This window comes from Ahaetulla prasina, chromosome 4, assembly GCF_028640845.1.
Source record: "Ahaetulla prasina isolate Xishuangbanna chromosome 4, ASM2864084v1, whole genome shotgun sequence".
NCBI classification, from domain to species: Eukaryota; Metazoa; Chordata; class Lepidosauria; order Squamata; family Colubridae; genus Ahaetulla; species Ahaetulla prasina.
In genome coordinates this window covers 101,181,178-101,740,639 of record NC_080542.1, presented here as the reverse complement: position 1 = coordinate 101,740,639, position 559,462 = coordinate 101,181,178, and the positions used below count along the sequence as shown (strand labels likewise).

Here is a 559,462-nt window from a genome sequence, read left to right as displayed (position 1 = left end):
AACAGATAAAATCTTAGATAGTATCATTCTAAAGACCTAAATTTTCCACTTGACAACATTTTGCATGAATATCATCAATTCATATATGAAAGCCTCTCTGAAGCACCAGAAAATAGATGGCTAAAATCACCCCACAATCTTTCCTGAAAATCCAAGGCAGGTCGCAAACACTGTAATACAGGGGTAGTCAACCTTTTCATATCTATCGCTCACTTTTGTAGTAAAAATTTTTAGCCGCCCACCAGTTCCACAGTAATGGTGATTTATAAAGTAGGGAAGTAACTTTACTTTATAAAATTTAAAAAGCAGAGTTGCAGCAAATTAAAGCATATAATAATAATTACTTACCAAATACTTTATGTAGGACTTTCGCGAAGTTTGGCAGAATAAGTCTTTATAAAACAACTTACTGTAGTTAAATATATCTTTTTATTTATACTTTGCATACATAGCATAAATTATGAAAACCTAATGAAAATGTTTTTAAATAATGCTATGATTTTTTTAAAAGTCAATTAAATTAAAAAAAAGGAAAGTGCTTCAGTATCGTACAAAACTCCTACCGCCCACCATGAAAGCTGGAACGCCTACTGGTGGGCAGTAGGACCAGGTTGACTGCTACTGCTGTAGTATGTAATCAGCTCCAATGAAAAAATTAAGCAAAAAGGACATTACTAGGGAGGGGGAAGTGGTTGGCAACAACTTGAGGATGACATAACATTTCATCCTTGAAAATTCAAGTAATCTTTCAAAATATCTAATATCCATTTATATTCCACCTGTAGGCACTGGAGACAATGTTCTTAGTGCTTCTTCTTCCCATTTGTCATCACAAAAATTACTCTTGAATAATCTGGAGTGTGAAAGAGTAGAGTGAGAGTCGGTGAGCTTCCACAGGATTTGAGACTAATAATTCCCAATGTCAATCCCACATGTTGATTTCTAAACTACACCAACTCTCTTCTAGATGAACAGAAATAGTAAGAACAGGAAAAGTTGAAAGCATAATAATAATAATAATAATAATAATAATAATAATAATAATAATAATAATAATAATAATAATAATAATAATAATAATAGAAGAAACCAAGGAGATTTAATCATTTGTAATCTTCCAGGGATTCATTCACACCTTTGGCCAGCTCCATGATAAACTCTTACATTTTATTGAGTGTATATCCTTTCATTCAAATGTTTATTGTCAACGCACAACATGTGTACAACAAAATTGAATGCACCTCCCGTTGTGCAGGCCACCCAAGAACGCAGAATACATCTCAATAAAGCAATAAATAAAAAAAGAAATCTCTAAACCCAAATAAGTAATAAACTAGCACACATTTCCACATACATGTGTGTGTGTGTGTGTATGTATGTATGCATATATATATATATGTACGTCTTTGGTTATTCGGGTTTTCTCCCACGTAAAATTGGAAGTGTCTTGGCGACGTTTCGACGAAGTCTCATTCGTCATCTTCAGGCTTCAGCTTCGTGCTTCTGGGAGCAAGATGACAAATGAGACTTCAAATGTCGCCAAGACACTTCCAATTTTACGCGGGAGAAAACCCGAATAACAAAAGACCTACATACAAACACCCGCGAAAACCTCAGAAAACAAATATATATATATATATATACACACATACATACATACATACATACATACATACATACACACACACACACACACACACACACACACACACACACACACACATATATATATATATATATATATATATATATATATATATATATATATATATATATATCATGTTGCACGTTGCACTTGCACTGTAAGCCTATCACATTAAACCTGATTGTGACAGCCCATGGATAAAAGCTATTTGTTCGGCTGGCTATGTTTCTGTATCTCCTGCCCGATGGTAGGAGAGTAAAGAAATGCTGTCCAGGGTGTGAATCAGTGGTGAAATGTAAAATTTGTTACTACCGGTTCTGTGGGTGTGGCTTGGCGGGGTTGTAATGTGACTTGGTGGGCATGGACAACTTTTTTTTTTTTACTTTTAAAAGTATTTTTTCTACAACCTCTTCAGCCAAAGAGGTCATAGAAAAATGCTTTTAAAAGGCTCTGCAATCCCACCTGAGTTGCCTGATCGTCAGAGGCTTTTCTTTTCTTTTAAAAGCAATTTTTTGCCTTTAAAAGAAAAGAAAAGCGTCTGATGATCAGGCAATTCAGCTGGGCTTGCCAGAGGAGCCTTTTAAAATCATTTTTTTTTTGGCCAAAGAGGTTGTAGAAAAAATGCTTTTAAAAGGCTCTGATGATCCCAGCTGAGCCGCAAGCTCATCAGAGGCTTTTTTTTTACTTTTAAAAGCATTTTTCGGCTGAAAACCTTTGATGATCGCACAACTTAGCTGGGCATGTGGGGGGGGGGATGACAGGGATTTTTGATACCAGTTCTCCGAACCACCCGCTGCCATCATTACCAGATCAGGTGATCCGGTCCAAACTGGGAGCTTTTCACCCCTGGTGTGAATCATCCATAAGGATTTTTCTCACTCTGCTGAGACAGCAGGACCTGGCGATTTCATCCAGTGGGGTTGGGGATAGTCCATGATTTTTTTTGTGCTGCGCTCATCCCCCTCTATAATGCCTTCCTGTCCACGGCTGTTAAGCCAGCATACTATACCGCACAATATGTGAGGGTGGTCTCTATCGTGGACTGGTAGAAGGAAGTCATTAGCCATTGTTTACCCTGATTTTCCACAAGACCCTAAGGAAGTCTCTGTTGAGCCTTTCTAACCACCCGGGATGTGTTATTTTTCCAGATGAGATCTTGGCTAAGGTGCACTCCCTGAGCTAATAGCAGCTGTTGGAAAGAAGCTGAAGCTACATCCAAGAGTATAGCAAGAAAATATTTTTCCATTTAAAATGGAAAATGTGGTTCCACACAGGAGGAACCAGAAAGATCTCCTCCAATAACTTGCACTTCTCTAACTGGTCCACTATAGAACTTGTCCCCTCCTATTGAATCATGAAGCCCCAAGCTAAGTGGCCATGTCTACTTTGGCTATCAGAATTACTACATCTTCCCACAGCAAGGGATTTTTGTGCCTGGCTTGAGGAACATGGACCTCATAGAACTTCTTTCATGAGTCATGAATACCTCTGCAGCCTGCCTGCATCTCTTTCTCACTTCTAACCTTCCTCACAAAACTTCTACGTCAGTGGACAAATAAGAAACAGGGAAAAGGGTTCTTCTCTATTGTTTCCACTTTTCCTTCCCAGGCCAAGTCCAGATCTTTTACTTTCCTACTCCACTTTCCGCTGCTGCATTTTTTTTCTTCTGTGCTTCATGGGCCTCACAGTAGTATCACAAGCTCCACATCATACCCAGGCTAAGAATGGATCCTTCCATGAGTGGTGGCTACATGTTGCTGCTGCTCTATTTGTCTGAAGGAAAATGAGTCATAAATAGATATCATGACTGGATATTGCTCTGATTGAGTAACAATTACATAAGTGGTGCTTAACTGGAAATTTGGTGTCATTCCCAAAACTCTGGATAACATTTATCAGAAGTAGATAATCTTTGTTACCCAATCAGGCACCTCTTTTGTCAGACAGATGTCAGTTCCTGAAACTGGTGTTTGATTTTAAAAGTTTATAAGCTTATTTGTTTTACTGTATTTTAAATTGGCTATTTGAATAAGTTTTTTAAGGGTTGTTTTTAGCATTGTATGTGTTGTTTTTTGTTTTTATAGTGGCTGTAAACCGCCCTGAGTCCTTCGGGAGAAGGGCGGCCTATAAATTAAATTATTATTATTATTATTATTATTATTATTATTATTATTATTATTATTATTATTATTATTATTATTATTATTATTATTATTATTATTTCCACCTGACTTTGGGATTGACATCTCAGGACAACTATACTCAGAACAACCTTCTGGGGCATTTGAAGACATGTTACAGTAACACAATCCACCAAGTTACCCACCTCTGTCTCCATTCAATCATATTAAATGGCAGCCACATTTTTGTGTTATGAGGAAAAAGTTGAGTGGATGAAACTGTGCTCATAAACAGCTAGTCCTCAACTTACAAAAGTTCCAATAATGGAAAATATTTGTAGCTCAGGGTTGACATGAGAGGTCCTTGGTGCTCTCCAAACTTGCTTATTTCCTTGCAGATGTTTCATTACCCAAACTAGGTAACGTTGATGCTGATGATGTTACCTAGTTTGGGTAATGAAACATCTTCAAGAAACAGTCAAACTCAGAGAGCTCCAAATATTTCTCCTTACAACAGTTCATTTAATGACCGTTCTAGGTTATTTATTTTATTTATTTATTAAACTTATATACCGCACCATCTCCCATAGGACTCAGGGCGGTTACAATGGCACACAAAAAAAACACCTTATAAACATTTTTCATTTGACTGTTGCAGCACTCCCATGGTCATGGATCAAAATTCAGATGCTTGGCAATTGACTTATATTTATGACGGTTGCAGTGTCCCAGGGTCATCAGATCACTTTTTGCAACCTTCTGAGAAGCAAAGTCAATAGGGAGGCCAGATTTCACTTAACAACTGTGTTACTAACTTAGCAATTGCAATGATTAATTACTTATCAGCTGTGGCAAGAAAGGTCATAAAATGAGGCAAAATTCATATAACAACATCTCACTTAGCAACATAAATTTTGGACTCAATTGTAGCTGTAAATCAAGGACTACCTCTATTCTGAAACTGAAATACATTATGATAACCAGAACAACCCTAAATACTGTTTATGTTTACTTTATTCTGTCATCCTTTCAGGTTTATATCCTATGCCATCTCAAAACTACAAACATATATCATGTAGGTACATAAAGTATGTTTGCTATCACTTCTTTTGTCTGGATTTTAAGGCTAAAGTTTATAGCACCTTTGCAGTAATATACAAACAGACCTTGCTTAATAACTGCTCTGTTTAGTGACTGTTCAAAACTGATCCCAACGTGCAGAGGAAGTTTTAAATATTTTAAAATTATCATTTTCAAAGTTACCCTAATTTAAAAAATCCTACTTTTATTTTGGAGATCATGATGATGCCCATCAAAGACTTATCTCATTTTGTTATGCTGATATTGTAATGTAAATTTTATAGGGAGATTGTTATCCATAGACTGGACTATTGTATCTGGTTTATAAAAACTTGAAGGACCACTAGATAGAAACAAAGTTAGCCAAATATCATTTTTGTTGTTGTTGTTGTTGTTGTTGTTGTTGTTGTTGTTGTTATTATTAGCTATCTATCAAAGTTTCAGATTATTACAAAGTAAGTCTGTAGCCCAGTAGTTTGCCGGTAGCGACAGGTTTCAAATCCCGTCGCTACCGGCATGGACACTTGACCCTTCTGCACATGCACAGAGATGTCCGGGAGAGTGGGCAGAGCCTCCCACCACCACTTCTACCAGTTTGCTCAATCCTGGCTGAAACGGTAGCAACCCACTACTGCTATAGCCCTATCACTAAAAACTATAGCTGAATACAGATTGAATGTCTCTAATCCTAACACCATACCTCATAAACTCCATAATAACTATTTGCACTATATGTAACAATGATTAACACAATGTATCCAATTCCTGAAGCTACAAGTAGCCTATCATTTTTTACCTAATGTTACCTAATGTTATTTGGGCCAAGAGATAAATATCAAGAAATTCAGTTTTTGAATTGTAAATGCCAAGAATCATTGATTGACATGGTGGCTATAGAAATACACAAACACCATTTAAGCAGCATGAAACTGTACCTACTTTCCTGTAATTAAGCTTCACTGAATACAAATTCTAAGTGCATGGCATGAAGGTTATGCTATCTCATATTTTCTCTAACTGCAATACACTAAATGGAAGAATTAACTTTCTGTACAGAATTTTTTGGCGCCATCTAGTGGTCTCTACATTCTTCCAGACAAACATGTAACCCTTACAGGACTGTATTACGGTGTAGGCATATTCATTCAAGAATGATAAAATTATTTTATTTCTATATAATAGATGCAGCTTGGAGTGTACTAGATTGTGACAGTAATTCTTGCTTTGTTAAGTATAATTTCTTGAATAAGTCATGATTAACAAACCACACTGGTTGGATGCATGTAACATCAAGCTAAATGATACAAATTTAAATAGCATGACATTAATAAAAGAATCAGGAAAACATATCTAGGCAGTTTAAAATGAATAGCAATGTCATATACATGCAGTTATTCATTGAGTATAACAAGTTGGTAAATTATCTAGAAAAGTACTATATAATTTTCTTTAATGCTATTGAATTGCAACTATTCTATACATTACTTCTCTTTCTAAAATCAATATCTTACTCCTGGTACTTTTCCATGTGTAAGTCAGTAATTTGCTTGAGAGTTTTCTTTCCTTTCAGCTTAAACAATTCCTTGCTTCCTGTTACTCATTTACCTTCTAATTGTTTTTCCTATCTATTCATGTTCATTATCATTTTTAGAACTCAAAAAAAAACCACAAAAAAACAAAACCACCCCTTCTGGAACATAATTTCAGCTTTCTTAAAATATTGATCGTGCCTAGACTTTCTGAAACTCTGTTTTGTTAAACTTTTATAATCATAGCTATTAGAAGTCAGTCTCACTAAAATCCAAAACTTATTTCCAAGTCAAATATTGAACATCACAAATTTTGGGGAGCTAGAATAAACTAGCCAAAAAGAAATAACTCCTATGAGATTCTTCTATTTATCCGGCATAGTTAATTGGATATGTAGCATTGAACAGGGTAAGGCTGGCTACATTAAAATGCTTTTGGCCTGACTCTGGAACTATCTTTAGATCCCAATATAACCATGAAATTTTCAAAATGTTGCCATGCACCTCTAAGTTTGTTCCTGCTTCTGTTTCATTAGCTAAACAAATGAAAGAAAAAGCAGAAACCCATGCTATAATCCTATTCATTCTTGTGTTTGGTTAGTTCATATTTTGCTGGGATAAATTAGCAAGTATAGTTAGTGTGTTATGCAAATAATAAATGGAAGAACCATGGTTCAGCATCCCACACAAACAGCAATACAATTGTTCATTTAGTTAGGGTCCAGCACATAAATGAATTAGGCCATAGTGAAAACAAATCATGTAATTCCCAGCACAGAAAAAAAGACCCAGATGAACTTTATTTTATCTTGTTCTATTGTTTGAGTTCATGTAATATTGAAATATGAACTAGACAAACAGGTTGAATTAAACAATTTACCAAGCCACAAATAATCTATTCACCAAGTTTGGCATTTGTGTAAATGCCTCATTATTTATAAATTAACACTGGAATAACTTGTTAAACCATATTGTCAACCATAATCTGCAATCATGCTTTGTTCTAAAGTTGGCACTTCAGCTATGGTGAAGTGAATCATTTATTGAACCTAGCCTAGGAATTAGTTTATGGTTCAACAGCTATTAATCTTCCAGGAAAATCTATTCCATTTTTGTTTTTTTCTTTATTTATCAAATGAAAAGAAAAACTTGATTACCTCAAAGTTTGTTGAGACATTTATGAAACAGGAACAGAACTGGCAATCTGGGACTGAGTTTTTACTGTTGTCTGGGATATTTTTTCTGGATAGCTATTTATTTATTTATCAAATTTATATAGCTGCCCATCTCATTGGTATATGATGCTGACCACATAGGGCATGTCAAAATTTTCCACTTTCAATTTCCAAACATTAGGGGTGCTCAAAATTTGTGACATGCCTTGGGGATTGTAAAAATATTTTGATTACTTTAATATAATTTAGATGTGCTTGGTAAGTAAGTACATAAATGTCACAAGTTTTTAAAATTTTGTCTATTTCATTTTACAGATTTAGTTCTCTCTTTTGTTACATGTTATTTTGTCTGAGAGTGTTAGTACTGCTGGCCTTGTTTCTGTGAGTGTGAAAACTGATCTGTAATGGCTTTTTAAAAAAGAAGATGGGAACATTCACTCATATGAACAACCTAACTGAGACTAGCAACCTAACTGGGACTAGCAAAAACGTGTTGCTGTCTGAACTCCCAACAAGAATACAAGACATTCTTAGATATAGCCTACTGTTAAGAGAACAAAGTAGTGATGATGCTAGAAAACTACTCTGCAGCCAGTCTTGCAAGAGACATATATCCAAAAATGCTTGAAAAGTGGGAATGAGCGAACAGTTCCTTTGTGACCCATTATAAATTCATGAGTGATAATCTTGAACAAGATCAAAGAGAATTCCTCTTTTGGGATCAAGCCAAAAATATATCTCTTGGTAGAGGAAAGCTAGATGTCAAAGAGACTTTCACTGTGAAACTTGGCAAACTGTTTGACATCCTTAACTGCAAGTGTCAAATTGTTCTGTGTGCCAAATTCGGCTGCCCTGCTGGCTGCAAAAAAGAAGTTCTTTGTATCTATATCTACCTTATGGAGTCTAAGATACCATGGAAGGCATTTGCTTTTGTTAAAGGTTAGAGAAACAAGACTGGTTCTTTTGGATTGCATCAGACTGGTTTGCCAGATATGCCCAAGCAGAAACAATCAATGCAAAGGCAAAAGTGGCAAGTAGAAAAATATTACAGAAATTTTGATACTGACAAATGTAGCAATTATCTCTTATGATGAAAATGAAAACGAATGTGATGGTTATGAAGAGGCCTTAGACCAATCAAATGTCCCCTATACTTCAAAAGAAAAGACAAAATACAATATATAAGAAATAACAAATGTCCCTATACAGAGCATAAGATATGATATTGGTCTACTTGCCACTGCTGCCTTTACACCATCACCTTCATAGATGCTGGCTTGATCACCAAAGAAGATAAGAGACTTGTAGTTGACCACAATAAAGTGAAGAGAGCCAGAGAAAAACTTTGAACTGCTTAAATCAAGAATTTAATGAGTTCACTTAAGAAGGGTGAAATAGAATACATCTTCTGCTATGGTCATATAGATACAACTAAAGTTATGCAGAAATCAAACAGTTCTGACCAGCAATTATCATCAGTACCATCAAAGAAGAACATTATTTTGTGTGCAGTTGAGCTGGGTGAAAGATATCTTTATCAATTCACTCTAGAGAAAGGCTCAAAAACAGGAAAGCCTGCTCAAGCGATTGCCAATAATCTGGTGTATTTCATGAACAAGAAAGGCATTTAAAAAAGCTTGAAGGTTATTGGAGGAGATTATCTAGTCTAAATGTTAATGCTGGCTGTGAAGGTGGTGCCTTTCAAGCTTGTCTGAAAGTTGATCTGGTTGCTGTGTGCACCCCAGTGATGGGTTTCTACCAGTTCACCCCAGTTCGGGCGAACCGGTAGTGGTGGCAGCAGGAGCTCCGCTCACTCACCCAGATGTCATCACAGATGCTCTGCGCATGCTCAGAAGGTTCTGTTCATGTGCGGAAGCGCTGTGTGCGAGTGAAGCAAGCGCACACATGCATGTCCTCACAATTCTGAACCGGTAGCGAAGGTAAGTGGAACCCACTACTACATGAATGAGTTATGCCTACGACATTTAATCACAAAATTGATGAGAAGACCTTGTCTAAGAATAAATGGGCAGGTAAAATTGGTAACATGCTAGACAGTGCAACAGAACTTGACATTGATCCTTCATCCGCCAGAGTTTCAATTGGTGAGCATCTCATTTCACTGGGTGATGGTGTTATAAAGGATCTCTCTATCGATTAAGCGCATGAATATAGGATCACACAGGTTACGGAGGCAGCAAGTGGCGGGTATACACATGAGAAACATGAAGGTTATATCAGAGCCCAAGAAGCAAGTCGATGGCTGATGTCAAAGAATGAATCAAAACAAGACTTGATGAAACTCATTAAATACTTTTGTAACTCAGATAATTTCTTACTGGCATTTCTGGTTTAGTGGGATAGGTATAATTTATTGACAAAATTAAGTTCAAAATATGATATTTATGATATTATGATATATTATGATAGTGTAGATCAGGGATGGGTTCTACTTACCTTTGTTACCAGTTCACAACAGGATCACAAGCATGCGCTCACTTCACCCGTGCGTGCACTGAGCTTCTGCGCATGCGCAGATCTTCTATGATGACATCCAGGTAGGAGAGCGGAGCCTCTCCCCTGGTTTTACTACCGGTTCACAAGAACTGGACCAAACCGGGGACAACCCACCACTGGTGTAAATAAGGAAATGACTTGCTTGCCAATATTTTTTTCTAACCAGGTTCCTGAACTGCGGAAAAGTAGTGCTTAATACCTAGCAAAAAACCATTTAAACTGTTTGTCCCCCCCCACACACACACACATTTTTCCATGTTAGGCAATAAATGGCACAGGCAACCTACTAGAAAAAAAAATCTAAATTATCAGTCAAAATCTGCTGGCAGTCTTGGGCTGGAATCCACAAAATTGTACAATTCTAATCCTTGTATCTAAAGGATGTTTGATGTTAGTTTTTAAATGATTTTTTTAAAAAAAGGAGAGTTAAAAAACAATTTCATATGACATGCAAGCTTGGTATACATTCTAAAATATGAAATCCTTTATGTGAAGGCATTTATTTTATTTTGAAACAGGAAAAGTGTTATGTAATTTTGTGTTATTTATTTAATGATATGAATCTCTTTTACCTGTTAAGAGTTGATTCAATGTAGCAAATAGTTCTTTTCATTTTTTTCAAAGGCAATATCTCCAGTTGGATATATTTCATAATGAAATTACTATGTTCACAAAGTCTTTCTTTCTTGCCAGATCTTCAGGGAAAAAGAGATAAATATAATTTCCACAGCTTTTATAGTTAAAACCAAGCCTATTATGCAGTAGAATTTCCATCACATTATTCTCCAATCAAAATGTACCCAACAGATGTACAGTTTCCACATCTATTTCCAAACATTATAGCAGTTGCCACATATCTGTATTTCATGGCTTAATAAACTACTAGGACAATAGATAAATTAGTGATGGTTTCCCAAGATTATCTAAATTAACAGAAAAGTACATATTTCCTTTGTGTGCAGTTAGATTGTAAAGCTTCATCTGGATTATAGAAGTTGCAGCTGACCAGAAAATTGTTCAATTAATAGGATAACATATGGCAGATTATATGTATAATGGATGCTAATATTAATAGTTATTATTCCAAATTCTAAGTATATATTTTTGAAATATCCTCTGGTAAATTATTCTAAGAAGCTTCTGCCCTTAATGCAAAGTGAAAGATAAACATAGGCAAATCACTATAAATAAAATCTGCTGTCCCGTGACAATCCATTCTTACAATATAAAATCTTTTCTGGCAGCTCCAAGCATTCTGTTTTTCTAAGCACAATGATTTCCCACATTGAATAGATATTTAATTCTTTCACTAGCCTTGTTTTTGTAAAAGTTCATTTAGCTTTTCAGTTTGATAGGACAGAACAGATCTGTCTGGACAATCTAGGCACAGAAGACAAAATTATTCATGTTTCCTTTAAACAAATTGAGAAAACTAAGTATGTCCTGATATTAATTTAGCTTCACTTAACTCTGACTTCCTAATCTGGTGCCACCTAAGTCTGCAGAAGTATGAACTAGTCACGATAAGAAAAAAATTAAAGAATTGGACTCCAAAATACATTAAAAATATCTGATTGGGAAAAGTAAGTTTGATTGGAGATAAACAAAAGAGCTTTTTATAGTTATCTTGGACTACAAGTCCGTGCATAAGTGCACCAGCGTGCCTACCGTTCCTATCCTAATGTTTTCTTTTATTCGTATTCTTTACATGTATTTATAATTATGTTTACACTTGTATCTATCATAAAATACATGCTTGACGAAATAAATAAATAAAATAAAAATAAACAAATGAACATGTTTATTGAAGTTGCATTAGTTATTAAAAATATCTGAATCCCTGATTTTAATAATAATTGAGACATAACATAATTTTGATTTCCAGGTGGAATAAAAGAAGGTCATTGCATTATGGCGATGATGGCTAACCTTTTTTCCATGGCGTACCAAAACCAGGGGAGAGCAGGGTGGGGGGGTGGGGGGGTGTCATGCACATGTGTGCCTACACCCATAATTCAATGTGCCCCACTCCCCCTGTTTTTGGCATGTGATGGCATGGTGGATTTTCGCCTTCCCGAGGCTCGGCTAGGCCCGTATTTCACCCTCCCCAGGCTCTCTTGGAGGGCAAAAACGGCCCTCCCCACCCTCCCAGAGGCCCTCTGGAAGCTGGAAACAGCCCATTTGCCAACTTCCAGTGGGACGGGAAGGGCTGTTTTTCGCTCTCCCCAGGCTCCAGAGGCTTTTTAGGAGGGCGTAAATGGACTTTCCCATCTCCCCGGAAGCCGAAAACAGCTTGTTTTTTGACTTCTGGTGGGTCCAGAAGGCTCAAAAATCAGCTGTCCAGTGTGCGCATGCATGCTGCAGCTGAGCTAGAGCAACGCTTGCGTGCCCACTGATATGGTTCTGTGTGCCATCTGTGGCACACGTGCCATAGGTTCCCATCACGACATTATGGTATAGTGACTAAGATAAAGATTTAGGTTCAGCTCCCCCTTTCACCATGAAAGCTGTCAGTGTAGTCATCTAAAAAGAGGGCATGCCACTAAATAAATAGAAGCACAACAATTTGATGTGTATGCAATGTGTCTCTTCCCAGCCTCAGTCCTCAATCTTCTTTGCCTAGTCATATTTACGCTCCGCCTTGCTCACTGCTGGTTTCCCAACTCACTGTTTCCCAGGTCTCCAGCTGTTTCCCAGGTCTCCAGCTCTTCATATGCCTTACTTGAGGTTTCCCTTGCTTCCCATTTCCTATCTTATTTCACTTTGTCACCACATTCTCTGTCCATTGGCTGCCTTATCAGCCTTCATCTGCATCATTGTAATTTATGAAATCTTGAAGCAAGATTAAAGTGAAAGTTATTTTTGTACTACCAAGCAATTTTTTAAAAGACAAAGGATGATGCAAATTTTCACCACATTTACACATGGCACTTTATACATACTGATACTAATTTTAGAAATTATAAGTGCAGTTTAAATCAATGCTTCATCGTAAGGGGGAAAGACTTTATATAGCTGCACAGCCTACCATCCAGGGCTAACTTGGATGATGACTCTCAAATATCTCTTTATATTTATTTAAACTGAGCTCTTCAAACGGGATACTATCAAGTAAAGAACTTTCGGTGAAGTAAGGGATATGGCCACCTTTGCAAGGGCTTGAAAAGAGTGGTGAGATGAAATAATAGAATTTATCAGGGAGAATTTTGAAGTTCTACATCTGAGTAGAAAAAATATAAGACATGGACAAAACATTGTAATAATATCTATGAAAAGGATCAATGTAATCTTGCCAACCACAAATTAAACATCAACTAGCACTGTGATAAAGCTGTAAAAAAGACAAATGCTATCTTGAAGAAGATTAATAGGAACATAGAGTCTGGATCATAGAAAATAATTTTCCTACTGAACTGTACCATGCTCCATATGGAGTATTATGTCCAGGTCTAGTTCAAAAAAAGAGACAGTGAAGAAATTTAGAAAACAGGTAAATTAAATTCACAAGGAAGGAGATCCAAACTCAAAATGAGAATAAACTCTCAGATGGTGGATCTTGCTGTTGCATGAAAATTAAATATCTTCAAATAGAGACTGGAAGGTATGTACTGTGTCTGAGATAATATGTGGGAATAACCTTGAGAGACAAAGCAAAGAGACAGAACACAATTATAACTGGAACAGAACACAGCCACCTGCATTCTGTATGGTGTAAACAAACAAAACAGAATGAAATCAATTTTGATGGCCTTCATTGACAGCCAATTTGTTTCTGGACTCAATTCAATTGCCTATATAGCCCTTTTTGGCTCTGGTCTTTGAGATAATATTATCCATGCCAAAAATCTACATTCTGAATACATGCGAGGGAAATGGAAAATTACTTTATAAGGCATCTCCCTTCACTCTGGCCTAGCTTAAACTGTGAAGTATGAATGGTTCCTACCTTAGATAGGAAGATAGTAGATTATAACTTTTGGAATAAGTATGTTATATATACACTAATTAGCATTGAATTTTGGGAGGGTAGAGTTGGTTTGTTCAAGCCAAAATGCTGTGATGATTGTTTATTATTGTTTATTAAGATTATTGATGTTTTTGATACTTTAGAATTGTAAGCTATCTAGTTTAAATGTATAGCCATGATGGCGAACTTATGGCAGGTGTGCCACAGATGGCACACAGAACCATATCAGTGAGCACGCGTGGTTGCTCAAGCTCAGCTGTAGCACGCAAGCGCACACTGGACAGCTGATTTTTGGGCCTTCCAGGCCCACCAGAAGTCACAAAACAGGCTGTTTCCAGCTTCTGGGGAGATGGGAAAGTCCATTTTTGCCTTCCCCAGGCTCCTAGAAAGCCTCTTGAGCCTGAGGAGAGCGAAAAACGGCCCTTTCCATCCCACCAGAAGTTGGCAAATGGGCTGTTTCTAGCCTCCGGAGGGCCTCTGGGAGGGTGGAGAAGCCATATTCACCCTTGCTGCCTAAGGAGGGCGAAATACAGGCCTAGTGGGCTCCCCCATGCCATCACATGCCAAAAGTGGGGGGAGCGGGGCACATTGAATTATGGATGTGGCCACACACGTGCATGACCCCCCCCAAATCCCCCCCTCGGTTTTGACATATGATGGCCAAAAGGTTAGCCATCACTGGTATATAGCATGCATATAAATATATTTAAATAAAGACATAGGGTGAATGAATCTTGACTTTTCTGTTTGAGTTGTATACTTCACTGTAAGGAAGATTATAGTTCTGCTACAAAATATAGCCTTCTTGAACACTGCTCTGTTTTAGCTAACTTCAAGCTATGTTATTTCCTAGACTTTAAAAGCTTCTCTAATACTGAGGTTTCTCAGCAAAATGTGAGAAATGTTTCTTCAGCTTACTGGGTTTTAATGTTTTATTGGTTAATCTATCACCATAAATGATACATTCTGGAGTAGAACTAAATTCATCACTACGCCAAGTAAGCCTGAACAAGAATACATTTTTTTAGTGCTTAGTCTGTTGCTTCATTGTCTCATCTTCATATTTCTTATTGACAATTGTATCTATTATGATCCTTAGGACATGTCATGTTATATCCTATCCAGTGACTACCACAATGTCTTATTGGCTATCAAGTTATATCCTTTCAGTAGTTACTTAAGGATTAACCCAGTTTGGACCGGTTCGTGCGATCCGGTAGCGATGGGGGTGGGTAGTTTTTAAAACCGGTAGCAAAACTCCCTACCCACCCACCCACGCCCACGCCCACGCCCACCCAATCGCCCGGTCCCCACTTGCCTACTTGTTGCTTCTTTCAGGCTCGCTCCTGCCTTGCTTTGCTTCCGCTGCTGCAATCAATTGCATCAGCTAGCCTGCAATCCATCTCATTGGTGAGCAACTCAATCTGCCTGCCTTGTCCCTTGAATGGGTAAGTAACTGGGGAGGGGAGCTTTAAAAAAATAGTTAATTGGGTTTTTTTTAAAGAGTTTTATTTTTTTTAGACATAGCAATTAACTTTAAATTGCCACATCTAAATTTAAAAGGAAGTTTTAAATTTAACTGCTTTTATCTAAAAATATAAATAAAAAATAAAATAAAATAATAAAATATTTGTGCAGCTTTCTGAGATTTGGTGTGTTTATGTAGTGTTTCACTCTAACTACACAAACACACAAAATCTCACAAAGCTGTATGTGGTATTTTGTGTGTGTGTATGAGTTAGTTGTATTGTGGTGTGTGTGTGTGTGTGTGTGTGTGTGTGTGTGTGTGTGTGTGTATAAAGTGTGAAAGTTGGTTCATGAGCTTTTTGTGGCTGTGTGAGGTTCCTGCTTGTTGCAGGGGCCATTTTGGGTGAAGTGCAGCTGCTTTTACATTGTGTGTGAGTCAGTTGTGTTGTGTTGTGTTGTGTTGTGTGTGTGTAAAGTGTGAAAGTTGTTTTTGATAACTCTTATTGTTTTGTATACTTTGTTTATTTTTATTATTTATTGTTATTGGCCACACTCACCCAGTCATCTGACCACTAAGCCATGCCCACCAATTAAGCCATGCCCACAGAACCGGTAGGGGAAATTTTTAGATTTCACCCCTGGATTAACCATCCCTGCTTTTGTTACTGGCAGACAGTTTTACATCATATCAGTGACAGCTTTCAAAGTTTTAACATTTTTAGATGAAAGCTAGTTTGTCAAGTAACTTACCTTAGATTTTTAAAAAATGCATTCACCATAATTGTGTCAATTTTCATAACTTTCAGGATCCAATTATTTTATTTCAGATACATAATGTGAAAGTCTAATTCTCTAGAGAAGTCTTTGATTCTGGAAAACAGGAAAAGAAAGACAAGAAGAAAAGAATCACTATCAGCAAGGTTGGACTCAATTTCAAGTACCACATTCCTGGACAGATCGTCCTGGAGAAAACTTATCAATGTAGTCACAAAGGGTCAACATTAACTTTTGGGTACATAATCACATCAGTCAGTCAATCAGTCAATCAATTAATCAATAATTACATAGTCATCTAAAAAATGTGTAAAATTCTTCTAGAAGAAGTTTCTACCATTCTAGTGTACTATGACATTCTGGCTGAGAATCAATACTTCAAAACTTTCTTTTCTGCTGTAACTGGGCAATGTATTACTTCTGTTATTCTGAGTCTCATCAATCAGCATTGTTACGGTTTTCCATCAATAGATCTAGGTACAGCTGATCAAGCTCTTCTGTCTGCTAAGCTGAATCAATTGGTTGTGCTTAAAAAGAAAACATATTGCTGAACTGCCAAAGAGCACATGGCGTTGCTGAGCAATACAAAGAAATCTAATAAAGATATAGTATTTGCCATAAAACTTTAGTTTTGGAAAGAGGCATAACTTCCCAGAAGAAGCTAACTATACACAAAAATGGAAACAATATACATACAATAACCTCTATGGTAAGATGGGAAGCCAATAAATTCAAAAATGTCACTTATATTCTAATGGCTTGCCCTGTCAGCATTGGTGGTCTTGGAGGTTCTTTGGTTGGGCTATTTACTATTGACTTGTTGGCAGTTCCTTGTTTGGGGTATTGTTTGATTGTTAATCTGATATTAATCTTGGAGTATGTATTATCATGTCACTGAATTTAATCTCTTTAATCTTGGCCAGTCCTTGATTAACAACACTAATTGTAACTGGAAACTCTGTCATTAAATGACACCGTTATAAGTTGAAAAAGCACAGGACTGTATTGCGTAGTCTAGCAGTCCTAGTTGCCTTCATTGCCTTCAACCATGTAGTGGCAATAGGAAAGTTCATAAATTGCAGTCATGTGACCAAGGCCATAAGTACAAGGACTGGTTGTAACTACCACTTATTTGGCATTGTTGTAAAATTTGAGCGGTATCTGAACAAGAGGTTGTTAAATGATGACTACCTGTATTATCTGAATAAAACTCCCAGTGCTGCCCATGAAGCACTGGAGTCAAATCGGCCTGCCAAGCCATTCACATCACTTCCTGCACTTGCATTCTGAATAAACTGAACTTTTTGAATGATCTTTGAAGACAGTTTCATGTGGAGTGCGGGAAAAGTAATTCACCAGTTTAATAACCATGGGATTGCAATTAAATTTGTCTTGCAAAGCATAACATCATCTACATTAATGTACATTAACATACGTAGTACCGCTATACAATTATTTATTGGCAGACCCCCAGCAAGAATTTTTCAGTGATATATTATATACTAGTAATATATAGCCAACCTTGCATACTAGTTGTTCTTCCATTTTCTGTTGCTACTAATCTGAGAGACTGAAACAAAGATCACCATATTAGCACTACCGAGCTCAACGCCTTGGGTCAAACTGAGTAACTGAATTAACAACAAAACTAGAATTAAAGCATCAAGAACTCCACCAGAATATCTTGTTCACAAATACGTTTATTTTACAGCTTGCCAATAAAGTTATTGAAAACAACCCTCATATACAAAATTCATGTCTCTTGTGACTTGGCAAAGAACATTCTATATCTGATATTTAGGGCTGGATAAATGCCACAAATAAAATCTTTGCACTACTCAGGTTGCAATTTTGGCATAATATTTTTGCAGTTTTCTGCTTTGTGGTATATTTATTAATGAAGACATCACATTCATTTGAAATTTCATTTTCTTAGATACTTTTGAAAAAACAAATAGCTAGAAGCATGTAAATTGCTAAAGAATAAAACATGTTGGACTTCAGATGAAAGAAGTAAATGATTATGTCTCTCTCTCTTCATTGTACATGAATTCTTCAATACTGCTTTCTTAATAGGTTTTTATGCATATGCTTTTACATATTTAAGGTATAATTTTTTCTTCCTTGTTTTGTCTGTCCCCAAAGCTTTCATTTTATTATAAGGATAAGTTAGTTTCCTTGCATTCAGAGAACTGCCTTCTGAACCTATGGATGCAATTTATTAATTGCAAGAAAAAATGTATAATAAAATTACAAGTAGATTTATAGATTTGTACAGAAGTTGCATATATTGATACAGTAGACAGACAGATACAATTCATAAACATTATAACTTAAATAGAAAAATACTTCTGTTTAATAGAAAGATGAAATCAATGGCTGCTTATTCAGTTAATTGTTCAGGTGATAACTGATAACAGAAAACTTCTATTGTTCTGCTTTCTGAATGTGTTTCATATTTTTAACTCAGATTAGGACTGGCTATCTTTTTAAACAGAGTATTTGGGGGGCATTTTATTTTCAGCAATATATTGCAAATTAATTGCTATCCTAATTCCTGTTTGTATATCTAATCTAATTAGAGTGCATCATAAATCTTCCATAAAGTGCATAAAGATCTATAGAGAATGTTTTAAAATTTGTTTAACCTTAATTTAAATTAATTTCTTGTGCTGCATGCCAGCAGTACAGAAACATTTTTAATTATATATTAGGAAAATGAATCTGATCTCTCCTATAATACAATATGCTCTTTGCCCAATCCCCATATCTGGTAATCAGTGTTGTTATCTGTTTATCAAAGTCATGATTTATATTTCAAAATTGATAATATTTACTGAAGGCATTGACAAAAATTATCAAAATATTAATAACAAAATGCATAAAATTTACTAACAGGTGCACTATATTAATAGAAAATATTGGGGACTATATTCCTCATCAGAAATTTAATTTTGCATTTAATGCAGAAAAAATATATCTTCTAATTTCTAAGTATGTCCTCTTTATTTTTTAATTTGTGAAGAATATTTTCCTCTCAATATTGATGTTTTGGAGTATTTGAGAAAGCTTTTTAAAATCAATGGACACTTCCTGGAACTATATCAATTTAGAGTAGCAGAAAGATCCAGGACTTTGACATTTTTAGTTCTAGATGGAATGACACTACCCAAGATGGATCCAGTCTACAACTTGGGGGTTCTCCTGGACTCATATCTTCTGCTCAACTCTCTTAATTATGACTAGGAGAACCTTTGTACAACTTCAGTTGTATGTCAGTTGCAGCCTTTGTAGGATTAGGAATCTTAATTAGGAATTCAATCATTCAAGCCCTAGTCATTTTATGTTTTGATTATTCCATTGAAGAGCATTTGGAAGCTAAAGTTGGTGTAGAGTGTGGCAATATGGACTATTTTGGGGACCCTAGGAGTGGCCCATGTAACACCACTGTTCCATGAGCTGCACTGGCTGCTGGTTTGTTTCCAGGCCATCCTATCTGTCCTGGTAGAGGGAGCATGTTGCTGGTTTATTCTGGTTGGCAAGTCCAGGAGAAGAGCATTCTCTGCCATCACTCCTTCCTTTTGTAACATCCTGTCCTCCAGGGTGCTGACTCCAACTTTCCTGACCTTCCACAAGAACCAAAAGACCTGGCTCCAATGGGGCTCTAATGGGAGGAGTTCACATTGGGAGTGATTGATAGATTAATAACAGATCCTGCCTCCATCCCCATCTTTTAGCTGGGGTTGAGTATTTCATTTTATAGTGCATAGTTTTTATATGCTCTATAAGCTGGCCTGAGTGGTCTGTGATAAGATGGGCAACCAATAAATTTAATCAACAAATAAATAAACAAATTTACCAAATTGGGTTTATCTCAGGATACAAACTAACTACTTCATGGGTTTTGAAATTATACAGAGAGATCTTGATTAGCAACAATTTTAAATTATGGTTACACTGAAAAGTAACTTTATGAATAGTCCTTGCATTTACGTCATCACAGTATTTCCTACTGTCATGTGATGAACATTCAATCACTAGTTGGCTAGGTTGAAAAGCAATAAATGACAACCAGAAATTGAATGAGAATTCAAGTCCCACATGTTACATATTGTCTGACATATATTGTCTCCTAAGTAAGCAATTTATTTCTGTGGAAAAAGAGAGACAGAGCAACCTAACACTTCCAATCATCAATCCATGTAGCAGAAAGAAGCATAGCCATGAGCATCTTCCTCTTCTTTCCCTTCCTTTTCAGAAAACATTATCGTAAGACAAAATTATGTCAAGTATGACCTTTCAGTTCCCTTTGTCATTATTCCAAATAACCTAAGGAATAGGTGTTCATGTTGTATCTATGTATGTCCTCAGTGAAAAAAGCTAGCAGCTTTTTCATTTGCACCTCATAAACAAAAGTCCTTAAGGTCAGTAGCCAACATATTTTGAAATAAAATTTGATTTCAGATCTGTAGAATGAGCTACATGTAATAAAAAAAATTCATAAACACTTGAAATAGGAATTGTAGGAAGCTCTTATGCAAATATCCATAAAGTATTCACATGGAGACAAACCCACAGTTATAAAATATAAATATTATAAATCATAATATGCTATATGGTGTACAAGGCACAAAAGCTATCTTCTCATACAAGTTGCCCAGTTTTGTCTCTATCCATCCCCAATATAATCCCAGGTAGTCAGTAGATAGGTGCCTTTTGTGGAAACAAACAGAATTGCTAATTTATGTTTGGGTGTCATGATAATGCAACACCATTGAATTCTTATTACCACTATCAGTGGAAAAGTTGCAATTTTAGCCAATTTATTTTGAGGCCATGCAGCTAAAATAAAATCTTCAGAGTCCTAGCTGTTTATATGGCAGAATACTCAAATTAAACAAGCCATATGATAATTTAGGGCAATGTTGACAATGGCTCATTGTCAATGGCTGTGATCATAAATATACAGAACATAAATAGACCAGTTACATTTCAGCCTAGTGTATTGTTCAGACTGAGATGGTTTTGTTAAATTATGGTTATAGTGCAGTGCACTATATACGGTAGTCCTTGATTTACAGCAGTTTGTTTAGTGACCGTTCAAAGTTACAAAGCACTGAAAAAAGTGACTTATGACATTTTTTGACTTATGGCCATTGTAGCATCCCCATGGTCACGTGATCAAAATTCAAATGCTTGGCAACTGGCAGGTATTTATTATGGTTGGAGTGTCCCAGGAACATGTAAAAGGTCATATCTTTTATGACCCTCTGACAAGCAAAGTCAACGAAGAAGCCAGATTCACCTAACAACTGTGTCACTAATTTAAAAACTGCAGTGATTCACTTAACAACTGTAGCAGGAAAGGTTGTAAAATGGGGGAAAATTCACTTAACAAATTTTTTTACTTAGCAATAAAAAATTTGGACTTTATTGTGCTTGTAAGTCAAGGACTACCTGTATTCTCATAAAGCTGTGTCAATTGAATAAACTGTGATTTAGACAAGTATTTTATGAAAGAGAATGTGTTTTTAAAGACCAATTGAGAAAGGATATCTGAATACAAAAGAATTTGATATGGAAGATACATGTAATATTCAATAGTTTTATGACAGAAATTCCAAAAATAAAGTTCCTTTAAGGTTGCTTGTCAGCCACAGTATGAAAACCTGCAGGACAGAATTCTCTCTGGAGATGTCCCAAATTACTCTGCAGTTTAAGGCAAAGGACATGATGGCTCTCCCCAATCCAGAAATTAACTGCTCTAGCAGAAGACCAATTTAAAGAAGCGCTGAAGAAGAAGCACCAAATTGGTGAGCCACTGCTCCAATAATTGTAAGAGCGGTTGTTATCTGCTTTCCACCTTCATAGAAATTGATAGAAATCTCCAACAGGTGATCTGGTCACTGAGCTTTACAACAATTGAGATTAACAGGAGGCGACACTTTTCTCCTGTTTTAACAGAGAGGGCCGGGAGAGGAGGTGACCCAATCAGACTGGCATACTTGGCACCTGAGAACCGGAAAACGCAACAGGCACCCAGCGCACCCGAAGGCAACCGCTGGGGACCCGCCTTCTCGCTGTTGCCTCCCCGCTTCTTCCCTCCCCTAGAAGGCGGCGCGACCTGCCTCCGCTTCCCAATGTTGGACCAGCCTTGGCACATGGAAGGAGCGAGAGCTCTCCTGATGCCAGCCAGCGAAGAGAGCGGCAGCCACAGGGGCAGGTTCAGACTGGACGCTCTTGGAGCCTTTTTCGCTTCTCGCGCGGGACTCCGTCGGTGCCTGAACCCTGGGCTGTCCCCTCCGCTATCCCAGGGGCTGCCGCCTGTCTTTTTCTCCGCTTCCTTTGTGTGCGTGAGGGAAGCTTAGGCGGTGGCGGCAGAGGAGGTGGAGTCGCTTGCTTCGCTTGTCAAGGCTTAAGCCGTTTAGGCGAAGGGAGGGGAAAAGGCGAGGGGAAAAAGAACTGCTGGGGCGGTTCTAGTCACTGGGAAGCTTCTTATTCCTCGGGCAGAGAGAAAGGAGCTGGACACATCCCGGCAGCCTTCCTTGGCCAGCTTCTCCTCCTTGCCAAGCCTCCAAGGGACCCAAATAAACCAGTTACAACAGCACGTTATTCGGACAAGGAGCAAGCAAAGGCCAAGCAGCGCCTGCTGTTGCTGCTTTGCTAGACGCGGCTCCCGCACTTTGAAATGGGTCGGGAGCGGCAGAGACAACCAAACAGCAGCAGAACCGCCTGGACTAGTCACTAAGGAAGCCGAAGGGAAGAGGATGGCCACATCCAGCAACTCTAGTTTGTCCGGCTCCTCTGTTTCCTCGGGTGAGTTTACAATAATTGCCTCCCTTTCGTTGGCAGGGTTTTTCTACCTCCTATCTTACTCTTCTGGTCCCCCATAAAATACCGTTTATTTGTAGAAGGTTTGAGAGAGGAACCTGGTTGTAATTTCTTGTGTCCTACTAAGTTGCTCTTTTTGCCCTTTCTCTTTCTGTAGTAGGAACATCCGAGTCTGGATACAGCTGCGTCTATTCTATTTGCAGGGGAAAAGGGGAAACACTTTGTACGGAAGGAAGGTGCATCTTTTTCCCTGGATGCTAAGTTGAGAGAAGATAAATGTGGAACGATCTAACATTTTTAAATCTTATGGCTCTTCTCTCCACTGATAATTAAGAGTTTTAAAATTCAAAATACTACACTACAAAAAAATAATAATAACCAGGAGACATTCCTGGTATTCAACTGACATGGTCAAACAAAAATATGCATCATTACTATTCAAGATAATTCCAGAACCAACAATCTCCAATAATACTTGTGCTTAGCTGAGCAGTTTATTCTAAGGGTGTGATTTCACCTGTTCAGATGCTGAGACGCATGATGTAAGCAGTGGAATATTAAAGAGACCAATTTCCCCCTTCTCTTAGTTTCTTACCTAGACTGGATAAGCACAAAGCACATCTTATACTGAGATGAGTCACCTCACAGCTGAGGAAAGATAATTTCTTGGTTATATTACCAGGGTGGTGACAAGCAGCAAACTACATTTAAGATATTAGGATTCTCAAATGCAGAGGAAAATAAATCTTAATAAAGTTCTTCCATTCTTTCTGTAACTTCTGGGTATCTTTGAAGAGATCTGAAAGAGGCATTGAAAGGCTTGTTAATATTTTTTCAAAAGACCACCAAATTATTTGGTTAACTTTATCATATTTAGACAAAAAAATTTGGAGTGCATACCATACTGAATATAGTTATGCATATGCATATTCTAAGAACATTGAAAAGGGGCTTGAAGGTAACTCTCAACCAAGGGACAGTTTTTATTGACACAAGGAATCTACAAGACCTTGAAGGGACATAACTACTTACAGTAACTATTACTTTCAGGGTTTACTCTAAGAAAAGCAAATTACAATAATCCAGCTCTAAAGTTATCATTGCATCAATTGCATCAAGGTGTTAATCTTGTTCAAATAAAGGTATATATAGTTTTTCAGCCAAAGCTGATAAAAAAGCCCTCCAGTGTTATGTGGTTGTCTAACCTGTACCAATGTTGCATCTGAAATGAATTTGTAAAACTAATACTCAACAGAATACAGAACAGAAATACCTTTCTAAATCTGTTCGTCAAAATGAGTATTAATTTATCCAAGTTTAGATTCAGCGATGCTAGTCTTTATACAATGTGGAAATACTCAAAGGTTTTGGAGTCAGAGTTTATATTACATTGAAAATCTTGACTCTTGTCATCTTTTTGTCAAAAAAGATTTGGTTATCCTATATATTTTTTGTGTGTGCATGTATATTTATTCTCAACTATGGATAATTAGAGAATACTGTACATGGAAAAAGCAGAATTGCTTTATTTTGATGCAAGTTTCGCCTCTTTGGTATACATTTAGTAATGTCCCTTTAAAATAGGAAAAAGCTGGGTGTATTACAATGCTTTAGTCATCATTTTGATGAAACCATGAAATTCTGCAGATATCTCTGCTCTACTTGACTTATATAGCCTAGATACAGTATCCTCAGGTGATGCACTGATGTAATGTATTGCATATCACTATAATGTATAAGATTATTATTCAGATTAATGTTCTTACCAACTAAAAATAACAGGTGAAGAGCACCAGAGAGAAAGAGAGAATTATTATTTATGGGAAATTGAGCACCTGAGGAAAAGATTCTAAAGATGCAAGAAAGCTATTGCTTAATGACCTGATTCATGCTATGTTCTAAAAAATCATAGTTTATGAAATAAATCATATTTGGTTGTCTTTGAACAATATGCTGAGCCATAATCTTAATTTATAAACCAAGTAGTTGTGGCCACAAATCCTGCTAAGCAAACCACTGTCTAACAAACAATATTATGATTTAGCATTTTTTATGAAATAGCCATATTAAAATAAAATGGGATCCTAAATACCATGATGTTTACTATATAGTAAAAGATATTTGGATAAAATTGCCTAACTATTGTATATCCATACATAGAATTTAGAATAGAATTTTTTATTGGCCAAGTGTGATTGGACACACAAGGAATTTGTCTTGGTGCATATGCTCTCAGTGTACATAAAAGAAAAGAAACGTTCATCAAGGTACGACATTTACAACACAATTGATGGTCAATATATCAATATAAATCATAAGGATTGCCAGAATAAATTAATAAATAAATTCTATTCTATTTCTATTCTATTCTACATTAGTGGAGTTTTGGTCTGGTGGAACTGAGAACCACCCTGTAAGATTGGAATGGATAGCTCTATTAATTTTATGTTGAAATTTATTGAGTAAGGAATTAAAAACTTTGGTTTTTTTATACTAATATCTGTTTTAATTGTGAGAGTTTTAAGTCAGATAAAATAAGTATTTCACAGCACATGATTATGTGATAGAATACACAACTGCAAGATGTAGGATAATTTAAAAAAGGAACTAGATTCCATTTAATACAGATATTAAAGACTGTATCTGTATTAAAGACTAACTTTAGCACACCACTTGCTGGGAACTTGGTTAGTGAAGTATTTTTATGCTCATATCCTAAGTAAGGGCCTCCCATAAATTTCTGATCAGCTAGGGATTAAGAACCATGGATTAGATAGGCCTCTGTTTTGAACATGATTAGGTTTCTAATAAAAATGTTCTATATGATATTAGCCTAGATTAGTTTAAGGATTTGCGTAATTTAGAATACAAAATTTACTAAGGGCTGTATATTCTTCAGACCTGTCAATACACTAAGCAAAAAGATTTGTTTCTGATATGTATCAAATTTAAAATATGGGAGTGCTTTTTAAAGTTCTCTTCAATAAGAAACAATTATCTTTGCCTTTGTTCTTGAACTTGTCAATCACACTTTCAACTGACTGTTCTTCTGTACTAAACAAAAAAAGTGCAGGGGAAATTAGGACTATAGTAACTATGTCATTTTCCTCCTTGCAGAAAAGTTTTCAAATACTGCAGTGACTCCAGAATATTTGACTCAATGCAGCCACATTTGACTGATTGTGGTTTTTGTTTCCCAGAGCTCAGCAAGTTTTTCACCATTTTCTAATAGCCTGTAGTCAGTGAATCCAGCTTTTAAAGATGAACAGCATACCATATGTGGGTTTAAAAAATAGGTTTTGCAAATGATATATAATTATTTCTATTCATTTGACTTTCCATTGCAAGATCTTCTGTTGTTTACATAAGGATGAAAATACAAGACCAATAAATTAACAGTTGAGAATCTAGATAAAGCATCCACTTTATAACTTTGCTATATAGGTCAATATAATAATTTGCCAAAGCACAATCATTGTGGACCATTGAGATAAACTGGTGTAGCATGTCCCTCTGTAGGTATAAAATGTGGCTCAGAGTCAAAGGTCATATCATGTTAATAATTGCAATAAAAATAAATCACATAGAAATCTTTTTAAACAGAAATTGAAATATTTATATATTTCTATATGATGGTTGGATAGTCAAATCTGATAGCTAGGCAGTCAGAACTGCACACTTGCAATTTATCTTTGATTCTTCCAGCAACCAAGCATGGCAATCTGCTTTGAAATGTTAGGAGAAGAGAAAACTTAAGGATTGGGATTTTTGCTGTTTGACGTGTGTGTGTGTGTGTGTGTGTGTGTGTGTGTGTGTGTGTGTGTGTGACACACACACATACTGCAGGTTTTATACTGACCCATTTTAGAAAACTTAGAGGAGAAAAAATTGTCTCTTAGAAATAAGAACCAATGTTTTGGAAATCATTTTTGCCTTTTCCCTTATTTTATATTAACACTACATATGCACTCTGAAACATAATGTTTGTTTGTATAGAAATAAATTCCTACATTTGTTGACTTCAGAGTGTGAAAAGTTGCATGAAAGAAAAGTAAAGATTCTTGAAGTTGTACAAACCAGTTTAGTAGCTTTTATTAGATGAATGGTATAAAGAAATGAGCTAGCTAGTGTAGCTGGTTTCTCTGCCATTATTTGATTTTGCTGCATGTGCATCTGATAGTCATGAAGATATCAGTTCACCAGTGTCTGTGAAATTAATTATCACATGCTAGGGTAGTTTTGACATTTTGATGTATCCAAGAAGAATAACAATTTATTGAATGCCAATTTCAAAAAAGCCAGTTTTATCCTACATTAATTTAATTAAATACTTTAATTAAAATATAATATATAACCATGATCTTTATTTTTACATATAATTGCAGATGATACTTTAAATAAAATTTAACCAGTTTCTGAATTAGTATATGCTGAGTATTTTGATAGTAAGTTCTAGTGAGAGAATGAATGAAGCTTTCAATGATGTTGTCTATTTGTCAACTATCACCTGGCCCTTATTTTCATCATACATGAATGCATTTAATTTTCTCTTGTGTTTTTGTGCTTTAGATGAAAGATCAAAGTGGTTATGTGAAAAATTGTGTGATTCTTGATGTGATTTGATGTGATTCGAGTTTGAGATATTTGCTATTATATGTAACAGAATTGATTCAATTTTAGAATAGAATAGAATAGAATAGAATTTGTTTTGGAGCATATGCTCTCAGTGTACATAAAAGAAAAAGAAAAAAGAAAAAAAATACATCAAAGGTATAACATTTACAACACAAATGATGGTCATAGGTTGCAATTTAACCCTTAATGATAGCAACAAAAAGTTACAGTCATACAGTCATAAGTGGAAAGAGACTGATGATGAAAATGATGAGAAGATTAATAGTAGTGTAGATTTAGTAAATAGTTTGACAGTATTGAGGGAATTATTTGTTTAGCAGACTGATGACCTTTGAGAAAAAACTGTTCTTATGTCTAGTTGTTCTGGTGTGCAATGCTTGAAGGTAGGAGTTGAAATATTTTATGTCCAGGATGTGAGGGATCTGTAAATATTTTCATGGCCCTCTTCTTGTTTCTTGCAGTATACAGGTCCTCAATGGAAGGCAGGTTGGTAGCAATTATTTTTTCTGCAGTTCTAATTATCCTCTGAAATCTGTGTCTTTCTTGTTGGGTTGCAGAACCGAACCAGACCGTTATAGAGGTGCAAATGACATACTCAATAATTCCTCTGTAGAACTGGATCAGTAGCTCCTTGGGCAGTTTGAGCTTTCTGAGTTGGCGCAGAAAAAACAGTCTTTGTTGTCCTTTTTTGATGATGTTTTTGATATTATTTTTCTGCCTGATGTTATAAACTGCTTGACAGAAAGTAACTTTTTCATAAAAGATTCATTATCCCTTTTATTAATTTTAATATCACTTTTCCCAGATAATATTCAAAACCTGGTACGGGTTTTTGTTTTTTGGCTATAAATTGAAAGCAAACATTTCTAGTTAAAATGCTTGTGGAATAGTAACTTTTGTGACAAATTTGCAAAGTCAAGAATTTTTGAGCAGAGCTCATTTCTGCTGTCAAATAGAGAATGATGTAGTACAATGTTTATGTTGGAATTGCAGATCCTAGGGAATCAATTTTGCAAGTAGCAGCAAATATGAATATTGGAATACATTATCAGGATAGTACATTCATAAAAGATACGTTTTAGATACAAGATGTTTTGGTGCTGTATAGGCTCTCTTCAAATGACTTCAATGCTGTGGAAAACCAGAACCTCTCCTGTATTAAAAATACACAGGAAAATTAATGTTGCCTATTATCTTCAATTTGTAAGTCAGTTAACAAAACTTCGCAAAATATTAGCATATAATAATATTCTATAAAAGAAGAAAATTAACCATTATTTAAACTATATCTGATCAAGAGATAGTTCTTCTGGCATAATGCTAAATTTGTTTGCAATGGTGGTTTAACTGTGAGTCAGACAATGTAGGGAATGGTGCTTTTGATCTCTTTTAAATTATAAAACTCCCATTATATAAAATGGAAAGAGGGGCAGTTACAAAGAATACATAGAAATAATCCAGAATTGCAACAATGACATCACAAATATTAAAGTTCAGAATAAGTTTATATTGGTAAAGAATGTTAAAGACAACAAAAGGGCTTCGATTATGTTTACAATATAAAGAAGACAAAAGAAGTAGCATAAAAATGTAAAATTTAGCAAAATGCTAACAAATAGCATATAAAAATAAGCTTCTCAATTTCTACTCTGATTTCCTTTCCCAACAAAAGACCATTTCTTCCAATTTCATCTTGAAGATGATTTATTTGAATTACTTTAAATGTCAGAAGTAATATGAGTTGCTTGATAGTTTGCATATCTTTGAGAAATTCTGGAGACAAACCAGAGGTGGTATTCAGCCGGTTCGCATTGGCTTGGACGAACCGGTAGGGGAAATTTGGCCTGGGTCACCGAACTGGTAGCAACCTCTGGCTGGCCCTTCCCTCCCCAGTCCCCTGGTTGCCGCTCGCTCATCCTGCCTGCCAGTTGACACTTGCTCACCCTGTCTACCCCCACCCTGTCTACCCCCACCCTATATATGTCACCTTCGTCATGCGACCCAGAAAATCTCCTCACCAGTTGCCTCTGCATCTCGCCCGCTCTGCTCAGCTCACCAAAGATAAGCATGCCACCCACTCACCCTTTGCCTTGGGTCAGGGGCCAGGGCCAAGGAATGCACCATTCCTCAAGGCTGTGGAGCCTCTGCCCACTCACATCTGCCTCAGCTGAGTCAGGGAACGCACCATTCCTGGGCTCTGGCCTTTCCTGGATTTCCTCCTGCATGCCATTCACTCTACCTTCGCTACACGTCACCCCATTTCCCATCCTTCAGAGGCCCCAGTCCTTACTCAATCTCTTTCTTTTTTCATCCCTGCAAGGGAAGGCAAGCCAGGGCTGAACCATCGCCGCTGGGCTCCATCTTTGCCAGTCCAAACCAAGCCTGCAGTGGTGGCTGGCTGCAGGCTTCTTGTGTGGAAAACTACTAGTGAGAAGCAGAGGCTGGTAGTTTTCAGTGCAAGAAGCCTGCAGCCAGCCGCCGTTGCCGGTTTGGTTCTGCCTCACAAAGCAGCAACTGGGAGGCTTCTCGCACCAAAAAAAAAAAAAGAGGAGACTGCTGCAGGCATCTCGTGACAAGGGAGGTGTGATGCGGACTGCCAGGGAGCCCAGCGGCGATGGCTCAGTCCTAGCTTGCCTTCCCTGAAGCCAGCTGTGGGAGAAAGGTAAGGTAGTGGCCGCAGGATGAAGAAAGACATGGTCGTGGGGGAGGAAGTGGGAAGATTAAGGGCCGGAGCCTCTGAAAGGGGGGAAATGGGGTGACGTATCACACTTAAGGGAGAGCAGGCGGCGAGCGGGTGGAGGCTCCAGGGCCTCGGGGAATTGTGATGTTAAGGAAAAATATGGTATTAATTCAATTTTTTTTCCTACTGGGTTCTGTGGGCGTGGCTTGTGGGGGGGTCATGTGATTAAATGGGCATGGCCAACTAGATGTCACTCACAGCAAGATGCTGCCTTAGGGAAAAAATTGGAATACCATCACTGAGACAAACCTATTAACTGTCAGATGACTGAAGGACAGAAAATGTCCCTATCTTAAAATGTGATAACAGACAATCAAGGGACCATTCAGCTTAATATTAATACCTATGAGGGAGAATTCTATAATGGATGTGAAAACAATTTATTATTTCAAAATAATTTGGTGACTATTACTAATTAACATATGCAACCAAGTTTATCTAATGTTTTAATAAGATCATTTCCTTAAATAATACACACACACACACACACAGAAACACACAGACACACAGACACACACACACCCCTCCATATACATGTAGGGGAATAAATCATTTCACTTTATTTTGTGTTAGTCAGACTCATCTTCAATGACTGGGTCTGCTTCTTGACACCATATTTTTAAAAAGATTTAAACAAGTCAGAATGAATTTAGAAATGTCATTGTGGATGATTATATGAATATAAACAAAGTCTTGTGAAAAGAGGGAGAAAGATCTCAAAATATATAACCTAAAGAGCAGATTAAAACTATTATGGAATATTTCAAAATTTCACAAAGATGAAGATGAAGATTGATCCATATTAGACAGTAAGAAACAGAATATTAGTTTCAAGATGCACGATGCCATATTATGATAAATATTGGGAAGAGCAAGAATCAATGAAATCAATTTAGTAATTCTATATTAACTGCTAAAAAAACTAGTACTTAATATTCCTATTTTGTGTTTAATTCAGGGACTATTCTGCTAGGCAGGAATTAGAACTAATAACGTGACATTTATCCCAGTAATCTAGGTATATTTACTTTATATTCAATTAAATGTTTTTTACTATGAATTTCATTGAACTACTATTGTTAAGCAAAGAGTGCCTGAAAGTGGCAATTTAATATCAGAGTTATCCCATAAACCTTGACTATGGTGTTTGTGTTTTAATTTTATTTATACACTAAATAAATAGTGTATAAATATAAATAGTGTGTGCTGTTCAGCATGGAAAAGAATAAGAGTTCTCTCAGCCTGGAACATAAATCTGTAGAACTTTTGGAAGTTTCTGACGCCACCTTTTTAATCTGTATTTCCTAAATCCTTACTCTGCTTTGTGTCCTACTCTCTTTCTGACAATCAAGAGTGTTATCCAGGCAAAAGTGAGAGCTGTTTGTAAAACGCCAGGATTTTAAGATTGTTATGACTGGACAGTAGGGTGTTGTACCTCAAAATAAGACGAAATACCCGACATGCATGGTTTATCTTTTGTATTCAGTATGAACTTAGGAATTTCCTTTCCAAACAATGAAACAAATTATTCTAGCATGTTATTAGATGTTCAGGAGGGACTTTGGGTTTTAAGAACTGTGTCTCCCTTTTATTGGTAAATGTATATCTGCATAATTAGGGAGTCAACCATTTCATTCTTACTTTTGCCATGTTTTTCACTTCTATATTGATACAGTGTTGATAAGCAAGTTAATTATTAGCAGTTATGACAACAATGAAGTAGATGGTTCTATAGTTAAAACAGATATGTAAAAATCTTTTACATGAAATTTATGTCTAGAATGAATATGGCTTAAGCTTTGAAGCAGAGATAATGTAATTATTAAATTTTAAATAATTATTAGCATTTTAAATACTTTGTAATACAAAATGTATTTCTATAAGTCAAATAATTAATACTAGTACTTTATCTTTTATTGAACCACTTATAAAACAAACTTTCTTCAATTGATGAGGATTTGACAATCTTTTCTTTCCAATTGTGCATTTTCATCTGTCCGATAGCTTTATAACACTGAGTAAAATTGCATAAAATCATAGTTTAGCAATTGAAATTATACTGATTTACATAGGAAACGTGACTTAGCTTCAGTATTGTAGTTTATTATAGGCTGAAATGTTTCGCTATAAATCTTCAAAATCTTTTAAAAGTACAGTAATTAATTGTTCAATCTTTTTATATATTGTACCGTACAATGGATTTAGAATAACATAAACCCTTGTTAAGAACAAAACATTGCTAATCTGATGGCTATGGACTTTTACTCAGAAGAAAGTTCCTCTTAGTGAACTTTTTAAGTGAGTGTATTCAGAACTGCAAATTAGTTGTTTTACAAAACAGTATATTCATTTGTATGTAATTAGTTTTGCTTTAACTCATTGTGTTGATACTTTATAATATTCTAATAATATTGTAGTTAAAATTATGTAAATTGTAGACACTCAAATTGTTAATCATATTCAAATTTCAATGTGGATATAATGGTCTGAGAGTTATAGGTGAATTTATTATTATCTTGGAATGAAGGATTGTCCCCAGGCCAATGCATTAATTCTTGTTTCTCTAAGAATTTAGCCATCTAGTAGCCAAGGATTCAGCTTGAGAAACTTTGCTGTATATTAAAAGAACCATCATTATGAGGAAAACTAGCTTTTACAAAAATGAAGAATTTAGGTCTATGTATATATCTTGCCCTATATCAGAGGTGTCAAACTGGCGGCCGTGCAGACCATGCCCACTCTGGCTCCACAAAGGAAAAAAAGTCACGGTTTATCACAATATCTCATGTGACACAATCAAGTTTGACACCCATGCCCTATATTTAAATTCTGAGTTTCCTTCTTATGCCTTTCTTGCCAGTTATAATTTGTTTGGTTGCAGGTGGCCTGTATCTGGACCTAGGATCATAATTTTCTTCCTTGATAGTCCTGCTCTTAGTTGCATCATGCTAATATGAACTATTGCTATAAAGTAATGAATGTACATGGTAAAAGATGTTCAGATCTAATGCTAGGGAGAGTATTTCTCTCAGTTATCATATGAGCCTGTCAAGTGTTGATGACCAAACCTCTAGAGTAAGTTTAAATATATTTACAAGATTGAAAAATCAGTATTTTTGCCTATTTGCAAACAAGCTTGGCCCAGTCTTCACTTTAATCTCCACTTTCAATTTCATCCAGGATAACTATTCATTTTTACAATTGACTTTAAAAAAAATATTGGGTATTTAAATATTTTAATTTATTTATTTTACCTTTTAAAGATTAACTTAAAAGTTGTCTGGACCTTAAGGTCATTTTCAAATAATTTTTTCCTGGCACCATTTTTCATCAATAAATCCTCCATTTATTCTCTATTTTCTGAGAGATTATTTTGTCATGTGCATGTAAAGACCAAGATCTACTTTCTAACTGAGTCCAAAGTCTGATTCCATAAATAACATAAAAAGAAAACCTATGACTAACATTTCCAGTTTTGATGCTTTTGGGAACTTTTGTCTTATGCATGTGTCACTGACTTTGAAGCCAACAAATTTAATAATCAAGTATACAGTTTAGAAGAGTTTGGGCAAGTATTCATTAAGATTAATGTAAGATCTTGCACACCTATTATTTCTAGTATATTGCGCAAGAGTTAAAGCTCATTTAATCCTGACATGTCTAGATCGGCCAGCCAACCACAGAATTCAGTACTGAACAAGTTGAGTAAATAATCTGATTCAGGATGAAGCAATTTTTTATATCACCTTAGTACCTAATAAAATAAAGTTCAGTATAATATTTTTGAATATGACAAGTTTAAAGTATATTATCACTCTTGGATTTTTATATAATTGCATTATTTTTAAGTAACCAGCTAGCTCTTAACACTATAATTTCAAATTGTGAGCCAGCCTATGCTTTATAGAAGCAGTAATTATAATAGTGTTGATAACTCTAAATTCTTTCACATTCAAAGATATACATATTTGACTAAAAATTATTTAATTAATATTTATCTTCATAATATTTGGAACCTAATCTAATCCTAATATATCTTGTGAAAGAAGTCTTACTATTATACATAAATAATACAAATCAAGAATTTTTTAAAAAAAAATCTATATTAAAAGAGAGGTGGGTTTCAGCAGGTTCTGACCAGTTCTGGAGAACCAGTAGTGGAAATTTTGAATAGTTCGGAGAACTGGTAGTAAAAATTCTGACTGGCCCTACCCCCATCTATTTCCCCACCCCAAGTCCCAGCTGATCAGGAGGAAATGGAGATTTTGCAGTAACCTTCCCCTGGATTGGAGAGGGAATGGAGATTTTACAGTATCCTTGCCTGCCATGCCCACCAAGCCATGCCACGCCCACCAAGCCACACACACAGACCGTAGTAAAAATTTTTGAAACCCACCACTGTATTAAAAGTAGCATTCTCCTAAGCTAAAGGTCAAAATCAATTGGAAAAAGGTTGCTTTGGCCTTTTATCAAAATGCCAGGAGCATCATTCTTCTGTAGGAGAATGTTCCATAATAAGCTGCTACTATTTAGAAAATATTTAATTACTGCATATTTCACTTTAGTGCTCAGCATAAGATTTTGCATTATTGTGCAATTTTAAATTGTATGGGCTGAGACTGTAATTTTAAAACACAAAGAAACAAAATGTGAAACACTTTCATTCATTAAAGGCCCATGGGAAAATCAGGTACTGGGTGTGCCCCGGACCTATTGTGCTCTCACCAGAGGAACAGGCAGATTATGTTCTAATAATTAGTTGAAAAGAGTGACTTGCTATACCATGACAAATTTCAACAAATTAAAAAAAATCACCCAGTCTCTATATGAAGATTAAATTAGCTGTTTTTTGGCACATTTGTGTTACATATTACACAGTGGGCAGCATTCTCAAAAAATATATAAATTTAGGGCCAGTATGGTAAGTAATTCAGGAATAGGTAATGTTATGATGAGATATGCTCATCTATTGCGAATTTATTTTATTTATTTAACTTGATAGAGAAGTAAAGTCTCATTGCAATTAACAAAACAACAACTTGAAAATGCAAACAGTAAAAACAGTTAAAATAAAAATTAAAGAACTAGATTGAATAGTTGAAATCAACATTGAAATCCTGTGCAAAAAGTATATTTTAAGGAGTTTTGTAACAGTTAATAAAGACTTGTACTGTACAAGGGGTGTCTCCTTAAGACCTGGAGCAACGATAGAGGAAGCTGTCTTGAGTCACTGCCAAATGAGCTCTGGGCAATTATGGGTAAAACTCCTCAATTTCTCTCAGTCAGCATTAGAGCCTTAGTAACAGGGTCCTAAGCCAGGTACAGCTTTAAAAGTAATGATTCATACTGTGTATTTTGTCCAGAAATAAATTGGTGGCCACTGCAGTATTTTAAGCACTAATGTATGATTTTTTCACATTCAGCAACCCCGTATGGAATGCATTAGTGTATGCTTGGAGGTTATCGGTATATACATCCCTTTGCTTGGTGCCCAACAGCGTCTATGAAGATGATATATTGTTTTAATTCTTTTTGTAAAATGAGAATCTGTTATATGCAAAGCATTAGTAATTAGCACCATTTTTTAATGAGAAAGTTTATACAATCTATACGCTAATGCTTAGTTGCTTATATGGAAATATGCCACCTATGTGGAAAAACAAAGCCAACTACAGATTGGTATACTAGAAAGCATCTTGAGATGTAGAGACACTCAAAGAGCGAGAATTCACCAGTTGTCCTGTTCTTGGTACAGTGCTAGCAGTAAAATACTTAAGGAAGTTAATAGTAGAGTTATAAATACATTTTCACAGGAAACAATGCATCTAATTGCAGACATGTAGCTCTGAATTCTTCAAGCCAGGAGCTACTGTGCAAGATTTCTGACATACTGTGTGCTATCAGGTAAAGGTAAAGGTTCCTCTCGCACATATGTGCTAGCTGTTCCCGACTCTAGGGGGCAATGCTCATCTCTGTTTTAAAGCTGAAGAGCCAGTTCTGGTCATGTGGACAGCATGACTAAACACCAAAAGCACACAGAACACTGTTCCCTTTCCACCAAAGGTAAAGGTAAAGGTTCCCCTCGCACATACGTGCTAGTCGTTGCCAACTCTAGGGGGCGGTGCTTATCTCCGTTTCAAAGCCAAAGAGCCAACACTGTCCGAAGACATCTCCGTCGTCATGTGGCCGGCATGACTCAACGCCAAAGGCGCACGGATCGCTGTTACCTTTCCACCTAGTTTTTCTACAAATGCAATTTGTGCAATTGAGAATGTTAGTTATTAATATTTTTTTTAACTAGAACTCTTCAGATATATTCTTATTTCCAAGTGTTAACTCATCTCAGTGTTTCATAACTGTGCTCTTATGACGAATTACTGGACAAGTTTCTCCTTCACACTACGAATAGTACTGGAGGGCGGGTGGGGGGGATGGATACAGGTTGACATTTTATCTTTTTTTGTTTATTTGGTTAATTTATATAGTCTCCCATCCCATACATGTGGCTGCTGAGTTGTGTACAAAATTTAGAAAACACAAAAAATAACTCTCTAAAACAACAAAAATCATTAAAAATATTAAAACAATAGAAATTATTTAAAATCATAAAAAAGCTAACCTGTGGGATACCACACTCAATCCCAGCAATACAACCACTTTGCAGGCTCCAGGCCTATATTACCTAATTCCTGACTCTGATGGAAAAGCTATTTTTTCTTCCCAAAAGCCAGCCATGTTGATGCCAATTTGATCAGGGGAGGGGTGGGGAATGATGTCCCAAAGGGCAGGCGCCACAACAGAAAAAGCTCTCCTTCTGTGACATTCCTTCATAGAGGGACCCCAACATGATTACTGCCAGACCTGAAGGGATGGGTAAATTTGATTGGGAAGAGGTGGCCTTTTCTCATTATAATAGTACCTGAGGTTCTGCTTCAGTGGTGGGTTGCCCCTGGTTTGGACCGGTTCTATAGAACTGGTAATAAAATCAGTGAGATGCTCCGCCCACTGAGCTGAACGTCATCAAAAATGATCTGTGCATCCGCTTGCTCAGGCGGGCAACACAATGCGAACCAGTAATAAAGGTAAGTAGAACCCACCCCTGTTCTGCTGGCTCATAACTACACTGCACAAATAAATATTTAGACTTTATTCTTTGATATAGCTATTTTATTACTTCCTGACATTTTGCCAGCAGCATGTATTGGTAAATTTGTTTCTTTTCTTTGTATAATATGTTATGTGGCATCTGGCTGAGGCAGCTGATAGATATATAGAGCCAAAAACAAACTAGCAGATGTGCTTTGCTTCTGTTCTGGTGATAGAAGCAGAAGATCAAAGATGCTAAGAACACATAACTCCTCCTTGTGGACTATGGAGACATTTCATAGCCACTTGTCTCTAACTTTCAGTGTAGTCAAACTGTCAAGTGTTGAGGGAAATGTGATCCAGATGTTCAGGAACCTAATTTAATAATACAAATTGCACAATAAAAGAGAAAGAAAATACACCATACTGCATCCTTTAATTATGTACAATATTTACATTTCATTCTTCTACATTTTTAAAAGTGTCTCTTTGATCCGGATGTTATCACCAAGGATTAAAATGTTATCCTTTTTTTTCTTTTTTTCTTCAAATATATATAGTTTTCTGAATGTTACAGGACCCAAAATGAAAAAAAAATAATCCAAAAAAGGGTGAAGACATTCTGGTCCTACAAATGGATTTCCAGCCATGAAAAATAATATTGTAGCTGTAATGTTGTATACTGTAATGTGTTGCTTTCCTAGCATGGGAACATGATTTTCCAGCAGTTTTAACAATATAAGTGCAAAATTATAAAATATAGTAAAAATGCTTAATTCTACTTCAGAAACATTAAATATTTAATGATAAGGTTGTATGATTTTAGAATGAAATTGAATAACCTATCAGAAATCTTGAAATTCTAAACATTTGGACATTTACGTCCTTTTGTTATTTGCAATTCCAAACTTAAGATTGTCAGGAAATAGCAGAGTTCACTCCCATATCACTTGAAGCTCCTTTTCACTTCAAGACTAAGTTTTCATCCTGTTTTTTTAAACAAAGAGGTAATCATTAAACATATTTTCAGTATGTTTAGGACCTTTGTACAAAGCCCTACTGCCCTTTAAGGAATCAATGTTTATGTTATATTTTCCTCCTCTTAAATTTCCCAATTCATATGTAGCTTTTTGTCCCTTTCAAAGACTTGATAAAAAACTGGACTTTCTTGAACTAGGCATACACACTCACATAAACACACATAGAGAAGCATGTTTCTTCCTTCAGTGAAATGCTTGGCCTATGTCTACCAAAAGAGTACAAATAGTTTTCAAGGGCCCAAAGCAGGAATTTTATTTTTCTGTGGTGGAGGTGGGGAAGCCGAAGCAATGCTTCTTTTATCAAACTGCCATTGATAAATTGGTACATAAATTCTACTGGGGCTAAGATTTTATTCAGATAATCTAATCTTTAGTTCGCCCATCCTTAAAAGAGAGTAACTACAATCATTTAATTCTTTCTCATGTTTTTTTTTAAATTTTGAATAATTTGGCCTATTAATTATATCATTGTAGTAAATTGTCCTCATTTATTTTCCCTTAATTTCTTGTTGTCCTATATAGATCTTATTGTTTGTCTTTTTAAAAAATATCTTTGTAATATCTGTAGATTCCTTGTCGCTCTCTTGTTTGTGGACATTTCTTTACCTGACTAGGTAACATTATCAGGATATATGAATGTGGGGATTGTTCCTGTTTGTATACAATAGCTTGCTCTGTGTTTGGGCGGGGGTTTCCCTTGGTAGTCTTGATTAGAATGTTTAACTGGATTGTTTGGTATTCATCCCTACTTATCTAAGTATTCGCTGCTGGAAAGGCTGTGTGCTGTACTTTCTTGTTTCTTTCTTTGTTGTCTCTTTTGCATGGTTTGAAAATTTATTTCCATTAGTCTGTTAATGGCTGATTTGTGTGAATGCCAAGCTCTTGAAATTCCTTAGTGTTTTTGATCTTGGACGCTCAGTTTCCCAGGTGAAATGCAGTTTGTCCATGTATGTGAAATTAAGGAATTTTCCTTGTGTTGTTTGATTGCTAGTTGGAGTTTATAGATTGTTCTCTGCTAGTCTTCCTTTCTATACACCATAGTATTGTAATAGTCCTTACACTGTATGTGGTAGATTAAAAAGAGATTACTGCTCTCTTTTTTTCTTTTTTACCTGCTGGATCTTGGCAGGCTTTAGTTAGTTTGTATGTTACAATGATGGCATGTGGTTTTAATAGTCTATTGGTGCTTTCTGAAATATTTTCGATGCTGTAATTCAGGAGTCCTCAACCTCCAGGCCATGCTACTACTACTGGACCATGGCCTGTTCGGAACCAGGCTGTGCAAGTGGTGGTCTGGTGAGCATGCACATGTGGAGCTTGACTTGTGTAAGCAGTGGGCTGGCTCTCCTCTTTCCTCCCCACCCCCCGGACCCCCAAGACGTAAAGGTTGGGGACCACTGCTGTAGTGAGTTGAATCGTCAGGCACTTTTTAATAAAGTAACGAGTATTCATTTTGCTGAAAGATTATATAAGATGGTTTGTTTCCTTTTTCTCTGGGCTGTTTATTGTGCTTGTTGGAATAATGTTCTTACACAACTCTTCTAGTGGGAGTTTGGATTGTTACTTTAGTAATGGTAATAGAGAACTTGATTTGTATGGGTTGCAGGGTTTCTAATTTGCCACCATTTCTTCTGCTGATGAGGAGATCCAGGAAAGGTTAGTGTGTTGCTGTTTTCTTCTTCCTGTATGATATGACTGTCACTTTGAATTGTTTAGAATTGCTTTATTATCTCCTAAAGAAATAATATTCTGCTCCAAAATGATTTATGGCTGTATTACCAATATGTAAGCATAACCTGATTCATCATCATTAGTGGACCTGTGGCAAACTCATAGCAATTAGTTTGAAATTAGATGCCTTGTGCCATGCTGTATGATTCCATTCTAAGCAACTGTCATGTTTGGGCCACATTGTATGGGAAAGTGTTAATTGTGAAAATTTGGAAGTATGAACAATATTAGAAGGAATTTGCTGTATATCAACCAGATTATTAGTTTATCTTGTTCAGTATTATTTCTTCAGAAAGAAATTTTTTCACCTAAACATACCTAAACAGAACATTGATTCAGTGTGGGATCTTCTGTATATTATCTTTTGTACTTTTACTAATTCTGTATCTCTATCTAGGTCAGGGGTAGTCAACCTTTTTATATCTATTGCCCACTTTTGTATCTCTGTTAGTAGTAAAATTTTCTAACCGCCCACTGGTTCGGGGGGAGATGCGCGAGCTATTCTGGGACGAGGCTCTTTTGTTTGCGGTCGCACTATAGCGCCATTTAGTTTCACTTACGTAACATGAACTAAACTTATGCATGGGCGATACAAATAGTACATTTTCAGAAATTTAAATTGTCATGGGAATTTTATGAAAACCTAATGAAAATGTTTTTAAATAATGATATGATAATTTTTTTTAAAGTCAATTAAAATTAAAAAAAGGAAAGGGCTTCAGTATTGGTCAAAACCCCTACTGCCCACCATGAAAGCTGGAATGCCCACTAGTGGGCGGTAGGGACCAGGTTGACTACAACTGAATTGAATTGAATTGAACTGAATTGAAAGCCTTTATTGTAATTTTCCTCCATAGACAATGATACACATTAAATGAAATTCCAGTGCATTTCTCTTGAAAGAAAAAATACCACCCACCAAACAATAACCATCCCAAGGATATTAACAATAGTAATAAAAACAACATAATGTCAGCAGCAGAATTCAAAAATGCCAATTTAAACAAGGATGATACTACAACAAACAGAGCACAGCACAACACAGACAGATAGACATAGCAATAGCACTTAGACTTATATACCACTTCATGATGCTTTATAGCTCTCTCAAGCAGTTTACAGAGTTGACATATTGCTCCCAACAATCTGGGTCTTCATTTTACCAACCTCGGAAGGATGGACCTTGAGCAGGTGAGTTGACCTTGAGCAGGTGACCTTGAGCAGGTGAGATTCAAATTGCCAAATTGCAGGCAGCCGATAGGCAGCAGAAATAGCCTGAGCACTGCATTCTAACCACTGTGCCATTGTGGTTGGTTGGTTAATTGGTTGGTTGGTTGGTTGGTTGGTAGATAGATAGATAGATAGATAGATAGATAGATAGAAAGAAAGAAAGAAAGAAAGAAAGAAAGAAAGAAAGAAAGAAAGAAAGAAAGAAAGAAAGAAATAGAAGAGAGGGGGGAGAGAGAGGGGAGGGAGGCGAGGGAGGAAGAGAGAGAAAGAGAAAAGAAGCAAGAGAGAGGGGGAGAGAGAGATCACAACCCATTTGATTACATAGCAGAGAAAAGAATCCTGAGAGTTTACAAGACTGATATTATATGGCACAAAGCTATTACGGAATCTAGTTGTTTTGCTTTAGATACCATGAAGCCTCCTCCCAGAAGGTAACAAATAAAAATGGACATGCGGAGCATGTGTAGCATCCCAGATAATCCTGCAAACCCTGGTCAAGCATCACTTATATGCCATGTCCTGGATAGAAGCCAATATTTTCCATCATCCTTACTATTCTCTGCACAGATCGTACCTTTAGAGTTACAAGGTTCTATTATAATACAGTAGATTTAATTCATCTAGTCATTTTTCCTGTTTGGTCTACTTGGGAGAAAAGAAATGATAAAGCAATAGCTTTAGATTATTGCTTCAAAATATAAAATATATGTAACTGATTTATAATGTGTAATATTTTTGAAGTAAGCTTGTTTTGAAGTCCCAATGCTTTTCATTTTTATACTGTAACTCAGGGCTGTTCTGAGCAGGAGCTACATTTGGCTTTGACTAGCCTGCTGACAACTGCATTTCAAAAAGTAGTTTGTAAAACCAGATCAAGAACTGAATTTTATTTCATTTACATGTGCTTTTAATTAAAAATTATAATTAATGAAATTATTCTCTAAGCACATTTAATAGTTTCCTCTCCTGTAATTTAAAAAAAACTAATTTAGCAACCACTTTGGAGATCTATGAAGCCATAGCCAGGGCTTTAGAGACCGCATTTAGCCATATACTTCAACTGCTGCACTTTTCTTACAAAATACTGAGAGCTTTGTGTGTTATTGAGAGAATCATTGTCAGTTTCCAGTAAAACCAGTATTTAATTTTAGTCCATTATTTGTCTTTTGATGTTGATATTAAAGAATCATAACTAAACTGATTGTGAAATTACTATGAGTAAAACTATACATTCAAAGAATTTATGCAGTAAATGCAAAAAAGACTGGTATGTTTATGAAGATTCTCAGTCATCCATTATCTTTGCTTTCTTTTGCCATGGTCATTCTATTTCTATTTGCAGAACTTTGTAGTTTATGATTTTCTCCAGTTGCTTCTGTTCTATTCTGCTGTCTTCAGGCTTCTCCATGTCCACTATTGAGACTTTTTTCCTCTTTCTTATCAATAGTTATGTGGCAGGTGAGTAGTTATTCATTTTCTATAACTTTACCTGTTTGTGGTCCTACCAGTTCTTGCTTGCAGGTAAATGGTATTTCATGCTCATATAAACCATTGGCCAATGCACCATTATTGCTACTTTGTCTCGTTTGTAATCAGTTTCACATCAATTAACTACCCTTTCTCCAGCTTCTTTGAAAAGGGAGAATTTATTGTCTATTGCTGTCTTCTCAGTTATGGCTTTATGTGCATTGGCTCTTAAGACTTGGTTTAATGCAGACAGAATTAGATCCTCTGTCTCTTTCTCTAATTTTCCTGCTCATAGCCATTGCCAATTTTTGTATCTGCTGTGTCTCCTGTTTCTTTTAATGTACTGGCCTGCACAGATTAGGAAACCCAAACTATTTCCCTTAACATTTTCCCATATGAACTTAATATATCGGTCCAACTGAGTCGATGTGTTTGGTGAAGGCTTCCACTTTCTGTATTTTTTTTAATCTTGACCCAAGTATTGTCCACATACCTCCCCCCTCCTCTTTCTCTCTCACACACACAGATCAGTATTTACATTTTGATTTCACCACCTACAGTGGAGCACAAAATGATCAGAACCGTACATCAGCGGACTGAAGCTTTGCCTAACAGCAAAGACAGAAAAGAAAAAGAACTAAACACAAAGAAGTCCTCAGAACCTGTGACTATCCCAACTGAGCCTTAATCAAATTTAGAAAAATACCTAGCAGGAGCTCATCCATGACAGGCAAAGAAGAAAACAACAAATGAAGCAACGTTGTCATTTCATATGTTGCAGAAATATCTGAAAAGCTCAGAAGGATTTTCAATCCATAAAACATCTATGCACACTTTAAATCCAAGAATACACTAAGGCAGAAGTTTGTCCACTCAAAGATAAAACATCCAGATTCAAACTAAGCTATGTGATATATACAATACAATGCAGTTAAACATGCAGAACTGTACACAGGAGAAATAAAACATCTACTTCACAAATGCATAGTATAACATAGGAAAATAAAGCCCATCAGGACAAAATTCAGCAGTCCATCTGCATTTGAATGACAAAGTTCACTCTTTTGAAGACATTCTGGATAGAGAGGACTGCTGATTTGAAAGAAAGGTTTAAAAAAAGACAATCTATATTAAAATTGAACGGCTCCTTTCTCAACAGAGGGGGAAGGATATGACACCACCTGCCTCCTGTTTACAACTCAGCAGTTCCAAGAAGATTCCACACCCATTTGCATTCTGATTCAGGTGACCTTGAGGGTGCAGATAAACTTCAAAGTGGCTTCAACTGTCAGAGAGCTAATGACAGAGTGCTAATGATCAGATGACTGCAGTGAATATAAAATCGAAGAAGCTTCTTGGGTGGAGAGTGAAACAACTTCAAAGAAAAAAAAAATCCAGATGCGTTTTGAAAAGCACCTTTGAGACAACCATGACCTGGATGACTGAGAAGCTCCACAGACATTAGATTCCTTCAGTTTTCACATTTTTCTCTTGTTGATTGTGAGGAGGGCATATTTATCTAGTCTAAACTCCATTGCAATTTCTTGGTTGTATATATGGACTGCGTTGATCAGTAATTTCTATTTCAGATGGTGTTTTCCTATAAACTTCAGATTTTCCATGTAAAGGTGGTGGGATAGTCCTGGCAGATGTTTCTGATTGCCATGGCTTCACTTGTTTAGTATTGAGAGGAATCAATGCAATGACCAACAATAGTGGTGATAGTGAGTCATTTTGAAAGATTCCTATCTTTATAGTAACATCTCCCAATTTATCACCATTGCCTATGGAACTATGTCTTCCATTGTGCTTTCAATCTTTGCACAAAGCTGCCTATGTCTCAACAATTCCTATTATTTCTAGGCACCTGATTATCCAATTATGCGGCAAAGAGTTGAATGTATACTTATAATGAATCCACACCACGTTGAAGTGCCTTCTCTGGCAGTTTTCCAGAATCATCTTTTCTTTTCACTTAGCAGCTGATCTTTTGCTGCTCGGGTGGAAAGAGCAGATGATATTGGCCTGCATCAGCTACCACACCGCTTAGCAATTTGAAAGTTTTGTTAGGCAGTTAACTGACCTATAGTCACCTGACACTGCCCCTTCTTCTGGCTTTTTCATTATCAGAAAGATCACTCTTAGCCACTCTTCAATTTCACCTTTTTTTAGTAACAAGAGGATGTAGATCTAGAGCAGCTAGATGTTTCAAACATAAATCATGCATTCATCTTAACCTAGTGCTGTCAGCATCTTGATTTTCTTAACATCTTGTCCACCATTTACAAGTTCTCTTATTTTAGCTTATTTTTTTTATTCTTCCCACCTCCTTTAATCAGGCTGTATTCTTGTTTTATTTCTTTGGGTTTCTATTTATTTGGGTTGTTCCATAGCTGCACCCAAAATCTATGGTTTCTTCTTTGTCAAGTGTTGATTGGCTTACTGCAGTCTCCATTGATGGATTGCTAGAAACATTTTTTGATTTGACTGAAATTGGAGATTTCTGCCTGTAATATACAGTTCAAGGTTCATACATGCTGAACTTCTTAGCTATAGCTGTTATTTGCTGCTTTATTATTTCTAGGGTTTCCTTGATTTTCCTTGTTTCTAAGTGATAATTTCTTGATCAGGTATTCTTTGATTGTCTTGTTTTTCAGCTTTTTTTCCCTTTCATCTATTCTAGTTTGCTTACATCTGATCTTAAATTGTAGGTTTTATTTTCTAGCTTGATCTTCCCTCTTCAGTCAAACAGAATAGAGGACCTTTTAGGTCTTCTAGTCCAACTCGTGCTCAAGCAGGAGACCGCATACCATTTCAGAGAAGTGACTTTCCGGTCTCTTCTTTAAAACCTCCAATAATGAAGTAAAAACCGATTATAACATGCATGCCAAACTATGTGATTTTTATCAATTTACCAAAAGCAAATGTAAGTAGACAAATTGCATTACAAGGAAATGACATGTTGTATGCATAGCCAATAAAGAAATTGTAACTATTGCTATGTCCTTTCCCATTTTTGTGTAAGTTATCAAAATTCAAGTCCAATACCCAACAATCCTAATTAGAACAGGCCCGCCTATGTACTAAATTTAAAAAAAGTCTTTACAAGACTTATCTGTGCAGAAATCCTATCAATTATTTTTCAACCTATTTCAACCAACCTATTATTCATTAGACATTCTGATGCCTACTTGTACATCACTAATTTTTTTGATATGCTCATTTAGGTGAGATTAGTTTATACTGTTCCTATGGTATAAAACATAGATATAATTAAGTAGAAGTAGTCCTCAACTTAAGACCACAGTTGAACCCAAAATTTCTGTTGCTGCTTCACATTTCTTAAATAAATTTTGTCCCATTTTATGCCCTTTCTTGCCATGGTGTTAAGTGAATCTCTGCAGTTGTTAAGTTAGTAACATGGTTGTTAAGTGAATTTGATGACCCCATTGACTTTGCTTGTCAGAAGGTGATTGTGTGACCCCAGGACACTACAATATCATACATGCCAGTTGCCAAGCATCTGAATTTTGATCACATAACCATGGGAATGCTGCAACAGTCATGTGAAAAGTGATCATAAGTCACTTGTTTTAGTGCTATGGTAACTTCAAACAGTCACTAACAAACCGTTGTAAGTGGAGGACTTACCTATAATGTGACTGATAAAGACAAAACATGTTTTTTGTGGTTGAAGATTTTATTTTTTATAAACTAAATGCAATATTCACTTGATTTTGTTTACTTTGTACTTAAAAAAAATCATCATAGAATGATGAACTAATTTCTTATTTCAGTCTTATTATCACTTTTCTTGTGTCTTCCTTAACCACATTTTTATATTATTGCAAACCAGTGGTGGGTTTCTATCTGTTCGCCCGGGTTCCCACGAACCAATAGTGGCGGCTGCAGGAGGCTCCTCCCACCTGCCCGGATGTCATCATGGATGGTCTATGCATGTGCAGAAGCGCTGTGCACCTGGTCACAGTGCAAACCAGTAGTGAAGATAAGTGGAACCCACCACTGTTGCAAACTTAAAGAAAACAGGCTGACAAAAATATCCAAATATTCACAAGATTAAGTTAATTATCTTTTTAATGGTTGTCAACTTGCAGATAGATCTATTTGGTCTTTAGTAAATTTGCATTTATACAAAAGTAAAACATTTTGATTTATTTTTTTATTTCTTATTTTGTCACACAGTATATATAAGCGTAAGCATGAAATAATAATAATTTTCAAATAATAATTGAATAATTTCCAAATAATAAAGTCTGAATCCAAAATTTGTTCTACTATTAGAAGAACTTTTGAAATCCTTGAATAAAACTAAATTGACTATAAAGTAATTCAATGGATTATAAAGTAATTCAATGGTATGACTTTGTTTGGATATGTTTGGCATGACTTTGTTTGGATATGTTTGGCAATTAGCACTTAATAGGAAAAATGATACATTTCTGCCTAAAGAAATGCTTATGATTTTAAGATAAGATCACAAAATGAAAAGGAGAAATTTCAAAAATAGAAAAGAATCTATATATACCCACAATCTTCCAGTTGAAGCCAGAGTTGAATATATTTCCAAATTCACTTGCCACTGTGCCTATGGCAATTGCTATTTATTCCATTTCGTAAACTGCAGGATCTCCTTGTAGTGCAAAGCAGAAGGCTCATGGTTCCTTTGAATTTTCAAAGCAGAATTTGATTTGAAAGCAAATAGTCTGTCAATAATTTCTTTCTTAAATAGTAAAACATCATAGTTCTTATAACAATGACAAGAATTAAATATCATTAGGATTTTGAGTTATGATTGGGGGGGGACTTCTCCTCTAGAACAATGGGAGACAAAATTATTGCTTCCTTCCATGGGAGGGAGTTTCCTTCTCAAAGCCTGAGTGTTTCCTGCTTCTGATCCAGAGGTTTTATCTTCACCTTTTTTCAGGGCTACATAGCTTGATTTTGCTGCTAATAAATAACTTTGTTGCAGGTGAAATTTTACTTGTCCTGTCTTTCTCAGTGCTGAAAGAAGGACTAGAATAGATAATCCTATCATCATCATCAGAAATGATGCTTCAACACATTCCACTGAGAGAAAAGTTCCCTGAGGATGGTCTCAAAAGCTTAAAAGACTAAAACTCTGGTCCTGGTAATCAATGCAGATTAGATCATTATTGCAACATTATCGTGGGATCTGTATATTTGCCTTCATTCATGATATTTCAACTCCCATTCACCTCCACTATTCTGATGGCTGTGTGGTTGAAACAAGAGTCAAGAGACCAATTTGATAGCAGAATCTTGACTGAAGGATTCATTCAAACTCAATAAGCCAACAAGAGCATTTGAAAATATAGCAGTTATGGTTATGTGCTTCTACCAGCAGCAAAAAAAATTTTTTAAATGATTTCTGTAATAGAGTTGTCAAACTCTGGAATGCTCTACAGTTGTTTCAGCTACAAATTTTCACAGTTTCAGTCACAAACTGACTTCCGTGGACCTTATGTCATACTTAAGTGGTCAGTAGAGGGGGCGTGCATAAGTGCACTAACATGCAAATCGTCCCTGTCATTGTATTTTTATTCTTGTTCTCGTTTTTGTTTGACAAATTCTATTAAATAAATAATTGCTCATGAATTGAATTCTCTCTTTGCAGCAATAACAAACTTTATTATGATCATTGATCACAGACATAAAACATATGACATAATAAAATATATATTTATAGTGCTGCTGACACATTTAAACTTGTGTAAAATGGATAATCTAACGCATTGTGACATTATCGTTGCTTTGTCAGAGTCTTATCAGTTTATTAAAATATTTCAATCCCCACATGATGTTTCTTGGTATTAGTCAAATAAAAGACAACATAATTTTTTTTTCCCCCTAGCTGGTACATCTGCTAGTTCTCAGCAGAAGAACACATAGACAACTAGCTGTCCATTCCCAATATTTGACTGCAGGTATATATATTCAAAGTAGATTCAATACAATCTGCCTACAAACAAGCTTAAGAACCAGACATTAAACAATCTCAAGGGAAGTGTTTTCATTGTGAACAGTGCAGAGATGATTTCTTTTCCTACCATTCAGAGTTCAGATCAGTTTGTTAATTCTCATCTCTAACCACTTGACTGCATTATTTTTTTGAAACTCTTTGCAATCAAAAACCCAAGGTTTTTTGTTTTTGGCAGAGAGGCTCCCTGAATATCTGCTTGATTGGATGGCTGGACATCCTTAAGAACAAGTATTGAAATCCTGAGAGATGTTCAAGATAGAGTTTTATATCATAATTAGGGGTGTGTGTGTGTGTCATTTTTCATTTGGTTGTATATAATTCTTGGAGACTGCATGGATAAGTTTCCTTAGTAAGGTTTTTCAGATGTGATTTGCCCTTGTCTCCTTCCTAGGGCTGAAAGGGGATGACTAGGCCAAAGTGATCCAACTGACTTTGTGCTTAGGATGGGATTAGAACTCCTGCCTCCTGATTTCAAGTTTCTGCCTCTTACACTACATCAAATTGATTCCCTATTTGTATGCATTTGTGCCTAGGTGTGTTTATTAATTGCACAGAAACTTGGACTTTATGGTCCATAGTTTATTATTGTTCTGAATAGGATGTCCCAGCACAATTGAACAAAAGTAAAAAAAAAATACAAAAATATGCAATGAAAGTATCAGAAGTTGTCCAATATACCAGGACCTACCTAGTGGCATTGAGGGAAGCGAGACGTGGCTATGTCTCCTCCCTCATTGCATCGGCAGATAACTGCCCGGCCGCCCTGTTTCGGGTGACTCGCTCTCTCCTTCAACAGGGGGAGCGGGATGACCCATTGCTGAGGAGTTTAGTGGTTATCTATACGATAAAATCATTCAACTTCGGGATGGTCTGAATCAAAATTGGGTGGATCCAGATGAGAGGTAAGAGAGCTGTCTTGTTAAGACTGTTTGGGATGAGTTTGACCCTGTGGCTCCCGAGGACATGGATAGGTTATTGGGGAGGTTGAATGCCACCACATGTTTGCTGGACCCGTGCTGCTCCTGGTTGGTACTGGCCATGCAGGAGGTGACACGAGGCTGGTTCCAGGGGATTACTAATGCTTCTTTGTTGGAGGGGGTCTTCCCTGCCGCATTGAAAGAGGCGGTAGTGAGACCCCTCCTCAAGAAGCCTTCCCTGGACCCAGCTGTTTTAGGTAATTATCGTCCGGTCTCCAACATTCGCTTTGTGGCGAAGGTTCTAGAGAGTGTGGTGGCACGTCAATTACCCCAGTACTTGGATGAACCCATCTATCTAGACCCGTTCCAGTCCGGCTTCCGGCCCAGATACAGCATGGAGACGGCTTTGGTTGCGTTGGTAGATGATCTCTGGAGGGCCAGGGACAGGGGTTATTCCTCTGCCTTGGTCCTATTAGATCTCTCAGCGGCTTTTGATACCATCGACCATGGTATCCTGCTGCACCGGTTGGAGGGATTGGGAGTGGGGGGCACCGTTTATCGGTGGTTCTCCTCCTATCTCTCCGACCGGTCGCAGACGGTGTTGACGGGAAGACAGAAGTCGGCCCCGAGACACCTCACTTGTGGGGTGCCGCAGGGGTCGATTCTCTCGCCCCTCCTGTTCAACATCTATATGAAGCCGCTGGGTGAGATCATCAGTGGCTTCAGTGTGAGATATCAACTCTACGCTGATGATACTCAGCTGTATTTTTCCACACCGGGCCACCCCAACGAAGCTGTCGAAGTGCTGTCCCGGTGCCTGGAGGCCGTACGGGTCTGGATGGGGAGAAACAGGCTCAAGCTCAATCCCTCCAAGACAGAGTGGCTGTGGATGCCGGCACCCCGGTACAGTCAGCTGCAGCCACAGCTGACTGTTGGGGGCGAGTCACTGGCCCCAATGGAAAGAGTGCGTAACTTGGGTGTTTTCCTGGATGGACGGCTGTCTTTTGAAGATCATTTGACGGCCGTCTCCAGGACAGCCTTTTACCAGGTTCGCCTGGTTCGCCAGTTGCACCCCTTCCTAGACCGGGATGCCTTATGCACAGTCACTCACGCTCTCGTGACCTCTCGCATGGATTACTACAATGCTCTCTACATGGGGCTCTCCTTGAGGAGCACCCAGAGGCTACAGTTAGTCCAGAATGCGGCTGCGCAGGTGATAGAGGGAGCCCCTCGTGGCTCCCATGTGACACCACTCCTGCGCAGACTGCACTGGCTACCTGTGGTTTTCCGGGTGCGCTTCAAGGTGCTGGTAACCATCTTCAAAGTGCTCCATGGCTTAGGGCCGGGCTACTTACGGGACCATTTGCTGCCACCGATTGCCTCCCACTAACCCGTGCGCTCTCACCGGGAGGGACTCCTTCGGGTGCCGTCCGCCAGGCAGTGCCGACTGGCGACACCCAGGGGAAGGGCCTTCTCTGTGGGGGGCCCCACCCTCTGGAATGAACTTCCCCTGGGACTCCGTCAACTTCCCGACCTTAGAACCTTTTGCCGCGAGCTTAAGACACATTTATTTATCTGCACAGGACTGGGTTAGCTTTTTATCAAATGTAGTTTTAATGGGGTTTTATTGTTTTAATTGTAAATTTTAATTCGGCCTTATCAAATAAGTTTTTTAATTAATGTTTTTAGCTCTGTAATTATAGTTATGTATTTGTGTTTTTTAACAGGCTGTAAACAGCCCTGAGTCCCTTGGGAGATAGGACGGTGTAAAAGTGTGATTAAATAAATAAATAAATACATAAAGCTTCTGTCATATTAGCTGTCATGGTTCCTTTTTCCTGTCAATTCAACTGAAAGTTGAGCTCTTCCTTGCTCAAGAAAGCTGGATCAGGAAATCATGATGATGCTAGACATAATAGTGAATCTTGATCTTCCCCCATCTTTAAGTCATTTGTATTAAACAAGCATACCGTATCTGGGCTCCATGTGTATAGGAGCCTAGTTGCTGACAACTAGGTGGAAGCAAAGTACTGTATATATAAACTGTTGGTTGCCAGTTCTGATCATTTGAATTTTGCAGTGCAAATTTGATATATGTGCTATGAAACTATCTCAAAAAGAGCAAACTGAATCAATGGGTCATATAGTTCTTGGATCCACATACAAATAGTACTCTGTCTGTTTATGGTAATTATTAATTGTATTGTTTTCCTTGTTGTATTTGAATAAATTGTAGCTTAACTATTTCTAAGGATATTTCATCTTGATGGGTTATTGTTTTTTTGGACATCTCTCCTTCCTCATGGACACTGCTCTATTAGGCTACCATTTCATAAATAAGTAATATTGAGTTGGATCCAAATTTAGATTAGAAATTTTAAATGTTTCTTATTTCATATTAAAAAGTATATTTATAGTTCCATGCTGTTCTTTAAACACAAATATCACTTCTAATAGTGAGTAGTTGTCTTCATTACACTAATATAATAATGAAAAAGAATCATTTGTTCATTCAAGAGCACCTTTTTAATCTCATTTTTTTAAAAATACATAACAAATATTAAACTTTAATTAGGATATAGAAATTACTTGTCTAATCCTCATCATTACTTTGTTACTATGTTTTTTTTGAAATTATATAGCAAGGAATAATTTAAAAAACTATAGTAAAAAATAAATGTTTTATCCCTATATGTTTTATCCATCATATTTTTCTTTACATGCATATCAACTCAAACATTATCTAATTACTGATCAAGGCTGAAGTCAATAAGATAATTTAATAACCTTTAATGCCAAATACTTGAATAGTGGGAGAGAGAAAAAATGTCATTTCTGGCCTTCAGCTATGACCTTTAAAGAACTGACAGAATTGAATTATCAAGAAATAATTTATTTGAATAAGAAAGTATAATAACAAATACTACTGAATGATGAATTCAGATGCTACATGTATCGTTTATAATATTAATGAAATATAATTAACTCTGAATTTATTTCATTAATTTGCAAATTAATAACATTGCTTTAAAGAAAACATTCTGTACAGGCAGTCCTTGACGGTGGGACTGGAATTTCAGTCATATGTTTTGACTGTTGAATGCTAAGGCGGTCCATGTGATCAGACCTGATTTTACAACCATTAACAAAAACACATAATTGTAAATGTGAAGCCATTGTCACAGAAACTGGCAAAGAACATTGCAAATTGTGGTCATGTGACAGTAGGATGCTTCAACCAGTACTGTACTATATATAAGCCGAGTGTCACATGCCTGGAATGCAGTCATATGACTCGAGAAGGAGAGGTGGCACCTTTTACAGTGGCTGGAAATGCTTTATGGGCCAAAAAGCACCCTTTCAGAAGCCATTGCAATTCCAAATAGTTATTAAATGACCTGTTGAAAATCTATTTGCACATGCTTATGAATATGTACAATTCTTTTATGCATGAGTTCAACAAATGCACTTTATTTTTATTAATCTTGTAAAAAAAGATGAGGCTGCGTCTCATCAATTAGAAGAAAAGTAGAAAAAAGTTCAATTAGAGGTTTTGTAGATAAATGATATTGTCATATATGTGTGTGTCCGTATGTATATAAGTTACAGAAAGCAACCAATTACTTACTGTTGTTATTGTTCTTGAGTACGTAAATGTGTGAGGGTGCAGTGTAAAAATACTATTTCATATCAAAAATTGTAGCCTGTTTTGCCTTTGCTTGCTGATACTTTATGTGATGATACTTTATGTACGGTTTGAGGAGGGTATGGCTATAATGACAGTTCTACCTTATCTATCAAAGATGCTGGTACTGCATTGCCTTTGTTTTTTGATCTGCTTCATTTGATCTGCAAATAAGGAAGATTCTAAAACTGACCATATCTGATTTTGGAAAAGTGGAGAAAATATGGAAAACTCAGGACTATCTTTATTTGTCCTGTATTAGAGTTTTTTTACTTTTACATTGGCCAAACTCCAGCTATGTCCCAAATAATTAATTATTAATATATTAATCATGTTCCAGTGGTCCAATATGAGATATTTGATGAAAAAATAACCGCTGTATGCAGTTTTTAATTCTTGATAAAGTCATATAAATATATGCTGGACATATACTTTATTACTTTGTAGAATTTTAAAAGATGATTCTAGAATATAAAGAAAATACTGTCATGTGTAAGAATTAATATCATTCTGTAGGAAAGGCAGTAATTTTGATATTTTCACTGTGTTACTTAATTAATTGAAGTTTATTTTATTACTATTCTAGACGCTGAAGAATATCAACCACCAATATGGAAATCATACTGTGAGTATTCAGAATCTAGGAAATGAGAATGGGAAGAGGGAAGAAAGTTAATCTGGAAATATTGTAGACATCAACAAATGTAATTTGGAGTTATAACCTAGAAAAAAAGCATAAAGAAATAAATAAACAAGGATTTAAAGATTTAAAATCAAATTTTTAAACATTTGAATCAGAGAAAGACTATGAATTGATCTAAACAATGGTTTGGAGAGATGTATGACTGCATTATTTTAAACCTCTAGTATATGTAAAAGATTTCCTGGTATAGAATTTTAGCTGTCTGTAATCAAATCCAGAGCTGCAAGCCTTTAGATAATTCTCAGAATTGCAACCTCAACACTTCTGAAGGCTACTGAGGAAGTTGTTTACCTGCTTCTCATAGGTATTTTACAGAGGTAAATGCTTTTTTTCTTCAGCTTTGATTCCAGTTTTCAGACCATTTATTCATGACAGATACCATTGATTTGAATGCAGCTTTTGTTTCCTGGAAGCTGTCTTGTAGATTTCCAAGGGCATATTGAATAAAATGTCAGTTATACCTTTTCCTATTAAAGAACAACCTACATTTAAAGTGGATGCATTTAAAGAATAGAATTTGAAGAACAGATAGATAGGATTTCCAGATTATAACCACAATTTGTGCCTATTATCGTGGCCTGCTGGATTTGATCATTTTTACTGTTATCTACACCTCTTTCAGAGCTTTGTAAAGGGTCTAGCAATAAATCACTCTCTCTCTAGAAATCAAGCAGAATTCAAGAGCTGCCAGAGGAATAGTCATAAGCAAGACCTGAATACATAATAAGTTGCTATTTCAATTGTAAGATGTCTTAACCATAAAGAAAATAAGCTACACTCCTCTCTTATAGAATAAAATAGGACTGTTATCTTTCTCCAGCCCTAATGTGGTATCAGTTTCTGGTTGTTTGTTATGCACAATGTTTAAATAGTAGTTTATCTGGTCTCCAACTCCAGTTGGCAACGTCAGTTCTCACACGTATTGATCTTTTTTGCTTTTGGGCAAAAAATGTGTGATTTTTTTGAAGAGACCATATCTAACGTATTTATGAATGCCAAAGGCATCTATTTATGGAGCAATAATATTAAATGGAGGAACCATGGCACTGGTGGGTTTCTACGGTTTGCCCCAGTTTGGGTGAACTGCTAGTGGCGGTGGAGGGAAGCTCCCCACTTGCACGTCATCACAAATGCTCTACCCATGCGCAGAAGGTTCTGCGCATGTGCTGAACTGCTGCGTGTGAGCGAAGCGAGCGTGGGCATGCACATGCTCCTGATTCTGAAAAGGTAGCAAAGGAACCCACTATTGAACCATGGATCAAAATTTAAAAATGTACACTCTTTTGGATTTGTGCATCCAATTCTATTTTCTTAAACTAAACATGTGTGTGTTTCCAATGTCAAAATAACCATGGTATTAAATCAGTAAGGATGGAGACTGGAAGGATTTTCAATGCAGCAGAAAAAGGGAATTCTAAATATTGTTTCATAAGCACAGCAATATTTAAGACATGGAATATTAATATGGAGGAATTATCTGAACTAGTGCAATCTAGTTCAGTTAGATTGACAGTTCAACCTAGCTATCTTACATCGTACCTTATATTACTGGGGGGAAAGGCAATTTTTTTGCCTTTACTGTGTTTGAAATCACTAATTATAATACAGGTAGATGCAAGGAACTGATGAGAATAAACTTCCAGCATTCCAAGTTCCAACATTTATCAACAGAACAAAGACAATGAGATTTTCACTTAATCCATAAAGGATGGCTAAATTACTATTGACTCATTTTGAAATAGCTTTATTAGTTGTTGTATGCAAAAACTTGCTGTAGCAAGATTCTTTCTGAGCTTTTTCCCAAAGAATTCTTTTTCTGTATCCCCAGCAGAAATATTCAAACAGAAATGTGAATCATGGTTTTTAAATTGTATACAGCCTGTTTGCAGTCACATTTTTATAGGAGTTAAATGTATGGAAGTTAAAGCAAATGTGTTCTTTATATCAATAACCAACAGTTGTAGCTTTGAAACTGGAAAAGAAAGGAAAAAGTTAATCAAATAAGTGGAAGTGTATCAGAAAGAAACACTGAATCCATTATAATGGATACAAGAGAAATTCATGTTGATAGAATAAAATCAATTTATTGTTTGGCTTTTCTAATATTCTAATAGAGCCTTGTCAAACATCTAGGTTATTCAGCAAAGATCTTCAGTAAATACTCATCCCTATGCAAATATGAATTTATCTTCCAGTAACAGCAATAGGAAATCATGAAGAAAAAGAGGGATGTTTTTTTTGAAACTAACCAAATGATTACAACTTGTCTGGGTTACAAAAAGTTTTTCTCATTTATGTATTCCCCAAATACCCACAAATTGCACAATGCAGTTGCACAATGCAGGTTTTTTAAAATTTGTTTGTTTGTTTGCTGACTCTACTGTATTTAATTTACTTGAATTATTACTGACCAGCTCATTTACTGACATAGAATCATTAGAGCTCAAATGGAAAGTAATTCTGGGAAAGAGAGAGAGGGGAAGGAAGCTAAAAGTTAAGTCAAGGATGGAGTGATATAGAAATTCTAGCCTAGTTCATCTCATGGGCAATGGTATTTTTTTTTTTTATGAAGTATGTTATTACAAACTTATCTTGCTATTTTTTTTACTTACTTTTATATTTTTCTGTCTCTGAGACACTATTGACTACTGGCAACTATAGGTACAATTCCATGCAGTTTTCCAGGCATAATTTGCAGAAGTGATTTGCCACTACTTTTTTCCTAAGAAGGTCACCCAATTGGATACCACACCTGAAGCAGTCTCCATTTGTCTGACTTGTAAATGCAAAGATTAGAATCTTTGCATTTCTTTGCTCCCTTTTTACAGGTCATTTGGATTTCTGCAGTCCAGTTTTATTAGCCCTATTGTATGCATACATTTGAAATATGTTAGTATATAATTTCCATTTTCAGCCATTCTCACTTTATTTCAATTTAGTTCAAAGTTATTTGCCTTAAATATGTGAAAATAAATGCTGGTATTCATTGCAATCTTCTAACTATGATTGCACTTTTATGTTCAACAGTATATCAGTTGCAACAGGAAGCACCTCGTCCCAAGAGGATCATTTGTTCTAATGAGGTCAGTTTAGTTTTTTTCACATACTATTTTATTAGCAATATATTCATAATATGGATCATCATCTTTCATTGAGTTTGTAGATATATTTTATCAAAGTTTTTTAAATCTTTATTTTTAATTTATAAAGTTGCCATTTAAAAGTTACATCAATATGCTATGTATTAGACTGTAGGTAAAAGCTTGTAGTCATTTATATAATTAAAGTGTCTTCAGCATATGCAATTTTTAATTGGTATTAGATTTTTCAAACAAATATGTCATCTGACAAGATTTGTTTTGATAGATGCCAAATAATACTTTGAATAAAATGAATTGTATACAGTTGCTCTTTCTATATTACTAAAATGTGAAAAATTATATAAAAACACTGATAATTTATTTTCTAGTTGCATATTCATTTTTAAAACAAATTTTTAAAAAGTTGTTTCTTAGCGCATGTTCATATCCATAGTAGTTGCATCTATTTGCACAATATCTTTAATGGAATCTACAATCATCTTTTGTTTCCAAAAATATCATGAATATTTATTAATGGTCTATCTCAGCTTCATGAAAGCTTACTTTTCTATTATGAATTTTATGGTTGTTAAATATCTAATTCATGAGATATTTTCTTTGCTTGCACATTCCAGGATATATTTCCAAGACATTTGTGTAGAACATTAAAATAGTTCCAAGTGCAGATCATCAGTCTGATGTATCAATTTGTCAAACTGTCTGATGAAATATGGATTTCAACAGGCAGATTAAATTTTGTTTCCTTATGAATCTACTCATGAGTTAGCAATCTTTTTTAACGCTTTAGTAGACTATATCAAAGAATTTAAATCTTTCTTCTCAAATAAAATTGTTCCTGTCAATAATCAGCAAAAGAGTTCTATTTCAAGCATCAGGCAGGAGATTTTTCTAACAACAGCTCCATTCATGCAAAATTGGCCAAATTTTTAAGCTGCAAAGCTGCAAATCAATTTTCTTTTATTCTTTGTGGGGCTTTTATTCTGGATGAAAGGGAATCAAATCATATTTCTCAGGGGTTGCCACAAAGAAGAGGGAGTCAAACTATTCTCCAAAGCATCTGAGGGTAGAACAAGAAGCAATGGGTGGAAACTAATCAAGGAAAGAAGCAACTTAGAACTAAGGAGAAATTTCCTGACAGAACAATCAATAAGTGGAACAACTTGCCTCTAGAAGTTGTGAATGCTCCAACACTGGAAATTTTTAAGAAAATGTTGGATAGCCATTTGTCTGAAATGGTGTATAGAGTTTCCTGCCTGGGCAGGGGGTTGGACTAGAAGACCTCCAAGGACCCTTCCAACTCTTATGTTATATTGGCTTCACCTGAGAAAATTCTGGTTGTTTGAATTTCCTCAAACTATTTTTTTAGAAAAGTATTCAACATGTTTTAGATTTTATCAATAAAAGCTTGAGTATAATTGGTAGGAATAAGAAAAATTGCAAAATAAGTTCTCAGAATCTATCACCAGTCCAATAATTATGGCTATTTTTATTAATATCTGGATTACTTTGTACCAATACAAATTTATCAAAATACCATTAAGTACCAAAGTGCTAGGCTAAACAAATATGTGTATTTTTATAATTAATAAACTGTAAATCAGAATAATTTCATTGTATATTTTGATTCCATTAACCCATTTGACAGAACTTCCATGAAATACTCACTGCCTAAATAATGAAATAGGAATGAATGAATACTGTATTATTAAGATTATTAATATTACTATTTCTAGATAGTTGAGTATTTAACACTTCATGAAATATTACTTTTCTGTTGTGGATTTTATGGTTTTTATATGCCATTTTAAGGAAGTAAATGTTATTATATTTCTAAATTGATTGCCTAGTGAAAATAAAAATATTTTATTAAGTAAAGCAAAAGGAAGTAAAGCAAAAGAAAAGGCCACACTTGGAATACCACATTCAATTTTGGTCACCATGATGTAAAAAAGATGTTGAGACTCTAGAAAGAGTGTAGAAAAGAGCAACAAAGATGATTAGGGAACTGGAGGCTAAAACATGAACGGTCACAGGAACTGAGTATGTCTAGTTTAATGGAAAAAAAGGACTAGGGGTGACATGATAGCTGTGGATATCATGTCCAATATCTCAGGATCTGCCACAAAGAAGAGAGAATCAAGCTATTCTCCAAAACACCTGAAGGCAGGAGAAGAAGCAATGGGTGGAAACTAATCAAGGAGAGAAGCAACCTAGAACTAAGGAGAATTTTCCTGACAGGTAGAACAATTAATCAATGGAACAACTTGTCTCTAGAAGTTGTGAATGCTCCAACACAGGAGATGTTGGATAACCATTTATCTGAAGTGGTGTAGGGTTTCCTGTCTAAGCAGGGGGTTGGACTAGAAGACCTCCAAGGTCCCTTCCAACTCTGTTATTCTGTTCTGAATATTTTAATTGCTGTTAAATTACTGTGGTAATTTTCGGTTTATTGGTACCCAGATGCATGCAGTAAATTTCTATATCAAAGCCAGATTCACATTACTAATTCAACTAGCAAAAGTATATTTTGGGGCTTATTTATTAAATATCAATAAACATCAAAAATTGCTAACTGCCAAAATGGGCCAAAAAATGGGGGGGGGATACAAAGACATACATGAACAACAAGCAATAATTTATATTCTCTTCATCTCAATATGCCACAGACATCAATATACCACCAACATCTATACAACTGAGCTATAATTATTTTGTGAGCACAGATAGCCCCAAAGGGAACGGCCTTGGTTCTTGGTTATTGGCCTTTATTGGAATAAAGTTGGTTATTCCAACTTTAATCTTTAAATGTAAATACAACAGAATGGAGATGGAAAGTAGGACACCAGGTGACATATACCCTTTATTCAGAGCGATGAATGAAATAATTTGGAAGATGGGGATGATGTAGCCAACCTCTAGGGAGATAGAAGATTCTGAGCTTAGTTGTTTTCTCGCAGATTTTTTATTACCCACGCTAGGTAATAGTGACTAGTACTGATCATATTGCCTAGTTTGGGTAAGGAAACCTGAACTGAAACAACTAAGCTCAGAGAGCACGAGGAGCCCTCATTTCAACCCTGAGCTACAAATATTCTCCTTTGTTGGAGACATAAGCCATTATTAATTTTAAGAATTCTGATAAGATTACATTTTTGCTAGGTGCTTTCCTATTTTCCTATTGTGACTTCTTTTTCAAATCTCTAGGGATGAAACTAGGAGATATTCAGGGAGAGTGTCATCAAATAGAAGTATACTCCTTCACATACAGTGCTTAAATTAGGAAGAATATAAAATTCAAGACTCGAGGGAAAATATATTGTTAGTACTTTCCACATACATTTTGGATAAAAATCAGGAAACGATTCACCAGAGCAGATATTTAAGAAGTGGTAGATTTGTATTTATATAAGGTCATTCTTGTGTAAAGGAAATTAAGCTTAGAGAAAAATAGTACTTTTTGTTCAAGATAAAAATTAAAGTAACAGATTAAAGTCTGCAACTCCTTCATGTAAATAAGAACATCTTTGCTACATTTTCTGTATTCCATAATTTGGTGTGAAATGGATTCAAATTAATAACATATAAATTCTCTCTACTGTATACACAAACTGGCCGATTATCAGCTTTTAAATCCACACAAAAATTCCCAACAACTTAAGAAGTGTAGGCTGGGGCAGAGTAATAGGTTCAAGGTCACCCAACTGTCATGATTTCAGAGTCCATCAACTTGAACCTGGCACATGGAGTGAATCATTGTCCTCCAAGTGTGTCACAATCCATAAAATTAGTTTATCAAACAGACTGCATATCTTGCATGATATTTTGAGTCTGACTGGCATCACTTATCACACTCATCCATAGTATATTTGTTTGCTATCAGATGGACAGGACCAGGTGTATAGAACCAATGCAGTTATTCATTAATACATAGTAAACAAATCATACTTCAATGTGTTGGGAAACCTAGACATTTAGTTGTAGATTCCAAACTATGAGCGTCACACTGGGACATCTTTCATTTTCCAAGATAAGGGAACAGACCGAAAGATTTATGTTCAAAATTTTGTCAAAGAAAGTTGCTGTCCAGGAGCTATCCATAACTATGTTGCCCTTGTTCAGTGAAACCAAATCAAAGTCTAGGACTGAATGAAAATGATCTCCCTCTTTTCATGCAATATACATGCTCTTTCTGTAAATCCCAACACTTTGAAAGTAGAAAATCCAGGTGCATATGTAAGAATTTTCTATATTTGATAATGACTTTCTTAATATGACAGCAACAGTCAGTGCATTACTGAGAACAATTAAAATGGTTCTGATTTCTTTTACCATATTACCTTTGTAACAGATCAGTTAAAAGAGTTTTAAATACCCACAGAAAACTTCCAGCTAACATGTATTCATTCCCCCACAACATGGGTAAATTCCATGGATTTTGCCAATTTGTCTGTAAATTATTATTTGCAAAAAAAGGAAAAATTGCAATGAAGATATGCAAAAAAGAAGAAATAATAATAGTTAACTATAAAATAACAGTTTGTATGGAATAGTGTGTGTCATTCTAATCCTTTTTGTGCTTTTATCGTAAGAGATTTTATATAGAAATGTGCAATTTAATGGGAAAAATTAATGTGGATATGGTAAATATCAGTGTCTGTTAATCATGTCCAAAAGATAGCATTTGAAATTCATCCATCCATTCATCCATTCCATCAGTCAATTTCTTTAGCTGCCCATCTTAGTCAATAACTGGGCAGTTTACAATTCAAAAAAATATTAGAAAAACCACAAAAATGCAAAGGTAAAGATAAAGTGTTAATATGCTAATCAAAAATGCTCATTTTATTTCCTGTTTAATCCCAGTATAGAAACTGAAATTCATTAATTATATAGCACAGAGGTAGCTGAATACTCTATTTTAGATAAATGCTGATATATTGACTTTACTTCTGCAGGGGCGACTGGCTCAGTAATTCTTTAGAGTTGGGCTTGTTATATCACTTCTCAGATGTTGTAATTTCTGCAACTATTGCAGCTGTTAGTTTTTAGAACAGGAATTTACAGACAGCTTTGCCAATTAATCAGTTACACCCCTTATTCTACTAAATGCATTTTCCCATGCACACCCTAACCCACCTATTATAAAAAAAATGCATCTTGTTGTTTGCAACTAGTACACAAAAGATGGATTCATCTGCTTTTTTTCTACTGAAGAGGGATGTTTTACAGGTGATTGTTAAGACATCTTCAATGTTTATGTTTTGGATTTTGAATGTCTTACTAATACACATTTCATATTTTCCCATCATTAATATATTAGAGATTAAGCAATGTGGGTGCATGAATGCACAAAGATAATTATAGAGGAAGCAAAATTGCTTTATAGATGTAAATTGATCTTCAGATATTGGCAGTGAGTAAAGATGACTCTACCATTGTCAGTTACAAAATCCTAAAATATTTTTAGTAACACATATATTTACATTTCCAGTAAAAATATCCATTTTTAAAGGTCTATGTTACATTTTAAAAATGGGCTTTGATTTGCTTTGGGTTTTGCTTAATTTTGGAAAATATTTGGGAGATTAAAAGATATATTTTATAAATTTCCTATGATGGGTGGAAGTTTTTTCTTCTTTAATTGATCAGTAGATGGAGAAAATCTCATTTTTAGATTAAGTTTATTTTATATATTGGGTCTCAATTTTTCACAACGTTTCTATTTTGAACCACTAATACAAGTTTTAAATCACATTTGTATCTTTATCATTATTTTAGTTCTAGCAACTTGATGCCTGAATTTGATGCTTTTAAACAAATAAAAATCACTACCACCCTCTGTGTACTCTTGATTTTGTCAACTAGAAGTGAATATGGAAAGAGAATTCAAAGCATTACATTTATAAATGGACATATTTAGTTTTCTTCTATTTCTTTTTTGAATTATGATACATACTATAGTAATAATTCAGAATGGATGTCATTAATAATTATTCCACAAACAGTTATCATTTATTTTTAAATCCTGAAAATCAATTTGCATTAAAGGGAAATTTCAAACATTTATACAAAAAGAATATTTGTAAAATGTTTGTTAAAACTAACGCCTCTCAGTAGCAAGTCTTTTCATGCCTTTTGATCCTTAAGTTTTGAAATATATTACATTATATTATAGCTGACCATATATTTTATTTTATTTTCTTAAAAAAATAATTTTTATTAAACTTTTAATTTTAAAAACAAAATAAAGAAAAATGCACAAAAAACAAAAATACATTAAAAACACATAACAGACATAACATTACATATTTTACAGCTTGCCGTATCGGCAATGATATATATTCTCTATTCTTATTTACTCGTTCCTCTACATGCTTATATTTACATTGGTTTCTATTTACCAATCCGTCCTTATCCGGTTAACACAATTCAATGGTTTACACTTCCTAATTTTAACTTAATTAGGTTAACATTCCAATTTATAATTTTGATTTCTTTTTTCTAAACAATCATATAATTTATTCCACACTTTGTAGTATTCTGACTTCCTTTTCCTTAATTTCTAGCATCATCTTGTCCATTTCTGCAAACTGTAAGATTTTTCAGATTATTGTTTCCTCTCCTGGAACATTGTTTTGTTTCCATCCAAATGCGACAGCGATCCTTACTGCCAATAATATATGAAGTATTAAGTATTTTAAAGATTTGTCTATTTTGGGGTTAATTATTCCTAATAGATAGAATTCCGGTTTAAATTCCATTGATCATATATTTTAAGTTGTTTCATTTAATTATATATATATATATAACATTTTTGTTACACCATTTCCCTGCTTCCCAGAAATGTTCACATAGCAGCTCATCTAAGAGCAGCAATTTGAACAATGAAAACTTAAGAGTAGTACACCAAAGTACATCAAAGTAGTTCCTCAAAGTAATACTTGAAAAGTACTTTTTCAAGGAGAGAAGCAACCTGAACTAGGAAAAATTTCCTAACAGTGAGAACAATTAACCAATGGAACCAGCTCGCCTTCAGAAGTTGTGGGTCCTCCATCACTGGTGCCTTTTAAGAAGAGATTGGATGGACAGCCACTTCTGTGGAATAGTATAGGTTCTCCAGCGGGTTAGACTAGAAGACTTCCAACACTGATATTCTGTTAATACTGGAGAAATAAAAGTTGTATTGCATGAAGTGCTACAAAGTTTACCATCTTTTCATGATATATCTAACAGCAGAAACTTGCAGACTGAAGAATTAACAAGCACCATAAAACAGAGCCTTTACAAATGAAAAATATATTGAGATGTGAATGTCTCCACATTTCCTAGAAGATGTTGGTGTTGTAAAGAGCTTTTTTTTCCCCCAGAGAATAAAGTAGGGTAGAAATTGTGTAAATCACAATTTGGACCAGTAATTTGGTCATTAAGTAAAGTGGTTGCTAAGCTAAATTGTGACTATACTTATGATCTTATTTCAGCTTCCATTTACTTTAAAAACCTATGAAGGCAAGGATTGATCAAAAAGTACAGTCACTGTATGGAGTAGTCACTAACGATCAAGTCACAAAATGTGATATAGAGCTATTATTATAATACAAGCAAAATGAGTGGAACGTTTATATATAATATAAATGGGAAAAAATAAATTCCAAAACTCCAGGAGATTGCATGATATATTCCAGCATTAGAAAATGCAGTTTCAGCATGAGGAAGAAGCCCATCCAAAGGAGGTATAGTCTCAACTTGTTTGCAAAAGAAATCTGACATCATTATTGTGTGGACAGTCTGTTACTAAAAGCATTCTCCATAACGTTGCTCCATGCCTTGATTTTACATTAGCAATTTTTGTGGTTAGCCATAATAACTTTATTTCATAACAATGGGAAAAAACAAAAAAACAAATAATCTTATTGGAATGGAAATAAAGTATATATTAATTCTTTCTGTATTTAGGTAAAGACTCTGAGAATGCTAGATAGCAGCTTCCAAAATAGACAGCGCAAGAAAAACAAGAAGGGGAAGGGGAAAAAGAGGGAAAGTTTCTTACAATAGTATGATTATATTTCCCACCTTATAAGTGTTTAGTTTATACACTATCTTGAGACGCCCAAGCTGCCAATTATTGGCTCATAAACTCAGTTTTGAACTTCATTTTCGGATGAACTCAAAAATAGCTAATTTCTTGTAAAAAGAGTCTATTCAATTGTACTAACAAAATATGAAAGAAAAATACCGTTCATAAACCCGATTGATTAACCCAACTTTTCCCAATCTGCTACTATTCAGTCATTTCTGACCAATCTCAACTCAACTGAAACCTAGTTTTCTTGATAAAGTTGTTCAATTCTTTGCCAAGGAAGAACGGGACAATATATATAGATGAGATTATTTCCCTTTCCTGTTTGACTTAGCCAGATGACAATATGAGTGATGACAGGAATTATTTCTATACAGTACATGACTAGATAAATTAGTGACACCTGGAAGCATTATTTCTGTCAATATTAAAATAAGCAGAAGCAAATTAAGTACAAATTATATTCTGTAAGGTTCTGCCCCCTACTGGATTAACATGTATTTGCTTACCAATGATAATTTAAATTGTACTGTGTGTGATAGTTATAATTCAGTGTGATACTTTTACTATCTGAACACTATCACCTGAAAGCGCATTTCCTAGAAATTTTTTTGAGTACTAACCTGAAATAGATGAAGATGGAAGTTTGCACTGAAAAGAACTATTACAGTTATCCTTTTATAAAGCTGATATTGAGACTTGTTCTTTTATATTTAGAATAATTAAGTCCACTCCTTGGAGTGTACATTTTAATTATTCCATTACAATGAAATGGAATTTGTTTTAAAAAAAGATTGTGGAAGCCAAAGCTCGTAATATAATGACATTTTGTAGTGCATCAAAAGACTTCATTAAGCAAAACCAGATATGAATACATAAAAGGAAGTTAAGTGTTTTAATACATTTCCAGAAATCCTATATTAGGAGTACGTCAGCTACAGTACAATTTCTTTATATTAACTGGAGAACTGATCCATCCATTCAATATTTAAATTTATGGGTACAATTTAGTGTCACAAAAGAGGAATGTTGTATCTATCTACTTTTCTTTATAACACAGAATGTAAAAAATCATATATTTGGGGCTAACTTTTACCTGATTTTTTTTTAATATTATTAGTTCAAATCTAATAATTTTCCTTTTTTTTTAATTGCATTTAGGTGGAGAACAGACCAAAATATTATGGAAGAGAGTATGTATTAAACTATTTGTTATTTCATATGGCATACATTATCTAATAATCAGCAAAACTTTGATTATTATTTTTTAAATGGATTCTTTCTAATGTGAATATTTCTGAACAGGAGTGTGCAAAACATTTCAGTTTTGAATCTGACGAAGAAGAAGGTGTGTTAGATAAGTTTTGCTGTCTCGAGTTATTTGTAAAAATAATTTTAAAAGGTGGAGTATAAATTATCAATAAATAAATAAACTTGAACCATGCTGACCATGCTTTGAGTGTTCACAGCTTGAAACATCATCATTTTGAGCTGGCTTAATAGGATGCTCTTAAAACAGATGTAAAGTACCCAAAATGCAATTATGTGATCGTAGGGAGATGCAGAGCCTTCCAGGAAAATTGAACAAGATATAACACTAAATGTTTAAATGGCAAGGCAGTCCATCTTTTAAAAAAAATAATACAATGGGATTTCAATTTTAATCTCTTTCCATTGAAAAACTTCCAGCTTCACATATTAATAGTGTTAGCCTTTTGGGGCAGGGGTTGTTAGAAACTTCTGTGTTTTATTCTTCTATTTTTTTCCCCAACCTTCCAAAATCAAATGCTTCTGATTTATTTATTCACCCATCCCCCTAAGAATTATAAATTGCTTTTGTGTTTCTAGATTTCATGGGATCATTTCTCGTGAGCAAGCTGATGAATTACTTGGAGGAGTAGAGGGAGCATATATTCTTAGAGAAAGTCAGCGACAACCTGGGTGCTACACTCTGGCCCTTAGGTAAATTCTGTCACATTTATTCATAAGTTTTAAGAAACGTTTTCTAATCTCATAATATAAGAGATAATTCGTTAATGACATGTGAATAAATACATGCAAACTATATCTTAAAACGTGATGTAATATATTGTTGTTGTTGTTAGTTGCAAAGCTGTGTCCGACCCATCACGACCCCATGGACAATGTTCCTCCAGGCTTTCCTGTCCTCTACCAGCCTGGAATTCATTTAAGCTCATGTCTACGGCTTCAGTGACTCCATCCAGCCACCTCATTCTCTATCATCCCCTTCTTCTTTTGCTCTCAATCTTTCCCAGCATTAGGCAGTTCTCCAGTGCGTCCTTCCTTCTCATTAGGTCGCCAAAGTATTTGAGTTTCATCTTCAGGACCTGGCCTTCTAAAGATTAGTCAGGGTTGATCTCCTCTAGGACTGACTGGTTTGATCGCATTGCAGTCCCAGGGACTCATAGGAGTCTTCTCCAGCACCATAGTTCAAAGGCCTTTCTTATAGTCCAACTATGACAGCCATACATTGCAACTGGGAATACCATGGCCTTGACTATACACACTTTTGTTGGCAGAGTGATGTCTCTGTTTTTTGTATGCTTTCTAAGTTTACCATAGCTTTCCTCCCCAGGAGCAAATGTATTTTAATTTCTTGGCTGCAGTTCCCATCTGTGGTGATCTTGGAGCCCAGGAAAATAAAATCTGTCACTACCTCCATTTCTTCTCCATCTATTTGCCAGGAATTGAGAGGGCTGGATGCCATCTTAGTTTTCTTAATGTTGAGTTTCAAACCAACTTTTGTACTCTCCTTCTTCACCTGCATCAAGAGGCTCTTTAATTCCTCTTCACTTTCTGGCATTAAAGTGGTATCATCTGCATATCTGAGGTTGTTGATATTTCTCCCGGCAATCTTAATTCCAACTTTTGATTCTTCTAGCCCCACCTTTCTCATGATGTGCTCTTCATATAAGTTAAAAAGGCAGGGCGACAGTATAAAGCCTTATCGGACTCCTTTCTCAATTTTGAACCAATCAGTGGTTCCGTGTCCAGTTCTCACTGTTCCTTCTTGACTCGCATATAGGTTTCTCAAGAGACAAATAAGATGTCTGGTACTCCCATCTTTTTAAGAACTTGCCACAATTTGTTGTGATCCACACAATCAAAGGCTTTAGCTTAGTCAATGAACCAGAAGTAGACGTTTTTCTGGAACTCCCTAGCTTTCTCCATGATCCATTGTATGTTGGCAATTGATCTCTAGTTCGTCTGCCTCTTTCAAATCCTGCCACTACTTCTGGTAGTTCTCAATCTACATACTGCTAGAGCCTAGCTTGTAGGATTTTAAGCATAACTTTACTAGCAGGTGAAATGAGTGCAATGGTGCGATAGTTTGAACATTCCTTGGCATTGCCTTTCTTTGGAATTGGAATGTAAACTGACCTTTTCCAATCATGTGGCCACTGTTTAGTTTTCCAAATTTGCTGGCAAATTGAGTGTAGCACTTTTACTCCATCGTTTTTTAAGATTTTGAATAGCTCAGCTGGAATACTGTCACTTTCACTAGCTTTGTTGTTGCTCAGATTTCATAAGGCCCATTTGACTTTACATTCTTGGATGTCTGGCTCGAGGTCAGTGACCACCCCATCGTGGTTATCAGGGATGTTAAGCTCATTCTTGTATAGTTCTTCTTTGTAATTTTGCCACCTCTTTTTAATCTCTTCTGCCTCTGTTATGTCCCTGCCATTCTGATCCTTTATCATGCCCATCTTTGCATGAAATATTCCCTTTATATCTCCAATTTCCTTGAAGAGATCTCTGGCCCTTCCTATTCTATTGTTTTCTTCTATTACTTTGCACTGTTCATTTAAGAAGGCATTCTTATCTCTTCTAGCTATTCTCTGGAATTCTGCTTTCAACTGGGTGTATCTTTCTCTTTCTCCCTTGCCTTTCGCTTCTCTTCTTTCCTCAGCTATTTGCAAAACTTCCTCAGACAGCCATTTTGCTTTCTTTCATTTCTTTTTCTTTGGGATGGTTTTAGTTGCTACCTCTTGTACAGCGTTGCGAACCTCTGTCCATAGTTCTTCAGGCACTCTTGTCTATCAGATCTAACAGATTCTGCTCCTGTGCAGAAGTGTCCTGCGCACACACGAGCGCACATGAATGCACGAGTGAACCAGTAGCGACAGGATTTGGAACCTGTCCCTGATTTGTCACCTCTAATGTATATTCATCAGGAATATGATTTAGGTCATACCTGAGTGACCTAGTGCTTTTCCCTACTATTCCCAATTTGATTTTCCCAATTTAAACCTAACTTTTACAAGAAGCTCATGATCTGAGCCACAGTCAGCTTCTGGTCTTGTTTTTACTGACTGTAAAATCCAAACAAGAAGATGTAAATGACAGGTGTTATAGTCCAAAACAACTGGAGAAGTTGAATTATTTCAGCCTTTGAAATTATTATATATTGCAAACTTGTTGACTTTTAGCAAGCTGGATTTTAGCAAGCTATTTATAAAGCATTTAAAATATAATTTACAAAATGTACAGTGTTGAATAAATGTAGTCACTGCATTTTCAAACAGAAAAATTGAGGAATATGAAACTACCTTACCACAGTGGTGAAATGTAAAATTTGTTACTACTGGTTCTGTGGACATGGCTTGGTGGTGGTGGTGGTAATGTGACTGGGTGGGCGTGGCCAACTTTTTTTTTTTTTACTTTTAAAAGCATTTTTTCTACAACCTCTTCAGCTGAAGAGGTTGTAAAAAATGCTTTTAAAAGGCTCTGACGATCCCAGCTGAGTTGCCTGATCATCAGAGGCTTTTGTTTTCTTTTAAAAACATTTTTTTGCCTTTAAAAGGAAAAAAAGCCTCTGATGATCAAGCAACTCAGCTGGGATCGTCAGAGCCTTTTAAAAGCATTTTTTACAACCTCTGGCTGAAGAGGTTGTAGAAAAAATGCTTTTAAAAGGTTTTGATATCCCAGCTGAGCCACACGATCATCAGAGGCTTTTTTTTTTACTTTTAAAAGTATTTTTTCAGCCGAAGAATAAATGCTTTTAAAAGTTTAAAAAAAAAATCTCTGATGATCGTGTGGATTAGCTGAGTATGGGGGGGCAGGGATTTTTGTTACCGGTTCTCCGAACCATCCACCCGCCATCGCTATTGGATCAGGTGAACCAGTCTGAACCAGGAGCATTTTACCCCTGCCTTATCTTAATAAAAATCAATGCAGACCTAAACTACAAAATGTAAAAATATGAACAACGATCATATAACAAGATCTTGTGATCTCATATATTAACTTTTTCCCCTGAAAAGCAAATTTTCCCCAGGTGTTTAAAATGCAATTACGTTTCCACTGTTATCATTTATTTTTAAAGTTGAAATTAGCTGCAATTCTTACTTAACAGGGAAACTGCTAACAGCAATCAATAGTGTAATGTAAAAATTAACTATGTTAAATTCTGTCAGGAGATGGATGAGAAAATATTTACTTTGAAAGAACAGTAGAGATTGAATTATTCTAAACTTAATTGCAATGATTAATTCATGGTAAATAATTTGGAATTTTTCTTCCGCACTGGTCCATCATTTTTTGTTACACCTACTTTATTGTATACAATCTTTATTACATAACGTTTTTCTCCACTATTTTAATAATGTTTATTTAAAATGTATATAATTATAAAAAATACAATTGTGGTGCTCAAACACCTTTACTGTGTTTTAATGCAGATTTGGGAATCAGACCTTAAATTACCGTCTTTTCTATGATGGAAAGCACTTTGTAGGGGAGAAGAGATTTGAATCAATCCATGATTTGGTAACAGATGGCTTAATAACACTGTATATAGAGACCAAGGCTTCTGAATATATTTCCAAAATGACGACAAATCCTATTTATGAGCACATTGGATATGCTACTTTGCTTAGAGAAAAAGTATCTCGTAGACTGAGTAGATCAAAAACAGCATCAAGAAAGGCTAGTGTAACAACTTGTGAAGAAAATGTACCAGTGGAAAAGGTAAGATGGCCAATTTAAAGGAAATCAATTCATACATATAACTTTATTAAAATTATTCATTTCTTTCAGGGATAGAAGTTGTTGAAAAGCATTCAGAGATAAAGTCAAATATGACATATTGGAAATGTTTCTGGAAAGTTATGGAGTTTGTCTTTATCTTTATTAAAATTAAACTCCATGTCATGCCTATAGGCATTTCTCATTGATTTCAGTGGAGGTTATTACAAATCCCGATAGGATCCAGAAGTGAAATAAATGGGACCATCTGTTTTTTAAAACAGTGCCATTTATGCACCTGAATATATACAAAATGAAAATATAAAAAGCTGTTTTTCTTGCTCAATATTGCCTCACAAAAGGCTGAAAACAGCTCCAATTATTTAGACAGGGTTCCTACCTAAAGATAACAAATCTGAGATCTTCTATATTCAGTGCTACCATACTACTCAATCATGGCTACATCCAAGATAAACCCCAATTAATAGTATCAGTATAAAATAGATTACAAGTTTATTTATGATTTCCCATTGTTAGAATATATTTTCAGTATTTTATCACCAAATCTCAAGTTTGTGACTTTTTCTATAAAAATGAACATTTCTTTTGCCTTTGGTGAATGGATCTTTGTCTGGGACCTTGGTTTTTCTACCCTTTCCAGTTTTGCTTTTTACACTTATAATTTTCTACAATAGTTACATGTGTTTGGTAATGATGAGAAGTAATTTGTTTGAGAAGCTTTTGGTCTATTTCTCTATGAGTTTCATTATAAGACAGTTCACACTATATGTAAATAATAGATGAGTTTATAAAAGGTTATTTGAGAATATTCTCTCTCCATAAATTGAAAAATATGTCAGATTCTGTTTGTAGTCTAAGCACTTTTGAAGGTGAAATACATTTGAATCACAATTGAGATGATTTTGCTGATCTGCCTTTGAAATGCAATGCATAGCTGCTCAGAAGATTTATGGTATTTTCTGTGCTATAAAGACATTTTTTGAGATATTGCTCTAGCTTCAAGATGATAGATCTCTTAAATTAACTGTCTTTGATTACAAACTAGCATAAATCAAGGAATATTCAAACCAGTGAAATAGAGAAGGTTTTGGGGGGGGGTTATTTAGGGGTATAAGCAATCTTTCACTGGAAAAAATGACTTATGACCATTTTTCATACTTACGACCATTACAGTATCTCCATGGTCACATGACTTACATTTAGATGCTTAACAACTGACTCAGATTTATGACGATTGCAATGTCCCAGAGCAGGGATGAAATCTAAAAAATTTTCCTACTGGTTCTGTGGGCGTGGCTTAAATGGTGGGCATGGCTTGGTGGCCAGGTGACCGGGCCGGCATGGCCAATAACAATAAATAATAAAAATAATAAAGTACAAAAACAATGAGGTACCAAAACCCAACTTTCACACTTTACACACGTACACATAACACAACACAATTGACTCATACACAATTTAAAAGCAGCTGCACTTTACCCAAAATGTCCCCTGCAACAATCAGAAATCTCACACAGCCACAAAAAGCTCAAAAACTAACTTTCACACTTTACACACACACCACACAACACAACAGAACACAATTTACCAGAAGTGGGATTCAAATAATTTAACAACTGGTTCTCTGCCCTAATGACCAGCTGGGTAGGTGTAGCTTGGTGGTCATGTGACCGTGTGGGTGTGCCCAACTGAACGTCACTCATGTCGATGGGCGCTTCACCTTAGCTGTTACAATGTAATAAGGGTTAAACGAGAGAGGCAGTTTCTGTAAGCAGGGCAATAAAGAATAGGCTAGAAATAACACCAGAATGTTTCCTTCCTGTCTTCCTTACAGGATTAGCCCTGTAAAGTGGGGGGAAATAAATAAGATTTCTTCCCAACAACCGGTTCTCCAAACTGCTTAGAAAGTTAACAACAACCGGTTCTCCTGAATAGGTGCGAACTGGCTGAATTACTTGAGTAATTGTGTTCTCTTTGCTGATGATGTCAAGCTATTTAGCACCACAGACAATACTTCTATCATTCAAAACGACCTTGATCATCTAACCGCTTGGTCTAAAACTTGGCAACTCCAAATCTCAACCAGCAAATGCTCAGTCTTACATATAGGAAAAAAGAACCCAAAAACTAAATACATACTAGATGGACATTACCTTACAGACGACCCCCATCCCGTTAAAGACCTTGGAGTTTTCATGTCAAATGATCTAGTGCCAAAGCCCACTGCAATTACATAGCAAAAAAAGCTCTAAGAGTTGTAAACCTAATTTTGCGTAGCTTCTTTTCCAAAAACACCACACTACTAACCAGAGCATATAAAACTTCTCCACTGTAAAAACATATGGACTACAAATCTTGATCAAGGCAAATCAATAGATGCAATCTACATAGACTTCTGCAAAGCTTTTGACTCAGTAGTACACGATAAACTTCTCCTAAAACTAACATCCTATGGCATCTCAGGACCCCTCCACAAATGGATATCTGCTTTTCTGTCTAACAGACAACAAGTGGTCAAAATTGGCAATGCTTTATCAAATCCTGTTCCTGTCAAGAGTGGCGTTCCTCAAGGCAGCGTCCTTGGACCAACACTCTTTATACTATACATTAATGATCTCTGTAGTCCATATATTTTTACAGTGGAGAAGTTGTAAGTTCCATGATAATTTTTTCCTGAAACCAAATTGTTTATTGGAGAGTAGATTGTTAGTTTCTAAGTGTGAGGTAATGGATTGGTTGATGATAGATTCCATGACTTTGCAGGTGACGCAGCAAAGGGAGATTGGTCTGTAGTTTTCGACTAAGCTGGGGTCTCCTTTTTTGAAGATAGGGATGACTGTGGCTAGTGACCAAAGTTTGGGAAGAGAACTGGTAGTGAAAGCTTTATCAAAGATAACACTTAGGGGTTTTGCTATATTAATGGAAAGTTTTTTTAAGAAATATGCACATAGTCCATCGGGCCCAATAGAAAGCGATGGTTTTAAGTTGTGAAGAGCTTTTCCAACGTTGTCTTCTGTGAAATCTATATGAGTTAAATCATCATAGTCATTGCTGGTTCGTTTGTGGAATGTCGGATATGTGTTATCGGAGTTAACAAAAACTGAGCCAAAGAAAATGTTGAAGAGGTTTGCTTTGACTGTTTCGTCATTGCATTCTTTGTTGTTAGAATCTTTTAGTGGTGGGATGGATCTTGAGTCTTTAAGTTTATTGTTGACAAAATTATAAAAGGCACAATTGGAATTTGTGCATAGAAGGTTCTCTTCTTGCTTGGTGTGGTAATTTGTGCATTCAGTTTTTATTTGGTTGCATATGTTTCTGTAGCGGTTTTTGAAATTTGTAACATAGCCTTTTTTGTTTCTTTTCCAGAGGGATTTTTTTTTTGATTGAAGCTTTTTTATTGATATGGGTAGTTTGGTTTTTTTGGTCATGGTAGTAATTTGTGGTACATATAGTTTAATGACTCTATTGATTTCAAGTAGGAAAACTCTATAGTGGTCTTCAGCAGTTATGCAGTTTGCAAAAAGATTTTGCCAGTCCAGAAATGAAAGAAATGTTTATAAGGTCGTAGTTGGCTTTTTTGAAGTTGTAGATGGGGATACTATTGTTATGATGATTTGAGTATGGACGTATATTGAGACGAAAATCAATCGTGCAGTGGTCACTGTTGGAAAAGGGTTCTTTAATTTGTAGTCCGTAAATTGAGTTTGGGTTGTTGCAGAAGATGAGATCAAGGCAGTTGTTGAGTCTTGTATTGTTAGTTACAAGTTGTTCAAGACCTAGGTTTGTAACAGCGTTGTATAGTGTAGTATGGATTGGATCGGTTGTACATTCATTAGTTATCCAGTTAATGAGAGGTAGATTTAGGTCGCCCAGGAAGATGAGAGGGTATGGGCAAGAGGTAGCCCATGTTAGCAGTGAGGTTAGCATATTTGCATGGGTAATGTCATAGTCAGGGGCTCTGTAGCATAGTAAGAATCGAAGAGTGGTGTTAAGGGATAGGTCGCATACAATAGTTTCAGGGAGAGAAAGTTTGTGTGAGACTTGAATATTTTTTAGATTCAGTGATGGCCCCTGCAACAAGAAAAATGGCCCCTGCAACAAGAAAAAATCTCACACAGCCACAAAAAGCTCAAAAAACAACTTTCACACTTTACACACACAACTCAACTCACACACACACACACACACAAAATGCCACATACAGCTTTGTGAGATTTTGTGTGTTTGTATAGTTAGAGTGAAAAACTACAGAAACACACCAAATCTCAGAAAGCTGCACAAATATTTTATTTTATTATTTTATTTTATTTATATTTTTAGATAAAAGCAGCTAAATTTAAAACTTCCTTAACTTTAAATTAAATCAGGGAAACCTGGATTAACCTTCAGTGATGTGTCCATGCAAGGTGTTGAAATCTCTTCCCACTTTCCTGCAGGACTTTACTGTTGTAATTTTTAAATATAAATCTATGGACGATATTAAAATACAGAAGTTTGCCCTAAGGTCTTAAGACAGGAATAGTTTTCATAGTGTAATAGCATAAAGGAGAACATCAAATTTATCATTTTGTCAATTTCAAATTATTATTAAGAATTATGTTAGTTTTGAATGTCACATGGTTAAATTTTACTAATAATACTTGCATTAAAATTAAAATGTTTCTATGTGAGTAGCTTCAAACACTAGTGAACATTTCATGAATGATTTCTGGTTAATGTATGCTGAAGATGTTACAGTGATTTGTCCATTTGCAGTTCTCTGTGCAGTGGTTAGAAACAAATAGCTGCTCTGTAGAGTCAGATCTACTACTTATTATTTCCCATTTTGAATGGCTGTCTTTCTTACAGCTAAACCAATAATAAACCATGATAATGTTCTTACTACAGCTTGTCCAATAAAATTCAGTTGAGGAAATTTTTATTTGCATATTTTTATGGCAACACCAGTATTTAAAGACATCCTAACAAAGTAACCCAATGTATTTTTATTCAGTTGGGTTAAGTACAGTGAGATTTCCTTTAAGGAAGTGAGTGTTAAATAGCATCCTTGCTATATTTTGTTATATAATTTGAATCAGATTTCATGGTTCAGCAAACAAACATCCCAGATCTACAACAAAACTGATGGATTTAATTCCTGTATAAATCCTTAATTATATATATTGCAAGAAAATGAGCAGAATCTTCTAACACCTTAAAAATGAACAACTTTATTACAGTAGAAACTTTTCTGGATATAACATGGAATCTAAATTATCTTAAATAATTCGTATTTATCTTTATAGTGGATCTAATTCTATAGCAATTTGGTTGTTGGGTTTAAAGCTGTGACACAAATTTTTGCTATTTGGTAAATAATAAAGCAAGATAAATCTTATTTAATCCTTTTGGTATATATTATAAAAAAGATGGTTTGTTAGAAAAAATAAATTGATGGTTGTCCTAATACGGTAGGTGTTATCAAATTTGAATTGCAATGAAAAGTTATTTTGGAAAAAGGAATTTTAGCTCACCTAGTAATGAGAACTGTTATAGTTAAACATTATGTGTGGTGCTAAAAATGTGTATATAAGCATAGTTAAATAACTGCTTGGTTCCAATGTAGGGAATTCGAAATACTCCTTAATATGATGTAATATTAAACTAAGTTCTATTTGTCATGTCAACTATTTTTTTCTTAATCAATTGAAATACGTGTTTGTATTCTAAGGACAATAGTTGATCAAGTGGGAGGCCAAGAGAGTAATTTTCTCTTTTTAATGCTAGTTGATACCAGCACTAAAACCTGAAATTGATCTGTCAAAACTAAAGGATCAATCCCCAAAAAAATAGGCACCTGAGCCTATAATTAAATAGTATGCCATTCTTTTGCCTCTATTTCAATGATCCTGTCTCTAGCTTTAGTGATAACTTTGGCACACATTTAGGAACATGGAAAATTAATCATAGGAACCTGTTTGGAACAGTTTCTAGCGGTTTGTAATTAGGGAATTGGCCCAAGTGTACATCATAAAATACACGGGTCGTAACCTTTGCCTCAAATGACTTTGATGCTGCTGCAGTACATTCCTTGCCTTTGGCATAAAGAAACTTAATAGTCTTGCTAGGCTCCTCGGTGCTAATTGTTTCATGTAATCTATATGGGTTTTCCAAGAGCAGTATCATGTGGGACAATCCCTGGATACTTGAAACTCTTAACTTGTTTAATTTTTATAGCCAAGGCTATGTGACCAAGGTAGCAGACCATATTAGAATATGTTATCTTTAAATTATTATCTTTGTTCTGCCTTCCCAAGGTTTTAAATATTAATATTTAAAGTTTTTCATACTTAAGTTGCTCACCTTTGTTTGTTTGTTCAATTTCTATGGCCATCCAACTCCGTCAATAACCCTGGGTGGCTTCATTTTTATTTATTTATGTATTTTTATTTTTAATTTTTTTAATTGAAATATATTTTCAATAATCATATTTTTATAATATTTGTATTTTTTTAATATACAAATTTTTGTATTTGTAAATTGCCCCAGGAATCCCGATTGGCACTGAAAATCAGCATCAGTATTATTACTTATGCATTGTTCAAACTTAGTTTGTATATTTTTATTAATTAAGATAGTTTGTATCTAAATATTCAAAATTAATATGCTTTGTTTATCCTTCATGGAAGTGGTCATTAACTGAACGTTTCACAAAAGTTAAGCTACATGTTTCAGTCACTAGGTGGCAGTTTTATTTCGGATTTTTCATGCGTTTTGCTTTTTTCTAGCTTTAAAAAGATAGAGCATGTTGTGTACTTTTACCCTGGAGAATCATCAAATATAAAACAATATTTTGAAAGACCCCATCATTCAGCATCAATTACTTCATGGGGTAGCATATACATGTTACATTCTTTCTCTGTTTAATAGGATTACAAATTTCTTTTGCATATCTATTTGTTTATGCATTTCTGTGACGAAAGACAGGGAAAAGAATTTCCAATATATTCATCAGGTTCTAACTGACATATTATGCAAAGTGAGCTAAGAAACATTATGTTAAATATTTTCCAAACAAAAGTAATTATTAATATTGACCTATTAAGTACTGCCGATAAATATGAATAGGGAGAAAATATAAACACAGCCTAACTTGGTACTTCTTCTCTATAGATTTATGGTTCTAAAGTTAATGTGTTTGCCCGCCCTGAGGTATGCAATTCCATCTTATTCAGGGTATGCTTATTCTGAGCAGAATAAGACAATTCACTTCTATAAGACTTAATTTTTACAAGTGTTTATCAGTAGTACATTTTCATCACAAAATTGTGCAACTTTATGTATTTGGCTTCTATTAGCTGGATTTGAATTTTGAGAGAATCTTGGTTAACAGGGTGAGTTCCTGTCTAATTGAATAAAATATTTTAAAAGTAAATACCAAGACTGTTATTGCACTAGTCTTTTTTTTTTTTTTTTTGGTAAGTAATATCATATAAGAACCAAGTCCTTAATGCAGTAAGCAATTAAATATAAAACCTTAGTTTTATATTTAGATTAGTTATGCTCGCAAATTTCCACTATTTCGCCCATCCTATATCTTGTGTTTGCTGTCATTTCTTCTCTTTCACCAAAATATGTCGCTCTGATAGTAATTGTTAGTTTTATAATCCCATCTGCCCAACTGTTTTATGCCAAGTTATACCCTCAACTGCCAGCTTTCACAATGCAGTATGCTTTCTTGTTGTTCTTTGAGCTATAGCTTCTAGTTCTTTCTAGCCTCAAGATGCAGTTCCTGCCAAGTTGATGGCAATTATTGTTTTTCAGTTGAATCTGAATTGTCCATCTCTAGTTCTGATAGGACTGGACTGCATGTATTAGAATAACAGACATTTTATGATTAGCATCTTTTTGAATATCACAGTGCTTTTTATGGTAGCTGTCCCATGGTTTTTTCATTGTATTACAGCAGGCATGTCCAATTTGTGGATAAATTACTATATTCCTTTAAATATAATTAAAGATGTGTTTCTGAATTAAAGGTGTATTACAGTAGTGGTTTTCACTTACCTTCGCTACTGGTTTGGAACTGTGAGTGCGCACATGCATGCGCTTGCTTCGCTTGTGCGCGTTTCTGCGCATGCGCAAGCGTCCATGATAATGGAGCCTCCCACTGCTGCCGCTACCAGTTTTCTCAAACTGGGGTGAACCAGTAGAAATCCACCACTGGTGTATTAGTAAATGTTCATTATGTGATTGCATGGTCTGTGATAATATTCCTATAATGTTAATTATAGGAATATAGGCTGATGCTGTGCAATGCCCGGTCCGTGGTAAATAAGGCTCCCTTGATTTACGATCTTATACAGAGGGAGTCCGCGGATATTACGGGCATTACGGAGACCTGGTTGGGCACAGAGGGGGGTGTTCCCCTGGTTGAACTGTGCCCTCCAGGTTTCCGTGCATTTCATCAGCCGAGGGCCCAAGGTAGGGGTGGGGGGGTGGCGGTTGTGATTAGAGAAAGTCTAGAGCCAAGGGAGTCCACTGTGCCTCAGATAGCTGGTTGTGAATCCCTCCTTGTGAAGTGGGGCCATAGGAATCAGATGGGTCTGTTGATCGCGTACCTGGCTCCTTGCTGCGTGACTACAGCCCTGCCTGAGCTGCTGGAGGTGCTTGCCGGGGTGGCAGTTGAGACTCCCAGACTCTTGGTCATGGGGGACTTCAACTTGCCATCGGCCGGCTTGTCATCAATGGTAGCTCAGGAGTTCCTGGCTTCCATGACGGCCATGGACCTGATTCAAGTAACTGATGGCCCCACACACACGGGGGGAGGCACACTAGATCTGATTTTTATCTCTGGACAGTGGATTAATGATCTGGTATTAGGAGATTTAATGACGGAACCGGTGTCATGGTCGGATCATTTTCTCCTTCGCCTGGACTTTCAGACCGCCGCTCACCACCACAGGGAGACGGAGCCAATGCGTTGGTTCCGTCCCAGGCGCCTGATGGACCCTGAGAGGTTCCGGACGGAGCTTGGGCCGTTCCCTGAGGATCTTGCCCATGGCACGACTGAAGAACTCATTGCGGCCTGGGAGCGGGCCGCGACGGGGGCTTTGGACCGTGTCGTGCTTTTGCGGCCTCTGACCCGGCGCAGATCTCACTTGGCTCCTTGGTTCTCTGAGGAGCTGAGGGAGATGAAACGCCGGAGAAGACGCCTAGAGAGTACCTGGAGGTCTAGCCGTTCCGAGGCTGATCGGACACTAGTGAGATCTTTTACTAAGACCTACCTAGTGGCAATGAGGGAGGCGAAACATTCCTACATTTCCACCCTCATTGCATCGGCAGATAACCGCCCGGCCGCCCTGTTCCGGGTGACTCGCTCCCTCCTTCATCAGGAGGGGCGGGATGACCCCCTACAGGGACGTGCTGAGGAGTTTAACAGTTATCTATACGATAAAATCGTTCAGCTTCGGGATAGTCTAGACCAAAATTGCGATGATCCAAGTGGGATGGCAGAGGCACGTCTTGTTGAGGTTATTTGGGATGAGTTTGAGACTGTGGCTCTCGAGGACGTGGACAGGTTACTGGGGAGGCTACATGCGACCACATGTTTACTGGACCCGTGTCCTTCCTGGCTAGTGCTGGCTACTCAGGAAGTGACACGAGGCTGGCTCCGGGGAATTATAAATGCTTCATTGGTGGAAGGGGTTTTCCCCGCTGCTTTGAAAGAGGCAGTGGTGAGACCCCTCCTCAAGAAGCCTTCCCTGGACCCAGCTATTTTGGGAAATTATCGTCCTGTCTCCAACCTTTGCTTTGTGGCGAAGGTTGTAGAGATGGTTGCATGGCAGCTTCCCGGTACCTGGATGAAGCTGTCTATCTAGACCCGTTCAGTCCGGCTTCGGGCGGTCACAGCACGGAGACAGCTTTGGTCGCATTGGTGGATGACCTCTGGAGGGCCAGGGATAGGGGTTGTTCCTCTGCCCTGGTCCTATTAGATCTCTCAGCGTTTGATACCATCGACCATGGTATCTTGCTGCACCGGTTGGAGGGGTTGGGAGTGGGAGGCACCGTTTATCGGTGGTTCTCCTCCTATCTCTCCGACCGGTCGCAGACAGTGTTGACAGGGCGGCAGAGGTCGACCGCGAGGCACCTTACTTGTGGGGTGCCTCAGGGGTCGATTCTCTCGCCCCTCCTGTTCAACATCTACATGAAGCCGCTGGGTGAGGTCATCAGTGGTTTCGGGGTGAGTTATCATCTGTACGCTGATGATACTCAGCTGTACTTTTCCACCCCGAACCACCCCAACAAAGCTGTCGAAGTGCTGTCCCGGTGTCTGGAAGCTGTACGGGTCTGGATGGGGAGAAACAGACTCAAGCTCAATCCCTCCAAGACAGAGTGGCTGTGGATGCCGGAACCCCGGTACAGTCAGCTGCAGCCGCAGCTGGCTGTGGGGGGCGAGTTATTGGCCCCAACAGAGAGGGTGCACAACTTGGGTGTCCTCTTGGATGGGCGACTGTCGTTTGACGATCATTTGGCAGCCGTCTCCAAGAGGGCCTTCCACCAAGTGTGCTTGGTGCGCCAGTTGCGCCCCTTTCTTGACCGGGATGCCTTATGCACGGTCACTCATGCCCTTGTCACTTCCCGCTTGGACTATTGCAATGCTCTCTACATGGGGCTGCCCTTGAAGTGCACCCGGAGGCTGCAGCTAGTCCAGAATGCAGCTGCGCGGGTAATAGTGGGGGCAACTCGTTGCTCCCATGTAACACCAATCCTGCGCAGCTTGCACTGGCTTCCTGTGGTCTTTCGGGTGCGCTTCAAGATTTTGGTTACCACCTTTAAAGCGCTCCATGGCTTAGGACCCGGGTACTTACGGGACCGCCTGCTGTTACCTTGTGCCTCCCACCGACCCGTACGCTCACACAGAGAGGGCCTTCTCAGGGTGCCGTCCGCCAAGCAATGTCGGCTGGCGGCCCCCAGGGGAAGGGCCTTCTCTGTTGGAGCTCCTACGCTCTGGAATGAACTTCCCCCCGGTTTACGTCAATTGCCTGATCTTCGGACCTTTCGGCATGAGCTGAAAACGCACCTATTTATTCAAGCGGGACTGGATTGAAATTTTATTAGGGTATTTATGTTTTAAGATTTTAAATGGTTTTAAAATTTCAGCCACATTATAATATTTCTTTTTAACTTCTTTTTAATGTTTATATATTGAATTTTTACTTGGCTGTACACCGCCCTGAGTCCTCCGGGAGAAGGGCGGTATAAAAATTGAAATAAATAAATAAAATAAATAAATAAATTAAAAAATCACTAGCAGCCTTTGGAGATATTCTTAAGATTCACCCAAATCTTTGAAACAGAAATGTGGGCAGTCTGTATTCTCTAAGATGATGCCTGAATTTACTCACTTTACTAAGCCATAATATGATTTGCTTAGTCTGCTTCAGTGCAAAATGCAAATCTAACGATCATAATTTATAAATGATATAGCTAGTTCAACAAATGTCACTTAGTGCAATGTATCAGTCCAGTTAATGAAGACCTGATTCTTCCAACTGGCCTGGGGAAAACAGAAAGGGATGGAGCCCATCAAGTGACTGGTTTGATCACTTCTTGTCGCCAGAGAAGGTGGGGGTTATTGTTTTATTCTTTTTATTTTTGGTTTTTTATTGTTTGTAAGCCATCCAGAATCACAAAGAATGAGTGAGGGACCATATAAATCTTACAAAAGTGTGTGTGTATAGTAAATTATTGTTAAATGGTCATTAGGCCATATCAAAATACAGAACAGAAAACACAAAACATTGATCAAACCACTTATACAAATAGAATAAAAGAAACAAATAGAAAAAAGAATAAGAATACAAATACAAATCATAATTCTAACTATTTAGCATAATGACACATATGCAGAGCTCAGCTGAACTATTTTGTTCACGTAAAAGACCGTGTTATATATAATTTTTGAATTCTGACTAGTAATACTAATAGGCGTTCATGTGATGTGTTATCCAACTACTGGTCTCTTTCTTTCTAATACAATTGACATTCAAATAATATGTTTTCTATTTCTGGAACCCTGCAAATCCAAATAGGCTCATTATAAGGTCACATCTTCCATATTTACTTCCGTTGTTTCCAATTGTTCAAATCTTGCTGGACCTAAGATATTTAGATATTTCTTTGTCCACTTTGTAATTTGGAATGTTTTTTGTATGTAATTTGTATGTTTTTAGTGACTCATCCATTTCAGTGTGCCAGTCTTACTGAGGATGGCTATATTTTTCTGTGCTTATATACCCAACATTCTTTGTGCAGCAATCTTTTTAATCTGTTTCCAAATGTACAAAAAACAAGCAGACCCCCAACTCCTAATAAGTAAGATGATCAATAACTCCTATTAAGTTAGATGAGTAAGGCCCTCGAGGCAAAAAGACATGAATAATAGTTGCAGGAATTGGATATGGCCAGTCTAGAGAAAAGAAGGACTAGGGGTAGTATTGATAGCAGTATTCCAGTATCTGAGGGGCTGCCACAACTGATTTTCCAAAGCACCAGAAGGCAAGACAGGAAAGAATGGATGGAAACTAATCAAGGAGAGAAGCAACCTGGAATTAAGGAGAAACTTCCTAAAAAATGAGGATAATTAACCAGTAGAACAGCTTGCCTTCAGAAGTTGTAGGTGCTTAATCACTGGCGGTTTTTAAGAAAAGACTGGACAGCCACCTGTCTGAAATGGTGTGGATTCTCTTGCTTGAACTAGGAGACCTCCAAGATCCCTTCCAGTTTTATTTTGATATCTATCTATCTATCTATCTATCTATCTATCTATCTATCTATCTATCTATCTATCTATCTATCATCTATCTATCCATCCGTCCGTCCATCCAGTTATTTATTCATTTGCACAATCCAAAAATATTTACTTGAAATTATGTCTTTTCTAACAGAAATAATCTTGGGAGCCTATCAGTTTCCATAGCATTAATTTTGCACCAATAATTAAATGACCTCATTTAAAACAAGGAACAAATTGAATAAATTCTCAGTTCAGTTCTAACTGCTGCAGGTGAAGTATCAACACAGTTTAATTTATAATATTACTGGGGTAATACATCTTATATATTTCTAGGCTTAGAATTTTTTATTATTATTTTCAAATAGAGCAAAATTAATCTTTAACATAGTATTAGGTTTATAGATCACCTTTAAAATATGTGTAGGGGGATTTATACTTTTAATGCTTTAGGAATAATATTACAAGGAAGGGCATGAATATTTCCATTTAATGACCCGGAGACATGAAACTGTCAAACTGCAGCTTTCTTAGAAACTCCCACACTGATCATAGACTTTTAAGTATTAAATGACAGACTGCATGTATGCTTGAGATTTTGAAAAAGTTTTTAGATAACACAATCCAGCAAAATTTCAGTTTCATCTTCAGGATCTCACCTTCTAAAGAGCAGTCAGTCTTATTTGTTCACCTTGCAGTCCAGGAGTCTCCTCGAGCACCATAGTTCAAAGGCCTCAATTCTTTGGCGCTCAGCCTTTCTTATGGTCCAACTTTCACAGCCATACATTGCAACTGGGAAAACCATACCCTTGACTATGCGCACTTTTGTTTTCAGGGTGATGTCTGTGCTTTTTAGTACGCTGTCTAGATTTGCCATAGCTTTACTCCCCAGGACCAAGCGTCTTTTAATTTCTTGGCTGCAGTCCCCATCTGTGGTGATCTTGGAGCCCATGAAAATAAAATCTGTCACTACCTCCATTTCTTCCCCATCTATCTGCCAGGAATAGGGCTGGATACTATGATCTTACTTTTCTTAATGTTGAGTTTCAAGCCAACTTTTGCACTCTGCTTCACCTGCATCAAGAGGCTCTTTAGTTCCTCTTCGCTTTCTACCAGGGGTGAAATGCTCCCGGTTCGGACCGGCTTGCCCGATCTTGCCTTTAAACTCTTTTTTTAAACAACCTCTTCAGCTGAAGAGGTTGAAAAAAAAGGCTTTAAAAGGCTCCTCTGGCGATCCCAGATGAGTTCCTCATCACCAGAACCTTAAAAAACATGTTTTCTACAAACTCTTCAGCCAAGAGCTTGTTAAAATAATTACTTTAAGAGGTTCTAGGCTGCTATCAGGGAACTTCAGCTGAGATCGTCAGAGGAGCTTTTAAAAACTTTTTTTCTTCTGGCGATCCCAAATGAGTTTCCTGATCCACACAGGCTTTTAAAATTATTTTTTAACAGTCCCCACTTACAAAATCCCCCACCCATGCCCACTCAATGCTCCCTCCTCACCTATAATTACTGCTCCTTTTGGGCTGTTTTACTTTACATGCTTTACTTCAGCTACTGTAATTAGTTGCATCAGCTAGCAACTGACTCTGCCTGCTTTGCTGGCTGAGGAACTCTGGGAGTTGAAGTCCACAAACCTTAAAGTTACTAAGGTTGGAGACCCCTGATCTAAAAAAATTAATAATAATAATAAAATAAAATATTTGTGCAGCTTTCTGAGATTTGGTGTGTTTCTGTAGTGTTTCACTGTAACTACACAACACACAAAATCTCACAAACCTGTATATGGCATTGTGTGTGTGTGTATGTGTGTGTGTCAGTTGTGTTGTGTATGTGTAAGGTGTGAAAGTGTGAGGTTCCTGCTTGTTGCAGGGGCTATTTTGGGTGAAGTGCATCTGCTTTTACATTGTGTGTGAGTCAGTTGTGTTGTGTTGTATGTGTGTAAAGTGTGAAAGTTGGTTTTTGGTACCTCTTATTGTTTTGTATACTTTGTTTATTATTTTTATTATTTATTGTTATTGGCCACGCCCACCCAGTCATCTGATCACCAAGCCACACCCACCAATTAAGCCATGCCCACAGAACCGGTAGGGAAAATTTTTAGATTTCATCCCTGCTTTCTACCATTAGAGTATGCCATTAGAAATATCTAGAAAGGTTATTAAATCTTTTACCTTTAGCTCCTCAAAAGTTAACTAGATAGCATTAGTGTTATCTCATAATCTGAGAGAAGATATCACTCTAGTATTGGAGAATATATTTTCCTATCTTACTTGCAAGAGAGAAGGATTCATCTCCTTAAAGGCTCTTTCTTTACTGCTTCAATCTAATGGAGTTTCCTTTAGTGCTATCTTTTTCCATTTTTTGGAAATAAAACAAGCTTCTTTTCAATTTGAAAAAGTTGAAACAGTAAATTTAATTCTTTGTATGAGATTTATTTTTTGTTAGCTTCCTTGAATAATTTAATAGTAGAAAGGTAAGATATAAATTATATGATAAGCTATCCCTCATTTTTGACCCGTCTGTTTTTATATCAGCCTTCATAGTTAGAGATATTACTAGTTTTCTTACGTTTGGAACACACTTAAACTAGAGTACTGATTAAAAGTATGAACTGCAGAATGTGGTATATAAAATGAGACCAGACCACATGTTTCAGTCCCCAATAAATTATTCAAATCATTTTGTGAGTCTAAGTTATCTTAAACAACTTACAAAATAGCATGTACTTCACTCTGAAATCTTTGAAGAATAATCCAAAATAAAACAAGTTTATGAGCATTGTATTTCACCAAAAAATAGAGAGATATACTACCAGTTTGTGGCTTCAGAGTTCTTTTCTGCAATCCAATATACTCAGGAGGATAACCATATTGGTTTTCTTGATATGAAATAAACACAGTGGTGGGTTGCTACCGGTTCGCCCTGATTTGGCTGAACTGGTAGCGGCGGCGGGGGAGACTCTGCCCACCTGCCCAGACACTTCTGCACATGCAAAGAAGCACCGTGTGCACACGCGAGCACCCACAAGCGAACCTGTAGCAATGGGTTTTGGAACCCGCCCCTGAATAAACAGTCTGTTAATTATAAATTGTTGTCCTGATACTGAGTCATATATGCAATTGGAAGTTCCTTTTAATTTTCATTTAGAATCTAAATGTACTTTATTCTTGTGAACTCCACTGGAAAAAAATCATTACACTGACTGGTTAGATAATGCGATATTGATCTGAGTGGATCATATTAAATACAAACTATAAACTTTCCCCGAGTTTGTAAACTTGGTTTTCCTGGTCTGTTTTATGTTGTGTTACCAATGTGATTGTTACAGCTATACAAGCCAGCTGGAAAAATAAAGAGATTTATAAGAAGGTAGAATTTGAATTGTGGCAATGGAGTAGCGCCTGTTCTCCTTCCTGATTCTCTTCACTTTGAACCATAATGTTTTTTACTGTCATTTACACTTTTAGAAATTTTATAATAATAATATATGTAAATCATTGGATGGGTTCTAGCTGTTAACCGTTAAACAATACTTAAAATTTAGGATGAAGAAATTTTTCTTTTTACTTTACGTTAATTTGATTTAACACATTTTCCTAATTCCATCTATTCCATGATGCCCTGAATATATAGGAAGCAAGTAGACTGTCATTGTGATATTAATACTGATAGAGGTTTTTCTTCCTTTAAGTTTTTTTGGTTCAGTGGTGGGTTGCTACTGGTTCTCCCCAGTTTGGGAGAGCCAATAGCGGAAATGTTGATGTGCAAAGCGCGTACGCAAAGCGAACTGGTGGTAACACTGGTTAGAACCCACTACTGAATTGGTTGTAAGACAGCGTTTAAGCCTTTAAGCTCAGAAATCCAACTGCTACAATAAAATACCATGATGTCCTTCTGAAGACACTCTAGTTAAGTGCTGTGGATCAGCTACCAACTTGTATTGGCTGTGGGGAATATAAGTAAGAAGATAGTTGCAAGAAAATAATGGAGGTTATTTGATGAAAGTTTGAGTGAATAAAATGTGGCCAGTGTGCAAAAGAGAAAGAGGATTGGACGAGCAATTGAAAGGGAAAAATGGAGAAGGAGAGAGTGGCAAAAAGAAAGAATAAAAAGAGGTGTTCCTGTTCAATTTTGGCTTTGACCCTATTTGTCAGGCTTGTGCCATGCTTCGCAGTAAATCTTAAGTATTGGGGTCAGGGGGCTTGGCAGAAATCTCACAAATATTACATGGCTAGATGAGTTTCTTGATAGCAGAGAAGAATGAAACATACACAAATCTCCTATGGTAGTGCACTGCTGGTCATTTATCTAGATCTGTGCTACAGGATTAAATGCAAGGACTTTTCCTGTTCAATGGCTATTTCCCCAATCTTTTCAAGATCACTGAAGACTTCTGGGATGTGTTGATGCCTTAGGAATGAGTAGCTTCCAGATAGCACTATTATATCAGCTTCATTCCTAGCCTTGACTTAAAATAATCTTCACTGTATGCAGTCATTCCAGTGCATCAAAGTTCATTATTCTTGTTCTTTTGAATAATTTTTGTGTTACTCCATTACTGAAATCCACTAACAGTGCCAATGATGCAAAATTAAGTTTGTAGGATTGGCCCATGAAATGTTGGACATTCTTTCTTTTAAGTGCTGTAAAATGTTGTTTGTTTTTATGTATAAGAAGGTGAAAGAACACAGCAGATTTTAGGGGTAGTTACGAACTTCTGATTGACTTTAAAATGTACTCTACTGCTTATCCGAATAAGCATACTAAAACTTTTCTTCACTGTTATCTAACATATAATTGAAATCTCAGTCCTGACAGGGAAAAAAAAAGACAATGAAGATCAGATATTTATTTATTTATTTATTTATTTATTTATTTTATTTATTTATTTATTTATTTATTTTGTCACACAGTATATATAGAATAGAATAGAATAGAATAGAATTTTATTGGCCAAGTGTGATTGGACACACAAGGAATTTGTCTTGGTGCATATGCTCTCAGTGTACATAAAAGAAAAGATACGTTCATCAAGGTACAACATTTACAACACAATTGATGATCAATATATCAATATAAATCATAAGGATTGCCAGCAACAAGTTATAGTCATACAGTCATAAGTGGAAAGAGATTGGTGATGGGAACTATGAAACGATTAATAGTAGTGCAGATTCAGTAAATAGTCTGACAGTGTTGAGGGAATTATTTGTTTAGCAGAGTGATGGCCTTCGGGAAAAAACTGTTCTTGTGTCTAGTTGTTCTGGTGTGCAGTGCTCTATAGCGTCGTTTTGAGGGTAGGAGTTGAAACAGTTTATGTCCAGGATGCGAGGGATCTGCAAATATTTTCACGGCCCTCTTCTTGATTCGTGCAGTATACAGGTCCTCAATGGAAGGCAAGTTGGTAGCAATTATTTTTTCTGCAGTTCTAATTATCCTCTGAAGTCTGTGTTTTTCTTGTTGGGTTGCAGAATATAAGCATAAGCATGAAATAACTATACAATATATAAGCATATATATAAGTATGAGTATGTAATAACTAAAGGGACGCGGTGGCTCAGGGGCTAGGATGTTGAGCTTGTCGATCGAAAGGTCGGCAGCTCAGTGGTTCGAATCCCTACACACCCCTGCCGTGTAACGGGGTGAGCTCCCATTACTTGTCCCAGCCTCTGCCAACCTAGCAGTTTCGAAAGCACGTAAAAATGCAAGTAGAAAAAATAGGGACCACCTTTGGTGGGAAGGTAACAGTGTTCCGTGCGCCTTTGGTGTTGAGTCATGCCAGCCACATGACCACGGAGACGTCTTCGGACAGCGCTGGCTCTTCGGCTTTGAAACGGAGATGAGCATCACCCCCTAGAGTCGGCAACGACTAGCATGTATGTGCGAGGGGAACCTTTACCTTTACCTATGTAATAACTATATTAATTGGATATAACAAAAGGAAACAATAGGACAGGAATGGTAGGCACGCTTGTGCTCTTATGCACGCCCCCTTGTTTTTTTAACAGAAAACAGAGAGAAATTCTGACTACACAGATAATTTTCAATTTATGATTATTAATTTGGTGATCATTCAAAGTTACGGTGGCAGTGAAAAGCTGGCTTATAAACAGCTCTCACATAACTGTCGCAGCTTCCACGTGGTCATGTGGTCAAAATTCAGGCACCTGGAAATTGGCATGTATTTAGGGTGGTTGCAGAGTCCCAGGCTGCTGTTTTTCCCAAGGGATTCTGACAAACAAATCAATGGGGAAGCTAGATTTGTTTAATGACCTCATGATTTGCTTAATGGCTATGGGGGGGGTGGGAAGATTGTAACATTGGCACAACTCGCTTAACAACTGCATTGCTTAGTGATGGAAATTATGTGCCCAATTATAGGTATAAATTGAAGGCTACCGGTATTTATAGCAGCTGTTTGACTATTATTCCAAATGATATTAAATGAAAATATTTTTTCAGACTAAAAAACTACGAATATTGAATTTTTATAAAATACTGTATTATTTTTAAAAGCTTGGAAGGTTTTGGATTATGCATATTGCATAATTCAAATCTTTAAATATATTAAATTTAATTTTTCAATTCAATTCAATTTTAATTTGCTAAAAACAGATGAGGTTTCTTTTAACTCAGATTGTAGTAAAAAGTGAGACTAAATCTATCCAAATGGCTGGCTAATATTTAAGTTCTAGTATATAAAACAGGAATGATAGAGCAAAAATGAACATATGTTAACAGATATTACATTCCATATGAAGTTGCAAATAAACACATATATTCAATAATCACTGTCTAGATTATTTATTTTCATTCTGATCATTATTATCATGCAATACAGAAAACTTGTCACTGAACAGTAATTTTTGTTTTTTTAATTTTCTGCAGATCGTTGCTCTCCAAAATATTGATTATGTCACACTAATTTACTCTATTGTTCTTACTTATTTCATTTAGCATTAGACTTTTAATACAGTAGATAAAGGTAAGGCAAGCAAAGTCAACTAACTTTTATTTCTGTAGGCTTTATATCAACTCCTCTATGACTGATTCATGATTTGAAAACATTGTTTTATGTACTACTTAAGAGTCAAAATATACATTGTAATTGCAACTGCATTGACACAGCAATTGCAGTTCTAATGAAAAGAGGTTGAAGATTTTGGAAGTGTTCTTTCAACTAATATAGTGTGCAGAATAGGAGGATAAGGAAAATGAGTAATTAGTTTGCCTTAGGATAATATGCAAATCAACATAGTTCAAAGAAGCTAAAAATTATCTGAGAAGAAAGGAGCTAATTCAAAGTGACAGCAATTTCTGTAAGAAGTATCCCATTTCAGCTAATATTTTAAGGCTTTATAATATTTAGCCCAGTGACACTAATAGTTTACATTTCATCAATGATTAGTAAAATGTTACTAATATGTATGAATAATTAAACGCAAGTTAATATGTTAATTTTCATTAGGAGTTCTATATATATAATTTGAAAGTACTGGATATAATTTGTATTTAATGAAAGAAAGGCTTGTATTCCTATATTGGCCTCCTACCAAAATGTTGATCTACAGTTTTCTTCTTTTCATTTTGTGTGTGTGTGTGTGTGTGTGTGTGTGTGTGTGTGTGTGTATATATATATATATAAAGAGGCTGTTGGTATATATTCTGGAGATGGTGCTTCTATCCCTATATTCTGTTCTTCTTAACAGTGCGTTTTTGGCTATTTCTTTATGGTTTATCTTTACGTTTATATTCCTTCCTTTTTTATCACACTGCCAAGCTTGAGAGATACTGGTGACACGCTGATAAAAATCGACTAGTGGTTTGACAGAAAGGATCCTTCAAGTACTATAAAATTTAGCAGAAAAATAATTATTTAGATTCATATGTATGAAAAATTCAAAGGTCAAAGTAATATAGAGTATGATGTTGGGCTAAGATTGAACAATCCCTTTAAATCTCAATTTGACCACACAATTTATTGGATGACTTTAAGCCAGTTATTCTTTATTTCCTCAACTTATCCCTCAAGTTTCTTCTATGGGTAGAGAAACATTTCCCAAGGGTCTGTGAAAAGCAAAGCTGGGATGTAAAGTGGACATTGGATAAGAAGAGTCAACCTTGTTACTCTTTGTATAGAAGGTTCAACTCATTTGTACAATGAATTGCCTCCCAATTTTGTAGTTCAAGAGTTTTGACTATGACCTGTGTGAGCCATTTTGCTCTTTTCAGACCAAATAGAACTTGCATGTTGAATTATACCCTTATTCCCCCAAAATAAGACATCCCCTGATAATAAGCCCAATTGGGCTTTTGAGCGCATGGCAATAAGGCCAAGCGCTTACTTCAGGATTCCAAAAAATATAAGACAGGGGACATGATACAATGCTTATTCACATTTTTAAGAAAGTGCCTATCAACAAAAGTTTCCAGATTCTTATAAAGAAATTACAAATAGGAATTGCAGCAATTATAAAGTATTAATCCCTTTAAAGTAATCAATTTTTTTTTTGAGTAAACCAACATTTGGAGAAAAATCAGAAGGCAGAAGATGAGTGAGCAGATCCTAAAGGAATACTCCATTATGGATTTCTAGTCAACTAATTATAGCTCCTCTATAAAGATGGCATAAGTGGCTGAAGCGGGACATTGTGTGCTCCTTCTCCATTTTCCTTTTTAGATTGTCACTGGCACTTAGGGATGCTAAACAGCTAGGGAGCCTTTCTTCTCTTGAGGAACATTTTTGCAGGTTTTAAAAACACTGAATAATATATTTCTGTAAAACTTAGAATTTCCCTGAAATTTCAATCCCTCTTGTTCTTTAATGGCCTAATTTTGAAGGCACATGTCTTTTTAATTTGCCCTGTACTCTAATGCAATATGTAGAATTTGAATTTCTACATACTAAAATGTGCTTTGAACTCTGATTTACATTTAGCCAAATGAAACAGTAATCCATTTTGCTAATCTCTCATTAATCTTCAATGTCCTCACTATGAATTCACTACAGAGTTTGAGGAAGGTAATAGGATTTCCGGGCTGAATGTAAAATTTCACTTGATGGATATTGGCAAAATGAAGGACAAATTCCAATCTACAAGTTAACAAACATTTTAAAAAATAGTATTTGCATATTTAAAGGCACTTAAAATGGGCAATAATAATTAAGAAGGACATAGAAATGGAAAATAGACAGTTAAGAAATATGAAATATAAACAAATATAAATATATAAAAATGTTTAATAAATTGTATCAAGTTTGCATTTCTCTGTATACTTTCATGTGATTAAACCATATTAATTGACGTATGCCAACCATTATTTTGTAGCAAACAGCATATAATAAGCCACATTTCAAAATAATTTTGTTGTTAATAAGAAACAAAACTATATTGTGTAATAAGGATGCAACCTCTTTTGGTGAAAGAAGTGAAATATAGTCACTACTTCAGTGCAATAGCAGAACAAAAGAAATAAAATGTTTTATATAGTTTTTCATTGCCCGTAATCTAATTTGTGATGCATCAGAGCATTTCAACAAAAATTTTGAACCTGTAATATAATATTGATAAAATATTCTCTTATTGCACATCTTTATAAAAAAAATGAAGTGCAATCATTCTGTAAGAACAGCCAGTTTTAATATTCATTACAGACAAGGATATATATCTCATTCCATACCCAATTTAGTACTGATATCTAGCAAAAAATCTAGAGAATATAATTGAACCTGGCGAGCTATTCTATAAAGTCAAGCTTTCAGTCTTGGCTAATGAGTTTAAAAGACATGTTTTGAAACCAATACTCACCAAAACCAGGAATTTAAACTAATAATGTAAATATTAGTTTAATATTTAAACTAATTTAAATATTGGGCTTGGGTATATTCTGTCCCATCTGGAAATCCTCTGCCTAAATTCATTTTAAAGCCCAAGAAATGATGGCCCATATAATAATTTTTTCTCTTCAGAGTACTTTAAACAAACTAAATTTATAGAAATAATAAGGCGCAAAAATACACATTACATTGCAAAGAGTAAACATAATTTACATAGGAGAGAGAAAATGTTGTTCTATACAGAAATTTGGATATGTTATAGATTATTTTGCTAATTCGTGGCTTGAAATGGCAACCTTAAAAATCAATAGAAGGAAAGAAAACTGACCCATTTTGGTTCCCTTTTGTACTTCTTTACTATTTCCCCTCTTTCCTTCCCAGGACAAGAGAAGGTCTTTCTTTTGGCTTGTGCCTAATTTATGCAGCTTCAGAAACTCATCTTCAGATAATCTGTCAGATATCAACGAGATACCGCCACCTCAGAGGAAAATGTCTGAAATCCACATCACCACAGAAGATACTACAAGAAGTCGCAGCAAAGGGGTTAATGAGAGTCCCTGGGCTAAAATCTGCAGTGTTTTTAAAATATAGCAATTCAATTTAAATTTAGCGATAATCTTTGCCAGAATATTATTTACATTATTTCAGGATGAAAATTACTAAAATCCTGGATTTATTTTACTTTTTTAATTTCCAATATATAAGTCATAACAAGCACATGATGGACCTTCATTAATTTTGAAAAGCAAAGCTAGGTATAGTATAAAGAAAGGATTGTAGAAATGATTTGGAATCTGAAAAAACTTTCTGACAGATGGCAGTGCCAATTCACTATAGGTAGCCCTCAACTTAAAACCATCATTAAGATCAGAATTACAGTTGTAAGTCATGGCGGTCATTAAATGGGTCAGCACATGACCATATTCTAATTTTATGATTTTTTTGCATCAAACATTAAGTGAATATGTCAGACATTGAATGAATTAGTTTAGCCAGTGGCTATTTTTTGACAGAGACCAAAGTAAATACTGATTCCTGGGGGCGGCGGGGGTGGGGGTGGATTCAAAAATTGCAATTAAATAACATGGGAGGTTGCAAACTGTGGTAAATGCAATCACCTGCCTGCAGGGAAGCAGTTGTCTGAACTTAAAAACCAGGTTGTAGGTATGGTAGTCCTGGAGAGATCTATCATAACTTTGAACTTACAATCAGTCACTAAGTAGCTACTTGCAAATTACCCTTATTGTACAGTTGTCAAGAAAGCAACAAGGATTTGCCCAAGTGCAGGAGTTGAGTTCAGTTTCATAATTTCAAACAGAACTTCCAGGGCAAGATAAATTCCAGCAAAAAAAATCCTAAGGAAGTTTCCTGAATCTTTTAGCATTTTTCTCAAATATTGGTGCATCTATCCATTTCCAAAATTATTGCATGTCTTTTTATTAACATAGTACTTAATCGTTATTTTAACAATTCATCAGTATTTCAGATAGTAGCCTGGGAAATGACGTATCAACATGTTAACAATTTTTAACACAGTTAGCAGTGCTAGATATCTACTGTCTTTGAAAACTGGACAAATATCTAATTTATAAACTGATGATTCAAGTATTTTGTGTTCCATTATGTCAGTTCTCCAAGAAAGTATGTTAATCAAATCCAGACATCTCATAGGTTGAGTGGTGGTCAAGATGGACCTGGACTCATCTCATCATACACATCATTTTAGGGCATGGTTTCACTCATCTTCTATTTGCTATGTTGCATTTTCAGTAGACGTAGACTTTGACTTACAACCATTCATTTCTACTTTACAACAGCAGTGAAAAAAGTGACACATGACCTGTCTTCACACATATGACATCACAACATGTTCCCGTCACATAAATATAATTTGAGTGCTTAGCAATGTACTTTTAGCAGCATTCCAGAGTCATGTTATTGCTATCTGCCAGCTAGCTTCTGACAAGCAATGGAGAAAGCCAGGTTTGCTTAATGATTAACTTGACTGAAATTTTTCATTTACTGAATACAGCAAAAAGGTCGTAAAATTGGGTACAATTCACTTAACAGTTGTCTTATTTACAAACAAAAATTATAGTCCCAATTGTGAAATAAGTTGAAGACTACTTGTATTATAATTATCTCTATATATAAATTATATATAATCTATATATATAAAAAAAGGCTGCCTGTCTGTCTGTGTGTATGTATGTATGAATGAATGAATGCCTTTAGCAATTTCAACCAAACTTGGTACACAGATGACTTATTCTTTGGAAAAAAAATACTGTGGGGGTAAGACATCCCTAGCACCCTAAGGGTGTGTGTGTGTGTGTGTGTGTGTGTGTGTGTGTGTGTGTGTGTGTATTTCAGCATAATTCTGGAATGCGTAAAGAAATTATAATCAAACCTGGTACACAGCTGACTTATTAGAAAAAAATACTGTGGGGAAAGACACCCCTAACACCCCTAGGTGTGTGTGTATGTCTGTGTTCCTGCATAACTCTGAAATGCCTCAAGCAATTTCAACCAAACTTGGTACACAGGTGAATTACTATCTTGAAAAAATACTGTGGGGGTAAGACACCCCTAGCACCCCTAGGGGTGTGTGTGTGTGTGTTTGTGTGTTCCAGCATAACTCTGGAATGCCTTCAGCAATTTCAACCAAACTTGGTACACAGGTGAATTACTATCTTGAAAAAATACTGTGGGGGTAAGACACCCCTAGCACCCCTAGGGGTGTGTGTGTGTGTGTGTGTGTGTGTGTGTGTGTGTGTGTGTGTTCCAGCATAACTCTGGAATGCCTTCAGCAATTTCAACCAAACTTGGTACACAGATGAATTACTATCTTGAAAAAATACTGTGGGGGTAAGACACCCCTAGCACCCCTAGGGGTGTGTGTGTGTGTGTGTGTGTGTGTGTGTGTGTGTGTGTGTGTTCCAGCATGACTCTGGAATGCCTTCAGCAATTTCAAAGAAACTTGGTACACAGATGACTTACTATCTGGAAAAAATACTGTGGGGGTAGGACACCCCTAACTCCCCTCGGTGTGTGTGTGTGTTCCAGCATAACTCTGGAACACCTGGGCTGCTTAAATGAAATGCACACTATCACTGTACTTTTGACAGCAATAGTGTACATTTTAGTGTATTCAACTTCTGTTAAGATACAGCCTGTTGTGCCTTAAAATGACTTCTGCTGTCAGCACAGTTGCCATGGTAACATCTTCCCAGTACTCCACAAGGAGGCTCCCTCTGGTAAAGGAGATTGGTTCTTTAAAAAAACCAACCAAACAAACAAAAAACAAAAAAATAAAATAAGGCCAGTAATGGCAAACCTTTTCGGCACCAAGCACCAAAAAGGGAGCATGCATGCTCATCTGGGCCGCAACCCAGAAGTGGAGCTGCCCAGGACTCATGCACGCCCCTGAAAATGAACTTCCGGTTTCAGCTACTCAACTTCTGGTTTCAGCCAGCTACTTTTCCGGGTTTCTGGTGCACATGCGCACATGACAATCAGCTGGCATGTATGCTCATGCAGAAAAATAGAAGACCAGCTCTTCTAGATTCCGGCACTGCTGTATGCAAAAAGGCCAGCTGATAGTAGTGCATGCATGCATGGCAGAAACCCAGAAGAGGAATGGGCAATGCTGCGTGTGCCAGGCAACATGGCTCTGCATGCCACTTTGGGCATGCATGCCATAGGTTCACCATCACAGATCTAGACCCTCAGCTTCAAGCAAAGAGGGCAAGTTGTTGGGGGAGGTGCCTGGTAATGCAGATAATTACCTCAAAGGCTGTTCCCTGTTGTTTAATACAGTATTGGGATAAATAAATACCAGGGCAAGGCCAGGTTATCAGCTAGTAGTGTATATTTTGCATACCAATTGGAACATGTAAAGACCACCAACATCCTTTTTCTCAGAATAATGAAGATGATAGTTATCAGTACTTCCTATAGACTTCATTCTACCTGTAACCTAAGTTCTTTCACATATATAATTGCTATTTAATTTCTTCCTTATCAAGGTGGTAGTGATGAATTACAAAATATACAAGCAAAAAAGTCCACTTCAAGTATTAGCAGCCCTTTATCACCTGTTATCAGAATACCATCACACAGGGAGCTTTGAAAACTTTGAAAACAGTTCAGAAACTTCAGCTAGTGCACAAAGAAGCAACCAGGTTACTAGTTGAAGAAAATTACTGCAAGTATTGCACCTAAAGATGACTTTTCAAAAAATCAAGTGGAATTTCTTTGTTTTTCCTTTCTTCAGTTGTGAAGCTTCTTGGATGAGAAGTGAAACGTCTTCAAGAAAAAACAAAGGAAGTCAGTTGCCTTTTGAAATAAGTGTCTTTGGCACAACTATGACCTGGATGATTAAGAATACTTCATTTAGTATTCATTCATTGCATATTTTGTGCTACCAGCTTCAGAAGATAATAGAATAATGATTGCCAGAAAGAGAAAAAAATCAAGCAATAATTTCCTTTTAGGTATCTAGCTTAATTTGCTAAATCATATAGTACTTATATCTGTCAAGTGAAGATTTTTAATAAGTGATGTGTTGCTGGGCCCAGGACTTTCCCTATATTAGTGTGCAGTTCATTTCACTGACCTTTCACCCATGAAGGTACATTGTTTTCAGTTAATTCCTGTGGTGTAGGCTGAGGCTCAGGTCAACCTCTTCAGCTTCTGGATCTGAAGTTGATTTTTTTTAGCTTCAGCTCTTCAGCTTCTGAATCTGGATCTGGATCTGAAGCAGATCTGATTCAGGCTGCTTTTTCCTCTGGCTTTCCACATTCTCAAGCAATGATTTTGATCTTAAAAACCATATTCTGTAGGCACATAGAGAGGCTACACTCCTGATGTAAATACAAAGGAGTAGAGACCTAAAAGCAATTTTCCTGTAATGGCCCCCATATTCTAGAACTCCTTTCCATGGATATTCAATTACCTACCCTACCACCATTTTTTTAATTCCTCAGAGCATAGACAATTTGTGTGTGAGAGCAGACATTTTACCATAGCATAGGTCCATTATTGATTTTAATTCTTCTTATAAACCACCAGTTGTAAATCTATTGGGCAGTATAAAAGTATTGTAAAATATGTGGATAAATAATTATTAAAACCTTTCTTGTAAAAGTTTGGGCATCATTACAATGGGAGAAAAATGGTTTTCAATAATAAAGATTACTTTAGATTAAATCAAAGATTTTTTAATTAAATGTAAGATAAAGTTAAGATATGTAAATAAAATTTCGTCCCATTATACCATCTCATAAATTTCACAGACTTAAACTGTTTTCAAATAAAACATCTAAATTTAATTACAGCTTTTTTTATTGGAAGATTCACTCAAAGCTAAAACTTTTAAAAGCAAGTATATAATAAATCTAGCTAATTTTAAAAGTTATGGTATTTAGTCCCACATCTTTATTCTCCTCAAATGAAGGGCAAAAATATGGATAAGCTTTTTGAATGAATTCTGTTACGAGAACATTATAGTATTCGCATAGATCTTTATTTTCCCCAGAAATTGCTAATTAATAGCAATAGCACTTGGACTTCATATAAAGCTTCACAGTGCTTTTCAGCTCTCTCTAAGAGGATTACAGAATCAGCCTATTGCCTCCAACAATCTGGGTCCTCATTTTACCAACCTCAGAAGGATGAAAGGCTGAGTCGACCTTGAGCAATTGAAACTCAAACTGCCAAATTGGAGGCAGCTGGCAGTCAGCAGAAGTAGCCTGCAGCACTGCATTCTAACCACTGCGCCATCATGGCTTATGTGGTATCTAATATATGTCTAATGAATTTAGGGAAAAGAAAACTATTCAGAATTGCTATTTTCCCCATTAACCTTTAAGTAAATATCAGTACAGTCAATGGTGGATTGGTCCTGATTTGCCCCAGCTTGGGCGAACTGGTAGTGGCAGTGGCAGGAGGCTCCACCCACCCACCCACCCAGACTTCATCAAAAATGCTTTGTGCATGCGCAGAAGCTTCTGCGCATGTGCAAAAGTGTGCACTCGCAAAAAAACTTCTTTTCATTTTCTCAAGAAGATTCTAGAAAAAGTAATTAAAAGTGTTTGCATCTGCTCCTCCAATTTCTCCTTTTATGTAGAGAAATGGGCCCAGGAAGAAGGAGCAGATCTACTTCAATATTTGCAAGGGTTTTGCAGGTATCTCATGCATCTTCTTGCATAAAATTTTCTTCCACATGAACATTTGGACTAGATATAAGCAAGAATGAAATGTTTGGTTATTTGGTCATTTGTAGAATGGCATGCAAAGTGAATAATATGAATTAATATTCTGATAATTCATTCCATTTCTTTTGTTTTCAAGGGTTTAATTATTTAGTCACACAATTTGATTAAGAGGAAGGAAGAACATTTTCCGTTATTCCACTAATACAATATGAGCTAACTATTATGAGCAGTTTCTATCTTTCTTTCACTGAATTATCATGGATCAGAACTGCGCAGTGTGGCTGTTTAATGCACTTATATGCTGTTCCAGTTACAAGTGACTCTGAGTGTTTACAGACAGAGACACAGAGATGCTCACACACATGCAATACCTTATTACTTCACATCGGTAAACACTCAGAGTTTTATTAATGGTCATTTTTGAAATTATGTGGATCTTGTTATACTGTATTTCTGACTTAGCAGCATACAGGAAATTATCTGTTCATTACACTTAAAAGGGTGGTAGGTTGCTTTTTTATTTTGTTTTGCTTACCCATATTCTAAGGCTGTATTACTATTATCCTAATTTTTTTTCTACTCCCTTCTCCTGGTATTTTATGGTATTTATATTATATATTTTATGATTATATTATTGTCTTATATGTTCAGAGCTTATGCACCAAAGACAAATTCTTTGTGTGTCACACTTGGCCAATAAAGAATTCTGTTCTGTTCTGTTCTGTTCTCCATTCTGTTCCGTTCTATTCTGTTCCATTCTATTTTCCGTTCCATTCCATTCCATTCTATTCTATTTCCATTCCGTTCCATTCTGTTATGCTACACTACGCTACGCTATGCTACGTTACATTACATTACGTTACATTATATTATATTCTACAAGATAATGGAGAAAACTAATGTTAAAAACAATGCAGACATCTTATCAACTTTTTTTGAGATCCATGGATTACTGAAGAGTTATAAGGTACTTTCAGATGGAGATCAAGGATATCTTTGGATTGCAATCACTTGTTTAGAGACAGGGAAAACATAGTATCCAATATAAAGGTTTTTATATGATATTTCTTTGCAGAAACATATGCATACTGTGATAAATTAAGGATTTTTTAGAATAAGAAGTAGCAATAATGAATAAATAGAGTTATCAAGATAGTCTCATAAAGGTCTGATGGAACTAATAGTGTCATTGGCATTGGAAATTGGGAGGAAATAATTCTTCTTTCTTCTATGGTTATTAGTATTGTACTGATAAGTGCAGATGAAATTCAAGAATTTCAAAAAAAGTTCAAGAAAACTTTCCAAATGAAAAAAAAAGCAAAAAAGGAGAAAAGTAATAATCAAAGAATATTCCAAATAGTATAAAACAAGGCAATATGTGTTTGCTTGATCAGTTTAATATCAATACCACTCTCTGAAAATAAAATAATCTGAAAAATATCATATTTTATCTCTGGTTTCAAGAGATTGTCATGATAAGGCCACATTTTTATGGGTATGAGAGCTAGCTTGGTCTAGGAGGCTCTGACTTAAAATCCTGCCTTAGACATGAACTTACTGGGTGACTGGACCAGTGATTCACTCTTTCAGCCCAACCCACCTGTTGTGGGGAATAGAGGTAGAAGTACTGTATTAGCTATGTTTGCTGCATTGAATTATATATAAATCTGGTTTTAAATTTAATAATGGTGATGATGATCAAAACCATCTTATTACCAGAAACTGTTTGTGGCTTTCAGAATGGTTGGTATAGTCCAACTTTGGTTAAGCTCTCAGAGCAGAGAGAGCTTTATGTTATACTATGTCATGCTGCCATGTATTAGATTTTACATGAGTTCCATTTCATTCTTCCTCCTGGGGAACAATTTCTCTATTTTCCATATTGTACATCCTGTGTCATATATTTCCTTGGGGTGAAATAGCAAGTTGCAAAATTAATTAGTCTAAATTTAAAATGTCAAAGAGAGTTCCTGTTTCAACCCCTTACAGTATTATGACCTTAGCTTGTTGATATATAGTGGACAACAATAAACTAGCTAGTATATGCATACTAAAATTTACATTTGGAGAAGAGACGGATAAATACATTAGAGGTCAATCTTAATTTGTACAAAATATAGATTTTGTTCTTGAATATATAGCTTTGTTGTAGCATAATATTTTCAGTACTCTGCATTTTTAAAATCAAAAAAATATATACAGTAGATGATACAGAACTCTTATTAAACAAAAGCTTTCCCACCACTGTTACATTTTAAAATAATTAACCAACAATTTCACTACTTTATCATCTTTGTTTCCATTTGTTCTCATCAATATATATTGTATATATAGGAAATTAGGAATAAATTATACATATGGAACTGGAGGAAATTTGAAATTGACTCACTGATTCTTTTTTGTGTCTCTTCTATTCTCTTTTGATTACCATAAATTTGATGCCATGCTTTCCTGCCAGTTGAAAAAAGTAGCATGTGAAAGTGTAAAGAAAGCTTTAAAACAGCTTTAAACTTAGTGATAACAGATGAAAAATGTAGGGAAAGTTTTAAAACTTAAACTTCTGGTTTCATGTATTATTTCTTACATATAATTAGATACATGGATCTGCAAAATTGCAGTGTGCTAATTATGTATTTGTCATCATGTCTTCCTGTATATTTAATCATAGGGCTGGAAGGGACCTTTGAGGTCTTCTATTCCAATCTGAAATGTATCTTGAGAAAATTACTTTAACTATTTAATAATACAATCATCTGAACATTTCTAAGTAAATGTTATTAGCCTATAACCACATAAGTTTGTTTAACCATAACTATAAAGTAAAAATAAAAAAAATAAAAAACAAGTTTTTAAATTCTAAAATTTTGTTTTTCATTGAATCCTCATATCAGTTTCTTGGTGCAGTTCACACAAACCAAATGGAAAAGCAAAATGAACAAAAAATCCAGTGGGTTCTGCTGCATATCTCACAAACTGTCATTTGAGTGTCAAAAAATCTGGAAATGTAATTCTTGAGATCATTGTTATTCTGTGTAAAATAATGTGAGTCACAGTGGGACACTGGATCCTAAAATCATGATAAAATGTTATCTACAATTGCCTGAAACTATCTGAGGTTGATAACTGCTACTTCATTAGAACAAAATTCTGTATTCCTATAACTGCCTTTTTTCATTATTTTTCTCTACTTTGGGAAATGCAATCTACTTGGGTATTTCTCATTTGAAACCATGAAATAAGAGAGTGCATTTCCAACTGATGTTTCTTGAAAGATATTTTAATGATCTAGATAATATTAAAATAGCAAGTATTGGTTCAAAATTGTTAAGAATTTGAATGCTAAATCTTTTCTCTGCTGTTGGCTGAGAGTTCTTTACATTTCTTCATGTTATATGCATAAATCTAATGCAAATAAGAATGAAGTTACTTTATGTATATAATTTTAAAATGTGTTGAATTAGGTAATATTATAAAAAACAGCAATTATCTACCATAATAGAATAACTTCTACCCTGCTAATACAAACCAGATTATCTGGAGTTTCCAACGAATACCACAAAACCTTACAAGAATTACATCTAAAAGGTATAATTATTATATAATCATTAATGCATTTAAAATATACTACAGATATAAATGAATGAGTTTCTAGAATAAAATATGCTATTTTCTAATTACTCTATCAAGTACAAAAGTTTTTTTTCTGCATTTTGTAATTACTTTATGTTTGAATATTGATTAATTAGTACGAACCAAGATCTAAATGTTGCTTTGTTGGATTCAGTAATTTAATAATTTAGTTGGATTCAATAAATTACTTCTATAGCAAACAGTCACTAAAGATAATATGGTTTACTTTGGTTTAAATAAAAACTTAAAAGACAAACCAGCTGGAAGCCATAGCTTGCATAGTCTGGCAGTGAGGATTCCTGTAATGTTTATATTAGGTCTGTCTTTCCAAAGCCTTGGAAAACACAAATGAAACCACAAATGGATGTATTTCATAAGAGATGACTCTGCTCTTAATCATGCATCACACTAAGCATTTCATCTGGTTCTAAAACTTACTTTTAGAGTTGCTCTCTGCTTTTTTTTTAATGTAAAAACTTATATATTTATTTATTAAATTTGCTTGGTATCTATATAGCGACAAGGCGACTGTGAAGATACCAGGCATTAATGTGTACATATTGAGCTATCAGATCAGTGGTTGGTTGCTCTTGGTTCACACCAGTTCAGGAAAACTGGTAGTAATGGCAGTGGGAGGCTCCGCCCACCCACCCAGAAGTCATCAAATATGCTCTGTGCATGCACACAAGCAAACCGGTAGTAAAGGTAAGTAAAACCCACCACTGTATCCGATGGTGGAACTTTTTATTCTGAAACCCACATTCATAACTACTTAAAAGTAGCTGTTCAGATATTAATTAAAGCAACTTTCAACTTTTTGTTGCTGTTTTTGTACATAATAACTATATATTATGTACATAGTTATATTGGGTAATATCCACCATATAGGATTATGCTTGGGTATCCGTAATCTAGCATATATTTTGTATTTTAAAGAAAAGTTAAGACCAGATTTAATATTGAATGTAATTAATTCCCACAATAGATAAAGAATTGGAGGGGAAAAAAAAATGTTTTCTTGGAACAATCACTAGTGTACTATATAATGTGAATTACAACGTTTTTACAACATTGGAGGGTTTTACAATAATATTAATGTTAAATTGTACCAGGTATAATGGAGCATACGAAAGATTTATATGGCACCCTGTTGTTTCTTGTATGTATCTTTTACTACAGTAATAGCAAAATCCATCCTTCATGGAAAAATCCAACAAATTAAATACATTAAATTAAATTAGACTATTACTTAAATTGAAAAATAAAGATAATATCAGGTAGATATCAATATTTGAAACCTTCATTGTTGCCCAAGACTTTCTATAAACATTGCTAATATTATGGCGAAAGAACACCCATAGCAGAATTTAGTATTTGGTTCCAAAATAATATAATATTATTTTAGAATAATGATAACCATACTTTTATTTCTAACGCAACAATGTATAATGAATTCATTCTGATATAGTACATATGCATTCCATCAGCTGTTTGTGTTCTTGTAACTGAAAACTGGAAACAGCCTGCTTATAACTTGTCTTTTCTTAATCTAATTTTTACCAGAAGCACTTGAAATACCAGGAGTCATGTCAGGGAAGCATGTTTAGTTGTTCTAATTAACTGATGTCATTCAAGCCATACATACTTGGCTGTCTGTCCAAGGCAGTTCAGCTGAAGGTGCATACTGAAAATCCCCAGTCCTTCCCACAAGTGAGAAAACCCAGATTCCCATGAATCATTTATCCTTGGAAATATGTCTAAAGCTTTATTGCTAATATTCAGAAAGTTTATGAAGTTCTAGTTGTCTAATAGATATTCAGGAGCTGAGGGATATATGGGGAATGTATGTGAGATGTTGCAGTCCTGGTTATCGCTATTGTTTATACAGCTTTCATAGAATGTCATTGGTTCTTTTAAACATTTAATGAGCCCAAGAAACAAAAGAGCCAGCAACAATACAATTTCTGCACAAAATGCACAGGCACTCACATTTCTACTAATTACTCATCATTTCTCCATTCATCTTGTACTGCTGCTATTACTGTTCCTATTACTACTTGTGAGTTCTGCTTCAATTCTGTCTGATATACTTACACACACATACACACAGCTGTTCATAGTCAACGTTGGCCACTCAGGCCAGCCTGCTCTGGACACACATTTTTAAAAAATGTAAGGAATTGAAGTATAAATTGACAATTTGAGAATTAGTTCAGATCATTGTTTGAAACAAATGACAAATACTAGATGTATGGTTTCAGTTGCTAGAATTCCTAAGCCAACATGGCTAAATATCCTGAGAGTTGAAGTTTGGAAATACTGGTTTAGATGATTTTGGGCTCAATTGTAGTCGTAAGTCAAGGACTACCTATACTTCCTTTGTGACTAGCCAAACCCTTAGAAAATGGAATTCAAGGCACTGACAAATGTGCCATTACTCAAATTACACTTATATTTGCCATTGTTTATACTCTTTTTTTCCCCCCAAATATTTCCCCTAAAACCCAGGATCCACTTTTCTTTTTTGGATCAACCTAGTGTTATGCCACTGACTGCAATGACTTGATATCATGGGCTGAGATAGAGTGACTGGCTCAAAGTTACCCAGCTGGTTTTCTTGTCTGAAGTAGAACTAAAACTCAGTTTTCTGGTTTTCAATCCTGGTGCCTTAACCACTAAATCAAACTGGTTCTCAAATTCTCATACTCTGCTACCTGATACTTTTTTTCCTCTTCCTGTTGTACAAGTGTTGCACAGTGTTCCTGAAAGTGTACCTGTTTTTCAATCCATTCCTTTTTCATTGTCCCTTCAAACCATCAATAGTGTGTTTTCTTTATTCACTTCCTTCAAAGTAACACAACACTTTGTCAACATTCAGCTGCAGAATAACTTGAGAAATTTAAGTACTTTTGAACATTTAACTTCATAGCAATAAAAAAATTACTAAGTGGGAAGTTTGCAATCAATCTTATGATTTTTGCAAAGTTTCTTATCTAGTTAACAGAAAAATCCAAAATTGTAATATAAAATAAGAAAACTTAGCAGCAGTAAGGGCTCCTTATTTGGTCTTTAATTAATCAATTAATTTCACTAGTCTGAGACAAACAGAACATTCCAAAATTTATTATGGAAATACTGTTTATATAAAATTACAGAAGTATCCTAGGAATTATCAGCTGATAAGCAGATGTCAAATAACTAATGACAGAATTATTTCATTTAGTAATTTTGGTTTCTTTAAAGTACATTGCATTTCCAATCCCTGACATTGGATTCACTTACCACTGTCAAAACATCATTTAATCTGACCCCATTTGGAATACTATGTCCAGTTCTGGAGATCTCATTTAAAAAAATATATAATTGATCAGATTGAGTCAACAACAAAAATGATGAAAGATCTGACAGACCTGTGCAGCCTGTAAGTTTGAAACTTTTAAATATATTAAGGGTCTGAATAAGGTTTTATTATGCCATATTTTCAATATTAAACAAAAATCAAAACATAGGGGCATTACATCAAGCTGACAAAAGGGAAGTTTAAAAGTAATGTTAGATAGTTTTATTTCCTAGAATGGAAGCTTGGAACCAACTTCCAATGGAAGTAGTGGATCAATCATCAGTAACTGAGTTTAAACAAGCTTCTGATAAATTAAAAAATTTAAAAAAAATAAAAGGGCAGACTTGATGGACCACTATGACTTTTTCTGCCATAAGTTTTCTATGTTTCTATATCATGAATCAAAATTTGGGGACTTGGCAACCATCATGCATTATGACAGTTTCAAGGTCCTAGAGCCATTTATGACTTTGGGAGGGAAGGTTGATAAGCAAAGTCAATGGAGGAATCAGGATTCACTGAATAACGTATCATTGTGGTCATAAGTCAAAGACCACATTTAGGTCTTCTGCTCTTTATTCTAAAGGAGAAGCTTACAAATAGGTCCTCCTTTCATTTGAGAAATATTAGCTAGATTCTATCTAACTGATTCCGGAAATAAGATATTTTGGAAGTAAATTTCTGTAATGTTTGGACAAATATTCATAACATATTCACCCAGATTTGTTTCATATCAGGAAATTTGTATAGAATTTATTTCATTATGTACATTATACAAAATGTATCAGATAAAACAAGAACTACATTTATTGGGGGGGCTGCAAAACTATTTCAGCCGTACTGATGGGGTTAAAACTGAAAGTTTTGGAAACAGAATGTAGTATTGTTGAGGCAGATACATATGCTGTTTTTCAGACAAGCAGAAGAATTGTGTTGTATTTTTAAAATGTAATATAGAACCATTTTAAAAAATAAGCCAGGGTTTGTTTGTTTTTTATCAAACCATCATTGAAAAAGTTGCACATCATATGAAGTTTCAGGATTTTCCACAACAGAACATTTTCATGATATGTTATTGCAAATTCACATTCATAAGTAATGCATGTGCCATAAATATTTTCTCTGATAGGTGTCTTCAGAATTCACTTATCTTAAGCAATTTTGCTTGCAGGGCAAATCTCATGATAATATTTGTTATTATTTCCACAGACAGCCACAGTAAACTTTCAGTTCTGTCTGCTTTACCCAAGGTTGCTTATACAATATGCACAGAGGTCAGAAGAGTGGTTGATGGCTCAGAACAGAAGTGCTATTTATATCTAAGTCTGTGATTTCTGGGAAACATTTCTGAAAAACTATCATCCTCCTCATCTGGTCATAATCCCACAGGGCCTGGATCTTTACATTTTCAGTGCACATCAAGGTTTGGTTTTGGCAATGAAGAACTTGAAAGGAGTGTGGCTATTTAACAAGACTTCTCATTTAGGGCTTTTCTTCAAAAAGGCTTAACCCTCACATTACTGAATCCTGAAATGACAACTTATTATGGCCAAGTTCAGGTTCGCCAAAAAACTATTTTAAAAAGGACTTTGGAGAATAAACCAAAGCTCAATGTTTCAAATGCCAAAGTTAACCCACAAGAGTGGCCCGTTGCTGCATTTTCATGAATGGGTAACTGCTGTTCCGCCAACCAATGCTAGCATCCGGTTTCTGATCGCTAAAGCTGTACTATATAGCAATAGAACAAAAGAAAATTATAATATGCATTTTAATTGACTGATGTTGAAGCAGCTAAAGTTTTGAAAGGCTGCCTTATGGTGTAATAGTACTGATTTTTGGAAGAGTTATTTGAAGAAGACAAATGAAAATCAGTTTGTGACTATGAAATACTTGGAGAAGCCTGACAAATTACTCTGGTGCCTTTTAGTCTCTGGGGACATACAGATTGGGTCACCCAGACCCTGAAACAATTACGATGACAGATTAACAATTTTACAGTTTTTTTATTAATAATTAAGTCATAGCATGGTTTGGAACAAGATTTTGAACAATCTCAAAATATCACTGCAATCTGTATTCATGTCTATAAAAATCTTTTAGATTTTTTCCTCATGTTTGGAAATCCAAAATTACTAATGCTGGAAGTAGCATGCTAGATTAATGAGGTGGTAATATTTTAAACTATTTTAAAATCATTGCCTGGTCTTATTCAAATACCAAACTAAATTAGTCCTGGATTATTATATTCCTTGCCTACCTGGCTATCTCAGCTTCTGTCATATAGTGCTAATCGTTTACATGTTGCAAACATTTCTCTTCATTCTAGACTAGATTGTAACTAGGCTGTTTCCAGCTGAGTATTGCAAGTGTTTGAGCTGTTTCTGCTTAAAAATTATCAGACTACACCCCAAAGAAAATTTATTTCAGTTACTACCTGTAAAGTAATTTCTTCTCAAGATAATGTACTATAGAAATATTTTCCCTTTTTAGAATATTTCACTGGCTTATAATGAAAATATTCTGTGTGGAATAGATTGAAGCAAGTTAACATTATCCATTACACTGATTATCATGGAAATGTTGGTCAAACTTAAGCCTACAGATATCTCCCTAATTTAGATATCCATTTGAAAATGAAAATAATATTAGTGATAACCATCAGCTGCATAAATTACATTATACAGCAATAAAATTAACATATATTTAAAGGAATATATTGAGCTAAAACAGAATAATGGTCCATGAATTGAAGTTAGGAATAGGAAAAATCGGTAAAGAGAAAGAGAAAGAAACAAAACAGCGGCAGAAGCACAAGCAGGTGGAGTTTCTTGCCAAGTAAAAAGAATTACATCACAGTGAATTTTTACAAGAAACAAATAGCTGATTGATGACAACAGTGCTAGGATAAATTGAAGAAGATGAAAAGAAAAGTGGGAGGGTAAGAGATAAAAGGAAAAATAGAAAAAGTTTATTATGAAGAGCAAAGAGATTACTTAAGTATATCCAGTGCTTTTTCAAGGACAGCCTTTGTTGTAATTGCTTTTGCAAACTAAGCACATTATGATAAGGTGGATAATGCACATGGTAATGACTATCACAACTAAGATGCTGTGAGGAAGCACTATTGAAGTTGATTACTGAGCCCCAGATGTCTGATTGTAATTGTTATGTGGGAGTGCAATAATTCATCATTCTTATCATTATTATTTCTACTGAAAGCAATTTCTCTTAAATTACAGATAGCAGGGTCCACTGATCCTCCTTGAAGCTCTGCCCCTATAGGCACATATGTGACATTGCACTGCACATGGAAAAGAACTCCAGTTTACAATGCAATGCCACAACCCTGCTTTATCACTCTCCTTGCCTCTTGGACACTGCTGAGGCAAAAGTAAAGATTTCCGTATCCAGTTGTGTACAACTCTAGGATGTGGTGCTCATTTCCATTTCTTGGCCCAGGAAGACGGTGTTTTTGAAAAACATTTTCCATGTTCAGGTATGTCTATATGCCAAAGGCACACAGAATGCTGCTAACTTCCCACTAAAATGGTACTATTAATCTGCTCCATTTGTATGCTTTAGAACTGCAAGGTGAGCAGGAGCCAGGCCAAAGAACAGGTGCTCACTCTGTTGCGCGGCGTTCAGATCTTGATCCCAGATGTCAGCTTGCCAGTTGACAAGCTCAGTATCTTTAACCTCTGAATTATTCTGTGTCCCGTCCCCTCCAAACACTGCTACGCAGAGATAAAAAAAAATGGAGTAATCCTATAATTAGTTAGCATTACATAAACTTTATATTTACTTTAGTAACTGAGATCTGTTTCAAATTTTGCAGATAAGGAACTGGTAAACTAATACTGAATTGTGTGAGTTTAGCTTATTCTGACTTACAGTGTTCCATAATATTTTTAAGCATGGATTCCCTTTCACATACTACTGTTTTTAACTGTAAACTATGTCATTTATATACTACTATATCATTTATACTACTTGGCTTCTGTAACTCATGGGTCTCTTTTTACTTATTTACTTGATTTACTTACTAGGGTATAGATGTTATCAGGAAGGAGCCATGCTTTAAGGCAGGCGTCTCCAACCTTGACAACTTTAAGACTTGTGGACTTCAACTCCCAGAATTTCTCAGCCAGTAAAGCTGGGTATTCTGGGAGTTAAAGTCCACAAGTCTTAAAGTTGCCAAGGTTGGAGACCCCTGCTTTAAGGTGCATTTGCTAGTTAGAGCCATGTAGAAACTTTCTATATGGCTAAATAGTTCCCTATTAGATTGGGAATGATTGCTTTCAGGGATTTTGGAAAAATTTAAAAGGTAGACACTTCTATTAAAGTTTGAGAAAGAGAGGATGAAATGAGGACAGGAACACAGGTCAATAGTTCTGGGGTCTGCTCAGCTACCCAAAGATTTTGCACGCTAACGATGGCTCTGACAAATTGAAGCAATCCTTATATGGTAAAACTGGAAGGAACCAATTGTCTGTAATTACTTTGTTGCCTGTTACTTTTGCAGATGAATGTTGACTTTCAGAATTGTTAAATATTGATTAATTAATTAAATGTGATTAAAGCTGTTAACAATTAGGAAACCTCTTTGATGTATGATCATCCTGACACTTGTTACTGCCTCATAGTGAAGGCCTATGCATTACCATCAAATTAAATCAAATCTTTATTATGGTCATAGACCAGTATAAAGATGATGGGGTACGGTCATTTAAAAAGAATAAAGGATGCATCAAAAGTAACAATAAAAAACAAAAAGTATAAAAAGCTGGAAGACATAATGTAAAAGTATATTTTAAAAGCAAGAATCTAAGATAAGAGATAGGAGCATTATCATAGATGGGAGCAGTGAGAATAAAAGATTTGCATGTGAAATATTGTATCAAGTTGCAGGGCATTCTAATATGATGAACTAGCTGTTCATTAAATCTAATTTGAAGCACAAGTCATCATCCAACAAATTTTGGGTGCTGATGCATGGAAGTGTCTAAAAGCATATGCATTACCACAGATTCCCAAGATAAATGTTGTTTTTAACAGAAAATATTTCAGTGATCAAACTTTCTAATCTTAAAAAAGGGGGCTATTTTCACATGACAATTTTAGACAAGAAAAGACTGCTTAGAAGCAAGGGGAGTTTAAGAATAAGAGTAGTTTCTTTTACTAACAAAAAGCATGCCAAAAATGCAGTTGAGAACTGATCTTTAGGGTAAAATTTTCAAAGTTGTATGACTAGTATATTTGCAAGATAAATGTAACACTATGTTTTACATAATCATAGTAATTAAATTTTATTACAGTCATTTAATTATATTATGCAGCATATATTCAATAAATATTGCAAACAACAATATAAAATTAGGTATCATAATCTTTCCTAAGCATCCAGATCATTAGTCTGCTTACCCAATTCTTCCATATACAGAGACATCAGGTCAGCCCTCAACACTGATTTTTATTTGAAGCAGCCATGAAAATTTTACAATTTACCATGTAATTATAGAATCTTAGTGCAAATAAATAGCCAGCAAAAAAAAAAAAAACCATCTACCCAACCAGGGATTTTGCAAATTATAGGATACATCAAAGTAATATGAAAATCCCTCTACAAGGAGCAATATTGCAGGATCCAAGTTAGCTTTTTGATTATACCCTGTCCACAAGGGCATTCTCTTTCATAATAGGGGATATTTTGTCTTTGAGAACTGCTGAGAGAAGAATATTTTAAAAATGACAAAATAAACATTATATGATATTTCATTATAAAGAAATATTCCTGCTTCCTATTCCACTGGGTCCCCCCTCCTTCCTCCTTTCATCCCACTTGCTTCACTTACCTTTTCTGACCATTACTGTTGGGAATGAGAACCAGACAATCTGCATATGACCTTCCTACATGGAGGCCACAAGATGCCGCGAAGTGACCACTATTTTGGAAGGGGTTTCAGTTAATCTTTAATCGCACAATTCTCTCATCTTTTCTTATGTCTTGTTCAATATTTCAAGAATTAAAATAAATAGGAAATAAGACAACAGGCATCCCTATGTTGTCCTTTTGTATCACAAGTGAGCATTATGACTGTCAAAAAAATGAAAAATAAGCCACAAATATTTAAGACACTCCACCTGTTCATAATTCATCCTATTAAGAATCCAAATTCAAGTTCTGAGGATTTTTTTTTTTTGCAAAACATACAATATTAGTTTTATTATAATTCAGCCATAAATGTTCTTCCTTACAGAAGAATGCTATGAACAAAAAACCTGCTTCATCTCTATAGTGTTTAATAGGCATCATTTTCATCCAACCATACCATGAATATACAAATGGAATGAAAGCATGTGTACAATTTTATTTTGATCATATTCAACCATTGATTTAATGCAGAAATGAAAGAGTAGCAAAATAATAACAAATCTTTGTGTTATCTTTCTTCTGATACATGTACTAGAAACTTGAAAAATTGATCAACCACATATCTTTAAGATTATTATTTTTTTAAAAATGATAACATTCAACTTAAAGTACTTTATTTGCATTTCCTTACTAGGAATTATACAGAGTTTCCCCCAAAATAAGACCTTGTCTTATATTTTTTTGAACCCTGAAATAAGCCCTTGGCATTCTGGCCATGCACTCAAAAGCCCGATTGGGTTTATTATCAGGGGATGTCTTATTTTGAGGGAAACAGGATACTATTACTAGAGTAGCATTTGAAATCACCATCACCATGCATTTCATTTTAGTGTGCCAAAGAACATGCAATTTTGATAGAGAACAGGGAGTTTTGCTCAGTCCCTAACCAATAATTCACACTGGAGAAAGGAAGGATACAACAGCTTACATCAAGTTGCCACCTCAACTAATCCTTATGTGAAGAACTATTTTTTATATGTGAACTATAAAAATAGTTCTTTATTTATTTCATCTGTAGCAAGATAACATGAATATCATATATATATATATATATATATATATATATATATATATATATATATATATATATATATATGTTATTGGGTTTTCCCCCGCGTAAAATTGGAAGTGTCTTGGCGACGTTTCGACAAAGTCTCATTCGTCATCTTCAGGCTTCAGCTTCGTGCTTCACATTGCTCCCAGAAGCACAAAGCTAAAGCCTGAAAATGACAAATGAGACTTCGTCGAAACGTCGCCAAGACACTTCCAATTTTACGCGGGAGAAAACCCGAATAACCAAAGACCTACATACACACACACACACACACACACACACACATACATACATATATCCCATTCTCTCCTCTTTGTCTAATTGCTCAGTTGTAGAAATTCAGTGTTTACAAGAAAGCACAAGGCCAAGTCTGAGATGCTGTTACCATGGCTATACATCAAAATGCTTTTTAAAAAATCCTATCTCTTTCCTAACTTGATACTAATAGTTTCCTAACCTAATTCTGAGAGTGTATGTGGATGTCCAAGTTGATGTCCATGTGACTTTCTCATAGTGCCAATCCTTTGAAAACTTTGAGTTTGAAGAGTATTTAGTATATTATTTTTGCATATCATATTGCATATCAGATACAGCCAACTAAAATTATGAATAGTATATTTAAATATATATAAATATGTATTTGTCAGATTATGATCAAGGTTTTAATTCTGCTGCAACCAGTTTCAGGAGCTGCTTTCACTCTAGTCCAGTGAGAAGATGCAGAGAATCAGAGAGGTACACCAATGTTTAACAGAGCAGCTGTCCCTGTTACTAAGCAACTATCCTTTGTATCCCACAAGACAGATATCTGGGCATCTGAGGCTTTCTCTCTCACACCTCCATGAATGAAAAAGGTTAGACACAATTGCCTTTGCAGTCCTCATGAAGCCAGAATACACTCTTCTGTTTTATACAAACAGCATTTAGCCATAGCCTGCTCCCTGCCTTGAGCATCTGAGAAAAGGTGTTTTAAAATAAGTGAACAAATAGACTTACCAAGCAAACTACATAGATATGTTCACAAAGTTAGTGGGATTTGAGCCAAAGTCAAAATTAGAGTCTTAATAAAATACATTATTATGATACAATAAGACAATTTTAAAAAACAGCCTGTTTTGAATAGATTTGATAATGCTTATTACAAATTATGGAGACATATAGGTGAACTTTATGTCTTAATGAAACTAGGAGAAATAGCAGTCTTGCTACTGGATTTTTCTCCTAAGATTATCTCATTAAAGTAAGGATTCTAATAAGACGTTTTATATATAATCCTGCATTTGGAGCAGAGTAACTGCAGTATTGCATAATGATATACTGTATCTTATATAATAGGATTTTATAATTTAAGTGATACAATGGCAAAGGATTACTAGAAAATTGACCTCACCCTCAAAGTTTTGTGTTGGTGCTGTTGACCTATTTAAATTATTCCAGCAATGCCTCAAAATATGTCTATCTCCAGAGCACATAAGCAAACAGGTATATTGCAAAGTGTCACCATTGCTGGTGCATTAGCTCTTTAGCAGTATGCATTGTGCACTCAAAAGAAAAATCAAATATAATAAGGCAAATATTACAAGCTAACATTTTCTTTTTCTAAATATCCATTTAACACAACCTGTAACTTAAAGCCACATAATTTCATTCATCATCAATTTACGGAAGAAAATGCACAAATAAGATGCTAAAAATTGATCAAATGATGGATATCAAACAACCTTGCCTAATGCAATGTACTGTGCAATCCCAATCAAATCTTTTCTGGAAAAGAATCACTGATTTCAATTATGCTAGTAGTCCAAGGCAAATGAGTATAGGATTTCTGCCATATTGTTCAGGTAAAGCAGTGTTTTTCAACCTTGGCAATTTTAAGATGTGTGGACTTAAGTTCCCATATTTGTCCAGTCAGTATGCTGGAGCAAGACTATGAGGAGGTGAAATCCATCTTAAAATGCTAAGGTTAAAAAATATAGAGCCAAAGGTTGAACTGCAATAACAGAAGCTTTTTAAAAAGAACGTTGCTCTGAATCTAGTATCTAATAGCTATTGGCCCATGACGGTAGGACAAAAGAGCATGAAACATTATCCCTGACGAGGTCCAAACCTTTCTATTAGCCTACCTAAAAGTAGCGCTCAGCTGTCTTATCAGCTGGAAAATGGATTTATTTAGCAGCAGAGTGTTGTGGATATTTCAGCAGTGAGATCTGTAGAAATTGTTGAAAGCAAAAGGTTTCAACAATAAATAAACCTCAAATAAAAAAGATTGTGATCCCTGAGCTAAAGAAATAATTTCAGCAGCAGACTTTCAGGGTCCATGAAATTCTATAAATAGATCCATATAGATTAGAATAATATGGAACAGTATCTTCTGTGACTTTTTATTAAAATAAGAATACGCCAATAAGATTTGGGTAAACTGCCCTAATATTTAAAGGTTTGATATTTTAAATTTAATATCATATAAATTTAATATTTATATTATTCAGATAGCAATTTTATATACTTTTATGTATTAATACTGCTTGTAAACTATCAATCTAGTTAACAAACCTATCAACATAATAATAATTTAAAATGCCAAGATTATTAGCCAAACCACAAAACAGTAAACTTATAATTAATAAATTATTTTATATGCATTCTAATTTTCTAGTGGAATGTCTTGGCTTGTTTCCAAAAGGAAATGAGAGAAGACAAGAAGACTTAGCGGAGAGTTTCTTGAGAAACCTGATGAATTATGAGTTTAATTGAACTACAAAATGATAAAATGGAATAGGTCTTAATAAGCTTTAAAGTCACATAGACTTAAGTATTAAGATTAATATCTTGCATTAGACCCTGAAATCTAATATAAATTTGTAAAAGTATAACTCAGAGTTGTCGTTAAATGGGCAGGAGTTCTTCTGTAGTAATTAGCTAGGTATTTGCTTGCATTTGGCTAGATCAAATAGTTTTTAAGAAATACCTTGAATTGCATTACATGCAACATTAGTTTATATTGTCTACTTGACTTTTAAAATGCTCATAAAGGGGATACCTCCATAGAATCAGCTCTGATAATGATCCATTTTCCAGATATTGAAACTTAGACTAGAGATGGAAATTAGCAGGTTTCGTGACTTAGATTCTCTAAGAACAAAACAGAAGAAGAAGTAGAAGAAAAAGAACTCTGGTGGGCAGAAACAGCCGAATTAGAAATGAAAACATTTTAAAGTCATAAAACGTTGAAGATATTTTCTTAAATGTCTTCTTAAGCTTAGTAGTTCTTAGTCTTGGCAACTTTGAGATGTGTGAACTTCATTCTGGCTGGGAAATTCTGGGAATTGAAATCCATATATCTTAAAGTTGCCAGGATTGAGAAACACTGTCCCAGCCTTTTATCCTCATTAACAATTTTGCACCCTTTCTTCTGTTCTAATCCTCCTATGTTTTCAATCAACAGCTCTTCCATTGGGAGCACATTAAACACTTACAGCTGCCAGCTTGCTTCTGTGTACACACACACAAACACACATGAGACAGACAGAGAGAGAGAGAGAGAGGAGAAAGAAGGGAGGGAGGGAGGGAGGGAGGGAGGGAGGGAGGGAGGGAGGGAGGGAGGGAGGGAAAGAGAGATGATTCATCCTTGTCACATTTGCTTTCTGTGAGGAAAAATAATGGTATGTTGGCAACAAGAGAGAGGAAGAAATGCCAGAAGATAGGAAAATTGGGAATTCCTGCTAATAGGAAGCCCCCTTCCCTCTTCACATGTTCAGGCCAAATTCACTTTGCAGAATTTCTTCTGCAGCAAAGTTCAACAACCAACTAATTATTGATTCAGTTCTTCAGTATTCTACAGATAGTCCTTGACTTGCTATAGTTCATTTAATGACTGTTTGAAGTTACAACAGCATTGAAAAAAATTACTTAGGACCATTTTTCACATTTAACAATCATTACAGCATCCCCATGGCCATGGGGTCAAAATTCAGATGATGGTTGCAGTGTCCGAGGATCATGTGATCCCCTTTTGTGACTTTCTGACAAGCAAAGTTAATTGGGGAAGCCAAATTCACTTAGCAGCTATGTTACTAACTTAACAACTGCAATGATTCACTTAACAACTGTGGCAAGAAAGGTTGTAAAATGGGGCAAAATTCACGTAGCAACTGTTTCACTGAGCAACAGAAATTTTAGGACAAAATTGTGGTCGTAAATCAAGGATTACCTGTAGAAGAATCTATGGATGAATATTTAGTTTCCCTTTGGTGGTGGGGGAGCAGAAAGCATTGAGAAGTTGAAATAGTGGAATGGATCCTGAGGAAATACAGGACTGACTTGTTCAATACTGCAACATTTTGTTGTAGACAGCATTTGAATTGAATTATTTTTCAATTCTACTGTGTTCTCATAATAGTCTTAGAGAGAGAGAGAGAGAGAGAGAGAGAGAGAGAGAGAGAGAGAGAGAGAGAGAGAGAGAGAGAGACATACAAAACATAGAAGGAATCTCAACTGTACCATAAAAATTGTGTGGCTAGCTGAATTTTTACACTTCAATTAATCTTTCTTTTTTTCTCTCTTTTTCCTTTCCCTAAGCATTTTAATAGCCTGGACATTCTTTTAAATGTTATTTTAAAATAATGAGGAGAAAAACTGCCATTTATTTTATGAATTGCAAAAGTAGAGAATGCCAGAAACAATCTTCATTTAATGTCCTGGCAGCCACAACTACTAATCTTTCAAGTGCTACTAGATTTTCTCTTGTACAGGATATGAAAAAGAAGAGGGTATTTTCCCCCACCCCCACATGAGATTAAAGAATCACTGTGGTTTAAAGGCTTAATATGATGGTGTTTGTACTGGAAGAGCTCAGAGGTCTCCAGTTCTGAGCACAATTGGATGCAGCATTAGAGTTATTTATGAAAGAAAAAAAAAGTGCTCCCGGGTAGATGTGATCTATCCTTGGAGATGTGTTGTGGCATGAAACTGTAAAGCTGTCGGTATTTCTTCAGCGCCTGGCAGGATCCTCTGCTCTGGGGAGGGCCAGAAGCGGGAGTCGTTCTGTACATGAATCCAGTCTATTGTTCTGTGCATACTTTGTTTTTTAAAAAGTATCACAAAGCAGACTGTTACTTATTCAGATGCAGGAGCTCCTTCCATCACGCAAGACAGCCCATTCAAGTCACATGCCAGAGGTCTCCTCAGAATGGGCTGCCGCAGCTGCTTCAAATCTGCTGTCTAACATAAGAAGCAGTTGGACCAAGCTGAAAGCAGTCAGCCTCCCAGCCTCTGCAGAAGACAAGGAAAAGATCTGGGATCCAAACACTATGTTTGCCGAGGAGCTGTGGCTTGACAATGAGAAAGCCTGTGCTGTGGTTCACAAATCAAAGCAAGGACGGAAACGCCAAGAGCTCCTGGCAGTAGCCTTGGGGGTTAAGATGGGAGTGAAAGGGGCACTCTTGTGGCAACCACTGAAACTCTTTGCCTATTCACAGATCACCTCCTTGGTTAGAAGAGCGGCATTGACCCAGAACGACAACCATTTCAACTACGAAAAAGCACACAATTTTAAGGTAAGGACCTTAATGCTGTAGACCTTTTGTGCACTGAAAGCTTGCCTATCTTTTACTTAATCTGTCAGGTTATTTTCTTGTTTCCGGAGTGTCAGTGTCTCTGGTTGACTTCTTTTTTGAGAAGAAATAAGATTTATTTAATATAGATAAGAAATACTGTCTGGCTTAGAAATGCAAGGGTAGGGCTCCAACAAAAGACGGGGAATCTAATTAAAGCTGATCTTGCTGAAACAGACATTTCTCCTCCTTGTGACTCACTGATCATAAGGCTTCTTATGTGAAACAAAGTCTCATTTAATCAGTAATAACTCGGTGCTGTATTTTCAATATACCCCGATTGGATTCAACTCAAAATTGCAACTTTATGCTTTGAAAGTACATTTCTCTGATTCATGACTGTTCTACTATGTTTATTTTAAAATTAATAACTAAACAATTCTGCCAGATTTTTACTTCTGCCTGTGAAATGTAATCCTTACATTTACTGTTCATGTCAAATGCAGAGAACATGAAATTATGGGACACATAAAGAGTGGCCTGTTATTAGCTTTATTTTGTTTTTTTCAGCCAGAGCTGTTGTAATAAAAGAAAGGTTCCACACTCTGGGTTTACATTTAGAAAAAGTCATTTTCCAATTCAGGCAGTGTTTGGGATGATGTGCGTATGTATGAAAGATGACTCATTTTCTAGTACTTGGCTTCCAAACATCTGGATCTGTGTCTATAGTGGGAACAGCTGCATCCATTCCATAATGAGACATTATCCAGTTACTGCAGTTAAAAGTATCTGAACTCTTTTGGGGGGGGGGGAGTTTTTTTATATTTTTCAAAACAAACCACATACAGTATCTGAACTCTTGATGAGAATAAATGAAGAAAAACCCATAGTTATCATCAGGTTTGGGAACACATTCTGTGACACCTCATTTATTGGCAATGAAGTTATGGTTGTGCTAATCACTGCCTTAAAAATATCTCTGGAATTCTGAATGTATGGAACTCCTATTTGAATACATGCATTTGTTTTTGTACAAATATTGAGCAATAAATATTCAGGCATCATCCCAGTACTAATATACTATGGTAAAGAAAAACAAAATCTATTGCCAGAGGATTTGTTAAATTGATGATTTATTCTTCAAGGGACAGATGGTAGCTACTATGGACCATATCCAAGAACAAATTCACAAACCATACTCTTTCTACATATATCTGTATGCATATTTGCATAGCAGGTTCCTGCATTTTTTTAACAATTGCAGTAATTTGAATAGGTACACCCATATAAAGATTTTTTAATTTTCCAGCATGTATGGACATAGCAATATTTTATATTGATTCAAACAGTATACAAAAGATAGTGTAATTACACAAAACAAACCTATGAAACCTATTACTCTGCAATCGTTTATTCAACAAAAAATTATCAGATATATCATTTTCTTCTATGACAAGCCCTTCAATGCATTTTTAACTTATTTAGCAAATGGTTCATTTATAAAATGGTTCATTTGGTGGAAATATGTGTTTGATTTTGAACTCTGTACAAATATTGAACAATAATATGAAAACATTATCCTAGTATTTTTAAGTTGAAGGATTTAAAAGTACTGAAATAACATTTTAATTATCCGTGTCATTGCTTTTTCAAAGAGAGAAAAGGGCAATCCTTTTTAAAATCTTCTTTTAAGTGTTCTTAATTCTTATATCTTAATCATCATTCTTTATGAAAAAATGATTTCATTTTAGCTGGAAAAATATTTTCTCATGACTTAAGACATATTTTCCACATTGACCTACGCATTCTTTCTTCCATCTTTGAAATTCTTTTGTTTGGTCTCTGATTTAAAACTGGATATGTGCCCAGTTTTATTTATAAAAGTATTTAAAAACCTTTTATTTGTTCACTCTAGCTGTTTAGCCTTTTGCTTCCTATTTAAAAAGTTTAAGTTTAAGCAGTAAATCATATTATTTCTTTTACAAATCTTAAATGAGTAGCCTAAAAATTAGATTTTTGCCAGTATAAGAAGTTTAAAAATATGACATGGCCATATAGCTATTACCTAATAGAAGAAATGTCTATTTTAAATCATACTACAGTAAAAAAAAAAACGTTCTCAATGTACATGCTATAAATTATTTTGAAAAAATTAAGACATTTTCCTGCAATGTAACATTTATCATTTAGCTGAGTACTCTCATTATATATTTATTTATTTAGTCAAATACATATTAAATAATATATCTAAGCATAAATTGAAAAAATAAAATGAATACAACTAAAGGGAACATTAGGACAGGAACAGTAGGCATGCTGGTGCTCTTATGCACATCCCTTACAGACTCTTAGGAATGGGGTGAGGTCAACAGAAGACAGTTTTAAGTTAAAGTTTTTGGGGTTTGGGGATGAGACCACAGAGTCTGGTAGTGCATTCCAGGCATTAACAACTCTATTACTGAAGTCATATTTTCTACAGTCGAGATTAGAGCGGTTCACTTTAGGTTTGAATCTATTATGTGCTCATGTATTGTAGTTGAAGCTGAAGTAGTCAGTGACAGGAAGGACATTGTAGCAGATGATTTTATGAGCTAAGCTCAGGTCATACTGAAGGTGGCGTAATTCTAAATTTTCTAAACCCAGAATTTCAAGTCTGGTGGCATAAGGTATTTTGTTGCAAGGAGTCAGAGGTGTGAAGGACTCTTCTTGTGAAATATTTCTGGACAGGTCAATTGTATTAATGTCTGATATGCAGTGTGAGTTCCAGACAGATGAGCTGTAATCAAGAATTGGTCTAGCAAATGTTTTGTATGCTCTGATTAGTAGTGTAATCTTACCGGAGAAAAAGCTATGCAAGATTAGGTTTACAACTCTTAATGCCTTTTGGGCAATGTAGTTGCAGTGGGCTTTGGCACTTAGATCATTTGATATGAGAACTCCAAGGTCTTTGACAGAAAGAGGGTCATTACAATTGAGACCCAGTTTGATTCAGTGGTTAAAATACCAGGCTAAAAGCCAGGTGACCGGGAGTTTTAGTCCCATTTTAGGCATGAAAGGCACATCAAGCTCACAGGGTTGTGGATGTGGTTGTGGGGAAAAAAGGAGGAGGAAAGATTATTGTGTTTGTTCACTGCCTTGAATTATAAAATATAATGCAGTATATAAGTAAAATTAATATTAACATATAAAGACAAATTATATAGTAATTTGTCTTAATATAAAGAGTTTACCCAAGGTGGTATTTAATTCATTTATTTAAAAAAAAGATTTACAGATAAAACAGACAATGAAAAACAAAAAGTGGCAATTAAAATTTTATTAAAAATGGATGGTGTTGTGACTACATACACAGGGGCCACTAATTTACAATCTAGTACCGACATTGAGAAAAAGAGTTTGTGTCTTCATAATAGAATGATAACCTGTTCAGATTTGAAGTTACATTGTAGCAATAATACTTAGATTTATATATTACTTTACAGTGTTTTACAGCCTTCTCTAAGCAGTTTACAGAGTCAGCCTATTGCCTCCAATTTACAATAAATATAGAGGTAATATTTCCTCTAGTGTGGTTTTTGTCTAGACTAGTGACAAAGATTACACAAAAATGGCCCATGGACAACTCAGCTTGATTACAAATTGATGTTGTTGGTATAACCTACCAGTCAAGTTAACTGCCCAGGAATCTCACAATGGTCTTCCATCAAAATACTGACCAGATCCCACTTTGCTTTGCTTCTGGAATTTTGCATACAATATCAAATTACTTATTGCCTCAAAATTTTTTGGTTTTCCCCCCAAAAATAAGACCAAGTCATATTAATTTTTGTTCTAAAAGACATTTTAGGGCTTATTTTCAGATGATGTCTTATTGGGGGGGAAATACAGTACCAAATGAGTTTGTCTGACTGACAATCTTAACTGGGGCTTATTTTGGGGTAGGGTTTATATTACAGTTGGGTCTTATTTTCAGGGAAACATAGTATCTATATATTTTCATTATTAATCAAACAATATTCAACCTCAAAGTGATAGAGGCCTGAATGATTGATTCAAAGTACTGTTACTTTGCCATACAACAAAAAGTAGAATTTCTGGAATTCTGCAATGTCTATTTCATCTTCTGGCTACCTCAAAGAGCTGACATCAAAAATTTGTCCAAAACCTTTGCTGTCCCTTTTTTATGGAGAACAAGATTAAGGAGAAGCTGTTTTGAGTTTCTTTCTCATACTCTCTACTTTCCTAGGAGCAATAACTATTCTTCCTCTCCTATCTCTTCTGAAGTCCTGAAGTAAATTTCTCTACAGCCTAACTACAACCTACAAATTAGTTTAACTATTTCCATATACTCCTTAAATAGCTGCTGTTGTTTATTACTATATACAATTTTCCTATTTTAAAAAATGATAAAAATGTTAGTCTATACAAATCCTAGTACATTTTAAGGAATCAGATGATTGAAATATGAGTTGGCATTTAAAATATGAGTTCACATTTAAATTCTGCAACTGCAAAAAGATTAAATAAATAGAATTATTGCTAAATTGAACTATAACAATAAATCAATCTTCAACAGACTTCAACACCTATAATTCTCAAACCAGGAATGTGAGCTGAAATACAATACATTTGATGGGCAACACGCTGGCAAGACTATGTGAAATTATAGTGCATCATTATGTGAACAGAATCAGAACTTGTAAAGACTCCCCCAATTTCATTTTTAACAATCAATCTTCACCTATATGTTCAGTAAAATAATTTCTCAAACCTATACTAAAACAAATATTATCAAAACATGGATTATGAGATTGTGTGATTTTTTACTGTTTTCTGTTAATATATGTAAATATATGATTGCTGTGAGCTACCTAGAGTTGTTGAAAGTTGGATAGCATACAGGATTTATTGTCATGGTTTGTTGCATAGTCAGCCAGATGTTCAGACTGGATTTCATATTTTTGTCTGTCTCATGAGTCCTTTTCAAAGATAGGCAGATGTGGATGTTTGATTGTACTACTAATATCATTGCAGGATCTAAGCTGTTCCAAGTAAAATTGTCTTTTGCAATTGACCGATAGTGAATTTGTCAATGTCAATGATGTTCAAATGGTGTGTCAGTTGTTTTGAGATTTTGCTCAAGGTGCCTATTACTATTGGTATTACTTTTGCTTTCTTTTGCCACAGTCATTCTGGTTTTATTTGCTGGTCTTTGTTATTGTTGACACCATAATTACTACCTTTCTATGATGTCATCCAGATTCAAAATATTCCAGTAATTAATTTAGAACATTTTAATCAGCTTAGACAATTATAGCTATAATAATAGAATCAACATTTATTAAGATTAGAATCATGAAGTCAATCATTTTCTTTGTAATACACGATAGGTGTGAAAATTGGACTTTGAAGAAATATATCAGAAACATTATTGATAATTTTGACCTTCAGTAGCTAAGAAAACAAACAGATTATAAAACATAGATCCAGGTTTCTCAAGGTACAAATGATCAATATTAAACTATCACATTTCTTTTTGCATCTATTTTTTTATTTTATTCAAAACAAGGTCAAAATGCAAAACTTTAAAATATCCAGAAAAGGATTTAAAAGGTGGGGGGGACACAAACTAATCAAGATGTTAAAAAGAAAAAGGTACATCAAAAAAAAAACCTGATGCATATTATATTTCCTAATTTAATACTGATTAAAAATTATTATATCATTGATTCTGACATATTGCAAAACAGCCCCCTCAAAAAAAATGATTATTGACCTTCTCTTCTTCCTGTTTCCTGACAAAATAATAACAACAACAACAACAACAACAACAACAATAATAATTTTAAAAAAAACAAAATTAAAGTTTAAAAAATCTATGTTAACAAACTGTTGTTGTAGTCCACTTGTAGAAAGTTTACCACAGAATTATATCTATCCCAATCATCCCAAAAGTTAAAAATAATTCAACCTGGATCTAATATCCACTTTTGTTTCTTTAATGCCATCTCTTAACAATTGTTGTCTAATTAAATACAATAGATTCATTTTCCACAATAAGTGGAATAACCAAACAATAACCAAAAACTGTCTACTATTGACCTCACCCCATTCCTAAAAGGACTATTCCTGTCCTATTGTTTCCTTTCATTATATCAAATTAATATAGTTTTTGCATAGTTTTGCTCATATATATGCTTATATGATGTGTTGTTGTTTTATGTTGATGCTTGTGTATACAGTTGTGACAAAAAAAAAAGGCTGCCTTCCCATCAAAGTCCAAATAGAAGAGTTTTCCAGCTGGGTGTAATAAAGACATCTGGTCTCCCTCAGTCTTCAGGGAAGAAGGAATTTATTACTTCCCCCATTCAAAGAATCTAATATTGTAGGGCAATGCAGGCTTAAACCTCAGAGAAACAGATGAAGTCAACTCAGGTAATTCTCCAATCATGAGAATAATCTTTGGTCTGGCTCTGGGTGGAAGTCTTTTTGAATATCTTTAGCCAAAGTTACATGCTTCAGCATATTTAGCATGATAATTAAATCTATTATGATCAAACTATCATATTTTTGACTCCTTATATAAAGATTGAAGTTTCCTTGAGAAAATTATTATGATGGGAAAGTGGAAGGAAAGAAGAAAATGACCAGCAACAAAGTGAATGGACTCAATTGCAACAACAGCGAATGCACCGTTAAGAGACATAAAGAACCAGGTTCAGGACAGACTATTGTAGAGAAAGTCCTTCTGTGTGACTGCCAACAACTGATGACAATCACTCATTTGTTACCAAGTATTCTGATCATCTAAGACAGGGATGTCAAACTCGTGGCCCGTAGACCAGGTGCATTATGCAATGGCCATGTCCACACACACACCATTTAGTGAAGGAGGGAAAAGTCACACTAGGTCATGTGATGATAACATGACATCGCAAGTTTGATACCCGGGATCTAAGATATATTTTTCTATACATATTGTATATGAATATATACAGAGAGTGGTTGCAAATACAACACATTTAGAGGTCAAACATGCAATATTGTGGATATTGGTAGTGGGAGCTCGTGTATGCAGCTGCAAACTATTAAGTAATAAATAAAGCACATAGCTAAATCAAATGCAGTATGAATCAATTCTGACATTCTATTAACACTGAATATAAGGCATTAAAATTGTTGACAATTCTATCTCATGAATATCCTCAGTTCTGTGACTATCATATAATGGAATCCAGGTTTAATGCTCCAAGTTTAGAAGTACATAAAATGCTGAGATAAGGATATCTCTGTATGTAATGGGCACTATTGATGACAATAGAAAAAGTCAATTCTGCTTCTTAAGAAAAAGATAACTTTTTTTCCAATTTTGATTTATCTTAAACTCTGATAACCATAACCCTTTATAGATTGCAGGATTTGATTGAGTTGATAGGCAGATTTCCCTCATAATTTTCTACTTAGGCTTTTGTTAAAATACAACTTGGCCATGTAGGTTGGGGTATTTAGAATTGTATCATATGTACATATATAGAATGAGTGATAAAGGTTATTACATGTTTACTGATATAAATAATTGTTTTACACTTCAGTTTTTCAGGAACACTTATCCAATGGCTTGTATCTTTCCAGCAAAAATCTGGACAACCAATAGATGGGTATAAGCCAAAAGATAGAAATTTCTTTGCTGATTGTCAATAGATTAACTGAATGACAGTTTGGCAATCATTTTGGAATAATTATGTGATTTTATGCAAGAATATTTTATTGTTTCATAGATCTGTTATATATGTAAAAATGAAGTACTTATAGTGAGAGGCTGCATCAGGACAGTACTAATCAGACTGAGCTGTAAGTTGCAATTAAGAGAAACAAACTTTGTTTCCATGTAATGGTTGTCAGATCAGAAGACGATGATGATGATGGAGGAGGAGGAGGAAGAAGAAGAATTATGCAAACAATTTGAGCATGCATTATATTCAGTGATCAGTGCAATTTTTCCTGCAGTTAGTGATGTTAGCATTTCAGTGGATAAATCACTGATCGCTGTCTTCACAGTATCCTACAGAGGAGGTGTATAGAGAGAAGCATAGAATGGTCCTGTTTCAGATACACAGTATAACAGCACACTGGTGACAGCAAGCTCCAGGATCAGAAAAAGACATGGCAATCACAGATGTGTAGATGAACTCTGAGAAACAACATCCAAGGCTTAACAATTTGATAGCCACCATATGTTCCTTTTTACTCTGTTTAAGTGGAATGTGATCTATTTTGATCTTTTCTCTTACGATTTCAGCTGTCATTTTTAATAGTACTGAAATTCAAAACAAACTTAATGTTCCTAGCTCCTGATAGCAGGTAATTTCTTCTCTGTTTTAAAAAGAACTACTTAGATTATTTTCCCCATCTCATAATATTGGCATGAAAGTTGTAATTCACATCAATGGCAGAACAATGACCTATCAGACTAAATATATAATTAATGATTGGAAAGAATTTTAGTCTCCTCCAGATTGCTGAAGAGATTGATCTGTTCCAGTAGCACAGTGAAACTCATTCAAATACACCTAGATTACAAAAAAAAAGGCTTGCTAGATCTTAAATTCTTCCAAAATTATTTAATAATTAACTTTATTTAAGTTGTCCTATATTCTGTTTGATTTTTTATATAAAAGAGAAAGTTGGACAAATGAAATTGTTCCAAATATTTCAAAGAAACTGATTGTAATAAATATTTAATGCTTTTTGATTAAAAATATTTTGAATTTTTTTTACTTCAGTTCACTGTAAGGAAGGAGACTGTATTATATCCAGTTTAAAGAGACTAGGGTCTTTCACTTGAGGTGTAACTGGGGGCCTTACCAACCCTTCTGAGGCTTCAGCTGATAAATTAACTCTTATGTTCAAAAGTATTAGAGATTCATTAGACTGAAATATATATACTTGGATTGTCATCATGACTATGTTTGAACTGTTTTTTGTGCCAGATACAAAAAGATTAATTAATTAAGAGAAGCAATGATGAAAAATTAGACAAACCTATCACTTGATAAACAAACCTTCAGTATGTTTTTAGAATGAGTCTAAACAAAGTTTTTAAACAGCTGACAATATCCTACACTTGATTCATATGCTAATTTTTCCCATACACATTGTACTCTTCTGGTCCTAGTAATTCCATCAGTTATTTAGAGTGCTTTATCTGCCAAGGTCATGAGCAAATTTGAAAGGAAAAGGAAATGAACAAAACCATTAAGGGCTTTCCACTTGTTCCCCGCCCCCCTGCTAATATATCATTATATTATCTTCAATTTATTCTGATGAATTTAAATTCCCATGAGATACTAGGAAGAGGTAGTCTCCTTTATTTCATCTTTCCGGTGTATCTTCCTTGTTAATGAAATTTTTCTTTTTCTCTCTCCCCTGCACTTTCCATTGATAGTTTTCCTGGTTGCCTTACATATACCCTTCATTGAACTTTGTTGAAGAAACCCATTTTTATAAGATGCCTCATATAAGAGCAAACCCATCGAATGTAAACTTTTGGTTTAGTGTTTAGGAACCTGCAAAACTTTATTTTTCACTTATTTATTGTAAAACACTGAGAACAGATGGAAAATTTTGTGCTATAGAGATGTAATAAGTAAATACACATGTGCAGCCATATGGGCAATTTTGGTAATTCCTTCTTATTCCCTCAGATTCTTCACATTTAGTAGTTTTTCAGGACCCAGGACCCAAGTGTTAGATTACTCACAGCTATTACATTTTTAGAGTGACCTAGGCTTGGACTTAGCTTTATAATATTCTTAAAAAGTAATGTATGCATATACGTATATATATATATATATATATATAGGTCTTTGGTTGTTCGGGTTTTCTCCCGTGTAAAAATGGAAGTGTCTTGGCGACGTTTCGACGAAGTCTCATTCGTCATCTTCAGGCTTCAGCTTCGTGCTTCTGGGAGCAATGTGTGATTTTGGTTTAGTGTATATACAAACACTTTAACACTTTGTATATATACAAATATATATATATAACACTTTGTATATATACAAACACCCGTGAAAACCTCAGAAAACAAATATATATATATATATATATATATATATTTGTTTTCTGAGGTTTTTGCGGGTGTTTGTATGTAGGTCTTTGGTTATTCGGGTTTTCTCCCGCGTAAAATTGGAAGTGTCTTGGCGGCGTTTCGACGAAGTCTTATTCGTCATCTTCAGGCTTCAGCTTCGTGCTTCTGGGAGCAATGTGTGATTGCAGCTGTTTCTTCCTTTTTAACTCCTAGTGGGGGTTTGAACTGATTGGGTGGGAGCTTGGCTGTGCTCTGATTGGATGGGGTTTTTTACTTACTAGATGCTATCAAAGAATGCAGTGAAGATTCTGACTTTCAGTCCTTGCCCAGAGATGTTTAATAATAACTGATGTTGCCAAATATCTTGATAAACATACTTAAGAAACCTCCAAAATAGTTATAATTGTAGCCAGATTAAACTGGAATATAACTAGAAATTTCATATCCTGACATTGAACTAATCAATTTAACATTCTTCATTAAATTATATCATAATACAGCTGGTACATTGTGCAGTCATGCCTCTGTCCCTATATTTCAGGACCATGATGGTCTCATATAAAATTGCAGCTGTCAGTAGGGTTCAGTTTTCCTAATCTGAATATATTGTTTTATATACATGTGACCATATAATTGTACATTTATGTATCGTAGGACAATCAGCATTTCTAACCACCTTGACCAGCTGCTTGAGATCAGTATGAGATTGAAATATCATTTTAAGGCAAGGATCTAGAAACAAATAATTTAGGGTAACAAATGAATAAACGATTTAGCCATGGCCAAACTTTAAATTTCAAAAGGACCTTTTATTATTATTTCCCCTATTGCAGAAATAAGATCAGTATAATATTTCATCTCTTTCCACACCCTGTTTTCTTCTGCATATTTGCAATCAAATGGCACTTTCTGTGATTTTGTTGAATAAGAATCTGTCTGAATATTGGAGTTTGAATGAAACAAGTTTACTCATGCAACTTGGAAAAGACAAGAAAACAAAAATAGTGTGTTTGTGTTTGCATAGTTGATTGATACGCTCAAGACTCAGTAGTGGTAAACTGACCCTGAATATCTGCACAAACATCCTGTTATTCATTTTGAGCAAAGTCATAATAAGCCTCTTATCTATTATCCATAGATTATGTGTTGCTATTAATTTTTTAACTGAAAATTGATGGTACTGCTTTCTGCCATTCAGAGACAAGCAAACACACAGAAACTTTTGTGATGCCAAACTGAAGACACAATAAGAACGAATTGCAAAACTTCTAGAAACTCCAAACCAAGAGTGAAATGCTCCCAGTTCAGACCGGCTCACCCGATCTGGTAGCAATGGCAGCAGGTGGTTCAGAGAATTGGTAGCAAAAATCCCTGGCCCTGCCCCCTGCTCCTGCTGAACCACACCATCATCAGAGGGGGTTTTTTTACTTTTAAAAACATTTTTTCTTCAGCCGAAAACATGCCTTTAAAAGTTTTTTAAAAAGCTTTGATGATCCCGCAGCTCAGCTTTGATCGTCAGAACTCTTTAAACTTGGACAAAGAGGTTGTTAAAAAAAAGGTTTTAAAAGGCTCCTCTGGCGATCCCAGCTGAGTTCCTCATCACCAGAACCTTAAAAAACATGTTTTCTACAAATTCTTCAGCCGAAGAGCTTGTAGAAAACTTCCTTTTAAGGGGCTCAGGGCTGCGATAAGGCACTTACCTAATTAACTGCTCCTTTCGGGCCGGGAAAGCCATGCTTTAAATCAGCTAGCAACTGAATCTACCTGCCTGCAATCCATCTCCTCCATCAGCAACTGAATCTGCTGGCTGAGGAACTCTGAGAATTGAAGTCCACAAACCTTAAAGTTACTAAGGTTGGAGACCCCTATCTAAAAACTATAAATAAAATAAAATAAAATAATAAAATAAAATATTTGTGCAGCTTTCTGAGATTTGGTGTGTTTCTGTAGTGTTTCACTCTAACTACACAAACACACAATATCCCACAAAGCTGTTTGTGGCATTTTGTGTATGTGTGTGTGTGAGAGAGAGAGAGAGTCAGTTGTGTTGTGTTGTGTGTGTGTGTAAAGTGTGAAAGTTGGTTTTTGGTACCTCTTATTGTTTTGTATTCTTGTTTATTATTTTTATTATTTCTTGTTATTGGCCACCCACCCAGTCATCTGACCACCAAGCCACGCCCACCATTTAAGCCACGCCCATAGAACCAGTAGGGAAAATTTTTAGATTTCACCCCTGCTCCAAACCGTACCATGTATATGATATTATCTGGCTCACCCTCAAATATAAGATTTCTACCCATCGTTATTATCCTATAATACAAAATTTTGTACAACAGTTGCATTATTCATTTTCATTGGAATAATTTAAAGATTGAAAAACATTCCAAATTTAAGAAAAGTTCCAGTACAAGAGTACAAGAGTTCATTTGGTGACCAAAGTTAAAACAGCACTAAAAAAAGTGACTTATGACTGTTTTTCACACTTATGACCATTGCAGCATCCCCATGGTCACCTGATCAAAATTCAGATGCTTGGCAATTGGCTCATATTGATGATGGCCTAGGGTCATGTGATCATCTTTTGTAACCTTCAAGCAAAGCAAAATCAATAGAGAAACCAGATTCATTTAACAACCATGTTACTAACTTAACAATTGCAATGATTCACTTAACAACGGTGGCAAGAAAGATCATCAAATGGGGCAAAACACACTTATCAAACATTTCACTTAGCAACATAAATTTTGGGCTCAATTGTGGTCATAAATTGAGACTACCTTTTGTATTGTCACAAAATAACATGAATTATGAATAAGATTAATTCCTAAATCTGTCTTTAAGCCAAATTTGTAGGTAAGTCATAACAGTACATATGATTCCTAATCACCACCAGTTATTCAAATGTTTGCCTCAGCATGCACTGGTATATAAAGGGGTGTATGGTATTCTTCTTCTGCAGGCCAATGAACAACCGAAGCTGCACACCATTATCATTAATATCTTAAAGCAGAAAGTGTGTGTGTGGTGTGTATGTGTTCATTACTATGAATCATTATATATAATTCAATTTTTTAATATAATAGGCTGAACGGCAGTCTATTCATAAGTACAAGTTGCCTGTAAATTGGAAGTTTTTAACCCAGGGGTTGCCTCTAAAGTACAATTTTTTTTAAAAAGAAACCTCACACGATTAAACCAATATTTGTGAATAGATCCCGAGGCATTTTCTTACTTAAGTCTGAATTCGGTAAGCATTTTTCTGGGTCAAGGTGGAACTCTTTCTAGATAGAGAAATTTAAACATGTGCACTATATTTAGTGCTTACATTATCTTAAAGCAAGTATGTCAGTACTTTTGTCTAAAAATATTGTCCTTTGAATATGTGTAGACTATCATTTGGGGTTTGGTAAAGCCCATTAGCAGCACTGTAATTTGAGCTAGGAAACATGAGAAAACTCTATTATACATTACCTTAATGTGTCACAAATAATGTACATTTTTCAGAATTGTACTCTTTGACTTTAGGTTTGACTTCAATTCGAGCTATTAAATTAGATGATTTATTTCAATGAAAAAGTTGTTGCTTTTTCTTAAAAACTTTTCAGTCTCATCTGCAGCTTGATACCCTTGTCTGAAGCCACTTTCTTCTGTATCCTCTTCAAAGGGTTGTCCATTCTTTCCTCTTCAAAGGGTTGTCCAATTCTTTCTCAATGTGAAGAACTATCTGGAGGAAAAAATCTATTAATCAGTCTTATACAGTAGAAAAGAGAAATCCTTTATTTTTTTTCTCATTATGATGCATTTTGGATTATATAGTACAATCATTACAAATAAGAGGACCAGATTACTCATTATAGTAATTTAATGGAAGCCAGAAATCTTACTTTTCCATGCAGAAAAAACAATGTCCCAATGCTGCTTCTGTTGTTATATATTGGCAGATATATATTTTTACTGAAAATATTGGAAAAGGTATCCCCCTTGCATACCTGTGTGTAGTTGTCTGCTTTATCATCTTTGTGGATTGTGTAAATTTGGCCACAGCATCTATTTTTCACGGCAGCTGTTAACTAGAAGTAAACTATTTAGGTCTGGTGTTTAACATGAAACTAACAACTATGTACACTTTGACTTTAATAATAAGCACAATTCTATCTGATTCCACTGTGCATCCTTCAGACTTTCTGAACTATTATACACAGCATTTTCAGCAAGCAAGAGGTTTTATTAGTTGGAGGGCACCAGGATCATTCATTCATTCATTAAATTTATATAGCTGTCCATCTCACACTTGTGCTTCAGGAGATGCACACAATTTTTTAAAAAACCAATCAAAATAATTAAAAACAAACCCATTAAAATAGTTAAAAGTTAAACTGTAATAAATAAGAACAAAAATATAGTTGTGATTCTGAGCTTGTACCCAGTACAGGTATTTACGGGTTACATTCTTCCACCCAATCCAATGGCAGAACCAGGTTTTAAGGACCTTCGAGAAAGCCTAGGGGGTTGGAGTAATCATCTTGGGAAGGGGGCAATTATGGCATAGTAGGGGCTAAGAGCAATTCTTCTCACTCCTATCTAACATTGGAACCAATTCATAAGGAAGTAAAAGAACCAGTATAATTCAGTGCGAGCAACCACAACCCTTGAAGTGTGTCTGGAAGGATACCACAGTTGATGGATTGAAAGCCACTGAATAATCAAGTAGAGCAAAGACAGATCTCTTAACACCATCCCTAACCCTAACCCTAACCTGTTCCAACAAGAGGTCATCCAGAAGGATGACCAATGCTATCTTTATCTCATACCCTGGTCTGAAACTGGTCTGAAAGAGATCAAGATAATCTGTTTTATCCAAAATCCTCTAAAGATGTTGCACAACCATTTTCTCAACAACCTTCCCCCAAAAAGGAAAATTGGATACTATATAAACGTCGTTTAGTATGTTGTGATCTTTTGATGGCTTCTTAACCCATCTCTTCAGCATAAAGGTTTACATTGCAGTGAGCATCTCACTACAGATAATCTTCAGTTAGTAATCAAAATTGGAATGTTGGTCAGTGACACAGTTGTAATGCAAAAAATCATGTGATCATGCCAACTGACAATGGCAGTTCCAGTTGCAGTTGTTAAGTGAATCATGCAGTCATTAAGCATGATATTACATAATTGCAACTTATGACTTATTGCCAGCTACAAAATGATTTTTATTTGTTGCAGTGAAGGTTGCAAAGGCCAATCCTATGTTCATAGGACACTGTGACCATTGTAATTGCATGCTGGTTGTCAAGCACCCAATTCCCAATTATTATGACTATGGGGACACTGAAACAGGAACTTTGGGGACTAGTCATAAGTCTTCAGCATCATAATAACTCCAACTGGTTGCTGAATGAATGATTGCTAAACTAGGACTATCTGTGCTTATTTATTAGCAACAACATCTATGATTGCCAGAGTTTGAATTTGGGTGCTTCTATATTATAAGTCATTAAGCTAAATCTCAACTCCCACCCCACATTTTTTTTTTGTTTACATTTATATCCCGCCCTTCTCCGAAGACTCAGGGCGGCTTACAGTGTGTAAGGCAATAGTCTCATTCTATTTGTATATTTACAAAGTCAACTTATTGCCCCCCCAACAATCTGGGTCCTCATTTTACCTACCTTATAAAGGATGGAAGGCTGAGTCAACCTTGGACCTGGTGGGACTAGAACCTGCAGTAATTGCAGGCAACTGTGTTTTAATAACAGGCTTCTTACAGCCTGAGCCACACCGCGGCCCTTTGCACTTATGCCTGAAACAATAAGTGTCAAATAACATAACTCATTTATTTCATTTAAAATAATTACTTTTGCCTATGAAATGAATGAAAACTGATGTTCATACAATCTTCTTTTCCCTTGACTCATTATCCTCAGTCCTTGGAACAGAACTAACTGTCAAGTACATTTGTTCTTAACTAAATCCAGTGTTGCTTCTGTTTCTTCATATTCCATCTGCTAGGCCACCTGCCATTCAGTGACCTTGGATTTTGTTTCTCATTTCTTTTGCAGGTCCACACATTTCGGGGTCCACACTGGTGTGAATACTGTGCCAATTTCATGTGGGGACTCATTGCTCAGGGTGTAAGATGTTCAGGTAATTATGAATACTGTGTTGTCCAGATCGTGCTTTATTTAAAAAAAAATAGAAATGTAAATCTCTTTCAAAAGACAATAAAAAGTGCTGAAAGCCAATCTAATATTCCTTTTTACTTACTCTTTCCATGTATCCAAATTATGTTTATACTTTTATCTGTTATCTTATATATGATTGACAAAAATAAATAAATAAAAAAAAATAAATAAATAAATTGATCTCATAGTTAAGGCATCAGGCTAGAAACCGAGAGATTGTAAATTCTAGTCCCACCGTAGTCAGCTTGCTGAATTTGGGCCAGTTATTTTTTCTCATTCTAGTGACCTAGTCCAATTCACCTCACAAGGTGATTGTTGTGGAGAAAATAAGAGAAGGATGGTGTATTGGATATATTTGTTATCTTGAATTATCTGTTAAAATAACAAACCCAGGACATGAATAAATAAATTGGGAGATTGTGAGTTCTAGTCTTGCCTTAGCCATGAAAGCTGGCTGTGTGACTTTATGGCAGTCATCCTCTATCAGGCCTACTCACCACATAGGGTTGTTTTGTGAGAAATAGAAGGAAGGAGTATTAGCAGTTAGTCGCTGCCTTGAGCTATTGTAAATCATTAGGGTTAAGATTAGGGTTAAATAAATCCACTTATACAATATTGCCAATATTTACAGCTGCAGATGTGCTAGAATTTACAAATTCCAAAATTTCTAATTAATATATATCCGGATACCATTAGGAGTGAGGGAGCGAAGTATTACATGATCTTAGGATATGAGAAATGGTTTTCTATTTATGAAATATAGAAATAAAAAATATTAAATATATTATGTATTGCCGGGTTTATTATTTTAAAAGTATAACTTAAGAAATAGTATGTTTCTTTCATGCAAAATGTAATGTTCTGATTAATTAATTCCTAATATTAACTCTAAAAAGGCAAAAAAATTCTAGTGAGAATTCTTATGCTGGCTGGGTTTGTTAAGATTTAACAGAGTAATACTACATTAGATGGTATTGGACTAAAAGAATATAAATTTTACTTATGGATGTAAAACCAATATTTTTTTAAGTTCAAGTGAATGGACCTTGTTTTCTGTGCTCATATAAACACTGTATTATTATTATGGTTAGTTACATTGTCAACCAGATGTTTAGACTGGATTTGGCATTTTTATCATATCTAGTTTTTCACAAGGATCTAGGATAGACAAATGTTGTTTCTTGACTGCATTAAATGTTTTGTTGCAGTATCTAATCTGTTCCAAGAAAAGCTTGCCATTTACAATTATTTTGAACTATTATTATGTAGGACATAGATTTTCTGAGCTGAAAGCCACACTCCTAAGGGAGTGGGACAAAAATTTGATTTCATTTTTTTATTATTTTAAATAATTAAATGTGATAACTCTCCATCAATCAATAAACAAATGCAATGAGATCTTTGAAGGTATCCCAAGATTTTCAGATGGGAATACTCCTCATTGATACACCAGGCCTTTTCTTGCAAATGTATAGGAGGGATTTTATCCAACTGCTCATTAAGGAAATTAAATACAATCTTACGAATCAATCTTACAAAATTAAGATTCATTGAAATCAGCGAGCTTATTTCTAGATACAAAGGCATACGATTGCATGCTTAAGCTGTTCCTACCTAATAGTTTTATAGGCAGTTTTATAGGAGTGCAGGGTCCTCAAATTATAAATGATCTAATGTAAAGGAACTTATTAAGCATACTTACATATTTGACTTACATGTATTGATTTTCTCTTTATTGTGCATAGATACACACATAAGAATCCCAAACTTTTCCCCATACTATTTTTCCTATAGAAAGATCTCCCCCCCCTTTTTTTTTTAGCACTCCAACATTTAGAGAAGAGTGAAGAGAATGAAAATCTCCTTTCTTCCTTGGTCCTGGAAAAGGTCCATAATTGCTTTTAATAAAGAAAAAAGGGAGAATCACAATACTGATTCTGTAATGTTGTAAACATAATGTCTGTTTTTTGCTTCCAGATCAGGTCAACTTCTTTTGCTAACAGTACTGTTTCATACTATTGCTTTTCTTAGTTTTAAAAGTAATTTTTAGGTCAGATCAGAGGTGGGTTTCAGCAGTTCTGGAGAATCGGTAGCGGAAATTTTGAGTAGTTCAGAGAACCGGTAGTAAAAATTCTGACTGGCCCCGCCCCCATCTATTCTCTGCCTTCCAGTTCCCAGCTGATCGGGAGGAAATGGGAATTTTTGCAGTAAGCTTCCCCTGGAGTGGGATAGGAATGGAGATTTTACAGAATCCTTCCCCTGCCATGCCCACCAAGCCACGCCTACCAAGCCATGCCACACCCACCAAGCCACACCCACAGAACTGATAGTAAAAAATTTTGAAACCCACCACTGGCTCAGATGTGCACTTTTTGTGATTCTTCAGGCCTTTATGGTAGCCCCAAGTTTTTGCAGCTGTTTCATAAATTCAGTGACAGCTGAAAATTAAGAGCCCTTCTAGACTTAGGATCTTCTCTTTCATAAAGAATGCAACAAAGCCAAGCTAAACTTCAGTCTTGAAGTCTAGCATCCTATTTACTGACTGCACATGTGTCTTGTCTAAATTTAATTTCAACAGATCACTTTAAAATATCATGTGGCTTCCATAGTGTATTTTTGAATGTATTCACTAATTTTATAGAAAGAGTGATATTAATCCATTGAGTGTAATTCTGCTATTGTATGGATTCAGCTATGATTAATTTCTTATCAAATTATAAGAATTACCCTGTTCCAACAATTCTGTCCTTTTTCTACATAGATACTTTGCATAATTTCTTCAGTTTCAGTACTTAATATGTGCAAGTTCTTACATTAAAAACTTCATTTCATGACCTCCTGCAAACATTTTTGTCATTTGAGACAGGAAGACAGGAAGAGGGTAAGAGGAAAAAGATTCTTCATAGACAATAGTCTAGTTGTGGAATGGTCTTTACAACATATACATAATTGTTGTAGTAACAAAATTGTTGAATTGATAATTGCTATACATACTTGTTGAAGTGATAAAATTTTAAGATCTGAATTATTTTATGTTATTGTGCTTTTATATTGCTTTTTAAAATTTGGAACTTTTAATTTTTAATTAATTTTAACTGTTTTTATATTATGTTGGTGTAAATTGACTTGAAGACTTTTATTGAATAAAAGTAGCAATTAATCTAGCTTTCAGGTAATGATGTCTAACATTTTTCCAAGACTGGGAACATGAGACCATATATGTCTCAGCTGTAGATTATGAGGTTTAATTAAAAGTTCAAGGCAATGTACCATCTGCTGCTTGTTTTGGTAATAGTCAGATCTGATACCTTTGCTTTTGTGTAAGAACCAGCCATCATAACAGTATAGTTTTGTTCTGAGTATTAGCTTAATCTATAGGATAGATATGTTAAAAATAATTTTGGAGATGCAAACATATATAGTATAATACCATTTTATATCCATGTTTCACTCTTGTCAACTATTTATTTATTGAATTTATATAGCCACTTATCTCAATCTTGCAGTTCACAAAAAAAAATCACTAACCCTAATATTTTTTCTACAGACTGTGGATTAAATGTTCACAAGCAATGTTCAAAGTATGTTCCCAATGACTGCCAACCAGACCTTAAGAGAATCAAGCGGGTCTATTGCTGTGATCTCACTACGCTAGTCAAGGCCCACAATGCACAGAGACCCATGGTGGTGGACATATGCATACGGGAAATTGAATCAAGAGGTATAGTTTTTTATGTTTTGATTAAACAGAATTCTAATTTCTCAGTTACTGAAATTCTGACACCATTCCATATTTTGATAAATCATTATCAGATACAATCGAGTCTGAATAATACTCTGATAAGTATTTCAAAAATGGGGTAAAATAATATATAAAAGTTATTTGTATTTTGTTTTCTTTTTTAATAAATATTTGTAAGTGAAAAATTTATTTATTTAATCAAATTTATTTAATCAAATTTTTATACCGCCCTATCTCCCGAAGGACTCAGGGCGGTTTACAGCCTGATAAAACACAAAAATAAATATAAGATAAAAACACTATTAAAAAACTTATTGAATTAGGCCAAATTTAAAATTATAATTAAAATAATAAAAACCCCATTAAAAACTAAATTTAAAATTAAAATTCTAATCCAGTCCTGCACAGATAAATAGATGTGTCTTAAGCTCGCGGCGAAAGGTTCGAAGGTCAGGAAGTTGACGGAGTCCTGGGGGAACTTCATTCCAGAGGGTGGGAGCCCCCACAGAGAAGGCCCTTCCCCTGGGTGTCGCCAGTCGGCACTGCCTGGCGGACGGCATCCTAAGGAGTCTCTCCCTGTGAGAGCGTACGGGTTGGTGGGAGGCAATCGGTGGCAGTAGACAGTCCCGTAAGTAACCCGGCCCTATGCCATGGAGCGCTTTAAAGATAGTTACCAAAACCTTGAAGCGCACCCAAAAGGTAGCCAGTGCAGCCTGCGCAGGAGTGGTGTCACACGGGAGCCATGAGGGGCTCCCTCTATCACCCGCGCAGCTGCATTCTGGACTAACTGGAGCCTCCGGGTGCTCTTCAAAGGGAGCCCCATGTAGAGAGCATTGCAGTAATCCAAGCGAGATGTCATGAGAGCATGAGTGACCATGCATAGGGCATCCCGGTCTAGGAAGGGGCGCAACTGGCGAACCAGGCGAACCTGGTAAAAAGCTCTCCTGGAGACAGCCGTCAAATGGTCTTCAAAGGACAGCCGTCCATCCAGGAGAACACCCAAGTTGCGCACCCTTTCCATTGGGGCCAATGACTCGCCCCCAACAGTCAGCCGCGGCTGCAACTGACTGTACTGGCATCCACAGCCACTCTGTCTTGGAGGGATTGAGCTTGAACCTGTTTCTCCCCATCCAGACCCATACGGCTTCCAAACACCTGGACAGCACTTCGATAGCTTCATTGGGGTGGCTCGGGGTGGAAAAGTACAGCTGATTATCATCATCGTACAGTTGGTACCTCACCCCAAAACCACTGATGATCTCACCCAGCGGCTTCATATAGATGTTGAACAGGAGGAGCAAGAGAATCGACCCCTGCGGCACCCCACAAGTGAGGTGCCTCGGGGTCGATCTCTGCCCCCCTGTCAACACCATCTGCGACCGATCAGAGAGATAGGAAGAGAACCACCGGTAAACGGTGTCTCCCACTCCCAATCCCTTCAACCGGCGCAGCAGGATACCATGGTCGATGGTATTGAAAGCCGCTGAGAGATCTAATAGGACCCATATTAAGAACCCATACTTTAAATTTCAATCAGCTGAGTAAGCTGAGGTTAGATTCAAGTTTAAAAATAGATCTATGGATGATTTGCAATAGGTCTGAATGTGTTCCTATTTATAATGCCCCAACTGCAGTAATTAGAGCTTTAAAAAGTTTTTATTTTTTTAATCTGACCTATCCATATGGAACTGATAAAGGGGAAAACTAGAAGGGAATTTTAATGTAAAATAATTTCTAAAATCGATTTTAGTATTGATCAGAAATTCCAAATTGGTGAGAGTTGGTTAAGAAGCATCATTTGTTTTTACTTCTTAAATCAGACTTCCCTGCTCTCCATGTGGGTTGAGATTGTAGCACCCAGAATTTTAGCTGGTATTTTGACTGGGAATTCAAAGGCTTGTGGCCATAGTGTGATTAGAGGGAACCAAGTTGGAAAAGGCTACTTGAAATTATTGACGTGAATTTGGCTTGTGCAACTGGTTCTAGCTGGGAGACTTCACAGCTTTAATTAGATGCACAGATTTTGAAAAGCTTGAAATATTTTTATTCTATCTTAGAAAATCTAAAAAGCATGTTTGCTATTTTTTCGTTTGCTAATGTACATTCATTTGTAATGCTAAGTTTATTTAAATAATTTTGCATACTTAATTTCTTTCTTTCCAATAATTTATTCTGAAAACTTTTATTAAATTTAAAATTAGTTAAAGATAATTGAAAATCAAAAGAATTACATACCTTAATGTTAAGGCTATAATTAAGAGTGTTTAGACTAGAATTACATATATATATATAACTTAAAATATCTTTTCTTATAAGTCAAACCAAGAACAGAAATCTAAATCATTACAAATACGTTAACAATTTCTGAAATCTTTCACTTTGCAAATAAGTCTGTAGTTTTTATTTTTATTGAATTCAAAATGATCATGGGGAGCTACTTTAGATTGGAATGACATTTCATAGGGATGGTTAATTTACCTCTGTGGTGTAGTAATTTCTCAGAAGTAATTAGTAGCTATTTTGTAATTTTCCCTCTGAAGTAGGCACTGTAGGAGACTACCCTTGAGGATGATGTAGTAGAGACTGTATCTCAAGCTAAGCTGTTATCAAAAGCCACTTGGAAACAATTCTTCTTATAACCACTGCTTTTACAAAATCTATACTGACTGCCAATGTCCTTCTGGTCCAGGATGAGTATGCTAATGGTTTGTGGTCTTCTAAGAGATTTCAAGCTTAAGGGATTCTATTAAAGAAGGATGAACAAAAAAGTTCCCTTTCATGAATGTAATTGTTTTGAATCAAGCCATCAGTTTCGAAGAAGCATCCTTATTAAGTTTAAAACTTAGTTCCAATCACTATCATGCAACGAGATCTACAGTGACTGTACCCATTTTACATGCAACAATTCTACACTAGTCTCTGGTCTGTCCATTAGAAAGGATTGCAGATCTAAGAAAACTTCTGCTTAGTGCAATTTCTAAACAAAGAAGGCAACAATAGTCAATAAACTATGTCTAACCTAGCAAAAGATAATTCTGTAGTTTATTAAATGATTTTTTTAAAATTAAATGAAAGCCACCCTCTCCACTTGAAATGAAAGCTCCATCAAAATATAGTTGCAAATTAACCTGAGAAAATATGGAAGAAAAAAATATATAGAATGAAAATGTATCTGTACACAGCAATTGATAGAATTTTGGTTTGCAGGTTTGAAGTCAGAAGGCATTTACAGAGTTTCTGGATTCACTGAACACATTGAAGATGTGAAAATGGCCTTTGATCGAGGTAACAATATATTTTAGCTTTGGAAATGATATCTACTATTTTATTGCACTCTCTAATAGTTTGAGAGTTTTTTGTACCCAAAATGTCAATTTTACTTCTTGCGAAGGTTGTAGGTTTCATGATTCTTTTATTTTCTATTTACATTTACCACATGCATCAAAATAAATCCTACTAAGAGAATGCATAGTATCCCAAAACACACAGCAGAACTCATTATTTCACAATAATGAAATAATAATGGTATTGTAAAGAAAGATTCTGCTCTACATTGTGAAGCTTTCTGGAGTTGCATCATAAATTACCAGGGGAAACTAAATTACATATTTTATAGCAGTAGATATTCCACCGGAATCCTCATTTGTGCCTATAGCCTTGCTCTTATGATGCTTTGCTGTAAACAAGAATGAATCTTTTTACATTCTACCACACATGAATTCCATCTTCCTAGAAGTGCTGTATCATGTGCCATTTCTGCACTTTCTGTAAAACAAGGTTAAATTATAAGGACATATAATGTTCTGATTTTAAAAAATCAAGACTTCTGATTTCGTGCTATTGATTCCTGTAACATTTTATTAAGAATGCAAGAATGATTGTTTATTCTTCTACTGAATGAAAATGAATGTTATACAGCAACAGTTGCTCACTGTGCTGAATTGTTGTTCAGTTCTGTTTCTGCCAGCATATAAAACCCTAATTGTGTAGCTTGTTCATAGTCGCCTCATTGTGGTTACTAATTTCTGAGCTTTTGTTTGCTTCTTTCTCCTGCTTCACATTAAATATTTCATATGTAATTTTGTCCTACTACTAAGAGAGAATTGCACAATTATACTTCCTATCTATTTGATTTTATGGATATCTTTATTCATCCTTGTCTTGTGAATATTTCAGCAACACAATTTATCCTAGAGATTAGAATGAGCAGAAATCACCTGGTTTATACTATGCAAGGCATGTCTTTTTTTTGGTTGACTGAAAATGGCATAATGCAATGATTTATAACAAGTCATACATGTACCATAGATAGGATTTGCAAACAAACATTCTGAGTACTTCACTAAAAATGTAAGCCTTTGAAATACTGTATATAGTAAATATAATAATAGAATGCCTATTCATAGTTAATGTCTTCTTCAAAAGACAAAAGGGCTTTTGATTCTGGTAATGGTGAAACCTATATTCTTTTAAAAAATGATGAATCGAACATAAAATAATAAAAAATGGGGAATTAATGCCATAGTTAACATTAGAGATTAACTTTATATAGCAATTGTTCAACATAAAGGAGAGTGTCCATTTTATTTTTATTTTTTTTATTAATTTATTTATATCCTACCTTTTCCTGTGGCCCGCATAGCATGACCAGATCGCCTGCCTCCCCCCTGCCTCTTATTCTGCCTGCTGCTTGCACAGGTATTCAACTCACCTGTGCTGCATGGTCTACAGCTGCTGCCAAATGCTGTTGGTCTGTATGCACTTGCCGCCTCCTATGCTGGCCATGCCCACCCACCCTTCACTAGGGCTTATTTTTGGGATGGGGTTATATTAGGCGCATGTGTAAAAAAGGTTCAGGCATATTTTTGGGGTAGGTTGCATTTTCAGGAAAACATGGTATTTTGATAAATAAGTCAAGGTAATGAATATATCCTATTTTCACCACCACAACCTGGGGAGATCATTAGGCTGATAGAAAGTAACTGGGCCAAATTCACCCAGCCGGCTTTCATGGCTAAGGTGGGACTAGACCTCACAGTCTCCTGGCTTCTATCCTTAACCACTAGGCCAATGAATGCAAGAAATTGTACAATAATTATCCATTACACATCATGAATTGAATTTGTACACTGCACACACATTCAGAAATGTGCATATACTGCATTCATTCCTTGTTTCCTAGCTTCCGCTTACACTACTCCAACCCACTTTAATTCTACTCTTGAATTAAAGAAAAAACAAAACCATTCATAACAAGAAGCTGGGTTTTCTATTCATTACAAAAAGAGGAAAATAGCAGAGAAATACAGTCTGCATGTTGCTGTAACTAATTTTTGAACTATTCCCTTTGCTGAATCCCGATCAATGTTTTAAAATTGCAGCTTTCATACTGCCATTGTTTTTTTAAAAAAACGACTACTATTTTTCACATCCAGTTTCTCTTAATATATCTATATAAAGATAAAATAATCCCAATTTTCAGCGTAAGCAATTATTTTCACATAAGTAATAAGTAAAAAATTGTGTATTCATAATTCATGAAAAGAAATTGAAGCTGATGCATTTTAAACACAGATGTGTCATATCCTTGTTTTCTAATTTTTTAAAAAAAATAAACCCAAAAATATTATTTAGAGATATAAATTCTCATGAGAAACACAGAAAATTTGAACAATATTTTTATCAGACTTACTTTCTTTAATTGCCATAATGAAAGATGGATATTTCTGCTTTTTAAGCATTTTTCTTTTATGTCACCTATTTTGCTTGAAGCAAAATACTGGCAGAACAATATGCACTAAGTTCATTTAAAATTCTTCTGCAATATGATTTGTTTTTACAGCCTATCAATGTCATTTCTATTTAATAAGTTAGTGATTTTGATTTGTAGTGAGGGCTTGGATAATAGACCATTTTTGTTTACCATCTCTTCAATAATAGAGAGGCAGCTGCAATGTTTAAAAAACATTTTTTTCACTTTTGTAGCAATTTAACACACACTGTACCATGAAGTAATAGAACTGTCAAACAATTTTTTATAATTCCAATTCTACTATGTCACAAATAGGAGGTAAAAAGGAGGAGACTAGTATAGCAAAATAAATACTGTGATGTAGCAGTGAATAGGATGCTAATGTATAAATTCACTCTGCTATAGCAATTAATGTTTTAAAGAATTGCTTCCCAATTTCAACACATTGAATTGGAAAAAAATAGGATTTAATTCAACTCAGTTTTGTTCCAAATGAATCTGCTAATACGATAAACTTATAGCTTGTCTTTTCCTGATGACCATTATTTCTGTTGAGAAAGAAATGTGGATGTATTCCTTCATGTTTAATGCCAAGAGTTAATCTGCAAAATCAGTAAACTAATAAAAATACAAAAGATCTTTACAGTCACCTAAGCAAAGTGGGAAAGATAAAAAAGACATGATACTTTCTGCAAATTTATTTTTTATTTTATCAGCCTGATATCTGTCTCAAAACTTCCACTTATACAAAGTATCACAATATTAGCTAGTGCTAGCCAGCTAAAATCTGAATCATTTTATTTTAGAAACAAAGTTTAGCTATGTTTATCTACAGAGTTACAATGATTAGTTACCAGTTTTAAAGCTATAATAGGTTTTAAACCAGAATACTAAAAGTATAATTTCTTCCCATGTGGTCTTATATGTCTACTGAAATTGACATAGGAAAGTCCTATCATCTTATTTCTGCACCATCCTACTTCCATGAGAACTATGTAAATCTGGCTAGAGGCTGAACAGTTTTTTCTCTTCTATTTTTAATTTGTGCTGTTTTTAAACATATTGTTCAGTTTATTATAATCAAAACATTAACAACCTTGGGCATTTAGAAAAAACAGATTGGTGAATGACAAGAAATAGTTAATTTTGCCCCCAGAAAAAATAATCTTAACACCCATACTCATTCATAAGGAAAAGATTTTTTGTTGTGCTCAGAATAATAATATATATTAGATAAGCAACAGTGCTATGATCTCTATGGGGTTGTGTAAGAACATATTTTCCTACAGTTGCACCAACAATAATATTGTGTATATTTCAGGCAACATAAGGAAACCAGAGACAATAAATTAAGTCGTAGGTAGAGTTTTTAATGATAGTCCAAAGCCATATTAGATTCAGTTTGATAATTTTCCCATTACAGCAAAAAACTGTACTCCTGTTTTCCAATAATTTTACACCTTGCTGGGCTGCATGTATGGGTCTATCTATCAGTGTTTGAAAGGCTATGACAAGAAATAGTTAATTTTGCCCCCAGAAAAAATAATCTTAACACCCATACTCATTCTTTTTCCAGATGGTGACAAGGCAGATGTGTCTGCTAATATATATCCTGACATAAATATTATTGCTGGCGCACTAAAGCTGTATTTCAGAGATTTACCAATTCCTGTTATCACTTATGATACTTACTCTAAGTTCATAGAGGCAGCAAGTAAGTATTAAGACAGATTTCTTTTATTAATCACTTATTACATTCTATAATATTATAATTCTGAAATTCTTACAATATAAAATTCCAGGTTAGATTTTTATTTAAGGTTGACATTTATCCCTAATGAAATTTACTGTGTCCCACAGAAATCTGCAATGCTGATGAAAGACTAGAAGCTGTCCATGAAGTGTTAATGTTACTTCCTGCTGCACATTATGAGACTCTTAGATACCTGATGATTCATCTCAAAAAGTAAGCTACACAGCTTTATTTTATGGAGTTTGTGCGTATGTGGTGTGTATGTGTGTGTGTAATGGTAGTCCTCAACTTATGATCACAATTTCTGTTGTTAAGTGAAACATTTGTTAAGTGAGTTTTGACCCATTTTTTTTCCTTGCCACAGTTATTAAGTGAATCACCGCAGTTGATAAGTTAATAACCCAATTGTTAAATAAACCTAGTTTCCTCATTGAGAATGTTGCAAAAGGTGATCATGTGACCTTGGGACACAGCAACAGTCATAAATATAAACCCATTCCAAGCATATGAATTTTGATCGTATGAGCATGGGGATGCTGCAAAGGTCGTAACTCGGGGTGAAATCTACATAGCTTCCCTACTGGTTTGGAAGAGCGCACCCGCACATGTGTGCACATCACATGCAATTCTGGACCCTCTGCGCATGTGCAAAGCCTTCTATGCGTGTGCAGAGAGTCAAAAACAGGTTATTTCCTGGTTATGTGTGTATGAATGTATGTAGAGGGGGGTAAGAAGAGGCGAGGCTTTATGTATATATGTATGTATGTAGAGAAACGGGGGAAGACAGATGGAAGCAATTAACATACACATAAACATTTAGTTACACATTCTTTACCTTAGATATGGTAAGGAACTGAGAGTAAGAATTAGACTTCATGGAATTTACTGTTAGAGAGTACTCTGAGGACAGAGAAATAATCATATTTGTGTAGGAGAATGTAGGGGTGGAGTTAAAAGGGGGAATCTGCTTAGACTCTCTCTTAGACACAGCCGCAAATGGACTAAGCCCAACTCTCATTGAATTCTGTTGCTTCTTGTCTAATGTCAAAATAATGCTGTTCATTGCATAGATTCCTGTGCATAGGCATGAGTAGTAATAAATCAGTTTATTTGGAAAATCATGTGTGGTTCTGGTCATTTTGCACCTGACATTTTGTTTGTTATACTCCTTGATGGAATAACTAAAACAACTAAAAAGAATAATAAATTAAAATAGGAAGCTTACGCAACTTGGAATGGTACACCTAGATTGTGTCACTGGATGTATTAGAAGTTAAGAGATGAAAAGGTCAAGATCATGGGGGATCTTGTAATGTAATGAAGTAAATAATTCTAAGGAACTGTGAAAGAGCATAATAATTTTGGCAGCTGAGTTGTCGTGTAAACAAAAAATAGTATTTTAAAAAACAATTCTAAGAAATATATATATTGTTTTCCCATTACAGGATTACCATGAATGAAAAGGAAAATTTTATGAATGCTGAGAATCTGGGAATAGTGTTTGGGCCTACTTTAATGAGGCCCCCCGAAGATAGCACTCTTGCTACACTCAATGATATGCGGTACCAGAAGCTAATTGTGCAAATACTAATAGAAAATGAAGATGTTTTGTTTTAGACAAACAAACAGCTCTAAATTTATAACCATCTGCAATGAAAATTAAATTCAAATAAATCCTCATGAAAAAAATTGTGAGCAATGTTTCATTTTATATGTCTTGTAAATGTACACTAAAATATTTAGTAAAAGCTATGTTTCACCAAGTTAGGAAAACAAAATATTTTTTTTAAAGAAACTTGCCTTTTCATCTTTTACCAATTTGTCCCTGTGTAGAAAGTTTACAGATTTCTTCAGTTAACTTATTTAAAAAAAAGAAACTTTGTATATTTGTTTAGATCACTGAAGCAAAAAAAAGTACTATTGAGCTGAATCCCAAATCTTATTCCAGCTCAATTTCTACTAAAATTAACTCTCTCAGCCCAACAACTTGTAAAAGTTCATATGTGTAGCAAAAGTATTTTGCTACAAATTTTAGTTCTCTCTTTTTTAGGAGCTTTGAACATAATTATATACAAATAGATGTCTATATACATGCATTTCTATGTAGAACTATATGTAGGGACAGAAGGCAATTAACACAGTAAGATTCTTGTTCACATAATATTACTTAAAAGATATGAATTGATATCTTTAGTCATTGCAACATTGCAGAAGATAATGGCAAGATTGCAACAAATGGTTATCATTTAGAATTTTGAATCAGAGGCAATAAATACCAAAATGTCTTAGTTTGTCCAAGAGATTAGCATCAGGATGTTCATTAGTGTTACTTCTATATGGATATACATTTTTCCATGTATGACATAATTATATATGTCTGAGTAAAATAAAACATGTATTTATAAATATATTTTATACTTATGTTAGCTTTAGGGATGTCTTTTTATTAAGCAAAAATATAATTCAATGCGGTGCATTGGTTATTTTTTGTATATTTTTCTTAAGCATTATGGTTATATTATATTGAAAACATTTACCAATGTTGCAGTATTATCCTGACATATTTCTTCAACTGCAAATAGTTTTAAAAATACTTTACTTCAAATCCATCTGAACATTTACTGTAGAGATGTGGCAAATGGAATAATTTTTGTTTTAATTTTACCTCCCAAAAGAGGTATGTTGTAAAAAAAATATTAAATATTATTGGCAGTACTATCAACTACTATACTTAACATTTGTTTCTTGAAATATAGTTATGTTTAAAATAAGTAATGCCAGATTCTTGCATATTTCTGAACTTAGTAAAAAGTTCGCACTTATTTAGATTTTTGTTATTTTTAAATGCCAATGAGTTCAATATTTATAAAAGTAAACCTGTTTAAATTAAGCCTTTCTCTTCATCGTATTTTAACAAATGTGTTAATAATGGAGTGAAAGTGAATGAAAGAGAAAGGGTACATTTTCAAATTTTACAAAAGTTTTATTCTGTCTTTCTAGAGACTGATCTGTCAATATAATAAATGCAATTCATTCTAATGATATACATATTTCTCATCATGAGATTTTTGTACAGATATTTCAAACATAGATAGGTAGTATAGTGTAAATCAGAATTTTCTCTATGAAAAGCTGTTAAACTGTACTCTTGATTTGTATGGATTACAAATTTTGAAAGCCAATTATGCTTTTTTTCTGAATTATTTCAGGGAGCATAGGTCTCTATACAAATAAGTGTGTAATTTTGATAATGAAATAAGACTAAAGACCAAATGGGGCAGGAAAACAATGTATATTAATTACCCTTTACCTAAATCAACACGGGATAGTTAGATAGAAACAAGCTGTGGGCCAGATGACAGCATAGTATAATTTTGCTGGTATAATAGTCCTAGAAATTCTCTTAAATTACATACATTTAAATGTTGTGGGCTATATACTAAATACTGTTATAAAATGGTATGGAAATGGTTTTATTTTGTGAAGTGAAATATGCTTTGTAATTTATGATAGTGTAAATGGAAAAAAAAATAAACCTGTTAAGTCCATTTGTTATTTTCACTGTAAAACAAAAATATACTTTCTCTATGTCTTTTTGAAATTTCATAGTTTATATGCAAGAGGTAATCAGTGTGACACTCATTTAAGCCTTTATTATCTTACACTTGGATATTACTATAATGCACTCTTCTTGGTTCTGCTTTTGAAGATTATTCAGAAGCTGAATTTATCACAAAATGCAACAACTGTTAGCAGATGAAGGCTGCTGCATCTCAGTACATTGATGCTGCAAGAAGGATCAAGTACTTCAAGTACTACTTTTAACCGATAAAGCTCTTATGGCTCAATTCTTATTGTAGCAGCACCTTCTCCTTCAGCTGAAACTCTTCTTCCTATATGTGTAGTGTAACAAGGTATGTGAAACTAGGAAGCTGTGGTTGTGAAGGTAGATTTTCTTCGTTGGCTGTTCCAGCCGCATGGAACAGGTTGATTCCCTGGATGAGATGGCCTCTTTTTTATTTTTTATTTTACCCCAGAAGATAGTTAACTGGAGCAGCATGGTGGCCTAGTGGTAAAGATGCTCACCTCCCAGATGGAACCTTGAGAGTTTAGTCCTAGGTAGCGACAAATGTTTTACTCTTAGGTCACAAAGACAAAATATTTGTGGCAAACTCCACATAGGCATTAGGAAGGACATCCGGCCAGTAAATTAAGTCACTTATATTCCAGTGTGTTTGGAATGCAGGTGATTTATCCCAATATACAGTACTGGTTGTTGATCCTGTGACTGGTTTTTAATTTTGTGATTTTATGGAAAATGATGATTTATTTTTATTGACCATACTGGAGGTTATGTTATTGAGGGCTGCTCAGATCAGGGGTAACATACACAGTTTCAGTAAATAAATATAAGTAAATTGCTCAAATTACTGAGACCTTTGTCAAATAGATGCAACCATCTCCAATATTTAAACAATTTCAAGTTTTTCCCTACAGGTTGTCCTCAACTTACAACAGTTCATTAAGTGACTGTTCAAAGTTGCAATGGTATTGAAAAAAAGGTGACTTATAACCATTTTTAACTTTCAAGTTGCAACTCCTATTTATCAAGGCTGCAGTGTCCCAGGATCATATGGTCATCTTTTGTGGCCTTCTGACAACCAAAGTCAATAGAGAAGCCAGATTAGTTTAACAGCCATGTTACTAAGCAAATGTAGTGATTCACTTAACACCTCTGGCAAGAAAGGTCATAAAATGGGACAAAATTCACTTAACAACTGTCTCATTTAGCAACAGAAATTTTGGGTTCAATGGTGGTCATAAGTTGATAACTACTTGTACTTTTGAAACTCCTAATATGATGAAAGACAAAATATTAAACTACATCTTTCTGTAGGTATTAGCCAGTTAGCTAAAATTAAATATTTAGTAGTCCATCATGTTTTCCCAATGCATTTCTGCATAATATCCAGTATGAAAAATATTATAAGAAAAGCATTATCTTACTTTTTTCCTTACATACGGTATGTGTCCAGATGTGCTGACTCTAGTGCTCAAAGACTTACTAATGTGCCAAAGACAAAATACAAAGTATTTATTTATTTATTTATTTATTTTTCGTACTTTTATACCGCCCTATCTCCCTAGGGACTCAGGGCGGTGTACAGCCATATAAAAAACACATAAATATACAAAGTAAAACATTCATCTAAAAAACTTATTATAAAGGCCAAATATTTAAAATAGACATATAAATAATAAAACCCAATTTAAAACCAAATCTAAAATTTAGACATTTAAAAATTTTAAACCCTAGTCCAGTCCTGCGCAAATGAATAGATGTGTCTTAAGCTCGCGGCGGAAGGTCCGAAGGTCAGGAAGTTGACGAAGTATGCATGTGATACAAGTTTCTTATTATACTGTTATAAGTAAAATGTTTTTTTTGATGTGTGATTTATGTACATTATTTATAATATATATTGTAATAATATATTGTGCACATTCTGAACACTCCAAACTAAATACTCCAAGACTAAATATTTAACCATATTTTTGCCTATGGCAAACTCACACTAGAATCCTTTCCCAATATTTATTTGGGAATATCATTTTTTCCATGTTTTTAAAATTTAATGCTTTCAAAGTATTGCAATCATTCACTGAAAAATTACAAAAATGTACAATTTATATAAAATAGAATAGAATAGAATAGAATAGAATAGAATAGAATAGAATAGAATAGAATAGAATAGAATAGAATAGAATAGAATAGAATAGAATAGAATAGAATAGAATTTTATTGGCCAAGTGTGATTGGACACACAAGGAATTTGTCTTGGTGCATATGCTCTCAGTGTACATAAAAGAAAAGATACGTTCATCAAGGTACAACATTTACAACACAATTGATGGTCAATATATCAATATAAATCATAAGGATTGCCAGCAACAAGTTATAGTCATACAGTCATAAGTGGAAAGAGATTGGTGATGGGAACTATGAAACGATTAATAGTAGTGCAGATTCAGTAAATAGTCTGACAGTGTTGAGGGAATTATTTGTTTAGCAGAGTGATGGCCTTCGGGAAAAAACTGTTCTTGTGTCTAGTTGTTCTGGTGTGCAGTGCTCTATAGCGTCGTTTTGAGGGTAGGAATTGAAACAGTTTATGTCCAGGATGCGAGGGATCTGCAAATATTTTCACGGCCCTCTTCTTGATTCGTGCAGTATACAGGTCCTCAATGGAAGGCAAGTTGGTAGCAATTATTTTTTCTGCAGTTCTAATTATCCTCTGAAGTCTGTGTTTTTCTTGTTGGGTTGCAGAACCGAACCAGACAGTTATAGAGGTGCAAATGACAGACTCAATAATTCCTCTGTAGAATTGGATCAGCAGCTCCTTGGGCAGTTTGAGCTTACTGAGTTGGCGCAGAAAGAACATTCTTTGTTGTCCTTTTTTAATGATGTTTTTGATGTTTTTGATAGAATTTGATAGAATAGAATAGAATAGAATAGAATAGAATAGAATAGAATAGAATAGAATAGAATAACAGAGTAGGAAGGGACCTTGGAGGTCTTCTAGTCCAACCCCCTGCCTAGGCAGGAAACCCTACACCACTTCAGACAAATGGTTATCCAACATCTTCTTTAAAACTTTAGTGTTGGAACATTCACAACTTCTGCAGGCAAGTTGTTCCACTGATTAATTGTTCTCACTGTCAGGAAATTTTTCCTTAATTCCAAGTTGCTTCTCTCCTTGATTAGTTTCCACCCATTGCTTCTTGTCCTACCCTCAGGTGCTTTGGAGAATACCTTGACTCCTCTTCTTTGTGGCAGCCCCTGAGATATTGGAATATTGCTATCATGTCTCCCCTAGTCCTTCTTTTCATTAAACTAGACATACTGAGATCCTGCAACCGTTCTTCATATGTTTTAGCCTCCAGTCCCCTAATCATCTTTGTTGCTCTTCTCTGCATCCTTTCTAGAGTCTCCACATCTGCAGTATTCCAAATATGGCCTTACTAAGGCATTATAAAGTGGTATTAACACTTCACATGATCTTGATTCTATCCCTCTGTTTGTGCAGCCTAGAAATGTGTTGGCTTTTTTGGCAGCTGCTGCACACTGTTGGCTCATATTTAAATGGTTGTCCACTAGGACTCCAAGTTCCCTCTCACAGTTACTACTATTAAGCATATACTGTACCTGTGCATTTTGTTTTTCTTGCCTAAATGTAGAACCCTAACTTTTTTTACCATTGAATTTCATTTTGTTAGATAGTGCCCAATGTTCAAGTCTGTCAAGATCCTTCTGTATCTTAAGCTTATCTTCTGGAGTGTTGGCTATTCCTGCCAGCTTGGTGTCATCTGAATAATAACACAATGGGTGAAACTGCTTTCATTATTTTGATAAAAGCAGCAAACTCCTGGGCACTGCTGCAGGCAGATTTCAACACTGACAGTCCAGGTGTGAAATGAAAATTTGTGCAAAACCCAATAAATGTACGTCTTCCTCTTCTGCTAACAAGATATTACATCAAAAGTGTTACAGTGTGAAAATACTCAATAATGATCAATAGCCTCAAATGTGGCTTGAATTGAACACTTTTTTTTTTCATTTAAAGTCTTACATTACCACACATTGAACACAACATCTATATATTTTTAAATTAAAAAGTGTAATTAGTTAAAAATTATCAGGATTATAAATAAACCCAGGTTCCTAAAATAAAGCAAGAAGGCAAAATGAAATGAAGTGAAAGGATACATGTTGTGCTACTCTAATGTTTTCTACAACTTCTTGCTATATTGTATATGTCATTTTTACACCACAGTTCTCAATTTGCCATCATAATCATGCTAAAAAAAATTGTTGCTAAACAAAACAGTTAATTTTTGCCCTACTTTACAACCTTTTTTGCCACAGATGTTAAGTAAATCATTGCAGTTGTTAAATTAACACAGTTAAGTAAATCTGACTCCCCCACAAACTGCAACCCTCATATATATGAAACAGTTGCCTAGCATTCTTATTTTGATCAGCATGCTCAATGGTTGTACATGTGAAAAACAGTCGTAAGTAACTTTTTTCAGTTCCGTTGTAACTTTGAACAGTCACTAAATGAATGATTATAAATCAAAAACTCCCTGTATTAGAATAGGCAAATTTTACTGGCTACTCTAATTTTCTGTGGAGACAGAATGCAGTTACTATTTATTACCTATTATTTAAAAGAGTCAATTATACTAAATCAACAAAATGAACTTGGACAAAATCATTTTTCACTTGTCCTGGAACATGTAGCTGTCAGAGAGTAACAGCGAAGAACCCAATATCAATTTTAGCACTCCATGTCAGTCTTTCTTAACCTGGTGCTCTTCAGGTGTGTTCAACTATAAGTCTTATCAAAGGGAACATTGCACTTACATAATGACATTGTGGTGATAATGATACCATGGAAGCGATAGTTCTGCACATCTTTCAGGACACCATTTGCTTGATTATAATGGCACTAGCTTCAAACACTGCTTCAGAAAGTTATCACTGCTGCCGCAGTCCCTGATGCAACACATTTTTACTCCCAAAATGGCCACACAGAAGGCAAGATAGGAAATAGTAAAACAAAGAAGATGGATGTCTATGGGTATTTTTTGTCATTCGGGTCACAGCTGTCCCAAAGGGGGGGGGGTGTTTCTCCAAAAAGTCAACTGGACTTTTTTGGGTTTTTCCTCTGAAAATGTTTCGCTTCTCATCCAAGAAGCTTCTTCAGTTCTGAAAAAGGAGGAGGATGTTTGGGAAGTACTGCAGTGACAAAGTCATTGACATGACCAAACTTCACTGAAATCAATTCAGGGCATAAGTAAACACAAGCATAAGCAGAGAGAAGAAAAGAAGATGCAGTAAGCATAATTTATCTTTTCTATTATTCTAGAAGGTTAATGTTGGTATTTAAGTAAGATTAAATATGTCCTTACAAATGACATGTAACCATGAGATCAGGCTGCCCCTAAAATTGCCGGCACCTGTTTTTTTTTCTCACTTGTTCTTTTCAAGGCCTCTCCTCAGCATCAGCAAGGCAAAGCGAACTATAAAAGCTCGCTGCAAAACAGCTGGGGGAGTATTGGAGTAGCGGTAACTGTGAGTAGACTGCAGAAGAGAGAGAGAGAGGGAGGGAGAGAGAGAAGAAGAAGTAGTAAGTAATGTGCTTTGTGTATGTTTTTGTTGGCTCTTTTGTGTCTTAAATCTACCAAATTGGTTATAGTTTAAAAGAACTCATATTCTTTTTATTTAAAAAAAACACACCAAAAATAAGTTCTTTTATTAATGCATTTAGAGTTGGGTAAGAAGAAGAGTCAGATCTTTAGTATTAAAACAAATATGGAAAAGGTGGTAGTCTTATAAAAGACTATACAAGGACTGGGAAAAGCTTATAGTTTGGAGATTTTGGTGGTGGGCAAGGGATGAGTTCAAAAGTTTTATTTTTATAAGTTACACTGTGATCAGTCTGAAATTGAAACATGCCAATGGAAAAACACAAAATAAGCTGAATTGTTTATTAGTACCTTAACAAATGACTGCATGCCCAAAAAAATTAAATCTTTGAGGCTATTATTCATAGCTCAGACATTTACATTCTATGACTTTTTTCTACTCCAGGTCAAAATACCCTCAACTGTACTTCTGAGATCAAAATTTTATTTCCATTTGCTATCATTCTGCCTCCAGGAGGCATCAAACTAGATGTGTGATGCCAGCAGGGATATTCTGGGGGTTGAAATCCACATATCTTCAAACTGCTAAGGTTTGAAAAATACTGGTTTAAGAGATCATCTCAGTTTGGCATTTATTAGCCCAAGAAACTTTACTCATTTTGCCATTCCAGGGCTACAAACAGAATATATTAAAGTCATGTTAAAGTATCAATGTTAACATGTTAAGAAACAAACAAAATCCTAGAACTGTCTCTTAAAATCTCTTAAAGTGTCTGCTTGAACATATGTTTAATGCTAAACTATAATTTCCCTTCCAAAAGGCAGAAAACTATATCTCTACCTTTGCCCCAGACAGCTATGAATAATATTCAGATATGAAAATAAGCTAAAGAAATATAGCTATCCATATTCTTCTCTTTAATTTTTGGGGCTTTCTTCAATTATTCCCAGATGCTTTCAGGTACATTATATTGCCAATATTTGTTATACCTGCCTTTTAGTGAGTCCCAATATGACTTCTCTTCAATTTACAAGGGAGAAGAAAAGAGAAGAGAACCAATTTGTCAGCTGCAACTTTCAATATCCAATTAAACTGAAATTTTTAGCCTCTTCTCTGTTATAGCTATCTTTGCCAGTTATTTAAAATGTTAGAGCTTGCTGAGTTTTTATTTACTGCTGACCAACGCTTGTCAAATTGCTTTTTTATAAAAACCAATCACTTTTTTGAAGAATAAAAGGGAGGGTTCTACTCGAGGGCTCACCTACACCTGCCTCCTAATTGTTTTCGTAAGAAGTACCCAGCACAGTTTCCATCGCTGAAGAAAGTGAGTCGGGCGGGTTAGATTGTACGATGCTGCTTTTAAAAATAATGGACAAAATATTTTCGTGACGATACATTCCTTTTTTCTCTCCCAGCTGCCTTCCGTCAACTCTAGAGGCTGTTCGGGGTAAGTTAGCTTCTTCAACGGTGCGACCCTACACAGTTCACCTGGGAAAGTTGATCTCTCCCATTTAGAGCGGGCGGGCGCTTCAAGACGGCTGATTCTGAGACAGCCTGTTGCTGAGGTAGCGAGGTTCTCAGGAAAGGCAGGTAACTACAATTCCTCCGCGGGACGCGTAGAGGATGGTCTGAGGGTTTATTTCCATTCACTTGGTGACCGGCAAGAACGAACGCGTGAGTTACAAGGGGAACAGGTGAGAACCTAGCTTTGCCTTCCCTTCTAGCCCGCAGGCAGCTCCCACAGGTGTTGCCTGGGAGAAGCGCCCTGCTTCCATCTCACGCTCTCGCTTCCCGGAAAAGAGGAAGGGGGGGTCTGTCGAGCGGCGCCCACCTATCTTGCGGGGCCGAGTGTGTGCCGGTCCCAACATCCTCCCCCCACCCGCCTTCCACCAGCGCCTTGTACTAAAGTCGCGGGAGGTGGAGGGTGGTATTGGTGCTCAGTGAAAGGAACAGTTTCTTTGCGGCTCGGTTGCGCTGCATGAGCTGGAACAGAGGTGGCTTTCAGCTCCGCGTTCTTGAATAGTCCTGCCAGTAGAAGAGGATTTCCGTCTGGTGTTTTCAAGAATCCCTGCGGATTTGCGTCTCACCGGTGGGTTCTTTAATCCTATATGCGTCTCTTCGTAAAACAATCCCCTGAACTCAGAGAAAAATCTCCTTAAATATCTTTGGATTTACATCTGAACAAAGATGCATGGAGCTGCACTTCAAATCTCATGGGAGTTAAAACAACCTCCATGAAATATGTACATCAGCTTCCCCCACTATCTTTTCAATTGTTCTGAAAAAAATCCTGCCCTCTTTTGACTTTTACCATTCCTCAACAGCCTTCTTGCACATATAACAAGCAAGCAGGAATACCACAGAACTCTTTTCTTCCGGGACTGTACTGAAAGACCCAGCAGAAAAGTATAGTGGTGAGTATGGTCTGATTTGAGACAGTAGCACTGAGTAAACACTACAGTGTTATTTTAAAGTTGATAAAAGTTAAAGCTAGAGTTTTGTGCCACTTTAAGAGTTGCAAATACCTTTTACTATAAAGTGTCGTCTTTTGCCATATCCTCTGTAGTATCTGCCTTATAAAGGCGAATTCTGGTAAAAAAAAAGGGCCCTCTAGCAACAAGGGCCCTCTAGCAATAAGCATAATTTACTAATGGAAACAGGTTGTTTTTGCCTCAACATCTCACTACCAGGAGACTTTAGGAATCTATCACCATTGCTTAGATATATACAATGATTCTCAGTTGAATGTTTTTCACTTTACATATTGATGGAAGGAAGATGCCCCATTCTGTTTTCAGTAATTCAGTAAGTTGTATCCTACTTGATAATCCTAAAATCTATTAATGGTTGACTCTGCAACTGTCCACTTATTTGGTGGTTAACTAACAGGACATTTTTCTTAAATGAATGGAATGCACTTCAAATTACATGCAGGTATGTTATGGTTACCTGCAAATAAAAAACCAGTTTTTCCCTTTATTTGGGAGGAAAAATGGCTTTGGATGTTGTATGAATCCATTGATGATGATAAAGTAAAACTGTTCACTGGGAAAGATTCTGTGATTGAAAAATTTTGCAAACATATACATTTATGTTCTTTTTAAAGACTAAGTTCTTTTTTCTCATTCAGACCTAAGTGACATTTCTAGTGCACTCTTACAAAGCATTTATGAGCCTTGTATAAAATTTAGTTTCTCCTACGGTACTATTTCATTTTTTTTTCAATTCAATCTTTATATAAGTTTATTAACAAGTAGTATGAAACAAAGTGAGGCAGTATAACACTTTCCCTGTTTAAACTGGAAGTATATTATTAGTCTTCAAATCTGATTGTTGGTACTGCTCATCATGGGCAACATACAAGAGAAAATTACCAAAGCTAAAAACTTACCATTTTAGCTACGTTTTGTCAATCTCTACAAATTGATAGCAATGAACTTTGTTACAAGTCTGCCACTACAGCTGAGCTTATCAGGAGGCTCTGTGCATTGTAAACCCCTGTACTGAAAATACCCTGTGCTTAAATCTTCCAACTAAAGAAGCTTTGGATGAATAGTGCTAAGCAACTAAATTCTTGGTTGCTGAGCCCAATCTTGGAAAGGTTTAACTATGGCTAATGATTTCATGAGTATAAAAGGAAGCTATGTCATATGGAAAGGTTTTAACTTTCCAAAGCACCTTGGCTGAATTAAAGTTTACATAGTTTCTCTGCTCTTGTGTTTAGGCATGGACACAGCCCTTCTTGAACAAAACTGATACTGAAAAAGTCTGCACCACACTTGAAAAAAATCAAGTCCTTGAAAGTAAGATGCTAATAAGCTGTTTCATATACTCCAGTTCTGTAGATGGGATAGTCATATCCTTCTTCCTTTACACCCCTAATTGCATTTTATAATAGCCTCCCATAAATAGTTCGTCAATATTTGCATGCCCTTTGCCAATCATTTTCTGGATTAAAAACTTAGTGCTGCAACTTATTTTTCATGAATGTCATTTGAATGACTTGCTTAGGACTGAGAAAAAGTAAATACTATCAGCCATACTGAAGATATCTCTGTTGTTAGCTGAACCTGGGGTTACTGCACATTTGAAAAAATGAAAAATCAGGATTGCATTGCTGATGAACACAGGAGTACATATTAACTCCAACCCCTACTGGATGATTGGAAAGTAGGAATATGTCCCAATGGGGGCATAGGGACATGTGGCTTTTCTGGAGTAAAATAACAAACCTATTGGCAGATATAGCTGGCTATGAAAGTACAAAATCGTGACCCCCAGGCAGAGTTGACTTTATAGGTTCTAGGGGAAGCAGCGTTGAAAGGCAACACATCCTGAAAACACTGTCCTCCGTTCCTTGCACCGAAGGCTGTGGTGGCTCCAGCCCTAGCAAATTCGCTGAAATGTTTCCTCTTTTTTTTAACCCCTAGGAAATTCGGACTGCCCCTTGCCCCCCTAACGGGGAAGGAAAGACCCGGACGCTTTCTGCTTTCAGAATATGGCAGAGAGTAGCAGTGCCGCCAAAGCCCCTTCGGGAGGGGCCGGGGCCGGGGCCGGGACCGGGGCCCAAAGCTCTCCGGGCAGCTGGTGGAAATCTCTGTCCAGTAGAAAGAAGAGCAAAGAAATCCCGCCGCTGGATCCCTCTGAGGTTCTCTTTGCTCCTCCCAACTCTTCAGACTCTTGGGAGAACCAGTCGCCTATTGGCAACCGTCGCAATCTCAGGATTTCCCACTCGGGCCGCTTCAAGGAAAAGAGGAAACCGCGTGCAAGCTTGCTCGCCGAAAGTCCGCAAAAGCTATTTGAACGTGCGGATGGAGGCGGCGCTGCCCCAGCTAACCCCGCGCCTGCGCATCCCAGCGAAGAACTTCGGGGCAAGTGACCGGTTCCCTCTCCTACTCCTCCCTGCTTGACTGCCATTTGCCGGTTTGGGGCGTGGGGTGGGAGGGAGAAGCGCAGGAGGAGGGCTTGTCTTTATCGGGGACTGCTGCTTGTTTCGTTCCTCGCCTTCCCTCCAGCAGGAATTGATTTTGCTCCATGAACAAGGAGCTTTGGCGCTGCATTTATTTCGAAATTAGTTTGGAAAATCTCTCCTCTTGCTGGTGGGATGGATGCTTCACCATTTTAGTTGAAGACGTGCCTTTCACCTCAGGGACAACAAAACGACCTAAGACGAGACCAGCGAATGACGCAATGAAGGGCAAAGGCACAGTTCGTTACTTTCGGTTACATCTCCATGAAATTAATGCGTGCAGGGACAATATTCCCTATGAAGTTTGCTCTCTTGCAGGAAGCGTTCTAGTTTCAGTTGCATCCATGTATGAAGCAATAGGTGAAATATTGCTTTCATTTTTTTAAAAAACTGTACCTCTTAATTTAATATTTCAAGATTAAAGTTGTTAATTTGGTGCCAAATACAGTCATACTCTCTTGGTTTCTGTTTGGTTCTCTGCTTAGCTTTTTTTCACTTTATGTCAGGCTTACCATTGCAATCATTTTGTGAATTGGAAGTGTCCCCACCCCTTTCACATATAATACAGAATTACAGATGATATACAATCATATACTATCAGTCTGCTTTTCAATCTAGGAATCCAACTTAATGCATCTCTGCCAATAATGTCTCTTTAACTGCTTGAACACACTCAGGAAAGAGAAACCCACTATCTAAAAAATTGCAATTTTCAAGGGAATCCCAGACAGAATTATATCCAAAATAAGAAATAGTGGCATACGGTAAAGTTAAAGCCCATAAGTGAGTTTTACCCATTTATTTTTTATTTATTTTTATTTATTTATTTATTTGTCAAACACAACAATGTAAGTATAAGCATGAAATAACCATACGAATTGGATACAACCAAAAGGAACATTAGGACAGGAACAGTAGGCACACTGGTGCTCTTATGCACGCCCCTTATGCATACCTATCCTGGATGTGAATGTACAAAAATTCCCATTTTTGCACAAATCACTTCTGATTGCAGTTGCAGTGCATCTGGAATCCAATGGATAAGTTAACATGATTATTATTAGACAATACATAAATCCCAAATGATTAGAGGCAATCTTGGTGAAGCTGACCACAACATCTCTAAAACAGTTTGAAAGCATATGGTTTATTATAAGAAGAATCTCATATTACATGTGCTAGTTTTGAAATATTTTGCAACAAGAGCAAAGGACCTTGTGTGGTTCCAGATGAAGTTCCAGATAGTCCTCGATGTACGACCACAACTGAGGCCAATATTTCTATTAAGTGAGACATTTCTTAAGTAAGTTTTGCTCCATTTTACGATCTTTCTTGCCACAGTTGTTAAGTGAAACAACTAATTGATAAGTTAACAACCCAGTTATTAAGTGAATCTGGCTTCCCCATTGACTTTGCTTGTAAGAAGGACACAAAATGGGATCACATGACCTTGGATCACAGCAATGGTCATAAATATGACCAAGATTTGAACTTTGATCACATGATCATGGGGATGCTGCAAAGATACTCACTCACTCCTCACTCTGAAAAATATGTTAGTTTTTTTTCAGTACTGTTGTAACTTTGAACAGTCACTAAATGAACTGTTATAAGATGAGGACTACCTGAACGAATAATCCTTGAGTTACAACCATTCATTTAGTAACCATTTGAAGTTACAACAGCACTGAAAAAATTGAGTTATCTTTTTCACACTCATGATCATTGCAGCATCCCCATGGTAACATCATCAAATTTCAGACACTTGGTAACTGATTCATATTTATGACAGCTGCAGTGTACCAGGGTCGTGTAATCCCCTTTTGCGACCTTCTCATAAGCAAAGTCAACAGGGAAGCCAAATTCATTTTACAACTGTGTTATTAATTTAAAAACTGCAGTGATTCACTTAACTGTAGAAAGAAATGCTGGAAAATGGGGCAAAATTCACCTAAAAACTATCTCACTTAGCAACAAAGCTTTGGCCTCTGTTGTGGTTATATGTCAGGGTCCTGCAAAGGTCATAAGTATGAAAAATGGTCATAAGTCACATTTTTCAGTGCTATTTTAACTTCAAACTACATGAATTGTTATAACATGAGGACCACCTCATTATGCTAAACAACAACTTAATCGTTTAGTTTGAACTTAATATAATAAATGAATACAGCTTCAGTATTTTATAAACCATGGTTTATGGCTTAGTTTGATGATTAAAAAATTAAGGCTTGCCATAATATGCATCCATTGCTTTCCATATGTAGTCTTCCACCATTTATCTAATATTTGAGGGGGCGGGATTGCTTATTTTTCTTCTTCCAAAAAAAGGTCCTTAATATTCTTATATAAAACCAGAATTTGTATATATTTAAAATCTAAAACCAATAAACTGCTTTTTTAGTGAGGCCTTGCAATCTTAGTTATTTCAGAGCAGCTTTTGCAATTAGTAACTGTTTTAAAATATAAATTTTATAAAATTATTTCATTGCAGCAAAAAAAAAAAAAGGCATCTAGATTTCTCCAAAGCACTTTTTCCTTTATGTTGCAGACTCTTTATTGCCCAGTAGAGTTTTAATGGCCTACCTTTTAAAAGAGAAAGAAGAAATGTTCAGTCTTATCTTATTTCAAGGACAAACTTTTTGGTAGTACCTGCAGATTCTTAACAATTATGTTCCTGTTGGTAGAAATAATAGTAACTGAATCTGGAAGTGAGTAGAGAAGGAGGGAGAAGATTATATCTAGAAGCACTTTTTACCGCATTTGTGGCTGCCAAGTTTATTCACTTCAAGAAAGAAAAAAAAAAGTGGAAGCATAATTTTATTTTGCTTGTGCTAATCATAAGCAGTTGCATATAGTAGCATGATATTTGTAGTTCCTATTAAATGTATCACGTGATACATTGTAATAGTAGAGTACAATTGTCAAGTTACTAATTGCTATTCTAGAGTCACTGAACTAGAAGGTTTCAGGATAAATAGGCCAGCCTAAATTTGTCTGCTTAATTCAATATAAATTACCTTACATCCCTAAATTCACAGTTACTGAGGCATGTTTTTTTGGATTTCACTCCATTTGGTAATGCAGCATTACTATGAAACATTGACAACCTTAGAGCATATAGCAAAGCCTTAATATTTCCTTTGTGTCATTCAGTATATAAAAACTTTTTTTAATGACCATCAAACGTCTTTGCGTTGGATGTCTAAACAGTACCTTGAATAGATAATGCACAATTCTAATTCTGATAGAAAAAATATTTCATAACCTAGAATAGCAGTCCCCAACCTTTCTGGCTTTTTGGACTGGTGGCAGTAGCAAGGAGGAGGAGGGGATGATGTTGCGCACACAACCTAATTGCAAGTGGAGCTTTGCGCAAGTAGAGCTTTGCACGCTTGCCCACTGCTTGTGTAGCCCGGTTCTCAATGGCCCACAGTCTGGTAGCGGTTTGTGGGCCTGGGGTTGAGGATCCCTCATGTAGAAGGGTGTGGGGTCAGAATTACTGTAATGTTGTGACTCCAGCCCCCGAACCTGGCCCCATGCCCGAAAGTGACTCAGAAAGTGAGGGGGAAGGGCCAGTAAGGCTTACCTCGGGAGCACTGATTCTTTGGGGTCGGCTCCAGGAGCCAGAACCAAACCAGTCGGAGGACGTAATGAGGCTGTCATCCCCTGATTCCTCCCTTCCCCAGGCAACGCCTTCAGACCCAGCTGATAATAATAATCAAGCTTGGCTTGACCCATCCTTCAGAAGATTAGAGAGGCGGCATCATCAAAAGGAAGGGTGGGGCAGGAGCCCCACCCCACAGGATATATAAGGAGCTTTGGGACTGCTCTCACTCCGGAAGCAAAGTTTAGCTGATCCGTTTCAAAAAGAGCTGAAAGTCTTGCTACCTGAGTGATTTCTTTGAACTTTGGCAGGCAGCTGCGATTTCTCTGCCAGGATTGATAAGAGCCATGAATCCACTGGCTGAAGGCCAGCTCATGGGTCTGAAGTGGGGAAGGAGACAGAACATGTAAAAGCACAAGATTAAAAAATTATTTTTAGTAATATACAGCTTTATATTAGCATTTGATCTTCCATCTAGAGAAGCTATAATAGTAAGCAGGGACACGGTGGCTCAGGGGTTAGGACGTTGAGCTTGTCGATCGAAAGGTCGGTAGCTCGGCGGTTTGAATCCCTAGTGCTGCCGTGTAACTGGGTGAGCTCCTATTACTTGTCCCAGCTTCTGCCAACCTAGCAGTTTCGAAAGCACGTAAAAATGCAAGTAGAAAAAATAGGGACCACCTTCGGTGGGAAGGTAAATAATCTTAAGCAAGGTGATTTTTTTTCCAGTTATGTACAAAATGACTCATGGTTAAAATTATCAAATAGCTATAACATGCATAATTCAAAAGAAGCAGTATAGGAGTCCGTGATGCTCTCTGAGCTGGTTTGTTTTCTTGTAGACATTTTATTACCCTAACTAGGTAACATCATCAGAGTGTTAGTTAGGGTAATGAAACATCTGCAAGAAAACAAGCCAGCTCAGAGAGCACCATGGACCCCTTATTTCAACCCTGAACTACAAATATTGTCCTTTATTAGAAGCAGTATAGCTTAATATTGAAACAAGTGTCTCAACAGATTGCAGCATCCAGTCAATCATGTCTCTCTTACAGGTTAAATAGAATCAATGCAAGAGATCTGCAGTGAAAGACTTCCAGATCTCAGAGAGTCTAGGATTACTCAGCTCAGCCAGCTGGGGATGGCCCCCTCGCCACCACCAAGTTGCTTCTGCCAACTCATGCTGCTAGTTCATTGCAGGACACCTCACCATGGGCAATTAGCTATGGTGACAACTAGCTGCAGGCACTGGATAGAGAGATGGATGGGCAGGTGGGCAACTGAGGAGACCCTGGTGAGTGAGTGGGCAGAGTGCACAGTGGTGACATCAGTGTCTAGGGGCTTCTCATTTTCATATGCCCCACCATGGCTGCTGTCATTGCCTCTGTGCTGATCTCTAGGCATTCAGAGTTTGGACCATTTGGTGATGGCAATGGTGGGTGGGATGGTGAGTAAGGAAAAGATGGCAGCTGGGAAATGTGAGAATGTGAGATGGCATCCCCTCACTGCCACCGCCCAATGGTCAAAATTTTGAACAGCCCGGACATCAGCATGGAAGCAATGGCAGTGGCAGCAGGGGATGTGAAAATGGAAATGCCCCCGGCTGCTGTTGTTGTGCACTCTGCCCACCTGCTTATTCACCTTCTTGTCTCTCCATCTGAGTGCCCATACTGAATTGTCTCTGCCAAGAATTGTCCACGTTGAGTTATCCTGCAATATTTTGGTGGCAGTGAGTTGGCAGAGGAGACTTGGCATTGGCAAGGGGGCTCTCCCCAGCCCTATTTCTATGTTCCACATTCCAAAATGTTTCTAAACAATCCTTATGTTAGAATGTGTGCCGATTATAATAGAAACAAAAACCTGGATAGAATATTAGAGGTTTTGTTACCTAGTGTCGTGTCCCACTCCTCCGCTGACGGCCGGGTCAGGGAAATCCGAATCAGGTGTGCCTCTGCAGCTCTGCCAAAGTCCTAGCAAAGTCCTCAGGGCAGGCAGGAGACCAGAAAGTGACTTCAGCAAGATATGTTTAGACTTTGCCTGACTCAGAGAATGCCAGAAAGCAGATCCTTTATATAGGCCATGGGGTGTGGCTCCATGACTCAGCACTTATCCAGGCCTGCCCCTCCCTTCCTTCTGTTGCCTCCGCCTATCAAGTCTTCTAACGCGAGGGTCACTCCAATCGGCAGCTGATGGTAATTGACCTTCCTCAGGCTCACATGCTGTGGAGGAGGGGGAGGGGTCTAGTTGCTCCGTTTGCCTGGGCATGGAGCCAGAGCTGGGGGCTGGAGATACTTGCTCTTCTTCAGCCTGTCTGGGCATGGAGCCAGGGCTGGGGCCGGGAGATGCCCCCTCCTCAGCCTGTCTGGGCATGGAGCCAGGGCTGGGGCCGGGAGGCATGCTAGGACATTCTTCAGCGTTCGGAAGCAGATAAGCAGACCCCGGCTGTGGTGGTGAGATCGGACGAGACACAACACCTAGATTCAATATGGGAGAACTGGAATTAAAAATAAGCCTGAATATTTAATGACTGGCTCAAACTGGATTATTCATTATGATGCTCCACTTTAAGTAATATTTTTAAAATATTCCTAGAAGTAGTATCTCACGCAAAAGCTGATTCATGTGGCTTTCCACAGACTGCTTTATTGAACGTTGATTGGCTCTGGCAAATAAAGCAAAGCAAAACAAAATATGATAATCCAGCAAGAAATTGAGTTATAGTACAATCTCATCCTGGAGAACATTATCTATCTGGTCACTTAAGAATAGTACTGAATTGATAGGACATAATCAGTAATCTAAACCAAATAACAAGCTTCTGTAAACTACCAAAAACCTTTAACGGGAGAAGTATGATTTCAATCTTTATGCACTCATACACTAAAAATACCAGTGAGATTTTTGCAGAAAAGAATCTGGAAGGTTATAAATGATTATATGACATTAGTTTTGGTTATTTGGGCATCCTCTTTAGAATAGAATAGAATAGAATAGAATAGAATAGAATAGAATAGAATAGAATAGAATAGAATAGAATAGAATAGAATTGAATTGAATTGAATTGAATTGAATTGAATTGAATTTTTTATAGGCCAAGTGTGATTGGACACACAAGGAATTTGTCTTGGTACATATGCTCTCAGTGTACATAAAAGAAAAGATACCTTCATCGAGATACAGCACTTACAACACCTAATGATAGTCATAGGCTACAAATAAGCAATCAGGAAACAATATCAGAATATAGAAATTTGAAGGTTTCTACTGTTGATACTGTGTTGTCTAGTATTGTGAGTGGTGAAAGTATGGAAGAGTTTCTTCTAAAGTTTACCATCATTTCTATCGTTTTGAGTGTGTTCGGTTCAAGATTGTTCTGGTCACACCATGAGGCTAGTCGTTCAACCTCCCATCTATATGCAGATTCATCATTGTCTCGAATGAGACCGATCACTGTTGTGTCATCTGCGAACTTCAGTAATTTAACAGATGGATCATTAGAGAGGCAATCATTGGTATATAGAGAGAAGAGAAGTGGGGAGAGCACAGAGCCTTGGGGGGTCCCCTGTGCTAATTGTACAGGTATCTGATGTGATTCTGCTTAGCTTCACCTACTGCTTCCTGTTTGTTAGGAAGCTTGTGGTCCACTTGCAACTCTGTTCAGATACCTGTAGCTGGTTTAGCTTACTTAGAAGAGTGTCTGGAATGATGGTATTGAATGCTGAACTAAAGTCTACAAAGAGGACCCTTGTATAGGTCTCTAAGTTTTCATCAAAGAATTTGCATATTACAATTATATCCTGAGACCAGCTGCTGTTGATATATAAGCATAAACCTCCTCCCTTATTTTTACCAGATGTTTCTGTAATTCTGATGGTTCAATCTGAAACCTTGGGATATGCAGGCTGCTATCTTCAATTGATTCATTTAACCAGGTTTCAGAGAAGCATAGGACTGCTGAATTGTAAAAATTAGAATTGTATCTGTTTAAGAGGAGTATTTCATCCATCTTATTAGCATTATTATGTTAGCATTATTCTAACATACATTGGTTAGAAAAATTGAAGGCAGAGGAGTTTTATTTCTCTTATTTCTTAGCTGAATTAGAATTCCTGCCCGTTTACCTCTCTTTCTCCACTTCCACTGTTTGGTTTTTTTGATAATCCATGGCTCCCGGGAAATTGCCTCTTCCTGTGTTAGAATCTCCTCCGCATTGTAAAGACAGGGAGGGGTGAGATCACAGAAAGCTGCTCCTTAAAAAGCTCTTGCTTTTTAATTAGTTTGCTGACAAATAGCTTTAATAAATTGAAATTGAATTGAGGAATAGTGGGAAGAATAATGATGGAGTCGACAGATATCCCATCCTTAATATAAATCTTGTGTGATGTTACCAGTCCTACTTCTACTCAAAAAATTCTCATCAGTATATAATTAATAGTGAAGCCAGGTGGCATAAAATAAAAACCTTAATGGAGTCTCTATGATCTTAATAGAAGTTTATTGGCTTTTAATAGTTTGTGGCTCTAGTTCAATTAATTCTTATATGAAAGCTTTTTGCAATGAAATTACTACTTGGGAAAACATTTGTATTAAAAAAAAGGTAGAATACTCGGTCATAATACACATGCCTCATTTCCTTAGTATTTCATTGTTTTAATTCATTATTCTAAAGTGTCCAAAATGTTATTTATAAAAATTATATAAATAATTAAGTAAATTTTGAGATGGAAATGCTAATTCTTTTTACACTTTTTGTGAAACCATCATGCTCTAGCAAAGTGCTTTCCAAACCTTTTCTTTCGTAATCAAAAATGCATATCAGAAAGTCCTTTTTTAAATGTGCCTGTTGTGATTGGGTTTGCATGTCATTACACAAAAACCATTTTGGCCAGTTTTGGGTAATTTATCCAGGTTTGGAAAGTACTACTCTAGTTATGTTTAAAAATAATAAGGGCAGACTAAAAACAACGAACAAAAATTATCACCCTCTTTTCACCTGTAAAAGACTGTATTTATACTTCATTAAATTATTATGTTAAGCTTCTTAAGAACTCTGCGGGTGGATCTTTAATTGCAATGTGTTTAGTACAACATATAAGTAAAAGTCTAACACTCTGAAACAATTTTGTAGCCCTATTTTCACTGCAAGCTACTCAAATTGGTTTGCTATGTAACATTTACTGTGTAAATGTACTGACAAGGAAACCAAATAAGATAGTAAATTTTTGGATGCTTTCAAGTGAATCTTATTCTTGGCACTCTATGCTATTCTCTTGGCAAAAGTTGTTTGCCACTGCCTTCTTCTTTTAGGGCTGAATGTGACTGGCCCAAGTTCACCCAGTTGGCATTGTGCCTAATGAAGGACTAGAACCCATGGTGTCCTAGTTTGTAGCCTGGTACTTTTAATCACTACATCACTACACTAGTCAGTACCCAGTGCACAAAGGATTTGGCATTGACAGGCTTTAGAAAGCATGTAGACAACCTTGGCCTAACTGAGAATAACTCAAGGCTGTAGGATAGTCTTTTTTTTTTTTTTTGTTTACATTTATATCCCGCCCTTCTTCGAAGACTCAGGGTGGCTTACAGTGTATCTGGGAAATTAAATAACTTTACAAACATCTCAAATAAGATAATGGCAATTTATTCTCTACTCCGGCACAATAACTGCACAAAGTTCATAAAATCACTCAGCTTGACTCCAAGAAGACTGTCTTCTTACAAAGAACTATAACAGAAGGAAGACAGGCAGCCACAATAATTTGGATCATTTTCTTCAAACCACAATTTCACATATGCAACTTGCTTTATTTGTGGGAACCATGTTTCCTCCCCCACCCCCACCCCTTCTGCAAACAACTCATTTTTTAACTGATGCCAAGAACACACTGCTGCTTTTCTCTTCCTATGATGCATTCCCCTTGCCTCCCACAAACTCACCGATTTTAACCTGTTCCCGTATACCAGAAAGAACACTTCCCTGTTGCCTAAATAAACCACTGCAACTTTATATCACTCTGTTTTCGTTACTAGTCAACAATGCATGACAAGACCAACTTGAATCTTACCAAAGAACTTTTAAAGAAACAGTAACATCAGTAAGTCCAATGATTTGAGACACTAAATGGTTTCTAACTGGAGAGTGTTGCAAATTAAATTGTAAAACAAGTGGGTATTTCTCCTAAAATGATTGTACAAGACTGATATTTGCTGAAGTCTTAAATATTTGGATGACATCAGTGGGCCTTTCTCTATTTTAGATATGCTGGTAGAAAGTTCCACATAAACAAACAGACAATTGAAAAAGAGGACACATTAGCCAATTAACTTTCTTAGCATTCATAACAAAAATTACAAACTGCAAAAAAAGTGTTTCGGCCGACAAGAACATGGAATTTAGAGGCACAGTGACTCAGTAACTTAATGAAGGTCTCTGCTCTAGCAGTTCGAGTCCCAGCATTGTACAATGAGGTGAACTCCTGTCACACACTTCAGCTTCTGTTTACCTAACACTTCAAAAGCACGTTCTATGAGATTAGATAAATAGGTAGGACTTTGGAGATGAGTTGGTGCTCCATGCAGGCAGTCAGATTCCTGCTGGCTCTGAACTTTCCTGGTTGTGAGACAGCTCTGGACAGGAGTGGGCCTTGTTGGATGCTATAGAAAGAGCTGTTCATCTTTCTTTCTGTTGCAAAGCTGTCTCACTCTCCAAGGGTGCACCTTGAAAAGCATATAAGCATTTCCTACTTCCTGGTAAGTTGGCAGCAAAACTACTACTCTGCAATAACATTGGGGTCTCCTGGCTAATGTAATAATGTCATACGCTAACAACAACAATAACAAAACATGGAATTACTTTTTCCAGAACCAAAAAGATTGGTTTTTCCAACAAATATTTATTTTCAGTAACATGTTAGCAATCATATAGAACTTAAAGTAATATGATTCCAAGTCTCATTATAAAAATCTATGGATTATGTGACCTATAGACTATAGTGATCATAGATTTGAAGGGGCTGGAATGAAGCTCATTGCTGAATTCAGGAAATAAATAATATAAATCTAAGTCTTTGAATCTGGTTATACACTTATATGAGGGAAAGAAAGCAGTTTACAAGATCACAGTACCCCAAAATTTGAATGGCTACTGCTGTGAAAACAATCCATAAGTTTAAAAATACTCAAAAAGCTGGACAATATTTGACTCTAAGGCCCTGCTTGGCATATGGAGAACATGAGGACAAAATGGAGAACATGTCCTTCTTTTGCAGGGCATCTGGTAATCCAAGAAGAGTAGCAAAATAACCACAATAACTTTTTTATTTCCTAAATATAGTTATGAGGTCTGTTCACATGTTTCTTGCAGAAATCTGGGAAGAATATGAAACTGGGGGAGGTGACAAGAGTCATACAGAAATGAAATAAATCTGGTGCTAATGAAGAGGACAGTGGACAATGTGTGATGTGTGATGTGGAAGCAGACCAATGACCAGATTGGGGGCCTGTTTGATATTCCTAAAACACAACTCTGATCACACCCATTATTTGACACATGACTTGATCTCCAAAGTTAAGAGTGGCAAAATGTTACAAAATTTACCGTCTTTGAATCATTGGTTTAAAACAAAGTATAGAAATGACACTTTAAATCTATCTCATTCAACCCTGGCAATAATAGACAATAATAAAGGCAGGAGGTGAGGATATATAGATACAGATATATAAAAATCTGGAGGAATCAGAGCAAATCTTATGTGGTCAGAACACAATAATCCTTATTTATTGGTCTCATGTTAGATCTCATATTTTCTCCAGAAGCTCAAGAGACATGACATAGCTGTCCTAGACCATTTTTCCATTCAATGGTTAGTCTGACAGAGTAGATTAAATGGAAAAATATTGATTACATCAAAATGATCTGATAATTCTTTCATGCCAGTAGGTGACCATGAACCTGAATTCTCAGCCTTTATCTAATACCTTAACCATTACAAAATATTGGCTCACTATATGTGTTGCGATTAAGTACAATTTGGCAAAGCTAAACATTTATTTATAGATTAAATTAGTATACTGTTTTTAGATATGATTTTAACCATAAACATTTATTCATTAATTCAATAGCTATAGCACTTAGACTTATATACTACTTCACAGTGCTTTAGAATTATCCTGCAATACTGTATTGTAACCACTATGGCTCCGTAACGCATGTTAATCCATAAAACACATCATAATATTGCACAACAGGTAATCCTATATTGACCCACTATATATTATATGAGCAGTGGACAAACTAGGTACTGCAACTATTTGTAAAATACAATTGAATAATTAATTGCTATATTCTGCCCGTTCAAGTGCACAAAATTAAGAATTCTTACTCTTCCTATAAAAATGCATTGCTCTCTTGAGCTATTGTGAATTTTCTAAAATTATCCTCTAGAATGTCCTTTTTCCTAGATTGACTTCGTTTATTTATCTGCTTCCTTTTTTTGCCCCTACCAATATACTATAAGGGGGGAAAACTCAGTTCTTAACTCCAGAGCTGGTTAGAGTCATTTTTACTGCATTGGTTTTTACAACTTCTGTTTGCCAAGCAGGATGAGGCACACCCTCAGCCAACACAATGGAACACTATTTTTTTTTAATCAAACTATTTAAATAGGCTCAAAACAGTGTATCCCAGTGATATAAAGAGTAACATGATGCTTTTTTAAATACTGCCAACTTAGATGATAAAATGGCAGAAAGATTCTGCTCACGTTTAGAGCAGAAAAAAAACCCCAGGCATGGATTCCAAAATAAGCTAATTGAAGGAAGTTGACAGAAAGAAGTTTCCTCTTCATCTATAAAGGCAGCAAATATATTTTAGTTTTCTATTTATGGAAACCACTATGTAAATATAAAAATCTATAAGACCCTGCTAAACATAAACTATAGAGAGCCTGTTGGATGTAGTGGCTATTATTTTGCCCTAGAAACCCAAGATTGTGAAGACTAGGCCTAGGAGGGTGACTTTGGGTCAATTCCTGTCTCTCAGCCGTTCTTTCTTTCCTTCCTTCCTTCTTTATTTCTTTCTTTCTGCATTTATAAATGCATTTATATGACATCTCAGATAATATTCCAAATTCTTTTCTTTTCTTTTCTTTCTTTCTTTCTTTCTTTCTTTTTCTTTTTTTGTATTACTTTTTACATGCAATTTTTTTAAAAAATTATCAAATTCCTGCTTAGTTAGATATTTCTCTAGATTTAGGTCAGTTACAATCAGTTATTACTGAGGTCAGGTTTCAACTATTTAATCTGCAAGAATTGGGTTTTGTCTTTTTTTATGTATCCATCTTCTTCCTTCTTTGTTTTCTTTTAGCTATTTCTTTAATTCTGTTTTTCAGAAAGCTAAAACTTTCTTCCATTCTTCCATGTCTTCTCCACAGTGGTAGGTAAAAAGCCCACAATCAGCTGGCATTTAGAATTCTATAACTATGATCATCAGCTTTGATGTTGGCTACCTGGATTATGGATTATGGCCACTCAGGTTTGAACTACTAAATCATATCCCTGAATGAATATACAGTAGAGGTGACAAATAGATTTAAGAAATTAGGTCTGATAGACAGATTGCCTGAAGAATTGTGGATGGAGGTTTGCAACATTGTACAAGAGGTAGCAACTAAAACCATCTCAAAGAAAAAGAAAAGCAAGAAAACAAAATGGCTGTCTGAGGAAGCTTTGTAATTAGCTGAGGAAAGAATGGAAGCGAAAGGCAAGGGAGAAAGAGAAAGATATACACAATTGAATGCCAAGTTCCTGAGAATAGCTAGAAGAGATAAGAATGCCTTCTTAAATGAATAAACAAAGAACAAAGAAATAGAAGAAAACAATAGAATAGGGAGGACCAGAGATCTCTTCAAGAAAATTGGACACATGTAGGGAACATTTAATGCAAAGATGGGCATGATAAAGGACCAAAATGGCAGGGACCTAACAGAGACAGAAGAGATTAAGAAGAGGTGGCAAAATTACACAGAAGAACTATACAAGAATGAACTTAATGTCCCTGATATCCACAATGGGGTGGTCACTGATCCTAGACATCCTAGAATGTGAAGTCAAATAAGCCTTAGGAAATCTGAGCAACAACAAACCTAGTGGAGGTTATGGTATTCCAGCTAAGCTATTCAAAATCTTAAAAGACAATGCAATAGAAGTGTTACACTCAATTTGCCAGCAAATTTGGAAAACTCAATAGTGGCCATAGGATTGGAAAAGGTTAGTTTACATTCCAAGTCCAAAGAAAGGCAATGCCAAAGAATGTTCAAACTATCGCACCATTTCACATGCTAATAAAGTTATGCTTAAAATCCTATAAGCTAGGCTCCAGCAGTATATGGATTGAGAACTATCAGAAGTACAGGCAGGATTTCAAAGAGGCAGAGGAACTAGAGATCAAATTGCCAACATACACTGGATCATGGAGAAAGCTAGGGAGTTCCAGAAAAACATCTGCTTCATTGACTATGCTAAAGCCTTTGATTGTGTAGATCACAAAAAATTGTGGCAAGTTCTTAAAGAGATGGGAGTACCAGACCATCTTATTTATCTCTTGAGAAACCTATATGCGGGTCAAAAAGCAACAGTGAGAACTAGACACGGAACCTCTGATTGGTTCAAGATTGGGAAAGAAGTCCGGCAAGGCTTTATACTGTCACCCTGCCTATTTAATTTATATGCAGAAGACATCATGAGAAAGGCGGAGCTAGATGAGTTAAAAGTTGGAAATAAGATTGCCAGGAGAAATATCAACAACCTCAGATATGCAGATGATACTACTGTAAATGCAGAAAGTGAAGAAGAACTAAAGAGCCTCTTGATGCGGGTGAAGGAGGAGAGTGCAAAAGTTGGCTTCAAACTCAACATTAAAAAAAACTGAGATCATGGCATCCGGCCCTCTCAATTCCTGGCAGATAGATGGGGAAGAAATGGAGGTAGTGACAGATTTTATTTTCCTGGGCTCCAAGGTCACCGCAGATGGGGACTGCAGCCAAGAAATTAAAAGATGCTTGCTCTTGGGGAGGAAAGCAATGGCAAATCTAGACTGCATTTAAAAATGCAGAGACATCATCCTGCCAACAAAAGGGCGTATAGTCAAGGCCATGGTTTTCCCAGTTGCAATGTATGGCTGTGAAAGTTGGACCATAAGAAAGATTGAATACCAAAGAACTGAGGCCTTTGAACTATGGTGCTGGAGAAGACTCCTTGGACTGCAAGGCGATCAAACTGGTCAGTCCTAGAAGAGATCAACCTTGACTGCTCTTTAGAAGGCCAGATTCTGAAGATGAAACTCAAATACTTTGGCCACCTAATGAAAAGGTAGGACTCACTGGAGAAAAGCTAGGAAGAATTGAGGGCAAAAAAAGAAGATGATGACAGAGAACACAGTGACTGGATGGAGTCACTGAAGCAGTAAGCGTAAGTTTAAATGGATTCCAGAGAATGGTAGAGGAAGGCCTGGAGGAACGTTGTCCATTGGGTCATGATGGATCAGACACGACTTCGCAACTAACAACACCTGTATTATAATCAGAATCCATGGCAATAAAAGAGCCACGGTGGCACAATGATTAGAATGCAGTACTGCAAGCTAACTCTGCCAACAGGCAGGAGTTTGATCCTTACCAATTCAAGGTTGACTCAGCCTTCCATCCTTCTGAGGTCAGTAAAATGAGAACCGGTTTCTGAGGTCACTAAAATGAGAATTCCCACCCACTGGGGAACAATATGCTGACTCTATAAATCACCCAAAAATGTTGTAAAGCACTATGAAAGGCATATAAGTTTAAGTGCAATTCCTATTGCTAATAATGAAGGTCTACACAATGCTGATACATATATAGATGTGCCAGGATAAATTAATGCATTTTATCCACAAGGTTTCCTTGGATTCAGTGACTCATTTAAATATGAAGCTGAACAATGTGTTTGGAAAAAAAATAGACTGTTGCAATATTTATTCAGAAATAGATGCCCAATGACACCAATTATATTCAGTTGTTACCTACCTGACATTTGGTAGCAGAAGTCAGAGAGAAGCAAAAATTAATAACCAATAGTTGTGTTATACAGCTATAAAAGATATAGACTATCATTTGATAGTAAACATTCACAAATGGTTAAAATAACTGCTTAAGTTCCACACCCTCAGAAATTGATCTGATAATTTCATAGGTTTACACCCTTAGAAGAAACTCACACCCTCAATGTCTTTCCCAGATTGTTAGATTGTTAGCTTTTAGGGATTTTGTTGTTCTTTCTGATACGACATTTTTAGTTTGAATACACACTATTTCTTCTGACTCCCAAACAAAAGCACTTATGTTTGAATCAGCATTTATGATATATGTTATTTGTTTGTTGGTTGGTTGGTTTATAACATTTGCATACTACCTTTCTTACAGTGCAAGTTTGCATGGTTCACAATAATAAAACCATAGAATAATTTAAAAGCTAACAAACAAAAAACCTGCTATCTCAGTCATCCCTCTTGAGATGCCACAGCAACCAGCCCCACACCCCGCCTTCCCCACTCTATCCAGGGTCGAATAAAAAGCAAGATCTTAAGAAAAAGCAATGTGCACACATGACACACGTTGCATATACATATACAACATATATGCATATACAACAACCCCCTTAGATGCAGAAGACCTCCACGATCCCAATATTTAAGAATATTAAGCACAATATAAATTATAATGTGGCACCCACTCCTGGCAGCCACAGATAGATCTTCTCTATATCTATTCCTAAACTGTTCTTTCAAGCTTCCAAATTGTCTGTGGAGATTCTCAATCATCTAGGTCATGGTTTTCCCAAAGGTACTTCTCAAAAGGCATCTGGACTTTTATTTTTTTCTCTTGAAAATATTTCATATACAAGATGAGAAGGAAGTCCAATTGCCCTTTGAAAAGCACCTGTGGGCACATTCATTGTAACTGAGTCCATTCCCCTTGCTTGGCTGTCTTCTTTTTCTTCTTCTCTGTACTTCCACCTTTCCTAGCATTAGAGTTTTTTCTAGACAACTGGATCTTTGAACAATGTGTCTGAAGTAGAATATTTTGAGCCTGGTCATTTATGCCTCAAGTGAAAATTCTGAGTTTATTTGTTCCAGGATCCATTAGTTTGTTTTCTGGAGTGTTAACAGTATTCTCAGAAATCTTTTCCAATGCTAAAGTTCAAAGATATCATATTATTTCAGTATTGTTTTCTTCCCTTTCTTCATTTTTGTAAGTCTTTTTTCACATTCATTATTTATCAACTTCTTGAAGTTCCTTCCATAATCCCTCTGGATTCCTTCTTTATCAATAAAATTCAGGATTTCAAAGTGATTTCTGACAGTTTCTTTGAAAATATTCAGCTGCTCTCTAAAGACTCTTTTTCAGTTCCTAACTGCTATTTTATTCTTATCTTTTTTTAACTGGAAATGCCAAATATGAAACCTGGAAAATTCTGCACAAAGGTTATATTATCTAACCAGGCCCTATGGTTTAATATGCAAAAATAAACAGAAACAGGCTATTTTCAATACATTAATAGTAAAATGTAATAATGGTGGTGTCCCATCATTGGCTGATAAGGATAGGGACCTTGAAGCCAAGATGTTGCTGAAGTATGACTCCCAGCAAACCTAGCCACCTTGACCAATGGTGAGACATAAAGGGAGTAGAAATATATGAAGGAATATGAGTTTCCTGATTTTTTGATATTTTCTGTAGCATCCAGCAAAACAGCATAGTCTCCATAACAGCTATCCTGGTACTTTAAGGAGCAGCCAATATCATAGCCAGACTTACTTCATAAAATATTTGTAAAGGAAGTCAAACTAAAAAAAGTTACAGAAACAGCCAAATACATTAAATTCTATTAATTTCAGAGAAATCAAATTTTATCATACGATGGTGGTCATTGATTTGCTCAAAGCTACTTAGGGTGTTTTGTGGCTGAAAAGGAAAATAAACTTGCCTTTTCAAAATTCAGTCAGAAAAATATCGCTGTAACACTCACACACTCTGTATATGCTGAAATATATGTGTGTGTGTATATATAATATTATATACCAGTATATGAGATAGATAGATGGATGGATGGATGGATGGATGGATGGATGGATGGATGGATGGATGGATGGATGGATGGATAATATTATACACATACATACATATGTAAGCCATATATTTTCAGAAACTGGTAGATAGATTAGCATTGATTTTTGTTTTTCGTTTTTCCAAGTTTGGAAGTAAAAAAACAATACTGATTTAATACCAACATTTAATATACAAAAAGAGAGGCACTTTTCATAGCTATTTTGTTATGCGTTGTGTTGTTTCAGAAAACAGCAAGACGTATGACAAGAATAGCAATGCTTCTGAGACTCAAGTGTACCATGTTCCAAGTCACAGTGACCCATGTTCCAATGTGCTTTGCAAGCCTAAATTGTTTGGCAGATTAAAAGACTGAAACTGAGGTTGATTCACAAGGTAATTTAGATCTGTAGGTAACCTTTATGACAGTTCTATAAAAGGTTTTCAGCTTAGCATATCAGTGTGATGCAAAAATATTGCAAAGCAGGTATCATAAAATAACATGCTTGACTCTTATCTACTTGCCAGTTACAATTAAGGTTCTATACAATACTAATGAAGGTCAAACCAAAGTCTGAATTTCTGGTTAACATATGACCTATCATTTAAAATAAAATTATATTTTCAGAAAAAGAGATTTCAAAATAATTCACTCTTTAATAAATTACTTCAGTAAGATCTGCATATCAATCCAGTAAGTTCTGTTACCTATTTTGCAACAGATTTCATTTGTACTTTACCAATTAATTTGCATTTCTGAATTCCAGAAGTTTCTGGGACAGTTCTAGAATACTCAGTTTGCTTCTAGGGCAGATTTAATCGTTAGCAAATTCCTCTATCTTATAAAAAAAATCATGATCAGTTTTGCAAGGCAACCTGAAAACCAGAGGAAAAAAAAACTAAATATTGTATGAATTTATTTTATACATAAAAATATGCCCCAAGAACAGGAGTGAAATGCTTCTGGTTCAGGCCGGTTCAGTGAACCGGTAGTTAAAAAAAAAAAAAGTTCCGATGATCAGTTGAGCAACACGTAATCGTCAGAACTTTTTTTTTTTTTTACTTTTTAAACATTTTTTTACTACCAGTTTGGGCGAATAGGTAGTAAAAAAATGCTTTAAAATGGTAAAAAAAGGTTCCAAGATCACAGCTGTGCCGTGTGATCGTCAGAACCTCTTTTTTTACTTTTTTTAAAGCTTTTAAAAGGTTAAAAAAAAAAGGTTCCGACGATCGCATGGTACAGTTGTGATCAACAAAATCTTTTTTTTACTTTTTTAAAACATTTTTTACTACCTGTTTGCCTGAACTGGTAATAAAAAATGCATTTAAAAAGTTTTTTAAAAGGTTCCCAAGATCACACACCACAGCCGATTCCCCCGTCCCCCCACTGTTCTACTTACCTTCCCAAGCCTTCTTTTGGTGTGAATTGCACCTGCGTGGCCTGCGAACCAGTAGCAAACTGGTTCAGATTTCACCACTGCCCAAGAAGTAATAGCTAGATTAAACATTTGATAACCTTGTTAGGTAATCCAGAGGAGCATACGTAGGTAAAATAATTTTAATTTATTATAAGGCTACATCAACAGAGTGTTGCATTAATTGGATACTGCAGTAGAATCACTCAGAAGAAAAAGAACTGGGTGTCAATAAATAGTACATGGCACACCTGCAGCAATTAAGTGGGTTGCCTCCTTTCGAATGCCTAATCCAATTGGCATGTCCTTCTAATGCTTTCTAGATTTAAGCTATTTGCTGGATTATACTTGATAAACCCAGATGTATCTCAGGAAACTGTCATTTTAATTTCTCACATTGATCTTTTGATTGGTGGAAATTAAAGAGGGCAATCATAGTGATGATGCAACATTAGCGGCATTAAGTGAATTTAAAATGCTGGCGCTAGGTCAGCAGTGATGTTGTTGCTTCTAGAAAAATCATTTCCATGCAACTATGAAAGTGTTCACTCTCCAACCCTCACAAATTCTCAACAGGCTGAATTTGGAAACTGTATTTTGCTAGCGTTGTTCAGATGCTGACCAGGGCTTCTTCCACCTAGTCAAGGGAAGATGTCAAAAAAAAAAGGAGGGGGTGAGAGAAATAAAAACATTTCTCTCTCTTCTAAACTGTCAACTGAAAAGATGTCAGGGTGTTTTGGCTTTAGTTAGGCGGAGGAAGGATTAAGAAGCAGTAGATGAGGCAACAAGGCAACATTTCCACTGATAGGGAATTATTCATCTCCATAGTCTGTGTAATTCCAGTGTCTAAAGATGGAATGATGGATGATGGGATATTTGGGGTTCTTTTTGTACCATAACTGATCTGAAACAAATCTGGCTGAGCTGCTGGTACAAATGAAACATGGGCTGCAGGGGTAATTCTGCATTTGGTGCCAAAGATTCCTGTAATATTCAGGCTTGCTTAAAAGGGAGAAATGACTTATCATTACACCTTCCTTACATATAGAAATGCAGATGTTATCCATGCAGTGCCCACTATTTTATCATTTATTTTTACTGTTGTTGTTGTTGTTGTTGTTTACATAGAAATGTGAAATCACAGCTATCATTGCTTTAATTGGTATTTGCCTTCATGCACTGAGTTCTTCCCAAGTACCTAGGCTGTCATATTATATCAGTGCAATATATGTGTCAATCCAAGAGTATATAATTGACAAATGAAAATTTTGTCAAAGTAGCAGTTTTTCTAAGTGTCATCCAAGACTTTTTGTATAGTACCCAGTGTGTCGATAACATTGGGACCACCCAGCAGTTTATGCCACAAGCCTTCAACTTTGATTTTCAGATGTTTAAATACTTTGTGATCTTCCCCAATTCTTTGTCTTTTATTCTACTATCCTTGGTACTGCTACATCAGTTATCCACACTTTCTTCTTTTCAACAGCAATTGGATGAGGTGTGCTATGAAAAATCAGTTTGAATTCAGATATCCACAATATTTTAATCTGCTCATTTTGACTATTTTTCTCAACTATGTGTTCTCTCCAATGTTTTAGTACTGATGTAGGATAATTGTTGAGGATGTTCCACTGAATCATTTTGTTGATTGTGTTATGCCGCTGTTTATAATCAGTTTGTGCAATCTTTAGTTTATCTGGTCTACAGTTTTTTCTGCTTCTTTGCACACGTTGCACTTTGAATCATTTGATGATTTTTCAATTCTGGCCTGATTGCATTAGTTAAAATAGCTTGATCTCGAATAGCCAAAACCAACTCTTCATTTTTTCCCCCAATGTTCCAGTTGAAGGTCACTGCCATTATTATTTTTTAAATGATTATGCTGCTCAACACCAGGAGTATGGTTAAAAGAAGGAAAAGAAATATATATATATATATATTCCATTACTACGGACAGACATCGGAGTGTCCACAGTATATGCTTTAAAAGTCAAGACAGTGTCTGTGATGATTTCCATTTTCATGTATATTGCATGAATTTAGGTTTCCTTATAAACAGTTGCCATAAAAGACACATATAAATTATAACATAAATAATAAGATCAACACAATTAAATCAGCTTAATTCATTACAGATAATTCTCAACAATTGAACCCAAAACTTTCATTGCTAACCAAGACAATTGTTAACTGAGGACCCAGATTGTTGGGGGCAATAAAGTTGACTTTGTATATAATATACAAATGGATGAAGACTATTGCTTGACATAGTGTAAGCCGCCCTGAGTCTTCGTAGAAGGGCAGGATATAAATGCAAATAAATAAATAAATAAATAAAAACTGTATTTTGCTCTATTTCATTATCTTTCTTGTCACAGTCATTAAATGAATCACTACATTCGTTAAGTGAATCTTCCCCATTGACTTTCTGACTTCGGGTTGCAAAAGGTGACCGTTGGACATTGCAACTGTCATAAATATGAACCAGCTGCAAAGCATCTGAATTTTGATCACTTGGCCATGGGGATGCTGCAACTGTCATAAATGTGAAATCCAGCCATGTCACTTTTTTCAGTGCTATTGTAACTTCAAACAGTCACTAAATAAATGGTTTAGTGTACATACAAGAATACCGCTATCTCATTTTTGCGTATCTTTTGAAACTGATTGATTCAGTATTTGTACTGAGAACAACCAGCTACAAGTCTTTGCTGAGTCAAGACACACACTGGCTGACTTTCTCCTGATTGAACCTACCTCAGAGTGTTTTCTAACAATAAATAGATCAAGTGATTAATATGATGAATTTCCCACCTGCAAGGCCAAACTGAATACTTATTTCCTTTCTCAAATAATAAAAACTCAAGTAGCCAGTTAAGTCATATTCTACTTAATATATCATCAACTGAATTTATAGTGAATGGTACAGTGGTTAGAATGCAGTATTGCCAGCAGGTTTGGCAATTCGAATCTCATCAGGTTGAAGGTTGACTCAGCCTTCCATCCTCCCAAGGTTGGTAAAATGAGGAACCAGATTCTTGCAGGAAATAAGCTGACTCTGTAAACTGCTTAGAGAGAGCTGTAAAGTACTACAAAGTGATATATAAGTCTAATTACTATTGCTATACAGGATTTTTCTCCATTGTTATTGTGTTTTTTTTGCCCTCATGCCGCATTGCACAGTATGTGGCTTCTTGCAAGATAATATTAGTTGATAAGTAACCACTATCATCCTGGCAAATGACTCAATCTCTTCTCTAAATATATTATGATCAGAAAATATTTCCAAAGAGAAAAAATACAACAAAGAATTGAATACAATTCTTTCTGTAGATGAATAAAAAATCAAATTCAAAATGGCAGCCATGATAGTGTAACCAAAGCCCTGATGAACCAAAGATGCACGACTATCTTGATATTTTTTACCCATCGTGTAGATGCCTTTGTTCCAAACATTTTCTTACAGTACAGGTAGCCCTTGATTTACAACAGTTTATTTAACGACCGTTTGAAATTACGATGGCACTGAAAAAAGTGACTTTTCACTTTTGCTGCAGCATCCCCATGGTCATGTGATCAAAATTCAGACACTTGGGAATTGACTCATATTTATGACTGTTGTAGTGTCCTGGGGTTACGTGATCTCTTTTTGTGACCTTCTGACAAACAAGGTCAATGGGAAAACCAGATTCACTTAAACAGATTCATATTTATGACAGTTGCTATGAACCAAGGTCACATGGTCACGTTTTGCAATCTTTTCAATGGGGAAACCAGGTTTATTTAACAATTGGGTTATTAACTTATTAACTGCAGTGATTCACTTAATAACTGCGGTAAAAAACTTGGCAACTCCAAATCTCAACCAGCAAATGCTCTGTCTTACACATTGGAAAAAAGAATCTGAACACTAAATACAAGCTCGATGGACATTATCTTGTAGATTAGCCCCACCCCATTAAAGACCTTGGAGTTTTCATATCAAATGATCTAAGTGCCAAAGCTCACTGCAACTACATCGCAAAAAAGGCTTTAAGAGTTGTAAACTTAACCTTGCATAGCTTCTTCTCCAGAAACACTACGCTATTAACCAGAGCATATAAAACATTTGCTAGGCCAATTCTTGAATACAGCTCGCCTGTCTGGAACCCATACCTCATTTTGGACATTAATACAATTGACCGAGTCCAGAAATATTTTACAAGAAGAGTTCTTCACTCCTCTGATTACAACAAAATACTTTATGCCACCAGACTTGAAATCCTGGGTTTAGAAAACTTAGAACTCCACCGCCTTTGACATGACCTGAATTTAACTCATAGAACCATCTATTACAACATCCTTCCTGTTGAAGGTTACTTCAGTTTCAATCACAACAATACACGAGCACACAATAGATTTAAGCTTAATGTGAACTGCTCCAATCTTGATTGCAGAAAATATGACTTCAGAAACAGAGTTGTTAATGCCTGGAATGCATTACTAGACTCTGTGGTCTCTTCCACAAATCCCCAAAGCTTTAACCAAAAACTATCTACTATTGACCTCACCCTATTCCTAAGGGGGTCTGTAAGGGGCGTGCATAAGAGCACCAACCTGCCTACCGTTCCTGTCCTAATGTTCCCTTTGATTGTATCCAATTTCATATAGTTGTTACATACTTATGATTATATTTATGCTTATATATCGTATAGTTATTTCATGCTTATGATTATATATACTGTTGTGACAAATAAAAAAAAAGATCATAAAATGGAGCAAAATTCACTTAAAAATGTCTTACTTAATAACAAAAATTTTGGGCTTAATTGTGACCCTAAATCGAGGACTACCGTATATACTCGAGTATAAGCCGAGTTTTTCAGCACGTTTTTTGTGCTGAAAAACGTCCCCTCGGCTTATACTCGAGTATATACGACTTATACTCGAGTTTTTTTTTCTTCTTTTTTTCACATTATACCGGATGGCGCAAACTTGGCGGGCTTTTGCATTAGCGCGGGGAAGCCCTGCCGGTGCAGTGAGAGGGCGGGGCGGGGGAGCCGCCAGCCTTCTCGGCTGAGGGAGGGAGGGTTTCCCCGACCGGTAGCTGCCTCATTTCCCACCCTCGGCTTATACTCGAGTCCCCAGTTTACCCCAGTTTTTTGGGGTAAAATTGGGGACCTCGGCTTATACTCGGGTCGGCTTATATTCGAGTATATACGGTACCTTTATGCCAAGTTTCTTTACATTTGTATGGATGAGGCTACCTTTTGGAAAAAAACAGGTCCAACTCTTGAGACTAGGAGGTCTGAAGAAATCACTATACAATTTGTTTGGGTAAAAGCAAGTGACTTGCTACTAAATCAATTTTTGGTGCTCTTATTTCTTAATCTGGGTGTAGATACTTTTAATTAAATAAATCTTATTATTTATTACATTTATATGCCAACCATCTTGCTCTACAAAATGCCTCTAGGTGGTTTATATTAGATTTAGAAAAATCTAATTAAAATCAGTATGATCTGGTTAATGAGTATCAGCTAACAATGCATTTTTTAAAAAGAATCTACATATTTTGCCTACACCAAGTAGAAATCAGACTGAAATTCTCTGTATTATTTCTATCATTAGCATCCTTTCTTTTGCTGAATTACTGGACTAGTCCTTTAATGAAGGTTTTTACATTATTTTATCAGATTTCTCTGCCTGATCTTCCAAAATATCTGTAGAAAGTACTTTTTAAATTGTTTCCTGGAGGAAAATAATTTTAATCTTGAAAAAGGCAATGTTGAATTATTATTTCAGGGTTTATTATTCTTTTCTTGATTGTCTAATGCAGGGGTGTCAAACTCGTGGCCCGCGGGCCGAATGAGTCATGTGCTGGCCCCGCCCCTGCCTGGTTTAGCAAAGTGGGGAAAGTCCCGAAACAAGCATCATCATGCCATGATATGCAAATTTATTTATTTTATTTATTTATTTAGTCAAGCATGTAATAGGCAGCAGATATAAGTATAAACATAATTATGAATACATGAAATTGATACATATAAAAGAGAACATTAGGACAGGTACAGTAGTCACGCTAATGCGCTTATGCATACCCCTTTGATTTGACACCCCTGGTTTAATGTATGCCTATCATTAGATAAATTTTGGTCTCAAGATAATAAAAAGGGAAACACTGAATTGAAGTATAGAGGTAATCCTGAGATGAAAAGCTAGAATTACATTGAAAGTTATGATTCAAAGGTTATTAAACATATTTAAACTGTATACATTATGGTTTTCAAATGGTGATGGTTGGAGTTGATATGTGAGCTCAGAAATAGACAAGGTGCACTATATGACCCATATCCAATTTGGATGGCTGTATTTTCTATGTAGTATTCCTTAACCTCAGCAACTTTAAAATATGTAGACCAATGGTAGGTTTCAAAAATTTTTACTACGGGTTCTGTGGGTTTCGCACAGCTTGGTGGGCATGGCTTGGTGGGTGTGGCAGGGGAACGATACTGCAAAATCCCCATTTTCTCCCAAGCAGCTGGGACTTGGGAGGCAGAGAATAGATGGGGGCAGGCCAGTCAGAATTTTTACTACCAGTTCTCTGAACTACTCAAAATTTCTGCTACAGGTTCTCCAGAACTAGTCAGAACCTGCTAAAACCCACCTCTGATATGGACTTCATCTCCTACAATTTCCCAGCCAGTATGCTGGGAATTGAAGTCCCTACATCTTAAAGCTGTTGAGGCTGAGAGAAATACTGACCTAGTGTTGTGTTCCAGGTGATCAAAATATGTTCAATAATCCATTTTAGTATGTCAGATGAAAGCAATCACTACTCATAAAAAGTTTCAACAGTAGTTTTATTGCTAGTCAAGAATGTTACAAGAATTTCACCAGACTGATTGCATTCCCTTGGGAAGGACAAGATAAGGATTCTGGGGAAAGTCTGGCCTTTGTCCCTTTCTGAAACTCTAAACTTGGGCCCCTCTTGACCTCTTTCCCCAGTTTAACTGGACATTCCATCTTATGATACCTATTAATGCAAAGAGGTCCAGTTATTTTAATACTGTAAACATAACATTGGTATTCAGATATAAAAATAGTCAGGGAAATGAAATCATCAAGTTTCAAAATGTAATTTCTTAATAAACTGACTAGCTCTGAAGCCAAGTAATGAATTTTGTCATATGGCTTTTATTTTTAAAGCTAGCATTATGGATAGTTAAGTAGTATCTGGAATAATTATTGTTACATTATACATTATAAATTATACCATTAGTTGTATTTAGATCAGTAAATGGGGTGTTAGAACTGGAACACTACCTGTCAAACTTGCCGTATCACGTTACCATCACATAACTGTTATGTTACCATCACGTTACCATCATGTGACATTTTGTGACATTTTTCCCCTTCACAGAGCTGGGATGGGCATGGCCTGTGTATGATGCATCTCGCCCGTGGGCCACCAGTTTGACACCCTGAAGTGCTCAAATATTATCACATTCTGTGTTAATTGTTAATTAATCTAATGTTAATTATATACAAAATTGCACCAACAATTCATGTGTTTGGAGTGTTTGAAATTGGAGCATTCAGAACCAACATTCAAATTTAGACCTAACGCTAAGAAAGTATTTCAAATTGCTCTAAGTACCTGTTTCACCCCAATATTGCAGCTTCCAGATATTATCAAGGCTGCAATTCACAAAATTATCTGGGAATTTGGGAAACAGTTCTAAATACCTATAGAAAAGCAAAAGGTTGGAGAAAGCTGGCCTTCATTCAAAAGTAGTTGTAAGGATGCAGCTATGGAAGCCAAACAGATTTTACAGTTTTTCTTGGAGAAAAGCAAAAATGACTGATAAGTTAATCTGCTGGGAATCATCACTTCTTAAGATATTTAAAGAAACACTCTTTTTACATCTCCAGTGATCCACAGCGTATGATTATCACCTGTTAAGCTACCTGAATGAGTGGAACAGCTGATTTCTGCAATGCTTCTTAGCCCTATAATATTTATATTTTTGTTTCTAATAACTATGTATTTTGAGGATGGCAGCTTATACTGAGAGAATGTGGAGCATTGAGCAATGTTAAGGAAAAATGGCATTTATGTTGTCTTCCAAGCAGGATCAGCTTCATTCTATTTAGTCTGTTTATTCCCCCCTCAAAAAGAAAAAAGCCTAGAAGAACATTCTGTACATTTTCCAATTCTATTTTTCCTTTGTATATTTTTCAAAAAAAACATTAAAACATCTGATTTCAATGTATTAGAGACCAAATACTATGTGTGTGGGGGTGGGGGAAAACAAGCTAAATTGCCATATTTTGTGCCGCTATTTTCTCTGTATATATATCCATTCAGTTAGTTTGGGCTTATTATTTAGTTAACACAGCTTTCAATTGTTTCTCTGTCACTTTTTCCTCCATCCAGTGGAATTATGCTGGAAGGGAGCCAACGAAGAATCAGGGCCAGAGAGCAAAAAATCAGGATAAGCATTTCCGGATTAGAGTGCTTTCAATCATATCGGAACTGCCCGAGGCCCATATTAAGGGGTTTCAATTTTAATCCAGTCCCCAAACTGGTAGTTATCTCATTTTGCCCTTGGAAAATGGCAGTTGCTTTGCACACATTCATAGAGGTGCTTTTAGAGATGTCCAAAAAGCCAAGATGGCAGGCTTGGCCATGGAAAGCTCCACTCCTTTTTACTTATACATATGATGCTTGTATAAAGGGGTAGGCAGTTTCAACTGCAGCTGCCAATTTGACTTTTTTTTTAATTCCCCCACAGACACTCCTACAACTGACAATTAATTGCCTTCTTCTTCCCAGCCTGTTTGCCTTGAAATGCAAAATAGGAATTCTACTGTGGTCTACATCAGGGGTCTCCAACTTTAGTAACTTTAAAATTTGTGGACTTCAACTCCAAGTGTTTCTCAAGCCAGCAACTCTGGGAGTTGAAGTCCACAAGCCTTAGAGTTACTAAGGTTGGAGACCCCTGGTCTAGGTCATCTGTCTCGTCTTGGCAATTTGAAGATATCTGGACTTCAACTGTCAGAATCACTCAGTCAGCAAGATCTGATTGGAGAATTCTATAAGTAAATGACCACACATCTTCAAATTACCAAGATGAAAAGCGCTACTCTAGGTAGAGAAACAGTGATGGGATGCTACCAGTTCTCCCCGGATCGGGAAAACTGGTAGCAGTAGTGGCGGGAGGCTCTGCCCACCCGCCCTGACATCTCTGTGCATGTGCAAAAGTGTTGCGCATGCACGCCTGCGATCAAACCAGTAGCAACCAAAATTGAAACCCACTACTGTAGAGAAACTTAGTGTAGTACTTGGAGGGTATCAAGGTGGAGAAATCTAGGTTATCCCTTTTATCCTGACTAATCAGCATATAGCATTCCTAATTCATAAGAAATATATATTCCTTATAATGTATCACTTTAATGAATAATGTATAAGTGCTTTAAGGAATATCGAAATGAGCTCATAGTGGATAATCCATTAGTGTTTCCATAAATGAGAATGCAACATATTTAGACTACATTATTTTTATTTATTCAATATTTTAAATATATATAGGGTGAAGAGGCATCAACCACTGTAAAGAGCTCATCCAGAAAAGAATTTATCACTGTAGTTTTAATTAATTGTTTTAAATACCATCCTCTAATGCAGGGGTAGTCAACCTTTTTATACCAACCATCCACTTTTGTATCTCTGTTAGTAGTAAAATTTTCTAACTGCCCACCGGTTCCACAGTAATGAGATTTATAAAGTAGGCTTGTGGGGGGGCGCCGGCTACCAGCTCTGCTTGTCTGTTACAGCTGGGTGGTGTAGGGGGAGATGCACGAGCTATTCTGGGATCAGGTTTTTTTGTTTGTGGTCGCACTATAGCGCCATTTAGTTTCACTTATGTAACGTGAACTAAACTTATGCACCGGCAATACAAAGAGTATATTTTCAGAAATTTAAATTGTCACAGGAATTTTATGAAAACCTAATGAAAATATTTTTAAATAATGCTATGAAAAAAATTTAAAAAGTCAATTAAATTAAAAAAAAGCAAAGTGCTTCAGTATCGGACAAAACTCCTACTGCCCACCATGGAAGCTGGAACACCCACTAGTGGGCAGTAGGGACCAGGTTGACTACCACTGCTCTAATGCTTTATTGGAAGCCTCAACATTTAGAAAAAGCTGAGAAAACTATTAATCATTATGGAAAAGAGACATTGTACATTTTCTGAAACACAAGCTACACAAGCTACACAAGCTACACAAGCTACCAAATACTCAAAAGTTGGCAGTTACCTAACTAGCAGACAGACAACTCTTCTAAGTATTCCTATTCCCTCAAACCCCTCCAATGCATGTGATGCTGTAGAGTGGAATTTACATATAAAGATTGATAGTCAATAACTTGTAGATATCTCCTCTTCAATGGAAGAGAATTTTCTTCTCTGTTGCAATCTGCTCAGCAGCTTCATACTTATTACTTAGTCCTCAACTTACAACAGTTTATTTAGTGACTGCCCAAAGTTACAATGGCACTGAAAAAAAGTGACCTATGATCATTTTTCACACTTATGACTGTTGCAGCATTCCCATGGTCATGTGATTTACATTCAGATGCTTGACAACTGATTCACATTTATGACAGTTGCAGTGTCCCAGGGTCATATGATCCCATTTTGCAACCTTCTGACAAGAAAAGTCAATGGGGAAACTAGATTCACTTAACAACCATGTTACTAATTTAACAATTGCAGTGATTCACTTAACAAAAGTCGTAAAATGGGGCAAAACTCACTTAACAAATTTCTCATTTAGCAATATAAATGTTGGGCTCAATTGTGGTCGTAAGTTGAGGACTACCTGTACAAGATGAGCAGTGTGAATAAGAATCTGATAAATTTTAAGAACAAAAATATAACTGACTTTCTAAACAAACGAAGTCTGCGATAGTACAAACTATTCTATCCAGTTAACTTATCCAGTTAAAATCAAAATCAAACTCCTAAAAAGAGGTTTTCGTAGAACATATTGAGAACCAGTCAACTGAAAACCCTGCTAAAGCACAGATCTCCTGTACAAAGTGTGTGACAAAAGCAGCCAGCAGGGAAGCCATGGACAACTTACCCTTACCCCAGAGAAAAGAGAAAGCAATGATCAGAGAGAGATGGCCATTCCTAAAGGGAAGGAGAAACAAGTCCCCACTGGGCATGCAGCTAAGGAAGAGAATCACATTAAATCACAAATATATCTATAGCCTAAAGGAATCATCCTACAAACTATTCAGAAGAACTCTGTCTACTCCTAAGCCAATCTTGCTTGACCACTTGCATTTAGATAACCTCAAGGACGCTTTATCAGTTCTGCCCCGAGATATGACTCCCCAGGCAAATAATTTGCTCTACCCACAGCAAGACACTGTATAGTCTTTGTCGGGGGTGGGGGGGTGATTAACTCTAGTGCCCTTTCAGACAGAGAACAAGCTGATATTATTAAAATACTGGACAATTTTAGAGAAACAGGAAGTAGCCAGACATTTAAATGATTTAGTTTTACCAAGGCAATTACCATCACTTTGACCTATGAAAAGACCTATTGGCACTTAGGTCCTCTCCTCTGACCTGTAGAATTTAGATATACAGATTATCAACACTGAGGCCCTGGAGCAAATCCAAATTCCTCCATCCCGTTTCTGTTGAAATAGCGCAATATCCAGAAACTTCAAAGAAGCTGATCGACAAGAGGAAGGTTTTGATTGCCTAAAACCACAACCTGTATTAGGTGGTCAGCTACACCAATTACACGATATGGACATTTGCTTAACATATCCAATAATTGTTATATACTATAGTCTTCTAGGCAAAATTTTACCACAGGAATCACAGGAAATAATGAGAATGACAGGCTCTGAAGTAGGAAAAAAATCACCGTCAAAGATGGAAGAATCAGGGGTGAAATGCTCCCGGTTCGGACCAGATCACCCGATCTGGTACTGATGGCGCCCCCTCCCCCCCCCCCGGCATGCCCAGCTGACTTGTGTGATCATCAGAAGGTTTTTTTTTTTACTTTTAAAAGCATTTTAAAAGATTTGTAGAAAAAATGCTTTTAAAAGGCATTTCTGGTGATCCCAGCTGAGTTGCCTGATTATCAGAGGCTTTTAAAAGCACTTTTTCTACAACCAGCTGAAGAGGTTGTATAAAAAATGCTTTTAAAAGAAAAAAAAGTTGGCCATGCCCACCCAGTCACATTACACACACACACACACACCAAGCCACGTCCACAGAACCGGTAGTAACAAATTTTACATTGCACCCCTGGGAACAACCCTTCTAATAAATTATATTGACATGAAAAAAAATATATTGACATGAAAAAAAATAACCTGCTAATGTTCATTATGTTAAGGGCAAACCAAAAGTTATCTGATTTCCAGGAGTGAAATTCTCCTGGTTCGGACCGGATCGCCCGATCCAGTAGTGATGGCAGCGGGTGGTTCGGAGAACCGGTAGCAAAAATCCGTGTCCCCTCCATGCTCAACTGAGCCGTGCGATCATCAGAGGGTTTGGGGTTTTTTTACTTTTAAAAGAGGTTGTAGAAAAAATGCTTTTAAAAGGTTCTGGCGATCAGGCAATTCAGTTGCGATCGTCAGAACCCTTTAAAAGCATTTTTTCTACAACCTCTTGGCCGAAGAGGTTGTAGAAAAAATGCTTTTAAAAGGCTCCTCTGGCAATCCCAGCTGAGTTGCCTGATCATCAGAGGCTTTTAAAAGTAAAAAAAAAACTTGGCTACGCCCACTCAGTCACATTGCCCCCCCCCCAAGCCACGCCCATAGAACCAGTAGTAACAAATTTTACATTTCACTCCTGCTGATTTCATATATCAATATGAGAATACAAAGGCTGGTCAAATTACAACCAGTGAGTCTTCCTAGATATTAAAGAACTTTGGACTTCATTTCATCTCTAGAATGACCGCATGAACCATATCATTCATTCACAGACCTCAATACATTGCCAGTCACTCCCTCTGTCAACAAACAAGGAGGTTCTACACCAGAATTGCTATCCTTGTTCTCTTGTTATATTGCTGAATGAGAAGACGGAAATAAAGACTCTATAAGTTCAGCATCCTTATATTCCAAGAGACATTATCAACAAATGATCTCTTTACTGAAGGATATGAATCATTATTCTTCTTAAAAGTTCCTGGCATGGGACAAGGTAAACCATGTGTTGCTCCGAGCATCCATATTTCAACCATTCTAAATATTGAGATTATGTCAACAGACCCATTTGAGAACCTCACAAACAGCTATTCTCAACATTTTTGGAAATAAATTGCTTCCCAATGATTTCTATATCCCTCAACCATGTATTGTTGTACTTTGGAAAAAAGCAGAAAATTACATCAATGCTATTCAATTAACGTGCCTCACAGAGTTGTTCTTAGGAAAATAAGGGGAGGAAGGTGTGTTGGATATTTTCACCACCTTGAATTATTTGCAAAAATAATAAAGGCAGCATACAAACAAACAAACATACACTTTTATTATTGCCTGTATCATCATTGCAGGAAACTTCAATGCCAGACTCGGTTCAAATAATGATCAGCTGTTGGCCAAATTTTTCAAAATTCAACTAATTTACAGACCATCCTCCCTCATTATTAGAAATTCCAAAGACCGCACTTGCAATTCCAGGGTCTTATAGGTGCTGCAGGCATTTTATAGACTGGAGCTGCAAATTATGAATGGTCACTACTACTGACTATCCAGCACAGTTCTCACATTGAACAAGTACAAGACCATTTCTGATTTATTATATTGCTGTAATCAATAAATTTATGTCCCTTAATTATCCAGTTCCATATTGACCACTGCCCTGAGAGTCATCATTGTTCTAACATGCTGCTTTTGAAACTTTTTGATATTCTTTTTTTTTTAAATTTATATCCCGCCCTTCTCCGAAGACTCAGGGCGGCTTACATTGTGTTAAGCAATAGTCTTCATCCATTTGTATATTATATACAAAGTCAACTTTTTTGAATTTTTGAATACGTTCCCTATTCTATTCAAAGATATCCTCAAGGAACAAATATGAAAAATTGTACAGTTCAGACAAAGGACAAATTAACCCAAATGCTCTCCACTAATGAGGCACTTCAATTACATACAACTATTCTGGATGCCAAGTCCTCTGATCAGACTTTGCCAACTTATATTCAACTAGTTTAGTTTCTTCATCCAATTCTCTCTACTCATCCAACTGATGGTAACGAATCAGAGTTCTTTTAACCAACCCTTGCCATACAATGAAGAACACTAGTTTCCTGCTTCAATTAATATAAAAAGTTTCCTCTCCTGTTCAAAAGGAAATATAAACAGTCATTACAGGCAAAGAAGAGGCGGACTGTGTTTCAGTCTTTGGAGCCAACTAATCTCAGCTGCTCATTTTAAGGGTTTAGTTCAATTCTGGAAATGTGTAACTTGTCAATCTGCTTTTCCTAAGCTATAAATTTCATCCTTTATGCAATTTGGAAGACCAGTTCAGGATGTTTTACATATAGGAAGATGTACCCCACCTGAAGAGGAACTAGACCATGAAGCTCATCTGTTCCCTACCCGACATGCTATGAAGTTACAAAATTGATTCAATAATACCTGAAACAAACAAACAAACAACAATAAAACTACCCTCATTGAAATGGCTTTATTTCACCTGTTCTGCCTTCCCTATTCACTACATTAGAATCATTCTAAGGTTCCTGATGATTGGAGTCTAGTTATGGTGATGCAGATCTATAAAAAAAGGAGGCAGAGATTTACGCACTAAATGCTGCCCTGTTAGCCTTTTCAATAGGGTCAGCAAACAATATGCTAGATGCTTGTAGCATGAGCTCCTGAATTGGGTTGTAACTGAGAATGTTTTAGCTAACAAGTAGACAGGCATCAGAGAAGGCCGTTCAAACACTCAACTAGTTGAGAAATATTGCTCAATCTAACATCTAGTTCAGATATATTGCTCTAGAGTGTGCTCATCACTATGTAGCATTCATTCATCTTAAATGTGCAGTTGACCTCATTTCCAGATCCAAACTATGGAGAAAAATTGAATTCTTCCTCAACTGATAAAAAATTACTTGTAATTATATCCAAGTTATAGGGACAATTCCTGGATATAGGTGCAATGTATGATAATGTCCAAGGATATTGCACCAAAGAAATTCCTGCTAAGAGGAGAGTGACACATGTGTGTATTCTAGTTCCCCTTTTTCAAATACATACTGTATATTAATTTTCTTATTGACAAACTATACAACATAGCTAATCACAAAAATTGGAAAACAGATATTCTGAATGCAGATGATGAGTGCTTCTTTTTCAAACACAGACTGGCCTACAGTAGATGCTTCATATACTAGCTAAACATTGCCAAGACCACCTAGGAATTAATTACTCTAAAACCAAGGTCATGATTTTTATTAAGCATTCTAAGACACATGTGACCAAATAACTATCTAATAGAATAAGTCAAGGCCTTTAGAGATCTGGAATTGTCTTTTAAACTATAAGTCATTGTAAAATCTTGTGTTGACTATGTTGTTTTAAATGCACAAAAACAGTGATGGCTTTTTAGACCTTTTATTTCTTTATTTCAAAGGGCTCAGCATATAACCACAGCTATCTAAGTTTTTTCTGCTAAGATCTGAGCCCAACTCTTTTTTAGAGCTCAGCTGGGAACTCAGGTCATTTCTTCCTTTAGAAAGAGTTCAGTCCAATTTTTAAGAACCATCTTGACAGTACTTGAAATTCTGAATTTGGAAAACTTAGAACTACGCTGTCTTCAGTATGACCTAAGCATAGTTCATAAAATTATCTGCTACAATGTCCTACTTATCAATGACTAGTTCAGCTTCAACCACAACAATACACGAGCAAACAATAGATACAAACTTAAAGTGAAAAGCTCCAAACTCGATTGCAGAAAATATGACTTCAGCAACAGAGTGGCCAATGCCTGGAATGCATTATCTGACTCTGTTGTTTGTTCCGTAAAACTACAAAACTTTAACCTTAGACTGTCTACTGTTGACTCACCCAATTCCTAAGAGGTCTGTAAGAGGTGTGCATAAGAGCACCACCATTCCTACCATCCCTGTCCTAATGTTTCCTCTATTTGTATCTATTTTATGTATTCAATTCATGTTTATACTTACATATATTACCTAATACGTTTTTGACAGATAAATAAATAAATGGTTCTTCGCCATGAAACTGGCCTATTTATGCCTGGATATTCATTTTTTATAGGCTTATGCTCTTCTTTTTTTCAGTCGGCTTGACTCCTTTATTATGGATACCTTTATGCATTCTGGAGACAGAAAATACATGCCAAATTGCAGCTTCACTGCATTTCATGGCTAGCCATCACTTTTAATGGCTATGAATGCATATTAGCTAATTTCAAGCAGTGGGCTGCAAGCAAACTTTTCAGCTCTACCAAGAAACACCTTCTTGAGTCACCCTGCTCAACTTCTCCAATTAGGTAGATATCTCAATCTCACAATGATCTCAAAATTCAGAAACCTTATCTTTGGCCAGATTCAATGCCCTGCTGATGGCCATTACCAAAAATGCCAAAAACTCTCCTTCAGACATTCTGTCCATGCTGTGGATGAATGTGGATTATTCCAATGAATAATTCATTCATTGGAACATGCTATTCTGTATTGCCCTCTCTATGCAGTTACTTGCCTGGCATTATTATTTCCACTCTTTACTAAATATTCTCTTTGTTACAATTTGTTTTATCTCAAGATGTTATTAACGGATCATCTTCTCCAACTAGATAGATATTTTGCTTTATTGCAGCAAAGCCAAGCAGTGCAGAACACTGCAAAATGCTTCTGCAGCACTGTGCAGAATTTGTTAATACAGCAAAATGAAGCAGTTTGTCTCTGGACCTTGCAGTGGTGACCCAAATGTGGCTGCCATTTTGTCTTGCCTGTTTGTAGGATAAATGGCAACTTCCAGACAAATATTTTCATTATTTATTTATTTATTTTTAATTTTTATTTGAATTTATATCCCGCCCTTCTCCGAAGACTCAGGGCGGCTTACACTGTGTTAAGCAATAGTCTTCATCCATTTGTATATTATATACAAAGTAAACTTATTGCCCCCAACAATCTGGGTCCTCATTTTACCTACCTTATAAAGGATGGAAGGCTGATTCAACCTTGGGCCTGGTGGGACTTGAACTTGCAGTAATTGCAAGCAGCTGTGTTAATAACAGACAGACTTAGTCCGTTGAGCCACCAGAGGCCCTTCTTAGACTTCTATAAAACTGCACAGATCTCATTAAGGCAGCAAAACAAAACAGTTTGTTGTCAGGGTGCTCATTGGTGATGGAAATGCAGCTGCTATTTAATGGGGGGATGGGGACGACAAAATGGCAGCCACTTTCACAATTGAATCATGCAGCTGCACAAAGAAGGAAATCATTCTGGCACTCCGGAAGGCCTCAGAGGTCTTCAAAAGGTAAGTGAAGATAAGGCTGCTTGCAGGGTGGGAAGCAGGGCTAAGGCCTGGAAGAAGCCAGAGGGAGTGGGGAAAGGCCTGTGGGGATTCAAGGCAGAAGAAGCAGAGCATGGGGTGCTTCAGGGATGGGGGAGGCCTTGAGTGGGGCAATGGAAGTAGCTCTGGGCCTGTGCTAGGCCTCCAATATCATATAAGCCCCCGAGGCACCCCATGCTTCTCTTAACAACCTGTACATTCATTTAACATTTCACTGGGGGATCGTTAGGTAAGACATTTCACCTAAAGGCTGCTGTGACATACAACCAGATGGACAGGGTCATAAAGGTCGTGTCTCGAGGACTGTCAAAAACCAAAAGCAAAAACATTCCTTTAGCATTTGATTTCTTCAGAAAATACGTTTTCTAAATATGGACAATAATACATGGTTTGCTTTGTTTTTGTTTTATTTGAGAATAGCATTGCAAAAGTCAGACAAATAAAAAGAAAAGTCTTGGGATACCTATGTTCTCATCTATAAATTAAACTGGATTAGATAAGCTTGTTACAAATTGCAGACTGATTAAACTTCCTATGAATCCACAGTTGACAAGACAAGCTTTGTTTTTAAGGCTACTGTCTCAGCACAGGCTTGCTATGTCTGCAGAGATTTCAACTCTCAGAATTCTCAAGGTAACAAGCTCAAGAGAACTGTCTCCCTTCAACAAGTTGTCTAGTTCAGAACTTCACAATGATAATAAGCCAGAAATAGTCTTCTGCCCTTACATAATCCCTATAGAAATAAATCTAAGTTTATGCAAGTTCTTGGATGAGGAAACTGTTATGTTATACTGCAAGTTCTCCCTCTAGTGGAATAAAATAAAATGAAAAATTGTGTTAAGTTTTAAAAATAGCATTTAACCATATAAAAACCAACAGGAATAAATAAGACTATTCTAAATAATCAAACATACTACTGTGGCCATCTATTAACACCGTCTGCCTAAAGAAGATTTTCCAAACTGACAATCCCAAATATTATGGACTTTCTTTGTTATGGATTGCACCAGTAGAGGCTAAATCAATTTCGTTGTATATATGTACAATGACAATAAAGGTTATAACGTATAATTAACTATGAACCTTATCAATCCCTGCAGAAAATATGGGTACCAGGTTGCACAAGGATGATCTTAAAGCTTTCCTGGGAATATGAGAATACTCTCCCTATCTCTTCCTCTCTTTTCATTGATATAGTAGTATTGCTCAGTTCCTCTAATACTTTTACAATTGCTCTATTGAATTCAACATACTTTCCTATTATTGTAAAGAACAAGCACTTATTTTGCAGCTTTCCTCACTGTACATCAACATGCATGTTTGTTGGCAGGCAGTCAACCTGCAGATACAAAGCATGCATTCTTAATCTGTACTATGTCCCCTGTCTAGTTTAGGGACTTTGTAAACTGACCCACACTACTCCAATTTTCAATACTGGATCAACTCAATGAGGTATTGTGCAACTCATGGCCATAATGTTTTTGAGACAAAAAGATGCTGCTTTCCTTTCAGCATAATATATGCCTTCATCCCAAAATGCAGGTTCAGTGGGTCTCATCATAGACACTAGCTGGAGTATGTTTGGTTTTCCTTTGAATCAAGGATCTCACGAATATGTCTACAGAATTTTCTTGGCAATACATGGGAAGTGACTTAACATTCATTTTTTATCTGCAATAGCTGTCCAGTCAAGTCCATAGCTCTAAGGTTTTCTTAAGTTAAGCCTTATGACTCTGCTTCACCTTTTGGTATCAGCCAAGGTTGTCCAAAGCTGTCCAAAGCACACTGCTTTCTAATAAATTCTGAAGAAATGAAATGCAAATGAAGGGTGAAGTATTAACATCTATCTACCACCATTTGGATAGCAATTGTTATGATAAAACTCTGATTATCTTTAAATTTCATTCATTCTCCAACAGGTATGATATTACAAAGTTTCACATAACTTCTGATTTGCCCCTTCGCTTTTGCTGTGAAATGGGACACAGTAAGTCTTAGTTCAAAAGTCCTTAGAATCTCACCTACTGGTTTAAAATGGAAGATTTATGAACCACAAAGTATCTTCAATAAAGGCTTGCTTAAATATATGCTGGCTTATTCTTAACAGTGAACCTTAACTTGCAGAGATGGTATTTAGTCCTACTGCTAAATAATACGGTATGAATGCTTGATACTCCCATACTGTGAAGGCTAGCCAAATAAGGTACAATTATACCTTCTTTGATGGGTAATTGTTAGCCTATGAAAGGAATTGAGGGGGAGGAAAAAAATCCCTACTGCACTGTGACAAGAGGTTTGAAAAGTTTATTGTGGTTTTTCTTTGAAATGTATTCAGGTTACAGTGGAATCATAAGCTCCTGGAGAAGCAAACAGTAGTATGTATTGGGGGTGAGAGTTTGGCTTGCATGTGAGTCTGAATAAATGAAAAGGATGACCTGTACTTGGATGGATCACTTAATAGCATTAAAGAGGGGGCAGGATCTATGCAAGAGAGCTCTGCAGAAGAAGTCCTGCCTGGAGAAAAGAGAAAGAAAGAACTTGTTCTACTAAAATACATGAGAACATCACGATCCTTTATTAAGTATAGGAACTGAGACCACAATTAAATCAAGGCAAACGGAAAGGAAGAAAATAAAAGTGCCTATACTGAATAAGGACAACTGTGGTTATTTAAAACAGTGAATGAGTGGCATGCAATTCTTAAGATTTGGCAAAACATTCTAACAAGCAATTGCAGCTATGTTATTATCTAGAACAGTGTTTCTCAGCCTTGAAGATGTATGGACTTTAATTCTCAGAATTCCCCAGCCAGTCGAAATAATCGTGTCTTTTTTGGGAACTCAAGAGTTCCAATATTGTAACAGAGGGAGTTGCTTAATTCTCACTAACAGAGATGAAATGATAGAGGGTGTTGAGGCTACGGGAACCTTGGGGGCAAGTGACCACGCAATGTTGGAATTCAACATTAAGCAAATACAAGTAGTAGAACAAAGTCAAACTAGAGTCTTGGACTTTAAGAGAGCTAATTTCAATAAACTTAGAGAGATCTTGAGAAGGATTCAATGGATGAGAATCCTCAGGGGGAAAACAACTCAAGAAGCTTGGGAAATTTTGAAAAGTGAGATTATAAAAGCACAGTCTAACACAATACCAATGAAGAAGAAAAATAGTAGATCACAAAAGAAACCAGCATGGATGCATAAAGAACTATCTGACAAATTGAAAGACAAAAAGGACAAATATAAAAAGTGGAAAGAGGGGCAAATAACTAAGGCAGAATATCAGCAAATAGCCGAGCCTGTAAAGATGAAGTGAGGAAAGCTAAGGCTCACAATGAACAAAGGCTAGCGACAAAAGTAAAAATAATAAAAAGCTTCTTCCAACATGTTAAAAACAAGAAAAAGTCAAGGAAACAATTGGCCCATTGCTGGGAGAAAGTGGCAAGAAGATGACAAGCAACAGGAGAAAGCAGATCTACTTAACTCATATTTTGCATCTGTCTTTACACAAAAGGAAAAACAATCCAACCTATCAAAACAGCACTACAAAAACAGATTAGAAACACAAGTTAAAATAGGGAAGAAAATGGTAAGTGAACACCTGTCTACCCTAGACGAGTTCAAATCACCAGGACGGATGGATTACACCCCAAGGTTCTGAAGGAACTGGCAGGCGTGATCTCAGAACCACTGAACTATATCTTTCAAAGATCCTGGAGCACAGGGAGCTGCCAGAGGACTGGAAAAGAGCTGATGTAGTTCCCATCTTCAAAAAGGAAAAAACAGATCCAGGAAACTACAGACCTATCAGTCTGACCTCAATACCGGGAAGATTCTGGAAAAGATAATCAAGCAACGAATCACGAACACCTAGAAGCAAACAAAGTAATAACCAAAAGCCAACATGGGTTTGTCAAAACAGATCATGCCAGACTAATCTTATCGCATTCTTTGACAAAATGACAAAATTAGTAGACCAGAGGGATGCTGTTGATATAATTTACTTGGACTTCAGTAAAGCATTTGATAAAGTAGACCATAACCTACTACTAGATAAAGTAGAAAAATGTGGGTTAGACAGCACCACCACCAGATGGATTCGTAACTGGCTGACCAACCGCACTCAACGTGTAGTCCTCAACGGAACTACATCCACATGGAGGAAGTATGCAGTGGAGTACCCCAAGGCTCTGTTTTAGGCCCAGTACTCTTCAACATCTTCATCAATGACTTGGACGAGGGATAGATGGGGAACTCATCAAATTTGCAGATGACACCAAGCTGGCAGGAATAGCCAACACTCCAGAAGATAGGCTCAAGTTACAGAAAGATCTTGACAGACTTGAACATTGGGCGCTATCTAACAAAATGAAATTCAACAGTGAAAAAGTAAGGTTCTACATTTAGGCCAAAAACAAAATGCACCAGTACCGTATATGTGGTACCTTGCTCAATAGTAGTACCTGTGAGAGGGATCTTGGAGTCCTAGTGGATAACCATCTAGATATGAGCCAGCAGTGTGCAGCAGCTGTTAAAAAGCCAACACAGTTCTGGGCTGCATAAACAGAGGATAGAATCAAGATCACGTGAAGTGCTAGTACCACTTTATAATGCCTTGGTAAGGCCACACTTGGAATATTGCATCCAGTTTTGGTCGCCACGATGTAAAAAAGATGTTGAGACTCTAGAAAGAGTGCAGAGAAGAGCAACAAAGATGATTAGGGGACTGGAGGATAAAACATATGAAGAACGGTTGCAGGAACTGGGTATGTCTAGCTTAACAAAAAGAAGGACTAGGGGAGACATGATAGCAGTGTTCCAATATCTCAGGGGCTGCCACAGAGAAGTGGGAGTTGGGCTGTTCTCCAGAGCACCTGAGGGTAGAACAAGAAGCAATGGGTGGAAACTGATCAAGGAAAGAAGCAACTTAGAACTAAGGAGAAATTTCCTGACAGTTAGAACAATTAATAAGTGGAACGACTTGCCTTCAGAAGTTGTGAATGCTCCAACACTGGAAATTTTTAAGAAAATGTTGGATAACCATCTGACTGAGATGGTGTAGGGTTTCCTGCCTGGGCAGGGGGTTGGACTAGAAGGCCTCCAAGGTCCCTTCCAACTCTGATGTTATGTTATGTTATGTTATGCTTTGCTCTTTGATCATTCTGGTGCTGTTTTGGTATTTATTTTAGTTCAACAAGATCCTTTTAAGGTCTAGCAATGTCAACCCTTTAAAGTACACTGGACTAAGAAATAGGCACCCAGAGATTCCTGAGATTATTGTGGCAAGGTAGAATAACAGAATCTTGTCTGCCCCAACTTACACTAAACATAATCAAGGTGGGACTATTTTAAGTTTCTTTCTCTTGTTTTTCTTCTCAGAATTGTGGAATCACAAACCATCATTGTGGCAAACCATCACTAGTAAATTAGTATCACTGGAATGGCTGGACAACTTGATAAATCCCTAGGGAAGAACGCCCATTATGGAAGCTTTGTTTTATGTTATTAAATTGGCTGTATAGATTTTCCCCATAGATTAACCACATACTTGGTCAATATTTTCCTAGAACAGTTCACTGCAAAGTTTCTTTTGTGATTAGCAATCAATTCCATCAGTTAAACCACGTGGCGTATACCAAGAGAGCAGTGTCAGAGATCAATTTTATGATTGTTCACTTTTAATATTTGTTTTTGCTGTCTCAGAATTAGTCTTATTTTTTTGCATTGGTGAACAATCATAATAAAGTTAATTTGACTGGCTGACTGGTTGACTGACTAGACCCTACCAGAATATGCATGATGCTGTGAAGTTAGGGTTTCTTTCAAAAAGATCCTGATATTCTCTTTGGTCTCAAAAGCTAGAAGGCTTTCACCTTCACTGCGTCAAAACATTTTTGCAATTAAAAACCCAGTTTAGTGTATTGATCAAACCCAGCCTCAGCCAATAAACTTACTGGGTGATTTTGGACCAGCCCAATCAGCCCATACAAGTTATTCTGGTGGGGAAAAATGGGAGAAGATATTTATGTTGTGATAACTTCTGAGGAAAGGCAGGATATACATCTGGGATCAAGCAAACAAATAAACAATAAATTAAAATAGGTATTTTTGTAGTTCTTTATGAACTTTACACATTTAATGGTTTTCTGCTATTTCTAGAAATATTGCAAAGAATACATAATGTTCAGTTTTGTGTATAGAAAAATACCAAAGTAGAATACTGCTAGCAATCTACAATCTTGTTCTAACAGAGTCCCACCAGGACAAGTATTTGGCCTTTCCAGTAGAGGCCAAACTGACTAATAAGCAATACCAATTCCTTTGGCACTCTTGAAAATTCTATTAGTACATGCAACAAATCTAAACCACCCCAGAAGAACAAGCCAAAAATCATTCTTCTGACTTTCCCCCCCAAAACATGTTTGATCAATGTGCTCTGCCCAGCAACACGCCAATGCTAGTGATGAAGGGATCCACCAGATATCCCAGAAGATAATCAATGGTTGTAAAGCACAATACTACACAAGGCACCTGTTTAGTACCATGCCAAGTCTGGTAGTCAGAAAAACAAATGGAAAAGAAGGCTTTACTTTTTAAAATACTTTGGGAAGTGTTTGCTTCTTATATTTGTAAAAAATGCTTTCCTGTTTCAATAAAATTCAGATTTTTCATTGGAAAATTTAGCAATTACTGTGCTGTTTGTCTTGAAAGGGAAAAATTGGAAACACGTACGTACGTATGTACGTACATATGTATGTATGCATATGAATAAAAAATACACACACACGCACACATACACATAAAGCAAGGAAATTCTTAACAATATACACCTTGGAAACACTGATGGTCTATTGTCTCTACTCTATACCTGAGAAAAAAATCTCAGTACTTTTCTATTAAGACCTATAGTAGTTTTCTTCATATTCAAAGAGGCTCTAATGTTTTGAATCTCAATTGCAAGCTCAAAGAGAATCCAAAATTATCACTTTAAATAGGATCACATCTGATTCATATAGACTTATTAGGCAATGCCCTGGACCGACAGTTAGAGGACAGATAATAATCTTTGAGAAATTCAGGCTAACAGTAAGAGTGCTAGTTGATAAGAGAATACATTTTGTCCTGTTTTTCAAAAAGGAGGACATTCAAGATTACTATTACTTGGATTCATTGGAAGTTTCTAATTGGGATCCATTTGTAAGAATATGCAAACCCTGTCAGGGTTCCAAGGAACACCCCCAACGAAATAAAGCTCTGAGGCTTGAGGTTCCTCAAAGTTCCAATTTATCAGAGATATCATGTTGGCACAGCTGGGAAAACCCGAAACTGAAAGCTTCCAGGTTTTCCACACCCAGCTGACAGTTCACAGCCCTGCCCCACACCCACAAGTTCATCACATTGTCCAATCAATTCTTCACACTCAATTGGATACAATCTTCAGGCAGTCTCCATCAGACGCAGAATGTCCTTGAATATGGAATATTGTTATGACTAACTTTCTACCGCTCCAACAACAACCCCCTCCCAACTTCAACAGCTAAAATTTGTGGCAGTTAAGAAGCAAAAAAGAAATTGCCTTCCAAAACTGACAGGCTTCCCTGAAAGGAACGGAACAAAAGGAACGAATCCTGGAACAAGACTGAAGTCAGGGTTAATACAATTAGCACATTAACAACCTCTCCCTTCCCCCGGGAGGACCCTTAGGCTTATCAGGAAATTTATCATGAAACTGCCTAACTAAGGTGTCTGTCTGAACATCCCAACTCTTCACCCATGTGGCTTCAGGCAAGGGGAAAGGAAAGCAAGTCAGCCCAATTATCTTGCTGGTATTGTTCCACCATGGCATTAGTATGTTCTGCGGCTCCGTTTGTACTCGGATAGAAAGCTGAGCTAAGCCCCTGAGATGACCCAATGGACCTCAGGAACTCCCTCCAGAACTTAGCAATGAACTGAACTCCTCAGTTGGAGATCACCCATTGTGGAACTCCATGCAGCCAGTAGATCTGTTTGACAAACATCTTGGCTAATCTCTTAGCCGAGGGATGTCCAGAACAAGGAATAAAATGGGCCTGTTTGGAGAACAGGTCTATCACAGTACATATTACTGTATTTCCACCACTTTCCAGGAGCTCTATGATAAAGTCCATAGCTATTTCTTCCCATGGGTGGCTGGGCTCAGCTACCTGTTGAAGCAAGTCAGGAGGCTTCTCCGGTCTTGTCTTATTGCTGGCACATGTGGTACAACTTTTTATATAGTCCTCCACATCAGCTTTCTTCTTTGGCCACCAAAACTGTAGTCTAATCAGATGAAGGGCCTTTAGAAATCCAGAGTGACCAGCCAAACGAGAAGCATGGCTAGGCTGGAGCACCAGAAGTCTCATGCTGTTGAGGACATAAATTTTCGAAGCTTTCCAAGCTAGTCCATCATGATTCATTAACGTGTCTCTATTGTCGGCTAGCCATGGATCAGTAGATAGTGCTGCCTTCAAGTCAGCAGTTAGCTTCCCATCGATGAGGTCAGTCCGTCTGCTGGCCTGACTCCGAGTAGTGACTTGCACTGCACTCTGTGTGTCTGGGATGATGACATGGATGACATCCTCCCTCTGGCTGTCATACTGGGGTTTCCTTGACAGGGCGTCTGCAAGCAGGTTCTTCCCCCCTGGGATGTATTTCAGCTTGAAATCAAACTACTTGAAGTACTGCACCCAGCGGACCTGTTTGGGGGAGAGTCTTCATGGGATCTTTAAGGCTTTGAGGTTTCTATGGTCTGATCATACCTCAAAGGGGATCTTGGCTCCCTCTAGGAAGTGCCGCCATGATAGAAGAGCCCAACAAACAGCAAAGGCTTCCTTCTCCCATACTGCCCATCTCCACTCAGTGTCTGTAAGTTTTTTGGACACATAGGCACAGGGAAGCAGCTGTCCTTGGGGGTCTTCCTGAAGGAGCACTGCTGCCACTGCAATGTTGCTGGCATCAGCCTGGACAATGAACTGTCTATCTGGGTCTGGTTGCTGAAGGATGGGCTCCTCTACAAACTGCCGTTTCAAGATTTCAAATGCTTTTTGACAGCTTAGCGTCCAGGCTAGCAGCTGCATCAGCCGCAGCTTTGCGGAAGAGGGCCCTGTCTTTAGCAGTTCAGTAAGCGGCAGAGCCACATCCGCGAAGGCTGGGATGAATTGCTGGAGAAGTTAGCAAACCCAAGGAAACTTTGCAGCTGTTTCCTGGTGTGAGAGGGCTGCCAGTCAAGTACAGCTCACACTTTCCCGGGATCCATCTCTATATCTTTGTTCGACACTTGGTACCCCAGGTAGTCCAGAGAAATTTTGTGAAACTCACATTTGGACAGCTTCACATAAAATTTTGCAGCTAACAGTTTTTTTAGTACTTGTCGGACTAGTTTCACATGTTCTTCTAATCTCTCACTGAATATGAGAACCCCCTTGTATAAATGTTCATGCAGCACTTCGTTAATTAATTGCATGAATACTGCAGGGGCTCCTTGGAGACCATAGGGCATGACTTTGAATTGGAAGCTACCTAATGGGCAGTTGAAAGCAGTCTTCCATTCATTCTCTTCCTTTATGCGCACTCTGTAGTAGGCTTCTCTCAAGTCAAGTTTAGTAAACACTTTGCCTTTTGAAAGGTAGTTCAGTAGGTCTTTCATGAGGGAAAGGGGGTAGGTGTTTTCCACGCATACTGCATTTATTCCACAAAAATCCACCCAGAGTCTCATCCCCCCATCTTTCTTTTCCTTAAAGAGCACTGGGGCAGCTACTCTGGATTTTGCAGGTTGGATGAACCCTTGGGTTAGGTTAGTATCAATGTACTTCCTCAGCTCAGCCATCTCTTTTGGGGTCATTGAGTATATCTTTGGTTTAGGGAGTTTGGCTTCGGGCTCGATCTTGATCGCACAGTCATTGTGGGGACGAGGGGGAAGGATATTGCATCCCCCCTCACTGAATACTTCAGCCAGGTCCCTGTATTCCCTGGGGACCTGGGGAGTCCCAGGTAGGGCTTCGATGGCCGCTGTGACCACCTCTCATTGGTGGGGCCTCTGAGGGCTTGTCTCAGAGGGTTTGGCTTCAGGAGGGACGGGCAGCAAGGGGTCCACCCCTATCCTTACTTTTCGGTAGCCATCCTCTCATTTGATTGTAGGGGCCCATTTGTCTAGCCTGGTGAGTCCCAGGATGATTGACTCTGCCATTTTTGAGGCTACTACGAATCGAATGAGTTCTGTGTGGATCCCCAGTTCAGATCTGACAAGCTCAGTGACCTGTGTAGCAGGGGTGCTACCTATTAAAGTCCCGTCTACTTGCTGAAAGCGTATGGGGCAGCTTAAAAGGTGTGTCTTTATGCCTAGCTGCTCAACAATGGGGATGCTAATCAAGCAACAGGTGCAGTCTGTGTCTATTATTGCTGCTACCTCTCCATGCACCCCCGTTTCTGGCACTGTCAGCTTGACCTTGACCGCAAAGGGGTGATGGTCCCACTAATCAATGGGTTGTCTTCGCCGCTGCTACTGCTAGCCGGCATGGGCGGCAGATCTTTGGTCGAGGTCTCTTCACTCTCTCCAGGGGGAGAGGAAGTCTCAACTGCCTGACAGGAATTCTGCTGGCATCCAAGGACTTTCTTGGGTCCCGTCTGCCTCAGGCTGACATGGCGGAACATGGTTGTGGAACCGGTGCAGGTGCCAGACACTCTGCAGTTCGATGACCCACTTGTCTACAACAGTATCATTTGATCACCCTTGTAGATTGACCAGGAGGGGTTTCAGTAGGGTTTGTCGGAGGATGTCTAGCGAAAGTTCTCCCTGGGCACTTCTCAGATGAGGGGTTGTAGAGTGGGTGAACTTCTCTGTCAAGAGCTATTGACATAGTATACCAGTCTTGCAGTCACTCTGGCAACCCCTGGATTCCACAGGCAGTCCTGATTTCTTGATCAATGGCTTCTTTAAAATAATGCAGCAGTATTCTGTCCAGCCAATGTCCAAGGTTCCATCTAAAGTCCCATACAAAGTTCTTTTTGGGTCGATTTCCTTGCCTCATCACTTTTATTTTGGCTTCACTCTCATTGATTCAGTCTTGGTCTTTGAATTTGGCCCGGAGCAGCTCAACAAAACCTTCGCATTATTTAATTCAGCAACCCCCTCATTTTGCAGCTGGGCTATCCAGTCAGCAGCATCTCCCTCATTCATCTCCTCTGAGATCACAGATACTAAGTTGTGATCTGTTTCGCATTGCTTTCCATACTGATCTATATGAGCTCATACTCGGCTGAGGAAATAGGCCAGTTTGGTAGGCTTACCGTCAAACGTCGCTCTAAACCGTGGTGGTGGGGCCCTTGCTGGTAAAATCGCCATGGCGACTGGAGGGACCTGTTGGGGTGCTGCGGTGGGTGGCGGGGTAAATGCCGGTGGCTGAACTGGAACCTGTGGCGGCGGCACTGCTGGCTGCTGGATCAGACCCCATGGCAGTGCTGGGATCATTGGGGCAAAATGGGCCCATGGTGATCCTGTAAGTGGGGGAGCAGATGCCGCTGGCGTCCACTGGCACTGGACCCACCCCTGGCCAAGATAGAATCCCCAGCCTGGGGGGATAAATTCTGCAGGGGGTAGCATGAAGGTAGGTTGACGAGGGCTGGATAAGGAATGACATCCAGGCAATAGCTCTTCTGGTCCCATCTCTGGAGTTGGATCATGCTGGCAACTTGAATCCATCTGGATTCCAACTGGAATCCATCTCCCTGGACCGAGTGCCTATGTTTGCATCTTTTTTGCAGCTTCAAGGCCTTGTACCATGCCTTCAGAAGGAGAATACTTGGTCTTGATAAACCTTCCAGTATGTGCTCCCATGGCTCCCTCTGCAATCTCCTCTCTCTCTTCCATCTTCGCTGAGTCTTTACATCACCCAAACTTTAGGTTGGTGCTGGGGCTCAGCACCCCATTCAGCCCTCTTTCTGGATGCTGCTTAATTATTTAGGGGTTTCAGGTTAATGTCAGGGTTCCAAGGAACACCTCCAACGAAATAAAGCTTTGAGGCTTGAGGTTCCTCAAAGTTCTAATTTATTAGAGATGTCATGTTGGGACAGCTGGGAAAACCCGAAACTTAAAGCTTCCAGGTTTTCCACATCCAGCTGACAGTTCACAGCCCTGCCCCACACCCACAAGTTCATCACATTGTCCAATCAACTCTTCACACTCAATTGGATACAATCTTCAGGCAATCTCTATCAGACACAGGATGTCCTTGAATAAGGAATGTTGTTATGACTAACTTACAACCGCTCCAACAATAACTCCCTCCCAACTTCAACAGCTAAAATTTGTGGCAGTTAAGAAGCAAAAAAGAAAATTGCCTTCCAGAACTGACACTACTATCACTTGGATTCGTTGGAAGTTTCTAATTGGAACCCATTTGTAAGAATATGCAAATGCTGAAAAACAACATGTACTATAAATCTGTAGAAATTCTCATTCAGGTTATAGTTCTCCCAAAAGTGCTTTCTCAGGAGGCAACTGGACTTTCTTGGGGTTTATTTTCTTTTGAAGATATTTCCCTTCTCATCCAAAAAGCTACTTTAAGCTTCTATCTGACAGGATAGTGGGGAATGGAAGGATTTAAATCAGAGCTGTCAGAGCTGAAGAAGGTTCTTGGATGAGAAGAGAAACATCTTCAAAAGAAAAAACAAAAGACAAACTCCAGCTGCCTCCTGAAAAAGCGTCTTTGGGACAACATGTACTATAATTAAATATTATCAGATTAATTTGATTTTGCTTCCCAAGCAGATGCCTTAATAATTGGGAAAATAGTGTAAATATTCAGAGGACACAGAATACAGGTAATCCTCAATTTACAGTCATTTGTTTAGAGTTACAATAGCATTGAAAAAAGTGATTTGGGACCATTTTTCTCATGACTATTGCAGGATTCCTGTGGTTATGTGATCAAAATTTGGATGCTTAGCAACTGGCTCATACTTATGGCAGTTGCAGTATCCTAGGATCATGTGATCCCCTTTTACAATCTTCTGACAAGCAAAATAAATAGTGAAGCCAGATTCACTTTCTGTATTACTAACCTAACTGAAGCAATTCACTTAACTGTGGCAAGGACTTAAAATGAGGCAAAGCTCACTTAACAACTGTCTCGCTTAGCAACAGAAATTTTGGTCAAAAGTTCAATTGTGTGTCAGCTATGGAAGCCATATTAACACCAGAAGCTTCCACACCGCCACCTTTTTGTGCTTGGGAAATTAGGAGGGGTGATTTAGTAGAGGGAATGCAGTTAAGACATAATAGCATTCTTTTTTTCAGTCAAGGTCATGGTATTCCTACATCTGGAGGAGGAGGGGGGAAGTGATGTCTCAAGTTGGGAGGGATGGTGATTGGACTATGTGATGGACTGATGGGTTTTAATTGGAGTTGGGTTCTTCTGGAATGCTTGAGGACTACCTGTAATGGATTTAATTGCATGAATGCAGCTTCTCTACCAATATTAAGGGAGGGGGAATGGGCAGTTGGACTGATGGGCTCCCTTATGCTTGTAGAGAATGGACACTTGGGATTCCTGCTTGGGACTAAATCAGCGTTTTTCAACTTTAGCAACATGAAGATGTATGTGCACACTTCAACCCCCAAATTCCCCAGGCATCTAAACAGTACCTTGCAGCTCTAGGATTCTATGAACAGTAGCACACAGTACATTTGGAGGCCCTCTCCTAGGTGCACTCCCACCTCATGTTTTGAAGGTGGAATTCAAAACTACCTGCAGACCCCTCTAGTTTGAGTCCACAAATGGGCGGCCCTTTGTCCAGGCTCAGGCACTTAATTGGAATTCTAGAAATGCTGAACAAGAATCAAGCTCCTAGCTCCTGAAACCAGTAAAACATTCTCCAATGGCAACGGAGAAAAGCCCTGCTGGCTCTAGTGCTATTTAAGAAAACCAAAGTTAAAGGAAACCAAGTTACAAAGTTAACAGAACTTCAGGCAGGGCTAAAATACTTCTTCTAATCTGGACCTCCCCCGGATTCCCGAAGCCCCTTGCCAGGGGTCGCGCCTTTCTGATTCGCCTTAATTTGGTCTCCCAAATTCGCTCCTCAAAGTCCTCCCCCCTCCCTCCCTCCCTCCCTCGGCACCGCAACTTGGAAGTGGCTACACCAGAACTGTATGAGAGTGTGCGGACGAAGCTGCATCGACGCCCCGCCTACCTGCCCACGCTGCTGCCGGATCGAGGGAAACAGGATTCGATAGCTTTGGAGTCGCTGCGCTGGTGCTGGCGGATAACGGAGACCGGCCGGTTGGGCTTTCTTCCTATCTTATTCCAGGTCAGTGAAAATCAACCCATGCGTTCCCTAACTCCTTTATTTCTGTCTTGATACGGGGGCTGGGAAAGCAGTGTGGCCATTTGCCTTTCCAGCCAAGAGGTTTTATGTCCCTCTTTCGTCCCCTTCCCCCCCCCTTTTTTTCTCAACCCCATCCTAAATAGAATAAAGTCCGCCTTGTGCCGCCTGGATAGGATGGTTTTTCTTTCTGATGGGGTTTACCCATCACGCGGAACCATATGTGGCTTAACGTACCGTTTAAACCCCAATGTTGAGAATCATAAACCCGGAGCTACTCAACAAGCCTTAGTTTAGAGCGCGACGGGGAAGCGTTTCAGCTAAAAACGCTATACCTCCGGGGATTTTTGCGGGTTTAAATTGGCACAATCCCGAACGTATCTACAAAGAACTAAGTTTCATTTAGTTGCGGGGAAGGGACTAAGTAATGAATTATACAACAACTCATCTGTTTTTCATACCCATCTCCCATGAGCAGGATAGATAGTAGCCAGAAGCGATGGGTATTGTAATCTGGGATGTTTGGAGGACATAGAGTAGGGTTGCATTCATGACTTTCATAGAGAAAGGCAGGTATTTACACATTAAATTGATGCTCCCTGACAAAACGTTAGGTAGTAAAAGAGATAGTGCTGGAGAATTATGTTAATAAGGCAACGTGATTGTGGCATGAAGACCTTATCTGGGAATAGATATAAAAAAGAAAAGGTGGAATAATTATAGAACTCCTTTTCATTGCTAATGCTGAGAATCCCATGCCTCCAAGCATCTCCAGTTTAATGTCTTGATTTTTTTAACTGGGTGGAAAAAGAACATGTGACCTTGAAAGTATCCCCTTGAAGATGTTGGTGGCTGTAGGTGCCAAGGGAAGAGCTGGAACTGTAGAACTCTGAAAAATACAGTGGATTCTTGGTAGGTTGTCAACCTTACAGATGCTTGAAATAGATCGTTGAATTGTATAATTTATGAAAGACTGCTTAAAAAGAGCAATGTTGGTTTGGTTTATAAACTGCCTGGATATGCCTTTTGAAAATACCTTGAATGCTCTTGGCAGAAAATACATTTTCCCCTCTGGTTTGACCATGGGAGCTTCTGTAGGTGGATCTATATATGCAAGTTGCTATATTGGCCAATGCATTTAATTATTACTTGCTTATTGTAGCCATAACTATGTGATTTCTATCCGTTGCACATATTTAAAAATAAGTTTTGTGGAAATTCACTAGGTCTAGATCTAAATGAGAAGGTTTAGAAGGATTAGAAAGGTTTATTGAGCCACAGTCAAATGAATTAGTGTATAGCACCTGGGAGAGCCCAAATGGATTGAATTCTTAGACTTATTGGCTCAGAATTTTGAGAACTGCTGAGAGAAAGCCTATCTTAAATCAATATGTTTTTATTCCCAGTTTATTCAGAGAAAGTAAAGTTGCAAAAATAAAAGGATTTCCATGTCACTGGATTCACATCAGCTGCTGAACTCTCAGTTTTGTTATTAAGTATTTGTGAACTTTTATATTAAGTACACAAGTACTTAATAACATTCGATTTTGCAATTTCTGCTTTCCTGTTTTAGACCTGAGTTAGAGCTCCTTTAACCCATCACCTATCTAGGTAATCATTTCTAGTATTGAACGGCTCTTCACATGAGAAAATTTTTCCCCCCTAACATTTAATCAGAATAGAATTTTTTATTGGCCAAGTGTGATTGGATATACAAGGAATTTGTCTTTGGTGTATATGCTCTCAGTGTTACATAAGGAGAATAAAATACATTCATTGAGAATAAAAAGATACAACACTTAGTAATAGTCAAGGTAACTAACAAGCTATCAAATCATACTAAGAAACAAATAAAAACAATATAAATTGAAAGATACAAGCAACATGGTTATAGTAATAAGTGGGAAGAGATAGATAACAGTCTTTGTAGAATCTACCTTCTTAAAACTTAAAACCATTATTCTATATTCTACACCCTGGAAAAATAGAAACTAAATATTGATCATCTTCAGTGTGAGATCTTTTAAGTACAGGTAATCCTCAATTTACAACCACAATTTCTGATGTTAATGGTAATTCTGTTGAAATGGAATTATTACTAGCTTATGATTTAGAAGCTAAACTTCAAATATCCCATTGCATTTTATTTTTTGTAGCATTAGTACCCAGGGTCATTCTCACTTTGTAATCAACAATCCAAGATCTTTTATGCAAGTACTTGTCACCAAGCCAAGTATCCCCACCCTATATGCATTTGTTTTCTGTTTCCTAAGCAAAAGAGAAAAGTAAAAATTAACCATTCGTCTTCTATTAAATGTCATTCTGCTATTTTCAACTTATTTTTCTTAACCTATGAAGATTGTTTTAGATGTTATTTCTACCTACTGGCTATCCTACCTAAGATGGTATCATCTGCAAATTGGTAAACATTCCCTCTATCTCTTTCACCAAACTATTAAGAAAGAATTGAAGAACAAGATAAACCTATTACCATAGTACCTGATCCATATTTCTCTATGATATTTGAGATAACTGTGTATCCACTTAAGTGTCATATCATTTAATCATCATTTAACTAGCTTCATTCGATCAGAATTTTATTTTTTTTTGTAATATATTTTGCTAAAATACACATATAAGTACATCCATAGCTCTCCCACTATCTGCCAAATAGATGTTTAGATTAAAAATGGTTTTAATTTGAAAAGACTGGAGCTTAATAAATTCATGCTGGTATCTAATAATTACCACTTTGATCTCTGGAGATTTGAAACAATCTTTTCATGATGTGCTTTTAAGGTCAAGGATTAATGTCAGGTTGATTGGCTTACAGATTCCTGGATCCCCTTCCAGGTATTCATTTACTTGGATTTCTGAATATAGGTGGATACTTTTAACACTTCATCCATTCCAATTGTTTCTGCTTGTTTTGAACCCTTTTATCTTGCTGTACTCAAATCAGAATAGTCGTCCCATCACGTTTCGCTTGCCACATAACATGTGCACATCACGCACATTAAATATTGTCATTTTTTGGATGCATTCTAGTTTATTTTTTTCATTTTTCACAGATTCTGTGCATTGTTATATATACTCTTAATCCCATTACCTTCATGAGCTAATTTTCCGATTTTATATAGTGGATTAATATATTCCATGATATCTTCCTTCTTTTTATAGCATGTAAGCCTACTGTATATCTGAGATACAGTCAATCTCACATTAGCAGTCCATCAATCTCAGTAATTAAGATGATAGTCTCTGAATCCAAATATCTCCAATAAATATTATTAGTTAAACAGTAATTCACTTCTTAATATTCTTCTTTTCTTTCCCAGTCATGTCCCAAAACCATTTGAGGCCCTAGATTAGGTTTTCTTAATATAGCATCTTTAAGCTGAGAGGACTTCCAAACATTGCCCTAGATTTTGAACTTCTGTTCTGGACCTTCCAATTCCATATACAGAGTGATTGTGGCTGTTTCTTTCAGTATCATTTGATTCATGTACAACAGCAGGATACGATAATTGGACTCCATTATCATAGGACTTCAATATACTTTTGAAATCATAGTTACATTTTTTTTCCGTGCTCCAGGCAGAAAACATGCTTTGCAGTCCAGAACCCGATTATTCCTGTTGGCATGCCTTTGTTTTGGCTCCTCATGCTAAGGTGCTATCTAGTATCAGGACACTCTGTCTTAAATGCAATCCATCTCCTCTGCCCTCTAGAATTCCCTCATCTTGCTTCTTGTTCCCTTTTTTACTTCCTTGATAGCTCAAAGTTGGTATTCCTAGTAAATCAACCATTACTGTGCTACTATATCACTGTCAAAGACACACTTTATAATACTGCAACAATGGCTTGAGATTATTATAAATCACTAGTGAGGAAATGGCTTTAGCTCTCAGGTTAGCCAAGCACAAATTTGACGTAGAGGGAAATTTTGTTAAGAACTTCCATAAATTCTTCTGTTGAACTCCACTGCCAAGCTCCTATTTCCTCTTCCTGTTCAGTAGCTCTTGAGCAAAAGTAAACATAAGCAGACACATAATCAGGCTTGATATGGGGTACTTAACATGATGTACCTGTATCTGATAGTTTTGGCATGGTTTAGTAACTAAATTTAAATTGAGTGAAGAAAGAAATCTGTGCCAAAATTACATTGTTTTTTTCCCAAGCAGCAGAAATCTTGCAAGCCTTCGGATGCTGCTAAACTGTAGTTCCCAGAATTTTTAAACAGTGTTCATACAAATTGGGACTACCAAGACTTGTGTTCAGAAACATCTGGGTGATCATATGTTCCCTAATCCTGTATAGCCTTTGCCAGTCTTATATGTTGTTGTGGAGATAAGTCAAGCTCCAAGGTCCTTGGAGGAAAATAGATGGATATAGAAGCCTTTACTAAATAATTTAGAGGTAAAATGACTAAACAAATAATTCAGTAGGTACTTCTATGCTAACTCTATGTTTATTGCAAGTCTGATCTTTTAAAAAATAAATAACTTTTAAAAATGTATTCAGTAGGGTATACAGTACTCTTTAGAAATATGGTCTGGAGGAATGATTGCTACAGACACAAACAAGCTTTTAACAGTGGTGTGTGTGGTGAAATATGATTTTGTGATGGCTTTTGGCTGCAAACAACAATGTTATGGGACTTGCCTCTGAAAGAAGAACACATATTAGATGCATCCATTTGGAGAAAGCGCCTATAAGCATATCTAGTGCCGGGGAATATTACAGTGTTTATTTGAGGTGTTCTTTTACTTGTTGCCTCTTTATTTCTCTTATTCCTTCATCCCTGACTTCTGAGAAAATCAGAGTTTGAAGGGGTCATTTGGGGTATGGAATCCATGCCTTGCTCAATGCAAGAACCTAAATTAAAGCATTCCTCTGACCTTGACATGGATAATGAAGAGAAGCCATCTTCCTAAGCTGTTGATTAAACTGTTCTTATTGTTATTTTGTAAAGTTCAAGTAGATTTTGACTTTTTGATAACTTTATTCTGTGTACCTGCATTGTGGGATAATGCAGAGCGAGTCTTGACTTCCTTCTGACAACCTTTCCAGCACTTGAAAACTATATTTTCTCTCCTTACTTATCTTTGTGGTCAGTCATGCTCACATTTCTTCTCATGAAGCATAGATTCCAGTTCCTTGATTCTCTTTATCTTCATTGAACTGATTGGTCTAACTTTGTAAAGTATGGTGCATATAACAGAATATAGTACTCAATATACCAAATAGACTGGAACAGGTTCTATCTATGACTGTAATGAGAATAACAAACACCACAGTCAGATAGGAGAAACCTGAGTCCAAACCAGGAATGTAATTTGAGAAAATGTCTCAGACTTGACCCTCCCTAGTTCTCTTAAACATAAAGGCAAGATTCTGTTACTGTAACCTTATAATAAAAACAGTATTTACATTCATAACTTTGGTCTTCTGCTTGGACTATTCCAAAGGACTGGCAGTGATTAGAAGATGTACTTCTTTCGATGCCACCTAAAACAGCAGTTCCTCAGTTTAGAACTGAACAATAATATCAGAGCTGCTGCTCACCAGATTTTGTAAAAATGTGGCTGTTGCTAAAAGAGATACAGTGGATATTTGTGTAGAAAATTTTAATGAAAGTTTGAAGAATTCAGATTCAAGTGAATTGAATTTTAAGGTGAATAAAAGTAAACAATTTAAATTTATATATGAACGGGTATCTATATTATATAATATAATGCATACTGAGCAAATAGATCAACAGATGATGCTGTTAATATGGCTCTGCACTACATCCTACAACATCTTGAGTCTCCAAAGACCTATGCAAGGGTCCTTTTTGTAGACTTTAGTTCAGCATTCAATACCATCATTCCAGACATTCTTCTAACTAAGCTAAACCAGCTACAGGTACCGGAACAGACTTGTAAGTGGATCACAAGCTTCCTAACAAACAGGAAGCAGCAGGTGAAGCTAAGCAAGATCACATCAAATACCTGTACAATTAGCACAGGGGGCCCCCAAGGCTGTGTACTTTCCCCACTTCTCTTCTCTCTGTATACCAATGACTGCATCTCTAATGATCCATCTGTTAAGCTACTGAAGTTCGCAGATGACACAACAGTGATTGGTCTCATTCGAGACAATGACGAATCCGCATATAGACAAGAGGTCGAACGACTAGCCTTGTGGTGCAACCAAAACAATCTGGAACTGAACACACTCAAAACCATAGAAATGGTGGTAGACTTTAGGAGAAACCCTTCCATACTTCCACCTCTCACAATACTTGACAACACAGTATCAACAGTAGAAACCTTCAAATTTCTGGGTTCTATCATATCGCAAGATCTCAAATGGACAGCTAACATCAAAAACATCATTAAAAAAGGACAACAAAGAATGTTCTTTCTGCGCCAACTCAGTAAGCTCAAACTGCCCAAGGAGCTGCTGATCCAGTTCTACAGAGGAATTATTGAGTCTGTCATTTGCACCTCTATAACTGTCTGGTTCGGTTCTGCAACCCAACAAGAAAAACACAGACTTCAGAGGATAATTAGAACTGCAGAAAAAATAATTGCTACCAACCTGCCTTCCATTGAGGACCTGTATACTGCACGAATCAAGAAGAGGGCCGTGAAAATATTTGCAGACCCTCGCATCCTGGACATAAACTGTTTCAACTCCTACCCTCAAAACGACGCTATAGAGCACTGCACACCAGAACAACTAGACACAAGAACAGTTTTTTCCCGAAGGCCATCACTCTGCTAAACAAATAATTCCCTCAACACTGTCAGACTATTTACTGAATCTGCACTACTATTAATCGTTTCATAGTTCCCATCACCAATCTCTTTCCACTTATGACTGTATGACTATAACTTGTTGCTGGCAATCCTTATGATTTATATTGATATATTGACCATCAATTGTGTTGTAAATGTTGTACCTTGATGAACGTATCTTTTCTTTTATGTACACTGAGAGCATATGCACCAAGACAAATTCCTTGTGTGTCCAATCACACTTGGCCAATAAATTCTATTCTATTCTATTCTATTCTATTCTATTCTATTCTATTCTATTCTATTCTATTCTATTCTAATACCAATGTTGTGAGCGTTAATCAAAAACCATGGCAAAAAACAAATCATGATTAATCAATCATGATTAATCTTTTGGTGATCAACAGCTGCAGATAACATGGGGAGTTAAAGGTCACAAAATGTGAGACTATCTAGAAATTTTAGCTTTGACTACACATTGCCTTCATCTGTCAAAAGTACTTTTGATATGGGTATCCTAAAACAGAGCCCTTAGTCCTCTGGGGGGGAAATGCTGCAAATATACATCATATGCAATGGCTGGTTCACAGACCATGCTATACCTGGATTGACAATTTGTATTTCCTCAACTCCTTTCCTAAAACCCTTGGAATACTCTGCCATTACAACTCTTGAAAATAAAAAGCACAGGTTCCTGCTATTTTAAAATGACAGAAAGATTAAAACTGCCCCAAATCAAAATGAAAACAATTCACCCAAATATCAGTCTTCCTCCTTCCACAAACAAAAGCAGATATACGTACCCAGTTATCAGAAGTAAACCTATCCAGTCTCTAAACAGCCCCAACACTTGGAAGAGAATTTCGTTTTGAAAATCTAATTGCTTTGAAGATAAGAGTTGAACAAAGTAAGAGTTGAAGCAAAGTAAGAGCAATTTACTTAATTGCGAAAGGTGCAGCTGTGCTGCACAGCTATTATTAATTCAAGGCTAAAGTCAGAGTGTTTGGTTATTATCCTTTTCTTGGGTTTTTTTTATTTGCTAACCTAACCAATGGATTTAGGACTTCCTGGAAGTCTTTATTCCAGAATAACTCTGATCCTATTCTGCTTAGAAGCTTCCAAGTCCAAAAAAGGTCACGCAGGCTATGATATGGAAATAAGATAAATACTTGTGTACAAATTTATTTTTGTATTGTAGTTCAAAGTGCAGTTCAAAATGAGTATTAAACAATTACAATTTTGCATCTTGTTTCCTAGTTTAAGCTCTTTTTTGCTAATTATATAAATTGATAATTACCTTGCCTTATTAAGGCTCTTCTAACATAATGTTTATGAACCAGTTTGATATAGTGGTTAAACCATCAGGCTAAAACTGTGAGACTCTGAGTTTTATCTTTGGCACAAAGCCAGCTGGATAATTGTGTGCCAGTCAGTTTCTTTCAGCTTTAGAAAAAAGGCAACGGCACTTTTGAAAAACCTTGCCAAAAAAACTGCAGGAACCTGTCCATGGATATGACTGAACGGGGAGGGAGCAGTGGTGAAATCTGAACCAGTTTACTACCAGTTCGCTGGCTGCACATGCATGCTGTGCACACATGCAGTGCATGCCAAAAGGCGGCATAGGGTAAGTAGAACAGCGCGCACGGGGGGGGGGTGATCAGCTGTGGTGCACGATCTTTTTTTTTACTTTTAAAAGCATTTTTTACAACCTATTCAGCCGAATAGGTTGTTTAAAAAATGCTTTTAAAAGTTAAAAAAAAAAGGCTCTGACGATCGTGCGGCTCAGCTGGGCATATGGGTGGGGGCAGGGATTTTTGCTATCGGTTCTCCAAACCACCCACCACCATCGCTGCCGGATCAGCCAATCTGGTCCAAACTGGGAGCATTTCACTCCCGGGAGGGGGTAAGACATATATTTTCCTGATAAAATAAGTGTCTCACTCCTCCTAAATATTGTTGGTTAACTCCTGTTCTGAGAATAACATTTAAATTTTCGACCATGTATAGCCTTTCTATTTCTGTTTAAAAGCAACCATCTAAAAAAGATGACCCAGCCAGCAAATATTTGATTTGAATTAATTCATTTCAAAATGCCATATTGGGTTTAATGGCTATTTTTACCCTGTGAATGCATTTTCATAGTTATGTATCTTTTAACAATAAAAATAATGAAGTAAAATATTGGACAGTTCATTAAAATGTCTGATGTAGTTGGGTTGTTATTTCAATCCATGTTTGGTGTGGTTAAATTTAAAAAGTACATGACTGATAACATGAGAGTTAAAGGCAGTGGTGGGATTCAGCCGGTTCGCACCACTTCGGGAGAACCGGTTGTTAACTTTCTGAGCAGTTTGACAAACTGGTTATTGAAAGAAATCATTAGGGCAGAGAACCGGTTGTTAAATTACTTGAATCCCACCACTGGTTAAAGGTCATGGGGGAGTTAAAGGTCATGAGGGGAGTTAAAGGTCACAAAATGGATAGGTTTACTTCAGAAAACTGGGCAGGTATGGAAGAGGACAGATCAATAACCTTTTATTTGGGAGAATTTTTCTGATAAAATTTAGCCATTTAGCTAAACAGAAAAATTTAGCTATTCTTTACAGGAGTAAACTTGCCTTGACATACGAAGTAATTCAAAGAATGAAATAACAACATGTCTTTATTGTTATATGTAAGAGTACATACATGACAACCAATACATGTATGTGATCTACCAACAGCTCAAAACTAGGGCCACTGCAGTATTCTTTGAATCCCCTGTGCATACCTAGATTTCCTATTTCTAGTATCTTCAACACTACTGTCTAAATTTCCTGAAGCTTCAGTTAAAGGAAAAATCTAATTTCATCCAGGAGTGGGTGCATGTCTCAAATATTTTTCCTAGAGGATGCTGATTAGTAATAGCAATAGTTTTTCTTCACAGAACAAGCCCCAGACACAGATGACTCAGTCTGGAGGCCATTAATGAGGTAAAGAAAGAGCTGCTTAAAATAGTTATGGAGCATTATGCAAAAATATAAAGAGCCCTTCTGGATTATACCAAAAGGCTTTTTAGATGAAGCTCCTGTTCTCAAACTATCTAACCAGGTGTCCTCAAAAGGTCCATATTTGTGATATGTGAACAATGAGCATTAGCAACCAGACTAGTTGCTTTGAGATCTAAGGAACCATAGTCGAGAGGAAACTTCTCTAGTTTGACTAGGTGGCTCAAGTGACTAGGACAATGAGTTTGTTGATCAGAATGGTCAGCAGTTTGGCGGTTCGAATCTCTAGTACAGGTATCCTACGAGAGCAGGGGGTTGGACTAGATGACCTCCAAGGTCCCTTCCAACTCTGTTACTATTATTAAAAAGTTAACTGATGCTGCACATTGTCTATAGGTCATTTTAAATTTTAAAGAAATGAACCTGTTGGCTGTGACTGCAGGACCATCTTGTTTCTGGTAGCATCATTGGCAACTTCTTTGCTGCCAGTTGCATATAATGATGATGTGCACCATGTCACTTACTGCTTCCTGGCCTTAGACAGAATAACATTTAAAATCCTCGCATTAGGCAATCAGATCTTCAATTGGTTTGTGTAGTATGAGAGGCTATTGTTTAAGAATGATGCAGGAATGGTCTTTTGTTAGATAGATGCTTTCTCCAGGAGAAGAACTATTACTCAAGAAAAAATTCTTAACAGTGATAGGAGCCAGGTAAGAAGAGTTTTACTCTGGAATATATATTTATTTATTACTGAAATTGATACCTTAAGGATGTGCAGGCCTTAAATCCTATAATCTTCTGAAAATGCAAAATGAACCTGCTGGCAAAGTTGGGCCTAACAAATTCAAAGACTTTGGATATGATGAAAGAGTGTATGGCTTCCCCATTCTAATCTATACTAAAGATCCCCATAATATATTTCTAACGTTTCTGAATAAATAAACATAAAGGATAGCACTAACCACTGCTTTCTTTGAGAGTATGTCCGCTTGCCCTGAAAAACACCAGGTTAAAAAATGGATGTTAACTGTTTCCTTTTCCTTAATAGTTATGTTTCTCCAAATCTCTGATTCTTAATATTTTCCCCACTTTTTTATTTTGTATCAGAGGATTCTGGAAGTTGAAATCCACATGTCTTAAAGATGCCCAGGCTGAAAACATTGCTCTATATATCATAATACATAGATGTGCTAGTATATATTAGTGCTAATAGGGTGCAAATTCTAGATTGTACAAAATTCATCCAATAAATGTTGCATTCGGCAGTGCAAGCTTGCTTATAGAGGTTGTTTTTAAGTATACTTTTTCCTCTGAATAATAGAGACTGTACAGTTATGTGTAGTTGCCATGGTACAATTATGACACAAATAGAAAGGGGGGAAGTTAAATATTTCAAGGTTTTAAGGTTAAGTATAATGGGATCCAATTGTTCAAGACTAAATATCATGGGAGTCTACATCTTCTGCTGCCTATCTTACTTCCCTTGACTCATAGCAAGGTGGGGAGGGGTGAACATGTCCTCCATATGTCTTGCAGAAGAATAAACTGCAGAGATGGGTGACATTAGCATGTGTGAAAGGAAGTGAGGGGGAGGAGGATAGATGAAATAACAGAAGTTCTCTGAAAATACAGTTCAGGCGACAAGTTTATGGTGAACTGTAGAAATTCTATTCTAATAAATTCTAGACCAGAAAAGAATGGTAAAATAATGACCTTCATTTCATCTTTGAGGAATTCAGATGATCAGAAATTGCATGCAGGTTTTGAAGAGGTCCAAGTACATGAGATGGTAATACGTTATATGAAGAATTTTAGTCTTCAAAAGCTTTAGTGACAAATAGAAATGACATGGGATTGTTAATACTTTGGTAGATGCAGTTTTAGGGGACTAATATGAAACCTAACCTCAAAGTTAAGTACTTAACAGAATAACAGAGTTGGAAAGGACCTTGGAGGGGTCCAATCCCCTGTTCAAGCAGGAAACCCTGTACCATTTCAGATAAATGGTTGTCCCATCTCTTCTTAAAAACATTCAATGTTGGAACACCCACAACTTCTGGGGGCAAGTTGTTCCATTGATTAATTCTTATAACTGTCAGGAAATTTCTTCTTAGTTTTAGATTCAATCTCTCCTTGATTAGTTTCCATCCATTAGTTCTTATTTTGCATTCAGGTGCAGAGGTGACAATATCTAAGTGTTGTCAGCCCCTTTGATATTAGAAGACTGCTATCATGTCACCCCTAATCCTTCTCTTCATTAAACTAGACATGCTCAATTCCTACAATCGTTCTTCATATGTTTTAATCTCCAATTCCCTAATCATCTTTGTTGCTCTTCTCTGCACTCTTTCTACTTTTCACTCTCAGCATCTTTTTTTATATAATGGCAGCCAAAACTGGATACCATATTCCAAGTTTTCTCTTACCAAGGCATTATGAAGTGGCATTAAGACTTCATGTGATCTTGAGTTTATCCCTCTGCTAATGCAATTTAGAAAGGGGTTGGCTTTTGGCAACTGCACAAAAATGCTAACTCATATTTAAGTGTCCACCAAGATTCCCAAGATCCCTCTCGCAGTTTCCACTATGGAGCTAGGTACTACCTATTCTATACCTGTGCATTTTTTTTGTTGCCTAAATGTAGAACCTTACTTTTTTCACCATTGAATTTCCTTTTGTTAGATAGGGTCCAGGATCCTTCTGTATCTTGAACCTGGAGTGTTGGCTATTCCTTGGTATCATCTGCAAATTTGATGAGTTCCCTTTCTATCTCCTTGTCTTGGATGTCAAACTACTTGTAATCAGATCAGATGCTGAGAAGATGGGTAATTTTAAAAAAGTTTCAAAGAAATGAATAATAGATTGCTTTTACCATAAAAATTCATGGATGCAGTCATCATGACCAATTGGACCTGAGGGGGCATATTTGTGTCATTGGTAGTGATACTTGGGCTTGGAACTAAACAAAGTCAGGATTGGACAAAAAACTGTAATGGAATATTAAAGGTGATGGAGAGGTTGAGAAATTAAAAAATCATCCCAGAAAAGGCAGTGGTAAGTCTACACTGCTGCAAGAAAACTGCATGTATACATATACATCATCATCAGGAATCATTCCAATTTAATAGCAGGTCTGAAAGAACTTTAATCAAAACTATGATGAAGTACCATAGTGGCCACAAAATTGCCTCACTTACGCTTTTTTAAAAATTGCTTCATAAAGTAATGAGTTTTTTAGTGATCCATTACACACCATACTTAATTTGGTAGTTGTTTCATAGTGATCATTCTTATTTTCATTTTGAGATGTGTATTCAACAGATCAATGAGGAATGAATGACTTGATGGCAGAATTATGAAAGCTACTGAAGGGTGGAGCTATGGACTGAGATTGGTTTTTGCAGAATGGATTTGTGTCACTATATTATTTGTTTTAATTAGGTTCCATTTAAACAAATACTTGCTTATTTTCCCAAATTACTTGATTGAATGGAATAATTATATTTAGTGAAGAAGGATGTTGGAAGTCTGAAAAAGGGGATCAGACAATGGGGAGAATGTATTGAATCTTTATTTCCACATCTTGAGAGAAGCTTCTTTCCAAACTCTCTAATTATAAATTCATTATTTTAACATTACTCCACATGCCATTTTTGTGTGTTTTATTTTTGAACGTCTGGATAGAAATCTGTAATTCATTCTATTTTATGTTAATTTTTGGAAAAAGTATCAATGTATAAAAGTAAAATTCTTTCTGGGAAAAAGATGGTTCACAGAATGTTGCATAAGGAATCGAGCATATAATTTGACTTGACTTTCAGGAAGAAATTTGACTTTCTTATAACATAAAAAAATATATGTTCAATATGTCTGGCAGCAAAGTTGGCAGTGAAGATTAGCAAATTCACTCTATAGAACAACCACAATGTTGATAAAGGATTGGTCAGTCAATGTAATAGAGTAGCTAAATGCATCATTGAAATTATGCTATACATGAACATATAGTATTTGGCCAATTATCTCCATCTGATGTATGGCCTCTAATGTATGAGATTACGATTCCTACAATTCCCAAACCAGATATTGAATAGATTAATTATTACTGTTTCATTTCCACTGAATTATATGTTTAGAATGCAGAATAGGGCATAATTATAACATCCTCTCTTAAAGCCTTCTTGAGTTAATCAATGTGAAGAGCTATAATTGTTAAATGCATATTTTATTTAGAAACTTTATTTATTTATTTAGATTTCTTTTGTGCATGCGATTTGTATGTAGAATGAAGTAAAGGATAGCTTATCTGCTTACCATTTAGAGATCTAAGGTTTGTAAAAAGCAAAACAAAGCAACCACCTTATAACCTAAATGAAATATGGCCCTGGGCATATAGTTATGTGTACTGATTTTCCCCATAGAGCATTCGATCTCTGATTGTGGACAACAGATGCCTGTGTCACCGCCACTGCCACCTCCTCCTCCTCCTCTCCCACCCTTTTTCTCTGGAGGACCACCACCATCTCCTCCTCCTCCTCCTCCTCCTTCTCTTCCTCCTCCACCACCACCTTTTCCATCCTCTTCTGGAGGTCCTCCATCACTAACTTCCCCTACTTCTTTTTCATCATCATCTGGAGATCATCCTCCACCACCACCACTACCTTCATTTCCTGTGGTAAGTTTTTTTTTCCTCTGGTTTGGTTAGACTTTAAAGAGTGCTAATCCTATTTGCCTTCCGTAGGTGGCAGCACTTAACTAGGTTTAGCTGATCTTAGAAAAAAAAGGCCAGTTCTTGTCAGATTTGTTTTGGTATTTAGATGGGAGGACACTGAAATCTGAGGATCTAAGGTAGATCCAAAGTTGAAAAAAGTTGTTTGGATGTTAACAGGAGTTGAGCTTGATTTCTGGAAAACTTTAGTAGTAATACTACTGTACATTTAAACATATACTTTAAAGCTGCATTAAAGAAAGCTAATGCTACTCGCAAAATCTAAAATGCTGGAGCTTTGTCAATAGCTGCATTTTAAATGCATTTTTTTTTAAAAAATAGGAAAAACAGTTTCTTCTTGAAAATAGATACAAGTATTTGTTAAGTAGATGTTTATATTTTCTCTTTTTATTTAAAGTATTATGCAATTCTTTTTATTTTTCATTTCCATTTAGTTGATCTTAGTTGCTTGGATTTGATTTTTATAATATTTTGCTTACATGATTTATGTATTATGACTGCTGCATTCTATAATATAGTTTATAGTTCGCCTTCTGATCTTGAATGTGTTATGTTCATCAGGTATACTATTAATCCAGTATACTTTCAGCTCATTCCTTTTCTTTTTTTCCCACCCCATTCCTAAGAGGTCTATAAGGGGCATGCATAAGAGCACAAACGTGCCTACCATTCCTGTCCTACTGTTTCCTTTCATTATATCCAATTTATATAGTTATTACGTGTTTATACTCATATATATGCTTATATGTTATATAATTGCTTCATGCTTATGCTTATGTATGCTGTTATGACAAATAAAATAAAAATAAATAAATAAATACAAAGAATATTGTGATACTTCAAAGCTAAACAAACTGTGTCACTTAAGAAAACCTCCATATATTTATGCTTGATGTATACAATCTGGTCTAATACAGGTATAAGAATAAAAGAGGGGTTTTTGTTTTGTTTTTCATTTTTATATAAATTACAGAAATATTTTTTGTAAATCTATTTAGCTTTAGAAATAGTTTATCTTTAAAAATACTTTATTTCATATTTTTTTCTTGGGTTGATTTCAGGTCAATAAATTGATAAGTATCAGTTGAGTGAGATTAAACAATCGGGGTGATGCTTACCAGGCCAGAAGTCAGGAATCTGGTCTACAATGGACAGAACTTAAATATTAAGGCAGAAATCAAAGGAAAGAAAGCCAGTAAGTGCAAAACAAGGATTCGAGAAAATTTTAAATCATTCTCTATTTGGATTGGAGCTGGCTTTTAAATATGCTTAAACATTTTTAAAGGTCATTAGAAAGGAGGTCAAGGTATGGAAATTGTCCCTGGGCCAAAGACTGAATGGATATTTGGGTAATTGGATCTGATCAAAATCTTCCTCGGTTCCTTAGATCAATTGGTTGACTTCTGTGGCTGCCTACTTTTAACTTTAACTCATGCTTGGAGATCATCAAGCTTAACCTCTATGGGGGCACTTGGAAATCTCCCAGGCTCTTTACAATACATATTAATGCAAGAATTTTCTAGATAGGATTTTCTACACATTCAGAACTTAACAGGACTGAATTAAAGGACTAACCAGTATGTTAATTAACTAAAAAGCTGTTCAGATCAATGTTTGTGCCTGGTTAATCTGTGACAATGAGAGACGTTTCCATCTTATTCACTTATCTGCAGACTTCATCAAATGTATTCACAAAGAATAGTATCTTTCTCTTTCATGTCTTATTACCTTTCAAAAATAAGAATGTGAAAAGCCATATGCAGCCAAATTTACAGTTCAGTTTCTGAATTATTGGACAGATCATAAAAATTAAGGTGAAGAATCAAATGAGAAAAATTGTGTGTGTATGTGTGTGTGTGCGCGCGTGTGTGCGTGTGTGCACTCATGTATGATTTTTAAAATACCCCTCTGAAAATGTATTGTTTGGCATAGTCATATATTGCTCTGTGATTTTCAGAGATGCCTAGAGTTAACTTTGCATTTTTCAGGTCAAATTAGACAGTAGGCAAAAACGTGAAAATGGGAACTGCGTAGGTGAAGAACAGACACAAGTTCAACTGTTGACATAGTTGGTCTGCCTACACCATTCAGTATAATACACGACCTTTATAAAACTGAATTGAATTAGTTCCCTGGGCTGTATCTACAAAACCTAAAGTAGATCAATTCTTACAATCCTTCTCTGACATTCCTAAAAATGGATGATAAGCATAATTTCCTCATGATGCTTTGTTTTTTATACACATTTTTCTATCTTATTTCTTTCTGTATATTTATACAATATAGTCTTTTAAAAACATACAGAAATTTACTTCACTAATATAAATTATAAACAAGGACCAAAAAATTAATTTCTGTTCTATCCGAAGATGGCATTACATCACAAGGTGGCCTTCTGTAGCCATGCAGAAGTTTGCGAGGCCCAATTATTATTGAGTCCCATAAGTACAGCCTAACCTTCCTTAATATCTATATGGAATTTTTGGATAGGGATAAATATAGTGGCAATTATTTGATCTTGGTAAATCTAGATATTAAGAACAGGACTTTGGAAAAGTGTATAGATTGAATCTCATATCTGTGTAGATCAGTGGTATGCAACATGGGGCCCACGCCCAACAGGGGGGAAATTTGATTTTTAATGGGAAAATTTGAACCTTGTTTAAACCAAGTTAATGGCATTTTAGGCTTTATCCGTGTGAGTTGAGTTCACTTTTTGAGTAAAGTAAGAATTATATGTCATGGGGGGGGGGGCATCAGCATTTTAGAGATGCTTAGGTAGGGTATGGGCAAAAAAAAGTTAGAAACCACTGCTGTAAATAGTCACTGAAAATGCATGAATTGGCAATAAAAACATGCAAACCAAATCAAGCCAAACTAACCTCAGTTAGACTCTGAATTGAACACTTTTATTTGCCATTTCAATCAGATTTTATATTTCTCTACTTAAGGCATATCGATAAGATTTTATGAGTTTGATAAAGAAAAAAGATTTACCGAATCCTTTCTCCTGACAAACTAGCCTGTTAAATGCATGAGTCATTCCATCCTTTTTAAAAACTGTACTTGTTATTTAATGCGACATTCCTTATATAAGAAATAATAGAATATCCCCTAACGGCTGCCAAAGAAAATGAGCACCAACTGTTCATGTTCTGATTTCATAAAGGAAGGTCATGGGAATTAATTTTATTCTTATTTGCAGAGGCATATGTGGGATTTAATAAAAGAAGTACCGGTAACCTTTTCTTTCTTGTTGCTTTTGAACTCTAGGAGGGAAATCGAGAAAGTGGGTTTTTTGAGTGGTTGTTTATTTTTAACTCTTTATATTTCACCTCCCTCCAGGAGCAAGCTGAAAATGAGGAATGCATTTGATCAAGAATATTTCAAAACATTAGCCTCTAATCCCTTGTTCATAGAAGTCTATTAAAGTAAAATTAATAAGTAACAACAATATGCAGTAATCACAAGGGCTTAAAAAGACCCCCAAGGATTCCAATAATATATTTTAGGGAGTTAAAATTTTTACACATTGCCAAGCAAACAAATATTGGGACTTGGTAAGTTGCTGTTATGCTTGGAGTATGTTGGAATAAGTAAAATATTATCTTTAATGTGTCTATCTCCCAATCTTTTTTTAGATCGTAACAGTTAACATCATAACCTTGTGATGATTTAAAACGAAAATGATATATTAAGATTTTTTTCTACTCCTATTTTTCCCCTTGTCGCAATCCAACAAATGGTATTCTCATGAGGAGAAAAAATAACTACTGTGTAGTACGTCCATATGACACAACCTGTGGACATATGAATGAAAAACAAACCCCACAGCTGTTGGTTCTAAATTTAAACCAAGAGTTTGCCCAGGACTGGCCCTTGTCTAATAGCCGAGTTACAGCAAAACTATCAGGAAAGCTGCTGGAATCAGAATTTGAAGGGATTGTTTAAAAATAAGGACTTTTTCAAGTTATGTTTCTTCAGTTCTTCACAGTAAGTGTTGCTTGATGCTCTCCAAAAGAAAAGTAATTAGCTATAGATTTCGCTGTAATGTGTACCATAACAGCATTTGAATATAGAATATTCAGCTTTTGAAAATAGTGTGTGTTTGAAGACAGAGAAATTTATCAAGGAATTTGAAGGTGAATTATATAGGTTAATTTGTCAGACAGCATTTCAAAATGACCCTCTTTTTGGCAACAAATATAGTCATAAGAATAGAAGCTATTAATAAGATTTTACATCATCCCCCAGGAAATCTTCTGGTGCCAATATTACCCCATCTGAATGTGCCATCTAGAAGAGCTAATACTGTATTTGTGGGAGAGAATTTGTGGCTAACCATTCAAAATACTTATAATATTTATTTACTAAATAGGATCTCTGTGTTTTGTGCATGAATATGCAAAAACAATACGTGATCTTTTCATTATGTTTCAGATTTTTAGTCAACTATAGTTTAAAGTTAGGGATGTATTAAAATTGAATGGCATTCAGAGATTATGTTGAACAGGGAATGGCACAGATATGTTAGTAACATGACTAAATCTGAATTTTGATTTAATTTTGCATATCTTGTGTCATGTTTGTGAGTTGCAGAAAAAAAGAACCTGACAATTAGCTACAGCCTAAGGACTCTGAATTGCTCTCCCTACTATATTCTAACATTAAAGACACTAGCCTTATTAACCTTTAAATATGCTTTTGTCATCTCTCTTGTGTTTATCACAGCATGCAAAAGTTGAAAACCAAATTATTTCTTGAATCATGGCTCTCAAAGGTTTCTAGTTTCTGCTTTTATTAGGTATGTTTTTAGGTGGAATAAGTACAAGTTGGGTATGTCACAGAACGGCCAAAATGAAAGTCCTAGCAAAAGCTAATTGACTATGTTGATAAACAGACAATTAAAAACAATTACACTTAAAAGAAAATGTGACATATGACTGTTCAAAAGAAATTCAGTATGAATAGAATAGAATAGAATTTTTATTGGCCAAGTGTGATTGGACACACAAGGAATTTGTCTTGGTGCATATGCTCTCAGTGTACATAAAAGAAAAGATACCTTCATCAAGGTACAACATTTACAACACAATTGATGGTCAATATATCAATATAAATCATAAGGATTGCCAGCAACAAGTTATAGTCATACAGTCATAAGTGGAAAGAGATTGGTGATGGGAACTATGAGACGATTAATAGTAGTGCAGATTCAGTAAATAGTTTGACAGTGTTGATGGAATTATTTGTTTAGCAGAGTGATGGCCTTCGGGAAAAAACTGTTCTTGTGTCTAGATGTTCTGGTATGAAACTATTCCAAACTGCTTACCTGGCCATTTAGGACAGCATTCACCAGTAATTTTCTATTCTAGTAATTTATGGTGTTGCTTAATTTCTAAAACAAGAGTTAAACATTTAATCTCTAGCAGATTTCCTTCCTTTCCATTGTGCAAGAAGTAAGTTATTGAACCATGAGAGATAACAGCTTTGCATATATACAGGAGCATATCTTGCTTATTTCAGAACTGAACCTTTTATGACTAGGACTGAAATATAATTGATTCAAATCTTTGGTTTAGTAGCCAGCCTGCTCAGAATGATCTGTCCCTGTCATTTTGTTGCAGCCTTTATCTTCTGGAAGTATCTATTTTGTTTCTTTTTTCTTGTTTAGTTGTTTATCTCCTTTAAAAGGCTGCTTTATTAAAAGAGGATCTCAGTGAGCCATGCATATTGTTCAAAATAAAAATGCAGTTATTATGGCCCTGAGGAAAAATCAAAAATCTATATTAAGGACATTAATAGAGAAGTTTACAAAAATGTGCAAAGTTTTGAGATCCCATCAGTGAACAAGATGGGGAAACTAGAAAGGCAGAGATGTGACATGATAATAAGCCATGAGGTCTGCAGTAAAGTCAGTCCCAAATTGAAACCCTTTCTTCACTTGCACCTAATTATCATGTCAACATGGCCTGACAACCTCTTTATTCTTCCATATCCCCAGGATTTGCCTGTATCTTGTTCTTAGCTTGCATCTTTGGTCATTCTAGTTTTAGAGTAGCTTTTTCTTCTTAACTTTCAAATCAGGTACAATCTGACATGCTTTGCTGACTCAGTACAGTTAGATTACCTTAACGGGGGGGGAATAGCTCAATGCTAATTGACTTTTTCAGGTTTCTACAGAAAGACCCTATCCCTGAGTCTCCACTCCCCACTGCTGCCATTTTATTTTCCTTTCATCTGGGTAAAAGGAATTGGGCACAGTTGCTAACCAAATATAAGTTTGGTGCTTTTTGAACCATCAAAATAAATCTATTGAACTTGTGTCTGTTGGACTGACAAAGCTACTTGTTAATGCAGGAGATTCACTTCCAGTATATTTAGTTACTAGTCACTTACTTCAGTCTATTGATCGTGAGTTGTGATGGGTGGGTGAATGGATGGGCTTCCCATGTCTTTCAAGACTTTGTTCTCCTGCTTTGTCTGTCTGATGGGCGTACTTTCCTGATTTAGCAAAGAAAATGTAAAGCATGGGAGGGAAAGAGTCACTTGTTATTACTTAGCACTTCCTAAAGCCCATCCCTTCCACTCCACTCCCCTCATTACTATCGTGACTGATAGATGATATCGTATTACACTGTGATGTCCAGAAAGTGGAAGAGTAAAAAACCAAAAGTTTTCACCAAGAATTTTGCTTAAAACACACTATTCACATGAAATCAGAAAATCCACCATTATATGCAGCCCTTTCTAGCTGATTGCTTGCTGTAGAGCAGGGGTGTCAAACTTGTGGCCTGTGGACCGGATGCGTCACACGCTGACCATTCCCACCCCGAGTTTAGCAAAGGGGGGAAAAGTCATGATACGTCACATAATGACGTGACGCCTCAACTTTGACACCCCTTTTGTAGAGAAAGGAAAACAGTTTTGAGATGCAGTGTTTTTAAAATCAAAACTGGCAAGTAGCAGTCCAAACTCAAAGTTTAACTGTTGTACCATTTTTGTGTAGGGATTAAAGCATCCAGATAGAAACCAAAAGACCATGAGTTGTAGTCTCATATCATCATGAAATCAGCTGGGTGACTTTTGGCCAGTTTCTTCTTTCAGTCTTAGAAAGAAGACAATGGCAAATCCCTTTCGAAAAAGCTGCCATGCCCAGTTACATGAAATCAAAAATTACTTCATCGGACAACAATTATTTTATTTCAAGGCTACTGAAAGGAGATCTGTAAAATGGAAATTTGATTATACCTGAATTGAATTCTCTAGTAAAGTGATTCAGTGTGGGGTAAAAGAAATAAATGCAAGTTATCCTTTGCCTGATCCTAATCATGTTTTGTAGGTGTATATTCCATTGATTTCAGTTGCTTTGATTACAAAGTGATATGATGTTCTTTCAACTATCTCCGTTGTTTTAAAAAAAAAAAAAGACAATTGAGATTTATAGGAAAAAGTAAATTGTTAATATTGGCTTTACTAGCATGTTCACCAGTACTGTTGTCTGTGATTATTATCTGAAATGGAAAATGAATTATGTGCTTTTAAATAAAAGTAATTCATATTGCATTAATATCTTTATTTAAAAGAACTTTTGATCAGCATGTTCCATTTATTAATCACTTACCAGAAAGCTATGTTTTTATTGAAAGAACCTGTAAAAATTCAAATAGGCCAAGGGCCCTGATAGATAGTGATGAAGAGCTATATTATCTTGAGGAAACACCTAGTAAATATGGCTACCAGAACTGTAATTCAAAATAGCAGACACTGACAACACTTAAATATTAAAAGATTGACACTGGTGACCAATTAATGAAAGCCAATATGGTGTAGGGTTTAAGAAGGTGAACTATAACCAGGAAACTTCAGATTACAGTCCATCCTCAGTCAGAGGAGCTCAGACTCTCAGCTTTGTTATGAGGAAAAGCTGGAGGAGGGAATAGTGTACTTTGAATTCCTGGAGGTAAACATGAAATACATCTAACAAATACAATTTCTGGTCCTGTTTTAAGATGCTGATGTTGACTGTCAAACTTCATATACAGTGTGGTGATCATCAAAGAACCAAAATGTTGCTAGAAGCTTCTCTCTGTCCTTGTCCCTCCTGATATCTGAGATTTTGACCTGTTATTTTGATAGACAAACACAGAACCACCCAAAGTGAAAAGGGAGGAATCCAAAAGTCGGAGTGCTTTACTACATGAGATCCAAAGAGGAACTCGACTGAGAAGAGTAAGCCAGATCAATGATCGCAGTGCTCCACAGATTGACAGTAAGTCTTCTGTTTATGGACATGCTCTAATGGCCACTCAAGTCATTTTTATATTAAAAGCCCTTTCTTGGCAGAAATCTTTGTTTTTTTCCTTGGTTACAAAACTGTTTCAATGATTCACTTTCATTTTTACGATGAAAGTTTCTTATATTGGCCTGATTGTTTGAAAACTGTTAATGAATCTTATCAAGCTAACATTTTTCTTCAATATTCTGAACATTTTATTAATTAGAGGAATAATTTTCAAGTCTTCCAATTACCCCATTTTCAGTATTTTGGATTCATACTATATTTTGGATTCATTCTTAAATCCATTCTTAATTCCTCCTGTTTATGATTTTAATTCATGCACTTGCACTTTTCCTGTACAAGTGACACATTTTGAGCCTTTCTTTTTTCAGCCATTCTGAACACTTGTCAGTTATTCATTCATATCTTTCACAAGGTAAATAGACTGACAGTTTTCTATGGTTAAAAAAATGTTTCACAGTTAATTTAATTCCCTCCAGCCAAAATAAATAAAATTGCAGCAAGGAATGCCCAAGATAAAAACTTTAAAATTAACAAGATAAAGAGAAAGCAGTGGAAGAAAGAAGCAAAAAAGGGAAATATTTTAATCCCAGCAGTAATATATTGAGATTATAGAAAATCAGTGGTAACACTTAAATTCCTGTTTTAAAGAACAATATATATGCACAGTTATATTATCTAGACTACAGAGAACATTTCTGTCTTAATATATACAGCAGAAAGTCCTGTTTTTTGTTATGTTAATAATTGTAAGACAGATTTCACATCATAACTAAGCCATAATACAGTTTGTTCAATTATATATTTAGCATTTAGTTATGTATTAAAAGCAAGTTAGTATTTTTTCTTTGGCGTAGTGTATTGTGTGAATCCAGCTGCAGCATGTTCTAATGATGCTTACTAGCTGAATCCTGCCAGTTATAGTTAATTTGCTTAACCATCACCATGTTGTATCTACGTAGCAATTAGCCTCTGTTTGTTTTATGCCAAAAGAAAAACCAAAAGCTGAAATAATACCCCTTCTTCTTCTCCTTCACAGCTAACAGAAGAAGGCCCAGCAAAGATGGAGGAAGTGCTGGAAATTGTAGCAGTGAAATACCTCAGGCATTAGGGAACCTTTTTGCAGAAGGATTTCCTGTTCTGAGACCAGTGGGCCAAAGAGACTTAGCAGGTAAAGAATCCAGTTTGCAATGGAGTCTCAACAAAAAAAATCAGAATATTTTTTGGTGATATAAGTTAGGATATGCTAATTTGTACTTTTGTATATAAAATTAATATTCAAAGAGGAATTGAAGATTTGGAGTGCAAGTAAGATCTGATTTCTTGTTGCATGTTAGCTATATTTATAGAAGTTCTCTTGTCCTGTGAATTGCATAAAATGCAAAATCACTTTGCATTTTGAGCACAAATTGGTTATTGCATAGTATTTATGTTTGCAATAACAACAAACATGCATATTCTACACATTATTTGCAATATATTTTCTCTTATTTCATTATATTAGAGGTTTTTTGGTCATCATTTTGCCTTGTACAATAAATTAACTCAAAAAACCTCAAGGCCTTTGTACGATGTACCTGTTACAAAATAAGTATAATCAAGCCAGTTTATAATCATGATGCTATGATTCATACTAGCTGTTATTCCTGGATAGTTTTCTAGGACAGTCAAGGATAATACAACTTAAAGTAATAAAAGTGACCAAGATCTTAACTTTGGTTTTATAAACATTGTTTGCAGTGGTGGGATTCAAGTAATTCAACAACCGGTTCTCTGTCCTAATGATTTCTTCCAATGACCAGTTTGCCAAACTGCTCAGAAAGTTAACAACCGGTTCTCCCGAACTGGTGCGAACTGGCTGAATCCCACCACTGATTGTTTGTCAACCAAACATGGAAATCAAGGTTAAACTACCAAATCAAGCAAGTAAGAAATGTGTATGAGAAAAACAGATTTCAGGCACAATAGATTAATAAACTACAGTGCTGTGTGGAAAGACAGATGTTTCTGAATCCACCTGAGTGTAGCTGTTGCCTGGAGACATTCATCTCACCTCTGTATGGTGTAATTGAGATGTGCAGGAACAATTCCTCCTTTCTACAATACTATTTTAGTTTGTCTTTTGGCTGGCAGCAGAATGAAGAAAAATTTAGGTCCTTCTGCTTCCCAGAATAATGGAAATTGCTGGATCTATAGTCTCTGAAAATGAATTGACAGGATTGGAACAGAATTGGAATAGCTAAATAGTAGGACAACCAATTTAAGAAGTTGTTAGAAAAAAGTCCTATTTTCTTCTTCATTTGAATCCAATAATCTGGATAAATTATTTAGATTTAATTACAATGAGAATAATTTAAGCTATTCAAAGGATGAATTGTTGAATGTAGTTTTCAAAATTAAAGGTGATTTATTTGCTTTTGCTTCATTTTCTCAGTTAATAGGACTGGAAAGCCACCTATTGCCAAAACAGCCCCAGCCCCAATCAACAATAATGGGAAGTCCAGTGGCAACTTTCAGATCTCCCCAAGTGGCCCTAAGCAAGCAGATGAGTCAGAAGCATCCAAGATCCAGAGTGCTATACCAGCTCCCCCCAATATCCCTGCTCCTCCTCCTCCTACTTCAATTCCACCTCCTCCTTCTTCACCTCCACCTCCTCCTCCTCCTCCTCCACCACCACCATTACCATCTCCCTCTGGCAAACCATCACTTATCTTTCCCCCTCCTCCCCCTGTACCACCCCCTCCTTCTGAGCATCCTACTAAGTTCCCTTCCCCAGACATGGCTGCTGCTGCTGCTGCATCCTCCCAGATTAGAACTCCTAAAAGTCACCTCTCCCCATTGCACATATCTTCTCCTCCACCATTACCCATGTCTCCATCATCCCCCTATGAGCTTCCAGGCAAAATTAATGAATGTTACAGCCGAAGCTCCTCCCAGCTTGATCTAAAACATAATTCTCCCCCCATGCCACCACCACCACCTCCTCTCCCAGGACCTTCTATGTCTACTTTTTCTTCACCTAGAACCTCAATGTTTTCACCACCATCACCAATCTGTAACAGTGCCTTGAACAGCAGCCGTGATTCTGCTCCCCTAATGCTTCCTAAGAGCCAACTGCAAAAGCTCCCCATTCAATCCGTGCCTCTTCCCTCTACTCCCCCAAGCACACAGCAAGCTCCTGCAATGCAGAAAAGGAGACAAGGAAGAGGTGGAGGTAACTACTATCAGTGGCATCCTATTGGATTACGTCCTATGGAATATAACTCGCATTGGGTACCGATGTTCTTTTTATACACACTTAGGAGCTGGAGCTAGTTGGAATCCTTAGTGTTGTACATTGTGCAACTCAGAAATTGCTTTAGAATATGACCACAATCTATCTATCTATCTATCTATCTATCTATCTATCTCTCTCTCTCTCTCTCTCTCTCTCTCTCTCTCTCTCTCTCTCTCTCTCTCTCTCTCTCTCTCTCTCTCTCTCTCATCCATGGAGGACTACATGGCTGCTTGGGTTGCATGACTGACTGAACACTCAGCCTTTAACAGATTGTCCAAGGTTTTCTCTGCCCATAGGCCAAAATAAGTTTCCTATAAGTCGGAGAAATTGTATTAAAAAGTGCTAATACCTCATTGAATCTGATGATTTGAACAGAATGTTATTTTAAAATATGTGGGGATCTACAAAAAGAAGCATGCTGGACAAGATGGGAGAACTGACTGCAATCATTTTGACTAATTGTGACTAATCACACTGCCTAATTCTGAGGACAAATAGATTATGTGTATGTATGTTTTGCTTGAACTTTTTGGAAAAAATGAGTGGTAAGAATGCAAATGAATATTTGATTCACTGTTTTCGTTTTTGCATGTTTATTCTTCTTAGCAAAATTGATGCCACCACCTGTTCCACCTGCAAGGTCACCCACAACTGAGCTCACAAGCAAATGCCAACTCACACAAGTATCTCTGTGGCCACCAGCTACTCAGGACCCAGGTATTATGAGTAATACTGTGTCATTTATTGTTGACAAGTATTGTATATACAAAAACAGAGAATTGTTTTTATCAAAAGGTTACAGACTTAATAATCTATCAATCTTTGTAAAACTAGTGTCTTCTTAAGAATGGCAACGCAAACTCCTCAAAGTCAGTATGTGCTCATCAATTGTTTAGTGACTAAATTCTGTTCCAACTACCGAGATGTTACAAACTGGTCACTAAGTGAACACATAGAGAGAGAGAGAGAGAGAGAGAGAGAGAAGAGAGAGAGAGAGAGAGAGAGAGATGCTACAAAGATCATTGGTTGCTACTGTCTGATTCAGCCAAGGTTCTTCCGTACAGCTACACCAGCATTACTTTTATTCTGACATGCATTCTCAGGCACACAGCCTTTAGTTATAATGCAAATGGTCAGAAAATGACATTTTTAATTACCACCATATCTGTGAATGGTCACAAGCTGCTAACTGAGGAACAGGTGCATTTAAGTATCTGAACTTTTTTGGAAACATTTATACAGGAATTTTAAAGGCAGATACGTTAATAGTTAGCAACATACCTAAGAGCAACTATTATCAATTATTATTATTTATGAGAAAACACTGGCAAATCATTTTAGTATTTTTACTAAAAAAACTACTTGAATATTTTACTAGACTATTTACTAAATTTTCTATCATAGAATTTAAACTTTTTAAGTGAAACAGTAAGATACAAAAAAGGGATTGTGAGAGACTACTGCAATTCTAATATCTTCAGAATTGGTGGAACTGGATGGGGCTGAACAAGCTTTAAGCAAAACGTATGGAATTTTAAAAATATGTGGGGATCTACAAAAGAAGCATGCTGGACAAGATGGGAGAACTGACTGCAATCATTTTGACTAATTGTGACTAATCACACTGCCTAATTCTGAGGACAAATAGATTATGTGTATGTATGTTTTGCTTGAACTTTTTGGAAAAAATGAGTGGTAAGAATGCAAATGAATATTTGATTCACTGTTTTCGTTTTTGCATGTTTATTCTTCTTAGCAAAATTGATGCCACCACCTGTTCCACCTGCAAGGTCACCCACAACTGAGCTCACAAGCAAATGCCAACTCACACAAGTATCTCTGTGGCCACCAGCTACTCAGGACCCAGGTATTATGAGTAATACTGTGTCATTTATTGTTGACAAGTATTGTATATACAAAAACAGAGAATTGTTTTTATCAAAAGGTTACAGACTTAATAATCTATCAATCTTTGTAAAACTAGTGTCTTCTTAAGAATGGCAACGCAAACTCCTCAAAGTCAGTATGTGCTCATCAATTGTTTAGTGACTAAATTCTGTTCCAACTACCGAGATGTTAAGCAAACTGGTCACTAAGTGAACACATAGTGAGAGAGAGAGAGAGAGAGAGAGAGAGAGAGAGAGAGAGAGAGAGAGAGAGAGATGCTACAAAGATCATTGGTTGCTACTGTCTGATTCAGCCAAGGTTCTTCCGTACAGCTACACCAGCATTACTTTTATTCTGACATGCATTCTCAGGCACACAGCCTTTAGTTATAATGCAAATGGTCAGAAAATGACATTTTTAATTACCACCATATCTGTGAATGGTCACAAGCTGCTAACTGAGGAACAGGTGCATTTAAGTATCTGAACTTTTTTGGAAACATTTATACAGGAATTTTAAAGGCAGATACGTTAATAGTTAGCAACATACCTAAGAGCAACTATTATCAATTATTATTATTTATGAGAAAACACTGGCAAATCATTTTAGTATTTTTACTAAAAAAACTACTTGAATATTTTACTAGACTATTTACTAAATTTTCTATCATAGAATTTAAACTTTTTAAGTGAAACAGTAAGATACAAAAAAGGGATTGTGAGAGACTACTGCAATTCTAATATCTTCAGAATTGGTGGAACTGGATGGGGCTGAACAAGCTTTAAGCAAAACGTATGGAATTTTAAAAATATGATTAAATGATGTAATTGAATTGAGAATATGCTGGATGGATTATTTTATTGTGCTTTTTTATAATGTTCTATGATGGGTCTATATGTAGTACATACTTGTTACTTTGCTTATTGTAATTCAATATGAATTTTTGTAAAATTAAACTCTTTCCAGATGATTTTGAATCGAAATTCACTTTCCATCCCGTGGAAGACTTTCCTCCGCCAGAAGAGTTCAAGCCTTTTAAGAAAGTTTATCCTAGTCAAGAAGCGAGAAGTAAGTCAGCATTTCTACCTCAATATGATATTAAATGCTTCCCAAATAGGGGCTATTATTCATCTTGGCCCTCTAGTTATGAGAGAGTTCTAGGCTTTCTCAGTGTAATGCTGAGAAAGCATTCTTACTGTAGAGAAATGTCCAGGAAATGTCTGCTGATTAAGTAGCCCAATTTTCAAAAACATCTCAGGAGCCTCAATTGGTACCCACAATTTGTGTTTTATATATAGTGCCCATGTATCCCTGTGGTATGACTTTTGTATGTCAGATCTAAATAATTAAGATTATACCATGGAGCCCTTTCTCCCAACTTGAGAACAATGTCAAAGCTACTGAAAGTTTTGTTGTTTTTGACAATTTAATTGCCTTTGAATGTAGCACATCTCCAAGAAGAGTGATAGTCTCCATGTCTATTATCTATAAGCCTTCTCCTGTGCTATTTATGCTTCATTGTCTCATCCACATGAGACATCAGTTGACTGGGGAATTCTGGGAGTTGAAGTTAGTGGTGAAATCCAATTTTTTTTACTACCGGTTCTGTGGGCGTGGCTTGGTAGGCGTGGTGTAGCTTGGTGGGCATGGTAAGGGAAGGATACTGCAAAATCTCCATTCCCACCCCACTCCTGGGGGAAGGATATTGCAAAATCTCTATTTCCATCCCACTCTGGGGCCAGCCAGAGGTGGTATTTGCCGGTTCTCCAAACTACTCAAAATTTCCTCTACCGGTTCTCCAGAACCTGTCAGAACCTGCTGGATTTCACCTCTGGTTGAAGTCCATATATCTTAAAAGTTGCTCAGGCTGAGAAACATTATCCTAGAGTGATTTGTTTACCATGGATTCAAAACTGGTTTCAGTATATGCCATGGAGTAACCAAGAGATAGAAATTTGAGGACATGTGATAGATGCACTCAGATTATGACTTTCATAGCAGTCACAAATAATCATTTACCAGAAGGTGAATTATTATTAGAACAATTATACATATAATACATACATGTCATTTTATTATATTTTACATGTGTGTTTCTACATAATTACTCAGCCAGTTTCATGTAATGGTTAAGTCTAAGTAAAAGCTAGCTGGGTGACCTTGGGCCAGTCATTTTCTCTCAACTCTAGGAATAAAGCAATAACAAACTATTTCGGAAAAACTTTGCCAAAAAGACTTGGGATTATCCAAGCAATCACTAGCAGTCAACCTGACTGAGAAAGAAACATGCATATATATATGTAATTGTTCTAATTAAAACTATAATTGTTTTACTAACATATTCATATTTAAAAGGTAAAAATGTTAAACAATGTAAATGAACCCTTTGTGTACTCAACTAATCTCAGTAGGACTCTGCCATGGTCCAAAGGCATTATTGCAAGTAAATATGGTGCTAGAAGCAGGTAGTTTTTGAAGCTGGATTTTGATTTTTTTTTTCACTTCTTAAAAACAGGTATAAAAAAAATTAAATAGTTTTTAAAAAAATAAATCTTTTAAGAAATGACAGAGGAGGTAAAAAAATTTGAGGGAATCATCAGTGTAGAGTCCATGTCACACTGTTGTCTACCAACTACTAGATTAGATGTTCTGAGTAAACCATGTCCTTTATGCAGATTGCTAATTTTGGTTGGATAAGAAACATAGTACAGGTGATCCTTGACATGCAATCATTAATTTAGTAACTTTGTTTAGAAGTTGCAACGGCACTGAAAAACATGATTTATGACTGTTTCTCACATGACCATTGCAGCATCCACATCATCACTTGATCAAAATTCAGGCTCTTAGCAACTGGCACATATTTATGACAGTTACACTGCCCCAGGGTCATGTGATCACTATTTGCAACTTCCCAGCCCTCTTCCAACAAGCAAAGTCATTGGGGGAAACTGGATTTACTTAAAAATCTCATTCATTTAATAATTGGGGTGATTCGCTTAATAAGTAAGGCAAAAACAGTTGCAAAATGGGGCAAAACTCACTTAACTGCCTTGCTTAGCAGTGGAAATTTTGGGCTTAGTTGTGTTTGTAGGTCAAGGACTACCAATACATAATGGGAAACTGCTATCTTAAATCCTATGTCAAATAGGTATTTCTTAATCCTCTAAATATATTAAATTGCTGTGATTTAAGAGTCATGTGTGCAAATTATACATATATGTGTATCTTAGTTGAATTCAGAGGTATTATGAAGGTTTTCAATTGACATAAGTGGTCTATAAATTTGCCTTGATGGTTCTCTCAGATTTATGGCTCAAACTTCTTAATTATTGGAGAAATAAATTGATAAATGTCATGGGTAGTGTCATGGAAAATACCATTTTATTTTGACAGATAAAGCAAACAACCCCCCTTTACGACCGCAGGCGAGATGAGATCAACAATTCAAGAATATTCCAAAAAAAAAAATCAAGAGTTCACCGATTGCAGTATAAAATGTAGGGCATATTTCTGTTAGTCATGTGATAGGTACAGGCAAATATGGCACTTAAAAGACTGCTGGATGCAGATGGGCCAGAATGAGAGTGCATGTTCAGTTATAAAAAAGTTACAACATAATGTATTTTGATTTAAATTGCTTTAAAACTGGCCTGAATTTTATTTTTAAATGTTGTGGTGTATTGTAATTTACATAGCTGTTCATTCTTATATGGTATATTTTGGTAAAGTAAAATTGATTGCCTGTACTGTATGCAGTTCAGTTTCCCATGGAGTTTCTGTTGTAATTAATTCATGATTTCCAAATTTGATTTACTGATTTACATTATATAATATATAAATTCCTGGCAAGTCTTGTTTTTTGTTTTCTTGGATATAGCTTTTCAGTGATGCAGATGTATAGATTTCCAAAAGAATGTCACATATAGACACAAATATACTCGGAGCATGAAGAATGGAAACAAAACACTTTCCATTAGCTTCTTCTAAAGCCCGTCAGCCTAAGAATATAAAATATTGTTACTTGTAGTCCTCAACTTGCAGGCGTAATAGGTATTGGAAAATGTGCCATTTAGCAGTGTGTTGTTAAGTGAGGTATCACACGACTGAACCTTTTTTGCCACGTCATTAAGCAAATAATTTGCAATCCTTAAGCAAGATATCATGTGTCTATGCAACCTCCCTATGACTTGGGATTGTAGCAAATGACCATGACATGACTACAAGTTATTGCAACAGTTGTAAAGGTGACACTATAGCCAACTGCCCGAATCACAATCACATGCCCATAATCAGTTATCATAAGTGCAAGGATTGTTTTTCCCAGTGCCATCCTAACATTCAAAGGCCGCTAAATGTTAAATGAGGACTACGTATTAGCAAGCTCTCTGTGTGATTTTGTGAAGGCTGGCCCATTTGATGTCTCTACCCATCAGAAGCATTAAAAATGAAATTGAATACAAGATCTACTTTGAATATTTTAAATATAAAAAGCAAGTTCCTATATCTCAGGCTGTCTTGTTTTTGAGTACAAGGCCGAAACATGCCTGCACACCATTTTCTCCCACAGAGTAGAGTGGGAAGATAATTTCCCCCCTTGCTGTCTCCAATAAGTGGATTCAGTAACAGAATTAGGTGTCAATATAGCCTACCAGTAGAAAGAATACTGGAGCATGGAGTAAAGGAATATATCTTGTTTAGGAAGCATCTGAAGTCTTAAACTAGCTGCTATACATTTGGGCCCTAAATAATATGATGTACATACAACTGAAAAAGGAATGAGAAGGAAAATTTAAGAACCAACTAATGAGGCTATGGCAAAACATACATCCTGTCTCATACAATTTTGCTTTCCACAAAGAGCAACAAAGGAAGGACAGCAATGGAGATAGGGAGGCATTTTTGAACAGAAGAGATGGTGGTTTTTTTTACTGAATTATGGTTCAACATGCTTGCAAACCTAGCCATCATAGACTGTTTTCATTCTTGCAGTATTTTCGGGCTGCTTTTCATTCAGATAAACTGCAGTAGGCAGCCTTTGGCCATGTATATGTTGCAGTGTAATACAGTGTACAGATCTATTTGAGGGTAAACTGTTGCTCAGAGAAGTTGCCTTGTTCAAGGAGGAAATGGAAACTCAGGCTATATTTGCATTTCTACCTTACTCTTACAGGTGGGACCATAGGACTAGAGTAGCTGTTTCAGCTAGTTTTGTATGTCTATTTTCAGTGGCTCTTTTGGCTGCTTAATGTGAAAGCAACTAGAAACTATCTGCACAAAGTGTTCGAGCTAATCAACTCCCCCTTGGATGAAAGCTGTTGCTTTTGCTTTTGCAATAAACTGCAATATTCTTGAATTCTAGAATTTATTTCCGGAATAAAGAAGGGGAAGAAATGAGGCTTTTCTGCACCAAGGAAAATGAAAAGACATTATTTACTCAGTCAGACCTTATATTTAAAAACAAGATACAGAGCAGTGATGTCTAGTCAATGATGGCTCAATTAGAAATGACATATAGAGTATAGCAACCATCTTTATCTGCACCAAGACCTTAAAGTATGAAAATTATTGAAACATTTTAAAAATTTCAGATTGTATCCTAAATTAATTTTAAAATGTGTGGAGAAGAGAGAGGAAAAAAGGGAACAATCTCCCATTAAATAAGCTCATAACTTATATATTATGGCATAATATAATGTGATTTAGTAACTTCCAGAAAATAACTATTTTACATTATTTGTTTTCACAATTTTATTTCTTACTAGAAAAAGAAAAAAAAAACATCTCTAATGCATTTCAGGAAATAATATTAAAGTACTTAATACCCAGACATTTTTTCTGTGCAGAATTAATTTATTAATTTGGTCAATCATAAATGTCTAATACATATATCCCCAATAATGTCAAACTCCTGATAGCAACTTCCTACAAGAAATACCTAAAAATGTACTAATTCTGCTTCAATCAGGTATTAAACATTCTAACACATCCTCAGGGAGAGAACATGATCAAATATTGTAGCACAGCTGGAACATTTGGTGTTTTGCAGAAAATGTCCTCAAATCAATGCATTTACAATATACATTTTCCCCTTTTTCAGCCATCTTTTGATGCCATTATTCTTTAAAATTTAAAATCGTAAAATAATAGCTGTTTGCTGTACAAACTGTCCATATAAGATAAATTGCTTGACTAAGGAAAGTCTGTAGATCTCTATAGTGACAAGATATATTGGAAGAACTAGAAAAAAGTCTGGCCCTTGAAAATTACACTGTTCCTTGTACAGTGGAAAAATACTTTCCTTAGTTCCTGCATAATTTTTAAAACTATTATTTGCCTCATGAATTGTGTGTCATTCTTGACATCTGTTTTATAAGTGTCCCTAGTTAAGAACACTATAAACAGCATTTGTGACCTGATCACAATAATTTAGTTGGGAGCTGATAGTTGGAAATTTTATAACATCAGAATCCTGAGGTTTTGAATTATAGGATTAGCACCATAGTTTTGAAATCAGAATCTGATCGCCTGTCACTGCCTGATGGCTTCACCTGCACAATCATTTTCTTCCATACATCCATCTTTTCATTAAGAAGTCAACAGTAGGAGGAATGACTTGCTGATAGCCAAGATGAACTTGGTAATGTCCAATGTTATCTGGATGCACGGACAATAAGCAACTTACGTTAGAGAATGGATTCAAGATTCAAAAACCTGGAGGTAAAGAACACTTTCACTGTCAATTGCTTTAAGAAAGTAAATATAATTTTATATTATCAGTGAACATGATGAACGTGGAGAACTATGCATCATAACACAAAACCCGTGTTACATATTTGTGTCAGACAATGTGTCAGACAATGAGATGCAAGCACACGAATGTGGAGTTTGTTATGTCATTACCGCACATGCCATTTTAACTCAATCTTGGTTTGCTACAAATGCAAATATGCTGACTCATTAACTGTCAATCGAAATGTGCAAATTTAACCTTGCTCATCTGAGGCTATCTTAGTATTCATAATTATATAACAATGGAAATTATTGATTACTGGATTAGATCCTTTTCTACTATTTAAATAGCTATAAATGACTGCTGCTATTTGGCAAAGTAGTAACAGACTTATTAGCCGCCCTAAAGCAAAGGTGATAAAAGATATCCTCACATTCTATCTTACTTAAAACCTATCCAACAAATTTTCAATAATATTGGGAACATTATAAACCAAACTTTTTGAAAAATGTTTCTAAGGTTTATGTAAATTGATTTCATTCTTATTCAAACTAGCATTAGTGAAAAGGCATTCCATTGCTAAAAGTTATATCCTTTGTAATGGAATTTCCTTTTTTTTTTTAACATTTCCACATTTTCTATTCAAAAATACCATTCAGAAGTTATAAAGTGGACCATCTTTCCTTTGAAAGTGAATCAATATTTTGAAGGGAAGTTCTCAAAAGATCCTGCTTAATTTGAAAACATCATTGAGACTTCTATAGTCTTTTCTAAAATTATTCATTTCTAAAGTTTTGTCAGCTAAATAAAATAGAAATTCCAGCATTAGGCTGGCCAGCATGCATCTACTAACTGAACCAATCAGTGAATCTTCTCTTTTAGCAATATACACAGGACAACACATAATGAAAAATGATGTTAACTGGATACAGCTACTGAGGAAAGTTTCTCTAGAAAGACGAATACTTCCTCCCAAATTCGGCAATATGGTGAGATTATCTTTCAAGGCTTGAAGAGTTCTATGTTCTTGTGCAAAGGCTAACAGTGTCTCTGGGCACTGAAATGAAAAAAAAAATAAAACCTTAGTTTTTAATTACAAATGCCAATCTAAAATGCAGGAGAAATACATACATATAGCAAAATAATCACAATATACTGAAGGTTGCTTCTTATATGTGCCAAAAATTGCTTTGAAGTAATTCAGATTCAGGAGATAGAGAAGAATATGATCATCTAAGCTGACTTTTTTTTTTTACTTTTAGAAGAACATTTGCTGAAATAGGAATATCAATGTGGGGAAAAAACATAAAGAAGACTCACTTCATTTGAAGAATTTATGTTCTGTATCTACACAGTCATAAAATAGGTCTTCTATTTCTGAAGAATCAAGAATCTCAGAGCTAGAGAGTATGCCTTCCATTGCTTCCAAACCCTGTTTTTCGAGGTTTAACATTATTCTTCTTAATGTCTGACCTTTTTCCTAAGGAATGCAAAGGCCAATAGGAAATACTGATTAAAAGGATTTAAGCTGTAATCTTGTACAAATGCATCCATATAAAAATTCTCAGGAAACTAAAAAGGACTGAACTGCTTGTGCATTAACCATACATATAATAAAACTTAACAAGTTATAATCCAGACTTTCCTAACTTGGTTACTTCCAGATTTTGCAACATTCAGAATTACTGAAAAGTGTGTAAGAACTGCAATTTCTAGAATTCCATGTCAAAATTCTGAAAGTTGCTGACTAAACACATGTGGAAGATGACAGGTTGAAATATACTTCAATCAGAATAGAGTGGGGAGGGATCTTGGAGGTCTTTTAGTCCAACCCCCTATTCAAGCAGACACCATTTCAGACAAGTGGCTGTCCAGTCGCTTCTTAAAAACCTCCAGTGATGAAGCACCCACAACGTCTGAAGACAAGCTGTTTTACTGGTTAATTGTTCTCACTGTTAGGAAGCTTCTCCTTAATTTTAGGTTGCTTCTCTCCTTGATTAGTTTCCATCCATTGTTTCTTGCCTTGCCTTCTGGTGCTTTGGAAAATAAGTTGACCTCCTCATCTTTGTGGCAGCCCTTCAAATATTGGAAAACTGCTATGATATCACTATAGTTGTTCTTTTCTCTAGACTATCCATACACAATTCCTGCAACTGTTCTTCATATGTTTTAGTGTCCAGGCCTTTAAAATCATCTTAGTTGCTCTTTTTTGCACTTTTTCCAAAGTCTTAACATCTTTTTTGTAATATGGTAACCAAAACTGGATGCAGTATTCCAGATGTGGTCTTACTAAGACTTTATAAAGCAGTACTAATTTTTTATTTATTTATATTTATTTATTTATCAAACTTCTATACCGCCCTTCTCCCGAAGGACTCAGGGCGGTGTACAGCCTTCATTTAAAACAATTAATATACATATTAAAATAACAATTAAAAAACTTATTCAATAAAAGGCCAAATTAAAACCGTCGATTGACCATAAAAATACCCAATAAAATTACCATTAAAAGTTTAAAATTTAAATTTAAAATTTAAAAATCAGGCCAGTCCTGCTTGTATAAATAAATAAGTTTTCAGTTCCCGGCGGAAGGTCCGAAGGTCAGGCAATTGGCGAAACCGGGGAAGTTCGCTCCAGAGAGTAGGTGCTCCCACAGAGAAGGACCTTCCTGGGGCCGCCAGCCGACACTGCTTGGCGGACGGCACCCTGAGAAGACCCTCTCTGTGAGAGCGTACGGGTCGGTGGGAGGCATGTGGAAACAGCAGGCGGTCCCGTAAGTACCCGGGCCCTAAGCCATGGAGCGCTTTGAAGGTGGTAACCAAAACCTTGAAGCGCACCCGGAAGACCACAGGTAGCCAGTGCAGACTGCGCAGGAGTGGTGTTACCCGGGAGCAACGCGGTGCTCCCTCAATCACCCGCGCAGCTGCATTCTGGACTAACTGCAGTCTCCGGGTACACTTCAGGGGTAGCCCCATGTAGAGAGCATTGCAATAATCCAGTCGAGAAGTGACGAGAGCGTGAGTGACCGTGCATAAGGCATCCCGGTCAAGAAAGGGGCGCAACTGGCGGACCAGGCGGACCTGGTAAAAAGCTCTCCTGGAGACGGCCGTCAAGTGATCTTCAAACGACAGCCGTTCATCCAGGAGAACGCCCAAGTTGTGCACCCTTTCCGTTGGGGCCAGTGACTCGCCCCCAACAGTCAGCCGCGGTTGCAGCTGACTGTACCGGGATGCCGGCATCCACAGCCACTCCATCTTGGATGGATTGAGTCTGAGTCTGTTTCTCCCCATCCAGACCCGTACGGCCTCCAAACAATGGGACAGCACTTCGACAGCTTCGCTGGGGTGGCCTGGGGTGGAAAAGTACAGCTGGGTATCATCAGCGTACAGATGATAACTCACCCCAAAGCCACTGATGACCTCGCCCAACGGCTTCATGTAGATGTTGAACAGGAGAGGCGAGAGAATCGACCCCTGCGCACCCCACAAGTGAGGCGCCTTGCGGCCGATCTCTGCCCCCCTGTCAACACCGTCTGCGACCGGTCGGAGAGGTAGGAGGAGAACCATCGATAAACGGTGCCTCCCACTCCCAACCCCTCCAACCGGCGCAGCAGGATACCATGGTCGATGGTATCAAAAGCCGATGAGAGATCCAACAGGACCAGGGCAGAGGAACAACCCCTATCCCTGGCCCTCCAGAGGTCATCTACCAACGCGACCAAAGCTGTCTCCGTGCTATACCCGGGCCGGAAGCCTGACTGGAACGGGTCTAGATAGACAGCTTCCTCCAGGTACTGAGGGAACTGCCGTGCCACCACACTCTCTACAACCTTCGCCACAAAGCGAAGGTTGGAGACTGGACGATAATTACCCAAAATAACTGGGCCCAGGGAAGGCTTCTTGAGGAGGGGTCTCACCACTGCCTCTTTCAAGGCGGCGGGAAAGACCCCCTCCATCAAAGAAGCATTTATAATACCCCGGAGCCAGCCTCGTGTCACATCCTGAGTGGCCAGCACCAGCCAGGAGGGGCACGGGTCCAGTAAACATGTAGTGGCATGCAGCCTCCCCAGCAACCTGTCCATGTCCTCGGGAGCTACAGAATCAAACTCATCCCAAACCACATCAACAAGACGAGCCTCAGTCATCTCATCTGGATCATCGCAATCTTGGTCCAAGCTATCCCGAAGCTGAGCGATTTTATCGTATAGATAACCGCTAAACTCCTCGGCACGTCCCTGTAAGGGGTCATCCCGTCCCCCCTGATGAAGAAGGGAACGGGTCACACGAAACAGGGCGGCCAGGCGGTTATCTGCCGACGCAATGAGGGAAGAGGCGTAAGAACGCCTCGCCACCCTCAGTGCCACTAGGTAGGTCTTTGAAAAAGACCTAACTAGTGTCCGATCAGCTTCGGAGCGGCTGGACCTCCAGGCACTCTCTAGGCGTCTTCTCCAGCATTTCATCTCTCTCAGCTCCTCAGAGAACCAAGGAGCTAATCGAGATCTGCGCCGGGTCAGAGGCCGCAAAGGCACGACACGGTCCAAAGCCCCAGCCACGGCCTGTTCCCAGTTCTTCGGTCGTGCCGTGGGTAAGATCCTCAGGGAACGGCCCAAGCTCCGTCTGGAACCTCTCAGGGTCCATCAGGCGCCTGGGACGGAACCAACGCATTGGTTCCGTCTCCCTGCAGTGGTGAGTAGCGGTCTGAAAGTCTAGGCGGAGGAGAAAATGATCTGACCATGACACCGGTATTGTCACTAAATACATAACATGATTTCGATGCTATGCCTCTGCTTATACAACCAAGAACTCTATTAGCTTTTTTGGTTGCTGCTGCACACTGATGGCTTATATTTAAATGATTACAAAAACATTTTCCCATGAAAGAGATTAGGACAAATGGGAATTCCCCTAGAAAAACTCTCCCCCCCCCCAGTTATTTCTCTAATTTTTTTCAGCTACAATGGGGGGTTGGGGGAAACAAGCATTTTGCTTTGAAAAACTTCCAAATTCCTGTTGCCATTGGGATGCATTGTCCTTTAATTGACAATACTTAAAATTATAAAAAGAAAAATATGGTGGCATCTTAGGAAGAATAATTGTAGTATAAATTTTTTGACAATATTACTATTCATTCATCTATGGAGATTCTTGGTTATCCAGATCATGGTTGTTCCAAAGGTGCTTTTCCAAGAGGCAACTTTCTAGTTTTTCTTTGAAGATGTTTCACTTCTCCTCCAGGAAGCTTCTTCAGCTCTGATTGGATGGTGGGGAATGGAAGGCTATATACTCCTTGCAAACAGGTCATTTATCTGAAGATTTATCTGTGTCATCAGGTCATCTGAGTGGTGCAAATTGGTGTGGAGCCTTCTTGGAACTGTTGAAAGGAATCCAGAAAGTCCAGTTGCCTCTTGAAAAAAGCACCTTTGGGATATGCATTCATTTATTCATTCATTCAGTTTCTATGGCTGCCCATGTCCTATAGTGGACATGTTCACTTGAAAAAAAGTAGTTGAAGATACTATTGTAAGTATTTCATATATAAATACAGATATAAATAAATATTTGCTTAGTGATGGTCACTGGGACTGGGATATCTATAAGACATAATGCCACATCACCATGCCAACTTGCAACAGCAGTTTCAGCAGCCTCAGTTGCCATCATTAAGTGAGTAACATGTAATATCAGCATCCCATGATCACAGGAATGCCATTCGTGACCGCCTGCCCACTTCCTCATTGGCTTTGCATCTCAGATGTTGTCAGTTGCAAATATTGTTCACATGATTGCAGGTCGCTGCAACATTGTAATAGTGAGCCAGTTGCTGAACATTCAAATTGTGATCATGTGACTATGGGGATACTGCAACAGCCACAACTATGAAGGCCTATTGTAAGTATTCTTGTTCAGCACTACTGTACTATAACTAAACAAGCAGACATTAAGTGAGGACTACTTGCAGTGGTATATTGGACATGCATCAGTGGTGAATTGCTCCCGGTTCTGTCTGGTTCTATAAAACCGAAACTAAAACCAGCGGGAGGCTCTGCCCACCCACCTCAATGTCATCAAGGGGTTTCTGCGCATGCACAGAAGTGTGCGCAGGCTCCCATTGCAAACCGGTGGTAAAGCTAAGTAGAACCCACCCCTGACAGGTATGCTGGAAAAAAGCAGTTGAAGATAATATTGTTAAGTATTTCACCTATCAGTATAAAGATACAGTAATTATAGAAGATAACATTTAGTTTTTAACTATATGTGGAAACTTACTTTTCTCCCATTACAATGTATGCCTCTTTCTGATTACAAAAACATCAACATGTATAATATAGAATTAAGCTATCCTTTAATTTTGCAAAGAAGCAATCAGAAATAAAGGGAGCACAACCTTAATATATTTTATACAAGTATAAGAGAACTGCTTTTAAAATGCAAACATGGAATATTGAACACTTCAATTAATCGGTTTAATAACAATTAATATTCTAAAATCGAATTGGAAGCCTTACCTCATCACTGTCTAAGACTAATCGGGCTTGCTGTTGCGCCTTGTACAGTTCATGTCTGCGATCAGGTTTCTCCTGAAACCGAGGAATTTTTTTCACAGGATCTTCACTACCAAAAATGGGTGATTGAACTTTAGTTACTGTTTTCACACCATCCACAAAGATAAAAGGTTTAAATATGGACCTGAAAAAGGTTACATGAATGACCAACTAAGTAATTATAGTTACAGATTGCATTGTCACCTAGCAGTTTATTTTCCTACAAACAAAAACAACCTACCCAAAATAAATCTGAGCATACCAATTGCATTAAAGAATAGATTAAATATATGCAATGCTTTTGACAAACTGTATTTACTTTTGCTAATAATTATATTAAAACTTAAATAATCATGTTAGGACATTTTTATTGTCACTTATCACTCTTTTAATTGGTCTGTTTTGTCACACCATTCTGCACAAATTAACAGCCACTTTATGTCACATAAAATATCCCTTCAAGGATATAGGCTTTTAATATTGCAATTTTCTATATGGAGTTGTTCAACTGGAATGGACACTATGTTACTTTTAGGAATTGTCTGCTGTGCCCTTTTCCTGCTTCTGAATCCTTCTTCCCTTGAAATATCCTGTGATTAGAACTAATATCTGGAATTCACAAAACTTTTTGTTCAAATTTCTATTACATTATAAAAATAAATTTAATATTTCCAATTAAAATATTTTTGATGTCTTAAATACAAAAAGCTTGCAAGTAATGGACAAACTACAACTCTGGAGCCACAATTATATTTCTTGATAATATAATCATAAATATATAATAAATATATAATTATATAATTATATAATTATAACCTATTATAAAGGTTAAAGGTTTTCTCTGTCCAGTCATGACTGATTCAAGGGGTTGGGATCATCTCTGATTCTTGGCCAAAGGAACCTGTGTTATTGGAGAAATGGTTCCATTATCATGTAGCCAGCATGAAGTACAAAACGCAGTAATCTTCCCACTGAAGCTGTGCCTATTTATCTACTTGGGTTTTCCTGCTTTCGGATTGCTAGCTGGGCAGGAGCTGTGGCAAGTAACGGGAGCACAGTCCTTGGATCTCAAACCGGGGCTGTTGACTTTTTGGCTGACAAGCACAGCGTCTTAAAGCACCGAGCCATCACTCCACCCCTGTTGCATTATACTTTTATATAAGGGTTGACAGAAAGAAAAGATAAAGATACAGGAAGTGCTGACATGGCTAAATTATACATTAAAAAAAGAGTTATTACAAAAAGAAAGCAATATTAATACAGTTCCAATGAAAACTTACTAACATACTGAAAAAATTATAAGTTTATTCCTTCCAGTCTCTTTCATTAGTTTTATACATTCATAAAACAATAGTGGCTTTAAATGTTTCTTTATAAATATGAGAGTATCTTGCATTGTGTATCCAAAGCACAGGTGTAACTATTTATGTAATGTATCTTTAAAAGTTTTGGCGGGAAAATAGCACGTTGCTGATTGGTTGAAGCCTCCGGCTAAACTGTATATAAAGAGAGGTTTTTCCCAGCACTGGCTGCTGGGTTCACCATATAGTAAAGAGCTGTTGTCACTATCCTGGTCTCCTGCCTCGTTATTGCCCGAATCTAACACTGGCGACGAGGATGGGATCTCGAGGCTAAGAGCGCCAGGAAAAGAGCTGAACTCACCAGGAAGACGCGAACCCAGCAAACAAGGGGCGGAAAGCAGCGATGTCCGGCTACACACCGCCAGCGCCATTCGACCCAGCTAAGGAAAAATGGGGGTCATACATGGCTCGTTTCGAGTGTTTCCTCGAGGCGAACGAACTTCAAGGAGTTTCAGACAACAGGAAACGAGCGTATTTCCTGAGCCACTGCGGTCCAGAAGTCTTCGACACCGCAGAATCCCTGGCGGAGCCAACGCCGGTACAGTCGGTACCGTGGCAAACTCTGCAGACCTTATTGAAAGCCCATTATGCACCAACGCCGTCCAAGTATGTGCAACGGTTCGAATTCGGGGAGTGCAGACAGCAAGAGGGCGAGTCCATCAGCGCATACATGGCCGCCCTGAGGAAAGCCTCAAAACATTGCGAGTACCGAGACTTGGATGAGGCATTGCTGGAGCAACTCATCCGCGGGGTCAGGGACATCCGTTTGCGGAGGCGGCTGCTGTCTAAAAGCAACCTAACGCTGGCAAACGCCTTGGACGAAGCCAGGGCTCACGAGATGTCTACCCAAGCGGCGGAAACCCTACAAAAGCCGCTCGCACCAACGGCTGGTGCGAAATCAACCCCGGTCCACAATGAAGAGGTCCAGGCCGAATCGGACGGTGAGGAGGAGGAAGGAGTCTTCCACACCGGGAGGCCGGAGAAAGAAGACCGGGGTGACTGCGCGAGTTGCGGAGGGCAACATCAACGACAACAATGCAGATTTAAGGATGCAACGTGTCGGCGGTGCGAAAGGAAGGGGCACCTAGCACAGGTCTGTCGAGCACCCCAACCTTCCCGCCAAAAATTCAAACCGACCAACCAGAGCGCGGGAACGGCGAAGCGGCCCGTGATTGGTCAATTCAAAAAAGGCGCGAAGTTGAATCAGACTGTCGTGAGAGTGGGTCACGCATCAACACGCCTAGAGAAGAAAATCTTTACAAAGGCAAAGATTGAGGGGGTGCCGTGCCGATTGGAGGTGGACACCGGCTCATCGATCACGATCATGTCCTGGGACAATCTCGTGAGAGCCTTACCCGCCATCGCAAAGCGCAAGCTGCAACCACAGAAATTAAGGGTACAAGACTACCAAGGGAATCGCATCCCTGTTCGAGGGGTAACGTCCGTCCACGTCGAGTATGGACAGTACAAGAAAACTCTGCCCATCACCATCGTCGATGGGACCCTGCCAAGCTTGTTGGGACTGGACTGGTTCCGAGCATTGGGCATGGGAGTGACTGGAATCTTCAGAAACGAAGTCGACCTCAAAGACACACTCGTGAAGGAATTTGGGGACGTTTTCAGAGACTGCCTGGGCAAGTACACGGGGACTCCTATCTCTTTTAACTTAGACCCCCAAGTTGCCCCTATCCGTCTAAAGGCTAGGAGGGTTCCGTTCGCCCTAAAGCCCAGGATTGACCGGGAACTGGACAAGCTAGTAAACCAGGGAATTCTAGTGCCAGTTGACCATGCTAAGTGGGAGACCCCTATAGTCACCCCAGTCAAACCGGACGGGTCGGTCCGGATTTGCGCTGACTACAAGGCAACGCTTAACAAAGCGTTGCAAAAGAGTGCTTACCCGTCCGGTGGTACAGCACTTACTGCACTCAATGGGGCAAGGGCAAGTTTTGCCAAGCTAGACTTGGCCCAAGCCTATCAACAGCTGCCCGTAGATAGCAGCACAGCCGAAGCGCAGACAATTGTGACTCACAGAGGGGCTTTTAAGTGTACCCGGTTACAGTTTGGGGTTAGTGTGGCCCCAGGGTTATTTCAGAACCTAATGGAGCGGCTATTGCAGGGCCTACCAGGGGTGGTACCATACTTTGACGATGTACTGGTATCCGCTGAGAATCTAGAGGAATTAGGGGTAAGGCTGCGAAAAGTTTTGGGCATTTTCCGGTCTGCGGTCTCACGGTTAAACTGAACAAATGCCAGATCGGGGTTGAGTCTGTGGAATTCCTGGGCTACGGATAGACAGGGAAGGATTCACCCACTGAGAGCAAGGTACGGGCCATCAGGAAGGCCCCGGTTCCGAAGAACAAAACGGAGTTACAGGCATTCTTAGGTCTGGTCAACTTCTACGCGGTATTCTTAAGGAATAAGGCAACAGTAGCCGAGCCGCTGCATAAATTACTAGCAAAGACGGCTGCATGGTCTTGGGGAAAGGCGGAAGCTAGGGCATTCAAGGGTAAAGAATCTCCTATCGAGTGATAGCCTCCTTATCCAATACAATGGCACGCTGCCATTAGTGTTAAGCTGCGATGCATCTCCCTATGGGGTGGGGCTGTGCTCAGCCACAGGTTACCAAATGGCACAGAAGCCCCTATTGCATATTACTCCCGAACCATGTCATCAACTGAAAGGAATTATAGCCAGCTTGATAAGGAAGCCTTGGCTATAGTCTCCGGAGTAAAGAAATTCCATGAATATGTATTTGGTCGTGATTTTGAAATCATCACGGACCATAGACCTTTGCTAGGTCTGTTGGCAGGCGACCGCCCAACGCCCGTGGCACTTTCGCCAAGACTGACCCGATGGACTATCTTCCTGGCAGCGTATTCTTACAAATTACTACACCGGCCAGGAAAGGAATTAGGGCATGCAGACGCCCTGAGCAGATGCCCGTTACCAGAGACTATCGAAGACCCCACTCCGGGGATACCAGTTCTGCTAATTGACTCTTTGGACTCTGGCCCAGTCACATCCAAAGAGGTGGCTCGGGCTTCGTATAAGGACATTACAATAAGAACTGTAATTGGTTGGGTACAAAGAGGTTGGCCCGCTGTGCCGGGTGAGCGTTTTAAAGAGTTTGTAAAAAAACGTGGGGAACTCTCGGCTCAAGGGGGGTGCCTGCTATGGGGGGATCGAGTGGTGATCCCGGAGAAATTGAGGGAAAAGGTATTGGATCTCCTGCACGAAGGTCACCCAGGGATTGTGAGAATGAAGGGTCTAGCGAGAAGCTATGTGTGGTGGCCCCTAATGGACTCGGAAATTGCTGAAAGGGTAGGGAAATGCCAGGCCTGCCAGGAGTCCAGACCGCTACCCCAACGGCCCCGATTTGGGAATGGGAGAGACCCCAGGGCCCCTGGTCTAGGATCCATATCGATTTTGCCGGCCCCTTCCACGGCCAAACCTTTCTGGTAGTAGTCGATGCCTACTCCAAATGGCTGGAAATCATTCTCATGAGATCCATGACAGCCGATGCCGTGATTTCAGTCCTATGGCACCTATTTGTAACCCACGGGTTGCCCGACACTTTAGTCTCCGATAACGGCCCGCAATTCACAGCAACCCAGTTTGAGGGGTACTTGGCAGAGGAGGGCATCCGACATGTCCTCTCGGCGCCTTTCCACCCTGCGACGAACGGCCTTGCAGAACGTTTCATTCAGAGCGCAAAGGAAGCATTGTCCAGAATCAGGCCAGGCGATTGGCAAACAAAAATTGATACATATTTAGCAGTCCAACACAGAACCCCCTGTGTAACAACTGGCCGCAGCCCGGCCGAGCTATTAATGGGTCGGAAGCTTAGGTGCCCACTAGACCATTTAAACCCAAACTACATACCAGACGGTTACAAAGGGGCACACGGTAAAACAAGAGAAATGGCAGTAGGCGACCTAGTGTGGGCACACAACTACAGCGAGGGCCCGACCTGGTTAGCAGGAAAAATCCTAGAAATAACAGGACCAAAATCATATCTAATAGAGATAGAGGATGGCCGGGTATGGAAACGCCACATAGATCAAATAAGGAAACGCATAACCGGTAAAGCAGAATCAGACGAAACAGACCCTGACTATTCAATGCATAAATCCACAGCTGACTCAAACCCGGGGCAAACGCAGGACATATCTGAGTTCCAGGAGGTCCAGCGACGCCAACCGGTTCCTCCTGAAAACAGCAGGGACGACTCTGCAAATAATCCAGGGCCGGATGGCCTAGAGGAGGAGCTGAGAGGAACAAACAGTCCCTCCGGTCAGCTCGACTCACTCCCAGAAAATGCATTGCGCAGGTCCGAAAGAGTCAGGAGACGCCCAGTCTACTTGCGTGATTACGTTGACAAATAAGATGTTAATTTCATGTAAATATTGGTAAAGTGTTTTCTGGGAGGGAAGGAGTGTAATGTATCTTTAAAAGTTTTGGCGGGAAAATAGCACGTTGCTGATTGGTTGAAGCCTCCGGCTAAACTGTATATAAAGAGGGGTTTTTCCCAGCACTGGCTGCTGGGTTCACCATATAGTAAAGAGCTGTTGTCACTATCCTGGTCTCCTGCCTCGTTATTGCCCAAATCTAACAATTTACACCATTTATTTTACATCTATCAAGGTTTAGAGCTTTTTAAAGAATGAGATCTTTTCTTCAGCTTAACACAGTTGCTGCTGAATCCCAGAGTTAAGGAGGCTCTGATAGCACCCTGCTCTGAAGCATCTATAAGCTTTGGAACAAAAGCACAGCATAATTTAATGGATTTGTGTATGTTTTCTAAAAGAACCACATACTATTAGAAAAGTAAAATTTAAAAATGAGGTTCCAATGTAGTGCAGAACAAAGACCTCTGGTAAAAAAAAATAACTAACTAATATGCATATATCTTAGATATATGAGCCCAATATAAATTATGAGAGTAAATTATGAAGAGCCTTGATATCCCAGGATCCATTGCAGGTAATCTACAATAGTTAACACAATAGTTATCAGTTTAAATTGACAATAGGGTAAATGAAATCAGCGAACACAGTATTTCTCAAACTTAGCAAACTGAAGATCTGTAAACTTCAACTCCCAGAATTCCCGAGGTAGCATGCTGGCTGGAGAATTCTGGGAGTTGAAGTCCCCACATCTTAAAGTTGCCAGGACTGAACAACACTGAATTAATCTAACTTTTTTTTTCCACCCTTACAAAGCTGCCTTTACTCAACTAGCAGCTGCAGAAATAAGTCCAGAGATTTGAAAAAACAAAATAAAACTTTGAGGACATTTCTTTACATAACCTTATTCAGAGAATAATGTATATTTTACCCATCCAAGATGTCAAATTAGTAATTAATTCTTGAGACTATTAAAAGAATGTTGGTACATCTAACATACTTGGATGGATCGGGTGTGCCAGTGAAAAAATGAATGCATGGGGAAGTCAGATTCTGAGGTAAGATGGACACCATGCTTGCTGTTGTAAGAAAAGAGTCTGAATCCACAGAGATGCCCTCAGCCTTGTTACGTAATAGGTCAATCATTGTTTCCACAGTGATGTTGCCTGGAAGAAAAAAACAGAAATTGGGAATTTAGCAGGACATGATCATTTCAGAAGGAAAAATCTACTTCCTTCTTTGCCAATATATCTGGGAAGTAATAGATTGTTTGAGGCTTTTTGAGTAAAATAGGAAAAAATGAATGCTTGATGATTAAATAGGATAGATCAGTGAAAGACAAGTTGCAAACATAGAATAACAGATAATATGACCACAGAATAAGAAATAAATTAATCATCATACTTATAACTGCTCTAAAAAAAATATTTGAAACCACTTCTTTGTAATATTTTTCTTCCTTTTTCTTCTATTTTTTTCCTTTCTTGAAAAGGGAACTTGCACTTTGATTTTCTTTTCTTTTTCTTACTTTATATTATCTTTTTTATCTTCCTTTTTTAAAATAATTAATATATATAATTTTATATATTTATATAATACATAATTTTATATGTATATTTTATATGTCTCTCTCTCTCTCTCTCTCTCTCTCTCTGTGTGTGTGTGTGTGTGTGTGTGTGTGTGTGTGTGTGTGTGTGTGTGTGTGTGTGTGGCTATTCTCTATTTATTGCCAAGAGATAAAGGGAAAGATCCAGCAGGGTCCACAGAAATATCAAAAATAGGAAAAATGGAGGTTGCAATAATACATGCAGGGAAAGAGGCAGGATATCAAAGAGATCTTCCTTTCATACATATGCTTGTAAAAGAATTGTGATTTATAAAGATTTTTCAGGTGCTCTTATGTATGTTGCTTAACCAAAGCAACCTCCCAGATTTAGTGCAATCCCCAGCTGCCACCTACTTTCAATATGACATCATTCTTTTTCAGGCCCCTAATATAGTTCATAAAGCCCAAGTAAGACCCTTAGCTTGCAAATGCTTGTGCACCAGATCTAACTGAAAGTTCCTCTCTTATATAACTCACTCTCTCAAATATCACTTTGAACATTGCAGCCTAATATTGAGGGTAATGTTAAACAGAATTATTATTAGAATTCAAAAAAGAGCAAGGGCAACAAAATAGATGCAAAGTGGAATGTGATGTGGTTTTATCAATCCCTCTTTTTAGACAATTGGAATTCATCCCAGAATGAATTTGCAACTTTTACCATCAGATGAGCATGATTCCCACCTCTGGTATTTGGAAACTCCTGCAGTGATTTGGGGAATCTTTCAGGATCCATGTTTCATTGACTACAGAACAATGTAATATATTCCTTAGCACTGAGGGATACTGTGGGTCTAACAAGCATAAAATAGTTGGTCTGAACTTTCAAATGTGCATCTACCAATTCAGTTCAATGAATATAGATTTTTCTATCATTTTCTATTTAATCAACTGGTTAACACAATAAAGATTATTTCTAAATTTCCTGAGGAACTGCTCAAGCTTCTCCTATGCAAAGGCAGTTGATAGGTGGGTTCCTTGCATAAGATCATTATCTGGATAGGACCTTGGAATTCTCTTGTGCCCTTTTATGCATACATTATCTAACTTATTCTCTCTAAAAATTTTGCCACTGGTAGTAATAAATTGTCAAGTTGACCTTCTGCTCTAAACTTGTAATGTTTGAATCAGACTATGGGCAACAAAGTTACTTGCCTTCTTGCTTTTTTAAGATCTCCTTTCCCAAACAACGATCTGAACAATCATCAACTTGGGAAAATACTTCAGCAAAATTGAACTCCTTATCTGTGCTCCACCATCCTTTACTTTCTGCATAACTTCTAAGCTCAGGGTGCTCTGCGTCGATTTTTGTAGTTAAGGACAGACAGTTGCAAATGCACTTCACTCCGTCTATAGAAACAAGAATAAAACATCTAAATAAAATATGACATTAAAAAAACCTAAAGTGAGATCCAATTTGCATTCAATAAAATCCTATTAGCTAAGTGCTAATGTTGTAACAGATTTAGAAGAGCTTCTCCACTGAATTGTGCAAAGCAGTGACGAATTGATTCTTTTTCTCCTTTGCTGCATTTATAATAAATAGCAAAGAAAAAAACCTTCACTCAAGTGTCTGTCACATTTAAGGAAGGTAGCAAAAATAGATGCATAGAGTGGCTAGATTAATTTGCAAATATGCAGATATACCTAATATATAAATCCCATTCAGAAAAATAATCAACATACTTGTTCTATAATAAAAGATGCTTGGCAGCTTGTAAGCCAAGATAGGAGACTGGCCTCAAAACTCTCTTGTCTGGTTTGAAAGAACAAAAGTTTAATCTTAGCTTCAAGATGGAAGAAAAGAGGCTTGCCTGGCTAAGGCTAAATGAAGTTTATTTGCTTTACTCTTTCTGGTTAAAAGATTTAATCTTAAAACAGCAAATAGGGAGACTACTGGAGAGATGTAAGGGAATTTATGGATGAGGGCAGTGGTGAAATCCTCTGCGGGTTGCCACCGGTTCACTCCTGCAAATGCGCAGTGCACGGCAAACACAGGCTGTGCATAAGCACTTGCACAGTGTGCACTAATGTGCGCTTCGTGCGGGAAAAGGAGCCTTTTGAAGTTAAGTAGAACAGTGAGGGGGGAACAGCTGTGCCACGTGATTTAGATTCGCTATAAAGCAGGAAATCCTGTTTTCTAGCTAATCTAAATCACGCGGCACAGCTGATCATCAGAAACACCAGTTTGGACAAACTGGTAACTTTTTTTTACTACTTGTTCACCCAAACTGGTAGCTTTTATTATTACCGGTTCACCCAAACCGGTGTGAACCGGTAGCATTTCACCCCGGATGAGGGAAAGAGATGCTGCCTAGGGCATAATCAGACAAGCAAGGGAAGAGCCCATGGTCACTTAAGGATCAAAGAAAGAAACTTAAGAAGGACCCGCCCTAATTAATTAGATGGTTAAAAATGGTGATGGGAAGTTTGTGCTGTCAGACTTGCAAGATTCTGTTACTGTGATGTATAATAAAGTAGATTTAGCTCATCTTAGTTGTGTTTGCTGACTGGTTTAGCTCATCTTAGTTGTGTTTGCTGACTTAGTTTGTGTCCTTCCTAAGAAGGACACAAAAAATGTGAATGAGAATAAGAGAGAAAAAATGAGCGGAATGAGTCAGAAAGAGAACTGGTAAGAACTTCAAGAACAGTTCTTACTACAAATGGCAAAGCTCTGAAAAATGGAAAGCAGTAACACCAGGTGGATGGAGAAGTAAACTGCCTAAGGCTGTGGTCAAAAACAATGCATTGGGGTGATGCAGGGGCAAAAATTTAGGCTGGCAGGGAAACACCAGATAGCTGGGCCGATATTTGTGTGGTATGTGGTGTGTGGGTGTGTGACGCAAACAGTAATTTGCCTCATTATCTATTGGCTATTCATGATTTAATGAGAGAAAGTCAGAGAAAAACTGTTTTCATACTTTAAGAGTTCTAAATGATTAATTTTTAGAAACAATTTGAAGATCCTTGCACCAATCATTTTATTCTACAGTTCTTTTGGAATTCAGGTCCATTTTGTTTTTTGACTTTCAGATTTGAAGATTTCTAACTTCTGTTTTGTAAGCTGTCTGGAGAACTCTAGTTGGGTGGTGATACAAAAAGTTAAATATATACAAGAAATAAAATATGAATTTATACAGTGTCATATTGGAAATTCACATTTTATAATAGTTTCTTATGAGTAATGGATGGGGATAAAAATTAAAGCAGACCTATAATTTTCTCTGCTGCCCAATATTTTCCAATAGTATCCAACACCCAAGCTTCTTTTCTGTCTACTATCAGATAAGCAGACAGGAAAGTATGACACATATTTCCATCTTCATAGTAATTTCCACCTTGACCATATTCTTCCAGCAGTGAGACAATGACATCCAAGGCTTCTTTAGCAGTTGAACCTCTTTCAAGCCCAAGTCTGGGAAGGGAATTAAAAAAAAAGCTATCTAGTTACAGAAGCACTTAGAATTTAACTTTAGTTTATATACAGAAAAGAAGAAAACAATGTAACTGTCTGTTGAGTAATTAAATAATGTTGAGTCTGAGCAGTGTTTTTCAAATTTGGCAACTTGAAGATATGTGGACTTTAACTTCCAGAATTCCTCAGCTAGCATGCTAATTGCCAGGTTGAAAAAGCACTGGTTTAAAGAAACAATGATTGCACATGTTTTCTGGGGAATTATTGGTACTGTATAATAGCACAAAGTCAACTGTATGACAACAATGCAACAGTTAACCTCACATCTTGAAAACAGATGTCCTTAGCAAAAATATTGTGTTGTAAATGTTGTACCTTGATGAACGTATCTTTTCTTTTATGTACACTGAGAGCGTATGCACCAAGACAAATTCCTTGTGTGTCCAATCACACTTGGCCAATAAAATTCTATTCTATTCTATTCTATTCTATTCTATTCTATTCTATTCTATTCTATTCTATATGAATGGTGGAATAAAAAACCATTTCCCTTTCTTTTTGCAAATATTCTTCAAGCATAATACTCTCCATGCTGATGCTGTTCAGTTATATTGGTATTATGTTAGTAAGCTCCCAGAAAGTAAAACCAGCATCTTGCTCAACAGACACCGAGGTTAAAAGGTTGTCCAAATCTATCTTGGCTATTTCCTGGAGCCCTAATCTGTATCAGCTGTAGATCAGCTATATGAAAAAGAGAAAAGGGAGGAAGAGGAGGAGAATAACTTTGTAGTGAAAAATTGGCAGTCAGAGGAAAAGAGTAAATTCCTAAAATTGTTTACTATTTTAAAAAATGCCGCTGGATAATTTGAAACCTATTCCAGATAGCTTTGTAAATTGTGATCTTTTAGATGGACAGGGTGTTGGATAAAAGGGGCCGGTTTAGCTCACGCTGGTAAAGCCTGTTATTAAGAACACAGTAGCCTGCAATTACTGCAGGTTCGAGCCCGGCCCAAGGTTGACTCAGCCTTCCATCCTTTATAAGGTAGGTAAAATGAGGACCCAGATTGTTGGGGGGGCAATAAGTTGACTTTGTAAAAATATACAAATAGAATGAGACTATTGCCTTATACGCTGTAAGCCGCCCTGAGTCTTCGGAGAAGGGCGGGGTATAAATGTAAACAAAAAAAAAACATTAAGGATTTGTGGTTCATTAAAGTGCTTAAACAAATAAAATAACTTACTGAACCAAATTCTATTTAACAGAAGAAGGAGGCAGAAATACAAGCTACTAACTTTTAAAAAGTTTCAAGAACAGTCTGATTAGCAGTTGGGGTTATAATGAATTTGGGCTACAAGAAAATACGTCAAATATAATTACTATTAATCTAGGATGAAACAATGGAGGGAATGAATTTCTGTGTTTGAGAGAGGGAGGGAGGGAGGAAAGAAGGATGGTTTTTCTGGATCCATAAGCAGACCTCAGAGAATATGTAGCTTTAGCTGCTAGATCTTCCCCATGAATCAAAAAAATATATCATTAATTAGAGATGGGTTTCACATAATTTTACCAGCGCCAAAAATGTCAACGTGCATGCATGCTCGCTTCACTCTGCTCATGCACAGCTTGCACATATGAAAATGTGGCTAAATAGGACAGCATAGTGCCGGGGCAGATCACCACTGCCGGTTCACCTAAACTGGTCCGAACTGGCTGAATACCACCAGTATCATTAATATACTATAATACACTGATAGAACAGAATTTTGCTAGTTCAGGGTTGAACTGTGGGCTTCACTTCACAAAGTCTGAAGAAATAATTACATTTTGCATATAATCTATAATGAAATACACTTCATGTGTATAACTATATTTGAATGTATTTTGTTTTTGAAACAGAGTGACCAATGCAATAGTATTACCAAAAGTCCGTCCATCCGTCCTTCCTTCCTTCCTTCCTTCCTTCCTTATTTACTTACTTACTTACCCTATTGAGGGGCAAATGACATGAGTTTTGTAATTTGTTAACTAACATAGTTACTTTCTATTTTAATTTGATTTATTTTCTCTCTTTTTAAATGATATTCAGGTTTATTAGCTTTTAACGTTCATAAACTGATAAACAAACTGGAGATTGCTCCAGATAAGAAAAAGATTGTTAGTACAAATTGGGGTGGTCTGGTTTAATTCTTTTGTGAACTCCAAACAACCTTGTTCCTCCAATTACTCCCTTTCTTATGTCAGACCTCATTTTAGTGAACATGTGTGATATTATGGGATGCAAATATGTAACATATTTGACTACATATAACTGATTGCCTATGCAAAGGGGAGGTTACTTTTTCCCTGTCCAATCAACTTTCCTCTTGCATTTTTTTGTTGTGTTTAACTATAAAAAGGAGGAAAACATGGGATTCAAGGTTTTTTCCTCTTCTTTTTTCATTGAGAGATCCCATTTCATCAAGGTACCCTAATAAATTGGTTTTAATGGTCTTCCAACTCAGTTGCTTATTAGGAAGGTAAACTGAGGTAGAATCTAGGGCCAGATTTGGCTTTTACTACCTACCTACCTACCTACCTACCTACCTACCTACCTACCTACCTACCTATCTATCTATCTATCTATCTATCTATCTATCTATCTATCTATCTATCTATCTATCTATTTATCTCTTTCCAGTGTCCTGTGTGATTTTCCATACCATACCATACCATTTCCATACCATACCAAATGATACATTGTTTTTAATCTGTTAGTATTCTGGACCAGTTCCATAAGTTCCTTGTTCATAAGATGAACTTCTAACCTCACAAGATCCATTCCTAGGAGAGCTTCAGTTTCAGATGCTGCTTCTCTGGCTAGCACAGCTTCATTAGCAATGAAGACTCCATGTTCATTGGCTCCCATTTCAGCCCCCCAGAGCCAGGAAGGTCTGCTCAGTGCAATAGCATTTGTCTTAGGTACTTGATCTATTTCAATGTATGTGCACTGTATAGAAAAAAAGGAGAATCATTTATTTATTTAATAGATTTTATCCCATCTTTATTACTTTATAGTGATTCAAGGAAGCAAACATTCATTATGCTCCATTTTCCTCCTCTTTTTCCCTGCAACAACTCTGTGAGGTGGGTTGGCCTCACAGTCACTGAGAAAGTGACTGGCCCAAAGTCAGCCAGGTAGTTTTCATGCCTAAAACAAAACTCATGGTCTCCAAATTTCCAGGCCAGTAGTTTACTAGATCAAATTATTCACTCAGTCTTCATCTTAAAATACAAATATTCGTTTTAGATTTTGGACTGGACTATATGTAATTTTTATCTTAATAAACACTAAAGCATTCAGGTTTGCATGAAATTCCTAATAAATTCTTCCTCAATCTGCAATGTTCAAAATTGCAGCTACAGTGGCTAAATTCTAAGAATTGCTGTCTGAACATCATGAGTGAAACCAGATTAGAGAAAGCCATTGTATTGTACTTTATTATCTTATTACAATTAAACATGAATTATATAAGCAGCCTTAAAAAGTTATAACAGAAACTAGGTGACTTATGCCTACAATCTTTTTTAAAGATTTCGGATGCATTCATGGCCTCAACACATCAGAAATTATTATAAATGTAATAATTCATGATGTGTTGAGGCCATGAATGCATTATTATTATATTTATAATAATATAAAATATATTATTAATATAAAATATATTAATATATAAAATATATTAATATATAAAATATATTAATAATATAAAATCAGGATAGCTGAGTCTATAATTTCAATGCTGAAGAACCAAACATCTCTACATAGACTACCCTTTTTAAAAAGGCTCTAAAATTGACCATCTGGGACAAGTGAATTTATCTAATCATAGTACTGAGAATCCAACAGCCACATAAATTCATACTACTGAAATACTGATGGTATTTTTCTGAAGATTTAGACAGATGATTTAAATATATCACAATCTGTCTTTGGAAAATAGGAATATTGCTGTTATGATGAACATATTGATATCTGATAAAGAAGATCTGTTAGCCTCTGTACATACCGGAAATAACTATATATACTGTCTCAGATAAAAAGAAACAATTGGGGACAGACAATTAGAAGGAAGGTAAAGAAAAATAGTTGTTTAAGATGCTCTACAAGGGTTTCAACAATTTTCAAAAATATTTTGACAGAACCTCAAATATTTTTATTTACCTCAACTTTACATCCTGGATCATAAGTAGCAGCAGCAAAATAAACTACCTCCTGAACTTCATCACGAGGACGTGCAGAATTTTTTCCAACTATTACATGGCCATCTTTAGTAGATGGTGGAAATGCAACAAAACAGTAACTGGGAGGTGGCACATCCATCCTAAAAAATAAAAGGTAGAAGTATAAATTAAAAATATGAGCTTGTCTTATTTCAGGATTAGAACCTGTATTAGAATCTCACACAGCCACAAAAAGCTCAAAAACCAACTTTCACACTTTACACACACACAACAAACTGACTCACACACACACAAAAAATGCCACATACAGCTTTGTGAGATTTTGTGTGTTTGTGTAGTTAGAGTGAAACACTGCAGAAACACACCAAATCTCAGAAAGCTGCACAAATATTTTATTTTATTATTTTATTTTATTTATTTATTTTAGATCAGGGGTCTCCAACCTTAGTAACTTTAAGGTTTGTGGACTTCAGTTCCCAGAGTTCCTCAGCCAGCAAAGCAGTCAGATTAGTTGCTCACTGAGGAAATGGATTAGCTAGCAACTGATTCTGCCTGCATGCTGAGTCTGTTTCTTTTGGGTTGGGAAAGCCATTCTTTAGATCAGTAATTATGTAATTATGTAATTCGGCTGAAGAGCTTGTAGAAAACATGTTTTTTAAGGTTCTGCTGATGAGGAACTCAGCTGCAATCGCCAGAGGAGCCTTTTAAAACGTTTTGAACCTGAAGAGGTTGTTTAAAAAAAGAGTTTAAAGGGTTCTGACTATCTCAGCTGAGCCGTGGGATCCTAAAGGCTTTTTTTTTTACTTTTAAAGGCATGTTTTTGGCTGAAGAAAAACTGCTTTTAAAGTAAAAAAAAAACAACCTCTGCTGATGGTGCGGCTCAGCAGAGGCGGGGGGCAGGGCCAGGGATTTTTGCCACCGGTTCTCTGAACCACCAGCCGCCATCGCTACCAGATCAGGTGAGCCGGTCCGAACCAGGAGCATTTCACCCTTGGTGTTACCACAGGTTTTAAATATCTTATTAAGACTGATTCTCAAGCAGAATTTCTTTGTAGTTGAGTTTTATTTTAAGATAAGGAAGTGGCAGACTTGTAAAAATTTTTTGCATACATTTATAACACTAGAAATAGGCCACCACACTATATAATGGTTCATCCTGAAACAAGCAAGGAAAAGAAGGGGGAGGAGTTGTCTGCCAATCACCTTTTGTTTCAAATGGGTCAGCCATCAACTTTGGGTGCAAATACAGTCACTAGGAAACAGCCTCTAGAAAGCCTCAAAGAGTGTGGGAAAATCAGGCTGGCTTTGCAATTTCACTGAACTGAAAAAAATGGGAGATTGCTAGCTTTTCTGATTTATTACCCTAATGTTTTGGTTCCATTAACCATGTTCAGGATGCTTCCACTTGTCTGTCATAGGTTGGAAACTCAGCTCAATTGAATTGGTGGCCTGCTTTCCTTGAATGCCGATCATGATCCTTTTTTAGGATTTCCTCAAAAGTTCAAATATATTGGCCTATATTTTTCAGGCAACCATTTCTATGGGATCCCATCACTTCCCCTCCCCCTTTTTTCTTGCTTTTAAATCAACAGAAGCAGACAGGTAGGAGCATGTATTGAACAGCGTAAATAAACTCAATGAAAAAATAAATAGCATCCTCCTCCATTACGTCTTATCTTTCAGGAAAAATGCCAATATAAACACTGTGATGGGGATAGTGTTTCTTTATTAAATATAACTGTTTTAAAAAGATTGTTCTATGTTTCTGGATTCTTTTCACAGTACTCCAAAACAGGTTTCACAATTAATTTAGACGATACATACAAGCGTGCTTGTCAGTGTTCAACCCTACTTCACAGTAAGAACACTAGTCTTCTAGAATCTCTATACCTATAGCTGCACAGAAGCAATTCTGACTGGCTGAAAAAAAAGACTCCATCTTCTGATACCCAGCCCTCCCTGCCCTTTATATGCATCAATGTCACACCTCAGGGGTGAAACTTCAGATTAAAGATGCCATGCCAACATCCTGCCCTCTGATAGCTTTTTATTACCTACATATTTCCATAAGTTATAAAGCATTAATTTACAAATAGTGTAGATTTTATTAGAACATATTATCTGTCTGCTTTATTTGATTGATCAATTGGTTGGTTGGTTGGTTGGTTGGTTGGTTGGTATTAAATGGTCAACAGTTTTCAATTTTCATGCTGATTGTGAGTAAATTGGAAAAAAACTAAATAGGTTTAGCAGCATGAACAACAACATGTAAGACAAGTTATTATTTCTATAACTCTAGACTGTGAAAGCAATTAAGATCTCAGTATGACATCTTAATCAGTAAATGTACAGTATACTGTTGACTACCATACAAAAAAGCTACCAGCTACTAGCTATCTTAAGTTATCTTAAATGATATACTAGTTATCTGTAAATTTCATCCAAACTATTTATTACAACCTTTAAAGTTCTAAGCAACCTATGTAGAAATATGGAGATAATTGTAATCTCTTTCATTATTATGTCATATGTTAAAAAGACTTGTAATCTAATTCTCTGTATTAAGTTCATTATAGCTAGGAATTGTACTTGTTACAAAATGATAATTCAATTGTACTTACCAAATCTTTGAGTAAAAAACCAAAAAGCACTTATCAAAATCTATTTGGGGATAAAATCAGGCAATTGTCCTCAAAATTCTGTTGAATATTCTTTTGCTATTAGTCAGCCAAAATGGTTGCTCAGAAAATGCAGTCTTATTACCCAGTCCTTGGGTTGCTTTCACATATTGCACAACAGAATTTGTTTAATTTACACTTAGCATGCTGTTGAATTTATTTATTTTTTTGTTTACATTTATACCCCGCCCTTCTCCGAAGACTCAGGGCGGCTTACAGTGTATAGGGCAATTTCAATCATCATACTTAATAAACCATGATTTATCATGAAAATCCAGCCAACTGTGGCCTTAGTGTAAAGTACATACCATGTCTACCAGTGCCATTAGAGGATTTTGAAAACTTACTTTTAAAAATTAAATGTATATCTAAATATATAAATCTTTTTCTACCATAAAGGTAAAAATAAAGGTTCCCCTCGCACATATGTGCTAGTCGTTGCCGATTCTAGGGGGCAATGCTCATTTCCATTTCAAAGCTGAAGAGCCAGCGCTGTCCGAAGATGTCTCCGTGGTCATGGGGCCAGCATGACTCAACGCCAAAGGCGCACGGAACGCTGTTACCTTCCCACCAAAGGTGGTCCCTACTTTTTCTACTTGCATTTTTACGTGCTTTCGAAACTGCTAGGTTGGCAGAAGCTGGGACAAGTAACGGGAGCTCACCCCGTTACACAGCAGCACTAGGGATTTGAACTGCTGAGCTGCTGACCTTTCAATCGACAAGCTCAACGTCCTAGCCCCTGAGCCACCGCGTCCTTTCCATAGTAACTTCCAAATGTTTTACAATAGACTGTAACTCTCGTCATCCCACAGGGTGATGGAATTTCCAACATGACACATCTGGAGGTACAGAGCTGAGATGAAGCTGCCTTATATCTCATTGTTTATTTCCTTCCATTTCAGGGTACATATTCTTTCAGCATATCAGCAGAACGTTGACCGGTCCCTAATAATTTGTAAAAAAAAAATGCCTCTGTAACATTCAAGGAACAACTTCCAATTTGGTATTCCATCATGCTCTCCTATATTATTATGACTTCCTGTACCTTCTCCAGCTAGAATTTCAAGGATATACAGATAGCCTCAATTTAGCCTAAATTTCTATTGCTAAGTGAGACAACTGTTAAGTGAATTTTGCCCCATTTTATGACCTTTCTTGCCAAAGTTAAGCAAATCATTGCAGTTGTTAAATTACCGTATATACTCGAGTATAAGCCGAGTTTTTCAGCACGTTTTTTGTGCTGAAAAGCGGCCCCCTCGGCTTATACTCGAGTCTACCCTTGCAGAGTTAGTTGTAGTTGTAGGGTTTTTTGCCCTCGGGAACAGCTGGGCCGGCAGGACGAGCCCAAATGCTGCCGGCATGCTTTGCCAGCTCGGCCGGCTCGTTTTGGGGTGGCGGCTGGCCTCCAGCGTTTTCTTCCGCCGCTTTTTGATGGCGGCGGCGGCGGTGGTCGGCGGAGGGGGCGGGGGGCGGAGGGGGCGTTCGACATTTTCACCCCCCTCTCACTCGTCCTCCTCTTGCCCGCGGTGGGGGCAGAGGGGGCGTTTGTCACTCTCGCCCTCCTCTCGCGGTGGGGGCGGAGGGGGCGTTTGTCACTCTCGCCCTCCTCTCACTCGTCCTCCTCTCGCCCTCGGAGGGGGCGGAGGGGGCGTTTGTCACCCTCGCCCTCCTCTCCGAAAAGCCGAAATTGAGTGCGAAGCGGCAGTGGGGGTGGGTGGGTGGGGGGAGGCCGCCGTGAAGTGCCGGCTGGGGGGGCCCAAATGCTGCTGGCATGCTTTGCCAGCTCGGCCGGCTCATTTTGGGGCGGCGGCTGGCCTCCGGCGGTTTCTTCCGCCGCTTTTGATGGCGGCGGCGGCGGTGGTCGGAGGGGCGGGGCGGGGGGGGCGTTCGACATTTTCGCCCCCCTCTCACTCGTCCTCCTCTTGCCCGCGGTGGGGGCGGAGGGGGCGTTTGTCACTCTTGCCCTCCTCTCGCGGTGGGGGCGGAGGGGGCGTTTGTCACTCTTGCCCTCCTCTCACTCGTCGTCCTCTCGCCCTCGGAGGGGGCGGAGGGGGCGTTTGTCACCCTCGCCCTCCTCTCGCCCCTTGGCGTTTGACACACTCGCCCTCCTCTCACTCGCCCTCTTTTCGCCTTTGGAAAAGATAGCTTGCCGGTCCACGGGTCTTGGCTCTATCTTTATTTTTTACATTGACCAGTAGCTGCCTCATTTCCCACCCTAGGCTTATACTCGAGTCAATAGTTTTTCCCAGTTTTTTGTGGTAAAATTAGGTACCTCGGCTTATATTCGGGTCGGCTTATACTCGAGTATATACGGGTAGTAACATGATTATTAAGTAAATCTGGCTTCCCCATTGATTTTGCTTGTCTGAAGCTTGCAAAAGGAGATCACATGACCCATCATAAATATGAGTCAGGTGCTAAATGTCTGAATTTAGATCACATGCCTATGAGGCTGCTGCAACAGTCGTAAGTATGAAAAAGGGTCATAAGTCACTTTTTTCAGTGACATTGTAATTTTGAATGGCCACTAAATGAATTGTGGTAAGTCAAGGACTACCTCTATTGAAGCATTATGCATGTCATCTGACAAACGTTCAAAACTTGTTTTCCCCCATTGGATTGCAGAAGGGAAGATCCTGCTGGCAATATCATTTTCTTTCCCTAATACAGCTGTTCCCTTGCTTCCACACATTTTTTTGTGTCCCTTGGATACAAAGTGGTGGATAGAATAGAACCAGAACCAGAACCAGAACAGAATTCCTGATCTGTATTTGCAGATCAGAAATGGATCCAAGGATTATACTTGGGTTTATGTGTGCTTTGCTACTAACCTATGACCCCTTCCGAGAACGGCCAGAGATCTTGTATGGATGCATAAATAGGACTAGGAAAACACAGTTAAACTCTTACACCCCATGGTGATCTATGACCGTAACAATCATTTATTTGATTAGATGTTATCTATAATACAAATAAAAAAGCACGGCTACAAGAAGAAAAAAGCTTTGCAGATATTTGCCTACAAATATCATTGGGACTTGTTTCAGTCATGGAACTGACTAAAATATACAAGACTTGCACAATAGAACAAATTCTTTTAAATAGATACTGATATAGATAAGCAATGTTCTGGACACATAACCCAATTCAAGTGCAAAAAGATTGAGGAAAAAATGCCTTTAGCAGCGCTAATCAGTTATTAAGTAATATATTAAAGATTGCAAACTTTAATCTACACTGCATTCATTACATATCGGCAGCAAAAGCAAAGATTGTATCTTAAAATACAAACACTTGGCTTTGAAGTATTACTGAATTAATACTGTAATGGTAATTTAACAACTTTGTTTACTGAGACTATTTAATACATTGTATTTCAGGTTATGAGCCAGGACTTTATTGCTCATAATTTTTGACTGCATCTAGCAGTTTGTAAATTGCAGCAAAGGTTCTTTTTTCAATCTGTCTCTCACTATTATTACTATTATTTAAAGGTACCCAACTGAGACAATCCTTTAAAAATTCTTCAGATGATATACATATCCTTCAGATTATACACACATACACACAAAGCAATAGTCATATTACACAAATTTCGTCTCCTTAAAGCTAAATCATACCTGTAAATGAAAGAGAGAGATAGAGCTCATTTAACATTATGTATGATGAATGAACTGATTGTGGTTCCATCAGCTGTCAAAATTAATAGATATTTAACACCATAATTAAATGGTTATACTGTAATAAACAGCTACAGTATCTCAATATATCCACTGTTCACTTGAATTATGCACAATCTATAATTTATTTTACTTTCAAGTAAGCCCTAAAAATATGATGGAGTGGGCGGGGTTTTTTCTATCATTCTTTTATCAACTGGTGCATTCCAAATGTGTTAAGAACTACAATACTTTGAAGCTCAGGCAAATGGGCCCAAAACTCAAGAATAATAATGTCATTCCAATATATTTAGGCTGGACCAGGCTGGAAAAGGCCTGTAAAGCTTTGGTGAATCAAATTTTATATTCCTCACACTATACTGTGGAGCATAATGTGATCTGATATTTGAGTGATAGGAAAAGATTTCCATGCATTGTGATACAGGTTGCTAAAGACTAACCATGATTTGTTTGGCCCTGGTTTAGTACCTTAACAAAAACTGTGGGAGTTGGTCTATTAAACCATACAGCATAGTATTCAGTCCCAAATCAGTGAGTTCTGACAACATGCCAAGCCAAATTAAAACTGCTTAGCCCAATGCTTGAATCCAACCTAATGCTAACCCTGATCAATGCATTGAAGAAGCCATTGTGGACCACAGACCATTGGCCAAAGCTTTTAAAATCACTTTTTGCTGGTGATCATTCTCACATCCTCTTGCAAAAATAATCACCTACTGCTGAGGCATCAGTATCCTAAAAGCTCTGAAGCTCTTTCTGATGCTCCTGGTTTCTTTCTAGTAAAAACATCCACCAGGAAGGGAAAAGAGAAAAGGCAAAGGTGATCCACACAGCCTTCTCGTTCCCCCCACGGATCCAGCTGCAAAAGAGAGGAGGGAAGAAGAGAAGCCTTGCGAGACTCCCTGAGGCGATTTAGAGTGGCGCTGACTACACATCACACTAAGATGCTCCGCCGCTCGGAGCTGGAAGGCTGAAGGTCTGAAAGGGAGGCCGGGCTAAAAGCGTTCACAGCCGATGCGCAGCAGCGGCATGCCCTTGACGCCCAGCTGGCATCGCAGAGCATCCTTTCTCCCCCTTTCGGCAAGGACAGAGACGAGACTCACCTCTCGGGCCACCTTCGAGACGCTTCCCCGTGGATCTTCCTCCGCCGGCGGCTGCTTCTCTGTTTGCGGGCGCCAGGGGGAAAGAGGCTCGGCTCCAGGTAACACCCAGGCTCCCACTCACGTGAACAACTTTGCCAGCAGCACAGGAGAGAGAAGGAGGGAGGGAGGGCGGACGTCAGCGACTGCTCTGCCACCTCACCGCTCGGTGGCACCGCCTTTGTCGCAGCAGCTGACGCTCGCCTTCCCAGCGCTGGGCTCAGACGGCGGGGCTGCTGCGGCGAGACTAGGGCGGGCGACAGCGGGAGGAGGGGATTAGAGCTCTTTCTGCCATACAGCGGCGGTGGGAGCACCTAGGAAACATCGGTCTTGCCCAGGGTGCGGAACATGAGCGCCGCGCTTCTGAGCATGAACAAAGTGACATCTCAAACCAAGTTGCTAAGTAGGAGGGAAATGTAGAAATGGTAACATTATTTCCCCCTCTTTCCCGAACCCTCCGAGGTGGGGTTCAGGAAAGCTAAAAAAGCTGGGGTTGATGTTAATAGTTTGTCTAAAGCCCGTTGTTTTGTTGATTTTGTTGGGTATCAGATTATTGTAGTCTGGACTGACTATCGGATTTAATTTTTTTAGCTGTTTTGGGGTTATTGTTTTTTAGTTTTATACCCTACCAGAGCAAGCAAGCAAGCAAATAAATAAATAATCTGAAGAATTATAGGGATTGTGATGGGAGAAATAAAGCAAATATGTTGGAAGAAGCAAATATGTTAAGGTGGAGACTATGGATTGGCTATTTCATAGTTCTATATTAGGCTTACACTAAAATGAGTGAGGAAATATGGTCAACAGGTCTGTGTCCCCATCACAAACCTTAAATCTTTATTGCAAGATCACCTAGTTTTTATAATTGTGATAGCAGGAAAAAAAATCCAGGCATTAGAAAGATCAGCAGGCATATGATGGAAAATACTTGATTGGTCAAATGCTATATTATTATGAATTATGAAATCTTTTGTGGGATTTGCCTTGAAATGTTACAGTGTATTTCCTGCGCTGCTCCTTTTTTAGCCAGTTACATTTTTTTCTAAGATGTTCCATTCCATTTTTAATAACATTCCATTTTTAATAACATTTTCAGATCACTCAGGTTGAGTGGGTTCAAGGGATTTTCCTATAGTGTTTTTGAAATTCCCTAAACTTGCTGATGACTTTTGACTATGTCAGATAATTTAGTCTATTATAATGTACTCTACATAAAACTGTCCTTAAAAAGGTGTCTGGAAGCTTTGGTTGGTTCAAATGCAGTTTTGCAAAAGCCTGGATTTGTACATCTCATCTTGCACTTTTTTGCAAGCTGCATTGGTTGCCGATTTGCTTCAGATGCAATTCAAGGTGTTGGTTATCACCTTTAAAACCCTACTTAGAAAGCCCATGTTACTTTATTTGAAGGATAGCCTCTCCCTACTCAGCCCACCAGGATGAAAAGGAAGGCATTTTTCAGGCCCCATCCATTAAGAAAACACAATTGGTGAGGCCAAGAAAAAGGGCCTTCTCTGTGGCAGCTTCTTTCCTATTGAATAAGGTAGTCCTCAACTTATGACCACGACTGAGTCCAAAATATATAGTAGTAATGAGAAATTTATTTTGCTCCATTTTATAACTTTTTTTGCCACATTTGTTAAGTGAACCACTGCATTTGTTATGTTAGTAACACAATTGTTAAGTGAATCTGACTTTCCCATTGATTTTGCTGATTAGAAAGTCAGAATAGAATAGAATAGAATAGAATAGAATAGAATAGAATAGAATAGAATAGAATAGAATAGAATAGATTTTTTTATTGGCCAAGTGTGATTGGACACAAAAGAATTTATCTTGGTGCATATGCTCTCAGTGTACATAAAAGAAAAGATACCTTCCTCAAGGTACAACATTTACAAAACTTAATGATAGTCATAGGGTACAAATTTAACACTTAATGATACAACACTTAATGATAGTCATAGGCTACAAATAAGCAATCAGGAAACAATCAATATCAATATATAAATCATATAAATCATATATAAATCATAAGGATCATAAGGATTACCAGCAACAAAGTTACAGTCATGCAGTCATAAGTGGAAGGAGATGGGTGATGGGAACGATGAGAAGATTAATAGTGCAGATTTAGTAAATAGTTTGACAGAGTTGAGGGAATTATTTGTTTAGCAGAGTGATGGCGTTCAGGAAAAAACTGTTCTTGTGTCTAGTTGTTCTTGTGTGCAGTGCTCTATAGCGTCGTTTTAAGGGAAGGAGTTGGAACAGTTTATGTCCAGGATGTGAAGGATCTGTAATATTTTCAAAGCCGTCTGTTTGATTCGTGTGGTATACAGGTCCTCAATGGAAGGCAGGTTGGTAGCAATTATTTTTTCTGCAGTTCTAATTATCCTCTGAAGTCTGTGTCTTTCTTGTTGGGTTGCAGAACCAAACCTGACAGTTATAGAGGTGCAAATGACAGACTCAATAATGCCTCTGTAGAACTGAATCAGCAGCTCCTTGGGCAGTTTGAGCTTTCTGAGTTGGCACAGAAAGAGCAAAGAATGTTAGCTATCCATTTTAGATCTTGCGATATGATAGAACCTAGAAATTTGAAGGTTTCTACTGTTGATACTGTGTTGTCTAGTATTATGAGAGGTGGAAGTATGGAAGGATTTTTCCTAAAGTCAACCACCGTTTCTACGGTTTTGAGTGTGTTCAGTTCCAGATTGTTTCGGTCGCACCACGAGGCTATTTGTTCAACCTCCCGTCTGTATGCGGATTCATCATTGTCTCGAATGAGACCGATCACATAAAAGGGATCACATGTCCCCAGGATTCTGAAACAATCATAAATATGAACCAGTTGACAAGCTTCCAAATGTAAATCACATGACCATGGGGATGCTGCAATGGTCATATGTGTGAAAAATGGTTATGTAACTTTTTTCAGTACCATTGTAACTTTGAATGGTCATTAAATGAACTATTGAACTCAAGGACTACCTGTATTATTGCCCCTATTTTATTATTTTTCAAGAAGGCCCTGAAGACGTGGTTCTATAACAAGGGATCTCAAGTTGTCATGGAACAGATCAAGTTCCTAGTGTGATTATATCCGTTGCTGCAATTGGAGGAGGGGCAGTACTGGTGGGGTTTTATGTTATGAATTTTTAATGCTGTAAGCCACCTAGACTCCCTTGTGAGAGTTGGGTAGCTATGTAAATGTGTTAAATAAATATATAAGTAAATAAAAGTTCTTGCCCTAAGACCAAGAGATGGTGACGATGACTGATAACATAATAGGCATATATTTTGGCACTTCTGCTTCTTTTTTTTTTTACGCACTAATATTGAGGGGGAGGGAAATACTGGCAATTGCATAAAATCCTCAACAGCTTAAATAGTGCCTTAAAGCACTCAGGTATGGTAACTATAGGATGTGACTGGGTTCCCATATAGTGCTAAGCCTCTTTTTAAATGGTTAGCCATGACTTATTTAAGCTATGCTGGTTGAAAACACACAACTGTTGTGGTGTGTGTACCATATTGACTACAGGAAGGTTTGTAGTATTAAAGAATCAACCTACTCAAGAGTAAAAATAGCTTTGCACTTCCAAAACTAAGCTAGAGAGATACATTGTCTATGTCAGGAATGTAAAATTGGCGGCCCGTGGGTCAGATCCGTCTTGTGCAGGCCACCCACCCACCCTATTCTAATAGGGAAACAGACATGGTTCTCATACTAATGGGACAATACCTGAACACAACATTTTCTATTGGTATATATCAACAGGACATCATACTAAGTGAAAAAGGGTCTTGGTTTTGTTTAATTCTAGTATGCAAATCCAGCTAACTGTAATTTTTTCAGTAAACCAAGAAAGAAAATCAATTGATTTCAGTAATCAATTGAAAGAAACCGTGACTTACCAAAACCCAATAAACCTACATTCATTTTTCAAAATAGGGAACAACAGATTTGGAAGGCAAATAAAACAGTGTGAGTTCAACTGGCAATTTAACTCCAGTTCAAAAGAACTGTACATACTGCACTTGATTTATATAGAAGGAAGAAAATCTTGCTAAGCTACCATTTTGAGATCTACTGGGTTTTACGTAGGTCTTGGACAGAGCATCAGGTCCCAAGAACTAACCCCCTCCTTAATTACTTTCATTCTTTTGAGTTCGGGAAAAGAAGAAAGTGGCTTCTTTAATAAAAACTACCATTAAGGTTTTAAATTGCTTATACGAGACACTGTAATCTGTTCCAGCAAAAAGCAATGTTTTATTTTTTTTACTAAAAATGTTGCTGATAAAGTGGGTCTACTAGCACATTGTGACAACTATCATTTAAAATATTAAGAGTTCTAAGAGCACAAAAATGACATAGTTGAACAACAGATGTATTCTCAATAAATACTTCAATGCAGAACAATTGTATTTTCAGTAATACTTGTTTTGGAAATGTTTTAATTCCATGTTCTTCAACACATAATAATGCTTCTACCTAAATAAAAACCTGAAAATATTTCAGTCCTATATTTAAACACTTTACCATTTGGCATCAGAAATAGATCTTGTAGAAAAATAGGTGTTATAATTTATGCACACATTGATGAGTAATGGCTCCAAAACCTTTTTTAAAAAAAACCATTCATTTTGCAAACTGTTGCTTTTTTTCCAAGCCACCTTTTTCAGAATGTTTCATAGCTCATCATGCTTATAAACAAATTCTCTTGCAGATATAAAGCCATCATTGTCCTCATCTTCTTTATTAAATATGTCTTTAACCAAAGTATCATGTTGGCTTCCATTAATCGGTGCACCATGTCTTTCAAATTCCATCTTCAAATACTTTTTTACCTTTGAGACAAAGAAAAAAGATCAAAATTCAAAATCGCAGATATGCAGATAAGTAGACTTCTAGAGAGAAGCCACCACAGACTTTTTTAAAATACATTTTACAGCTTCACATAAATATTATCCCTTTACCAGAAGCGATTCTGGGCAAACTTACAATTAAAATGTACTATAAACATTAAAATAATAAATAAGAATCAACAATTTTAAATTCAATTAAAATAAAACTAACTGGGATGGAAAGGGAGAGGGAAAAGTGCATACAGAAAAGGGATGGGATATTATCTATTCCACTAGCCACTTCCAAAGTGCCACATCTTAAATGGGAGCTCAGACTAGTTGGCATAACCATATCTTCAAGGCCTTTTGAAAAGCAGAAACGGTGGGTACATATCAGTGGTGGGTTTCAACATTTTTTACTACTGGTTCTGTGGGTGTGGCTTGGTGGGCGTGGCAGGGAAAGGATACTGTAAAACCTCCATTCTCACCCCACTCCAGAGGAAGGTTACTGCAAAATCCCCATTTCCTCCCAATCAGCTGGGACTCGAGAGGCAGAGATTAGATGGGGGCAGGGCCAGTCAGAATTTTTACTACCAGTTCTCCGAACTATTCAAAATTTTTGCTACCAGTTCTCTAGAACTGGTCAGAATCTGCTGAAACCCACCTCTGGTGCATGCCCAATTCTTAATTCATCTAAACCGTCCCTTAGATAATATGTTGAATAACTGTGCAACAGAACTCTGAAGGCAGGAATAATTGTTCAGTTCTAATGTAGCTCAGCTTGGAATGAAAATTTTATTTATAGACACCACATTCGCACAGAACTTCAAGGGAAATGATAGCTTAGATATCTTTCTCTATATACTATAGAATATATATTCACCTCTTCTTTAGATAGCTTCCAATCATCATTAAGATCCATCTCTTGAAAGGACTCATGAGATCTTGGTCCATTTCTGATTTCTAAAAGGTCAATGTGGAAGATCAGTGTGCTTTCAGGTGGAATTTTTCCTATCAAATAAATAAATAAACAAGAAATATATATAGATCACATTAAGCCTAATACTGAGAACATGACACCTATTTTATTTCCTAGACTTAACCAAAGTATTGAAAGTTTACACAATGTCTAACTAATTTAGAATACAAATTCATGCATACTCAAATAGAAGTTGGTCTCATTAAACCTTTAAATGTATCAAAATTACAGTTTTTACAGTTTAGCACCTCAGAAGGCACCAGAATGGTGGACAAATCTCCTAATTATATTATCTTATTGTAAATACAGAAAGATATCTAGTCTTTTACAGTTTACAGTTTACAGTTAAACAAATGTACACATGTTCTGTTTGTAGCTCCCCCCTATTTGGATTATATCAAGGTAATTATTTTATGTGTTGTTTCTGCAATGTCAATGTTTGTAACATTGAATTTGGCCAGACTCAGAACAATGTATAAACATACACCTAGGTTAAACTGAGGAGAAAGACTTGTCATATTTTTCTTTGTCTTATAAAAGTTAGGTATAAGAAAAATAAAAGTGGGGACACAGAACTGGCTTCAGTTCAAATTTATTTTCTCTTGCCTATTACTTCACACTTCTTATAGCCTATGGCAGGGGTGTCAAACTGGTGGTCTGCAGGCTGGATGCGTCACACACAGGCCACACCCACCCAAGCTCCACGAAAGGGAAAAATGTTGCGATACGTCACGTAATGGCAACGTTATGCCGTGAGTTTGACACCCGTGGCCTGTGGGAACGAAGCCTAAATTAAGAAGAAAGCTACTTTGTGTAACTCTGCTAGTAACATACTATATAGCCTGTTTCTTCCTTAAAAGTTTCATCAGCCCGTTAAACTGATGGTGACAAATTACAAGACAGAATGATTAGTAGTAAGTAGCCAGGCATCTAAGAAATCTTGCAGGAGTTAGCTAAGTGGGTGCATGTGTTGTTGTAGTTGTTTCTGTAATAGAGAAACTGAAAAAGTACCAGGACTGAAGAAGGAAGAGAGGAGGTGGAAAGTAAAGGCCAAAGTAAAGGGCAGTAGTGATAAAAGTACTTGATGTTATGACAGATTCCAACAGCAGAACCATCTGCCCAAAAGAATGCAGTGCTTAGAAAAGCTACGATATAGAGTAGAACCTACAAGGGGTTCTGTGGAGGACTAAGGATTGAGGAAAACACCTAATACCCAAAGCATGAAAAGAGAATATGTGTGTGTGCGTGCTGTTATTTTATTAGAATAAGTTACATATGAACCAGCAGTATAGTCCTATATAAGAAAAATAATTTTCTTTATATCAATGGAAGGTTTGGAAGGTCTATTGGTCAGTACTTTGTAGCATCTCCTTTGACAGAAATAACTGCTTCCAAAAATCTCCTGTAGCTAATTAAGGATCTTTTTGGTCTTGCATTTGGACCCCCCACCCCCACTTTCTTATAGAATACTTTTAGCTCAAATGTCTGAGATTTCCCCAAGATGTTCAGTATTCAAACTTTGGGGGGGGGGGCATGCCAAAGCATGTTTCTTTCTTTTTTAAAAGCATTTCATGATTAATTTGGAAGTATGTTTCAGATGGTTGTTTTCCAAAAATATTTTTAATCTATAAACACAGACTGTGTAAGTATATATTAAAAGATACAGAAAGATGCTGCACTTTCCATGCAATTGTATTATGTAACCTATGTAAAGAGATAAATATTGGTAGCATATATGATTTTATGAACCATAATCTTATAATTATATGATTTTATGAACCTGAAAGTATTACCTTTGCCTTCTTTTCCATAAGCTAGGGATGAAGGAATTGTTAATTTGCGCTTTTCTCCTATACACATCTGTTTCAAACCTTTGTCCCAGCCTTGGATAACTTCCTTTATACCAAGAGTAAACCATGTTGGTTGGCCATTATTATGCTTGTGACTGAAACAAATAAAACATCCACTTAGACATCCAGTTGGGAAAAAAAACCCTGTTGCTGGATCAGACCAGAGATTTAGTATTTCAGTATTCTGTTCTTGAAGGCTAAGGACAGGCTAATTGAAAAGCCATCCCATTCTATTTCTTTTTAGTAATTCACATGGCAAATAGAATTACAGGGTCCTATGGTTTGTTTCCTGGAACAAGTTTTGAAAACCAAAGTTTAGGAGTGTCATTGCTAACTAACTAAACTCAAGCAGTTCTCATCCTTGGCTTTGCTAGGTGTGGTTGCAGGAGTTGTAATTCAGCAATTTCTGGTGGGCCCTAGTTCCATTTTAAAGCATACACATAAAAGTGGACAGATTTTTAGATCTTTTCTCCTGATTTAGCAACTGAAGCTATTAATAATAACACAATAAAAACCAAAATAAGTAGTTTATTATGTTTGCACTAATTGAAATCTAGGGTCTTCATGACAATCATTAGCTTAAAAGTATCGTCAGTGTCAATAAATTGCAAATAGATGCCACAAATATGCTTTTTGTCAATTTCATTTGTAGTAAGACACCAAATCTTCAAAATAAACCATGCTCTAATCCAGTGGTGAAATGCACCTACTTTCGCTACCGGTTCAGGAATGTGAGCACACGCACCTCTTCTGTGCATGTGCAGAACCTTCTGCGCAGGTGCAGACGGTTAAAAATGAGATGTAATGACATCCCGGTGGGTGGGCAGAGCCTCCCGCTGCCGGCGCTACCAGTTTGTGCAAGTCAAATAGATCTGGTCAGATTTCACCATTGCTCTAGTCACAGAAAATTAAAGATGTAATTGACTTTGTGATAGATTGTAAATATTTAATGTTTAAACATCTAATTCACATGCAAAAAGTCATTTGTTACATTTATAATGTAAGACAACCCATGAGCCATTGGGTCATTGTTTCACAAAATATTTCTTACTTTAATAGCGAAACAGAAGGACCAAGGGTAAAAAAAAGCAGTGGGAATGGGAGCCACGTCCAAATTCCTGAAGCTGACTGTCTTTCAGCAATTGATGATGTAACCAGTGTACCTAGCTTCTAGAGGACTAGGATGGAGTTAGTCTACTTGAATTCCAGCAGTTGAAGAAGGGCCTGGTCTATTCTGGCTCTGGAGGGCTAGAGTAGGACTGGTTTACAAAAGCTTCAGATGACAGCACAGAAGCCTGGAAGTAATCACAAATCTCCCAAATTTTTATCCCATGAAAGTCATGGATCTCAGTTTCTGGATATCTTTTATAATGTATCCAAGGTACTTTGTGGTACTTGATTCAAAAATTGTTGCCCTATGATGCACTGCTTCACCCAGTTAAAAGTTACAGACAGGAAGAATTTAGTAGTAGATAATTTAAACTTCTAAAGAATACAATATACCTGGTAGTCCATGGAATTCTTGTGCCTCTTCCCAGGAAAAACAACAGATAGAAAACTAATTTGTAAGCCAAATAATATTCAAGATGAGATCATTCCTGGAGCAAATTTTAAAATAAATGACTCTTTCTGTGTTGCTCATACACCTCCAGGGATCATGATCCATAAACTAAGAACACTTGTATAATACTCATTTATATTTATAAAAGTATGATGGTAAAAAAGAAAGGAAGGGAAAGAGGGTTCTTACTGAAGTTAACCAGGACTTTGCTGTAAGAATAGTTTGTTACGGTTTGTTGTACTTCTGGATTTACAAATAAAAGTTAAAAGTGCTCTTATCCAAAGAAAAATCTCATAATTCAGAAAAAAGAAAGTATATGTAGTTATGACCCAACTGAGAATAAATCCACAATACCCTAAAAGCCCAATATCCCTATAATAAGGCTACCAAATATTTCCAATTAAGACAACATCATACATTTTGCATATTAAGGATGGGCCACTTTTTCTGGCCCAGGACTACAGTTGACTTGGTGGTATATTAAGGGCCATATTTCAAAGAATAATGAGAAAGGGCAAGGTATCTTCCACTATGGTAAATACTTATTCATACATCACGTTGAGGAAAAATGTGATTTATTTGCTTAGGGTGTCTGAATTTGCAGAACAAATACTTACGTGGAATGAAAGAGTGAGCCATCTTTCTCTAAATATCCATCATAGTGCACCAACATCAGATCTCCAAACTTGGTCTTCCTTTTGCAAATGAAAGGTTTATGGAGAACTTCGATTTTGACTTCTGGTTCTGGAATGAGAGCGCCAGTCACCAAAGCCACGGTCCCAAAGAGAATCCAAAAGATACCTTCCATTCTGGTTACTTGAAGATGCGTTTTTCATAGGCTGAAAAAGCAACCCGCATGACCTTACATGCACCTGTCCATTAAAAAAAAATCCAACAATCCTCAAATAGAATCTAACATTACTAAGGAATGATCTAAGATCGCTTTATTTCAAAAAAAAGCCCTCTAAAATATACTCTCTTTACTTTCTAGTGCACTTAAATTGTATCTTCTGGAAATTCCACTTCATAGGACTTTAAAAGGTCGGCCGTTGCAATAAAGGTGGAGATGGAAAAAGCTAACCACGGAGCCGATCTTCCTCCCAGCCTTTGTATCTCACCAGCTTTCAGTCTCATTCTCCAGATCCGCAGACGTGGCAAACGTGGTCTTAAAACCCGCAGAAAAGCAGGCAAATCTCCTCCAAGCATTTGTATCCATCTAATAGCCACCTCTCCTCTTTCTCCTTTCTGGTTGGCTGAACGCGAGGGCTGGATTTTATGCCAGCCACCCCATTGGGAAGCTGACCCGTTCATCTGCAGGGCGAAAAAAAACCGTGAAAGCTCTCTCATCGCTGAGCGGCGATTGGTCTCCCAAAAATTCTAGCGAGAGAACGCCGCGCATACATTTTGGAATCCCTCAACACAATACCGCCGGCTTCGGAATGCCATCATAGGCTGACGCCACGCATGGATCCGGATTCTCATTGGTTCCCAAGAACTCATCTGCTCTCTTGGTGTTCTAGCCACGCCCTTTTTCTAATCACATGTAAACTTTGCATTCAGAAACGTATTTACGTAACTTGCGGAGCGTATAAAGCCCGCAATTGTAATTAAAGCTGCATTCCTACTCTAGTAGCGTAAGGCTAAGTAGTTTGGCTGGTGGGGTGGGCGGGGGGAAATAGGGCGGGGAAGGAGACAGGAAGGCGGGCCGGACTTCTGCCAGCCTCAGGATGGCCTTGGCTGTCCGTGCTTCAGCTGTGGGGCTGAGAGCTTAAAAGTTTCCCGGGGGAAGGCCAGGGGCAAGGTTTCCCCTGTCCCAAGCAGATCTGGATGGGGGGACCTTGTCATTATGGAGGGGGTACTATACAAATGGACCAACTATCTAAGCGGTGAGTATTACCGGTCCTACCTTGTCTTTCTTTGTTAACCCGTTTAAGTTGCGCCATCTCGGCAAATCCTGAACTGAAAGCTGGAAACTGGTCCGGTAACTAAAAGAGCGAGGCAGTGACTTCGAAAACTAGGAAGAAAAGGAAAATGTTCTGGATGCCTAATTTAGATGCTGCTGGGTGTTGGAGGTACTAAGCTTTACAAAGGCCTGGGGTTAGGGGGTAGGGTAGGAGTCTGGTCTCTGCTGCTTTGCCTTGAAGAATCGAGGGATCCTGGCTTGGGAGGACAGTCCAGTTCTGGAAAATAACTCGCTTGCTAAAGTTTTAAACTCAAGTTCAGAAATAGGAGGAGTTGTGGGAAAACTATGCAGATTCTGCCCCTAAAGGAGAAAAAAATTTCACAAAAAAAGGGACAAAGTACCTCATTTGATTTAAAAGAGATTATGCATCATCTGAAAAAGTTTTTTTGCCTAGTATCCATCAGCTATCTAAGTGGTTGGAAGCTAATGATACATAGTGCTGCCAGTGTAGGGAAGTACAACTAATTAACATTTACAGTTTTTTCTAACCTGCTCTTTTAAAAAAGACAAATTGGAGACACGGTTATTATCAATTATGTAAATGCCGTCTCCAGGATAATTTTTTTAAGTTGTTTTCATAGGACAAATTCTGTGAGACTAGTTTTTAATCTCTTGATCATCCTCATTGCTCATTTTCAAATCAATTTCTTGATGTTTTTCTTATAAAGTAGTCCAGGTCCTACAACAATTGAGCTCAAATTTTATGTTGCTAAGCAAGGCAGTTGTTAAGTGGGTTGTGCTTCGTTTTTGCCACAATTGTTAAGTGAAGCATTGAAGCTGAGTTTTTCATGTAGTCTGAAGCACATCTGACTTACTCCTTTGACTTGCTTCTTGGAAGCTGACTGAAAAGATTACCAATAGTGATCACATGACCCTGGGACAGCATAATTGTCATAAATACATACCAGTTTCTAGGTGCCTGCATTTTGATCATGTGACCCTAGGGATGCTGCAACAATCATAAGTGTGAAAGCTGGTTACAGGTCACTTTTTCAGTGCCATTGTAACATTAATGGTCACTAAACAAATGGTTGTAAATCAGAGATTACCTATATTACAATCTGCCAGAATCTTGGTCTAAGGACTAAATTTTGTGGCTCTCTGCTTAATCTCCCTAGTTTCATTAGAAACTGTTAATGCGTAACCTATGAATACTATTTTGAGTAGGCTATATATCCACTTAGTTGTTGCTCTGTTCAGCCCACACTTAATTTGCTTGCTAATCAGAATGCCTATGGCAATTGCTTTGCTGAAATCCAGATAGTTAAATCCAGACAGTTAAAGATCAGAAGTTAGATTATTAAGAAAAATTGGATTATAGGAATAGTAAATTTAAACAGAATCAAATACAGACGATCATACAGTGTATTCAGAAACTATTCAGACTCCCTTCACTTTTGTCAATTTTGTTATGCTGCAGCCTGATTCCTACAGTTGTTGAAATTCATTTTTTTCTCATTAATCTACGCTCAGTACCCTATAATGACAAAATGAAAATAGGATTTTAGAAATGTCTGTAAATTTATTAAAAAGGAAAAATTGAAATATTACTTGGCATAAGTATCCAGACCTTTTGCAACAATACTTGAAATTTAGCAGAGAATAGAATAGAACAGGGGTCTCCAACCTTGGTCCCTTTAAGACTTATGGACTTCAACTCCCAGAGTCCCTCAGCCAGCAAAGCTGGCTGAGAAACCCTGGGAGTTGAAGTCCACAAGTCTTAAAGGGACCAAGGTTGGAGACCCCTGGAATAGAATAGAATAGAATTTTTTATTGGCCAAGTGTGATTGGAGACACAAGGAATTTGTCTTGGTGCATATGCTCTCAGTGTACATAAAAGAAAAGATACGTTCATCAAGAATTCTAAGGTACAACACTTAATGATAGTCATAGGGTACAAATAAGCAATCAGGAAAGGAGATGCTTCTCATTTCTCTTGATAGTTGTTGACATGTTTCTGCACCTTAATTGGAGTCCACCTGTGGTAAATTAAATTGGACACCATTTGGAAAGGCATACAACTCTTTATAGAAGGCCTCATAGCTGACAATGGGTACCATAACAGAGCAAAAGCCATGAGGTCAAAGAAACTGCCTGCAGAGCTCAGACACAAGATTATTGCAAGGGACAGATCTGGGAAAGGCTGCAGTGAAGGTTCCTAAGAGCACAGTGGCCTCCATAATTCTCAAATGGAAAAAGTTTGGCACAACTAGGACTCTGCCAAGAGCTGGTTGCCTGGTCAAACTGGGTAATTGAGAGAGAAGGGCCTTAGTTAAAAGAAGTGACCAAGAACCTGATGGTTAATCTGACTGAAGTCCAGAGATCCTGTGTGGAGATGGGACAGAGTTCCAGAAGAACCACCATCACTGCAGCCCTTCAACCAATCTGGGCTTTATAGCAGAGTGGCTAGACAGAAGCATCTTCTCAGTAGCACATGAAAGCCTGCTTGAAGTTTGCAAATAAAAGCACCTGAAGGACTCTCAGATTGTGAGAAACAAGGTTCTTTGGTCTGATGTAACCAGGATCAAACTGTTTTGGCCTCAATTCTAAATATTATATCTGGAGGAAACCAGGCACCACTTATCACCTGCCCAATATCATCCCAACAGTAAAGCATGGTGGTGGCAGCATCATGCTATGGGAGTGTTTTTCAGTAGCAGGGACTGGGAGACTGGTCAGGGTTGGGCAAAAACTGAACAGAGCAAAGTACAGGGGTATTCTCAATGAAAATCTGTTTCATAGTACTTGGGATCTTAGACTGGACTGAAGGTTCACTTTCCAACATGACAGCAATTTCAGGGTTGTTGCAAAAGGTTTGAATAGTTATGCTAATGTGATATTTCAGGTTTTTTTTTCCTTTTAATAAATTTACGGACATTTCTAAAATTCTGTTTTTAGTTTGTCATTATGGGATACTGAGTGTAGCTTAATGAGAAAAAAATGAATTTCAATAACTGTAGAATCAGGCTGTGGCATAACAAAACTGACAAAAGTGAAGGGGTTCTGAATACCTTCTGAATGCATTGTAAATAATCAATGGCACATATAAGGCTTGTTCTGTTTAGTTGTAGTGAAATATAATCACAGCTATCCTGGCGTTCTCAGCTAGCTATATAATGTTTACAGTGTTAATGCAATCTATTAAGGAAGTTGCCTAATCAAAAAAAGATAAAGTTTGCCTGATGTGATTAATTTTTTTCTATGTTATCTATGATATAACATTGCTTTTGGAGTGTTCTTAAATTGATCATTTTCTCTAGAATCTTCTTGATGAGACTGATTTTAGTACCCAGGGTCTTATTTTTTTAGCCTTTTTGAAGATAGAAACATTTGCCTTCTTCCAATTATTTGGCTTTTCACCAGTTCTTCAGAATAGTTTTTTAGGATTAATCCATGTAAATTCCTCCCTAGTTCATATTTAAACTCATCTAAAGATCTTGGGTTCAAGTTCCAACTTAGCTGGGTGATTTTGTACTAGTCACTCTGAATAGGAAAAAGAGGATGAGTTGGATAAGTTTGCCACTTTGGTTATTTATAAAAATAATAAAGGTGAGATATAAATAAAGTTTAAAAAACAAAGTCAAAAAATATTCTTTGAACATATTTTAGCCCTGCTTCTTCATACAGATTTGCACAATTGCTTCAGGGAAAAAATAGTGTCTTATTGGGAGATATTTGAGCCAATTTATAAATTAAGAAATTTTGACTTTTCTTTGCTACTAGTTAGCCTTTTGACATTTTTTATGAGCAAACGGTATATTGTTTCTTTGTTCTTAGCATCTTTTACTAACTTCAGTTCATTCCCAATTTTAACTTTCCCAATACCATCCCTGGAAGGTAGGGCTACTGTTAACCCATCTTCCTTTATTTTTTTCAGAGCTTTGTGAATTTTTTTTGTATCTTCTGCTGCCCTTCAGATTTTTACTGAAAGGAATTTCCAACTAGCTTTTTGCACAATGGAAGCCTATTTACCACTACTTTGGTAAATAAGCTTTGGTTGTTTTTTGTTTTTTTAGTCCAAGATATATAGTTTGTCTGCACTCAGCTTTTCACAGTGTGATCATTCTAGCTTGGTTCATTGCTGAATGGAGCAAAGTACAGGGATATTCTCAATGAAAATCTGTTCCACATTGCTTGGGAACTCAGACTAAGCCGAAGGTTCAATTTCCAACATGACAGCAATTTCCAGGTTGTTGGAAAAGATCTGAATACTTATGTTAATGTGTTATTTCAGGTTTTTTTCCCTTTTTAATAAATCATGGGTGAGGCAGGATAACCTGTCACCCAGAGCAACCTTTTTGTAACAGAATGATCTTACAATCTTGAACAAATACACTTTGCTCTAAAAAGATTTATTTACATTATAAATGCAGTATAAAGTGCAAGGAGGATGAATTTAGGAAGGTGTGATATCATCAAACAGTATTAAAAAAAAGGAGTGTCAGGTGTTTTCTTCCTGAGTTATAGAAAAAGAATCAGGAGTGGTTTAAAAATAGTCCAAGGTAATATAAGAAGTTCACTAAATGAATTATGTTAATGTGAGAAATATGGTACTTTTAAGTAATTATATGTATTTATGTATGGGACATGGTGGCTCAGTGGCTAAGATGCTGAGCTTGTCGATCAAAAGGTCTGCAGTTCAGTATTTCGAATCCCTAGTGCCGTGTAACAGAGTAAGCTCCCGTTACTTGTCCCAGCTTCTGCCAACCTAGCAGTCCGAAAGCACATAAAAAATGCAAGTAGAAAAATAGGGACCATCTTTGGTGGAAAGGTAACAGTATTTCGTGCTCCTTTGGTGTTTAGTCATGCTGGCCACATGACCATGGAGAAATCTTCGGACAATGCTGGCTTTTTGGTTTTGAAACAGAGATGAGCACCGCCCCCTAGAATCGGGAACGACTAGCACATATACACAAGGGAAAACTTTACACACACACACACACACACACACACACACACACACACACACACCACAGAGACGTCTTCGGATATATATATACATAAATAAAACTTAACATTATATATATTTAAACTATTTGTATCTATTGTTACAACTTATTCAGAGTTACAGTGGTAAATATCTAGATGTATTTCTTTTGTTAATATCAAATGTCTCTGAATGTCTATTTTGCATTTAAAGAATGATAGGACTGGTTAACTAAGTTTTAAATCAATTTAAATAGATTTAGTAGCAATTATGTGATTGTAAAGTTTCTTCAGAAGAAATAAGAACAGAGGCATTTCCAAGGTCATTAAAAGGATCAAATGCCAAAACCAAGTTACATAATATAAATTCCTTTTTATATGTGTCTTGATATTGTATGCATGAATGAAAGAGTGGCACTTACAACACTGGTCATGTGTAATCTTGTGGATGCCTTTGCTATGTGTGTTTGCATGTTTGTGTATTTGTATATGTATATTAGAAATATATTCATTAGAAGAAGTATTGTTGGGATTAGAAAGAAGCCACTACTTTTTTTGGTATAAACTCCATTCTTACTATGCTAGTTCTTTTTATAGTGGCTTTTTATAAAGCTGTTTAAACTCCAACATTAGCACTTGATGGAACGATTTTTCTCATATGTTCTTATATCTTAAATCATTCTTGATTAAATGGTCTCTTTCTCTTCTTATGTCAATTGTGTGTGTATGTATGTGTGTATTTCTAATTGACAGTGAGGATATTGAAGTAATGTCTAGCTTCTGCTTATTAAGATATCCATCAATAGTAAAGGAACCAACAGTCCAGAAATGTACCACAGACTAGCACTTGATAGAACAACCATTTATTTATTTATTTATTTATTTAATTTAATTTTTATACCGCCCTTCTCCCGAAGGACTCAGGGCGGTGTACAGGCAAAATAAAACCAACAATACAAATATACACAATTTAAATACCCTTAAAAAACTTATTCAAAATTAGCCTGATGTTAAAAATCATCATCAATTAAAACCCCATTTAAAATTGGTAAAATTCCCTTTTAAAATCCAATTAAGCCAGCCCCGCGCGAATAAAAAGATGGGTCTTCAGTTCGCGACGGAATGTCCGAAGGTCAGGTATTTGACGTAAACCAGGGGGAAGCTCGTTCCAGAGAGTGGGAGCCCCCACAGAGAAGGCCCTTCCCCTGGGGGCCGCCAGCCGACATTGTTTGGCGGACGGCACCCTGAGAAGTCCCTCTCTATGGGAGCGTACGGGTCGGTGGGAGGCATGTGGTAACAGCAGGCGGTCCCGTAAGTACCCAGGTCCTAAGCCATGGAGCGCTTTAAAGGTCGTAACCAACACCTTAAAGTGCACTCGAAAGGCCACAGGCAGCCAGTGCAGTCTGCGCAGGAGCGGTGTTACATGGGAGCTACGCGTAGCTCCTCTATCACCCGCAGCTGCATTCTGACTAACTGAAGCCTCCGAGTGCACTTCAAGGGGAGCCCCATGTAGAGAGCATTACAGTAATCCAAGCGAGAGGTAACGAGGCATGAGTGACTGTGCATAAGGCATCCCGATCAAGGAAGGGCGAACTGCCGGACCAGGCGAACCTGGTAGAAGGCCCTCCTGGAGACGGCCGTCAAATGATCTTCAAACGACAGCCGATCATCCAGGAGGACGCCTAAGTTGCGCACCCTATCCTTTGGGGCCAATAACCGCCTCCGACAGCCAGCTGCGGCTGCAGCTGACTGAATCGGATGCCGGCATCCACAGCCACTCCGCCTTGGAGGATTAAGCTTGAGCCTGTTTCTCCCCATCCAGACCCGTACGGCTTCCAAACACCGGGACAGCACTTCAACAACTTCATTGGGGTGGCCCGGGGTGGAGAAGTACAGCTGAGTATCATCAGCGTACTGCTGGTATCTCACCCCGAAACCACTGATGATCTCACCCAACGGCTTCATGTAGATGTTGAACAACAGGGGCGAGAGAATCGACCCCTGCGGGACCCCACAAGTGAGGCCCCTCGCGGTCGACCTCTGCCCCCCCGTCAACACCGTCTGCGTCCGGTCGGAGAGATAGGAGGAGAACCACCGATATACGGTGCCTCCCACTCCCAATCCCCCCAGCGGGCGCAGCAAGATACCATGGTCGATGGTATCGAACGCCGCCGAGAGGTCTAATAGGACCAGGGCAGAGGAATAACCCCTGTCCCTGGCCCTCCAGAGATCATCCACCAATGCGACCAAAGCTGTCTCCGTGCTGTATCCGCGACGGAAGCCGGACTGGAACGGGTCTAGATAGACATCTTCATCCAGGTATTGGGGTAGCTGTCGCGCCACGGCACTCTCTACAACCTTCGCAACAAAGCGAAGGTTGGAGACTGGACGATAATTACCCAAAATAGCTGGGTCCAGGGAGGGCTTCTTAAGGAGGGGTCTCACCACCGCCTCTTTCAAGGCGGCAGGGAAAACCCCTTCCAATAAAGAGGCGTTGATAATCCTCTGGAGCCAGCCTCGTGTCACCGCCTGAGTGGCCAGTACCAGCCAGGAAGGGCACGGGTCCAGTAAACATGTCGTGCCGTGCAGCCTCCCCAACAACCTGTCGACGTCCTCGGGAGCCACAGGGTCAAACTCATCCCAAATGGACTCAACAAGACGTGCCTCTCCCTCGCTTGATCATCCCAATTTCGGTCCAGACCGCCCTCAGCTGAGCGATTTTATCGTATAGATAACCGCTAAACTCCTCGGCTCGTCCCTGCAACGGGTCATCCCGCACCTCCTGATGTAGGAGAGAGCGGGTCACCCGAAACAGGGCGGCCGGGCGGTTATCTGCCGACGCAATGAGGGTGGAGGCGTAGAAACGCCTCGCTTCCCTCATTGCCACTAGGTAGGTCCTAGAATAGGACCTAACTAGTGTCCGATCAGCTTCGGAGCGACTGGACCTCCAGGTGCTCTCCAGGCGTCTTCTCCGGCGTTTCATCTCCCTCAGCCCCTCGGAGTACCAAGGGGCCGGACGAGATCTCCGCCGGGTCAGAGGCCGCAAAGGCACGACACGGTCCAAGGCCCCAGTTCCTCAGTCGTGCCGTGGGCCAGTTCCTCAGGGAATGGCCCAAGCTCCGTCAGGAACCTCTCGGGGTCCATCAGGCGCCTGGGACGGAACCACCGTATAGGTTCCGTCTCCCTGCGGTGGTGAATGGCGGTTCGGAAGTCTAGGCGAAGGAGAAAATGATCCGACCATGACATTGGTTCTGTTACTAAATCATCTAACACCAGATCATTAAGCCACTGCCCAGAGATATAAATCAGATCCAGCGTGCCTCCCCGAAAAGCGAGGGGCCATCATTTACTCGAATCAGGTCCAAGGCCGTCATGGAAGCCTGAACTCCCGAGCTGCCGTCGATGACAAGCCAACTGATGGCAGGTTAAAATCCCCCATGACTATAAGTCTGGGGGTTTCGACCGCCACAGCAGCGAGTACCTCCAACAGCTCAGGCAGGGCTGTGGTCACGTAGCAAGGAGCCAGGTACGCGATCACCAAGCCCAACTGATTCCTATAGCCCCACCGCACATAGAGGGATTCACAGCCGGCAATCTGAGGAACAGTGGTCTCCCTCGGCTCTAGATCCTCCCTAATGACAACCGCCACCCCCCCACCCCTACCTTGGACCCTCGGCTGATGGAATGCTCGGAAACCTGGCGGGCACATCTCAACAAGGGGGACCCCCCCCTCTGGGCCCAACCAGGTTTCCGTAATACCCATAAGGTCCGCGGACTCCCCCTGAATAAGATCGCAAATCAGGGGGGCCTTATTAACCACGGACCGAGCATTACATAACATCAGCCGAAGGTCCAAGCTCTGAGGATCATGGCCACCCGGGGAACGGGTCGGGACTGAGGGGCCGGAGCACGCGATCGCTCTCAAACATCGAACGCGTGCTCCCTCAACACGATACGGCCCCTCCCCCCCGCCATATCTGCCTCTCCCACTTACCGTACAGATTGAACAACCCTCTAAACCTGGAACGTCCTCCCCCCCTGCCTTCAGACAAGATGGAATAGTGTCGCGAACTAGCACAGGGCTGGATCCTCCCAGCGGGTTCTGACCCCACCCGCCAAATCCCTCCCCTTAAAAACCCTTATTTAAAAACTATTTAAAAACCCCACAACTTCTTCTTGGCCGCATGCCACCTCTCTGGGTCCCAAGACCCTTCGTTAAGGTAGGCCCTTGATAGTTTGGAGGGCCATTCCTGCGAGGCGGGGGAACCTCGCAGTTGTCGTAGTTTGGCGAACGAGTATCTCATGGGAAATCGTCCATTAACAGCGACAAGATGTCCATTCCTGACCGGCAGAGATGTTCTGGTCGTACCTGTAGATCGTCAAACCCGATATTAGGCATATTACTGGCCACTCGGGCAGAGATATTGATCATAGTCCGTAGAAAGTCCAAAAGGGTCCAGAGACAACCAAGGCTTGGCATAATAGCCTCCCCTTGGTTGTTTCCTCGGCTACAAAGATGGAAAAAGTCAGTAGCCGGGATAGTATCCCTTGGGTTCCCGGCAGCGTACCATCACGGGACAAACCCGTGTGGCATGCTAATCAGGACGAAATTATGTCGCCAGTACCGTCAGTGCCGTCATTGCCGTCCAGCACAGTGCCGCTGTTGTACATAACCAGGCCAAACCACCTCTCAGTCGCCGATGGAAAACACGACCTAAGATGTAAGCCGTAGGTCAAATTACGGCATTCTAGGCAGGCCATGGTAAAAGTCAGCAGTGTGGGGGGGAAGAATGTTCCGGGCCATGTTCCGGGCCATGAAGTGAGGCGAGAAGGGTAGGGGGAGGGGCAATAGTCATGCCCGTGCAAGCCCCACTCCAGCCACCGATGTTACCTGCGGTCCAACATCCAAGACTCAGCATACCGCATACCAGCATACCGCCGTCGATGGTTGGCCCGCTCCCAGCCGATTGATTACATCGTCGGCCGAAACGGCCGACAAACAGCTGAGTCAGGCTGGGCGTCTTCTCGCGCCCCCCCCAACATGGCCGCCGCCATCCGCTGCTGTAGAGGCCCTCGGCTCCGTACTCAGCAGCCGAGAGCTCCATGAGGTCCAAAGACCTCGCTCTCGGCTGCCGGAAGGATCGCATACCCGGAGCCGAGGACCAGGCAGCCTGGCAGCCCACAGAACGGCATTGCGGCCTGAGGACTCTCAGCCGCTGTCTCCGCGAAATCTCAGAGCGCCGCCATAACGCGCATGCGCAGAAGAAGAATGATGAAGGCCTTGGAAAAGATATTCAAACGCCATGATACCTACGAAGATCACAATTGTTCCCGGTGACCCTCTATGGAAGTGAAATTTGGACTTTGAAGAAGAGGAATATTAATACTTTTGAACTTTAATGTTGGAGAGGTTTCTTGAGAACACCATATTCAGCCAAGAAAACAAAAAAATGGATCATCAAACAATCCAGAATTCTCACTCACAGCACAAATTTACTATTACTATTTAGTAATAGTTCATTTTAAATTCTTTTAATTGTATATATTCTGTATTTTATTTTGGCTGTGCCTGAGTCCTTCGGGAGAAGGGCGGTATAGAAATTTAATAAAAAATAAAATAAAATAAAATAAATTACCAAGCTCAAATTATTCTGTTTTGAATATTTTATGTGAAGACGTAGCTCTCTGAAGAAGGTTCTAATGCTGGGAAAATGGACAGAAAGATAAGAATAGAACAACAAGCTGCAAGGTGGATAGACTCAATTACAGTGACAAAGACCAGGCTAGGGATGGATCATAATGGAGAAAATTTTCATATGGAATAAGTCTTAATTAGGTCTTTACTAACATTCAGTTGCCTTGGAAAAATCTAGAAAAGTATTCTCCAAAAGTATACCTTTTAGAATTTTCTAGCAAAAGTAACAAAATAATTCAGGGGTTATTTTAAAAATAAATAAACTTAACTTTTTGCCATTATATTTTATATAAAAATTTTAATATTAAAAATTCAATGTTTTATATTAAAATTCAATGATTTAAAAAGTCCCTGGTAAATTTTGAATACTCTCTTTGTATCTTTGCATTTATAAATTATGCTTTCTGTTACATTAACATTCACAACACTTAAACTTGTGATTTTATTTTATTCAAGACCCCATAGCTGAAATATAAAGAAATGCTTCATTTCTTCCTCCTTCTGTCTCTATGCCATAATGCCAGATATGATAATAGCATCACAGAATGATCACCCAGATGGTCTCACATATATTGGGATTAAAAATGCCACCTAAACTATAAATGCAATTCATGTAGAAAGAACAGTTCTTGTGCTAGAATTAGACAAAAGAGTATGATTTATGATCACATTAACATGATTAGCATGTAATCATAACAGCATTATTTATGATAATCAGCAACCCAATGATTAATTAAAAGCTTATATCTGCTGAATTCTAAGCTAGATGATAATTTTTGTTCTCTTGAGAGCTAAAACTGCTTTTTGGTATGTAGGTTAAATATCAGCTGCCTTAATACAAAGGAGGAAAATTACAGTATTAGTTAATTGTTTCTATCTTGGCTCTAGTATTGTTTCATTTTGTTTTCTAATTATTTCTTATGATTCCTCTTTTTTCTATGGCTCTCACATTCATAACATTCTCCAGTAAACAACTTGTCTTGAATAAGTGAATTCTTTCCCTTCCCACTCAACCCTCCATCAGAAGTTCATGGTATCTATGTACCTTCTACACTGAGTAATAGACTCAGTTTATGTTTTTAGTATCAGATGGAACATCGAGTCATTAATCTGGGAAAGTTGAGGTGTGGGAATGCAGCATGTATCTATGGCTTTAATGGATGTGTATTGGTACACAGTTACAAGCATGATTGTTAGATTACTATCCAGACCTTAGCTTTACTTAATTCCAGAGCTATCTAGGTGAGCAGGATTTCAATTCTTAGAATTGCCTTTAGTGACTAATACTGATTAATTTGAAAGACAGCTTCACAGAAATCAATGTGAACTGAATTTTTGAGCAGATACATATAAGGTATCTGTTTCTCACAGATGAGCTTGTATAACAGCTTTGCCAGATCTGATGGTATGCAAATCCATGTGTAAAATGGATTGGCAGGAGTTGTTATGAAAGTTTTTAATATGCATTTACTTGTGGGTGTTGTAGAGTATATCATAAGTAACATAAGGTGGGATAAAAGCAAATTTGGTGTGGAATTTTAATAAGAGTAAAATTCACTTCAGTAGTTAAATACACAAAATAAAGAAATACCCTTTCACATTAATCTTTTCCCACCTATGAACTATTTCATTTAATTTTATATTTTAAATAAAAATTAATGACAGCTAAGAAAGGGACTGGTTGTTTAACAAAAACCATGAAAAGTTGCAACTTCCTTAAGACTACAGATTGGACACCCAAGCTGTAAGAGAATAATAACAATATTATTCTCTTAATTGCTTTGCAGTCTCTTGAACAAAATGGCCTTTTGGAACCAACTGCTTCTAAATCAGTATTTTTCAATCTTAGCAACTTCAAGATGCGATGACTTCAACTCCCAGAATTCCTCAGTCAGCTTGCTAATTAAAGTTAACTCCTGATTTGATGTGATGTACTTAAATCTGTATACATTATGTTTCTTATAGAGCATACAGTATTTGCTAGGGCAAATTCATTAACCATAGAGCAAGTTTGGCCTTGTTCTTTTACCTGCAATAAAATATATTTTTTTTCCAGTTCTGATTTTAAAACACTGCTTTATTTCTTTCCAGGCTGGCAACCTCGGTGGTTCCTCCTTGCAGGAGGTGTGTTATCCTATTATGACTCACGGGAAGATGCTTGGAAAGGCTGTAAGGGGAGCATTCAGATGGCAGTTTGTGAAATTCAAGGTAGAGAGACAAAATCTACAAAGTATATCTTCTTACTTATTATATTCAATGACTTTGTTTAGAAACTCATCTGCAGCTTCACAAGCCGTGTATAGTAATCTGTGAGTAAGTGCCATAGACCCTATACTTTTCCAAATATGTTCCTGGTCTTTTTCTCCTCCTCTTTGACACGAAAGATCGTCCTATCTTGCTTTGTTTCCTGTTAGATCTGAAAAAGAAGACCTTTACCTTAGTATCACTTAACCAACAGGGACAATTTATTAGCTTAGTTTTTAAACTGACATGAAACCCAGAATTAATGTCAATGAAGAAATTAAACTAAAAGAAAACTGTAATATCAGGTAAACTAGAATTTTTGTGACAAGGAAGTGGAAATCATTAAAATGAGATATATCCATATTTTGATTTATTAATGCAAAATACGTTATATAGGTCTTAAGATGGTGTACAACACCTCCTCACTTGTTTATTCCTGATGCACTGTGATTTGGCCTATGGATCTATGATTCAGATTTTTTTCTGTTTTTCCTATCCATAAATTTGGCTATAGAAAAGAACTCTGATTAGTAATTCCAGGAGGTTTTGTTTGGTTTATTTAGAAGAAAGGAAGAAAAAGGCTGCAAATTAGACAAATTGTGTCTGAATCAAGTTAGTCTAAATGTGACTGTTGATTGAGTCTCACCTAACTCTGTTGATATTAGTTCATTCTACAGATAATACACGCATGGATTTGATGATTCCTGGAGAACAGTGCTTTTATCTCAAAGCTAAAGATACAGCTGAAAGACAAAAATGGTTGGTTGCCCTGGGAACTGCCAAGGCTTGTTTGACAGATATTCGGACATTAAAAGAAAAAGGCAAGTAATTCTCATATGGAGATCAACTTAATGTAGTATTTCTCAGCTTCCCTCAAAGTAACATTTTATATACATATCCAATCTTTGAATTACTTTTTGCACAAAAACTTTGTTGACAGTCTTTGTTTTACTTCTTTCAAAAGCATCTCTGAGATTTTCTAGTCCTGGGAATCTTTATGCTGAATAGGGATTTAAATATGAATGTCTCCTGATAATCTAACAACAGCACAACAATGAATTCCTTTTTTTATAAGTCATATCAGCTAATTAGAAGCATTGTAGGGATGTATAATGTAAGAAAAAGGTGTTTTAATAAAAATTGCATTTACTCAAATATTACTTTTAATTTCCACGAAGTGAAAAGTTATAACCTATCAAAATCTTTAAAACAAGATCTAAAAAAGATCTGGTTTTGTTATTTAAGAATATATTATATTCTTGTATAAAGACAAATCTTTCTAATTTGAAACTTTGTATATTATTTTAGTGTCAAAAATTAATATACTATATTGGTTAATTAGTTAATATCAAATTTGATTTCATGGTTTTCTTTTATACTGCCTTCCAGAATTTAAGGAATAATTAATTAATTAAATGGTCACTTTTCTAAATACTACATTCTTTGGAACTATGTTTGTTTGTTGAGAAGTCATTGGAGATGCCTTTGATTGAATAAAATGTTAAAAACTATGACTGGTTTTTCTAATTTAATTTAGAATTTACAGAAAACACTGAAATATTGAAAACAAAAATGGCAGAACTTAGATTATATTGTGACCTCCTGGTTCAACAAGTGGAAAAAATTAAAGCAACTACTACAACTTCGCATGTTCAGGTAATACGTTCCAAAAAGCACTCCTGTTGTCAGAAGTATTAGAATTGAGATGTTTTCAAAGGATTTCAGTGACAAGCATTCTATAGAGGGATTTTGGAAAAATAAATGTTCTATTCAGATTATATCATTGTAATTTTTGCTCAGGCCTTTGTTCTTACAAAGTTATTTGATGGGAATTTCATTGTAGATTCTATACAGCAACCAATATTTGGCTTTGAAATAGAATTCAGGCTTTCCAAAAGTAGATTTGGCCAGCCTCTTTTGATGATCTGAGTCACAGTGTTCAGATCACCATGAACTGTGTCTACAGGTGAATTAGTTGTTTTTCACTTGTACATAATACGGAAGTGATAAGAAATCTAGACCTGGAATAACATCTAAACCGATGTGCTTTAGCATCCGTATTATGTTCCATTGTAGTTTCAATAGTATAACCCTCAAGAAAAAAAAAACACAAATTGTCCATCTGTTTTCTTTTCTCCCGTACACCATATTTCACCCATTTTTACAACATCCCTTTCCTTTTCTTTCTCCCCCCTCTCTTCTCTGTTCCCCTCTCCTTCTCTCTACTTTCCTCCTTCCTTCTCCTTCCCTTTCTCCTTCTCTTCTTCTCTTGTCCCATCTCTATTTCCCCTCTCTCTTCTTCTCTGCTTCTATTTCTTTCCCTTTCTACTCTTCTCCTCCCCTCCCCTCTCTCCTTTCCCCTCTATATCCTTACTCTTTCTCCCCTCCTCTCCTACTCACTCCACTCCACTCCCCTCTCTCTTTTCGTTGTTGCATATAATATTCCCAATACCTATAGAATATAGTGTATTTTCCAATTAATATCTCTTTCAACTATCACCATACAGCTTCTTTAAATTACATTCAAAAATCAAAGAAACAGACTTAATCACTTACATATATATTATTAATAATCATCATCATAATTATACTATCATAATATTAATTGATCTTTGTATTAATAATTTTATACACATCATCATTCCAGTCACATATATATATGCAGCTATAATATTCTTTTAATACTAACATTATTTCATTAATCCAACAGCATACCATCTAACTATCTGTTTCTTACATCCTCACATTTCAAGCTTACCACTATTTTCATTCTTTGTGTCTATTTTTCATATTTCTTTTCCTAATTTATTTGACTTTGTGATACATTGCTTTATACCTTTCCATTCTAAACTTCCACTAATATTTTTCTTTTTTTCGCCGTCCATATTATTATATTCAAAGACATGATACTCTGTTTTATCATTCATATTCCATTCTCTAACTCTTCCTTTCTATATATTTTAAAATTTATTTAATACACATAAATATATCTACTTTCACTTTACCTACACGATAGTCATATTTTGTACACTTTTAATAATACCATCATTCAATCATATCATTCTAATATTAATACAATTATTACCATTTGATCATGACACATCTTTAACTCTTTTTCTCCCCTTAACCACATCCCTTCTTTTAATCCTACCTTTTTTTTAACTTGTCTCCCCTGTTTTCCTCTTAAATCTTTCATTCCAGCTACGTCAAGGTTTATATTCTGAATCCATAATTTATTTTTTCCTCCTTGCCCTGTCTTTCTCCACAGTTTAATTTGAAAGCTTTCTCTTCTAAATCCTATCATTTCCTCCCAAAGCTATTCTTGTTCCTCCCATTTCTTTTTTAAATCTTTTAAAGTGTTTTCCCCATTTTAATTTCTAAGTACTTATTAATTTTAATAGTGTCTCCTCCTTGTTATCTTCTGTTTGCTGGTTTCTCAGTTCTAATTCTCCTACTAGCTAATATTTCTATAAAAATTAAAATTTTATGTAAAAGGTAGGAATAAACAATATGAAATAAGGAAAATGGAATGTAATAATTAGGAATATGTTTATATGTATTGAAATGTATGCACCATTCACACAATGATATCTATAAATTTAAAAAAATAATAACAAAAACCTGATTAAAAAAAAAGAAATCTAGACCTGGGTGTATTCTAAACAGTACCATAATTGGTAGTGCTTGATACATATCTCTAAAGTATATCAAAAACTTGCTCCTTTTGTTAAGTTGCAAAGAACTAACCAGGACACTAAGAAATCATCTGTCATGTTTGATTAGAAATAATACTACAGAGAAAATACTCTTGGAAGAGAGAAGCTATGTATATTCCTCTTATTCAGATAATTCATGCAATATATCAATACGCATAGAGTGAATTTTGATATGGGTTGGCCTGCCCTATCATTCACTTTTAAATGGAAAGGCAAATAGGCAAGAGACATCCTGACAACTCAGATTTGCACTGTTTTTAAAGATGCAGAAGCTTCTGAGTTTTCCAGGAAGCTTCAGTCCTACCTGGATAATAAGGTCTTGGTAAAAGAAATATTATATGTTCTGGCAGTCAGCAGTGCAATCTGAATCATTCTTCTTGCTTTTAATGAACCTTCACTGTCAAGTTCAGTATCAGAAATCAGCCTGGGTACTTTAGTGTCAGGAAACCTGACAAACATGAGAGTTGGGGTCCTTTTGGTGGAGGCATGAAAAATGTTTAAGATCTTCCTCTTTATACATCCCCCATGAGAAATAAACGTCAAGAAAAGAACAGCTGTGACATCTCAAAATGGAATACACTCCCTAAGAAGATCTGCTTGTCATTAATTGTTGGCTGGAAGCGAAAACACTTCTTTTCCCCAGACATTTTTAAAATTAAAATCAGTAATTGATTTTATGATTTTGTTTTGAAATTTCATGACTTTCAGATCCGTTAAATTTACTTCAGTTGAGCTGTTATTTCTAGATAGCATATACATTTCAAATTGTTAGGAAGACACTAAAAAAATCTACTCTAGCTTTTAAAAGATTGCAGCTTCCATTGTTGTATTTCTAAACTATTCTGGAATTTATCAATGAAGGACAGTTAATTAATTTGCTATATAAATAAATATTTAGTGCAGATATGTCATCTGAGCTGGGAAAAGTGAATTCTGATATTGAAGATTTGCAGTTGGGGTAATGGCAGGTTGGAAAGCCAAAAATCTGGATAATACTTAATTTTTTTAATTTTGCAGCATGGAATTAATATGGGAGCACTATTGAACTCCAGCTGTGCCACATTCCTGAAGACTCTTGAAGAATGTATGCAAATTGCAAATGCTGCCTTTTCTTCTGAAGTGCTTCAACATACTCCAGGAGAAACTTCATATTCAGTTATTCGCAAATTAAACAAGGTAAGTTTATACAATCTCAGATGATACAAAATAGTTTATGAACTGACAATTTAAGTTTTTATATGGTTCTGAATATGGTTTGCTCTTTTTGTGAGTCCTGAAATCATTCACAAATTAGTGACATTGCTCAGCGTAAACTACTGAACAATAAAGACACTACAGTTTGGCAATCTGCAGTGAGAATCAAAGCAAAATGCTGGGCAAATTATCAGATAGACCTAAAATAAATAAAAAAGATTCTTTCTCAAACACATCAAACAATTCCCTCCAAATTTGAGCATTATTAATATGTCATGAAACAGCTTTCTGTCAAAGAAAATCATCATAGCAAACAAGCACTGTAGGTCTCAGCTGCCAAAAGGGTGACTTTCTATTACGGCAAACATTCATTAGATATTCATAGAAATTCCAAATGCATATATAATTGAACTTTGGCTTGAGATGTCCTATTCTGGAAAAGAATAAAACGGGCTTATGATTTTTTTTGTGTCAAGAAAACCTGTAATATGTCTACTTATTTGTAGAAAAAGTCATTAAGGAACAAATTTTAAATATGAGTGAGAAATTTATTAACAGACTATGCATTTTTAACAGATGTTACAAATATTGTTTGTTCATAAGATTCTTTTAAGATCAGCATTTCAATGTCACGGTTAAAAAAAACCAATTACCAAGCACGTTTGTCAAGTGCTGCTTTGGGTCTGGTCTGCAATATTTCAGAAGTTATATTTTTTATTTATTTATTTATTTATTTATTTATTTATTTATTTATTTTTGTCACAACAATATATGTAAGTATCATACAGAAAGGTTATATAGTATATAACGGTATAAGCATATATATATATATATATATATATATATATATATATATATATATATATATATATATATATATATATATATATATGTCTTTGGTTGTTGGTTTTCTCCGTGTAAGATTGGAAGTGTCTTGGCGACGTTTCGACGAAGTCTCATTCGTCATCTTCAGGCTTCAGCTTCGTGCTTCTGGGAGCAATGTGTGATCGCAGCTGTTTCTTCCTTTTAACTGCTAGTGGGGGTTTGAACTGATTGGGTGGAAGCTTGGCTGTGCTCTGATTGGATGGGGTTTTTTCTGTGCTCTGATTGGATGGGGGTGTGTCCTGTGTTGGTGGGGGCTTGGTTGTGCTCAGTCTAGTCTGTGCTGCAGGGGGATTTGAGCTGGTGAGCTGCATAGCTGTTGTTTGGCTTTGTGGTCGTGCTATATATATTTGTTTTCTGAGGTTTTCACGGGTGTTTGTATGTAGGTCTTTGGTTGTTCGGGTTTTCTCCCGTGTAAAATTGGAAATGTCTTGGCAACGTTTCGACGAAGTCTCATTCGTCTCATTGCTCCCAGAAGCACGAAGCTGAAGCCTGAAGATGACGAATGAGACTTCGTCAACTTCCGGACCTCCAAACCTTTCGTCATGAGCTCAAAACACACCTATTTATTTATTTTTGTCACAACAATATATGTAAGTATCATACAGAAAGGTTATATAGTATATAAAGGTATAAGCATATATATATATATATATATATATATATATATATATATATATATATATATATGAAGAAGAAAAGAAAAACAATAGGACAGGAATGGTAGGCACGTTTGTGCACTTATGCACGCCCCTTATGGTCCTCTTAGGAATGGGGTGAGGTCAATAGTAGAAATTTTTTGGTTAAAGCTTTTAGGATTATGAGAAGAGACCACAGAGTCAGGTAAAGTATTCCAAGCACTGATGATTCTGTTACAGAAGTCATATTTTCTGCAATCTAGATTAAAGCGGTTGACATTAAGTTTAAATCTATTGGTTGCTCTTGTATTATTGCAATTAAAGCTGAAGTAGTCTTTGACAGGAAGGACATTACAATAGATGATTCTATGAGTTAAACTTAGGTCTTGTCGAAGGCGACGGAGTTCCAAGTTTTCCAAGCCCAGGATTTCAAGTCTAGTGGGATAAGGTCATGGATTGTATACAAGTAGTCTGCAACTTACAACAGTTCATTTAATGACTGTTTGAAGTTACAATGGCATTGAAAAAAGTGACATGACCATTTTTCACACTTATGATCATTGCAGCATCCCCATGGTCATGTGATTTACCTTCGTATGTTTGACAACTGGTTCATATTTGTGACGGTTGCAATGTCCCAAGGTCATGCGATCACCTTTTGTGAACTTTTGACAATCAAAGTACCTCTCACCGACCCGTCCGCTCTCACAGAGAGGGACTCCTCAGGGTGCCGTCGGCTAGGCAGTGCCGTCTGGCGACACCCAGGGGAAGGGCCTTCTCTGTGGGGGCTCCCACCCTCTGGAACGAACTCCCTCCAGGACTTCGTCAACTTCCGGACCTCCAAACCTTTCGTCGCGAGCTCAAAACACACCTATTTATTTGCGCGGGGCTGGGTTAGTTTTTAAATTTATTGGTTTTAATGGGGTTCTTAGTATTTATATTGTTTTTATCAATCTGGCTATTGAATAAGTTTTTTATGTCTGATTTTAAATTGTATTTATATGTTTGTTTTTAATCTGCCTGTGAACCGCCCTGAGTCCCTAGGGAGATAGGGCGGTATATAAATCTGAAAAATAAATAAATAAATAAATAAATAAAAGTCAATGGGAAAGCCAGGTTCACTTTAAAATGGAGTTACTAATTTAACAATTGTACTGATTTACTTAACAAATGTGGTGAGAAAGGTCGTAAAATGGGGCAAAATTCACTTAACAAATTTCTCAGCAACATAAATTTTAGGCTTAATTGTGGTCATAAGTCAAAGACTATCTGTAACTGGGATGAAATGTGCAGTACAGGATTTGTTTTCTTCTGCAATATATCATGTGGTTTTTGCTGGTTTATGCCTTTACCAATATAATAGTCTTCTATACTAGGATTTGATGACTTCCACCTGCCCAACTGACATGACAAAATGTGGCTGGGAAAAAGTGATAACAGACTTCAGAGTCAGCAGCCAAATTTGGATCTCAAGTAGTTTGAACATTCTTTTTCATAGATCTCTCAGCTTTTAAGGCAATATGCAAAAAAAACTGATCATATTTAGAAAATCGATGTCATATCGTTTTCAGATACTAAAAATATAAGCCAAACATAGGGAGCGGTATACTATTTCAAACTGGAAAACATAATAATTGAGATAAAAATGACACTAATAAACTTGTCTGTGCCTCTCAACAAATATTTTGTGTTGTAAGACCAACCTAGATTGTTAAATTTTGAAATTCCAGAATTAATACTTTATATGAGATCCCTTATTCTTCTTTACTTGCCACAGCAGAAGATTGCTATTTATGCTTATCTTGGTTATTTCCTGTTTATTCATTGGACTAAATTAATTAGAGTACTGTAGCATTCATACATAATGTTTTAATTTTTTCCATATTTTGATTAATTTAAGGTAGAATATAGAATCCAGAAGAATGTTGCCAGTGCTTGAACTCATAGCCAATCATTTTTTTTCTTTGCAGCTGAAACTTCCTGCCATACTTAGCCGCAGTGTAACAGAAAGGTACAACTTTTTTTTCTTCATTCAGTTGAAGATTTTCTCAATGTCTAATCTTTCTGTGGTGATCCCAATCCTCTATTAGTGTTAGCAATAACAGAGAGACGCTATTGCAAAGAATGATGCTTTAATGAGGTGATTTCACTAAAAGTTCTAAAGGTGCCAAACAACATCTGGAAAGCCACAAATTACTTCCACCTTCCTTTCTTTTTTTTAATTACCAGAGGTCTCTATTCCTTTTGTCTGTATAAAAATTTCGAATTCAGGCTCAAGTCTATCCAAAGAATTTGTCTTACATTTCTGTATATTCTTAAGTCAATGCCATTAGACAATTTTAAATGGATACCGCATAAATAAATAAATAAATAAATAAATATTAACATAATGTAAAATTCAATGGCACCCATAGAACCATCTGCTTCTGGTGCCAATACCGCGTTTATGATTTAAAAATAAACCTCATTCTTCTTTTATTAGCATGAAAAATAAACTCCCAACTGAACAGTCAATAGTAAGACTTTTACTTTCTAAAGATGCAAATGCAGCTACTGGATCAAAAAACCAAACTCTTAAAAATGTACACATAAAAATGGAAGGAAAAGTGAGGACATTATGTAAGACAAGCATTAATTTTAAGCATTAATTTGGCTTTCCCTTTTTTTTATTTCTTTCCTCCCAGGAAGATGGAACTAAAGAAATGTGAAAATGGGTCTATTTATAAAAATACTACCCTTCGTGAAAAAACTTTTATTGAAAAATCATCCCCTGTACACCTAAAGAGAAGCGAAAAGAAAGGTAAGAAAATAGCCCTCTGGAGAATCTGTGGAAAAATTATTTCATATCTAGCCATAACAGAATCCTGAGTTGGTATAGAATATGCATGTGTGAACTTGAAGAAGGCCAATTAGAACACAATATTATTCAGTATTTTGCAATGTGCTTTTCATTCTGTGGCTGTCCTGCTAGTTCCAGGTCACGAAAGACTGATAAAGCCACATCTGAAGGGAAAAAGGAGGGATGAAAGTCAGAAAAATAAAGACATAGAAAGAAAGATGAGTGAGTGGATATGTGTTGTGCGTGAGATGTGAGCTCCCTCTCTATACACCCAAACATTTGAATAGAAGATTGTGAGGATGTTTGACATTCTACTGTTGTTATGTTATGCTCTCTTCAAGACAGAGAGGCACTAGAGCAGGGGTGACATATTGCGACTTTTTTCCACTTTGCTAAACCAGGTGGGGGTGTGGTCAGCATGTGATGCATTTGGTCCGTGGGCCAGGAGTTTGACAGCTCTGGCCTAGAGAATTGCATTAATAAGGATACAGAGTCTGCTGAAATTTGATTTGTTGATTATTTTCCTATTCTTTGGAAAAATATTTATAGATTTTCTGATTAAATAAATAATAATGCGTCTCCAGCTTTATTACCCAGATACTGCACATACAAATCCATCCTGGTCTAAATATTAATTAGAAGTCATATTTTCCACAATTAGCCTCCATATCATTTAAAGATTTTTGTTTATTTAAATCTAAGGTAGCCCCAGTAAAGATGGAGAAAACAAGCTGCTACCACAAGAGAACATTCAAAAGGACGAACCTTTAGAGCTTTTAGAAGACTCTGTAAACAGATCAGCAGACACAGATTTTCCTACTTTCTTCAGTGCTATGAACTATAGGTAATGTGCCACCTGGATGGAGCATGCCCCAAACATCTTAATTAATGGAATTCAGTCCAGAGCAGCATAAATCTCCACAGAATTTGGAGAGCTACCTGCTTGCCTAATATGGTTTATGATAGAAGAAAAACTAGTAAACATTTATAAATATTATAAACTACAGGTAGTCCTTAACCCTTAACCAGTCATTTTATCATCATTCAAAGTTATGACAGAAACAAAGTAGCCCATAAAGCACCCCCAGTCATCACAATATGGTTACACCACCTCACTCCTGCGGTCATGTGACTAAATATTGGGCAGGGCAGCTTTATGACCAATTGTGGCATTCCAAAGTCATCAGACCATAATTTGTAGTATTTTTCAGTGGGGTATTTTTTGGTGGGGCAGAAAATGCTGGTTCATAGCATTTGGTTAGTACTGGCTTGAAAAAGACTGTAAAATTATTTCCGGTTGCATAAATGCCTCAACTTATGGCCATAACACAACTGTAACCAATCATAATTACATTTGTAAATCAAAGACTCCTGTGGAAGGTTTTAAAATAGGATTCAGGGTGGAATTATTTTTATTGCTACTGCAGAATTGACTTCTTCATGTTCTGTTTTGCATTCTTTTCCAAAGATTTAGTGATATCAAGCTTTTCGAGGATGGAGGAATACCAACAGAAGAATTTCTGAATTCCTGTTACGAAATAGTTCCAGTCTTGGGTAAAAATAATTGCTGGGTTTCTCCATAACATTTATTGTATATGAATATATCTGTTTGGCTGCTTTGGGTGTTCTATGCTGAGACATAGAATAGATTCTGTAATTTGTAAATAAGTGCTCCTTACTTATCCTCAGTATTTGCTGTTTATCTTAGACTTTTCTAAAATAATTCAGTAAAGTAAGTAAGTCTTTCTTTTTTATGATAGTTAGGAAGATAGAGAATGATTTGAGAAGTTGTTATGGTGGCAATAAACCATATTTAACCCATAATAACCCATAGTTGTTAAAGATTATTGGTGGCAGGAAGGAATCTTGAGAATAATAAATTTAGACAGATTTTTTTTTAGGCAGATACAGCAGATCTTTTTCATTTTTTAAAATAACTTTATATAACTTTATCTTCCTGCAGATTTTTTTCTTGAAGGATGTCTTGGCGTGTATTTTAATTTAATTTAAATTTATTTTTATTCTGTATTTATTATTATTTTTTAATAATTTAAACCAGCGAACAGACCTAATATTCCTTCCTTCTCCTGACTTTCCCACAACAACCCTTTGAGATGAACTGGGCTAAGAGAGAGTGATTGGTCCAAAGTCACCCGGCTGGCTTTCATACCAAAATGGGACTAGCGCTCACAATCTGTTATTTTCTAGCCTGGTGTCTAAATCAAATTGGCTTGCAATGTGTAAGTTCAGATATTCAGTATGTCTGAAATAAGCCTTAAATAAAACTTTACTTCAAAATTTTGAAGATTATGGACCTGCTTGGGTGATCTTCATTAGGGAAAGCTTTTGATTTGTTTCCTTGGTACCAAACAATAATCAATGAAACTTACTTCTAACTGACTTACAGACCTCTTTATAAATGTTTCATTGTTAGTTTTTCATCTGGCTCTTGCTTTATTTCCATGGAACTCCATTGATTTCCATAGTGGTTTCTTTGGATGCTGCCTTCTGTCTTCTGTCTAGGCATGAAACAGATCAAGATCTATATAGTATCTTGATCTTGAGTTGTCTGAAAGACTGATTTCAAGAAATTATTTATTTTTATTCATTAAATTTATATGCCACACATTTCCCTAATCAAAGTAAAATTATTTCAGAGTGTAATTTAGAAACTGCCAAACATTTAGCTCATTTTGACCAGGTTCAATCTCTTATGCATTTCCACTGCATCTCCACCACTTTAGCTTGAGTTTTAGAGTTGCAGCTTGCAACCTTAATGGAGACTAGGATTTCTGTTGTAAATCAGGGGTAGTAAGTTGAAGCACCGAGGTGACTGGTTTTTTTTTAAATTTGAATTTATATCCCACCCTTCTCCGAAGACTCAGGGCGGCTTACATTGTGTAAGGCAATACATTGTATTGCCCCCCCCCTCAACAATCTGGGTCCTCATTTTACCTACCTTATAAAGGATGGAAGGCTGAGTCAACCTTGGGCCTAGTGGGACTCGAACCTGCAGTAATTGTAATTGCAGGCAGCTGTGTTAATAACAGACTGCATTATCCTGTTGAGCCACAAGAGGCCCTGTGCCTGGTTTTATCACTTTTTTGTGGCAGTTGTTAAACGAACCCTATGGTTGTTAAGTGAATGTGGTGATCATTAAGTAAATCAACATTCCTATAAGCATTTTCAGCTGGAAGGACCAGAAATGGGCAAAACCCATCATAAATTACAGTCACATGGCCTCAAAACACTGTGTCCAGTAAAAAAGGTGAACTGGTTGTCTAGCACATGAAATGAAGTCATGTGACTGTGGTGGTCAAAGAATGCAACCAATGGAACTACATAACCAAGTCACATAGTTTGGGGGGGGGGGAATCCACCAAACTATAAACAGTTGCTAAGTTATTGGTCATCAAGTGAGGACTACCTGTATAGGGACCAATCTTATAAACAGTTGTTTATCAAGCTTGAGCTGACCTCCCAAAATAGCTCTAAATGTGTATAGCGGCCATGGAATTTCTAAAGCCATTGCTCTAAGACGGGTGTTAAACTCAATTTCACTGAGGGCCACATCAGGGTTGTGTTCGACCTTGGGGGGTCAGGCTGGGCATGGCCAGCTTTGCGTCACTTGTTTCGGGGGTGCCTGTGATGGCCCAAGCGCTTTGCCAGCAAAAACAGGCTCCTGAGTTCTGTTTTCAGCCTCCTGCACTGGCCCTCTGCCAGTGAAAATGGAGCTCAGGTGGGCCATGGGTAGTCCTCCTGAGATCCGTTTTTACTGACAGAGGCACCACGAGCTGGTCTTTGCTGTTTCCAGGCCAGATCTAAGCACCCTGAGGGCCAGATTCGGCCCCTGGGCCTTGAGTTTGACACCCCTGCTCTAGGAAGTCTGCAAAACCTGAACATGTTAAATGTTGTCATGAAGATGTTTCCCTTCAGGTGCCAGTGGGGTAGGCTAGTGAGATGCTCCAGATGTTTATCACGAAAAACTTAAAAATATCTTATGAAGACCATAAGCCAATTCAAGCATTTTGCTGTGACTGACGACTTTTAAACTGTCTTTTTTAGGACTTGAGGTAGATTTCTGTTCAGTAACTTACCATTGCAGTTGGTCCTCACTTAATAGCATCCCGTTCAGTAACTATTTAAACTTATGACGGTACTGGCTTACTGGTACTTACAAATGTTTTCCACAGTTACAATGGTTGCAGCATCTCCACGTATATATAATCATGATCTGGACCCTTGGCACCCAGCTTGCAATTATGACATCTTTCCATCCTGCGATCACCATTTGCAATCTTCTTTGCCAGTTTCTGACAAGCAAAGTCAGTGGGGAATCCAGCAGTAAGTCACAAATGGTGATCACATGACATCATGCTTAACAGCAACCAGAAGTACTGGAATACATCGCTAAGGACACGATGGTGTGATGCTGCATTTTATGATTTAAAATGCAACATTGTGTCAATTGACAAATGTGTCAATTATTGTCATTAAGTGAGAGCTAGTTATACTTCAAAAATTATGTCTGAACCTGGGATCAATACTTTGTATCCAACACAGATTGTTTGAAAATAGTTTGTAGCTTTAGCATCATTTGGGTTGAAAGGAGGTGTCTTAAATAATAATTCGCTTGTTCGGTTCTTTAAAAGAATGAGAGAAGTGAATTAAGAACAATTATGTTCTTAACAGACTTTTGAAGAAGAAGCATACCAAATTTATGCTATCAGAAAATTGAGATATATTCCACAATGTCTTTCTGTTGGGGAGACAATGTTTTTTTCTTCTTTTTACAACCCTGTAATCCCTTTTATTAGAGTGGAGTTTGGGTGACTGAATGAAGCTGAGTGTTTATTGGCCAGATGCCATTCCTGACGCCTACACGGAGTTTGCAGCAGACATTTTATCTTTGTGCCCTGATAGAGAAACATCTGTTTCTGCCTCGGACTGAACTCTCAACTTTCCAAGTGGGAGGCAACCATCTTTACCTCTAGGCCACCAGCTGCTCATGAGGAGATAATGTTGGACAGCAGAAATAATTCTTTCTCCACTGTTTCCATAGAGTAAGAGGGAGAAGAGAAAATACCCTTGTGTAATATCAGATTAGCCCAAGGGTCATATCCTTCCTGCTCTTTTGTGCTAAATCAGAATTTTGTAGATTCCAGTTAAAAAGGGCCTTGAGGGAACCAAACTTGAAAAAGACAATGTTTTCTTTTTTCTAGACAAACTTGGACCCACAGTCTTTGCCCCTGTTAAAATGGATTTTGAAGGAAATATAAAGGTAATAGATTAAGTTTAACATTCAGCGGCCATTAATATATAACTTTTATAGCATTGTAGAATTGAAAGGAACTATTTAGACTATCATGTACTCAAGTTGAAAACAAAGTAAGCATGGCCAAGATATATCAATCTATATCTCATATAGAAACTGGCCTATCACCTCCCGGGTATTAATTTCAGAGGTCAAACTGCTTTTAGAATTAGGCAAGTTTTTGTAATTTTCACTGGCATTTATCTTTCTGTAACTTCAGGTTATTCTCCCAAGTTTCACTTTTTTTTTCCCTCTCTTCCATTCAATCATGTCTGATTTTTGGAGAGTGCAGCTTTCTTTCAGAGTTTTTCACAAGTCCTTTGCCATTGTGCCCTTCCTAGGGCTAAAATAAAACAACTAGTCCAAGTTAGCTTCATGCCCAAGGTAAGATTAGAATTCTCAGTCTCCCAGTTTCTAGCTTGCTGTAGGCACACACTATAAGCTATACTTTAATTTTATATACAGTAGTTGATGATGTACCTTCGTGTACTTAAAGAGAGCTATATTAAAGAGAGCCTCACAAGGCTCTTTTCTACGTTTGCTTTCTGGGCTGCTATCTTTGCCAATCTGTTGCAAAGCAGCTTTATCCCACTGTCATATGAGGTCCATAAAACTGCTTGTTTCAGCAGGCCAGTGGGACAACCTAAATCAGAAGGCAGTGAATGGTCTAGTAGTCCCATCCCAGATCTTTTTCATGCACCATTAACTTTTTGTGGCAACAAAAGTTTTTTTTTTTTTTAAAGGAAGCAAGATAGGGTAGGGAAGGAATGATGATAACAGTACCTTCGTTTCTAAAAAATAGTAGAAATCTTGATAAAACTGGAGTTCCTGTCAATGAAAAACCACTTTTCCTGTAGTTCCAGAAGAAATGATGCCTAAATGTTTCATCTGAATGGAAAGCAGGATAGTTAACTCTGAAAGATCTCCAAGTCCAAAAATGGAGAGTTGCAAGGAAAATTGCTACCTGCAGAAAGCTCTTCCATTACCTTTCCTGTAGGTCGAAATATATTCGTTATCTCTTTCTCTTTTTACAATTTAATTTCTAATCTTTTTGTTGTTACTTAGCTTTTTTCAAAAAGAACTAGATGCAGAAATAGCCCAAAGCTTTTCAGAGAAGAAGAAAAACCACTCATGGAAGAAACCACCAGCAGAATGACTGTATATTTAGAGTTTTAAATACTAGTTTTGCCATCCCTGGTCTAGAGGCATGCAGTATTTGGATTGGAACCTGGCAAGAATTCTTCCTATTTTACATGGCACACCACCAGTGTCTTGTTTTCACGCTGAATTCAATACACCTTTGCCTGCTTTAGATCCAAATATTATGACTCTCAGTCCCATCATTACATTAAGTAAAGGTGTTGGATACCAACAAGTTTATATCTTTAAGCATTTTTTCGTTGTTTGCTAAAAAGTCTAAAATGTATGCTTCACATCCTTTCAGAAAATAAATCAGAAATATATAACCAACAAAGAGGATTTCTGTACCCTTCAAAAAATTGTCCTTCATGAGCTGAGCACTGAAGTGGCCCAAATTCGACACTCTGCTACACAGGCCCTCCTCTGGCTTAAAAGGTCAGTTTTCCGCTCTGGGAGTGATTGAAATGATTCATAGAAAAGACTTGCCTTTGCTCTAAAATCTGTAAATAATGTTTACTTTTTAAGAAAACGGTTGCATTTTGGTCACATGACATGCCAAACAAGTAAGACCCAAAATATCACCCTCTATTTAAAAACACTAAAAATATATGACTAGTGCATTATGATAAGTCTCTGGGTGCAGATTACAGACTAGCCAGTCATTGGGAATGTTATAAAGCAGGGGTCACCAACATTTCGGGCCTCAGGGATCACTAAATTCATAATTTTAAATCCCGGGGACCACTAATATGATTTGCCTAATGACCGGCTGGGTGGGTGTGGCCAGGTTGTCATGTGATTGGGTGGGCGTGGCCAACTCAATGTCCCTCACGTCACGGGGCGCCTTGCCGGCCTCTATTATCCCTCCCCTCCTAGCCATTCCTCGCCTCCCCTCCCGGGCTCCATAGGGCCCCAACAGGAAGCAGTTGTTGGAGCTAACCAGCCATCCGAGAAAGAGTTGGCAAAACAGCTCATTTCAAATTGGATCTGACCGAGAAGGAGGCTCAGCAGCAGCACCTCACTGAGGACTACAAGCATAGGCGTTCCAAGATGGAAGACCTGCGGGAGTGCAAGGCCAGATACTGGTGCCTGGAGGCTCAGCGGGCTGAGATGGTCAGCCAGTTCCAGGCCATGATGCTGTCCCACTGGAACGAGGCCCTCCGGCTCTTTGCCACCAGTGGCACTTCATTCCAGCCTTCACCCAAACCCCCACACCAGGAGGCTGAAGCAGACCCCAACTTGGAATTTCTGCCCCCCTCCGACCCAAACAAGAAGACCTCGAAGGAGGAGACTCTCTACAGCAACACAAATGTTCATTGCATGTATCCAGCCCTGGGGCTTGATTTAGTGCAATATAAAAAATGCAAATAATTTTTTTGCAGACCACCAAACTTTTCTCGTGGACCACCAGTTGGTGACTGCTGTTATATAGTTTAGGAAAACATTCTCCATATTACAGAGAAGAAATGGTGAGGAGTTATGAAATCTCAGCTTTCCGAGATAGTCATTTTCTAAATAAAAGCAGACTACAAATTTTCAGATCTGGCAATAAACTTAAGCCTTAGTGTCCTCTCATTATATTTTATATCTTTGTTTCTCACTGCTATATCCAAATGTTCAAGAGAATGATTTGATTTGTAAAGTTTCAGTGCCACTTCACTTGTGAAAAGAATTGTAAAGAAATTTTACAGAACAATGTGTTTAGTCTTCCCTTATTAAATGTACGAGGTGTCAAAAGGGTCTTTTTTGCTGGTATTTGATAAACACATGTATGAAACAATATATAGAAATTGAATATGCACATTGGACTCGTTAGAAATTTTTCACCATAATAGTGGCCTTTATGCTTAACATTTTCAAAACCAGTGCCTACATTCTAGAAGGAGTTTTACTCTGTTGCTGACATTCAAGATGAGTCAGTCAGAAACATAAAAATAAGAAAACATCTTCAGCCAATTTAATGAGATGAATAAACAAAACAAAAATTGTCACTGCTCCCTAATAATTTTGTCATGGTTTTCTTACACTCTGGAAATAGCTGGAAAAATGTCCTTACTTTACAAGAAATAATAATAATAATAATAATAATAATAATAATAATAATAATAATAATAATAATAATAATAATAATAACAACAACAACAACAACAACAACAACAACAACAACAACAAGGAGAAGAAGGGGAAGAGGAAGAGGAAGAGAAAGAAGAGGAGGAGGAAGAAGAGGAAGAAGAAGAGGAAGAGGAAGAAGAAGAAGAAGAAGAAGAAGAAGAAGAAGAAGAAGAAGAAGAAGAAGAAGAAGAAGAAGAAGAAGAAGAAGAAGAAGAAGAAAAAACAAAAACAAAAACAGTTGGAAGGGACCTTGGAGGTCTTCTAGTCCAACTCCCTGCCCAGGCAGGAAACCCTACACCACTTCAGACAAATGGTTATCTAACATCTTCTTAAAAATTTGCAGTGTTGGAGCATTCACAACTTCTGCAGGCAAGTTGTTCCACTTATTAATTGTTCTAACTGTCAGGAAATTTCTCCTTAGTTCTAGGTTACTTCTCTCCTTGATTAGTTTCCACCCATTGCTTCTTGTTCTACCCTCAGGTGCTTTGGAGAACAGCCCGACTCCCTCTTCTTTGTGGCAACACCTGAGATATTGGAACACTGCTATCATGTCTCCTCTAGTCCTTCTTTTCATTAAATTAGACATACCCAGTCCCTGCAACCGTTCTTCATATGTTTTAGCCTCCAGTCCCCTAATCATCTTCGTTGCTCTTTGCACTCTTTCTAGAGCCTCAACATCTTTTTTACATCATGAGGACCAAAACTGAATGCAATATTCCAAGTGTGGCCTTACCAAGGCATTATAAAATGGTATTAACACTCCACGTGATCTTGATTCTATCCCTCTGTTTATGCAGCCCAGAACTGTGTTGGCTTTTTTGGCAGCTGCTGCACACTGCTGGCTCATATCTAAATCATTGTCCACTAAGACTCTAAGATCCCTCTCACAGTTACTACTATTGAGCAAGGTACCACATCTATGGTACTTGTGCATTTTGGGTTTTTTTACCTAAATATAGAACCTTACTTTTTTCACTGTTGAATTTCATTTTGTTAGATAGCGCCCAATGTTCAAGTCTGTCAAGATCCTTCTGTATCTTGAGCCTATCTTCTGGAGTGTTGGCTATTCCTGCCAGCTTGCTGTCATCTGCAAATTTGATGAGTTCCCCATTTATCCCCTCATCCAAGAAATTGATGATTGACGAACTGTTCATGCAATTGGAATAAAATGTTTGTTCTTTAGGATTTTTTTTCCAGAAAGGTGTGTTTTTGTTTGTTTGAGATTATATTTGATTTTAAACATTTGTAATTTAAAAATCGGTGCTTATTTTCAGAAATAGCAGTAATTGATATATACAGAATTCATAGATATGGATTCACAGAGCTGAGAGGTATGTTGGGCAGCTTTCTATTGTTATACAAAAAGCTTTCAAACTGTACCTTAAAACTAAATCACAGAGATGCAAAGGGCCTCATTATCCTGCCTTTGTCTTCCTTTGCAAAATGAATAGAATATTTTCAGAGATGTAATATACCTTGTTTGTCATAAACAGAGGTTTAAAATTTTTGAAGGAGTTCTTGACAGAACTAAAGAATGGAGAGAAAAACATCCAAACAGCACTGAGTAAGTATGGAATATTTTGTAAAATTTTATAAACGAGAGAACGAACTGTTAGGAAAGAAAAACAAATAAATCTCTCCAGTCATTGCTTTTGTTTGAATTATATATACTAAATAAAAAGTAAAGTTTAACTCAAAAAGAAACCTATTTTTTTGTATTAGAAAAAATATCATGGTTAGAAAGATTTTGCGTCAATAAGAAACCTCTGTTCCAGGGGTGAAATCTACTTGCCTTCCTTACCGGTTCGGAAGTGCACATGCACGTCACATGTGCCTAATGTGTAAAAAACACATTACTTCCTGGTTAAAACCAGGAAATAATGACACCCGGGCAGGTGGGCGGAGCTTCGCTCCACCATCGCTACTGGTTCGCCAAACTACCGGCCATGATCACTACCGGATCATGTGAGCCGGTCCAACCTGGAGCATTTCACCCCTGCTCTGTTTCCTTTTGGCTGCTTCTGATCACCATCTTGCAACTGATTTCCTTTCTCTTTGCAGACAAATCTTACGGCAAAACATTACGACAGTATCATGGCTGGGTTGTTCGAGGAGTTTTTGCGGTAAGTTCTTACTGCTTTCCCAAACAAAGAGTGGAGATGAAAATGATCCATTGTTTTGAAATATTTGTTCCTGCCCTGCTGGACAAACAGGAAATATTTCTGTTGACACATCAATAGTCGCCCTTTTTTCTCCTGTATTGGTTCTGGTCAGGAAAAATCAACTACACCACGTATAAAGGTAAAGGTTCCCCTCGCACATATGTGCTAGTCGTTCCCGACTCTAGAGGGCAGTGCTCATCTCGTTTTCAAAGCCAAAGAGCCAGCGCTGTCCAAAGACGTCTCCGGGGTCATGTGGCCAGCATGACTTAACGCCAAAGGCGCACGGAACGCTGTTACCTTCCCATCAAAGGTGGTCCCTATTTTTCTACTTGCATTTTTTACGTTTACATTTTTTATGCTAGGTTGACAGAAGCCCGGACAAATAACAGGAGCTCACCCTATCATGGGACACTAGGGATTCAAACTGCTGAACTGCCGACCTTTCAACACCAAGTTGACCTATGCACCAAGTATAGGTCAACCTAATTGAGAGGTCTGATGTTTAATGCAAAGTTTCATGGGAAGAACATCTAAGGCTGTGTCTTGTCCCATCTTCAGTTCTGGAGGATCCTACAGAGCTAGAGATATTGCTTCTCAACCTTACCAACTTTAAGATGTGTGGACTTCAACTCCCAAATATCTTAAAGTTAACAAAGTTGATGAATGCTGCTTTGGAGGTTGAAGCTTTGATCCAAATAGTGATATGTCAGAATAAACTGAATGGATCCATAAAAAAAAAAGTGATGTTGGAAGAACATCTCCTTACAAAATAAATGTTCATATAGATTGCTATATACACACTCTTTCCAGTGTATTTAATAATTTACCTTAGTTATGTAGACCTAAAATAATTTCTCCAATGCAAATGATAAAGTGGAAATTAGAAGATACCATGCTTGACTTCCTTTTTTCTCCTTTTCCTTGCAGCTAGCTCTAAGAGCATCTCCCACCTATGAAGGCTTTGTGGCTGCATTGTCGCTTGCAGAATGTGAAAATCAAGAAGAAGCTTTTTATCATGGAATGCAGCGAGACCTTAATGTTTACCTACCAGCCATGGAAAAGCAGCTCAACATCTTGGATGCATTGTATGAAGAACATGGACTGGAGTCAGATGAAGTGGTCTGATCTCAGCCCAACATTGCTTTGCCTATTCAGGGATTCTGTCCATCAATGTACTACATTGCCCTTTTCCTCAGAAAGCTGTATCTGTTTTTGTTTTTTCCATACATGGGAAAGAATTCCATGCTTCTTTTTTTTAATATACAGTTTTAAAAAATACTTGTTTTGTGTTTTAAATGCAAAGTTGCTGTATAATCTAGCTAGGTTCCCCCTATCTTTATGGCAAGTTCCTTAGAATAGATATATTGCTTATTTGCTGAATAACAGGCCAAATATGGCAGTGGTTCCATTCTGAGGAATTTAGTACTATTTGGTTAGACATTTAGAACTTGCTGGAGCATTTATTCCAACACAGTGATATATACCTGCAACTATAAAACTCAGCCAGGGCATCCAAGCTACATATCCCATTCAAATTAGAATCTGTCTTGTAAAGGATTTGTATCACAACTACATCTGTTCTTCTCCCTTCCTTTGCCAGGTTCATCACTGAATTTTGAAAAAATTGGCTGTATCTATTAATGAGGGCTGTAGCAATGAACCAATTTTATTCTACTTACAGGGATGATACATCACCTCTTAATAGCTAATGCTTCTGTCCTGGAGTGGTATTTTAATGCTACCCCAGAAACACCAGGAAAAAAAGAGGGTTAATTCTGATACTCTGCCCTGTACCATAATTGGATCTAGTCCTTTCCAGTGCTAATAACCAAATGCCCCTGGATTCTAGTACTGGAAGTATACCTAACATCATATAGTGCAGAAGTGCTTTAAGTCTCAAACTGATATGCTTTGGATTGGGCAGAACTTCGAAAACCTTATCATTGCAATTCGCACACTTTTCATATTAGAAGCCTACATTTCATGGTTTGTCTAGCACTGTCAGATCTGGCTAAATTTAGAACAGAATGAAATTAAGGGCTTGATAAGCAGTCTACAATAGTGGAAACCTTTAACATTCTGTATAGGCTAGACCATCTATATGAATGTACTTAAAGCAAATTTACAGCATTCTGGCATTTTTAGGATGTAAATTATTAGGAGCTATTAATTAGAAATTTCAAAGAAAACTTGAAATCCTAGGTTTAGAAAAGTAAAGTTGGTATCTGGATAAAGCTACCTGATGATCTACTTGGGTAAAAAATTGCTAGTCTATAAAATTGGAACATTCTAAAATTAACTAGGCACAAATGCTGTCATTTATACCTACCAGCATTTAAGTCTATAGAATTATTGTAGAAAATTATATTTTGCCATCTTAATCACATGCAATGATTGGCTAACTCAGGAAATCCAAAAAAATTTTGTATTATTTCTCTTTTTTTAAGCATTAATATTTTACTTTTATATTCAATATACCTAGTAGTGAGTTTGGAATTCATTATAGAAATGCTTAACCAATGGTCTTATCATGTTATTTTATAAACAATTGGTACATGAAATATGTTTTTTTCCTTCACACATTTATATACACATGCTCTTTTAGAAATAGTTTTTTTAAAATCATAAGGCATGTTAAAAAAGAAAAAAGGAAAGCAGATTTTCCTGTATCGAATGTACAATACTGCAATTAGAATTTTGAGGCACTTTATAAATACTTTTGTTAATATTCTAATTCGGAGAAATTTCCTGCTTGTAAATATTTCTTCAAAAATAGTTCTTTTGTTTCAAGAGAAAAAAAAGATTATTTTCCAATTTTTGTATGTTAGCAGCATTTCAAGCTGAGGCTTGGGGAATATCTTTTAATTTAATTTTCTTTTACTCACCAAGTGAAATCCAAAGGGAAGAACTGACTAGTTACTTTGTTTACTTCACTACTTGCAACCAAACTAAGTAAAGAAATTAATAGTATAACTGGGTGGAGCTTGAAGGTGGAAAAAAAAAGACTAATATCGAGTCCTTGACTTTTAGTGGCCAGAATAAGTATCTGAAAATACCTTTCTTTATCTCCCTTCCAGCTTGCTTCCCATCCATCCCCACCTCACAACCCCACCCCACCCTGGCTTTGGGACATTAGAGGAAATTAACTACACTAGCTTAGGGATTGTCTTACATAAGGACTTCGGAGTAGGGGGAATTCATCGGATTTTCAGCACACCTCTAGCGTCCCATATTTTCTTCTTCTATAAGAGCACAACTGATGGGAGATCTACCGACACCTTGGAGCAAAACTGGTTTGTGGAAATCCATCAGCATAAGTGCCATCCTACCAGTGGGATTTTCTCACTTCTATTAGAATGGCCTCTGGACTGCTTTTGATTTCTCTTTTAAGACAACACCAAAGCATATCTATGCAGAATTTAGAGTAATGATGACCTGATCAGGCAATGTGTTGTCCTCTACATGCTTAACTCTTTTGTTAGCTTACCCATCATGCCAGCCTTTTTTGACAGGTTAATAGTGATGGCAGTGAATGTAATTTGAGCTGCAAGCTATGCACATTTCTACTTGTTGATTAAGGTCAGCCTGCAGTTCTACTTATGTATCATGTTTTGCCATTGTTTTGTATAAGACATTTTATTGTTTTTTTACCCTAGTCATTCTTTCACTGTCATTCTCTTAATTAGATTATTTTCTTACTTGATGAAGGGTTGTGTAATTTATGCTGGAAACCTTGCTTTTCCAGGGAATATGAAATGTTGACAGGTACCCCACAATGATATGTATGATGTGAAGTTATAATTTTTCATATTATGGTATTGTTGCCATTTCTAAGACATCATGCTTTTGTCAAATCAAATCAAATGATAGTAATGTCCAATTGATAAATTACACAGTATATTATGTGAGGTTGCGATGAAAAATGCCTTTATTTTTACTGAAAAAAACTGTTCTATTCAGAATTGGAAAAACAAGGATGCAGTTTTCCACCAAATAGCAGAGGAGATTTGTATAGAAAAGTAAGTGAATTTGTAATACCTCTAAACGTGGATGTGATTTGCTTTACTTGGATGAAATGAATGTTAGCCCTGGTTGGTTTAAACCAGTTAATTCTTTGTTAATTGCGTATTCTCAGGGAAATGAGCAGCAAGGCAAAAATAGTCTGTATTTTACAGTGAAGCTGTTTTTCATGTAAATACACTATATATAAGTTTCATATCTCTGTTCTTATTATAAATTGTTTGGAACTTGGGTAACATATGAGAAAGCAATTGGGAACTTCATAAACTGCAATTGACTGGCATGATTTACATACTCTAAACTTCTATCAAGCAACATTTAGCGAAACTGTTAGAATTTCTTCATCTCACCCTCAGTAGTTGAATGTATCATACTTTGATAATTTATAATCTTCCTTTTAAAATATACTCTTGAAAGCAAAATTGCCACATTCTGATGCTGTTTCAGATTCAAGATAATAGTGGATCATAGAAAGATGTTATGAAATAGCAGGAATTTAAACATAATTTTCCTGTAAAAAAAAGCAAATAGAGTATCATCATGAGAATTATTTCAAGTAATAGACATAATTCTGCCATGCTACATATTTGTTTTATTTTCTTTCTTTTTGTTCAACATAGTCCATGCCTTGAAAATGGACCATATTTCTTTTAGTTACTGGACTTTAAAGTGCAATCCAAAGATAATCTCTTTATTGGAAATGACAGTTCGTAGAATGCAATCTCATTAACCTGAATAATAAACTTTGGATCTTATTGTCTCTAGTTTCCTGTAATCCAGTTTTGATTTTTAGCTGCTCTACAGCAGGTGGAGACCTTCTAGTTTCATTAAAGTCAAGCCTGTTTTTAGGAGTATTCCATGTGTTTAAAATTCTGGATTATTTATTGGAATTAATTTACATTATTTGCACGGTCCTACAATCCAACTCCTATTGCTATAGGCAATATAAAAGTATTGTGCTTTAAGATCTGCAAGATTGATTTTGGCCTGGTGGGGTAAACCAGATAGGAATCACAATCAGGAGTTAATTCAATTCAATTCAATTTATTACAGAGACCAGGAGTTAAGTCTACTTTTTTGCAAAGCTACATCAACAGAATCTTGAAAGCAACTCCCTTCTCCCCTCTTTCCTTTGCAGCCCAAGAAACTAGTCTTGAATTTCTTGCCGCACCAAATGTGACCTGTGCCATCTTCTAATCAAATCGTTTTCTTGGCCGGGTCTCTCTGTTCCATCTCCCAAGATATTTCTCACAACCATTACACATAGATGAAAAGGTGTTGGTTTTCAATGATTGCACAGGAGACTAGAGATGTTTATCAGTGTGCGAGCAAGTGCGTGTTCACACATCCTTTATTGAGCAAGAGTTCGTTCCAGCGTTCAGCGTGTTCAAGCATTCATTTCAAGCAAGTGTGTAATTTCAAGCAAGCGTTTGTTTCCACCCTGTTTACACAGTCTTGTACTTTCTCTTTTATACACATCAGTATTTGTATTTTAGGGAAAGTTTATATCGTGCGATGAGAAGGGCTGAATCACAGGTGCGAGATATGCACTTTAGCTAAACCCTCCCTCAGACCATCCAGGCATGACCGAAAGTACACGTATGTACGAAAGAACAAAACAGCTAAAAATACAGTTGTTATGCTGATGCGCAGCGAAACATCAAGGGTGGTTTCCACAATCTCCTGGCCTCTTATCACTGAAGCAAGTTTTGCTAAAAGTATGAGATGGGCAAGGACGGCCATTTTAGTGACCATCTACTCTACAGAAAGGGTTTGGGGAAGAGGTGAAATCCAACAGGTTCTAGAGAACCGGTAGCGGAAATTTTGAACAGTTCGGAGAACTAGCTGGCCCCAGAGTGGGGTGAAAATGGAAATTTTGCAGTATCCTTCCCCTGCCACACCCACTAAGCCACACCACACCCACCAAGCCATGCTCACATAACTGGTAGTAAAAAAAATGGATTTCACCACTGGTTTGGGTTTATTTTAGATTTTATTGCACCAAGTTGGTGCTAATGAGCAGTTAATGGCATGGGTTGCTAGCTGTCTGGGCTCTTTGGCAGTTGTTTTGCCAGTTTTGGAGAGAAAAAGTCGTTTGAATGAAGGAAAAAAGATGAGGGTAGGCTGGATGGGTGAACAATACAGTCAACAGTGAACTCGCGAGATCTTGGTAATAGAGCTGTATGCTGGACAGATGCCAGCAAACGACCAAAATAATTGGCAGGAGAACAAATGGACAGTCCAACTGCAAGCACCAGCAAAATATGGCTTGACTCCAGTTTTATGGATTCTAGCTGAATTTTAACATCATAAAAGGTAATAGTAAAGGTTCCCCTCGCACATATGTGCTAGTCGTTCCCAACTCTAGGGGGCAGTGCTCATCTCTGTTTCAAAGCCGAAGAGCCGGCGCTGTCCGAAGAGTCTGTGGTCATGTGGCCGGTGTGACTAAACACCAAAGGCACATGGAATGCTGTTACCTTCCCACCAAATGTAGTCCCTATTTTTCTACTTGCATTTTTTACATGCTTTCAAACTGCTAGATTGGCAGAAGCTGGGACAAGTAAATGGGAGCTCACCCCGTTATGTAATATTAGGGATTTGAACTGCTGAACTGCCGACTTTCGATCGACAAACACAGCATCTTAGCCACTGAGCCACCACATCCCTCAATGTCATAGAGTCTGGCTAAGCTCCAACTTTCCACAAAATCTGTGATTCTCCCCTCCCAAATTCAGTTGCAACTACCCAAGGATTCATGACCCTAGAATAAGAATAATATAAGGATATAAGCTCAGAGATACTTGCAGTGTTAAAATGTGAGACTGAAAGAACTTTGGTTCACTAATATTGAATTAATAGAAATTAATATAGAAGGAATGAACTGTTATTCCAAATAAAAAGAGTTGCAACTAGGACTACAGCCATTTACTGTATAATTAAAAGGCAAGTAAGGAATAACATAGCACAATTATTATAACAACAGTTCTCCAAATTCCTGGTGGAGGTACAATGACAATGATGTGCAATGGGAAAAGAAAGCTTGAGCACAGAGTAGTCTCAATAATTGGCTCTAAATTTTGTTCAATCAGATTAGGATGAGTTGACCTTTACCCACATTCTTAATATTTTTTATTCCATGTATTTTAATTAACTTAGATTTATATGAAAGAACTGCATTGACGACAGCATAGAAGAAGTGGATGCTTAGACATCAGCATATAAATCATACAATGCCTCTCAGCACTGTATTCTACTAAATTTCCAGGGTAGAGATGTGCAAAATTAATTGATAAATTGATAAAATATTCCAAAAAATTGGACAATATTCCATTTGTCTACAGACCAAGCCATATTTCCTTCTGGACAATTTCACTTATGGGACCAAGTCGGGAATTTCCATGCTGGAAGTGGCTGCTGGACTGAAAGAAAATTCCACCTCCCACTCTCCCCCCCCCCAGTTCTCCCTCCACCCACCCATCTTTTTATCATATTGATATATTCTAATTTTCTTTTGCATTGTTTTATTTTTCTATTATTTTGCTCCTGTTTTGTTAACACTCTTTTCATTTCTTTTTATTGTTGTAAGCCACCTAGAGTAGCCCCTCAGCATGATAGGTGCCAAATAAATTTAACAATAAATAAAAATAAAATTTGGAGGACTGTTTTTTTTTTAAAAGCAAATCCTCCAGATGTGAACAAATTCAAGATGTTTTGTACATATTGTTCCAGATAGTGTGGTCTGGGAGGATATTTGCCATTGTCCAGACTAAAATAGAAATTCCTCCTCTTCTTCCTCTTCTCTCCCTATTTTCAGATTACAGACCATCTATTCAACTGAGAAAAAGAGAGATTATTGTGCCATGCAGTTTAGGCTAATCACATGATGCTGGTCTCCAACGTAATCCAGACCAGTAAATTAAAATCAAGACTACTAATACCACTTTTATTGCAAGGTTACAAGTTTGAAAGTATGTTCCCCCTCCAGTTTCATCAGCTCAAATAGGGAAGCTGCTAGGCAGGGATGCACAATTCAACAGCAGAATATTTGTGATTTGTTCCAAGTGCCCTGAATAAGATTATAATTCATGGACTTTCTTCTGGCCACTATCTGTGCCAGCATGTGCTTTTTGTGGCAACAAGATCAGACTAGAATTGTGGTGCAAGGGACTTTTTCTTTTCTTTTCTTTTAATTTACATGCTCATTTTATTTATAGGTTTACGAAAGTTCTCAATTGTTTAGAATTGCAAAATGTCTTAGCTGCTATAGTTATGCTAAACTAGTAAGTAGATCAGTGGTGAAATTCAAAAATTTTCCCTACCAGTTCTGTGGGCGTGGCTTGGTGGGCGTGGCTTGGTGGGCATGTGACTGGGAAAACCAACTATCACCCTTTACAGAAAAATAATACAACAGCTACACAACTGACACACACACAATGCAAAAGCAGCTGGACTTCACACAAAATGGCCCCGGCAACAAGCAGGAACCTCACAGAGTCACAGAGAGCTCAAAAACAGACTATCACAGTTTACACAAAAATACCGGTTCGGGCAATAGGTAGTAAAAAAATGCTTTAAAAAGTGGGGAAAAAAAGTTCAGATGATTGCACAGCACAGCTGATAGTTACAGCTGATTGTTGGAACCTTTTTTATTATTATTTTAAAGCATTCTTTTACTACCTATTGCCTGAACCTGTAGTAAAAAAATGCTTTAAAGAGTTAAAAAAAAAGTTCCTATGATGCCGCATGATCATCAGAACTTTATTTTTACTTTTTAAAGCATTTTTTTACTACCAGTTCTAGTGAACCACTTTGAACCGGTAGCATTTCACCCCTGAAGTAGATGTATATTTCTATGTAATTAAAATAGTCTGTGCATATTTTTCCACAAGAATATTCATACAGGTGCCACTGGGTGGCATAAATGAGCATTGCTTAGAAAATAGTTCAATAGCAAAAAGATTTTGAGGCAGCAAATTATTTAACATCTTTTCTATCAAAACTATTTCAAAATAACATAAATTGTTTATGTAAGAGTAGTCTTTATTGACTATGAATATGCAGTCTGTCCACAAACAAAACCAATCCATTTCCCCCCTAAAAACAGCCGATAGCATGATAGTTATTCCTTATAAGTTTCACTATGGGGCAATCTTCACCCACCTGTAGAAACAGAAAGTGATTGGTAAAAATAATCCTGTCTGTCCTCAAATAATATTTTATCTGTATTATTCATACACTTTAGAAGGCAACTTGATGCCTGCATGCACATTAAGGGTTTCAATTCTGCATTTAACTGTTAGTGCCTGAGATTCTCTATTTTTATATTTCTCAGTCTTACTGTCTTGACTTCAACTTTCAGAATTCTCCAGCCAGATTCCCATATCTCTGTAAACTTAATAAAAATATCAGATCTGCAGATGTGTCTTTTTTAATATTTCTGCTCTACAACCAAAGATAAATATGCTAGTGTTTAGCCTTCTCAGCTGTGCTTTTGTTATGGAATAAGGAGTCTTTTTTATTTTCTACCAAGGCAGAATTCATAAACAGGGCACCAAATTCACCCACTGAACACCTTCAGCTTTTAACAGAGGTGCACACTCTGTGTTTCCTAAAAGTCATAGGTGTGGCTCCCAGACGCCTCCATCAGCTGCCACCAAATCATAATTTTAATGGGGCAGTATAAGAAAGTAATCAAAAATATTGCTAATGGGTTATTTTAACTTTAGTAACATACGAATGCCATTTGTTGCTTCTTTCGCCACCCAACGCACTATTTTTTAGAGTATACTTGCCTCTCCCCCCATCAGTGGTGGGTTTCAAAAAATTTTACTACCGATTCTGTGGGTGTGGCTTGGTGGGTGTGGCTTAGAGGGCATGGCAGGAGAAGGATACTGTAAAATCTCCATTCCCAACCACTCCAGGGGAAGATTGCTGCAAAATCCCCATTTCCTCCCGATCAGCTGGGACTCAGGAGGCAGAGAATAGATGGGGGTGAGGCCAATCAGAATTTTTACTACCGGTTCTCTGAACTACTCAAAATTTCCGCTACCAGTTCTCCAGAACTGGTCAGAACCTGCTGAAACCCACCTCTGCCCATCATGTACCACTCAAAAGACTACAATGACTCTCAGCTCAAAGGAAACAGTATGTCCTGGTGTTCAATGCTCATGTAATTTTCTAGCCCATTCTTTTATCATATATAGTATAATGAGTGATTATTTATTAGTTATCCAACTAGCAATATAATACAATGGCAACATAAAACAAATATATAAATCAGATGATGCATGGGAAAGTATTGGGTTAGAGTAGACATAGTTTAACCTCAGATATTATATACATAGCAGCCATTAGCTATTGAAACACTTAATAGGATGTATGAAATTAGACAACTATATATGACCTTAGTATAGGCCAGAGCCCACTTCCTGAATAAGTTGGCTTATGATTCCCATCTTCTTCCCAACTGGAGCTGTAGTTCTAACCATTTACCTATGTAGAATGACAATTTACCACAAACTAACTATAAAGTTAAACAGCTGTTTACATAATGTTGGTGGTGACATGTTACATATTCAGTCATGACTAGGTCCATCAAGTCTGTTGTGAGCACAGGCTATTTGTGGGCAAAAAAGAGGCAATGTAAAGTTGGACTGTTGAGAATTCAGAGGCTGCAAACATGGATCCTTGACTGGGTCCTTGAATCCAACTAAATCAGGACCTCTATACATATAAAGGTTAGATATACAAGTTGGATAATTTATGATGTAGATTTTTATTGCTAGTCATTACTTGCAAAATCAACTAGATCTAACATGCATATATTCTAGATGGCTTTTCTCCTTTTCTCCTAAGATGATTTTTTTTCTACCTCTCTGATTATGGCTTTCTGCCAAATCTATTCTAATTAATTTTGCATCTGTTTGCAGGGTTGATGTAGTCTGCCCATATCTCTTCTTCAGAGACTAGGCATGTCTCACATATTTTCCAATAGATCATATAGCTTCCCACTTGGTTTTTTCTTAACAGCTGGCATACAATCTTCATGCAACTGAGAAGTCATTCATTACCGATGGATCCTGTGGGTTCCTCCCCAAGTCACAATTCAATATTCAATTCTTTCCTGTAATTTGAAACCAAGACAGTAAACTCAGGTATATAACCGGGAACCTGATACTTCCCACCCCCACCCCCGCCATCATATTAAGTAAATTGCCATCAAGCCGCAAAGCTTTATGTAAAAGTAGTAGGCAAAAAAATAGAATCCTGTAATTGCTCCTTTTATACAAGTTTGGAGTTTTTTTTGGGGGGGGGGACTTTTCCAATTTTGCAAAGCAGATTCCCATTTTGCTAAGAATTTGAATTGCCTACATTATCAACCATGGAAAACTTTGGGACACTGCCACAATTTATGTCTCTCTAAATAAAGTGTGGAAACTTCTGATCATCTGCCTAAGTCAGGATTGTTAAATATGTGTCCTTCAAGCCCACATTTAGCATGTGATAGAATGAGTGCTGGGGACATATACCCTTTCAGAGGAGAAATCCTTCCATTCTAGAGTGCTGACAATATGGAAAATTGTAGGCTATTCCACAGTGGTTCTCTCAAGCTATCTGAAAGTAAAATGTGGTGAGAGACTTGAAATATGAGCCTTCTTGCAGTTTGAAGGAGGTGTACTATAGGATGTTTACAACTTCTTCCCATTGCCTTAGCACAAATCTTATTGCTCATTAAACAAAAGTATTTATGTCTCTTATGTTTTTGATCAGGGACTATTTCTTACATATTCTTTTATCTTCTGATACCCAAGTGGTTTATAAATAAAACAAAAGAAACTGAAGATAAATACACCACAAATAGCAATAACATTTGAGATTTACATATAACAGATACACCCATAAAAAAGTTTAACTTTTAAAATTCCTGAACAAATGGTTTTTGATCAAATAATCCAATATGGCACCAGATTCTATTCCATGGGAATTTGGTTGGCATCTTTGAAAGGGTAATACTTCCTTTTCTAGTCTCTTTTGGAAACTGCTTATTATCTGTTTTTCAGTTATTCAGCTAAAATCTGATAGAAAGGAAACTTTCTATCAGATTTTACAGCATTGTGAGTTATCTTCAATCCTTAGCAAAAGAAGTTTTAATTACAGATTTAAGATTTTTTTTAAAAAATAACCTTTTTTGGAATAAATAGCAAAAGGATAATTCAAACTTTGATTGTGGAAAGTCACAAATGGACTAAAGGTCCAGATAAATTTGAAATAAGATTTTGGTATTAACTATAAAGAATCCTTCTAATGGGTTATGCAAATTGTGAACTAGAGGGGAACTAAAGATTATAATTGTACGTTCACCCAAACTGAACTTACAATTATAGAATGAAGAAAAATAATTTAACATTGGAGGGATCAAAGGATGTTTTTGAACAAGGAACCCAGAAGTTTGTATCTGTCTCTGTCTCTCTAGATAGACTGTGTTAGGAACAAGTTATATCTGGTAAGATTGAGAATGATTTGAAAGTGAATTTAAAAGTGACAGGCTGTTTCTTCAGCTTCTTTGCTGACTATTGGTGCCCTCTCAATTCTGGCTTGCTTATTTGTTTGTTTGTTTGTTTGTTGATTTATTTATTGTCTGAGACTTCTTTTTTTCTTTTTCCCTTTGTATTAGTTTTAACTGTTATAATTGTAATCATTACTAAAATTACTATTAAAAGGGAAAGGGAATTATGTTTTCCATATGGGAAACTCTTCCAAAGAAGCCTTCCTTCCTTCCTTCCTTCCTTCCTTCCTTTTTTTAATGGGATGATAATAATACTTTCAAGTCCCTGCAGTTTCTTTGGCAAGGTTGTTTTGGAAGTGGTTTGCCATTGGCTGCTTCCTAGGACTGAGAGAGAGAGAACCCTCAGTCACACATCTGGCTTTGTTACATAGGCTGAATTGGCATGATGCATTCCCCTCTGATTAACTGAACTGTATTTTATCTAACCCCATATTCTTACACAAAGCACTGAACTATAAACTAAAGAAACTAATTGGGGTTTCACAACAAGCTAAGTTAATGTAGCCACCTTTCTGGTTAAGTGATGATGTGATCATCAGCAGTTTACATAAGAGATGTCTGATGAGTTTAAAACTATGACAGGCTGGTATCAGAAAAGGCAATCTTTGATAACATGCAGAGATTTTGGTTTTTTCCATATTGGTCTGTTCTTTATACCACCTGTTCCATTAATGTTTCAGTTGATCACAGCCATTTTATGGTTAATGAGAAAAATGAAATAGTTACCCTGTAAAGTGATGATGGCATTTTATGGGGTCTCCCAAGTAGGAGCTGTGGAATTTCAGATCTCTTTTCTGACTGCTGCGAGCATTTTCCTTCATTGTAGTTCAATTTTTTCTGAAATGTAGGATGAGCAAAACCATTTCCCAAGGAGTTTTGGGGTGTTCAATTTAGGTTTTGGACTGTCCAGTTGTCCCCTCTTTCAACCCTATAGGGCAGAGATCTTCAAACTTGGCAGCTTTAAGACTTGTGGACTTCAACTCCCAGAATTCTCCAGCCAGCTATGCTGGGAGTTGAAGTCCACAAGTCTTAAAGCTGCCAAGTTTGGGGATCCCTGCTATAGGGTTTTATTTCATTTGTTTTCTCGTAGTGAATGAGTACTATATAATTTTCAGTTAACTTTATTAGTAGACTATAAGTAGGATGGTTTTGGGTGAAACCCCGACTTGTTAAAGCTTTTGTGCATACTTTTTAGTATGTAAAGATTAATTAAACATTTTCCAGCTGTGTTTTTTGTTATTCCATACGCTAATAGGATATTGTCCAGTTTGTATTTATTCAGCTGAATAGCATTGCTAATTTAACCTCTTGTTCCTGCCAAGAGCAGGCAGACAGCAAATGAAAATAAACCTTCCATCTGTGATTGTGTGACAAGGAAAGCTGGATACAAATATTTTCCCAGTTGAGGGTTTCCAGATCACCAGGCCCTCTGTTTACCAAGCTTTTACACTGCAAGTTTAAATACATTTGGATCAATTATGTTCTTCTATCTATTCAGATGTATGCCGACATTCAAAATTCTACTCTCACAGGATCTCTCTATTTTATAGCTTCGTTGTTCTAAGCTGAGGTCTATAGGCTGCTAAGCAGGCCAATCTATTCAATCAATTCGAAGTCATAGTGTGTCACTTTGAGTGGCTGTATTAATTATTTAAATAAAATTAATAAATAAAAATAACAGATTTCTCTTGTGCCACAGTTGATGTCCTTAGGAAACAGGCTGCTTCCTTGAACTGATAAGTTGTAGTAGACTGTCCAGAAATCAAACAGATAACTGATAACTTTCAGGATTCCAAAAGGAAAAAGCCATATTTCTTTAATAGAGCAAATAGCATGGGACAGATGCACAGATCAAATTTAAGTAGCCATCTAAAAGCACTCACTGCAAGTGGATTCTGACGGGCGGGAAAGCATCGTGTCATTCCTTCCTACAAAAATGTAGCATTATACTAAAAGGTAGCATGAGAGCAGTGTGGGTGAATAGGTGCTCGGGTGTTAGTGCTTTTTTGTATGTTCTGTAATTTTGGGACTCCATAGAAAAAGCATACACATACTGTCAGATATTTTTACAGGACCTAGAAAGTTCACCATGGTTTATTGTTTGCATTTATTGTTCTTGATTTGCTTCTTTTCAAGGACATTAGAGTTGCACATACATATTTCTTAAGTTTTATCAAATAATAGAGAACAAAATTAAATTGCATACTTTGCCTGTGGAAAGTCTCAAACCAGCAAAGATGTCAAAAATTGCAGTCACATGCCTGCAAAATGCTGCAATTGATTGTAAACAAATCTGGTTGTCAATGCCCAAAATACAATTATGTGTCTGGGAATAGAGTAGTAAGCATTGATGGTAATATACACTTCATTAATTCCCATTCTACTTACACCTCTTGAAAATCAAGCCAAAATAAACCTACCTATGGGGCCAAATACTTAAAAACATAAAAATATCAGCAGACGAGTAGATTGTTTGTGCATAAATATAATCTTTGAAAAAAAAATCTTGGTTCTTTAAAAAAACCCACCTAATTTTAAAAATCCATGATGTAATTTCCAGTAGGAGTGCATTCCCTTAATATAATCCCAGTTAGCAGACCCTATCAGAGATAGCATCTTGTTTTCTGAACAAAATGACATCAGTCTTAACTAGCTCAGAGATCACAAATGCAATCAAAACATACCACAAGACTTTTTGCTACAGCCTCTTAGAACTTGAAATTTTGCCAAACAGCAACAGAGAAATGAGAAATGGGGAAGAGAAGACTGCTGGAGTTCACTAATGATAATACATAGATAAATGCAATAATAAATGAAACTTTGAAATGAAAAGAAAAGTCTGGAACGGGAGGAGGAGAAATCCAATTTATATTTTTAACTCTGTAATATTTTTTCCAGAGTGACTTTTTTTTCTATGCCAAATAAATAATGTGATTTCTTAGTAGATTTTAGATACATATCCATAATTCAAAACTGATGACTAGAGAGAGATTTTACATTGAAAGTTACTTTTTCCATTTCATCTTCTGGCCAGTAGCATCATAAAATGACAGTTTTATGTACTTTTGTTCTAAATGAAATGCCTTCCTGGAATGTCCTTACATTGCAGCAAGAGTTTTCAAGACAGCTTGAAATTCTACAACATATTCTTGCCAATGATTGATTATGTTTTCTCCCAAATTTACATCATCTTAACAAGAATACAAGGCCTTGAATTGGAGCTAACCCTTGAGTGAAGATAAATTAGTCCTACTCAAATGCAGATTGTTTCCAGCGATAATTTCCATATCAGAAGAAAGAGTTTCTTTGTATTCTGCACTAATCAGACCTCTTCTTGAATAGTGAATAGCCCAATGTGGGTATCGCAATCTTAAAAAGGATTCAGAGAAATTGGAACAGGTTCAGAGAATGCAGCCATGGACTTGAAATACAGTCATGGACATGCGATTTAACCCTAAAGAAAGCAGTTATAGTTCAAATATAGCCTTCTGAGCACCCCACCCTGAGCATATGATAGTCACTGGGGACAATCCACAACCATGGATTATTATAGCTGTTGGGTAAATTCACAATAGATTTGACACACTGAATTCTGCTTGAATGCAACTTGAGAACACAATTAAAAAGCATGTGAAAAGTTGTACCACAGAACCTAAGTGACCTTGGCACACCTTACATTCATGGGATTGTGCCCAGAAGTTTTATTAAAATGTAAACAAGTCTTCTGCAATGTAGAATCCTCCAGAGGTGTTAAAATACAGCATGTATAGCCAGCCGGTGATTCTGCATGACTAAAGATGTAATTGAGCACATCTGGTAAAATTCCAGATTGGTGGGAAATCAATACAAAAAATTCAGATAAAGGAGCACTAATCTGAATAATGGAATGGTTTTTATTTAAAAAAATATTTTTACAATACTATACACATGCAGACATAAAATAATCTACATATCTATGGTAAAAAGGATGAATAATTGTTAGATTAATTTTATTATAATTGTGTGCTGTCCTCTGTATTTAATATCTACAGAAAAAGCAGAATATAACAGTAACCAATGTTTTACAAGTTTCATGCATTTCAAACATATATTTTGGATCAATAATAGCAGGAAAAGAGTGGCCTGTCTTAATTATTTTAATTTGAACTGGTATTTCGCTAAATGAAAAATTAATCTACCTGCATTTAAAGTTTCAATTTGATCTTAGCATATTTCCAATGCAAAATTTCCTTTTTAATGTCTGCTATAAAGTAAATAATATTCTAAATGCTGATAATTTTTTTTCTAAAAAATAGGAAAAGAACAGCCATTTATATACATATAAAATCTATACAGCATTTAGACTAAGCTGTACAAATAGGAATATATACACAATCATATATAATGTTATACAAAGCTGATACTGGAAAGCAATTATCAGACTGGAAATCAATAAAAGTGAGCAGTTAACATTTCCTGGCAAATAAACCAGAATTAAAGTTTGATTGAAAGTTTCTCAACAATTATCATTAATGCAACTCAGCTTTTCAAACGCAGTGGTAGGTGTAACAGTGTATATTTTAGATGAATTCAGTTAGGATCTTATTATTTCCAAATATTTTCATGAATACAATGCATGGAAGAATATTCACTAGCTTGCTCCATCTGAGCTACTGTTCTGGACTTGCAGGAAATCTGACTACAACTCTAACCACAGTTTCCTGAATGTTTAGACACACTAGACATGAAACTAGCATCTGAACAAACTTGCATAGGAGTCCTTAGTTTTTAAATACAATGTGCTGCAGACTTTCAGAAATCGCTGAACTGTACTTTCCAACATTACTCATCTATTGGCCATGTTGGCTCTAGCTGACTGGAATATGAGCTCAAGGCATTATTTCTTTCAGCATCAGAAGCTGATCCTATTCCTAGGATTCTGAACAGTGTCTATCTATTTCATTGGTGTTATTAGCCAGAAAATGTGGTACCTTCCTAATTGTCCCATTTAAACTGTCAGCAAGTATGATTTAATCTTATTGCATCTCTCTTGTTTTAATGTAGGGTTTATTTTTTTTAAACTAAAACTAGTCTTTATTTCGCTTTAGCTCTTAGTTGGGCATATCTGAACAGAAGTTAAATCATAATGAGTTTGGTGATATTTAATATAACATTAGAGAGCACTGGGCTGCAGCTTAAATTGCCCAAATCAACAAACAAAGTGTTTCCACGTAATTCATGCAGCTAAAGCATGTACAAATTTCACATTGTAATAATAATTAAAAAACAAAAGCAAAAGTCTCCTTATAAACACTGCCAACAGATTATGATTTGCTTTTATCCTGGAAAAGTCTTGTTAAGAAAACTTGAAGAGCTTATTTGAAGAACTAACAGTGCTAAATTGAGGTATTATTGTATTTTAATAACCTAACAGTATGAAGTCAAATATAGTATTCCTTTGGTTTGTTTTTGTTCTTGATACACAGGAAAATTTCTTCAGCCAGTCATGAAAAAGGCAAATTTTGAATCTTACTGTCACTGGATGTTTTCTATTAAGACAGGAAAGGATGGTTCGATTTTCTTCCACTGTGATCAGGCAATTATCACTTATCTCCAATCATCATGGCAACATGACAATGGTTGTTGCAGCGTTGATTGTTTCTCTAGCCTCCAGTCTTGGTTTGATGATAGTAATGTAGCACCTGATGCATGCATGTCATATATAGGTTACTCCTTTCTCACCACTCACTTTTCATGTAAAATACCTACAATCTGTAGAGTCAATATAACAGTAAGAAGTGCAGCGTAATTTTCCATAAGACCTAGGAGAAAAAATAAGGCAGACATGACATATACATTATTTATTATAATTTAAATGATATTATTTATTACAGTTCACTGCACTGTCAGCCACAAATTTAGACTAGACTTGCCATTTTTGTCTACTTATTGAGTCCTTCCCAAAGACCTGGAATAGGAAGAAGTTCTTGTCTGATGGTATTAACGATATTGTCATTGGAATTAAGCTGCTCCAAGCAAAGCTGCTTTTTGTAATTGATGTATTGTGTGCATTGGCTATTTCCATTTGTACCTATTTTCCTACTCATAGCACACTTAAGAAAGCTTAATTTTATTTAAAATGAAGACTTAAAAAGAAAACTGAAAGTTATCTTGTACATAGCAAATATTTCATTCAAACTGGAAGAAAATTGTGCTCAATCAAACAGTTCTGATCCCTTAGACTAAATAAAATTTAAAGATATTAAGAATTGGTTCTGAATTCGTTCTCTGTACAAAGAAACAAAATTGTTATAAGATAATGCAAAATAAGTCCTGTTTCTAGTTTAAAATAATCTACTATTGGCAATAATTATATCCATCGTTCCACTATTTTGGAGAAGTTCCTAATCAAGCATTGTCGATACATTATAGTGACCAGACGTCCCGCTTTTGGCGGGACAGTCCCGCTTTTTAATAATTTGTCCCGCGTCCAGCGGCATTTCAAAAAAGTCCCGATTTTTTTTCCACTCCAATTCTGAAAATGGGAGGCGGCAACGCAAGAGGAGGAGGAGGAGGCGGAGAAGGGGGAGTGGCAGAGAAGGGGGCGCAAGATCGCCCACTGCCTGGAAGAGCCGAGAGGAGAGGAGAGCCAAGCCTGCCTGGAAGAGCCGAGAGGAGAGCCGAGCCTGCCTGGAAGAGCCAAGAAGAAGCAGCCGCTCCTCCTCCTTCAGCCAGGTGGCGAGACTCAGCGCGCATACGCAGCCCCCCCCTGCCCGTCAATGGTGTCCCGCTTTGCCATCGCTGAAATCTGGTCACTTTACAATACATACTACTAAAATCTGGTGCAGTGATTAAGGTATTGGTCTAGAAAACAGGAGACTGTGAGTTCTAGTCCTATATTCACTATGAAAGTCAGCTGAGCTACTTTGTGTTAATGACTCCTTTTTAGCCTAACCCATTTCAAAGGGTTGTTGTTATGAGGAAAATAAGGGGATGAATTTAGGTATGTTTGCTATCACAACTTACTTACAAAGTAATAAAGGTGGGATTTAAAAAAGAAAAGAAAAGAAAAGAAATAAAATAAGAGGAGTGAAGTTCTGTGTAGGTGTTATGCCTTTTATACTTCCATTTCTCTTCCAGGTTTTTCTGTCAGAGTGGATTCCGTAGAAGGAAGCAAGGAAACAATCAATGGCTGATAAAATGTAAATTGCTAAGGATTACAAAATATAGGTTGAAGGATTACAAAATCATCTAGATGTGCTGTAAGCTCTTGTAATAAACAGGGCAGCCTGCAGATGAAAAATTCTGGAATTTTTCTGGAAATTTCCCAAGAGGGTCTCCTGGAATTGAAGCCCTGTTTTTTTAATTTTCACTATCTGTAGATAATCTTTTTCAGGGTTTGCATCAATTATGTACATACAATCATTTGCCTTTCAAAATGAATCAACAGCAGGACATGGTGCTACGGCAAGTTACAATTAGATACAGGCCATCGACTCAGCTGAGTTTTGGCAGAGCTATCTTTCTTATTTCTGCCAATTAAAATGTCCCACGAGGGCTCTGCAGATAATTTCATTTACAAATTAAATGCTTCCCGTAAAATAGCAAGAGCATTTGACAGCATGCAGAACAACAGCCACTGTAGGTAAAAAGGTTGCTGACTAAAGAAAACTGGTTGTTCCAATACATACAAGTCAGAGTGCAAGCAAGCAAAGATCCGAGTTAAGTATCTTACTGGGAAGAACCACAGCAATATTTTGGGAGAAAATTCCAGTATTAGTATTTGTATTTATTGAATTATGCAAATGATGAGGAACTGGAGAAATAAAAAAATAACCTTTTGGAAGAGGAGGAGGAGAATTTTTTATTCCAATTTTATCCTGCCTAATTTTCTTGAAGATCAAGGGCAGGAAAGAAGAGATATTCAAATTTGCAGATTCTGGTACTGAAACCTATAATAAAAGTTGTTTTTATTAAATTTTAGTAATTCATGACTTTATGTTCATGTTTGGACTGTCTCAACAATTTGCTAATGAATGTCAAGAAAGCCTTCAAAACAAATTTTACTATCTTAGTAGTAAGATGGATCTTTGTATGTAGATGTTGTTGTGGAGTCTAGATGAAGTGAACAGAGGAGTTCTCAATAGTAAACATGTTCTCTATTTGGACATAAAAAAGGGACCAAATTATGTTTCCTACTCAAAGGTTGTAATTAGTAATAGATTTCACAATAATTGGGACAAGATGCAGTCATATAGTGGGATGTCATGTGATCCTGGCAGTCTTCTCTGCAATCATTAAGTGAGGATCATAGGTAGTTAAGTGAGGATGTCACATGACCATGACCATGTCTTAAGATTTCCTGTTGGCTTCCAACAAGCAAAGTTATCAGCAGGAAGTTGCAAGTCACAATCATCTTAGGCAATCTACAAGTAGGATGGTGAGTGGATAAGTGCTACGGAGTGAAAATACATAGGGGATAGATGCTGTGGCCTGGGGCAAACACAGTTGGAGGTGGGATGTGACTCGCAAGAGCAGGCAATGATCTCATACTCCATAATGGAGTTCCTCAAGAGAAAAAACAAGAGGAGCAGAAGCAACTTGGTACCATTCCTGTTTTTCCCCCATTGACTTTGCTTGTGGGAAGCTGGCAGGGAAGGCTCTAAATGGCAGACATGTGATCCTAGGATGCTACAACCATTATAAATGCTAGTCAGTTGCCAAGTGCCCAAATCACTATCATGTGATGGTAGAGGTGCTACAACACACACAATATTGAGGAACTGTTGTAAGTAAAACTTGTTCAGCACTATTGTAACATTAGCTGAGAACTACTTGTATGTACCAGTAGTTCTTTTTTGTTTCTTAGAAATGTTCCAAGCAGCATGGAACAACATTCAAAAGTAGTTGGGGAACGAGAAGATGGTCTCATTGCTCCAACACTGGAAATTTTTAAGAAAATGTTGGATAGCCATTTGTCTGAAATGGTGTAGAGTTTCCTGCCTGGGCAGGGGGTTAGACTAGAAGACCTCCAAGGTCCCTTCCAACTCTGTTATTATGTATGTTACATTGCCTTTATATCTATTCATATTTAGGAGGCCACACAAAAGTAAATCTGTAACACCATGCCTTCTCCACTCCAAAGCTGTAGTCCATTTCCTGGAGCCCACTCAAATGCTACCAAACAATAAAAGAACTGAAATGCATTTACTGAAATCATTAATTGGATTTAATTAACTATACATTTAATGTTTAGTTTAGACTGGATTTAATTAACTAAACAAATATAATCAATTGTCATTTTTAATTTTGGATGTGGACTCTTCCATATTTTGAATATCACTATTTTGCCTTCAGTCTTTTAAAATATTTTTATTGTTATAAAAATTATGTAGTTGCCCTTATTTCAATTAACTTTCTGCAGCAATCAATTGTGGAAAGCCCCCCCCCCAAGTATGAAATGTTTTGGGAAATATTAGACACATGCTCTTAAAGATAGAAAGCAGCCCCCACCTTTTCTTAATAGCCCACAGCAGATGCCAGAACTTAAAGAGATAAAGAGCTTATTTAAAAAAAAGAAGCCAACTATCTAGATCAGAAGTCTCCAACCTTGACAATTTTAAGACTTGTGGACTTCAAGTTCCAGAATTCCTCAGCCAGCAAAGGAATTCACAAGTCCACAAGTCTTAAAGTTGTCAAGGTTGGAAAGGCCTGATCTAGATGGCTCTATTCATTAGCAAAGCAAATATTGCAGGCAGAAATCCATATTTCAACGATATTTCAAAACTCCCTAGCAGAATGGTAGGATTAGAAAGCAGCCCCTCACCCAAGATCCAACACAGGATGAAAGCCATTAGTCACAATAGGAATTGCCCAGCACCCTTTCAGAACACAAGCCCCTTCATTGCATTACCCCCGGAGCAATCTGGGAGTTCAGATAAACAATAAGCCAGAGGTTGACCATATTAGCTCAGACAAACACATAGGATTTGCATTTCTTCTTTTGCCTATAGAGCCAGCTTTGACCCATACATAACCACTCCATGATCCCATAGGAATCTGACAACAGCCAACGGAATATTAAAGAACATGTTCTTGCACAGGAACAGGAAGCTCAAATACAAAGCTCAAAGAAGGTATAAAACCCCATCCACTTTCAACTCCATTTTGTCAGCTGCCCAGAATCACATGTGGTTCTGCTTCATCAATAAATCATCTTTCCAATCAGCCTCCATGTTTCCAGTGACTTTCTCCCAGCTTGGAACTGAACCAAATGGATATTTCTTCCCACACAATCAAAAATTTAAAGAAGGATAAAATCCTTAAAACTATAAAATTCAACTAAAAAAAACAACAAAAATCTGGCACCATTTAGTTCTAATGTGCATCTAATCTCCTCCCAATGCTTGGGGTAAAAGCATTAGGAGGCTAAAAGTGTTGGAGGCTTGCTGAACTAGCCAATACAATTTCAGTTCAAACAAAAGCAAATTTAAACCTAAGATTGTTTTTTTTTTCTGATTAATTTTCTCCAATTCTAGAGTGTGACAAATTTGAGGACCCTGCCACCCTTCTCAGCAATTTTTTGTCCTTCAGTTATCTGAGAATTCCACAGTTGTCTGAGAACTAAGGAAACGAGAAGTGATCTGTGTCTATGCATATATCTTTGTGTGTGTCTATATAACAAGATCAAATATTCCTGGTGATATGCAACTATCTCTAGAACACAATTACTCCTACAATTTTTTTCACTTCAGAATTTAATTCTTCTTTATTTTCCAAGTAATCAGAGGCGAATGAATAATTTTGCAGACTCATTTCACTATCTCTCTACAACTACTGATTTAGGATGAAATCAATCTTTCTTATCACCTCTAAGCAAATACAGAAGATAACATAACATAACATAACATAACATCAGAGTTGGAAGGGACCTTGGAGGCCTTCTAGTCCAACCCCCTGCCCAGGCAGGAAACCCTACACCATCTCAGTCAGATGGTTATCCAACATTTTCTTAAAAATTTCCAGTGTTGGAGCATTCACAACTTCTGCAGGCAAGTCGTTCCACTTATTAATTGTTCTAACTGTCAGGAAATTTCTCCTTAGTTCTAAGTTGCTTCTTTCTTTGATCAGTTTCCACCCATTGCTTCTTGTTCTACCCTCAGATGCTTTGGAGAACAGCCCGACTCCCTCTTCTTTGTGGCAACCCCTGAGATATTGGAACACAGCTATCATGTCTCCCCTAGTCCTTCTTTTTGTTAAACTAGACATACCCAGTTCCTGCAACCGTTCTTCATATGTTTTATCCTCCAGTCCCCTAATCATCTTTGTTGCTCTTCTCTGCACTCTTTCTAGAGTCTCAACATCTTTTTTACATCGTGGCGACCAAAACTGGATGCAATATTCCAAGTGTGGCCTTACCAAGGCATTATAAAGTGGCACTAACACTTCACGTGATCTTGATTCTATCCATCTGTTTATGCAGCCCAGAACTGTGTTGGCTTTTTTAACAGCTGCTGCACACTGCTGGCTCATATCTAAATGGTTATCCACTAGGACTCCAAGATCCCTCTCACAGGTACTACTATTGAGCAAGGTACCACATATACGGTACTGGTGCATTTTGTTTTTTTGGCCTAAATGTAGAACCTTACTTTTTTCACTGTTGAATTTCATTTTGATTTGCTCTTTAGGCTTCAGGAAGCTTTTCTCTAAATCAACTATCTCTCCCTTACTAATTACTCCTCCCCTTCCCTGGAAATAATTATACTGCCTCCCTCTTCCTTTGAGTTCACATTTGTTTAATCAAAACATGTCTTCTGTAATTCAGTTTTAAAATGATCATACCCAGGGAGATATGTTTTGCATGTTAAGTATCCGAAGTCATTCCCATCACATTCTTCTGCACCTTCATGCCGATAGCCATCTCCACAATAAGCATGGTGGCATCCTATTGATTACAAAATAGAAAACAAAAATATATGTTATTTTGTGGAGACATAGTTATTTTTATATTAATATATCTTAGATTATATCAGTTATCTTTGTATGAATTTACTGTATTTTTTTCACTATAAGATGCTCCAGACTATAAGGCGCACATTAGCTTTGGAGGAGGAAAACAAGAAAAAAAAATCTGCGTCTGCTTCTGCCTCCGCTGCCCGTTTGCCACATTCACTGAGGCCCGTTCACTGCCTCTGCAGCCCATTTGGTACAGCCCATTCGCTGCCACCCATTCACCACCATGGCCTTTTCACTGTGGCCCCTTTGCCACCGCCACAGCACGTTCACCACGGTCTGTTTGCTGCTGCCGCGGCCCATTCACCACTGCCCATTCGCTGCCAATTGCTGCGAATGGGCAGCAGCGGCAGCAATAAGCGGCGGTGGCAATCTCTACCACCTAGAACAGCTGATCGGCACCACACCAACCCCCCTCCCCCCCACTGCAATATTTGCTCTATAAGACGCACAGGCATTTCCACCAATTATTTTGATAATTAATTTATCAATTCAAATTATTTGTACATCAATATTGCTTATCGTGATTATTTGAAGTGATGTAAGTGTATTATATGTCATCACTACCCACAAAAGAAAGGAATTCTGACCCAAACATACATAAAACTTTGAAGTCTTCCTTTCAACTGGCAGCATTTTCAGTGGCATATTGCTTCTCTCACCCGAGAGTAATATTCCTGCATGTCCAAATTTGCTGTGCAGCAGCAAAGGTCAGCAGAGATTTAATATTGTTTCCTGTTAGCGTAACTCAGCCATCTTGAGACAAAAAAAGCCTGACCTTGATACTGTTACAGTGATACAAAAATGCTTGGCTCTCCCTAGAAGAAAGGGTTTGGTCACTAGTCAGAAAATGTTCATAAGAGGGTTGAATTGCCCTGCTTAGCTATTGGCAATTTGAAAGAAATCATAGATTTTTTTCTCCTCCGTGTTATTTACTCTCTATATTTAAACAAGATATTTAATGATGCTAGTTATTTTGCATAATCTCAACAGAGACTTCTGAACCAAGAAAATAGTTTGGATTATAATCCTCAATCCATGTTCACCCTTTTGGGGTACATTTTTAACAAAAATTCAGTCCAATTGTAAAAATCATAGTCTAATAAATCTGGAAGGTATCAGATTGTCCTTCCCTACACTATTTAATAAAAAAGAAAGAAAAATGAAAAGCAGGAATAAAAACTGGCCTAACGTAATCCAAGGAGTGTCATAGCTACATAAAGGATATTTGATATTATGTTCTGTTTTCAGTATTCAAATTACTATACAAATACTGATGCTGCTAATTAGAAATTGGAATTAGTCTGAAATGTATTCAAAGAAAACAGTTTCCCCGGAAAGCTTTTATACTAATAATTCCAATGACTGGCCTTGCCTATCCCACATTAAACATCTGCATTTCCACCAGCAATTTCTTTAAGACAAATCCTGTCATTGGTTAATAATCATCATATTAAAAAACTGCACCACACTAGTGTCTAAATGCAACTGCATGTATGAATTATGCTGTGTTTTACCATAGTTTGTATATAAACTAGAATAAGAAACTGAGAAATGAATGAAGTAAACATACTTATACAATCATCAGTCACAATGGTGTTGCCATCATCACATTCTTCTCCATCTTGGATGATGCCATCTCCACAGATGTTATTATCTCCTAGCAGATGATCCAGTGGATAGGAAGGTTTTAGCTGTTGACACAGAAGAAGATTATATAAATGGAGTTCATTGTAGGAAGAGGACTATTTTAATCTATGGTAGCCAAAAATAAGGAAGAGTTTGGTAATTGTTTTCATGAGATTATAGTTCATAAAACCTGACACCTTTTAATAAATTAGTTTGAAAAGGTGGCTACTCAATTCCTTTTGATAAAATGCAACCAATACCATCCTTACTGATCTGAAAAAAATAGATATTGGTGACATATTGTGGCTAGAAAGCAGATAGTGGTATTATCTTTTATTGGATTCTTTTTTAACCAGTATTCTGGAAATATTCAACTAAGTGTATCTTGGGAATCCTGTACCAGTTATTGGGGGAGGGAGGCTGTGATAAAAATGTATATCCAAAGTAGAATGTAAACCATACTGTACATATAACATAACATAACATCAGAGTTGGAAGGGACCTTGGAGGCCTTCTAGTCCAACCCCCTGCCCAGGCAGGAAACCCTACACCATCTCATATAAAGGAGTATATTGCCAAAGCTTTTTTTTCATGAATCAATTACCTAAAGCATGACATCTAAGAAAAAATACAGACATGATGTTATTAGTTATATGCTGGCCATTCAAATTTATATAGCTGTCTATTTCACAAACAAGTGACTCTGGACAAGATACAGCAAGACTAAAAAAACATTAATATATACAAAATATAGATGCTTGTCATGCAATATTACGTTGCTGGATCCAGGCTTAATCAATCAATTAACCAATCAATCAATCTATCAGACCAACTGAATTCCGTTCAATGCTTTAGTTATGAATAAGTAAAGTCCATCAATTCCTCTTAAAGAACAAAACGCAATGTGTGAAATTAGGAAACAATATGGTGAAAGCAAGATGATTTGCAAGGATACACAAGTATAGGAAGGTATAGTGAATACAGTAGCAATAAATTAGATGTGGTTATTATTTCTTTTCTTTCTTCTTCCCTCCGTCTCTTTTTTTCATTGCTCCTCCAATATCTTTTGCTTACGATTTTGTATTCTGTTCTGCATTTTGCATCTCACTGTCTACCTCAAGAGAACACATATGTACTTTTTTTTGTAGATAGGAATAAAATCAGAAACAAATATAATGGTATTTATTCATAAGTAAGGCTACAGCTTAAATTCCAGTATGCCTTAGATATTGATATTTTATTACAAATACAGATACTGATATGTATATTTTATCACTATGCTAATCTTCCCTTGGGATAGCCCAATATTATATATGAAACAAGCAAATAAATAAGCAAACAAATTAATAGACAGTAACACAAAATAACAAATACAACTACAAGGATAATTTTAAAAAGAAATATTAAAAATAATTTAAAAGACAATTGGATCCCATCTTTCAAATTGTGACCCTTACAGAAGACAGAATAGGGACCAGCCATATTTACCCATGGAGAAAATTTACTGAGATGTATTTAACAAAAAATAAGTGGTATCTTATCATTTCTTTAAAAAAAAACCTAAGAAGACATCTGGTACGAAACCACATAAAAGTATGTCTTTTACAGATCAATAAATCAAATGCTTTCAAAATTACACTGTTTCTTCCTCTTTTTACCTGGATTGGAAACCATCCAGAAGTATCTTTAAAATATAAAGATCGCTGATCTCTTCGAAATGCTAGAGCATTTTCTGTGTTTAATCTTTCCAGGTCTTCCTGATTATTCACTACAAAAATCTGAAAGTTACAAATAGAAAAAGGAGGGAGACTAGATCACCATATTTATGTAAAACAATAAATTGCAGTACAGATATATGAGATTATTCTAAATCTGAATAGCTTGGGATCAATATTTTGGAACTTTCCAGCTGACCCTCCAATTCAGAAAAATATTATGAATTTGAATGCATTCTGTGGTCAAATCATTCAACAATATCTCAAATTCTTATCTCTTTTCTAATTAAGGGTAGAAAAAGTAAACTTATTATACATCGTAAGCATATTTTTATAAGAAAAATAGATTGGAAGAGGAATATGAAGAATATATAAATGTGCAAATTTATATTTGCTTACTCCATATAAGGGAAAACGTGTAAAAACGACATAGGATTATACTCTTCCTGTGCTATTCAATCATAGACAAAGAGACAAAAAATTCAGCGAAAATGTGTAATTTAATGGTACTTGAAATGTATCATTTAAATATTAAATGTATTTTCATTCAGAAGCAAAGCATGACATTGTTAACCCAATAATTGCTAGAACTAAGTACGGGTAGTCCTTGCTTAGCAATCACAATTGGTACTGGCAACTCCATCATTAAGCAGCATAGTTGCTAAGCAGAAAATCACAATGAACTCACAACATCACTTCCCATTCAGTCAATAATCAAGCCACCACAACTGTTAAGTGAGGCATCATGGAACTGCAACTTATTATTTTTCTTCTGTGTTCTTCATTAACTCTGCTTAATGAAAGACTGCTGGGAAGCACACAAATAGGGAACACATGACTGCATAAAGTTGCAATAGTTGTACATTCAAGGATTGGTTGAAAAGCTGTTTTTTTATACTCTCATAACTTTAAATAATTGCTAAATGAGCAGTCAGTAAATGAAGATTATCTGCATGTCTTAAGAGTGATACTTTAAAAGCATTTAACTTAGTTATTATAATTATCCCAGTTTTTCAACAAAGCAATCCAGTCATGCTTCAATTACATAATATGGCATCTTAATTCTTGTCAAACTCACTTACTGCAGGTACTTTAGAATAGACCTCTCCAAACAGTGATTCCTCATAAGGTGGGCCATTCACATTTGGCTGAGAGTTGCAGAGACATTTCCCTGGAGGTCCTGGAAATCCTCTTTCCCCCTTTGGCCCCATTAGTTGCCCTAGAAAATATCAGATTGTCAAATTAGGAAGTTCTGAAATAGACATACTGTATGAGAAAAAACTGGGTCTTAGCTGCAATCTCAACCATTAATATTTATAATGCACAATTGCTGAATGTATATGTATATGTGTGTGTGTATATATATGTATGTGTGTATGTATGTATGTATATATATATATATATATATATATATATATATATATATATATATATATATATATATATATATATATATGTAGGTCTTTGGTTATTCGGGTTTTCTCCCGCGTAGAATTGGAAGTGTCTTGGCGACCTTTCGACAAAGTCTCATTCGTCATCTTCAGGCTTCAGCTTCATGCTTCTGGGGGCAAAAGCTGAACGAAGCTGAAGCTTGGAGATGACGAATGGGACTTCGTTGAAACGTCGCCAAGACACTTCCACTTATATATACATATATTTATGTAGATGTTTGGTTATTGGGGTTTTCTCCCGCGTAAAATTGGAAGTGTCTTGGCGACGTTTCGACGAAGTCTCATTCGTTATCTTCAGGCTTCAGCTTCGTGCTTCTGGGAGCAATGTGTGATCGCAGCTGTTTCTTCCTTTTAACTGCTAGTGGGGGTTTGAACTGATTGGGTGGCAGCTTGGCTGTGCTCTGATTGGATGGGGTTTTTTTGTGCTCTGATTGGCTGGGGGTGTGTCCTGTTTGGGTGGGGGCTTGGTTGTGCTCTTGTGTTGCAGGAGGATTTGAGCTGGTGAGCTGCATAGCTGTTGTTTGGCTTTGTGGTCGTGCTACATCTTCATAGTGGGTGTCTGTCTGCTGCATGTATGGATTGGAGGGGTTTGAAATGGCTAATGTTGCAGCTGCGGTCTGGCTTCTGGTCCTTGGTCATGCTTCATGATCAGTGTGGGTTTGGGTCTGCTTTCTGGGTGGATGTGCAGAGGTGACATCCTGTGTGGATCTCGTGAGTGTGGGCCTGGTGTCATTCCTCATGTTAGGGACTCATTTGTCAATAAGGGCGGGTTTCCAAATGGCTGGTAGGCGGGAGGTATCATCTCGTTTGTTCATGCTGTGTGGGCGCTTTTCTATCTCAATGGCTTCTCTGATTATTCTGTTGTTAAAGTGTTCAGTTTTGGCGATAGTTCTGGTCTTTTTAAAGTCAATATCATGTCCTGTGACTTTAAAGTGTTGGACCAGGGAAGAAGTTGGTTCCTCTTTTTTGACTGAGTTCTTGTGTTCTTCAATGCGTGCACTTATTCTTCTGTTGGTTTGTCCCATGTATGTGGTGGGGCAGGCGGTGCATGGGATTTCATATACTCCTTAATTTTCTAACTCAATTTTGTCTTTGGGGTTTCTTAGGATGGTGGATATTTTTTGGTTTGTGCAGAATGCTGTCTTGATGTTGTGTTTGTGGAGGATCTTGCTGATTCTGTCTGTGGTGCCTTTTGAGTTATTTTCTAAATTGGCTTTAAGGTGTTGGACCAGGGAAGAAGTTGGTTCCTCTTTTCTGACTGAGTTTTTATGTTCTTCAATGCATGCACTTATTCTTCTGTTAGCTTGTACGATGTATGTGGTGGTTCAGGATGGTGGATATTTTTCGGTTTGTGCAGAATGCTGTCTTGATGTTGTGTTTGCGGAGGATCTTGCTGATTCTGTCTGTGGCGCCTACTGCTACCGAATACCTCTCACCGACCCGTGCGCTCTCACAGAGAGGGACTCCTCAGGGTGCCGTCAGCTAGGCAGTGTCGTCTGGCGACGCCCAGGGGAAGGACCTTCTCTGTGGGGGCTCCCACCCTCTGGAACGAACTCCCCCCAGGACTCCGTCAACTTCCGGACCTCCGAACCTTCTGTCGCGAGCTCAAGACACATTTATTCATCTGTGCAGGACTGGCTTAGATTTTAAATTTATAGGGGTTTTTAAATTGGTTTTTTAATATTCATATTTAGATCTTTTAATAACTGGGCATTAGAATAAGTTTTTTAATGATTATCTTAATTTGTATATAAATGTTTTTATGTGCCTGTGAACCGCCCTGAGTCCTTCGGGAGATAGGGCGGTATATAAATTTGAATAATAAATAAATAAATAAATAAATAAATAAATATATGAGAGGAGGGTTTTGCCGTTTTCTTGTTCTCTGTCTTGGATTTTAGTTGGGGTTTCTTTATGGATTAGTTTGATAATTTTATTTCTTTGGAATCCATTGGATGTTAGTACGTCAGTGAGAGTGTGTAGTTCGATTTTTAGGTGTTGTTCATCAGCTAAGCTGTTCTGGAGATGAGTGTCTTGGCTACGGAGTTGATCTGTGCTGGGTGGTGGTGTGAGAGTGCGTGCAGATAGAGGTTTGTATGTGTTTTCTTCTGGTAGATGGTGTGTCCTAGGGAGCCATTAGATTTCCTGTAGACTAAGACATCCAGGAAGGAAAGTTGGTTGTTAGCTTCTGTTTCCATGGTGAATTGTATTTTGGGGTGTAGGCTGTTGAGGTGTATGAGGAAGTTGTCCAGTTTTTCTTTCCCGTGTGGCCAGATTACGAAGGTGTCGTCTATGTATCTGAGCCAGAGTTTGGGTTTGTGATCAGATTTTTCTAGAGCTTGGGTTTCAAAGTGTTCCATGTAGAGGTTTGCAATGACAGGTGAGAGGGGTGATCCCATGGGTGCTCCTTCTGATTGTTTGTATTTTTGTCTGTTATAGCTGAAGTATGTGTTAGATAGACAGTGGTTGATCAGATCTAGGATGTGCTTGGGCGGGTTATATTTGTTTTGGATAGCTGTTAAGGCTTTCTTTGTTTGGTACTTGGGTGAAGAGGGATATGACATTGGAGCTCACAAGTAGATCGCTGGGCTGTAAGTTTTGTTTCTTTATGATCTCTATGAATTGGAATGAGTTTTTTCTGTGTGAGGTGAAGGATTCTGCATAGGGTTGTAGTTGTTTGGCGAGAAATTTGGCTAGGTTTTGTAGAGGTGAGCCTATGGAGCTGACTATGGGTCTGAGTGGGGTTCCTTCTTTCTGTATCTTCTTTGTGTATCTAAAAACCACTAGATCCAAAATAAAAGCCTCCCCCATCAGCGAAGAAATCCAGCAAAGAATCATTCCCAGAGAGAAATCATCCAGATGCCCTAAGCTCTATGGTCTCCCCAAGATATAGTGTTGCTGTGAGTGGGTTGGTTGGCTGTGTGGTTGCATCTTGATTGGTAGATGGAGTGGGTGTTTGCAGATTGGTCGAGGTGGGGAGTGTTGCTGTGAGCGGGTTGGTTGGATCCTGATTGGTAGATGGAGTGGGTGTTTGCAGATTGGTTGGCTGTTTCGTAGCATCCTGTGTGGGTGTGGTCCTGGTCTTTTGTTCCTGAGTTTTGGTGTTGTGGCCTCAGAAGTTCTGTGATGTGATGTCTTGAGCAGATGGCTGTGATGCAACATCCTGGGCCCTGGTTTGGCTCCGAGTCCAAGGTCCACAGCAACACTCCCCACCTCCCCACCAGTATTTATAGAGAGACGGCAGCTCCGACCACTCTTTGCTCAAGAAGCACGAAGCCAAAGACACCAGCCTGAAGATGATGAGTGAGACCTTGGCGAAACGTCACCAAGACACTTCCAATTTTACGCGGGAGAAAACCCGAATAACCAAAGACCTACATACAAACACCCACGAAAACCTCCGAAAACATATTCCTGCTAATTCTAATAAACTGGAGAATACATGCATAAACCTTCCATACTAGGTTCTCAGTGAGGATAGCACTGCCGGTGCCCAGTCATGGGATCTTACTGGAGTTGTAGCTCCCACCTGAACAACAGGTGGCACCCGTAGCTAGGAGGGTCTTTGTGCAACTTTGGGTTATGTATCATATGTGCCCATTCCTGAATTGGGCAACCTTGCTCATAGTCACTCATGCCCTTGCGATCTTCAGACTGGAATATTGCAATGTTTTACACCAGGGGTGTCAAACTTGATTCCATTGAGGGCCGCATCAGGGTTGTGTTTGACCTTGGGAGCCGGGGTGGGCATGGCATATCACTTGTGTCGGAGGCATCTGTGGTGGCCCGAGCACTCAGCCAGCAAAAATGGGCTCCAGAGCTCCATTTTCAGCTGTGAAGGCCTCTTGCTGCCCTCTGCCAGTGAAAATGGAGCTCTGTTTTCACTGGCAGAGGGAGGCAGGAGGCTTTCACAGCTGAAAATGGAACCTGGGAGGACCGTACGTGGCCCTCCTTAGCTCAATTTTTGTTGACAGAGGCATCATGGGCCAATCCTTTGCTGTTTCTAGGGCAGCCCCACGGGCCAGATCTAAGCATTTCGTGGGCCAGATCTGCCCCTTGGCCCTTGAGTTTGACACCCCTATTTTATACTCAGCTATGCTTTAAGAGTATTTGGAAGCTCCAACTGGTGCAGAATGCAGGAGCATGGGAAGTTATTAGTGTAGTTACTCAAGGGGCCTCTTGTGGCTAACAGACTAATGCAGTCTGTTATTAACACAGCTGCCTGCAATTACTGCAGGTTCTAGTCCCACCAGGTCCAAGGTTGACTCAGCCTTCCATCCTTTATAAGGTAGGTAAAATGAGGACCCAGATTGTTGGGGGCAATAAGTTGACTTTGTATATAAATATACAAATAGGATGAAGACTATTGCTAACATAGTGTAAGCCGCCCTGAGTCTTCGGAGAAGGGCGGAATATAAATGCGGGGAGAAAAAAAACAAAAAAAACAGAGGTGATACATTAATCCTATTAAGTGGATTTGTTTTCAGTATGCTTTCAGGTGCAATTTAAGGTCCTGATTGTCATCTTTAAAGTCCTTCAAGAGCAGGATACATATTGGACTATCTCTTCCTTACCTGATGGCAGGAAGGTACTGTCCCATCCCTGTTGGCATTTCATAAGGCCTTGAAAACGTGACTTTGTGATTAAATCTGGGGCCCTGAGTGTGGGACAGAGCCTGTCTCCTGACTGTGTGAATGATTGGTATCTAATGCCTGACTACTATGTGATTTATTTTTATTTTGTTATATTGTGTATTTTATGTATTTTACTGAAAGCCACCTAGTCATGAAAACACGAGATGGAGAGCTATATAAATTGAACAAAGAAACAAACAATGCTCTTTTACATATATTGCCCATCTTCCAGTTCTAAGCTGTAGTTGAACTGTTTTTAATCATGGTTTCATTCATCCTACATTTTTCATGGGCTGCAGCTGTTGCCCCAAAACCTAGGCACATGAGTCGGCAGGGAGTTCCTAAATTTGAGAGAAAAACACCTAATATCTTTGCAAAATGACTTTTTCACTTCCTGATACTAACACAAGTATTTCAGGCAAAGAAAAAAAATGTTTATTAAGATGGGTCAAGTTTTTACATAGGGTACAGTCAGGGGTGGGCTTCAAAAATTTTAGCAAGGGATTCTCTGCCCGGTTGCTGGGTGGGCATGGCCATGCTGGGTGTGGCTAGTCGATCTCCTGCACCATGGCGGCGGGTGGGGGACATTTTTGCCCTCCCTGGGCTCTGGAGGTTTTCTTCAAGCCTCCGGGAGGGCGAAAACAGCCTCCCTAGGCTCCAGAGGCTCTCTGGAGGCCTGAACCTTCCCGAACTTCTGGTAGGCCAGTTTTCAGCCCTCCCTGAGCCTCCGTGCGCACCATGCATTTACCAGCATCCAAAACAGGCCACATGGGAACTCCTGGGAGGAGTGGAAGGGGTGGGCAGGGCCAGCCAGATGTGAGATTTTGGGGTTCTCCAAACTGCACAGAATCTTAGTTAGAGGTTCTCCTGAACCCCTGCAAACCCCCTGGGTACAGTACATACTTTTATTATATGATAAGTATATCCGAAAGCAACATATGAAACAACAAAGGTAATTTATGTATTATAAAGCTTTGTTTGCTTTCATTAGACATGACAAAAGACAAACATCTTTAGATAAGAATATGTTGCATCTCCTTGACTAGCTTGTTTGTTTCTTTCTTAACACTTGTAGCTTGTTCTCATTAGTGTCCCTAAAAAGCGTAGTTTTGGCACGTCAGAAGAAATGGTTTTAGCTCAAACAAAAACATGGTTTCCCAAACTTCAAAAGGAGGCATGATACCACGCTAAAATGTTGGTATCATCTATATTTAGATGTTAATAATGAGCCTTAGAATTCTACACAATGCTGCATTTACATTAATGTTAGCTACCAGAAAATGGATGAATTTATCAATAAGAAGAAGAAAGATTGCACAGTGATTGAAATCTCTGTATCTCTCCCTCATCTAGTTCAGACAGAGAGAGAAACAATTTGTTCCTTGTTTGATTTCTCTCTCATATGATATATCACATCAACTATCAATTTCACACTTATCATAGCTTCAAGAAGACAGAGGATAATACCATTCTGTTTTTCCTGCCACTGAATGCCCTCCAGCATATAGTCTAATTATTAAGGGGGAGATATGCCATGTGATTTTAGCCATGGCAGTTTACCAAATTCCACCTATACCTTCCCCCAAAGCCTACTGACCCCAAATATCTTAAAAATATGAAATTCCTTCAGCTAGTGATTGAACAAGCATGAAAGGTATATTTTGTTTAGCATAATTATTATTATTAAAATTAAAGCAGAAAAACAGCTATTAAGGAAGCCCAGTCTTACCTGCTATTAACTGTCCTGGTGGGCCTATACTTCCAGGAGGTCCTATGTCTCCTTTTTGTCCCTAAAAAAAGAACCTTATAACCATTTCCTTACTTATATACTATAAGCTGTAACATAAAGGAAACTACAAAGTCTTAGGTCAATATTTTTAAAACCTGGCAACTTGAAGATTAACTTGGACTCCTAGAATTCCCAGACAGCACGCCCCAGACCTCTACAGTTGTCAAGCTTAAAAAAACGATGTTTTAAGCCATAAATCTTAAACATGCCTGTTAATCCAAACAATAAAACTCTTCAATTTGGTAATTCAAAGTAAGAATTTATTTGAAATAAAGTCAGTGAAACCAACCCACAGCTCCTCATGTCTCTTTTATGTGTGCATGTACCTATCTGAACAAAATATGCATTTATTTAGTATCAAAAAGATCTTTATTTTCCTATTCTGTATTTTTCCCTAAATGGGCAATTTCTTCAAGACAAAAATAAAGTTTGCTTAGGTATAGGAGAAATCGTTTTGTCAAACCTGTTCATTCCCAGGAAAAATTAATTGATGAAGACATATTTTATTGCTGCCAAACTGAGTTTGGCTGATTTTGAGAAGCTAAACGGGCAGATTGGGCTATTACTTGCTATCTGAAACTCCAAGGAGTATAAGCAAGACTAGGAGGACAAAAAACCAGGGTAGGAGACAATAAAGCCATCAGGAGTCAGATTTGACTCAAAGAAGTGTTTACCTTTTACTTCTAATAATTTATTGCTGTGGAAAGATACAATTATACCATCACAAGATCTGCTATAACAAAAGACCGAGGCAGATTTTTGAAAGACCAAAGAGATAAATGATGATATTTCTGGCATGCAAGCTTTTAATGGAAGAGAGAATACACTGTTTAATGCCATTAATTTCAACCAGTGGCTAAGAGTTATAGCATTTGGCATTTCTTGCTTTATTTCATATACTTCCACAGCAATGGCACTGTACAGCATTAAGATAAGCCCTTGTTTTTGCTAATTGTGTTTTGATTTGTGTGTGTGCTTTTGACTCAGTTTTGACCTGTCAATAACCTAGACTAGTTCTTGCAATTTTCTCAGCAATGTTTTATTTTATTCTTTATTTAGTTTGTCAAATATGTACAAGATAACAGGTATAAGTATAAACATAAATATAAACACAGTAAATGGGTATGAATAAATGAAGACAGTAGGACAGGGACGGTAGGCACGCTGGTGCACTTATGCAAACCCCTTACAGACCTCCTAGGAATGGGGTGAGGTCAACAGTAGACACTCTAAGGTTAAAGTTATGGGAGTTTGAGGATGTAACAACAGAGTCAGGTAATGCATTCTAGGCATTGACCAAAAAGAGGACTGTGAAAATATTTACAGACCCCTCATATCCTGGACATAAACTGTTTCAACTCTTACCCTCAAAACAATGCTACAGAGCACTGCACACCAGAACAACTAGACACAAGAACAGTTTCTTCCTAAACGCCATCACTCTGCTAAGCAAATAATTCCCTCAACACTGTCAAACTATTTACTAAATCTGCACTACTTTTAATCTTCTCATCATTGCCATCACCCATCTCCTTCCACTTATGACTTATGAAAGATTGCTTCTCTCCTTACGATATATATTGATATTGATTGTTTCCTGATTGCTTATTTGTACCTTATGACTATCATTAAGTGTTGTACCTTAGAATTCTTGATGAAAGTACTTTTCTTTTATGTACACTGAGAGCATATGCATCAAGACAAATTCCTTGTGTGTCCAATCACACTTGGCCAATAAAAATTTCTATTCTATTCTATTCTGAAGTCGTAATTTCTGCAATTGAGTTTGGAGTGATTTACCTTGAGTTTGTATCTATTGCGTGCTCATGTATTATTGTGGTTAAAACTGAAGTAGTCATTAACAGGTAGGATGTTGTAGCAGATAATTTTGCGTACTACACTTAGGTCAGACCATAGGTGGTGTAGTTCTAGGTTGTCCAAGTCCAAAATTTCAAGCCTGGTGGCATAAGGTATTCTGTTGTGAGTAGAGGAATGGAGTACTCTTCTCAAGAAATACCTCTGGACTCTTTCAATTGTATTAATATCCGATATAAAGTGTGGATTTCAGGCAGACAAGCTGTATTCGAGAATTGGTCTAGCAAAGATTTTGTATGCCCTAGTTTGCAGTTTAATATTACTGGAAAAAAAGCTATGCAAGATTAGGTTGACAACTCTTAATGCCTTTTTGGCAATGTTGTTACAGAGAGCTCTGGCACTTAGATCATTTGAGATGAGTAATCCAAGGTCCTTGACACAGTGAGGGTCATTTGCAAGGTCATATCCGCCCAGCTTGTATTTGGTGTTCTGATTTTTTTTGCCAATGTGCTTGTTGGTTGAGATTTGGAGTTGCCAATTGTTTGACCATTCTGATACATAGTAAAGGTCGCTTTGTAGGGCAACAGCATTGTCAGTGGTGTTGAATAGTTTTACATCATCAGAGAAGAAGACACAGCTGCATATAATATAATCACAAAGGTCATTTATGTAAAATATAAAGAGTGTGGGTCCTAAAACACTGCCTTGGGGGACACCGTTGTTAACTGGTGCAGAGTTTGATAAGGCACTCCCTATTTTGACTACTTGTTGCCTATTTGACAGGAACGCAGTTATCCACTTATGCAGGGATTCAGAAATGCTGTAAGAGTTTAGTTTTAAAAGTAGTTTGTCGTGTAAAACTGAATCAAAGGCTTTGCAGAAGTCTGTGTAAATTACATCTATTACTTTACCCTGGTCAAGTTGTGTAGTCCATATGTTTTTGCAGTGTAGAAGTTGCAGATTATAGGACAATTTTTTTCTGAAACCAAACTGCTGCAAGAACTGACAGTCTCCTGGTTCCTAGCCTTTTTTCTTTAACCTGGTGCAATATGCTCAACCATATTAAATCCCGTAAGCTATTGGTATACAAATCTGATTTGTAGGTTGACAACATAGAGTGTACCATAACTATATAGAATATAGAATAATAAAATTGGAAGGATCCTTGGAGATCTTCTAATCCAATGCTCTGCTCAAGCAGAAGATTCTATACCACTTTGGACAAATAGCTATCCAGTCTCTTCTTGAAAACCTCCAATAATAATGCATCCACAACTTCCAGAAGTATGCCATTCCATTTATTGTTCTCACTGTCAGGAAATTTCTCCTTAAATTTAGGTTGGATCTCACTTTAATGATCTTCCATCTGTTACTGTTTTATCCTCAGGTGCTTTGGAGAATAGATTGACTCCTTCATCTCTGTGGCAGCTGCTCAAGTACTAGAAGACTGCTACTATATTACCCCTAGTCCTTCTCTTCATTAGATTAGACATTCCTAGTTTCCTCAATTATTCATTATATCATTTAGCCTCCAGTTCCCTAATCATCTTTGTTAATACAGATACAGATTAACAGAGTTGGAAGGGACCTGGTAGGTCATCTAGTCCAACCCCCCACCCCCACCCAAGCAGGAGACCTTACACCAGTCTTTTCTTGAAAGCCTCCAGTGATGAAGCTCTCACAACTTCCAAAGGCAACTTCTGTTCCATTGGTTGGGTGGTCTTAATGTCAGAAAAATTCTCTTTCCAGGTGTAATCTCTCCTTGATCAGCTTTCATCCATTATTCCTTGTTTGGCCTTCAAATGCTTTAGAAAACAGCTTGACCCCTTCCTCTCTGTGGCAGCCCCTCAAATATTGGAAGACTGCTATTATGTCTCCCCTGGTCCTTCTCTTCATAGACTAGCCATGCCCAGTTCCTGCAACCGTTCATTATATGATTTAGCTTCCAGTCCCCTAATCATCTTGTTGCTCTTCTCTGCACTCTTTCTAGAGCCTCAACATTTTTATAGTGTGGTGACCAAAACTGGATGCAGTATTCTAGGTGTGGTCTTACTAAGGCTTTATAAAGTGGTATTAGTATCTCACTTGATCTTGATTGTATCCCTAATGCAATTTAGGCTATGCAAAGCTAATTCTAATACTACTCTAAGAAGAGCATGGAAGAAAAATCTATCCTTTTAGATATAGAAACTCAGGAAAAAATAAAAACAATGTTTCAAGTATTTTGGAATTATTTTCCAAGTCAATGCTGGAAGAGGCACTCATGCTGATTAGGTAGCCCAAAAAATTACCGCAGCAAATCTATAGTATCACTACTCAAGGTAATAGGGTAGGTATCTACCCATAGCATGAAACTTTCCCAGGCAAAGTCTGAGACAAAATCTTGGAGTACACCTATTCTTTCTATCACTATTTCTGGCAGCCACCACTCTTGGTCTACATTCTAGTTTTAGTCCAGGGGAATCAATTCTTTAGTTCTTGGGAACCACTTCCTAATTCTTTATTTCATACTTCCAAATGCATCTCAAATATGGCCCTTAAGCTAGAAACAAGGCTGGTTATAGGGAAAGCAAAAGCTTGGCTAGTAACATTTAATTATTGGCTTAAACTCATCAATCAGCCCACTGGGTTGCTCAACTCTGTTTTAAATGATACTTGGAAAAATGCAGCATCTCTCAGACCACATCAAAGTTGGACTCAGGCAAATTATTGATTGCTCAACAATTACTTGAAAATGGGTGGCAATCTTATTTGAACAGAATGTCCAGCTCTTCCATAAGCAATTAATTAAGGAGGCATAGTTCTCTTCCATTATTCACTGACTCATTCAAATTACCAACTGGCCTTTACTGGTGATCACTGTAATATCCTCATGTCAGCATTTCACAGAACAGATATTGCATCTCCCTGTGGCTCATAATCCCTGTCTGTGCAGCAGGGAAAAAGTAGAATCAATCACATTGCTTCTGTTACTGTATAAGTTTTGTACAATATTGTGCCAAAATCTGTTTTTGCTCTTTTAGCACCAATTCCTGGTCTATCCAATACCTTCCACGCTGAATTTCTGCTTCCTGATAACGTCTTTCACACAACATATGCTGATTGTGTAATTCTGATTCTGATTTGTTGTTGTTCTCTGTACTCTTTCTAGGGTCTCACATCTTTTTTGTATCCTGGTGACCAAACTGGATGCAATATTCCAAGTGTAGGCTGACCAGGCAGTATAAAGCAGTACTATCACTTTATGTGATTTTGAAACTATTCCTCTGTTGATGCAACCTAGGACTGCATTAGCTTTTCTGGCAGTTCGGGCCCACTGCTGGCTCCTACTTAAGTACTGGTCTACTAGGATAGCGGTCACCAACTGGTGGTCCGCAGACCACTGGTGGTCCGTGAGAAAATGTTGGTGGTCCACAGTGCACCCGGGTGGAGGAGCTGCTCCTGGATAAGCAATGGCCAGTCCCGTGACTAGAGCTCTGGAAGATGGGACTGGCCAGGCAACTCATGGTGGGGCTGTACATCTCCACTGTTGAGGGAGGTTTGGGCAATTTGTAAGTTTGCAGTAGAGCCCTTGCCGGCTGGTAATGGTGCAAGTGGGGGGGAATGGTGGAGGAGGTGGGCCGAAGCAATGGGTGGCGGGAACCCCAGGCTGTTTCTTCCCCCTGCTTTAGTTTCCTGTCAGCTGAACCCACTAGTGGCTGTCCCCGCCCCTTGCCCTCCCTTCCTAGTCACTCCTCACCTAGGAAGGGAAGGGGGGGGAATGGAGATTCGCTCTATATTCCAGAGTGGGAGCTGGATCTCGCGGCTGTTTCTTCCACACCTTGTTGGTACTCCTGTGCCTTGGTCTCTCGGGGAGACGCTTGACTTCCTCTCAGCCCCAAGACACTGGCTGGCCCATGAGAAAGAGAGAGAAATATTCAGAAAGAGATGAAGCTTCGCTCCCATTCTGGAATATGGAGCAATCTCCATCCCCCCCATTCCCTTGCCAGGCAAGGAGTGATTGGGAAGGGAAGGCAAGGGGTGGGGACAGCCACTGGTTGATTCAGTGGACAGGAAGCTAAAGCAGAGGGAAGAAACAGCCCAGGGTTCGCGCCACCCATTGCTTCAGCCCGCCTGCACTGCCATTCCCCCCACCCTTGCACCATTATCTCATTCCAGCCAGCGAGGGCTGCGCTCCAAAGCTGCAAATTTCTTCCATCCCTTGTTGGTGCTCCTGCATCTCAGTCTCTCGGGGGGATGCTTGACTTCCTCCCAGCCCCAAGACACTGGCTGGCCCATGAGAAAGAGTGGGAGAGAGACAGAGAGAGAGAGAAAGGCGAGACAGAGAAAGAGAGGGGGGAGAGAGAGGGGGAGAGAGAGAGAGAAAGAAAGAGAGGGAGAAAGAAAGAAAGAGAGAAAGAGAGGGGGGGAGAGAAAGAGAGATGACAGAATGAGTGGGAGAGAGAGAAAGAGGGGGGGAGACAGAATGAGAGAATGAGTGGTAGAGAGAGAGGGGCGGCGGGAATAAAGAGAAAAAGAGAGAGGAGGGACAGTGCCTGAACGACCCCATCCCGTCACTGGGAATCCAGGCGCTTCAGCAAGCAGTGCACCGGATTCGTATTAGTGGTCCCTGGGATTTAAAATTATGGAGTTGGTGGTCCCTGATGTCCAAAAGGTTGGGGACTCCTGTACTAGGACAACTAATCCCTCTCACACTTGCTACTGTTAAGCCAGGTATCACCTTTTCTATACATATGAATTTGGTTTTACTTGCCAATATATTTGCTTTGATCTTTTTTAAGGAAAAGGAATGCAAGTAATATAAAACAATCATGTAGGAGTTTACAAAGGAACTAATTAAAACATTTATAGTGAATTGTTTGTTATCTTTCATCAAGGAGGCTTAAAGCCACTACAAACAGAGATTAGCAAGATTCAAAAGTAATTAGTTAACAGAGAATGAGGGAAAGAAGAAATTGAAAAAGCGGAGAAACAGCAGCAGAAAAAGGTTGATGGCTATAGGTCTGAAAACAGGAGCATTTTCCTCCAAATATTATACATTCTCAACATTTTCCACCAGCAATAATAGAATTCCTAACACTGTGGCAACTGGAACAGAGTGTGTGTCATGCCTGTGATGAGGTTGGCCTATATATAGCCTGTCTTAGTGCATCTAACCTGAGAAGACTCGAAGCATGAACTTAAAGGAGTCAATGAGATGAGCAAGATGCATCTCAGAATGGAAGTGGAAGTAACACCTTCTTAATTTAGCTGCCACCACAGGCATTAGATATGAGGACGTCAGCTGGCTTTGGAGGCAGGAAATGGCTCAGTGGGTGAGAAGTGTCTTTCTTATTTAACAAATAGTTTTTAAGTACACATCTCAGCTTCTTCCCAGTGATGTTTCAGAGCAATATTTAATCTAAAGAAGGGTTAAATCTATGATGGCTATGAACATGGGATAACATAAATAAGATTAGCAATCATAGTAATAGACTTGAGGTATCTAAATTTTATTAGGCTTTGTCAGCCATTATCTTGGAGAGATTGAGGTGTAGACCAATGATCAGTTTTGGGGACAACAAATTTAATGCCAGCATAGCTTTTTGAGGACAACAGTGAGTGGAGAACACATCAATTTAACAAAATCTTTAAGGAAAATATTTAAGTAACATGCTAGAAGCCATATTCCGCCCTGCCTCTCTCCCTCAAAGCCAGTATTGTGATCAGAACTAGGAGTACGAGGGTGGAAAATCAATCAGTCAAATGAGATTTAGGGTATCATAAACAAGGCCTTTACAGAAACAAAAATATTGTATCTAGATTTACATAAGAAAATTAAATATATAGTAAGGAGTTAGAATTTAAAAAAACAAACAAAACAAAATATAGTACAGGATTCCTACTTGTTTGCCTCGTTTCCCTGGCCGTCCAGTCGGCCCTCTGTGTCCTGATGCACCAGCTTCTCCCTTTGGACCCATTTCTCCCTTGATGGGGATGGAAAGGATAAAACCCAAATCTTCAGTGCAAAGATACACACTTGGTTATGAAACTGTCTTACTCAAAACTCAGTAGATACTCACACATATGCCAAAAAAAGATCATTCTAAATTGCTTGTGTAAATAATATTAACTAACGTAAATTTTCCTCAAATAATATTTCCTTGAAAGACTAATTAGTAAGCTGCATCTTAAAATTGTGGGAAGAGAGTTAGAGAACCTTCAAGAAATAAATAATGATCATCACAGATTGAAATTGACTGTCAAGTCTATGTGCTTTGCAGGATCTTCTTAAGACTCAGTTCTGCTAATGAACTGTGACTTCATTTAGCAAGTTTAGCATGATACGAATACTAGACAATACATTAGCTTCATTCATCTAAAAAAAAAGCTTAACAAGGATACCATAAGTACACTAAATAATAAAAAGCTTCAGTCACTTTCTTTTCTCCTTGATCAATGAAGCCACAATCCAATGCTTGCATCTTATTCTGAAACCATAGATACTTTTCTTACTACACTCACTTTCAGAAATAGAAAACTAGTTAGACATGGGTGTTAACCATCAGCCCAAACAAATGAGAACTCAGATTGTTCCCTCTACTCTGTTATAGAAAGGGTTCTGGTAATTAAGCAGAAATGGACAAGCTAAAATCCTTAACTCACAGAAAGCCTGTCCTTCTTTCAGATGGCTTTAAACCCAAGGGCAAATGGATTAACATGGGGAAGGAGAAGGAGAACACATGAAATGCATAAAAGATCCTATGTTTCATTCTCCAATTGCTTCAGATCTGCCTACTAGTAGCATATGGACTCCAAGGGGAGTTACAATTTTTCTCTTAGGACAGAGAAAGCAATTTTCCCTGAGCATTACTTGAACATCAAATTTAGAAATGAAACTGTGAGCAATAACATCAGCAGAACCAAATACCTTCCTTTTTCTACAACCAGTCAAATGAATCTACCTTTTCTCTCTCAAATGATTAACTAGTGTGAAACTACCCTTAAGAATATTAATGGATTTTCTTGGTTTGGTCCTTACAGTTATGATCAGATTTTTTTTTAACCAGATATGTAAACAGTCTAAAAACTCAGACATACTAGTCATGGCAAAAATCCTCTAGTCCAAATGAAATTAACAAAAGCTGCATGACAGTTCATGTTATTTAATTACACAAATTGTGAATTTTCCAATAATTTATATTCTCAACTTTTTAAACAATCATTCCAACTTCACTTTTTTACCTGGAACTAGATAGCTGAGACCCATACTGATCTCATTCTTTTAAATAATTAACACAGTGTTTCTCAGTAAGATGTGTGGCTACAACTTCCAAATGGCTGGGGAATTCAGGAAGTCCAGACATCTTAAAATTACTGAGGTTCAGTAAAATTGCAATGACCTAATCAGAAGCAGCCTAATATATTCCACAGATTTAGATTTTGTTTCTAAAACTTCCTTAAACTTCGTTAACATACTTAAAATAGGTATAAAGTAGAGGCCAATAGATATCTTACACTGACTACAGTTTACTTACCTTGTTTGAGGGGAATGGGGAGTGAAGGGAATCTATGTTCTTGTCTGAGTTTTCATAGTGGCAAGACAGATTTGAGTTGGGAATGAACAGTGCAATCTAATCCATATTTATTTAATATTAAATCCCACTAAAGACAATGAATCAAGAGTAAATTGTCTCTCAAAATCCCTTTTTAATATTGTAATAACTCCAAAACATGTCCGTCCTGTGCACAGACTGAGCATCCCTGATGTACCTTACCTTTTGCCCCAACATTCCAGGGAAACCCATGTATCCCTGCAAAGAAAAAAGTGAATAAAAAAATGAACTATCCTTTAATTAAAAGCTCAAAGTCTCAAGTCTTTTTCAAAAGGCAATGTGCTTCTCATTCAAGAAGCTTCTTCAAGTCCTGGCTGAAACTTCTTGGATGAGAAGCGAAATGCTTTCAGGGAAATACAAAGAAAGTCCAGTTGCCTTTTGAAAAAGCACCTTTGGGAAACCATGGTCTAGATGACAGAGAATCTCCATAGACAGACCTTGGATTTGTTTATTTCTTTATAGATCATTTACTGGTTGCCCAACTCAGACCATGTCACTTATATATATTAATAATCAACTAAAAGAAGATGGCATATTATACTAACACTTACTAAAGCAATAAAATGGCAATGAGTTACAAGTGAATGAGTCAACATTTGATTGAGTGTAAAGCAGGTTGAAAATCTGTTTTTCTAATATTGTAAAACAGTTTTCTACTGTTAATGTACAATATTTATACCATATGATATAAGGACAGAAATAATTATAGTTATATTTAACCAGTCCTAGGTGAAGCAATTATAATTTGCATGAATTTAAATCAAATCAGTTGTACTGTTTTGACAATAAGAATGACTGTGACTTTTAAGCATAAGTACATCTTATTTCATTGTATTTTGATTTTACAACCTTGCCATTTTTTACTTATTATACTAATTCTCTCTCTCCCTGATTTTGTCTTTATGACCATCCATTTTGAAAACATGCCTGAGATTATATAATTTTACACTCTGAGACATCCTTTTAAATGTGCATTTCTTCAATTATCTATCACTGATTTATCTTCCCTATTCTTACCTTAGCCCATGGCTTTGTCCTGGAACGACATCTTAGAATACATCTTTAATACATCGGAGCAAAACTTGTTTTGAAAATATTGATCTTAATATACACACTGTGAATATGTGATTTTGCATTTTAAGCTCACATAAATGAAACTTAATCATGAAAGGAGAACAAAAGAGATCTTGCATTCCTTATACTGCTTAACATATGTTGCTATGCACATGTTCTTGAGAATAATCATAATTCTGTCATAGAAAAAGCTAGTGCAGTTTTAAATGCTGACATTATAAAATGAACACCTGTAATAATGTATTTCTTCAGCTGGCTATATCATATCTGCCAATCCTTGGTGGAAAATTTTACATTCTGCTATATTGACCTTAGACTTTGGCCCTATATAGTTATGATTTCCATTCTTGAAAAGAAATCCTGGGTTTTTAAGAGTCATCTAGAGCCAGAAGATATTTTTCAGATATAGTCTGATCAGCAATGATGTAAACCAATGTTTTTCAAACTTGCCAAATGCAGGCTAGGGGATTAATGACTGTTGAAGTGCACAGATCTTCAAGTTGTCAAGTTTGAAAAAAATTGGTACTGAGGAAGCCAAACCACTCTTCTTTAAAGTCTTGAAACGAAGGGAAGCAACATGCAGCTAGAAACCAATCTTACAAATCTAGAACTTTATAAAGTTCCTTGTACAGAAGTTTCCAACATCCTAAGAAACAAAACTTTTCCATAAATAGGCCAAAATGTAAAACGTTCGCCTTGCCCACTATTCTTTATTTTTTAATGTCACCTTTATTATTTTTTATAAATAATTAAAGGCAGCAAAAATATCTAATTCTCTCCTATTTTTTCCACAACAACAGTCCTGTGAGATGATTGGGCTGAGAGAAAGTGACTGGTCCAAAGTTATCCAACTGGCTTTCATGCTTAAAGTGGGACTAGAACTCACAGTCTCCTAGTTTCTAGCCAGATACTAGATGCCAAACTGGCCTGAAAAACTAAACAAGAAAAAAAATTACCCCGATCTGTATAAGATTGTTTGATATTATAGTAAGAAAATATTACCTTATCACCTTTGCTGCCTTTAACTCCTTTCTGTCCTTGAGCTCCCTGTGGAAAACCATATCAGAGCTATATAACACAGCAGTTAAAAGTATGATTCTGTTTCCTCCAATATCCAATGTTAAATTAAATACAAAATTTCCACAGTTATGAAGATATGTAAGGTAGATTTTTGACAATGGCAGTAGCTATTTATTAGGGCTGGGGAATTCTGGGAGTTGAAGTTCACACATCTTCAAGTTGCCAGTGATGAGAAATGCTGTTTAGGTTTCTGCTCTTCCTACTTTAGAAATGATTTGGGGTAAGAGCTCTAGGTTTGAGCAAGCCTAAAATCATAATCTCTCCGTTACTAATTAACGCACATCTATTTTCAGGCTTTCACATCCGCTTGATGAAAAGTATAGCTGTTTTAAGAGTCTCGCTAGCTTTAACAAGCTGAGTCTTAAAGCAATTCTACTTTTTTAATGGTTCACACAGAAACCTGAAAAATGAAATGTTTCTACTTTAATGAATAGTAGAGATATGGTAGGGTTGGGTCCACATAGGAGTTCAGGGTTCTGTAAGCATGAGCAGTCTGATGTAATCATTCCTTACTTGCTGATTTCCACTGGGCATCTGGTTAGTCACTGGGCTGTGGAATTTCTCAGGAGAAACAGGACTCAGCAATATGAAGAATCCTTTTTAAATGAAATACTGAATACAAGCCGTGCTTCCCTTTGAAGTGCCAGACTGGAGCAAACCTCTCTACTCTACAAAAAGAAAAAAAAACTTTTGTGTGTATGCAGTCCCTGCACAAAAATTCCTCGCTACTAGATCAGAGCAGTGGTGGACTGAGAAAATGTTTTCTTCCTGAATTTAATACTTTTTATTAATTAAATACTTTTTATTTATTAATATTTTTATTTATTTATTTTATTTGTCAATCATATATAACAAGTAAAAGTATAAACATAATTTGGAAACATGAAAAGAGTAAGTAAAAAAGGAATATTAGGACAGGGATGGTAGGCACACGGGTGCACTTATGCATGCGTAGTAATTTCAAAGTAGATATCATTCAATATTATTTCAATTAAGGGCCTTCCTTGACAGCACTTGTGCCATGTGTTTTCACTTTACAAGAAAAGAAAAAAGTTATTATTAGACAATAAGTTGTAAGGAATGAATACTTGTGGACAGCAAAGATGATGGGGCAACTCAGAAGCAACTCACTATTTCAACCTTGCTTTTATTTCAGCACTAAATATGTAAAGATGTGGAATAGAAGTAGTTTCTATCAGCCCAGGACAATGGACCTGTTTATTCTCTGCTGTGTTATATTGTTACAATTTTTCCTATTTAGATAAAGGTAAGTGTCTCAAATCTTTTATCTTAGAACTAATTGGCAAGATCTATCTAAGAAATTATAGCCCAAGTGTTATTTTTCCTTAGATGCTTGTGCAATAAGAACTACCATCCAGAATATAAACCTTGTTAACTGTTCTGAATAGACTGTTCTCCAATAATTTGGTGGAGCAAAGAAAATTCTGTCTGTGTTCAGCTTCAGAGAATGCCAATAATACTCTGCACAGCGTTTAAAGCCTATTTTAATTTGCTTTGCCATTTCTTCATTACTTTATTCTGTTCAAGGCCATTCAATGTGTGAATAAAAAGAAATAAACACTGTCACCATGTTGATCAAAGTCATGCCCCCTTTTATATGCATTGTATAAGGAAGGCATATGAGAAAGGGTAGGTCAATCATGCAGTTGCTGTCACCATTTTATCTATCTATCTATCTATCTATCTATCTATCTATCTATCTATCTATGTATATGCATATGCATATGCATATGCATATGTATTATATGTATATGTATTTCCTATTCACGAAACCATCTGCTAAAAATTAAGCAACATTTCTTTAAGGAGCAGCTTTCTGTGATCTCACATACACACCCCTCTTTACAAACGCGGAGGAGATTCTAACACAGGAGGAGGCAATTCCCCCAGAGCCATGGATTACCAAAAAAACCAAACTATGGAAGCAGCAGAGGGGTAAATGGGCTGGGATCTTAAACAGATTAAGGAATCGCAATAAAACTCCTCTGCCTTCAATTTTCCTAACAAATGTACGTTCACTTGCAAATAAGATGGATGAAATACTCCTCTTAAACAAATACTATTCTGATTTTTGCAATTCAGCAGTCCTATGCTTCTCTGAAACCTGGTTAAATGAATCAATTGAAGACAGCAGCCTGCACATTCCAGGGTTTCAGATTGAACGATCAGACAGAATTATAGAAACATCTGGTAAAAAGAAAGGAGGAGGCTTATGCCTATATATTAACAGCAACTGGTGTCAAGATTTAAAAGTAATTTACAAATTCTATGACAACAATTTAGAGACTTTAATTATCAACTGCAAACCATACTATTCGTCTCGTGAATTTTCCTCATTTCTTCTAATTGCTGTTTATGTCCCACCACAAGCCTGTGTAAACAAGGCATTACGAACTCTAGCTGACCAAATCATGGAGGCTGAAGCCAAACACCCTGATTCACTGGCCATTGTTTTAGGAGATCTAAACAAGGCAAAGTTAAGGAAAGAGCTACCAAAATACTTTCAGCATGTCAATTGTCCCACCAGAGGCAAGAATACTTTAGACCATTGCTACACAACACTAAAAGATGCTTATTGGTCTTTACCACGAGCAGCTGTAGGACACTCTGATCATTGCATGATTCACCTTGTACCTGCTTACAGGCAAAGACTTAAAACCACAAAACCAACAATTAAATCAGTGAAGACCTGAACTGAGGAGGCAAAATTAAAGCTACAGGCATGCTTTGACTGCACTGATTGGAATATTTTTGAAGATACCTCTGCAGACCTGGGTGAACTCACAGATACTGTAACATCATATGTCAGATTCTGTGAAGACCTATGTGTACCTACAAGGAATTTGAATATACAGTAACAACAAACCTCAGTTCACATCTAAACTTAAGCAGCTACTTCATTCCAAAGAGGAAGCCTACAGAAAAGGGATAAAATGCTGTACAATCAGGCCAGAAATGTATTAACAAGGGAGATCAGAGCAGCAAACTTTTCAGCAACTCTGAAAAGCTAAAGAATCCGTTTTCAGCAAATGAACCAGCAAACATGTGGAAAACTCTTAAAAATATCACCGGCTATGGCAAACCTCCTTCCCAGGCTGACGGTAATCAACAACTGGCAGATGACCTGAATGAGTTTTACTGCAGGTTTGAAAGGAAACTACAGCCACCTATCTCCACAACCCCCATCTCAGACACACCAACAACAGCCAAGCCTCCTACAACTGACCCCATCCCATTGGGTTCACAACCTCTAGTGATCACAGAAAAGGAAGTGCAGGATCTATTTCACAGACAAAAGCCAGGAAAAGCTGCAGGCCCAGACAAGATAACTCCTTCTTGCTTAAAAGTCTGTGCTGACCAATTGACCCACATCTTCACCCATATTTTCAATAAATCACTAGAGATGTGCTATGTTCCTTCTTGCTTCAAACGCTCTACCATCATCCCAGTGCCGAAGAACCCCACCATCAAGGAACTGAATGACTATAGACCAGTTGCTTTAACATCTGTAGTCATGAAAACCTTTGAAAGGCTAGTGCTTTCCTACTTGAAAACCATCATGGATCCACTGTTAGACCCCTTGCAATTTGCATACCGAGCAAATAGATCAACAGATGATGCTGTTAATATGGCTCTGCACTACATCCTACAACATCTTGAGTCTCCAAAGACCTATACAAGGGTCCTTTTTGTAGACTTTAGTTCAGCATTCAATACCATCATTCCAGACACTCTTCTAACTAAGCTAAACCAGCTATAGGTACCGGAATAGACTTGTAAGTGGATCACAAGCTTCCTAACAAACAGGAAGCAGCAGGTGAAGCTAAGCAAAATCACATCAGATACTTGTACAATTAGCACAGGGCCCCCCCAAGGCTGTGTACTCTCCCCATTTCTCTTTTCTCTGTATACCAATGACTGCATCTTCAATGATCCGTCTGTTAAACTACTGAAGCTCGCAGATGACACAACAGTGATTGGTTTCATTCAAGACAATGACGAATCCACATATAGACAAGAGGTTGAACAACTAGCCTCGTGGTGCAACCAAAACAATCTGGAACTGAACATACTCAAAACCGTAGAAATGGTAGAAACTTCCACCTCTCACAATACTAGATAACACAGTATCAACAGTAGAAACCCTTAAATTTCTAGGTTCTATCATATCGCAAGATCTAAAATGGACAGCTAACATCAAAAATGTCATCAAAAAAGCAGAACAAAGAATGTTCTTTCTGCACCAACTCAGAAAACTCAAACTGCCCAAGGAGCTGCTGATCCAGTTCTACAGAGAATTATTGAGTCTGTCATCTGCACCTTTATAACTATCTGGTTTGGTTCTGCAACCCAACAAGATAGACACAGACTTCAGATTAGAACTGCAGAAAAAACAATTGCTACCAAACTGCCTTCCATTGAGGACCTGTATACTGCACGAATCAAAAAGACGGCTTTGAAAATATTACAGATCCCTCACATCCTGGACATAAAATGTTCCAACTCCTTCCCTCAAAATGACACTATAGAGAACTGCGCACCAGAACAACTAGACACAAGAATAGTTTTTTCCCGAATGCCATCACTCTGCTAAACAAATAATTCCCTCAACACTGTCAAACTATTTACTAAATCTGCACTACTATTAATCTTCTCATCGTTCCCATCACAAATCTCTTTCCACTTATGACTGTAACTTTGTTGCTGGTAATCCTTATAATTTATATTGATATTGATTGTTCCTGATTGCTTATTTTAGCCTATGACTATCATTAAGTGTTGTATCATTAAGTGTTAAATTTGTACCCTATGACTATCATTAAATGTTGTAAGTGTTGAACCTTGATGAAGGTATCTTTTCTTTTATGTACACTGAGAGCATATGAACCAAGACAAATTCCTTGTGTGTCCAATCACAGTTGGCCAATAAAAATTCTATTCTATTCTATGTATATGTATATGTATATGTATATGTATATGTATATGTATATGTATATGTATATGTATATGTATATGTATATGTATATATATTGACCCCTCTCTTTAATCTCTTCAACCTACTTTACTCCTGAATCAAGTAAAAGTGGCCATTTTTAATATCAACTGGATGCAACATACTTATTTATACAGACTAGTACCAAGTACTTATTAGTAATTTTATCACTCACCTTTTCTCCGGGACCACCTGTATTACCCTAGAACAAAATTTTGAAAGATAAAAGGAAAACGTAAGAAATGACAGCATCATACAACACAAGAAATCATGTATAGTAGACTTGATATGGCTTTGAATGTTTAATAAGAAGCAATAGTTAGTGCAAGAATTAGCATAATTATAGTCACAGAAATCTATGTGATTAATCATTATAGTCACCTCTTTCCCTAAGCTAGCATCTCTGACACTGTCTTTTACTGGGCTCCCAGTTAATTTCTAATCCTTTATAGCACCCCTACAAGCATTTTAATGACACATTTAATCTTAAAACTGTCACTGAATTCACATATTATAAAACTGTGTTAAATGTTAAAAAAGTGAAGTTGATAAATATCTGTCTCATATAAATACAGAAGAACATTAAATATAATTTTGAAACATGGTATTTTGCCAGTTGGATCAAACAATCCTCATATAATAAACATGACTGTTTTTCAGAATTATTGCTTTTAAAATGTACATACAATCTTTTGATCTATAGGCCATTAAGATTATTTCTAAAAATTAAGGAACTATAAAAGAATTATTTCTCACATACTATTTTGTATTCTCTTTTCTCTACATCTACATGTTAATGTATTTCCAGTTTATCTGGACTTGAAAGCAGTTAAGTCAATTGTGTATCGAGACATGTTAGTGTAACAGATGTTAAAAAAATATGTAAATAAGCAAATAGCCCATTGGGTCAGGAAAAAACAAATGGTATGGGTAACAACGCAAAAAACAAAACACCACAACAAACCATCAATTTAGGGAAACCTTCCTAAACACTGTAAAGGATATAATTCTTAGGATTTAAGTGCTAAATAACATTTAGTCTAGCTGTTTGGAGGTGAATATGTAGCATAAAACTCTCTTTTACACTGCCCTATTTTTCTGGGCATAATGTCCTTACATCACAGATGTAAGAGATCAAACTCCTTACTTTGTAAAATACTTTCCCATTCTACATGTAGTTTTTTTTTAAAAAACTATGGCCATAGAGCAAGGGTGTTAAACTTGAGACCCGTGGGCGAATGTGTCATGGGCTGGCCACGCCCATGCCCGGTTTAGCAAAGAAGGGGAATGTCACAATGTCACGTGACAATGCAAATTTGGCACCCCTGCCATAGAGGTATGTAATAAAAAAGTGCACCTTTATTTTGTGTGAGGAAGAATTTTGTAAAGGAAGTAGCTGAGTACAGAAAGATTTAAAACTCCTATTCATAGTGCCTAGTGACCAGGTTCAAAATCAAACTCAGACATTTGTTTTAATGTAAACTCAAAAACAAAACAAGAATTGAACAGAGGGCCTCTGGTGGCTCAACAGACTAATGCAGTCTGTTATTAACACAGCTGCTTGCAATTACTGCAAGTTCAAGTCCCACCAGGCCCAAGGTTGACTCAGCCTTCCATCCTTTATACGATAGGAAAAATGAGGACCCAGATTGTTGGGGGCAATAAAAGTTGACTTTGTATATAATATACATATGGATGAGACTACTGCTTAACACAATGTAAGCCGCCCTGAGTCTTCGGAGAAGGGCGGGGTATAAATTCAAAAAAAACAAAAAACAAACAAACAAACAAACATTAAATTCATTGAATGAATGAATATACAAATGAATGAATAAATGTGGTCATAGCCAGAATACTTCATTCATTCACCCATTTTTGTACTAAAAATACATTTAATATATTGTGTAGCTCAGCCTTAGGTAGTCCTGCAGGAGTGGATGCAAAAAAGTCAAGATGACAGCCGTGATCACATTTATCAAAGCCTTACACTTTTCTATGTGCTTTAAACATGTGATTGCATATTTAATTTTAAATTTAATTTTATATTAAATTTAATTTAAATTTCATATTTAATTTTTGGAGCCCACCCCTTTTTTCTTTGCAAATGCTTCTGTTCAACTCATGTACACTATTACATTGCTATAAGATAACTGATAAAGAAGAGAGGAAAAACAAATATTTCCACACTCTATTACAATACTTTAATTGTATATATGGAAAAAGTCTGTATTTTTGCATTATTATTCTTCACTCCCAAAATCATAAATGCTATCCGTCTACAACATAGATCAATTAGTTTCTAATCCAGTAGTTGTTAGGCACCGAGAAAGAACATAGTGCTTGGAGTAACAAACCTTGAAGCCCATTGGTCCTCTTATACCTGGCAATCCCATCAAACCTAAATCTCCCTTTTCACCCTAAAAGAAACAATAAAGAAAATTACTCATAATGGCCAGGTTTTATTGCAATGGTTGCACTAGTTGACAGCTGAACAGAAATTTGTGCCATTTCAGTATTTCTTAATATATCGATGTCATGGAAAATTACAATACATAAAATGAGTTCAACACCAATTCTTTGCACAGTACAGTAAGCAAATGAGCATAGATGCTTCTTACCATTGGTTATAATTAATCTGGATGGCACTGAGCCAATTTGATGGTTTGTATCACAGGGTAAGGCAGGGATGGGCAGGTTCTGATGGCCATTTATTTTTGGAAGGGGAGGCAACAAGATTCAGTGGCCATGAAACATTTAGGAAGATTTTCTATCCCATTTTTAAAGGGCATTGAGCTAATTCAGGTTTATGCTTCAAAATTTCTGTATTTCTGACATTAGGAAACTATCCCACCAGTTGTCAGCAATCACATTGCCAAATTTCCTGATCGGTGGAAGAGATTGCAACAAAGAGGGCCTCTTCTTGTGCTTTCAAAGAACAGTTTGTCAGTGATTTAGTGTTCCCTGATAATCTCCCATTCATGTATTAACCAGACACACTGATTATATGGTTAGCTTCCTACTGACCAACTGTAGCCAACACTCCCACTGCTTTCTCACAGATGCTCTAAAGAAGAAAACATGTTCTTATTGATATAATAATGTCAAACCATAACATAACATAACAACAGAGTTGGAAGGGACCTTGGAGGCCTTCTAGTCCAACCCCCTGCCTAGGCAGGAACCCTACACCATCTCAGTCAGATGGTTATCCAACATTTTCTTAAAAATTTCCAGTGTTGGAGCATTCACAACTTCTGCAGGCAAGTCGTTCCACTTATTAATTGTTCTAACTGTCAGGAAATTTCTCCTTAGTTCTAAGTTGCTTCTTTCTTTGATCAGTTTCCACCCATTGCTTCTTGTTCTACCCTCAGGTGCTTTGGAGAACAGCCCGACTCCCTCTTCTTTGTGGCAACCCCTGAGATATTGGAACACAGCTATCATGTCTCCCCTAGTCCTTCTTTTTATTAAACTAGACATACCCAGTTCCTGCAACCATTCTTCATATGTTTTAGCCTCCAGTCCTCTAATCATCTTTGTTGCTCTTCTCTGCACTCTTTCTAGAGTCTCAACATCTTTTTTACATCGTGGCGACCAAAACTGGATGCAATATTCCAAGTGTGGCCTTACCAAGGCATTATAAAGTGGCACTAACACTTCACGTGATCTTGATTCTATCCCTCTGTTTATGCAGCCCAGAACTGTGTTGGCTTTTTTGGCAGCTGCTGCACACTGCTGGCTCATATCTAAATGGTTATCCACTAGGACTCCAAGATCCCTCTCACAGATACTACTATTGAGCAAGGTACCACATATCACATAATATAATTTCACTATCTTTATAAAGATAACAATAGATAGAAATTTATACCTGTAAAGGATGTTTGTAGCTCAGGGCTGAAATGAGGGATCGTTGGTGCTCTCTGAGCTTGTTTGTTTTCTTGCAGATGTTTCAATACCCAAACTAGGTAATATTATCAGTGCTAGTAAGGAGTGAGGTTTGTTTCAATTTGTATTCTAGTGGCTTGTCCAGTTGGTGTTGGTGGGAATGGTTTTGGTGGTTTGTTGTTGTTTTTGGTTGGGCTGTTTACTGTGGTTTGTTTGGCAGTTCTTTGATCGGAGTATTTTTCACATCTTAATTGTTGGTCTAATGTTAATCTTGATGCTAAATTCTGCTCATCTGGGTGTTGAATGCTGGTGGGAAGATGTTTTGGTCGTCTTTTTTGGCTTATTGATTGTCTCTTTTGAATAGTTTCTCTGTTTATCTCTATGTGCCTGTTGATCGTCGATTTGGCTGAGTGCCAATCTTCCAGAAATTTTCTAGCATTTTTGGATTTTGCTTGGTCAAGGATGGTCAGGATTTCCAGTTGAAACAATGGTTAAGTTTGTCAATATGTTGTGAAATTAAAGAGTTTTCATCATGTCTTCTGACTACTAGTTAGTGTTCATGGATAAATTCAACTAGCCTTCTATCTGTTTGTCCTACATAGTGACTGTTACAGTCTTTAGACTGTATGACCTGTTTCTTTTTTCTGCTGTTCATTGCTGCAATGTGTCTGTGCTCATCTAAACAGTTCTTACACAGTTTCTCTTGTGGGAGGTTGGATTATTACTTTGGCAGTGGAGTACTTGGTTGGTATGGATGGTTTTTCAGCACACCTGTATTTTAGTTTGCCATTGTACTCTCTGCTGATAAGAATATCCATGACAGGTAGCATGTTGTTATTTTCTTCTTCCCTTGTGAATTAGATTTCTTTGAAGATGTTGCTGATTGGTTCTTTTTTATTATGGTAAAGATGTTATCTAAATACCTGATCCAAATTTTGGATTGTATGTGTGGGAGTACTTTCAATTCCAGACAATTCCCAAAATATATAACTCTATATGAATAATTAATTTCAATTAAACTTTGTTGTTACATGAAATCTGGTGTTTGGACATCATCTACCCAAAGCACACAACAGATTTTTCAAACTCATCATTTATTAGCAACCTTCCTTTATAAGAAATACCTTGGGTTTCAATAAGATTATAATTTACATTATAAATAAGCTGATTGACAAATCACTCATCAGTAGCTTAATCTTACCTTTAGTCCCATTGGACCAGGCCATCCAATTGATCCTGGCATTCCAGGGACACCTGGAGGACCTCGACTGCCCTTCAAAAAAACAGAAGATAGAGTAAATTAAATGAAATTAATTAAATTAATCAGTTATAATAGCATGGGTGCTCAAATAATTTCAACATTCATAATGACTGTAATGGAGTAACTTCAACTAGTAATTAGTTCCCTACTTTACATACACCATCAGAAATTATCCATGACCATGGAGCACCCAGAAAGCCAATGTGCTCATCCGTTCCTCATCTGTCACTTCATTGCAGCCATTCCATCAGGTATCAGGAAAGGGAGAATTAGATCTGGCAAGTAAATGGCTGTTGGAATAGGAAGGTCTTGACCAGGTATTGAAAGAGAAGGGGAGCCTAAAGATTTCTTGGAAACGGAAGAACTTCTATTTCAACTATAGAGAATAGATATGTGATATATATATCTCTCAGATTAATGCATGTTTATCAGTGTTTAATGTCATGTAGAACTTTTATAACATATCTACATGCCTTAGTATATGCACAAAAGCAGCCTTCCCCAACCTGAACCCATTTTAGATGTATGGACTTCAATTTTCAGTATTCTCAGCAATGCCAATATTGGTTGGAGGACTCTGGCCACTGAAGTCCACACCTGGAATTAAATTAAGTTGGGAAAAACTTCTAGAAATCAGCTTTCCCAATTGTGTTGGACTACAACTTCCATCACCCACATCTAGCATGACCTTGCTGAGTGGAAGTCAGGGGTTGCAATCCAACACACCATGAAGGTATCAGGTTGAAGATGGTTGCTGCAAGCCTTATAATGTAAGAGATCTTATGCGTTTTGTCTTATACCTTTCTTCCTGGTCTTCCAATCTCACCCTGTCAGAGAAAATAATACATCAGTAGGAGTCACAAACAATTTGAATGTAGCTGGACATTTTTAATTTGGTTGATTATCAAGAACAGAGGAAAGCATCATGTGACAGATTCCTATAGTCTTTTTTTATATTCAGGACTTCTGTTAATCTTGGGACTAAGTTAGAAACTCCTAAAATGAATATTGGAGGGAAAAACAGTGATGACCCAAACACCCAAACACCGAAACTCTTCCAGGTTTTGGGGGAGACAAGTTTGGGGGGAAACCAGATGACTTCTCTAAGATTAAAAAAATCTTTAAATGTGTTTAGATGACATAGTTAGATTGTTTTTTTTCTGAGCAGGAATCTTGCATAATCAAGATTCTGACCATCCAGAGGACAGAAAGGATCTTCAGTAAGTCAAAATTGAAGCTTCTCTTCAATCTTTCCAGTTCAACCTACAATGGTCAAGAGAAAATGCAAGAACCAGAAGGTACATTCCAAACTCCCACTATTGAGATATGAAAACAATAAAATCTGGATTACAAAAATCTAAATGGCAGCAAATATTTAATTTCTGAATCTCTTTGCTGCCATGTATATGGATTTTTGAAGCCCAGATCTGACAGCCTTAAGATACGATCTCATACTCTGATATGCTTTGTTTAAAGTAGTAATTTCTTCTGCAAAAAATTAGACTTAGATGGTAGCAAAGAAATTTTTAAAAATACCCTCTTTGGGTTTTAAAGATTAGTTATGGGAACCATCCTTACAGGTAATCTCCATTTCTACAACTATCAGCATAATCAGCTTGCATTCCATGTTTGCATACTTGTATGAACAAATTCCCCCAAGGGGTTTTTTTTATGTTAACAAAAGAATTTTGGAGCTTACTTTTACTCCCTTTGGTCCTTTCACACCAGGAATACCTTGTGGGCCCTAAAAATAGAAGTATGGTGTTTAAATACCTTCATCATGCAATTTGTTCACTGACTTGCCAGTAATAACTTCTGACTCAACAGAGTTTTTCTTATTTCTTCTTGAAAGAATCTATACCAAGTTTAGACACTTCAATTTGTCTTTAATTTGGACAGAAAACTTCACATGCAACATGGTTCATGTCTGTTAGAGCAGCCTCTACTATTTTGGCCTCATTTAAAGTTCAGTTTTTAGGACTTTTTACACCTAATGACAGATGAAAGATGATTCCAAAAAGGCTTTTATTGTCCAACCTCCTGATAAACTCTGGAATATTGTTAGTGACTCAGAATTACATTTTCTTACCGTTGTAATTCTGTCCTTTGCCTTCACATCTGCTTACATATTTGTTTCTAGAAATATTCCTTAAGGAACAATTAGACTGTGCTTTAATTTGGTAGAATTCAAAACCTTTCATATGGAAACACTACATAAAATATAGTGGAGAGACTGGATGGAAGCATAACGTCTGGAATTTGGGGGTGGGGGAATGATTCCGTTTTAACAAAGCCAATGAAAAAAGTAGAAAAACCATTTTGGTTAAGTTAGATTAGGCTCCCAGAACTGGCCCAGATGGAAATGAAGCTGGCAAGCACATCTGCCTGAATCTTATGCTACAACAATGGGGAAACTTAAAAGGAAAGAATTGGCAGCAACAGCCATATTAGATTTCCAGACCCCTGGATATGCTGAGAGGGGACATATGGGGACATATGGGCACCGGTTCAGCCCTAAGTGTACCACTACTTCCACTAGCCATTTTCAAAATTACGCATTTTAGTAGAAAATCAAAAGTTTGCCTAAGTCTCTAAAATCAAATAGAGGTGGTATGTTCAAAAAGTAGCAAATAATTATAGTTTAAAATGAATATTTCTGAAACTTTTAATGTTTCTCCTTTGTTTAAAACAATCTGGACCCATCAAGTAAGACTTAAGATTTCAGAATCATAGAATTTCATGGACCTATAGAAACACTGGATTCATTACTTATTTATATAATTTATTTAATATTTAATTGCTTACATATTTAAACCAGTCTATTTAAAAAGCACTAAAAGCATCTTTTGCCTTGATGGCTCAACAAGTATATTAACCAAATGAAGGCCCTATAAATATAATTAAAGTAAGGAGGCTGCTTTCTTTGCATCATTCCCAGTCTTCCTCTCATTGTGCCGCTTCTATTCTTCTTCCATGCCATTTCACAAAATAACTTATCAGAAATCCTGTCCCCGAAGACCACATTATAAAATATATTATAAAATATTATAAAATATGACTTCTGTAACAGAATCATCAGTGCTTGGAACACTTTACCTGACTCTGTGGTCTCTTCCCATAATCCCAAAAGCTTTAACCAAAAACTTTCTAATATTGACCTCACCCCATTCCTAAGAGAACCATAAGGGGCGTGCATAAGAGCACAAACATGCCTACCGTTCCTGTCCTATTGTTTTTCTTTTTCTTCTTCTTATATATATATATGCTTATACCTCCTAATATTTACTCATATATATGTTTATATACTATATAATCTTTTTGTATGATATTTATATATATTGTTGTGACAAAATAAAATAAATTAAAATTAAATTAAAATAAATTTGTCCTTCCAAAATAAAGTACTAACCTGGGGGCCAGGAGGTCCTGGGGGGCATACAGATTCTGCACAGGGAGATTGTGTTATTTGAAGCTCTTGACACAAGTTTTTCAGATCCAGAGAAAACAACATCTAAGAAATTAAAAGGAGGAAGGGAGGCACAAAAGGACATAAAAGGTAAAATCTGCTTTGAGTTGAGTTTAACTCTTAATAACTATATGGATATATCCATGCAATTTTCTTAGTAAGAGCATGGAAGGGATTTGCCATTGTCTTTTTCTAGATGCTTAGCTAAAGCTTCAATAATTTTATTTTGGCTTCCCATCCAAGTATCAACAATGCCTGACTTTACTTAGCTTCTGAGAGCCAATAAGGTTGATGAGGTTGAATAAAATCCCACTAGAATTTAGCTTGATGACTAGGAACTTCCTGATCTATGCATGTATTTATTTCTTAGCAATATTACAAATCATTTGTATGGTCTGCTCCTGGAATGTTTTTTCAGTTTCCTAATTCTTCCCATAGTTTCCTGGAGATCTTACATCCAAAAACTAACTGGGCCCAATCCTGTTTAGCTTCCCAATATAAATGCCCAATATACATGCACGTAGGCCAATGTCAGAACAGATGAATAAATATTTGTATATTTAGTACCCACATGCTTCTTTCATCAATTCATGGGTCATCTAGATATTTTCCAATTTCTGATTTCCCAAGTTCTATCCAACATTTTTGGAAAAAGAATTCTAGCTCAATAACTGGATTCCCTTCGCATTAAGCAATGGTTTGATGCATAATCTAGAAATAGCTGGATTCACCTATGACACTAAATTCTACATCATGGTTTACATGCTACAAAGGTCAACATGCTAAGCAGTGGTGGGATTCAGCCAGTTCTGTCTGGTTCAGGCAAACCAGTAGCAGTGACTGCGGTAGACTCCTCCCACCCACCCAGATGTAATGCCATCCTATTTTGCCACATTTTGGAGGCCATGGGTATGCACAGAAGGCATGCATGCAAGCAAAGAGCATGTGTGGAAGGCCAAGTACATCCCACCTCTGATGCTAAGCCATAGCAAGATTTATCCTTCGTGAGACTTAAGGCTACCAATGGTTATAAGCCATTTCTGTTACTAATAGAATAGATGTTTCTGGGGCACATGAGTTGCTACTGAGTTCACATATGTATATGCCTGTTTGGCCTCTGTGGGAATAGAATATCAGACTACACTGGATTTCGATCTGGCTGTTATCACCTTCTTTCTACAACACAACTTCCTCAACCAAAATAGACCTTCCTGCTTGTAGCACAAATTGCAAGTAGCAGATGCTCCCAGAAATAGCATCTCCCAATAAAGCAGCTACCATATGTTGGGAATACAGGGTAGTTCTCTATTTACGACCGTAATTGAGCCAGGGATTAGAGTCATAAATTATGATGAACACTAAGCAAGTTGACATATGAATAAAATACATTCATAGAGAATAAAAAGATACAACACTTAGTGATAGTCAAGGTTACTAATGAGCTATAAAATCATACTAGGAAACAAATAAAAATAATATAATTGAAATATACAAGCAATATGATTATAGTAATAAGCGGGAAGAGATAGATATTTGTAAGGAAGACAAGAATAATAGTAATACAGTCTCAGTAAATTATTTGACAGTGTTGTGGGAATTAGTTGTTAAGCAGAGTGATGGCGTTCAGGAAAATAATAATAATAATAATAATAATAATAATAATAATAATAATAATAATAATAATAATAATAATAATAATAATAATAATAATAATATCAGAGTTGGAAGGGACCTTGGAGGTCTTCCTGCCCAGGCAGGAAACCTTACACCATTGCAGACAAATGGCTATCCAACATTTTCTTAAAAATTTCCAGTGTTGGAGCATTTACAACTTCTGCAGGCAAGTTGTTCCACTTATTAATTGTTCTAACTGTCAGGAAATTTCTCCTTAGTTCTAGGTTGCTTCTCTCCTTGATTAGTTTCCACCCATTGCTTCTTGTTCTACCCTCAGGTGCTTTGGAGAATAGTTTGACTCCCTCTTCTTTGTGGCAGCCCCTGAGATATTGGAATACTATCATGTCTCCCCTAGTCCTTCTTTTCATTAAACTTAAACATACCCAGTTCCTGCAACCGTTCTTCATATGTTTTAGCCTCCAGTCCCCTAATCATCTTCGTTGCTCTTCTCTGCACTCTTTCTAGAGTCTCAACATCCTTTTTACATCGTGGCGACCAAAACTGAATGCAATATTCCAAGTGTGGCCTTATCAAGGCATTATAAAGTGGTATTAGCACTTCACGTGATCTTGAGTCTATCCCTCTGTTTATGCAGCCCAGAATTGTGTTGGCTTTTTTGGCAGCTGCTGCGCACTGCTGGCTCATATCTAAATGGTTGTCCACTAGGACTCCAAGATCCCTCTCACAGTTACTACTATTGAGCAAGGTACCACATATCCGGTACCTCCAGTTTCTACTATTGAGCAAGGTACCACATATCCGGTACCTGTGCATTTTGTTTTTTTGGCCTAAATGTAGAACCTTACTTTTTTCACTGTTGAATTTCATTTTGTTAGATAGAACTGTCCTTGTGTCTAGTTGTTTTGGTGTGCAGTGCCATATAGCATCTTTCTGAGGATAGAAATTGAAACAATTTATGATGAGCTTATCCTTTTCCTTCTGAAACAGTAAACTGCAGAAAAAGATTCAACACTTTAAAATAGATAGATAGATAGATAGATAGATAGATAGATAGATAGATAGACAGACAGACAGACAGATAGATAGATGATAGATAGATAGATGAAAAATTCAGAGAAGAATGGATGATAATAGGAGCCGTGGTAGTGCAGTGCTTAAAGTGCAGTATTGTAGACAAACTCTGTTCAAGCCCAGTTCAATCCTGACAGGGTTCAAAGTTGACTCAGCCCTCCATCCTTCTGAGGTCAGTAAAAGGAAGATCCAGATTGTTGGGGGCAATATGTAAATAATGCTTCTAATTGCAAACCTCCCAGAAAGTGCTTCAAAGCACAATAGGGTGCTATATCAGTCTAAATACTATTGCTATATGGGGAACATCCAGCAGCCAATAGGGCCCACAGGCCAGAAGTTACCTATACAGTTTATATTTTGCATATAAATTTTATTTATTTTTTATTTATTAAATTAAATGCCACTCGTCTTACTGTTGAGAGAGATATTGAAATATCATGGGTCAATATAGAACATGTACTGAAAAAAGAAAAAGGATACACTATTACGATTCTTCAGTGCAAACTCAGTTGCATGAAAATATATCACATTTTTCAACTTTCAAATTCCAAACATCAGTGGTGCTCAAAAGTTGTGACATGCCTTTGGGATTGTAAAGATGTTTTGGTTTAATATAATTTAGATGTGCTTGATAAGTAATTACATAAATCTGATACCTTTTTAACATTTTGTCTGTTTCATCATATATTCTTAGCACAAAGTTCTTTTGGTGCAGCCTCACTGGAAATATTGATCTCTTTATGCTGATTTTTATGGCAATTCATTGTATTCTTGGTTTTGTTGCTAGAATTCTTCCTATACTATTGCGTGTTCTATATGTTCACCCAGAGTTCTAGGGCAGCTCATGGAATGTTAGGAGGAATTCAAGGAAGAGGGTAGATTAAATCTGTTTAAGTCGCAATCATGTTCTTGCAATGAAATAATGGCAGTCAATTAGAAAGGATGTTGTGATGAAGAAACATTAAAACTAATATCATACAAAGGTTGGGAAGTCCTCCAATAAATGTGACATGATATAATGGATTTATGCAACTATTAGAAACTGGGTAGTACTGTGGGACGTTTTGTCCAAAAAGGAACATCTTGATATTTCAATAAAAATACATACTCTAATTCAATTTCATGGGATCCTTATTTGCTTCTGATTTGTGACTTATTTATTTATTTTTACATCTAGAAGCCTGATGCTTATGCACTCTTGAGATACAGATATTAAATTACATTTTTATGAATGGCAAATTGAATCTAATCAACTTATTCTATCTGAAATGAAGATGACCCTGTCTTTAAGATTACATCATTTCCCCCAAAGTAAGATGTAAGATGAGATATATGGATGGATGGATAAATAGATAGATGATAGATAGATAGATAGATAGATAGATAGATAGATAGATAGATAGATAGATAGGTAGATGATAGACAGACAGACAGACAGATAGATTAGATAGATAGATAGAAACAGATTTACATATAAGAAAAAAAAACCTGTACAAACCCAGCTTCTCTACCTGTCAATCAAGCCTTGCCAATTCAACTAAGTAAAACCCTTCAAGTTTTCTCTATAATAAATGTTACTTTATGACTCATTGGTACTGTATGTATGTACCAGTGGTTTTGAATATATATTTATCTTCCAGAAGTTATACTGTAGTACAAAACAACAGGATAAAACTATTTATATTGAGTTAATACATATGAAATGCCCATTCATTTGTTTTTAACAGCTGTTGTCAAGAATTAAAATAGAACCCCTCCTCCATTCACAATTACAAGGGGAAAAACCTGTCTTGGCAGGCCTCCAGATTCTCCCTAAAGTTTCCTATTAAATAGCAAAGATCAGGAGTACAAGGGACTAGGGAGAAGGGGGAACACTTTGATAATGCAGGTATTATAGTAGCATAGTTAGACTATTTTGTTTCCTAAAAAAAAGTGCAATATGGGTGTCCACAAGGAGGAAGTAAAAAAGTAAGATGGCAATACACATTAAAAATGGGCGGGGCTTTGATGACATGATTGTGTCCACTATCTTGACTGTTTTTTACCCTTCATCTCCATTCCATGTACACACCTAGTGCAACATTCAAAGGAAAAGCCCATTGTCAAAAGAATAATAAAACACAGAGAAGCTTATTGTAAATAATGAATAAAAACAGAGTGGAATGGAGCATGGTGAGAAAAGGGCAGAAAATAATCTGTAATCCTGTGGCCATTGACAAGTCAATCCTGCCAATTTCTGTATTTTTACATGCAAAGAAGGAGATGTAAATTAAAGCACTCTTCTAAATGATGTCCATTAGAAGAGCTGGTACCTTCCATTTCCTCATCTCTTTCAATCTCATTATTTTTAGTATATGTACTGCTGAAGTGAGTACTCAATCCCATCATTTTTGACATAGGATTATGCTCCACTTAATTTGGCAAGCAATTATAGCACACCTGTAGTATTATGTGAGACCTGTTTGGAAGCACTTTAAACATCAGGATTTGTGACACAGAATCAAATTCTTCTACTTGAATTTTATAGCAGCAATCCCCAATCTTTCCAGTTTGATGGCCTAACACAGGGCGGGGAAGGGGAAGGGATGGTTCGGTGTAAATGGTAACCCACTTGCACAGCCCAGTTCTGTAGTCACAGCCTGCAGGTTGAGGACCCCTGGTTTATAGGACTTACAGACAGATGAAAATTTGTTGCACAAACAGTTTGGCTTACAATGAGATGGAAATAGTTGATCGATAGCAATCATCCAGACTTTAAGGGAAACAACATAATGTCTCTCATTATGAATGTCTTGTCTTCTTATGCTCTTTAATATGTGGAAGCCATATATCACTTTCCATTACTTCATAAGACATGCGCGTTATCCTAAATATGGGGCAATGGATAAGTAGGCAGGTTGCAAAAATAAATATTCTGTTGGCTTGAAACCCCAAGATGCAGAGGCTGAAGCCATATTGCTTAATCTTCAAATACAAATAAAATCAAGGGGAAACATAAGTCAGGATGGCATGAATTTCGTATAGGACCAGAACCAGACCACATGATGCAAAATTAAGAACTGCATTGCAACTCTTGCAAATGTTTCTGCTGGACAGCTGACATAAAGTTATAGATTACAACTTTGTTAAAGAAGCTTTTGCCAAGTCATCACTTAATTTTAAAATCTGCATTTATTTTATTCACAGTTCTACAATTAAATCTTTTAATATCAAAATTATTAATTTCAATTGTATTATATTATTGTTCTGAAATGTACTTAAAATATATAATGCTTTTGAAAAAGAATCACAATGCAATCTTCTTGCATGCTTGCTCAGAAGAAAATCTAGTTAAATTCCATCAATTTTCTCCCAGATAAGTACAGTAGCTACCAGATTATGATTTTAATCTACTTTAATTAGAATTCCATAGTGCCCTATGCTATATGATCTGGTGGTTTCTAACAAAAGGTAAGAAAATATATATGCTAAAATCTATACTTACAGAATCCCACCCATGTGTGAAGTGTGGTGGAGGAAATAATGGTGGTGGTGGCGGAGGAGGGGGAGGAGGAGGAGGAAGAGCAAGAGCGATAAAAGAGCATCCTCGGTTAGTATTGATCCGTTTCTTCTGGTCCAGACAAGGGAGGGCTGTTGGAGAGATTAATTGTGGTCTTTGATGAGCTCCATTTATACTCTCACAAAACTGTATCATGAAACACAAATGTAATATAATTCATTGTATTTGGAGAAAGGTACACTTGCACACATTATTAAAATAATTAAAACTGTGTTGAAATTATATAGAGATAGAGATGACAGAGATAATGAGATATAGGAATGAGGCAATAATAGTCCCAATGTCTTTGTTGCTTTAAGTAGATGCCAGTTTGTCATTCCACTCACCCACCAAGATCACCACTTAAAATATTTTTGCTGCACCATTCAAATCTCTCTTCTTTTTTATTTTTGTCTATGTCTGGACACTTCTGCTCAGTTATCATTTTTGGTCTTCAAAGCATCGGGATCAATCAAAAACAGAACACAGCTGTTTTCCTCAGAACTACCCACAAGATGCAGAGTTGTTCTGGATGACCCAACTAACAGCTGATTAATATGGGAGGGCAAAAATCACCACAAGTAGCCAGCTTCTTGCTATTTCGCTCCACCTCCCCTCAATTCTCTGTCTTATGTGTGTGATTCCTTTCCATCACTGATTTAAAAAAAAAACACAAGGCCAATTATTCTGAGAATGACTGACGAAGTCTACCCTTACTCTGTTTAACAAGCTTAGTGTGCAAATAGCAACTAGTCAGCTATGAGGAAAGGAACAAATAGCCAGAAGCAGAATGAAAGAAACAACCATTAACTCTATTTTATCATTTTAAAATGGTTATCCAAATCTAATGGCACTGACTTTTTAGCACCTCATGATTTACTGATCCAAGAAGCAGAAGTATGCAGACAGAGTGTTGAAGATTTACTCTGAGTTCCTTTTGTTTGCTCTAAGAGATTTATTTATTTATTTATTTATTTATTTATTTATTTATTTATTTATTTATTTATTTTTTCAATTTCTATACCGCCCTTCTCCCAAAGGACTCAGGGCGGTTTACAGCCAAAGTAAAAACAATTAGTACTATTAGTACTAATTAGTACTAATTAGTACAATTAGTATTTAGACTAATCTGTGTCTTTCGAGGCACACACACGGGGAATACATGCGGTTGGATTTAAAATGTAATTGGACTTGCTTGTCCCAGTCATATATTTCCTGTAAACATATAGCATACTTTTTAACATAAACATAATTTTCCACTATAATTATTCATATCCTTAGGAATGTTCACATCCCAGAGACAACATTTTAATTTCAAAATTTGTTTTTAGTGATTTTTTTCTGAGGCACATCTGACTTCAAAACTAGTCAGTTCCACTGCTCCACAAGGGTGTGGTGTGAAAGCACAGGGAACACAATCTGTCAACCTGGAAGTGATGCTGAAGCCCTGTTTGGAAGAACCTTCCATGATATTGTCAGCAAGAGATCAGTATAACAGAGCCCATCCTGGGAGAGATGTCCTAGCTATTCTAGGTATGGTGTATTATTATAATTAGGGAAAAATAGTAAAATAAGGCAGTGTATCTATAGACATTTAGCAAAAACCTATGATACTGTCCTTGTGCTAATTTAAAATTAATGGTTATTTTTTCGAAAAGTAAAATACAAGTTAAGCCACATACTATACTTCTCTGATTTGACTAATTCCTTCTTTACCACTATATTTCTGTGCCTTCCAAATTAACTCAATTTCTTTTCATAGTAAACGTTGCCAATAGCTTTGAAACAATTCTCTGCTCCACTTCCACTAGTACATTCTTTTGATTTAAACCCAGCTATAGCATTTGTAACCATTACTTTTAATATTATGATGGAGATTTATTATAATTCTGAAAATAGTCTGCCCTTCTAGAGTTGTAATTTGTGGCCTTTGGAATGAATGTATTTAGTGCACCTCCACCACACTTAGAATTTATCAATAAATGCAGATATGCCATGCTCATATAAGCATAGAGCTGTTTTGTCTGATCTGGATGTTTTCCAGGTATGTGGATCTCATAATTCCCATGCTAGATTGACTTGAGATTTTGGGGATTAATGACATGTCTACAGGGCATCCTCATTGGGAAAAGTTGTATTGTTGCCATACAGTCCTGCAATCTGTCCATCCTTTTTTCAGTTTTCAGAAATTAACTCCTGGTGCCTGTTTTCCTATAAGGATTGTACATGGTAAATAATATAACCATGAAAAATCCTACTCAGACATTCCATCTGAAACACTCATGCAATAAGTGACGCAGCTTAGCAGATTCTGGATTCTCACAAGAGAACGTAAGTGAGTGAGCACATTGTACTTCAGTGGGTCACAAGACAAACAAGAGGGTTTCTATTAAAAGACCATTGAATAATAGGTCCATGATTCATTCTGTGGGACATACTCATTCTTTTGGCACCATCTCTGTGTTTCCTAGCTTTGTTATGGCTCAGTATCAAACCCGAAGTTCCCTGACTCAAAGAAGTCTCTCCCCTGGAACATCCCCAGCATTGTTTTACCAGCTATTATATTGCAGTCATAATCTCTATTGCAGCTTTTATGTCTTCAATATTTTGTGTTTGACAAAATGGACAGTTTGACTGAACAGTTTCTACTTCTGAAGCTAAACAGATAAGGTAAGATTTCATTTCGCATCAGATAGGAAGAAGTCTTATTCAGTTCTTCTGTTTCATTTTCTACAGTTGCCTTCTTCTAAAAAGAAAGGATTCAAATTACCAGGAAAAAACCTCGGGAGTTAAGTTTGTGGGAAGAGTTTGATTTTACAATTGTTATCTGTCCCCTATCTATTTAACATCTCTATCTATCTATACATTCATGCATCCATGCATCCATTCATCATTCATTCATCCACCCATCCATCCACTATCAATCTTTCAGGACTAAAATTCACACTCTCCTGGTTTTTATCCTGGTGCCTTAATCATTACATGAAACTGGCTCTCATATAAAATTTAAGTGGGTGGGAGAAAATTGAGAGCCAATGGTAGCAAGACCAAACTGAATTTATTCTATTATATTTCATTATTGTTTTTATATATCACCCTAGGCTATTGTTTTCAAAAATATTTTGAATTCTGAACATTGCCTGGATACATACATCAACAAAGGAAGGAAGGAAGGAAGGGAGCGAGGGAGCGAGGGAGCGAGGGATGGAGGAAGGAAGGAAGGAAGGAAGGAAGGAAGGAAGGAAGGAAGGAAGGAGGGGGGAGGGGAGAGAGGATTAAAATAGAAATGCAATAATAGAGAAGAAAATAGTGCAGAAAAGAATAGCCCGAGCCTGTAAAGATGAAGTGAGGAAAGCTAAGGCTCACAACGAACAAAGGCTAGCGACAAAAGTTAAAAATAACAAAAAACGCTTTTTCCAACATGTTAAAAACAAGAAAAAAGTCAAGGAAACAATTTGCCCATTGCTGGGAGAAAGTGGCAAGAAGGTGACAAGCAACAGGGAGAAAGCAGATCTACTTAACTCATTTTTTGCATCTGTCTTTACACAAAAGGAAAAAACAATCCAACCTATCAAAAACAGCACCACAAAAAACAGATTAGGAACACAGGTTAAAATAGGAAAAAAAATGGTAAGTGAACACCTGTCTACCCTAGATGAGTTCAAATCACCAGGACCGGATGGATTACACCCCAAGGTTCTGAAGGAACTGGCAGATGAGATCTCAGAACCACTGAACTATATCTTTCAAAGATCCTGGAGCACAGGGGAACTGCCAGAGGACTGGAAAAGAGCTGATGTAGTTCCCATCTTCAAAAAAGGAAAAAAAAACAGATCCAGGAAACTACAGACCTATCAGCCTGACCTCAATACCGGGGAAGATTCTGGAAAAGATAATCAAGCAACGAATCATTGAACACCTAGAAGCATACAAAGTAATAACCAAAAGCCAACATGGGTTTGTCAAAAACAGATCATGCCAGACTAATCTCATTGCATTCTTTGACAAAGTGACAGAATTAGTAGACCAGAGGAATGCTGTTGATATAATTTACTTCAGCAAAGCATTTGATAAAGTAGACCATAACCTACTACTAGATAAAGTAGAAAAATGTGGGTTAGACAGCAGCACCACCAGATGGATTCGTAACTGGCTGACCAACCGCACTCAACGTGTAGTCCTCAATGGAACTACATCCACATGGAGGGAAGTATGCAGTGGAGTACCCCAAGGCTCTATTTTAGGTCCAGTACTCTTCAACATCTTCATCAATGACTTGGACGAGGGGATAGATGGGGAACTCAACAAATTTGCAGATGACACCAAGCTGGCAGGAATAGCCAACACTCCAGAAAACAGGCTCAAGATACAGAAGGATCTTGACAGACTTGAACATTGGGCGCTAACTAACAAAATGAAATTCAACAGTGAAAAAAGTAAGGTTCTACATTTAGGCTAAAAAACCAAAATGCACAGGTACCGTATATGTGGTACCTTGCTCAATATTTATTTATTTATTTATTTATTTATTTCGATTTTTATACCGCCCTTCTCCCGGAGGACTCAGGGCGGTGTACAGCCAAGTAAAAATTCAATATATAAACATTAAAAAGAAGTTAAAAAGAAATATTATAATGTGGCCGAAATTTTAAAACCATTTAAAATCTTAAAACATAAATACCCCAATAAAATTTCAATCCAGTCCCGCTTGAATAAATAGGTGCGTTTTCAGCTCACGCCGAAAGGTCCGAAGATCAGGCAATTGACGTAAACCGGGGGGGAAGTTCATTCCAGAGCGTAGGAGCTCCAACAGAGAAGGCCCTTCCCCTGGGGGCCGCCAGCCGACATTGCTTGGCGGACGGCACCCTGACGGCACCCTGAGAAGGCCCTCTCTGTGTGAGCGTACGGGTCGGTGGGAGGCACAAGGTAACAGCAGGCAGTCCCGTAAGTAATAGTAGTAACTGTGAGAGGGATTTTGGCGTTCTAGTGGACAACCATTTAGATATGAGCCAGCAGTGTGCAGCAGCTGCCAAAAAAGCCAACACAGTTCTGGGCTGCATAAACAGAGCAATAGAATCAAGATCACGTGAAGTGTTAATACCACTTTATAATGCCTTAGTAAGGCCACACTTGGAATATTGCATTCAGTTTTGGTCGCCACGATGTAAAAAAGATGTTGAGACTCTAGAAAGAGTGCAGAGAAGAGCAACAAATATGATTAGGGGACTGGAGGCTAAAACATATGAAGAACGGTTGCAGGAACTGGGTATGTCTAGTTTAATGAAAAGAAGGACTAGGGGAGACATGATAGCAGTGTTCCAATATCTCAGGTGTTGCCACAAAGAAGAGGGAGTCAAACTATTCTCCAAAGCACCTGAGGGTAGAACAAGAAGCAATGGGTGGAAACTAATCAAGGTGAGAAGCAACTTAGAACTAAGGAGAAATTTCCGGACAGAGAGAACAATCAATCAGTGGAACAACTTGCCTGCAGAAGTTGTGAATGCTCCAACACTGGAAATTTTTAAGAAAATGTTGGATAGCCATTTGTCTGAAATGGTGTAGGGTTTCCTGCCTGGGCAGGGGGTTGGACTAGAAGACCTCCAAGGTCTCTTCCCACTCTGTTATTATAAGTGGTGAGATTCAAGTAATTTAACAACCGGTTCTCTGCCCTAATGATTTCTTCCAACAACCTGTTTGCCAAACTGCTCAGAAAGTTAACAACCAGTTCTCCCGAAGTGGTGCAAACTGGCTAAATCCTATCACTGGTTATTATGTTATGTTAATAACGAGATTAGAGAAAGAGAAAGGGAGAGGGAGAAAGACTTCAAAATACCTTGTGAGTTCTGTGGCTATGTAGTCCTTTAATCACTAGTTTCATTGTTTTCCTTTTGTACAATCCCTTATTTTAAAACTGACATTGGAGTAAACAGTTCTTCAACAAAACTTTCATAACCATTTAGAAATTGTCCCCCATTCTCAAAGTGCTTTCAGGACAGGATCTGAAGAAGCAAGACCTGAGACACAGACAGGTTGACTTACCAGGTTTTGAAATATTGTAATAAATTTTATAATTTAAAGAAGGAAGATTGGGGCAGGGATCAGGAAATGTGTCCTTTCTGCTGTACCATCTGTCCTCTGGAATATTGTCTCTCCTGAGATTGGGATATCTCTGACCCTGTGGGCTTTTTGGAAGACTAAGAAAACCTGGTTATTAGTATTGAGGCCCCAAGAGGGCTCTGCTTTCTGGCTGCATTGACACTAACAGATTGTAATATCTATTGGCTACTATTTTTATTATATTTCTTCTTGTGTTGTGTTTTATTTGTTTTTATGATTGTTTGTCACCCAGTGTCACCCAGTTTGAGATGGGCACCTACAAATTTAAAAAAAAACAAACCCAAAGATATAAATAAATAGAATTAAATCCTCTTAGACTCCCCAATAAACTATAATTGTGGATTGAATCTTTTTCTGATATTGACAGGATGTAACATAATGACCTAGAATCCTAAATTACTAACTCTACTATGAATGTACACAAGTTTATACAACGTAAGTAGCTCCTACATGTTATTTTATTTACTGCTGCAGTTTACAATACAGATTGACATTGTTGTTTTTTTACATAATCTTCAAAGTATTTAAGATCTGCTTTCTAAGTTTGATAAAAAATAATTTCCAGCTATCATGATGAAATGAAATCTGCAGTGGAACCCACGCAGAGCATAGCAAGGTAATAGGATGCTTCCTAAATCTTGTTTTTTTAAAAACAAAAGAGAGAGAGCGCGAGAGAATGAGAACAAGAATGTATGAATGAATCTCTCTCTAATAATTGCAACAGGCTAACCAAATTTTTCATGGGTCAGCAGATGAAATAAGGGGACCACATACCCTGTTTTACAGAAGATTTTCCTTAGTTTTAAATAGTTTTGTGATTATGTCTGACTGAAAAATTAAATAATCAGAAGCCTTCATGACATAAAACTCTACTGAGGAGCTCATAAATCATTTAGTTATAACTTATTCTGACACAGTGAAATGCCTTTTATTAAACACATGCATATTTTTCTCTATAGAAACTATGATAACAACTGGAGATAGCAGAAGAGAAGTGAAAGAGCTGAAGAAAGCAAAGATAGTACCGACAGTAATAGATTTGTTGACAAAATCCTTATCAGTCAATTGCAAAGGCTTGACTTGGAACAGCTTACATCTTTTGACAATACCTTTTAATTTTATAAAACAACAACATCTGCCTATCCTACATCCTTGGGAGGGACTCAACAGGTGGACAAAATGTCAGATCTAATCTAAACAGCTGGCTGACTGAGTGATCAACCAAAATATAAAAAATGGCAAGTGTGATGAAGTGAGGGGTCTGCCTCTCCCTCACAAAAAGCCTGAGTAAACAGCCAAGTCTTTACTGCTTTCTGAACAACAACAGAAGAAGGCCATCCAAAACTCAATAGTCCAAAGAGATGACATTATTTGAAGCTTCAATCCTAGAAGATCAAATCAACTGAAGGCACTATGGGAAACTGGTAGTCCCTATGCCATTCAGAGCATTACAGAAAACAACCAACATCTTGAATCACACCTGGAAGCAAACCAGCAATTGGCACAGCTCATGAAGCAGCAAGGTTTAATGGACATACTGAAGCATGCCCATTGTTGCTCACATTGCTACAATGCTGGATTAGGTACTCTTCAAGTACAGCCCCACATAGCCTGTTTGCAAATGTGCAATTTCTTATTTTCTCTGGGGTTTTTTCCTACTGGTTCAATAAAAGAAAAGCTCTTAAATGCAGTATCTGCTAAACAATCAGATTTACTGTAGCTATTTACTTACGAAGCAGCAAGTAAAAAAGCTCGGCTTAACTGCAGAGTCAACTAAACTGATTTACTTTGCTAAACTGTAAAAGTAATGCACATTATATTGGAAACTCTGAAACATAAAATTACTGCTACAATCTTTATTTGTGAAATGTTCCAGACTTCAAGGAGTGGAGGTGGGGAAATATAATGAGTATTGCAGTGTCTTGAACTCTGTTTAGTATTAATGCACCTAACTATATTGAAAGCCAAGCAAATTATCTTGAGACCTAAAATGTCACAAAAATCTTTCATGACATCTAATAACAAAACAACAAAATTAAGTAACATTGTGTTATCCTTCCATGGCACACAGAATTTATTCCCAGATATGTGTGTCTCATTCTGTCTTACTGTAGAAATGACTCAACTGATTTCAAAAAACAAGCCAACAAATCATCCTGCTTACAAAGAATGCTAGGCCCAGAAACACTGATGGAAAGAGCACCGAGGAATATTCCTCGGCACTGAGGAATATTCCTCAACAGAGAATTTGTGGTGTTCTTGCAAGACCTGAGACTCAATAAATTGCATAGCAGGCTAAAATAAAGTACAGGTTTCTTCCACTTCCAATTGTCCCCCCCCCTCCCATTTTCAGAAACACTTCTCAAGTTTCAAGGCAACCATCCATACCACCACCAATTTCAAAAAGATGACTTCATACAATCAAAGCCCTCTCCAGCTGACTAGAACAGAACCACCACATCCAGCCTCTGTTTGGTTTGACATTTCACATTATCTGAACTTTTTCATTGGAAGTGTTGTGGCCTGGATGAGGAGGAAGTTGACAAGGAACTTGGGGAAGGCTCTGATGGATGCTCTGCATTGGACACAGAGATAGAGCCAGGACCATCCGACATTTTCCAGCCACTGGAGGGGCAGCTGCCTTTGGAGGCTGATATGGGTGAGGAGGAAGAACAGTTGTGGCCTGTTCCAGATACATGTATGCGCAGAGCATTTAGGAAAGGTGAACAACGAAGGACAAGGTAGCACACATGGATGCTGAATGCCCCTCCCTGGCTGGGGAATAAATAGAAGGAAAGGGAATGGTTGTCATAGGAGACAACAGTTCGTATTTCTGAAGATTTAGCGCATTGTGTTTCGTGTCACAAAGACTGCTTGCCAGAACTTAATTTGCAGCCATTCAGCTGGGAGTTCAGGGCCTTGCAATTATCGCAAGGAACTGATAAGGTCTGTATTGCAATTAACTTCTTGAAGGACTATTGCCTGGACTTTTCGATAGGTGAATGCAATAATTCACAAGAGATAAATAAAGAAGGGTTTTTCTTGACAAGGGGTCTGTGGATCAGAACAGGAAGAAGGAACTGCAGAACTGACAAGCCTTCACAATGCTGAGCCCCTTTCCTCCTTAAAGCAATAGAGAAACAGCAGGGGAAGCTTTAGTGGTATAACCTTTGTAGTATGGGAGAACAACTGACGAGCTAAGAGCAAATTTATGCAAGAGTTCCCACCAATGGAAAAATAGTTTGTCTCCAAGTTCTATGAGAAAGCAGATTTGGCAGGTTTTCTTTAAAATTGCTACAAAGCCAGTAAGAAATCAGCTCAATTGCAAAAACTAAGAAAACACACTGAAAAAAACACATTAAAAACCCATACATAAATATTTTTACCCTTGCAGATTTGTTGTTAGTAACTCAACTGCTATAGCAGAGCCAGATGGAAATGAAGAATCATGGCCACATGTTACCTCATGAAACCTAAAACCTTGAAGCATTTCCTTTAGAAGTGATGTTTCAGCATCAAGAAATCCGGATAGACAGAGCCAAGAGCATCAACTACTATTTCTGGACACAAGATGGCGCCTAGTTTTGGAGATGTTGGGTTGGGGGAATGAACCCATGGTAAAACCATGTCTATTTATCACAACAACATGATCTCATGGTGATAAGTCAATTATTTTTCTCCCAAGCTGCATTTGTTTGATACTCTGCTTAATAGGCCTATTTAGATACGTCAGTTAGTTTGTTTGTTCATTTGTACATTTTAAATTAGCATTTCCTGAGAGGATGCCTTTACTTGTACGAGATAGAAATAAGAGAGTGGGATTCTCCCTGCTGCTGCGCAGCATCTCTGTTAGACATTTGCTATGTGTATTCGGCATAGATGTTTTGAAGCATCAAGTACACAAAAAAAGATGGAACTTTTGCAAGAAGTCAGCAGATGATGGTTATCCAAACTTTATGTTTGTTTTAATATATTTTTTAAAAGATTTAAAAGCGAGAAAAGAAAAAGCAGACATGCAAAAATAACAATAAGATTTTATTCCCCTTCCAGTCCTTCCTTTGACCTCTGCAAATTGGTATTTGATCCCTGCACAAAATGAATTTGTGAACTTTAAAAGGGTATCTCAGTAAGCACTGTTCTATATACTATATTACTGTTAGTTCCATTTATGAGTACAATATTATTTGTTTCTTTAAATAAACATATATGAATCAACAAAGATAAGAAGGGAAAGATGGCAGAGTTTTAAACAGTATTTTTTATTTAAATATAATTTCTACAAATTTTAAATGTTTTCCAATAAAAAACTAATATTTTTAATAACTACTTCATAACTCTAATATATATAGTACAGCATTGGCATAAATGTGTAGTTGAGCAATGAAGTTATACTCAAGTTTCACCAGTTACCAAAAACCTACATCTGAAGTCAATATTTTAAAGAAATATTACACAATAGTTACATCCAGCCTAATTCTTAAAAGAATTTCTTCAGATTGCCTCCCTCCGATGCCTTTAATGATTTTAGGAAGTTAATATCCCTTTTGAGAAAGCTGTGAAATTCACCTTTAAAATTACACATTGTAGTAACTAATGTCATTCAGACAAGCGATCATTTAGTTAGCATGAATTCAAAAGTAAAGTTAAATTTTTAAATTGTTGCTTTCCATTCCAGTAGTTGGGACTTCCATTATGCTGACTGATAAAGAAACCTTTTCCCCCTGAGAATGAAGTTAAATTGAAATTGAAAAAAAAAAAGGTATTGCCTATTCCCTGTCTTCTTTCCACTGCATACATCTGAAGGAAAGCCTAGGATTAGAATAGTAAATAAGACTCCTTCCACTCAGACAATTCACACTGGGTGATGGTCAGGTTTTTCCATGCAGTGTTTTTTTTTTAGCAATTAGCTATCAAAGTTATCTGAGTTTTGATAGTTTGAGTATTATTTTTCATAAGATGTTTATCCTGGTTATGTCCAACAATGCAGGATAAAGTCAGGGATATATTAACAAAATGGATAATACAATATAATTAAATAATTAAATTAAAGTTAAATAACATCTTCAAGGGAATATAAAGTGTCAAAATAAAGCACTAGACCTATATTACAGGAAAGAGCATATTTCCTGGGAATGTGATTGGTTTACTGTTAAATAGGAGATATTCACTCTTAGATCCTGAAATAAGATAGATAGATAGATAGATAGATAGATAGATAGATAGATAGATAGATAGATAGATAGATAGATAGATAGATAGATATAGGGGAACTACGGCTTCATTTACATTTGCAATCAAGTTTCTCAAAGCCTTAGTGATTAGAGGGATTGGAAACAAAAAACATGTTTCAAAAAAATCACCTAAGAGAAGATATGTAACTCACCAAGAGGAAAGCAAGGTTGTCATTTACCTGCTGAAATGGAGAAGACACTGTCGACAAAAGAGGTTTGAGACAAAGCCCAGCAGAAAAAGAGCTGAAGATAAAATCCCAGAGCAATCCAGCTGAGGATAACCATTCTGGCTGCGAGCTGTATGATTTCTTGACCACTGTCTTTTCTGCTTGCCTTTTCTCCTTCAGCCTCTCACTGGTTCAAGATGTTTATGTGTGCATGTCTCTCTCGTCTCTCTCTCCCTCTCCCTCTTGTTCTTTAGGGAGAAAGAATGCTAACCATTTCCCATTAAATCTTCTCCTTACACTAGACAGGGCTATATTTAACTCAAGCATTGGATCAGATGCCCCCATCACAAATACCAGCTATTAAAACATAGCCAGAACATTAATGAAGAGAGGGAGGGTGTGGTATGAAGCTGAGTGGGAAAGCCATGTCTCTGATTGATAACTAGATGATCACTGAGCTAAATCCATTCATGAATGAAGATAACTCCATTAACAATTTCAACATCCGGGACATGCAGATAGTAACCTCATGTTTTTTTCATAGTGTTTCCATGTCTATAATTCATTTCAAAACTTTGTGTGATTTAACACATTAAATTGAGGTACTAGAGTGCTATTCAATATCAGCCTGGTGCCCACAAGCCTCAATTAACGTTTTGGTTAATTAGTACTTTGTACATGTAATGGATTTTTTCTCCAAAATCTTTGTCAATGCATAAGAATGCTTTAATTTATTTATTTTGTGTTCAGATCAAAGCTCAAACTACCAACTAGTCACCTTTTTGGCTTTAACATTAACCAAAAATCTATCTCTTTTTGTATATTCTACTGATAGTAATCAGTAGGCCAACAAATGGGCCAAACTCTACATCTCTCCAAATTCGCATACCGTGGTGTTATCCACCCCACAATCCCCATTTGGTCTTGCACTCAGGTACTCCTAAGAATGTTGAAGCTATGTTTTTAAAATTTCAAATAATCTACTAGTAAAAAGAAGTTGGAGATCCCTTTTCTAGTAAATATCATTTAAGTCTGAATTATTATAATGATGCAGGAATAACCATTCTTCAAGAAAGGTATTTTGAATTTTCAGTAACTAAAATAACCAGTTTTCTCTATCTGTTTAAAACTTTCCATCTTATAGAGAATTTTGTGTTACAAATGTACTTCATGTTCTATATGAGCTCAAGATTTTCTTTTTTCACCAAGCGGGGCTGGCCTGATTGATTTTAGTATGGGGGTTTTAGTGGGTTTTAATAGGGTTTTAATAGGGTTTTAGTTTTTGATAAAATTTTAGCTAATATTTTAAGTATACAGCGGTCGAATCAGATTTTTAAATTTGTTATAGTATTTTAATTTGTTTAGGATTTCTGTCATTTTATTGGCTGTACACCGCCCTGAGTCTTCGGAGAAAGGCGGTATAAAAATATGAACAAATAAATAAATAAATAAATAAATAAATATATGAATTGTGAATCAGAATTTGCCATGGGCTTCAGCCAAACCCTTTTTCTGCAACATTTTAATAAGAAAACAACTATATTATTACTGAAGGACAAAATGTTTTTCAGAGAAACCAGTCTGCAGTTATGGGGAAGACCTAATAAACTTCCAAGGAATGTCAAGATCTCTAAATAGAACAGTTTGGAAAGTACTGCTCTAAGGGATTAATCCTTTGGCCAAGTTGCAATGATAAAGATATGCTGGAGTCTAGATTATCCCTGTTATACCTGAAATATGGATAAGAGAGAACATTTTATTTCTACTTACTGGTATGGCATTTTCTATGTGACTCTTACACAGAAGCTATAAAACTTTAATGCCAGTCTCTACAGACATATTTTTATGCTATTGATTTCCAAAGATCTCATAACTGATCACAATTAGCTTAGATTTTCAGATCTTCTCTTCAAAAAGCAGGAACAGTGCAAGCAAAGGATATTGAAGTCTTCCTCTCCCTCACTCAATTATAAAAGAATTATAATCCAAGCCACCTCTTGATTACCAATTAATTCTGCTATAGAGGATCAGTAATTGCATGCCAATTATAGTCATAGCTGAAGAGCACCATTCTTTTTGGTTCCTCTTTTGTTATTTATTTAGGAAAACTTATATGGCTGCTTAACTCATTGATAGACTGTGGCTTACAAGGATAAAAACCCAATATAAAAAGCAATTAAAAGGAATAATCCCCTATCTCTTGGCAAAAACAGTCAAATGAATCATTTGATGGGTTCCATCCTACTCTAGGGCCAAGTCCATTGGCAAAACTAGGTCTTCAGGGCCTTGTGAAAATGTGTCAAACTGGGGGCAATTTTATCTCCGCAAGTAAGATGTTCCATAGGGAGCAAGCATCATGGCGGAGGTCTTTCGTCTTGGTTCCACTAAATGGACCTCCTAGGGGATGAACCAGTAGCATTTCCAGCCTCCCTACTCTGGTGAATCAGGTAAATGTTAAAGGGAAAAGATGGTCCTTCAAGAAATCTGATCCCAAACCATATAAGGCTTTGAAGGTGGCAACCAGCATCTTGAATTGGAAGAAAATCAGTACACTTCCTACAAAAAGATGATACATGTGCACATCTAGGCCTGCACTAAACCATGCAATCCATCACATTTTGAACCAATTGAAACTTCCAAATATTTTCAAGGACAGCCCTCTGTAGAATGCTTTGTAATAGTCAAGACAGGAGGTGATTAATGCATGGGTGGCTGTGGACAGGAACTGTTGATCTAGGAAAGACGTAACTGATGCACAACCCTCAGTTGTGTCTAGACCCTCCTGGCCAAGAGTGCTACTTGCTCCTCAAGCAGGAGTCATGAGTCCAGAAGAACCCTCAGATTATGCATCCCATCAATCTGGGGCAGTGCCATCCAATCCAGAACAAAGGTGTCAGTTGTCCATGGACCAAAGAACCCCAAACCCAGAGCCATTCCATCTTCTCAGGGTTGTTTCAACCTGTTCTTCTCAATCCTGCCCTTAACAGCCTCCAAGCACTGCAAGAGGGGTTTTATAGCATTGCTTAACTCACCACAGACCGAGATATATAGCTGGGTGATCAGCATATTGATTTCTCAGCCTGTGGTGGCAGATAATCTTGCCCACGGCTTCATGTAGAAGTTAAACAGAAATGCGAAAGTATCAAATCCTGACAGACCCTCAAAAAGGGATGTGGGTTGGACCTTTCACTTCCTATCAACACTGAGAGTGATCACAGATGAAGGAAATGAATCAGGACAACACAGAGCCCTCCCACTCCCAAACCCTGAAACTGCTCTAGAAGGATACCAAGGTTAATGGTATTGACATTTCTTTTTCTCTTTCTTTCTTATTCTGATTTTTACTTCAAGGAATGAGACATATGTGCAACAAAATCTTACAAAAGATTTTTGTAAATAATAATAATAAAAAAACCAGGCCAAATAGTAAATCAAGACATATATGTGACTCTAATATGTTGTTCTTTCCATGTTATACCTTCCAACACTTCTTTGTAAAATAGTCCCCAGTTTTCCAAGAAAACTATCTGAATCCTTAAATTCCGTATCATTAAATTTGTGTCATTTCAATTTTTGAGATCACACAGAAACCATAAAATGTCATAGATTAGGGATCAATAAAATACCATCTGCTGGTCACTTAAGGAGTTCTCACTAAAATAAAATTGAAATCTCAAGTGAGATCATGAAACTCTCATAAAATTTTGTAATCCTGGAGTTTCATCATTTAAATAACTATTTATATTGGCAGAAATGCTGTCAATCACTTTTCAAAATGTATTTAAGCTTAGTGTACTATTGAGGCTTCTTTTTGAGTTGGCAGTGGTTCAATAAAGGATTGTTTTTTCTGTCTCCTCAATTTTAACTTGATAACTTTTTCATCTGTGGTTAAGAAGAGAAGATAATGCATGGGCAGCAACCTTAGTTTCTTCTGAAAGTACACAACTTTCATTTATTAGTAAGCTCATCAAACAATTTTTCAGAGTGGGCTGCAAACACTAAAAACACTGAGATGAAGCTGCTACTTCAAGTTACTTAAATGTGAAATGGAGACAAAGTGAGTTAGTGGTCTAGGCCAGGGGTCTCCAACCTTTCGGACCTCAGGGATCACTAAATTCATAATTTTAAATCCCACGGACCACTAATATGATCTAATGACCAGTTCGGTGGGCATGGGTAGGTGGTCATGTGACTGGTTGGGCGTGGCCAACTCAATGTCACTCACATCAAGGGGTGCCTCACCAGCCTCTACTCACCTCTCCCCTCCCAGCCGCTCCTCACCTGCCTACCCGGACTCCTTAGGACCTCAACAGGAAGCAATTGTTTGAGCTAAGCAGCCACAAGAAAGAGTTGGCAAAACAGTTCAAATTGTATCTGACCGAGAAGGAGGCTCAGCAGAAGCATGTCACTGAGAACTACGAGCATAGGCTTTCCAAGCAGAGGGAAGACCTGCGGGAGTGCAAGATCAAGTACTGGCGCCTGGAGGCTCAGTGGACTGAGATGGTCAGCCAGTTCCAGGCCATGATACAGTCCCACTGGAACAAGGCCCTCTGGTTCTTCGTCAGCAGCGGCACTTCCCTCCCAGCCTTCACCCAAAGCCCTGCAGGAGGCTGAAGCAGACTCTAAATTGGAATTTCTCCCCCCCTCCAACCTGCACAAAAAGGGGGAAGACTCTCTGCAACAACACAAATGTTCATTGCATGTATCCGGCCCAGGGTTTGTACTTTGTGGACCCCTGATTTAGTGCAATATAAAAATGCAAATAATTTTTCTGCAGCCACCAAAATTTTCTCGCCAGCCACCAGTGGTCCATGGACCACCAGTTGGTGACCACTGGTCAGTAGCCTAGGAAATAAAGTAAATTTTCTATTTTTTATTCTATTTATAAAGTTTGTATATTTTAAGTATCATCATCATCATCTTTCTAGTGTTATTCCTAAGTGCAGAGGTTCACTTTTCAGATTGACAAATATCATATTGCATGATCAAATGCAGTATCTGGATCCAACTGGGCAATTTTTTAAAAATTGTGTTTTGCCATCTTTGCTTTGGCCTTTTACTTGCCATCTGTGTTAAAGTGGAAGGCAATGCAGGCAATAGTGAGAGTGTTACTCATAGGACAAGACCATACTACTGTAGGCATTTCTCCTGCATTTTCTTAGGTATTGGTTCAATGCCCATTTGATGCTGTACTGTCTCATTGCTGACATGGTCAAAAGAAACACCTAATCACCAGCAAAGCATGCACATCTCCAAGCATGCACATGCTCCATAAAAAGGGCTCAGTGAATTTGGTAGTGGCCAGATCTCAGTACCGTATAAAGCTACTGGGCATACCATTGTTTTATATACCTTTGATTTTAGATAGATTGGCATGTGTCACTCGCAGAATACTTCGGTGATCTCCTTTCATTGTAACCATACTTCACTCTTGCATGCACTTCATCATTAATACTGTTGTCACTTTGTAGATGGGATCAGGGGTGAAATCCAGCAAGTTCTGACAGGTTCTGGAGAACCGGGAGTGGAAATTTTGAGCAGTTCAAAGAACTGGTAGAGGAAATTTTTAGTAGTTTGGAGAACCGCCAAATACTACCTCTGGCTGGCCCCAGAATGGGGTGGGAATGGAGATTTTGCAATATCCTTCCCCCAGGAGTGGGGTGGGAATGGAGATTTTGCAGTATGCTTCCCCTGGAGTGGGTTGGGAATGGAGTTTTTGCAGTATATTTCCCCTGCCATGTCCATCAAGCCATGCCCACCAAGCCACACCACACCCACCAAGCCACGCCCACTGAACCAGTAGTAAAAAGAATGGATTTCACCACTGGATGGGATCCTAAGTAACAGATGTTGGTCTTTCCTAATCTTTACCACTGACTTATAGGGCGAAGGTGCTCATCCTGATCTCTATATATTCAGTCTTCCTGAGGTTGAAGCACAGGCCAAATTGGCGATTGTTCCATGTCTATACATTTTGCTTTAGTTCTTCTCTAGTGGCAGCTGCGAGCATTTCATCGGCATAAAGCAACACCCAGGGGATATCATGTTGCAGTTCTTTCATGATAGTAACCATGAGAATCAACAGTAATGGTGATAATAGTGAATACCAACTTTCACAGAAAAGCTATAGGAAGGGCCTGCAGTGCACATTACATGACTGCTTGTATTTGTATAAAGCATCTGCTTTATTTGTATAAAGCATCTAGACACATTTTATCAGTTGCTCAGGCACACCATGATCATGTAGCACCTGCCAGATTAGCTGATGCTAAGGCTTTTTCAAGGTTAAGGAAAGCCAAGTACAATAGTTTCTCCTTTTCTCAGGATTTCTCCATTAGCACGCAGACCATGAAGATGGCATCAGTTGGGCTAGAACCTTTGGAGGTGAATTGACCAATAGTTAGAGCAATCTGCTGGGTCAACTTTGTTTTGAAGAAGGGAACTATGATACCTATGACCCAATCAGCAATTATGTGTCCAGAGTCCACAATGGCATTCAAGAAATTAGTTAGCCAATTGGCTGCTTTGCCACTAAATTCCTCCAGCTTCCAAATGTCTGCTGGTAGGTCATCAGGGCTTGACACTTTTGAATTCTTCATGTCATAAGTTCCTTTGTAACCACTTCCAGAAAGATGTGATGGAATGGACCAGCATTGGGCAAGCCATCAGGAATTAGTGTGTGTAAAAATTTGATGTTAGAGATTTCACTGAAGTGCTGTTGCCAGCTTTCCAGAATTTCGTGTTTGTCCTGCAGTTTCTTTCACGCATACATAGTGCTGTAGTTTGCTAACCTTAATGTCCAGTTTTTTGTATAAATCCCAATAAGTCCCAATATTTTTTTAAGTATACAAACATATAAATTTAAAAAATTCTTACAATTAACTTGTGCACATACCAATCTCAGCAGAAACTCCTTAAAAATGCTTCCCATTTTTCAAGTTTGCTTAAAAAGCATAGCAGTATCCCTGCCAAGCTATGTCACACATCTGAGAGCTGCATTTGATATTTTTATTTCTGTTTAGCATCAAGGAGAAATAATGCTTAAATCTTCAACCAAGATTTCTGAGTTTTCATCATACACATGAAAAGGAAATCTAATTCCAGCTTAGACCAACACAATTCACTATACCTCTTCATTCTCTTCTATCCTTGGTGCTACCATGTTGATACATTGCTTCCTCAATACCTTTATTCTTTAATATTCTTATCCCCCCCCCTTTTTTTTTTTTGAGGATTCATAAATTTATTTCTCATCGCTGAATAAGTTTTAAAGGAGGTTGTCAGGGATGCTATAATAGTGGCTGCCTATACTGGGACTAAAAAATCTTCAAATTTCTTTTTTATTATCTAAAAAAAGTTTTCATCAGCTTTCAACTTAGAACTAAGGAGAAATTTCCTGACAGTTAGAACAATTAATTAGTGGAACAACTTGTCTCCAGAAGTTGCTGATGCTCCAACACTGGAAGTTTTTAAGAAGAGATTGAACAACCATTTATCTAAAATGGTATAGGGTTTCCTGCTTGAGCAGGAGTCGGCAATATAAGACCTCCAAGATCCATTCCAGTTCTATTCTGATTCTAATTCAAAGAAATAAATAATTCCTTTAAAAACAACATACTGCATTTTTTTTTACTTTTAAAGGAATTTTGAATAAATGGCGCCCTCTGGTGATTTTATCTAGGTTTTGAAGAAATATTTATTCCCAAAAAAATTGTATAAAATTGATATGTTATAAATTGCAGATCTGGAATTAAAACATATCCAACTTCTTTCTAGATTAAAATACATAAACTATTTAGTACTAAAGCATAAATTAATCAAATCTTTCATATTTATTTGGTTTCAAGTTTTTGCTAACTTCTCTATGGTACCTATGAGAAGATCCATAACAATACGACTTTTTAAAAAAAATGTATTTGGCCACTCAACTTACACAAACTCTATGATATGCAATTAAAGTTAGTAAAGCATACTACAAAACCAATTTAAACAGTAAACACAAATAAGAATGCAAATGGCAGAGAGAACAAGATAATTTAATTTGGGGAAAAAAATATTCAGTGTTATAAAAGGGCAACAATTAAAATCAGAATGCAAAATGCATACTCCAGCAGTTTTTAAGCAACTAAGGATTTTAACAGGAGTTAAGTCATACATCTAGATGATACATAGTTTGGGAAGGTTTCTCTAATGAAAGACACAAAGAGGGCTCTGTTGCACCCCCATGCTGTAAAATTACATAGAAATCAAAAGTAAATCAGTACGTTAGGTACCTCTTGTTTTTAAGATCAATGGGCAGGCATTGAAGTAAATGCTTTCAAAAGTTGATACAAGCAGTGGAAAAAGAAATAAGTTAGAAGCTAGATGTCTTTTCTCTCCCAAAATTACAAAATGTAGATCTGTGTGTAATTATCAAATCCTTTCTTACATATGGCAATCAACACGACCATTTGTAAGAACAGCTAGCAACTGTACTTATGCTGTGGAATCTGGACATCTCTTGCGTTTACCCTAGGATTTTGCTTCTGGTATTTTCATCTTCTGTTACATGTTAGAACGGGTCAGCCAGTGAAAATCCTGAGAATATAAAGGAGTAGCAATACTCAACATTTCAGGATAAGAAACGACAAGAAATGTTATACAGACACAAGGTATAGCACACTGTCGTGTTCAAGGATATACTGAAAAACTTTCTAAACATCAATCACTTTGTGCATGTTTAATAAAAGCGATATCCTGATCTATTCTTCAGATAATGGAAGTAATGTTAACATTAAAAAGTCAAGAATAACGACAAATTCCACAAACACTTACTTGCTTTTTTCTGCCTGATAGTGGGTTGATCATGACATTAAGGAGAGAAGGAGTAAGCTTTTCTGCTAAGCTTATTTTCAGGGCAGCTTGTAATTCTTCTGGTGTTTGTACAATGTACCCTTTGCCACCAAAGGCAGACATAATTTGCTCATAGCGAGCATCTGGCAACAAAGCTACTGGAGGTGCACTGAAATTAAGTGAAAGGATTTGGCTTAGGGTAGTGGGTTAAGAGTCTTAAGCAGGAAATCAAACATCATAAAAGGTCACTGTTAATTTGCTAAATAAGTAGAACTTCATTTTCCCAATGCCTCAGAGAAATTGCTCAGGACCCAATTAATTACTATGAGCATATTAAAACAGGATCTTATTGAAGAAGAAATCCCAGTGGTGAAGAAACAGCTTTTTGATCTCTTCTATTCAGTTTCAAAGCATTCTAGAAGATTTCAACAAAGCTCTCTAATAGATTTTTAAATCTCAGTGGAATTTATTTAGTAATTAAAGTTCTCAGAATGGAAGTTCTTTCACAATGGAAGTAGTAAGAACCCCTCATTTCAACCTTAAGTTGCAAATATTCTCCTTTATCAGAAGCATTGACCACGGCAATTATTTGATCTGCATCTTTTCAATGCTTAGATTTTACTTAGCTAAAGTAAGCACTATTGTATAAGTACTATCATCTTCTCTACCTTCCATTTATGAAAACTTTTTTCTTATCTAGGCCAGCATAGATTGTACCAGCATTCTCAAGTTTGGCGTTTTCCAGAAGTAGCGAATTACACATTTCTGAATTCCCTGCAGCTGTTTGGAAATGTGCAAGACCTTAGATGGGGATACCTGGCAAAAGTAGTTAGATGCAGGGTAATATTTCACCTCTGCCATACTGACAATGATTGGAAATGCTAGGAATGCAAAGTATACCCCATTTTGGGGTTCTCCTTTCTTAAGGATAGTATTATTTTATTTTTTGATTTTTCAGTAGGAAAGGAACTCTACTTATCCCAATTAAAAACAGAAAAAACAAAAATCATGACCATCTTTCCTTCCAGAAGATAGGAGTGTTCTGAGATATTCCAGGAGTTTTGAAAGTTCAACTGCTCAAGGTAGTATGGCCAGTGCAGAAAGGGAATTTGGAATTTCTACTCTAAAGCACCTAGGTCATTGTTTCTCAAATTTGGCAAATTTGGGATGTGTGGACTTTTTAACTTTCAGCTAAAAGCTCCCAAATTTGAGAAACATTGACCTAGAAGAATAACTACAAGAGAGCACATTTATGGGAAAAGGGTGTTACTGCTATATGTAGCATAGGTAATCTCAGTTAGTGTGAGAAGTAGTATAACATGGCACCCATCGTTATTTCATTTAACTCATTTAGAGTTTGATGAAGTTGAAACAATATTTTATTGTTTTAATGCTTTAAGTACAACATCCAATTTGTAAGAGAAAGAAATTAAATATTCTAAAGACTAATTAAAGTCAATGCCAAAGAACTTACTGTGTAGAAGGTTCTCCAAACTTCAGCAGATCCTTCCAAGTGTTTGAGTCCAAGCCATTGTATATTCCATTGTTGTTGATTATGATTATAATGATTGGCAAGTTATGCCTGTAGTGATTAATGAAAAGGAACTCATCTGAAAGACAGTTCTGAAGGAATTTTTTCTAACTATAATATGGTAGAAATTCTCACTTTGTACAGCAAAAGGTTTTTGCTTTTGTTTTAAAATAAAATTTGGCAGTACAAAAGTTTTACCTGCAAATAGTTTCCACTTCCATACCAGAAAAACCAAATGCACTATCGCCTTCTATACAGATCACTCGCTGTTCAGGATTACAGGTTTTAGCAACCATAGCAGCTGCAATTGCAAAACCAAGTCCGACTCCCATTGTCCCAAAGGTACCAGCATCCAGCCTACAGGGAATATATATTTTAGATAAATTTATATTTTTCATCATAGCATGTTTTCTGCTGGAGATTTCTTAATTCACATCCACTATCCCAACTTCTTAAGGATATAAGGAATATCTTTACAAATACCAGATAGATAGATAGATAGATAGATAGATAGATAGATAGATAGATAGATAGATAGATAGATAGATAGATATGAATAATACTGATTTATGCAAGTAATTAATAAATGCTCGGCTTGTGACAAGAACAAAGCTGTTCTAGATAGACAGATAATTTTTATTATGGTCACAGATCAACATTTCAAAGGTTTTCTACAATCTGTTAATTACAACACAACTTTTTTAGCTGCTTGCTTTCAAGTTGAATTATGAAATTTCAAAGCTCATGCTGATTAAACTGATTAAAAATTCCACTCTCCAATGCTTGCATGTATACTTATTACAGGTGGACTTTGGGTTTCAACCACTCATTCAGCAGCTGTTCAAAATTGCAACTGCATTAATCAAAGGAGAGTTGCAATCAGTCTGTGAATCTGCCACTTTCAGTGTCCCCATAGTCATGTGATAGCAATCCAGGCACAATCTAGGTATCTTGAGAATATGATGTTGCAACTTGCTACAATCACGTTTGCCATTTGCGGCTTTCTCTGTCAGCTGTGCATAAGCAAAGTCAATAAGGAAGCTGATAGAGAAGATTGTAAGTTTTTCTCTCAAGAGCTCTGCTATGGAGTATGACGTAGCATCTCCCACCTATCTATAGTCCCTAACATGTGCCTGCCTGCAGCGTTCCCCACCAACAATCCCCCCCTACTTAACAACCTGTGCAATACTCTGGTAATAAATGGCAACCAGGACAGCCATTGCTAAACAACGTGATAATAGCTTTACAAGCACGTGGCTTAGCAAGCAAATTTCCAATCCCACTTACATCATAACCTGAGGACTAACTGTACTGATTGATTAACAAAGAAAAATATTACTCACAATATATTCTTCATCTAATGAAAATACTGTGTGCTTTATAATTTGAGACTAAACACAGAACTTGTTTCAATTTATATCACACTGATATATCTGTTCTAGTGAATTTCTTTTGCTGAAGATCACCCGATTTATTATAAACATGTTGGTAAATGTCTGCTGTAGATGGCTCTAGAGCTATTGTTTCAAGATAATTTAAATTATCAAATTAAAAGTTACTGTTAGTTTTTAGGACATCCAAATAAAGTATGTTTCACCAAATACACTGCAACTTTCAACAGAACTTACTGAAGTTTCAATTCAAAGAATAAGTAAGTAAATTTGATTTGAAGTAATTTTTTATTGATTCTGGATATAAATTATTGGGAAGAATTCTTGGGAGCGTACAAAACCTTTCAGATTGTTCTGGAAGATTCTTCAATCTTTCAGATAAAACTTTTGAAAGTTATAGTTTTTGGAAAGGAAAATGGGTAGAAACACGTCTTCCTATGTTCTAGAAATTATCTGTTGAATTAAAAGTCTGATGGAACAATTTGTTCATTTCTGGAAGGTTAATTCCATTTATTTAACTAATTTTATAAAACACATTATTTTATAGAAAATTTTTAATCGTTAACCTGAGGGGGGGGGAACTACTCCTCATAAGAAACAGTACTTTCCTGTTTGGTATTCCCTGTTGGCATACCAAGAATGATATAAATAATATGTTCCTTTTATTATTTATATTTATTTAAAAACTTTATCTGGATGGTAAAGTATGGAGGAAAAAATGTAAATTGAAGTAAATAATGTGTTTATCAACATGTGCTAATATCAGGAATGTAAATATAAATTAATTGTAATTGTCCTTCCAGGCAAATTGTGTACACATTGGCGAAGTATTTACTCAGAAGGAAACTAATATATATTTACCTGTGCCGAGGAAAATAATTTGGGAGCATGGTACGCCCAATATCCATTGTATTTGCTCCCTCGCTGATCAGAATACAATCCTTTGGCAAAAGTTTCCTCACATGATGGAATACTGTATAGTAATTCATTGGCAGCTGTTTTTCTAGTGATAGTGCCTAAAATGAATGAGAAAATGAATGATGTTCTGCTGGCTCAACTGTTCCTGAACATCAGAATTTTGTATTTTATGAATGTTTATACATTTTTCCCATTTGAATCTCTGATCACCAAGGGAATCTGAGTGAATAAATAAAACCAGAGTTTAATGCTGACTTTATTTTGTTCATAGAAATCATCCAGTGTCTAATAAGCTAATGTGAAGAAGTAATCAACCCATTGGATTCAGTAATTGATTCCATCAATTTCAATGGCAATAACTGCAGTCAAACAATTAGTTAGTAACTAGTTATCAGTTTCTAACATCCTATGTGAGAATTCTGGTGCATTCTTCATGACAAATGTCTTTTAAAAACCATGAAGTGATGCTGATTTTAGTGAAGGTAAGGCAGGCCATGAATCCCACAATATATTGTTTTGGGATTCATGCTGAGAACCTGAATGATTTTAGGTCACACCCTTGCAATAATTTTGTTTAATGGTGTACTAACTAGTACAACTGGCCCTAGCCATTCTTTTAATTGAAGTTTGACTAAATTGTAATTGACTAAACTTTGTTGAAGTTGTTGGAAGGGGAAATGCTTTTTCAGAAAAGCGTGTGTGTACGTATACATGGCCTGTCTTCATTTTCTTTTCTTCTGGCCTCACAGTTTATATCTCTTCCAGCCATGGAAGTATTCATGCTTATATGCTATGCAATAATAAATTTATTGTATTTATTGTATTTATTACCACATGACTTTGTTTTTTAAAAAAAGCCAAACTCCTTCCTAATACATATCTTTACTGATACCTTAGATGCTGTCTCATTGCTATGCATTTTGGCTCGAAGATCTTTCCACCAATCTGTATCCGAAGGGTATTTCCAAAGATTCTTGTTAAATTCATCTAAAAGCTAAGAATATAGCAATATGCTTATGAATAATATCATATAATATGAATATGAATATATAATATATATAATATATATCTTGATCAGTAGTACAAAAATCATTAGCTTTAGCACTGTTATTTTCCAGCATACTGGTGCACATTTGGCCAGATTACTGACAATTCATCAACCAAAACGATTTTCTATCGAGTTCTTCAACCCAGCTCCTACATCCAACCAACAGAAGATGGCACTTACATAAGAGAACATGTTACCTGATCAGTCACTGCTTTTATGTCTCCCAACAAGGCTGCAGCAGGTTTCACATTGTTTCCCAGCTCTTCAGCACAAATGTCCACCTATGAAAAAACACCAAGAAAGCAAAGAAGCAAACGAATTATCTGCTTGCAGAAAAAAAAATTAGATGGTGGCTTAAGCAATAACAGTTTTCCTTAAACACCAGGCTTCAGTTTTTAGTTCAGAAGAATGGAAAAATGAACTACTTGTTTCCCTTTAGTTGTTCTTTCTCTTTTTGCCTAAGATTTACAACACATTTCACATAAAAATCACAGACTCTATGAGACAAATTGCCTCTAAAAGCAAGCAAAAACAAAAGATGAAACTCAACCAAGGAGCAGAAAAATCCTGAAAGGCAAATAAAATTTGTCTCTAAAGCACTTTAGAGGAAACTCTTTTTCAGGAAAAATTTAAATTAAAGAGACCCTTGATCACATCAGGAACTAGGTTTTTTTCCTAAAAAAATATTTCCTTGGTTTAACATCCTATCTTTTGACAATAACTATGCGTTTGGATGTGTTTGGATGATTAAAAAGTTTTTAAACTGATGTTCCATTATTTTTCACTTATCCTATCTCCACTAATTCTTGCACTTGGTATACACTCAGGCTATACCAGTCTTTCTTGTCCAACTGCTGCTTTCTAAATATGTTATAAGTTCCAGGTCCCCAGCAAAATGGAAAATTGCATTGAACATGTTGGGCATTGTATTTTAACTATCTTTGAAGAGCACCCTATTTAAAAAATAGCTCTGGAATGTATCTATAAAAAGATTTGTCTGAATACCTGAATAACTTTTACATCTGGTTGAAACCTTGGTGGAAGTCCAAAATGCAGAATCCAATTCAGTCTGGCTCCAAGTAATACTATCACATCAGCATATTGTAGTGCCCTAGTCATTAAAAAGTAAAGAAGTCAATTAAATTATTTTCATATATATTAAAAATATACAGAATTGCAATTAAAATTTTGTATTCTTTAATCACCTTAACTGAATGTTGCTCTTTATCACTCCAAAGTATTATCAGTTTGGAGATTTGGAATGATTCCTAACTCCCCTAAACTGGTTAGGTGGATTGTTTAATTGTGGTTTTTTTTTATTTATTTTTTTTATTTACATTTATATCCCGCCCTTCTCCGAAGACTCAGGGAGGCTTACAGTGTATAAGGCAATAGTCTCATTCTATTTGTATATTTACAAAGTCAACTTATTGCCCCCCCAACAATCTGGGTCCTCATTTTACCTACCTTATAAAGGATGGAAGGCTGAGTCAACCTTGGGCCTGGTGGGATTCGAGCCTGCAGTAATTGAAGGCTGCTGTGTTTTAATAACAGGCTATCTTACAGCCTGAGCCACCACGGCCCACGATAACTTATTTAATAAGTTATCTCCCAATAAATCCCTAATGTGACCTTAATACCTTTACCATTATGTTATGTTGGCTCTTGTAACAATGATAAATAGTATGCTCTTTACCCATCAAAGGTTGGTAGGAAAGGCTCAATTTGTGTATTTACCTAGATCTGGCTGCAGCCACACAATACGGATGGTTGTCGGGAACAACTCCCTTCCCCATTGGCGTAGGCAAAAATGGAAGCCCACACTGGTCCACCAATTTTCTGATGCTGTTTTCAGCACGTGAATAAGCAGCACCTAAGAGACATACCCACCACCATAAAAGCTCCATGACACTATTTCAGTACCCTATCAACCTTTTCTATGACCAATCCAGTATCACTTTTTAGTGTTGATGATTTTGTTAAGAGCCACTTATATCTTCATTTGAATGTTAGAAAAAAAATTAATATGCATATTGGTATAAATAAAGTCTTACATATAAAAAGATAATAGTTTACCATAGAATACTGTTCATTTGCGGTAGTATTAAACTTTAAAAGTTTATAATATTTTATTGGGATTGCAAAAATGACTTATTTTCCAATAATGACTAGTATTTTCAATTAAAACTGACCTATAAAAAGAAAGTGACTGTTACAATCAAAATTTCTGATTTGACAACATGCAACAATTCAAAATAATAATCTATACATTTTGAGCAAGCCCTTTAGTTAAAATAATAATTAAACATTTTTAATTATAAATTTATCTGGCATCATTTTATAGCAAAGCAGTTGTCTAATAGTCTCTCCCTTTGCAGAGGTAAATGTCACCTCTCTGCAACTGTCAAGATCCCTTTTTGATGTTTCCCTCAATTATACTGCCAAGATTGGACAATATGGTAATATATTTACAATATTTTCCCTCCCTTTAAATTAAATTCTATGTTGCTCCCTAGAAAGTCTAACAATTCAATTTTAATGCAATACTGCTTTTTTAAAAATAATTTTACTTCCCATCCCTCTGGTTATAAACCTGCATTACATCATATTCAGAATTAAAATCATTTTAAAAGTACAATTTCTTTTAATAAGATGTTTACTTTTACTTTATATAAAACACCAGCAACCAAATATTTTCAGAGAAAGTTATTATATTTTGTTTAATAGGCAAAATCAAAACAAATCCCTGGGACGTTTTAATTTCAACAGACAAAAGAATTATTTACTTATTTTATAAATAGACTAAACAATATGACAAGGAAAGAAACATTTCAATCATTATATTTTGCAGTTTCTATGGAATAGGGTGTTAGTTTGTTTTGATAGGACTGAAATAAGATTACCTTTGCCAATAATTAAAAGTGGTTTCTTGGAATGTAAAATGAATGAAACTGCTTTAGAAATGGTCATCTCTTCAGCCATACTGATAGGAGGTGCTGGACAGCAGTCCATGTACCTGTAGAACAGAATAAACAACGCATTCTCACAAAAGACCTGGAATAAACAATAGAATAAATAAGCAACTATTTAATTTGTGTATTATCATTTCAGGCTATTATTATGAGGAGCAACTAATGTTAACATATTGCATTCCCACCAAAATGAAGCACTGGCTTACTATGAAGCTATTTTTTATAGTGAATGGAAGTATCTGAAAATTAGATTGCGCCTCTTACTCGTTTTGATAGACAGGACTAAAATCATTCCAAAGAGTCAGATAGCAACACTCTTACAGCTACAAAATCAAAAATCAACAAGAGCTCAAAAATATTTCAAGAGGAAAAACCAGACATTATATACTGTATTTTTCGGACTATAAGATGCATCTAGCTTTTGGGAAAGAAAACAAGGGAAAAAATCTGCCTCTGCCATCTATTCTCTCACATCTATTCTCAAGAAAGAAGATCAAAAGCAAAAGATACATTATAGCCTCTAATGTAATGTTCCCCATTTAAAAAATAGAAAAGTTGCTGTAAAGCTTTCAAGGGAATGTAAGACATAGCAATTGAAAGGCAAAAATGGAGTATTCCTATAAGTGGTGGCTCTCAAACTGATAACGATTCATGTGATCATTGTCTACGTATTTGAAAGAAATCAGCTTCCCATCCTTAATTATATCTTAAAGTTATGAAAAACAGACCCTGAAAGTCTTTGTCCGAATGTAGAGCTACATTTTGATTCTAAAAGAAAAATGTTTCATTTGCTGGCATTTTTGTAGCATAACTATGTTCATCTTAAGAAGTCTTATTTTAAAAAAAAAAAGAAATTTATGCTTGGGAAGAAATCAGTTTTGATTGAGACACCTGCCAATGCTCTGGCATTCCGTTGTAAAACCCTGGATATGGGGCATAGAATTTGGAAATCCTGAGATCCCTTCCAAAATCTGAAGTGTCTTATTTAAGCAATGGATTAACATTAAATCCCATTTAATTGTTCTTAAGGATGCATTTCTATATCTGAGTCACTCATGGAATTGAACATTCATTTAAATAATCTTGACTTCAATTGTTTTATCTTCCATCCTAAATAATTTCTTTATAAAAGCTTGTCGAAGAATACATTTTAAAAGTTAGAGTTCATTGGATGGGACCAGTTGGTTACAATCTTTTGATGAGCCTGACTTATATCTCTTTAAAGTTTCTTATGCTAGAAAATATTTTGTGCTATGGGTAATTTTTAGAGTCAATATTTACCTTTATTAAGAGTACATCCCATGAGAAACCACAAATATAGTAAAAGTACCACAACATTATAGGTAGAAACAACTTGCTATTTATAGAGTTAACAACTCACTTGACAGAGCTTTTCTTCACTGTCAGATTTACAAAGTCTCCAGGTATGTCAATATAGCAGGCACCTGGGCGTCCATAAATACTGGTTCTGACAGCCTAGATTGAATAGAGAAGTTGGAAGATAAAATACTAAATAGTAATCATAATTATGAGGGGTTTTTTATTTTTAATTACACCAGCCCTTATTGATAAAAACATATTAAGTAAACAATGGACAAAATAAATATCCATCTACTGAAGAATGAATAACTGTTGGATTCAGTCTGTAAATAAGCATATCCATGGTTTATTTAGCTCTATGAACAAATAGATTTGGAGTTATCAATCAAAATCCCTGGCTGAATTCTACAACAAATATAACTCCTAGATAGATATTCCTTGAAAATGGGCTTGTTTTTCCTGTAGCAAGTCTTTTTTATCTTGGGGTTGTGCATAGCAGCATAACCATGCGACAGCAGTGACTTCCTCCTCAAAATGTAAATGGAACTACAGGTTCATTTAAAGACTCCTGGAGCAAAGGCTCCAGGATGTAAGGATTCTAATAAACCATTTTTATGGTATTTTGTAATTGTCTGAAATTTTGTCAACGTACAGCTTTTCTAAGCTGCTGATAACCACTGGGACCAGCACTGCTGGTTTATGCCATTATTATCATGGTTCATTGAAGTAAACCAGATGTTTAGACTGGATTTTGCATTTTTATCCACCTACTGAGTCCTTCCTAAGGAACTGAAATAGCCTGATGTTGTTTGATGATGTAAAGGTAATTATTGCAGAATGTAAGCTGTTCCAGTAAAGCTGCCTTTAAAAATTGACTGATGGTGATTTTGTCAATCAATTATATATTATAAGCTAAGAGCATATGTGTGTATAAATTATTACCTTCATTATATTGTATACAATCACACCGTATAAAATATTTATGGAATAATATTATATTGTATACAATCACACAGCTAACTTATTTATGGAATAATATTAACATATAATATTAATATCTTAAAAGGTACTGGTCATTTTCTAAAGTTAGATACTGTTCTGATGATCTATTACTCTGAAATATAAATAACTGAACCCATCCATTTATTCAGGCATCATGAGCCATATGACAATTTTCTAGTGCTATTTGTGTTTTACAGAGCTACATGAGAAAGAATTAAGTATTGCTACTTTTTATCTTTTACCTTCTCGATAGCTGGGGGAATACCTTCTAGACTGCTTGTCTGACAGAAAATTTGCTAAAAAATCTACATGCTTCAAAGTAGGGATTCTACCAGAAGCATCGTGGTGAGATGGATGGGGAAGAGCAAGCTCCGCGAATTCCCAGGCCGACAAACTGCCGTTTGAGGGGTCTTCGGACCAGAACTGTCCTGTAGGGATGGTGAAGAAGGAGAGGCAGCTTGGATGACCAAGAGGAACCAGCAAGTTCCTCGGAGGTCAGAGGAAAGCTCTTCGACTCAGCGCCAGGGGCGGGAGCTAGGGCAGCCATCATCATCTTTTGATACCATCGATCATGGTATCCTGCTGCGCCGACTCGAGGGAGTGAGGGGCACTGTTCATCGGTGGTTCTCCTCCTACCTCTCCGACCGGTCGCAGACGGTGTTGACGGGGGGGGACAGAGATCGACCCCAAGGCGCCTCTTATGTGAGGTGCCGCAAGGGTCGGTTCTCTCGCCTCTTCTGTTCAACATTTATATGAAGCCGCTGGGTGAGATCATCCGTGGTCTTGGGGTGAGTTGTCATCTATACGCTGATGATACTCAGCTCTATATTTCCACCCCTAACCACCCCAACGAGGCTGTTGAAGTGATGTCCCAGTGCCTGGAGGCCGTACAGGTCTGGATGGGGAGGAATAGACTCAGACTCAATCCCACCAAGACCGAGTGGCTGTGGATGCCGGCGGCCCGGTACAGTCAGCTAATTCCATCACTGACCATTGGGGGCGAACTATTGGCCCCCACGGAAAGGGCTCGTAATCTGGGCGTCCTCCTGGATGCACGGCTATCTTTAGAAGATCATATGATAGCCGTCACCAGGGGAGCCTTTCATCAGGTTCGCCTGATACGCCAGTTACGCCCCTTTCTGGATCGGGCTTCCTTATGCACGGTCGCTCATGCCCTTGTTACATCCCGCCTGGACTACTGTAATGCTCTCTACATGGGGTTCCCCTTGAAGTGTACCCAGAGACTCCAACTGGTCCAGAATGCGGCTGCGCGGGTGATAGAGGGAGCACCTTTTGGCTCCCATGTAACACCCCTCCTGCGTAATCTGCACTGGCTCCCAGTGGTCTTCCGGGTTTACTTCAAGGTACTTGTCATCACCTTTAAAAGCTCCATGGCCTAGGGCCGGGATATTTACGGGACCGCCTACTGCCACCATTAGCCTCTCACCGACCAGTGCGCTCTCACAGAGAGGGCCTCCTCCGGATACCGTCAGCTAAACAATGTCGGCTGGCGACCTCTAGGGGGAGGGCCTTCTCTGTGGGGGCCCCTACCCTCTGGAACGAGTTCCCTCTGGGGCTTCGTCAACTCCCCGATCTCAAGTCCTTCCGCCGCGAGCTGAAGACGTTGCTGTTTCGAAGAGCAGGACTAGCTTGAATGTAGTTTTAAATTGGGATTTTTAAAAAAGGGGTTTAAATGAGGTTTTAAATTTGTATTTAAAAGTTAGAGCATCAATTGAATTTAACTATCTATTCTTTTAGCTGTTTTTTATGTATTATATGTTTTCTGTTGTTTTTTTTGACTGTGAACCGCCCTGAGTCCTTCGGGAGATGGGCGGTATACAAATATAATAAATAATAATAATAATAATAATTAAGCTGGGGCAACTGGACCAAGATTTTGAGCAGGAGCGGTGATTTGGATGGAATGTTGAAGCCGGGAGAGTGAACACCAACTCAGAAGACAATACTTTAATTTGACATTTGCAAAAAAAATCTTTGGAGCTGGAATAGCGGCTAAACTAAGAAGGAATGTAAACATAGCAAAATAAGTGAAACGGAAGCATTTACCCAAAGACCTGAAAGAAATTTGGTTTTTCAAATTGAAGTACAGACTCCTAAAGTCTCTAAAGAAAAAATAAGGAAACCCTTAAATAAAGTTGGAAAATTTGGAAACTTTTAAAACCAGTTGTTAGAATACAAAAAGAAAAAAAAGCTGGGGGATTTAGAATTACAACGCGGTAAAATCTCTCTGATTTTCTTCTTTCCCCATGAGTTGGACTTAATTAAATTGGGACATAGACTTCAAATTGAACTAATTGGAACAGTTAAAAAGTTAAAGCAAAACAAAGTGTGGCTTTAAGCAAAAGAAACAAAATGGATACCTTCTTTAATTGTTGATTAGAACTGTGGATTGAAAAGAGACACCCTCAGGCGGAAGGGACAATTACATTGACTAACATTTGTTGTGGAAAATTCCTCTACTGGAGTGATATGGTTGGTGAGAACTAAAAGGAAGGATTTTGCCTGCAAGTTATTTGACTTTGACAACAAAACAAGAAATACAACCCTGAAAATACAGAATGGCGCAGGGAATAATCAAAACGATGAAGAAGGTGCATATGATTTTAAAGCGAAAAATAAAAGAAATAATTACAATACCATATGGAAAACAGGAACTAGAAGAATTAGGAGCTGCACTGGAATTTATAGCAAACAAAAAAACCATGAAGCAAAAGAGGGCATTGGAAGACGAAAAAATATTGATGATGAATTATTAAATGATTGTGAAATTTTAAATGAGTTTTAGGGAAGAGGTGAAGGGATTTATAAAGAAGGAAAAAATAAAAAGGGAAATAGCACAAAGAAGCTAGAAGATTACACTGGGAGTGGCAGTAATAAAAAAGAAATTTCTAAAAGGGGAAAGAGGGGAGTAAGTGGAAAAATATTGCAAATAAGGGTAAAAAAAATGAGGGGAGGAAAGAAAGAAGGGAAGAAAAAAAAATACAAAACCAAAGGATCATTTAGGGATCAATAGAGAAAAGATAAAATGGGGGAAGGGAAGAAAAGGAGAGTGGGTGGAAATAGAGGACAAGCAAAGAGGGTAAAGAATTTTAAGAGGAAAAAAGAAAAAAAGAGGAGAAAGAGGAAAAAGAGGAAAAAGAATTGAAATAAAATACTGGTTGGAATATTAATGAGATTTGAAGTACATAAATATTGAGATTGGAATTTAAAATGAGAAAAAATGTTTGAAGGTTATTATGGATGTATTAATGATATTGTAGAAGTTATTATGAAGAAAAATTGAGTTTTTTCTTGTTTTTTCTTTTCTTTTTTGTTTATGGTTAACAATTTATAAATTGTTATTAAATGTTATTATATGATTGATGTTGATTTTAAGTAGAAGATATAAAATAATATAATTATTAAATAAGGGTTTAATATAAATGGTAGTAGAAAAAAGGGGGAAAAGATGGATAATTTGATAAAAGACAAAATTGGGGGTGAAGGGTAAGACTAGATTTTTAAGAGAAATAAGGAAATACAAAATGAGAGAAAATATATTGATGAAAGCATGTGAGAAGTGTTGGAAAAGAACTAAATTGGATGTGAACATGTACCTGGCCGATATATTGTTCAGAAAAGATGTATTGTATGTCGTTTGTATGTAAAAAAATAAAAAAAAACTTTACCAAAAAAAAGAGAGAAAGAATTAAGTATTGCTATTTTTTATCTTTTACCTTCTCGATAACTGTAGGAATAGCTTCTAGACTGCTTGGTCTGACAGAAAATTTGCTAAAAAGTCTACATGCTTCAACCTGAAAACAAACACATATATTATTATTTTTTAAATAAAAAGATGATTTTGCAACAGGATTTGATCAGTCCAACAATCCAACTAATTTACATCCCACTTCCGCAAAAAAGAAAAAGAAAAAGGAAAGCAGGGGACTACCACAACTGCTTTGCAGAGATACCCTAGAAATGAACACGGGGGTTCTATTTATAGATTCTACAACTATTAATTAATTCCAGATAATGAAAGGATTACTCACAATTACTCTATGATAACCATCTGCAGAAAAGCTTCTTTATAAAGACTTTCAATCACACATTGCATAATATCTGCTCTTAACACAAAAGATTATGATTTATAAAACATACAGGATTGCCATTTCAAAAGTTTTGATTATTTGAAAAATTAGGAAATGAAGTAGTTTTATAGTTAAAAGCTCAAATAATCCAAAAAGATGGAACAAACATCCATGTAAATTGAACAAATAAAATTTGGCCATATTTGAGGCAAAGGACACCAGATAATATGTAATTATATATTAAGTCTTAATATCACTAATGCCCTAATATTCCAAAACTGTTCCAGGTATGCATGAGAGTGGCTAGAGAGGAGAGTAATGAAAAGCTAAGAGTATATCTGCTTAATATTGATTTTTGGAGGGAAAGCTAAATCGATTATCAATTGCTGATGATCACAAGAATCAATAAATCCCTGCAGTTTTCCTGATCCAAAGTGACTCAGCTGCCTTGCACAAAAGCAGACCTAGAACTCAGTATCCCAATTTCTACCCCAGTGCCTTTAATCACTATACCAACTGGCTCTCAGTACTGTTAATATTAATTAAACTCAACTTGAGTCCTTATGAATGAAGAAATGAGGTGACAGAAGATCAGAAAGCACTTTAATGTAGCAGAAGATACCAGAAAAGAATAGGAAAAAGAGCTGTCCTTTATATTTACATTACATTACATTAAAAAGAAATAGAATAAAAGCAAAGTTTTAGAAGAGCCAAGTAGTTGCAGATGACAAAGATTTGCTGGTCATGGTGAACACTGATTTTTATGTAAAATATTCAGTAAAGTATATTCTTGCAGGTAAAAACAGGAGAAAGAAAGGTGTATCCAATTCAATCTGGACTTTTTTTTAATTTTATGCCTATCAATAATACTTATTGAGATAAAAATCTGTGAGGAGTACTGTATTTTTCAGACTATAAGATACGCCTAGATTTAGAGGAGGAAAACAAGAAAAAAATAGTTTTTGGCCTCCTTCATCCCATTTTTGCCCTCCCTGGCCCCAAGGAGCACTTTGCAGGCCAAAACCAAGCCTGCAAAAGATGTGCGGAGAACTGCAGCATGCTTCTGGGGGCCGGAGAGGGCAAAAACACGGCGTACAGAGGGTTCAGGAGTCCAAAATCAGGCCCATACTCAGTCTGTAAGACGCACAGAAATTTTCACCCACTTTTAGAGGGAGGGTGAGTGTGTTTTATACTCCAAAAATACGGTATATGGTATCAGAACAATCTAAGAGCATCAGGTACAGCAATGTTTCTCAATCCTGGCAACTTTAAAATGTGTTGACTTTCAACTCTAGAATTCCCTGAAAATTGAAGTTCACTCATCTTAAAATAGTCAAGGTTGAGAAACATTGAATTGGAAAATGGGTTTCTAAAGTATCCAGGTATTCTTTTATGAAAAAAAAATAGCAGCAGAGATGTGCACCTGTGGAAATTCTTGAAAAGCTCCCATAGTCTCTTGATTTCCGTCAGAGGAGCCTCCAATGACAATCAATGGCCTTAAAAAAAAATTAAACAAAAGTTTAATTCCTTAAAAACAAAAGATAGATTCACTTAATTCTTGAATAAGCAATTTGTGAATTAAAACATATAAACTAAAACATATAAAACATAAAACATATAAACTGGGTGAAACCAGGCTCACTAGCAGTGACTGAGAGGGATCTTGGAGTCTTAATGGAAAACCAACTAAATATGAGCCAGCAGTGTGCAGTGGCAGCCAAAAAAGCCAATGCAATCCTAATTTGCATTAAATTAGTACCTAATTGCATAAAGCCAATGCAATCCTAATTTGCATTAAATTAGTACCTAATTTAATGCAAATTGTATTAAATTTGATACAATTTAATACAATCAAGATTAAGTGAGGTACTAATAAGATAAAGGTTCCCCTAGCACATACGTGCTAATCGTTGCCGACTCTAGGGGGCGGTGCTCATCTCTGTTTCAAAACCGAAGACGTCTCCGTGGTCATGTGGCCGGCATGACTTAATGCCAAAGGCACATGCTTTCGAATGCTACTAGAAATTGCTAGCAGAAGCTGGGACAAGTAACAGGAGCTCACCCCGTTACACAGCAGCACTAGGGATTTGAACCGCCAAGCTGCCGACCTTTCAATCGACAAGCTCAACGTCCTAGTCCCTGAGCCACCGCGTCCCGAGGTACTAATACCACTCTATAAAGCCTTAGTATGACCACACCTAGAGTACTGCATCCAGTATTGGACACCACACTATAAAAAAAGATGTTGAGAATCTAGAAAACGTGCAGAGGAGAGCAATGGATGATTAAGGGACTGGAGACTAAAGCATATGAAGAATGGTTGTAGGAACTGGGCATGGCTAATATAGTGAAGAGAAGGACCAAGGGAGACATGATAGCAATGTTCCAATATTTGAGGCGCTGCAACAGAGAGGAAGGGGTCAAGCTATCTTCCAAAACACCTGAAGGCCAGACAAGGAATAATAGATGGAAACTGATCAAGGAGAGATTCAACCTAGAAATAAGGAGGAACTTTCTGACAATGAGAACAATGAAATAGCTTGTCTTTGAAAGTTGTGGGAGCTTCATCTCTTAGACTTTCAAGAAAAGATTGGACTGCCATTTGTAAGAAATGGTTTAGGGTCTCCTGCTTAGGTGGGAGGTTGGACTAGATGGCCTATAAGGTCCCTTCCAACTCTGTTAATCTATTAAAATATTCCTAAATACTACTTGCTTTAACATTTGATTAAAACTGATATCTTATTGCCTGGGCAACCAGTTGTAAGAACCGGTTAAATCAGTTTCATCAAGTCTTTTGGGAACTTTCAATGATTCAAAAAGAAGGAAAAGATAGTAAGGGGGAAAAAAGGATTTAAATACTGCTTCACTAGTTTGTTCTACTACTGTCTAAGTTTGTCATAGCTTTCCTCCTAAGGAGCAAATGTCTTTTTATTTCATGGTTGCAATACAATATGCATTGATTTTGGAGTCCAAGAAAATAAAATGTCACTGCTTCCATTTCTTCCTCTTCTATTTGCCAGGAAGTGACAATACTGGGTGCCATGTTCATTTTTTTAATGTTGAGTTTCAAGCCAACTTTTGCACTCTTCTCTTTCACTCTTATCAAGAGGCTCTTTAGTTCCTCTTCACTTTCTGCCATTAGAATGGTATCTTCTGTATATCTGATATTTCTCCCAGCAAAAAATACATTATTTTGCATAATGTATTCTGCATATAAATTAAATACCGTGTTTCCCCGAAAATAGGACATGTCCCAAAAATAAGACCAAGCCTGATTTTTGGGTGTGTGTAAATATATGCCCTCCTCCAAAAATAAGCCCACATGATGGGGTGGGTGTAGCCAGCACTGGAGTCAGCCCTTCCCCAGTCACCTCAGGGCTTCTCAGCCCCTTAATTGGATCAGCCGAGTCGCTCCGGCCACCATTCACAGCTGATTTGTGGGTACCGCTCTGGCCGGCGCCTCCAGCAAACACAGCCACTTTTGTCATTGATTGCGGCCACTTCTGCAACAGGAGGCCAAGTGATGTGCCCCATGTGCCTAGCGCCGGCCTTCCGAAGGGTACTGTAACAGCAGCTTTCTACAGTTTTTTTACCCTTATTTTGCACCAACCGTACTGGGCCACAGGGGTCGAAACGAAATTGTGGATAGATGCTGCTACCCTTTGGAAGGCCAGTGTGAGCTGCCAGTTTCCTGCTGCAGAAGTGGGTGCACTCGAGGAGCACTTTTCGGAGAGAAGGCAAAGGGGAAGTGATTGCTTGCAAACTCCCACCCTGCTCCCGCCTTGCTGCTGGGCGACTCCCGGCAGCCCCAGATGCCCAAAGCCCGCCCGGCTCCCTTTTCCACAGTGCCCGGCTCTTTATCAAGGGCAGTAGCAGGTGGGGCGGAGGAGAAATGAAACTCATGGAGCGAGACAGGGCTCGCTCCTCTTGCCGTCTCTTCTCCCCCTCTCACTGGCATGGCAGAGCTTTCTGCCCCTGCCCAAATTGGATGCAATTTGGGGGTGGCAGGTGGGGAGGGATGGGGCCAGGGAGACACGAGATGTGCGTCTTATCTGCCTTGCAGCTGTGGCATGTCTCATTGTTGTCTGCAGGCAAACACGTTGTAGGGTTAAAAAAAACCCTTGCAAGTTCAATCAAACTTCTTGAACTCGCGAGAAGTTTGATTTTACCCTAAAACGTGTTTGCCTGCAGACACCGGCGAGACACATGACAGAGCTACAAGGCAGGTAAGATGCACGGTTTGTGTTTCCCGGACCACACCCCTCCCCACCTGCCACCCCCAAATGCATCCAATTTGGGCAGGCAACAGGAAGCCCTGCCATGCCCAGTGAGAGGAGGAGAAGAAACGGCAAGAGGATCCCCATCATACTGCATGAGTCTTGCTTCTCCCCCGCCCTACCTGCTACCCCCCTCCACAAAGAGATGGCAGGGAAGGGCAGCAGCCAGGCTGCTGTTATGGTACCAATGAGGCACGTGGAGTCGTCTTACCTGCCTTGCAGCTCTGTTGTGTGTCTCGGCGTTGTTTGCAGGCAAACACATAAGGTAAAAAAAAACCTCATGAGTTCAATCAAACTTCTCAAACTCACGAGAAGTTTGGTTTTACCCTACAACGTGTTTGCCTGCAGAAAAAGGCAAGACACATGACAGAGCTGCAAGGCAGGTAAGACACGTGTCTTCAATCTCCGTAGCCCCTGGAGAGGGGTGAAGAGATGGCAAAAGGAGCAAGTCCCATCTCGCTCCACTTGTCTTGCTTCTTCCTTGCCCCACATGCCACCCCCTTTGACAAAGATCCGGGTGCTGTGGAAAAGGGACCTGAGTGGGCACAGACTTTGGGCATCTAGGGCTGCTGGGGGTTGCCCGGCAGAGAGGGGGGAATGGGGTGGGAGTTTGCAGGCGAGGAGAATGGATGGATGGAGGGGAGGTGGGTAAGTACCAAGAACATCGGAGAAATTCCCACCTTTGGTTGCCCAGCGAACAGCTGACACAATACAACAGCTGTGTTGTGCTGCCACAGCAGCGCAACACAGCAGCAGCCATGAGGTTGCCACACTCTCTGCCTCCTGCACCACCAAAATAATAAGACCCCCCCCCCCGATAATGAGGCCAAGCCCTTATTTTGGGGTTCAAAAAATACAACACTGGGTCTTATTTTCAGGGAAACACGGTAAATTGGGTGACAATATATAACATTGTTGTACTCCTTTCCTTATTTTGAACTAATCAATAATTCCATGTCTTGTTCTAACTGTTCTTTTTTGCATACAGGATTCTCAGGAGACAGATAAAGTGATCTGGTACTCCCATATCTTTAAGAATTTGCCCAGTTTATTGTGATCTGGACAGTCAAAGGCTTTAATGTAGAAATAGATGTTTTTGAAGCAAATGTTTTCTGGAACTTATTTGCTTTCTCCATAATCCAGCAAATGTTGGCAGTTTGATCTCGAATTTCTCTGTTTCTTTGAAACCCAGCTTTCTGGTAGCTCTTGATTCAGCTCTTCATATTGATGAAGTTTAGCTTGTAGGTTTTGAGCATGATCTTGTTATCATTTGAAATAAGTGCAATTTATGGTAAGAGAACCACCATCTTTATCTTAAAGCAAACATTCGTATATTTCTATCAGATAATTTGACAGTTACCAAAAATGACTTATTTTTTTAAGAAGCACCAAGTAGTACCATCAACTTCTCAAAATCAAATGAAAGTTATATGTAATATAATTTAAGAAAAATCTGCTACAAAAACACAGAAATTTTCATGCAAAATCTGTTTGATAATCTTTCCCAATCTTCCAGTATTTGTAAGTCCCATCATTAGTAGACCATAGAGACCACTCACTGAAATGTGGAAGGCAATAAATTAAGAAGTACATTAAGACAATCCTTAATTCTTAGGATAAAACATGTCATATCTGTGTTCTCCCCTATGTAGATGTGATTTACTTAAAACTGAATAAAATGGGAGAGGAAATGGGGTGAGGTGATGAGGATATGATATGATTATCTGCTTTCCTGATAAATAGCATTCGAGTATATGTATTTGGAAATAAAAAGAGAAAATATAGATTTATTACCAGCAATTCATGTTTGCATTTGCCATTCCAGTTAGAGCATTTACAAGACCAGGACCAGAAACAACAAGGCATACTCCAGGCCTAAAAACAAAAAGAAAAGCTGCTGAGCTTTTGATTGAAGCAAAAAATAACTTCAGAGGCATCATACACAAACATTTTTGAAGTATTAATTGGTATTAATACTAGTATTTTCACTTTTTTTATTTATTTATTTAAAGTATTTTAAACCTTTCTGCTCACAAAAGGGAAGGTCAAAACATTACAATACATAAACTAAATAGAAAAGAAGTAAGAAAACTGGATTGAAGGGCAAGTTACATGTTCATCTACAATGCTGTTTAAAATAGATTTAAATGTAAATGAAATCAGTTACAGTCAGAGGAGTACAAATGTTAAGCAAGTTCAGCATTTTTTCTTTTTTCTTTATCATGCACTTATCCTCAGTGATAGAAAACTGAAGTTGTGTTGGTGGGACTAATAGAAACACTGCTGCATAAACTACAAAAAACTTAGATGAACTCAAAATTCTGAAATACTATTATATCAAAGTCATAGAATCCAATGAGAATAATTTTTATAGTCATCTTACCGGGCTGTCAGATATCCCACAGCAGAAGCTGCATAAGAGGCCTACATTGAAAATGAAACATTAAAAAAAAGGAACAATAATTAAAATCTGAAAGGAAAGACACAGTACACCAAAACAATAGTTTTATATACCATTTGTAAGGCTCACAAAGCATTTGAAAGCATCAAAAGATTTGATGCAACTGTTTCAAGGGTCTTTCCAAATTGTCTCTGTGTTGCATAGAATTACTAACAGTTCTCTAGTGTCTACTAGGGAAGTGAAGCGGTTATGTGTGCAGAGATGACCTGGTTTAATTCTAATTCTCATACCAGCCGTTTCAGAGGCTGCAGTTGACTCAAAATTTCAATCAAGGTGCATGATAATGTTCTTTACAAAGAAACCCTTCAGGTGTTTTGCATAATCTATAAACCAAAAGCTTGCCTATTGATGAGGCTGCTATTCTGTATAGATAGAAGCTATGCATATTTGAGAATGGACATTAAAATCTGATTTCAGACCTCAGTTGCCTCTTTCTCACCACTGTCATTTTCAATCATTAGTCCTCCCACTGCAGCTATTCATTTATTCCATTTTACCTAATTGAAAGATCTCCCTCTCTTCTCTGCAGGATTATTTGGTATCTTTCCATTTCTTTCTTTAAACTTTTTTTTTTATTCTATTCAATAGTGTCCTATTTCCTGCAGTTTTCTTGGCAAGATGTTTCAGAAGTGTTTTTGCCATTTCCTCTTTCTTTAGGCTGAGAGAAGATGACTGGCCTAAGGTCATTGAATTGGCTTCATGCCCAAAGCAAACCCAGTCTCCCGATTTGTAGCCTAATATCCTAACTACTATGAATTGTGAGTGTAGAAAAAGAAAAACCTGTCTAAAGTCAGATCAGCTATTTTCTTATGTAATGCAACAATTGGCAGATAATTTCTATGCTGCCTTGTGATGTGCTGAGTAACACCAATGGAGAAAACCAATCTCCTTATTTATAATTAGTGGAACTTGCAAAAATCAGATCTTGCAAATCATTTTCTGGCAGTAATTTAGACGGAGACTGATACCGGATTCAAAAAAAAATATGTTGATATTACTTTATGCCAATTCAAAGATTGTGACAGCTTTTTAATTTGGCAGTGGGAACAAAAAAAAATTAACAAATGAACTCATCTTGAGGTTCATATTAATAACTTTAACTGAAAGTTTTTTAATGGGATATTTTCTATCCAAACAATATACAATTTAGATACAAAACCTGGTTCATAGGCTCCACACTGAAAATATTGTAATTATTACAATTAGTTAATTGTAATAAATAACTGTAATTATAATTACATATAGAAATTCATAAAAAATATAGAAAACAACTTCTTAAAAAGGATTTGACATCTTCCATATGTCCAGATTAAAGCAGTCTTTTCTAATCTAGTGCTCTCAAACTGCAATAACTAAAGAAGATGGAGTTAAAATCTTATATAGTTGCATGATACCAGGCTGGGGAAGCCCAGCCTACATTAATCTAACAGAATAAACCTGCTATTCTTCATGCTGAGAGTTGACGATGGTTGGATTAAAATGTAATTTGCTTTTGGGTTTTGGCCTACCTTAATAAACTACAATTATTTTATTATAAATCTTAATTAACTTTGCCATTTTGAAAGCTTGGAGTTACTTAGATCAGGCTGGAAATTAATATAGCAAAATAATCGGATACATCTGAATGTCTTTTACAGTATTTATGGTATCTTGATTTAAGTAGTATGTCTTTTAGGGAGAAGAAATGATTCCCCTTCCCACCCCGCCCTCAGAGAGGTCTTGCCATAATATACAAAAAACTTGTGAAAAAAAATTATACTTGAAAGGGCAAGAGACAGAATAGTAACATTCCTAGAACTGATGATTTCAGAAAGCATCATACAGAAGACAATATGGAACATAGCACAAGAGTTAAGTGGTTAAAATTGCTAATCAGATTTAACATGATGGCTGTGAGTGGCATGATGGGTGCGGGTACTATTTTTTATATAACATCTTTGAAAAATCAAAACACCAGAAGGTAATTTATGCGTTTCCTTCTATTTCTGAAAAAAAAAAAAACACATGCCAAGTAATGTAGAAAGAGTTAGATATCCAGAGTGGGTGTATTTTTGGCAAAACTGTTTGTACTTAACATGCTATGATGCCATGACAACACATTGTCAAACCAAGTAGCAAGTTAAAATGCTACATAAAACTTTGCAGATACCTGGAATGATTATTCTTATAATTATGTAATCATTTTTGCTGATTATAAAAGAAAAATGTGCCACTATTTGTATGTATAAATTTTGTTACTGATAAATTTCAGATATATTAATGCATGTCATTATACAGGTAATAGAGGGAAAATATCAGCAAATGCTTGCCCAAACTTCTCTTGTGCCACTTTTTCTCCAACCAATAATTTTAAAGCTCTTGGTAGAAAAAATACTGGTTCATCATCATTTTTTTCTTTATAAACAAATTATGAAACTTTAATTCTTGATAATAAATTTCAGTAATATAAAATGTCACTGGAAATTTGAAAAAGAAATGAATCCATGGTTTACATACCAAGAATAGTCAATATTAAGGAATGCTCTTCTGCTGCAGAATAATTTCTACAACTACTATTTAACATAACATAACATAACATAACATCAGAGTTGGAAGGGACCTTGGAGGCCTTCTAGTCCAACCCCCTGCCCAGGCAGGAAACCCTACACCATCTCAGTCAGATGGTTATCCAACATTTTCTTAAAAATTTCCAGTGTTGGAGCATTCACAACTTCTGAAGGCAAGTCGTTCCACTTATTAATTGTTCTAACTGTCAGGAAATTTCTCCTTAGTTCTAAGTTGCTTCTTTCTTTGACCAGTTTCCACCCATTGCTTCTTGTTCTACCCTCAGGTGCTTTGGTGAACAGCCTGACTCCCTCTTCTTTGTGGCAGCCCCTAAGATATTGGAACACAGCTATCATGTCTCTCCTAGTCCTTCTTTTTGTTAAACTAGACATACCCAGTTCCTGCAACCGTTCTTCATATGTTTTAGCCTCCAGTCCCCTAATCATATTTGTTGCTCTTCTCTGCACTCTTTCTAGAGTCTCAACATCTTTTTTACATTGTGGCGACCAAAACTGGATGCAATATTCCAAGTGTGGCCTTACCAAGGCATTATAAAGTGGCACTAACACTTCACGTGATCTTGATTCTATCCCTCTGTTTATGCAGCCCAGAACTGTTTAATCAAGCAAACAAAATAAAAGAGAAAAACTGCATGAGAGGGAATTCTATATCATTTATTTTTATATAATGAGAGAATATTAACTCAAATTCTGATTATTCAGGGCTTGACCAAGTGAGTGTGTTGAACTCTGCTTAAGGTGAAATCTATAGCAATCATGACATGTAAACAATCTTCATGCAAATCCTGCCCTTATATACTTGCATCATGAATTCTGATACAAATACAGAGGTTGCAGAATTTGTATAGTAATATCATGCAAAGGCCACAATTTCCCCTGACCCACTCTCCTCCCAGACAGTTGCCTGATCTTTCCTAGGATCTTAGAAAAAGGGAAAATATAACTTCTGACACTGCAAATAATTCACATTAATTCATAATTCTGCATAGCAAAGTACTATGTAATTAATTATTTTTCCTATTTTTGAAATATTATTCGATTATATTTCATAAAGCAATTCAAAAGCTCCGATAGTTTGTTGGGCACTTCCTTTGCCATTACCTTTATAAAGCATATTTTACACTTTTAATTTAACATGGAGTTTTTTCTTCTTGCATCTTTATATTTTGTTTCTTTCCTCAATAGCATGGTTACTTTCAATCATTTAATCTCTACTTAATTTTGCACTGTCCTATCGAGATTTAACTGATTTTTATTCTACTTTATTTTTGTTTGAATCAAGATGAATAAAGTACTTGCATATTGTGTCTGTTTTCCTTATGCCACAACCCTGTGAAATACACTAGACTACCATTCCACTAATTCCAGAGAAGACTTTGGGGAAAAACCACGTTTGTTAAAGACAAAAACATGTAGAAATTACCATCTTTCTGTGGCAATTAAGCAATAAATAAATAAAAGTGTTTGCATCTGTGCTGTCAGTATCTGTCAGATTATTTAACAGTAAAATGAGCTTTTAGCAAGCAGACATTAATTAACCGAAGAAATACTTACAGCTTGTTCATTGCGCATTCCTATATATTTAATTCCACTTGCTTGTGCAGCAATTGCTACTTCTGTTATAGGAACACCAACAATGCCAAACATATATTCAATTTCCTGAAATAAATAAATATTTTATTTTAATGCATCTGTTTAATTTAACCAACTATCTTTAATGTCTCATCCCTATCCCGATTTGGAATTTTATATAATCTGACAATATCAAGAGCAAAGTGAGGCTGGCTTTATGCACAGTGCAAAATTAGAATGTGTATAAGCTATTCCAAGTGAAACTGCCTTTTGCAACTGACTGTGATTTTGCCAACATCCATGGTGTTCAAATGGTGTTCCAGTCATTTTGGATTCAAGAAGCTTATTACTATTGGAACTACCATTGCATTGTTGGGGTTTTTTGCCAGTCTTTTTTTCTTCTATTCTACTGTGTCCATGTACTGTTATGTCCACTATCCAGACTTTTATTCTTATTGGCATATTACAATTCTTGGCTTTTTAATAATGTTAATTACATTATGAGATATATCCTATTAATCACAAAATGAGTCTGAAATTCAAAAGAACCCATTTTCCCACAATGCTCCTTTCTTGCATCTATTTTTCTAAGTACTATTTATTTTCGATTGACCATAAAATCTATATGGTCAAACGTATCCATAAAAACGTATGGATTCTGTTCAGTGTTAGGCTCAACATCCTAGACTCTAGGACCTAGAGTTAAGATAGAAATAAATAAATCAATGGTGGTTAGTTTATTTTAAAGTAAACAGAATTTTCTTTGTCTACAAATCAGTTCACCACTGCAGAATTAAGTAGAAAAAAAACCCACCAGAACCTAAACTGAAAATGTATGTAAGGCTTTGAATAGAATTTGCTTCTAAGCAAATTCAAAGGTTCCCACTGTGAGTAACTTATTTATAATAGTCACCAGGTGAGTATTCCATAAATATTTACACTTAAAATAATAAACATTTAGAGCTTTCTAGAATAGGTGCAGGTGAATATCACGCAATTTTCTTGCAAATTCTTATAATCACCAAATATATGACTCCTGCCTTGGCAGATGTATCACAAAAGTTTATGTCAGGGATCTCCAAACGTGGCAACTTTAAGACTTGTGGACTTCAACTCCCAGAATTCTGGAGACCCCTGGTTTATGTGAATGTTTTAAAGCGAATCTTCTATATCTGTTTCTTGCCATTTAATTGAGATTAATAGCACTACGTCCTGATTCGCACAAGAAACATAATACGTTTTCTTTGTATTGATCCTGTACAGTGTGTGAATATACTCCAGTGTGACTTATTCAATAAACCGTTGTTAAACAAAACCCGTCAGAGGCAATCTCTTTTTAAATTTCACGAGCCAGAAGTTTTGTCCGTGCAGGGGAAGAGTACAGCAGCGGCCCACCGATCGCTTTGTCCGCCTCTTGGAATTGATTCCACAACTCAGCACCCCTCGGCACTTCGAAATGGTCTTTCCCATTCCCCTGTTCAGGGTGAAGCCATACTCGGGAGTCACCCAGCGCTCTTACTTGTGTCTTTAGGGACTCCGCGATGAGCTGAGCCCCGCTGACAACTTCATCCTCCTCCATCCGTACCAGACTTTTCGAGGCCATTTTCCCGGCAATGGATACAGAGGCAAGGACGATAGCCCCGCCATTTATGCTCAGGTACGTTTCTCTCGACCAATGGGAAAAACCTAGTCTAGGGCTTGGAAAAAAAGCCAGCCATTGAAGAACTGGTGGGCGTGGTTTTATATGGATTCTTGTGAAACAGCGCAGCTCAAGGAATGTCAAGCAGCTCCCTCTGAATTTGATGGCTGGTCACGTGACAAGAGGACGTGTCAGATACCGCTTTCTGATTGGCCGGCTTGTGCCAACCCGCTTCCCTTCATTATTTGCCAATCTGTTGGGAAAGAAGAGGAGGAGGAGGAGGAGGTGTTGATCCAAAGTTTTTTAGTTCGGAGGTCTGTGGAAGAAACCAAAATCAACAATTGTGTAATGCAGTGTGCTTGAAATATGTTGCAGTAAAGAAGGCGTACATCCCAATGAAAATGTGTTTTCTGACTTTCTTAAGCACTACAGCACTGAACCAAATCTATTAACTTGACTTATTTTTATGATTTTGCACAATCCTAGATGATAAATTGACTCAACCCATTGGCTGCTAAAGCTTGGTGCCAGTCCGTGTATGAGAACAGCCTATATCTCTAAATTCTCTATCCTATCTGGATTTCTATTGGGATAGGATAGAATAGAATAGAATAGAATAGAATAGAATAGAATAGAATAGAATAGAATTTTTTATTGGCCAAGTGTGATTGGACACACAAGGAATTTGTCTTGGTGCATATGGTCTCAGTGTACATAAAAGAAAAGATACGTTCATCAAGGTACAACATTTACAACAATATAAATCATAAGGATTGCCAGCAACAAAGTTACAGTCATACAGTCATAAGTGGAAAGAGATTGGTGATGGGAACTATGAGAAGATTAATAGCAGTGCAGATTTAGTAAATAGTTTGACAGTGTTGAGGGAATTATTTGTTTAGCAGAGTGATGGCCTTCGGGAAAAAACTGTTCTTGTGTCTAGTTGTTCTAGTGTGCAGTGCTCTATAACATCGTTTTGAGGATAGGAGTTGAGAATTACCAAATCCGTAAATAAACTATCCTGAAATCCTGAATTTAAAGAATATTTTAAGAAACAGATGAATGTAAAATTAGGGGTTAAAATCTGAATAACAGGTATTGCATACTCTCTTTGTATCATATCTAAGAAATTCAGAATAACATATATTCAACACATTTCAGAGGAACAGATATTTACTTAATTTATTATTTCATTTTAAGGACATCCATCTCCATAGCAACTTTATACAGCTTACATATTTTTTAAAAAAAGACAAATATATCAAGAAAAAAAGAAATTTCCAAGGCCTGAAGAACAAGCAGGTTTTTAGCAGTTTGCAGAGTCAAAAGGGTGGGAGCAAATATGGATTGGGGGGGGGGGGTTATCCATGTGGTGAGTTTGACAGTTTCTTAGAAATTAGGTATCTCTCCCGTCTACGCCAGTGATTTATAATCCCCAGTCAGAATCCTTGTAGAATAGAATAGAATAGAATTTTTTATTGGCCAAGTGTGATTGGACGCAAAGGAATTTGTCTTGGTGCATATGCTCTCATGTACATAAAAGAAAATATACTTTCATCAAGGTACAACACTTACAACACTTAATGATGGTCATAGGGTACAAATTTAACACTTAATGATACAGCACAATGATAATCATAGGGTACAAATAAGCAATCAGGAAACAATATCAATAAAAATCATAAGGATTACCAGCAACAAAGTTACAATCATACAGTCATAAGTGGAAGGAGATGGTTGATGGAAACGATGAGAAGATTAATAGTGCAGATTTAGTAAATAGTTTGACAGAGTTGAGGGAATTATTTGTTTAGCAGAGTGATGGCATTCAGGAAAAAACTGTTCTTGTGTCTAGTTGTTCTGGTGTGAAGTGCTCTATAGCGTCGTTTTGAGGATAGGAGTTGAAACAGTTTATGTCCAGGATGTGAGGATCTGTAAATATTTTCATGGCCCTCTTCTTGATTCGTGCACTATACAGGTCCTCAATGGAAGGCAGGTTGGTAGCAATTATTTTTTCTGCAGTTCTAATTATCCTCTGAAGTCTGTGTCTAGTCTTATTGGGTTGCAACCAAATCAGACAGTTATAGAGGTGACAGACTCAATAATTCCTCTGTAGAACTGGATCAGTAGCTCCTTGGGCAGTTTGAGCTTTCTGAGTTGGCGCAGAAAGAATGTTCTTTGTTGTCCTTTTTTGATGACGTTTTTGATGTTAGTTGTCCATTTTAGATCTTGCGATATGGTAGAACCTAGAAATTAGAAGGTTTCTACTGTTGTACTGTGTTGTCTAGTATTGTGAGAGGTGAAAGTATGGAAGGGTTTCTCCTAAAGTCTACCACCATTTCTATGGTTTTAAGTGTGTTCAGTTCCAGATTGTTTCGGTTACACCACAAGGCTAGTCGTTCAACCTCCCGTCTGTATGCAGATTCATTATTGTCTCGGATGAGACCGATCATTGTTGTGTCATCTGCAAACTTCAGAAGTTTAACAGACGGATCATTGGAGATGCAGTCATTGGTATACAGAGAGAAGAGTAGTGGGGAGAGCACACAGCCTTGGGGGGCCCCTGTGCTAATTGTACAGGTATTTGATGTGATTTTGCTTAGCTTCACCTACTGCTTCCTGTTTGTTAGGAAGCTTGTGATCCATTTACAAGTCTGTTCAGGTACCTGTAGCTGGTTTAGCTTAGTTAGAAGAGTGTCTGAGATGATGGTATTGAATGCTGAACTAAAATCTACAAAGAGGACCCTTGCATAGGCCTTTGGAGATTCAAGATGTTGTAGGATGTAGTGCAGAGCCATATTAACAGCATCATCTGTTGATCTATTTGCTTGGTATGCAAATTGCAAGGGGTCTAACCAGTGGTGGGATTCAATTTTTTTAACAACCGGTTCTGTGGGCGTGGCTTATTTTGGGGTGTGGCTAGCTGGTCATGTGACTGGGTGGGCGTGGCTGGCTGATCATGTGATTGGGTGGCGTGGCTGGCTGGTCATCTGACTGGGTGGGTGTGGCTGGCTGGTCATGTGACCGGGTGGCCATGGCTATGGGCATAGAAACTACTCAGAGGGCTAAAAAAAGTCATTTCTGACCAGTCCTCGCACTTTTGATCAGTCCTCACACTTTTTTTTTTAATTCAAAAAGTTTTACAAATAATTTTTTTCCCCCTTTCCCCCCAACCCCTCTACCTTCACAAGCCCCCTCCCCCCTCCCCCCCTGACTTCCTGGAACAAGCACAAGGTATAGTTAAAAATAAAACAAACATATTTTCCCCAAAACTATTATACCAATTTTCCCTCTCTAGCTCTACTTCCTCCTTACATAACCAAAATCCTTCAAAAAATTAACAATAAACAGTAATAAAATATATAGATCAATAGAACAAATTAATCCTAAAGTATTTAAAACCAGCTAAAGCATAAAAATCCAATCCAATTCAGAGAATATCTCCCTTATAGCTTCTATAACCATATAATTTCCCCCCCAAGTCTTTCTTACATAAGATCTTTCGAGAATATTCTATTTAAAATTCAATACAACAGATTATAAAATTTCAATACAGGGAAATTACAATATTTATTCAACTTTAGTCCTTCCTCGTCAAAATCCAGTATAAATCCAAATATCTAGTCTTTTATGATAGTTATAAAACATATAATCAACCCATTTCTTCCAGATCTTCCTCACGTATTGTCTTTCAGGAACGCTAATATCTTTTTCTGTTAATATTTCAAAAAAAAAAATCTTTCAAGGATGATACTTTTGTCTCTTGCCATTTTTTTTGATGCATTAGTCTCTGTCTTTCCTTCATTACTCCTTTTGAAAAGTCAGTCACAATATTTCCTAATAGTTCCTTATGTCCAAGAATCCACGAGTTACTGCTGTATATTCCCTCAATCCAAAAAGAGAACTCTTGGAAAGCATTAACCCTGTGAATTTTTCCATTTCGGGAGACAGCCTCCTGTAGCACAAATTCTGGCATTTCATCCAAACTTTTTAAAAAAGGCTTCTTTACATCAACTTGTTTATTCAGGATCCTATCTTCATATTTATCCACTTTTGTTATCTCCTTCATTCCATATTCCAAGTCCTGATTACATTGGTTAATTTCCTCCAAACTCTTATCCAAATTCCCAATTCGTATTTTTGAGTAATTAAATACATTCTTTCTGTATAATCCTGTATAAAGTCACGAATCCATTCTTCTGAAAAAACCTTCATGGCAAAGTTCTTGCTGAAAATCCCCTTATAAAATACTTAAACAAACTAAAATAATCCAACAATCCACAGTCCAGTACAATAAGATAAAATCTCCATTCAGTTTCACTTTCTCAACAAGTAAACGCCATTTTATTTCATTGTGTTGATTGTAGATGAGAGAAATTTTTTTAAAAAAAAAATAGAAGTCAGATTTAATACTTGCAAATTAAATGACTGATCTCCTGTGTTTATTCCGTCTGCTTATAAATATCCATAACAATCACTTGAAGCAGAAGTGGTCGCTCTCTTCTCTGTCTGCAGAAGCAGAGACATGCTGGGGCTGGAGCTGTGCAGAAGGATTTCCAGGGAACTTTCCCTTTCGAGTTCCCCAAACGGGGCCTCTAGAGAGAGCTCTACCTTTCCTTCTTCTTGCTCTTTCCCTTCCCCTTACCGGGGAAGGTACTTTCAGCCGCTGTTTTCGCCGGCTTTTACAGAATCCCAGCGCGGGCGCCCTTAGGGCGTCCTTCGGAGAGAGCGGAGCCACCAGAAGTCAGTCCTCACACTTTTGACCGGTCCTCACACTTATGACCATCCTCACATTAATGCCCATTGCAGCATTTTTAGCAACCATGTCACTCATTTCACAACTACTTCTCTTCACCACGGTTACAAGATAGGGCGCAAAATGTAAAATGTGAGGACAGTTGTAGGTGTGAGGACCGGTCAAAAGTGTGAGGACAGGTCAAAAATAACTTTTTCAGCCCTCTGAGTAGTCCCTATGCACAAAATGCTGCAAACAGGCATAAATGATGATCGGTCATAAGTGTGAGGACTGGTCAAAAGTGTGAGAACCTGTCAGAAATCACTTTTTTCAGCCCTCTGGGTAGTCCTTATATGCAAGGGACTACTCAGAGGGCTGAAAAAGTTATTTTTGACTTGTCCTTGCACTTTTGACCAGTCCTCGCACTTATGACTGTCCTCACATTTTACATTTTGCACCCTATCTTGTAACCGTGGTGAAGAGAAGCAGTGTGAAATGAATGACACGGTTAAGAATGCTGCAACAGGCATAAATGTGAAGATGGTCATAAATGCATGGTCTGTTCAAAGGTGTCAGAACCTATCAGAAATCACTTTTTTCAGCCCTCTCAGTAGTCCCTATGCACATAGGGACTACCCAGAGGACTGAAAAAAGTGATTTCTGACAGGTTCTCACACTTTTGACCAGCCCTCACACTTATGACCGGTCATCATTTATGCCTGTTGCAGCATTTTTAATAGCCATGTGACTCATGTCACAACTGTAGTGCTTCATGTGACCGGGTGGGCGTGGCCAGGTGGTCATGTAACATTCTTTGCCCTAATGACAGTTTGCTGCAATGTTCATAAGTGTGAAAAATGGTCATAAGTCACTTTTTCAGTGCCATGCTTATTAAACCAATTACCAGAACAAATCTATTCTCCCTCCCTCTTTCTCTCCATCTTTCTCGCCCCCTTTCTCTCCTTCATCTTTCTCCCTCCTCTTTCTCTCAATCTTTCTCTCCTTAATCTCTCCTTCTCCCTCCTTCTCTTTCTCTCCATCTTTCTCCCCACTTCTCTCCTTCATCTTTCTCCCCCTTCTATCCTTCATCTCTCTTTCTCTCCCTCATCATTTTCTGCCCCCCTCTTTCTCTCCATCATTCTTTCTCCAAATGGGGTAGGGTAGGCTGACCCTGCCCTGGTATTCTAACATTTCTTGCCTGAGAATTTCCTGTATATGAATCCTGTTGTGGAGTCTCATAAAATGACACTGTTTTCTCAACTGTTATCATACTATTTATTTATTTATTGTTTTATTTATTTATTGATCACATTTGTATACCACCCTATCTCCCGAAGGACTCAGGGCGGTTCACAGGCAAGTAAAAACATACAAATACAGTTTAAAATGACAATTTAAAAACTTATTCTAAAAAAGCCGAATTGTTAAAACAATATAAAATAATAAAACCCATTTAAAACCAATAAATTTAAAATCTAGTCCAGTCCTGCGCAGATGAATAAGTGTGTTTTAAGCTCGCGACGGAAGGTTCGGAGGTCCGGAAGTTGACGAAGTCCTGGGGGTAGTTCGTTCCAGAGGGTGGGAGCCCCCACAGAGAAGGCCCTTCCCCTGGGCGTCGCCAGACGACATTGCCTCGCTGACGGCACCCTGAGGAGTCCCTCTCTGTGAGAGCGCACGGGTCAGTGAGAGGTATTCGGTAGCAGTAGGCGGTCCCGTAAGTAACCCGGCCCTATGCCATGGAGCGCTTTAAAGGTGGTTACCAAAACCTTGAAGCGCACCCAGAAGGCCACAGGTAGCCAGTGCAGTCTGCGCAGGATAGGTGTCATACGGGAGCCATGAGGGGCTCCCTCTATCACCCGCGCAGCCGCATTCTGGACTAACTGCAGCCTCCGGATGCCCTTCAAGGGGAGCCCCATGTAGAGAGCATTGCAGTAATCTAGGCGAGACGTCACGAGGGCGTGAGTGACCGTGCATAGGGCATCCCGGTCTAGAAAGGGGCGCAACTGGCGCACCAGGCGAACCTGGTAGAAAGCTCTCCTGGAGACGGCCGTCAAATGATCTTCCAAAGACAGCCGTTCATCCAGGAGGACGCCCAAGTTGCGCACCCTCTCCATCGGGGCCAATGACTCGCCTCCAACAGTCAGCCGTGGGTTCAGCTGACTGTACCGGGATGCCGGCATCCACAGCCACTCTGTCTTGGAGGGATTGAGCCTGAGCCTGTTTCTCCCCATCCAGACCCGTACGGCCTCCAGACACCGGGACAGCACTTCGATAGCTTCGTTGGGGTGGCCCGGTGTGGCACAGCTGGGTGTCATCAGCGTACAGCTGGTACCTCACACCGAAGCCACTGATGATCTCACCCAGCGGCTTCATGTAGATGTTGAACAGAAGGGGCGAGAGAATCGACCCCTGCGGCACCCCACAAGTGAGGCGCCTCGGAGTCGACCTCTGCCCCCCCGTCAACACCGTCTGCGACCGATCGGAGAGATAGGAGGAGAACCACCGATGAACGGTGCCTCCCACTCCCAATCCCTCCAACCGGCGCAGCAGGATACCATGGTCGATGGTATCAAAAGCCGCTGAGAGGTCTAATAGGACCAGGGCAGAGGAACAACCCCTATCCCTGGCCCTCCAGAGATCATCCACCAACGCGACCAAAGCCGTCTCCGTGCTGTAACCGGGCCAGAAACCGGACTGGAACGGGTCTAGATAGACAGTTTCATCCAGGTGTAGGGGAAACTGATATGCCACCATACTCTCTACAACCTTCGCCGCGAAGCGAAGGTTGGAGACCGGACGATAATTACCTAAAACAGCCGGGTCCAAGGAGGGCTTCTTGAGGAGGGGCCTCACCACCGCCTCTTTCAAGGCGGCCAGAAAGACACCCTCCACCAGAGAAGCACTCGTAATCGCATGGAGCCAGCCTCGTGTCACCTCCTGAGTGGCCAGCACCAGCCAAGAGGGGCACGGGTCCAGTAAACACATGGTGGCATTCAACCTACCCAACAACCTGTCCATGTCCTCGGGAGCCACAGGGTCAAACTCATCCCAAACAATGTCACCAAGACCACCCTCAGACGTCTCACCTGAGTCACCGCAATTTTGGTCCAGACCGTCCCGAAGCTGAACGATTTTATCGTATAGATAACCGTTAAACTCCTCAGCACGTCCCTGCAACGGGTCATCCCGCTCCCCCTGGTGAAGGAGGGAACGAGTCACCCGAAACAGGGCGGCTGGGCGGTTATCTGCCGACGCAATGAGGGAGGAGGCGTAGCAACGCCTCGCTTCCCTCAATGCCACTAGGTAAGCCCTGTTATAGGACTTCACTAGTGTCCGATCAGCCTCTGAATGGCTAGACCTCCAGGAACTCTCTAGGCGTCTTCTCCGGCGCTTCATCCCCCTCAGCTCCTCGGAGAACCAAGGAGCCGGTTGGGACCTGCGCCGGATCAGAGGCCGCAAAGGCACGACATGGTCTAGGACCCCCGCCGCGGCCCGATCCCAGGCCGCAACAAGTTCCTCGGTCATGCCGTGAGCCAGACCCTCAGGAAGTGGCCCAAGCTCCGTCCGGAACCTCTCCGGGTCCATCAGGCGCCTGGGACGGAACCAACGCATTGGCTCCGTCTCCCTGTGGTGTTGAATGGCGGTCAGAAAGTCCAGGCAAAGGAGAGAGTGATCTGACCATGTCAAAGGTTCGATGACTATTTCCTTCAAGTCCAGATCTCTCAACCACTGACCAGAGATAAAAATCAAGTCCAGTGTACCACCCCCTGTGTGAGTAGGGCCATCGACTACTTGAGTCAGGTCCAAGGCCGTCATGGAAGCCGTGAACTCCCGAGCTGCTGTCGATGACGAGCCGGAAGATGGCAAGTTAAAGTCCCCCATGACTAAAAGTCTGGGGGTCTCAACTGCCACCCCAGCAAGCACTTCCAGGAGCTCGGGCAGGGCAGCTGTCATGCAGCAAGGAGCCAGGTACGCGACCAGCAAGCCCATCTGACATCTATGGCCCCATCTCACAAAGAGGGATTCACAACCGGCAATCTGAGGTACAGTGGTCTCCCTCGGTTCCAGACTCTCTCTAATTACAACCGCCACCCCCCCACCCCTACCCTGGGCCCTCGGCTGATGGAATGCACGGAAATCCGGTGGGCACATTTCAACAAGGGGCACGCCCCCTTCTGTGCCCATCCAGGTTTCCGTAACGCCTATAAGATCCGCGCCTATAAGATACTGATTTGTGCTTTGTTGTCTTTGCAGTAATTGGTAAATTAGCCATTAGCTCTTGGGTATAAAAACATATCTCAGGGTTATGGCTGCATTATAACCAAAAGAAATCTATGCTGCTCCTAAAAAAAATTCTCTTTAAAATTGGAGGGCGAGAGGTTGCATGTCCCATCTTACATTTGCTGGCAATATTGTAATTCTATTCTTTGTTTTGGGGGAAAAGATTGTCTTCAAGGTTTTTTTCTTTTCATTTAGCCATGGTATGAATGGGAATTGGAAAAGAGCAGTATATTTTTGATGCATACTTAAAACAGTTGAGCAAATGAACTCAAAATTAGGAGTGCACTGTAGGCATTTTGAGAATGAGCTGTGTCAACTTTGACACAGAAAGAGGATGGCACTATGAGCAATTTTATTCAGCTCAATATGATAGAAAAATGTAAGAAATATAAGTACCACAGAGAAGTCCTGGGGATTTAAGTTACCAGTAATTAGTTAACTTGAACAATAAAGGCAAAGGTAAAGGTTCCCCTCGCACATACGTGCTAGTCGTTGCCGACTCTAGGGGGCGGTGCTCATCTCCGTTTCAAAGCCGAAGAGCCAGCGCTGTCCAAAGACGTCTCCATGGTCATGTGGCTGGCATGACTCAACGCCAAAGGCGCACGGAACGCTGTTACCTTCCCACCAAAGGTGGTCCCTATTTTTTCTACTTGCATTTTTACATGCTTTTGAAACGGCTAAGTTGGCAGAAGCTGGGACAAGTAACGGGAGCTCACCCAGTTACACGGCAGCACTAGGGATTCGAACTGCTGAGCTGCCAACCTTTCGATTGACAAGCTCAACGTCCTAGCCCCTGAGCCACCGCATCCCGTTGAACAATAAATGTAGCTAATTTCTATAATATTTTATGTCTTATTAATCTGAAGATGAAACGGGTAGATTATCACTTGCCAATCCACAGGAAGGTTTTTTACAAAACAAAACTGTAATGGATATAATGCCACAGGTTTAGGTCAGGTTTAAATCCATATACTTTTGACTGCAGTTGGTATATGAAACAAACTTTTAACATGGTAGTGTTAAACTGGAATGTGAATTTGCATATAGTTCCAGTTAAAACCATGGATTCTGCTCATATTTTTTCAGTGCATTTATTAAAGGGTTGGGATGCAGGGAGATGTTTACATAATAGCAAATGTCATCCTAATGTATGTAAGATCCTGATTCAATAATTTCTTGAGCTCAATCCTTACGTTTGTAGTCTGATACCAAAATCCAATCAATGGAGGAGTGCAAAGTAGAAGAACCAATAATTTACAAAATCAGTGGGGTTAGATTTCCATTTCATCAAACAAGAATTTTAAAAACAATTTTCTTCTTTTGAAACTTAGCTAAGTGTTGCTAAATCTACACTAATTAAAACAACTTGTTTTATAAATTTCATTAGAAATCACAACCATCTGTACTAAGAAATTAATAATCCATCCTTTTGAGGTCGGTAAAATGAGGACCCAGATTGTTGGGGGCAATATGCTCACTGTGTAAACCTCTTAGAGAGGGCTGTAAAGCACTGTGAAGTGGTATGTAAGTCTGAGTGCTATTGCTAAGTTTTTTTCAACAATGCAAACATCATTTTTCTTCCATTGCATGGCCTAACAAATAAAACCAATGTCAGCAGACTTTTGGCTAGAATCCTGGTAAGTTTTTTTGGTTTTTTTACAGAATTTTACCTTTATTTTCTTCCAGAAGTCTTTGATGCTGGAGGTCTTTCATGACAATCACAACATAAGTATGAATAGTTCTTATAATAATGTATTGTCATACTTGCTGTTTGGCCATTCTATGCTGCTAAAAGGTTTTGCCAAGTGATTTCCTAAGTACGGTAACAGCTTCACTGACACAGGCTAACAAAGTTCAAGAAATAGCATATACTTCTACTTCTTTATATATTTTTCTTTCTTTTATTTTTTTAAACTTTATTTTTAAAAAATTACACCTTTTTTCTTTGTTTCTTTAATAATAATAATAATAATAATAACAGAGTTGGAAGGGACCTTGGAGGCCTTCTAGTCCAACCTGCTGCCCAGGCAAGAGATCTTACACTATTTCAGACAAATGGTTATCCAACATTTTCTTAAAAATTTCCAGTGTTGGGGCATTCACAACTTCTTTTCTTCTTTACTTTCTATAAGTATATTAAATATTTAAGTTTTAATAAAAAATAATATATAAAAATAGTATACATTTCTTATATACCTTCCTTACCATTGCAACAAGTAATTAAAAGTTTATCCTTTCTCTGGGCGGAATAACATCATATATTGCTCTTCTGTATATTACATTACACACACTAACTATATCTGTATCTTTTAACAGGCTCTGCACAAAGGAACATTTCTTCTTGTATTTAAATAGTACAAACTCTTTTGGGTGTTCCCTAAAACAGAAGCCAAATTGTTCTCTTAGAGCAAGTAAATCAATTACCAGAAGAGGACATTCTTACAGAACAGAACAGTGTAGCCAGAATTTGCTTAAAAATAGCCTATGCTAATAATCACATTTGTTACAGTAGCATTTCTCAATCTAATACCTTCATGATGTATTGGGTATACAATTGCTAAATTTCTCAGCTCACATTATTTTGAAATTCTGGATGTTGTAATCCCAAACCTTCTGAAGAATACTAGATTGAAAATGTGGCTTGAATATTAGGAGACATATATTTTTGCCAAAATAAAAAAATAATAAATATTGTCCCCTTGTTATGTTATTGTATAACTTCTGTATTAAGAAAACTGTTTTAAATATTGAATTGATCTGTCCATTATGAAATGGACAAATAAATTTCCATGCTGCATTTCTTTGAAATTTCATTTGCTATTGTTGTTTTTGTATGTTGTTGGTTGCAACCTTAGGTTATTTGAGATTGGGGTTCTTATCACTAATGATTTCTCAAGCTTAATTTTAAAAAATTAAAGGTTAATAACTAGCTAGTCTTCTCCAATCTAGTTCACTTAATTTAGTTGACATGAAATCCCCAGATTTATGGAAGTGGAGAAAGACTAGAGAAACTAGGACATTGATGGCAAATCTATGACAAATATGGCACAATTGACATGCCATGTCATTTTTTGTGACACACCTAAAGGCCAAAGAGAATATGTTGTACTTTTGTGCAGCCTTCAGACCCTCTGGAAGCGATGCAAGTGGGCCCTGCTCTCATTCAACTTCTCCAACATCCAAAAGTTTAGGAGGTTTGTGTACAATTTTCAGAGGCTCCAGATATTGTGCAAGAGCAGGCCCTCTCATATGATTTAAATAGGGTGTTGGAGGCCATACAAGAGCATATTGCATTCTTATGTGGCCTCTGCAGCCTCCAAAAAATGTGTGAATTATGTGAATTTTTGGAGCCTCCAAAGGCCACACAAAAATAAGCTATGTTCCCACATGGGCCTCAAACCCTCCAGAGCATCCAAAAATCACACAAGAAAGGGGCATGTTGTTCTGTTGTTTTTTGGAGGATGCAACAGTGGTGGGTTTCAAATTTTTTACTACAAGTTCTGTGGGCATGGCTTGCTTGGTGGGCGTGGCCTGGTGGGCATGTGACTGGTTGGTCATGTGATTAGTTGGACATGGCTGGTTGGTCATTTGACTGGGTGAGTGTGGCTGGTTGATCATGTGACTGGGTGGGTATGGTCAACTTGATGTCACTCACATCAAGGGTTAGGGTTAGGGTGCCTGGCCTCTCCTCGCCTCAACGAGATACAATTTCCCTGTCTATTTATGACCACTGAATATTCAAAATATACTATTTAATCCTATGTATATATGCCATAAGTGTACATACATATTACATAGTATAGAGCAATGGTGGCTAACCTTTTTGCCGTTGTGTTCCAAAAACAGGGGGAACACGGGGGGGTCACGCACGTGTGTGCCCAAACCCATAATGCAATGCGCTCTACCCCCTGCACATGCACATGTGACCCCCTGCGCTCCCCCTGCTTCTGGCACACGATGGCACAGTGGGCCCAGGAGGCCCATTTTTCACCCTCCCCAGGCTCCAGACCCTTTCTAGGAGCTTGGGGAGAGTGAAAACAGCCATCTCCAGTCTCCCGAGGCTATTTCCTGACTTCCGTGGGCTCAGAATGCCCGAAAATCAGCTGGCCAGTGCACGCATGCATGCTGGAATTGAGCTAGGGCATAGCTTGCATGTCCACAGATAAGATTCCACGTGCCACAGGTTTGCCATAATGGGTATAGAGTGTGTGATGGCTAACCTTTTTGCCATCGCATGCCAGGAGGAGGAGCGGGGGGTTGCACATGTGCGCCCACACCCATAATTCTATACACCCTGCCCCTGCGCATGCACATGCGAAACCCCTCCCCGGTCCCCCTGCTCCTGGCACGCAAAGGTCCAGTAGCCTCGTTTTTCTCTCTCACCTGATTCCAGAGCCTTTCTAGGAGTCTGGGGAGAGTGAAAAAGACCTTCCCCACGCCCCCCGAGGCCCTCCAGAGGCCAGAAAGGGCCTGTTTGCCAACTTCCGGTGGGATCGGAAGGCCTGTTTTTTGCTGTCCCCAGCCTCCAGAGCCTCTCTAAGAGTCTGGGGAGGAGGAAAATGGCTTTTCCCACACCCTTTGAAGGCCCTCCAGAGGCTGAAAATGGCCGGTTTGCCAACATCCGGGCCCACTTCCCGTTTCTTTACTTCTGGTGGGCCAGTAGGTGTGAAAATCAGCTGTCTAGCATGCACATGCATGCCAGAGCTGAGCTCATATGCCCACTGATATGGCTTTGTGTGCCACCTATGGCACGCGTGCCATAGGTTCGCCATCACGGGTATAGGCACATAAAAAGATACATTATCTACTATATATACTGTATGTATGTGTACACACACATACATACACACAGCTCTTCTAAAACTACACATTCAACCTACATTTGGAAAAACAGACCCAGAGTCCACTTTCTGCCACTCATTTAATTATAACTTCTGTACATTAGAACATTACACACACCCTTCAAATGTTCTTCCCTAGCTTGCACATGACTGTTAGAGCCAGGAGAGGTCATGGATTGAGTAAAATGTGGTGAAACTCTCTTGCTTAGAAACCAAAATTTTGGCCTCAATTGTTGTCATAAGTCAAGGACTATTTCTGCCTTCCTCTGCATGGCGACCTTGTCCTAGTAAACTCCTTCTCCTTTCTGGCAATTTTCCTCTCTGTTAGAGGCACCAAAATAATCCGATGGATGATGCAACAGGGGGTTGGACTAGATGACCTCCAAGATCCCTTCCAGCCCTAAATTGCTGTGCTGTTTCAAAGCATCTTCTGAAGCCAGTCAAGTGCCAGGGTTTGTGGTGCTTCCTTCCTTTTCTTTCTCTCTCTCTCTTCCTTCTTCTTTCTTTCTTTCTTTCTCCTTTTTCTTTCTTTGTCTCTTTCTCTCTCTCTCTCTCTTTCTTTCTTTTTTTCTCTCTCTCTTTCTTTTCTTTCTTTTTTTCTTGTCTCTCTCTCTCTCTCTTTCTTGTCTTTCTCTCTCTCCCTTCCTTCCTCTTTCTTTCTTGTCTCTCTCTCTTTTTCTCTTTCTTGATACCCTTTATGAGCCCTAGACTCCACCCACCACAAATGGATAGCTTCAGATTTTATAACAGTTTTTTAAAAATACAGTAACCTGGTCAGTATCTTCATTTTGACAAATTTATCCTTATTACGAAAATTTAAAATTTAAAATTTATGAACTTCAAGTTAATCATTTTTTTTAAGTTTTAAGTTGTCAGTTAAGAGCATTCGGTATTATGATAGATTTAGTCAGCAGTATACTTTTGTTTTGTTTGTATTTAATTTTTTACCTTTCTAATAAGTTTCTTTGTTTAGATTTAAACATTTGCTTTTTAAAATGTTTTTAACTTTGTTTATTTTATATTTTTTAGCTTTTAAAATCGTTTACATCCCACCCTTTTTATACTAGTCTAGGACTGTAATAAAAATCTGATTTACTAATCTGTGAGTTTCATGTTCATGAAAGTTAATTATGCATTTATATATGAATTATCCGGATTCAGTCTTTTAAGTATAGAGCTTTTATTTAAAAAAAAAAAAAAGAAGCTAAAATAGTTACTGAATGAAGGACAATGCTTTCAGATAGGCCTGAAAAAGAAGGAACGGGGGAAAACAGAAAGTATTTCCCACAATCTTCATCATAAGACTTCCAACAGTCTGAATCATAAGACTTTGCTTTGCAGATCAAAAGCTTCATTTATATGTAAATACTGAATATAGTCTGCTTTTTATATCTTTGAAGATGTTTCACTTCTCATCCAAGCTTCTTCAGTTCAGTTCTGAAGAAGCTTCTTGGATGAGAAACAAAAAGTTTTCAAAAAACAAAACAAAACCAGAAATCCAGTTGCCTCTTGAAAAAGCACAATCATGACTGGATGACCGAGAATCTCTACAGATACTCTGCTCTTTATACATATATTTTATTTTATCCTGAAACTATGATAATTTTTGCTACTTTTATCTAATGACCTTACTTTACCTTTTATTGTTGGCATATTATTATTATTTTTATTTCTTTTTGTCACAATAGTATACACAAACAATTGTCATAGATAAAACAACATGTCTTGAAGAAAATATATATCTATATGAGTAAAAAATATGCATCAACTATATTAATTTGATATAATGAAGGGAACAATAGGACAGGAATGGTAGGCACTATTGTGCTCTTATGCACGCCCCTTATAGTCCTCTTAGGAATGGGGTGAGGTCAATAGCAGACAGTTTTTGGTTGAAGATTTTGGGATTTTAAGGAGAGACTATGGAGTCAGGTAATGAGTTCCAAGCATTAACAACTCTGTTACAGAAGTCATATTTTCTGCAATCAAGTTTGAAGTGGTTGACATTTAGCTTGAATCTATTTTTTGCTCTTGTAATATTGCGATTGAAGCTGAAGTAGTCTTTTATAGGAAGGATATTGCAATAGATGATTTTGTGTGTTAAACACAGGTCATGTCGAAGTCGACGGAGTTGTAAGTTTTCTAATCCCAGGATTTCAAGTCTGTTGGTATAAGGTATTTTGTTGTTTTCGGAGGAGTGAAGAACTCTTCTAGTGAAATATTTCTGGACTCTTTCTATCGTATTTATGTCAGAGATGTGGTATGGGTTCCAGACGGATGAGCTGTATTCAAGAATAGGTCTGGCAAATGTTTTGTATGCTCTAGTTAGTAGTGTAGAGTTTTTAGAAAAGAAGCTGTGTAAAATTAGGTTTACAACTCTTAGGGCCTTTTTTGCTATGTAGTTGCAGTGGGCTTTGGCATTAAAGTCATTTGATATGAGAACTCCAAGATCTTTGACAGGGTGGGGGTCGTCAGTTAGGTAATGTCCATTAAGTTTGTACTTGATGTTAGGGTTTTTTTTTCCAATATGTAAGACTGAGCATTTGCTGGTTGAGATTTGGAGTTGCCAAGTTTTAGACCAATCGGAAATTAAGTCGAGATCGTCTTGTAAGGGTAGAAGTATTATTAGTGGTATTAAATAGTTTGACATCATCAGCAAAGAGAACACAATAACTTGAGATGAGGTCACAGAGATCATTTATATATAGTATGAAGAGTGTTGGTCCAAGAACACTACCTTGGGGAACGCCACTTTTGACAAGAACAGGATTTGATATAGCGTTGCCAATTTTGACCACTTGTTGTCTATTTGACGGGAAGGCATTTATCCAATTGTGAAGAGGTCCCGAAATGCCATAGGATTTTAGTTTGAGGAGTAGTTTATCACGTATTATGAAACACTATTACCACTTTTTTTGTTTTAGACCCTACAGAATAGTAATGGCCCGATTTCTCCATCTCGATCCTCCCAAAATTTAAAACCTTCAGTAAGAGCATCTTGCAGGTAGCACTGCTGAATATGAAATGCCAGAAAAACCCACCACTTTGCTCCTAAAGTGGCTAGGGAAACAATCACGTTGCTCAAAAAAACAATTCACGTTGCATCTGTCTTAGGAGAGGAGGGTCAATTCATTGCCCAGACTGAAATAAAATGCTCCAGGCTAACAGCATTGCTTCCAATGTCATTTGGCTTTTGATCAAATCGGGCTTTTTTTTTTTTTGCATGAAGGAGGAACACAGAGCAAACGAAAAAAAAGAGCCTCCAGCATCCGACAGATGCTGAAGCGGCCATCTGTTGTGTCTTGTCCGCTCTCACCGCAGCCGGGGTCTGCTTATCTGCTCCCGAACACGGAGGAATGTATGCCTCCCAGCCCCAGTCCTGGCTCCATGCCCAGACAAGCTGCAGAGGAGGGGGCACCTCCCGGTCCCAGCCCTGGCTCCATGCCCAAGCAGGCTGCAGAGGAGGGAGCACCCCCCGGCCCCAGCCCTGGCTCCATGCCCAGGCAAATGGAGCAGCTAGACCCCTCCCCCTCCTCCACAGCATGTGAGCCTGAGGAAAGTTTACTTCCAACAGCTGATTGGAGTGACCCTTGCATCAGAAGATTGGATAGGCGGAGGCAACAGAAGGAAGGGAGGGGCAGGCCTTAATGAGTGCTGAGTCATGGAGCCACACCCCATGGCCTATATAAAGGATCTGCTTTCTGGCAGTCTCTGAGTCAGGCAAAGTCGAACTTATCTTGCTGAAGTCACTTACTGGTCTCCTGCCTGCTCTGAGGACTTTGCTAGGACTTTGGGCAGAGCTGCAGAGGCAAGCCTGATTCGGATTTCCCTGACCCGGCCATCAGCGGAGGAGTGGGACACGACACCATCCCTGGTGCTGGATGCCGGTTACATCTCTTATTTTCGTCAGATCGCTACCTCTTTGGGGTAAGGGTTGCTTTTTACAGCATGGTGAGGAACAACAAACAGCGCCTGTCACCTTGGCTGTTGCTGCTGCTCTTATTCCACAGAGGTCCAGCAAGGCATCACCGAAATACCACGTCCGCTCAGGGATGCTTTCACTTTCTTCTCCCAGGACTGCACTAAGCAGTAGCTTAGTCCCACCCTACCATGCCAGCGTCACACAAAGCAAATTAAAGCCAGCCCACCTCTCTCTTTCCCATCCCATCCACCCCCTCATCCGCTTCCCTTTTACCTTTCTTTAATGTGCCCCAGTTCCCTCCCCAAACCTCGGGAGATGGCTGCTCCTGTCCTTGCGGTCTGTGGAGGAAGAGGCCTCTGCACCACAAAGCCCTAAAGATGGCAGCAGGAAGGGGGAAAGCAAAAAAACTGCTCGGCCTCTGAAGCTTCTTGAGGGAGACGTCATGTATGTGTGTGGTGGTGCTATGAGAAGAACCAGGTGAAGGGAGCTGTTGTGACTCCAGCCCCCGAACCTGGCCCCATGCCCGAAAGTGATTCCGAGAGTGAGGGGGAAGGGCTGGTAAGGCTTACCTTGGGAGCACCGATTCCTTTGGCCCGGCTCCAGGAGCCAGAATCAGACCAGTCGGAGGATGTAATGAGGCCATCATCCCCTGATTCCTCCCTTCCTCAGGCTACGCCTTCAGACTCAGCTGATAATAATAATAATCAAGCTTGGATCAACCCACGCTTCAGAAGATTAGAGAGGCATCATCATCAAAGGGAAGGGTGGGGCAGGAGCCCCACCCCACAAGATATATGAGGAGCTTTGGGACTGTTTTCATTCCACAGGAAGCAAAAATTAGATGAACCGTTTCAAAGAGAGCTGAAAGTCTTTGTGAGTCATTTGTTTGAACTTTGGCAAGCAGCTGCAATTTCTCTGCCAGGACTGATAAGAGCCATGAATCCACTGGCTGAAGGCCAGCTCGTTGCTCTGAAATGGGGAAGGAGACAGAACAGGAGCCTGGGTAACCACACCAGCTGTGAAGCGATCAACTCCTTCCACTGCCACTGCCACTGCCGCCTCTGCCTCTTCCTTCTTTCTGCTAACAAAAGTCAGAGAGGAAAAGGCAGTTGCTTCGCCGGGTGTTTTTACGTGTTTCCATCCTAAGTCAGCCACAGCTGCCACCTCCTATCTTCTGTTGGGAAGGCGATGGTTGTGGCAGATTCAGAGGCCAAGCCATTTTTGTTTCTTTTTCCCCTCCTGCTGCCATCTTGAGGGCTTTGTGGCACGGAGGACTCTTCCTCCACAGGCGTGAGGATGGGAGCCGCTGCTCCCAAGGTTTGGGGAGGGAAGCAGGGCGTGTTAAAGAAAGGTAAAAGGGAAGCGGGCTGGGGGGTAGGTTGCAAGCTAGCCATGGGGACACCGGGAAGGCTGCACAGAAAGTAGGCAAGCATGTCAGGGCCACCCAGCTGCAGGCCATGGGAAAGGGAGTAGGGAAGTCCTTCAAAAGCAGGCCTGGCCATGGGTACTCCCAGGAAGGCCACGTAGAAGACAGAGAAGCATGGCAGGGCTGCAGGCCACAGGGAAGGGAGTAGGAGAGGCACACTGGGATGGTGTGGGGGAGGGGCAGCTAGATAGGCTGCGATTCACAGGCTTACCTGGCAGGCAGATCAGGGCCGCACTTCAGGAAGGCAAGCTGCAAGCAAGGACCCACACAGTAGGAGTGACTGGGCAAGGGAAACGGCCGAGGTGAGTGAGCTTCAGATGGGCAAGCAGGGTGAGCAAGTGGCGACCGGGCGACTAGTTCAGAGGCGTGGCCAGCCAGCGGTCGCTACCAGTTTGGCGACCCAGGCCAAATTACTGCTACCAGTTCATGCAAATTGATGCAAACCTGTAGAAATCTACCACTGGGCTGCAAGGCTACACAACAGCATTCTCTGAAGTTTTCAAGCCTCATGTGAACTGGAGCTGCTTTGGATAGGGATTTTTTTTCTGAGAGAAAGATAAATGTAAAAAAATATTTACATTTTTTTTTTTTACATGCCACCGATAACATTATCCAAAACAGCTCTTCGTTATGAATTGTTTTTCTTTTGTCCGGGGAGGAGAGAGGTTGACACTCCAGCAGAGTCAAGTTAGATAATTTCTGATACCGCAAGCTCAAAAGATTCAATATTACTGATCTAGGATGTTATTGATCATTGTCATATTCATCTGCTTTCATTTTAGGTTCATGGCAAGTGTCATCTTGTTTATTCTTGGTGATCAAGTTCTTTCCATAGATATTCAAAGAGGAAAACATTATGTTGCTGCTGTATATGAACATCATGCCATCCTGAATCCCAATCCAGCGGCCATCATTGATCGACAAATTGCATTACAATTAATGAAGATGAATCTAGACATTTATGAAGAGCAAGTAATTAGTGCAGCAAAACAGGTAGAATATTAGTCTTCGCTATTTTTAATATAAAATTTGATTACCATTGGAAGTCATCTGAAAATACCTTGTTGCGACACTCTAAATTGGCACAGACCTAAATAACAGTGAACAGATTAGCTTCAATTTTATATCCTAATATAGTAGTATTATTTAGCATATAATAGTATTATAGTTATTAAGTTATTAAAATGTAGACTTCAGATATTTGGACTTTAAGAGACTATCATCTTGGCTTCTATTGAGTTCCCAGAATCACAGATCACCCTTGGTTTTTTTAGATTAATTAAAAATGTGACAGTTGAACAAGATGCCTTATACTTTACTATAAGAATTTGTTAAATGTATCCTATAAAGTGCTTGAGGAAGGAATGGTTGCATTCTGTGTCTGCATAAGATAGATTTGTTCTTTTCCAAAATTAGTTTATTTCAGTCATAATTTCTATTTAATTTCAACTGAAATGCAAATACAATCTATTAATTTGTCCGTAATTATGAAATTATTTTTAATGAAAGCAATTATATGCCTTAAACCATAGCTATTTAATAAAATAATTTTGTTTCACTATTAGCCTTTGGCTGATAAATATTTTTCGTTACTATTAGGGGGCCCAAATAATTATCTTTCCTGAAGATGGAATTCAAGGTTTCAACTTCACAAGGGCATCCATTTATCCTTACCTGGATTTCATTCCAAACCTGGACGCTCGGACATGGAATCCATGCAAAGAATTTTACTTATTCAAAGACACTGAGGTAATTTCTTTAATTAATGTAATTATTTTTCTCTATTTTCTTAATGCACTCTTTCAAATAAAAATCATTTAAAAGCTAAAATTGTACCTACTGTATTTTTTGGTCTATAAGACGCACTCCCCCCACAAAAAATGGGTGGAAATGTCTGTGTATCTTATACAGTGAATGTTACTGAAGCCCCGCCCACCCGCCGGTCCCCACCCTTCAGCCTCTGCCGCTCAGCAATTTGCCTCCTTGCAGCAAATAGCAAACACGTCTGGTCAGCTTCAGCACAATCTGATTTAGCACGAGCAGCTGATTGGCAATTGGACCTGCTTCCTGGAATACTGCTTATCAGCTGTTTCAGGCTGCAGGGATCGCCACCGCCCATCGCCACTGCCGTCCATCGCCACCTCCGTGCAACCCATTTTCAGCCTCCACGCATCCTGTTTTTTGCCTCCATAGGTCCCATTTTCAGCCTCTGCACTTTCAGCCCTTTCCAGACAGTGGGGATTGCCCACATCTATCTGGGAGGCAAATCCAACCGCCAATCAGCTGCTCGTGCTAAATCAGGCTGTGCTGAAGCTGACCAGGCTGTTTGCTGTTTGCTGCAAGGAGGCAAATTGCTGGGAGCCAGAGGCAGATTTTTTTTTTCTTGTTTTCCTCTCCAAAAGCTAGATGTGTCTTATAGTCCGGAGTGTCTTATAGTTTGAAAAATAAGGTAATTCAATAGTCAATTAACACAATACTATAGCTCAGTGTTTGACTTTTTTATATAAGATAACATTCCAATTTAATATTTAAAAAACCTTTTGCTTTTATAGGTTCTCCATCAACTCAGCTGTATGGCGTTGAAAAATCAAATATTTTTAGTTGTAAATTTGGGAACTAAAGAGCCTTGCATGCAAAAAGATCCCCACTGTCCACCAGATGGAAGATATCAGTTTAATACCAATGTAGTATTTAATGAGAATGGCACACTCATAGCCAGATACAGAAAACAAAACCTATATTTCGAGTATGCCTTTAATACTCCACCAGAGACTGATTATACGGTTTTTGATACACCTTTCGCAGGCAGATTTGGAATCTTTACTTGCTTTGATATTCTATTTTATGAGCCAGCTGTAACCCTTATAAAGCAATACAACATAACCCAGGTCGCATATCCTACTGCATGGATGAATCAACTTCCACTTTTGTCTGCTGTAGAATTTCAACAAGCTTTTGCAACTGCTTTTAAAATAAATCTTTTGGCAGCAAATATCCATCATCCTGGCTTGGGCATGACAGGCAGTGGTATATATACACCATCAAAATCTTTCACTTATTATGATATGGAAAGTATTGATGGAAAACTTATAGTTGTAGAAATCCCAGTTATTACGCCATATCATGAAACTAATATGGAAAACAATGCAATGTCCCACAATGGTCAAAAGAGTTCTTTGAATTTTTATATAGAGAAACAGATCTGCCATAAAGATCAGGAAATTGACTATAAAATAGAAGAAAAGCCATCCCAAGAATTTTTACCTGTATTTTATGGAATAATGATGTATGATAATTTTACCTTAATGCCCATACTAAATGCAGAAGGAAATATAGAAGTTTGTTCCAATACACTTTGTTGTCATTTAATCTATAAGCAATTAGAAAAAACAAATGAACTTTATGTTTTAGGAGTTTTTGATGATTTGCACACAGTGCATGGAACATACTATGTTCAAGCCTGTGTATTAGTGAAATGTGGTGGACTTAACTATTCTACCTGTGGGCAAGAAATCACAGAGGCATCTGGATTGATAGATTTTCAGCTCCAAGGAAATTTCAGTACTACTTTTATCTTTCCTCTCTTGCTGAGATCTGGGGTCACTCTAGACTTTCCTGACTATTTGGGCTGGGAAAAAAACTCCTATGTCATGTATAAAATGGGAGGACCTTCTGGTTTAATAACAGCTGGCCTATATGGACGTTGGTATGACAGGGACACAACTAGTTTTTGATACCAATAATGTCTCAAAATTATTACTGCAAGAACCCAATAAATATTCTTTAATGTGATTATTCAAAGCCTTTGGACTTTTATTACACATACAAAGTACATGGAACATACTATGATTAAAGTTGAATTATTTCAACTTGCTTCAGTTAGTCCAGAATGCAGCTGCACGGGTGATAGAGGGAGCTTCGCGTAGCTCCCACGTAACACCACTCCTGCGCAGACTGCACTGGCTACCTGTGGCCTTTCGAGTGCACTTTAAGGTGTTGGTTACGACCTTTAAAGCGCTCCATGCCTTAGGGCCTGGGTACTTACAGGACCGCCTGCTGTTACCGTATGCCTCCCACCGTCCCGTATGCTCTCACAGAGAGGGACTCCTCAGGGTGCCGTCCGCCAAGCAATGTCGGCTGGCGGCCCCCAGGGGAAGGTCCTTCTCTGTGGGGGCTCCCACACTTTGGAACGAACTTCCCCCGGGCTTACACCAAATACCTGACCTTCGGACCTTCCGCCGCGAACTGAAGACACATCTTTTCATTCGCGCGGGGCTGGCTTAAATTTTAAATTTTAAATTTTAAATTACATAAATTTTATCGATTTTAAATTTTTTACTAATTTTAAATGGGTTTTGGTTTTTATAAATTTTTAAAGTTCTAGGCTAATTATAATAAGTTTTTTAACTTGCATTTTAAATTGTATACTGTAGTGTCTGTATTTTATTGTTGCCTGTACACCGCCCTGAGTCCTTCGGGAGAAGGGCGGTATAAAAATCAAATAAATAATAATAATAATAATAATTTCATCAAAATGCCTTGTTCATTAGAACATTTCACAGGTGTGGCTTCAATGTAGCAGAATATGCCATCTCTGACATCATACATTTGGAAGCAAGTATATCTTTGGTACAAATCCAGGCATAACTCTAAACTGCCCTTTTCTTAAGTCTTCAAGTTTAGGAATAGGAGTGAATCAACCATTATATTTCAATTAGGAATATTGTGCCTTTGGAATAATCAGCTATCTTTCCCCTCATAGTAAGTGCTTCTCTTCCCAATACTTTCCTTTGATGTCTATCCCTTGTTCTTGTCCAAGAATTGCTTTCTTACACTGATCTACCTTGTAGGTCTGACAAATGTTGTCTGCACTGTACTGATTTTTGGAGTTGTAGACACATCACAGAATCTGAATATATTTCTAAGACTTTTATTGCTACTGTACCAAGTACTAGTTGGCAGTGTAATTCTTCATTATGGTTCTTTTACCATTACTAATATCATTCCTTGACTGTTGGATCCTAATTAGTAAATAGTAAATTATTTGAATGGTCATTTCAATTTGCTAACCTAAAATTCAACATTTAGCAGTTGATTTCACCTCTCAGTGTTTTCTTAGTTGCTTCTTACTGCTCATGCTTCTTACTTGCCTTACTCACAGTTTGTCTTTGGAGTTTTGAATTTTCTTTTTCTAATTGGCAATATTGGCAACTAGATATCCCATAGGCTTTTTCTAGGCATGTCATAAACACCAAGTCGAGAAGTCTAAAAGTACCTCAGCTTTTCCTTGATAGCATATGGAATGCTATCCCACGTAAGAAGCTGATCATCTAGCGCGGATGTCGGCAACCTGCGGTTCTGGAGCCACATGTGGCTCTTTCACCCCCTTTGCAGCTCCCTGTTGCCCTGTTGCGGCAGGGGGATGAAAAAGCTGTCGCCTTGTGGTGATGGGGGAGTCTTAGTGTGAGAGAGAAGTGCCCTATACTTGCTTTTGTGTGGCAACAAGATTCCACCTTCATCATGGTACATTTGCTGTTCCCGCAAGCAAAGAAGACTGGGAGAGAATGGCAGGGCTGGCAGATCTTGCAGGGTGGGGGCCATCCCCAAGCTGGCCTTCCTCCTCCCTCGTCAGCGGGGCCAAGAGAAAAAATTGGGTGGCATAGGAAAGCGATCCCCTCCCACAGCCAAGTGCTGAGCACAAAAGCCCAGAAGGGGGGACGGCTGGTCTGGCAGAAGCACCCCCATTGGCAAGTCAGATGGTGTTCTGTCCCCCAACTTCACCTAGGAAGACCCACGAGCCAATAACATCTGCCAGTAATTTATTTTTACAACAGATAACAGGGTTGATGACTGCCTCGACGGGGAATGGGCTGATGAATCAGTGGTCCAATTTCTTCACCGGTCGGTCGGTTGGGAGGTGTTTCGTGGAGAGCCACACCCGGTCTCCGACCGCCAGTGGGGGCATTGCCTGTGGGGAGAGGTTGGCAAACTGTTTGTAGTCCTCCTTCACCCGATTCAGCTGCCGCCGCACCGACTGCTGGACCGCGTGCAATTCCGACAGGAAGTCTTGGGTCTTGGGAACAGGGGAGTCCTGTGGTGCCAGAGGGAAGAGCCGCGGATGGTAGCTCATGTTGGCAAAGAATGGGGTCATCTGGGTGGAGGTGTGCTGGGAGTTGTTGAATACGAACTCTGCCAGTGAAAGGTAATCGGCCCAGTTGTCCTGCTGCTGGCTCACAAAACAGCAGAGATACTGCTCCAGGATGCCGATGACCTTTTCCGTACCCCCATCAATGTCCGGATGGTGCGCTGACGGCAGGCACACCTGCACCTCCAACGCAGCCATCAGGCTCTTCCAGAAGCAAGCCATGAACTGAACTCTGCAGTCCGAAACCACCCTGTCCAGCAGACCATGGAGGCGGAAGACATGCTGCAGGAAGAGACAGGCCATCTTGGAGGCTGTGGGCAACCCATGGCACGGGATGAAGTGTGCCATCTTGGTGAGTATATCCACTACCACCAGCATGGTGGTGAATTCAGAGGATGGCGGCAGATCCGTTAGGAAGTCCATGGAGATCGCTCCCCCAGGGTCTTTCAGGTGGTGGCAGGGGCTGGAGAAGACCGGAGGTGCACCCATTGTAGCCTTGGCTTGCTGGCACTGCACGCAGGATGTCATGTACACGTGTACATCATGCCGCACTCGGGGCCACCAGAAGGTCCGCGTCACAAGGTAGAAGGTCTTAAAGAACCCAAAATGTCCCGCTGCAGGGTTGTCATGGCACTGGATCATGAGGAGGGCTCGAAGTGGTCTCATGGGCATGTACAATCGCCCCCGAAACTTGAGTAAGCCCTCTTCCAAAGTCCAAGGAGATACGGGGCCTCTGCTGCGACCAGGCATCCCGGCACTGCACCTTTCGCACTTGCTTCCGTAAGTTCACCAGTTCCTGTACTGCGGCCAAGGAGTCTGCTGGCAGCACCATCCGTGGAGGAAGTGGGTCCTTGGAGCAAAGGTATTCCAGCTTGCGGGACAGGGCGTCCGCCCTCCGATTATGACCGCTAGGAATATAGGTCACACAAAAGTTGAACTGGGTGAAAAACAACAACCACCGAATCTGCCACTGGTTCAACTTCTGCGCTGTGGTGAGGTGCTCAAGGTTTTGATGGTCCATCCGGACCTCCACCTGATGTCGGGCCCCCTCAAGATGGTGCCTCCAAGCCTCGAACGTGGCCTTGATAGCCAGCAACTCTTTTTCCCAGATGGTGTAGTTGCGCTCAGAAGGATTGAGTTTCTGGGAGTAATAAGCGCAGGGAAAAAGAGTGTCACCATTCTCCAGGGCCTGTAGCAGCACTGCTCCAATGGCCACATTGGACACGTCCATCTCCACCACGAAAGGTCGATGCAGATCAGGGTGCCTCAAGACGGGTTCCGTGACGAAGGCCTTCTTGAGGGCCACGAATGCCTCTTGCTGCGGGGGACCCCACCGGAATGGGACCTTTTTCCTGAGGAGCTGGGTAAGCGGAGCCGTCAGTGTGGCGAAGCCCAGGATGAAGGTCTGGTAGTAATTGGCAAAGCCCAGCAGGCGCTGAACGTCCTTCACCCGACAAGAGGGTTCCCAGCTACACAACGCCTCCATTTTGCGCAGGTCCATTGTGATACCTTGATATGATGATATGCCCAAGGAACTCTATGGAAGTCTGGAAGAAAAAACATTTCTCCAGCTTCGCATAGAGTTGGTGCTCCCGCAAGCGAATATAGGAATATATGAATTAGGTTGAGTATTTAGGTCAGTACAAGTCAAGTAGCTATTCCAGAGTTAGTGGTGTAATCATGGTTAGAAACAATGGTAAAGCAAGATATGGGTTTAAAACCAGAAATATTTTGTTGGGTATTTTAAAGGGAATACATATTTAATTTTTCACATCTTAACAACTGCTAGATTTGTGTTTGCACAACAATGGAAAAACAATGATATGAAAATGAATAAAAACAATATTAGAATATGCAGAAATGAATAAATTAACAATTTAAATCAAGGAGAAGGCTTCAAATACTTTTGAACATGGGATTTGTTTTATCAATGGCTAACTAACAGAAACAGAAGTTAGAAATCTAAAAGTATAAAAGGAAACACCAATTATATAAGGAAAGTTCACTAAAATGGATAAGGAAATAGTATTAGTATTTGATTATGATTAATGTGTAGATTACTTGTCCCAGCTTCTGTCAACCTAGCAGTTTCGAAAGCACGTAAAAATGCAAGTAGAAAAAATAGGGACCACTTTGGTGGGAAGGTAACAGCGTTCCGTGTGCCTTTGGCGTTGAATCATGCTGGCCACATGACCACGGAGACGTCTTCGGACAGCGCTGGCTCTTTGGCTTTGAAACGGAGATGAGCACCACCCCCTAGAGGCAGGAACGTCTAGCACATATGTGCAAGGGGAACCTTTACCTTTAAGAAAAACCAATTGTACATCAGCTGAAAGGAACACTTAAGGACAGCCATTAAAATAAGGGGAATCAGGCTAAAAATAACTCACCTTGAACTCCCCATTTCACCTTTCCTGGCAGAATTAACCTCTAGGATAGGAAAAACAAAAGACCTGGGACCAAGATTAACCCAGGAAAACAGGAAAAGGAAACCCAGGGCAATCAGAAACACATAAAAACCCATCAAGCTGCAGGATCTCACAAATCTTGCACAAAGCTGCAGATATGAAAGCAGCTATTGAGTCACATAAAATGTGGTTGCTGCGAGAAGCAACCACCTCACAAAAATTATACAATCTCAAAAAACAGTTATCACACTTACACACAGAACCTCACAAAGCTTGCACAAATCTGAATATGTTAGCTATTGAGTCACATAAAAGCCAACCACGTTTTATGTGACTCAATAGCTTGCTTTTATATGTGCAATTTTGTGCAAGCTTTGTGAGATTGAGTGTTTCTGCAGTGAGTGTGAATCGCTACACAAACACACAGAATCTCAAAAAACTTGCACAAATCTGAACATATAAAAGCCGCTAAAATTTCCTAAATTTTATGTGACTCTTTCCTAAAAAAATACATTTCCTAAAAACAGTAACATTTCCCCCCCCAAAAAAATTCATAAAAACAGTAACATTTCAAAAAAATAATAATCATAAAAACAGTAACATTTCCAAAAAAAAAAATACTTTTCCTAAAAACAATAACATTTCCTTTAAGAAATACATTTCCTAAAAACAATAACATTTCCTAAAAAAATACTTTTTCTAAAAACAATAAAAATTCCTAAAAAGAACATTATTACAATCATTTTTTTAAAAGTATAAAGAAAAAAAAAACACTTACCAAGGAAGGAAGATTCAGTTGCTCGCCGATGAGATGGATGCAGCCGTGGGATGCCTTCCACTTCCAGCCAGTCAGGCGACCAGACCAGCTGCTCGGGATTTGACTCCTGAACCTGAAGGTAAGCTGAAGGCTGGGTGGAGGGACGGTGGTTAATTTGTTAGCCTAGGGGCCCACCTGGGATGCCGAGATGGCTCTGCGACCTACGGACAAGGGATGGGCTGCAGGCAAGGCTGCAGGTGACTGCTGGCGGACTATATTTGACCTATTCGCCCAAACCGTTAGTAAAAATGCTTTTAAAAAGATTTTTAAAAGGTTCCCAAGATTGCGAGCCACAGCTGATTCCCCCCCCCATTCTACTTACCTTCCCAAGCCTCCTTTTGGCACGTAGTGCACATGCATGCACAGCATGCATTTGGTGAGAAATGTGTATGTGCGCATGCAGTATGCGCTTGGCACACAGCACACATGCGCGGCCAGCAAACCCGTAGCAAACCAGTTCAGATTTCACCACTGACCCAGAGGACCAATGTATGCCTGTACATACCTCGCTAGTTGTTTGGCAATTTAAGTACTCCACCTTTATTTATATATTCTTCAAATATTTTTAAACTTTTAAAAAAGTGGGAAGCTGACTTGCCCCAAAGCAAAACACCTCCAGAAAAATCATTTATTTCTTTATTTATATAAGTAACTCAAAGCAGCAAACATTCCAAATATCCCTCCTCCTCCTATTTTCCCCATCACAGTCCTGTGAGGTAGACTGGGCTGAGAGAAGGAATGACTGGCTCAAAATCAGCCAGTCAATTGTTAACTCACTGAGTTATTTCTGAACTTTCCTGCAATATGAAAAAGAGAGCTATCTGCAGCCAATGTTTTGTTTAGAAGTACACCCACCTTGAAAAAGCAGAAAAATTATAAGCCTAGGACTGTGCATTGCTATGGTGGACAGGGATGCATTTGTCTGCAATTCTTTAAACAAAATATGGCCTTTTCGGGGGAAGAAAGGCAGCTGCATAATCCTAGAGGAAAAAATGCAGCTGCCTTAAAGAATTGCAAACAAATGCAGCATTCCTTTCTCTGTAGTCTCCAAAATATATTTTTTTGCATTTGAATCCAAAATGTAGTGGTACAGTACCAAAGGGTAAGTAAGAATACACCATTAAGAAATGTTATTTGAAATAGTTGCTTTGTAAACTTACGTGTGGCAAGTCTTCCCAGCCACTGTTTTACAAAAGCATTTACAACAATAAACTTGCACCAGAATCCAAATAGAGTTCCAACTTTAGGTGACATTTATGGCTGCTTATGTTGTTTCTACTACTACCCTGTTTCCCCTGATAATAAGCCCAATTGGGCTTCTGAGCGCATGCCCTAAAATAAGCCCTCCCCGAAAATATTTAAACGCATGCGTAGCCAGTCCACATTTCCTCTGGTTTCCCCAGGCGCCCCAAAATAATAAGACCTCCCTGAAAATAAGGCCAAGCACTTATTTCAGTGTTCAAAAAAATATAAGATAGGGTCTTACTTTCAGGGAAACACGGTAGTAAAAAAATGAGTGTGAAATCATCATTTTTATAATTATTCCTGAAGTGTTCTGTGTGTAAAAGACAGCACTGATCACTGATCATAACAGCACAAGAACAGGCACTAAGCACCAGATCCATAGAAGTAGGAATTTACTACACTAGATAGAACTTAAGAGGTAAATCAGTGTCTCTTAGCTGAAAGATGTATGGACTTTAACTCCCAGAATTCTCCAGCCAGCCATCAAGGAGTTTCCACAGAAGATTGTGGAGAATAATAGAGCTAAGAATCTGTGGGAGTTCCAGATCCAGAAGGACAGGCAGGCACTAGATAATCAACTAGACACTGTAGTAGTAGACAAATTAATAGACAAAAACCAGAAATGCTCGGGAGGCCAGGCAAACAGGGTGAGGCAAGACGCCCCTTGACATGATGAATTGGCCATGATGAATTGGCCATGATGAATTGGCCATGCCCACCCATTCACATGACCACCCTGCCACACCCATTCAGTCACATGACCACCAAGCAACACCCACCAAAACACGCCCACAGGACCGATTGTTAAAAATTTTTAATCCAATTAATTTGTAGAAAAGCACTTAAGGATTTATTATAGAAGCATATTCATTTCAAATGCTGTGTTAATCTTGTTCAACCTCCTTTGCTTTGACATTACATTCCGATTGTAGGTAGGAAATTGACAAGTAGATCTCCCTAGAACTGAAGCTAAAAACAATGCATTGTTGGCATCTTGGGATATAAACTGGACTGTAAGAAGTTGATGTAGTGGTCAAGGACGAACAGTGTATTTGTATTTCTCATGAGGACTGGGTGTGGGGGGGGGTGAGATTTGTCTAGAATAGGGGTAGTCAACCTTTTTATACCTACCGCCACTTTGGTATCTCTGCTAGTAGTAAAATTTTCTAACCGCCCACCGGTTCCACAGTAATGCGCAGTGTATCGTCGTCTGCGCATGGCTGTTGCGCATCGTGGATTGGGTTTGGGGGGGCACCGGCTACCAGCTCTGCTTGTCTGTTACAGCTGGGTGGTGTGGGGGGAGATGTGTGAGTTATTCTGGGATGAGGCTCTTTTCTTTGCGGTCGCATTATAGCGCCATTTTGTTTCATTTACGTAATGTGAACTAAACTTACGTGCGGGCGATACAAATAGTATATTTTCAGAAATTTAAATTATCCCGGGGAGTTTTATGAAAACCTGATGAAAATGTTTTAAATAATGCTATGAATTTTTTTTAAAAAGTCAATTAAATTAAAAAAAAAGGAAAGTGCTTCAGCATTAGAAAAAACCCCTACCGCCCACCATGAAAGCTGGAACGCCCACTAGTGGGCGGTAGGGACCAGGTTGACTACCACTGGTGTAGGACCTCGGATCTAAGACTTCTTCATCTGCAATATCACATGATAGTTTTATGTTGTTTCATACACTGTATTTTACACTTGATGGTGAAATAGCAAAATTGGTAATAAGTTTTGGACTATTACAGTATTCTTTTTATTCTATGCAAATATTGTACTTATTACGGTTGTCTTAGTTTTACTGGTTCCAGGATGGCCTTTATCTTCATTGTGTCAGATATAATCTTCTAAATTATCAAATGGTTTGGAGCCATAGTGTCTTGTGTCTACCTTCTTTGTATTGCCTGCTTATATTCCAAAAGGCACTGTGTCCTAACCATATTAGATCAGAAAAAAAACTTTCACAGCATCTCAGTTCAGGAAATTATGTGCTCTGAATAGAAAGTTTGTATCCAACTGGTTTTTGTTTTGGTTTTTATTGGGGATCTAAATTAAGAACTAAGGAATACATTATCAGTTTTAGCTGATTTTAGCTGCTCTGGATTGAATTATAAGGATCTAAATAGAATTGTATGTTTTTAAAACTGACTAACATAGATTTTATTTTGTTGCTAATTACTGATATATAGATCAATGAAAGCTATTAGAAGATATTATTTAAGTAGGGTAAATATGACTTTGTTTTATTGTGTTTTCTTTTGCCTGCCTAAAGATTTTGAGAAAAATACAAGACAAATCAATGATTTGATTGAGTAAAACAAGTAACTAAATGTCTCATAGTTCATAATCAATTCAAATGTTCCAAAAGTTGGTAGCTTCATTTATAAAATAAACTTTGCTTTCAGAGTTAATTGTGAAGTAAAAAGGAAGTCTTATAAAGAGCATGTTGATACCCAGCTAATTAATTTCTAGACTTTTATATCTATTCCATTTTAGACATTGATACAGAAAAAAACACCTCAGACTTTCAAGATTTTCAACTGCCTAACAACACCTATGATTCTTTCAGAAATTAAATCCAGTTAAAATAAAAAGATAACAAGATATCCGAAATATATATTTAAGTATCTGAATTACTGCTAATTATTTAATTAAGTATCTGAATTACTGCTAATTCAGATACTAGTTAAGCTAATTATTGCTTTAGAATAAAGAAAATAAAAAAGCATTGCACAATAAGATTTATAAATCTGAGGTTTCAACAGAATAAATTTGAATTAATTCTCAATACTCCATAATGATACATAAATTATTCATTATACAATTCTCACATTTCGATTTTATTATACTCTGTAAAATATACACAGTAATCTTGATGTATTGAAAGAGTGCAGGTAAGTACAGTATTCAAGCAAATGCTATTTCTATGTACATGCTCGTTAATTCTTCAAAAAACCCACAAAATTATCAAATAGATCAAAATACTGTCTTGTGTTTTCACACTATGTTCAGAAAACAAGCTGATCGTTTACAATGGTATTAAGGTTTCCAGTTTCACAATACAAAAAGGATAAAGGAAGGTAGGGATCCATTTGCTATAACCTTTTCATGCAAGATAGTCTTGCATGTACATAACCAAAGCAAGTAATAATTATACAGTTTAATTTTTCAATTAAAGCAGAACCAAATAAAGTAAATACTTCTATTTTAACAAACCAACTTGAGGGGGAAAATGCCATTCTTCTATGTTTATATTTTTTACAGGAGCCTATTGTAAATTAGACAAACACAAGTAAAGTTTTTTACTGTAACAGAAGGATCAGCATCATTTGAAAAATTATAAAATGAACCACTTCTGTATGTTTCCAAGATCCAACATTGTACCTTTTTGGTAATAGGTTAAAAGTATTTTATTGTATTCTTTTCAGTCATATTCTTAGCCTTAAAAAACATTTTTAATTATATGTACACCATAGAGGCACCAGTATTGTTCGCTAAACTAAGTAAAATATTGGGTGAATTTAAGAAATAGTATTCTATAAGGCAGCCTAATAAAATATCAGGATATTGCAGTTATATTTTTGATGCAGTTTGACTTGCCCAGACAATCCCCCCCCCACCCCCGTGTGTGTGTGTGAGTGGTGTGTGCGTTTGTTTATATCTTTGCATCCCTCTCTCTTTTTTGTGTGTGTGATAAATAAAAGAAAGCTGTGCAGTGATTACTACATAGCTGTTTTTGTATTCATTTTACCTTGACAATTCTTGGTTTAGCTAGTAACAACTTTAATACCATAAAAGTCTAAAAAATTAAAAGCTGTATTTTCATGGTACATTTAATAGTGTCGGAAGGCTATCAGATGATTAAAGACAAATCAACAGTTAAAACCAATTTGAGATTAATTGCTAGTTGTAATTAAGGGTTGGTTAAGACTATTACTTATTTAAGCTATTCAAGTGTTCTCAAAAAGGGTTTTTTAAATTTAAAAAAAGTCTTAAGTTATTTGGTCCTTTGGCAATTTGCAGCACAAACAATGCCTCTTGTACCAAACTCAATTATTGCCTTCAAAATGATCTTAGTTTTTATAGTTAAGATTTAAATGTATTGTCCATTTTGTTGTATAATTGCATATTTCTTTATACAAAGATGCACAACCTTAGTGGGATTATTCATTGAAACCAGTACATTGCAATTAAATAACATTCTAGATAACTTTTTGAACCATAAATTCCAACCATTTCTTTTGCATAACCTGTTTTTAAAAATTTCTCAAGAGTCATATTTTTCGTGTATCTCCATACTTTTGTTAAAGAAATCTTTTCCTTGGGTTGTCCTTTTTTTATATTCAGCAAGACATCTTTCTCCAATAACAAACTGGAAATTCAGCAAGTAAGTTTACTCTTCAGACTTCTAATGAAGCTTTTTAATAAGTTTCTGAATCTGAGTCATTAAGTTCATCTTCTTCTGTGTATGAATACCCATCTTCCCTCCCAATGTTGTTGAAACTACAATAAGAGCTATGTTCACTTCGAGTAATTGGTGAAGAATCAAAGGTGACTGTTTTTGAACTGGTGGTATAATGATTAATGGAATTAAATGTAAGAGAAGGTATTTGGCTGCTTGATGAAACAGGCATCATTGTAGCCAGAATGAGAGCTAAGCAGTCAGCCACATCTTTATTTGGAGCACAGGCCAATGCTGGTGTATAACCTAGAGGTGAGAAAAAAGTAGTAATTTTATTTTACTTTCTTTCAGTTCTGCTGTGGATGTAAAAGCAAAATGCAACATTTTTATGCTTAAAAAAAACAAATATATGATTATTCTAACTGGATTATAATTTTGCATTTTAATTTAAATAATTATGGGGCCAGACCTCCGAAAAACATTAGCACCATATTCCTGAAATCATTAAAAAAAGAAACAAATCAGAACTTTTAATGTGAAAGATACAAAATCTATCACAACTAAACAAAGATACCAGGAACAATTTTCTTGGATAAGTTGGTTATTAAAATACCTAAATAATGGGTAATATGTAATAGCCAATAAATTTAATTTTGAACCTCAATGCAACTAAATCCATTTCTACTAAAAAAACTGGTAATGCAATTTCATGACATTTTGAGAAATGCTGTTGTAAGCATATTGTAAGCCATAAAACAGCCTCTTGGATATCAAATATTTGTCTCAATAAAGGAGAATATTTGTAGTTTAGGGTTGAAATAAAGGGTCCTTGGTGGTCTCTGAGCTTGCTTGTTTTCTTGCAGATGTTTCATTCTCTAACTAGGTAACATCATTAGTGCTAGTCTAGAGACACTAAAACAAGGCTGTCAAACTCCCAACCCAATGGTTGGATGCAACACATGCTGGCCACGCCCATGCCCGGTTTAGCAAAGGGGAAAAAAGTCCTGATATGTCATGTAACGCTGCCATGACATGAGTTGGACTCCCCTGTTCTAGACTAGCACTGATGATGTTACCTAGTTAGGGAATGAAACGTTTGCAGGAAAACAAACAAGCTCAGAGAGTACCAAGGACCCCTCAAATATGGGTCTATTCTTTTTTTATAGAATATCACAATATCACAGAGGAAAAATATCTGTAAGTAACAACAAAAGGTGTACCTGTGATGGGGATATTGATAAGCAACCTTCTCAAATGCCAATTCCCCCACCCTTCACTTTAAGGAACACATATTTGGTAAGATCTATTTCTAAATCCATTCATAGATTATTACTAAAGCAATAGAGAGAAAAAGTCTATAATTTGCCATGGACTTGTTCAGTATCAGAATCAGAAAATGATTTGTATAACTATAAATATTTTAAAAATAGGGAAGAAAATATTTGTAGTAAATTTATTATACTTACTTTATAGCAACCATCAAAGGAACTATTAAATTCATGGATGAATCCCAATTATTGTAATGACAAATTCAAGCCAACTTATTTAAAAATAATGTGCAGCATTTGCACATTAAGCAGCATTTGGCTTGCCATGATTAGACTGCAGTTCATCCTCTTTTCATCCACTTACCATTTTCATCTACTGCAAGTACACTTGCTCCTTTTACCAGAAGTTCTTGAACTACAACTGTTAATCCATTTCGTGCAGCAACATGTAAAGGCCTGTGCAGAAAACCCACAAAGTATGAAAACACTACAACAAAATCAGCAATGTAACAAGGATCAATATGCAGATATTTTTCATAGCTAGTGTTTCTTTTTTTGTATCCTTAACACTAAAGCAAAATGTAACAAAAACAAATCCCAGTCATTTCTAAAGCAGGAAAAAGAACAATTTTCAATTCATTAGAACAGGGGTCACCAACCTTTTGGACCTCAGGGACCACCAAATTCATAATTTTAAATCCCACGGACCACTAATATGATCTGCCTAATGACCAGCAGGGTGGGCGTGGCTAGGTGGTCATGTGACTGGGTGGGTGTAGCCAACTAAATGTCACTCATGTAGAGGGGCACCTCACCAGCCTCTACTCGCCCCTCCCCTCCCAGCTCCTTAGGGCCCCAACAGGAAGCAGTTGTTGGAGCCAAGCAGGACTGGCATAAATAGTTGATTTTAAATTGGGGTTTTAATAATATTTTAAATTTTTAAATGTTTTAATTATCGGCCGTATAGTAATAGTTCATTTTAAATTCTTTTAATTGTATATATTCTGTGTTTTTATTCTGGCTGTACACCGCCCTGAGTCCTTTGGGAGAAGGGCGGTATAGAAATTTAATAAAATAAAATAAATAAAATAAATAAGCAGCCACCACAAGAAACAGTTGTCAAAACAGCTCAGTTCAAATTGGATCTGACTAAGAAGGAGGCTCAGCAGAAGCACCTCACTGAGAACTAGGAGCATAGGCTTTCCACGCAGAGGGAAGACCTGCGGGAGTGCAAGATCAAGTACTGGCGCCTGGAGGCTCAGTGGGCTGAGATGGTCAGCCAGTTCCAGGCCATGATGCAGTCCCACTGAAACAAGGGCCTTCGGCTCTTCACCACCAGCACCACTTCCCTCCAACCTTCACCCAAAACCCCACACCAGGAGACTGAAGCAGAGCCCAAGTCGGAATTTCTGTCCCCCTCTGACCCACACAAAAAGACCCTGAAAGGGGAGACTCTGCAGCAACACAAACGTTCATTGCACGTATCTGTCCCAGGGGCTTAGTTTGAGGACTCCTGATTTAGTGCAATATAAAAATTGCAAATAATTTTTTTGTGGACCACCTAAATTTTCTCGGGGACCACCAGTGGTCCACGGACCACCGGTTGGTGACCACTGCATTAGAATAAATTATCTAAAAATGACTGCATGATTTAAGCATAAAATATTTGCAACAAATAAACATAAATATGAAACAGATATGTAAATTGCTTGTTGTACTTCTAAAGAGTTAATAGTGAGAATATGTAAATAATGAATCTATATTGCATGAAATTAAGCAGCTATTGGGATTTCAATCTACTTGTATCTAAATGTTTATGGTTAACGCTAATCGTTATATTATTTGCACTACATAGATTGCTTAGTCCAGTTGCCTCCTGAACAAGCATCTTTGAGACAACCATGACCTGGATGATTGAGAATCTCTACAGACATAGACTCTTCATCAGAGACTCATCCAGGTCATGGTTGTTCCAAAGGTGCTTTTTTCAAGGGGGACTTCTTGGTTTCCAGAAAGTCCAGTTGCCTCTTGAAAAAGCACCTTTGGAACATGAATCTCTTGCATGGCTTCGCAGTGGGCAAGGCATATGATTGTTCACTGATAGTAAGTGGATCCTTCTTCCAATTTGTTTTAATTTCCTCTCATGATAATATGGAATAGTAACATGGCACCAATTGTAGAAAGTTAGCACTCACCCCTCTCCTGGAAGAATGAAGTATTTTGAGAAATATTAAAAAGGAAGAATGTATTTCCCTGAATGAGAAATGGATAAATGTGTTTTCTTAGATGGAGAAAGCAGCCCCCCACCTTCCTTAATAGCCCACAGCAGATGCCAGCACTTAAGAGATAAATAGCTAGCTAGCTATATTCATAAGCAAAAATTCCCTGCAGCAAGGCAGGGAGAAACAAAAAATTCCCTGCAGCAAGGCAGGGAGAAACAAAGGCAGAATGGAATTAGCCCTCACTCAAAGCTTGCACTTTGTAGCCCAAATATGCCCACCCACTTTCTGGAGAGCTTAAATGACCTCTCTGCTAAAGGGTTTCACTAAGAGCAAAAGTAATTTTTGCTGATAGTTATTTATCCTTGTATTTTAACTATTTTAATTCCTATTTTAATTCCTCAATGTGCTCTGGCAACCTGCCTGATTTGTAACTCCGGGTTGCAGGTATTGCTGAAGAAAAGGAGGGTATTCAGATAAATGGTTCAGGTTTCCATGACAGCTATGACTTCAGTGTGTATTCCCCCGTTTCTACTCTAATGACTGGTATTTAGGGCAGCTTTTTGCAAGCAAAGAAGCTTTTTGTATTTTTGTACAGGCAATCCTTGATTTACAACAGTTCATTTAGTGATCATTAAAAGTTACAATGGTACTGAAAAAAAAGACTTATGACTGTTTTTCACACTTACGACCGTTGCAGCATCCCCATGGTCATGAGAGGGCAGGTGAGGCAAAGAGCCCCTCGACATAAGTGACACTGAGTTGGCCACGACCACCCAGCCACATGCCCAGCCAGCCACATGCCAGCCAGTCATTAGGGCAGAGAACCAGTTGTTAAAAAATTTGCAGCCCACCACTGATATGAACCAAGGTTAATCTTTCACTACAAAAATATGGCATAATATTGCACCAAACAGTATTTGCTTACGTCTGCAATGCTGTATTGGTGGCGTTGATCAGATTTCTATCTGTAATCTTCTCTAATATTAACAAGGCACTGGTTTCATGACCCTAAAAAGAGACAGAAAGAAAAATTGGTATATTATTATTTTTCTTTTAAAAAATAATACCTATTTCTTGAAGGCTTTGAAAACACCAACTTCTACTCTTGAAACAATCCATAACAAATGCATTTAGACAAATAAGAAACACATAGCTGTAACTTAAAGATTTTTATTGACAAATAAGCAAATAATATGGTCTACTAGATAGTTTAAATAGAGTTCATGCCTGGTTCAAGATTTTTGAATATTCTACATATACTTCACTTGCCTTTACACTAGTGGCTATATTTCCTGTTTCTAAAAAAAAATCTCTCTTCTTCCCATTGAGGTATCACCCTGCTTTTCCTTTTGCCAAATCCAGTGCCTAGATATGTTTTATGGAAATGGAACTGATATATAAAGAAAATAGTTCAGGAATAAAGTAAATTAAGCTCTTAGATTCTTGTTAAAAATGTGTTTCTCCCTCATTATCTTGTTAGGACCAAGAAATAATAATCAGAAAGAATCCCTTCTATTCTCACCACATATAATTGTAGAGAAGAAATATTTACTTCCTATTGCAGTTGAAATGGTGTACTGCCACTGCTGGTCTGAAGCAGCTTAATTTATGAGGAAAAAATTACAAGAACAGCAGGAGCAATACATCACAGAAGCTTCAAATCAGAAAATCATATATACCTTGCTGCAAGCCAGATGTAGTGCAGTGTTTTTACACTTATCTTGCAAAGTCAGATCAGCTTTAGCACTGCTAACCAATACCTCTGGGGAAAAAATAGAATACTATATTAACTAAAAAGCTAAATTTGTCAACAGCACTTGCATGGTATACATTCATACTCTAAAATTCATTTCTTATCAACAGAGATTCATAGCTCTGATTTGTAAATAGTTTGAAAGATTTCTGAATTATTTTTTTACTCTATAATGCTGATTGCTCTTCATTCATACAGTGGATATAGAAAGTCTATATAGCCCTGTTAAAATGCTGTTTTTGAAATGTAAAAGTCACAACAAGATAAATTACTTCATAATTCTTTCCACCTTTAATATACCATATAATCTGTACAATTCAATTGAAAAACAAATTAAAATTAATAAGGAAAAAAATAAGAATAATGTGCCTCATAGTTGTTTATACCCTTTATAAGTAGGGATCAATCAATTACACTCAAAGTGATGTTAAATTGTTGTCAATACACACCTCCATTCACTCAGTGACTTTGTTCAAGCCCATATAAAGTTCAGTTGTGCTAGTAGGATTTTTCTGAGATTTACTCAGTTGTCTCTTACAGCACAAGCCACGGTGTCTGCAAAGAGCTTACAAAGCATCAAAGGGATCTTATTGTTGGATGGTATAACTCAGGAAAAACATACAATTTTTTTTCCAATGCACTGCATATACCATAGAACACAGTGAAGACTATCATCTACAAGTGGAGAATATATGGACGACATTACTTTACCAAGAATTGGATGTCCCTCCAAAATTGATGAAAAAAACAAGAAAAAAACCTGCTCTGAGAGGCTGGCAAGAAGCCTATAGCAACATCTGCAAGAATTTCTGGTGAATACTGGTTATGTACTACATGTGGCAATAATCTCCCATGTTATTCTGGGCTGTGGAGTAAGTTGGCAAGACGGAAGCCTTTTCTTATAAAGAAAAACATCCAAGCCCGGCTAAACTTTGCAAAAGCCTATATCGTCTGACAAAAACATATGAGAAAACATATTATGGTCAATGAGACCAAAATTGAATTTTTTGGGCCAGAATTCCAAAAAGTACGTTTGGCGGAAAAACAATACCGCGCATCACCAAAAGTACACTATACCTGCAGTGAAGCATGGTGGTGACAATATTATGGTTTGGGGGTGGGTTTTTTCAAGTGGAACAGGAGGTTTAGTCAAATGGAAAGAATTATAAACTCTTCCAAGTATCAGTCTATTTGGTACAAAACCTTCAATCCTCTGCTAAAGTGTTAAAGATGAATTTCACCTTTCAACATGACAATGGCCCAAAGCATACCTCCAGATCAACAAAAGAATTGCTTCACCAGAAGATGATCAACCTCTTGAAATGGTCCAGCCTGAGCCAGGACCTGAATCTCTAGAGTGACCTAAAGAGATTTGTGGACAGGAGATGCCACTGCAATTTTAGGATTTGAACACTTTTGCGAGGAAGAGCAGGCAAAGATTCCCAAGACAAGATATGCCATACTAATAGTTTCCTACCCGAAAAGAATTAATGCTGCCATAAAATCAAAACATGCTTTAACAAAGTATTAGTTGAAGAATATGTATCTTTATGCAACCACATAATTGTATATTTTTCCTTTAAAAATTACAATTTGTTTTTCAATTGAGCTGTATAGTTTATGTGTTGTATTAAAGTTAGAAAGAATTCTGAAGTGATTTATTGTCTGATTTTTTTACATCTCAAAAACCTGGCATTTTAACTGGAACGTATAGACTTTCTATATTCACTGTATATGTTTCAAATGTCTCTTGAAAGGCAACACTAACTTAATCCTACAACTAAAGTTATGAAACTGAAAAGATAAGAAAAATTAATATTAAGATCTATTAAAGTACCATGGGAATGATAATCAGGAACTATTGTCCACTGCCACCAGAAAGCATGAACAGAAATAAGGTTTACAAATTGCAACTCCAGGTAGTTCTTTGTTCATTTTGTTATTTGGTCAACTACCATTCAGAATTATAACAGACTCTGAAATTAGGAGATAGGTTGGCCCCCATCAGTTGCTAGCTCTGATGATGAAGACGAGCTGGAACCAGGGTCATCAGAAAGAGGCACCATGGATTCTCGGTAGCACTCAGAGCCTGATGGCTAAGGAGGATATAATCTCTGGACCGTCGAACAGCAGGAAAAGCACTCAACCAGATGAATAGCTACTCGCATGAGCAGAAGAAGTAGAGGTACGGCTGCTGCTGATTAGTGCTGTAGAGTAGCAACAGGCTGCCTCCAATGAAGAACAGCTGCCGCACCCACCCAATCCATGGACGTGAAGAGCAAAACAAAGGGAAGCACAGAGGAGGTTGGCGAAGCTACTCGTAAGGAAGCAATATCTTCCCTCCTAATAAGAAACAATGCTTTTGGAATTATTTAACCAGGTGCATGGGATGGTATGGTTGTTGGAGATAGCCATTCACTTTATCAATGCATATCTTCTTCAGCTCCATGATTCCAGCATCCAGCTCTTGACTTGTGAGTTTGGACTTGTCTTGCTAGTTCTGCAGTTCTTGAAACTGGTACTTGGACTGCTCACTCCTGGACTGCCTAGTGGAACTTGCTTATGAGGTGTGTGTCTTTGGAAACTTGGTAGAAGAACCTACTGACTATGCTCCACTGATCACTCGAGCTTTACATCTGTTGCTTTGGGATTAATGGATTAAACTTTTTGCATTTGAAAACTGTCTACTAGTTTGGGATTTTGTAACTTGAGTTTTTTTTGAGTAAATTGCTTTACCATGGTAGAATTATGTAATAAACATACTCTACTCATGCCTATAGCCGTCTGCATACTCCTGTCAAAACTGGAGACTTATGATTGGTCCTCAAAATTGTATTCATTGCAGTGTTCTCATGATCATATGATTACAATTTAGGTGCTTGGCAACTGCTTGTGATTATGATGGTCACAGCATCTTATTGGCACATGATTGCCATTTGTGGGAATAGGACAACTTGCCACAGCCAACTTGCTGCAGTTCACCATGGCCAACTGGCCATGGCCAACTCACCACAACCAACTTGCTGTGGGCCAACTCTGCTTGAGCCAACTTGACATGGGCAACTAGCCATGGGACAACTTGCTGCAGGACAATTTTTTTTTTTTTTGAATTTATATCCCGCCCTTCTCCGAAGACTCAGGGCAGCTTACATTGTGTTGTGTAAGGCAATTTAACAATTCTATTTAATTATTTTTGGAGATGGTTTTACAAGAATAATTAGGACAATTTATGGAGAGCAAACAGCACAGATTATAATCAATGGTAGCTTAACAGAACCTTTTAAGATTGTGAAAGGAACAAGACAGGGATGTCCTTTATCACCATTATTGTTTATTCTAACTCTAGAACCATTATTGGATAAAATACGAGAAGTAAAGGAGATAGAGGGAATTAAACTTAGACAACATGAATATAAGTTGAGAGCTTTTGCAGATGACCTGGTGATTACTTTAACAAACCCTATAAACTCTAGTAAATCTTTGTTGGAAATAATTGATCAATATGGGAAGGTTTCAGGGTTTAAGGTAAATCAGAAAAAGACAAAAGTGATAATAAAAAATATGGCCAGACAACAGAAAGAAAAACTAGAGGAAATAACAGGATTTGAAATTGTAAAGAAGGTTAAATACTTAGGGGTCTATATTACATCATCAAATGTGAAATTGTATAAGAATAACTATGAGGTTTTATGGCAAAAAGTTCAGAAGGAGTTGATTGTTTGGAAAAAATTGCAATTATCTTTGCTGGGGAGAATTGCTGCTATTAAAATGAATGTTTTACCTAGATTTTTATTCCTCTTTCAGATGATACCAATAATTAAGAAAGATAAGAATCTTGAGGAATGGCAGAAGGGAATTAATAAATTTATATGGGAAGGTAAAAAAGCTAGGGTTAAAATGAAAATAATTCAAGATTCTCGGGAAAGGGGAGGTTTAAAAATGCCCAATTTTAAATTATACTATGAAGCAGCTGCTCTCTCTGCAATAAGTGATTGGTTTAATTTAACGGAGGAAAGAATTTTGAATATAGAAGGTTATGACTTGCTATATGGATGGCATGCATATTTAATTTATGACAAAAAAGTGGATAAGGCCTTTAAAAATCATGTGTTAAGAACTGCTCTTCTGCGTGTTTGGAAAAAATACTCTTATAAACTAAATTATAAGGTTCCTATATGGGCAAGTCCTAGACATACAATAGAGAATATAAATATAGAACAGAATCAGGAAATGATTACATATAAAGATCTTTTGTATACTGAAAGAGGTAATTTGCAATTAAAATCTCTGCACGTATTAAAAGAAGAAGGGAAAAATTATACTTGGTTTCAATATGAGCAACTACGTGCTAGATGGAAGGAAGATCAGAAAATTGGTATAGTCCAGAATGAGGGAAATTTGGTAAAGCAAATTAGAAATCAGTCTCAGGAGCATATAAAGAGATTGTATAATGTGTTACTTGAAATAGATTCTGAAAGGGACTTGGTAAAGGACTGTATGATAAAGTGGGAACAAAATTTTCAGGAGCCAATATTATTGGAAACTTGGGAAAAAATTTGGGTTAGAAATGTTAAATTCACGCAGGCACAGAATCTGAGGGAATTTTTTAATAAAATGTTTTATAGATGGCATTTAGATCCTAAGAAACTATCGTGTATGTATCCAGATATGCAAGCAAAATGTTGGAGATGTAATTGTGATGACGCTACATATTTCCATATTTGGTGGACTTGTAAGAATATAAAGGCCTTTTGGATAAAAATTTGGTGGACTTTACAAAATGTTTTGAAAAGAAGATAAAGTTCCTGCCGCAATTTTTTTGTTGGGAATTATTACGGACTGTACAGTAATTGAGACTAAATTGATTTTAAATCTAATAACAGCAAGATTACTAATAGGACAATACTGGAAGAAAAAAGAAGTACCTACAATAGAAGAATGGATATTGAAAGTTGCCAATTTGGCTGAGATGGCGAAGATATCAGCCTTTTGAAAGACAATACATAAGAAAGATAAGAATCTTGAGGAATGGCAGAAGGAATTAACAAATTTATATGGGAAGGTAAAAAGCTAGGGTTAAAATGAAAATAATTCAAGATTCTCGGAAAGGGAGGTTTAAAATGCCCAATTTTAAATTATACTATGAAGCAGCTGCTCTCTCTGCAATAAGTGATTGGTTTAATTTAACGGAGGAAAGAATTTTGAATATAGAAGGTTATGATTTGCTATATGGATGGCATGCATATTTAATTTATGACAAAAAGTGGATAAGGCCTTTAAAAATCATGTGTTAAGAACTGCTCTTCATGTGTTTGGAAAAATACTCTTATAAACTAAATTATAAGGTTCCTATATGGGCAAGTCCTAGACGTACAATAGAGAATATAAATATAGAACAGAATCAGGAAATGATTACATATAAAGATCTTTTGTATACTGAAAGAGGTAATTTGCAATTAAAATCTCTGCAAGTATTAAAAGAAGAAGGAAAAATTATACTTGGTTTCAATATGAGCAACTACGTGCTAGATAGAAGGAAGATCAGAAAATTGGTATAGAGCAGAACGAGGGAAAATTTGGTAAAGCAAATTAGAAATCAGTCTCAGGAGCATATAAAGAGATTGTATAATGTGTTACTTGAAATAGATTCTGAAAGGGACTTGGTAAAGGACTGTATGATAAAGTGGGCACAAAATTTTCAGGAGCCAATATTATTGGAAACTTGGGAAAAATTTGGGTTAGAAATGTTAAATTCATGAGGCACAGAATCTGAGGAAAATTTTTATAAAATGTTTTATAGATGGCATTTAGATCCTAAAAATTATCGTGTATGTATCCAGATATGCAAGCAAAATGTTGGAGATGTAATTGTGATGACGCTACATATTTTCATATTTGGTGGACTTGTAAGGATATAAAGGCCTTTTGGATAAAAATTTGGTGGATTTTACAAAATGTTTTGAAAAGAAGATAAAGTTCCTGCCGCAATTTTTTTGTTGGGAATTATTACGGACTGTACAGTAATTGAGACTAAATTGATTTTAAATCTAATAACAGCAGCAAGATTACTAATAGGACAATACTGGAAGAAAAAGAAGTACCTACAATAGAAGAATGGATATTGAAAGTTGCCAATTTGGCTGAGATGGCGAAGATATCAGCCTTTTGAAAGACAATACGCAAGAAAGATACTTAAAGGAATGGAAAAATGGATTGACTATATTCAAAGTAGATATCAGACTAAGAGTTATCAGACTGTTTTGAATGATTATGATGTATTATTTTGATTGTTTTGGGGAAGTTAGGAATTGATGATTGTAGGGTATAATTAAGTTGGGATGAAAATTTTTAGCATATGTTTGTTTTATTTTAACTATACCTTGTGCTCGTTCCGTGAAGTCGGGGGGGGAGGGGGGTTGTGAAGGGAGGGGGGAGGGGAGGGGGGAAAGGGGAAAATTTTCTGTAAAACTTTTTGAATTTAAAAAAAAACCACAATTCTATTTAATTATTTAAAATAAATAAAAATTATTTCAATTTTTGCCATTCACATTTTATTCTGTCCCTCCTTTTGCATCCTCTCTTTAATGATTCAGTTCCACCACTTAATAATAATAATAACAGAGTTGGAATAAAAGAGTCTATTTTTCTCTCTCTCGTGTGTGTGTATGTGTGTTCCCTCTTGAACCATTTCCAAAAACAAGCGAGGGTTGGTTTTTGTTTTTGTTTTTGCTGTTGTTCTTTCTTCTTGTTTGGGTGCTTTTTACCATATGATTTAAATCAAGAATCATTTCAGGTTCCCAGATAAATGAAGCTCTTTCATCCCCCTGCTGTAGCTCCCAGTTGGCTGAACCCACCACTGGCTGGCCCCACCCCTCGTCCTCCTCTCCCAGTCACTCCTTGCCTGGCCCGAGAAGGTAAGGACAACAGCGGGGGATGGAGACTCACTCCATATTTCAGAGCAGGAGCGAAGTACCCCAGTATTTGCCTCTTCTTCCAGCCCTTGTTGGTACTGCGTGTACTTTGGTCACTTGGGGAGATGTGCAACTTGCTCTCCTCCCTGAGACACCGGCTTGGCCTGGGTGCAGCCTACACTGCTGCTGTTGCCACCTCCATAGCTTGCTTGCCTGCTTGCTGTCTTGTGCAGCAGAGTTAAATTTAAATGCAATGAAAAAGATGGCTTCTAGGCCTGACACACGCATCACAATGGGGAAAGATGGCATCCCCTTCTCCTCCTGGAGCCCATTACAACGCAGAGCGAGTCTCCATCGCCCGCTGTCGCCCTTATCTTCTCAGGCCAGTGACTGGGGGAGCGGGGGGAGTGGCGGGGCCAGCCAGTGGGGGTTTAGCCGACAGGGAGCCACATCAGGGGAATGAAAGAGCCGCATGCGGCTCCAAAGCTGCAGGTTGCTGATACCCTTATTAGTGTAACTCTTGTCCTGCACCAAGTTGTCCTGTGGCAGAGGTGGCCATAGAGAGTGTCTTGCATCATGGTGACTGTGGCAAGTTGACTATGGCAACTTAGCTATGGTGAATGGGCCGTGGAGAGTTGGCTGTGGTGAATTGTCATAGACCCACCATTTGCAACCTTCAGTGTTGCTTTCAACAAGCAAAGTCAATGGGAAAACTGTTGAGAGGTTGCAAATGGCAATCACATGTCATCATGTTTAATATCTTTGTTCCAATTGCCACTGAAAACTGTATTTAAGTTTACTTCACTATACAATGGAGCTTAAAGTTTGTGATTGCTTTAAAAGTTTCAGTATTTCTGCACAAATATGGCCTAAAATATGGTATGTCCTTAGTACAAGTCACAGATGAAGATAAACATCTCCCAAAATTTTACACATTTTGCTCTTGATATGATCATAGTTGAATTCCTGGAGAATTCAATGGTGTTTACCTTCATTTGTACATGATTTGCCTGATGGTGACCTAGCTGAATCCAAAATCTTTGAAAATAATTTTGTCAATAATTTTGTCAATAATTTTTGGAGATCCACTGAAATCAGTTTTGTTTGAGCCATCGCATATCTCCATATTTCTGTGTTATGACAATCAGATTTTGATAGTGAATCTATCCCGAATTCTGTTCTTTAAATAGGACAGGACCTCTCACACTCAAGCTTATCATTCCATTGCTTAGAAGACCTGACTGTAATTTCCCATTCAAATGATAATCCTAGATTATTCCATAATTTTGCCACAGGCAAATATGTAGTTTTGGATTATTTCCCAATTTACATATTTGTGTGCCATATAATTTTGAGTCAAATTTATGCAGATACTGAAAATTCAAAAGGATTCACAAATTTTTAAGCACAACTGTAAGAAAAGATTTGCTGATGGAAAGATCTGTAATAGTTTTAAGTGAAGGTGGGGCAGCTACCTCCTGAGCAGAGTTTAACCAGTTTCTTCCAATCTCACAACTCTTATATAGGATTACTAGATCTGGCCAGCAACAATACAGATGATCATTAGATGGTAGCAAAGAATGAGAACTTTCTGTGTCTCTTTGCTGTCATCCATAGGTTGTCAGAGTTTTGCTGCACGGATTTGTTAATTCTACTTCAAGGAACACTATGCTTATACAAAGATTTATATTTCTAGCTATAAATCCAATTCATTTATTAAGAAAACAGAGAATATTCTTTGCTTGAATTTCTGGGCTGACCGAGGTGCTTTTTATTTAAAATTTTTGATCCTAATGCTGTGTTTTTACAGTAATATATTATTGGTTAATAGTGATCTTACCAACTGTATTTGTTTGCCCATTTTCTGCAGCCATCATTAAAGGTGTCTTCCCAGAAGAATCTACAGAGTTTACTTGTGCATTATGGCTAAGCAAAAGCTGTAAACACTCTACGTGATCTGTAAAGGCTGCTGCATGGAGGGGAGTTCTAAGAAGGAAAAAAAAAAACATGTTCTTAGAAACAAAAATCAGTGGAGCTCTACTATAGCCATGATTTCATATAGGATAGCCTGTATTAATAAATCTTTAAAAATGCTTAAAAGTTTAAACTGGAAGAATATAAGGAAAGAAAAAGAAAAAATTATAAAATGTTGCAACATATGGTGCTCATATAAAGAATCACTAGCTTCTTATTTATATTTATTATAGCCTTCTAGCCAACTCTGGGCAGTTTACAAAATACAATACTAAAGTAACGTAATGAAAACCATAGACAAAACAAGAAATCTGACTAAAAGGGTTTATCAAAACAAAAAAGAACAAAGCCCCCCCATATGTTTTGGGTACATTAACCATTAACCATATCCTACATCATGAAGGATTTCAAAGGTAACAACCAACAGTTGTTACCCAACTGAATTGCACCCAACAATCAACTAGGAGTTAATTTAGCTCATATAGTAGTGATGCCCCTTCATGGATTACTGCCTTGTCATGACGAAGAGGCTTGCGTAGCTCAATGAAGCTATGAGCTATGCCATGCAGGGCCACCCAACACAGATAGATCATAGCAGAGAGTTCTGGCAAAACGTGATCCACTGGAGAAGGAAATGGCAACCCACTCCAGGATCTTTGCCATGAAAACCCAATGGACAGTACCAAAAGGCAAAAAGATATGACACTGGAAGATGAGCCCCTCAGGTTGGAAGGTGTCCAATATGCTACTGGAGAAGAGCAGAGGGCTAGTACTAGTAGCGGCAGAAAGAGTGAAGCGACTGGGCCAAAGTCAAAAGGACGCCCAGCTGTGGATGTATCTGGTCGTGAAAGGAAAGTCCGATGCTGTAAAGATTTTATTTTCCATAGGAAACTGGAATGTAAGATCCATGAATCAAGGCAAGCTGGACATGGTCAAACAAGAGATGATAAGACTGAACATTGACATCTTAGGAATCAGCAAATTAAAATGGACAGGAATGGGTGAATTTAATTCAGATGACCATCAGGTATACTACTGTGGGCAAGAATCCCTTAGAAGAAATGGAGTAGCCTTCATAGTCAATAAGAGTAGAAAAAACAATTCTGGGATACAATCCCTAAAATGATAGAATGATCTCAGTTCGAATCCAAGGCAAACCATTCAACATTACAGTAATCCAAGTCTATGCCCCAACCATTGATGCTGAAGAGGATGAAATTGACTGGTTCTATGAAGCACTACAGCACATTATAGAATTAACATCAAAAAAATGATGTCCTTATCATCATGGGGTATTGGAATGCTAAAGTAGGAAGCCAAAAGATAACTGGAATAACAAGCAAGTTTGGCATTAGAGTACAAAATAAAGAAGGGCACAGGCTGATAGAATTTTGTCAAGAGAATACAATGGTCATAGCAAACACTCTTTTCCAACAACCCAAGAAATGACTGTACACATGGACATCACCAGACGGTCAACACAGAAATCAGATTGACTATGTGTCTGCAGCCAAAGATGGAGAAGCTCTATACAGTCAGTAAAAAGAAGACCAGGAGCTGACTGCTGCTCAGATCATGAGCTTCTCGTTGCAAAATTTAGGCTTAAATTGAAGAAAGTAGGGAAAAGTACTAGGCCACTCAGGTATGAACTAAATCATATCCCTGATGAATATACGGTAGAGGTGACAAATAGTTTTAAGGAATTAGATCTGATAGACAGAATGCCTGAAGAATGATGGATGGAGGTTCGCAACATTGTACAAGAGGTAGCAATTAAAACCATCCCAAAGAAAAAGAAATGCAAGAAAGCAAAATGGCTGTCTGAAGAAGCCAAGCGAAAGGCAAGGGAGAAGGAGAAAGATACACCCAATTGAATGCAGAATTCCAGAGAATAGCTAGAAGTGATAAGAATGCCTTCTTAAATGAACAGTGCAAAGAAATAGAAGAAAACAATAGAATAGGGAGGATCAGAGATCTCTTCAAGAAAACTGAAGATATGAAGGGAACATTTCATGCAAAGATGAGCATGAGAAAGGACCAAAATGGCAGGGACCTAGCAGAGGCAGAAGAGATTAAGAAGAGGTGGCAAAATTACACAGAAGAACTATACAAGAATGAGCTTAAGGTTCCTGATAATCATGATGGGATAGTCACTGACCTCGAGCCAGATCCTGGAATGTGAAGTCAAATGGGCCTTAGGAAATCTGAGCAACAACAAAGCTAGTGGAGATGACGGTATTGCAGCTGAGCTATTCAAAATCTTAAAAGACGATGCAGTAAAAGTGATACACTCAATTTGCCAGCAAATTTGGAAAACTCAACAATGGTCACAGGATTGGAAAATTTACATTCCAATTCCAAAGAAAGGCAATGGCAAAGAATGTTCGAACTATCGGACCATTGCACCCATTTCACATGCTAGTAAAGTTATGCTTAAAATCCTAGAAGCTAGGCTCCAGCACTATGTGGATTGAGAACTACCAGAAGTACAGGCAGGATTTCGAAGAGGTAGAGGAACTAGAGATCAAATTGCCAACATACACTAGATTATGGAGAAAGCTAGGGAGTTCCATAAAAACATTTACTTCTGCTTCATTGACTAGGCTAAAGCTTTTGATTGTGTGGCTTATAACTAATTGTGGCAAGTTCTTAAAGAGATGGGCATACCAGACCATCTTATTTGTCTCTTGAGAAACCTGTATGCGGGTTAAGAAGCAACAGTGAGAACTGGACATGGAACCACTGATTGGTTCAAAATTGGGAAAGGAGCCCGGCAAGGCTTTATACTGTCACCCTGCCTATTTAACTTATATGCAGAGAACATCATGAGAAAGGTGGGGCCTGAATAATCAAATGTTGGAATTAAGAGAAATATCAGCAACCTCAAGATATGCAGATGATACCACTCTAATGGCAGAAAGTAAAGAGGAACTAAAGAGCCTCTTGAGACGGGTGAAGAAGGAGAGTGCAAAAGTTGGCTTGAAACTCAATATTAAGAAAACTAAGATCATGCCATCTGGCTCTCTCAATTCCCGACAAATAGATGGGGAAGAAATGGAGGTAGTGACAGATTTTATTTTTCTGGGCTCTAAGATCACCGCAGATGGGGACTGCAGCCAAGAAATTAAAAGACGCTTGCTCCTGGGGAGGAAAGCTATGGCAAATCTAGATAGCATACTAAAAAGCAGAGGCATCACCCTGCCAACAAAAGTGCATATAATCAAGGCTATGGTTTTCCCAGTTGCAATGTATGGCTGTGAAAGTTGGACCATAAGAAAAACTGAGCAGCAAAGAATTGAGGCCTTTGAACTATGGTGCTGGAGAAGACCTCCTGCGAGTCCCTTGGACTGCAAAGCTATCAAACTGGTCAGTCCTAGAGGAGATCAACCTTGACTGCTCTTTAGAAGGCCAGATGTTGAAGATGAAACTCAAAAGGGCCGTGGCGGCTAAGGCTGTAAGAAGCCTGTTATTAAAACACAGCAGCCTGCAATTACTGCAGGTTCAAGCCCCACCAGGCCCAAGGTTGACTCAGCCTTCCATCCTTTATAAGGTAGGTAAAATGAGGACCCAGATTGTTGGGGGGGCAATAAGTTGACTTTGTAAATATACAAATAGAATGAGACTATTGCCTTACACACTGTAAGCCGCCCTGAGTCTTCGGAGAAGGGCGGGATATAAATGTAAATTTAAAAAAAAAATACTTTGGCCACCTAATGAGAAGGAATGACTCACTGGAGAAGAGCCTAATGCTGCGAAAGATTGAGGGCAAAAGAAGAAGAGGATGACAGATAACGAGGTGGCTGGTTGGAGTCACTGAAGCATTAGGTGTGAGCTTAAATGGACTCTAGAGGATGGTAGAGGACAGGAAGGCCTGGAGGAACGTTGTCCATGGGGTCATGATGGGTCGGACACAACTTTGCAACTAACACCACCACCAAGAGTAGTGGTGATACATGAGCAGAGAAGTGGTCATTACTGTTTGCATTGAAGTATTGTGAATCAACTGTAGGTTCTGGATGGTCTTTGAGGACTGCCCTATATAGAGCACATTGCAGTAGTCCAGTTGTGAGGTGACTGAAATGTGAGTGACTATCTGTAGGACTCCCTGGTCAACGAAGGGATGCAATCGGTGCACAAGATGTATCTGTATAAAGGCTTCCTGACCACAGCTGATACCTACTCTTTGAACAGTAGCTATAGTTCCAGGAGGACCCCTACATGTGCATCAGTCTCAAATGGAGAAATTCATCCTTATCCAAGACCAACAATAGAGATATCTCTGTCAAAGGACAGAGGTGGAGCCATTGTTATGTCAGGATTGAGCTATAGTCTGTTCCTCCCAATCTAGAGCTGAATGGCCTCCAGTCACTAGATTAATACCTTGCAGCTTCCTTTGCTCCACCTAGGGTAAGGCTGAGTATCATCAACATACTGATATTGAGCCCCAAACCAGATGGCTTTGTCCAGCAGTTTCATGTTAATCAGGAGATGGGAAAATATCAAACCCTGGGGTACCCTAGAAGCAAGGGTCATGGGACCATCTCTCCACATCTTTCAATATCCAGTTGAACACTGCAACTATATACCTCTCATTACCAACTCCTGCAGTTGATCCAGAAAGATATCATAATTGACGGTACTGAAAATTACTGAGTGATTAAGAAGCACAAGAATGGATGTGAAAGCATGCCCACAAAATGTTGGAAATGCAATTAGATACCGGGTTTGTATTATCATATATGCTGGACATGTCCAAAAGCAAAAAAATATTGGACCAAAATACATACATGGTTAGAAAACATTATAAAGCAACATATTGATTTTAAATCAGAAATATTTCTGTTGGGTATTTTACCGGAAGTGTATAATAAAGGGAATACATCTAATCTTACATGTGTTAACAGCAGCAAGAATTGTTTTTGCACAACAGTGGAAAAATGAAGAGATCCCTTCAGATTGAAGTGTTATAAAAAAATATTAGAATATTAGAATATGTGCAGAGATGGACAGATTAACATTAAAAATAAAGGAGAAGGAAGAAACAGAATACTTTTTAACATGGGATTTGTTTTACCAATGGCTAATTAACAGAAACAGCAGTTAGAAATTAAGAAGATTAAGAGAATTATTAATTATATAATAAAAGTATTCTAGTATGGATAAGCTAATGCCAATATTACCATGTGACCATTATCAACGATATGCGTATTATGATTACTAGAATGTTTACTGTTTTTTTGTTATTCAAAATGAATTGTACTCAAACAACATGCTGTTCATATAGATATTTAATTTTTTATGTTTATTGAAGAAAAATATATCAATAAAACATAATAAAAAAGAATGGATGTGTTGCCTCATCCTGATTCCCACCAGATTGTCAAGCACAACTAACAAGCGATCTGTCCTACATTGAAACAGACTCAGATAAAATATTTCTTCTAACAGCCTAATTGCAATTTGACCACCTTCTCCACAATTTTCCCACAAAGGAAACTGGCTGATAGTTGTCTAAAACAGAAAGATGCAGAAAAGTATGTTCAATATACTTTTTTTAAAAAAAATCTTTTTCTTTCATCTTTTTCTCTTGCCCTTATTTTACTTCCACCACACCTTTATTTTTATAGTTCTAGAAATGCTGAGATTTTTCTAAGCCTACCATGTCTGTTGCCTTCTGGATGCAAATCATATAGTTTTACTGACAGAATCTGAAGTTTGGACACTTTTAAAGATTTCTATACACCTTTTTTCATATACAACTCAATAGGGGACTCCTTCCTCCTCTTATAACAGCAATAGCCCTGTGAAGTGAAGTGAATTGGGCTGAGAGAGTACAACTGGCCCAAAGTCACCCATCATGTTTTTTATGTCTAAGGCAGGACTAGAACTCAAAATCTCCTGGATACCAGGCCAGCTTTCACCACTACATCAAAGTGGCTCTCTAGCTAAAAACTAGAAATAGTTAGAAATTGAAGGCAAAGAGCAACCTTTATTATATATTAGATCCATAGTTATGCCTATTTGGCTATAGTTTCATTTTATTTAATATCAATTTAAGATTAAACAAAATATCAGAATTAAGTATTTTAAAATATTTAGTATTTTTCTTCAGTATAGTATTTCCAACTTTACCTTGCCTTTGCATCTGTAGAATTTACAATTTCTGATCCCAGTATATCAATTAGCATTTCAGCAGCACCCTCGTTATCATTTATCCTATCAAAGAATTTTAAAAGAAATTAATTCCACAACTGAAGTTTGATTTAAAAAAAAAACCATAATGAAGTATTTTGGGGTCACACAGAAGTTGCTTACACTGCACAATGTAAGGGACTGAAAGAATTTCCTTCCATTTTCTGAAAAACTTCCTGATCCAAAAGAAATTCCACACAGTAATCATGACCTAAAAGTTTTAAATACCAGAGAGTAAGCACATAATACAGTTCATTTTTTATTATTAATGAACATATATACATATAATCCACTGTAATATATAACTATCTTGATATAAAAAAACCTCCCTTTCTATGACCCTGTAATCCCTTAATTCTGGGTAGTCTGGATGACTGAATGGGGCTGAGCGTTTACGGGCCAGTTCCCCTTCCTGACACCATACAGAGTTCACAACAGATATTTTTTTCTTGCTCCCCAGGAGAAATATCTGCCGCTACATAGGATTAAATTCTCTACCTTCCGAGTCTGAGGTAAGCATCTTCACTACGAGGCCACCACGTTGTTCGTAACTATTCTGGTGTGTGTGTGTGTGTGTATTTCAGGTAGCCACCAGCAGTAATTACAGGATGAAATCAAGAGTGGGGTTGTACATGTGTAGGTTTTCATATTCCTTTAGCTTTTACTTAGAGACAATTAAAAATATGCCTAAGCTTCATAATTGGTTGCTATTTTATAAATTTACTTATATATTCTGTGACTAATCAGTTTACAATATTCTGAAGAGATTTAATATATACATATCAACATAGCAAGTGTCAGGAAACAAACAACTGCTTTTGGCAAAAATCTTTTGAAATTCCTGTAGCATTTTAGGAATTTCATTTATTTTCTGCCATTCTCCCACCAAAACAATATTTTTTTTCTTACCATTGTAACATGCCCAGTGTAATGATGTATATCCCTGATTGTCAGCCGGTATCATATCCCCAGGTGACAATGATTGTAAGAGTGCTCCTAATACCCCAATATGTCCACAAGCAGCAGATAAATGTATAGGTGTACGTCCTCTGCAGTCTCGTAATGTGGATTTTGCACCATGATGAAGCAGTGCTTCTACGCATTCTTCATGCCCAGTAACTGCCTGAGAAAAAAATAATAAAATGTACATTAAGCATGCATATAGGCGCTTGCAGATATGAAAAAATAAAAAAGCTGTTCTCCCCAACCAGCTTTCATTTATTTCACTACAGTTGCTTTAGTAATATAAAACTGATAAGCAATAAAGTTGCTTATTAGTTTTTATATCAATAAAGGAACAAAGCTACCATAGAAAAGAATATTTGTAGCTCAGGATTGAACTATGGAGTCCTTGGTGCTCTCTGAACTTGGCTACTTTCTTGCAGACTTTTCATTATTTAAGTAGGGTGATATAACAGCATTGAACATCTTCTAGGACAGAGGTCTCCAACCTTGGCAACTTTAAGACTTAAGACAGAATTCTGGGAGTTGAAGTCCACAAGTCTTAAAGTTGCCAAGGCTGGAGACCCCTGTTCTAGGACACTGAAGGTATTACCAATACCTAGTTCTGTAATCAATCACACACACACACACACACACACACACAACCTCCAAGCTCAGAGCAAAGTTAGATAGCTGGATGGAGCAAAGTTAGATAGCTGTGGATATAAAAAGTCAGATGGGATCTTGTGATTAATCTAGCTTGTTCCATAGTTATCTTGCTGAACCGTGTCTTTAACCAAAGAAGAGGTTCATGCACATCTTAGCTAAAATCTAAACAACTAGGCTGATTTCCTGGATTACACTAAAGCATCTACATTAGGGGTGAAATGCTCCCGGTTCGGACCAGATCGTCCGATCGGGTAGTGACGGCGGCGGGTGGTTCGAAGAACCGGTAGCAAAAATTCCTCCTCCCCCCCGGCATGCCCAGCTGAGCCGCGTGATCATCGGAGGCTTTTTTTTTTAACTTTGAAAAGCATTTTTTCTTCGGCTGAAAACATGCTTTTAAAGGTAAAAAAGAAAAAGCTTCCGATGATCACGCAGCTCAGCTGGGATCGTCAGAACCCTTTAAAAGCATTTTTTCTACAACCTCTTCAGCTGAAGAGGCTGTAGAAAAAATGCTTTTAAAAGGCTCCTCTGGCGATCCCAGCTGAATTGCCTGATCATCAGAGGCTTTTATAAGCACTTTTTCTACAACCTCTTCAGCAGAAGAGGTTATAGAAAAAATGCTTTTAAAAGTAAAAAAAAAATGTTGGCCATGCCCACCCAGTCACATTACCCCCACACACACACCAGGCCATGCCCACAGAACCGGTAGTAACCAATTTTACATTTCACCCCTGATCTACATTAAATTGTAGATGATATACAATGAAGTTAAATCAGAAGTATAGATTGATCAGCTTGAACTCGGTTCACCAACTCTAGAAATACTTTTCCTTTGGACAAATTTTCTGTCTTCTGTACGTTACAAAGACTTAGGATCTTGAGCCCTGACATTCAAGGCAAGGTATTGCTTCCCACCAACTGCCCTAGTAACGTATTCTTAAATATTAAGATTGTTGTCTAATTATTGTTTGCTAAGAGTATCATTTTAATAAATGTCCATTCTGTTTTTCTGATAAACATATTTTCTTGTATTCCTTTAGTTTTTTCCAGCCTAGGGTACCACACAGAATTTAATATAAGAAAATAAAGAAGATTTGGGCAATATTCTTAGGTTATAAATTATCAACTCCATAAATGGTGAGATTCTGAAATAAAAAATAAAACATATTTAGCGATTTATTCTATCTCACAAATGCAAGCAGTATTAAGAACAATTTTCTGTAAGTTTGGGGATGCCTATTATTGAATTCCAACTCTCTGTATTCTATTTTCCCTTCTTATCAGTAGCTCCCTAGAAACTAAGTGACCCATTACTGCACTTTAATCCCTGAGGGGAAAGAGAATCTGAAAAAAGAGAAAATATATTTTGCCAGACCAATTGTGATGAAAATATGAAGTTGGATACAGATGGAATATTTCTAAAGAATAAGATCATACATTGAATTTTTTTTGGAAGGGACACTTCCATGGTAATATAAATTACATTTTTTTAATTATAGGAATGAAAAATATAAGATTTATACATTCACTATGAATAATGTAGATTAATACAGTAAACTGGATTTAGACTGTTACAATACATTTTTAGTACAATCAATTGCATTTATAAGTTAAGATTTCAATGACACCTGCTTAGTCTGGATCCAACATAATATTTCTGTTACCTTAGTTGGAATTGCAGCAATGCTACCTATTGAAGCAAAGAGCAGGGTGGGGGTAGGAGGACACACCTGTTGTCTCTCTTACCCCTCTGTGTAATGCTGTTCTTCCCCAGTTATCTTTGGCATCTACATTTGCTCCTTTGTTGAGCAGGGAATAGACACAATCTGTATGCCCGTTAAGAACAGACAACATCAAAGGGGTTCTGAAAAACAAAGATAACATAATGTACAGTAACAACATCATTCTACTATCATACTCATAACCTGCTTAAATAGGCAGTGAGAAGCAATATAAGGAAACCTGTCCACGAGTTCTTAGACCTCCAACAGCAAAGATCCTGTACATTTAAATGATAGAAATCACATCCTTTTCAAAAGGATCTTGTGCCTTTTACTACTTGATTGGAAAATCACTGCAGACAATCATGATTGCTCACCAGGAAAATTCAAAACGCAACACTTTCTCTTCATTTCTATATTGCTACAGAAAACTACATGAGCATATCTGTGAAATCACCAGGAGTCAAGCTTTTTTTCCTCCCAACCCCAAAAGGTACTATGAAAAAGAACTAAGATTCCAAGTTACTATACTTTTTCATTTGCAATATTCCCTAATGTACAGCCTTTGGATACACGTTGCTGTAATGCATATCCGGTCTTTAAATTATATTCCTAAATAAAATAATCATTTTCTATGATGTTTTTATTACAACCACTGGATTTCTTGCCAGATGATCTGAACCTTTGCCCTTTGGGTCTGAATGGGAAGGAACAAGTTTAAAGTCATCTATGATAAAACTCAGTGGCAGCATATTGCCAATTACTTTAGTATCATGGATCTTTCATCTTTAGGTCTAAATGGGGTTATTATGTATGCTTTGACAGAACTGGTATGCAATTTTGAGTTTTTCTTTAACTTGTAGCTCCTGCTTAAACAGCAGATGATATCAGCCCCGTGAGGTAAACTAAACCAAGAAATCAATTCTACAGGAATGCTAAAGCTGCTTCTATTTAGAATGCTTACGATTATAGAATATTGAAGATTTGATTATTTTGTACAGTAGTCAGAACTTATAATTTAGTGAATTAGGGATCTGTGTGAGTTACTCCCAAACTTTATTTGACAGTTGTGGACTTAAAATATATTTTACTCCTTGCTCTTTGGCAATGGAGCTGGTGTAATTCCACCAAGGAATTCTTCCTTACTCTGAATAAGGGTAACTATGGCGAGAAAGGCCTTTATACAGAGTAATCTTTTCTACCAATTTTGGCTTTTCCTGGATTGGAGTCGCTACTTGTGCATCAGTCATTTCTGTATCGACCAAAGAACATTCTTGATGACTTTGAGCCAAACACGCTTCCTCATAGTAGTTGTTATGAGGATATAATTTAGGGGGACTCTTATTGAAGGCATCTCAAACTACCCCACAAAAGGCAGTATATAATCAGAATAATTATATTCTATAATTTATGTTATATAATAATAGATAACATTTAACACATTTATTTTATGAATTTGATAGAACAATTCATACTAATAAATACATTAAAAAGGCTGATACACCTTATAGTTACATTGGTTATCTGCAATAGATAATCCCACTGTGCAACTTGTCTTACTTTAGATACAATTATTTGAAACTTACTGTCCATTTCCATCTTGAATATCCACAGCATTCTGTGTGTCTGCATTTCCAATTAACAACCGCAAGCATTCTGAATGACCATTTGTAGCTGCAAAACACCATCAACAAATAATAATCATAATCAGTGATTAAGAACAAGTCTATTTTGAAGAGTTACATTTACCATACAAAACCATATTTAAGATGTAATAGATATCACACTGATACATCAGTTCTTGTTTTATGAAAGACCCAAATCTACTAGCTGAAATTAATGAATCCCTTCAAATCTAAATACATCTATATGCAAATGTCCTTATGCAAATATTTTTATATTATGTAATCATTTGAAATATATTCCTTAATATAAAACTTCCTTATTTAATATGATCTGGTTGCCAGCATACTTGCAGGTGTGATTCAAAATATTAGTTATCACCTACAAAGTTAAATGGCATAGAAATAAGTTATTTGAGCATCTGCCTATCTCCTATGATTTCTGCCAATAGAAACAGATCAAGTTGGTGTGTGCCAGTTCCACTTGGTTAAATAGTACCATCTACTGGGAGCCACGAAGTATGCCTTCTCGAATGGTACCAGTGTTCTGGAATGAAGCCCCTAAGATCTATATGACTCCTACCTTGATGGAGTTCCTGGAGACCTTAAAAGATATGACTGTTCTCCCAAGACTTGGATGAGGTGTGTGTTTGTGGAAAATTTTGCTGGATGTATTTTGTACATTGTTTTTTTTTCTCCAAGTAGACAGATTATCATCTTCTTAATCTATTTTATGTTTTGCTTTTATCTTGCTTTTGTTATTATTATTATTATTATTATTTATATTTGTATACCGCCCATCTCCCGAAGGACTCAGGGCGGTTCACAGTCAAAAAAAAACACAACAGAAAACATATAATACATAAAAAACAGCTAAAAGAATAGATAGTTAAATTCAATTAATGCTCTAACTTTTAAATACAAATTTAAAACCTCATTTAAACCCCTTTTTTAAAAATCCCAATTTAAAACTACATTCAAGCTAGTCCTGCTCTTCGAAACAGCAACGTCTTCAGCTCGCGGCGGAAGGACTTGAGATCGGGGAGTTGACGAAGCCCCAGAGGGAGCTCGTTCCAGAGGTAGGGCCCCACAGAAGGCCCTCCCCTAGAGGTCGCCAGCCGACATTGTTTAGCTGACGTTATCCGGAGGAGGCCCTCTCTGTGAGCGCACTGGTCGGTGAGAGGCTAATGGTGGCAGTAGGCGGTCCCGTAAATATCCCGGCCCTAGGCCATGGGCGTTTAAAGGTGATGACAAGTACCTTGAAGTGAACCCGGAAGACCACTGGGAGCCAGTGCAGATTACGCAGGAGGGTGTTACATGGGAGCCAAAGGTGCTCCTCTATCACCAGCGCAGCCGCATTCTGGACCAGTTGGAGTCTCCGGTACACTTCAAGGGAGCCCCATGTAGAGAGCATTACAGTAGTCCAGGCGGGATGTAACAAGGGCATGAGCGACCGTGCATAAGGAAGCCCGATCCAGAAAGGAGCGTAACTGGCGTATCAGGCGAACCTGATGAAAGGCTCCCCTGGTGACGGCCATCATATGATCTTCTAAAGATAGCCGTGCATCCAGGAGGACGCCCAGATTACGAGCCCTTTCCGTGGGGGCCAATAGTTCGCCCCCAATGGTCAGTGATGGAATTAGCTGACTGTACCGGGCCGCCGGCATCCACAGCCACTCGGTCTTGGTGGGATTGAGTCTGAGTCTGTTCCTCCCCATCCAGACCCGTACGGCCTCCAGGCACTGGGACATCACTTCAACAGCCTCGTTGGGGTGGTTAGGGGTGGAAATATAGAGCTGAGTATCATCAGCGTATAGATGACAACTCACCCCAAGACCATGGATGATCTCACCCAGCGGCTTCATATAAATGTTGAACAGAAGAGGCGAGAGAACCGACCCTTGCGGCACCCCACATAAGAGGCGCCTTGGGGTTGATCTCTGTCCCCCCGTCAACACCGTCTGCGACCGGTCGGTTATATCGTAAAGTGCCCAGATTCAGTTTAATGAAATAAAATTAAATAAACTAATTTCTTTTAAACATAGAATTTATGTGATTGTAGCATAAATTAACAAGATTTCCTCCATACAAGAACACTTTATTCTTATGCATTCCTTGAGAGAAAAGTATATTAACAAATGTATTCTATTTTGCACTCTAGACAAAGACAAGCAAAATGATACCGATTATCATTAGTTTACAAAACTGAAATTTTTATATAGTGTTGTAAAGGTATTCAATACAGTAAGATTTTCTGTGCAGTGTGTACACACACACCCCTACATAAATTAAAAAATAAGAAAAGGAAGAAAATTATACCAAGACACAAATACCTAACACATTTCTACAATGGACCTGTTGGAATGAAAACGAGGAGAGGCCATAAACACGCTTCCATCTGTAAAATAATCTTCCCCTAGGATATAAAAACTATGTATTTACCAGCAGCATGTATTGGTGTTCTCTTTACAATGTAGTCTTTTACCAAGATAGAGGCTCCCTGATTAATGAGTACATCCACACATTCAACGTGTCCCTTAAAAGCGGCAAGATCCAAAGGTGTTCTTCCATTATTGTTCCGGACATCAAGATCCAACAAAGACTGCACTAATACTTCCAAAGCTTGGTGATGTCCATGATAGGCCTAAAAAAAAATGAAGACATTGCTCATACCTTAGATGTCAACAAAGGCAAGTAAGTACTGAACTGTAAATTTTAAGTCATACAAACATCACGTAGCTTTAAATAATCTTAAATTGAATATTGGATACAATGAGTACTTACAGCTAAATGCAATGGACTAATCGGTGCCCTGTTGTCTGAATCATTCAGCATGTCAGATCCTGATGTTTCCATTAACTAAATAAAAATACAGTTGATAATGCAATCAGATGTTTTAAGTTTAACATAAATGCCTATTATTCCATCTTAACTAATGGATAAGTAATATCAAAGTTCAATCTGTAAAAATCCAAACATTACATGGCAAATAGATGGACAGGTAGATGAGTGTGTGAGTGGATGCATGATGTTTCTAGCTATCAGGAGAATAATAATCTTAAATGCTTTGGATTCTATTGTAAAAAGCTGCTAGCTGCATGTTGTAATACAAACGCAGCACCTTTCTGCATCTCTTTATAGCAGCAATGTATTTTCCTACTATCAGACAAGTACCTTTCACAGCAAACAGAAAAACTGAAAGCTGCTTCAAAAGGCTGCAGACAGATACATATGAATGAATGTGCATTTTGAAAAACTTTTAATAGAATCATATATTATATTGTTTAATGAAATATATCTGATTTCTCAATCTGATTTCCACATTTCAGAATATTTATAAGATTTCCACAGCAAAGATTGTTGTACTTACAACATCTAAAGGTGTTTCATTGGCAATCTGTAATGAAATCAATTTTAATACGAGTTAAGTCTGAAATGTTAAGATGTAAGTTATTCAAACAACTTAGAATTAAGCAAGATAACCTTATGCAAATCCTTGCTTAATCAATCATTCATTCAGCAACCATTCAAGGTTACAATGACACTCGATAAATTGTAGTTATAAACTGTTCTTGAAGTTAAGAGTAATTCTCAAAGCACTTGGTAGAATGCAAGTAGATTTATACTGCTGAGATATAACCATAACTGTATTTTTTTTTTAAACGCAAGCAGATTATAACTTAAAATGTATATGAAAATAGCTACCTATACAGTATTTATTTATTACATTTATTTGCTGCTTATCTCATTGTGGAGCTACTCTAGGCAGCTTCCAACAGTAAAAACAGAAATGAAGAGTTGTAAACATTAGAGTAGCAAAATAATGAAACAATACAATAAACAATGAAAATAGTTTACTTCATAAACTATTAAATAATTAAATAAAATAATAATGAGATTAAAAGATGAGCAGGGGGAATCAGGGAATGTAGGGAGAGGTGGGGTTTGCTATTAATTTAGTAGACACCTCCAGTAGTATCATACTTAGATACTATCTACTACTTTCATCAAATCATTAATATTATCACTATCTTGAAAGAAAACATTCAAATATGACCGAGACTGGGCTTCATGCTGTTTAGAGTTCAAATAAAAATATTACATGATTCCAAGGAAATACGACAGAATGTTCAAATGCTCCTAATATAGTATAATGACCTGGAATTCATATGAATAGATATAAAGATTTTGGTTTAGTTTTTCAAAACTCAAAACTAAACTTCTATTTTCTTTACTAATTTAATTATCCAATTTTTTCTTTTGAACTTTTAAAAATAATTTATCAAAATTTATTTCTAAAACAGAATTGTACATCAATGATTATTTATTTCTAAACGTAATTCACATTTCTTTCTCCTACCAATTCAAGGCATAAACGATGTCCATAAGCAGCAGCATAATGAACAGCATTGTAACCTTGCTTGTCTCGAATCCCTGGATTTGCATCATTTCGAAGTAAGTATTTCAGGCACCTAAACAAATGAATAAAATTTTAATATAATTATTCAATGAGAAGGGACAGCTTAAGACGAAATAGTCACTTTTGAATCTTCTCTCCTGCCCAGATGATAGTATTATGAAATATGGCAAAGACTTATATTGCTGGGGATGCAAATCAAGTCCGACCTAGAATTGTATTTTCTTACAAGATTTCTAGGTCTGTGAAGGAATGATATGTTAAAGCTTATTTTCCTGTGTGCATTATTATGTCCCTGTATTCTAAAAGACCTAATCTAATGTTTTTCAAACTTAGCAACTTTAACTTAATGTGGAATTCTGGCTGGGGTATTCTGGAAATTGAAGTCCATATATCTTAAAGTTTGAAAAACACTGATCTAATCAATCATTATTTTTAGTGTCCTTTCACAATTATCAACAATATTGCAAATAATTTGTTCCTATAAATGTAATATTCTTTGAATTTAAATAATATGAATATGTTTCTCATCAACCAATGTTCTTTGCACATTCAGCAGTTACAATATGGGAATCTAAAAACAAGTAATCCACAAAAGCTTTTGAGGTCATAGTCAGTCTATATTAAATATTGGAAACTGTTGCAGTAGAATTAAGAACAAGCAAATGAACCTTTCCTTCTACCTGTTTTCTGTTATTGGAAAGTTTGGGCAGGGTAACTGCATTGGGGAAAAAAAACTATATTATATCATTAATTTCTGATTACTTAACTATGTAATTAATATTTGATTACCAAACTATGCTGAGAATCATAGAAGCTATTGATTAGCACAATTTTTGAGGAGAGAGGTTTGAGTTAAGATCTGTATTTCAATTACAATTCTGTATATTACATTTTACAGTACAAGTCTTAACAAAAGTTTAATTAATCAACATGAAATGTGTCACATACTTAATGTGTCACTAATAGTAGGAATTGGGTTTTTTTTCGATAACATATAACATCCTGCATAATCACACAGACTGAACATGCAAGAGAATAACATCATAATTATCATAATACCCTGCTCTTTTTAAAATTATTTTTCTTTTAAATATAAAGTAATCCATTAAGAAACCTGTTTGGAAGGAAAGTATTACTGTATTGCAGCATGCAAATATTACATGATGTTAAATATTTATAGCAAATCATATTTCATTTTAGTCAATAGAAAATTCAGAGCTGAATCAGGGTTATGTCCAAATGAGAAGCTATAGTAATGAAGTCTGTGGTTTCAAAAAGAATGCCATACTTACTTTCCATCAGTGTCTGATGCAGCTGCATAATGTAGTGGTGTACAACCTCTTTCATCAAGGTCATTTACACTAGCTCCAGAACCCACAAGGGCAAACAGACACTTGTAATTACAGTTGGCAGCAGCATAGTGGAGTGGAGTTCTGTAGTATATAAATATACATATATTTTTAAAAAGCACAGAAATGTGCATAGTGTTATATACTGAAAAATTTTTCTCCAATGCACAACTATCTAGTAAACATTCTCTTTCCAATTCTTATTTTCTGGAGGTTTCTTACACAGAAAGTATTTTAATCAAATATGTGTTTTACATCAATTAGTCCTATTTAACTCATACAATGGAATTCTTTATTGAGTGCAGCGCATGTACACTACTTGTATAATATACTAAGAAGGCAACATTGCAAAGGTTATAATTTTAGTGCAAAATTTCAGCCTGTTTTGGTGGTAGGCAGGAAGTTAAGAGTGGAAATTACTTACCTGTCAGGGCCATCTACTCCTATTTCCCTCTTTATTTTTGAGAAAGAAAATGAACTATTGGACAACTATAGTAAGCACAACTACAGAATAACAGCCATTTTGCTGCTAGATTTCATCAGCATGATTTCAGGATGGTAGGAGATCAGAAATAAACACTGTGAGCCACATATAACTGTTGTCCTAGATTAATAATTGACTAAGTGCCTTCTATGACACAAAGTTTTGTAATGGATAGATCCTGATAGTTTTTAGAGGGCACTTAGGGAGTTGCTCAGGTATCTGGTAGGCAGTTCAGTTGAAACTTCTCACTGGGAAGCAATCGTATCCAATACCATGGCTCCCTCCTGTTTCAGTAAGTGAAATAGAAGGGTAGCCATGTTATTGGACAGGATTGCATCACAGTCACTTTTCACTTCTTGCAGATCCACTGGGGCTCCTTTGTTCTCTGAAGAATTTAGGGACATAAAGTGACCCAGGTATCCCAGTTATGTATTTTTTATCATGTGCCAAAGAAATCCTGACCCAGTGCCAATTTAGGGTCTGGGTGGAAAGAAACAGACTCAGAGTGAACTCACTAAGTGGACCAAACCATTTCAGGTACTATCTTTTGCTCTGAAGAGGGTTCTATTCATCTATTGAGAAGTGGTCTACAAGTTGAAAAATTCCTAGATTGACAAGTTGGGCTTTGGATCAGCACAACTGAGAGGCAATGGCAGAATTGCATGTTATATGATTACTGTGGCCAATCCTGGATTCAGAAGCTCTGCTTATAGTCACTCATTTAATTCATTCATTAAGCTCTGCTTATAGTCACTCATTCATTCATACAACCACCCATTTTTGTATCTCTGTTAGTAGTAAAATTTTCTAACCGCCCACCGGTTCCACAGTAATGCACCGTGTATCATCGTCTGCGCATGCCTCTCGTGCATCATGGATTGGGTTTGGGGGTGGCACCGGCTACCAGCTCTGCTTGTCTGTTACAGCTGGGTGGTGTGGGGGGAGATGCGCGAGCTATTCTGGGATGAGGCTCTTTTGTTTGCGGTCACACTATAGCGCCATTTAGTTTTATTTACGTAATGTGAACTAAACTTATGCATGGGCAATACAAATAGTATATTTAGTATATTAAATTGTCACGGGGAATTTTATGAAAACCTAATGAAAATGTTTTTAAATAATGCTATGAATTTTTTTTAAAAAGTCAATTAAATTAAAAAAAAAGAAAGTGCTTCAGTATCGGACAAAACCCCTACTGCCCACTATGAAAGCTGGAATGCCCACTAGTGGGCGGTAGGGACCAGGTTGACTACCACTGCTTTAGTCTTATCCTGTTTGAATTATTCTGACATGCTATACATCGAGCTCCTATGGTTTTCCCAGTAGTAATATATGGTGTGAGAGCTGGACCACAAGGAAGGCTGAGTGCTAAAGAACTGATGCTTTCAAATTGTGGTGTTTGAGAAGACAATGGATGATTTCTTGGACTGCAAGGAGATCAAATCAACCAATCCTGGAGGAAATCAACCCTGATTGCTCCTTGGAAGGATAGATACTGAAGCTGAAGTTCAAATACTTCAGCCACCTAATGAGAGGTTAGAAGAAAAGACCCTGATGTTAGGAAAGATTGAAGGCAAAAGGAGAAGGGGACAGAAGATGAGATGATTAGATAATGTCATTGATGCAATGAACGTGAATTTGAGCAAACTCCGGGATACAGTAGAGGACAGAGGGAACTGGAATGCTATGGTCCATAAGGTTGCAAACATTTGGGCATGACTTAGCAACTGAACAACAATACAAAACATGCCAGCTTGGAGAGTAATTGGTATTTCCCTTTATACTTGGATATATACTGCTTTAGAAGGTACACTGTCTGTTGGCTTCTGGTTACTGAAATACTGGTTTTTACTTTTAAGTTCCTACTAGCTCTGGGCTTAGTTATGATGTAGGATTGCCTTTTCCCATAGTATTTGCCTGTCCAACCTGATCAAACAGGATAAACTCCCTCCAGGCCCATCTATCTAATAATGCCATTTGACAGAACTTAGAAAATGTTTTTTTAATTGCTATCTTGATGCGTTAGAGTCTTTTTTTCCTATGGGAATTTTGTCAACTCTTTTCTATTGAATTTCAGGAAAACAGACCTGGCTTTTCTATTTAGCTAAAGCAAAAGACATGTTATGAATATTGGCACACACTGTCAGATATATATTTTCTGTAGCCTTTATTTATTTATTATGATAATTATGATTTTAATGGGTTTATTTTTGTTGAGATGTGCTAAAATTACTCAGAACTTTTAGGAATGAGCAGATACAAATATAATTAGTTAGCTAATTAGTTAGTTAATTAGTTAGTTAGTTAGTTAGTTGTAATGTAACACACCATTTTTGGCTTCTGTTGCAACAACATTCCTGTTTGGGCAATAATAAACTGATCACCTTCATATCTTAAACTAGGTAGCCATGGATAGCTAGGAACGAGGACCCACAAGATTATGAACTTTTAATATTATTATGTGCATTTATATACATTAGACTATACTTCTTCCCTCAATGTGGCCTAGACATTGAGGGAATGAACATGCCTATAAACAGCCTATTTATACCAGCATATGCATATTTATGTAGAGCTATCTTTGTAGCATTCTCTCTTACCTTCCAAATTTGTCTTTTTTATTAAAATCTGCACCTGTGTTGAACAGCAGATTAAGGCACTCCAAATTTCTGAAAGTTAAATTAAAAGTTAATATCTGATTATATTTTTTAAAGAAGCACATGACCTGTGACTCTCAAACTTTGAAATAATCTTTAATAAAACAGCATTATAAACTTTATAATATTTTAGATTTACTATGCATAATTACTTCTCCATGTGTTTATGCCAACAATGTTAATAATATTGTTTTTTCTCCCCAGTTATTTCCAATTCTCAGAATATAAAACATTCCTGCAGTTTCCTTGGCAAGGTTTTTCAGAAGTGATTTGCCATTTCCTTCTTCTTAGGAATGAGAGAAACTGACTAGCCTAAGGTTACCTACCTGCCTTTATGCCTAAGGTAGGGCTAGAACGCACAGTATCCAAGTTTCTAGCTTGTTGCCTTAATCACTACAACAGACTTGCTCTCAGCAATCTTAGCAGAGGTACATAAATCCTCTAACAGAATGTAGTTTTAATTGAGGATACTTTCAAATCCAAAATTTAAAACTTTCTTGAACTATGAAAATACATACCCTCCAGCTGCAGCTGCATGAAGGCAAGTCCTGCCAAAGTCATCTGAAGTATCTATTTCAAAGCCTATGAAAGAAGGATTTTGTGAAACTACTAATAAAATTGATCAACTTTATATCAATTTGAAATAACATGCCATTAGGCAATCTTTCTTATACTGTAACTAATTATTTATAGAAATATAGCCTTATCAACAGGATGCTTATTTAATATGTGAAAAGTGTTTTATCTTAGTTTTGAGAAATCAGTAATTTTATCTTTTAAGATAGAATACTACATTATGGTCTACTGCAGCAGCCCCCAACCTTTTGGGCACCAGAGACCGATTCCATGGAGAAAGGTTTTTCCATGAACCGGAAGGAGTGTGGTTTTGGTGCTGCCTACATCCTATGGATAGGGATTCACTTATTTGTGCACCCAGTTGCTGGAATGCTGTGGACCTGATCTAGTGTAATGTGGAAGAGATTATGAATATACAGTTCTGCCTCTCTCCTTCTTAGCAAAGCCAGAAGATAAAAAGTTTTTGTTTTTAAACTGAAGTAGAGACTTATGTTAAAGAAAAGAAAATCAACAGTATGTATATTTTACTTAAAATGAAAATATTTCTCTTTCATGTCTTTCATATACGACTGAAGTAATCAAAAATAAAATAATTAACTTTCCAAATATCTATTCTATTCAAAATTTTGTACTTTATAAAATCAGGAAAAGATTATGTTAATTTCTAGTGCAATTCTCTCTTAATATAAAATTTCATCAAAGAAATACAAGATTTGAAACTGTATAATAATTTTCAAGAATAAATGCTTGTGTCATATATTCACTACAATTGATATTGTAAGTCTCAAAAATTAAATGAAGAAAGTGTAGCTGAATCTAATTTTAGTTCTAAGAATGAAAATAAAAATAATGCACAATAATAGAGAAGTCAGGAGAATAGGAAATGCTTATTTTTACTATTTAAAATGATACTTCAAATTAGAGCACTTTTTCCTATACCGTTGTCAAAAATGAAATAGTACAGATTTAGTAGAAGGCAAATCTTACCTCGGCCACTCTATCCCCAATCAAATAAGTTAATAATACTGTAATCAAAATCATAATACTTGTTAAGTGTCTACTAACATTCTTATTTCCTCCTCTTAGCAAAATATATATATATATAAACTAACCATATCGATTTCACCTGTAGTAAAAATTAAAACTATAATTATTTCTTTTACCTAGAAAAAAATAAATTTAGTATAAACACTGTCCATCAGTTTAACTGTAGACGACATGTATAGTTGTGAAAAGTAAGTACTCTCCACTGAATTTTTGACTTTCTCAGTAAATTTCAAAATATAGATATTTGATCTTAATTTCAACAAAATTGATAGACGAAGGGGATATTAGTACAAATATTATGCACCATTTGTATTTTTATGCACAATTTGTATTTTGTAATAAAAATATATTTTGTATGTGGAAAATACACAGGTAGTCCTTGATATACCTAATTGAGCCCAAAATTTCCATTGCTAAGTAAGGCAGTTGCTAAATGAATTTTGCCCATTTTATGACCTTTCTTGCCACAGTTAAGTGAATTATTACAGTTGTTAAGTCGGTAGCAAGTTTGTTAAGTTAATGTGGCTTCTCTGTTGACTTTGCTTGTCATAAGGTTGAAAAAGATGATCATGAGATCCTGGAGCATTGCAACTATTATAAAATACATCCTAGTTACCAAGCATCCAAATTCTGATCGCATGACCATGAGATGCTGCAATGGTTGTAAATGTAAAAAACAGACATAAGTCATTTTTTTCAAAGCCATTGTAACTTCAAATGGTCACTAAATAAATGGCTGTAAGTCAAACACCACCTGTAAATACATTTCTACATATATCATCTTCTAACAATCCCATAATCCCTTGCAGGATGGAGTCTGGGCAATTGAATGGAGCTAGCAGAGTGTTTACTATCCAGATGCCCTTCCTGTCAGCAATGCAGAGTTTTGTTCAGCAGATATATTTTCATTGTGCCCAGAGAGAGAAATATCTGCTTCTACCTAGGACCGTACTCACAGCCTCCTGATTCTGAGGTGAGATCTCCACCTCTAGGCCACCGCACCACTCCACATTTCTACATATATTATTACCTCAAATATCTGAAATTATAATCAGGCACTCTAAATCATATTCAAATGACTAGAACACTGCCAGACAGGATTCAGGGGAGTTTTGTTTTGTTTAAATTTCATACATTAACTTTTGTTTTCTCTTTGTTGTTGAAGTTATCACCATACTTAGAGCTTCAGAAAGAAGTTTATAGATGCTCCGGGAGTCTGGGAAGGAATTTTAAATGATTGACAGATCTTTTAAACATCAATCATTCTACTGCTTAAAAGATTATCCTAAAGTGAAAATTACAAATAATTGCCTACATGCCTAGGACAGCCATCCCTGCAAGTGTAGCCCAAAAGCCGAATGCAAGATGCTGAATAACATCTTGTTACATGAGGCTACCATTAGAAAGAAGCTGTGTAAGTTAGATATATGGGAGGTATGCTAGAGAAAGGGAGAAAATTGCTGTCTGGAAAGAACATTTGAGGAAGATTAACATTTGCTCATGAGCATCTGAACATCATGACCACTCCAGGATTTCTTGATTTCTTCTGCTCCTAGTTGATATCAGAGTCTGGAACACAGTTATAAGAAATGCTACTTAAGAATTTTTGATTGCAAAGCTATGTTTTCATAAGTCTTTTTTGTTCAATGTTCATAGGTCTGAAGATAAAATATACATATGTTCATATATGTTAAAAAGGAAAAAACTGTATATGACAGTTTTCTCTGTCATGACTGTATGGTTTAAGGTAGTGTGAAGCTGCAAATTATTTGAATATCTCCCTTCTTCTTTTGTATGAAGGGTAAAGAGCTTTCCTTAAAGGGCTTTAATCAGATTGTATCCTGCCATTGCCTTATCTTCCCAGGAAAGTCTTATCACAGCAAAAGCATAGCAAGATAGCTGACCTCTGCCTTCAGTTTGAGTATAAATATGCTATGTCTAACAAGAAACCTGACCTCTGAATTCCTGTCACTTCCAGAGGCAGTCAACTGAGCCACTTTCACATTCCGTTCCGAGCTCTGAACTGGAATTTAAGTACATGCCTGTGAATCTCTGCTCAATGGGTGCACTGACTGTCTGGCAAGCAAAAAGGCAAACCAAACCTTTGACCTTTCCTCTAGGTCAAGCTGCTGAACTGAAAGCATGTTTATGCACTACACAGAATCCCCCTCTAAGCTTAGGTCACAGTAGGAATTCCGCAGTTCCTACACTGCATTTAGATATACAACAAAAGGTTAGGGACATGATTCTGTCTCTGTTGGAGTAGAGTAGAAACTGATATTAACAAATACTTGGCCGGCAAGACCAAATTTATCAGCTTCCATTTTAGACACTTTTTACAAATTGCAAAACAAAAATCATGTTGACTTTGTATATAATATACAAATGGATGAAGACTATTGCTTAACATAGTGTAAGCCGCCCTGAGTCTTCGGAGAAGGGCAGGATGCAAAAAAAAAAAAAAAATCAACAATGCTTTGTAATCCAGATTGAAAGGCACTTTTATACTTTTTGAAATACTTTATATTTTAAATTTGAGGTTTGATGACTATAGCTATTATTATAGAAGTACAGTGTATTATGGTAATTTTGGAAAAAAGATTAATTTTTTTATATTTGTATCTGTACCAAATAAAGTGTTTTCTATACTTTCTTCCCAACCCACCTGATTAGACTCATCAAATGTCTGTACACTGATCAGGAGGCAACAGTGAGAATGTTCTTTGGTATCACAGATTGATTCAGGATCGGTAAGAGAGTTAGACAGAGACGTATTTTATCACCATTTTTGTTCAATCTGTATGCTTTTTTAAAAAATTTGCATTTATAACCCCCCTTCTCCGAAGACTCAGGGCGGCTTACACTATGTCAAGCAATAGTCTTCATCCATTTGTATATTATATACAAAGTCAACTTATTGCCTCCAACAATCTGGGTCCTCATTTTACCTACTTTATAAAGGATGGAAGGCTGAGTCAACCTTGGGCCTGGTGGGACTAGAACCTGCAGTAATTGCAAGCAGCTGTGTTAATAACAGACTGTCTTAGCAGTCTGAGCCACAGAGGCCCCTATGCTGAAGTGATCATGCAGAAATTAGACCTAGAACTGCCTATTTGGGAGTGAAGATTGGAGGAAGAACCATAAATAATTTGAAGTATGCAGATGATACAAACTATTGGCTGAAAATGAGGAAGATCTGGAAAAATGATGATCTGGAAAATCAAGGATGAAAGTGAAAAAATAGGATTGAACTCCAGGAAAACAAAGAGAATGAAAAAAGCTGCAAATGGACATGAAATGTTTAAAATCAGCAAGGAGGAAATTAGTTCAAGAATTATCTTCTTTGGATCAAAAATTGTTCAAGATGGCAGTTCTACAGCTGAAATTAAATGCAGGATAACTTAGCTACACTGCAATGGTTAAATGAATAAGATGGAAAAGCAGAGATACTGATATAAATACAAAAGGCAGGCTAGTTGGAGCAATAGTCTTTCCTATAATGATGCATAGATGTGAGAGCTGGACACTAAGAATGGCTGACCGAAGAAGAATCAACACTTTTGAACTGTGGTGCTGGTATAAATTATTGGGTATACCATGGACAGCCAGAATAACTTACAGAGAGATGCTGAATCATATAAAACCAGAAACATCACTAGAAGCCAAAATCACAAGACTGCATCTGATTTACTTTGGCCACATCATGTATGCAAATTCATTCAAGAAGTCAATGATGCTAGGAATGGTTAGCAGAGCAAACAATGATGTGGAATTAGAGTTATAATAAAGAACAGTTAACAAATTTTATAAATAAACTATTTGATTAAAACAAAAAGATTTATGAATACAGAATTGAGGATTTTTTAATAATCAAATAATCAAATCGCCTCTTAAAACCATTCTATATAAATTAAAGAAATTTCTGGATGTAATCTATATTACTAAATTAAAACGCTATCTTTTTTCTTAATTATAACTTTATATCCCATCTTTTATTGTTTATATTCTCATACAAATTCAGAATCTTCACATGATTAAAAAATAGAGAATACAAAAAATGTTATTTCTAAAAATTAGTTTTGATTCCTAATACAATGGAGAAAGATTTTTATATTTTTATACATGCTGTTTACTTGATTATTGTATGTCAACAGAATTGCTTTTGGTGAGCCAGGAGGCTATACAAATTTGATTAATAAATAAAAAAAATAAACACTGAACCAAAGATATCAATAGCATGCTGTAGTGGGGAGTACCTGGCCCTTTATATCAAAAGCCAAATTTATTTGCCCAAAGGCAGTCACCTGCTCCCTATGGGGCCAATGTGGGGCAGAGGAAGGGTTCTGGGAGATTCTGGTAGGAAGAGTTTTAAACATATTTTCTGAGGGAGCTGGCTGGCGTCCTGGATAAGACAGTTACCTCAGGTGACATTGATAATTATTCAACCATGGTTAGAATTGTGTTAAGGTATTTTGTATTTAAATTATGTGTAGTGTTTATGGAAACTTGGTATTTTTTAATAAAACCAGGGGTTTTGTTTGTTTCAGTCCTAGAATTGACCTTTTTTCTGTCTCAGCTTGACTGACTACTGATACCCAGTTTTTATTTTATTTTCCTCTTATTTCTGTATTTATCCAGACCCAGAGTGGAGCAAAGATTTCCTCTTAGATCCTCTCCTGGTTCCCCAAAAGGCTGGTGTTGAAGGGAAAACCAGTTAGTTTATATTGAAGGGTGATGGCAGCAAAGTGACTAATTTACTAGTTGTTGTTCATCCAGAGGAAGGGCAAGTTTAACTGCGAAGGAACCTTGTTCCCTTGATAGACATGCATTTATTTAACTGATTTTTTTAAAAGAAGCACTATCTGAGAACTGTAATTTGTAAACCAAGTTATTGATTTTTCCCTGTGGATCAGGGATAATGTCATAACTTTCAATAATTATTAGTGCCTAGTTCTGCTATAAAAAAATTCATAATGTATTTGCCTTGATAATACCAAATTTTGTTCTTCAATGTACAAGCAAAGTTTAAATGAGAAGAGTTAAAATTAATTTAAATGGCCTACCTGATGAAAGCAGCTTTCTGCAACAGTCTGAAAATCCACTTAATGCTGCCAAATGGAGAGGAAACATTCCATGTATACCCCGCCTAAAATACACCACAATCAGACATCATAGTCTTATTACAATACATATATTGCAAGATGTCATGCCAAATTCCATTTTATGAACATTAATTTCCTAGAGTGAAAATATCCTAATACACTGAGATTTGACTATTGAATTGTTATAAATTTTCCTGCCAGAACTATAAATTAAATTTATAAATATTGTTTTGTATATTTTGGAGGAATATCATATTAGATTGCATATCAACAGATGAATTTAAAGAATAATTATGAATTCTATTCATCATAGAATATTCAAACCAGTAAATGCAGGATATTATATCACATTTGAATGAGAGTCTTCTGCTCTAAAAAGAACTTTATAACTTTTGCTGCTATATTACTGAGGCAATAAAATGCATTAAGGAGTTATCACCTATTGCTCAAAATCTTCTGAATTAACATGCATTTTAGGTATCTGCAAAACTCATGTTCTATTTCTTTTCTGGATTATGGTGAATTATCCTGACCATGCCCATGAAACTGTCACACTTCCCCAGGCTAAAATGGTCAAGAAGTGATTCATTCTGATAAAGTTCATGGAAAATTCCATTTCTGAATTCATGACTTTTGTAACCCACACATACACCACATTTGGACATAATTAAAATGTTTAAATGTTCCTTACTTTGATATATCAGCACCACTTGTAATCAGTGTGTTAATGAGCAGTTCATGGCCATATCTAGCTGCTATGTGTAATGGTGTATTTCCATTTTTATCTTCACAGTCTATTTCCGCTCCTGAATATTAATATTAAGTATAGTCATGTGAGTTAAGTATATTAAATGTTAAACAAATATATTCACAGTTAAAAAGATCAGGCAATTTCAAATGGTGAAGCTGAAATTAAATTCTATGAATAATCCAACTATATAACTAATATCTATTTTTCAAAGAAAAAAGAAAAAATGAAGAGTACACACAATGACATCTATTGTTGATTTGTTATACACTTTGGATAACAACACCAAAATATAATTTGCAGTGTGATAATTTTTAACATTTTTTGTAAGTAGAAATAGCTTTATGATTTAAATAACACCAAAGTACAAATGCATTTTATTCTTGTGATAAGAGAGTGATCTTTGTTAGTTTCACAGTCCCAAATCCTAGTTTATTGTGATCATAACACTATCAGCAAATTTGAACCACAAATTACAGGCTGAAATGAGAAGACAAAGTTTACTCCACCTAGTCAAAATAGTCCAAAATAGTCTTCACTATTTTTGAAATTTATAAAACTAAAAATAATGACATTGAGTTTTAGAGTTAGGAATCAGAATATAAAATTTAAGCTAAGCTCTAAGCACTATCAAAGAAAAACTATAATAGAACTTGGACTACTTAAGCACTAAAGGAAAATGAAATTTCAGATATCTAAACAAGCGAAACAATATCCTACAGATTTTGTAGTCTGAAATGAATATTTAAAATATTCAGATTTATATAATTATTCATTTAAGCATATCAGAAGATAAAAATTAATTAATATAATTATTCCAAATAATAATACAGTCAAATAACATAAGTAATACTATGTTTTTTAAAATTTTACCATTGTGGATGATGGTTTGCGATCTTGAAAATCTTCCATGAATAGCTGTCATATGTAATGGTGTTTTTCCATCTTTACTCTTGGAAAAAAGAAGTCAAACCCATGACTATCAAGAGACCATTTACAAAATTAAATACAGAATTTGCTGTTGATTTTCCTTTCCTATTTATATTCTTTTTTATTTAAAAACTCTTTTGGTAATTACGCGTCAAAAAAAATCAAGATGACCATTTTGTTATTCTTATTAATAAGCAAATCACCATTATCCAGCACAATTTGTTTTTTGGTTCCTTGGTATGTAGTCAATGATTGCAGGCAAGTTAAATATAAAACATAAAACTTTTACATGAAAGTATATGAATGTTTATGCCTATTCATGTGCACTTTTGGCTTTAAGGCTGTAAATAATATAGTAAAGGGGCATCTAAAATTTTATCCAATTATTAAATACATAAAATGAAACCTTTATTTATTGATTATTTAAATTTCTAGACCGCCCTTCTCCCGAAGGACTCAGGGCGGTTTACAGCCGTATAAAAAACAGTATACAAACATTAAAATAATTTAAAACGAAATATTTAAATTTAGGCTATTCCTTAAAACCTGTTTAAAATTCCCAATTAAAACTATCAGGCCAGTCCTGCGCGATGAAACAACCATGTTTTCAGCTCGCGTTGGAAAGTCCGGAGATCGGGGAGTTGGCGAATACCAGGTAGTAATTCGTTCCAGAGGATTGGAGCCCCCACAGAGAAGGCCCTCCCCCTGGGGGTCGCCAGCCGACATTGTCTAGCCGACAGTACCCCAAGGAGGCCCACCCTGTGGGAGCGCACTGGTCGCTGAGAGGCCGTCAGTCGCAGTAGGCGGTCCCGTAAATAACCAGGTCCCATGCCATGAAGTGCTTTAAAGGTGGTAACCAATACCTTGAATTGCACCCGGAAGATCACTGGAAGCCAGTGCATCCTACGCAGGAGTGGTGTTATATGGAAGCCTCGACTTGCTCCCTCTATCACCCGCGCAGCTGCATTCTGGACCTCCGGGTGCTCTTCAAGGGGAGCCCCATCTAGAGAGCGTTACAGTAGTCCAAACGGGAGGTAACAAGGGCATGAGTGACTGTGCATAGGGCATCCTGGTCTAAGAAAGGACGCAACTGGCGAATCAGGTGAACCTGATAAAAAGCTCTTCTGGCGACGGCCGTCGTTTGATCTTCCAACGACAGCCGTGCATCCAGAAGAACGCCCAGATTGCGAACCTTTGCCGTGGGGACCAATGACTCGCCTCCCACAATCAGCGATGGAATCAGCTGATTATACTGGGACGCCGGCATCCACAGCCACTCGGTCTTGGAAGGGTTGAGCCGGAGCCTGTTTCTCCCCATCCAGACCCGCACGGCCTCCAGACACTGGGACATCACTTCGACGGCTTCGTTGGGGTGGTTTGGGGTGGAAATGTACAGCTGCGTATCATCAGTGTACAGCTGGTACCTCACCCCCAAACTGCAGATGATCTCGCCCAGCGGCTTCATATAGATATTGAACAAGAGGGGCGAAAGGACCAACCCCTGTGGCACGCCACATAGGAGACGTCTCGCGGTCGATCTCTGCCCCCCCGCCAATACCGTCTGCGAATGGCCCGAGAGGAAGGAGGAGAACCACCAAAAAATGGTGCCTCCCACCCCTAACCCCTCTAGCTGCCACAGCAGGGCACCATGATCAATGGTATCAAAAGCCACCAAGAGATCCAATAGGACCAGGACAGAGGAACAACTCCTGTCCCGGGCCCTCCAGAGATCATCCACCAACACGACCAAAGCCATCTCTGTGCTGTACCCAGGTCGGAAGCCGGACTGGAACGGGTCCAGATAGATAGTTTCATCCAGGTACAGAGGGAGCTGATAAGCAACCACACTCTCAACAATAGATAGAGGGAGCTGTTCGGAGCTCCCACATAACACCAATCCTGCGCAAGTTGCACTGGCTGCCTGTGGTCTTCCGGGTGCACTTCAAGGTGTTGGTTACCACCTTTAAAGCGTTCCATGGCTTAGGACCAGGTTACTTACGGGACCGCCTACTGCCACCGTTTGCCTCCCACCAACCCGTGCGCTCTCACAGAGAGGGACTCCTTAGGGTGCCATCAGCCAAGCAATGTCAGCTGGCGGCCCCCAGGAGAAGGGCCTTTTCTGTGGAGGCTCCTATTCTATGGAACGAACTTCCCCCTGGACTTCGACAACTTCCTGTCATTCGGACCTTTCGCCGCGAGCTTAAGACCTACTTATTTTTCCGTGTGGGACTGGCATAGAATTTTTAGATGTTTTATGGGTTTTAATTTTTAATTAGTTTTTTGGGATTTTAAATGCATTTTAAATTTGGGCCAAATTTAAATAAGTTTTTTAGCTATTGTTTTATTTATATTGTGTGTATTTGATTGTTGTTTTATATGGCTGTTCACTGCCCTGAGTCCTTCGGGAGAAGGGCGGTATACAAATTAAATTATTATTATTATTATTATTATTATTATTATTATTATTATTATTATTATTATTATTATTATTATTACTACTACTACTACTACTACTATTATTATTAACCTTCGCCACAAAGTGAAGGTTGGAGACTGGACGATAGTTCGCTAAAACAGCCGGGTCCAGGGAAGGCTTCTTGAGGAGGAGCCTCACCACCGCCTCTTTCAAGGCAGCCGGAAAGACACCCTCTCTCAAAGAAGCGTTAATAATTCCCTGAAGCCAGCCTCGTATAACCTCCTGTGTGGCCAGTACCAACCAGGAGGGACACGGGTCCAGCAAACATGTGGTTGCTCTCAGCCTCCTCAGTATCCGGTCCATGTCCTCGGGAGCCACAGGATCAAACTCCTCCCAGCTGACAACCTCAAGACCTGCCCCAGTCCCCCCCTCTGAATCTACCCATTCTGTGGCCAGCCCCTCCCGAATCTGAGCGATTTTATCGTGCAGATACTGTCCAAAGTCCTCAGCACGACCTTGCAAGGGGTCCTCCCTGGCCCCCTGATAAAGAAGGGAGCGGGTCACCCTAAACAAGGCAGCTGGGCGATTATCTGCCGATGCGATAAGAGCGGTGAAATATCCCCGTTTCGCCGCCCTTATCACCACTAGATAGGTCTGAATATGAGACCTTATTAGTGTTCGATAGCTTCGATCAGAGTTGAGGAATATGAGACCTTATTAGTGATCGATTAGCTTCGATCAGAGTTGGAACGGCTGGCCCTCCAGACACTCTCCAGGCGTCTTTTCCGGCGCTTCATCTCTCTCAGCTCCTCGGAGAACCAAGGAACCGGTGGAGAATAGCGCCGGGTCAGAGGCCGCAAAGGCACGACTTGGTCCAAGGACCCCGCCGCCGCCCTTTCCCAGGCGGCGACGAGTTCCTCCGCCGAGTCGTGGGCCAGGGCCTCAGAAAAAGGCCCAAGCTCCGTCAGGAACCTCTCCGGATCCATCAGGCGCCTGGAACAGAACCAACGTATTGGCTCCGACTCCCTGCGATGGGGATGGGTAGTTCGAAGATCCAGTCGAAAAAGAGAGTAATCAGACCATGACAAGGGTTGAACAACTAATTCCCTTACATATAGATCACTCAGCCACTGTCCAGAGAAAAAAATTAAGTCCAGCGTGTTTCCTCCAATGTGAGTGGGACCGTCAACTAATTGGATCAGGTCCAAGGCCGTCATGGAGGCCCTGAACTCCTGAGCCGCTGCTGATGCCTCGCCGAGCGATTGCAGGTTGAAATCCTCCATAACAATAAGTCTGGGAGTATCAACCGCCAGCCCGGCTATCACCTCCAGCAGCTCAGGCAGGGCCGCTGTCACGTTGCAGGGAGCCAGGTACGTGATCAGCAGGCCCACCTGTATCCCACGACCCCACTTCACAAAGAGGGATTCACAGCCGGCTATCTGTGGTACAGTGGCCTCCCTTGGCCGCAGATCTTCGTTAATAACAACCGCAACCCCCCCACCCCTACCCTGGGTCCTCGGCTGATGGAACGCACAGAAACCCGGTGGGCACATTTCTATAAGGGGTACCCCCCCTTCCATGCCCAACCAGGTCTCTGAAATGCCAAAAAGGTCCATACCCCTCTCCTGTATGAGGTCGTAAATGAGGGGGGCTTTATTTACAATGGACCTGGCATTGCATAGCATCAGCCGGAGATCCAGGCTCTGAGGTACCTGGCCACTCAGGATATGGGAAAAGTCAGAGGGACCCGAGTACGGGACCGTTCGCAAGTAACAGTCCCGCACTCCCCGAACATGATACGGTCCCCTGCTTCCGCCATATCTGCCCCTCCCAGTTACAGTGCCGATGGAAAAACCTTCTGGTACCTTATCCTTACAAAATTATCCTTATCCTTACAAAATTATTTTATTTCTAATTATTTTAGAAATACTAATCTTAATATATAAGGATGTTTTTATTCCCCCCCAAACATTTATTATATATTTTTAATCTTCAATCAAAATTAGCTAACACAAACTTCAGGAAACATTTTCATGTCTACTGCTGATTTATTATAAATTATATTTTTGTATCTTTTTATTCATTTTTAATTTAGTAAACTGTAAGCATCATTAATTATTATTATATAGTTAATAATGTTAATTACATTGATTCATATACATAGTTTCAGGATTGTGAGCCAATTAATTTTTTTCCTGTATCTCACATTATCTCAGAAAAAGAGGAATGATTCTATATATAGGTTATAAGGTGATACAGTCTAGTGCCCATGCATTATTTACTTTTAGTATGATCATAGTATCTTTACTGCTTGATATGCACACATTTCTTCATGTCTATAAGTAAACATTACATGTAAGTACTACATGTAAAATGTAGTAAAATAGTATTAATCATCCTGAATTAATGGATTGCAGGGTTGTAAAAAGAATTTTTTAAAAATACGTCTACTGATATTGAGATCTCAGCCATTTTTTCATTTATTTTCTAATGAAAGAAAGTTTAAGTATGATGATTTTGCATTGTATAAAATTTCTCTTTTTTAGTAATATTCAGAGATTTTTAAATGAACATTTTTAAAGTGTTCAAAGTTGCTTATTATTATTTGCCAATATACTAAACATATATTCAAAAGGAAGCTTTATATATACAGGTTGAGGATAGATTGTAAATCAATTTTTTCAGGGTCATCATAATTCTGAATCATTGCTAAATAAATGGTCATAAATCAAAGCTTCTCCTAACTAACATATGAATATAATCCTTAGGTATTCCCTAAATATCCACACAATAAAACGTATTTCTTGAACATTAAAAATGAATGTTTTATTTTCTATGACTTTTAGGGATGATGTTAACATTAATATATAAAGATATTCAAAATTCTATTACAGCATTTAAAATTCACCTTTCATTCATTTTACCTTCGCATTTATATCTGCTCCATTACAAACCAGGACCTCTAAACATAAAGCTCCATGAGTTGATGTAGCAGCAAAATGTAAAGGTGTAAATCCCTTCTTATTCATTTGATTTATATTAGCACCACGGTCTATCAGTTCATTTACAACAGTATCTTGTCCATTGAAGCAAGCAATATGAAGAGGTGTATTACCATATGCATTTGGTTCATTGATCTGTTAAAGTATAAAAGCAATGATGTAAATTTCATTAAAGCTATCTGTCCATCTGTTCATCCATCCATCTGTCCCATATATTTTTATTTCATCACAGCAGAACTCATATTCAAAGAGTTTTAGGAATCATGGTGTTTCTTTGTATTAAAAAAACCCAGAATTTCAATATAAAAAGCTAGTCAAAATTAGAGAGGATAATTTAATTTCTCCAAATATATCTCAGATTCCCAGGAATAACAAATCCTACTTCCTGTCAGTGCAGATTAGAAAGGGGTAGACTTATGATATCACTGAATAAAATATATTTTAGGTATGTTCATTTGAAGAAATAAGGCAAGGTGCATGATAGGGCATTCCTCCATATTGAGTTGAATCTCAGCAATATTTAAAACAATAAGCAACTGAGAGTTCATATAAGGGCAGCAAAAATAAGAAAATAACAAATATTTTCATTATTGATATATTTTTAAATCTTTCTTTTTGCATTTTTCCTACTATGATGTTTTTTAGATTTGTGAGATGATGAGCAAAACTCGTTGTTTTTTCAGTATTTGAATAGTGTTTAGTTGTATTTGTATCTGCTGTATAAATTATTACTTTTTATGCATTTCATTGTCATGAAAATACTTAGGGCTTATCCTGAAGACTACAGTTTTAGAGAATAATGATTTTTAAACATTTTGACAGAATTAGATTGTCACGATATTGCTTGAAATACAAATCTAAGAAAACAAATTACAATCTATCAAGTGACATTTAAAAAGGAAAACTGAAATGTTATCGATTTTTATTTAAAAGTACTAGTTATTTATCAATTGGTATATTATGGCAATATACCTATTAAATTAAATGAATAATGTGATTTAGGATTATTTCTACTTACATCAACTCCAAGATCAAGAAGGTACTTGACTACATTAATCATATCAGCAGATGCTGCAGCATGTAATGGTGTATATGATTTCTTGTCTTTACATGTCACTTCTGCTCCGTGAGCTACAAGCAGTTTTACTACATCAATATAACCTCAACAAATAAAATAAAATAAAATTCATTCATTCATTCATTCAGTTTATGTAACTACCCATCTGGATAACAAGAGTTTAAAACACCACAAAATACATAATACATACATACAACATACACGTAATCAGCATCTGAAGTAAAAACAGACCTACTGACACTAATCGGTAGAATCATTATACAGACTGGTCAGCAAGCTTAGTGACAAAACCATCTTTAATGCTTTATAAAGGCCAGTTTCAGGGGGCAGATGATTCAAAGGATGATTCAAAGGTGCCCTAACAGAAAAGGTTCTGTTACTGGATTCCACCAGATAGTACTCCCTAATACTAGAACCCAGTACGTGCCTTTGCTGCTGGACCTAATGGGATGAATAAATGTAATTGGAGAGAGATGGTCCATCAAATAACTCAGTCTCATGCCATGAAAAACTTTATAGGTTTACTACAGGTAATCCTCGACTTAAGAACCACAATTGAGCCCAAAATTTCTGTTGCTAAGTGTTAGCAGTGAAATATTGTGAAATATTTGTTATGTGAGTTTATGACTTTCTTGTCACAGATATTAAGTAAATCACTGCAATCCATTCAGGAGGCAACCATGGCATTGGTAACCATCAGCTCTGCCCTCTGGCCAGGAATAGGTGCAAATGGTGCACAATACAAAGTTGTGTAAAGGTTCCACTGCCCTCACCTGCCACCTGTCCCTTGAATAGGAGCTGTAAGTCCAGAAGGACCTTACATTGTGTACTGGTTCTGTTTGGAGTATTGCAATCCCACCAAGATCTTCAGTCGCAGGAATAAGGGGGTCCTAATACCAAAACTACTCAGTCTTACTTGGGTTGAATTGAAATATTTTGTTCAAGCTTTTGAAAAGGTTGAATTTCTAGCCTGATCAGTCAGTTTTAATACTTGGATGTAGATATTTTAAAAAATTGTTATAGTTCTGATGTTATATGTAATTGCAAAAGAACATATCAAAAATGCCTTTGCTTTCTACTATTCCTTACAATACAAATTATCATCTTTAAATATTTAACCAATTGTAATTCTGTCAGAGCAGATACTTAAAGTTTTTAAATTCATAGAGAGAGAGAAAACTCTAATAACAACATGTGACTGTCTCTTGGTAACAGAATATCATGATTTTAAACTAGGGATCCTTACAATACTGGTAGAGCAATACATTTTCATCTGTATCAAGAAGGAAATATACTGGACATAGGCCCCCCAAATATCCATTCAAACTTCATGCAAACTATGCAGGAAGAAAATAGCATGCAAATGTCTGTTTTAAATAAAGTCAAGGAAAAAAGTTAATTTACATACCCATATAGGCTGCCCAGTGGATAGCCCGTCTATCTTTTTTATCAAAGGCATTGATATTGGCACCTCTAGACAATAATAAATTGACCATCTAGAATGAAGACAGTTATATTTCTTAATATTCAGAATTATTTGGGTGAAATCCAATCTTCAATGCTTGGGTAACATTTTTAAAACAATAACATTTTATTTATAACAAATAAAGAATATTACACTTATATACCATAATATTTAAACTCATTTAAAATGTATTTATAACTGAGAGTATTAGTACTTCAAGGTAAGCCAGATCAGGGAACAGAATCTTGAAATGTTTCTGCCTGCCCCCTTTCATTAGAAACAAAATCAAGTCAGTGTTATCCTAAATATTTTTCTTACCCCTTCTTCCTTTTGAGACTAATTTGATGTATAGTTAATAGTTTTTGCACTTCTTCTTAAAGGTTATCTCCACATTCCTCTACAGAAGCCAAAACTCTTGCTAAGCTTTAGCAGACGGGTAATTTTTAGATTTTTATTGAAATATTAGTTTTATTAAGAGCAATACAGTTTATTTCTGAAATCCTGAACAAAGTCATAAAAATTAGGAAACCAGCAAAAGTTTCTAATCTAACACTACATCTTATATAAAGGATAAGCCCAAGAATCAAGCTACAAGAAAAATGTTAATTGTATCCATAATGTTTGTTAATCAGTTTCAAGTGCAAGTAGTTTTCACTTAAAGACACTACTTGGATCTGCAAACTCAGTCATTAAACCACACAGTCTTAAGTTAAAAAAATGTGACTGCAGGGGTTAGCAACATCAGCTCCAACAGTCCCAGTTGGCATTAAAAGAGGACTGTTTGTAAAGTGAGCATCTCTCATGAACGCAACTTCAAACTTCCTTGGGCTTCTCCACTAACTTTGCTTGTGGGAAGCCAGCAAAGTCTCAAATCACGATCATGTTATCATAGGATATAATGATGGCTGCAAATATGAGATCCATTTATAACTAGCACTTGCTCAGTACATTTATAAGTTTGAATGGTCGCTGAACAAGTGATCATTAAACTTAAAACCACCACGATGGAATGCATATTTAATCCTGAGGAAAAGAGAGAGGAGATGCTATCTAACAAACCATCCGACGAGAAGTGGCAGAAGCCTCAAATGTTTAGCAGCCAAAGAAAGAAACTTAGAAAGGTTTCCCCTAATGGGTCCACGAGTTAAAAGTAGTAGGCAGGAAATCTGTATTTTCAGATTCGAAGGAATCTGTTAATGTAGTCTTATAATAAAGTTAGCTCATCTAGTTGTGTTTCCTGTCTGGTTTTCCCAAGAAGGCCAACATCACCTGTAATAAGCAAACAATAAAGCCTAGGTGCATATAAAGCAGAACACTGTTAAATCTTTGCTTGCTTGGAACTGGATAGTGTATTCTATGAAATTTGTTTGGTAATTCCATATTTAATTCCTTGTGTTCCACAATGCAATAATATCAAATGATTTTTTTTTAAAAAAGTGGCTTGGCTGAAAGACCATTTGAACATGCTAGCTATATGATGATTTTCCTATCATATTTGAAAATTCAGATATGTTTTGTTACTTCTTTTACATGTACCAGTAAGATCATATAAATGAACACCTGCTTGCAGTTAGCTGACTGATTTGGGGAAGTGAAAATAAGTCATTTGTACCTGAACTTGTCCACTCAACGCTGCATAGTGTAATGCTGTTCTACCAGCACGATCTGATACATTTACATTACTAAGTAGCGGCACCAAAGCTTCTGCACACTTGACAGCTTTCTTTGTAGCTGCTATGTGTAATGGTGTTTGCCAGTTTTTGTCACGGGCATTGACATCAGCTGAATGCTTCAACAACACCTGAACAGCATCCTAAAAAATAACATGCCATTATATAATATAATTACTAATGATCTTCTCACTCTTAACATTTCCTTAAACCAAAAACCAAGATATTATTGAAGTCTAACCTAATTCAAGGGAGAGTTAAGCAAAAAAGACTAATGAAAAATTAAAAAATAGTATGCGACCGATTTCTAATCAGCCCTAGTTTTGATGGACCTTTAAGAAGATAAGAAGAAAAATCCATATCAATGTACTTGTAAAATAACTGTGGTATTTAGTTATATGGATAAATGTTTTCACATAGGCAATTGTCAGATTTATTTGCTTCTTATCACATCCTACATTTTGGCAAGCTCCTACTGAGCTACAGATGCTCACTCCCACAATATGTTGCTTTTTGACAGTAGCTACTAGTTATTTTCACAGCAAAACAAATGCTTTAATTGTTACTACGGTTTTTTGGAAGCAATCCTATCTGCCTTTTGGTTATAGCAAACATTAGGTAAGTTAGGACATGTATCAATGCTTGGCTATTCTAAATCTTACCATAATGTAGTGTTGATAAATACCATCTCTCTCTCCAACTCTTTGAGCTTCCATTCATGAATCATAGCAAAATGTCTTTTTATTAGATAAATAATCCAATGAAGAACAGAGGCTCTTTCAAAATTCAGAATTCCTATTGAATTATATCCACTGAATATTATACTTATACCTATAATTAGTTGTAGTCCAAGAGAAAGTGATATTCCAACTATAATACACATATATTGGAGAGGACTTGTTTATTTCCATTCTTTGTTAAGTCCAATTAATATTTATTTTAAAAAAATATTTTGACATATTAAAGTAGCACTGGTGTGGACTCATTATTGAATCCTCTTATTCCAATCATGCTTTAGAATCAATCATGACTGTGATGGTATAATACCTAATATAAACTTTTGCCAGCATCATAATAGGAAGATGTTATGTATCAACTCAATATAGCTTGCAAATATGCCAATGTATGAGCAATACCAATCCTTCTCCAAGTGCTGTAAATTGAAGATTACAATACAAAAATATTCTGAAATAAAATATATTTAAGTGGTTAAAAAAAGCTTGCATACCTCACTACGTGTTGCAACAGCTCGGTGTAAAGGAGATAACCACTTGCTGTCTTTGGCATTAACTCTAGCTCCTGCAAATAAATGCACAGAAATTTACAGCATTAACTTTTAGGAAACTGCAATTGAAGGTCCAAAACAAAAATATGAATTAATACAGATTATAATTCAAAATTGTAATCCTGTGTATTTTATCTAGAAGTAAGCTCCACTGAACACAGTGAGACTAATTTCCAAGTAATATCATAGGATTACACTGCAAGAAGTTGAAGATGCAGAGCTTCCAATAAACAACATTCTTAGAATAAAAGAGTTTTTAGAAGAAAAACAGTAAACTGTCCAAATTTATTTCCACCAACATTAAAATATTTTGTTAATGAGAAGTAATACTAGCAAGAGGAATATTAATTCTCATATTTTTATTTAAAAATCACATTAATAATAAACTTAAGAACTACTAATTTCAGTTATTAACTGAGCCATATCCCTAAGGGATAAAATTCTCAAGGCAAGTTTTGAAAAGAATTAAAAAGGCTAATTGGATTAAAATAAATAAAAATAAAATAAATGCATGCATGCATTACTATTAGAAAAACATTAAAACATGAGATAGGTGTATAAAATGGCATGTTTTCAAGTCAAATGATCAATGTATCTTTTGTAAAAATAAGCAAATCTATTTCCTCATCAAACTCCTATTCTAAAAGAGACTTCTACCTTTTTTCAAAATTGCAATACTACATAACATTTACTACATGCTTTATTTATCATTTATTTAATCCTCTTATACTGATATTTTACAAGTTATGGTACACAATTTGACTCACTGAGCTATACCAGCAGACCCTGATTTACAACCACAATTGAACCCAGAATTTTGGCCATAGGTCATGGTCATTAAATGAGGTGGCTAATTTTTGGAGACCCTTATGCTGCTGGGCTTAAGTGGCTGAGGCTTTCCGGCTGTGCTGGGGCAGGGCGAAAGCAAGGTCTCCCAGGAATGGTGGGAAAAGAGGCCCATGAAGTGCTGGGCCTAGCCGGTTAAGGCCATCCAGGTGTGATAGGGCAGGGTGAAGCCCTGCACACTGTTGGGTCTAGCCAGCAACGATTTCTGGTCTGTGGCAGACTTCTGTATACATAACCAGTTGAAGCTTTCTGGCCCAAGGGGTTGAGGAGGAGTTGTGCTCCCATGATTAGATGGCTATGGGGATACACAATGGTTAGAACCTCAGGCAGGGCTTCAATACTTCCACTTTTAGCATGCTTATAATCATTAAAACAACTGAACTTGTTAATACATTTTCCAGTCTAGAAAATTTGGGATATTCTAGCAATACCCCAAATTCCTCCGATCAAAAAGAGTTTAGAATCCTTACATTTTCATATAAAAATATTAGAAAATATTGAAATGTTAATGTATCAATTTAGCATGTAGATCTTCCTAATACTTATTTCTAACCATTGTTTTTAATAAGCTAATGCATAACATCTGACATTTTTTCTCTATAAAATTGATACTAACTCTCCTGATGTTTTTCCTAAATGTTATATTTTCTGTTACTTGCTTTAAAAGGAATATTTTAATTAAAGTTTATCTGTGATTTTTTTTAAATCACAGAAACAATATAATTGCCAGAAATGTAGTATTATACTGGCATTTACATCTCTTTAGAAAGGATGTCCACAAAGATTATCTTTGGTTGGTATTAAAACAGTTAATATATAAAAATTAGAGTATCAATATTTCTTACTACATTTGCAAGGATTTGTAAAAAAGATTTTCCATATGAAGAGTTTTCCCCATATAAACAAAAAGCTTCATACCAGATAAAATAAGCAACTCAATAATTTCTGCATCTCCAAAATATGCAGCAGCATGTAAAGGGGTCCGCTTTTCATTATCCTTTATTAAGAGAAGAAAAATATTAAACTTTAGTAACCTCACTCATAAAACTATTTACAATTTAAAATTCTGGCATAAAATATTTATATATTTGCTTTTAGATTTTTTTATTTAAGCAGTATATTAAAACTGAAAATATAAAATAAAACAATAAAACCCATGTAAACCATAATTATACAGGAAGAATATATTTTAAAATTCATACAGATGTGTATATAAATACATTTCTAGTCTTCAAGATATAAATTTTCCTTTTATTTAAATGAGATATTTAAAAGTTTTTGTTAAACATTTTGTTAAAAAAAAAGTACTGCTTAAATAAATAATTTTAATTTGTTAAATTTTTCTTGATATTATGTAGATGAATCATAATTTTAAAAACTGTATGTGCCTTCACTAAAAATAACATAACAAACAATAAAGCACTGATTGGATAAATAAGATTATTGGTATAATTTAAAAAGGTGGTAATGACAGAAATAATTATGCTAGTAATCTAACTATTTGTAGTGATTAATTGAACTGAAACTTATTCTGATTCTACTAAAGTATTTATTTACTTTATTTATATTTATATTTAAAAGATTTTTATGGCTGCCCATCTTAAACAATTCTGGATGGCTCATAACAGCAAAGCATAACCATAAAACAGTAAATAAAATAATCAAACAAAAACAAGGCATGATCCAGGTGAGTACAACATCTTCCAGTGTCAAAGAGACAAAAAGGCACTACCTTGCCAGGATTGAGTCAAAGTCAATGCGTCCTCATCCAGAACCTTGCAGCGTCCAGGTACTTTGATAGCACTGGAACAGCATCATATGCCCAATCAGGTATAGAGACATAAATCTGGGTATCATCAACAGATTGATGACATTACACCCTCTGCCATCTGATAACCTTACCAATGATTTCATGTAGGTATGGGAGAAGAGAAAAGAAGAGGAGAGGAGAGGAGAGGAGAGGAAAGACCTGAGCCTTTGGGCACTACATGCTACATGCGCCTCGGGCTCTACCTCTCCTTACCCATCAACATCAACTGAAACTGGTCACAAAGAAAGAAGAATCACCGTAAAATGGTGTCTCCCATTCACAATCCCAGTGACAGTCCAGAAGGATCCCAGGATCAATGGTATTGAAAGTCATCAAGAGATCAATAGAGCCAGGAAAGTTGCACCATCTCTGAGCCCTCCAAAGATTATGAGCAGATGCAATGAATGCTGCTTCAGTGCTATTTTATTTTTATATATTTATTTGTACCCCTTTATTATTTTTATAAATAACTAAAGGTAGCAAACATATCCAACACACCTTCTTCCTCATATTTTCCCCACAAAACTATGAGGTGGGTTGGGCTGAGAAAGGGACAGGCCCAAAATCAACCAGCTGTCAACCAACTAAGGTGGGACTTGAACTCATGATCTCCTGCTATACCCCAGTCTAAGCCCACACTGTAACATGGCTGGGTACACAGACAGCTTTTGAAAATAAGCACACCATTGCCTTCTTCAAGGCAGGCAGTACTACCTTTTCCACAAAAAGACATTAATCACTGCTTGGTCCCATCCACATGCCATCTCCTGGGAGGTGTTAATCAAGGAGGAGCAAAGGTCTAGAATATATTTGGCCAAGCTCACACCCATGAAAACCTTGCCCACTTCCTCAGGATCAATTGCTTTAAACTCCTCCCAGATAATAGAGCTCAGACTTGTTTCAGTTACTTTTAAAAGATCTGCCTAGCCAGAATTAGACTCTGAGAAGTCAAATGATTGTGTCTGACAGATGCTAAGAATATTCCTTAAAATGGCCTAGCAGGAGCTCCCTGGTCACTTGAAACAGGGCTACTGACAGCAATCTGCAGATGCAATAAGAATGGAGAAATAAAAAGTATGCTTCTCCCACTATCACCACAAGGTTAAGTCTTCATATAGGCTCCTACTTATGCTCATTTGCCTTCACTCTAGATCTTCCTCCAGGGTGCACTAGATGCCTCTTTTGTTGCTTCATACCAACACAATACTTAATGACGTATAAATCAATAAAATGAATGTTTCCTACAATTATTCAGGGAATTACGTTGCCAAATGATTTTTTTAAGCAAATGAACAGATTAGAAACAGATTGTCATGAGAAAACTTATCTATGTGGTCATTAAGAATTTATATAATGTTACGTAATCAAATATCACAAAGAAATAGTTGCTGTTTCTTATTAATACATAAAATATATTTCTCATAGTGTGCCAAACTAATGGATAAAATATTAATCATGCTTTTTACTAGTACATAAATTCAGAGTTTACTTTTAATCAGGAATGCAAAGTTACAGATACTATACACCATTTCTAAACAGATATACAGAGAAAATATAACTGCATATATGTAAGAATAATATTGCCATTCATAGTAACTATAACCCACCCTTCCATACCCTGTTTTATGTAGCCAATGACATAAATAGTGGAAAAAATCCAAAACAGTATAATAAGTCATGTGCTCTATCTGTGTAAAGGAACAGAGGAGGGAAGAAGGAATGGAATACGTAAGAAGAGGGTTAGATTCAGTGGTGGGTTGCTTCCGGTTCACCCCGATTCGAGCAAACTAGTAGTGGCAGCGGTGGGAGGCTCCGCCCATCCTTAATCAAAAACGCTCTGTGCATGCGCAGAAGCGCCGCACGCTCGCACTACCAATAGTGAACCGGTAGCACTGGTATTTGAAACTCACTACTGATTAGATTATATTATATGAACAATGGCACAGGTCCAAGACCTAATAAATTCCCAAGTGATATAAAAATCTTTTAAGTTTCTCCAAAAAATTTTTTAGAAATGACAAAAATAAATTGTTAAATCACTAATTTTAACTGAATGACTTTGTTATAAAAATATTTATTTTTTTGAGGTACTTGGGCCCCATGTAATTTTTTACATTAATGGAATATTTATGATAGAACACTGAAAGAAGTATGCAACACTTTAACTTTTTATTGGAATTTTTTCTCCAATAAAGCCAATAACAAATGAAAACTTACTCATAATAGTAATAAGGTGATTAGTAAACTTTGGTATGCATGGTATACCAAACGGTATTAGGAAGCTTTCTTGCGTTCATGAAAGAAAATGAACTCCAGTTCTACTAAATTGTTGAATAACATATTCAGAAATTTTTTGATACTGAAGTAGCAACATGGAGAATAAACACAAATAAATTATATGACTAAATGCAGGGTCAAAATGACATTTGTCATAACAGTTGTCTTTCTTGCAATTTGTCACTGATAATTGAATCTTTAAAAATACGTTTTAAAAGTATGAGAGGCCTGTTTAAGATTGGTACAATAAAAAATAGCTAAAATCGGGTCAGAGAAAATGTTTTCTCTGTGTGTTTTTCATGCAAGCTGTACTTGCATGAATTGAATTTAGTACAATTAAATAGTATCCTAAAAAGGAAAAGGCGCTATAAAAAGAAAACAAATCTACTTACCTGAAAATTGACATCTTCTTTTTTAAAGATTAGTGCACGAACTTCATCAGGATCTCCATTAAATATAGCTTGGACAAGTGGTGGCTGAAATATAAATAATAACAATATACTTTAATTTTAAGGGAGGTATTTAAATGTAATTATATATTAAATCATGAATAACTAAAAACATTTAGAAAGTTATCTTTATCTTAGAAAGTTATAAAAGCCATCATTAAAAAACGTCCTGCTTAAACTACTATTTTCAAAACAAAACAAAAATGTACTGTATTATGGAATATATTAGATATTGTGACAGAAAGAAAAGGATATATATCCTTATCACATTACTTTTAAAAAATGCAATAACACATTCACTTACCAACAGAAAATACAAGAAAGTTTATGAAGTTATTGTGATAAGCAAGGAAGTGCAGAATATCTAAATTATCTGATGATATTCACTACATATTTTGAAAAATACCTACTGCATGTGTTCTGTCATCATTACAAAACTTGCCAATAGAAAATACAGGAAAGTTTACATAGTTTATTATGATAAGTAAAGAAATGCAAAAATATCTAAATTATCTCATGACAACCATTACATATCTCTAAAAATCTCTATTGTACATATTTTATCGTCATCACAAAACACTGCACATATGCCATAGTATAATGAATCAATATAAATCTAATAGAACATTAGCTTCCGTTACAAGATTAAGTAATTTAAAACCACAGAATCTATGTTTACATGTTTAAGAACAGAGTGTTACATATGAGTTCTTAAAAAAGAATTCTCAGCCAATTAGAATCCAATAAACTAGCAGACGATGATGACCATTAAGCATTTTCCCTTTTTATTTCTAAAGAAAATGGCCACAATAATCCTCTTTAGAATGTTAGAAAATACAGATTTCCATAAAATAGGAATTAGGCAGTATATACTGAATTTTTATTAACTTCTATATGTTGACAGATGGATATCAATTATATTTTATATGCAGAAATATTTATATCAAGTCAAGTGATTTGAACCAAAATTATAATAAGGCACATACCCTTACCATGCCATATTCTGAAGCTGAAGGATGTAGAGATAAGTTTTCCTGAGGCAGTTTGGAAATAAATGTGGGAGAATCATCTTCCACCTCCTCCAAAACAACAATACACACTCGACTCATTTGATCATTAAAAAAACCAGCAACTTAAATTTGCAATTGCCTTGTTGTAGTGAAACAGACACAGAACATAAGTTCTTTTCTTCTAACCTAAATTACCAAAAACTACTCCTGTGTTTTCAAATTTTAACTCATGCAACTAATATGTTTACAAGTTGCCAATTCAGTTAACAAGGTATTTTCTAACAAAGTTTTCAAGTAATATTCCATAAACAAAAAATCTGTTCCTACTGAATTTTTATTCAGTATTGATCTTCATTCAAACAATGTTAAAATATAAACCACAACAGCACATATATTCTATATCTTATATCAAATACATTGCTTTTGTTTAATTTCTACAGAAGTTTTCTCTAAACAGTATGCTCGTTGTTATATACAACATAACAACATTCTGTGCAGAAAGAGACAATTGCTCTGGCAGAGATAATCACAGCTCTCCCCAGTCCTGCAAGGACAGTCTCCAGTTAATAGTAGTCAGATTTCTACCAGAAAAGGCACACATGACTAATCAAGTGCTCCCATTCATAATTCATTTTAATTAACAAAATTTTAATTTTCATATCTAGTAAAAAGTAAAAATTATTTTTCTGTAGTTATTCAAAGCTAGATCTTTAAGATTAATGTTTCTTCATTTAAACATTCCTGAAATGTACAGCTAGGTTACAGTACTTTTACACGTAACAATTCAGACAATAAAGGACAATTAAATGCAAATAATAATGATAATACTCTTTGTTCAACCCAGTTTCTCTAACATACAGTAACAAAGAATGCTTCACTCTATCAGGCAGAAAGCAATGCAGTACATTTGTCGTCAACCATCAGCCCACTGCTCTAGCTGCTCCAAGAAGGCATAAAAACAGCAAGTACAAGCACTTTAGGAAAATACTAAAGCATAAGCATTGGAATTATTGCTTTAGACTTTTCTCGCAGAAGTAGTTCATCACTCCAATGCTTCTTTTCATCACTGTGAATAGAGTTCTTCTTATAGCTTCATTCAGACCAAAGTAAAAAAGAAAAAAAAAAGAGTGGGGGCAGTAAGGGGGGAAAAATCAGGTCCTACATATAATCTTTCAGTCAACTTCTTTATTCAAAGATCTATGCCGATGCCACCTTGAAGGTTGCTTCAGGTTAAATGCTCAGTCCAAAAGCTGCTATTAATTTATGATGTTTGATGCAGTAAATATTATTGCAGATATAGTGCCTTAAAAAAGATAATTACAAAAGACACACAGGACATAAAGTTGCACCCACAGCAGTATTCCAATCAAGCGATCATCTAAACAGCAGGCTGCAGAACCGCAGTATGAAATGCCTAGTAATGCTCACATGTTACACTTACCAAAGAACTGAATTACTGCTTTGGATGCAACTTCCTGTGCAGAGAGAAGAAAGAGCTTTTGGGCAGTTCTCACAGAGTATCCATGCCAATTGTGTATGACTAATTCAGTTCTAACATAAAAATTATGTTGGTACTTTTAACATTTTCCACTAAAAGCCACAGAAAGGCTAGTATACTGGCACAGCTGAGTAACAATATAGGGAATCAAACAATTCCAAACCCTTAACTACTTTCATCTGTTACTCTATTTTTAGAGCAGTCTCTGTTAACCCACTATGAGCATGAAATGTTTCTGACAGATACAGTTATAAAAATCAACATTAAAAAAGCTTCTAAAGAGGCAATCCATTCCCACCAATTCCTACTTACTAGACAAAAACTGCATGTAACCTGCAACTTTAATAAAACTGCATTCATATAGAGAAAAATAATCCATTACGCTGAATTTACATTTTAGTTCCAATGTGCTCAATGGCAGCATTGATATGTGAAGATATCATTCTGAATATACTGTATGCCCAAAGCACTAGAAACTGATAAATTATAAAACATGCTGATGCTTATTAAATAATTCTAATAATAGATTTCTATCCTTTACTGAGACAACATAGACACCAACTTTGGAAGTAATGACTCTGGTCACATTGCATTTCCTCCCTTTCCATTAAACTAAAAATTTTCATTAATTTCAAAACAGAGTAATCTGCTGCTATGTTTGCTACAACCAGGTTCACGATCCTGATTAGTTATCTTGCTACAGCCTAGAATTTCCAATTTTAATAATTCAAACTAATACTTTATACCCCAAAGTATCCCTTAAAAAATATTGTTGGATAAACAAACATTCATGAGATTGGGATGGAATGTTTATAAATCAAAATAACAGAAAGAAAATAGCAAAACAAAACAATCCATGTGTAATTGGAATTTCTTGAGATGTACAGGAAACATTATGAGAGATGAGATTCAGACTCAACTCCCTGCATTTCCATTAAACTCAATGAGTGATTTCAGCCTGGTCATTATGTCTACGTCTTGAGTTTTTGTGAGAATAAAATGGGGAATGAACATTTAAGCATTGCTATTTTAAACTCTGAATCTTCAAATGCAGTAAGAAAATTGATAAACAAAAAAGAACAAAAGAATTATGAAAAATGGCTAGATGGAATCCTCAATACAATTCAACTTCAATTGCTCAATATAATTCAAGTTACATGTCCCTCCTCAGAAAATAACAGATGTTCTGATTTTCCTTTTAATCCCTGCTTGCATGCTGGAGTCACCTGTGTTAGATGAGTGGCCATATAAATAATATAAATAAAATAAATATCACAGGTAAACCAGAACATTTCTCACTTTTTAAATATGCGAGTGGCATTCTGGATATTACACATATTTACAAACCACTAAGTGCTCAGTGCAATCACTTACAATTATGATACAAGTTCTACTAAATACTGATTTAATATAAAAAAGTACAAATTTTGTATTAAAGTACAAAAATATTTCCATAACTATTTCCATTTCTTGTATTAAGCTTCTAAAAACATACAGATAAGACACAAACACACATGCACACATCAGGGTTTTAATTCTAAGATCTAGTTAAGGAATTGATAAGTCTATTTTGACAACATGAAGTCATACATACTTTAACTAAAAATAAGTTATAAAATAAAAATAAATTTCAGCATTTGATAAAACTTGAAACATAAAAGCATCTGCTAACATTTGTATATTAATTCATTCTTATTGATTTAATGAATCAATATAAGTGTTATCTGCATTTTAATATCATTGTTTAAAAGGTTTGTAGAAAAATTAGTTTATAAGGCATAATGTCTAAAAATTTAGGATGGTATTCTGATTCCCTATTAATCCCATTTTATATGGCAGCCCAAAGATCCAAAGAAAAAAATGGCCTCCAGGGCCATTATATACTTATGTGTTTTATTTTAAGAAAGGCTACATTCATTCATTCATATAATTCAATTAAGCATATCAATCATACATCAAATATAAAGTGAAAGGATCATATTTTTATTTTACAAAATCTGAGGGATTTTTTTTTGGACTCCTTCATCAGCATTCAAAATTATCGTTTCAGGTCTTATTCTCATATGCATTTTGACAAAGATGTCCCCTAAATCCTTTGATATTTAGCAATTCATATATCTATTCATTATGCCATATACTTGGGCTTGATTATTTATGGCCTTATTATTTGTGATGGTTGCTAAATAAAGATCTAATATGCAGTAAAGATTTTCAGAATAACAGAGTAATCCAACCCCCTACTCAGGCATGAAACCCTGTATCATTTCAGACAAATGATTGTCCACTCTTTTCTTAAAAACCTCCAGTTTTGGAAACCCACAACATTTGGAGCCAAGTCATTCCACTGATTAATTGTTCTAACTAAATTGTTCTTTATTGTTGGTTCCAGGGGTGAAATCTAAAATGTTTCCCTACCGGTTCGGTGGGCGTGGCTTAATTGGTGGACGTGACTTGGTGGTCAGATGACTGGGTGGGCGTGGCCAATAACAATAAATAATAAAAATAATTAACAAAGTATAAAAAACAATAAGAGGTACCAAAAACCAACTTTCACACTTTACACACACACAATACAACTGACTCACACACAATGTAAAAGCAGCTGCACTTCACACTTCACACAGCCACAAAAAGCTCAAAAACCAACTTTCACACTTTACACACGCGCACACACACACACACACACACACACACAATGCCACATACAGCTTTGTGAGATTTTGTGTGTTTGTGTAGTTAGAGTGAAACACTACAGAAACACACCAAATCTCAGAAAGCTGCACAAATATTTTATTTTATTTTATTTTATTGTGGATTTCAAATCCCAGAGTTCCTCAGCTAGCAAAGCCAGCGATTGATTCTGTCTGACTGAAAGTGAAACTGCTTTCGGGCTGGAAAAAAAGCCATGCATTCATTAGTAATCAGGTAAGTGCCTTAGAATCTCTACTCTTACTTGTAGAAAACATGTTTTCTACAAATAAGAGTACAAGTAAGGTTCTGCTGATGAGGAACTCAGGTGAGATCGCCAGAGGAGACTTTAAATTTTTTTTAAAAAAATTAAAGTCTCTGCCGATCTCAGCTGAGGGGTGGGATCCTCAAAGGCTTTTTTTTACTTTTAAAGGCATGTTTCGGCTGAAGCAAATCCGGCTTTTAAAAGTAAAAAAAAAAAAAACCTCTGCAGATGGTGCGGCTCAGCAGAGGCAGGGGGGCGGGGGCGGGGATTTTTGCTACCGGTCCTCCGAACCAGCAGCTGCCATCACTACTGGATCGCGTGAGATGGTCCGATCCGGGAGCATTTCACCCCTGTTTGGTTCTCTCCTTGGTTAGTTTCCATCCACTACTTCTTGTCCTGCCTTCAGGTTATTACTCTTCCATGCTGGAGTTTGCAACTCCATCTGCCCCAATCTCCCCTTTATTGCTGGGTGGGAAGGAAGCTGGAGGCTTGCAAGCTCCAGCTGATTCATGCTGCTTTACCCACCTGATCTCCACAGGATAGATTAGTAGGGACCCAATGGGGTAGATAAGTGAGCGTTGCAGAATCCCTGTAGTCCATCATAAGAGTGAATGACTTTGGGGGTGTGGCAGCAGTCATAACTTTCACAGCAATGTTTAACAATGCTTATTTTAAAAAAGTCTCTTAGATTTCAATAGTATTTTATTTTTCAATATTACATTCAAAGTGTAAAGTTAATTACAAATAACTGATATAAAACTGTTTGCTAAGAAATCCCCTGCATTTTTTATTTTAATTTATTAACAAGAAACACTTTTACAATTTGACACTCTGCAGGGCTCACCCACCTCACTGGGTTTCTGCAGCCACCTACCCTAATCTACCCTATACAGTTCAGGAAACAAAAAAAATTCCAGAATTTAATTTGTATTCATTAGTTTCTCCCAATGCTGTCTAGCTGAGGAAAAAATAAACCTCTAAAATGTCTCCAATTTAAATACATACATTTTAGCAGATTACTATAGCATGGTGGAAACTTCATTCTGGTTAAAATACGTTGCTAGGGTTACAAAATGTTTATCTAGACCAACTACAGCCACTTGAAAACAATTTCCCCCAAAAAATCCCTGGGTGTATCAGCATGGCTGCTTAGAAGTTGTTACTAATACCTTATATATATTTCAGGAATACCCACTACTAAAACTATTTGGAAAAAGTGGAAAATAACATTATTCTGAAGGATGGGGAAAACATAGTCATTACAACAATTTAAAATGTTCAGCAATGACTCACATTAACAATGACTCAGAATAACACATTAATTTTAGTCTTTTTAAAAAGTAATATATATTAATAAATGAACTAGTATGTACATTTATAGCTCAGAAAACAACTATGTAACAAAATAGTATACACATAGAAAATGCAACTAAATTACACTGTAATCTCTGCTTATTTACTTAAAATAAAGCCACCGTTTTCAATAAAATTACTGTTTAGAATATAATAATCTTTCTTACATGTACCTATCTGAAAATAACTTCGGAATATGTATACTTACGCTTTAAGTAATTTGATTGTGTATTGTGTTACAAAAACTGAAAAATTTCCTCTCTTGACTAACGTGGGAGGGAAGGAAGGCTATATTATTTGCACATTAACTCAGATCTTTGGCAACTGATTCATATTTATGATGGTTGCAGTGTCTGGGTCACATGATTTTCTTTTGCAACTTTCTGACAAGGAAAGTCAATGGGGAAGCAGGTTTCACTTAATAACTATGTTACTAACTTGGTAATTCCAGTGACTCAGTTAACAATTGTGGCAAGAAAGAATGTAAAATAGGACAAAATTCACTTAACAACTCTCTTGTTAGCAACAGAAATTTTGGGCTCCATTCTGGTCGTAAATAGAGGACTATCTGTACTAGAATATAGGATATAGTCCTCGACTTACAACTATTCATTTAATTACCAAAGTTACGATGGCACTGAAAAAAGTGACTTATGACCATTTTTCATACTTATGACCATCTCCATGGTCATATGACCAAAATTTGTATACTTGGCAACTGGTTTATATTTATTAAATATCCAAGTGTCATATGATCATCTTTTATGGCCTTTTGACAGGAAAAGCCAATGGGGAAATGCAAACTTAGTTACAGTGATTCACTTAACAACTTATTTAACAACAATGCCAGAGGCGATTGCCGGATAGCTGAATTGGACATTCACTTATGAGGCCACTGCCACACCATCCAATAAAAAATACAGTTTCCATAGATAACTTTAAAAATTCCAACTTCTGCATATTAGTCATTACCACTACACCTGAACAACATGACTTAACCCGCAAGGGTTAAATTTAGTCATTATATATGAAGTATAGATATAGACATTAAAAGAAACTACTTCTTATCAGTAGTGCTTATTTTTATACTCAACTTTGTATGGACTCGAGTTTCCATAATGGAATCTAAAAGATGATTCATCTAAAAGAAGTATCATGTTCCAAGAGCAGAAAAAAATGCAAAGAAAACAATCTGAGTGTTTGTAGTGTTTAAGTTTAGTCCAGTGAATCAGCAAAATACAGAAAAGAAATAAAATTGCTTGTCCGTATTCATTATACACACTACAAGTATAAGTAGGTACTGGCTTTGACTCTAGAAAACAATGATGAGGGACAGTTTACTTTTACATTTTAGTTTTAAGAAGAAATTGGATTTGAAAGTAAAAAGTTCAAAACATTAGGATCCTTACCCTGTTTATGTCCTATCTAACTTAACTGACTTTTATTAGTATTTACATCTGTATAGGATCATGGTGTTTTTTTTTAACTATTTGTAACTGGAAAGATTTAATATTTGCAGAACTGGAATTCATAGTTAGTGTACAAGATACCAGACAGCTTTTTTTCTTGCATAGGTAGTCCTCAACTTACAACCACAATTGAGCCCAAAATTTCTTTTGCAAAACAAAACAATTTTAAAAAACAGATAAAAAAGAGCATTATTTTAATCTTTTTGAGGAAATATACACATGTATATGTGCATGCTTCTGGGATCTAGGAGAAATGCTTATGTGTGTATATGCATCATACACATAATTTAAACATACATGCACAAATATGTTTTAGAACATTTAAAACCTAAATCGAATTATTGCAAAACTAAAATAGAAATATTTTAAGTTATAACCACATGAGTCCTAATGGTATATTTCTTTCAATTACTGTAAGGCACAACGGAAAGGCATATAAAAGTCATTTAAAAATGAGCTCTGAATTTGTTGTGATGAAGCTAATAAGCAGGATAGTATAAGAAGTAGATGACTGCCCCCTGCAGTACATCTTCAGAATATCATCCAGTATGCTACTGTATTCCAATAATTCTATTTATAGTATGCAAGTAAATTGTTGAAATATATCTGAGTCATATAAACAGGTTTCATATGTTTTACATATTATTATACTAAAAGGAAGAAGAATTGGATAGACTGAAATTGAACTAATAATTCTAGAGTTTCTATGTATTATCAATTATTATTTTCCCCAACTATTTCTAAAAACCTAGTTTAAAGTGATAATTTCTCTATGTTGACACAAGAAACTGTCATCAGACTTCTAAAATTCAAAGCTGTTAGTTCATTAATGAATAAATTTAGAAATCTACAAATAACAAAAAAACCAAGCGAACAAATAACTCACTTTTTAAAAAAGTGCCAATGAATTTGAGAACTTTCCCAATTAATATAGTCAGCAATAAAAAATTATCCTGAAAAGGAAATTTAACTATTAAGTGAAAGTAACATATGACTGAAAATCCCTGATAAAAGAAAGAAAGAATTAAATCTCTTCCAGTGCCAATATCATCTCATTATTTAGATCAATGATAGAACATTTATTTAGCAAGAATGCTGAAAACTACATTCTGGCTGAAACATGTATGAAATCTGAAACAATGTTCAAGTATTGCCTAAACAGAAGGTCTGAATATAAATCATGCTAACACAGTGCCCTTGATTCTCCAAAAATTAATGAATCCCATTTTGTAAAATTTCTTATAATTTTGATAATGGATTTGATTGTTTAATTATTAAGAGTATTCAGCCCTCCAGATTTAATTCGTGTAAATTCTTCAGTGTCTCTGTACCCTCTATATTAATCTGGACAAAAGTTCCTTTGATCCAGCTGTACTGAAGAATTTTCTCTGAAGGACTTCAGATGGATCTGGCTGAAATACACTTTTTGTCTTCAAAAAATGTCATCAATTTCTGCTAGATTTCTGACTTTGCAAGGTCTGGTCACATCAATGACTCGATTTATTAAGAAGGAAATGCTCTTCAGTGGAATTTTAGTCCACCTAGCATTTACTTCTTAGTCCAGTTTCTTATCTTATTGATCCTACCCATCATCCCTTTGTAATATAAGGCTAATCCATCTAATTTTGTTTTGGCAGTTGTATTACTCCAAGCTTCCGAGTTTCCAGGCAGCACTACCTTGTGTGCATATCCTTCCAAGGAGGTGCTGCTGGCTAAATGATATATTTAACAAGGACCTTGTTTATTTTTCATTTATTTTAAACAAGGTTTATAAGGTTGCCCAATTCAGACAATGTGACTTTGGGCAGCAAACAGAATAAAAAACAAACCAATCCTTACCACCCCCATCATATAATCATAAACAACAAAATGTGTGAAATGCAAAATATTAAAACATTTATCAAATTCACGTGGCTGTTTATTTCACACAAAGTGTCTCAGGGTGGTGTACAACATTAAATAAAATATACAATGTAAACTAAAAAAAGCAATAATTAAAAATGATCATTATTAAAAATATAAAAAAGCAATAATTAAAAATGATCATTATTAAAAATATAAATAAAACACAATGATAGTACTACTTTATAATATCCCTGGTCTCTTGGGACCCTCAAGCCTGATGACAAAGCCATGTCTTCAGAGACTTACAGAACATTAACAGAGATAGGCCGCCTCATTTGGGGAATGGAAAGAATATTCCATAAGGCGGGTACCACAGTAGGGAAAGCCTGCCAATTATTTACTGGCACCGGAAAATAAAAGGCTCTTGCAGGCAGGACCCAAAGCATGCTGTCTGCCAGATGTAATGGGACCGATAGATGCAACTGGGGAGAGGAGGTTCTTCAAATAGCCCAGTCCCATGCCGGGTACTTTGAAGTGGTCCCAGAAGCAAACTGAAATCAATTCAGCTTATGTGCTGTTCTAGATACAGATACAACTGCTTGTGCCACTTCCTTCTGCATGGTGCTTACAGATAGTTTTCCAAAGTCAGCTCCACGCAGAGTGCATTGCAGTAATCCAATCAAGAGTTGACTAGGACATGAGTGACTATGAGCAGAACATTCCACTATAAGAGCACAATTGGTGCACAACACAAACTTTATGCAATGGCCCTTAGCAATTATCACCACCTACTCCTTAAACAATAATCATGAGTCCAAGAGGAGTCCCAGATTGCAGACCAGCTATGTCTGGAGCAAAGCAACCACATCCACATCTAGAGGCATCCAGTCCCAAAACCAAAGTCATCCAGTCTTGCCAGGATTCAACTGAAGCTTACTGTTCCTGATACAGAGCCTCCAGGCACCAGCATAAGACATTCAGTGTATAGTTTAATTTGCTAGGTACTGAAATATATAGTGGATATCCTCAGGATGCTGATTATACCTTATCCTACAGTGATGAATGAGCATCACACCCTGCAGCAACTTACATAATAGCAGCTAAGGGCAGGAACTACTGTATTCTCCCCAAACAGCACCTAATTCAACCCTAAGGGAGGAGGCAAGCCAGCACAATTCTGTGCTTTCCATCCCTGCTCCTCTGAGCTGATCCAGAAAGATATCATGGTTGATGGTACCAAAGATCACAAAGAAATAGGGCAACAATAGATAGATGATAGATATGAGAGGGAGGGAAGGAGGGGGGAGAGAGAAAGATGAGAGAGAGGGGAGTAGTGACAGAGAGATAGAGAGGGTGGGAATGAGGGAGGGGGGATGGATGGATAGGTAGGTAGGTAGGTAGGTAGGTAGATAGATAGATAGATATAAAATCCCCATCCCTGTTTGACACTGATTTTTAATTCCAGGCTAATAAGGATTCGTTATTCTTCAATCTTCAACAAATTACCACTAATATCGGTAATGGAAAGCAAAAATGATTTTAGAAGAAGACAGGAAAAAGAGAAACTGAGCACAGAATGATTACACAAAAGTGGGAGGAGCCTACAACTAATTAATAAGCACAGAAAGAGACAAAGGATTCATTCTTACTAATCAGGTAGTTTAAAAAAAGACAGCAAAAGATCTCTACTTTCAGACTTACAAAATTCTGTTAATGAAATAAACAGAATTTGTTCATCTTTTTATGTTTCCTTTCTGATCGGATTGGGACACTAAAAGTATTACATTCTGTAGGTAGATATTTTAATCTAGCGTGTAAAAAAGTGATTACAATAATTATTTTTTAAGAGCTCCTACTTTTTCTACCTATTAAATCAATGTTATGTTTAATATATTAATATTAAATAACTTGTATTTACTGTCTCCAATCCATGCTCAAAGACTTGGTCATAATTTCAAATGAGTCAGGTTTAATCATCCTTCAGAAATGATACTATTCTCACCAATTAAGATTTAACAATATTTAAGATTGAACTATGTCAAAAGCAATAGCCTATTTTGGTTCTAAAAAAAACTATGCTACTAAAAATAACAGCTTTTTTGAGAATCTCAGAAAACTTGAAATAATGATTTTGGATTTGAACTTAATGTATTTCAGATAAAATCTTTGAGACATTAAAGGCTTTGTCATTCTATTCAGCTAAGCATATTTCACAACAAATCTTACATTAGTTTATTCAGATTCTTTAAAGGCATGTATAGTGTGAAATTAAGAAATTAATTCCTGTTAACACAAACAATGGAAAACTGAACTAGATCTTTGGGGGATAATGGTAAGTAAAAATATGGTCTGGCTAGTTTCTACTCCAACTGGCTACTCCTACTGGCTTAAGTATAAAGCCAGATGGGTGACACCTTGGACCAGTGACCTAGCAATGAAGCAATGGTAAACCACTTCCAAAAAACGGTGCCAAGAAAGCTGCCCAGACAGTGATCAGGAATCAACATTGACTTGAAAGAACACCCCCCCCCCAAAAAAGAAACCAGACCCTAAACCTTAAATAACTTTACTAGGAACTAAGGGCTTTTTAAAAGATCATTTGAATTTCAGAGTTAATTAATTCTGACTCTTATTAGTCTTCTGGAAATCTCTTAAAATATTTTTTTTCTAACAACTTTGGGGATCCCATGGAAACAGGGAGCTAAGTGATGGTTATATTATGATAAAGATGTTGCTCCATTCTCCCACAGTCTCATTTTATATTTATTTTTAATACCTGTTCCAACTTGTTTTTAACTATTTGTTTTAATGTACACTTCCCATAATCACATTTGTGAGCTGGGTGGCTATAAAGGGTGTCCTCAACTTATGACTGGTTACTTACTGATTGCTTGAAGTTACAACTGATGTAATTTAGGATTGCTTATGATCCTGATTTGGACATCTGATGCTTGTAGCCCACCATGATCACGAGAGCAAACATCAGACACTTGGCAAGATGACCACATTTATGGGCATTTGCAGCATCCTAATCATGTGACCATGTTTTATGACATTTTGCCAAAACCCAGCACTTACTTCGGTTTTCAGCAAAACTGCTTCCATTGGTTTGCTTAATGATCATGACATTTAATGACATGTTTTATCACCACTTAACTTACAACCATGATGGGCGGGCACCATTACAGTTTATACCTCCTCTCCTTACTTAGAAACAGCAAACATAAACTGTTTCTTAAATCGGAAACAAAATGCTCCATTAAACAAAATGGTTGATATGTGAACATGCAACTAAAAGGAAGAGGGGGGAAAAGCAGCAAATATCACTAGCCCTTATCTCAGATAAAGTTCTCCTGTACAGCTACGCTAGTATTTATTTATTTATTAAATTTATTTATTAAATTTATATGCTTCCCATCACACTACCCAAAGTTACTTTTATATGCACTGGTATATAATCACAAAATTTGGTTATAAGTATGGATATTGATGGAAAATGATTCTTTAAAATTATTACTGTTGTATTTATGAATGGTGCTGAATGAGGTAGCTGTGAAACAAGGAATGGCTACATGATTTTAACAAATAAGAACATATTTATTTGTATCTCCAGTTACAAACGTCTTTCACCTAGGCTCTGAAGAAAGTAAGATGAATTATATGTAAAGTGCAGTGTTTTTAATCCTTCTAAGGATCCCTTCCCCTTTTTAAAAATTATAGGATTCAAAAAAACATTTATTGTATTAAAAATTAAAATTGACACATTTACTGCTAATACTTCTTCTCACAACTGTGTAATGGGATTTTAATAATAGCAAGTAATTTTGATTTTGTGGACCCCAAAAAGCTCTTTACAGACCCCCAAAGATCCTAGAAGCACACTTTAAGAAACAGTGTATTGTACTCTTACAGTTACCAGAAAACATTCAAAGATAGCACAAAACCAAAATAATTTTTACAAAGTTTTCTTAAATATTTCATTTTTCACTCTTTTCTAAAAGAAAATAGGAAGGAAGAAAATTATCAATTCAGAAAATTATCTCAGCTCTAAATGAAAGATAGCAATCTACACCTTCAAATATTACTGAAATATAGATTCCAGCAGCTGTAATTAACATGCTCAAGAGTGATGGATTTTGGGAGACAATGTTCAGCAATGTCTATATGGCAAAAGAGTTCCCAGACTTGCTTTAGGGGACAAACAAATACAAGCAGCATGTTCTTCAGCAATCATAGTCCATGCTTTGTATATGGTCATAAGGGATTGAATCTGGTTAGGCAATAGCTTCTGATCTTCATACCAGAGACGGCCATTTTAGAAATATGAAACAAATATTAAACAAGGCTGAGAACAGAGCACCCAAAAGTCTATTAATTAAAAAAAATGAGGAAAAGAGGCCTAAGGTTTGAAAACTGACTGTGGGTAGAATGATAGACTTATAGCACATTATAAGCACCTATGTTCCTTCCTCCCTCTTCCCTTTTGATCCTCTCTTGTTATCAGGACAACCCAAGTGCCAATCAATGATGAGGTGAATTATAGGAATGGGAAAGCAAAATGGCAACTTGGGAGTTGTACAATCACAAGCCTTCTGAAGAAAAGTTAAACAAACAGCAAAAAATGCAAATCTCAGAGGGGCAAAGTTACCCTCATTAGAAAGTCTTGATAAGAGGCAACAAGAAAGGAGCCAGCAACTCAGAAAACTCTGAAGAAGCATTTTTTTTGTTCTTTCAGTGGTAAGAATGAATAAAAGTTTTAACCACCCTCATATGGAGTAAAAATTCAGAAAAAGAGAAGAATCAAGAATCCTGCTAGGAAAAAATAAGTTGAGAAGATAAAGAAAAAATAAAGATTTTGAAAGAACAGAAATTAGAAACAAAATAATATAAAAGACAGATCAAACTATAGAAAAAGGACTATAGCTCGATAGATTAATAATATAAAGGGATTAAGACAACAGAAATAAAGAAGTCAGCAATAAACAGATATATTGGCGATATAGAATAGAAAGAATATAGTAAAACTGGATTTTAAAGAACATAGTATGTTCTTTCTTTATAGAAAGATGGTTAAAATAGAAAATAGTTTTATTAAGGTCAATTTATAAACCAATTAAAGACATTTGTTAATTTACCATTCTATTTTATTTGTAGGCTTTCCTATTGTACAATACAGGTAGTTCTTGCTTAGCAACCACAACTGGAACCTCGGTAGCTCAGTGTTGTGGTCACTATATGGAAAATTATGTGACCAAGTAGCTTACAATCTTATTTCCTCTTTGATTAAGCAAAGTGCCACATCAATAAGCAAACAAAAAAATAACCCATGACTTATGATTTTATTTCCATCTGCTATAGTCTCTTCTTGTTGCAAACCAGTTGCAAAGCCCGTAAATGATCACAAGACCACAGGACACTACAATAGTTGCATACTGGTTGCGAAGTGCCCAAATAGTGATCATATGACCACAGGCCAGCAGGATGATTGAAAATATGACTGTCCATAAACCTATTTGTTTTACACTGTTGTAGCATCAATGCCATTAAACGAGGCAGTCAGTAATTGAGGACTAACTTAAAAGTCTCCTTCAAAGCTACTGTAGGGAAATATAAAAAAACCTAACCAAAGGGACGTTGGTCCTACTGTGATACATTCTTTCTCATAGTGTGAGATGGGAGGTGCCAGGGTGGGTTATTCTAGGCTCTAGCTCTATGGACTGAGTTGAAACTTCTGAGTTTCCGCTTCTCTGGTGATGTACCTCAGTTTTGACAATGAAGACAAAGCAAATGGAAATCCATCTGAAGGATAGAAACAAAAAACTTCCCACCCTTCAGGAGTTGGACCAGATAGGAACAGGGTGGGGCTGGTACCTCCCATCTCACACTACGAAAAAGGACTTATCACGGTAGAACCAGTGTTTCTTCTCCATAGTGTGGCGATGGGAGGTGCCAAGCTGCGATATACCAAAGTCTTGCCAGCAAGACGGGTGGGAACTATCCTGGGCCAATGAGCCTGCCTCTTCATGAACCCTCTGCAGGACCCTCCAGCCAAATGCCACCTCAGCAGAGACATAGGAGTCAAGTCTGTAGTGGTGAATAAATGGGGATGATGAAGTCTATGTAGCCGCCCTACAAATTTCCTCAACAGAGGCCTGGATAGCCCAGGCCGCCATCGTTGCTGCACTGTGGGTAGAATGGGCCATTATCCCCGAGTACCAGGAGAGCTTGAAACTCGTAAGCACGTTCTATACATGCCCTAGGACAATGCCCTATCGTGGAAGGGGTCACTCTGTGGCCCAGAGTCGACGACTGAAAAGAGACGAACAGGGATTCAGTCTTCTTGAAGGAAGCGGTCCTTGAGATATAAATACGGAGGGCCCTCCTAACATCCAGCGCATGCCAAGTCTGCTCCAAGGTGTGCTGAGGCCTTGGACAGAAATCCGGCAGGACCAACTCCTGTGCTCAGTGAAACAAGGAGTTGACCTTTGGAAGGAAGGCAGGGTCCAGCCGCAGGACCACGTTGAGTGAAAAATACACAGGTCTTTCCTCATCGATGCCTCCACCACTGATATCCATCAGGCAGACGTGATGGCCACAAGGAAAGCAACCTTACACGAGAGGAAGCGAAGACTGGCCTCCCTCAACGGTTTAAAAGATGCCTTGGTTAATGCTTGTAAAACCTTTGTTAGATCCCAAGCTGGATAACAGTGGAGTGTAGGGGCTGAAAATTAGAAGCCTCATGCAGAAAGGCATGCACCCTCGGATGGTGAGCAAGGAAGCCCCAATCCCCAAATGTCAAAACAGAACCCAGTGCAGCCACCTGCCTACACAAAGTATTAGGGGAAAGCCCCCATTCCAGGCCCTCTTGTAAAAACTCCAGCACCTCTGCTACTGAGGCTGAAGTAGGGTCCAAATGTTTTTTGGCATACCAAGTCCTAAAGGTGGTCCATGTGGTGTAAATGTGCATGATTGAAGGCCACCTGGCTGCCTGAATCATCCGGATGATCCTGGTAGAAAGCTTCTCCCATTTTAGGAGCCTCTGCTCAACCGCCAAACAGCCAACTGGAGCCGCTGTGAGTCGGGATATTGCAAGGGCCCCTGGCTGAGGGAAACACTGTTCGGAGGAATTCTCCAGGATCAGGGACAAAAGATAAGTCTCTGCCCATTGGCAAAGGCCTCCGCCTCCAGCATAAGAGATTGTGACCGAGTCCCTCCTTGCCTGTTGATATGGGTCTTCACTGTATTGTCTGTGAGGAGGAGAACATGGCGTCCCCTCACCTGCAGCAGGAATCTCTGAAGGGTCAGATAGACAGCCCGCAGCTCCAACCAGTTGATTTGCTGGTTGAGCTCCAGCTGAGTCCAGGATCCCTGGGCTATCTGAGACCCGCAATGGCCTCCCCAGCTGAAGAGACTGTCGTCCGATGTCACAGTCACCCGGCAAGGCTCCCTGAAAAAACAACCCCTCCGGATGGCTCCCGACACCCACCAAGACAGAGAGAGGAGCACTCGTGGCGGCACCTTCACTCAAACATCCAGGAGCTGGTGTCCGCCCTCTGAAAGGGGAGTAAGAACCATAGGAGTGGCGGACATGGAACCTCACCCATGGTACTATGGCCAGACAGGAGATCATTTTCCTGAGAAGTTAAGAGAATTGAGCCACTGGCACCCTCTGATCCTGCCAGAATAGATGAATCAAGTCCTGGATGCTCTCCTGATGCTCCTGTGACCTGCCCGTGTGTCTATCAGGGCCCCCAGGTGAACAAGTCTTGTTGAAGGCACTAGGTAGCATTTCTCCAAATTTACGGAAAATCCATGGTCCCTCAGGGCACCGATTGTCGTGGCCAGATCCTGTTCCACTAGCCACTGGGATGACACCTGGAGGAACAAATCGTCCAGGTAACATTGGATCCTGATAGGGATTGTCCTGAGGTATGCCGCCAGCACTGCTAGAATCTTAGTAAACGTTCGGGTAGCAGAAGCCAGGCCAAACAGTAAGGCCATATATTGAAAGTGGTGGCCGGCATGACAAAACCTCATGTACTGTTGATGGTCTGGATGAATAGGGACATGGAGCTAAACCTCTGTGAGATCTAAAGAAGAAGAAAAAAATCCCCCTCCCTGATCCCTGCTAAGATTGAATACAGGGAGTGCATTTTGAACCTCCTGTACACAATATAGTTGTTGAGTCCCTTTAAATTTAAAATTGCCTTCCACCCCCACCCCTCAAGGCCCTTGGGATGATGAACAATATCGAGTAGAACTCTCGCCCCCACTGTTCCAGCGGAACTGGCTGAATGGCCTCAATATCCAACAAATGCTGAATAGCCGCTTCCATGAGCCCCCGTTTGACTGGCTCGCCTGGAATTGGAAAGCGGAAAGCAGAAGAGGAAAAACATCAGAGGAGAGGAAAGAAATTCGAGGGAGAGCTCTGCTCTTATCGTCTTCCTGACCCAGACATTTGTGGTTATCTCATCCCAGCGGTCCACAAACAGGCCCAACCTGCCCCCAATAGATGCCAGAGGCCTGCTGTCACTTGGTGTGGTGAGCACCCCTGCCATCGTTGCCCCTGAAGGGCCTCCCAGACTGTGGTTGCCTATCCCTATCCCCAAAGGCAGGTCAATCTGCCTGGTACTCTGATCGGGGCTGGAAGGGCCGCTGCTGTCAGGGGAAGCTTGCCCCAGCTCTCCCTGCCGAAATGAGGGCAATCTATAGTATGGTGCCGGGCGGAAATCAGCCCGTCTGCCCTGAGAAGGAAGCACCTTCCTTTCCTGGTCTCCACCAGTGGGTCCAGCGACTGGCCGAATAAGTTTCTCCCCTCAAATTTATTTATTTATTTATTTATTTATTTATTTATTTATTTATTTATTTATTTCGATTTTTATACCACCCTTCTCCCGGAGGACTCAGGGCGGTGTACAGCCAAGTAAAAATTCAATATATAAACATTAAAAAGAGGTTAAGAAGAAATATTGTAATGTGGCCGAAATTTTAAAACCATTTAAAATCTTAAAACATAAATACCCCAATAAAATTTCAATCCAGTCCCGCTTGAATAAATAGGTGCGTTTTCAGCTCACGCCGAAAGATCCGAAGATCAGGCAATTGACGTAAACCGGGGGGAAGTTCATTCCAGAGCGTAGGAGCTCCAACAGAGAAGGCCCTTCCCCTGGGGGCCGCCAGCCGACATTGCTTGGCGGACGGCACCCTGAGAAGGCCCTCTCTGTGTGAGCGTACGGGTCGGTGGGAGGCACAAGGTAACAGCAGGCGGTCCCGTAAGTACCCGGGTCCTAAGCCATGGAGCGCTTTAAAGGTGATAACCAAAATCTTGAAGCGCACCCGAAAGACCACAGGAAGCCAGTGCAAGCTGCGCAGGATTGGTGTTACACTATTACCCGCGCAGCTGCATTCTGGACTAGTTGCAGCCTCCGGGTGCACTTCAAGGGCAGCCCCATGTAGAGAGCATTGCAATAGTCCAAGCGGGAAGTGACAAGGGCATGAGTGACCGTGCATAAGGCATCCCGGTCAAGAAAGGGGCGCAACTGGCGCACCAAGCGCACTTGTTGGAAGGCCCTCTTGGAGACGGCCGCCAAATGATCGTCAAACGACAGTCGCCCATCCAAGAGGACACCCAAGTTGCGCACCCTCTCCGTTGGGGCCAATAACTCGCCCCCCACAGCCAGCTGCAGCTGCAGCTGACTGTACCGGGGTTCCGGCATCCACAGCCACTCCGTCTTGGAGGGATTGAGCTTGAGTCTGTTTCTCCCCATCCAGACCCGTACAGCTTCCAGACACCGGGACAGCACTTCGACAGCAAATGGGGTGGAAGCAAGCTTCCACTTGTTCTTAGCGTCCATACGCCAGTGATGTAGCCAGATCATACGTCGAGCAGTTACAGCTGGTGCCATGGCCCGGGCCAAGAACTTGGCAGAGGCCAAGGTGACATCAGCAGTGCATTCCGCCTCCTCCAGAATCTTGGATAAGTCCTGATGAGCTCTAATGTTCTCAGGTGCTAAGTGGGATTGCAGCTGCCTTAGCCACCAGACGGAAACCCTTGTAAAGAAGGATGCTGCAGTAGACATCCTGATAGGCCAAGAATCGACCAGGTGAGCCTGCCGGAGAGTGGTCTCCTCCCTCTGTTCCTCCACCTTCAAGGTGTCCTTCGTATCTGGTGGTAGGATGGAAGAAGAGGTTAAAGCAACCACCAGGAAATCCATCTTTGGAACCTCAATTAAGTTAAGCAGGTCCATATCTACCCCGAAAAGGAGGTTCTTCTGCCCAGTGGTTCGAGAAGCCAAGGTTGGGCTTCTCGAGGTCAGGAAGCCCACTGCCTACAGATCATTTCCAGAAACATCCCTGGAATAGGGATAGTATCTGCCTCCACAGCCCATTCTGTGAACAGGAAATCATCCTGTTCTCGATTAACATTGGTAGGCTCATTTGTTTTAGGGTCCCATCCCAAACGAGCAGTAGTCCGTGCCTTGGCGAGCAATGGTTTCAGGAGAGCAGGGTTGAAAAGACCCTTAAAGGGTGGCTTGCCCAACGAATCTTGTTCAAAATCGGAGAAATCCCCCTCAACTTGAAACCCCAATTTGGAATCGAAACTCAGTTCGGAGGGGCTGGGGAATTAGAGTCCTGGTAGCCAAAACCCTCAGCTGGTCACCCCCAAGTGTCTAGTCCTGGGGCCTGTGGAAAGACATAGCATGGCAATTGCTGCTGTTGGTGCATGCCCTCAGCAAAAGCCCTCTGTATTGCCTGGTCAAACCAGTTTTGCATAAATTGATGCATCTCTTGTTCTCCCAACTCCCCCTGGAGGAGCCCCGCCACAGTGGAGGTAAATGTAGCTTCGGGATTCTTGTGCGTCGCCTCTGAGGATCCAGGCCAAGCCTGCGAATCTCCCAGGGCCTCAGAAGACCAGGGCCAGGTAGTGCCTGACAGGGAAGTCAACTGAGTCTGCTGCCCTGACAAATCAGGGGATGGGGACCCCCTCTGGCGTTCAGCTGTGTTAGTAGTAAGTGAGCTCTGAGCAAAGGCACCAGCTGAGGCCTTAGCAAATTCTTTGTCCAGAGCCTTTTGTCTCACTTGGGCAGTCCTTTCCTTTGCCTTAGAGGATCCTCTACAAGCCCTGGCCTTGGCCTTAAACTTGGCAGCTACTGCTACGCTTGCTTTTCTTGCCTGGTTGGTGCCTTGCCAACCTTGTCAGGCTGAGATGACCAGGAACCCTCAGCTGAGAAGAATCCATGTCTGCAAGTGTCCTCCATGTTCAATCCGTTACTAGGCCCAAAGGCCTAAAGGCAGGCAGGTCCAAGAAAAATAAAAAAAAATACAGAAAGGAAGCCACTGAGGCAAGGAAGGCAATACTGGCCTGACTCCAACGACTAGAAGATGATGATAAAATGTCCGTCAGCAACTCAGAATGGCAGCCTTTGACCGTTGGAAGGCCAAACCGCCCTCAGGATTAGGCCCACCGGCTATGCCAGTTTAGGCCACAAAGCGAACCCACAGGCTTGAAGAAATTGGCTGGTAAATGTCCAGGGCTTCCATCCACCACTGCAAAGAGCCCTACCAACCCTGTGGCCACAGAGCAATGCTGGGGGAGTGAAGCCGCCTGGACTTGAGACCACAAGTGAAAAGCATGGGAAACCAGGCTGTGCGACGAAATCCAGCTCTTTGGAGACTGCGCCAGGCTATAGAAGGCTAGTGCGGTCCATCAGCTCTGCCACAGATCTGCGGCTCAGCGCCAGCAAAATAACTTACAAAAACGAGTCCCACCCAGGCTGCAAGAGGCTGCCATGGCCGGTAAAGCTCCAAAAAGCCGCCAACAGCTAATGAGCTAATGAGCAAACCCACTCTTCAGCTGACTGGCGCTAGTTCTGCGGAGCAGGGGAAAACCATGCCATGGCTCTAAGAGGCTGGTGCGGCTCCAACAGCTTGAATCCAGGCTCCGCAACACTGCGGAGGCCAGCCGCAATATCCGGGGCAAGGTCCCTCAAGGCAGTACCCCCAAACACCAGTCCCAGTACCTGTGGGGGTTGGAGAGGGTGGGAGGCGCTGAAATGGGCCATCCCCCAGCTCCAATCCGTACCCATGGAGAGCCCTCTCCAGCTGCAAGGCAATGAGGTTTTCACAGATAAAAAAACAGAAATAGAAGAAAGGGGAAAAAAATAAAGGAATTCAGGGAATATTCCAAACTCAGCTCTTAAGCTCTGGAGCTAAGAAAAATGCATCCATAAACTGAAACTGAGTTGAAAAAAAACTGAGGAACATCACCAGGGAGGCAGAACCTCAGAAGTTTCAACTCAGTCCATAGAGCTAGAGTTTAGAATAACCCAGCCTGGCATCTCCCATTGCCACACTATGGAGAATGTCCACATTTCAGTTTTTGTATCTGTTAAGGTCAATATGGTTATTTGTGATTCAGAAAAAGAGTCCACAAGAAACTGACATAACATAAACAAGACTTTTACAAAAAGTTTTCACATGCACATCTTCATATTAGACTTCCTAATTCTCTACAATATAGCTACTTATATAATCTTGTATCTGTGTAGGAATGTGGAACAAGAATACTTTTTAGCAATGTTATGGTGAACTTCAACAGCTACAGCAATGAAAACAGCAAAGACAACAAACAATTAGAGAATCTAAAAGAACAAAGAACTGAAGAGCCTATATGCCCATCTTCCCCAATCTGGGTTCAGTGGCAAAATGTGAAAAAAAATCAGCAAAACTCTCTGGACAATTAGGTTATCAATCACATGATAGGTTATCAATCACATGATTTCTGTTCATTGAGGGGAGAGCATAGAGTTAAGAGGATGAACTAGTTCAATCTCTATAAAACAAATCTTATTTCATTCTTTGACAAAGTGACTTGTTGTGAACTATAAAACTTTGTGAACTCTTGGGCAACTGAATAAAAAAATGGAAAAGCACAAAAAATAGAATGAGGGACACAAAACTAAGGTAGAATACCCAACAAATAACCTGAGCCTGAAATATGAACTTAGGAAAGCTAAGGCTCAGAACAAAATAAGACTTGCAACAAATGTCAAAAATAATAAAGTTTCTTTCAATACATAAAAAACAAGAAAAAAAGTCAAACAAACAATTGGTCCACTAATGGGAGATGGTGGCAAGGAAGTAACTAGCAGTAAACAGAAATACTTAAATCATTCTTTGCATCTTTCTTCACAGAAAAAGATAAAACAATCCAACTTACCAAAAATAACCATAAAAGAAAGACGAGGAATGCTAATTAAAATAAGCAAAAATAAGGTAAAAGAACACCTGTAAGCTCTAGATTCAAATCTCTGGATCTTGATAAATTGCATTCCAGAGTTCTGAGGGAGCTAGCAGACATGATTTCTGAATCATTGGAACTACCTGAGGACTTGAAAAGAGCTGATGTGGTTCCCATCTTCAAAAAAAAAGAAAGAAAGAAAGAAATAAAAAGGGGGGGGGCGAGAGATCCAGGAAATTAGACCAATCAGCCTGAAATCAATACTTGGGATGACCTTGGAAAAGATAATCAAACAAATATGTGAACACATAGAAACAACGTTATAGCCAGAAGTCAAGTCAGATTTGTCAAAAAGATCATGCCAAACAAATCTTATTTCATTCTTTGACAAAGTGACTTGTGGATCAGTGAGATACTGTGGACATAATAGATTTCAATAAGGCATTTGACAACGTAGACCACTACCTGCTTTTTGGTAAGCTAGAAAAATATGGGATAAACAGCACCACCACTAGATGGATTTTTAACTGGCTGATAAACTGTACTCAACATGTAGTCTTTAACAGAACTATATCCACATGGAAAGAATAAGTAGGGTATCCTAAGGTTCTGTTTTAGGCCCAGTACTCTTCAGTATCTTCATAATGATTTAGATGAGAGAATAGAAATGAAACTCATCAAATTTGCAGATGACACTAAGCTGGCAGGAACAGCCAATACTCAAAAAATAAACCCAAGATCCAAATGAATCTCGACAGGCTTGAAAACTAGGCCCTATGTAACAAAATGAAATTCAATGTGGATAAAACTAAGGTTTTTCACTTAGGTAAAAAAAACAAAAGGAACGTTGTAGCTCAGTGGCTAAGACGCTGAGCTTGTCGATTGAAAGGTTGGCAGTTCAGCGGTTCGAATCCCTAGTGCCACGTAACGGGGTGAGCTCCTATTACTTGTCCCAGCTTCTGCCAACCTAGCAGTTCGAAAGCACATAAAAAATACAAGTAGAAAAATAGGGACCACTTTGGTAGGAAGGTAACAGCATTCCATGCGCCTTTGGCATTTAGTCATGCCGGCCATATGACCATGGAGACATTCTCGGACAACACTGGCTCTTCGGCTTTGAAACAAAGATGAGTACCACCCCCTAGAGTCAGGAACGTCTAGCACATATGTGCAAGGGGAACCTTTACCTTTAAGAAAAACCAATTGTACATGTTCAAATTAGGTTAAACTTGTCTCAGTACTAATAACTGTGATAGGGATCTTGCAATCCTAGTAGACAATCCCTTATATATGAACCAGCAGTGTGCAGCAGCAGTCAAAATAGGCAATACAATCCTAGGCTGAATTAATAGAGGGATAGAATCAAGATAATGTAATATATTAGTACTGTTTTACAAAACCTTAGTAAGAACACACTTTGAATACTGCATCCAGTTTTGGTCACCACAATAAAAAAAAGATTAGAAAGAGTGCAGAAAAGAGCAATAAAGATGATTAGGAGGCTGAGGACTATATAACTTTATAAAAGTTATAAAGGATGGTTGCAGGACTTGGGATATATCTAGTCCAGTGAAAAGAAGGGCTAGGGGCAACGTGATAGCAGTTGAGGAGCTACCACAAAGAAGAGGGAGGGTCAATCTATTTTCCAGAATACCAGAAGGCAAGACAACAAATAATGGATGGAAACTAATCAAGAAGAGAAGCAACCTATAACTCAGGAGACATTTCTTAACAATGAGAACCAGTAGAATGCCTTGCCTTCAGAAGTTATGGGTGCTCTATCACTTTTAACAGCAATAGCACTTAAGACTTATATACCACTTTACAGTGCTTTGCAGCCCTCTCTAAGCAGTTTACAGAGTCAGCATATTGCCCCCAACAATTTGGATCCTCATTTTACAGACCTTGCAAGGATGGAAGGCTGAGTCAATTTTGAGCCTGGTAATATTTGAATTGACAAATTGCAGGCAGTCAGCAGGCAGCGGAAGTAGCCTTAAGTACTGCACTCTAACCACTGCACCACCATGGCTCCTTTAAGAAGAAACTGTATACTATAACCTGTGTTGGCAAACATAGAACGTGTGCCGGAAGCAGCACACAGAACCATCCCACAAGGGATGCGTGGCCTCTCTGGCTCCATGTCCGCGTTCCTGTGCACACATGCGCACCAGACAGCTGGTGCATGCAGGATCACTGAAACCCGGAAGAACAGGGTTCTGTTGTGCATGCGCAAGCTGCACCCAAACTTCCGGGTTTACGTCGCACGCATGCACGATGGCCAGCTGTTCAAAGGGCACGCGTCCATGCCAGAAACAGAAAGTTTGGGTGCCGGCTTACGCATGCACATCAGAATACTGCTCTTCTGGGTTTTGGCGCTCCTTCATGCATGGTCTAGGCAAGATGGTTTTGTGTGCCATTTCCGGCACGCAGGCCAGCATGCAGTGATGTAAAAGGTTAGCCAACACAGCTATAGCCACTTGTCTGAAGTGGTATAGTCCTTTGCTTGAAAAGGGGATTGGACTAGAAGACCTCCAAGATTTTTTCCAACTCTGTTATTATGTTCTATGTTCATTGTATTTATTCCTTCTCCAGGCATAAGCTCATATAGGGTTACAAGATTAAAATTCAATTGATTATTGTTTAAATCCGTTAAGAATGATATTGCTGCAAAATTATGGCTCTGATACTGCAACATTTATCATATAGGAATTTGTCCTTATGATCTACCTACGTTACTATAGACATTTTGTGGCAAGAAAAACAGCAAGCCATAATATTAAAGCATGACAAACAAACAAGGTAGAAATTTTTCTCCCCCTTAAATTCTAAGCTTTCTCCAGACATTGCTTCCATAGTCTCAAGGATCAACAAAAATCAACTGCTAGTATTACACTACCATACAAATGTGCAAGCATAATACAGAGTACATAAATAAGGTTTATTGAGTACACTACAAATTAAATTACCAAAGTTTCATGATAGCAAGTTCAATTCGAAGGTAATGATACCCCTTCAAAACTCCTTACTATTAAGTGTACAAAAAACATCAAATTCTGTCCTTTCCTGCATCCACTTTAGGGGAAAACATATTATTTTTAATGTCAATGATGCTGTTGGTGCCCAGCCAGGAGACTAAGTAAAGTACTTACAAAAATCTCTGATTTTAAAAAATGAAACATCAATTTTAACTTATGTTTTGCAGTCAGCATTTTAAATCAACATTCCAGTTCAAACATAACAGGAAATTGATTTAATATACCAGAAATATGTACATGAAAAGAAAGAAAAGGGTAGGTTAGGTTTAGACAGGATTTATACTTCTCAATTCCTTGCCTAATAACACCTGATTAATAAAAAGTATGAAATCTAAAATAAGTTAGTTAAGGCTGTACACTGTAAATCCATGTTAATTATTTTGTATACACATCACAGACACAGCATCTAATAGAATACAATAGAATTCTTTATTGGCCAAGTGTGATTGGACACACAAAGAATTTGTCTTTGGTGCATATGCTCTCAGTGTACATAAAGAAAAATAAAATATATTTGTCAAGAATCATAAGATACAACTTAGTGATAGTCATAGGATACTAATAAGCAATCAAATCATCCTAGGAAACAATAAAAACAATATAAATTGTAAAGATACAAGCAACATGGATATAGCCGTAAGTGGGAAGAGATAGATACTAGTAAGAATGACAAGAACAGTAATACAGTCTTAGTAGTTATTACCTATATTCTACAATCATCATTATTAGTAAGATTGCTATCCTGCTGTATTCTATCCAGTTTTAGAGTAGGGTATAACATAAAAAGGTTAAAACAAAGGGAAGAGATTCTAACATATGCCATAATGACACAATCCAACAAACAATCCAACAAACAATCTTAAAAACCCCTCAAATATTCCAGAACTAGATTTTCATCACTCTCTGGAAACTCACCATCTGGGCAATGGTGGTCCATATACAGGAGATCAAGTTATTCCATTAGAAGCAAGCCATCATTGGGAAAGCCTGATTATTGAATCAGAGATGATTAAGGCTTCTCTCCTTAATCTTATGATTGGGCAGACTCTATATGTAGCAGGTGATCTTGGAGATAATTAAGCCCATGCAGCAATATTAAAGATAACCGGCATCTGCATTGCATCCAGAAGTTGATTGGCAGCCTGTGGAGCTCTTCCAGAGAAAATGTTAAATTGGCAAATCTAGATGTGTGCATCACTGCAAATTGAGCCCACTTAAGCAAAAACCCTAAACCATTACACCAATTTGTAATGCATTGAAAAATACTTCATCCCCTCCCTCCATACCAGTGGTGAAATGCTACCAGTCTGGGTGAACCGGTAGTAAAAAAAAGCTACTGGTTTGTCCGAACCAGTATTTCCGACAATCAGCTGTGCCACACGATTTATATTAGCTAGAAAGCAGGAAATCCTGCTTTCTAGCAAATATAAATTGCATGGCACAGTTGTTTCCCCCCCCTCACTGTTCTACTTACCTTGTAAAGCCTCCCTTTTATGCATGCAGCACACACTTGGCATGCACTGCGCATGTGCGTGCAGCATCTTTTGGCACGCACTGCACATACGTACACAGCGTGCTTTTGGAACGCACTGCACGTATGCATGCAGCATGCTCTTAGCACGCACTGCATATGCGCACCATGCATTTGGTGCACACTGCGCATGCACAGGCAGTGAACCAGTGGCAATCCATGGAGAATTTCACCACTGCTCCACACCTTATGTTGACAAATTATTTCACCAATAATTATGTCACTATTTAATAATAAGGGGAAAATAACAATGGAAAAAAGTCTAAGCCCTATACTACCTCATAACATGGGCTTGACCTTTCCTACCCATTTATTGGAACTGATCTCTCAGGAAGCAAAACCACTGGAAAAAGATGGCATTCAACCACTACAAAACATTATTTTAAACTATCTTTTTATATCATAATGCATAATCCCCTTCAAACAAACATCATTTGAGCTTAAATATCTAAGGAGATTCTCAAACATCTTGTCCCAAAAGATGCTTATCCAAAGACACTGGACTTTCTTGTTTTTTTCCTTGACAACGTTTCACTTCTCAACCAAGAAGCTTCTTCAGTTCTGACTAAATGGTGGGGAATTGTAGGATTTATATTCTATGCAGACATGTGATCATTAGCACTCTGAAGGTTGGTAGTTAGATTTCAGAGTCTTTGAGGTCACTTGGGGGTTATATGTACCCTCAGAGTCACCTGAATCAGAATGCAAATGAATGTGGAACCTTTTTGGACTGTTGAAAGGCTTGTGTTGTAGACCAGGCATAGGTGTTGTTGTATCCCTGTCCCTTTATTGAGAGAGAGATGTTCAATTTTAACATAGATGGTGTCTTTTACCCCTCCTTCAAACCTAGTGGTCCTCTGTCCAGAATGTAGACTTTGCAGTGACCTTTGTTTTCAAATGCAGATGGACTTCCAAATCTTGTCCTGATGGGTTTGTTCTATATTGTGCATACATACATTGTAACAATAGATTGCTATTGTTGCAATCTATATTGCATTTCTATATTACATTTGCTATATTGCATTTCTGTTAAGCTGTCAACTGACAATATCCAAAACCAAGTACCAAAACCAACTACCTGGGCAAGAATAATTAACCAAAGAACTTGTTCAGTCACACTTCCCCATACCTACAAATAGGCTGCTCAGATACAAAAACAAAATGCAAGCCTACAGACCATCAGAAAGGATAATTAAGATTGACCTTTTGACAATCACACACTAGAACTGGCATGTGCACAACGATTTAAAAACTTTGTTAAAAGAAATTGAAAATACTCACATGAGACATAAATAATTCTCAGCAAGCAAATATTAAAAAAAGGGTCAAGCATGTTGGGTAGCAAAGAAGTAAAACCAGAAGGCTTGAAATAAAACATACAAAAAGTATAGCTAGGATAAATGAGGATTTCTGATATGCAGTAAGCTTATCTAGATTTAGAAAAACAACAAACGCTAAATATATATGTTAAGAAAAGCAAGCCAGCGTTTCCATTAACAAAAATATTTAAAAGAAAAAAATTAAAAGCTACATTAATGATTTGTTTGGGATCATTACAACATTTTTTAAAGTTAAGTAAAAAGAAACCTTGATCTCGCTCCTGTCTACTCTTGGGTGGGCAAAAATATAATGATATCAATGATGCAAATATGGTGTTGGGTTATAAGCACTCACAAACAGAAAAACAATAGAAAGACTCACTTTAGCTCAATATCTGGCAAATGTGAGTTCAAATCCTTGCTTCATTATCATTAACTTTATATCAGCACTGGCAATTCACTAAATCTCAGTTGAATTGTCCTTAGCTTTCATGAAAACCTTAAATATCTCAGATCTGATGCCAATAGATACTGTACTGTATACTGTAGATACTGTACAATACTGTACAGTTGCAACACCTTAAAATGGATGGGACAGAACGAAGGACCGATGTCAAAGTAGGAGTTCCATTTTAAACAGATCAGGCTGAAAGGCAGATGCACCTCAACGTGTTACTTGAGCCTCTTAGTGGAAAAGCATACAAAAGACAAAACAACGCTTCTAGCAGTCTTCTTCCCTAACATTCAGCAACAGCCTAAGCTTCTAATGGAGGGATGCCCAAGAACACCTGGCTGAACTGAGGGTGTGAGGGGTGAAAGGAAGCTATTACCCTGCGGTCGGAACCACTTTTCTCCTGTTTTTCGCCGACATACATAGGAGAGGTCGCTTTGGACATAACTACGGAGGGCAAAAGGTCATCGCTTTACGTCCAGTTTCCGCAGCCCTCCCGACTACACAGAAACAGCGCACCTATTCAAGGTCCCAACGAGACACAGGGCTGGGGGGAAAGGGGGGCGTGCGCCTGGAGCGTGCACGCGCGACAGTTCTGGCCTTGAAGGAACGAGAACAGGAGGGAGAGGAGAAGGGGAAACGACTGGCTGCCACCTGTTAGGCCCAGGCAGGGGTAACCTGGGAAAGAAGGTGGGGCCTCGAGGGGAATGGGAGGGTGGGTGAGAAGAAGAAAAAGGAAAGGAAGGGGGTGTGGATTCAACAGCCCGCCACGCCTCGCCGTTTTCCCTGGCAGGCGGGCGCTCTTCCCAGCACCTCCGCCGGCACGGACGCCATCCCTCGGAAGACAAACGTGGTTCCCCCACCCCCCATCGCCGCCGCTACCTCCTCCTCCTCCTCCTCCTCTTCTCCCACGCGCTCCCGTCACTAAACCTGAAGCCGTTCAGCGCGGCAGGGACACCACAACCCCACCCACCACCAGCCGTTCCCAATGCCGCCATAGTGCCTCCTTTCTCCCCTGCCCCCACTAACCCAGCCTGTCACCTTCTCCCAGGAGGGAAAACGGGCGGTCAGGCTTACTTCCTCAGATAGACTAAAGGAAGCGCAGCAAGGCAACGCCGCTGACCCTCGGCCCCGGGGATCACCTACCTGCTCGCGCAGCTCCAGGAGAACCATAGTGAGGCGAGGTGAGGCTATCCCGCCTGAGGTATCCTTGCCCTCCGCCGTTTCAGCCACCGCTCCGGCTCCTCACTTCCGCCAACGATTCCTTGCCCAGCAGCCCCGCCTTCTCCCCTGTCTGGGCCGCGCAGCCCGTGCAGCAGGTCCCGCCTACGACTCCACCTCCTTCGCGTCTTCTAGCTGGCGCCGGTGCGGCTTCCACCACGCGCGCGAAAAGATCCGGAGGTGCGAAGGTAGCAGGGGGTTAATCGCGCCACCAACACTTCTCCAACGATCTCTAGCGTTCCCCAGAGTCCTTCCGCCGAGGGACCGAAACTGAATTAATCCGTCCTCCCTCCCCTTTTTATCGATGCCGCTTCTATAACGTCCGTCATTCTCTAAAGCTGATTGGGCAGCTCGGAGTGACGAAAACATACATGCTCGCCTACAGACGTATATAAATAAAAGCAAAAGCAACGCTGATTGGAAGGGGGAGAGGCGGTCGGATGGGAGGTCTAATGTGATTGGTGGGAATAAGATGAGCGAGGGAAGAATTAGGAAAGCGAATGCTTTTACTCGAAAGAGATGGGCGGCTGTTAGGAAAAGGAGTTGCGGGCTAGATATTAGTATGTTAAAATCCTGAAGTTTCATCTTGGAATAGGGCAGTATTTCGTTT

General features: G+C 37.4%; 9 protein-coding genes and 3 long non-coding RNA genes across 31 annotated transcripts; 7 read left to right on the top strand and 5 right to left on the bottom strand.

Moving 5' to 3' along the window:
• Positions 1-22,403: 22,403 nt before the first annotated feature.
• CHN2 (chimerin 2) lies at positions 22,404-150,954 on the top strand. Its single transcript, XM_058184120.1, has 13 exons — positions 22,404-23,090; positions 54,245-54,283; positions 57,389-57,444; positions 66,701-66,732; positions 67,388-67,501; positions 71,242-71,530; positions 119,816-119,893; positions 136,037-136,121; positions 139,707-139,880; positions 143,109-143,186; positions 147,230-147,367; positions 147,514-147,619; positions 148,852-150,954. Exons 1-13 carry the CDS (start codon positions 23,042-23,044, stop codon positions 149,021-149,023), a joined length of 1,410 nt encoding a protein of 469 aa, XP_058040103.1. The 5' UTR covers positions 22,404-23,041; the 3' UTR covers positions 149,024-150,954.
• A 3,015-nt stretch (positions 150,955-153,969) lies between these two features.
• On the top strand, positions 153,970-161,102 carry LOC131198896 (uncharacterized). Of its 2 annotated transcripts, XR_009155187.1 has the most exons (4): positions 153,970-158,703; positions 158,939-159,028; positions 160,339-160,417; positions 161,045-161,102. It is a non-coding gene; the product is annotated as an uncharacterized LOC131198896 (long non-coding RNA). The 2 variants fall into 2 exon arrangements; XR_009155186.1 differs by having other exon boundaries at positions 153,970-159,028.
• Positions 161,103-212,543: 51,441 nt separating this feature from the next.
• WIPF3 (WAS/WASL interacting protein family member 3) lies at positions 212,544-240,343 on the top strand. Its single transcript, XM_058182731.1, has 9 exons — positions 212,544-212,636; positions 213,463-213,563; positions 225,112-225,254; positions 226,848-227,101; positions 235,295-235,427; positions 236,497-236,628; positions 237,892-238,671; positions 239,341-239,451; positions 240,216-240,343. Exons 3-9 carry the CDS (start codon positions 225,251-225,253, stop codon positions 240,341-240,343), a joined length of 1,542 nt encoding a protein of 513 aa, XP_058038714.1. The 5' UTR covers positions 212,544-212,636; positions 213,463-213,563; positions 225,112-225,250.
• Positions 240,344-240,396: 53 nt separating this feature from the next.
• Positions 240,397-244,770, top strand: LOC131198895 (uncharacterized). Its single transcript, XR_009155185.1, has 3 exons — positions 240,397-240,601; positions 241,588-241,689; positions 244,018-244,770. It is a non-coding gene; the product is annotated as an uncharacterized LOC131198895 (long non-coding RNA).
• A 1,906-nt stretch (positions 244,771-246,676) lies between these two features.
• SCRN1 (secernin 1) lies at positions 246,677-276,542 on the bottom strand. Of its 5 annotated transcripts, XM_058184117.1 has the most exons (9): positions 276,367-276,541; positions 268,886-269,045; positions 267,489-267,670; positions 264,481-264,683; positions 262,424-262,618; positions 260,663-260,828; positions 253,860-254,040; positions 248,675-248,834; positions 248,273-248,411 (listed from the first exon to the last, which is right to left on the bottom strand). In XM_058184117.1, the coding sequence occupies exons 2-8, from the start codon at positions 269,042-269,044 to the stop codon at positions 248,676-248,678; spliced, it is 1,245 nt and encodes a 414-aa protein (XP_058040100.1). In that variant the 5' UTR covers position 269,045; positions 276,367-276,541; the 3' UTR covers positions 248,273-248,411; position 248,675. The 5 variants fall into 5 exon arrangements, with proteins under 5 accessions (XP_058040098.1, XP_058040099.1, XP_058040101.1 ...); XM_058184115.1 differs by lacking the exon at positions 248,675-248,834 and having other exon boundaries at positions 246,677-248,411; positions 276,367-276,542; XM_058184116.1 differs by lacking the exons at positions 248,675-248,834; positions 276,367-276,541 and adding an exon at positions 272,292-272,417 and having other exon boundaries at positions 246,677-248,411.
• A 4,103-nt stretch (positions 276,543-280,645) lies between these two features.
• FKBP14 (FKBP prolyl isomerase 14) lies at positions 280,646-287,039 on the bottom strand. Its single transcript, XM_058180993.1, has 5 exons — positions 286,753-287,039; positions 286,252-286,473; positions 284,017-284,168; positions 282,128-282,255; positions 280,646-281,247 (listed from the first exon to the last, which is right to left on the bottom strand). Exons 2-5 carry the CDS (start codon positions 286,440-286,442, stop codon positions 281,089-281,091), a joined length of 630 nt encoding a protein of 209 aa, XP_058036976.1. The 5' UTR covers positions 286,443-286,473; positions 286,753-287,039; the 3' UTR covers positions 280,646-281,088.
• Positions 287,040-287,325: 286 nt separating this feature from the next.
• On the top strand, positions 287,326-324,675 carry PLEKHA8 (pleckstrin homology domain containing A8). The gene is made up of 14 exons (XM_058180991.1): positions 287,326-287,520; positions 300,310-300,426; positions 301,128-301,283; positions 302,000-302,118; positions 305,196-305,354; positions 308,863-308,903; positions 309,577-309,692; positions 310,434-310,575; positions 311,200-311,285; positions 314,954-315,012; positions 316,490-316,620; positions 319,791-319,861; positions 320,359-320,420; positions 321,387-324,675. Exons 1-14 carry the CDS (start codon positions 287,481-287,483, stop codon positions 321,582-321,584), a joined length of 1,497 nt encoding a protein of 498 aa, XP_058036974.1. The 5' UTR covers positions 287,326-287,480; the 3' UTR covers positions 321,585-324,675.
• A 12,249-nt stretch (positions 324,676-336,924) lies between these two features.
• COLQ (collagen like tail subunit of asymmetric acetylcholinesterase) lies at positions 336,925-403,440 on the bottom strand. Of its 5 annotated transcripts, XM_058179851.1 has the most exons (18): positions 399,192-403,429; positions 387,638-387,783; positions 383,928-384,012; positions 381,391-381,492; positions 379,681-379,725; positions 378,782-378,808; positions 377,922-377,993; positions 375,190-375,252; positions 373,011-373,037; positions 367,744-367,788; positions 365,830-365,865; positions 363,958-364,038; positions 356,198-356,258; positions 349,466-349,602; positions 348,327-348,446; positions 346,613-346,733; positions 344,869-344,971; positions 336,925-338,846 (listed from the first exon to the last, which is right to left on the bottom strand). In XM_058179851.1, exons 4-18 carry the CDS (start codon positions 381,490-381,492, stop codon positions 338,777-338,779), a joined length of 1,110 nt encoding a protein of 369 aa, XP_058035834.1. In that variant the 5' UTR covers positions 383,928-384,012; positions 387,638-387,783; positions 399,192-403,429; the 3' UTR covers positions 336,925-338,776. The 5 variants fall into 5 exon arrangements, with proteins under 5 accessions (XP_058035834.1, XP_058035831.1, XP_058035832.1 ...); XM_058179848.1 differs by lacking the exon at positions 383,928-384,012 and having other exon boundaries at positions 399,219-403,440; XM_058179849.1 differs by lacking the exons at positions 383,928-384,012; positions 399,192-403,429 and adding an exon at positions 388,043-388,294.
• Positions 388,706-395,518, top strand: LOC131196706 (uncharacterized). The gene is made up of 2 exons (XR_009154805.1): positions 388,706-390,361; positions 394,768-395,518. It is a non-coding gene; the product is annotated as an uncharacterized LOC131196706 (long non-coding RNA).
• Positions 403,441-407,226: 3,786 nt separating the features above from the next.
• Positions 407,227-434,836, bottom strand: HACL1 (2-hydroxyacyl-CoA lyase 1). 2 transcript variants are annotated; one of them, XM_058179843.1, is made up of 17 exons: positions 434,705-434,836; positions 433,168-433,272; positions 428,972-429,012; positions 428,383-428,463; positions 423,735-423,807; positions 421,958-422,035; positions 417,280-417,374; positions 415,830-415,942; positions 414,664-414,799; positions 413,932-414,037; positions 413,124-413,207; positions 412,771-412,872; positions 411,822-411,976; positions 409,768-409,926; positions 409,513-409,620; positions 408,021-408,207; positions 407,227-407,783 (listed from the first exon to the last, which is right to left on the bottom strand). In XM_058179843.1, exons 1-17 carry the CDS (start codon positions 434,786-434,788, stop codon positions 407,751-407,753), a joined length of 1,740 nt encoding a protein of 579 aa, XP_058035826.1. In that variant the 5' UTR covers positions 434,789-434,836; the 3' UTR covers positions 407,227-407,750. The 2 variants fall into 2 exon arrangements, with proteins under 2 accessions (XP_058035826.1, XP_058035828.1); XM_058179845.1 differs by lacking the exons at positions 407,227-407,783; positions 408,021-408,207 and having other exon boundaries at positions 409,513-409,648.
• On the top strand, positions 434,705-457,821 carry BTD (biotinidase). 2 transcript variants are annotated; one of them, XM_058179847.1, is made up of 5 exons: positions 434,707-434,842; positions 445,527-445,569; positions 454,812-455,022; positions 455,629-455,778; positions 456,582-457,821. In XM_058179847.1, the coding sequence occupies exons 3-5, from the start codon at positions 454,816-454,818 to the stop codon at positions 457,761-457,763; spliced, it is 1,539 nt and encodes a 512-aa protein (XP_058035830.1). In that variant the 5' UTR covers positions 434,707-434,842; positions 445,527-445,569; positions 454,812-454,815; the 3' UTR covers positions 457,764-457,821. The 2 variants fall into 2 exon arrangements, with proteins under 2 accessions (XP_058035829.1, XP_058035830.1); XM_058179846.1 differs by lacking the exon at positions 445,527-445,569 and having other exon boundaries at positions 434,705-434,842.
• Positions 457,822-468,567: 10,746 nt separating this feature from the next.
• Positions 468,568-559,121, bottom strand: ANKRD28 (ankyrin repeat domain 28). Of its 9 annotated transcripts, none has more exons than XM_058181063.1 (28): positions 558,778-559,121; positions 527,871-527,954; positions 524,310-524,388; positions 522,489-522,559; positions 521,203-521,403; positions 519,534-519,621; positions 518,066-518,208; positions 516,970-517,182; positions 511,573-511,651; positions 510,643-510,757; positions 509,913-509,995; positions 503,745-503,808; positions 503,170-503,238; positions 500,029-500,169; positions 498,677-498,788; positions 497,687-497,713; positions 497,101-497,175; positions 496,759-496,960; positions 494,281-494,368; positions 492,720-492,837; positions 490,275-490,488; positions 489,489-489,576; positions 489,306-489,389; positions 483,040-483,185; positions 474,215-474,297; positions 473,461-473,543; positions 470,678-470,769; positions 468,568-469,351 (listed from the first exon to the last, which is right to left on the bottom strand). In XM_058181063.1, the coding sequence occupies exons 1-28, from the start codon at positions 558,802-558,804 to the stop codon at positions 469,065-469,067; spliced, it is 3,156 nt and encodes a 1,051-aa protein (XP_058037046.1). In that variant the 5' UTR covers positions 558,805-559,121; the 3' UTR covers positions 468,568-469,064. The 9 variants fall into 9 exon arrangements, with proteins under 9 accessions (XP_058037046.1, XP_058037047.1, XP_058037043.1 ...); XM_058181064.1 differs by lacking the exon at positions 558,778-559,121 and adding an exon at positions 555,246-555,548; XM_058181060.1 differs by lacking the exon at positions 558,778-559,121 and adding an exon at positions 528,914-530,284.
• Positions 559,122-559,462: the final 341 nt, after the last annotated feature.

Coding starts and splice junctions, on each gene's coding strand:
- CHN2 (XM_058184120.1), top strand. CDS start 23,042: ATGGCCACATCCAGCAACTCTAGTTTGTCCGGCTCCTCTGTTTCCTCG. Junction 139,881..143,108: donor ACGGGAAATTGAATCAAGAG/GTATAGTTTTTT, acceptor TTTGGTTTGCAG/GTTTGAAGTCAGAAGGCATT. Junction 147,620..148,851: donor CTGATGATTCATCTCAAAAA/GTAAGCTACACA, acceptor TTCCCATTACAG/GATTACCATGAATGAAAAGG.
- WIPF3 (XM_058182731.1), top strand. Junction 235,428..236,496: donor CAGTGCTCCACAGATTGACA/GTAAGTCTTCTG, acceptor TCTCCTTCACAG/CTAACAGAAGAAGGCCCAGC. Junction 236,629..237,891: donor GGGCCAAAGAGACTTAGCAG/GTAAAGAATCCA, acceptor TCATTTTCTCAG/TTAATAGGACTGGAAAGCCA.
- SCRN1 (XM_058184115.1), bottom strand. CDS start 269,044: ATGGATGTGCCACCTCCCAGTTACTGTTTTGTTGCATTTCCACCATCT. Junction 264,684..267,488: donor CTAGGAATGGATCTTGTGAG/GTTAGAAGTTCA, acceptor TTCCCTTCCCAG/ACTTGGGCTTGAAAGAGGTT. Junction 260,829..262,423: donor GATCTTAAAAAAGCAAGAAG/GCAAGTAACTTT, acceptor TTTTTCTTCCAG/GCAACATCACTGTGGAAACA.
- FKBP14 (XM_058180993.1), bottom strand. CDS start 286,442: ATGGAAGGTATCTTTTGGATTCTCTTTGGGACCGTGGCTTTGGTGACT. Junction 284,169..286,251: donor GGCTCACTCTTTCATTCCAC/GTAAGTATTTGT, acceptor TATTTGTTTCAG/TCACAAGCATAATAATGGCC. Junction 281,248..282,127: donor GGAAGCTATCTAAAGAAGAG/GTGAATATATAT, acceptor TTTGTCTCAAAG/GTAAAAAAGTATTTGAAGAT.
- PLEKHA8 (XM_058180991.1), top strand. CDS start 287,481: ATGGAGGGGGTACTATACAAATGGACCAACTATCTAAGCG. Junction 302,119..305,195: donor CTACAACTTCGCATGTTCAG/GTAATACGTTCC, acceptor TTAATTTTGCAG/CATGGAATTAATATGGGAGC. Junction 316,621..319,790: donor GCCCTCCTCTGGCTTAAAAG/GTCAGTTTTCCG, acceptor TGTCATAAACAG/AGGTTTAAAATTTTTGAAGG.
- COLQ (XM_058179848.1), bottom strand. CDS start 399,324: ATGGTTATCCTCAGCTGGATTGCTCTGGGATTTTATCTTCAGCTCTTT. Junction 377,994..378,781: donor TTGGAAGACCAGGAAGAAAG/GTATAAGACAAA, acceptor GTTTTTTTGAAG/GGCAGTCGAGGTCCTCCAGG. Junction 348,447..349,465: donor TCTATTCTAAAGTACCTGCA/GTAAGTGAGTTT, acceptor TGTAACTTTCAG/ATTTTTGTAGTGAATAATCA.
- HACL1 (XM_058179843.1), bottom strand. CDS start 434,788: ATGGCCTCGAAAAGTCTGGTACGGATGGAGGAGGATGAAGTTGTCAGC. Junction 433,273..434,704: donor CGGAGTCCCTAAAGACACAA/GTAAGAGCGCTG, acceptor TATTTATTTCAG/GAAATTGAATATATGTTTGG. Junction 429,013..433,167: donor GAATGCGCAATGAACAAGCT/GTAAGTATTTCT, acceptor TTTTCAATGTAG/GCCTCTTATGCAGCTTCTGC.
- BTD (XM_058179846.1), top strand. CDS start 434,799: ATGGATACAGAGGCAAGGACGATAGCCCCGCCATTTATGCTCAG. Junction 434,843..454,811: donor GCCCCGCCATTTATGCTCAG/GTACGTTTCTCT, acceptor CTTTCATTTTAG/GTTCATGGCAAGTGTCATCT. Junction 455,779..456,581: donor ACTTATTCAAAGACACTGAG/GTAATTTCTTTA, acceptor TTGCTTTTATAG/GTTCTCCATCAACTCAGCTG.
- ANKRD28 (XM_058181060.1), bottom strand. CDS start 529,036: ATGAGTCGAGTGTGTATTGTTGTTTTGGAGGAGGTGGAAGATGATTCT. Junction 510,758..511,572: donor GCAAACCATCATCCACAATG/GTAAAATTTTAA, acceptor ATTAATATTCAG/GAGCGGAAATAGACTGTGAA. Junction 489,577..490,274: donor ACACTGGGCATGTTACAATG/GTAAGAAAAAAA, acceptor TAAAACTTTTAG/GTCATGATTACTGTGTGGAA.